General features: G+C 51.7%; 23 protein-coding genes, 1 long non-coding RNA gene and 1 other non-coding gene across 51 annotated transcripts in view; 7 read left to right on the plus strand and 18 right to left on the minus strand.

Annotated features, from left to right (window-relative positions):
• Positions 1-2,982, plus strand: part of SLC4A2 (solute carrier family 4 member 2) — a 61,068-nt gene extending 58,086 nt beyond the window's left edge. For all 7 annotated transcript variants that reach the window (XM_077916602.1, XM_028750303.2, XM_028750305.2 and 4 more), the window contains 3 exons: positions 981-1,150; positions 2,000-2,173; positions 2,347-2,982. In XM_077916602.1, the coding sequence (XP_077772728.1) occupies positions 981-1,150; positions 2,000-2,173; positions 2,347-2,501 (499 nt within the window). In that variant the 3' untranslated portion in view covers positions 2,502-2,982. The remainder of the gene's footprint in view (positions 1-980; positions 1,151-1,999; positions 2,174-2,346) is intronic.
• Positions 2,983-2,989: 7 nt separating this feature from the next.
• On the minus strand, positions 2,990-14,641 carry FASTK (Fas activated serine/threonine kinase). 3 transcript variants are annotated; one of them, XM_077916622.1, is made up of 10 exons: positions 14,510-14,641; positions 12,255-12,761; positions 10,781-11,242; positions 8,536-8,684; positions 6,378-6,562; positions 6,022-6,181; positions 5,666-5,757; positions 4,299-4,686; positions 3,502-3,616; positions 2,990-3,279 (listed from the first exon to the last, which is right to left on the minus strand). In XM_077916622.1, exons 2-10 carry the CDS (start codon positions 12,721-12,723, stop codon positions 3,086-3,088), a joined length of 2,214 nt encoding a protein of 737 aa, XP_077772748.1. In that variant the 5' UTR covers positions 12,724-12,761; positions 14,510-14,641; the 3' UTR covers positions 2,990-3,085. The 3 variants fall into 3 exon arrangements, with proteins under 3 accessions (XP_077772748.1, XP_077772749.1, XP_077772750.1); XM_077916623.1 differs by having other exon boundaries at positions 6,378-6,591; XM_077916624.1 differs by lacking the exon at positions 6,022-6,181.
• A 2,093-nt stretch (positions 14,642-16,734) lies between these two features.
• TMUB1 (transmembrane and ubiquitin like domain containing 1) lies at positions 16,735-20,986 on the minus strand. The gene is made up of 3 exons (XM_028750414.2): positions 20,837-20,986; positions 18,465-18,938; positions 16,735-17,323 (listed from the first exon to the last, which is right to left on the minus strand). The coding sequence occupies exons 2-3, from the start codon at positions 18,899-18,901 to the stop codon at positions 16,966-16,968; spliced, it is 795 nt and encodes a 264-aa protein (XP_028606247.1). The 5' UTR covers positions 18,902-18,938; positions 20,837-20,986; the 3' UTR covers positions 16,735-16,965.
• A 13,773-nt stretch (positions 20,987-34,759) lies between these two features.
• On the plus strand, positions 34,760-134,547 carry AGAP3 (ArfGAP with GTPase domain, ankyrin repeat and PH domain 3). Of its 4 annotated transcripts, none has more exons than XM_028750311.2 (18): positions 34,767-35,146; positions 77,971-78,029; positions 83,273-83,360; positions 86,073-86,158; positions 86,874-87,015; positions 89,016-89,150; positions 90,589-90,716; positions 93,871-94,026; positions 98,092-98,184; positions 103,085-103,189; positions 105,701-105,869; positions 117,686-117,874; positions 121,739-121,900; positions 128,007-128,161; positions 128,770-128,860; positions 130,053-130,275; positions 133,420-133,675; positions 133,802-134,547. In XM_028750311.2, exons 1-18 carry the CDS (start codon positions 34,879-34,881, stop codon positions 134,024-134,026), a joined length of 2,730 nt encoding a protein of 909 aa, XP_028606144.2. In that variant the 5' UTR covers positions 34,767-34,878; the 3' UTR covers positions 134,027-134,547. The 4 variants fall into 4 exon arrangements, with proteins under 4 accessions (XP_028606146.1, XP_028606144.2, XP_028606143.2 ...); XM_028750310.2 differs by lacking the exon at positions 34,767-35,146 and adding an exon at positions 64,747-66,043; XM_028750312.2 differs by lacking the exons at positions 34,767-35,146; positions 77,971-78,029; positions 83,273-83,360; ... (1 more) ...; positions 86,874-87,015; positions 89,016-89,150 and adding an exon at positions 89,932-90,044.
• A 1,732-nt stretch (positions 134,548-136,279) lies between these two features.
• GBX1 (gastrulation brain homeobox 1) lies at positions 136,280-146,908 on the minus strand. The gene is made up of 2 exons (XM_028750417.2): positions 146,116-146,908; positions 136,280-137,103 (listed from the first exon to the last, which is right to left on the minus strand). The coding sequence occupies exons 1-2, from the start codon at positions 146,582-146,584 to the stop codon at positions 136,544-136,546; spliced, it is 1,029 nt and encodes a 342-aa protein (XP_028606250.2). The 5' UTR covers positions 146,585-146,908; the 3' UTR covers positions 136,280-136,543.
• Positions 146,909-150,780: 3,872 nt separating this feature from the next.
• Positions 150,781-158,725, minus strand: ASB10 (ankyrin repeat and SOCS box containing 10). 4 transcript variants are annotated; one of them, XR_003709114.2, is made up of 6 exons: positions 158,303-158,725; positions 156,011-156,278; positions 154,018-154,522; positions 152,040-152,153; positions 151,515-151,764; positions 150,781-151,056 (listed from the first exon to the last, which is right to left on the minus strand). XR_003709114.2 is itself a non-coding variant. In XM_028750407.2 (5 exons), the coding sequence occupies exons 1-5, from the start codon at positions 158,613-158,615 to the stop codon at positions 151,579-151,581; spliced, it is 1,386 nt and encodes a 461-aa protein (XP_028606240.2). In that variant the 5' UTR covers positions 158,616-158,725; the 3' UTR covers positions 150,781-151,578. The 4 variants fall into 4 exon arrangements, 2 of the variants coding, with proteins under 2 accessions (XP_028606240.2, XP_028606243.2); XR_013390286.1 differs by having other exon boundaries at positions 151,491-151,764; XM_028750407.2 differs by having other exon boundaries at positions 150,781-151,764.
• A 1,227-nt stretch (positions 158,726-159,952) lies between these two features.
• On the minus strand, positions 159,953-181,407 carry DRC11L (dynein regulatory complex subunit 11 like). Its single transcript, XM_028750334.2, has 15 exons — positions 180,942-181,407; positions 180,238-180,309; positions 179,297-179,502; positions 177,957-178,041; positions 177,676-177,807; positions 177,188-177,263; positions 176,374-176,480; positions 176,158-176,256; positions 175,886-176,015; positions 167,441-167,548; positions 167,120-167,319; positions 164,626-164,712; positions 164,288-164,465; positions 163,324-163,562; positions 159,953-161,990 (listed from the first exon to the last, which is right to left on the minus strand). Exons 1-15 carry the CDS (start codon positions 181,113-181,115, stop codon positions 161,886-161,888), a joined length of 1,998 nt encoding a protein of 665 aa, XP_028606167.2. The 5' UTR covers positions 181,116-181,407; the 3' UTR covers positions 159,953-161,885.
• Positions 181,408-181,414: 7 nt separating this feature from the next.
• Positions 181,415-183,432, minus strand: LOC114607670 (IQ and AAA domain-containing protein 1-like). Its single transcript, XM_077916254.1, has 3 exons — positions 183,396-183,432; positions 182,422-182,889; positions 181,415-181,740 (listed from the first exon to the last, which is right to left on the minus strand). Exons 1-3 carry the CDS (start codon positions 183,430-183,432, stop codon positions 181,415-181,417), a joined length of 831 nt encoding a protein of 276 aa, XP_077772380.1.
• A 3,443-nt stretch (positions 183,433-186,875) lies between these two features.
• On the minus strand, positions 186,876-199,009 carry ABCF2 (ATP binding cassette subfamily F member 2). Its single transcript, XM_028750337.2, has 14 exons — positions 198,732-199,009; positions 197,772-197,984; positions 195,715-195,897; positions 195,384-195,555; positions 195,195-195,290; positions 193,817-193,919; positions 193,529-193,624; positions 192,870-192,989; positions 191,858-191,947; positions 190,044-190,154; positions 189,880-189,942; positions 189,445-189,573; positions 188,679-188,882; positions 186,876-187,492 (listed from the first exon to the last, which is right to left on the minus strand). Exons 1-14 carry the CDS (start codon positions 198,892-198,894, stop codon positions 187,349-187,351), a joined length of 1,887 nt encoding a protein of 628 aa, XP_028606170.2. The 5' UTR covers positions 198,895-199,009; the 3' UTR covers positions 186,876-187,348.
• Positions 192,421-192,528, minus strand: LOC114607945 (U6 spliceosomal RNA). The gene has a single exon (XR_003709264.2). It is a non-coding gene; the product is annotated as a U6 spliceosomal RNA (small nuclear RNA).
• A 164-nt stretch (positions 199,010-199,173) lies between the features above and the next one.
• CHPF2 (chondroitin polymerizing factor 2) lies at positions 199,174-211,544 on the plus strand. The gene is made up of 5 exons (XM_028750318.2): positions 199,174-199,328; positions 200,020-200,445; positions 203,238-203,802; positions 206,856-207,038; positions 210,139-211,544. Exons 2-5 carry the CDS (start codon positions 200,138-200,140, stop codon positions 211,414-211,416), a joined length of 2,334 nt encoding a protein of 777 aa, XP_028606151.2. The 5' UTR covers positions 199,174-199,328; positions 200,020-200,137; the 3' UTR covers positions 211,417-211,544.
• Positions 211,545-214,871: 3,327 nt separating this feature from the next.
• SMARCD3 (SWI/SNF related BAF chromatin remodeling complex subunit D3) lies at positions 214,872-256,734 on the plus strand. 11 transcript variants are annotated; one of them, XM_028750354.2, is made up of 14 exons: positions 214,872-214,980; positions 241,100-241,329; positions 242,778-242,820; positions 243,865-243,987; positions 245,285-245,431; positions 246,101-246,196; positions 247,051-247,113; positions 247,689-247,790; positions 247,943-248,104; positions 250,535-250,632; positions 251,741-251,876; positions 252,239-252,361; positions 253,063-253,164; positions 254,062-256,734. In XM_028750354.2, the coding sequence occupies exons 1-14, from the start codon at positions 214,978-214,980 to the stop codon at positions 254,113-254,115; spliced, it is 1,482 nt and encodes a 493-aa protein (XP_028606187.1). In that variant the 5' UTR covers positions 214,872-214,977; the 3' UTR covers positions 254,116-256,734. The 11 variants fall into 11 exon arrangements, with proteins under 11 accessions (XP_028606187.1, XP_028606178.2, XP_028606179.2 ...); XM_028750345.2 differs by lacking the exon at positions 214,872-214,980 and adding an exon at positions 222,512-222,862; XM_028750346.2 differs by lacking the exon at positions 214,872-214,980 and adding an exon at positions 222,512-222,862 and having other exon boundaries at positions 247,051-247,101.
• Positions 256,735-258,396: 1,662 nt separating this feature from the next.
• SUSD2 (sushi domain containing 2) lies at positions 258,397-292,870 on the minus strand. 2 transcript variants are annotated; one of them, XM_028750316.2, is made up of 14 exons: positions 292,648-292,870; positions 290,390-290,591; positions 287,501-287,652; positions 283,691-283,858; positions 281,827-281,998; positions 279,587-279,788; positions 275,840-275,925; positions 275,472-275,740; positions 274,515-274,658; positions 273,385-273,543; positions 270,784-271,035; positions 262,026-262,298; positions 260,679-260,861; positions 258,397-259,043 (listed from the first exon to the last, which is right to left on the minus strand). In XM_028750316.2, exons 1-14 carry the CDS (start codon positions 292,715-292,717, stop codon positions 258,964-258,966), a joined length of 2,412 nt encoding a protein of 803 aa, XP_028606149.2. In that variant the 5' UTR covers positions 292,718-292,870; the 3' UTR covers positions 258,397-258,963. The 2 variants fall into 2 exon arrangements, with proteins under 2 accessions (XP_028606149.2, XP_028606148.2); XM_028750315.2 differs by having other exon boundaries at positions 290,390-290,594; positions 292,648-292,868.
• Positions 292,871-295,594: 2,724 nt separating this feature from the next.
• CIB3 (calcium and integrin binding family member 3) lies at positions 295,595-301,660 on the minus strand. Its single transcript, XM_028750435.2, has 6 exons — positions 301,056-301,660; positions 300,636-300,670; positions 298,429-298,540; positions 298,105-298,252; positions 296,908-297,103; positions 295,595-296,401 (listed from the first exon to the last, which is right to left on the minus strand). Exons 1-6 carry the CDS (start codon positions 301,104-301,106, stop codon positions 296,380-296,382), a joined length of 564 nt encoding a protein of 187 aa, XP_028606268.1. The 5' UTR covers positions 301,107-301,660; the 3' UTR covers positions 295,595-296,379.
• A 5,816-nt stretch (positions 301,661-307,476) lies between these two features.
• Positions 307,477-315,765, plus strand: LOC114607307 (uncharacterized). Its single transcript, XM_028750405.2, has 3 exons — positions 307,477-307,615; positions 311,068-311,170; positions 313,329-315,765. Exons 2-3 carry the CDS (start codon positions 311,074-311,076, stop codon positions 314,480-314,482), a joined length of 1,251 nt encoding a protein of 416 aa, XP_028606238.2. The 5' UTR covers positions 307,477-307,615; positions 311,068-311,073; the 3' UTR covers positions 314,483-315,765.
• Positions 315,766-321,118: 5,353 nt separating this feature from the next.
• Positions 321,119-331,008, minus strand: LOC144324977 (uncharacterized). Its single transcript, XM_077916637.1, has 6 exons — positions 330,942-331,008; positions 325,464-325,968; positions 325,182-325,263; positions 324,844-324,929; positions 324,052-324,178; positions 321,119-322,982 (listed from the first exon to the last, which is right to left on the minus strand). The coding sequence occupies exons 2-6, from the start codon at positions 325,875-325,877 to the stop codon at positions 321,733-321,735; spliced, it is 1,959 nt and encodes a 652-aa protein (XP_077772763.1). The 5' UTR covers positions 325,878-325,968; positions 330,942-331,008; the 3' UTR covers positions 321,119-321,732.
• A 1,135-nt stretch (positions 331,009-332,143) lies between these two features.
• LOC144324989 (uncharacterized) lies at positions 332,144-402,904 on the minus strand. The gene is given in 7 exon segments (XM_077916683.1): positions 332,144-338,848; positions 351,804-353,924; positions 354,016-354,142; positions 368,995-369,077; positions 369,340-369,421; positions 369,619-370,123; positions 402,759-402,904. Coding segments are annotated over 7 exon segments (5,169 nt in total). The 3' UTR covers positions 332,144-336,743.
• LOC144324995 (uncharacterized) lies at positions 364,530-382,968 on the plus strand. Its single transcript, XR_013390298.1, has 2 exons — positions 364,530-364,905; positions 382,862-382,968. It is a non-coding gene; the product is annotated as an uncharacterized LOC144324995 (long non-coding RNA).
• On the minus strand, positions 389,612-402,894 carry LOC114607337 (uncharacterized). Its single transcript, XM_077916633.1, has 6 exons — positions 402,759-402,894; positions 396,386-396,891; positions 396,104-396,185; positions 395,771-395,850; positions 393,498-393,624; positions 389,612-393,406 (listed from the first exon to the last, which is right to left on the minus strand). The coding sequence occupies exons 2-6, from the start codon at positions 396,797-396,799 to the stop codon at positions 392,094-392,096; spliced, it is 2,016 nt and encodes a 671-aa protein (XP_077772759.1). The 5' UTR covers positions 396,800-396,891; positions 402,759-402,894; the 3' UTR covers positions 389,612-392,093.
• Positions 402,905-404,286: 1,382 nt separating the features above from the next.
• On the minus strand, positions 404,287-473,539 carry LOC114589886 (uncharacterized). Of its 2 annotated transcripts, none has more exons than XM_077916625.1 (5): positions 472,552-473,539; positions 472,300-472,381; positions 408,846-408,928; positions 408,591-408,717; positions 404,287-407,497 (listed from the first exon to the last, which is right to left on the minus strand). In XM_077916625.1, the coding sequence occupies exons 1-5, from the start codon at positions 472,966-472,968 to the stop codon at positions 406,089-406,091; spliced, it is 2,118 nt and encodes a 705-aa protein (XP_077772751.1). In that variant the 5' UTR covers positions 472,969-473,539; the 3' UTR covers positions 404,287-406,088. The 2 variants fall into 2 exon arrangements, with proteins under 2 accessions (XP_077772751.1, XP_028572137.2); XM_028716304.2 differs by lacking the exons at positions 404,287-407,497; positions 408,591-408,717; positions 408,846-408,928 and adding exons at positions 469,032-470,571; positions 471,010-471,136; positions 471,713-471,795 and having other exon boundaries at positions 472,552-473,521.
• Positions 425,521-461,064, minus strand: LOC114607274 (uncharacterized). Its single transcript, XM_077937051.1, has 13 exons — positions 460,122-461,064; positions 459,858-459,933; positions 459,543-459,625; positions 458,119-458,245; positions 455,425-456,982; positions 448,758-448,851; positions 446,372-446,854; positions 446,090-446,171; positions 445,736-445,815; positions 444,980-445,106; positions 443,386-444,888; positions 438,139-438,163; positions 425,521-429,886 (listed from the first exon to the last, which is right to left on the minus strand). Exons 1-13 carry the CDS (start codon positions 460,533-460,535, stop codon positions 427,759-427,761), a joined length of 6,780 nt encoding a protein of 2,259 aa, XP_077793177.1. The 5' UTR covers positions 460,536-461,064; the 3' UTR covers positions 425,521-427,758.
• A 6,602-nt stretch (positions 473,540-480,141) lies between the features above and the next one.
• On the minus strand, positions 480,142-497,884 carry LOC114607671 (uncharacterized). The gene is made up of 7 exons (XM_077916684.1): positions 497,232-497,884; positions 496,600-497,107; positions 496,348-496,429; positions 495,761-495,843; positions 494,984-495,110; positions 492,364-493,598; positions 480,142-481,118 (listed from the first exon to the last, which is right to left on the minus strand). Exons 2-7 carry the CDS (start codon positions 497,014-497,016, stop codon positions 480,339-480,341), a joined length of 2,724 nt encoding a protein of 907 aa, XP_077772810.1. The 5' UTR covers positions 497,017-497,107; positions 497,232-497,884; the 3' UTR covers positions 480,142-480,338.
• LOC114589885 (zinc finger and SCAN domain-containing protein 9-like) lies at positions 481,122-484,877 on the minus strand. The gene is made up of 5 exons (XM_077916676.1): positions 484,217-484,877; positions 483,549-484,056; positions 483,297-483,378; positions 481,934-482,060; positions 481,122-481,261 (listed from the first exon to the last, which is right to left on the minus strand). The coding sequence occupies exons 2-4, from the start codon at positions 483,963-483,965 to the stop codon at positions 482,044-482,046; spliced, it is 516 nt and encodes a 171-aa protein (XP_077772802.1). The 5' UTR covers positions 483,966-484,056; positions 484,217-484,877; the 3' UTR covers positions 481,122-481,261; positions 481,934-482,043.
• An 817-nt stretch (positions 497,885-498,701) lies between the features above and the next one.
• Positions 498,702-504,484, plus strand: LOC114607330 (uncharacterized). The gene is given in 7 exon segments (XM_077916631.1): positions 498,702-499,068; positions 499,786-500,290; positions 500,483-500,564; positions 500,822-500,904; positions 501,630-501,756; positions 502,374-503,614; positions 503,616-504,484. Coding segments are annotated over 6 exon segments (2,040 nt in total). The 5' UTR covers positions 498,702-499,068; positions 499,786-499,876; the 3' UTR covers positions 503,709-504,484.
• Positions 504,485-505,936: 1,452 nt separating this feature from the next.
• On the minus strand, positions 505,937-508,276 carry LAMTOR4 (late endosomal/lysosomal adaptor, MAPK and MTOR activator 4). Its single transcript, XM_028750441.2, has 4 exons — positions 508,174-508,276; positions 507,992-508,078; positions 507,478-507,595; positions 505,937-506,294 (listed from the first exon to the last, which is right to left on the minus strand). Exons 1-4 carry the CDS (start codon positions 508,174-508,176, stop codon positions 506,197-506,199), a joined length of 306 nt encoding a protein of 101 aa, XP_028606274.1. The 5' UTR covers positions 508,177-508,276; the 3' UTR covers positions 505,937-506,196.
• Between the last annotated feature and the right edge of the window lie 8,829 nt (positions 508,277-517,105).

The raw sequence follows: 517,105 nt of genomic DNA on the forward strand, positions 1-517,105 counted from the left end.
TGGCTGGGGAAACCCAGCTAGATGGACGGGGCAGTAATAGTAATAATAATAATAATAAATAAAAAAAACTCCTGCATTGCAGCTGAGCAGGGGGGCAGACTTAGGCAGCTGCATTGGCCCCCCGCCTGCAGCCAATGCAGCTCATTTCAACATTGCTGTATCTCACCAAACGGCGAGGTTCAGCTGGTGATATACCACAATGTTGGAAACCTGACATTGCCCAGCCCTCAGCCCCATGCCAGATCTGTGTGCCCCCCACCCGCCTAATCTCTAGGATTTTCTCCCTCCCTCAGCCCCACTCCTGATCTCCAATTTCAGACATATATTGGAATATCACAATGTTTAGCTGCTGATACGTCACTATGCTGAAAACCAGATATCGCTCAGTCCGAGTCTGTTTTTTAGTATACCTAAAATCCTTTGCTTATTAGGGGCTACCCCACATTTTGTTCCGAAAATTGCTTTGTGGAGGTAACTCCCGTAGAGTTATCTAAATTTTCAAAAGTAGGGGTTCCGTGGCTTGGCTTTTGAAAAATAGGGAGTCCTCAGTAATGAGCTAATTGGGAACCACTGATCTAGACACAGGGAAAAAACGCTGCAAGTCAGAATAACAAAAGGGTAAAATCTCTATGGAAAACCATGTTTTAAAATTTCCTGCTCTCATGCGCCATCTGGTGATTCATTTTTATAGTGCAATCAAATGGCTATTTCGCTGAGTCCTAAGAGTTAACCCTTACTATTCCATATACTTGTCTAGGTATTGGTTTCATTATCCAAATATGTCCGTGTTTATTTTTAAATGACTATATTTTGTATAAACGCGTCATCGTACTTCTCCATGCATTCTCCATCTTGTCACTTTGCTTGATGGAGATGCCCCAAAGTGGGGGCATTGGGGGAGGCAGACCCACACCTTGCGGGGGGGGGGGGATGTTGGGGTCTGGCAGGACTCCTGCTGAACCGCCCTGTTCCCCCTCCAGGCCTGTCCATCGTGATTGGCGACCTTCTGCGCAAGATCCCCCTGGCCGTCCTCTTTGGGATCTTCCTCTACATGGGCGTCACCTCTCTGAACGGGATCCAGTTCTACGAGCGACTCCACCTGCTTCTTATGCCCCCCAAGCACCACCCAGATGTCACCTATGTCAAGAAGGTCAGAGGGGAGGGCCCTGGCCTGGGATTTGGGGTGGGGGGTCAGGGGAGAGGCCCAGGAGAGGCTCTTTGCACCCCACGGAGCCCCATTTCCCCAGAGCCCAGAGGGTCCTTCTGCCCCTGGCTCCACAGGAGGAGCCCCAGAAGCGACTTCTGTCCACATTGCTGTTTTTAAAAAATGGGTCCAGTAGACTCAGTTTGAGATGCATGACTGAAACGGATTAATTTCTGGCGGCATCTATTTCAACAATCCCAAAGTCTGAGAATCTGCGGCACAGATGTAAAGGCGGTAAGTTGGCCGTTCTGCTGAAGAGCGCTCAGATTCTCCCAGCATCGTCTCCAGAAAGTGTCACGGCCAGGAAGCTCTCGGGACGCGAATGTGTGGCTCAGAAAAGAATCACAGGATTGTAGGAAGGGAACCCCAAGGGTCATCCAGTCCAACCCCGTGCAAGGCAGGGATCTTTTGCCCAAGGTGGGGCCCGGAAAACTATATGGCACTGGGTGTTTTTATTAACCCAGTGACTTTGACAGGTGAGCTAACCCAGGGCAGACATTTTAATCAAAATCTATTGTAGCAGCTAATTTTTAATTTTTTAACGTGGGGATCTGTCATGGAAAAACCCCACTGGATAGGGAATGGGACCCCCATAACAGTCTGAGCCCCAAAAGGCGTAGGTCTGGCCCCCCTTCTCCTGGGACCAGTGGGGTGGGAAGGCGGAGGGCGATTCTGGCCTCGGTTGTGGGTCTTCCTTGGACGGCCGCCTGCCAGGGCTCCTGGAGCTGTAACCGGGGGTTGGGCTGGATGACCTCCCGGGGTCCCCTTTCCGACCCTGCGCTTGTGGCCCTGCAGGTGCGGACGCTGCGGATGCACCTCTTCACGCTGCTGCAGCTGGCCTGCCTGGCGGTGCTGTGGGCCGTCATGTCCACGGTGGCCTCGCTGGCCTTCCCCTTCATCCTCATCCTGACAGTCCCCCTGCGCATGTGCCTGCTCAGCCGCATCTTCACCGAGAGGGAGATGAAGTGTGTAAGTGGCCAACACAGAGGAGGCCCCGCCGGGCGCAGAGCCCTCACAAGGCAGGGGGGAAGCGGGCTGCGCTGGCACCTCTGCTCCCGGGGATGGGGGTGGCGGGGGAGCAGAAGCCGCCCCTTCCTCCTCCCCCCACTGCCCCTGAGCCCCCCCTCTCTTTTGCCCCACAGCTGGACGCAGCCGAGGCCGAGCCCATCCTGGACGAGAGGGAAGGGGTGGACGAGTACAACGAGATGCCCATGCCCGTGTGAGGCGGGCAGCATGGACGGAGACCCGCAGGGCAGCGGCCGGAAAGGGCCCTGGAGATGGCACCCCAGTGCCTTGACCAGCCACCCCCCACCCCCAGTGCCTTCTTGCCCCGGAGCAGAGGGGTCGCCCCACATCCCCCAGCCGCCTCTGGGGGCGCTCAGCACACTCACACCCCTGAGACACCCCCCACCCCTTTGCTTCCTTGCGCCAGCCTTAGAGGGGGCGGGGGGCGTGCCCCACCCTCGCCCCCAAAGACAATCACCCTCTAGCCCCATCCAATCTCAACGCGGCTTTCTTAGGGCGGGGCAGTGGGGCAGGGGCTTTGCCCTCAGCTGGGGGGCACTGCCTCCCCAACCATGCCCAGCCGAAGGCCAAGGAAGAGGTGCCCCCAGGAAAGTGGGGCGGGGCATCCCCCCCGGGAGGAAGTGAGTGGGGCAGGTCCATAGGGCCGCGCTGGAGGCAGGACGATGCGTTGTGGGGAGGCTGGGGGCGGCGGAAGGGAGCCCTCTGCCCCATTCCTTGCTGAATGAGGGAGGCAAATAAAGCAAGAGAAGGAAGCCGGTCTGGACGTTTCGCCTCTTTATTATTATTATTCTTTTAATTTATTTTAATTTATTATTGCCAAGAAAAACCCTCTCTTGCACCTTGAACGAATCCCTCTCAGGGGTGCCCTGGGGGAATGTGTGCTCTGCAAGGAAAGACCCACACCATCCCCAAACGTGCCCGCTGTCCGGTGACCCACACAGACCCACAGCGAGGCGTCTGCTTCAGAATTGCAGCTCCTCCAGCTTCCGTCTCAGGTAGACCTTGGTCTCCTCGATGCCCCTCATTTTCTCCAGCTCCTGGTAGGGCAGCTGCAGAGCAAAGAAGCAGAGGAAAAGCCTGCCGGCCAAAAGACCCCAGGACTCTGGGCGTCCAGGTAGACTGCTCCTGCTCCCGGAGGCTCCATGCAGGCGTCCAAAGAGCCTGGCTGCCGGATCCGGCCCAAGGGGACCCCTCTGGGCAGCACAGCCGGGAAACGCTGCCTGGGAGCGGCCCAGCCCATCCGGAAGTGTGGGGAGGAGAGTCCTGCTCACCTGCACCAGGCGGTAGCCCAACAGGCGGAGATGTCGGCTGCGCATGGCCCGAGAGCCCACCAGGACCGAGGAGCCGTGGCAGTAATGCCATTGGTCGTTGACAGACAGCACCACCCTGGGGGAGGAAATGGGGTGCTGGCATCAGAGGGAGTGTGCGCCCCCCCGTCACTCAAGGTCCCCCCAGTTAAGAGCCCCAGAAAAAAACATTCTGCAAGTTCTGAAGGATGTCGTCACCTCCCCTGGTCAGAAACGGAGGGCAGGCCCCCTCCCCAGACGCAAGAAGATGGGGGAGAGGCCCCCCCCCCTTGGCACTAGAGGGTGCCCTGGAACAGCCAGCTCCAGAGGCAGCCGGGGTTTAGGGGGGTCGGGCTTGGCTCCTCTGCACCCCCCATACGGCTACCCCTTCTGCAAACAGGCTCCAACCCCTCCCTCCCCATAACTCAGCCCCCCCCCAGGCTAGGCATTCCTGGCCCAGCCGAGCCCTGACATGTTCTGAGCACAGGCTGTGAGCCACCGCCAGAAGAGGCTAGGCAAGGGCAGGCAGCCTGCAAACTGAGCCGGCTCTGGGCCCTCGCTGGGCCAGGAAGGAGAGAAGCACAGAACTGAAGAGGGACCCCCAGCGGTCATCTAGTCCAACCCGCTGCAATGCCGGAACTGCAGCAGGATGGGCTGAGAGAGGAAAGCACTTGGCTCCTTTCAGTGGCCAAGCGACGGAAAAAGCACCAGGCCCCCCCACCCCCACGACTGTGGCCCCAGGTCAGAGGTGCCTCCCCCCCCCCCATTCGCACTGCAGGTACCTGTGGAGCCCCTCCTTCTCCTGTGGACCACCCTGCGCTGCGCCTTTGGTGCTGGGCCCCTGGGGGGAGAAGAGGCCCCCTTCGTCCACTGGGGGGAGGCGGAGCCCCTGCCCAGTCTCTGGCCCCCAGGCGGGGAAGAAGTGGGTCCCGTTGCTGCTCGCCAGGGAGTGGTCCGTCCGTGTGGGGCTGCTCAGGGAGGGGGTCCCTGGCGAGGGCTCCCGGCTGGGGCCACACAAGCTGTCCGGGGGCAGCAGAGACCCTGCTGTCGACTCCAGCCCCAAAGATGCCGGGTTCTGTGATCCAGAGGCGAGGGCAGCACCCTTGGGAGAGCTGTGGGGGCCCCCCAGGGGGAGGACGCTGCCAGAAGGGGTGACCCAGAGCAGGAAGTCTGCGAAGAAAGAAAGAAAGGGGGATCGGCTGGGGGTTCAAGACAAAGGGAGAAGTGGGGTTGCTTGGTGGCTAAAAAAAACACTTTGCACGGGCTCAGGAGCACTCTTTCCCCCAGGGAGCCTGCAGTTACAGGTGGGGGGGGTGGAGGGCACGATCCACTGTATGTGACATGTCAAAGGACCAAGGAGGTCCAACTGATCGGAGTTTGGAAAGTCTTGGAGGTGAGCGGGAGATGAAAGCAATTTCCCCCAAATTATTAAGAAAGGAAAAATCCCCAAAGCTGCTTTTATCCCCAACAGCCCAAAGCAGCTGAACTGGAGCGTTTCATTGGGGTGGGAGGAAAGATTCATAGACTCTCAGGATTGCAGAGTTGGGAGGGACCCCAGGGGTCATCCAGCCCAGCCCCAGAGTCCAAGGATGCTATAAAACGCCAAGCGTTTAGAGCAGCAATTCGTTTCTGTTGAAATATTTGCAAATATTTAAAAGATGAGGCAACCTAATGGGATCCATCAATTTATGCCTAAAGCGGGAAGAAGCAAAGAGGCTGTCGAAACAGACTTTGGTGTGGAAAATTCAATATGACCCCAAAACTGAGACTGGATCTGCTGGTGATCTTTTACGACCCGTTTTTAAAATGGAAAATTGTTCACCCGCCTCTGCCCCTTAAATGCCAGGTGAGTTGGAGGGAGACATTTGCACGCCTCATCCGAGAGCTTCCAGCTCCCCTGCCCAGCACACACCCAGGGCACCTTTCTGAGAATCGAAGGATCAGAGCCTTGGAAGGGACCCCCTGAGTCATCTAGTCCAACCCCCGGCCAGGCAGGAATCGACCAAAAGAGCATCCCTGGCGGAAGGTGAACCTCAGCTCTGATACAGCAAAGGAAGCCAGGGACCTGGGGGCCGAAGCCGAGCCCCCTTCTCCGGCTGGGGGGCCCTTCCCCACCCCACAGGCCCCAAAGGACGGGCCCCCCACTCACCTAGGCAATATCCCGGGGGCACCACCTCGTCCTGCCGGAAGCACCCCCTGCCCACCAGCTGGCAGAGAGCCTCTCCCACCAGGCCTTTGTAGCTGAGGAGCAAAGAGGAGGGGGGGTCAGTGTGCCAAAGGCCCCCCCGTCCCCCAAAAGACACATGGCTGCTCAGCGCCTCTTCCCCTCCTAGCTTTCTCTCCCAATTATTACACCCACCCCGAGGTTAAATATTCCCCTCTCCAAAAAAGGATTGAGTCATTCACACCAAGTCCATGGGAATTTCCTAGGAGAGATGAATGGGACCCCAGAGGGTCATCCATCCCAACCCCTGGCAAGCCCAGGCGCGCCCCCCGGGCTCTGACCTGTACTTGCGGTTGGCCTCGTCTGCGGTGAGCGCCCCTTCGAACATGCGCACGTGGTACTGGGGGGGCAGGCGGGGGCCGCGGTACTCGGGGACCTCCAGTGCCACAGCCGCGTCCAAGAGGGAGAGGTAGCGCAGCACAATCTGCCCGCAGGGGCTGCCTGGGGGGGGGGGGAGAAGGGGAGCTGCCCCTCATCTGCTGCTCAAGGCGGGGCCCCCCGAAGAACAGCAACCCCCCCAAAAAAAAACACTGGACCTCCCAGGGTCCCGAGGCCCATGGAGTGGCAGAACGGCAGCATGGGAAGGGAGGGACCCCGGGGGTCATCCATCCCAACCCCCCGCCAGGCGGGAACCTACTGGTGACGTTGGCCAGGAAGGCGGAAGAGAAGACTTGGCGCAGGAGGGCAGGAGGGAAGTGGCCAAGTTGCACCAAGGACATGAGGACGTTGAGGGCGGCCAGCGGGGAGACGCCCGGCTTCTGCAGAGCCGCCTCCAGGCGGGGGAAGAGGGCGGCGTGGTTGGACGGGCGGAAGTTCAACCGGCTGAAGGGGAAGACCAGCTTCTGGATCATCTGCAGGAGGAGAGGCCTGGGGGGTCAGTCTCTCTGCCCCCCCCCCAACATTATGTCCTGCCCCTCCCCAAAGCCCCAGGGAGGCTGGACTCCGATGCACGCTTTGCAGAACCGTCCGGTCGGAAGGGACCTGAGGGTCATCTAGGCCAACCCCGTGCAGGGCACTGGCCAGGAAGCGGGTCCCGATGTGCTCAGCAGATCACACTGGGAGGGGACCTGCGCTGGTGGGGCTTCCAGACCCCCAAGAGCCTCAGACCAGGGCAGCCTCAGAGAGGTGGGCTGCTCCAGGGATCAGGGAGAACCCCAGCAGCTGAACTGTGGAACTCCCTGCCACAGGATGAGCAGCCGAGATCACAAATGAGCCACCCTGAGATCTTCGGATGAAGAGAAGCCTATAAATTTAATTAATAATAATAATAATAATAATAATAATAATAATAATAATATCCTCTAATCCTATGTGGAGGGAAAGGGAAGAAGAGAAACTTAATCTCCACTTTTTTCAGCCTGCAATGGGGGAGGATATTTCTTCGCTCTCCTCTGGAGAGCACACAAATTGAACTGGACCATGGACTTCTGTAACTGTTAGGGGTTACTGCCTGCAAAATTTTCGTCCCTGTACGTGCTGAACCCTTGCAGGACTTTTGAGGTGAGTAAAACTGATGTTTTCCTTGTTTACCCAAGAGCCTGAGAGTGATTTTTTTAAGATAAAAAATGAGAAGGTAATCCAAGTCTGCCTAAAGCATCCTAATGGTTCTAAAAGGTTCTAATTAGGTCAATAACGTCCTTAGGAGGACAACCAAATTTAAGCACAAATTCGACCCACAGCTGTGAGGCATTCGCGAGCTTTTTTGCGGAGAAAGTCCTGTTGCTCCGCCGTGACCTCCCTGCCAATTTAGATACAGTGACTGAACTGGAGGCCCCTCGACTGACTTCAGGTCCAGTGTTGGACCATTTTGATCGGATACTCCCTACTGATGTGGATAGATTCCTCCAAGTTGGTAGGCCCATCACCTGCCTCCTTGATCCGTGCCCGTCTTGGCTGATTAGGGAGTGTTCAGTGTCCTCATGAGACCAGGGCCCTGCAGGATCTGATTTCTTTCCGCAGGGCCTGTAAGACAGAGTTGTTCCGCCTGGCCTTTGGCTTGGAGCCAATTTGATTCCCTCCCTCCCTCTCTTGCTTTTTTCTTTTCCTTCTCCTCCTGCAATGAGGCTACATTTTAATATTTTAATGTTCCACTATTTTAATGTTGTATTTTATTTTTGTTTTTAAGTTGTAATCATTCTTCTTGTTTTTATTATTGCTTGTAAGCCGCTCTGAGCCCGGCCTTGGCTGGGGAGGGCGGGGTATAAATAAAAAATTATTATTATTATTATTATTATTAAAAGTTTATGCAACCTCGTCTTAAAAGCTTCTAGAGATGAGCTGTGCACAGATGATTTTTCCCCAGTGAAGCAGGTATCTGGGCTCTTGACACACAGGAAAAGAGGAAGGATAATCACTTAACATCCTCTCCTACACATCTAAATCCAATTGACACACAGAAGGCAGGGATGGGAAGCATCTTGGGCAGCTTCAGAAGAGAAACAGGCAAATTTGTGGAGGAGGAGACAGTGAGCAATGACTTATTATTATTCTTATTAATTAAATTTGTACAGCACCCTGTACTTGCAGGCCTCTCTCTTTCTCAGCTCTGCTGTGATGCTTGCTGGAAACCCCAGAGCTGCTCCTGTGCTTGAATCCTGCTCAGGGGTTTCCCTCTAGGGCCCCTGGTTGGCCACTGTGCAAAGAGGATACTGAGTGGCCCATGGGCCTCACCCCGTATTTTGGCTCTTCCCAGGTCCTTAGAAACAGAGCAGGGGGCGCCGGGTGGTCTGTCGGTCTTCCTTGACCTCTGGCTAGGGGCACCCCAAACAGGAAGGCTCCCCAAACCCCAAGCTCACCTTGCTGTCCAGCTGCTGTGCCCTCTCCAGCAGGAAGGTGGCGATGGCGTCCAGCAGGCGAGGCTCTCTCAGGCGGTGGCGGGCCAGGTATTTGGCAACCAGGGCCATGGTGGGAGGGGTCAAGCCCCCCGCCTTGCCAGGGAACCAGTCTGCGGAGAGAAAGAGCAGCTCAGCAGGGCCCCCAAATAAGCAGCGTGCCCCCCCTGAAAGCGGTGGGACAGGCTTCCTCGGAGGGTGGTGGGCTCTCCTTCGCAAGAGGGGTGTAAGCAGAGGGTGGGTGTCCCGTGGGGCTGAGCTGCGAGGAGACCCCAGAAGCCCCCCCTTGCTTGCTGGCAGTGAGAAGCCCACCTCTTTTCCTACAAGGAGCTGAAGGAGGCATACGGGGCTCTCCCCACCCTCAGTCAACCCCCACAACAACCCTGTGAGGGAGGTGAGGCTGGGAAAATCATGGGATTGTAGAGCTGGAAGGGACCACCAGGGTCATCTAGTCCAACCCCCAGTCCTGCAGGAATCTGTTGCCTGACGTGGGGTTCAAACCCAAGACCCGAAGAGTCTTGTGCTCCGCCGACTGAGCTACCCCAGGGACTGGCTCCAGGTCACACCCAGGGAGCTTCATGACTGAGGCAGGATTCGAACCCTGATATCCCAGGTCCTAGTCCACGACTCTGACCCCTACACCATACTGTCTCTCCCACTGGTTTCCTCAGAGCTCAGCCCTGGGCCTCCCCTCTGTTCACTCCAATTGAGGTGTTTCTACTCCCCTGGGGGGCACTGGGCTCTGCCCCACCAGCCCCGTAGGAAAAACCCCTTCTGCCGCCCACAGGGATAGCTCAGTTGGTGCAGCATAAGACGTTTGATCTCAGGGTTGTGGGACTCCCTCTGAACTGGAGGGACTAGCTCCGCGCGAAACGGGTCTTTCCCGCTGTGGCGAAGCAGGGACCCTTCTGGAAATCACAGGTGGATGAAGCCTGTGACCGTGGGACTCGGCGGGCACCCTTAGCGCCCCCCCCAACCCGCAAAGGAACCCACTAACGGGCTCCGAAGTGAAGAGGGGGAAGTGGCGCGGTGCTGTGAGTCAACTGCTTTTTCCGTGGAGCGAAGCCGCATAGCCGTTGCCGGAGAGCGCTGCCTTCTTTTTGGGACAATTTGGACTTTAAAAATAATCACCGTGAGTACCTAAACTTGGAACAATTGGACTTAAAATAAGGACTTGCGAGCAGAAAGGAATCGGGCTTAAATATTTACTTCAATTTGGTACTGAGACGGGAAGGTCTAAACAGGAAGTCAGCCTTCCGTTTCTTTGTAGACTGAATAAAGCAAAGAAAAAAAAAACTTTGTTGTTAGATTTGTCCTCAAAAGAAAGAACAAATAGAAGTTTTCCCCCTAGAGGGAGACTGTGAAACTGTAACTAATTCCAGGGAGTTTACAGCTGTCACAGATTACAATCGTGGGAATAGATTTGTGACCTTGTAGGACAATGTATTCAGAAGCTCTGTTGTGCGCTTTTTATAAAACAAATGCCCTACTGGAACAGTTACATGAGAAGACGAATTTGATGACTGACTCGATCAGAAATTTTAAACAGGCAGTGGGAAATTTTAAACAGGCAGTGGGAAATTTTGATCAGGCAGTGGGGAAATATATGGAGCCCACCCAGGAATTAAATCAGGAGTGTGCCCTGACAGAACAGATGAGAGAAGAGGATGCTGCTGAATCTTGGGCGCCAGAGATGGAGGGAGCTGCGGACCTGCAGGAACATGAGCTTTTGGATTTGACAAATGAACTTGGAAAAAACCAGACTTGGAAAGATAAAGTTTGGACTGGTTTGGAAATGGGGGGTTGGATTGATCCCCCTGTGCAGGGATGTTTGGACTTTCCGAGTTTGGCAATGGGCCGTGAGAGGTTTGGAGCTGTGGGGGCTCTCAATTTTGGAAGGATTTTGAAACATGTTTTTAAATACCACATGGAGTTTAGTTTGGACTATAGAAAAGGGGCTGATTTGTTGAAAAGGGCCAAAAACATTAATAAGCTGGAGTTCCCACAAGTGAAAGGAGAATATGAAGAAGAGCCGCGGAAGGGACATGGAAGAGACTTAAGGGCCTCGGATATAAGGTTACCAGGTTAATGCGCTAGATCAATGGGATAAAAAGGACTGACAAAACCCGGGACCAGGAGGAAGGGACGCTGGATGAAGATTGGCACCGCCTCCCGCTTCCCCGCACACCCCCCCCCCCCCGGCACCCACCTGCCATGCCGCGGACGAAGTTCTCCCGGCGGTTCTGGTAGAAGAGCTGGGATCCGAAGATGGCGCCCAGGGTGTCGCTGCCAGTGGCCTCGCGGGCGCAGAGACAGAGCATCTCCTCCAGCAGCGCCAGCTCCTGTTCCTGCGCAACCTGCAGCTGGCGCAGCGAGAGGCGCACCAGGCGCAGGAACTCGCGCCGCACCGGTGGGGCTTCTTCCTGCTGCTTCTGGGCCCGCAGGCAGTAGTAGGAGAGGAGCAAGAAGAGGGTTTGCAGGCGGCGTTGTTCCTCTAGGCTGCCCTTGCAGGCCTCCGCCAGAGGGGTGGTGGTAGCGGCAGCATGGCTCAGTGGGCGGAGGCGAACGTTGTTGCCGCTGACCGTCGAGACGTTCCTCTGGCGAAGGCGCTCCAGCCGCCTCTGGGCCTCATCCTGCAGCGCCAGGACCAGGCGGCCGTCTCCTGGCAGGCCTGGGGCAGAGCAGGGATTAGGGGGAGGCCGTCCCACCGCTGCCCGACCCTGAAGGGCGGCCCTTGGGAAGCCAGAAGAGAAAGGCCTGGTCAACGCCAAGGACTGCCTTCAGCCCCTCCTGCCCACACACCCCACCACCCCCCAAAGCCCCCAGGGACCCCACACAGTGGCAGCATGAGAACAGGGCCTTATCTGCAGTGGCTCCCCGTTTGTGCAATCCCCCCCAATGAGAGGCTCAGCTGGTGCCCTCATTACGTATCTTTCGGCGCCAGGACTAAAGCTGTTTAAACTATCTACGGTCTTTCAAAATGGGAGTGTATTGTTTTGTTTGTTACTGTGACCTGTATTTTTGTGTTTTTATATTATAAGCTGCCATGTAAACTTTGGATGAAAGATGATACATAAAGTTAATCAATAGTAATAATAATAATAATAATAATAATAATAATAATAATAATAATAATAATACAGTTTGGAACTACTGATAGGCAGGAGCCTTCACTGTGCTCTTTTTTTTGGGTACCTGCTAAAAACATAATCAGACAGATCCTGCCCCAGTGCAAGTCTTAATCTGTTTTCAATCATGGAAGGGACCCCTGGGGTCATCTAGTCCAACCCCACCCAGCAGGAATCTTTTGCCCAGTGTGGAGCTCTAACCCACAGCCCTGAGATTCAGAGTCTCTGGCTCTACCAATGGAGCTACCCTTTGCGGAGGGCTAAGCTGTTATTTTAACTTTTCAAATTATTTTCCCTTCTTCCCGGCGGCAATTTCACTGCTTGATCCTTTCTCCTAAACCGCCTTGAGGTCTTTTCCCAATCCAGCTGTGGGATAAGTAAGTTTGTGGGATAAATAAATCAGCCTCAGCAGAGAGGCTTTGAGCTACTTGGCTGGCCCTGGCATAGGGACCTGGGCGAGCATTGAGAGCCCGGGGGTTGGACTAGAAGACCTTTGGGGTTCCCTTCCCACTCGACCATTCCCAGATCCGCCCCCCCCCCATTCCCGGGTCTCACCCAGCGCAGCCGAGGCCTGGAGGCAGCGGACGAGGGTGGCGTCGTCAAAGTGGGCGCAGCGCCTGGCGACGGCTCGGCTGAGGTGCTGGAAGTCGGGCTGGTGCAGGAGGGGCTCCAGGCGGAGACCCCCCTTGCCCGGGGGGAGCAGGCGGCCCAGGTGGCCGAGGGCCAGGGCATAATGCGCACCCGACACCCGGCCCGGGTTCTGCCACAGCCAGCGCAGGAGCTCGGGGACGCTGCGCGATCGCTCCAGCAGACGCTTCAGGGCCACAAAGCTGCTCCGCCTCTCCGGTGACCCCTCGGGGGCCACAGCGGGATGCAGGGGGCCGGGTTCCGGCGGCGAGGCAGGGGGCTTGGCCCTCCCCAGGCAGAAGCTGCAGGTCGGGAGCAGGCCAGCCCCGCCTGGGTCAGCCCAGGGGGCCGAGGGGCCGGTGCCCCCCCTGATCAGGGCCCGAAGGAGCAGCAGCATGGCAGGGGGCAAAGTGGGGGGCAGCAGCAGCCCCAGACCTGCAGGGGAGAAGGGAGGCGGTGAGGTACAGATCCGGCACCCCCAGCCCAGCCAACACAGGCGGGGGCCACTACGCAGCACTGTGCCCGTAGGCAAGGGAGTTGTTGTTAACCTGTGGAACTCCCTGCCACAAGAGGCATGGGGGGCCTCCCATTTGGGAGGCGTTAAAAGAGGAGAGGGCCTTCTGAGGGGGGCCCCCGCCCTGTGGAACAGCTGCCTGTCACATGTCCAGGAAGCAAATTATGGTCGGACTTTGCCTTGACATTTGAGACATTTGGCCTGGGTCAGGAAGGTGTCCAGAGCGATGGGGGCAACTGATCCAGACGGGGGTGGAGAAGGGCCCCCCCCCAGCTTCTGTTGGAACCCCCACCCTGAGTCCATTCCCAGAACCCAAAGCAATCTCCATCCGCCCCTTGGGGTGAGAGTGTCTGCCTTTCTCAAGGCCAAGATCCCTTCAGCCAGGGCCGGATAGAGGTCTGATGTGGCCCTCAGCTCCGGAAGGGAAGGGGGCCCTTTCTATGTCCAGCTGTCCTTTGCCCACAACAAAAATGGCCGCAGTTTTTGTGTGTTGAATATATATGCTATACAGTGCGGGTTGCGAATGTGCTCTGTGTGGGATGCACGTTCGCAACCTGCAGCAGTGTTGCAATCCAGTGCTTCTGCACATGCAAAGCGCAATTTAGCATCTTCTGCGCATGCACGACTGCCAAAACCTGGAAGTAACCCGTTCCAGTACTTCTGGGTTTCAGTGGTCCATAACCCAAAAAATGCAGCCTGAAGTGCCTGTAACCCGAGGTAGGACTGCATGGTAATTTATGGACCTAAAACATGGATAGGAAACCTAAGGCCCGGGGGCCGGATCCGGCCCAATCGCCTTCTCAGTCCGGCCCGCGGACGGTCCAGGAATCAACGTGTTTTTACACGAGTAGAATGTGACCTTTTATTGAAAATCCATCTCTGGGTTATTTGTGGGGCATAGGAATTCGTTCATTCTTATTATTTTCAAAATATAGTCCGGCCCCCCACAAGGTCTGAGGGACAGTGGACGGACCCGCAGCAGGAAAAGGTTGCTGACTCCTGGCCTAACAGGTCCAGAGACACAACACCCAATACTGTTACTGCCTGTAGCTTAAAACAAAAAAAAAAAATTGTTTTAAATTTTAAATTTTGTTTTACAGAGTTTGTTTTAAATTTTGTTTTACAGAGTTGCCTGTAGCTTGTCTTTTATGTGTTTTTTTATCTTATATTTTGGAAATGCGGAAGAAGATTGGAAGAAATTCAAAGACTATCTACAGAAATATTCTAAAATTAATAAATGTTAGAATGATGTTGGATAGAAATTAAGTGGTTTCCAGCTGTAATGCTTTAAGAGAATATGAAAAGAGGGTTATAAATAGGTAAAAATCTAATGGTAAGGATTTGCTGAACCAACAATTTGAAGTGGAATACAAAAAAGGGAGGTATGAGGAGGTCCAGGAAACAAGCTAAAGGAAAATAAGCAATGGGAAATCTGTGTGCTTTTAACTATTTTTATTTTGTAATTTTTGTTATTTTTTTCATTTTTATTGTAATACTTTAAAAAATCTTTAAAAATATCTTATATATTCTGGAAATGCACCTCCAGCTTTTTCCCCCTTTCAATTTTTTGGGGGGGGCCAGGCCGCCTTCCGGGCGGGGTTGGGCTAGATGACCGCGGAGCCCCTTCTCTCTCTCTCTCTCTCCTCCCCCCCGCCCCCCCCTTCCTCACCTGGCTTCCTCCCCCCGGAGCTGCCCCGGTGCGATGCCGGCCTGCGCGCCCGCCGCGACCTCCAGGAGCCCGAGCCGCCCAGGGCCACGCCCCCTCATTTGCATGCGGGCCGGACGACGCCGCGCCGCCTCTTCCGGTTTCCGGTGGGGAGCCAGCGGCAGGAGGAGGAGGAGGGAGCTTCCGGGTATTTGCCGGGCTGCGATTGGGCGGAGAGAGAGGGGGCGTGGCCCTGGAGAGAGAGCTGCTCCGCATTCGCGCCGGGCGGAAGCCGAGGGCGAAGGGGCACCCAGAGGCCATCCAGCGCATCCCCCGGCCAGCGGGAAGCATCGCCGGCTCTGGCTGGAGGGAAGGGAGAGCGCCGTCGGTCCCGCAGGAGACGCCTGACCTCGGGAACGTGGGTTCGAGCGCCACGTGGGGCAAAAGAGGTTTGCACTGCAGGGGTTGGACTAGATGACCCCTGGGGTCCCTCCCAACTCCACCATAGAGAAGCACAGAATCGGAGTCGGAAGGGACCCCCTGGGGTCATCTAGTCCAACCCCCTGCAATGCCAGAGTTGCAGCTCTCACAGGCGGCCCTCCAGCCTCTGCTGAGAAACCTTCCAACTAAGATCTAGATCAAGGGAAGTAATAGTGCCACTGTATTCTGCTCTGGTCAGACCTCACCTGGAGTACTGTGTCCAGTTCTGGGCACCACAGTTCAAGAAGGACACTGACAAACTGGAACGTGTCCAGAGGAGGGCAACCAAAATGGTCAAAGGTCTGGAAACGATGCCTTATGAGGAACGGCTAAGGGAGCTGGGCATGTTTAGCCTGGAGAAGAGGAGGTTAAGGGGTGATATGATAGCCATGTTCAAATATATAAAAGGATGTCACATAGAGGAGGGAGAAAGGCTGTTTTCTGCTGCTCCAGAGAAGCGGACATGGAGCAATGGATCCAAACTACAAGAAAGAAGATTCCACCTAAACATTAGGAAGAACTTCCTGACAGTAAGAGCTGTTCGACAGTGGAATTGGCTGCCAAGGAGTGTGGTGGAGTCTCCTTCTTTGGAGGTCTTTAAGCAGAGGCTTGACAACCATATGTCAGGAGTGCTCTGATGGTGTTTCCTGCTTGGCAGGGGGTTGGACTCCATGGCCCTTGTGGTCTCTTCCAACTCTATGATTCTATGATTCTAAGAACTCAGTGGCAATTATGTTTCCCATTATGATCATTGCATCTGCCCCCCACCTTCTGCACAACACACACTGCTTGGCACGCCTGGATTCTCCCATTTTGCTCTCGGGGCGCACGACTCACTCTGCCACGCTGGCTCTCTAAGGAGCAGGGTGCTGTGGCACAGGGTGGGGAGGGGGAAATGCCCATGTCCCGCTGACGGGCTGGCCGGGGCATTGCCAGTGCTGAGGAGGCAGAGGAGGCAGCTGGCTCTGGGGAGGAACCTCAGGCCGCCTCGGACGCTCTCTGCAGCAGCAGCAGCCTGGCTGCTCCCTCCAGCTTCCTGAAGCAGGTCAAGAGAAAAGCTTATTCATTGCATTTGTGCCCCACCTTTTCCCCAAGGAGTCCACAGTTCACACACACACACACACACCCGCTAATCCCTACAATGACCCTGTGAGGTAGGCCAAGGGGCTGCAACTGACTCCAAGGTCACCTGGTTAGACTTGGGACGGAGTGGGGATTCGAACCCTGATCTCCCAGGTCCTTGTCTGACCCTCTCACCACTGCCCCACACTGCCTTCCTGGAGTCCTTCTGCCCTGAGGCAGCTCTATAAATGAAGTCGCCAAATAAATACGGGGAAAGCAAAATGTCACTGAAATATTCTCCTTGAAGCTTGCATTCGTTTCATTCTGGATTGCTTTATTGGATGTTCCAATGTGTTGTAAACAGCTTGGAGATTTTCTCTTTAAAATATAATTATATATTATATAATTATAATTGATTTTCATCGGGGGGTGGGGATTGGTGCCTAGATAGTCTGTTGTGGCAACCATGACCTAGTTCTCAGGTGGCCTTTGGTGATGAGCTTATGCATCTGAGTTTCTAGCCCGCCCGCCCCCCCCCCCACAGCCACACACCACAAGGGAGACCACTTCCCATCCTTCACAGTTTTAATTTTAAAAGAAGCCATGGCCAGGCACGCCCCCCCACCCTCCCGCTGCTCTTGGCCCAGGCACATAAGGCCCCACCCCCACAGCCCCTCCCCCAGGGCCCCTGCCCCACTTAGGCACCACAGGCTCCTGCCCCCCTCCCCAGCCCCCTCCAGTCCAGTCCCACTTGGAGGTACATGCAAGGCACCCGCTGCTGCGTGTGGCGTCCTGGGAGGGTGCAAAGACGAAAGGCAGGGAAGACACTTCCAGGCAGCTCCGAGGCAGCAGTCGGGGAGCCTGCGAGGTCTCTGTCCGCCCGGGGGCCCTGCCCTCCCTGGCAGGCTGGTGCGCAGAGTCCGGGCCTCGTCCGGGCGCTATCTGCGGTAGACGGCAAAGGCCACGAAGCTGAAGACGAGGGTGAGGCCCGCCAGGCAGGTGGTGGCCGTGGCCGTGAAGACGTGGCGGTACTGGAGCTGGAAGTACCAGAGGGCGCCCAGCATCAGCACAAAGAGAGGCACCATCAGGCTGCCCACATTGAGGGCCGCCTGGGCGGCGTCCGCCGGAGCGCCATTGCCGTGGGCGGGCGTGGGCGGCGGCCGGTTCTGCGAGATGTGGCAGTGCACCACGCTGTTGTGGGCGAGGTGGAGGGCGGAGAGCGTCTGAGAGTCGTCCCGGAGGAGCTGGCCCTGGTAGATGAGGCGCACCAGCTGCTCCTGTCCTGGGAAGTGGGTCCTGGCGGGGCGGAAAGAGAAGGAGAGAGGCTCATGTCCCTTGGCACGGGCTGAATAAGGGGATCCTAGCACAGGAGGGCTGGAAGGGACCCCCAAAGCCCCCCCCCCCAGCAACGCCAAAGGGCACAGCTCACCGGCAGAGCATCTGCCTCGCAAGCAGAAGGTCCCGGCTTCCCTCCCCACCGACAGCGTCTCCAGGCAGGGATGGGGGGAAACCTTCCCGGAAATCCCAGAGGGCCACTGCTGCCAGCCAGTGTGGGCAATACTAAGTGAGTTGAAGCAATGGGTCAGACTCAGTACAAGCAAGCTGCCAACACTGCTCAGTTTGGACAGGGGCAGCTGACCCCCCCAGTGATGCATCTGGAGGGCCGTCTACAAATACCACTAATAAGTGACAGCGGCTTAACCCCACCCCCCACCCCCGGTTAGAAGTTTTCGGCTGACTCCAGAGGGAGATAGTCTCCTGATAAGTGGAACTCTGGATCTGCTGTCGCTATTTCTGCTAATTCAGGGTCCTTTTAATGAACTTTTAATTAACTGCATTTTAATGAATAGTTCATTACTGGAGGCGTGGGGGTGGGGGATTGTGTGCGTATGATCTCAGAAGCGTTCAGCTCATTTTTCAGTTGCTGTTTTGTCAATATTGTTTCACAGATTACAAATGCCCTATTGGTTTGTTAAGCCTATCATCACTACAAGAGCGACATTGAGCTTATTTCTCAGTTGCTGGGCTGCTAATCGTGCTTTCTAGACCATAATTATTTTTTTAATTATACACTTGATGTTGTGAACTGCCTGAGATCTGCAGACGAAGGGCTAAACAAGAATTAAATTAAAAATAATAATAACAGTGTTTTATGCCGTACTTGTGATGTCCTATTAATGTTTCTGAGCCGCTTTGGGATTTGTCGGAATGGAAAGTGACACAGATACGCATCCCAGTGCTCAAATCCATCCCCGGTTAAGGGAGAAGGGGGCTGGCTGCGTATTTGCATTCGGACCCCATTGCAGCCCCCCCCCCAAGGGTGGGTGATGAGGCTCCTTTCATTGGGGCTGGGAACTCACCCCCAGCCTCACTGAGCAACAGGGAGTTCTCAGCACTACTGGGGCAGCCCCCCAAAACCCCACAGGAAGCCCCTCACCTCTTCAAGGTGCCGACAGTGTCGTCAGGGTGGACCCGAGCCAGGCGCTCTGTGTCATTCAGGAACTTCAGCCGCAGGACGATGGTGTTGTCTGCTGGGGGGGCTTCTGCGCCAGGGGCCAGCCGGGGTCCCTGGGCAGGGGTGGGGGCCGTCCGATTCCTGAGCCCCCCGGCGTCCGAGGCGGCAGCGGCCGAAGATGACGCCCCTTCGTCCTTGACCTGCCGGACCCCCGAGACCTGCGCCCCAGACCTGTCTTCCACCAAGAGGCCTCCTTCCCGCGGCTGCCCCCCTGCGGCCAGAGGGGGGGAGGCAGCAAAGAGGGGGTCCCCTCGCTCCACCGTGCGCGTGGAGAACCAGGCGAGGGCCAGCACCAGCAGCACCAGCAGCACCCCAAAGAGGACCGTCACTTCGTCCCCCACGCCCTCGATCAGAGCCATGGCCGACGGCGACAGGGGGGAGGCACACCTCACACACCTGGGGGGCGGAAGGGAAAGAGAAGGGCAGTGTGAACAAGAGAAGAGAGGAAGACTCCCCACCCCCACAAAATCACAAGGCTTGGAAAGCGGATTCTCAACCCGTTCTGCATTTTAAACCTTTTGCTGCTATTTTCCCTTGGTTTATCTCTCTCTTTTTGTAGAAAGCTTGGAGGCAAATTGGGGTTTGTTTTACAGTCGGGTTAGGTTTTAGGAAATGGATAAAATTAAAACAATGACGTTGCAGATCTGGAGCCAACCCCCAGCCCCCAACTCTATGGGGCTGCTGGAAAGCTCCAGCGGAGGAAGCAGACGACACGGTTGCTGCTGCTTCCAAGGGCGTTGGGAGGGTGGGGGTGTCTCACCCTGAATCAGCCTGGCAGCTCATGGGAAGCTAAGTGTCCTTGTCACCCCCACCAATACCCCCAGGAGCCAACCAGATGCCCACAAGCAGGATCTGGCCATAATGTCTCCTCCTGCAGTTTCCAGCATCTGGTTCTGGAGGGCATTTGCTGAGCAGGCAGCATTAGAAATTAGCCAGGTGTGTTTTGCGACTGGCGCATGTCCAAGTGGAGATTTCTGGGTGCCAGGCTGGCGACTGGGGGAAGCCAAAGGCCCCTTCAAGAAGGAGCTGAAATATTCTCCTGGAAGCTTGACTTTGTTTTGCTCGGTGCTGTTTTGAGTTGGTATTTCAATGTGCCGCTTTTGAGATTTTTTCTTTAAAAGATAAAGCTGTATACAGTGGTACCTCGGGTTAAGTACCGTATTTTTTGCCCTATAGGACGCACTTTTTCCCCTCCAAAAATGAAGGGGAAATGTGTGTGTGTCCTATGGGGCGATTACAGGCTTTCGCTGAAGCCTGGAGAGCGAGGGGGGTCGGTGCGCACCGACCCCTCTTGCTCTCCAGGCTTCAGGAAGCTCTGCGCAAGCCGTGGGAGAGCTGTGCGAAGTCGCGCAGCTCTCCCACGGCTTGCGGATAGCAGCCTGTTCTGGGGGCTGGGGTCAGGGGAAGCTTGGGCTTCCCCCGCCCCAGCCCCGCGCCTGGGGGGGAAATAATTTTTTTTTCTTTATTTCCCCCCAAAAAAACTAGGTGCGCCCTATGGGGCGAAAAATACGGTACTTAATTCATTCCAGAGGTCCGTTCTTAACCTGAAAGTGTTCTTAACCTGAAGCACCACTTTAGCTAATGGGACATCCCGCTACTGCCGCGCTGCCGGAGCACGATTTCTGTTCTCATCCTGAAGCAAAGTTCTTAACCCGAGGTAATATTTCTGGGTTAGCGGAGTCTGTAACCTGAAGCGTCTGTAACTTGAGGTACCACTGTAGAACCAATAACAACAACGAAACCTCAAAACCGATGCCTACGTTCCATTGTGGCCACAGTACCCCAGGTCTGAGGTGCCATTTGGCACTGAGATTGTCTAGCTGAGTTTCTGTGTGCAGGAGAGAGCATGGAAAGGAGGAGCAAGGTCGCCTTTAGGAGACACCGGAAGGCAGCCCAGGAGAGGGGAGTCTGGGCAGTGGTTAATGTTCTATTATGTTTTCATATACAGCATGCTGCCAGCTGCCCAGGGGGGCGGGGTGCAAATAAAATAAGAGCAATAATAATAATAATAATAATAATAATAATAATAATAATAATAAAGGTGCCTGGGAGCCCATCCCCCCCCCCCGGAAGCAGCGCTCCCTTCGGGGCTCCAGGCTGAGAGGCCCCATTCGGGGTGCCCCCAAAGAGGGGGGGACTCTTCCCTTCCCGCGCAGGCGCCGCCTTCACAACAGCCCTGCCAGGTGGGCGCCTGGGAGGAGGGAGGGGCGCCCCCCCCCCGGGACTCGGCCCCCGCCCCCCTGGCGGAGGCGTCTCCTAGCAACCGCCCCCCCCCCTCCGCGACCCCGACTCACCCGCGACCCCGCCAGCCGCCGCCGCTTCCTCCTCCATCCTCCTCGGGCTGCCACTCAGGCGCTCCCGCCCTCCCTTCCGGCCGCCCGCGCGCGGCATTGTGGGCCTCGTAGTCCCCGCCCGCCCGACTTCCGGCTTCCGGGGCGAGACCGGCCTGCCAGGCGGGGGCCGTAGTTGGGGCGCGCGGTGCCTTGTGGGTCCTCCTCGTCGCAGGGGATTGTGGGCGCTGTAGTTTTCCCTTCCCGGGCGGAGTCGGGAGGAAGAAAGGGAAGGCTGCTTCCTGCGGTGCAGAGTGGGACTGCGGAACTGCCTGCCACAGGAGGCCACCAACTGGACGGCTTCAAAAGAGGCTCCAGGAAATTGAGGGAGGAGGAGGAGGATGATAGGAAAGGCTCTGGCTCCACAGTCAGAGGCAGAAATGCTTCCCAAGACCAGTTGCTGGAAAACGCAGGAGGGGAGAGCGGCTCTGTGTTCGAGTCCTGCTTGAGGTTTTCCCACTGGGGCCTCTGGCTGGCCTCTGTGAGAACAAGATGCTGGACTAGAGGCGCATTGGCCTGATCCAGCAGGCTCTCAAATGGCTTCTGCGCTGAATCATTCCTCCTTCGTGGGCAGCATCCCACAAAGCAGAAGGTTGAGAAGAGGCCAAAGGAAGTCCTCCTCTGTGCAGCACAGAGTTCGACAGTGGAACTCACTGCCACAAGAGGCCGTGCTTCTCAGCCTGACAGGCTTGTTGTGAGGATTGGATAGGGAAAGGAGACTCCCCAGCAGAAAGGCCCCTCCAAATCCTGAGGGTGACGGTCGCTTGGGCTGCGCAGGAGCCAACTCTCCCCATGGCCACATGCACGTCTGGGGACAGCCAGAAGGGGGCAGTAGCCAATGTCAGTTCAGTCCACAGGCAGCTTCGAGAGGAACTGGGGGGAAGCGACCCTCAATTCTTCTCCTCTCGGCCCTGATGTCCACAGATCCATAAAAAGAGAAGGATCAGGCCACTGGCCTTCCAAAGCCCTCTCCTCCTCTTTTAAAGCCATGTAGCAGTCCTGAGGCAGAGAGTTCCACAGGTTAACTCTGTGCTGTGTGAAGGGCCTTCTTTGATCTGCCCTGAATCTTCCATCAGAGGATGAATTTAATGCCTCGAGGAATGGCCTTGCGCAGGAGTAAAATGCCTCCCCGTCCGCACCCCAACCCCAAGAGCCAGCCAAACGGCACAGGTGGCAGGACCAGGCAGGGCAGCGCCTGCTCCCTGCCTGGACCACCTGAGCCTACATCCTCTGCTGGATGACCCTTGTGGTCCCTCTATGATTCTGTGTATTATTCGGGTTGCAGCTCAGCGACAGAACATCTGCTCTGCAGGCAGAAGGTCCCGGGTTCAGTTCCCAGCAGCACCTCCAGGTAGGGCTGGCAGAGACCCCTCCTTGAAACCCTGGAGAGCCGCAGCTGCCAGTCAGTGTGGACAATATAGGGCTAGATGGTCTCAAGCAGCATGGGATGCTTGAATGGTATCCGTCTGGCTAGGGAGACAATGGGAAAATGCACCTTTGAGGGCAAAGTCAAGCTGTTGGAAGGGAGGGAGTTGTCGCCGCGCCACACCTTGGTATGTGGAGGCCCACAGGGCGCAATCCTTTCCCCAATGCTTTTTAGTATCTTAAGCGCCCCCTTGCCCAGATTGTCCGGAGCTTTGGGCTGGGTTGGCATCAGTATGCTGATGACACCCAGCTTTATCTGTTGGTGGATGGCCGCCCTGACTCGGCCCCGGACACACTGACCTGATGCTTGGAAGCTGTGGCTGGATGGCTGCGTGGGAGCCGGTTGAAGATAAATCCTTTGAAGACAGAGGTCCTTTGGCTGGGTTGGGACGACATGGGGTTGGGGGCCCAACTCCCATCTCTTGCGGGGGTGCAATTAGTGCCAGTGCCTTCTGTCAAGAGTTTGGGTGTAACATTCAACGCCTCCTTTTCCATGGAGGCGCAGGTTGCAGCCACAGCAAAGGTGGCATTTTTCATCTCCGCCGTATTAAGCAGTTGGCTCCTTATCTCTCTCGCCCTGACCTAGCCACTGTGATCCACGCGACGGTCACCTCCAGACTGGATTATTGTAACTCGCTCTACGTGGGGCTGCCCTTGAGACTGACCCAGAAACTCCAGCAGGTGCAGAATGCTGCAGCGAGACTCCTTACAAGGTCTTCGCTGCGAGATCACATTCACCTGGTGCTGTACCAGCTGCACTGGCTCCCGGTGGGGTATAGGATCAAGTTTAAGGTGCTGGTTTTAACCTTTAAAGCCCTATATGGCCTAGGACCCTCGTACCTACGGGACCGCCTCTCCTGGTATGCCCCACAGAGGAACTTACAGTCCACAAATGACAACACTTTGGAGGTCCCAGGTCACAAGGTGGTTAGATTGGTCTCAAAAGGGCCAGGGCCTTTTCAGTACTGGCCCCGACTTGGTGGAACACTCTCCCACAAGAGACCAGGGCCCTGCGGGACTTGACATCTTTCCGCAGGGCCTGCAAGACAGAGCTGTTCCGCCTGGCCTTTGGTTTGGACTCAGTCTGACCCTTATGTTTCCCTCCCCTTATGGTCTTGATTTATTGGCTATTTTAAAATGAGACTGCTTTTTAAATTGCATTTTAACCTGTATTTTAAATTGCCCCCCTTTCTTTTTCCCCCTATTATGTGATTTTATTGGTGTTAGCCGCCCTGAGCCCGGCTCTGGCCGGGGAGGACAGGGTATACAGCACCTGCTGTGGCTGCAGAGACTGATACAGGAGAGATATGTTTTGTTGCAGCCGGGGCAGACGAAGGTGTCCAGTTGTGCTGCTGTAGATGCACCAGGGCCTTTCTCCTCCCAGCCGTCATTGCTATGGATGCAGGGCCGGCCTGCCTGCCTGTCTGTCCCCTAGCACTGGGGTCGTCTGCATGGGATTCCCACACGGCAGGCCTGATGTTGCCAGCCTTCGTGTCACACTGGCAGACATCTTGGTAAAGCAGAGTTGCTCTGCCAGTTGGCCTGGTGCCTGAAGCCAGCACCCCCTTGGGGATCCTGCCATCTTCCATTCTGTGGACACGACCAAGCCGGGCGTCGCTGAGACAGGAGTGTGAACATGCTGGGAGTGTGGCCTTGGGGGAGCCCTTCTTGGTTTGGAATTCTGTCCTGTCGTGTGACGCCCCCAGTCCTTCGGTTGCAGGGCATCATCATCATTTTTAATTTGTATACCGCAGTTCTATCTTACAATACTCAAGGCGGTTTACAAGCTGAAGAAACAAAAAATGTACATCTTATAACAATCTAGGTAAAGGTAAAGGTACCCCTGCCCGTACGGGCCAGTCTTGACAGACTCTGGGGTTGTGCGCTCATCTCACTCTAGAGGCCGGGGGCCAGCGCTGTCCGCAGACACTTCCGGGTCACGTGGCCAGCGTGACAAAGCTGCATCTGGCGAGCCAGCGCAGCACACGGAATGCCGTTTACCTTCCCGCTAGTAAGCGGTCCCTATTTATCTACTTGCACCCGGGGGTGCTTTCGAACTGCTAGGTTGGCAGGCGCTGGGACTGAACAACGGGAGCGCACCCCGCCGCGGGGATTCGAACCACCGACCTTTCGATCGGCAAGTCCTAGGCGCTGAGGCTTTTACCCACAGCGCCACCCGCGTCCCTTATAACAATCTAATGCAATACAAAAATGTGATAATAAAACATAACTTTAAAATAGGCAGTCTCCATCAAAAAAGTAACATTCAACAATCATTAGAATAGTATAAAATAATAATATCAACATATAAAAGTTAAGCAGAAATCCACTCAACAGTTACAATAATATCTAAACTATAATCAATAAAACAACAGCACATAAAACAATACAATACACACTGAGAAGCAGAGAATGGTCACTGAGGCATCGCTCCTGCCAGTTGCAAGTTGCGCCCACGACTCAAAGCAGCATGACCAACATGCAAGCGTCTTGATACTGGACACCCCATTCTCCCAGACCCCTTTGGAGAAGCCAGCCATTGCCAGAGCTGCCTTGCCAACATGCTTGTCCAGCTCAGCATCAATGGAGACTTTTCTGGTTATAGGAGAACCCAGTGCGATGGCCGGGGACTTGGAACCAGAGGAGTCTCAGTCTGCACCGGATCCTTTGCCTCAGGTGGCAGCTGAACCTAGTCTGGGGCCTGATTCTGAAGGGTCCCAGTCTGCACAGGTTCCCCTGCAACAAACACCAGCTGAACAGAGTCAGGGGCCTGAGCCTGCCCTGGCTCCAGATGCAGGGATGACCTCGTTGCCTCCAGCTGGGCCATCACTTACAGCTGCTCCACTACCGGTTGGGTCAGGGGAGGCTGAGGCAGCCTCTGGGTCTAGTAACCCACTGACGTCTCCCAAGCTGCAGAGACTTGAGGTCTGAGAGAAGGAGAGACCTGAGTACTCGCAGGAGGAGTGCTGGCCTTCGGGCGAGACAGGGAGGTGAGTCGCCGGGGGATCAGGACCGGCCACTACCCTGACAAAGATAAAAGGCTGTCAGACCCCTCCCCAGATTGTGGGAGCAACATTGCTGTATGCTAGACCTTGCCTGAGATCCTGTGCCTGACCTTGCCTGGTTTCCTGCCTTGGCCCTGTCGGACTGACTTCCAGCAGAACCTTCGGATTCTGGACCGGTCCTGGACCACGTTTCACGGGTTACCCCTGTGCCCAGCACACCCAGTGTAACAGAATCTTCCACCACCTCAAGCGTGTGGCCCCCAGTGCTGATGCCTGGAGTGCTGGCGGTGTCCTGGCCCAGGATCTTGGTCCTTGTCAGGCCGGTGGTCAGGCCGAACTCCCCGCAGGCTTGGGCAAAGCGGTTGAGGGGTCTCCGCAGAGCTTTTTCAGAATGCGCTGTCACGGCCACGTTATCTGCAAACATCTTTCACTTAAGGATCAGCCCCACTTTTGTCTCAATGTGGAGATGTGCCAGGTTGAGCAGAACCCCATCGCCAGACACCGACTTCGGTCTCCCAGGAAGGCAGAGGAGAGCAGCAGGAAAAAGAATATGCCAAAGGGGGTTGAGGCAAGAAGACCACAGCCCTGCTTAAATAATAATAATAATAATAATAATAATAATAATAATAATAATAATAATAATTGTACCCCGTCCATCTGGATGGGTTGCACCCTCCACTCTGGGTGGTCTCAAACAGAATATTAAAAGCACAATAAAATAGCAGACATTAAAAACCTCCCTAAACAGGGCTGCGTTCAGATGTCTTCTGAAAGTCAGATAGTTGTTTATTTCCTGGACATTGGGTGGGAGGGCATTCCACAGGGCAGGCGCCACCACTGAGAAGGCCCTCTGCCTGGTTCCCTGTAACCTCACTTCTCTCAGGGAGGGAACCGCCAGAAGGCCCTCGGAGCTGGACCTCAGTGTCCAGGCTGAACGATGGGGGAGGAGACGCTCCTTCAGGTATACTGGACCGAGGCTGTTTAGGGGTTTCAAGTTCAGCAACAACGCTTTGAATTGTGCTCAGAAATGTACTGGGAGCCAGTGTAGGTCTTTCAAGACCGGTGTTATATGGCCTCGGCGGCCGCTCCCAGTCACCAGTCTGGCTGCTGCGTTCTGTGTTGTTGTTGTTTTAACTTTTATTAAACATACATTACATGCAAAACATAAAACAAAGAAAGAAGAAAAAAAACCTAATCTTACATTGGATATTTCTAGACTTATGATAGTTTTTACAGTAGACAGAATCAGATTATCAAACATCTAGAATAAATGTGTATTGTATAAAAGAAATAAAGAGGAAAAAATAAAAATACACAATAAAACAAAAAAAATTACAAGACTAAAAATACCTATCAAACCAAAAACATTATTTAGTTAATTCAAACCAGTACCAGGGTATGTAGCTGCTGCATTGTGGATTAGTTGTAGTTTCCGGGTCACCTTCCAAGGTAGCCCCACATAGAGCGCATGGCAGTAGTCCAAGCGGGAGATAACCAGAGCATGCACCACTCTGGAGAGACAGTCTGCGGGCAGGAAGGGTCTCATCCTGCGTACCAGATGGAGCTGGGAGACAGCTGCCCTGGACACAGAATTGACCTGCACCTCCATGGACACATGTGAATCCAAAATGACTCCCAGGCTGCGCAGCTGGTCCTTCAGAGGCACAGTTACCCCATTCAGGACCAGGGAGTCCTCCACACCAGCCCGCCCCCTGTCCCCCAAAACAGTACCTCAACCTCAATCTGTTAGCCGCCATCCATCCTCCAACCGCTTCATGCCACTCTTTGTGGGGAAGGCGTCTGAGGATGAGCCATCACATGGGACTGTGCCACGCATGTTCTTGTGGAAAGACACCATCGTTTTGTGAAGCTGAGGTGGACATCTTATCTGGTGGAGCCGCGTGAAGAGACCTTTTTGGCAGAGGAGGTCAAAGGCCTTGATGTACAAGGGGCGTCTCTGCTCTCAGCATTCCTGCAGCTGGCGCACTGAGAACATCATGTCAACCATGGCTCAATGTTGTGCTCACAACACTGTGACTCGGGATAAACCCTGTGGGTGAGTGACCACAATCCACTGAGCGCTACACGGACCAAGGCTTTCCCCCCAGTAGCAGAGGGATCCCATGGTAGCTCTTGCTGTCATTGTGGTCACCTTTGTCACAATGCTGGAGTCGCGCATGTCTTGTGTCATGGATCCTTGTTCCCAACACTGCGAGAAGAGGCTGTGGAAGAGTGTCAGGAGGGAGGAATGGAATCTGGCTCTCAGCACTTCTGGGGGGATTCCATCCTGCCCTGGGCCTTTTCCACATGCCTGAGAATTGAGGGCATTCTTTAGTTGGTCAAGGGAGGCAGGGCCTGTTAGAATTCCAAGACAGGCAGAGTCTGGATTCTGTCAATTTCCTGTGGGTACACTTCTTGAGAGTGCTCTGCCCATCACTTCATTGGCTTGCTGCAGTCTGCAACCATCTCTCCAGACAAAGTTTTCCGTGGTGCATTTTTCCTGACTGTTGCCCAAAGGCTTTCTTCATGCCTTCGTACATTTTGCAAGCGTTGCCGCTGTCAGCAGTGAGCTGGATGTTCTGACATAGCTTTAGCCAGTAGCCATTGGCACTGTGCTGGGCCCAGGGGTAACCCGTGAAACGTGGTCCAGGACCAGTCCAGAATCCAAAGGTTCCGCTGGGAGTAAGTCCAACAGGGCCAAGGCAGGAAACCAGGCAGGGACAGGTGCAGGATCTGGCATACAGCAATGTTGCTCCCGCAACCTGGGACGGGGTCTGACAGCCTTTTATCTTTGTCAGGGTAGCGGCTAGTCCTGATCCCCCGGCGACTCACCTCCCTGTCTCGCCTGAAGGTGAGCACTCCTCCTGCGAGTACTCAGGTCTCTCCTTCTCTCAGACCTCAGTCTCTGCAGATCATAGAATCATAGAATCATAGAGTTGGAAGAGACCACAAGGGCCATCGAGACCAACCCCCTGCCAAGCAGGAAACACCATCAGAGCACTCCTGACATTTGGTTGTCAAGCCTCTGCTTAAAGACCTCCAAAGAAGGAGACTCCACCACACTCCTTGGCAGCAAATTCCACTGTCGAACAGCTCTTACTGTCAGGAAGTTCTTCCTAATGTTTAGGTGGAATCTTCTTTCTTGTAGTTTGGATCCATTGCTCCGTGTCCGCTTCTCTGGAGCAAGCTCGGGAGACGTCAGTGGGTGACTAGATCCAGAGGTCGCCTCAGTCTCCCCTGACCCAACAGGTAGTGGAGCAGCTGTAAGTGATGGCCCAGCTGGAGCCAGGGCAGGCTCAGGCCCCGGACTTGGCCCAGCTGGTGTTTGTTGCAGGGGAACCTGTGCAGACTGGGACACTTCAGGATCAGGCCCCAGACTTGGTTCAGATGATGCCTCAGGCAAAGGATCCGGTGCAGACTGAGACTTCTCTGGTTCTGAGTCCGAGTCCCAGGCCATCACAGGTACATTGTTTGGCAATCTACTGGACATCACTCCTTGCCTTGTCTTCTCTCTCGACAAATTGCACCTCGGGGTTCACTCCTGAAGACTTTCTCACAAATGGAGGTTTAGGACAAGAGTTTTCCTTCTCCTGGAGGGGCTACTTTCCCAGGTTGACGAGCCCCTCGTTTCTCTCCATGGCATGGGCAGAAAATGCCTTCATGACTGTTGGACCCACTATGGGTTAGCTGTGATTTCTGAATTGTCGGGGTTGGAATAGATGCCTCTGGGGGTCCCACTACAATGCCATGCTTCTAGGACTGCTGGGCTGGAGCGGAGTGTGTCATTGTTCAAGTTCTTATTTTCATTTGCTGGTTCATTAGGAGGCGGGACACGTCGTGTTGTTTTTCCTTCCTGGGCTGCCATTGTGATCACTGTTTGGGGTTTCTCTGTTTTTGGTTTTTTTATACGCTGCATGGAATTTTAATATTTTATAGAATCATGGAAGGGACCCCCAAGGATCATCTAGTTCAGTCCCGCGCAATACAGAAAGAATGATCCATGTTGTGATCTTTGGAGGAAGGGTGCTATACATAATAATGGTGATAATAATAATTCTCTTTTATAGTGTTCTTCTGTGTATGTTGCTTGGAGACGGTTTTAGGTGACAAGAAACTAATAGGTTTAATAGATAAAAACACAAGGAGACCCCGCTGGCTCATCTAATCCATCAGCCTCTTCTCACAACTAGTTGCCCCCAATGGGAAACCCGCAAGCAAGACCCGAGTGCGGATTCCAGAAACTGGAATTCATGGAGGCAAAGCAGAACTCCCTTGGCTAAGAGCCAACAACAGCCCTTTCCTCCACGCATTTGAAACAAGCAAACAGTACCTTCCGGGTGAGAGGATATGCACCTGGAATACTTATTGCAAAATATTGGAAGACACAAGATTTACCCACCCTGGAAGAATGGCAGATGAAGGTGATGGATTACATGGAATTGGCGGAAATGACTGGCAGGATCCGAGACCAGGGAGAAGAGTCAGTGGAAGAAGACTGGAAGAAATTTAAAGACTATCTACAGAGATATTGTAAAAATAATGAATGTTAGAATGATGTTGGATTGAAATTAAGTGGTTTCTAGCTGTAATGGTATAAAAGAATATGAAAAAATGGTTTTTTATAAGTAAAAATTCAAGGTTATAATAATTTAAGATTAAAGATCAGGGTAAAATAAAGAGGGAAAGAAACTGCTGAACTAATAAATAAAACTGGAATACAAAAAAGGGAGGTATGAGGAGGTCCAGGAAACAAGTAAATGAAAAATAAGTGATGAAAAGATTGACTGTTTTTAACTGTTTTTATTCGTATTTTTTCGTTTTTCTTTTTCTATTTTGTAATATTGTAAAAACCCTAATAAAAAATTTATAAAAAAAAGAGAGGATATGGACCTGGAGCCTTCCCCACATATGAGTCTTTCTCACATTTTTGGAATTACCGGGGGGGGGGGGGGATTGGCGTTCCTGCCCGAGAAAGGCTTTTCATGGAGGCACAGATTGCCACTGTGATCCAAGCGACGGTCACCTCCAGACTGGATTATTGTAACTCACTCTACGTGGGGCTGCCCTTGAGACTGACCCAGAAACTCCAGTGAGTGCAGAATGCCACAGCGAGACTCCTTACAGGGTCCTCACCACGGGATCACACTCACCCAGTGCTATACCAGCTGCACTGGTACGAGGGTCCCAGGCCATGAAGGGCATTAAAGGTCAAAACCAGCACCTTAAATCTGACCCTGGACTCCACCGGGAGCCAGTGCAGCTGGAAAAGCACTGGGTGAATGTGCTCCCATGGCAGAGGGATTAAAAGAGGATTGGAGAAATTCATAGAGGAAGAGAGGCAATCGATGGCTCCTGGCCAGGATGCTGTGCTCTGCATCCACAGTCAGAGGCAGCGATGCTTCTGAACACCACCAACCCCTCCAACATTTCTCCAATGAAAATAGGGGCGTCCTAAGGAAAAGCAGGGACGCGGGTGGCGCTTTGGGTTAAACCACAGAGCCTAGGACTTGCCGATCAGAAGGTTGGCGGTTCAAATCCCCGTGATGGGCTGAGCTCCCGTTGCTCAGTCCCTGCTCCTGCCAACCTAGCAGTTCGAAAGCACATCAAAGTGCAAGTAGATAAATAGGTACTGCTCTTGCGGAAAGGTAAACGGCGTTTCCGTGCGCTGCTCTGGTTTGCCAGAAGCGGCTTAGTCCTGCTGGCCACATGACCCGGAAGCTGTACGCCGGCTCCCTCGGTCAGTAAAGCGAGATGAGCGCCGCAATCCCAGAGTCGGCCACGACTGGACCTAATGGTCAGGGGTCCCTTTACCTTTAAGGAAAAGCAGGACATTCCAGGATGAAAAGAGAAACTGTGATGGCTTCTGTACATCTGGGACTGTCCCTGGAATATGGGGGCACTTGGGGGGGTCTGCATTTGCTGGAAACCGCAGGAAGGGAGAGTTGCTCTTGTGCCCAGATCCCGCTTGCTGGTTTCCCAATGAGGGCATCTGTTCAGCCACTATGAGGACAGGATCCTGGATTGGGCAGGCACCCTTTGGCCTGACCCAGCAAAGGGAGCTCTTTCCTCCTGGGCAGCCCCGAGGATTGCAAAAAAGCTGCAGTCTAGCCTTGGTGTGAGGGCTGTGTGCGTCCGTCCGTCCGTCTGTCTGTCGCCAGCTGTGGGAGGTTTCCCTGCCTGTCTCCTGCTGCCCTCTGGATGAGTCACTCGGGCTCAGCTACCCAAACCTCCTATTAGGGCCTGGGGGTAATTAGCACCCAGCTGATCTGGCAGCTGGTGCCAATTAACTGCAGGATGTGTGTGCAGGCACTTGGAGGGGGTGCCGCTCTGGGCCTGAAGAAGATGCCAGCGATGGGGTGGGGGCTGGGTCTGCAGCCCTCCGCTGACCCCCAGTTAGCTGATCTCCCGGAAGGCTCAGGGCTGCAGGTCAAAACTGGGCTTCTCTGGGGAGGCATGTTGAGTGAGCGCATCTCCTTCCTGGGCAGAGTAATCCCATGCAGCAATTAGGCAGAGGGAGGGAGAGATGAATGCCAAGACTCCTCCTGCAGAGCAGGCTCAGCATGGGTCCAGGAGTGGGGCGGGGGGGGGGGGGAGGAAGCACACGAAGAGGCCCAGAATGGTGTGAAAAGGACAACCATGCCCTGAGCATCTCTGGACAGCCCAGCTGGGATTGAGCTGGGAGCAACACCCCCAACCCAAAGGAACAGGGAACTCAGGACCCATACAGACGAGGGGCTGGGCTGGGCTGGATCCTGCAATGTGCACTCTGGAGGTTGGAAGATTCAGGACAGGGGTGGGCAAACTGAGGTCCGGGGGCCAGATCCGGCCCAATCACCTTCTAAATCTGGACCGCTGTGTTTTTACATGAGTAGAATGTGTCCTTTTATTTAAAATGCACCTCTAGGTTATTTGTGGGGCATAGGGATTCGCTCATTTCCCCAAAAAAATATAGTCCGGCCCCCCATAAGTTCTGAGGGACAGTGGACCGGCCCCCTGCTGAAAAAGTTTGCCGATTCCTGATTCAGGGCATAGAATCATAGAGCTGGAAGGGACCCTCCGTTCTACACTTGGACAGGAAGAGCCGGCTGCAGAAATATAGGATGGGGGACACCTGGCTTGACAGAAGGACATGGAAAAAAGGATGAGGGGTCTTAGTAGACCACAAGCTGAACAGGAGTCAACCGTGTGATGCAGCAGCAAAAAAAGCTGATGCTATTCCAGGCTGCATCGACAGAGGTCTAGTGTCCAGATCAAGGGAGGTCATGGTCCTGCTCTCTTCTGCCTTGGTCAGACCACACCTGGAGTCCTGCGTCTAGTTCTGGGCACCACAATTTAAGAAGGATGTGGACAAGCTGGAACGTGGGCAGAGGAGGGCAGCCAGGATGGTCAAGGGTCTGGAAACCAAGCCTGATGAGGTTGAAGGAGCTGAGGGTATTTAGCCTGGAAAAGAGGAGACTGAGAGGAGATATGAGAGCCATCTCCCAACATGGAGGAGGGAGTGTGCTTGTTTTCTCTTGTTCTGGAGGGCAGGATCTGAACCCCTGGATTCAAGTTACAAGGACGGAGATTCCGACTAAACATCAGGAAGAACTTCCTGAAGCTGTTTGATGGTGCAATGTTCTATCTGGGACGGTTTTGGACCCTCCTTCTCTGGGTTTTTTAAACAGAGGTTGAGTGGTCATCTGCCAATGTTTCTTTAGCTGTGATTCCTGCATTGCAGGAGGCGGGACTAGAAGACCCTGGGTGTCCCTTCCAAGGCTACAGTTCTGCGATGTAACCAGGGCTATTTTTCTAGAAAAAGAGGTGCTGGAACTCACCATGAAGGCCTCCCTTGTTTCGTATAATGGCAATGGCGCCCACCTGAGGGGTCAGAACTGAGATCTGGTGAGTTCTAGCTGGAAAAAAAGCCCTGGATGTAACTAAAGATAAGGAAGCAATGAGTGATAAAAAAAAAACCTATTTAGAGAGTTTAGAGAGAAGATGGACTGGATTTTCAATTAATGGTCCTCTTTGTTTTAAACTGTGTTTTGTTGATTGTTGTTTTTTAAAAAACCTATGAATCTGCCATTCCTGTCTTGCTGTGCTGGCCTGGTTTATGCTGTTCTGTTAGTTTTTAATATTTTAGATACTGGTGTTTGCTACTTAAAATTTGTTTTATATTTGTTGTTAATATTTTAGATATTGATGTTTCCTATTCAAACAATTCTTTACGCATGTTGTGAGAAGCTTTGAGAAAACTGTGTTTAGAAAGGCAGAAATCTCTGAAATAAATGAAATGAACTCCCCGCTCTCTGGGTTGGGCTGAGGGCAGAGACTGACCCATTCCAGGCCCCCTTCTTTGTCCAGGAGCTCTCTCAGTCTCTGGCTCTCTCCATCTTACTCTGAGATTTTTGGGAAGCATCCTCCCCCCTGGGCCTGCACCCTCGGTGGGAGCCAGCCCCTAGGTACGCCCCTGGCCTTGGAGGAGGTGTGGGTCACCCCCCAACTGCAGCCGCTGCCACCTCCCCTGTTGGAGGCATCAAACTGGGCAGGCGGAAGGAAGGAAGGGCTTCTCAGCACAGAGTTCAAGTGATGGGCTTCCAAAGGACGCTTTGGCCAAGCTGTGGGGGTGGAGAAGGCCATCTTTGAGGTACAGGAGCCGTCTCCTAGGGGGCGAGATCCCTTCACCCCCCCCCCATAAAATATCTGAGGGGGCTGAGCCCCCAAAGTTGATGGGCATTGCCATTAAAATGGTGTGCACGTGCCACATCTTGTGGTTGGTTATGCAGGGCGCCCCCCATATTTGATTCAGGTTGGCGCCCCTGCCAGGGGGAGGGGGCCGGCGAAGGCTAGGAGCCACGTTGTCTCGGCTCCCCCTTCGGAAGCCCCGCCGCGAGGGGAGAGCTGCTTCCCGAGAGGCCCCCGTGGGAAAAGGCTGCCGGACTGGGGCTGATCCATCCGAGGTTGCCCCCCAGGGCTCCTCGCCCCGACGGCCTGCCCGTTGCCAGCCGCGCTCCTGCCCCGGGACCCCCGCCCGGCCCCCTCCGAGGGTCCCCGCAAGGCGGGCGAGGGCCACGCGCGGCTCCCCCCGACGGCGCGGCCGCGCGCCTTACATAAGCGCTGGGCGGGCTTGCGCAGGCGGCTCCTTCCCTCGCCGGCCCCGCATCCCTGCATCCCTCCTCCCCCTCGGCCGCCCTCCTCCTTCCTGCCTTCCTCCTTCCCTCCTTCCTTCCTTCCCTCCGTCCGGGGGCGGTGCCAGCCCGGCGCTGACGCGGGAGGAGGAGCGGGGGCGGCTGCGTGACGCGGGGCCGCCGCCGCCGCTGCTTCTGCTGCTTGTGCTGCTGGCGGGGCCGCCGGCCGGAGAGGAGGAGGAGGAGGAGGAGGAGGAGGAGGAGGAGGACCAGCCGCCGCCGAGCAGCGCCGGGAGCCGCCATGCAGCGCCGGGAGCCCGCAGCCCCGGACGCCGCCGCCGCCCCGCGCCGCTGAGCCGCCCCGCCGCCGCGCCTCGCCCGCCGCCCCGTCGAGCCTCGTCCGCCGCCCCCTCGCCGTTGTCCTCCTCCCCGTCTTCGTCGTCCTCCTGCTCCTCCCGCGCCGGCCATGAACTTCCAGGGCGGGCCGGGCGGGCAGGGCGGCGGGCCGGGCTCGCAGCAGAGCCTGGCGGCGCCGGGGGGCCCGTCGGGCCAGTCGGGCGCGGGCGGCTCGCCCTCGCCGCAGTTCGGCCTGTCCAACTCGGCGGCCATCCGCGCCGAGATCGGGCGCTTCGAGTCGGTGCACCCCAACATCTACGCCATCTACGACCTGGTCGAGCGCGTCGACGACCTGGCGCTGCAGAGCCAGATCCGCGAGCACGTCATCTCCATCGAGGGTGAGACCCCCGGCGGGGCGGGGGGGCAGGGGGCTCCTGCGGCGGCGAGGAGGGGCGGCGGCCTGCGCGGGGGGAGGTCGAGGGGTGGGGCGGGATGCTCTGGGAAGGATGCGGCCGAAGGGGCTGTGCAGCGCCCGCCTTGCCGGAGGAGCCGCCTCCGCCTCCTCCGCCCGGGGGGGGGGGGCTGTTATGTGTGCATCTCTCTCTCCTGCAGCAGAAAATGGAGCTCCCGATGGGGGGGGGGGAGGTTTTATTGGCTCTGCAGAGAGGCTGTGATTAATCCCTTGCCAAATGTCACTCTTTTCTTTCCTCCTTTCCTTCCTTCCTTCCTTCCGTTCTCTCTTCTTGCATCCCCCCTCTCCTCACCACGTGCTTTGGCACTTGGCAGAGTTTGTTGGCACTTTGCAAGGGACCCTGGTTTTGGGTGCGGGGAGGGGGAGAAAGGAGACCCTCCTTGGCCTCCTCGCACAAAGCCAGCCTCTCTTGCGCCAGGTTTCCTGGGTGGCGCTGTGCCCCCCCCCTCCACACCCCATGCCTGTGGCTGCCCTTGGCTTTGCCCTTCCTGGCCAGAGAGGGGAACCCCCTCCCCCGCGCACTGGCAAATGTTGATGCTGCCAGATGCGCCCCAAAGGGATGGAGGGTTGTTGGCCAGCTGGGGGGTCTGGAGAACCTCCAGGGTTGGGCAGTGGAGCCTGGTGTGCAAAGCAGCTCATTCTGAACCCCAGGAAGGCCCCCCCAAAAACAGGTGGGCAGCCCCCAAATCATCCACCTTCCAGCAAAGGGGTCCTGGGCTTGGGAGGTTGACTGGGCACTGTAGTTACAGGCAAGGACTGGGGGGCAGCTTGTGAGGAGGGCCCCAAACACCCCCAAGGAAGCAAAGGCTGCCCGCCCCCTGCTTCTCCTGCCTGGTAAATTCTGCGATGAACCTGGCTTCTGTTATAGAGATGCCCTCTGCACGAGCATAGAGGCACTGTTTTCATGCCGGCGCTCTGAGGCTGAACCTCCAGTGCCAGAGACCCAGCGGGTGTTCTCTGGAAGGGTTCTGGGCCTGGAGTGCCCAGGCCGGAGAGCCATTCTGCCTTTGGTTGGGGTCAGGGTGTGAAAGCATCCCTCTGGGGCAGACCCTGGGGGTGGGGGCTCAGTGCCATGGCGACGGTGGTGGTGATGGCAGCACCCTCCATTTCCCTTGGTTTTTGCTGGTGGCTCCGTCTCTCTGCGCAGGAGGCGCTTCTGCGTGGCACTGCCTGCGCCCATTGCTGTTGTTCTGTGTGGTCGGGGGGCTCTGGGGGCAGAGCTCTGGGGGGAGCCATGCCAGCTGTTCTGCTTGCACCCCATTTCTCTCTCCCTTGCTAAGAAGGGCAGCCTGGGGGAGTGGAAGCTGTCAGGCAGGGAAGGTGGGTGGCACCTCCCGCGCCCGACCTGGGCGTGGAAGGGCTCAGAAAGCCTTGCCCTGAGGCAGCGCAGCACCTGCGCTCTGCTGGCAGGTTGGCAAACCTGTAGCACCACCTCCCCACCTGTGCTGCTTGGCAGGAGCTCTCGGGGAGCCTCAAAGGACGGAAACGATTCCGGGTGAGAGATTGGCGTGGGACAAAGGGCGGGGGGTGGGGTGAGAGAGAGGGTGGTTTCTGGGAAGGGCCACCTGCATCCGGGGAGCCTGGGGTATATTTGGGGGGACCCCTGTGAAGAGAACGGCAGAGTCTGGACTGTTCCTGAGCATCCCTGGGCAGAAGAAGAAGGAAAGAGACATGCAGAAGCTGGCAGGATGAGAGGGAGGGAGGTTGCTGCTGCAGGGAATGGAAGCTACACAGGGAGCTTCTGCTGATGATCCATCAGGGCAGCGGGATTTCTGCCTCCCGCTACTATCTGGGAGCTGGTAAAAAGGTAAAGGGACCCCTGACCATTAGGTCCAGTCACGGATGACTCTGGGGTTGTGGCGCTCATCTCGCTTTACTGGCCGAGGGAGCCGACGTTTGTCCGCAGACAGCTTCCAGGTCCTGTGGCCAGCAGGACTGAGCTGCTTCTGGCGAACCAGAGCAGCGCTGGGAGCTGGTCGGAGCCTCAAAAGTATGTCCACTCTGCTGCCAGGGGCAGGATGGGGCCTTGGCGGCAGCAGGACAAACCAGGGAGATTTCCTCTTTTCTTCTACTCTCTTCATGCCTTCTGTCTGTCTGTGGCCTGGCACTCCTTGCTTGGTAGGAAGGGAGGAGCCTTGCAGGAGCCCCCCCCCCCTGAAAGGGCTACGTGGGAGACACCTGGGACTGCGGTGGCATCACTGGTTTTGGAGGCGGGGATCTTGTCAAGGCCTGGAAATACCAGGTCAACCCACAGGTGCCACAGCCTTATGCCAAGGACTCGTCCAGCTCTGGCCTTCGATGCCGGAAGTCCAGGGGTGAGGGTGGTGGTGAACCCTGCACCCATCCTGTATCCTTCTGTGGGCGTCCTTTTCCCTTCCAGACTCTCTACGTGGCCTCCAGGTGCAGCCAAGGGCACTCCTCAAAGGCAGCCTCCTTGGGTGTTCTGGGTCTGTGTTCGAAATCTGCCAGGCGCATTTTGCACCTGGCTCCTGGCCACTGGCAACCAAGTGAAGGTGCCTGAGTTCCAGGAGGGTGCCTGATGTCTCCACCATCTGGAGGTGCATGACTGCACCTTGGATCCTCACTGTTTTCACACACTAGCAACACATCCTGTGGAATTCTATCCATTCTATTTTATCTGCACAATCAGAATGAATTTCAGGAACGAAAATGCTTTTTCCGTGAAGCCTGAGCAGAAGAAGAGAGCAATGTTATCGTGAATTGTTGCGGCTTGTCTTTGCTTTCCCCAGCCTAGCTCACACTTGGCGAAGAATATCTCTATGTTATGAATGATCTGTGTAACCCTTAAGAAAAAGAGGTCGGGAGAGGCCAATATATATGTCGATTGTCCCTGGATCAAGGGACTTTCCTTCTTTAAGTTCTCAAAGCTCTTCACCCAACTCAACCTTGTCATATGAACTAGCTGGATGTTCAAGCACACTCAATCCCTCATTTGGAAAATGAAGCCATCTTGCCCCAAAATGGCAAGTAGACATTCTCTTTTGGTGACGGTAACCTTGGTTCTCAGGTGCCATCAGGCACCTAGCTGATATATTTGAGTTTCTAAGACTGGTCTGACCATGTTTAGATTGCTGTAGCCCAGATTTGGGGGGCACCTCAGCAGCTGGCTGGTCAAGTCCCCGGTGGCCCCGTTGGGGAGGCTGGGTCCTGAAGCCGGTGACTTGCCTGACCCACGTGGTCCTCAGCCTTTAGGAATTGCCTTCCTTTGGCCTTGCCACTCGCTGGACACTGGCTGGGTACCCCCAGGACCTGAAAAGCCCTGGCATTGCTACCTGTGCCATACCTGTTCACTAGGTGTGTGCCAGTGGTGATCAGGCCAGGAGGACCTCCAAGGAGCCCTGCAGGTGGGCCGGATCAAATTCCTTAAGTTGACTACAAGTTGCTTGAAGGAAGATTTTCTCTTGCCAGTTCTGGATCTCCGTTTCGTTGGCGGCTCACGAAGCTGCATTGTGAGACAGGAAGAAAAACCTTGCACTGTGCCTAATTTTATAAACATCCATCTTGTCGCTTCTTGTTCACCTTTTTTGGTAAACGGAAAATCCCCCAATGCTGCAACTTTTCCCCAGAGGGGAGTTTCTGAATCCCCCTCTCCATCATTTTCAGAACCTTCTCCAGCTGTGCGATATCCTCTTGGAGGAGAGGCGAACAGAACGGGGCGCAGGCCTCCCAAATCGCATTATAGATGGCATGATGGCAGTTTTATTTCCAGTTCCTTTCTTAATGATCTCTAGCGTGGGGGATTTGGTGCTTCCAGTTTCACCTCACTGTTCACCCGACTCCAGACAAGTTAAAAAGCTCATGCCCTAATTCTGCTCTTTCTGAGGGTGCTTTCCACATCCCTCTGTGGGGAGCAGCCCCATTTGTCTCTGCTCCCCACTTCCAGTTCTCTAGCCAGCTTCTGATTCAAAAAGAGGAGGACCTCTCCTCTCGCCCCACGACCATCCAGCTTCCTCTGGAGTCTTTAGCAAAGATCTCCATTAACTAGGGGCCATTCTGATAGGTCAGCATCAACGTGTAGCTCCCAATAACTGGCTTGCCTTTCTTTCGTTTATCCTGGGTTCTTCCTGCATTGCAGGGGTTGGACTAGATGGCCCTTGGGGTCCTTTCCAATTCTGAGGTTCTCTGATTCTTGTTAGGACTTGTTGAGGTGACCGTGCCCTGTCAGCATCAGGGGGAGAAGGTCTCAGTGCCGTTGTGGTCTCACATTTCCCCTAAGAGCTTCTTCTCTGGGAAAGAGACACCATAATGGAAAGTGAGTTTCTTCGCCTGATCCATGTTTCCAACATAAAGGATGATACTTTCTGGTCTTCTTGTGGCGCCTCTTAGGAGTCCTATTTTGCTTAGTCATTAACTGGATACAGTTTCCCCTTCAGTTGATACAAAATGAGACATTCTTGCTTTTAGTCCACCTGTGTTCCTATGGATCAAGGAAAGGGGCTCTTACAGAACTTTTAAGCCGCTCTTTCAAATACAGTATATAATTTGGCAAAACTGCACAAATGGCCAGTGTTTCGTTTGCTTCTCTGTTTTGTTCCCGCTGGCGAAAGATGAATCCACACAGCTAAAACTTCTGGCTTTGTAGTTTAATCTTCCTAAGATCTCATTTGAATTAAATATACAGTGGGCGCTTGGGTCGTGAATGTGATCCATGCAGGAGGCATGTTCGCAACCCGCAGCACCGCGTCTGCGCATGCGCGGGTTGTGATTCGGCGCTTCTGCACATGTGCAAAGCGCAATTTAGTGCTTCTGCGCATGCGTGACCGCCGAAACCCAGAAGTAACCCGTTCCAGTACTTCCGGGTTCGGCACGGTTCGCAACCTGAAAACACGCAACCTGAAGTGTCTGTAACCCGAGGTATGACTGTATTTGATATATTGCTATGTGTGTGATAGGCAATTTTGTATCACAGTGAAGCTCTGGCAGAAGTTGCTTCCTTCCCTTCTGCAATTTTGGGCTGGGGGGGGGGAGAGCAAGGCTTGCAAGGGGGTCCTGCTCTGCCTGGGGCCCAGAAACAGGTTCTGTGCCCTTTCCCATTTAAGGGACTCTTAACTCTGAGCTAACCCTGGGAAAGGGAATCATATAATTGTAGAACTGCAGAGTTGGAAGGGACCCCAGGGGTCCTCTAGTCCACCCCCCCCCCAATGATGCAGGAATCTCAGCTCAAGCATCCCTGACGGATGGCCAGCCAAGCTCTGCTTAAAAACCTGCCAGGAAGGAGAGTCCATTCTGCCACTGAATGGCTCTTTCCGCCAGAAAGTCCTTCCAGGTGTTTAGCCCGAATCTCCTTTCTTGTACTTTGAATCCAGGCAGCAGAAAACCAGCTTGTTCCACCTTCACTGGAGGGACACTCAAGTCTGGATTTGCAAAGGAAAGCTTGGCTTGGAACAAATTGCCTTTTGCTTGGTGCCAGACAGGGGGCAACTGGCTTAGTGGTCAACTCTGCTCTTCTCCACCCCCCCCAAAAGTGTATTGTGGGCAAAGGGCTGGTTTTATACACACACACACACACACACACACACACACACACACACACACACACATATATATATATATATATATATATATATATATATATATATATATATATATATAATACACAGTCCCCATGGCCTCCCCATTCCATTCCAGATTTGTGGGTTGTGCCCCTTTGCCTGGGCTGCACAGTTTGTTTGGGCTGTTTGGGGGGTCTCTGAAGAACCCCGGACTTTGGAGTCCTGGAGGGGGGGGGGAGAACTGAAGTCTGGGGTGGTCCGGCAGTGCGGCAGGGAGGCGGCTCTGATTCCTGCAATGGCAGGGGTTAGACTAGATGTCTCTTGGAGTTCCCTTCCACCGCTACAATTCTATGATTCTGTGGGTCGCTCCCAGCCCCACCCTCTCCTTGGGGCTCTTACAGCTAGGGTACGAAACGCCCCACATTTTTCTTCTGGGTTTTCTGTGGCTTTTGCTGTGCTTGGATCCTGCGGCAGCTGCCTTGTGTTTGTGGCTCAAGAGCTCCACTGACCCACAGGCAGCTCTGGGGGGCTGGAGTGTGGCAGATTCCTGGGCGTTGGCCTCTCTCTTGCAATTTGTCTTGTGCCGGAGGCGGCAAGTGTTCTGGGGGTGGGGACAGGCACCCGCCCGTCTTCTGTGGCTCTGTCAAAGACAAGCTTCTAGTCTTCCCTTCCTTCCTTCCACCCTCCCACATGTTTCTTGGCCACTCAGCCTTACCCATTTTTTGTGGGGTGGGCGGGCACTGGCAACTCCCTCGTATCTCTTTTCCTAATCTCATAGGTCACCATTTATTGTCGAACGAGCACCATAGTATTATTATTCATTATTATTTATTAAATCTGTGTACCACCCTTCATCCGAAGACCACAGGGCGATTCACAAATGCAAAGTGAGAACCCAAAATGCATCATGAGAACAAGAGCAAAAGCAAACCCCTTGCCCCCCCTCCCAGAAACAGATTTAAAAGACCATAGAATGTTAACCGGCCAAGGCCTGGTTACAGAGAAATGTTTTCACCTGGTGCCTAAAGAGATGTAATGGGGGTGCTAGGCGAGCCTCCCTGGGGAGAGCATCCCACAGACGGGGAGCCACTGCAGAGAAGGCCCCGTTCTCGTGTTGCCACCCTCTGGACTTCACATGGAGGAGGCACATGAAGGAGGGCCTTGGAAGGTGATCTCAGGGTCCGGGTAGGTTCATATGGAGAGAGGTGGTCATTGCGGTCCTGAGCCATTTAAGGCTTTATAGGTCAAAACCAGCACTTTGAATTGGGCCCAGAAACTAATCGGTAACCAGTGCAGTCGGACCAGAATTGGTGTAATATGCTCAGACCGTCTTGCTCCACTGAGCAACCTGGCAGCTGAAGTTTCCGAGGCAGAGGCAGCCCTACATAGAACGCATTGCAGCAATCTAGTAACCTTGAGGATACCAGAACATAGAGAACAGTAGTTAGGCTCTCCCTGTCCAGATAGGGGCATAGCTGGGCCACCAGTGAAGCTGATGGGCCACTCTGGGCCACTGAGGCCACCTGAGCCTCAAGCGACAGCAAAGGATCCAGGAGGATCCCCGGGCTACAAACCTGCTCCTCCAGAGGAAACGTATCCCCATCAAGAGCAGGCCACCTCCCAGCCATCTGGTCTGAGGAACCACCCACTAACAGCCTCAGTCGTCTCTGGATTGAGCTTCAGTTTGTGGCTCTCATCCAGTCCATTACTGAGGCAAGACTGCCAGCACTTCCACAGCCTCACCTGCAGGTGTCAAGGAGAAGCAGAGTTGTGTGTCATCAGTATATTTCTGACAATGTACCCCAAACCTCAGAATAACACAACTCAGTGGTCTCATGTACCGGTAGATGTTAAACAGTATATAGGGGATAGAATTGAGTCCTCAAAAACCCCACATTGAAGGCTCCATGGGGCCGAAGAACACCCCCCAAGCATCACCCTCTGGGAACAAACCGTCTGAGTAGGACCGGAACCACCACAAAGCGGTTCCACCCACCCCTAGTCCAAAAGGACCCCATGGCTGATGGAATTGAAAGCCGCTGAGCGGTCGAGGAGAATTAACAGGGGCACATTTCCCCCCCTCTCTCCCAACAGAGGTCATCATGCAGGGAGACCAAAGCAGTTTCTGTGCTCAAACCAGGCCTAAACGTCGATTGAAACGGATCCAGAAAACCCGCTTCCTCCCAGAGCGCCTGGATCTGGTCTGCGACCACCCGCTCCAGAACCTAAGAATAGTAATTTAGGGGGTTCGCTTGGTTTTGCCGTTTGGTTTCCAAGCAACAGAAGACATTTCTGTCACGTTTTCAAAGATTCTTTCCTCTCAAACCAGGGGGGGGGCGGTGCGAGGAGGGAGCTGCCGTCTGCTATCTGGGCTGCCAGGGGGTGGGGAGTGGGGGCTGCTTGGGGCTTCAGCACCCCTCTTCCTGGCAGCTGCCTCTGCTGGTCTTGAGTGCGAGTCCTTTGGGCTTACGGTCTTGCTCACGGGGCTAAATCCTGCACATCTGCCTGACCGTAAGAACCATTACTGCCTTGCAATGGAGGCCCAGGTTCAGAAGGACATTCGCCCTCTGCCCACATGTGGGGGCCACCTTTCCCCTTCCCCACCCACCCATGGCACTCCCTGTGGCACTCTGGTGCCGTGGTGCCTGCCACCACGTAGCTTGTGTGAAGCAGACACACCCCGACACTGGCGCGGCTGCTGCCTTAGAAAAATAGAATTCTGGAGGTGGAGGGACCCCAGGGGTCATCTAGCCTAGCCCCCTGCAATGAATGCAGAAATCTTTTTGCCCACAACCCTGAGATTAAGAGTCTATGGGTCCGCCTCTCCTGGTCTGCCCCACGGAGGACCTTAAGGTCCACAAATGACAACACTTTGGAGGTCCCATGTCACAAGGTGGTTAGATTGGTCTCAACTAGGGCCAGGGCCTTTTCAGTACTGGCCCCGACTTGGTGGAACGTTCTATCAGAAGAGACCAGGGCCCTGCGGGACTTGACATCTTTCGGCAGGGCCTGCATGTCAGAGCTGTTCTCCCTGGCCTTTGGTTTGGACTCAGTCTGACCCTTATGTTTCCCTCCCCTTATGGTTTTGATCTATGGGCTACTTTTAAAATGAGGCTGAATTTTAAATGGCATTTTAACCTGTATTTTAAATCCACGCCCCTTATTATGTTTTTACTGTGATTTTATTGGTGTTAGCCGCCCTGAGCCCGGGGAGGGCGGGGTATAAATAAAATTTATTATTGTGCTCCAGCAACTGAGCTCCCTCTGCTTGGCTTCAGGCGACTCTGCCGTGTGAGGCAGGGCTGATGCCACCCTCTCCAACTCCCCTCCTGCCAGGGAAGCCAAGGAGAGCCCGGCAGATGGGCAGATGGTGCCAGTCCTGTTGCACACAGAAAGAGCACCTGGCACCCCTGAGTTTGCCTCGGCCCAGGTGCTTCTGGGTGGGCATCTTGCCATGCTGTGCCACCCTGGCCCATCCCTTGGGCTGGTCGCTGGGGCAGCTGAGCAGGGAGAGGCACGTGCACAAGATGTGATGCCCAGGGGGCTGCCCGATGCCAGGCAGGTGGGTGGAACTTTGCCTCCCTCCAGCAGATTCCCCATTGCAGGTGACGGGGCCAAACTCTGCCCAAGAGATTGGGGTGGGTGTGTTTGTGGTGGGGTCTGTGTGTCTGAGGGCATGGTTGCTCAGCCGGGAGGATTTGATTTAAGTCAAATCGATTTAAATCACTAGTCAGTAAGACTTGATTTAAACCATCATTTTTTTACAGAAAGACTCATTCTTGCTGGTATAATCTTAATGTTTGCAACCAGATGAAGGTTTCATTTTTGGAATAATAAATTTTCAGAGTAGTTTTTACAGTTATATAAAAAAATACAGATTTGGTTATACTATTAGAAATACATAGACAGACAATTGTGAAATTATTGTGAGGTTTAATAAGTTAACTGCTTATATTTGGACAACTTTTCTGCTGTACTTTAATGGAAGGAGAAGAATAATCATTTCCTTAGTAACAATTTAAACTATATATTTAACTAAAACAAAAACATTAGAACCTATGTATCCATGTTTGTTAACTGATGTGGTTAAACAATTTTTAAAAACAAACAAACAAAAACCTTAGACTGAGTTTTAGCACACATGAAAAACTTAAAACAAAACCTTATTTCCTGATGAATAGCCTTTGGACTATAATGTAATTTAAATAGAAAACTATCTTTAGAAAGGTTTTCCTCCAAAAGCATTTTATTTTAAAAATCCAATTTAAATTTTAAAAAATCATTGATTAAATTTGTTCAAAAACCATTGATTTTTATCCACCCTGTTGCTCAGTTATTTGGGGTCTTGCAGGCTCCCCCAAACCCTGTTGTTTGAAAATGTTACTGCACTGAACCTGTTGTGGCTCCGTGATTCCTACCCCCCCCCCAAATGCTAAGAAGTTGGGAACTTGCCCGCTCCCAGCCTGAAAGCACCCCCAAATCAAAGTTGCCATATAGAATCGTAGAAATTGGGGGGATCCCAAAGGTCATCTGCTCCAACCCTCTGCAATGCATGAAGCACAGCCAAAAGTGGGCTGGGGGTGTGTGTGTGTGTCCCCCATCTGCAAATAATGTGATTTTCAATATGGATCTCAATTTTATGCCTGTCTGTAACTTGTCAAAGGAATGAAGACTTGGCAGGAGAGGTTTGCCTTACGAGAGAGAGCTCAGCTCTAAGAATCAGGGAACTGGGGTGTTTTGAGAGGGGATTGATGCTTTTGAATTCTGGTGCTGGAGGAGACTCTGGAGAGTCCCACGGACTGCAAGAAGATCCAACCTCTCCATTCGGAAGGAAATCAGCCCTGAGTGCTCCCTGGAAGGACAGATCCTGAAGCTGAGGCTCCAAGACTTTGGCCACCTCCTGAGAAGAGAAGAGTCCCTGGAACAGACCCTGATGTTGGGAAAGATGGAGGGCACAAGGAGAAGGGGACGACAGAGGACGAGATGGTGGGACAGTGTTCTCAAAGCTACAAACATGAGTTTGACCAAACTGTGGGAGGCAGTGGAAGACAGGAGGGCCTGGCGTGCTCTGGTCCAGGGGGTCACGAAGAGGCAGACACGACTAAACGACTAAACAACAACAAGAGAGGGGATTTTTGGTGGTGGATTTTTACAAAAAGGGAGCCTTGTTTCAGAGAGAGAACTGGAAGAGGGAGTGGCGGCTGTCAGGGCTCCAGGATGCAACACCAAATACAATGTTGAGCTGGTTACAAATGGAATCGCGGAGGCAACAATTTGAGTTTCCTGAAAAATGCAGAAGTCCTTTGGCTGGCGAGGGGCAATGGGAGGTTGCTGCATGCTTCTCCCATCTTCCCCGCCTCGTCCCCACAGCAGTCCTGCGAGGCAGGCCAGGCTGGAAAAGGGGGCTGGCTGAAGCCCACTTGGGGTGGGCGGGCTTCCTGCCTTCCCTGGGGGTCCCACTTCTTCCAGGCTCCCTTTCCGCCTCTGCTCCATGGGGCGGTCGAAGGGCTCCTGCTTTGATGAAAGGGCCTGAGCTGCCCGTTGTCACTGCCCTCCAGGCCTTGGCAAGCCAGGGGGCAGCTGCTTCCCTCCCCTCCGGCAGCTGGGGTGGGGGTGGGGGCGGAAGGCTGGAGCTGGACGAGGAATCTCTGCCCTCTGACTCACAGGCTGGCACTGCCCTCGGCCGCCGTTTCGTCCAGGCTGCCTGGCATGCTCTGTGGCTGCCACTGAATGCCAGTGCTGTCAGAAAGTTCTTCCTTTTCTCCCAACCAGATGCCTCAAATGGAAATCACCATCAGGATTTGAACTCAAGTCCAATGCTGTCCCCTCCTGGGGTTTCCAGCAACTGGGATTCAGAATCCTTGCTGCCTCTGACTGTGGAGGCAGAACAGAGCCAGCTATTGATATCTGTATCCATGAATTCCTCTAATATTCTCTTAAAGCTACCCCTATCTCTTGTGGGAGGGAGTTCCACAGGTTAACTTTATTGCACCCACCCTGAATCTCCTCATTCAACATCACTGAAGGTCCACAAGTTCTCCACGCTTTACAATACAGTCATACCTTGGTTTTCTAACGTTTTGGCTCCCGAACGCCGCAAACCCGGAAGTGAGTGTTCCGGTTTGCCAACTAGTTTTGGAAGCCGACTGTCTGATGGGGCTTCCGCGGCTTCCGATTGGCTGCAGGAGTTTCCTGCAGCCAATCAGAAGCCGTGCTTTGGTTTCCAAATGTTTTGGAAGTCGAACGGACTTCTGGAACGGATTCTGTTCAGCTTCCAAGGTACGACTGTAATTTATTGGAGTTGTGGGTTTGAGCCCCTCATTGAGCAAAAGATTCCTGCATGGCGGGGGGCTGGACTAGATTACCCTGTGTGGTCCCTTCCAACTCTCCAGTTCTATGATTCTAACATGTCACTTCTCACGAGCCTCTTCTCTGAACTGAAAAGTCCGAAACTCTGCAACATTTCTTTCTAAGGGAGTCGCTCCCTCCCCTCAATTATTTGGGTGGCCCTTTTCTGAACATTTTCAAACTCTACAATATTATAGTATTATTCCAAATGTGGTTGCGCCCTGGATTTGTATAAGGGGAACATGATACTGGCCATCTGGTCCTACCCCCTGCAATGCAAAAATCACAGCTGAAAGCTCCTCCCTTTCAGGATCTGGCAATAAAGAGATGAATCTCAATTTTAAGCCTGTACAAAAATAGGGAAAAGGAAGGGGGAGTATTGGAATAATAATAATAATAATAATAATAATAATAATAATAATAATAATAATATTTTTCTATACCCTGCCCATCTGGCTGGGTTTCCCCAGCCATTCTGGGCGGCTTCCAACACAATATTAAAATACAATATTAAAAAGATGTTCACCTTCAGAAAGACAGTGACGTGGCTCTCAGAAGTAGGAGACAGAGGTGTTTGGAGAGAGGAGTCAGCATCTGGGTGATCAGCTGTGAGTTTTGTATTGCACGGGGTTGGACTAGATGATCCTTGGGTCCCTTCTGGCCCTGAAGTTCAATGATTCTTTGAGTTCTTTGGAGTCCCCCCAATGGATTCTGCCAAGCTGCCGAATTTCTTGAGGTTTCCTCCTAGGAGTGCCCTTCTGGGCATGTCTTGCCCACCTCCCTGGCACTGCCTGCCTGACCCTGCCTGTCTCAGAGCAGCCTCGGCAGGCAGGAAGTTCTGCGGGCAGTGCCAGGAAGTTGTTGGGCTGCGCAGGTGGTTGGGCGGCTTCTTGCGGCTTCCGCTTGGGTTTCCCCAGTGGTGGCTCCCTGGGGGGGGGGCGGAGGACGGGCGCGGCTGCCACCTTCCGGGGACTCCTCCCTCCCTCTTCCTTCCTTGGCTATGTGTGGACAAAGGCAATACAAGGAGAGCCTTCAGCTGGATCCGGCCAGTGAACCCTCCAGCCTCTTCTCACAGCAGCCAACCAAATGCCTCCAAATGGGAGCCTTTCCCCACTCTTGTTCTCTGCCATTTCAAGGTAGACTGGCTCTGTCCATGGAGGCTCGATTTGGGAATCCAAGGAGAGCCTGCTGCATCAGAGCAGTGGCCAGCCAGACACCCCAAGGTAGAGAGGAACGTAAGAGCTGTCTCCCATCCCACAATTTCCAGCAACTGGGGTTCTCCCCCCCCCAATACATATATTTATTTGGTTTTTCAGATTAAAACTTTACAGTCACATCAAACATATAAATAAAGAGTCCCAGGAATCTCCCAGAATTCCCTCCTCCTCCCCTTTGTGGGTCCTGTTGTTGTTGTTGAGTCATTCAGTCGTGTCCGACTCTTCGTGACCCCCTGGACCAGAGCATGCCAGGCCCTCCTGTCTTCCACTACTTCCCGCAGTTTGGTCAGACTCATGCTGGTAGCTTCGAGAACACTGTCCAACTATCTCATCCTTCTCCTTGTGCCCTCCATCTTTCCCAACATCAGGGTCTTTTCCAGGGAGTCTTCTCTTCTCATGAGGTAGCCAAAGTATTGGAGCCTCAGCTTCACGATCTGTCCTTCTAGTGAGCACTCAGGGCTGATTTCCTTCAGAATGGAGAGGTTTGATCTTCTTGCAGTCCATGGGACTCTCAAGAGTCTTCTCCAGCACCAGAATTCAAAAGCATCAATTCTTCGGCAATCAGCCTTCTTTGTGGTCCAGCTCTCACTTCCATACATCACTACTGGGAAAACCAGAGCTTTAACTATGCGGACCATTGTTGGCAAGGTGATGTCTCTGCTTTTTAAGATGCTGTCTAGGTTTGTCATTGCGTGGGTCCTACTGTTAATCATTTCCTCCTGCATCCAAATCTTTTACCTCTCCATTGTGTCCAAAATTCACCTTTAAACTACGGGTGGTATTCCAATCCTACTAAAGGTTTTAACTGTTTGCAGTGGTTTTTATGATAGGTTATAAATTTTCCCCATTCCTTATTGAAATTTTGGTCTTCCTGATTTCTGATTCTTCCGGTCATTTTGGCCATTTTGGCATAATTCATCCACTTGATCTGCCTGCCTTCTCTGGACTTTATCTTCTTTCCATCTCTGGGCCAGTAACATCCGCGCAGCCGTGGTCATGAACATAAATAGTCTTTCCTGCTCCCTTGCGATTTTGGCACCTAGAATTCCTCCAAGGAAGGCTTTGGGGGTTTTCTTTAAGAAAAGGTTATTTTAAACATTTTTTTCAGCAGCTGGGATTCAGAAGCGTTGCTGGCCCCTGGCAGAGCCGTGCCAGGGTGGTTAAGAGCCGCTGCCAGCTCTCTCCTCCTCCATGAATCTGTCTAATCCTCTTTTAAAGTCCTCCAAGTTGGTGGCCATCTCTGCCCCAAGGAGTTCCACAGTTTATGTGCTGCATGAAGAAGGGCTTCCTTTTCTCTGTCCTGACCAGGCTGGTCAGGCTTCGAAGCTCCTCACCCAAGAGCAGGTTGTCCTGGAGTCCTGTGCCCAGTTCTGGGCTCCACCATTTAAGAAGGATATGGACAAGGGATGTTTCAGCTGAGATTCCTGCCTTGCAGGGGGTTGAACTAGATGACCCCTGGGGTTCCCTTCCAGCTCTCGTATTCTCTTACTCTGTGGCAAGCTGGAATGTGTGCAGAGGATCTGGAAAGCAAGCCTGGTGAGGAACGATGAAGGGCCTGGAAAAGAGGGGACTGAGATGAGATACAAGAGCCACCTTCAAATATCTTAATGAAAGAGGGAGCATGCTTGTTTTCTCCTGCTCCGGAGGGCAGGACTCGAACCCACGGCTTCCAACAACAAGAAAGGAGATTGCAAGTAAACATTAAGACAGGGAGAGCTGTTTGGCAGTGGAACAGACTCCCCTGAAGTCTCCTTCATTTTGCGTTTTTCAACAGAGGCTGGAGGGCTGTCTGTCCTGGATGTTTTAGGTGTGATTCTTGCGTTGCCGAGGGTTGGGATAGATGACCCCTGGGGTCCCAACTCTGTAATTCTCTGATTCATCTACTCCCCACCACCCACCGGGTTCTTGGTTGCTCTTGAAGGCCTGCTGGCTCAACACAGCCCCAACATAAATCTGCCTCCCCAGCCGAGTCCTCTTCCCACGGAGCGTCTCCCTTTCCTTGCCAAAGGCGAGAGGACGCTTCCCAGTCCTGCAGCTGGAAGTGGGAATTGGCAAAGCCTTTTGGCCGGAGAGCCCAGAGCCTCTTTGGCTTCTGTCATTGCCTAGGAAACCCAGCGAGGGAGGTCTCCATCTTGTGGAGTGAGAATAGCAGATTCATAGAATTGAAGAGCAGAAAGGGATCCCTGAGGGTCATCTAGCCCGACCCCGGCAAGGGGAAGGGTAGCCTGTGGAGTGTGGGCGTCTCTCTCATGTGTGGGGAGCCCCACCTTGAACCCGCTCCTGGGCCAGGTGTCCAATGAAGCTGGAAGATTCAGGACAAATAAAAGGAAGTTTTTCATGCAGTGCAAAGTTGAACTGTGGAACTCACTGCCACAAGGAGGATTAAAAGGAGGCTTTAAAAGAGGATTGGACAAATTCAGGGAGGAGGAAAGGGCTATTGGCTCTGCCCTCCACAGTCGGAGGCAGCAGTGCATCCGAATACCACTTGCTGGAAGCTGCAGGAGGGGAGAAGGAGGCTCTTGTGTTCGAATCCTGCTTGTGGGTTCCCCATAAGGGGCATCTGGGTGGCCACTGTGAGAAGAGGATGCTGGGCGAGTTGAACCACTGGCCTCATCTGGCAGACTCTGCTTGTGTTCTTCATGACATCCTCAACTGGCCTTCTTAGCTTCCTGGCTGATTTCTTAAGAGAAATTGGGGTCTTGGGTGCGAATCCACTACAGTTTGTGCTAGGAGAGCTGCCTGCCCTCATGGCGCTTCCTGCAACCCCCTTCTCCCCAAACCAGCAGGCTTTTACCCCACAGATTGGCTGCCCCCAAGGTTCCTGGATTCCAGCTTGCATTTTTCTACCTGGCAGGAGAGCCAGGCCGGGCCTTGCAGCCCTCGCAGGATCGGTGCCTTTCTGACCCGCAGAGTCCGCCAGAGTCTCTCGCCTGCCTGAGCTGCTGCACATCTGGCCAGCAAGCTCACAGCTGGAGAGGAAGCTTGCCTGACCTTCTCTGCCCGCCTGCCAGGCTCCCCAGGGGTCAGAAGCAAAAGGCAAACCCGCTGAGCGGGGGAGGGGGGCGAGGGGACGTGTGTGCCCATCTGGCAGTGCCAACCGGGGCTTAAGATCTCTGTCCTGCAGTGACCTTCCTCTCTGTCGCTAGTGCAGCGAAGAGCAGGGCGGGACCAGGCGGGCAGGGCTGGAGAAATCCCAGGCCCAACACACACATCAAGATTTGCAGTATATTGCCAGGTCACAATACGGACTTCAAACTGGTTTTGGATTATATATCAATATATTGCTTAACTTTCCCACTTGAGTGCAGTTCCTTGGGATGCAAAGTATTTTCCAGCTCTGTCTCCTTGAGTAACAATAGTAGTAGTAGTAGTAGTAATAATAATAATAATTTTATTTATACCCCGCCCATCTGGCTGAGTTTCCCCAGCCACTCTGGGCGGCTCCCAATCAAGTGTTAAAAACAATACAGCATTAAATATTAAAAACTTCCCTAAACAGGGAGGCAGGTTGGTGATAAAGTATCCAACTGGGACAGGGGAGAATAATAGAATCCGAGAATGGCCGACTTTGAAGGGGCCCCTGAGGATCATCTAGTCCACCCCAATCTCAACTCAAGTATCCTTGACAGGTGGCCATCCAACCGGTGCTTAAAAACCTCCAGCCAAGGAGAGACCATCTCTTTCAGAGGGATCCTGTTCCACAGTCAAATATGCAGCCTTGGGGTGTAAAACATTTTCCAGCTCTGCACAGAACCTGGTTCTTAAGTCCTGTGCTGAATGAGCTGGTGCAGATTTAAAATCTGACTATAAAGCTTCTGTCTGGGAGACCTGGCCTCAAATCTCCCACTTTCTGTATACTGCAGTTTTATGTTGTGAACCACCCGGAGGTCTACAGATGAAGGGGGGGTGTGCAGGGAACTGGGGGCTCTTTCTTGTATTTTCCTGTGCTGCAACACTCCCTAGAACCTTGCGGCGAAGGACAGATAAGAAACACAAGTTAGTAATGGCTGTAGTAACAACCACAACAGCGAAACTTCCGGGAGCCCAGGAGTTCCTTAGGCTTGCTTTCCCCGTCTTGGTATCCTCCAGGCTGGACTACAAATCCCATCATCCCCAGTCCAGTGTGACGGTGCTCCCACCCGCTGCCCCACCCCCATGGAGCTGGGCCAGCAGGGGCTGCTGGGAGTTGTGGTCCAAACCAGCTGCAGAGACCCACTGTTTGGCCAGGTTGCAAAAGGCAGGTGGCAAATGGCTTAAGGGAACGACTGCCGTGACGTTTCATCCGCCAGGAGGAAGACATTAAACAGCTGCTCCTGTTCCGACAGCAAAACGGGACTCTTTCTCTTGACACTTGTTCTGCAAATGGGAAGGAAGCGCCTTTGGCGTGTTGCCGGCGGCTCAGTTTCCTGATTTCCAAGTGAGACGGAGGCTCAGTCTGTGGCCTCTGCAGAAACAAGGAGGCTGCAGCAGAAGTTCTCCAGGAGAGGACACCATGTCCCCTTTGAGGCTCAGAAAGGGCTCTGGTGGGCGCCAGCTCTGGCAGCTTCCCTGCTTGCCTGCCTCAGGATAAATGCCACCCGGATCCCAAAGGGCTGGTCCTTGTCATCTGCATCCATTAAGGAAGGAGACAAATGAGCCTCCGGCCAAGTTCAGTGGGTGCAGCCTGTATCTTCCGAAATATTGTGCATCCCTGCAGAAGAGCAGGTGGGATTTAGAGACTCGGCTGAGCAGCCCCAAATTCTGCTAAGTGTTATTAATAAACCCGCCTGGGGTTCCAGGCAGGCTCTGCCTGTTCAGCTACTGCCTGCAGAAGCTTTTGGGTCTCAGTGCCCAGCTGGCCTTGCCCTGCAGAGAGGATGCCAGGACCGGGGGGGGGGGGGGGCCAAGGGCAAGCGCCTGCCGGACTCCTCCCTTCAGCAGCAGGGGAATGCCAGCAAGCAGGGAGATGGATTTGGGTCGCCTTTGGGGTTGCGATATCATGCAGACCTGCAGGGAGCAAAATGTTTTCTGGTCGCTGTTCAGGCGGACAGCTTTCCCCCCTCCTTGCCGTTTTGTATTTGAACGGGAGCTGCTCTTCAGCCTCGTTTCCCAGAGCAACGGACGCAGCCTGAGAATCGGAAGAAATGCCACGCAAGGTCGGGGACAAACGGCAGCAGGTAGAAGCCCAATGCCACAGGGAAACGGCTCGATGGAAATAATAATAATAATAATAATAATAATAATAATAATAATAATAATAATAATAAATAATACATTTAATTTACTGTATTTTTCACGCCGTAAGACGCACCTGACCATAAGACGCATGTAGTTTTTAGAGAGGGAAAACAAGAAGAAAAAAAATTCTGAATGAAACAGTGGATGTATGATTTTTGTGGTTCATGCTGTGGCCACAGACATGTGATTTGACGGTGAGTTTTGGGTAGCCCAGTGCAAAAATCCTGAGGATCCATGTGGATCCATGCTTTGTAACCACGTTTTTGCATCATTGCGGCCCCACGAAACAATGGATGCATGATTTTTGGGTGTAGGCTATAGCCATGGACATGCAATGTGATCTGATGGTGAATTTGGGGTGACCCAATGTAAAAATCCTGAGGATCCATGGGCTTTTACCTCCCCCCTCCCAGGCAGCCTCCTTTATCGCTAGAGTCCCTTATCTCCCTCCCGATCACTTGCTGATCAGCAGCTGCTCAGCAGCTTTGTTTCAACACCCCCTTCCCCCTTTCTTAAAAAAAAAAAAAAAAGCACGATCTGCTTTTCTCCCCTGGGCAATTCGGCTCCAGAGACCACGCACTTGCTCCATAAGATGCACAGACATTTCCCCTTACTTTTTAGGAGGAAAAAAGTGTGTCTTATAGAGCGAAAAATACAGTATACCCTGCCCTCCCAAGCCAGAGCTGGGCTCAAGGCGGCTAACATCAGTAAAATTAAAATAAAAACATAATAGGGAAAAAAACACCAATTTAAAATACAGGTTAAAATGCAATTTAAAATGCAGCCTCATTTTAAAAGTAGCCCATAGATCACAACCGTAAGGGGAGGGAAACATAAGGGTCAGACTGAGTCCAAACCAAAGGCCTGGTGGAACAGCTCTGTCTTGCAGGCCCTGCGGAAAGATGTCAAGTCCCGCAGGGCCCCAGTCTCTTGTGACAGAGCGTTCCACCACATCGGGGCCAGTACTGAAAAGGCCCTGGCCCTTTTGAGACCAATCTAACCACCTTGCGACTTGGGACCTCCAAAGTGTTGTCATTTGTGGACCTTAAGGTCCTCCATGGGACAGACCAGGAGAGGCGGTCCCGTGGAAGTGGAATGGCGCCGGAAACGGACTCTGCCAATTTCTTGGGCAAACTGGGGACAGAAAGGGAATGAATTCGGTGCCAGGGAAGCCTCTCTGGGAAGGGGTCAGGAACACAGCGTGTCCATGTCTAAACTGGCATAGCATCCCCCACCCCCCATGGGCATCTATTTTTCCTGTGTCCTTTTGCGCTAACTGCAGCTCCCCAGACTTCTGCAGCAGAGGCCCCAGAGCCAGCGCCTTGCAGTAGTCTAGAGGAGGTGCAGCCCAGCCAGCACTGTGGACCAGGGGTCACTTGTCACCTGTCTGAATTTGGTTACCTTTGTTTCGAGGCCATCCCAGACTCTGAAGGGGGGGGGGGACGTAAGGAAGAACTAAGAACAGAGACTCAGCGCATTGTTCTGCCTTTCCTTGCAATTATCTGCTCGCTGCTTCCACTCTCCTGCTCCTTCCTGCCCCTGAGACTTGGCTCTGGGGCCCCAGGAGCCAGTCTAAATCCCTCTCTTGTTGAAAGGCCTGGGGTGCCCCTGCCAAGCAGTGTGCTTCTTCCCATGGGGGGCAGCTCCTCTTCTGCCAGGCAGGAGCCCCTCATTTGCCCAGGGGAGGCCGGGGTCCAAGGCGTCTGCATAGCCGGCTGTCTGCTTCTGCTCTTCAACTCCCCGGAAGGCGGTGGACTCTCCTTCCTTGGAGGTTATTAAGCAGAGGCCGGGGGGCCACCCGCCAGGGTCTCTGGAGTTGTGATTCCTGCTATAGCAGGGGGTTGGACTAGATGACCCACAGGGGCCCTCCAAACTTTACAATTCTTTGCCTTGGTCCTGAAGGAGCATCTCCACCCCCATCGTTCTGCCCGGACACTGAGGTCCAGCTCCAAGGGCCTTCTGGCAGTTCCCTCCCTGTGAGAAGTGAGGTTACGGGGAACCAGGCAGAGGGCCTTCTCAGTGGTGGCGCCCACCCTGTGGAACGCCCTCCCATCAGATGTCAAGGGAATAAACAACTAAATGACATTTAGAAGACATCTGAAGGCAGCCCTGTTTAGGGAAGTTTTTACTATTTAATGCTGTATTGTTTTTAACACTCGATTGGGAGGCGCCCAGAGTGGCTGGGGAAACTCAGCCAGATGGGCGGTGTATTAATAATAATAATAATAATTGTTGTTGTTGCTGTTATTCTAAGGCCAGGCAGGTCCCCAGAGGACATGTTGCCTCTGTGCACTTTAGGTCCCTCTCAGCCTCGGGGACCCTCTGACCACCACTGCATGTGCCCCTCCGTCTATAGGCTGTCGTGTGGCGAATGGTGTGCTGGGCCCTGGCTTCCACTCCAGGGGAAGCGCCTAGCCTCTCATGCACAGACTGCCTCCTGGAATTCCTGCTTTTCCGGAGGGGGGGTCACTCTCCTCCCCCACCTGCCTCTTCTGGCTCTGCATCTCCCCTTCCCCTCCAGCCCCTTTGCCGCCTCTGCAAACATCATTCCATCTGCCTACAGGGAGGAAAGTGAACCTGGGTGCCAAGTGCTCCGCAAGCCTTTCCCCCCCATCTGCCCCCCCCCCCCGTGCTTGGATCTCCAGGTGAACCCCCCCCCTCCCTGGACTCCTCCCCAGCCTTCCTCACAGAGTCCTCCTCTCTTTGCCCACCCATCAAACGGGGTCCTGACTTGATGGCTCAGCTGTGGGCTTGGGCCCCACTGAGAAGCCACAGCTGGCTGAGCCGGGTGACCCAGATGAGGTGACTCAGCAGCCCAAGCAAAAGGGGGGGGGGAGATATTTACAAATAACGCCCCCAGCACACTTTTGCAGGCTGAGTCAGGTGTCTGAGCAGTCTCTGCAAGCGGGGAGGAGGGGGGAAGCCTCAAATAGGTCACAGACTCGCCCACGTATCCCAGCCCCTTTTGTCTCTTATGCCAGCCCTGTTCAACGACCCCCCCCCTCTGCTTGCTTGCTTGCTCCTGGGAAACAGAGAGCCCTCCCATTCTGGAAAGGCCTTGCACCGCATCTCGACAGCCCCGGGAACAAGGGTCTGGGCTGTCTGGAGCAGCCTCTCTGGTTCAAGGCTGAGAGTTGTCACATTGCCACCATCCCCATCGAGGAGGCTGAGAGAGGAGCTTGTGGCCACGCAATTATGTAGACCTTCATAAGTGCTTGCTGGATCGGGCCCACCCAGCCCAGCCCCCTGTTCCCACAACGGCCAGCCAGTTGCCCCAAGGGAAACCCCCAAATGGGTACAAGTCTTCTCCCGTCCTGTGGTTTTCATAAGAACATAGCAGGTGTTGTTGTTTAGTCGTGCCTGCCTCTTTGTGACCCCCTGGACCAGAGCACACAGGGCACTCCTGTCTTCCACTGCCTCCCGCAGTTTGGTCAGACTCATGCTGGTAGCTTCGAGAACACTGCCCAGCCATCTCGTCCTCTGTCGTCCCCTCTCCTTGTGCCCTCCATCTCCCCCAACATCAGGGTCTTTTCCAGGGAGTCTTCTCTTCTCCTGAGGTGGCCAAAGTCTTGGAGCCTCAGCTTCAGGATCAGTCCTTCCAGTGAGCACTCAGGGCTGATTTCCTTCAGAATGGAGAGGTTTGATCTTCTTGCAGTCCATGGGACTCTCAAGAGTCTCCTCCAGCACCAGAATTCAAAAGCATCTATTCTTCGGCGATGAGCCTTCTTTATGGTCCAGCTCTCACTTCCATACATCACTACTGGGAAAACCATGGCTTTAACTATATGGACCTTTGTCGGCAAGGTGATGTCTCTGCTTTTTAAGATACTTTTTAAGACATAGCAGATAGCTCCATCCATAGAGACTCTCAATCTCAGGGTCATGGGTTTGAATCCCAAGTTGAGCAAAAAGATTGCTGTATTGCAGGGGGTTGGGCTAGATGACCCTCAGGGACCCTTCCAACTCTGATTCTGTAAGAAGAGCCTACTGGATGAGGCCAAGGACTCGTCTAGTCCAACACCCTCTAGTTCTTACAGTCGCCGACCAGACGCCCATTACGGGGAAGTTGCAAGCAGGATTTTTTCAGAAGTTGCCTTTAGGAGACAGATATGAACTCCTCTCCTGGCCTGGAGCAGGATGTGAGTGCAAGAACCTCTTTCTCCGCTCCTGTGGCGTCTAAGTTCTGGGATTCAGAAGCATGGCGGACTCTGTGGAGGCAGAGCAGAGCCCTTGTGGTCAGTTGCCACCCCTAGCCCTCTCCTCCCCTAGGAATTTGTATAATCCTCTTCTAAAGCCAACCAGGTTGGTTGAAGCCATTGCTTCTTCCAGTGGCAGGGAGTTCCACTGTCTGACTCTGCCCTGCGTGAAGAAGGTCTTTTCCTGATCTGTTCTAATGCATTGCCAGTGACGCATTGGATACTCTACCAGGCAAATGGGGGGGCCTCTTTGTGGGCCACCTGTTTCCTCTTTTCCAGGCACCTCTGTGAGATTTAAGACTTCTGTCTGAAACGGTGGAATAAACGCTCGAAAGCCCTTTATTTCCACATCTGCACCCCGTGCATAAGAGCTCGGAGAAAGGAGCTTCTTGATAATCAATAATCACATGTCGGTTGCCAGATCAGGCCAGGGAGGAGGCTGGACTCCCGGCAACGGCCTTGCATGCCAGAGCGCGCATGTTTGGGCGCATGTCTGCAGAAATTCACACGTGTGTGACCGGCCGCTCGGAAGTGAAGGCATCACGCGATGGCATGCGCTGGACCCGCAAACTCAGATGGGCAGATTTACACCTATCCCTGTCATTAACTGGCAACAAATGCCAGGCTGTCGTTGCAAAGTGTTCTCCGCAAGCTTTTCCTCCTCACCACGTGGGTCTGCGCATGGAATGTGGCTCTTTCTTCCTTCCTGAGCCCACAACCCCCTTTATCCCTCTTGGTTCTGCAGGGAAACTCAGCTACTCCCGCCTCTCTGGCATTTCCAGCCAGTGAGAGGAGTCATAGCAATGACTGGCATCTGGGAAGAGGGATCCAGCCAATAGACACGGAGAAAGCCAGAGCAAGACACACATTGGACCTCAAGCCTTCTCTGCTGCTCTTTCTGCTTCCTGCCTTGCAGAGATTCCACTCTGGGATCCAGCATTTTGGCGCAGACCCGCCTCCTACTTCATACCCCAAAACAAAAACGTCTTCAAAGTCTGTAAACGTTTAAAATGCACCGTTGATGCCAATGCAGATGCGCTGGCCCATCTTGCAGGTGGCTGAGAGAGGGCCGCTTACGCCAGCCCTGCAAAGTAGGCCACTTTTTCTTTTTCTTTTGTTAGAGCGTTTATTAATTTTCCAATAAAAACATCCAACTAGCATATCAAATCATAATCCAGTAAAAATAAAAAAACTAAAATAAAAACAAATCCAATTGTATTCTGAATTTAATTCTAATTTTGCGACTTCCCACAGCCGGAACGTCAAAGCAACTCCCAAGCCTCAGTCCTGCCTCTCACGATATTTCCATATTTCATCACTTTTTCTTTTTCCTGAAGGGAGGGGAGGGGGACAGGGCTGGTGCCCTGCTATTCTTATTATACAGATAGTTTTAATTCTAGCAATGTTTATTTGTTTTTATTCATCCCCCCATGTCTTTAGCTGTTCATATTTTATCTGTAAGCTGCCTTGAGTACCTGTCAGAGAAAAAGGCAGAGGAATAATAATAATAATAATAATAATAATAATAATAATAATAATAATAATCTGGTGACGTGGGTGGGGTGGCATTGTGAAGTCACTTGCAGGAGGAGTGCAATTAATGAAGGGCTGGAGCAGAGGCGGGGGGGGGGGATAAGTGAGGGCTTCAGCAGTGACCAGAAGGGTGATGGGTGATGTCTGGATGGGTGCCCGACCCACCCTTGGGTGCACAGCAGAAGGACCCCATTGCAGCTGGCAGAAGGGCAGACCAGGAGGAGGAGGTTCTGAGCTGCGATTCCTGGCTAGATGCCCTCTGGGGACCCCTCCTCACTCGGCGGCGGCGCCGGGATCCGTTCACTATAAGCAGAGCTTGCAGGGCTGTTCTTCCGCAGGCGGGTTTTCTGCATTGCGAGGAGGGAGAGATGGGTTTGGGGGGAGAGATGCAGCGGGGGGGGGGGAGGCGGACGGAGCGGCTTGGAAGGGGGAGGGGCGTGCGGGGGCGGAGCTCCTTCCTGTCCCCCCCCCCCCCGTCCCCGAATGACGCGCGAGCCCAACTGCGCAGCCCCTCCGGATCCACGACTGACGTCCGGACAGGCGGGCGTCACTCTCCCCCCTCCCCAAATCCCCCGGACGTTTCTCCAGGCGCCAGCAGCCAGGCACGGGGGGGGGGCACCCTCGCCCTCGCCTTGCCTGTGATGGAGGGAGGGTCTTGGGCCCCCTGTCCTCAGATCTCTCCCCCCCCCACACACACACATGCTTCCCGGCGCCGAGTCGGTTTTGCTCAGAGGCGACCCGCTGAAATGAAGGGACCCATCTCAGTCCCGTTGCTACTATCAGCCGGGGGCCAGCAGTTGAGAGCACCCAATGGGTCTACTCTTGAGTAGAACGTGCATCCCACGCGAAAGACCTTCACCAGAGGCTTTGAAGCAGGGGTGGAGGGGCCGCCTGTCATGGGTACTCTAGTTGGGAGTCCTGCCTTGCAGGGGTTGGGCTGGATGACCCTCGGGGTCCCTCCCCATGCACCATTCTGTGATTCTGTTGTTGCTGTTAAGTCGTTTAGTCGTGTCCGCCTCTTCGTGACCCCCTGGACCAGAGCACGCCTGGCACTCCTGTCTTCCACTGCCTCCCTTATGCTGGTAACTTCGCGAACACTATCCCACCATCTCGTCCTCTGTCGTCCCCTTCTCCTTGCACCCTTCATCTTTCCCAACATCAGGGTCTTTCCCAGGGAGTCTTCTCTTCTCATGAGGTGGCCAAAGTCTTGGAGCCTCAGCTTCACGATCTGTCCTTCCAGTGAGCACTCAGGGCTGATTTCCTTCAGAATGGAGAGATGTCATCTTCTTGCAGTCCATGGGACTCTCAAGAGTCTCCTCCAGCACCAGAATTCAAAAGCATCTATTATTTGGCAATTCTGTGATTCTATTCTGTGATTCTACAACTCCCAATTTGCCTTTCTCTTAGTCTCCTTCCCTGGACCCCTAAGAGAAACCCCTCTTGCTCCTCTTCCCCCTCTCAAAGCGTCTCCTCAGTCAGGACATGGGGAGGACACCCCCCCCCCCAGGATGCCCCCAAAGCAAGTGGGAGAGTGAGGGAGACAGAGGTAGCTCGGCTGGTAGAGCAGAAGACTCTTAATCTCAGGGTTAATCCCTGGTGAACTGATGCCTTCTTGCTAACTTTTTTTGTCTGGCTTTACTGCTGCAAACTGCTTTGATCATTTCTCCATGACACAGAGGCCTACAAGTCTTTTTACAAATAAATGCGCCATCCAGGTGCCGACATTGAAAGGCCTTGATGGGGCTTTGCACAGTGGCAGCAGGGGAGGCTGCAGAAGACAGCAGCCGGGGTCTGCAGCTTGTGGGACTCTCTGCCACAAGATGCGGCCCCCCGTGACTCAGAAGCCTTTCCAAGGAGGAGGGGGGTCTCTGGTCAGCTGAGTGAGTCAAGGGGGCTCCTTGAGGCAGCTCTTGCCCCATGGTCCCAGGGGCTTCAGGGGACCCTTCTCACTCCCTTCCCCCCAGGAGGGCAGAGCTGAAGGGCCAGCAGTTGCCTCTGAGCAGGGATGGTTTTCTGAGAGGGACTCCTGTGTGGCACCTCCCAGCTAAGAAACTGGCTGTGTGGCGGCCCTGACTTCTGTGTCACACGCAGGTGATTGATGCCCTTGATGAGGCAGGCTTTGTTGCAAGGGGGGAGGCGGATTGGGGCCCCAGAGATCTCTGCTGAACTCTGGCACAGAAACCAGAAGGCAAAGGAAAGCTCAGATCCGTCCGCCAAGTGGCCTCGGCTGCCCTCCAGTGGCCATCATAGAATTGTACAGGTTGGGAGAGACCACGGGGGTCGGCTGGTCCAGCCCCTGCAATGCAGGAATCTTTTGCCCAGCGTGGGCCTCGAACCTGTGACCCTGATACAATAATAAATAATAATAATACATTTTTATTTATATCCCGCCCTCCCCAGCCGAAGCCGGGCTCAGAGCGGCTAACAACAGTAAAAATAACACAGTTTACATAAAATCACAATCAATTAATTGAAATACATTCTAAAATCAATTCAGAATCAAATTAATGGCAACCATTTTGCTAGAATTCTGTGAGGATTGCCGAAGGAGGGGGTCAGGCTGTGCCTTGACCAAAGGCCTGGTGGAACAGCTCTGTCTTGCAGGCCCTGCGGAAAGATGTCAAATCCCGCAGAGCCCTAGTCTCTTGGGACAGAGCGTTCCACCAGATTGGAGCCACAGCTGAAAAAGCCCTGGCTCTGGTTGAGGCCAGCCTAACTTCTCTGTGGCCTGGGACCTTCAAGATGTTTTTGTTTGAAGACTGTAAGATCCTCTGTGGGGCATACCAGGAGAGGCGGTCCCGTAGGTACGAGGGGCCTAGGCCGTATAGGGCTTTAAAGGTTAAAACCAGCACCTTAAACCTGATCCTGTACTCCACCGGGAGCCAATGCAGCTGGTATAGTACAGGATGAATGTGATCTCGCAGCGAAGACCCCATAAGGAGTCTCGCCATGGCATTCTGCACCCGCTGGAGTTTCTGGGTCAGTCTCAAGGGCAGCCCCACGTAGAGCGAGTTACAATAATCCAGTCTGGAGTTGACCATCGTGTGGATCACAGTGGCCAGATCAGGGCGAGAGAGATAAGGAGATGAAGAGTCTCAGGCTCTGCTGACTGAGCTACCCCACTGCAGGCTGGTGCAGACAGCAGGGCCTCTGTGTTGGGGGGCTTTCTATGGGGAGACAGCCAGGAGCAAGATTTGGAGCAGAGCAATGAGGGCAGATTCCTCCGCTTCTTAAGAGATCTTGCAAGGCCCCTGTGGCTGCAAAGCTGCTCTGTGGACTTTGCTGCCCCCAAACAGGTTTTATTATCCTTCAATCCATTTTGAAGAACACCTGGACAAGTCTGGGGATTGTGAGAGAAGGCCGGGCCGATTTTTCTCTCCCCTTGGACCAACCCAAATGGACGCAGGGCCAAGATGCTGGCGAGACTGAATGGCTTGCACTCCATAGCGCTGCAGGTGAGATTCCAGAAAACAGCACTGGCAGGAAGAATGTGCGTCTCTTGGACAGAGACAAATGGAATCAGTCTTGCATGTTCTTTTGCACTGACCCTGGTATCTGACAGTTCGATCTATGTTTATTCGTCAGTTGGTTGCTATTAGGGAGTGGAATTCGGACAAATGCAAGGTGGCCTTCCTTATGTTTACTCAGGATGGAGATAGTAGCCAAGTTTCTGCAACCTGCAGTGAGGTTTGTGAATGCTAGATGGCACTAACTTGAGTGTCTGATGCAAGGTATTTTTATGGGATGTTTTGTATTGAACCTTCCTGGAATCTTGTACAATGGTACCTCAGGTTACAGACGCTTCAGGTTACAGATGCTTCAGGTTAGAGACGCTTCAGGTTACAGACTTTGCTAACCCAGAAATAGGACCTCGGGTTAAGAACTTTGCTTCAGGATGAGTACAGAAATTGCGCAGCAGTGGTGCCGGCGGCAGCAGGAGGCCCCATTAGCTAAAGTGGTGCTTCAGGTTAAGAACAGTTTCAGGTTAAGAACAGACCTCCAGAATGAATTAAGTTCATAACCCGAGGTACCACTATACGTATGCCAATAAAGGCTTGAGAATCGGAGTCACGCCGGTGGGCTGAGTCTCTGTGAAGGGGCTCCAGGAGTGACCCACTTTTCCTGAACCTGGATGGGTCGCTGTGCCTCCGTGCCCCTTCAGAGGCCGCCTCTACTGGCCAAAGGCAGACTGGACTTTCACACATGAAGAGCCCCCTTGAGCAAGCGGCAAAGTCCGAGGGGAGGAACTTGCGCCGCTCTATGTGGACGTTGGCCGCGGATCCAACAAGCCAGCTCTACGTGGCTGCTTCCAGTGGGTAGGAAATGGCGTGTGCCACCTCCTGAAAACCTTGGATTGGCCACCAATGCCCAGCGTGTGCCAAGGCAGCCTGGCAGGCAGATCTGCGGCTGTCAATATAATGGGAGGCTGTGAGCTTCTGCCTGGGGAATATTTTATTTCCTAAATTTTATACACCAGTTGCTGGGAAAAACAAATCAACCCCAATCTCCATAAATAAAATAGGAAAAATTTAAAACTTTCAAAGAGTTAAAATAACAACAGACAAACCCCCCAGTAAAGCTCACATTAGCTTCCTAAGCAACTGGAAGGTTTATCCAAATACAAATGTTTTTAGCAGGTGCCAGAAAGATGGCAATAAAGGCACCTGCTTGGTATCAATAGGCAGGGAGTTCCAGAGTGTAGGTGCCAAGATCACGCAAAAAGATGATGTGGTCCCTGTAACGGCTATGGCATTACTCGTGTGCAGAGGGTTCTTCTGGTGGAAGCTGCCCCAGACAAATGCACCTGAGCCAAAGATGTTGCTCCTCAGCGGAGGCAGAGACAGCTGTCCATCCTCCTTCACCTCTTCCACCCAGAAGCTTCCATGCACTGGCTGTTGGCAGAAGCGACGCTTAGTGGCAGAGCTCCCTGCTTTCATAGAATCACAGAATTGTAGACTTGGAAGGGACCCCACGGGTCATCTAGTCCAACCCCCTGCAAGGCAGGAATCTCTGCTCAAGCATCCATGACAGGTGGCCACCTGAGCTCTGCTTAAAAACCTCCAAGGAAGGAGAGGCCACAACCTCCCAAGGGAGACTGTTCCACTGCCCAACATTGTCTCTTATTGTCAGAAAGGTCTTCCTGATGTTTAGTCTGAATCTCAATTCTTGTAACCTGAAGCCATGGGTTCGAGTCCTACCCTCCAGAGCAGGAGGCTCTTTTGTGTGCAGTCCCAGGTGACTGAGAGCCCCTCGCCAGAGGAAAGGCCTCTGGGCTGCGTGGATTAACCTTTCCTTGACCTGGAGGGGCCTTATCTTTGCGCAGAGCTGGCCGGGCTCCGGGCAGGGCCTCGACGGTCCAGCAGAGGGTGCTGTTGCATTAGGAAAGAAACGGTTCGGGGGTTCGGAAGGTCTGGGGCTGGGTTTGGGGGTGGGGGCTAATGGGTGCCCGTCCCTCCTGGCAGAGGCCGAGCTCGGGGGGCGGGTTTGGAGTCTCCAGAACTGGCCCCACAGCGAGCCTTTCTGGAGTGGATCTGGCCCGCAGCCTCCCAGAGGGCCGAGCCCGGGTTTGCCTTTCCGCCGGCCCCACCGCGCAGCTCCTCGCCCCGGGGCTGGGTGGCCCGACGGCTCGCCCTCTTCCTCGGCTACCCCGCCGTGGGAGCCGCGCCGCTGCCGGCCCGCTCCGTCTTGGGCGAGGCCGCCTTCCCAGCTGCGCGCCGTCGGGCCTCCGCTCCGGGCAGGGCGGGATCCGCGCCAGAGTTTGCGAGGCGCTGTCGGGGCCAGGCCCGGGCACGTCGCTGCCTGGCGCGGGCTGCGATGCGCGAGCCAGAGGAGGCTCTGCCAGCGACGGGGCCAGGCCAGCGCGGCGGCGGCGGCATGGGGCGCGGGGCCGCCCGGGCCCGGCTGTGAGCCCCGCGGGGATGCCCAGCAGCGGCAGCAGCCGGCCAGGGCGCGCCGTCGAGGATGGCTGCCGAGGGCTGGCGCTGGAGTGAAGCGGGCCGCCCGCCGGGGACTCCCCGCGCCTGCCCGCGCCGCGCCGTCAGCGTGTGCGAGTCGCTGGACCTGCAAGGCGTGCCCGCCGTCCAGGCGGCCCTCAAGGCGGCCGAGCGCCAGCGCCTGCGCCCCAAGAGCCTCTGCTCGGTGGGCAACGGGCTGGGCGTGGGTCCCCTCGGAGCCGCCCGGCCCCCGACGCGAGCGCGCAGCGGCTTCCTGGACTTCCTGCGCCTCCGCTCGCCCCGACGGCACGACGACGAAGGCGCGCCCCCGCGCCCGGCCAGCGCCGCCTTCCCGCCGGCCGAGGCGCCCCCGACGGAGCCCGGGGGGTTCCTGCGCGGCGGCTCGCTGTGGGGCAGCCGGCGCTGGAACCTGTTCGGCGCCCGCGCCGACGGGGCGCGCAAGGGTCTCAGCTCGCTGCGCAAGAGCTTCAGCTTCCGCCTGCGCCGCGGCCACGAGCTGCACCGCTCGGGCTCCGGCCTGCTGCGCCCCGCGCGCATCCGCACCCGCAGCGAGGGCGACGCCAGCTCCCTGCACACCTTCCCCAGCAAGCGGGACCTGCTCTACCCCGACGCCGCGCAGCCCCGCGGGGACCGGGCGCGCCCCGACGGCGGCGGAGGAGGAGGAGGAGCAGGCAGCCTCTGGAAGCTGCTGGCGGGCCGCCTCCGGCGCCGAGAGCGCTGCGCGGGCCGCTCCTTCAGCCCCCTCGACCCCCGCGCCAGCCCCGCCAGCGCCCTCTGGAGTCTCCCGGGGGCCGAGCCCGTCCTCGTCTCGGTGGGGAGTCGCCGCAGCAGCGGGAGGGCGCCCGGTAAGGACGGAGAAAAGCCGGGGGGGGGGTGCGGGGACACCCCTGACGCAGCACCAAGGCTGTGATCTTCTTGGGGGGGGGGGTCTGGGGAGGTGGAAGGTATTAGGTTTAACTGATTTCTTTGTTGCATATGTATTCCACTCGTTTCTCCATGCAGCTGGGGGTGGCCTGCGTATCCCCCCCCCCCATCAACAGGCCTGCCAGGTAGGCTGGGCGCTGAGGGAGTGACTGGCCACTTCATGGCTGAGCTGGTGGATTTGAACCGTGGTCTCTCCCAGGTGGTCTCTCCCATCTGACTATTGAAGCAGAGGTTGGCTGGCCAGTTTAATAAAGTTAAACTGTGGAACTCCCTGCCACAAGATAGGGATGGCTGTAAAAGAATTCATAGAGGAGACGGCTTTTAATAGCTACCAGCCAGGATGGCTCTGTTCTGCCTCCACAGTCAGCGGCAGCGATGCACCTGAATCCCAGTTGCTGGAAACCCCTGGAGGGGACAGCATTGCTCTTGAGTTCGAATCCTGATCCCTGATTTCCATTTGAGGCCTCTGGTTGGCCACTGTGAGAACAGGAGGAACTTTCTGACAGTTAAGAGCCTTTAGACAAGGGTCCTCTTCTCCTTCCTTGGAGGTTTTTAAGCAGAGCTTGGCTGGACACCTGTCATGGATGCTTGAGCTGAGATCCCTGCATTGCAGGGGGGTGGACTGGATGACCCTCGGGGTCCCTTCTGATTCTATGTGATTCTATGACCCTAACTGCTGCTCCACCACTGGCTCTGGGGCAGCGTAGCTCAGCGACAGAACACCCACTCCGCATGCAGAACGTTCCTGCCTCAGTCCCCGCCGGCAGCTGCACACAGGACTGGGAACGCCACCGGTGCTGCCAGTCTGGGTTGGCAATGCTGAGTATAGAGTGTTTGAAGGCAGCTCCTTCCTGTGTGTTTTCTTCCTGCCCCCTTGTGTGGTCTATGCCTAAACTCTCGCTTGTAACTTTTTAGCCCCACGTACAGTATGCTGAAATCATTGTTATGATTGCAGTTTTGACTGGTTGTCTTCCCAGCAACCTTGCGGAGAAGGCCACTAGTATTGCTAGGTTGTTAACTGAGACTGGGCTTGCTGGAGGGCAGCTGGCAGGAGTCCACCCCTTTTTCTGGGGGGGGGGGTTAGACCCAGTGGCAACCTGCAGACCCCACGAGAGACGTTGGTCGAAGTCCCACTGTGGCCAAGGAGCATCCCTTGGCTGGTCTGGGGAGAGATTTTGAGGCTGTGCCAGGAGGACTTTTGCCCTTGGTGCCAATGCAGTTCTGGAGGGAGGCTGGACAGCCAAACTCTCTTGCGGGGGGGGGGGGGGGAGCTTAGCTGGAGTCTGTCTGGAAGCTGGCAAGGGAGGGGCATGGAAGTGGCATGGTTTGCAGTGGGAGGGGGCTCCCTTTAAAAATGTTCTCTTCTCACCCAACCCCAGCCTGGATGCTTTTTAGCAGAGTTTGGAGGGTCGCTTGTCAGGGATGCTTCATCTGTGATTCCTGCCAGGGTGGATTTGATGGAAATCAAATCGATTTAAATCATGATTTAAATGACTAGTCAGTAGGACTTGATTTAAATCTCTCTCTCTTTTTTTAACAGAAAGACTCATTCTTTCTGGTATAATCTTAATATTTGCAACCAGATGAAGGTTTCATTTTTGGAATAATAAATTTTCAGAGTCGTTATTACAGTTATATAAAAAAATACTGATTTGGTTATACTATCAGAAATACATAGATAATTATGGAATTATCATGAGGTTTAATAAGTTAACTGTTTATATTTGGGCAACGTTTCTGTTTTTTATTGGAAAGAGAAAAATAATCATTTCCTGAATAACAATTTAAATAGTTTATTTAACTAAAACAATAACATTATAACTTATGTATCCATGTTTGTTAACTGATGTGGTTAAACAATATTTATATATATATATAAAAGACTGAGTGAAAAACTTAAAACAAATCCTTATTTCCTGATGAATAGCCTTTAGACCAGGCATAGGCCAACTCGGCCCTCCAGATGTTTTGGGACTACAACTCCCATCATCCCTAGCTAACAGGACCAGTGGTCAGGGATGGTGGGAGTTGTAGTCCCAAAACATCTGGAGGGCCAAGTTGGCCTATGCCTGCTTTAGACTATCATGTAACTTAAACAGAAAACTCTCTTTAGAAAGATTTTTCCTCCAGAAGCATTTTATTTTAAACATCCGATTTAAATTTTAAAAATCCATTTTTTAAAAAAAAAAATATCCACCCTGATTCCTGCATTGCAGGGGGTTGGGCTAGATGGCCTTGGGGGTCCCTTCCAACTCTGCAATCCTTTCCCTCTGGCTGCTCACAGACCAGCCCCGGACCAGAAGCCAAGGGCGGGCAGGAATGCAGAGGATGTTTAGGGATGGCCAGGAATGTGGATGTGGGAGTCTCCCCCCACCACCCACCACCTCAGGGGCCCCCAGAATCATTGCACCAAGAACCTCTGGAAAGAGCCATTCTCCCTCCTCTCTTCAAGGCCAGATGTGCAGAGCGCCTGGTGCACAGCTGCCCCCCCCCAGCTGACGCCCTAGAGGAGAGAGGTGGGTGCCAGCGGACAAAGGATTCTGGGCCTCTGAGCCGCCGCAGCCCTGCACCCCGCAGCTTGGGCACATAGGCAGCTGCTGCAGGTTTCTGCACAGCTGGGCAGTTAGAGACCCCAGCAGTGGGCCAGGTGGGGGGACAGGACAGGCCCCTCGACCCCCCCCCCAGGCAGCTTCAGGTAGAGGACGCTTCGTTTGGACTGCAGACTCTTGTTTTCCATGTCAAACACCTGGCTACTAATCCATGGCTCGATGGGCAGTTCATCTGCCTGGGCAAGCAGAAGACCTCTGTCCATAGCTGTCAACTTTTCCCTTTTCTTGCAAGGAATCCTATTCGGAATAAGGGAATTTCCCTTTAAAAAGGGGGGAAAGTTGACAGCTATGCCTCTGTCTCCACTGCCCCTCCATTCAGGAGTGAGCGAGAGATTCTCTGCCTGAAATCCTTGAGCACTGCTGCCAGTCCGTGCCGGCAGTATGGAGCTGGAGGGGCCCCTGCTCTGACTCTGTACAAGGCAGCTGCCCATTCCCCTCTGGTTTGCTGCGAGTGGATCCTTCAAGACATGAGGTCCTTGGCTGGGGCAGAAGCTAAAGCAGAGGAGCTGCTGGGGGGAAGGAGGAGCAGAAGGGTCTTCTCGGGGGGGGGCGATGGGGGGCGCAGAAGGAAGAGAGTCATGAGCAGTGCTGGAAACTCAGGTGCAGAGTCTAATTCCCACCTGGTACCTTAAACCTGGGTACGGTCACCACCATGGAATGTCTAGGTGCCTTTTCCCAACACAATATTATTATTATTCAGTTGTTCGTTGGTTTTCAAACAGCTTAGTTCACGAACAACTTGGAACTTGAACGTCACAAACCCGGAAGTAGGTGTTCTGGTTTGCGAACTTGGCCTCAGAAGCTGAACGTCCGGCGCCACTTCTGCGGCTTCCAATTGGCTGCAGGACGCTCCTGGAGCCCGTCGGAAGCCGCGCCTTGGTTGTCAAACATTTTTGGAAGTCGGATGGACTTCCGGAATGCATTCTGTTCGAAAACCAAGGTACGACTGTAATTCCGTTTCTATGCCACTTTATATTTTAAAGAACTAATCTCAAAGCTGTTCACAACACAAAACATTGTATAAAACAACCCAGAGTAAAACTAATTCCAGCTTCCAGGAAAATATTTCAGTTCTCTTGGCTTTCCCCCATTCACCAACCCGGCACCCAGAGATCTCAATGTGGCCACAGTCAGACCCGCGACAGGTGCAAAATGCGCCTGGGATATTTCCGTCGCTGGCCATGGGGGAACTTCCTGGCTCTCAGTGTTGGGGGGGGGGAGTTTGATCCTCTGAGGTTTCCCAGGGACCTGGCCAGATCTGCGTACAATAAAGGGCAGACTAGTCGTGGTGGACCCTACGGGGAGGGGTCAAGAGGCTCTGATCCAGCGTTGCCTCTGACGAAGCACAGGCCCAGTGAATTGGGGTGGGAGGTGAAGTGGGTCAGGGACGGCACTTGGGGTCAGGGCCCCAGAGAGGAGGCCCCAGGCTCTATCTGCCCCCATCCCAGCACCCCAAGGTAGCACCCAAGAGCAGTGTTCGAAATTCGCCATGTGCCACTCGATTTTGGGCCTGACATCTCCACCACCTGGGGATCCTTGGATCGGGACTGTTTTCACACGCTAAGACCCCGTCCTGTAGAATTCTATCTGTTATATTTTATCTGCAGAAGCAGAATAAATTTCAGGAACCCAAATGTCATACTGAATAATACAACTTTTTGAGCTGTCAGGCCCCCAAATGGCAACTAGGTAATCCATTTTGGCGACTGTCAGCCTGGTTTCAGGAGCCATTTGCCGCCTCGCAGATATACCTGAGTTTCTAACCCTGGTTTCAGGCCCTAGGGTCTCTCCTGGCCCTACTGGGAGATTCTGCTGGGGACTGAGGATGGGGTCCTCTGCGTGCTCCGTAGCCCTGAGGTCCAGTGGCCTCCCTGAGATGTCTGGAGGGAGCCTCTGGTGGGAAGATGCTGGGTGGAGGCAGGAGGGGCCAAGTGGGAAGGAGATTTGGCACAGGAAGGGCAGGTAGACGTCAGAGGGACGTGCCTGGGCACCAGCCGGTGGGTGAGGTGAGGTCATCATCGCCAGGGATGGCAAGCCAAGCCAAGGAGCTGGGCAGGAGGCCAAAGAGGGAGCTTGTATGTTTTGGGTGGGGGCAGGGATGTCAGGCAACACCTGCGCTCTGTGGGTAGGAGGGAGGGGGCCATAGGGCTGGCACAAACCCCTGCCTGAAACCCTGGAGAGCCAAATGCCCCCCCCCCACTTGAAGATTTCCGAGGGTCCTGGCAGACAACCCAATGCCTATTACGCTTGTTGCAGCCACTGCAATGCCAAGTGATTTCTAACTGCGTTCTTATCCCTCCTTTTCTTTAAAACATACTACATTTTATTGCATTGCCGCTGCAATTCCACAGAATTCAGGTTTTGCTAGTGTTCCTGGCAGAAATGCCCGGGTCCCCCTGAACGAAGCCTGGGGGGGGGGCTGGGGTTGTCCGTCCTGCGCTGCATAGATGGACTCACAGCCTGACTCTGCGCCAGGCGGCTCCCTCCGTTCCACTGTCCCTGTCTGGGCTTTCCTGCATTTCCTTGCCTTCGGAGCTCCCTTTTGGCAGCCCCCCCCCAGGCCCCTTAATGGGAACCTGCAAGTCAGGATTGTGCCGCCTGATGCAGGTTGATGGCCGTCCACGAAAGCTGGTTGTGCCATGATGAATTCGTTAGCCTTCAAGGCCGTACTGCTCCAAAATTTTATTTTTCAAATGACGGACTGACTGATTGATTCTCAGTGAAACATCTGGCTAGTTCAGAGGGTTAAGATTTTTAAAAACGGGGTTAAGATTTTTCAAAACTTATAGAAGTCCTTTGATCCAGGAACCATCTGCAGATATAGCCTATTCAAGCGTATTTTTCTTAATGCTGACCATTCATAATGTAGGAATATTCTTCACATATATTAGCAGGGCTGGTGGGGCGAATGAAGACAAGCAATACAGTAATTCACTACAATGTGTCGTTCGCTGCTGCTGCTCAGGCTGCCCAGAAAAGGCATTTTGGTTACAGAAGTTCATTCCAATTGTGCAGATAAAATATCACAGAGAATTCTGCAGGACGGGGTCTTAGTGTGTGAAAACAGTCCCGATCCAAGGATCCCCTGGTGGCGGAGATGTCAGGCCCCATCCTGGCTCACGGGCATCTTCACTTGGTTGCAAGTGGCCAGTAGCCGGGTGCAAAATGCGCCAGGCGGATTTCAAACCCTGGCCACTAGTCAGGACGTCTAGGCTCAGCCTCCACAGTCTTGTGTAGCAGCGTAAGCCAAAAGGCTGAATTCAGATGCAAAATAAATCTTGAGGCCGCAGTGCAGGTGCCCAGTGTGTCTCCCTCCCCCCCCCCCCAGCCTGGGGAAAGTGGTGCATGTTCTCCCACCTGTGAGGGCAGGTGCATGGCAAGGTGAGGGCCCCACCCCAGGTGTCTCTTTAGGCCAGAAGGCCGTGATTTCAAACAGAATGGGACAAATGGTTGGGGCCATGTCAGAAAAAAGCACGCATAACTTGACACCTCTCTAGCACCCAAGGGCATCGTTTCAAAACAAGCAAGCAAACCGTGTTGGATTAATCTTTGACCCAAATGGGGTGCCGTTATAAATGAGCCTCTCAAAGCAATTTTGGATTGTGGGGAGACTCTCTGAAGTGGCCAGAGAGGCTTTGGGGTTGCTGCAGAGACGCTGCAGTCTCACAGTTGTGGCTTTTGCAGCCGGCGTCTGTGTAGTCCTGACAGTTTTCATTGTTCCGTTTGATGCAATGGTCTCAAATGATGGGTAGCTGTTTTCAATCACAGATATTTTAAATGCTGTTGCGTAGTGCTTCTCTGATATAGCAGTAGCTGACTTTTGCAGTTCTGATGATCTCTGGGTCATTCCTGGAGGAGCAAGCGCCGTTTTGAAACACACAGAGCTGTAATAAACCTTAATAGTCACCACTTGTGAGAACATGTTTCTCTGCTTTGCGTTCTTTGATTATTATTTTTTACCAGTGGAGGCAAAAATGTCCATTTTGCCATGAAAGCCGATTCCCATATTTCTCCTCCGCCCTCTTTCACCCCCCGCCCCTTGTGGGTTTTCTGTGTAACCTCCAAGCCTTTGTCTGTAATATTCTTGCTGTTACCCGTAGGAAGTTAATTCCTTGAGTTCATTGCAGTTATCTAGAGTGAGGCATGAGCAGCACAGGAGCCAAGTTGCGGGTCAGGGAAACAACAAGGAATTGGGTTTGTTGGACTGAAGTCAGTGCACCCCTTTCCATCTCAGTCTCAGGGCAGAATTGCAATGCAACAGGCAGTTATGAGATTCTGCCTGGGGGGCGGGAAAGGATGTGTACTTGGTTACTGTTCAAAGGGCCCTAACGTTTTCATTCATTCATTTAGAAGGTTATAATCTACTTTTCCTCCCAAGGAACTGAAGGCAGCACACACAGTTCCTCCTTCTCCCGTCCCATTTCATCCTCACCACAACCCTGTGAGGTAGGAATTATTATAAAGGTAAAGGGACCCCTGACTGTTAGATCCAGTCGTGGCCGACTCTGGGGTTGCGGCGCTCATCTCGCTTTACTGGCCGAGGGAGCCGGCGTACAGCTTCCGGGTCATGTGGCCAGCAGGACTAAGCCGCTTCTGGCGAACCAGAGCAGCGCACGGAAACACCGCTTACCTTCCCGCCAGAGCGGTACCTATTTATCTACTTGCACTTTGACGTGCTTTTGAACTGATAGGTTGGCAGGAGCAGGGACCCAGCAACGGGAGCTCACCCCGTCGCGGGAATTCGAACCGCCGACCTTCTGATCGGCAAGCCCTAGGTTCTGTGGTTTAACCCCCAGCGCCACCAGCGTCCCAACTATACTTATGGATAAAAAATGCAGCACAGAGATAAAACAGAAAAACTAAAAGCATGGGGGGGGAAACAATCACCGGAAAGTATTAAGCCTGAATTAAATTTAAACAATATAAAAAACAAATCTATTAAAAATGCAAATAGCAACAGCCCAAGAAATGTCAGAGCACCAGGCCTGTCTTTAAAAGCAGCCAGTTCCTGAAGGCCTGTCGGAATAAAGGAGGGAGCCTAGCTTGAATCATAGAGTTGGAAGGGACCCCAGTGGTCATTTAGTCCAACCCCCTGCAATGCAGGGATGCAGGGCACTGGGGACGGGGACATTGTAGGGTGCGGGGGGGGGGGTGCCTTTGGCTTCTAATCCTGCCATCCCCAGTTCTGGGATAACTGGCTCTGGTTCATGTTTTGTGGCGAGGCTGTTCTCCCCGATCTGCATATGAATCTTCCAGGTATTTGCATTTGAATATTGCATTGTTGCTCTTTTCTGCGTGGGAAAAGGAAGTCAGAATGTGTTGAGGTAACTGAGGTGTGTCCTTGGGGTTGCCTGTGCAGTGTCTCCAGGAGGAGGTCAGTCTGCTCTGACTCAGTTTCCCTAAATCCTCCCCCAAGTTTCTGGCCCTCATGAAGGAGTCATGAATCTGAGCAGCTTTGTTTGTTTACTTGTTGCCCACCCTTCACCCAAGGTCCCATGGCGGGTTGCAACGTTAAAATGCAATATTCAATTGCAAAAAACAAGGCGGATCCTAAAAGCATACGCTTCCCTTGGGGTGTCCTCTGCTTTTACCAGAAGCTGAATAGTGAAGGTGCCAGACCCGCCTCTGCAGAGAGAGCCACAGTTTAGGGGCCACCACAGAGAAGGCCCTCTTCCCTTTAACTGCCACCCCGAACCTCTTTGGATGAAGGACTAAGAGGAGCCCCTCTGCCGATCTCGGCCCCCAAGAGGCTCTGCAGGGAAGGAGTCAGCCTTTCAGATATGGGGGGGGGGGGGCTGAGTCATTCAGGGCTTTGAAGGTGTGTCGGGGGGTTGGAGACCCTTTTGCCTGCCTGCTTGGCATCTGGTTCAGATAGGACCCCAGCCTCCCCCAGTTTGGGTCTTATGGAATAGCTGTGAGGGTAAGATCAGTTTGGCTTTGGAACGGTCTTCCTTGGAGGTTTTTAAGCAGAGATTGCATGGATGCTTGGCTTGAGATTCCTGCATTCCAGGGGGTTGGGCTGGATGACCCTCGGGGGTCCCTTCCAACTTGACAGTTCTATGATTCCGTGGCCAGGTTTGGGTTTCTGCATAGAGGCTGCGGAGGAAGAGGTGATGACAGAAGTTGCGGGGGGCGCTGTGTGCAGGAGACTGGCTCAGCCTGTCTGGGCAGGGCTGGGGCGCGGCTGGAGCTGAGCTGAATCCCGTGGGGGGTGGGAGGGCCTCCCCGTTTGCTGAACTCTGTGCCTTGACCCGGGCAGGCGTGTTGGGCGGGACCCCACCCAGTCTGCAGCCCCCGCCCCTGCCCCCATCCTGAGAGGCCTCCTCCATGGGGCAGGTTCCTTAGAGAGGAGAGAGATGGAGATGAGCTGCTTGTCTGTGTGGCTCCCAAGGCTTCCTGAAAGGGGGGGCCCCATTCCTCCCCCTGCCTTCTGCCTGTGGTGCCCCCCTCCTTCCCTGCCTCTGGGGGGGGGCATGACACTGAGAGGCATCTGCCTCTGCAGAGACCTGGAGCAGCCAGACTCGCCCAACCAGTTTGGGTGCTGTTCTGGCAAGCCCAGAGCCAGGGGCTGCTCCTCCTCCTCCTGCCTGCTGCTGCTGCCTTTGGCTGCTCTGGGATCTCCAGCTGAGGCAGGCAGCGCTTGCCTCCCTCAGCCTTAAGCGCATGGCGAGAACCCTGCTGGATCAGGCCCAAGAGGACCCTTCTGGTCCATCACCCTGCTCTCACAGTGGCCAAAACCCCTCCCCCCAGAACATGGGAATCTAGATAGACTGGCTCTGGACCTGGAGGTTCCATTAAAAACATTAAACATTAAAAACTGGCCTGTCTGCTGGATCAGGCCAGTGGCCCATCTGGTCAGCATCCTGGTCTCTCAGCAGCCAACCAGGTGCCTCTTATGGGCATCTCTTAGTTGGTGGCCATCCTGTGGGAGGGAGTTCCATAGTTTCCCAAAATTCGTCTTTTTTATTGTCATCTTCATAAAGGCCCATGAAATATTATCAAAGGCCTTTTCAGCATTTATAAACATTAAAGCAGCTTGTTTCTCATTCCTGACCTCTAGATAGTCTATGTCATCAATTATATTTCTTGTATTATCCTACATCTGGCATCCTGGTAGGAAACCAGCCTGATCATGATGAATTATTTCTACCAAAACTCCTTTCATTTGGTTGGCAAGTATATTGGCAAATAGCTTATTATATAATAAGGAAATTAAAAGCCTATAACTTTTAAGTGAAAGTAAGTTCGCATCTGGGATCAAAGTAATATAGGCCTCTTTCCAATTCCTATATTTGAAATCCTGTTCATGACTTCTTTTAACGGTTGTACCAACAAATCCTGCAACTTTTTTTTTTTCATGCATGATTTTTATTCATTTAAAGCATAACAAAAAACACTTAAACAGCAATGGATCCAAACTACAAGAAAGAAGATTCCACCTAAACATTCGGAAGAACTTCCTGACAGTAAGAGCTGTTCGACAGTGGAATTTGCTGCCAAGGAGTGTGGTGGAGTCTCGTTCTTTGGAGGTCTTTAAGCAGAGGCTTGACAACCATATGTCAGGAGTGCTCTGATGGTGTTTCCTGCTTGGCAGGGGGTTGGACTCGATGGCCCTTGTGGTCTCTTCCAATTCTATGATTCTATGATCTTGCACCTCCAGCACTATTATCGGCGCATTTAATAAAACTATTTTTGGGGAGTTCCATAGTTGAACTCAGCGCTGCATAAAGAAGGGCTTTGGAGGTCCCCACTGTTGGGAGAGAGGAAAAGAAACTTCTCTCCATCTTTCTCTGTTCCATGTTTATCATTATTCACCTACGCCTCATAAGGAGCTCTTTGTCTCCTTGATAATTTTGGCTCCCCTTTTCTGAATCTTTTCCAACTCCACTGTGTCCTTTAGGAGGTGAGCCTGGCTGTGACCCCCAAGACTGAACGAGGGCTAGCTGCTCCCCCCACCCTCCAGGGGCATGCAGGAAGATGCTTGGGCCAATTTGCCCTTTGCCAACCACTTTGACAGGGGGGGGGGTGAACGGGGTGCTTTTAGTGGTTGGGCAGGGATGCTTTTGGTTCTTCCAAAGAATTGCTGTCTCTCTGTTTTCCATCAGTACCTCCATTGGCGCCTCTGCAGATCTCTGGGATGGGGCAGGGCATGAGCTGAGCCAAGGCCTCTTTTGCCCTCTGGGCTCTGTCGGGAGTGGCACTGCCATGGCCTCTGGCCAAAGAGCTTTCTGGTAGCCATGGGAGGAAAGGAGGAGCTGAGGGCAGGGAGAAGGTCCATCGTATTAGAGCACTACCTTGCATGCAGAAGCTCCCAGGTCCAGTCCCAGTTTCTGAAACCCTGGAGAGCTGCAGCTGCGAGTCAGTGCAGGCAATACTAGGCAGGTAGTGGGTGGTTCTCTAGACTGGATGGTGGGAGGTCGCCTGCTCTTGATGGGGTTACGCTTCCCCTGAAGGAGCAGGTGCACAGCTTGGGGGTCCTCCTGGATCCTTTGCTGTCGCTTGAGGCTCAGGTGGCCTCAGTGGCCCAGAGCGCCTTCCATCATCTTCAGCTGGTGGCCCAGCTATGCCCCTATCTGGACAAGGATAGCCTAACTACTGTTGTCTATGCTCTGGTAACCTCAAGGTTAGATTACTGCAATGCGTTCTACACAGGGCTGCCTCTGAAGACGGTTCGGAAACTTCAGCTGGGTCAGAATTCAGCGGCCAGGTTGCTCAGCGGAGCAAGACGGTCTGAGCATATTACACCGATCCTGGTCCAACTGCACTGGCTGCCAATTAGTTTCCAGGCCCAGTTCAAAGTGCCGGTTTTGACCTATAAAGCCTTAAATGGCTCAGGATCGCAATACCTCAAGGACCACCTCTTTCCATTCCATCTGAACCTACCTGGACCCTGAGATCACCTTCCAAGGCCCTTCTATGTGTGCCTCCTCCTTGAGAGGTCCGCAGGGTGGCAACATGAGAACAGGGCCTTTTCTGCAGTGGTTCCTCATCTGTGGGGGGTTTCAGATGAGCTGCTGGCCCAAGAAGAAGAATCAGGTGGTGTTTTATTGCCTCTCTGGGCTCCTTTATGAAAGGGGAAAGGGGCATAACTTGCAGAAATCTACAGGGTGTGCAATCCAGCACTGACCAGCCTGAGAGATGTGATGTTCTGACAAGCCCCCCTTCCCCTCTGTTTTTCTGGGGTGTCTTTGGCTTTGAGGGGCTCCCTTCACCCTCTGCTTCTCTCTCTCTCTCTGCAGATTCCTTTGTCAACAGCCAGGAGTGGACCTTGAGCCGGTCAGTGCCGGAGCTGAAAGTGGTGAGTTTTCCGTGGCTGTACCTGAGAACCTCAGGAGAGTCCAAGGGGCCCTGCCTAGCCCAGAACCCTAATAATAATAATAATAATAATAATAATAATAATAATAATAATAATTGTGGCTTCCAACAGAATTATTAAAATACAATAGTCTATTAAACATTAAAAGCTTCCCTAAACAGGGCTGCCTTCTAAAAGTCAGGCGTCTTCTAAAATATTGCAGAATCCACTTTTGCTGTCCATCAGTCCCCACGTTACAGGAATAGGAATGTCCTCAAGTGCCAAATTCCAACTGTCCTCACCTGTGATTGGGAGAAAAAGCATAAGATCCTAATCCAATCCATAACTTCCTGAGGAAATCCTCCCCCCCCCCAAAGTGACAGAAATAAACTGTCAATGTAGTTTGACAAAAGCCTTTTTAGCCTCAAGAGAAATAACTGCAGCCACACCAGCTCCTTCACTGTTTGAAGCACCCCTTTTCCTTCTAACCTTAAATTATCTGCTCCCCATCTTTGGCAAATGATATTAATGTACCACTATAGCCATCACAGTCTGGTTAGCAATGACTCCTGTTATTATCTTGCTGACTACAATAATTAAGGTGATTGGCCTATAATTTGGACTAGTTTGGTCTTTAGCATCTTCTCCCGGTGGCTGATTGCCCCATGAGAGCTCTCTGGGAATCCCGATATTATTATTTTTTAAAAAATGATATTTATTCAAAATTTCATCAATACATAGACACAAAAAAAGAAACAAGAAACACAGAAAAAAGAGGGGGGGAAATACAGCAAAAAATAAGACAAAGGAAAAAAACCCAAAAAAGAAAGAAAAAAAATTGCAAATCTCAGATTACAACTTTTCATTTGCTTAATTCTTGAACCTCCTCACACCTCCCTTTTTGTATTCTAGTTTAATTCATTATTTCAGCAAATTCTTCCCATGTTTCTCAATTTTAATTTAAATAATTAATCTTCACAATCTATCTTATTTGTTAATCAACATAACCTTTCCATCTTTTAGTATAATCTGTTATTCAATTTACCTTAATCTCTTTAACCTTATCTTATCTTAAAAATCTTAAAATTTCAAAGTTTACATCACATTCATACATATCTCCTTAAAATCATTTCTACTAGAGCCAATTTAGTTCCTTTCCAGCATATTCCCTCAAATTTCATTAATATTACACTAATTCCAAAATTAACAAAAGAATTTCCCTTGATATCTCTAATTTTTATCCAACGTCCCTTCTTCCTGGTTTCGGGTCATGTCAGTCCTTTCTGTCCTTTACATCTAGTCCATCAATCTGGTGTTCTAATGTCCGATTCTCTCTGGGAATCCTGATAGACTGCCTCTGGACCTGGAGGTTCCACAAGAAGAGTCCTGCCGGGTCAGGCCCACTGAGCCCAGCCTCCTCTTCCAACAGCGGCCACAGGATGAGCACCCGTCCTCCCCCTTTGGGAGGTCATTTGGGGTCTGGGTCCACGGCTGGCTCTAGATGTATGCCCTGACCCCTCACTCCCCAGGGGCACAGGAATACGCAATTACCCTTTTTTTTTTAACCTTGCCATGGATGACATCCCATATATATCTCTGGTGGTCCAAGGAAGGAAGGAGATGTGGGTCTCTGCTTCCACTGGAGGCTGGAAGAACTGTAGAATTGCAAAGTTGGAAGGTCTCCAGCGGTCATCTAGTCTAACCCCCTGCCACGCCTGGTTCCGAGAAGCACCTGGATGGCAGAAACTGGGGGCTGGCCGTGTAGGACACGTGTGGTGCTGACTCCCTTCAGAGCCAAATGGCAGAGAACGGCAGGGTTGGGGGGGGGGTTGTCTGGCAGTCTGAGCTGACCACTGAGCTCCGCTGCCTTGCCAGCTGGGTCTTTTGTTAGAGCAGCCACCAGTAAGTGAGATCTCCAGTGCCCCCCCCACTTGGGGGCTGGGCCCCAGAGGAAACACGTCTGAGCCTGCAGGTGGGGGAGGTTGAGCAAGATCTGTCTTCCCTGGTGCTCCAAAGACCCCCAGAAGCTGGTCTGTCCCCCCAAAAAAAGATCCAAAGAGCTGGCAGAATGAGGGGTGAGCCACAGCCGCCCCAAATAAGGAGAGCCTGCTGGGCCGGACCAGTGGCCCATCTGGGGGAACATCCTGCTCTCACGGAGGCCGGGCAGTGGGAAGCCAGAGAGCAGGATTCGAACGCAAGAGCCCTCTCCCCTCCCCACTGGTAGAAGCTCAGCTATACAATCTAATTGCCAAATGGCGCCTTAAACCTGGGCTAGGGTTGCCACAACGGAATGTCTAGGTGCCATTTTTTCCCAACGAAGTCAATAATAATAATAATAACAACAACAATAATAATAAATAAATTCATTTTCTCTCTCTCTATATATATATTTATTAAATTTTCTGCTTTACAATTTAAAATACTCATTTTTACATCCTTAAAGACTTCCCTTCTTCTCTTTCCGTGGTTCATTTTGCATCTCTTAAATCCCTGTATATTTCACAAAAACTAAACCATTCAGCATTCCATTACTGCATCCATCAAAACTTATTTACAGTTGAATTTATCTTAACGCTGCCAGGGTTTTCAGCTGTCCGCAATTATTTCCCATATATCCAATAAACGTTTTCCAATCTCCTCTAAACGTACTTTCTTCTCGTTCTCTTATTCTATATGTAAAGCCTGCAAACTGAGCATATTCTGTCAGCTTAAGCTGCCATTCTTCTTTAGTTGGGACCTCGCTCGTTTTCCGTTTTCCATTCCATGGAAAATGGACAATAATTTCATTTCTATACCAATAGCAGCCATGGATTTATCTAATACTTTTTTTTTAAGCCATCCAGGTTGGTGGCCTTCGCTGCCTCCTTTGGGAAAGAGTTTACCTGTGCCTTTAAAACCACCTGGGAGCCAAGAGAGAGTCAGGGCAGGGCTTCCCAAATTAACGGGTTTAACCCTTTGTTAGCCTTTGGCACTTATTACCTGCAAAGGCAAAGAGCGCCACCTTCTGGGCAAAGGCTGCAGTGCTGATGGGAGTCAACCTGCATTTTATTCCTATCAGCAAAAGAGGACAGTTTGGGGTGGAAAAGGGCGCTCTGGGTTGCGGGCAGTTCTTTCCGGCAGGTGCCAGGTGGGGTGTCAAGGAGTGCCTGGCACTGCCCCCTTAGTGTGCCCCATCTTTCTCCCCTACACCCTTCAGAACCGTAGAGTTGGAAGTGACAAATGCAGGAATCTCAACGAAAGCATCCTTTCTTTCTTTCTTTCTTTCTTTCTTTCTTTCTTTCTTTCTTTCATGAGATTTTTAAATTTTAATTAATTAAAATTAAAATTAATTTAATTAATTAAAATTAAAATTAATTACTTAAAATTAAAATTAATTACTTTTTTTCCATTGCACCATAAAATTAGAAATAGAAAAGAAAAGGACAATAGAAATAAAGATTGAGAAAAGAAAAAGAGAGAGCAGTAAGATAAAGGGTAAAAAAAATAGCAAGAGAAGAACTTCTTATTTTCCATCTGCCTGTTCCATAAAAAAGTGGAAAGCCCACCACTTTCCTTTTAAGATTTATTTGGTTTTTCAGATTAAAATTTTACAATCCTATATTGAAATAAATCATAAAAACAAGATTCCAAGGAACCTCCTGGACTTCCACCCTCCCCTTTGTGGGTCCTATTATTAATCATTCCCTCCTGCATCTTTTATAATAATCCAAATGTTTTACGTCTCCATTATCGCCAAAGTTCACCATTAAACTACAAGTGATATTCCAATCCTGCGAGCCCACCGTTTTCCAAGGCTGTCCGTTCCTTGCTAGACAAGCTCCACAGAAACGCAGGCAGGGGCCACAGTTCCTGGCGCACTGCTCCGTCTTGCGCATGCTGGGACTGCAGAGAGGGAGAGCAAGGCCTGGCGCCGTCTTGCCCATCTTGCCAATCAAGGGCAGGTGCCCATGGTGGGCGTCCAGCGTGAGCCAGAGGCCCCTGCCCAGCAGGGCTTGAGCTTTGAGCAGCCAGCGCTGACATTGCCAGCCTCAGCTCTTTCGGAAACTCTTAGCACAATTTTCTGCGTTCCGTTTGTTCCTGCTCTTCTCATTGGAGCCCAAATACCTTGCAGCATGCAATATAAACAGCAATATGAAATAAACCCAAACATTACATGCCTTCCAGACCGTCTGTAATTTTGTCTGTCCTTGACTGTGTATTTCAAAATAATCGGTCAAGGCCTTTTTTGTTTTTTCCATAAATTTTTGATCGTCTAATAAATCATCATTTAGTCTCTATCTAAAGGAGATTTGGCTTTCCTTTTGTAGTTCCATAATCAAGGAATTATGGTCTGAAAAGGTTCTGGGATTGATTTCAATTTTTTTGACTCTTGTCTCCAATTCTTTGGAAATCTATAGGGAATCAATTCTCGAGCTGCTGTCATGTACGTGACTGTAGTAAGTGAACTCTTTATCAAACAAATGTTTTGTTCTCCATATATCTATCAAATTTAAATTTTGAGCCGTATCAAAGAAAGTCTCTGGTAACTTACCTTCTGGCTGATCTGTCTTTATCCAGAGAAGGAACTCCATTTAAGTCTCCCATTAAGATCATCATCTTTTGATCTGCAAATTCGAGTAGTTCTGTTTTTTCTAATTTTTTGAAAGAGATTGCTTTTTTGTCATTGGGTGCATAAATGCCAACCAGAATCACTTTCTCTCCATGAATTTTGATTTGTATTATTAAGATTCTACCTTTCTCATCCTTCTGAATCAATTTGGGTTCAACTGCAGGATTGATATAGAAAACCACTCCTCTCTTTTTTGTAACTGTTCAATTCTCTGCGTTTATATCCCCCCAAGTCGCTCCTGGTTGTCCCCCTCCCCTTTCTATCCTCACAACGACCTGAGAGGGAGGTTAGGCTGAGAATAAGTGACTGGCCCCCAAGTTCACACAGGGAGCTCCCCGCCCGAGTCAGGATTCGAACCCTGGTCTCTCCCAGGCCGCCTTCTGGTACTCTAACCACTACACCACACTGCCTCTCAGACGAATGATTCCTCAGAGGCAATTGCCCGACTTCCTTGAGCTTGCCTGGAATCCAAAGGGATCTCTCTCTCTCTCCCCCATCGTTTCTGTGCTGGAAAAGATCACTTGGTGCATTTAAGGGAAGAGCGTGGCTCCCTCCGTCAGCCCCGCCAGGGCCCGATCCAGCCTCCACCTCCCAAGCAGACGGGGCGCGGTGCTCAGCCTTGCCTTCTGTATTTCAGGGGATCGTGGGGAATCTGTCCAGTGGGAAGTCAGCCTTGGTTCATCGCTATCTGACGGGGACCTACGTGCAGGAGGAATCGCCAGAAGGTAAGGGGGCAGGCCCTCTTGTGGGCCACAGCCATGCCTGGCACTCCCTGCTGTACGAAATTTATGCACTGCATAATTGCAAAATGCGCTCACTGCACGACTGTAGAAAAAACAACAAGCCTCAAAGCACTTTACAAAAAGAGAATTTTTCTTTAAAACCAACAGCAATCATTTAAGACTTTCGAAAAGTTCAAATAACAATAGACTAGAAACAGATTAAAACTCACATCTCTTTTCTACATACCCAGCTGGGCTTGTCTGAACAGGAATGTTTTTAGCAGGCATCAGAAAGGGGAAGCTGTCAATAGGCAGGGAGTTTCAAAGTTCATTCGCTGCCACACAGGCAGACTTGAGTTCTTACCAATAAGGAACCTCTCTTACATGACCCTTGTAGCAGCGTCAGGGCCGTCAATCAAAGTGGTTTAGGGGGCGCAGGGGGGTTAGGGACAGATGTGGGGTTGTGCCTTTCGCACTCTGCCCTGTTCCTGTGCTCAGGGCAGAGAGCAGGGTCCAGCCCTTCCTGTGGTCTCCTCCTGTGGGAGAGGCCCCCCTCCATCTCTCAGACCCTCCTGGTCCTGGGGGTCAAGCGGACATCTCTGTGACTCCCCGGAGGAGCCCCTCTCCTTAATTCAATGGGATCCGAAAGTCCTCTTCGCTGTGCTTCTCCAACCTGCCGGGAGAGACTTTCCTCTGGTTTAATCCTGGCAGCCGCTGGGCTTCCCACCAGACACCCATCTGAAAAAACCTTGGGTGCTGTGGATGTAAACAGTACGTTGGGACTGGGAACTGCAAGGGGCTGCTGAGGACAGAGACCCCCAGGCTCCCCACTCCCTGTTTTGCCGCCTTTAGAGTAGGGGTGGCTGTGAGCGAGCTTGGAGCATCCTTGGCCCATAGCTGTAAACTTTTCCCTTTTCTTGCGAGGAATCCTATTCGGAATAAGGGAATTTCCCTTAAATAAAGGGAAACGCTGACAGCTATGCCTTGGCCAAGCGCAGCCTCCGTGCTGCTGGCTTGAAGGAACCAGTTTCCTTCGTGTCGCTCAGAGGCGGCCCCGATTCTGCTGCAAAGCCCAAGTTCCACTCTTGGCCTCTTCTGCTGCCTCCTCCTGTTTTCTGCTCGCTTACTTACAATGTGCTCTGCTCAGAATGACACTTGGGGGGGGCAGGTTCTAATGGTCCTTTCCTAAGCACCTGGCCCTGACCGGGAGACCCCTAAAATCCCAGGCAGGGTGGTCTAAGGGATGATGGCCAGGGGCAGATTTCCAGTGGCCAGAGAGAGGGGCAGTTTCCTCTGGCCGAAGCCAAAGAGCTTGAGGCAGCGGGAGCAAAATGCTTTGGGTCTAAGGGTCTCTTGTTTGGGGCCGCCAGTTTCCCTGTGCCCCAGGGAGGTGGGTCTGTGGGGAGTGTTAACGGAGAAATCTGAGGGCTCCCTTGGACAAAAAACAAGGACACGAGCCAGGAAGACCAGAGCAAAACAGCAGCCAGTAGGCTTGGTCTTTATTGAAGACTGTCACGACAGGACTCCCACCTGCCACCAGGTGGAACAAGATGGAAGCCCCAAACAAAAGAGCCCCCAAACTTTTATTAACTGCTAATCCCCATGTTTTGGGATGCGGGTGGCACTGTAGGTTAAATCACAGAGCCTAGGACTTGCTGATCAGAAGGTCGGCGGTTCTAATCCCCGCAACGGGGTGAGCTCCCGTTGTTCGGTCCCTGCTCCTGCCAACCTAGCAGTTCGAAAGCACATCAAAGTGCAAGTAGATAACTAGGTACCACTCTGGCGGGAAGGTAAACGGCATTTCCGTGCACTGCTCTGGTTCGCCAGAAGCGGCTTAGTCATGCTGGCCACATGACCCGGAAGCTGTACGTCAGCTCCCTTGGCCAGTAAAGCGAGATGAGCACCGCAACCCCAGAGTCAGCCACGACTGGACTGAACGGTCAGGGGTCCCTTTACCTTTAATCCCCATGTTACCCCCCAAAAACTACATCATTCATACATCATGGTTACATCATGAAAGGGGAGGTCTGGTGGCAGTAATCCGAGCATCCTGGACCCTGCCCCATGGTTTCCCTTGCCCTCCACCAAACACCCACCAAGTGGAACAAAAGAGGTATTTACATTTCCCTGTTTCCCAGCCAAGTTCATCCCACCCTTTTGTCTTCATCTGGGTTTGTTATTTCTGGAAGGGCTACCTGTCTGGCACTCAGGTCTCAGGATGCCAGGGATTATCACTCAGGCAGAGGGGCTGCTGAGGAGCTGAGCTCACAGGTCTATAGGAATTTCTGAAGTTTCCCCTGTGAGCCAGTACAGAGATACATTTATCAGTGAATTCTTACATTTGGTATTGTGCAGCAAAGGCCCTTTGAATACACTGGAAGAAACTGTGATGGGGTGTTTTGTGGGGACAAATCACTAAAGTTTCAAAAGCGATTGTGCATGATGTCTGCTGGAGGGGCAACACCCCCCAACCTATACATAAATTCCTGCAACAGGAGCACCATTAGGTCAGCCCCACTCCTGTTGATGCGAGACAGGAGAAAGAGAGAGGGGACTTATCTAGGGCAGGGCTGGGGAGACTTGGGGAGCTCTTTCTTGCAGTTGGGGGGGGGTCAGATCCCTTGCCCAGGAGGTGGACCTTTTCCTGATTGGCTCTGCCACTGATCTCTCCCCCCCCCCCGACTCCACCCCCTGTCCTGCCTTTCTGCCTCCCAGGTGGCCGGTTCAAGAAGGAGATTGTGGTGGATGGGCAGAGCTACCTGTTGCTGATCCGCGATGAAGGAGGCCCTCCGGAGCTGCAGGTAAGTCTCTGGGCCCCCCTTCTTGGTGGGGGTCAGGGAGGGGTCTTGCTGTGGGGCCCCCTCAGCCTCTGGGAGTCGCCTCTGAAAGGCCAGGCTTTGGGATACTCTAGCAAAGCTGACCGGAAAAGTTAGAGGAGCCCCAAATCAAAAAATATACAGAGAATGGAGATTATTCAAGGAGTATATAAGATTATATTCTAAAAAATGATATTATCCTAGCAGAATTGAATGATACTTGTATATAATAAACAAATGGAACAAATATACTAGAAAAATATACAGGAAAAAGCTATAAAACAAACTGTGATAAAATTAAGACAATAGAAAAAGTACAACGAGAAAGATCGGAAGTTTCTTTCAGAAGGCTTTATAAGACAGGATGTTATAACTAATATTCATTTCTTATTGTTAATTCTCTTTTGTTCTTTTTTATTTTTATTTTCTTTATACTTTTTCGTGTTTAATTTTGTTGTAACCATTTGTAATACATATGTAGGATGATATTTTAAATTAATAAAGACGAATTTGAAAAAAAGAAAGGTGAGGCTTTGGAAACACTTCCAGGGCAGCGAGAGACCCCCTCGGACAGGAGAGACAAAAATGGAGCTCCTCTGTTGTCCTGTTGGAAGGGCTTCTCAGGGGGTCCTGCTGGGGGCGGCGGCGGAGGCCATGCTGCTCTGACTCTCCCCCCCCCCCCCCCGCGTTCTTTCTCCAGTTTGCGGCCTGGGTGGACGCCGTGGTCTTTGTCTTCAGCCTGGAGGACGAGATCAGCTTCCAGACGGTCTACAACTACTACCTGCGGCTCTGCAGCTACCGGAACACCTCGGAGGTGCCCATGGTGCTGGTCGGCACGCAAGGTGAGCGGGGGTGGGGCTGGTCAGTGCAGGGCAGGACCCCTCTGGCCGGCCTCGGAGCAGACTGGAGGGTCAGGCAGGGGAAGCCGCTCTCTCTGGTCTGGGGATCACGGCAGGGTCCGGGCTGCCCTGCTCTGAGAAGGAAAACAAGGAATCCCACCCGTAGCAAACTGTCTTGTCCCAGAGAAGGGCGGGCAAGAGGCTGCTATGAGGACTCACCTCTGGGTTGCAAGGGGGCTGCTGTTGCTGTTCTCCCCCTCCCCACATTATTATTATTATTATTATTATTATTATTATTATTATTATATAATTCGTTTATACCTCACCCATCTGGCTGGCTTCACAGTTTTTCCTACATTGTGATTTTTGCATAGCGCGCACACACATGCATCATGATTGGCGATATATATTGTCAGGTCGGAAATTATGAAACCGATATTACGATATGGACTTGGACGATATATTGATATATTGCCCAGCCCTAGAGACCTCTGGGTATAGGGTGGTATATAAATAATAATAATAATAATAATAATAATAATAATAATAATAATAATAATAATAAATTGTCCAGTAGCACCTTAGAGACTAAGTTTGTGCATGCACACTTCTTCAGATACCAAAAAAAGCTTATACCCAGAACAAACTTCATTGGTCTCTACTGGACAATTTTTCAATTTATTTCAACTGTGTCAGACCAACATGGCTACCTGCCTGAAAATAATAACGGGGTTGGCACAGATACAAAACTGAGCCACCTTAAATGGCCAAATCCCGCCCCCTACAGCCCATTCTGTAGGATTGCTGTAGGATGGGGACTGCCTTGGATGGGGGGGGGGGGCAGAACAGAATGCATTTTCCTGGCTGGCTGGCTGGCCCACGGCAGCGTTTTGTCCCAGGTCTCGCTTGCCCCATGGTCTCGACATCCTCAGGGCTTTGCTGCAGAGGAGAGAGACGGTGAGTCTTCGCCCCGAGGAGCTTACAGTCTAGTGTTTGCCAGTGCGTGGGCAACATAACAGGGGGAGGGAGGGGTGTAGTGAAAAGCAAATGTGTGGGAGACCCCCCTTGGCACGTGGGCTCTGCGGTGGATGCGGACGGGGGGCAGGGGGTCATGTCTGCCTTTGCACAGGCATGTTCTGGATCCAGAAGGGAAGGTCTGGGGTGCTGTGGGGGCAGCAGTTTTTGTTCACAGTAAGTGATTTATCAGGAGGAGGAGGCCTTGAGGGGTCTGCTTGGACTGGGGCCAGAAGTGGAAGGTCAGGGGGCGCCCCTCTCCAGCCCCTGGACAGATGAAAGGGAAGGGGGCCTCTTTCCCTCCCCCTGAACTTAGAGCAGGAATGGGGGACCTGCTGTGACACCCCACTCAAAAAAAATGTGGTTGGCCTCCCACCCTTGTCCCTAACCACTGGGCAAGCTGGCTGTTGGGGCTGCTGTGAGTGGGGGGAGTCTGGCCTGGCAACATCCAGGGAGGGGCACAGCAGGGCCCCCCCAAGCATGGCGGACTTTGTTCGTTGGTTTGATCAAAATTTATATAGTGCCTGATTTTTGGGGGGGGGGGGGGAATGCCTCACAGAGTTCTGCAAAAAGACAAGAAAACCAAGGACAAAATTACTGCAAAATTACATGCAAAAAGTTAAAATGCTAAAGCGCCTTTAAGATTTGTGTCAACTTCCTAAGCGTCTTGACAGGCTTGTTGAAAGGAGTGCTTTTATTAGAGAGCCAGGAAGGCGCCTGCTTGGGGTCCAGAGGCAGGGAGTTCCCAAGGACACACTCAATGCCTGAGTTTTTACAAGGGCGTCAAATGGGTGTGATGTGGCAGGGCCCATTCCGCCCACTGAGTGGCTGCACAAGGTGCTGGCAACGGGCTGCATGTCGTTGTGCCCAGGCCCTGGGGCACTGTGTGGGGCAGCAGTGACCCCTGCCTGCCCCAGGGAGGCTGGCATCAGGGGGGCAGATGTTCTCAGGCCTCTCCCTGACCCCCTCCCTCCCTCCCTCCCTCTCAGATGCCATCAGCGCCACCAACCCCCGGGTGATTGACGACTCCCGCGCCAGGAAGCTGTCAAACGACCTGAAGCGCTGCACCTACTACGAGACCTGTGCCACCTACGGGCTCAATGTGGAGAGAGTCTTCCAGGATGGTAAGTGGGCGCCGGGCCAGCAAGAGGGGAGCGGGGCTGCCTTGCTGGGGCGCAAGAAGGGAGCCCGTCTTTCTTGACAGCAAGTGGGCAACGGCGTTTGCCCCGAATTGCCTTTTCTACGATGGTATGTTGACTGCTTTTTTTAAAGAAATACACCATTTAGAGTAGAGATTGCTGGTCCATCTTGTGGCAGTGAGTTCCACAGGACCCTTTATGTTTTGCGTGGTCTCTGTTGGTGGCAGAGCAGTATTTGCCAGGGGCTTTGGGCTGCAGCTCCCATTAGCCCCCAGTCAGCCCCAGGGAGAAGGCGGTAGAGCAAGGGTTCCCCAAGTGGATGGAGGAATTACTTGGGGGTGGGGGCCGCTCAGAGACGAGGGGGTGGCAGGGAGCACTGTACTTGCAGGTGACTACCAGGTTTTGAAAAGCTGGCATCACCAGACCAAGTTCATGCATTTTGTTGGGTTAAAAGAGTTGTAATTTGAACAAGAGTGCAATTAATTGTCACTGTTTTTAATTGTATTGTGCTTACACCTTCTGAATTGGGTCGTGCAAAGAGCTCTCCTGCGTAATGCATTTTATAGGAACCAAGGGGGTGGCTGAGGCCTGGCGCTCTTGCAGGGCCTTTTCAGCAGTGGCTTCCTGGCTGAGAGGGGAGGAGCCCTTGCAGTGCTTGGAGGTGGGGCCTGGATCGGGTGAAAGCCTTCTGATTGGTCTGGGGAACAGCGGCCTGTGATTGGTCCTGGAGGACTCCGCTCAGGGAAAACAGGCAGTTAACCGCCCCTATGAGAAAGTCATGGTGGCTGAGGGGAAAGTGGGGGGCAGAGACTTGGGGTGAAGAGCATGGGGAAGGAGCCCTGCCAGGCTGCCCTCTGGGCACGTGCCCACACAACATGGGTGAGCGAAGAGTCCCAAAGGGGTCAGCTGCCCAGCAGGCAGAAGTGCAACTGGGAGAGCTTTTGGTGGACTTGGGCTGAGGGCGGACATTTGGCCCTGAGTGTAGCTGTCAACTTTCCCCTTTTCTTGCGAGGAAGCCTATTTGGAATAAGGGAATTTCCCTTAAAAAAAGGAAAACATTGACAACTATGGCCCTGAGGCAAACCTGGCCTGCCTCGCCCGCCCCCAATCTCAGAGGGGGCAGCGGAGAAGGGTCACAGTGGGAAGTTACGGTGGCAGGGAGTTCCAGAGACCCTGCAATAGAGGTGGGGCAACCCATTGCCACCACCCCCCCTGCAAATACCTGTTGTGGTTCAGCCTCGCCCCCCCCCCCATTCTTGCCTTTCCCCAGCCCATCTGTGGGGGGGGGAGGCACCCCAAGTGTGGCTGCTGTGCCAGAGATGGGGGCTGAGTGCGCTTTCGGATGCTGCTCCCCCCTTTCTGGAAACTGCCCCCCCAATGGTCACCTGGGGCTTATCTCTCTCCCCCCCCCTCGCTTTTCCAGTGGCCCAGAAGGTGGTGGCCCTGCGCAAGAAGCAGCAGCTCTCCATTGGGCCCTGCAAGTCGCTGCCCAACTCTCCCAGCCATTCGTCCGTCTCGGCCGCCTCCATCCCCTCCGTGCACATCAACCAGGTAGGGGGGCATCTTTGGGGAGGGCCCTGGGTCTTTCCGGGGAGCTTGGAGGGTCTTTCTGGCCAGCCCCGTGAGCGGGAAGAGGCTGTCCTGGGCTGAGACCTGCCGGAAACCAGAGTTGTTGTTGTTGTTGTTTAATTTATTTAATCATTTTTTTCAATACAAACAACAACTGCAAAAGACACATACGGCGAAAACCATAATAACACAATTTGACAATTCAGATCTGAATACACTGATATACCTATGACTACACCTTTTTAACAATGTTTTCCCACCTCTCTCTCCTCCCACCACTATCCGCCTTATCGCTTAAATATTCCTCCCAGATTTCTTCATATTTATCCATTCTTAATTTGCGTCGACATGCAGTTCGTTCGCATGCAGCTAATCTGTCCATATTATCAATCCATGTGCTCAATGGAATCTCTTTGCGGCTCTTCCAATTCATCAAAACAAGTTTTTTTGCTTCTAATATAGCACGGTACATCCATTTTTTTTGACCCCTTGTAATCTCCCACGTTTCCAGAATATAATTTAGAATTCAATTCCCCTAAATAACAATTTCTTTTTATTACTCTTGCTGTAAACATCCTCACCAGGAAAGCAGAGTTCTTGTTGCTCAGAGGTGTAGCCTCACTCAGCCAGACAGGCCTAGAAAGCCCAAAAAGGGCTTTGCTGGATCTGGCCCCTCTACTCCAGCGTCCCGTCCTCACAGTGGCCTCCCCAATGCTCCATATGGGAAGCGTGGAAGCAACAGCGATTCTCCAATTGTTATTCCCCATCTTCCAGTGTTCAGAGGTAGACTGCCCCTGGCCATGGAGGTTCTGCTATCGCAATAGATCTCTATAAGACGAGCCCTTGCGGCTGGATCAGGCCAATGGCCCAACTTGTTTAGCATGCTGTCTTTGCAGAGGGCACCCAGATGCCCCCCCCCCCCCGGTAGCCTTCAATGGAAAAGATGGAGAGAGGAAGGATTGCCCTGACTGGAGGGGAAGAGCTGGCTCGACCTCAGCTGGAGTGGCAGAAGGGGGGGGCTGATCCTGGGGGTGTCTCTGATGCCCTCTCTTTGCAAACTCAGGGGGTCAGGTGACAACCAGCACCACCCTCACGCCAAGCAGCGCTTTCTGCATACTTGTGAGACTCCCTTGCCAGGCAGGTGGGAAGGAGAGCTGAAAATGATGCCAATGTATTTCACACCTGGCATCCAATGCTCCGCTTTGGTTTCAGATAGTATCTGGGCAGACGAGTCTTAAAAGCCCAGGACAGGAATGTTCACAGTCCACCAGCAGCTCTGGTGGCTCATTTGCCAGAAGTCATCTATTTAGCATTAACTCTGGCAGTCCCTCCCTGCGAGAAGTGAGGTTACAGGGAACCAGACAAAGGGCCTTCTTGGTGGTGGCACCCACCATGTGGAATGCCCTCCCACCAGATGTCAAGGAAATAAGCAACTATCTGACTTTTAGAAGACATCTGAAGGCAGCCCTGGTTTGATGTTTTATTGTGTTTTTAATATTCTGTTAGGGACACGGGTGGTGCTGTGGTCTAAACCACAGAGCCTAGGACTTGCCGATCAGAAGGTCAGTGGTTCGAATCCCCTTGACGGGGTGAGCTCCCGCTGCTCAGTCCCTGCTCCTGCCAACCTAGCAGTTCGAAAGCACGTCAAAGTGCAAGTAGATAAATAGGTACCGCTCCAGCGGGAAGGTAAACGGCGTTTCTGTGCGCTGCTCTGGTCCGCCAGAAGCGGCTTAGTCATGCTGGCCACATGGCCCGGAAAAACTGTCTGCGGACAAACGCCGGCTCCCTTGGCCTATAGAGCGAGATGAGCGCGAAACCCCAGAGTCGTCCACGACTGTACCTAACGGTCAGGGGTCCCTTTAACTTTACTAATATTCTGTTGGGAGCTGCTCAGAGTGGCTGAGGCAACCCAGCCAGATGGGCATGGTATAAATATATTATTATTATTATTATTATTATTATTATTATTATTATTATTATCCACTCCATTCTGACCAAACAAAGCTTCCTGGTGTATATTTTGCTCTAGGAGGCGCAGTTTGGTCAGAATTGAGTCGATGCTTCCAGAGTTAATGCTAAATACTTTACTTCTGGTCAATGAGCCACCAGAGCCGCTAGAGGGCCGTGAAATATTGTGTCCTGGACTTTTTAGACTTGCCCCTCCATCTGAAGGTAAACGGCGTTTCCATGCGCTGCTCTGGTTCGCCAGAAGCGGCTCAGTCCTGCTGGCCACATGACCCGGAAAAACCGTCTGCGGACAAACGCTGGCTCCCTCGGCCAGTAAAGCTAGATGAGCGTCGCAACTCCAGAGTCGTCCGTGACTGGACTTAACAGTCAGGGGTCCCTTTACCTTTTATCCATCTGAAACCCAAGGGGCAAATTGGTTGCCAGGTGTGATTTTTTTCCAGCTCTTACTAATAGAGTTTGAAGGGACTCTGAGGGTCATTCATCCTACATTGGCTCCCAGGATGTTTCTGAGCACAATTCAAAGTGTTGGTGCTGACCTCGAAAGCCCTAAATGGCCTCAAAGGCCCAGTATACCTGAAGGAGCGTCTCCACCCCTATCGTTCAGCCCGGACACGGAGGTCCAGCTCCGAGGGCCTTCTGGCGGTTCCCTCATTGCGAGAAGCAAAGCTACAGGGAACAGGGCAGAGGGCCTTCTCAGTGGTGGCGCCCACCCTGTGGAACGCCCTCCCATCAGATGTCAAAGAGATAAACAACTACCTGACATTTAGAAGACATCTGAAGGCAGCCCTGTTCAGGGAAGTTTTTAATGTATGACATATTAGTGTATTTTTGGTCTTTGTGGATGCTGCCCAGAGTGGCTGGGGAAACCCAGCCAGATGGGCGGGGTACAAATAAATAATAATAATAATAATAATAATCCAGTCCAACCCCCTTCAATGCAGGAATCGCAAATAAAGCATCGCTGGTGGGTGGCTCCAAACCCTTGTTTAAAAACCTCCAAGGAAGGCGAGGCCTCCATTTGAAATCTGCTGTTCTTGTTGATTCTGCTGCTGCGGCGGGGGGGGGGGGGGAGGCAGCCCCTTTTGGGGGATGGGATAGATGGTTTGGTGGTGTGGGAGGGCCCCCAGTGTCGCCCCCCCTGGCCTCACGCGTCCCCCTTCCTCCCCAGGCTGCCAACGGGAGCGGGGCCTTCAGCGACTACTCGTCCTCTGTGCCCTCGACCCCCAGCATCAGCCAGCGAGAGCTGCGGATCGAGACCATTGCCGCCTCCAACACCCCCACCCCCATCCGCAAGCAGTCGAAGCGCCGCTCCAACATCTTCACAGTGAGTGCCTGAGTGTCCGGGGGGGGCACGGGAAGAGGGTGGGGGGGCTCCTTTGGGTGGGCTGCCTGCGCAGAGCAGCCCATTCATTGCCTGCGGGGGGCAAAGTGGGGCGACACCAAGGCATAGCTGTCAACCTTCCCTTTTTTTGCGGGAAATTCCCTTATTCCAGCGCCGTTTGCTATCCCGGATTGTTAGCTATCCCGTAGTCTGTCCCCAGGACAGGTGAGGCTGCTGATCCCTTATTTTCAAATCCGAAAGTTGACAGCTATGCACCAAGGTTGCCCCACAAGGAACCACGTGGTGGGTCTTGCCCTGTTCCAAACATTTGCAAATGGTTTGGACACAGGAGGGACGCACATCCACTTTGCAGATGATTAAAAATCGGGACAGATTGCAAACACTGCTGGGAATAGGATTGAGCTACAGGGTGACGTTGTGGAGACATGAGGGGGGAGCAGAGATTTCATGAAGAGTCATTCTGGATTGTCCTCTCCCCTGAGTGACCATTTTTTTTAGCTTTCTTGGTTGTCCAGAAAATACTGAATTTGAAAAATTGGATCCCTCCCTTTGCCCCACGGCCTTTGGCTTCTGCCTCTCTGATTCCTATTATTATTATTATTTAGAATGGATATACCGCCCTATACCCCGGGGTCTCAGGGCGGTTCACAGAATAAAATCAAGATATAAAATCACAAAATACCTAACAAAAATAAAAACAACAGCCCAATAGGCCTCCCGCCAAAAAAAAAAACCCCACATTTTTAAGAGGGCATAGGATGTAAATCGGACCAACCAAAGGCCTGGTTAAAAAGGAACGTATTTGCCTGGTGCCTAAAGGTGTTTAATGAATGTGCCAGGCGAACTTCACTGGGGAGAGATTCCGAGGACCCTCCTTGCTTCCTCCTCAGTTTTAAGGGCCCAATTCCCTCCCCGCTTCTGTTCTTCTACAGAAGTCCAGATACCACCGGGGGGGGGGGTGCAGATTTCCTGCAAATAGCTATAAAGACAAAAGAGCAAATTCATTTTGGAAAATCCTGGGAGGGAGGGTGTGGCTGCCACCTGCCCTTCAGGGAAGCGAAAGGGGCTGCCCCCCCCCCCGGGGTCTTCCATCTTAAAGAATGGCCAGGGGACATGGTTGGCCAGTCCATACTTTTGAAAAATTGCATCCCTTCCAAAGAGAATCCCCAGGCGGGACCTCTCCCCATTTTTCAATCATCTGTTTGCAACACGGGCCCAGGCTGTCCCGTCTTGAAGTCTTGACCATTGTAGAGAATCTGTATCTTTGAACACGGGCAAAGGCTTCCTGATTTCCAATCGGAGAAAAACCACGAACACGCTTAACCCCAGAGCAGGCATCGCCTGGCCTGAAAGCAGCTGCGCAGCCCCCCCCTGCCCCACGAGGGCCACAGAGCAGTGCATGCCCCTCGGGAGGGAGGTGGGGGCACCTCCAGAGGCTGTGGGTCTTGCTGGGGCTCCTTGGCTTGGCTGGGAGGTCTTCTGCTGCAGCCGGGGGGTGGGCAGGATGTGGAAGCTGGGGCTTGCCTGTCTGGCGCTCGGGCGGGGGCTGTGGGGCACAGCCTTTGCAAAGACAAATGGCCGCTGTTCTCTCTTGCAAGCCCCCCCCCCTCAGCCCACTTGACCAGACCCAGTCTCTGGGTCTTCTTCCCTGGGCCACTTCCGCGCACAAACACAAACACACCCTGCCTTCCTGGGTCTCGGCTCTTCCTCCGCAAGGGGGCTGCTGCTGGCTGTGGGGGTCCGGCGGGGGCCCTGGCTGTCCTTGCTCCTGCTTGCTTTGCTGCCCCCACTGCACGCGGCCCCCTCCCGACGCTCCTGCTTGCTCCTGCTGGCTGCTGCCTTCCTCCCTGCTCCTCACCGGCGGATCTTTGAGCGAGCGCTGCGCTGGCCTGCTCCCTCTCTCGCTCGCTTGCCCCCACCGCCACTCGGACGGAATGGCTTGCCGTGAGACCACCCCTCTTGCTTGGCGTCCCCCCCCCCCCCGGGCTCCCTGCGGATCTGCTCTCTTCACCATGCTTGTTCACGTCCATCTACAAACTGCTGCCCAGCAGCTGCTCTCACGTGGGGGTCCTTCCGAGGGGCGGCACTGGCGGGGGGCTCCGGACGGGGGCTCCTGAAGGGTCTGGCAGCCGGGGCTTGTTTGGCTGTTGGGGAGGGAGGGAGGGAGGGGACCCTGTTTCCTTGGTCTTCACCTCTGCACCCCTCATTCCCAGAAGCTCATTCCCATGGCTGCTGCTTCCCCCTGCCTCCCTCTCCCAACTCCGGCTGCTTCTGCCCCTTCCTGGCTCCCTCTCCTGCTCTCTGCACCAGCCAAGGAGGACGGAGGGTGTCAGTGTGTCTCTGGCCAGCAGGTGGAGGCAGAGTCCTGCTTCCCTTCCTTCCTCCTTTCTTCCTCCCTCCCTCCCTCCCTTGGCTCTTCCTTCTCTCTCATCTGCTCGGCCTGACTGCTGCTGCTGCCGCTGCTGCCGCCCCACCTCTGGGCTGGCCAGCCTGATTCTCTGTGTCCTTCCTGCCGTGCCCCAGACAGACAGACAGACAGACGCGCACACACACGTCCTTTTCTGAGTATAACATGCCAAACTCTTTATTCTTTCGATATTTGCAGATATGTGCCACTGTTTCCAACTTTTCATCAACCAAAAGGCCTTTTCAACTCCTTCCAAATTAGAAGACCCCGTTGGTTTCCCAGCAGGCAGCTCAGTACCAATTCTCTCACTTTTCATTGCCTCTCCAGGGCCGGATCAGGGACAGGCACTGGGAGTGATCTCAGATTAGCGGCCTGCCCTACCTGCCGCCTGGGGCCCCCTCCTCCCGGAGACACGCAGGAGCCTTTAGCCCCTCCTCCTCCTCCCCCCCTCTCTAAAGTCTCTCGGAGGGAGTCTGCTGCGCCTGCCCTCTAAGCCGGGACTTTGCTGGGCGAGCTGGACTGTCCGCGTGCCGAGAAGGGGCCCTCCGGGACAGGAAGACCGCCAGAGCCGCCAGGAAGTGCCAGGAGATGGAGGGGCCACGGGACGCTATGCCGCCGGCCGCGCCCTGCTACTTGCTCTTCGGCTCCCTCCTTCCTCCTGCATGGACTCCTCCTCTCCTCCTCCTCCTCTTCTTCCTCTTCTTCTTCCTCCTCCTCCTCTTCTTCCTCCTTCTCTGCCACGGCCGCCGCCGCCTCCCCAGACGCTCTTGGAGGCCCCCTCTTTTGAGCTCGTCGGAGTGCGGGGCAAGAGGGCTGCTGCCGCCGCCGCCAGCTCCTCCTTTCCGACTCCCCTTCCGAGTGCGCAGGGGTTGGTGCGGCCGGCTGCGTTGATGGACAGACAACGCAAGGGCTTGTAAGATGGACGGACGCCGGCCGAGGGCCGAAGGCTGCCTCCTCCCGCCATTCTTGTGGTTCTGAATGTATCGCTTGCGCCCCCCGCCGTGACTCCCGCAAGGCTCTCCACTGTCTCTCCAGCGCCTTCCATGGACCGCTTCTCAGCAGACTGTGGTTTCCAGCTTCATCTAGTGATCCGTTTATTTATTAAGCTGATGGTGGTGATGATGATGATGATGATGAACTGGAGTTATTGCTCTTCCTCTCCCCGCCCTCCTCCTTTCTCTCTCTCTCTCTCTCTCTCTTTCTCTCCCCAAGAATCATGTTCTAAATGTAAAGTAGCTGTTTATTGTCAAAGCTCTTTTGTAAGGGGCTGACGGTGGCCCAGTGACATCCGCGACTTTGTATGGTGCCCGTGTGTTCACCAAATAAACGGTTGGATTAGTCGGGCTGGTGCCTTCTTTTCCGGCGCTGCTTTTGCTGCTGCTGCTGCTCCCGCTGCTGCTGCTTCTGCTTCCTCCATCCACGCTCACCCCATCCCATGCTCCTCTCGTCTGTCACCCCATCCCGGGGACCAGGGGGCGGGCGGGCAGGCAGGCGGGGGCCGAGGCCACGGCAGCGCCTCCACTCCTCTGGCCTGGGGCCGGAGCAGAGAGCGGGCGGGGGCTCCCCTGAGTCTCCAGGGGGCAGCCTCCCTTGCCCTGCCCGCCCTGCCCATCTAACGCCCCCTGTCTCTTCTCTTCCAGTCTCGGAAAGGCACGGACATCGAGCGGGAGAAGAAGGCCCCGGAGTGTAAGGCGGACTCCATCGGCAGCGGGCGGGCCATTCCCATTAAGCAGGTTCGCGCTCTTCCCCATCGCTGCAGCCCTGGAGGGGGGGGCGGGCAGAAGGGGCACCTGGGGCTCACCCCACTCTTTTTCCTTCCCCGCGACTGAGGAGCATCTCTTTGTCAGGCCCATTGTGTTTCTCCATGCCAGTGTTGCAGTCACCAGCTCTGTGTTCGGCTACTCTGTGTGCCTACGTGTGTGCATTTGGGTGGTGGGTTGGAGGGGACGCGCCATCGGGGGGGGGGGGGCTACCAAGCACCATCTGCAAGCTGGCAACATCTGTGGGACTCCATGTTGCTTGCTTGGGCCCTCGTGCAATGGTTGGGGGGGGCACCATTCAGCATGGATCTCCGAAGGCTGCTGGGGACCAGGCCTGGCCCATCCTGCCAGGTTGCCAAGGCTGGTTGCAGCTTCTTGTTGGTGCAAGAGGAGGCAGCCTCGCCTGGCATTGAGCCCTGGCCCTGAACGTAGATTCCAGGGGCCGGGGTGCCTGGCCTTGCTGAAGAAGGCCTGCATCAAAGGACGTCCTTCCCAGGAGCCGGTCAAGTGCTGGGCTGGCTCTCTGTGTCAGACCGCCTTCGAGAGGAGACCAAGCCCCGCAATCCCGTAAGGTGGTTTTGCTGCCATCTCTGCTACAGCAAAAGTCTCTGCAGGGAGATTTCCTCCAGACAGCGCCAGGTCTTCTGGAGGAAGCCCCCTGCCTTGCTGTCTGCCCCATTTGGGGAAAGGACCTGGTAAGTTGAGATCTCTCCCCACTGTGGGCAGCCCCTCACGTCAAAGAAGGTGGACAGGCATCGCGGTTGCTGGTTGTGTAAGAGGGGCCTCCTGGGGCTTTGGTGCAAAATGTCTCCTGGAAGTCTCAGGGACAGGACTAGGGCAGTGTCGTCCGTCCCCCCGCCAACCCCTTTCTCTGTCACTGACACAGCTGGAGGAGGGGGAATCTGAAGGAGAAAAACGGCAGGAAGGGAAAAGCTGCAGCCGAGGGTGTTGCAGCTCAGGCAGCCTTTGTGGGAAAGAGAAGCTGTTTCCCCAGGACTTTGTTGCCGGCCCTTGGCTTCTTGGGGGCCCCACCCGCCAGCAGCCCACTCCCCACAAGGGTTTGGACCCCCTTCTCTCGCCTTTCCATGGCAAAACAGGAGGCCTTGGGGGACAGGGCATTATCTGTCCTGGCTCTGCTTGCCAGCCACGGGGCTCCCCACTCTCTTTCGGGGTCATGTGTCGGGGGGCTGACTGAGCCCCCTCCTGGTTTTGGTGACTGGCAGCAGCTGGGCAGAGCTGCAGACCACACAGCCCTCCTGTGGCTCTCTCTCCGTGGCGGCTGGGCCGCCTTCTGTGTGGCATTCAGGTAGTTTTGACTAAGTTGTGTAGCACTTGGGCTGCCATTTTGGGGTGCTCCCCCCAAATGCACACCTACAAGGCTGGGAGGGCTCTCCTGACTCCTGGCCCCTCAACCTGCCCCCACCCGGGGCTTCTGTGTGAACTCAGTCCAGGGCCCTTGCCTGACGGGGCTCCTTAGCGAAGTCTCCCTCCCAGCTGGGAGCTTGGGGGCAGAAACAGGCTCCCCACTGCGACTTGGGAGAAGGAGAGCCCAGAGGCCCGTCCTGCCCAACATCCTGCTCTTGCTGCGGAATCCCACAAGTGCGCTGCTTACTCCCGTGGCCAAGGGTTCAGGCCACCCCAAGGCTGCCCCTCTGCAGGCAGCGTCAAAGCCCCAGAGCTTCCCTGCAGACCCTCCAGGCCAGCTCCGGCCCCCCACCGCCTGAGAGTCAGGCCACAGGGCTCATCTGATCTAGGGTTCCCTGCCCCCAGGGGCAGCTGGGCAGGAGGGAAGAAGCCCTACCAACCTAGCCCCCCAGCCAAGCCCTCTGTGCCTGGCTTGCACTCGTGGAGAGCTGGGCTCCTCAGTGGGGCTGAGCAAGAGGGGAGCGGCCTCCCCCCCACCTCCCTCCTTGTCCTGCCTGGGGTGTTCCCATCCTCCCCAGCCCCCCCGGCCCCTGGGGCAGTTGCTCCGGCCCCATCCCACCCTGCAGAGGCTCCCCCTTCCTGGGCTGCCTGGGCCGGGTGGCTCCTCCTTGGAGGGAGCCAGGATCATGCTGGGAGCTTAGATTACATTTAAATTGCCATTTGCATTTTCCAATCAATACGCGACTTTACAATTAAGTTTGGTGTTAAAATTCTTAGCGAAAAGTGAGTGGAAGGGAGATTTGTGGAGTAAACGAGTCCTGTGGGGGCCATTGCTGCTCCCTGCTTCATTACCCTGCATATTGCTGCTGTTGCTGCTGCTGCCGCCGCCGCTGCCGCCTCCTCTTCCAGCCTCAATCTAGCAGCCTGGTTTGGGGGGGGGGGAGATGTGCGCATGTGGGGAGGAAGGCAGCCTGCCCCATCATGGGAGACCCCTTTCCCCCGGTGGGAACACACTGGTTGGGGGAGAGGTGGCAGTCGGGCGGAGGGGGGTGGCTTGGCTGGAGGGGGCGGGCAGTGCCCTTTATTGGTAGAAGGCGTCTCCTGTGTTGGGGGGGGGGGTCCGGCCTGCCTGCCTCCTGGCCTGGTTCATTTTGTCCCCAAACCCGTTCTGCCTTGTGACCTTGGACACACTTGACTAGACTGGAGTCTGTTGGACCGCAGAAACCAGACCTTCCCCGCCACCCCCAGGAATGCTTGGGGGCCCCTCACTCTCTCAGCTGGAGAAGGGGGCTTCCCAACATGACTTCCCTTCATGCCCCCGCAGTGGTGGTGTCCTTTTTCTGCACTTGCCAGCAGTAGTGGGGGCTTTATTTTGCCCCTTTGTGGACCTGAGGATGGGAGGTTCCCAGCTGACCAGAAGAAACTTGGCCTCCTTGTGGACCATCAGCAGCCGCAAGATGGTCCAACGGTGGCCTGAGAAGAAAGAGGAGCAGGGGGGAAAGGCCGTGTCCTCCTGAATGTGCTGGAAACCTCAAGAGAGAGGAGGGGGCTCTAGCCCTTGGTCCCTGCTTGCTTACGGGCTTCGTGTTGGGCACCCGGTTGGCCCCTGTGGGACTAGGTGGGCCTGATGGAGCAGGGCTGTTCTTGCGTCCTTCAAGGTGGGAGCCTTTGTGGGGAAGGAGGAGGGTCTGAGAGGGTCTGCCTGTTTGGGGGCATGGGAGGCAGATGGAGGAGCCTGTTTCTGGATGCCACCTGCCTTCAACAGCAGCAGCAGCAGCCAAGTTCTGCCTCTGGCCTGCCTAGGTAAAGGTAAAGGGATCCCTGACCATTAGGTCCAGTCGCGGACGACTCTGGGGTTGCGGCGCTCATCTCGCTTTATTGGCCGAGGGAGCCGGCGTACAGCTTCCGGGTCATGTGGCCAGCATGACTAAGCCGCTTCTGGCGAACCAGAGCAGCGCACAGAAATGCCATTTACCTTCCTGCCCGAGTGGTACCTATTTATCTACTTGCACTTTGACGTGCTTTTGAACTACTAGGTTGGCAGGAGCAGGGACCGAGCAACGGGAGCTCACCCCATCGTGGGGATTCGAACCGCCGATCTTCTGATCGGCAAGCCCTAGGCTCTGTGCTTTAACCCACAGCGCCACCCGCGCCCCTTCTGGCCTGCCTAGCCTTGGTCTATTGGCCATCCATGTTTGCATTCCCTCCCAGTTGCCTGGGGAAGGACTGGGCTGTGGGAAGCCGAGAGGCTTCCTCGGTTATGGTCAGCCCAACCAGGGATGAGCGTCCACGGGGCCTCCTTGGGCTGTGGGGACCCTGAGCTCAGCCCCTTTGGCCAAGTGCCCGTGGTCTCCTTGCAGGCTTTGGCCAGCTCAGCCTTGACTTCTGGCCCCAGGAAAGGGCACAGCTAGGGGGAAAGGCACCACCTGCAGAGACTGGGCAGGGCACCCCCTAAACTGGCTGGTGTGCTGTGCCTCCACCTCTGGCCCTTGGGTAACGGTCCTGCCTGTCGGGCTGCTGGGCCAGGGGGGCTGATTTGCCCCACCTGCAGGGGAGTTTGGCCTCTGACTCTTTCAGGTTTGGGGACCTGAGAAGATTGTGGAAGAGGGCTCAGTCCTTGCCTCCCGCAGGGCAGCCAGCCAGCCTCCATGGAGACGCAGCCCCTTGGGCTTCCAGGAATGTCCGTTTTGCTTTGGAACACACTGCATTCTCCTTTTCCTGTGCCTGAAATGGATTGCTTCAAATGGATTCCTGAAACATGAACCTTTTTTTTTTACTTCCAATGTTTGGGCCCCATGTCGATTGCATAGTGGAGAGACTGAGGCAGGGCAAGCTTGGCTTCTGGGCATCCCTGGACTTTTCCACTCTCAGGACTGCGCTCTCGGGAGGGGGGGTTGTGCCCCGGCTCAGTTGTGGGGACCATCTTTGCTGCTCTCTTGCTGCCCCTCCGTCTTCCTCGGCTCTTGGCTGCACTCTGGAGATCACAGGCAGGAAGCGACTCCAAGACGGTGGTGCCGGGTCCTGGCGTGAGATGCAATTTAGCTCTTGGGGTGCGGTTGGGGAGGGCAGGAGATTTCTGCCCACCTGTCTTGGCTTCTTGAGGCTGGGCTGTCTTGACAGAAGCAGCGGGGGAGCCTGGTCTGGCCAAATCCTGCAGAGGCAGCACTGGGCGCCCCCTCACCATGCAGGAAAACACAGCCTGGGTGGGGCATTTGGGCAAGAGGCCTCCCACCTTTGTACTGACCGGGCGCTGAGGCAAGAGGCCTTGTTCCCCCTCTAGGATCTGCCTGTGACTGAGGGCCCCTTCGTTGTCCCAAGAGGCCGAGCATCCCAGGTCCCTAGTGGGGAGGGGCAGAGGGGCCCAGGCAGCCTGGGCTCAGGGGCAGGGAGGGGGAGAGAGCTTCTGAGGGAAGGGGGAGCCCCTGCAGTTGGGGCCTCCGACTGGGCGCCCCTGTGGCCAGAGGGGGCTGCTGAGCAGAATCCCTCTAACACCTGTGCCCCCCCCCAGGGCGTCCTCCTGAAGCGCAGCAGCAAATCCCTCAACAAGGAGTGGAAGAAGAAGTACGTGACCTTGTGCGACAACGGAGTCCTGACCTACCACCCCAGTCTGCACGTGAGTCCCCTCCGCCAGGGAGAGCCGCGGGGTCCCAGGCTGGCCTGGCCTGTGATTAAGGGGCTGGGGGGGCTGCTGCGTGGCTGCTCAGCTCTTTGTCACCAGTGCCAAGAGGAGAAGGGGGGGGGGGACATGTGTGTGGCGGCCGCCCCATCCGTCTCTGTCACTTCCCTGCTGGGGCGCTAATGGCTTCTTCCCCGTCTTCTTCCTGCGCTCTCTCTCTTGAGCACAGTTTGCTGCTGAGATGAAGAACCACCACGGACACAGAGGGGGAACCTGTGGCGCCTCGCCCCAAGGCGTGGCTCCCTTGGACGGGGAGCGGGGGGGTGGCACTTTCTGGGCTGCCCCAGGCCGGGCGGCCTGTGCCCGTTGGCCACCCTGGTTCCTGACCCTGGTTCCTGAGGGCCCTGGGCAACCACAGCTTGGGCCCTGAAGAGCGTGACGTCCTCCTGTCCGTCCCTCTTCCCATTTTCCCACCCAGCAGTCATTCAGGGGACTCTGGATTTCCTCAGCTGGGTGGGCCAGTGGCAAGCCCTCCGTTTTGTGGCCACAGAACGTCCAGGATGCATGAGAGCATGGACCGCACATGGCCTGCCTGGAATCTGGCTTTCTGACCTCCCTTCCAAAGAAGGGAGCCCGGTTCTAGATCTCAAAGCTGCAGAGCAAAGTTTGCTCTTGGAAGATGGAGACGCTCCGGAAGACGGGGGCTCCCCTCTTGGTTGCCTCTTCCTCCCTAACTCCCACCAGTCTTCCTTCTCTCGTCAGCTGACCAGAATACTCCGGATTCCGCGGCAGACAAAGAGATATAGCCCCCCACTCCATAAATCAAATGCTCAAGGGCATAAAATCTGGAGAGCAGGGAAACCGTTCTGCCAAACATGGCTCTCAAGCACAGAGGGAAAGGGGCAGGGGCAGAGAAAGTGTCAAAGACCTTCTGGGGACAGGTTGTTTCACAACTTCACTGGGTGGGCATGGGGGGGGGCTGTGGCCGCTGCAGCCAAGGGGGCACCGGCACCCTTCCCACTTCTTCTGGGAGTGCCCTGGTCCCTCCTGGGCTCGTCAGGCAGCCTCTGTCCGCCCAGGGGGGTCACCCTTGGCTCTCTCTGCCTCGGCTGAGCACCGGAGCATCTCTCCACGCACAGCTTCTGCCTCTCTGCCCTTCCTTCCTTCCTTCCCTCCCTCCCTCTCTCTCCCCCCTCTCCCCCCCCCCCCCCCGCACGAAGGAGGCGCCTCCCATTCTGCAGCCATTGAAGCCATTCACACAATCACCTTCTGTTAATTCTATCTGCAACATCAATTAAATTGTTTGTAGAAGCTAATTGAATGTGGCTTAATCACACATCTTAATAGCTTTCCACGCTTTGAACTCGTTGTTAATTCCAGTAATAAAATGAAATGAGAGAACTGGCTGGGTAATTAGCGAGGAGGCTTGGGAAGGAATTGCTGTTTTATGGCAGGCAATAAATGCGGTGCGTTGGTGACCGCGGTGCTGCTCTCCGGCAAGCAGGCAGGCAGGCAGCCCAGCCAGCGCCAGGACGCAGTTCTGCTGAGGCAGGGGAAATCCTCGGGCTCCTGGGGGTCCCTGCGCTGGGCGGGCGCCGCTGGGGGCAGAGGCCGTGGGGCGGAGCAGGGAGGCCTTGGGGCACAGCTGCAGGTGGAGACCTGTGACTTGAGGCCGCAGCGGCCTTGAGGCCTCCTCCTCTCTCTCCTGGGCTGCGTCTCAGGATCATTCCTCCTCTTCCTCCTCGCCGGAGTCTCAAGGTGCTGTTGCCGCAGGTGCTGCTGACTCTGCCTAAGCGGCTTGGTGACCTCCTTGGGAACTGGAGCGGACCCTTGCCGCCTCTCTCTTGGAGGCGAAGTTCCTGCCCCCCTGCGCTCCTTGCCTTGCGCTGGGGACGGGCTGCAGGGACTGAGTGCACATGGGGACACAGCGCTGGGGGAAGACACCCCTCCCTCTTTCAGCAGTGCTTCCTTGGTCCGACCTTAGAAGATGCTTGGAAATTGGGGGGGGGGGAGAGCAAGAGCAAGCTAGAGACTCATGGGAGGGAGGAGGGAGCTCCATCAGCAAGTGCTGGGGGGGGGCAGAATTTCTGTGGTTGGGTCCCGGCCCATTCCTGGTTCCTGTGGCCAGATGGTGTGGGAAGGGGAGTCTCTCTCCCGTTTCTGTGCTCACGGAAAGCCACTTCTGCCACATTGCTCCCAAGGGTATTTACAGACACCCCCCTCGCTTAAACCGCTCCCTCTCACCCCAGGAGGAAGGGGGCTGTCGCAGGAGCAGTCCAGGGACCAGCTGCCATTGGGTAAAGAATTCTTCCCAGGGCCTTGCTGGTCTTGGTCCTGGGCTTTGCCCGGTTATTGGGCCACGAACATTGCTTCCCTTGTGGTTGTGGTGGGGAGAGAAAGGCCCCTTCAAGGTCGGGGGGGGGAGGCAACCTGAGTATGGGGGGGGCAGCTGCCAGACCGATGGTGCGAGAGACGACTGAGCCCCACTTCCTCTGCCCCCCCCCCCAGGACTACATGCAGAACATCCACGGGAAGGAGATTGACCTGCTGAGGACGACGGTGAAGGTGCCAGGCAAGAGGCTTCCGCGGGCCACGACCTCCGCTGCCCCCAGCGCCAGCCCCAAAACCAACGGGCTGGCCAAGGAGAGGAGCAGCATCCAGTTCCCCGGAGGCTCCAGTAAGAGCGGGGCGCGTTGGCTATGGGGCAAGGCTATGGATGGGCGGGGGGAGCGTGGCCTGGGCAGTCAGGAAATGCTGTGGGGCTGGCATATGGGAGCCAAAAGCACAAAGACCCGGGTGGGTGGGGGGAAGGTGCTGGTGCAGTGGGAGGCCCACAGGAGAGGCGGCCTGCCCTTGCCGTGCCCTTTGCCCAAAACTGGCAAGGAGCCTGGCAAGGACTGCTTCCTGCCAGTGCCCAGACCTCCCTTCCCTTGATCTGCAGCCTCTCTTGGGTGCCCCTTGCCTGCCCCTGCTGCGTGCCTGCAGGAGGATGGGCCACAGGGCTACAGGCCAGCCCCTCTCTCCCCACCCCCGCTGCCTGCTCCCCACCCCCTGGCAAGAGGACGGCCGCCGCTGCCCAACTTTGGAGCGCTTGACTTCGCAGCTCAAATGTTCCTCTAATGGAATGTAGATGGAGTGATGGAGGGAAGGGAGAAGATGAGCAAAGTGCCGGCTCTATTAACGGTTTTCAGTGTCTAATTAAATGCAAATAACTAGCATTAAAGCCCCATTACGGCTGAGCATCCAAGCCCTCCAAAGTTGGGAAGTTTGCAAAGTGGGGGCTTTGTTTCTCGGGCGAACGCAGCCGTTGCCTGCAGGTGGGTGGTGGGTGGACAGAGTGTGCCAGCAAGGAGCGGTTTCCCCCGGCTCGGGGCGCCTGCCCAGCTCTGCCCGCCTCCCCTGCCAGCCCTGCTGAACCTCTCCCTTCCGTCTGGCGAGTTGGAGGCTGGGGAGAAATCCTTTGGAAGGGAAAATCTGGTGTTCTGCCCGAGGAGCAAACCCAGGGTCTTAATGGGTGGCGATGGAAATGGAGTCCCCTCTGGCCCTTCCGAAGGGCCACTGGCCGCTGGTGGCGGAATCTTTTCAAGAACTGGAGAGATCCCACAAAAGCTGCAGCCACAACAAATCTCCTTGTTGTTTCTGCTCCAGTGCGCATGTTTGGCATTCATGGCTCCAGCTCCCTCCAGCTGGCTTTCTGGGGGGGGGGGGCTCTCAGCGCTGCAGCTCGGAGCCCGGTCCTGGCCAGCCTCACGTGCCAAAGATGGGTTGGGGCTGGGCCCCCAGGCAGCCTCTGCCATGCCCTGCCCTTGCCAGGTGGTGCTGCTGAACATTGGAGTGCCCGGTGCTGTGCAGAGTCAGTGCCACAATGTTCCCACCCCAGCAGGGCAAAGGGAGGTGGCACACAGATGGGCGCTTGGTGCACAGGAAGAGGAGACCTTAGTGTATCTGGAAGGGAGTCGGTGGTATGATGGAAGGGCATATTTCCTCCTGAAGGTCCTAGGGGAACGGGTCGGGATGCCTGCCCAGGCTCCACGAGGGGTCTGCTCCTCACCTTGCCTGGTGCGCATCTGGAATTCTGCTCTGGGTTCCAGAGGAAGGAGAGGTTTGGGCCTTGGAGGGGGGCTGCAGAGTGCATACGGACTGTGGGGCTGGCTCTGCCCTTCCGCCCGTGGCGTCATTGGTGCGCATGGGGCCGGCTCGTTGGCTTGATTGTTCCCCTCTTAAGCGCGCATGGCTGGCATGTGCTCTGCCCTTCGCCCCGGCCAGGCACGTGCCCTGCCCCCCCCCGTCCCCCCGCCCGCACTGCAGGGGCAGAGAGCGCGATTGGCTCCCCCAAGCCCGGTTGCTTTGCCTGCTGTGATCATGTCACGTCGGGCTCTGTCGATGTTAACATCTCATTATCTTTGTTACTGTAATTACATTATCCGCTGCTTTATGCAGAATTATTCTCCAAGGACTAATTGATGGATCCATGTTTAATTCATTAATCATTAGCATCAAATTCGACAATTACAGTGCACACTGATTGTGGAATTTCAAATGTAATGAGGGAAGAATTAACAAAGAAAAGGGAAACCTGTTTGGCTGCTGCTCTGCTGCTCACTACGGGGGTGATGACATTGAGGCAGGGGGAGAGGCGGGGGGCGCTGGGCAAGGGAGGGAGGCAGGCAGAGCCAAGACCCCTCCCTCGCCTCTGGAAGCAGGGGTCTCTGGACTCCCCTGCCCTGGGAATGGGGGCAGCCTTCTTCAAGGGGTCTCTTCCGTGCCAGGGCTGATCGGCCTCAGGTGAGAGGCCTGACTGCAAAACCAGCTCCTCTCCTGGCAGAAATGTCTACTTGGCTCCCCGCTGGGTCTTGGCCGGCCCCTGCTCTCTGTCCAGGCAGCCCTGCACATCCCCTTTGCTGCTTACTTAAATGCCCCATTAGCTGTGGCCTTCCTACCTGCCTCCATAAAGTTTCTTGTGTTGAAATCTATCAGAAATGCAAATAAATAATAGTAACAGCATCAATAATGAATTATGACCAAAAATGGAAGAAGCGTACAATCATCGTTTTCGCCAAACCTAACCTTACTTTATTTTTAAAGGTTTTTAAATTTATTAAATTTCTGTACCACTCTTCATCCGAAGATCACAGGGTGGTTTACAGTATAAAAACACAAAAATATATACCATAATAACAAAAACAATAACACCCCCCCACACACACACAGTCTAAAAGGTCATAGATGGTTTAATTAGCCAAAGGCCTTTACTGTTTTAAAAGCATGCAATGATATAGTGTATGACTCCTTAGCAAACCCAACTGTCATACATAAATGGAAGGTGTTATTTGGAGGGGGGGTTAGAAGCAGCCTGCAGACCTGATAATCTTGTAGAAAGTTGCGTTTTAAGTTTGAAGGCTCGGAGAATGAAACCGCTCCGTCATGTAATCGGTAATGAGCAGCAGTGCCTTCAGCTCTTCCGCTGAACTTCATGCCATCTTCCCCATCCTGGCGCCTTCCAGACTACAACTCCCATCAGCCCAAGGGCTACATGACGCTGAGGCTGATGGGAGTTGTGGTTCAAAGCACCTGGAGAGCCCCAGGATGGAAAAGGCTTCTCTGTGGCATTGAGGAAGCCTTCCTGGAAAGGGGGGGCTGTGCTCCCCACCCCCAGGACACTTTGCAGCAGGTGCCGCCCCCTCTGTGGTCAAAGGAAGCTGCCCTTAACTCAGGTGTGTCTCTTTTACACCTGCCCCACACAGCACCTTTGGCATGGACTCATTTCTCTTTGCTGAATCCATGCCTGGAAGATCCATGGATCTCTTGATGTTTTGTAAAATTGATTGATGGATCATTTTTATTTGATTTTGCAACTATTATTTTATAACAGTCCAAATACAGTGGTAGTGGGTTCCGGAGCCCCGTTCGCATCCAGAAGCAAACACAACCCACATCCGTGCATCTGCACATGCGCAGGTCGCAATTTGCCGCTTCCGCGCATGCGCGTGACGTCATTTTGAGTGTCTGCGCATGCGCGAGCAGCGAAACCCAGAAGTAAAGTGCTCCGTTACTTCTGGGTTGCCGCGGAGCGCAACCCGAAAATATTCATCCCGAAGCTACTTCAACCCAAGGTATGACTGTAGACATCCATATATAGAGATTGCTCTGAATCTCCAGACTTTCCCCCATCCCCTTCATGGGTCCTATTATTTACATTTAAAACTGTATATTATTCTATAATCAACCCATCCATATTATCCATAATGTTTGTTACGTTACAAGTGAGATTAAAATCCTGCTGATGTTTTCATCCGCTTGCAGTGGTCTCCTAAATAGATTATAATTTCCCCCCATTCTTTTTAAAAGTTTTTGTCCTCTTGGTTCCTGAGCTTTCCAGTCAACTTTGCCATTTCAGCATAGTCCATCCGCTTGGTTTGCCATTCCTCTCTGGTCGGGATTCATTCTTCTGTCCGTCTCTGCGTGTGTTTTGTAAAATTGAAAAACAGCCCAGCAAGGTGGGCTGGCAAAGGCCAGGAGGCAGCAGTTCTGACTTGGAAGGTTGCAGCTGCGGCTGGGGAGGGGCTGCTCAGCCTTTCCCACTTGCCATTCCCCTTCCCTTGTCTAAATTCCCCATGCCCTCGCACCCGGCGCTGGGAACAGGCACCCGTTTTCTGCCTGGGCCCTGATTGCCATGGCGGGTTGGGGGGGGAGGTGTCGGTCATGAAAATAAGTTTAGGAGAGAAAAGGTGTCTCTTCCCCCAGCACACACCCCCCCTTGCTTTTTAAAGTTTTGTTTTTGCTTTAAGAATTCAGGTGGTGATCTGAGCGTGGAGCTGGCACACGTTGGCCGGGCCCTCGGCTTTGTTCCCAGGGGTCCTGCCAAGCCTTCCCCCATCCTCCGGTGGGTGGAGAGGGCCTGAGTTCGGGAGGCGCCAGCAGCGGCCTCAGCACTGTATGGGGGGGGGTGTCTGCTTGGCAGATCTGCCTGGCTCGCACCAGCCGCTCATTCGGGGGGGGGGGCTGCACCTTTATATATTGATTTGTGTCATAAAAATTTGTACGCTGCTTGCTTGTTAAAAACAAAAACCTCAAAGCGGTTTACAAAGGATAAAGGAAGGAAATCAAGATGAAAATACAGCTGTACTTTAAAGCGTGCAAAAGTTAAAATACTAAAACAGATTAAAATCCTTTGCGTGTGTTCCTTCCAGCGCCTCCCTCAGAGTGCTGCTGCTTCGGTCATCCAGAGCAATCTGGCGGCAGCAGAGCTCTCCTCACAAAACGCCCTGCCAGTATTACTGTTCTGCTCTTTATTCTGAAAGGGTCTCCATTTTTATTTGTTCCATTTTTTTTATTTCGTAAAATGGCACACCGCCTGGTTGTGGTTTGCAATAGCATAAAATGAGAATGCCAGGATAACATTTCAATAGTTTTAAGACACACACAAAATTAAAATACTAAAACCAGTTAAGATTCACAGCAACTTTCTAAGAGTTTGGGGAGGCTGGTTTAAGCAAGAATATTTTCTAACAGGCTCTGTGAAAGGTCCAGTGAAGGCGCCTGCTTGATGTCAAGAGGCAGGGAGTTCCACAGGGTAGCTCTGGAATCATTGAGTTCTTGCCAATGTGGAAAGGGTATTATGGGGTGCCCGGGATGGTGCCAGTTCCACTGATGGGGGGGCACAGGTCAAGTAAACAAAGAGAGGGTGGGGGCCTTTTCCTCTCGACTCTCAACAGGCTTTGCCAGCTGCAGAAATGGGTCTTTGCCACCACTGTTCACCTGTTAGGGCTTTGGACAAATGCGCTTGAGGCTTTTTGTGTTTTTAACTGTTTATTTTGTATGTGAATCGCCTTGAGACTGTGGTTTAGGAGGCAATGAATGAATCGCCGTCAATGCTAACGCTGCTCCTGCCTTAGGGGGGGAGGAGTCTGGTCAGTGGCGGAGGCAAGGGAGCTCAGGCTTTGCCATGCTCAGTTCCCAGAGCATTTCCTGCTTAAAAGGTCTCTGGCAGCAATGCCAGGGGAATTTCAGGGGGTGTTGGCCGGACTGGGTTCGGTGGCCCCTCGGAGTGTCAGTAGAAGGCAGCTCCCTGCGCTGTTGTGCATCATGTTTTAGTTGAGGAGCAACTTGCACATTTGATGCAAAATGAGCATCATAGGATAAGAAAGAGCACAATGTCCTGTTAAGCATCACCTGTCCCTCCCGATCAGACACAGCTTGGAAACCCGGAAATGATCTCTTTCAGCTTCTGCCTTCTGGAAGAAGGTCCAGGGTTATAAAGACCAGGACTAGCTGCCTGAGAAACAGTTTCTACCCAAATACAATTCTTGTTTTAAATTCAGTGTAAGGAGTCTCTCTATAGTATATTGTATTTTAAAATGGGGTTTCAGAGTTTTTAGGGGGGTTTGAATGTCTTGTGTAGATGTTTCAATTTCATTGTTCCGTATGGGGCAGTGACAATAAAGATATCGTATCGAAAGCTAAGCCCCTGAGCCCCACAAGGCTGGGCTTTTTTGGAGGAGGGGTTTTGTGGGTGTTTGCTTTCTTCACTGCATTTGCCCCTCACCTTTCGCCAAGGAGCTCAAGGTGAGCTGGTCCCCCCAGCTGCCTCCTGCTCAGACAGAGCCAGCGCAGGTGTGCCAGTTTCTGCCAGAGACAGCCCCTCTAAGGGGAGCAAGAGCCATCAGCTGCCTTGATGTGTTTCAGCAGTTATTGGGATCTGTCCTTGTGAGCAATCCTAGAATCAAGATTGCAGAGTTGGAAGGGACTGCCAAGGGTCATCGAGTCTGACCCCCTGCGATGCAGCAATCCCAGCCAAAGCATCCCTGACAGGTGGCCAACCAACTTCCGCTTAAAAACCGCCAAGCAAGGAGAGCCCACCACCTTCCAAGGTTGTCTGTCCCGTCAGCAAGCGGCTCTCACCCTCAGAAAGCTTTCTCTGAGGTTTAGTCGGAATCTCTTGTCCTTTGAATCCGCTGGTTCGCGTCCTCCCCTCCGAAGCAGCAGAAGACAATTGGCACAGCCTCTTCCTGCCTTCAGGGACGCGGGTGGCGCTGTGGTCTAAACCACAGAGCCTAGGACTTGCCGATCAGAAGGTCGGCAGTTTGAATCCCCATAATGGGGTGAGCTCCCGTTGCTCGGTCCCTACTCCTGCCCACCTAGCAGTTCGAAAGCACCTCAAAGTGCAAGTAGATAAATAGGTACCGCTCCAGCGGGAAGGTAAACATCGTTTCCGTGCACTGCTCTGGTTCGCCAGAAGCGGCTTAGTCCTGCTGGCCACATGACCCAGAAGCTGTACGCCAGCTCATTTGGCCAATAAAGGGAGATGAGCACCGCAACCCCAGAGTCATCCGTGACTGGACCTAATGGTCAGGGGTCCCTTTACCTTGACCTTGACCTTCCTGCCTTCACCTGGAGGAGAAAGAGGGGGTGGGGGTCATTTGTCCCAGGGCCTCTCCCTCAGCAAGGCCCCCCCTGTCCTCTGCCAGCTGAGCCTGGCTCCTAGCTGCTCCCTTCCCAGCGCCCAGATCTGTGCTGATGGGCCTGACACTCAGGGGCTGCTCCAGTGACTCCTCGCCTGCCTGCCTGCCATGCCATTTCCAGCTGCACAGCTCTGTGAAATAGCTTTCCGAGGTGTCTCTCTGCTCAAGCTCCCTCCTTCCCTCCCTCTCCCTGCAAGAGAAGCCCCCCCCCCCCCCCCCGCCTCTGCTCTTGGCCCTCAGCCGCCTCCCGGGACACCTGCAGGGAACAACGGCAAAGGACCCTCTGGTGCCTTGGCTAGTGGGCTGCAGCCTGCCAGTTTAGCGGGCAAACTCTGGGTGGCCCCAAGTTTCCAGCAGCGCTGTGGGGCCTTTTCTGTCTGTCAACCGTCAGGCCTCCCTGCACGACAGGCAGGGAGGGAGCCTGGCAGGGGTGCCACGTAATGCTTTGCTGTGGGCCCCTGTTTTGCCAGGGGCACATGGGGCTGGAAGTTCCTGCCCTTGTTGGCTGCTGCTCCCAAACGCACTGTCGGCAAAGCCTAGCCCAGAGGGGGTGCAGGGAGTGAGCTATCCTTCCAGGGGGCTTTTGCTGTGGAGTAGCCTCCACCTGCCCCCCTCCCCAGCCCAACACACACACAAAAATACACACACTCCAGGCCCACTCTTGCAGGGGGAGGCAAAGCCTGATTCCCCATCAATGGAAAGGGACTTGCATGCCTTGAACTGGCACAGCAAGTGGCTGGCTGGCTGGATGAAGGACAGCAGCAAATTAATGGGGGGGGGGTGTTGTTCACTTTATCCAGAATTCCTCACTTGAAACCCAAACAGGGGACTCAAGGGGAGGCTCTGCCCCTGTGAGTCCTCTGAGCGCCCACCCCCTTGGACCTCCATCTGAGGACTGTGCTGGGCCCGTTTTCTGCAGCACTGCAGAATGAGCTTGTGGCTGTGTGGGCAGCTGTGCCCCCTTCCCTTTCCTCCTGATGGGCAATTTCAGCCTCCATCTTCCTTCTGCCCAAGCCCCCCTGCTCCACCCGCCTTGCCTGGCGCATGCCAGCTCCCAAGGACCGGGAACCTTCAGAGGGAGAGCTGCTGCCACAAACACAAGTTGCTGCCCCGCCCCCCAGCGCCAGGCAATGACCACGGGTCAGGATGATGAGCTGCTGGCAGTTTGGCTCCTGCCTCCCACCTACGAGCCCCTACTGAACCTGAATGTCTGGATCCACTCGGTCTGCCCGGGTCGTGGGGCCTGTAGCTTGGAAGTGTCTGGAATCTGCTGGGGGGCTTTTGGGATGTGAGGGTATCGTCCATCATGACAGGCAGGTCAGGGGCATGCCTTGAGCTGATCCCAGGACCCTGGCTGGTGTGGGGGGGGGCGCTGTTAACTATGGCTTGTTGGGGGGCATCCTTGCCTGCAGCAGCACAGAACTTCAGCTAACCTAACTGATGTTCTGAGCCCCCCGCCAGGTGTGTCACAGGTATTGGCTGTCTGGCATCTCAGGAGAGTGACAAATTGGAGTCGTTTTAGTCCAGAGCAGTTTGGGAGCTCTTCTTCTCAGCAGGTGTAGTTCACCTGAGTTCTTCTCAAATCCCACACCAGGGTCCTTTTTTAAAAAATAAAGGAGAGACAGGAAGGATGCTTATCTCAGGTGGACTTCCAAATTAGGGAGCTGAATGTGGGAAGATTCAGGGGAGATAAAAGGAAGTCCTCCTTCGGGCAGCACCAAGTTGAACGATGGAACTTTCTCCCCCAGAAAGCTGCGGTGGCTGGAAAAGAGGGTTGGACAGGAGGGCTCTCAATGGCTCCTAGGCACGATGGCCGGACTCTGACATCCCCAGCTGGAGGCAGCAACGTTTCTGGTTGCTGGAAGCTCCCTGCAGAAGGAGGGCTGATCTTGGGCTCACGTCCTGCTGGCAGAGTTCCCCACCATGGGTTGGCCCCTTTGAGAACAGGATGCTAGGCTAGAGGAGCCCCTGGCCTCATCCAGCAGGCTTCTTCTTAAGTTTTTATGCCCCACCCCGAGTCACATCCCTCCTGAAAGACCTACATTGGCTCCCGGTAAGTTTCCGAGCACAATTCAAAGTGTTGGTGCTGACCTTGAAAGCCCTAAACGGCCTCAAAGACCCAGTAGACCTGAAGGAGTATCTCCACCCCCATCGTTCTGTCTGGACACTGAGGTCCAGCACCGAGGGCCTTCTGGCGGTTCCCTCACTGCGAGAAGTGAGGTTACAGGGAACCAGGCAGAGGGCCTTCTCAGTGGTGGCACCCGCCCTGTGGAACCATCAGATGTCAAGGAAATACAGTGGTACCTGTTGGTTACGTACTTAATTCCTTCCGGAGGTCCATTCTTAACCTGAAGCACCACTTTAGCTAACTGGGACTCCCACTGCCACCGCCGCGCGATTTCTGTTCTCATCCTGAAGCAAAGTTCTTAACCCGAGGTACTATTTCTGGGATAGCGGAGTCTGTAACCTGAAGCATATGTAACCTGAGGTACCACTGTAAACAACTATATGACTTTTAGAAGACATCTGAAGGCAGCTCTGTATTGGGAAGTTTTTAATGTTTGACGTTTTATTGTGCTTTTAATTTTCTGATGGGAGCCACCCAGAGTGGCTGGGGCATAACAATTATTATTATTATTATTATTATTATTATTATTATTATTAATTATACAGTCCTTTTGTGAATGGCAGCTCCCCCTCCCTGCATAAAACTTGTGTGCCTGTTGCACCTTGTGTTAGGATGGAAGTCAGGAGTGGGGGGCCAGGAGACGCCGGGTGGGCATTCCAGAGGGCCTGTGCCCACAATGCCACTGCTCTGCCCAGAGGTGGGAGGGTGGCTGGTGGGGGGAGTCGAGGTCTTGAGAAGGCTGCCCTCCTCCTCTTGCTCCTCCCGCTGCTAGAGGCAGGTCCAAGACATTTTGCCCCCTGAGATGGACCCCAGAATGATGCCCATCTCCCCACCAGGGAAGAAGGGGCGAGAGAAGTTCTGCCTTAGGAACAAGGAGGGAAGGAAGATTTAACATTGGGATCTGCTGCCCCAGTGAATCGTCCTCCCTGGCAGCCCTGGCTGGGACCTCTCGGCTCCCCGTCGTCTCCAGCTTCTGGCTGGGGGGGTCTTGACCATGGCTGCTCCCGCCTGCTGCTGCTGCGGCCCCTCCCCTCCTGCCAGGGAAGGCAGCAAGAGAGATGGATGTGGCAGCCGGGAGCCGAGCACCAGCTAATTACCCTTCCGAGTATGTCTTGTAAATTAAGGGCTAATTAGAGGCAAAGTCAGTGTCATGGTTTTACACGTGTTTTTCAGGCGCTGAACCGCCAGAGGGAGGGGGAGCTCAGCGGAGCAGAGAGCGGGCGGCCCTGTCACTCATCCCAGGGTGGGGCAGGGGAGGGGGCCAGCGGAGCAACAAGGCTCCCCTCGGACCCCAGCCCCCTTTACACCTGTCCTGGCAATGGTCAAGTCCAGGGCTTGCTCCCTGTAGCACAGAGATAAATATCAGCGCAAGGCTCTGGCCGGGTTTGGCTTGAGAGCAGCTGCGGTTGTTTGGAGCCCCAGCTGTGTGGGGTGGGCAGCAGGGGCTCGGGGGCTGCCTTGGCACAGGCTGACGCAGCCCCAGGGCAGCCACACTGCGCTCCTCTTTGAATCGTAGTGTCGCAAAGGGATCTCCAAAGGCCATCTAGTCCAACCTCCTGCAATGCAGAAATCACAGCCAACACATCCCTGACAGACGGCTGTCCAGCCTCTCTTTAAAAACCTTCAGGGGAGGAGAGTCCGCCCCCTTCCAAGGAGGGAGTCTAGCCAGGATGGTGCCCCCTTGTCTCCCCATCAGCCTCTGTGCCCCCTCCCCTTTGCCCCGTCCATCTGGGGGGCTTCAAGGCCTGTGGCTCCCTGCCTCCCTTGCGGTGGGCCCTGGTCTCCCAGGCCTTGCCTTCCCGGATCAGTCTTGGGCCCAGAAGGAGTAGTTGTCCTCTCCCCCTTTCTCTCTGGAAGTGCCCAGGGCTGTGAAGATGGGGGGTGGCTTCCTTGAAATGGGGCAGGCGATGGGCTGGCCGGCTGGGGCTGCTTGGCCCCCTTGCGGAGAACAATGGGACGGGGAGCAGCGTCCGCGCTGACGGCTTTTGCCCAAAAGTATTGTTCCCGTATTGTAAGAAGATATCAATGCCAGGACACGCCGGCAGAGTGAGAGTGCCAAGGGGTTGGCAGTGCCAAGGGGGGAATCCTGAGAGCAGGAGGGAGGCATTAAGCATCAAGAAGGGCAGGGGGACAAGCCCTCTGCCCCCAGACTCTGCAATGTCCCCTCTGTGGTTCTCTGGCCAGGGGTTCAGGCTGGTCCCTCACAGGACCCCACTGTCTGTCTGTCTGTCTGTCTTGTCTCCCACTGATGCCCCTCCTGCTGCCCTTTCCATCAGATGAGTCAGGAGGTGCCAGGCCAGAGGTGGGTGGGCTTGGCCGCTGCGGGCACAGACGGGCAGGCAGGTCAGAACTTGAGGCTGGCAGGAGCGTGGCCCCCTTCTCACCCTGGCCCTTGCCTCCGTCTGGCTCCCTTGTCCATTTCCCCACCACAGGAAACGGCCATTGGTCTCTCGGGCAAGTGGCCCCAAGGACCACCTACTGGGGGCAGAGGGAGGGGGCACAGCTTGCTGCTGCCCCCCTTTGGTGGTGGCTGGGGTGGGAAGCTGGGGTGACTCAACAAAGCTGTTTCCCCAAGCTGCCCTCGACAAGGTGTTTTTAAGGCATCGTAAAGCAGCGCCACTTAGCAACTTACCTGTAGCCTTTAGGGGCAAAGGTGCCTTTTTGCGGGCAGAGGGGCTGGAGCGCCAGACAATGGGGGGGGCATCAGGGCAGCCAGCCCCCCATGCCCAAATACAGTGGCTCCACCTGCCTGCTGGCCTCCTCTTGTCCTCAGAGGTCCCAGCGTCCTCCACGGGGTCTTGGCCTCCCTCCTCCGAATCCTTGGGCCTGGCTCCATCCCTCCGCTGCAGATCCCACATGCCCAGGTGGGTCTCCCCCTCACCCGGGGCTGTCTCTCTCCTGCAGGTGCCCCCCACTCGGCCAGCAGCACCTCCCTGCACTCGGAGCGCTCGGGCAGCGGCACCAACCTGGTGGGCTTCAGCATTAAGCCGGATGGCGGCGGGGGAGGGGGCATGCATCAGCGGTCCTACTCTGTCTCCAGCGCAGACCAGTGGAACGAGGCCGTCGTCCTGCCTAGCAACATCCCAAACCCAGGTGAGTGAGTGGCAGCAGCCGTGTGTGTGTGTGTGTGCGTGTGTGTGTGTGTGTGTGTGCGTGTGGGGGGGGGACAGGGAAGGGGTTTGTGCTGTGGGAGGTGGGCAGACCTGCTGCGGTTTGCCCCTGCAGCTGCCCCTCCATCTCTCAGCCCATGGAGTGGGGCAGCTGCCATAATGCAGGCCAGAAGTTGCCCCCCCTCCCAGGAAGGTGGGGGTTCCCCTCTGCCTCACTCCTCTTTGCCCTCTCCATGTTCTGCTCTTTATTCCAAGCCTGGGGCCTCAAAGTGTTTCCACAGGGATTGGGAAGGGGAGAAGGCAGGAGAAAAGGGGCCACCCCAGGCAAGGCCCTGCTTTGCCCAGGACCAGGGGAGGTCGGAGGTCAGGCCTAGAGGGGCAGAGGGGCGGCAAGGGTCTTCTGCCTCCCAGGGGAAGGCTCTGGCCACCCTCTCACGCCTGCCTGCCTGCCTGCGGATGTGCTGCACCCGTTGTCTGGCTGCAACGAGCTGGAGCCCCAGCAAAAAATCTCTCCTGCCTCCCCCCTCCCTCCTTCCCTCCCTCCCTCCTGCACGGGTGTTTCAGGACAGTTGAGTGAATTAAAATAATTCATACATTTCCCAACGTAGCCACTTTGCCGAATTGGAAAATAAATGCTTCTGTGCGGCATCCATCACTCGGTGCTTCCTGGCTCTGCCGCCGCACTAAAAAAGCAGTTAAATGCACATCAAGAGTGGAGGAGCCATTTCCATGCCTGCTCGCCCCCTTGTCGTTCTCATTAGCGCGGCAGCCGCCCCCCCACTCCCTCCCAGGGGCTTTCGCAGTTTAAAGAGAGCCTCTTTATGATCATTACCGGAGTCCGACTGCGCCGCCGCCATTTGGAGCTGGGGAGGCTCCTCATTTGTAACTGTGAAAAACTATCAATTTCGGCGCGCCTGATGCAGCGCCTCCATCATTGGCCCCATCAGCTCCCTGCTGGAAGCGAATTAATCAGACTGTTACTGCTGATGGGGCAGAGAGAGAGAGAGAGAGAGAGAGAGAGAGAGAGAGAGAGAGAGAGAGAGAGAACGAGTGAGCGGGCGGGAGTCAGCCAGCCAGTGGATGTGGGGCATGGCAGAGGGCTCCTCGCCCATCGCCCAGGTGGGGAGGGCCCTGCCTGCGCCACCGGGACCTGCCCTGGCCGGAGGCCACAGCAGAGGAAGTGGGGCTCTGGCCCCTGGGCAAGGCTGTCCTTTTAGCAGGCCGGGGGGGGGGCAGGCAGTGGCCGGAGAGCCCCATGGCTCTGGGAGCCCTTGGCAGATGGGAAAGTTCACCGCTCTGCCTGCGTGAGCGTCGCTTGGGATGAGGAGTCTCTTCCCGTATAGGCGGGTTGGTCTGGATGACCTTTGAGGTGCCCTCCGCTACCACCCGGCCCTGTTCCCAGGGCTTTTCCTGCAGCCCTGGCAGGTGTCGAATTCCACCCTGGTCCCCCTGGGTGCAGGAGAGTTTCCAAAACACCCCCCTCCTTGCCCGTGGTGCTCAACCTCTGGGAAGAAGAACAGCTGGCAGGAGTGGGGAAGCGGGGGGCCAAATGTGGCCCTCCCATTCTCTCCGCCTGGCCCTTGGGACTCTCCCCAGCCCTGCCTTGCAACCTCATAGGGAGCTTCTGCCCGGCTGCAAGGCGTCCTTGAGCTCCGCTTGGCAGGTGGGCGTGGGCAGAGTCTTGCCCAGCTGATGAAACCCACTTTGGTTGCCCGTTCTTGCCCCACACATGCCCCCAGAAGAGAATGTGGCCCTCTGGCAGGGAAAGCCCCCCCCCCCCAAAAAATCTGGGAATAAGAAGAGCCTCCTGCCACATTTGCCCCAACCTCCTGCTTCCCCCAGTGCCCAGCCAGATGCCCCTGGGAGGCTGGCAAACAGGGCAGGAGCTCTCTGCCACCTATGATGCCCAACGCCTGCTCTCCTGGTCCCAGAGGTGGCGTGTGGCCCCCGGGACTGGTAGGCATTGGCAGGAGAAAGGGCCCTGACAGAGGAGAGAGGTGGGGAGGAGGCCGTGAGTCAGGCGCCTGTCCTGGGTGGGGGCTGAGGGGCAAGGAGCCCTTCTGAGGTTGGCCCTGCAGGACTCGCCGTGGCTGCGGATCCTGCAGGGCCAGCATAGGAAGGGCAGGGCTTCTCCTCTACTCGGACGCCAGCCCAGAAGCCGTTGACTTGGTGTGGTCCCCGTGGCTGGGCCCCATCCAGACCCCCTGGCAAGGGGGCCAGTTCATGCAGCCAAGCTAGGAACAGAGGCAGTCTCCTCATTCTGAGATGGAGCATTTGGTCCATCTGGCTCAGTGGTGTCTGCACGGACAGGCAGGGGCCTTTTCCAGCGCCGCACAGTGATGCCTGGGGTGTGTGTGTCTGAGACCGGCTTGCAGGGCGTCTCCTCTGCTGCCAAGCTCTGCCCCTTCCCCACATCGGCCCTGGCTGGGTTTGCGACACGTGGGGCTGTCACATGGGCAGGCCTTTCCTGCGGCAAGAGTCCCACAGCTGAGCACGGATGGGTCTGTAGACCAAGGACAGGATCGCCCAGGGTGATTGGGCCCCTGCTCCCCCCCTTAGCCTGGCTGGGGGGGACAGGCCCCTTTCCCTTTGCAGAGGAGGCTGAGACAGACCCCTTTCCATGCTCTGTGTGGGGCTCTGTCCCACTGCACCTTCCATTGCCCCTCTCCGCCTGTGGCTGAGGCCCTGCTGGCTTGTCTCTGCAGGGCCCTGATTCCCTCACTAACTTCTGCAGCCGGGGGGGCGGGATCCTGAGCAGGGCAGAATCCAATGGTAGTCCATCCCCCCCACCACCTGCCTCTCTTCCCTGCCCCATGGCATGGCAGGGGTTCAGAAGCAAGAGGGGCTTCCCCCAAACTCTAAGGGCCCACCCCCCAAAGTCCTGCTCACAAAACAGTTGGCATTAAGGGCATCGGCTCCTACTCTGTGCGTTTCATCCTGTGCGCAACTTGATGTCGTTTCATTCATTTTATTTTGTAAAATTTGCACGCCCCTTGATTGTAGGAAACCAACAAAATGAACGTTGGGTGGTGGGACGTTGGGGGTTTTTTAGTAACTGCTGTTTGTGCCAGGGGTCTGTTTGCAGAAGGGCGGGGGCAGCCCACTCCCCCCACTCCCAGTGAAGGGAGCCCAATGTCTCTCTGGAGTTGGAGGAGCGCCCCCCCCAAAAAAGCCCCTGCCCTTGGGGGGTGCAGGGGCAGCACTGCCCGGGTTCCCTAGCCGAGGAGGGTGGGGTTGGGCCGGGGGGGGTCAGGAGCGCCTGGCGGGGGGGCTTCCGCATTTGCGCTGATTGGGAGCCGGCGCTCTCTGCTCCGCGGCTGGAATTGAATGTCAGGCTTCTGATTTTGTTGCTGGTCTCTAATGAAATTTGACATTTAATGGTGAGAGCTGCGGCGGCGTGTGTGCGTGTGTGTGTGATCGGAGCTTGATTAGCGCACTCTAATTGACAGTAATTAGCCAGCTCCCTGATTGTTTCTAATTCTGCTATTAATTGTAAGGAACAGTATGATTGAGGATAAATTTGGCGCGTGGCAGGCAGGGATATGGAGGCACTCGCAGAGACCCTCCCGTTCCTGCCCCATTGGCAGGGGGGGGATCTGCTCTGCCCTCGGGGGGTGGCCTGGCCCTTTCAGTGGGGGGGGCAGGGGAGGCATTGATATCCCCCAAAGGGGGTGCCTTCCTAGGGGCAGGAAGGTAGTGGAGGGGTGCGTTGCCTGCTTTTATTGTAGAGTTGGGGGTTCCCAGGTGTCATCCAGACCAACCCCGCTTGCGTGGGGCCTGGGGGTCGGTGGGGTGGGTGTGCCGCGGACGGCGCGTCTGACGCTCTCTCTCCTCTTTCCGCCCCCAGCCAACGGCACCGCCGACTCCCTCAGCTCCAGCCCCAACGTGTCCAGCACCGCCAGCCCCAAGCTGGAGCCCCCGCCCTCCCCCCACGCCAACAGGAAGAAGCATCGCCGGAAAAAGAGCACAGGCACCAGCCGGCCAGACGGGGCTGGGACGGTGGCCGAAGGTACCTTGGGGAACCGGCCTGGGTAGGGCGAGGGTGGGCCGGCTTCCCCCGTCAAGGCGCAGGAGCCCCCAGGAGAGGGCAACGGAGTGGGGGCTTCCATCCCAGGCACGCAGCCGCTGGTTCCTGGGAGGCTGCGTGAAATCACAGAACTGTAGATTTGGGAGGCAGCCCAAGAGGCACCTAGTCCAGCCCCCTTGTTCAGCCTCCAGAGCATGCGCAGAGTCCAGCTGGGAGGGCCGTGGGTGGGGAGAAGGGCTGGGAGGGCCTTGAGAGCGGTCAGGGCTGGGGCCTGTCCTGAGCCTCGAGGCCTGGGCCTTTCCGGGGCCGGCCTGCAGGGGCGTTGTTCTTCCCAGGAAAGCCCGGCAGCCTTCGGGGTCTGTGGGGAAGGGGCTTCTCGCTTGCTCAGGGGGGTGTGCGTTGGGCTCAAGGAGGAGACACTGCCCAGGTTGAGTTAAATGGGGCAGCTTGGGTTGTGCAGGGGGGAGACATAAATATCTGCTGCCTTGACAGTGAGGCCGCTAGTCCTCAAGGACGGAGGGGGAGACCTCAGCCGAGCCTGTCTCCTCCTAGTCTGTGCCGTGCCTGGTCTGGGTGTGGGTGTGTGGGTGGGTGGGTGTGTTCGTGTTCCCCTTGCCTAGGCTTGTGAGCTGTGTGTCCTGGGGGAGCTGAGTTAAACCGTAGCAATATCCCGGGGGGGCTAGGACATCCTTGAGGCTTTCAGGGGTGCAGGTCAGTGAGCCCTTTCTCTGCGCAGAAGGAGCAAGAAGGATGAGGCCATCTCCCCCCCCCTTGATCTGCTGGCAATGCAGAGGAAAGGCATTTGCATTGGTTAGTGAATCTCTTCACATGCTCAGGAACCCCCGTGGCTCCTTCTGGCAACACCCCAGGGCCTCTCGGGGGAAGAGGGGCTTTGCATTCTCAACTCCAGCACCTATTTATCCCTTGCTGCACCTTCTGTGCAGAATGACGATTTGGGGCAGACTTGGGGGGAGGGCAGACCTGGCCCTCTTTCCCTGCAGCTTGATGTGCCCCCCCCCAGCCCCCTTGGCATTCTGCTTGCTCCTCATTTTGCAGCGCCCAGGAATCTGCTGACTCGCTGCATCCCCCTCCCCCTATCCCACGCCAGGGCCCCCTTTCCCCCAGCGGAAGAGGCATTTGGGGCTGGGGAGGGGGGCTCCCCGCAGGCAGGCAGGCCCCAGTGCCTCAGGTTGGCACCCTGGGAGAGTGGGTGAGGCCTCGGGATGAATTGCCATCAGTTTATCTCATTTAGGAGGTAATCAGAGGCGAGGACGTGCGGCGCAATTGAATCTTCGTTGTTCTGAAGTATCATAAATCACGCACGGAGCTGTTGCTTTTTTACATGGCCGCATGTTAAAGAGCGAGGCGCCGCCGCCACTGTGTCAAACTGCTCAGGGAGCGTCTGCAAAGTGCACCGGGGCGCGACAGGCTGCCGTGGCAGAGGGCGGCGGAGCAGCCCCCCCCCCGCCCAACTTTTGCAAACTCCCCAACCAGCTGGGTGCCTGGCAGCTGAACTCCTGGGAGCAAAACGTGGCCGGTGGGGCTGGGGTGCCAGGGATCGGGGCAGGGTTCCTCCTCAGGTACTTCCTCCCAGCCAGGATCCCTTGGCTGTCTGTCTGTCCCTGGCCAACGAAGTCTTCCTGGGCTTAAGGAGGGAGGTGCTCAGCACCTTCCTGAGCAGCAGCCCAGTGATGTGCTTTTGTCGCTTAGATCAAGCAGGGAAACCGGCGGCTGGCAAAGAGTTTCTTTGGGGCGGTGGCTGTGATTAATGCTGCCTGTCAGGGCCTGTCGGAGAACCCCACTCCTGAGCGGCCCCCACCAGATTGCCAGGGATTACGCCCGTCTCCGTGTGCCTCCTGCTCCTTGACAGCCCTGCTGGATCCTTGCCCCCCACCCTGCCCCATGTCCCTTTGGCAACCTTGCCTCCCCCCCACTTCCTGCAATGGAGGGGCAAGCTAGGAAGCTGCCATGCCCCCCCCCTCCAGCCCCCCAATCCCCTGCTTCTGGCTGCCCCTTCCTAGCCCCCAACCACAGGGGCTGTGCCAGGGGGAGGCCCCACTCCTTGCTTGTGAGGGCTCCCCCCTGCTCCGTTTCTGTGGGGCGGCCTTCAGCCGTGTGCTTGTGGGCTCCCTCCGTCTGCCTGGCAGTGTGGGGGGGGGAGGAGGGGGGGCTGTCCCTGATGCACTAATACAGGTTAGGAATATTGGGTTTAATGAGCTGCAAAATGAGGCGGTAGCGCGATGACATTTACGAATGGCGCCCGCCTCGTGCATCCCCCCCACAACGCCTGCTCGATTGCGGAGGTGCCAAGTCCCTCTCGGAGCGATGAGGGGCTGCCATGATGCCAGGGGGCAGCCTCACTCGTGGGGGTCCCTGGGCATGAGGGGCCAGAGAGGGGCCCGGCTGCGGATCCCGCTCGCACCAGCAGCCCTGGTGTGAAGAAGGCAAGGGGGCAGGTGCTTTGCCGTGGAGCAGCGGAGGGTGGCATGGGGCCAGCCCCATAGCGAGTGGGGTGGCGGATCTCTCCCTCCTCCCACGGCGCCTGCCAAGGGACATCCCCCCAGGACTCCTACGGCACGTGCTCCTTCCTCGAAAGATGCCCTGGGGAGCAGGTGCAGGCGGGGGGGGGGGTCTGGCTTGGCGGGGGGGCCTCCTGGCCTCGCTCCCCTGCTCCCCTCGTGGCCTTGCTAATTTCCCTCTCATTTGGAGGGCTTGTTGCCCAGGCAGCGTTGGAGACGAGGTCGCGGGGTTAACACCCATTAGCAGCCGCTGCCGCGGCGAGGAGGCTGCCTGGCTTGCTCAGGAGTACTTCAGAGCGTTCAGCCTGCGAAACATCATCAAAAAATAATCAAGAGACGCACTCGCTCATTCCACTGCCCACTAATTCCTGGGGAGCCGCACGCAGACGTGGCTTAGCCGCACCCCCCCCCTTCTCACACCCTTCCTGGCCAGCCCCACGGCAAGCGAGAGATCCGGAGCAGGAGACTCTCCGTGCCAGGCCCCCCACGGCCCCCTCGCCAGCCTTTCCGCAGAAGCCCATCCCAGTCTCTCGTCAAATTACCCAAATGCTCCTCTAATTTCTCAGTTGGTCAGTCACTGAGCTAATGAGTTTGGGGAGGGGGGAGTGAGCTGCTGGGCCCAGAGGAATGCACTGAAATGGGGGGGGCTGCATGGCGAGGCGCTGAGCTCTCTTCCCCCTCCCCGTTGTTTCTCCGCATTGGAGTCCCGCAGAAATGCAGAGGACCCCTTGGGGGGGGGGGAGGTGCCCAGGCTGCTGCCACCTCCCCTCATGGCACAGAAACCTCCTCTGTTCCAGGCACAGACTTTGGGGGGCGAGGTGGGCAAGGGACTGGCATGCGTAAGGCCACATGTCCTCCTCCAGGGGTCTCCTCCGGGGCCCCCCAAGTCCTGCTGCAGCTCTCAAGGTCCCACCTGCCAGGGCAGGGATGGCCGGAGACGGACGACTGGCTGGCATGGAAATGTGGGCAGAGCGCCATGGCTTTGTTGCCCCAAGCAGTGCCTCCCGCTGCTGCACCTGTGACTGGCACCAAGGAGCCTGCAGCGATGCCCGCTCTCCTGTCTAAGAAGGGGCAGAGGACAGCCACAAGGGGGTCAGGAAGGGTTTGGCAATCCTTGGGGAGATGCTCAGGGCAGAGACTGAGGTGTGGGAAGCCAGGAGAAGGGCTGGCCAAGGCTTTCTCCCCTGAACCCCACCTGTCTCTCTCTCTGCCCCTTCCCCTCAAGAGGTGGGTGGGCAACAGGTTTACAGCCTTGGCAGCTTTCCCATGATGCACTGGGGGAGGGAGTGGTGCTGGAAGGAGGGAGCTGGGAGCCCCAACCCCTAGCTGAGCGGGCGCCATCTGGAGAGGGAGGCTGGGCTCTGGGCTCCCAGCGCCCTGGGGGAGAGGACTCTTGGGCGCCTGTTCTGCTCGCTGGTTCCCCTCCGGTTGACTGTGAGAAGAGGAGGCTGGACTAGGTGGGCCATGGGCCTAACCCAGCAGCCTGTCCTTGGCTTCATTGCAGGGGGTTGGGCTGGATGACCCTTCCGGCTCTGTGGCTCCAGGCTTCCGTGATCCAGCCCCTGCCAGGCAAATGGTCCATTGATCGGAGGGCTGCCTTGCTCCTGCAGGGAGGACGCCTTGGGCAGCTGCAGGGACGAAGGTGCTTGTGCCAGGCCTGTGGCTTGGCAGGCGCAGAGGTGCTCCCTGGAGCGGGGGGGGGGGGGCTCCCAAGGGCCCTCCCTGAAGGCCCCTGCCTGACCTGCCTGGGTGTGGGGGGAGCAAGGCAGCTGCCCCTGGGGGCGAGGGAGCGTGGGGCCTGGGGAAGGGGCCTGGCTTTTCCTCTGCCCTGCCTGCCTGTCTCTCACAGAGAGTGAGGAAGCCACATTATGGAGCTGAGGATGTTATTTGCATAACACTAATTAGGGAATTACACATCATTTTGCTATGAGCTGGAGCGTGGGCTGTGACATCGCATGGGATGATTACTCCTGGCCCCCAGCAACTCCCCTCCAGGGCAGCAGCAGCAGCAGCAGCTGGGCAGGCATCTGCCCTGGGGGGGGGGAACTCCCCTCAACAGCCCCTACAAGCTGCCCATCTTCTGGCCCCTGTCCTGTCTCCGGATGGGGCCACTCTGGGAGGCCCCTGCAGGAAAGGTCAAGAGACTGCTTTGCTCTGGCCGCTGCGCACCTCCTCCCCAAACTGGACTAGGTCCTAAAATAAAAGCATGCCCAAAAAACCCCCTCCATCATTTTTGCCTGAGGCCATTTAATCGCCCTGCAGGCCACCAGTTGCTCCTCCTGGGCTGTGTGGGGCCCTGGGGGCCTCCCTTCTCAGGTGACCCTGCAGTGCTGCTGCTGCTGCTGCTCAGGGGCCCAGGCTTCCTCCTGAGGAGCGGCTGCCTCTCTCCTCCCGGGTGCAGCCAGGCCCTGGGCACAGCCGTGGGCAGGACAGAGGTCGTGGCTGCCAGGGGAGCCTCACTGCTCTCCACTGCATGGCTGGTAAGAGTCCTGGCCGAAGTGGGTTGTGGACTGATCCTGGGAAGTGCTTCTTCCTGAGTGCGGATGCCCCGATTCTGAACCAGTTTGCACACATCAGCTCTGGACCACCACTCCCATCCGCCTCGGCCTGCCTTCCTTCTGGTGCCGGGTCCGGTGGGCGTTGCAGTGCAGTACCAGGTGGTGAGAACAGTCTGCTGCCTACTGCTGCTTCTCTCATCCCCCTGGAGCTGCTTTCCCTTTCTCTGTCCATCTTTCTCCGTGCCTCTCCCCAAGGTGCTGCTGCTGGTGGTACAGTCCAGCCTGGATCAGGCCACCAGGCACTTCTGGGTTGTGACCCGTCGGCTGGATGCTGCTGCCCATTCATGATGCTTGTCTCGGCCGGTCGTGGGGAGAGACCCTTCTGCCCAGAGAGGGCTGGATCTGGGCTCCCTCAGCGTCACTCGGACTGTATAGACCACCCTTCATAAGGGGCGGCTTGCAACATTGCATACACAGCACTGCATGCTAAGGAGTTGTGTTGCGTTTGATGGGACTTTGATGCTGCCCATCTGAAGATTAGGGTGGGGTAGAAATGGATTAAGTGGTTCCCTAAAGGAGGGGAGTTATAGAGGGACAAAGGTTGCCTGGGAGTCAGTGACAGGGGCTGCACGTCAAGGTTTGGGGCCTAAATGGCGTGGGGGCTTTGCCATCCCTCGCACCACCCGACTCTCCTCCAGGAAACGAGGTTTGTGACGTGTCTCCCCTTTGCTGGAGACAAGGGACTGGGTTGGAGAAAGAGCTTGCCTGCTTTGGCCATCTGGCAGCTGCCATCTACTCAGCCCTCTGCAAATAATAATAATAATAATAATAATAATAATAATAATAATAATAATAATAATAATAATAATAATATAATTATTTATTATTATTTATACCCGGCCCATCTGGCTGGGATTCCCCAGCCACTCTTTGCGGCTTCCAACAAAATATTAAAAATGCAGTAATACATCAAACATTAAAAACTTCCCTAAACAGGGCTGCCTTCAGATGTCTTCTAAGAGTCAGGTAGTTGTTCACTTCAAGTGAGCCTCTCCCCTCTTTCTCCTCCAGAGCAAGACGAGTCCTTTGAGTTTGTCATTGTGTCTCTGACGGGCCAGTCGTGGCTCTTTGAGGCCTCCACGGCAGAGGAGAGGGAGCTCTGGGTGCAAGCCATTGAGAGCCAGATCCTGGCGAGTCTCCAGGGCTGCGAGAGCAGCAAGAACAAGGTAGGTATGCCGGGGGGGGGGGGGCAAAGCGGCTGTGATCCGCGGCCTGCTGGGAGGGGATCATGGGCCGGGTTGCCATCCCGTGTCACCAGCAGGGGTGTGGGGTTGCCCTGCTCCTAGGGGGACAGGAGAGGCGGAGCAATGGGGTGAGGGCAGGAGCAGCAGAAGAGCCCTGGCTTGGGGCAGAACCTCTGTCTGGGTTGAGGAGGGTCTCTCTGGCTTGGCACCTGCAAGACGCCCGCAGCACACCTGGCCGTCGAGGCAGGACCCAGCTGCCGGAGTGTCCTTGCACATGGGCAAACTTGCTTTCTCTCACTGCTGGGGGTCCACAAGCAGATCTGAAAGCGGGGGGGGGGGCGGGGGGCTGGGAGCACCCAGGTCCAAAGATCCTGGCAGTTCTGATTCATGGTACCCGAGGAAATTGGGCAGGAGATGTTCACCGTGATGGCGCATCAGCCCCAGTATCAGCCCCTGCAGTCTGTGCATTGGCTGGGGGGAGACTTTCTCCTGCTGCCTCCCCCTCCCTCCCCAGTGGCCCTGAGCAGGGAGGAGGCAGATGGGGGGAGACAGGAACCCCTCACAGGACGCAATGTCTGCCTTTCTTTCAGGCTCGCCTGGGCAGCCACAGCGATGCGCTTGCTCTGCAGTCCATCCGCACCGTGCGCGGAAACAGCTTCTGTGTGGACTGCGATGCGCCCAGTGAGTGACGGCCTGGTGGTGGCGGTTGGGGGGGGAGCAGGGGTGTCTTTTCCTGCTGGCAGAAGCTCCTCCACAGGTCTGGACAGAGCAACCAGAGGCGGCAAACTGTTGCCTTGGGGGGTGAGGGAAAGCTCCCTGCCAGTGTGTGCCCAGGGCACTCTGGGCATTTTGTATCCCGCAGAAGAGAGCGGCTCCTGAAAGCACTGCGCCAAAAGTGCTTCTTGGGTTTTGTCAGCCGCCTGCTGCAGCCAGGAGGCCCCCACCCACCCAGACCCTTTTCTCCCCCACCTGCCCAGCCTGGGTGAGGATGGCTCTGGCAGGAGAGGGGCGCTTTTGCCCTGCGATGATTCCTTGCTGCCAACGGCCAGCCCTCACCAAACGCATCTCTGTCTGAAGCCAAACATGGGCAGGGGGAGTCTGGGGCCCAGAAAAAAAAACCCAAGGCAGGGAGGGAGCTGTTGTCTTGGCTGCTGGCTCTGCAGCCCATTCCCAAAGGTGTTGGGTCATAGAATCATAGAGTTGGAATAGACCCCAAGGGCCATCGAGTCCAACCCCCTGCCAAGCAGGAAAGACCATCAGAGCACTCCTGACATATGGTTGTCAAGCCTCTGCTTAAAGACCTCCAAAGACTGAGACTCCACCACACTCCTTGGCAGCAAATTCCACTGTCGAACAGCTCTTACTGTCAGGAAGTTCTTCCTAATGTTTAGGTGGAATCTTCTTTCTTGTAGTTTGGATCCATTGCTCCGTGTCCGCTTCTCTGGAGCAGCGGAAAACAACCTTTCTCCCTCCTCTATATGACATCCTTTTCAATATTTGAACATGGCTATCATATCACCCCTTAACCTCCTCTTCTCCAGGCTAAACATGCCCAGCTCCCTTAGCCGTTCCTCATAAGGCATCGTTTCCAGGCCTTTGACCATTTTGGTTGCCCTCGGAGGGAGGGACACAGTGGGAAGGTCAGCTTCAGGTGCAGATCACTACTGGGGTGCTGAGTGGGTCCTTTGGGGGGTCTCCAGGCATTCCATAACACCCTGTCCTCATCTGGACCATTAAATCTCACCTGAATTTGGTTTCTATGGGGAGAGAGGGAGGGGGAGCCAGCAGAAGCCACTCTCTGACAGGCAGGCAGGCAGGAGGCCCATGAGGGCGGGGGTCCCTTTCAGGTGTTAATTTGCCTGCCCCTCCGCAGACCCTGACTGGGCCAGCCTCAACCTGGGCGCCCTCATTTGCATCGAGTGCTCCGGCATCCACCGCAACCTGGGCACACACCTCTCTCGCGTGCGCTCCCTCGACCTGGACGACTGGCCCCTGGAGCTGGTGATGGTGATGACGGCCATCGGAAACACGCTGGCCAACTCCGTGTGGGAAGGCGCCATCGAGAACTACCCCAAGCCGCCCCCAGAGAGCTGCAGGTAGGCTGTGCCTGGCTGAGGCCGCTGTGCCCCCCGCGGCCAGGGCTCCCGGGACTCGCCACTCGGGCGGCTGCCCCATGGGTGCCTCCGTGTGCTTGGTGGGGGGAACGTGGTCTTCTGCTTGGTTCTAGAAAGGGGGCCAGAGGTGCCCCCCACCCTGTTCTCTCGCTTCTCTAGTGCTTGTGTTGGATTGGGGCAACAGCCTCAGCCTGGGAGAAGAATCCCTTCCGGGGGGGGGGGCAGGACTAAGTTCAGAAAAAGGGGTGAAACCTTAAGGAATTCCAGGTCCAGTGGGAGTTGCTTTTTGTTTGAGATGGCAAGCGAAAATGTGGTGTGTGCATTTTTCAATGAATAAAAAGGAGAGGCTCAAAACATCTGGCTGCCTGAGGCCAAGGCCAAGCGGCCAACTAGCCTGGCCACTGAATCTTACTCCTGCGCTGGTGAGGGGGCAGCCACCCTCTGGCAAAACCGAGGAGGCAGCAGGCTAGCAAACTTAAGGGACTGGCGGGGGGCACCCTCCCCCAGCACCTCTGCCTAAGGTAGCTGAGAGGGGCAAACATCTAGCCAGTTTGCAATAACCAGAAGGCTGTAAGTTTAGGGTGGAGGTTATAGGAGGAATAGTTGACCGTTTGAAGGCATGGATTTGCATCTCGGACCTACCAGAAACTCAGATTGAAAGGCCCAAAAAGGCGCACACTCACAAAGAGGCATCAGAATTGCAAGAGTACTTCTCTGTGACCTCAAACACATGTAGTCTGAGAACTGGACGTTCATAGACTTAGCAGAGCCATTCTAAGCTAGGAATCTGAAATTTGGTTCATGGGCATCTCTGGTTTTTAGGCAAGTCTGAAAACCGAACATTTGCAGTCTCATCCAGGGAGCAGTAGCCCAGCCCCGTGCATGGACTCGGGGGGGGAAATCAGTCAATATCTCTTTATTGCACAGCGAAAAATTGCCTTGCAAAATGCCCAGTTCTGCAGTGCAGTGCAGTCACATCAAACATAATAAAACGGTCACTAATAATAATCTCTACAATCTATAATAGGTTGCTGCTTACAATTTTGTGACTGAGAGCAAGAGTCTCTGAATGGTTCCAGATACACCCATTCTCCAAGACACTCAGATCTATAGAGGACCTAGAAAACAGGCCGTTTGTATATTGCTTTCTCAAAATGGGTATCTGAAGAAGTGCGCGTGCTCATGAAAGCTCATACTAATAACAAACTTAGTTGGTCTCTAAGGTGCTACTGGAAGGATTTTTTTAATTTTGTTTCAAAATGGGGACTCCCTGTGCACCTCAAAATGACCGAAGTCCTTCCTCCCCATTCATCTGGGAGGGACCAGCTATCCCCCTCGTCCTCTGTGACAGACGTTGCAGGGCCCCCATCGGCTGTGGCTCTTCCACATTAACTAGCAAGGTGGCATTTGGGACGTGAGGCCCAGGACGGCCAGACCCCCAGGAGACTCTGAAAGGGGAGTTTCCTCAACATTCAAGAGTCAAAGCTGTTTTCCGTATGATGGGAGCCAGCAAGAGAGCAGGCAGGTTCCAGCCTGGGGTGGCAATGCTTCTTCGCTGACTGGCATGGGGCTCAGGATGATGTTCAAGGTGCAGCCTCAGCCACTAAGGGGGCGGCAGCAGAGTCAAGGGGGAAACCCACCCCCAGGGAGAGGGAGATCTCTGCATTCGTTAGAGCCCAGTGTGCCTCCACCGCGGCAGGGCCAGCTCTCCAGCTGACCTGGGAAGGCAGCGCTGCTGCTCTTTTCCCGCTCCAAGCAGACAGGTAAAGCCTTAATTTCCGCAATTAGCACAGCCAGGCAGGAAGAGGAAATGCAAATGCTGGAGATTGCTTAACGCTCTGGAATCATCCCGTCTCTGAAGTTCTGATGCGCTTCCTCTGAGGCGTCGTAAGGCCAGACCTGGAGGTGGTGACGTGGGTGGAAGGTGGTTTCATTATTATTATAATTATTATTGGTTTGTTTTTATTTCTGTCAGGAGCTGCAAGGATCATTCTCGCAGGCTCTCCTCTGCCAGGGCTTGGGGGTGGGGGTGCCTGAGGCCCTCCATGTGTTGCTAGAGTGCTGCCCCTCTTAGCCCTAACCATTGGCCATGCTGGCTGCAGGGGGCAGCTGGCAGCTGGAGCCTCACAGCATCTGGAAAAGGCCACAGGCCCCCCATCTCTCAGCAAGCCCTTGGAGGAGGAAGACGCTTGGTTCTCCTGTCAGTGGAGGGCTTGGCTGCCCCATGAGTTGGGTGGCTTTTCTTGGCCAGAGCTCCCAATGATTCAGAGAGGGGCTGGTGCCGCCTGGGTGGGGGGTGGCAGTCAGGACCCACTTTTGCATGCCAAATGCCTCTGCTCCTTCCCACAAATGCCTGGCTGGGACACTGTTTGTGTGTTACGGATCTGAAGCGCTCGCTGGGGCAGAGCTGGTCCCCTGCCTTTGCCATGGCCACGGGGGGGGGGGGGGGAGAGAGCAAGTCCCCTCTCAGTAGCCTCTCTGCCTGCGGGAGAGTCAGGAGGCGCGGAGTGTGTAGGAGAGCCGATTCTGCGCCTGGAGAAGAAGGGGTTACAGGCGGTTGCATGGCTGCCCTGGCCCCTGGGGAGGCTGCCTTGTGTGTCCCTATCGGAGCCCCTGCGCTGTCACTCACTCATCCCGACACCCAGACAAGAGCCCTTTCTGCTGCCTTATCAGCGGATAAGAGCAGGTCAGGGGGCAGGAGGCACTGAGCATGCTCTGCCGCCAGTATTGATCGCGCCGGGCAAGATGCAGATGGATAGAATGGCCAGCAGATAGCAATGGGGTGCCGGCAGCATCGATCGGGGGCCCCTCGGCACCAGCGCCTTTGTGCGGGCGGCAAGACGCCGCTGGCGATAATGCCGCAGCCGCGACTCCGTCGGCGTCTAGCCCGTTCTTCCTGCCCTCCGGCGTGGGGGCTGGCCTTTCCGCTGGGGCTGTGTGATAGATGGCGATCCCGGGGGGCAGGCCGCCTTTATGGGGGGCGTGTGGGATGGAGACGTCTCTGTGCAGTGCCCCCTTCCCTGGAATCGCAGCATGGTGGGGGCGGAAGGGAAGCCAGGGGTCATCTAGTCGAAACTTGCGGCTGAAGCATCCCTGACAGGCGGCCGCCCGCTTTTGCTTCTGCAGGGAGGAGAAGGAGCGTTGGATCCGGGCCAAGTACGAGCAGAAGCTCTTCCTGGCCCCTCTGCCCCACTCGGACGTGCCCCTGGGGCAGCAGCTGCTGCGGGCTGTGGTGGAGGACGACCTGCGGGCCGTGGTCACTCTGCTGGCGCACGGCACCAAGGAGGAGGTGAACGAGACCTACGGGGACGGAGACGGCCGGACCGCCCTGCACCTCTCCAGCGCCATGGCCAACGTGGTCTTCACGCAGCTCCTCATCTGGGTAACAGAGGGCCTTCCAGGGGGGTGGGGGGACAGAGGAGGCCGGGCAGGGGGCTGGCAGGAGAGGACCCCCCAGCTGCCCCCTCCCTGACCGGCGTCCTTGCCGCTGTTTTTCCTCTGCCTGCAGTACGGGGTGGACGTCAAGAGCCGCGACGCCCGAGGCCTCACCCCCATGGCCTACGCCCGCCGGGCCGGCAGCCAAGAATGTGTGGACATCCTGCTCCAGCACGGGTGCCCCAGCGACGCCGCCATGAGCTCCCTCACGCCCAGCCTGCCCCGCAGGAACGTCAACAACAACGCCTCCCCTTCCGGGGCTCTCTCCCCCGAGCCCCCGTCCCCCACGGCCCACTGAGCCCCTCTGGCAGCGCTGCGGGGACTGGTCCTGGCGGTAGACGGGCGTGGGGCAAAGGCACCGGCCCTGGGCACCCGAGGGGCCTCTCCTTTGCCATCCTGGCGGCCAGGCATCCTCCGCATGGGCAACCCTCCGTCCCACCCCCAGGAAAAAGGGAACACGGGCCCCCAGAGGCCCCAGAGCAAAGGGAACCCCCTTCCCCTCCCCCTGGCTGCACTTGTGGTGTGTCAGTACTATAGAGCCCCCCCCCCCGCCTTCCCCTGCGTCCACCGCTGCAGCCTTTCCGGGACAGACCTGGGGTGGCCCCCCCACTTTGGATGCTGCTCCCCCATCTCCAGCCTCCCACCCGTCTCAGCCACTTGTGTATAAAATGTACATTGGAAATATTTATATGACGGTCTGTAAATAAGGTTTCTTTGCCGTTTGTGTGTGTGTGTGTGTGAGCTAGAGAGAGAGAGAGAGAGAGGAAGACCTGCCGCAGCAACCGAGCAGCTACCCAATAAAAGAACTGCCCCACCTCACCCACCAACTGCCCCACACAGTGTGGCTCTCTCTCCTTCTTCTCCTCTGTGGAGCAGGGCCAGGGCTGCCCCCAGCCCAGGGGAGGCTGGACGGGGTGGGGGGCAGAGAGGCCGGGCTGAATTGGGGTAGGGGAGCGGCAGGGGAGCCTGGCCGCTGGCAAGCAATCCGACAAGGCCCCCACCTGCCCAGTAACCCCCAGGCTGTGGGGGGACCAGGGACAGGGGCTGGGCAAACTAGCAGGCCGTGTGAAATGGAGTTAGGGGTCTTGGTGGACCACAAGCTTAACATGAGTCCACAGATGCAGCAGCAAAAAAAGCTAATTCTATTCTAGGCTGCATCAACAGAAGTCTAGTGTCCAGATCAAGGGAAGTCATAGTCCCACTCTCTTCTGCCGTGGTCAAACACCAGGAGTCCTGTGTCCAGTTCTGGGCGCCACAATTTAAGAAGGATGTTGACAAGCTGGAAGGTGGGCGGGGGAGGGCGACTCAGTGGATCAAGGGTGTGGGGACCCTGGCAGGGGAGGTCAAGGGCAGGGGGTCGGCAGGCACAGTCCGTCAGGGGAGGCGCATCAATTGCCTGTGCTCTGCCTGGGACAGCAGAGGCATCTGAGGGAGGAGGCAGAAGCTCAGCCACAGCACATCCTGCGCTCTGGGGATCTGGGTGTGTGGGGGGCAGACCTGTTGGGGAGCAGGGGGCTTCATCAAGAAGGTCCAGACACAAGCAGGAGCAGGGTAACCCCCCTCCTTGCAGGGGTCCCAACAACTTCCCTCCACCTCTCCTGCCAGAAGAGTTACGCTCCCTCCTCCTCCAGGGCATAGTGGCTGTCCTGCCCTGCCTGTGGGGAAGGACCTTGAGTTGGGATTCCTGCATTGCATGGGGTCAGACTGGATGACCCTTGGGGCCCTTTCAAATTCTGTGACCTGTGAAGGGGGGTGAAGAAGAGCCCCTGCTGCCTGCAAATGGGAGGAACTGCTTGGCTTTGGGTGAGAGTCTGTAGCGCAATGAGGGTCTTGGCGCTGCTGTTTACCTGTTGATGTGGACGTGTCATTGTGGGTGCCATTTCAAGGGGGTGGGTGACACTTGCACCCCGCACACGGAGGCAGCAGGCACACAACTCTAGCAGGACCATGCATCGTGTGATCCGGTTGCTGCTATTAAAACCATGTTACATGATGTGATGTGTTCTTTGCCGTTTGAGCGGCTGTGGCCTCTCTGCGCGGGAGGCTTGGTGGGAGCAGCAGGCCAGGCTTGGTCCGGCTGCCCTGTGCAGCTTCTCCAACGTGGCCGGAATGGGCCCAGGTCTGCCAGCCACTGACTGGGCTTGTCGGGGGGCCAGTGGGGCCTGCCGTGGACGGCAAGGGCAGCAGCGGGCTTGTCCTCTTTGCGCAGCGAGCAGCACACGCCGCCTGGCCTTCGTGGGCGCTTCGGCGCGTCGGGCCTCGTCGGAGGTCCCCGTCCGCACATCTGACTTGCAAAACTCTGCTGGGACCGCGCGCGCCCCGCCCCCCAAGAAGCAGGAGGCCTCCTCGGAACTTGCGTGCTGCCTAACGAGGCGGGGCCGGGGGGGGGCAGAGACCCCAGGGGGCCGCCTCGTTGGGGCGGGTCAGGAAATGGGGCAGTACGGCGGGGCTCTGCGAGAGAAACGACGGCAGCAGCAGCCGGGAAAGACTCCTGCTTCGGGGTGGGGGGCAACCTCCCGCCCCGTCGCCCCCACACTGAGCCGCTGGCCACGCCAATAGAAAAGTAAGTTTATTGACTTTCATCACGACTCTGCACGGAACTGACACATTGACGCGGGCGGGGGGGGGCGGGTTGTGCGGGGCCCCCGACGCCGCCCGCCTCGAGGAAGGAGCGCCCCTCTGTATAGACTTTACACCGAATAAATAAGGGCTATGGTACAAGGGCGCGTGCGGCGGGGGGCAGGGAGAGGGTCGGGGGCGGCCGGGGGCGCCCGCCTCCCCGTCCGCGCAGTCCGTCCATGGGGCGGGGGGGGGCTCAGGGGTGCTGTCCCTGCTCCAGCTGCTGGTGCTGGCTGCGCACGGCGAAGCGGTTGACGTGGACGGGGATGGGCACGACGATCTTGGGGTTCCTGACGGGCTCCCCGGAGCGGCCGCTGACGTTGCCGGCCTTGATGCGCTTCCACTTGGCGCGCCGGTTCTGGAACCAGATCTTGACCTGCACCTCGCTGAGCTTGAGCGCGTGCGCGATCTGCGAGCGCTCCGTCAGCGACAGGTACTTCTTGCAGTGGAACTCCTTCTCCAACTCCAGCAGCTGCTCGCTCGTGAAGGCCGTGCGCCGACGGCGGCTCTTGCCCGGCCCCGACGACGACGACGAGGGCGCAGAGCCCGAGGACGAGGCCGGCTCGCCGGGGACCCGCTTGGCCTTGGCCTTGGGCCCCGTGCCCAGAGCGCCGCCGCCGCCGCCGCCCGCCCCGTCCAGGAAGGGCTCCTCTTCGCTCTCGGCCGAGCTCTCCTCCTCTTCGCGCTCGCTGCCGCCCGCCGCCTCGCCAGGCCGCCCGTCCAGCTTCTCCTCGTCGGAACTGTAGGCCTTCACTTCTGCTCAGAGGAAACAAACAGGCAGAGAGAAGACGTGAGGGGGGCGAAGGGAACCCGGAGGGCGCGCCCACCAGCCCGTGATCTAGTTGCGATTCCTGCATTGCGCGGGGATGGAATGGATGACCCCCCGGGACCCGCCCAACTCTGCACTTCTACAGCTGCAAAACGCAGCAGCCGTGCCAGCCCTGCCCCGGGTCTCCTTCACAGCCACTGCGCGAAGGGACAGGGGATGGGGGTCGGGGCACGACACACTGCCCGCCACGGGAGGAAGCCAGCGGAAGCGGGGCTCAGCTGGGGGCACCGCGCGCCTCGAAAGCGCATTTTTCCTCCGCCACCCCGAAGAATTCTGGGTGCTCTAGCTAGTTGAGGGGTTTCTGGAAACTCATTTTGTGCGAGGTAAACTGCAGTGCCCAGAAGTCCTGCATTGCGGGGGTTGGGCTAGATGACCCTTGGGATCCCCTCCTATGATTCCAAGTGTGGAACAGGTGGGTGTTCTGAATGTGCTTCGATAGGACAGGGCTATGGGAGGCTTCGAGTTCCAGTGGCTGCGGGTTGGAGGCAGCAGTGCTCCCAAATACCAGCTGCTGGGAACCGCTCTTGTGTGATCGGGGAATCGTAGAGTTGGAAGGGACCCCCAAAGGCCATCCAGTCCAGCCCTCTGCAATGCAGGAATCTCAGCCTCTGCTTATAAACCTCCAGGGAAGGAAGGCCCAAAAGCACTCTGCATATAGGAAGCCAAACCACAAAGCGGGGGCTGGACTAGATGACCGCTGGGATCCCCTCCACACACACAAACACAAACAGGCTGCAAGTCAAATGCTCCACGTCATTAAACTCACCCCACCTTGCCCCAGTCCTGGCCAGCAAAGAATGTGGGGGTTCCCCTCACAGACCCCCACCCAGGCTTGGCCTGGGAAAGGGCTCTAACCCAACTGCAGCAGGAGAAGCCCACCAGTGGGCAAGAGCATTGCCTGCCCAGGATGAAACCTCCTCATTCAGACGCAGTCTACCTCCGACGGCTGCAGTCAGGTGACAAGCAGCCTGAAGGGTGTTTGGGTGAGCCGTTGCTGCCAGCCAGTGTCTGCAGACGGCCTAACTCTGGGCAGAGCACCTTCGTCCACACCAGTGGTGGGCTGAGGAGGGTCTGCAAGGGCTTAGGCAGTGCCTCCTGCCCCCCCCCCCCCACGCAGCCCCCACCTGGCAAATAGCTTGGCCGTGGGAGACCTCACATCTGAGCCGCCCCTCCCCTTTGCCTGAGAGCCGTGGGCTCACCCTGAGCCTGGAGGAAGCTAGAGGAGCCTTAATCTGCGGAACTCACTACCACAAGATGTACGGGCAGCTTTAAAGGGGGATGAGAAAATTATATGGAGGAGGAGGAGCAAGAGTTATTTTTCTCTGGGCCTTTGTTGTTTAATCATCTGTGGCTTCTTTCAGTGGGTGGGATGTTTTAATCCTGCTTTTTATATATAAATAAATGCTATTTTCAGCTTGGCCACTCACTGTTTTACTTTTAGATGGCTTCAGTGTCTGTGGGTTTGTTTGTTTATATGTAAATCTCATTGAGTTACTTTTCATTTAAAAAGTGACTGATAAGGTCAAATAAATAATATCCATGGTTCTATAGACCACCCACTCCAAAAAAAACTTGTTCAGGGGTAGCAGACCCCCTGGGTGCCAGTTCCTGGGGAGGGGGCCACAGTGAAGGCAGGCTGCCAGAGGCCCCTGTGGGTGGGATGGATCCAGCGGGACTCTTTGCCTGAGAGTGATGCCTGTCTGCCCTTGGCAGGATCAGGCCCCATCCCAGGTGGTCACAGCTAAACTTTGCTCTGACTTGCTTCCATGCATAACACAGGAAAGCAAGTCAGTGAGAGAAGGGCAATCTGCATATGCTCAGAGGCACTCTCGTTCTTAAAATTATGTCCCAGGCCCATCACCACCTCCCACAATAAAAAGCAAAGGAGGGGTGTTTCAGTTCAGAAGAGGCAGTATCAGGAATGAATTACTCTTGGTGTCCCTTCCCCACCCCATCGTTCAGCCGGACACTGAGGTCCAGCTCCAAGGGCCTTCTGGCGGTTCCCTCATTGCAAGAAGCAAAGCTACAGGGAACCAGGCAGAGGGCCTTCTCGGTGGTGGCACAGGTCCTGTGGAACGCCTTCCCACCAGATGTCAAAGAGAACAACAACTACCTGACATTCAGAAGACATCTGGGGAAGTTTTTAATGTGTGACATTTTAATGTATTTTTTGTCTTTGTTGGAAGCTGCCCAGAGTGGCTGAGGAAACCCAGCCAGATGGGCGGGGTTCAAATAATAAATTATTAAGTATTATTCTATGATTCCTTGATTCTGTGACAGGCCAGGGGCAGCAGTTCCTGAGTCAGGCGACAGCCACCCCACTGCTCCCACCACTCCCAGCTGGGGAGGCAACTGGTCTTTGCACTGCAACTCATTGCAACCCTACTTCTGTCTCTGCATCTGAAATGAATAAACTCATGCAGCTGCCACCCAGAGCTGGGCATTGCACAGCAGCCCACATTCCATGATAGACCCCCGCATTAGGGCAGCCTCTGGTGGTCACGGGAAATTGGCAAGCTGGCTTGGCTGAGCTTGTGGGGCAGTTGGGGCGGGGAGAGAGAGAGAGGAGTAAGAGTGGGCAAAGGAGCAGAAGAAATTGCCTTATGCTGAACCAGACCATTGCTCCGTGTAGCTCAATATTGTCTACACTGGCTGGCAGCAACCACCCTCCAGGATTTCTCTCACAACTCCCTATTGTGGTTATGTTATTATTCTATTTACTGCCTTTCTCCCTGACAAGGCAGTTTACAGATAAAAAGAACAACAGCTAAAACATAGGGGGGGAATAATCATTGAAAAAAAATTAAACACACAGATAGATGATAGATAGATAGATAGATAGATAGATGATAGATAGATAGATAGATAGATAGATAGAGATAGATAGATATCAAAAGCAATCAGCTCCCAAAAGTTTGTTGGAACCTTCACCTGCCGGCAGAAGGACAGCAAGGAGGGACCAGTCTAGCTTCCCTCGGCAGGGAGTTCCAAAGTTGCCCCTGAGAAGGCTTCCTCCCACGTCCCCCCCATGAGAGTCCCAAGACTGAGAGAAGGGCTTCCTCGCACAAATCCCCCCCCCCCCAATCTGAGCACCTGGGCAGGTTCCGATGAGGGAATACCACCTTTCCGATAGATTGGGCCTGAGCCACCAGCCTTTCTCAACCTGAAATCCAAAATGTTGTTGGACTACAACTCCCATCATCCCTAGCTGGCAGAGGTGATGGGAGTTGTAGTCCAACTCGCCCCTCTGGGGCATCTATGGTTCAGGACTCTCCTTCCTTGGAGGTTTCTAAACAGAGGTTGGGTGGTAATCTGGGATGGATGCTTCAGCTGAGATTCCTGCATTGCAGGAGGGTGGACTGGATGACCCCAGGGGTTCCCTTCCAATTCTACAATACTGTGGCCTAAGGCTGAGAAAGGCTGCATGCCAGGCGTTGAGCCTGGGACCCTCCACCAGGTCGTTCTTTGGCCTTGCGCAGCCACCTGCTTCAAACGGCCACGTCTAGCCACACGCGTGGATTGGGCAAGATGTGGCTCTGAAGGGACCACGGGCGGCTGGCGACGTCTGGGCTTCTTCAGGCGTCCTGCCTGGTCCTGGCTCCGCTTCCAGGGTTTTTGAGCGAAGCGAGGGGACCAGAATGCCTTGCCCAGACCCTGCCCCGCGGCTCCTCTCTTGACTGTGCGCAGAGCCCAGCACCCCACGGCCCTGAGAGGAGCCGTCGAGAGGCAGTATGGGGTAGTGGTTAGAGTAGGGCATGGGAAACCAAGGTTCAAAAAAACCCTGTCGGCCATGAAGCTCCCTGTGTGTGGTTGCGGGGGGGGGGCAGTCGCTGTCTCTCAGCCTAACCTACCTCACAGGTGTTTTTTTTTTGTGGGGATTAATTTAGGATTATGCAGGGGAGAACCATGTACCCCGCCTTGAGCTTTTCGGAGAAGAAAGTGAGAACCCCCAGCCCGCCCTTCAAACCGCGCGGGGAAAGGCTCGTGTCTGTCGTCCTCGAGAGCCGGTGGCAGTTAATGTGGTCGACGGGTGGGGCTTTACTCTCAGCCAACGCCCCCCCCCCCCACCTCCCGGATGGCACGTAAGTGGTGGGCGTGGCCAATTAAAAGGTGGGCAAGACCACCCCACGCCCAGAGACAGCGCCCCCCCTCAATTAGAGGAGATTAAAATAGGAAAGAGACCCCCACTCTACAGTTCGGTTTGGAACAGCCTTCTCAAGAAGGGACGAGGCAAGCAAGCGATGCTGCGGGTCGACTGGGGGGGGCAGTGCGGCCAATTTTGGGGATCCAGGGAGGGCAGGGCTGGCCCAAGACACGTTGGCTCCTGAGGCGAACCCCGAAATGACGCCCCAGGTGTGAATAAAGATCGAGCTTGGGATCTGCTGCCCCTGGGAATCTTGCCGCCCGAGGCCGTCCCCTCACACCGCCCCGCGGCACCCCCTCCAGGATTAACACAGAATCCTAGAGTTTTAGAGACGGAAGGGACACCGAGGGTCATGCAGTCCGACGCTCTGAAAAGCAGGACTCGCAGCCACTAGCAGAGGCAAGCCGGTTCACATCTTCACACGGGCAGAGAAGTCCAGGGGAGGCCCGAGACCTGCAGGGCCACGGGTCTGATTCAGTCGAGAGCAGCTTCACACGTTCCTATCAAGAAACGGGATTGCAGGCAGGGCTGGAAAAGGTTCCGTACAAAAAAAGAACTGAAACGAGTAACTCAAGTGGCTGCAGCAGTGGCTCACTTATGAATAAGTTGCAGTATTGGGGGCTTTTCCATTTAGAAAAAGGGGGTGCGCGTTGATAGAAGCGTTTAAGGCGGTGCGGAGGGACTGGAAGTTTCCCTCTCGGGGAAAGAGCGGGGTCACGTCCAAGGAACGTCGGAAGAGACGCATCCAAGGACTTCTTCACAAAGCAGCGGCTGTGGAACTCCCTCCCACAGGAGACAGGGATGGCCACCAACATGGAGACAAATTCATGGAGGAGATGCTGATGACTCCAAACCGCGATGGCTACTTTCCGAGCGCGCTCAGCTTTCCCGCCTGGCGTCTTCCCGGCTCTCCCGGTGCCCTTTCCGCTGCTCCTCCCTTCGGATCCTGTTCTGCTGCAGGTGCCACCTCCTCTCAGGGTGCAAGGGGCCCGCCCCACCTTAGAGAAGCTCACACCCCATACACGCCCTTGCCTCACCGGGGTCCCGCGGAGAGGAACAGCGCTGGCTGTGCGCCCCATAGGAGGGAAAGAGGAGCCCCGCGAGGTGGGCCTGGCGCGCAGAATTAAGAGTCCCCTGCCAGGCCATGTCGGGGATTCATGAGCTGTGACCGCTGCATTGCGGGGGGTGGGCTAGATGGCCGCTGGGGTCCCTTCCAGCTCTATGAGTCATTTGAGGTTTTTCAACGAAGGTTGGGGGGCAACCTGCCAGAGATTATTTTCTTGGAAGTCCTGCCTTGCATGGGGTGGACCGGACTGCCGTTGCGGGTACCTTCCAATTCTGCAATTCCATGTCACTAGGAAAAGTGGGACCGATGGGTCTGAAGCGCCCAGAAGTGGCTGTTGGCGAAGGAAACGCGCCCTCGGGGGACGCAGACGCTCTTCCGGCCACTAGGAGTGAGCAGGGGTCACTGGGCAGGAGGGCGATTTGCGTTTCTTGGGCTCCTTGGGGCAGCCTCCTGTCCCCACGCGATCTCACTGCCCGCCCACCATCTCCGGTCCCTGGGGATCCAGCAGGATGCCGCGCCTTGGAGGAAGCCAGGCAGAGTCCTTCCCGTGACTCCCTGGTAAAGCCACCTCGGTCACTCCGTTTTACTCTGGGGAGCGACAGACCGGCGATTTTGAGGGGAAAGGGAAGCAGGGTGGACGGATGACCCACCCCCCCAGCACAACGAATCCCCCCTGCGCCCCATGGCTCACTGTCTCCTAGGCCTCGCCCTGCTTGATCAGCGCCCCTCTCTAGTTGTGGGGGCTGCGAAACCGCTTTGCGGGAGGAGAACTTTTCGCCTTCGGGAAACTGGCCTTGCCCAAGATGAGCTGCAGTCCCGGAAGAGAGGGCCAGGTGAATTTTTTATTGACACGTGTTATTTTTTAAAATAAATAAATAAATAAACGTAAAGAGACACATACCTGTACATTTATTTGCCGCTGTGTGTTTTTTTAAAAGCGGTATACAAATTAATTTCGGAATAAATAAGTTGCCGCCGCCTTTGGACCCCTCCATGCCAAAAGGATGGAGGGAGCCCCGGCCGCTGCCGCTCAGCCATGTCCAGCTGCCTTTCAAGGCCCTGAGAAGTTTGCATGAGACGAGCAGAAGTTGGCTATCGGTCTGCCTGTCAGGGATGCTTCAGCTGAAATTCCTGCATCGGAGAGGGCTGGACTAGATGGCTTTTGCGGCCACTTCCAACTCTACAATTATAAGCAGGGGAAATGGCACCCGCTGGTGCGCCTGGCACAGAAATGGCATGGGCAGGAAAGCTCTGGGAAGAAGGAAGGAAGGAAGGAAGGAAGGAAGGAAGGAAGGAAGGAAGGAAGGAAGGAAGGAAGGAAGGAAGGAAGGAAGGAAGGAAGGAAGGAAGGAAGGAAGGAAGGGGCCCCAGTGTCAACGGGGAGGCGTTCCTCATTTCTGGGTTTTCGCAATACAGAGAAGGGCTTAACCCAACTAAATATTTTCAGTTGATTAACCGAAAAATATTTTAAAAATCAAATAAATTCACCCAAACCTCGATATGAGCGTCCTTTTGGAAGCTGAGAGAATCCCTGCGCGACGCCCTGCGCTGGCGGTGAAAGCCCACGCCACCCGGGGCTCCCTCTCTTTCTCCAGCGCAGCGAAGGGGCCAAAACCAAGGAGGCGTTTCAGGGAAGGTAAAATCCTGGGCCCTTCAGTTGCGTGGTGTTGGGGAAACCCCAGTCATTAAAACGGACCCAGCTCTCGATTAATAAGCTGCAGGCCCCAGAAGCAATCCTGCACCCGTCGACTCAGAAGCAAATCCCATTTGTTTCCACGAGGGCTTACTTCCAGGTAAAGGCATACCATAAATTTAAAGCACCCTAACAAGAATCTTGGGAACTGTATTTTGTTCAGGGTGCTGGGAATTCTAGCTCTGTGAGGGGCAAACTACAGTTCCAAATATTCTTGGGGGCAGAGATGTGATTGAAATGTATTGATGTTGTGAACCGCCCCGTGATCTTCGGGTGAAGGGCGGTATACAGATTTAATAAATAAAATAAAATAACTATGCCAGCTGCCTGAGGCTTTCTGAAGGCGAAGGATCTGGGCCGGGATTGAGACTGTCCTGGGTCCTCCTGGGGGGTCTTCAAGCTTCTCTCCGAAAGCGAATAAGGCAGAAAGGCGGGCCTCCCCGAGAGGAAACGTCTTGCCACAGGGTACCCAAGTTTGCTGCAATTGGAAGGAGATTGCAGTTCTACACGCACTTAAGTGGAAGTAAGTCCAATTAAGCGTATTGAGACTGACTTCTGAATAAACGTGTCTAGGACTGAGTTGCGACGCTTCTCTCTTTAAAGTGATTTGATTCACGCTTTTTCTGAAAGCCAGGCTGCCCACTGCGAGGACCACAAGGATCAGCTGGTCAGCGGGAGAGAATTCGGATTCCGGGGCCCCGAAAAAGCTGGATGGCAAAGGGGTGTCGCTCCGGAGGAAAGATGCCACCGGAGGAACTGAGGGGGAGGCTGAGGCGGGAGTGAGTGAGTGAGGAAATCTGTGGACGCCCCTTCGAACCGGGAGGCAGAAGCCGCGACTGGACCGGCGCTCCCTGCGCGCTCTGTCCTGCTCGGGGGCGCCAAACTCCCGCGCGGGCGTCGGGGTGCCTTTGCGGAAGAAGACAGACGCCTGCTCCCCGCGGCCGAAGAGGAGGCAGATCCGGGAGTGGACCAGGCGCCGCTTTCTCCCCCCAACGCGCACCACCGCCGGCCGCCAAGCCGGGGTTCTCAGTCGCCCGATCCCAGTTCCTGGGTGCCCTTCGAGGCGGCCTTTCTGCTGCTAGTCGCGCCCCCCCCCCAGGTGCCGCGGGGCACAAGAGGCGCCTCCACGGTCACCTGCAGGTGGGTCAGTGCCAGGGCTCCGCCGCCCCCTGCCAAGCCGGCTCACAGAAGTCCCAGCACCGAGGACAGTTCTTTGCGGGGGTGTCCAGCGGACCGCGCTCCTTCCCAGGACTCCGCGCCCTCGCTGCCCGGGTATACTTCGCAGAAGGGTGGGAGGAGGGGGACCCCCAAGCCGATGCGTCTACCCCACAGCGTGGAATCCCTCCCCCCCCCGCCACACACACACACACACACAGAGAGAGAGAGAGAGAGAGAGAGAGAGAGAGAGAGAGAGAGAGAGAGAGAGAAGGGGGGAGCTCCACTCCTGACACAGATGGCCCCTGACTGCACCAGTTTGGCTGGCTTGGATTGTCTCTGTGTGTGTTTGTGATGGAAAATACTTTCCCTAGCGCGCGCGCCCTTCAATTTCTTCCGTGAGCATGTTTGGCGCCTTTGCTGGACCACAAGTGAAGCTCCCACGGGGGGGAGGGACGAAAGGACTCCCCAAGTGAGACCCTGAATCAAAGTTCCACCCCGGAAGTTCGGGGGGGGTCTCAGCAGGACCACCACATGCCTGGCCTAAAAGTCCCAGAGCCAAAGGGGGTGTTGTTGCGATGTGTCCCTGCGTTTAGGGGGCCGATGGAATTATTGCAGGAATGGTGGGGGGGTCGGGGGGGTCCTGCTCTGGCCCGGACGTGGGCGAACTTTTGCTCATCCTTCCTTCTTTGCCCCAAACGCTTGGAAGGAAACTTCCCCCTTCCGAAAAAAGTTCTCTCAACTCCCTCCGGCAGCTTCCTCCTCACTTCGCCGCCCTCTCGCCCCACAGGACGCTTCTGCGCCTCGGACAGCCCCGCTCGGAGGGCGACCGGGGCCTCTTCCCTCCGCCCGCCCGCCCGCCTCCCCGCCCGCCCGCCTACCTGCCAGGCCCGGGAAGGGCTCCGGGAAGTGGAGGGGCGGCTCCGGCGGCCCTTTGTCCCGTCCCGGGGGCAGCTCGTCGCTCTCCACGCCGTCAGGCGCGCTCCGTCGACGGCAGGGCGGCTCTGCGTTGCCTCGTCCGGCGGCCGGCAGCTCCTGCGCCGGGTAGAAGCCGTCGGGGGGCTCGCCGAAGCTGGGCAGCGCGGTGGTGAGCGCCACCATGGACGGGACAGCTTGGCCGAGGCTGGCGCAGAAGGAGTTGGTGAGGCGGCCGGCGAAGGAGGCCAGAGGCGCCAGCGGAGGGAGGCCGGCGGCCGTCTGCAGGGGCCCGTGGGGGAGCACCAGCGGCCGGTAGGGCATGAACATTGGGTAGCCGGTGTAGAGCAGCGGGCCGGAGCGCGGCGCGGGCGGTGAGTGCCCGATCAGCGAGTCGATGGAGAAGGCGGCGCCCTGGCCGGTGGGTCTCTGCATGGCCGCGGCCCCCGACAGCTGCTAGCCGGGCTGCCCGGCCTGGGCCCCGCGGGGCGCCAGACTCTGCGCGGGTCGGAGGGGCGCCGGACGCGCCGTCGGTCCAGCCCGGCCACAGGCACTTTGTCCGTCGGCGCGCGCGGCGCAGGTCGTGGCAGGAGACGACGTTGCCTGCTTTGGCTTCCTGCCTTCGAAGGCGCCTCCTCCGCTGCCGCCCACGAGCCGCGCTGCGCTGCGCTGCGCTCCCCTCCGCTCCTGGCCCCGCCGCCGCCGCGCTGCCTCTGCTCGCCTCTGCCGCGCCTGGCGCTGGGCTGGCGCTTTCTGCCGAGAGAGGGAGAAGGCGGGCGAGAGAGAGGGAGGAGGGGAGGAGATGGCAGGGGAGGGGGAAAGGGGTGTCGCCCTGCCTCGGGGCTCATCCATCTTCCTCAAATTCCGCTTGAGTTCCCCCCAGCGCCGCCCGCCCAACGGCCGGGCCAGGGAGCGCCGGCGGGTTCCCACTGGAGAGGCCGAGGGGGGCCCCTGGGAAGGCGCCGCCCCCTCCCGCCTCATCAGCCATTATGGCTGGTGATTGATGATTGCCAATTACCGGCCGGGCGCACAAGGGCCTTTTGTCGGGTGAGGCGGGACCAGCTGCTCCGCGGGGAGGAGGGGGGAGGGGGCGGGGAGCTCAGACCCGGACGGGACCAGGGACGCCCCGTCGTCTCTTGGCCCGCTGAGCCGCCCAGAGCCTGGACAGGAGCCCCGCGGGAGGTCGGGGCGCGGGCCATGGGATGGGACCCCCGCGTCCGTGGGGCGCCAAGGAGCCAGGAGGGGCCCGACGGGGTTGATTCCTCCGACAGGACCTTTTGCTGCTCCTCCCTCCGCCGGCGCCCATTGCGGGGGGCGAGAACCCGAGGTCAAAGGCGCCGGTTGGGCCGGGCATCGCCCTCTCTTGCTCAGGAATGTAGGACCCCCAAAAGCTCCGACGGCTCTTTTTTGGGCTGAGACCCTTCGCAGCCCGCTCTCCGCTCAAAACAAAACTCCTCTCGAAGAAGCGGGGCGGCCTGGTGGAGATGCCGAAGCCTCCCCGGCGGGATTGTGGGGGGTGGTTGGAGAGGAGGGGGGGCTCCTGTGGGGTCACTTCCCGACCCCTCCTGAAACCCAACCCCTTTTCCAGTGGAACGAACTCCCACCGGAGGTGGTGGAATCTCCTTCCCTGGAGATTCTTAAGCAGAGGTTGGATGGACACCTGTCATGGAGCTGAGATTCCTGCACTGCAGGGGGTGGACTGGATGACCCTTGGGATCCCTTCCAACTCTAAGATTCTATGACATTTTGTGTGTGTGTGTCCCCCACCCACCGTTTTGCTCAAGAGAGGGTCGCCCAACGACGGCTTTGCAAAGAGGCACTCTGGACAGGGGTTCTGAATTCCGGGGTGGGGGGCACCCAGAGATTCCTGCTCGACCTAGTGGCGGCTTCGCTCTGGGCTCCCACAGGATCTCGTTCTCGCCCCCCGGCTGTTTCACACACGCATGAACCGGCAGGGAAAGATCCTGAGAACCTCTAGCGCCCCTTCGCTCTGGGCTCCGGCTGCAGGCCAGTTCTAAGGCCTGCCTCATTCAAGGGAGTGAGGGGGGGCAAGTTTTCTGATGATATTAAATCGCTCAGGTTCATTGAAACAATGGGAGAACTCCAAAAAGACCTTTTCAAACTGAGTGAATGGGCAATAAAATGGCAGATGCAATTCCACGTACACAAGTGTAAAGTGATGCATCTTGGTGAAAATATTATTATTCATACACCTACAAGCTCATGAGGTCTGAACTGGCGGTGACGGACCAGGAACAAGACTTCGGGGTCCTAGCGGGCTGCTCTATTAAGATGTGGACCCAGTGTGTGGCGGCAGTGAAAAAGGAAATCATTCCGTGGGATCTAGGGATCATTAGGGAAGGAATGGAATATGGACGATGTCATAAGGCCCTTGTACCATTTTATGGTGCGACCGTATTTGGAGTCCTGCGCACAGTTCTGGTCACCTCCCCTCAGAAGGGATAGTGTAGAAGAAAGAGGAACTGAGAGGATCAAGGGCGTGCGGCGGGGGAGGGGCAGCTCCCCTATAAGGCTGCAGCGTTTGGGACTTTTTAGTTTAGGGAAAAGGCAAGTGAGAGCGGCGACTCAATAGAATTTTATAAAATTGCGCGTGGTGAAAATGCGCAGATAAAAGTTGCCCTCCCTCCCTCATAACTGGAGGGCATTCAGTGAAGCTGAATAATGGAAGATTCGGGACAGACAAAAGAAAGGGATTACTCAGGCAGAGCAGAGTTAACCTGCGGAACTCCCTCCCGCAGGACGGCCACCAACCTAGATGGCTTCAAAAGAGGATGAGAGAGATTCATGGCCGCTATTCTGTCAGAGACAGTCAAACTTCTGAATACCAGTTGCTGGAAATCACAGGACGGGAGAAGGCTCTTGAGCTCGGATACTGATTGCGGGTCCACATCCCTCCGTGGGTGGTTTTCTCCTGGAGGGTGCCCTCAGGCTTACTTGGGAGTAAGTTGACTGCTCCTATTGAGATTAGGGCTCGTGGCAGGGCCGGGGAGAGAGCTGTCGCCATGTTCAGGAAGCTGAACAAGGGTGCGGTGGGGGGGTCTTCATAGAATCCTAGAAATGAAGAGTTGCAAGGGACCCAGGGGTCATCCAGTCGATCCCCCTGCAATGCAGAAATAATCTCAACTAAAGCATCCGTGACAGGTGGCCATCCAGCCTCTGCCACATGGAGGGCTTCCCAAAGGCAGCTTGTGCACTTAACAAAATTGTCGTTTGGAGTTCGGAGAGAGGTGAGCGACCGTGCAGACCTTTGCCGCCTACAGCAGCCACATTTGCAGATCCACGTCTGCTCAGGTGAGCCTTTGTGAGTTCTGGACCCGCGAGGTGGACGCAGCCACGCCCTGGAGGAGATTTCATTTAACCAGCTGAAGCTCCCTTCAGACGAAGGGAGGCCAGGTCGTCCGCGGCTGGTTCATCGCCCTCTCCAATGAGAGGTGTTCAAACCAATGTGTGCGTTGGGGGTGTTTGAAGTTTGGGTGCGCATGTTGCCCCACCATTATCCCTCCAGGTCCCAGGGGTCTCAGGGGCTGGGAGGCCCTCCGAACAGCCTTAGACTGACGCGCCAACCGCGACCATAACAGGACGGAGGTCGCTTGGCCACCGTCGCTTCATGTTCTGGCAAGGATCCTTCTCCGCCATTTAGATTATTGCAGCACGTTGGAAGCGCCGGGCCTGCCTTTGGAAGCGGCCTGAAAACTACGCCTGGTGCCCTGGTCCAAGACAGGACCGCGAGGCTGCTAACTGGGACGGCGCCAGTCAGACAGTCGTCGCTGCGTCACCTGCGTGGCTCCCGGTTCCTCTCGAGGCTCAGTGAAGAGGCTGGTCTGGTCTCCACCTTTAAAGCTCCGGGTGGTCCTAGACCTGCCCAAACCTTGTGATCTTCTGCCCGTGTGGCCCCTTGCTCTGGCCGGGTGGTCCTTTGCCCCGTGGAAGGAGGCAAGGGGCGAAAAGTGAGGCAGTGCACGCGCACGCGCGCACCCTAGTTGTGGGCATGGGATGCTCTCTCCACACGGCGCTTTCTTTAAGGTAATTTCGGCGCCCGGAAGACTTTTATATATATATATAAAGAAAGATTCAGGCATTTCAAATATTCTGTTACCCAATATTTTGAAACACCGTTTGTGTATTTTTAGTTATCCTGTAAAACTGGCTTTATTGCCCTTTTCTGGAATGGTTGTATGCTGCGAATTGTTATTTTATTGCGGCTCTAACTGTACTTTATGCTGTTAGTTGACCAGAGAAAATCAGCTGGCATGAGAAGCTCCCTCATCCCGGGTCAGACGATTTAGCAACCCGCCTCTTCAGACCACAGGGGTCCCTCTACTCATTTCATTTCCCTGAGGCGGGCAGATGCAAACGGAGGAGACCATCAGGACTCAGGAGTTGTGCGCGGAAGAGGGAAGCTGCAGCCGGTGCAGCTTGCGTGACACCCTCCACCTGGTGATTCAACCTGTGGCGTATTTGTAAAGACTCATAGTCCACAACCCCCAAGCCAGGCCCGCAGTACAGTCCAATAATGCTCAGCCACAGATACACTCCTCCCGACCCGAAGAACAGGATCAATCACTGCTTATATTCAACTTATAAAACACATTGAAGGATTTTCAGTCAGCTGAAATGCAACAATTAACGTTTAATTAGAAATGCAAACAGTGCCCTCATTCACGACCACCGCCTTCAAAGCGGGGTGTTTTGGGGGGCGGCGGGGGGGGGGGTGTCCCTTCAGTTATTCTGGCGCTCCGGTGAATGACGTCATCGCTCCGGCTGGGAGCAGAGTCCTGGAGCTGCGCCCCCTGGCGTCGCCCCTCCGGGGAGCCTCACCTTTCGGGAGGCGGCTCAGAAGCCCCCGTGGATCCGGTGGCGCTTCTGCCGCGTCAATGGAGGCAACCCTGCAATTGGGGAGGAGAGGGGACGATGGGGGAAATAAGTATTGCAAGCGGAGCAATGGAGAGACGTGGGAAACAGCATCTCAAGAACGCGAATCTGCGGCTGGTGCTCAAATCAACGTATTAGCCACAGTATTGGTCTAAGCCAATTTAATACACGCGAGGGGGCCACGCAGCGCTCCTTAGCGAAGCCCCCGCCCGCGGCCCAGGAAGCCTCCTGGTTCCTGAGCCCAAAACGGCGTTGGCAAGTTGCACTTCTGGAAAAGTTTCCCGGCAGTTTAGCTCGGGCATTGCGCTGCCTCCAGCGCCCTCTGCCGGTGGCCTGGAGCAGCTGCAGGCGGTTGCCTCGGTCGCCTGGGCTGCCCGCTTCGACGGGACGGACCCGCAAGGAGCCTTTGCGCTGGGGGAGCGGACTCCAGCCCCACCCGCTGACCCACCCCGAGGCTTCAGCTGCTGCGCACCTCGGAGTGCGCCTGCCCCCGCCTCCTGACTTCCGGGAGTGAGCCAGCCTGCCCCTCTCCCCGCCTAGTACAGGACGTCTTCGAAACGGAGCAGCACGAAGTCGCGCAAGGCCGGCGGCAGGGGCAGCTCCGGCAGGGCGCGGATCAGGCGGTCCTCGAGGTGGTTCCGGATCGCGCAGCGCGCCAAGTGCTGCAGGGCGCGCGGACCCCGGCCCAGGGCGAAGAGCGACTGGAAGAGGCGCGGGTGTTGCTGCCAAGAGAGAAGCGGAGAGGCGGTCAGAAAGGGGGGGGGGGCGATGGGCTGAGCCGCGCAGGGGAGGGGGGCTCTCCCCAGGGTCCTCCTTTGCGCACTTGACACCGTCCAGCAAGGGCTGGGCAAGGAAAGCCTGCGGGAGCACCGGGGCCCTTCGTAGCGGGGACAGCAAGAGCGCAGCGGCCTGGAGGAATCTCGCGGTGTTTGAGGAGCACGGGCCCCGTCGAGCCACTCTTGCTGTTGCGCCCCACCACAGGATCCCGCGCACTTACCTGCACCAGCTCGGCGGGCACAGCCTCGGCCCAATCCTCCGTGACGGGCACGCGCGGGTAACAGTTGATGAGGGCCTCGACAGTGCGCGGGGAGGCGCAGCAGTGGCGCAAGACCTGCGACGGGAGGGACGAAGGGAGGCAGCAGTCAGAGGCCCACGCCAGAGCCTGACAGCGCAAGGAGGCCCCGCCGAGGCGCGCGAGCCAGTCGCTCCTTTGAGCTGCGCACTTTTGCTCTTCTAGACTCGGTAAACCTAGGAGAGCAGCGGGACCCATCCCATCTAGAGCCCCTTGACTGGGAGCCGCCGCCCCCCCCCCCCGGCAGCCAGGTAGCCTTCTGAAGTCAGAAGATGCTCCCGATAGAGTCGCTGCCAGCCAGTGTAGGTGATGCTGTGCTAGATGGAGCAACGGACGGCTTCCTCGATTTCTCCAGCCCAGTCGCTGCCGGGCCCTGCTCTGTCTTCTGGTCGCAGCAGGGCCTCGACGGGAATGGCCCCATTAGGTGAGCTGAAACCCCGGGCGTAACGACCTTTAGGCGCCCATGTCCGTTACTTCAGTAGCAATGCAGGCAATGTGCATTTAGCTTTCCTCGCCCCCGCCCTGCAAATTATGTTTTCCAAGGGCTTGTGTTTTACTGAAGCGTCACAGCTCCTTCTGTTTGCTGTCCCGGGGCCCCTCTGCTGCTTTCTGGGCGGTCATTTTGGGGGGCCCTGGGCTGGCGGGCGTTGTGCTTCCGCCCCAGGTCCACCCCTCGCTGCTGCGCTAGTCCCCAGGCCAAATCCCACGTCGGGGGTCTCATGGCCCGGCACCTCCCTGGGGTTCAGGCGCCCCTTAGCCGGGGCTTCCCTCTCTCTGGGACTGGACTGAAGCAGCGCCTGAGCCGGCTGCACGGAGCAGCTCCATCCTCATTATCTGGTGTTAATAGGAGATTAATTAGTGTTAATTGTTGATTTTCCTGCATTTTCCCAAAGGGGAGAGCAATCTGCCAAGCCTGGGAATTAAGACAGATGGTTAACCCGTTGCGCGGGGAGGTGGCCGGGATCAGGTGCAGGGGCTGCCGGGGGCTCTGCCCAGAGAGGGGAGAAGAGAGGCCCATTCCCTCCCCACAATACCCCTTTCGCCCCCCCCCCCACCCCAGCAGAGGGCATTGGGCCTTTCCTGCCGCCTGCAGGGTCCGCTTGCAGCGCCTCCTTGCAGCTCCGAGGAGAAGGCGGAGGGCGGGGTCCTTCGGGGCTCACAAGCCCAACCCTGGAGGGGGACCCAGTGGCAGGCCGTCCCGCAGGCGCTCTTAGGCGCTCTGGAGCTCCGGCTTCACTCAGCTGCTGGTCTCAAAGCGACGGAAGCGCCGTAATTATAACGGCCGGCGGCTGCAATTTCTGCCGGCCTCTGAAAGGTCTTGCAAGGACTGTTTTGCTTGCAACCTGAGGCAGCATTGGGCGCTCGTTTTCTGCAAGCGGCCCCGTGGGGCCTTTGCTCGGGCAACTCTTTCAGCCTCAATGAGAACAGCATGTTGGACGGGGGGGGGGGGCACTGGCCTGATACAGCAAGCTCTCACGTTCTTAAACCCGTTTGCGGGGTTCTGGGGTGCCAACTTGGGGTGTGTGTGATTGGGGAGGTAAGCCCCGCCCTGCATAATTGATCATATGAAGCGATGTACGCACACCATTTGAATGGCAATGCCCACCCACTTGGAGGGGGCATTTATGGGGGGGCTGAAGCCCCCTCGGCCCCTAGGAGTTGGTTCCTATGGCGGGACTCCAGCAAGACTTCAGCCCTTTCCGAGGAGGCCACGGCGCAGGTGCCAAACCAGGCAGGTGAGGCGCATGCAGTGCCCTGGACAGTCCCGGCGCCTTCCTCGCCTCTGCCGCTCCCATAGCAGACAGAGGAGCCGTGGACTTGTGGGGCTGCCAGCGAGACCGCCCCCTCGTCCCAGGACCCCCAGGACCTGAGGCGCCCCTGACCCTTCTCACCCCGCGCGCACCTTGAGGAGGGCTCCGGGCCAGACGCGGACGGCGCCGTGGTTGAGCAGGTCTCGCACCACCAGCTCGGGCCGGTGCTCCAGCTTGTAGGCGGCCACCTGGAGGATGTTGTGCAGCGCCGTGTTGCCGCTGTAGCTCATGATGTTGACGTTGGCGCCGCGGGCGAGGAGCAGCGCCACCACGCGGGGGTTGGCGGCCTTGCAGGCCTGGTGCAGCGGCCGCTGCCGGTCCGCGTCGGGGGCGTCCACGCTGGCGCCCGCCTCCACCAGCTGCCGGCACACCTCGTAGCAGTCGCCCAGCGCCTCCGGAGGGTGCGCCTGGGCGCAGGCGGCGTTCAGCGGGGTCTGCCCCTCGGCGTTGCGCGCCTCCAGGCTGGCGCCGTAGCTCAGGAAGAGGCGCACGTGGCCCGCCAGGCCCAGCCGCGCCGCCAGGTGCAGCGGCGTGTCCTCCTCCTCCTCCGAGACGCAGTTCACCCGCGCGCCGTGGCACAGCAGCAGCCGAGCGCACCTGCGCGGGGAGAAGCAGAGGGGTCGCCCGGCGCCTTCCTGGGTCCCCCCCCCCGCCCTCCCCAGGCTCTGCTCCCCCAGGGTCTACTCGGGCAGCCTCTGAGCTCTCCTGGCCGCGGCCAAGCCTGGCTCTTGGGGTGGTGGGTTTTCAAACTTGCCCTAGACTAGGGGCTTGTTTTGCTCTTAGGAAAGTTCAGGGCGGCTCACATGAAGCAAGAGGCCTAAAAGTTTGGCATGCTGCTCAGCTTGGCCTGAAGGCGTGAGAAAGAGGAGCCGGCAAAAGGCCCTTCTTCCCTTCCTCGCGTTTCCTTCCTGGCCTGACTCTGAATGCAAGTTGCTGGAAGGAAGCAACCCGGCGGGATGGAGAGTTGTGTTCGGATCCTGCTCGGGTGCTTCCCAACAGAGGCATCTGCTTGGGCGCAGCCACATGGGCCACTGGCCTGATCCGGAGCCGGGCGGCTCTCGCGTTCTTGCGTGGGACCTTCCTTCCGGCTAGGGCTGATACTTTCTGCCGGGAGGAGACATCTCAATTGGGATGTCTCTCCATCGCAGAGACAAGCGCCACTCTGAATCCTCTTTAGTCCTAGTATCAAGTGTGTATTTCCTGCTATAAATGGAGTTTTCTCCGCCTCCCCATTAGTCTGTTTGATTTTATCCTGGGTAAAGTGTGCGCCTCCAACAGGTAATCTGTGGTCAGTTTCTCTCTCTCTCTCTCTCTCTCTCTCTCTCTCTCTCTCTCTCTCTCTCTCTCTCTCTCTCCTAGCTTCCAGCTTCTCCTCCAAGAATTTGTCTACTCTTCTTTTGAAGCCATCCAAGTTGGTGGCCATCCCTGCCTCCTGGGGGAGGGAGTTCCGTAGGCTAACTACGCGCTGCCGCCCGACGAATGACTTTCTATAGGCTCTTCTGAACCGTCCAACATGTGGCTTCGCTGGATGCCCCTGAGTTCGTGTTATGAGATGGGGACAAAAACTTTACGCGCTTTCCCCATGCTACGCATAATTTTATAAACCGCTATCTTGTCCCCTCTTACTTGCACTTTCTCTAAAGTAAAACGCCCCAAATGCGGCCACTTTCCCCCAGAGGGGAGTCGCTCGTTCCCTCGATCATTCTGGTGCCCGTTTTCTTGAAAGGGCAGCGAATTGTTAATTAATCATTATTACTGTGGCTTTTTTTTTTTTCAGACAGGGAGAGGCGCTTGTGGGATTCTCCGTTTCCTGTATTCGGGCACCCTGCAGCTCAGGGAGAAAAATTGGGGTCGGGCGGCAGCTACGGGCATTTCCCCCGTTTGGGTCCAGGGGGGGCGCCCTCTGCCGATTGTTTTGCTTCCAAGACCCCAGGACTGACCTTCCTCTGGGAAGCCAGGAGAGGACGGCTGTGTTCCCCACCCCACGCGGCCCTTCTCCCCTGCCCGAAGCCCAGGGCCAAGCGAGGGGCGCCTCTTCCAGTCCACGCGCCCCAGGAGACGCCCCGTCGGGGCTGTGCCACTCACTCGAGGGAGGCGGGGCTCCGGCACAGGTGAAGCGGCTGGAGCCCTCCTTCCGAGACGGCCAGGGGGTCAGCGCCGAAGGAGAGCAGGAGCCGCACGCAGTCCGTCGTGGCCGCCGCGCACGCCTCGTGCAGCGCAGTCCGGCCGCCCGGCGCCAGATCCACGTCCGCCCCGCGGAGTAGCAAGTGGCGCAGGCACTCCAGGTAGCCGCGGCTGGCCGTGATGTGCAGCGGGGTGGTCAGCTCCTGCTCGTAGGTCAGCGACCAGAGCCCTGTGGAAGGGAGGAGAGACGCGGGGTCAGGAAGGGCCGTGCGGCGGACACAAGGGCGCACGATGGCGCGCGGAAAGCAGGCTCCAATGGAAGCCTGCAAGCGCGAGAAGGGCGCAGGAGCGATCCCCAAGCTCTGCGGCAGGTTTTCCTTGGGGGCAGCAAGGCGCTTTTCCTACACCCGCCTCTCCCCCACCCCTGTTGATCTCTGGGCGCACTCAACCAGCGGGAGTTGAATCGGTAGTTCTTCCACTCGTCCTGGTCGCTGGTGTCGAAGACGGAGTTGGGGCCCACTCCGCTTTCGGGGTCGCCCAGGAGGCAGAGGATGGCGCACCCATCGCCCGCCAAGAGCGCCTGCCAGAAGGCCTGCGCCGGGCCCTCGGCCTTGCGCGTGGAGATGGGCTCCATGGCCCCGGCGGACGGGACCCTCGGGGCTTCTCCGGCGGGACAGAGGCTGCAGCTGGGCTGCCCGGGACAGAGGGCTGCGTGCCCGGGTGTCAAGTCGCAGCCCGAGCTATTCTGGGGCTCCCTTGTGACTCAGCAGCAGCGCCGGTGCAAAGGGGAAGCGCCGCGCCAGAAACTGGGAGCGGGGCGAGGGGAGAAGGCAGGTGATCTCCACGTGCTTAGCGAGACGGGCTGCGCAACGCCCCCGCTCGGTCCCACCAGACCAGCCCTGTGGCCCCTGGCACGATCAACCTGGGCCGGTGGTGGTGGCCTACCTGGCAGGGTTGTTTTGACAAGGAAGGCACGAGAAACCCGTCTGCAAAGGGGGAAGGGCCGCAGGAGCAGGTGGCAAGCCCCAGCTGGCGGGGAGGGTCAGCAGCATGTGAGGCGCGCGCCCGGCCGCGGGAGCAACAGGCCGGAGGTGGGAGCGCTCTCCGCGCCTTAACTTGGAAGCAGACCTTCCGCCCTTCTGCCAGGCAGCAGCTCCCCACGACAGAGGCCGTAAGCGGGACACGCCCCCGGGGGGGCAGCAACTGGTCTCCTTCAGAGGCCTCTGGTCCTCTGCCAACATGCCTAGCCCCCTTTTAAAGAATGCTTTAGTTGAGATTCCTGCATTGCAGGGGGTCGGACTAGATGACCCTCAGGGTCCCTTCCAACTCTCCACCTCTAGGATCTATGAAGCCGCCTAAAATGAGGGATCACCACAATCTCTAGCTGCAAAGCTGTGGCTTGAACGGCCTTTTGCTCCCAGTCTCCCTCCCACCCATTCGGCCCCTTCCCCCTTCTAAAAACGTTGTAACCTTTCTGCAAGCACAACTTTCATAATCCCCGTTTGGTTTTGCCAATTTGAAAGTGGGAAGGGAGAGACAGGGGTTGGTTTTTTTGCTTGTTTGTTTTTAAAGTGACAGTATAAAAGAGAGTGGTCAGTTCTTGTTATGTTTCCAAAATAAAGGTTTGTTTGTGAAGAATCATTTTTAACTGACAAACAACGTATTTTAAAGGAAAAAAACCTATTCCCTACATTGCATCATCATACTGAATGAACTGCCAGATGGGTGGGGGTATAAATAATAAATTATTATTAATAATATAATAATAATATATAAACTCTATGTGTGTGGGAGTTTCAAAAGTGTCAAGGATAAACAAAGCATTTTATAGAGGGTCTCATTACCTTCCCCTCCTGGGGGGAGGGGAGAGGTCTGGAGGCTGCAGTGTCCACCCCTCCCTTTGCCCCTGGATTGCAAACCAGCCATCTATCATGTTTCCTGGGCCACTTCCTGTGGGGGACTTGCCCCTTCTCCCTACAGCCCCATCACTCTTGCTCCGTGGGGTGCTCAGGCTGGAGAACATGAGACTCTTAACCTTGGTCCTGGGTTCGAGTCCCCTGTTGGGCAAAAGATGGGGGTTGGACTAAATGAGTCCTGTGGTCCCTTTCCAATTCTACAGGGATCATTAGCTCCTTCGGCCTACACTTCTCAATTGAGCGGCCTAATAGAACCATAGAAAAGGGACCCCCCAGGGCACATGGACCCCCATGCTCCAAGCCACCTCTGCTCCCCGCCTTCCACAGCTTCCCTTACCCCATTTCTGGCTGGTCCAGCGCAGATCTTGGCTCTTGGAGTGGATGACCAGGTTGACCTCGGCGCGCTCTGAGAAGTGCCTCTGCACCCCGTCCAGGTCCCCCGTGTAGAGGGCGTTCTGGACCACCATGTCCCTGCACTCTGAGGGCGGCTCTTTGTAGGTCCTCCTGCCCCAGGCGGCCACCGGGCCTTGGCAGGAGACGTGGCTCTTGGCACCTTCCCACCTCCATCTCAGCTCCGCATCCAGCCCCAAGGAACGCCACCTGGAGGCCCTGGAGGAGGGAGACGAGGAGGAGGGGAGGGACCTTGACATGAGCTTCCTCTGAGAGAGACGGCTCTCCTTCAGCGCCTTCGACTGCTGGCAGCGGAGACAGCGGCTGGGGGTCTTCTGCCCTTGGAGAGCTGTGTGCTTGCAGGACCCAGGCCTGACTCAGGGCTTATAAATAGTCCTCTTGGCAGACACCGCCTGCCTGCCTGCTGCTGCTGGCTTCTTTTATCATCAGCTCCCAAAATACATTTCGGCACTTGAGCCAAGGGAGGTGTTCTGTGGCAGACCTGGGGAGATTCCGAATGTTTGCAAGCATGTGCAGAGTGCCTTCCCGAAAGTTCCCCGCACATTTGTCTTCAGCTCACAAAAAGCAAACCCAATTCTGGACAATAAGGCCCCTTTCCAAAGTGAGGAAAATGCTCACCCTGGAGACAGACAGTGAGGGAATGGTCATCCTCTGAGATTTCCACCCAAAGTGCCCTTTGGGGAGCTGCAAATCTCCTTCCACGCACAACTTATTTTAGGATAATCTTTGAGAACAATTATGACGTCCAAGGATGCTTAGGCAGACTTGAATGACCTTTTCCCTTTTTATGTTTCCCTCTTAACCAAGAAATCACTCTCATTCCGTTTAAGTAAACAATAAAAATATAAGGTTTACTCGCCTCAAAAGTCTTGCCAGGATTCAACAAATACAGGGATGAAATCAGGCAGCCAATGCGCCTGCAATGCGCTCTACGTGGGGCTACCTTTGAAGGTGACCCAGAAACTACAACTAATCCAGAATGCGGCAGCTAGACTGGGGACTGGGAGTGGGCACCGAGACCACATAACACCGGCTCTGAAAAAACTACATTGGCTCCCAGTACGTTTCCGAGCACAATTCAAAGTGGTGTTGGTTCTGAGCTTTAAAGCCCTAAACGGCCTCGGCCCAATATACCTGAAGGAGTGTCTCCGTCCCCATCGTTCAGCTCAGACGCTGAGGTCCAGCTCTGAGGGCCTTCTGGCGGTTCTCTCTCTGCGAGAAGCCAAGTTACAGGGAACCAGGCAGAGGGCCTTCTCAGTAGTGGCATCCGCCCTGTGGAACGCCCTCCCATCAGTTGTCAAGGAAATAAACAACTATCTGAATTTTAGAAGACATCTGAAGGCAGCCCTATTTAGGGAAGTTTTTAATGTTTGATGTTTTGTTGTGCTTTTAATTTTCTGTTGGGAGCCGCCCAGAGTGGTGGGGGCAACCCAGCCAGATGGGTGGGGTATAAATAATAAATTTATTATTATTAATTATCACCATCATCATCATCATTCTCTTAGGGACCTGCCATCTCCTTCTGCCGAGGGGGGCGGGCGGTCCTCAGATACAAAAGGAAACCACTGAGTCTATGTTCTATTTAAGGACATCCATGTCTTTTATTTCCAATCAAGCACACAATAGATTGAAGCAAGAGGACACCCAGAGCTCCAGGCAGGACAATTCTGCAAAGTTTTTTGGCAGGCGCTTCGGCTGGTGCCCTTTAACACACTCCCAAGTCCACCCCCCTTTCGTTCCACTAGCACTGCTGCACTTTCCTCAAAAGTTCCCCCAACATTTCAGTCTCCTTTTTTGAAAAGTGGCACAACTGCTTCTCCAGCCTGGGGGAAAGAGGTTGGCATTTTGGGTGCGACTCAGTTTGCAGAAGAGGCGTGTTAAGAGAGAGAGAGTTAGGGGCCTCCAGACAATCCCTGTATCTTCAACCTCTTAGCCTGACCCTCTTTCTTTCTTTCTCTCTCTCTCTCTATTTCTCAGGGCCACCAGATCAGCTGGTTAGGCTAGTCCCAGAAACTTCCTTCTCCAAATTGGCTTATTACATTTCTATCCCACCTTTCCCTCCAGGGACCTGAAGGTGGCACACATGGCTCTCCCCCTCCTCATTTAATCCCCACAACAACCCTGTGAGGTAGGTTAGGCTGAGTGACTCGCCCAGGGTCAGCCAGTGAGCTTCATGTTTTACTGGGGGATTTGATCCCTGCTCTCTCCTGTGCCCTAGTCCAGTGCTCTAACCACTACACCACACTGCAACAAGCAACTTGGTTGTTTTCTCACTCTATGATTATAGCTTCTCTCTGCATGCGGCTGCGACAAGTCAAGTCAAGAGCCACTCGCCTTCTGGCTTGCTCCAAGGAGCGCACGAGACTCTGAATCTCAGGGTGGTGGGTCCAAACCCCACTGGGCAAGAGAGTCCTGCATTGCAGGGGGCTGGACTAGATGACCCTCAAGGTCCCTTCCAGCTCTACCATTCCAAGATTCTATGTTCTACTTGAGGAGGACCTGCTCTCTGTAGGCAGCCCCCCCCCCCGCTGCTTAAGAGCCCTGCTTGACCCCAAACGGCATCACAATACACAGTACTTCAACCCCCAGACAGTTTTGCCACTTCCCCCCTGCAGAGCCAATTTCTCAGAGTACAAGACTGGTGCCTCCCCAGCCCCCAGGAGATGGCTAAATGCTTAGGCTGCGCACCGGATCCAGCCAGATTACAGAGTACAAACTGAGTGGGGCAGATTCGGGCTGATTTGCCTGGGTGGGGCTGAGGCAGCCCCAGATTGCCCTGTGCCTGACTCCCCACCAAATGGATGGAATTGGAAGGTCCCCAAACTAGGTCAGGGGCTGGATGTGGCTCAAGGGTCAGCCCCAGATCACTCTCCTGGGGGGCAGGGGGCTGCCCAGTGCTATTTCACGTAGCTTCCAAATCAGTCTGGCCTGAGCAAGGATGAAGAGCAGCTCCAGCTCTGGGGTCCTGCAGGCCTAACTCTGGAGAGGTCCAAGGCCAGGGAGAGGCATCAGACCTGACCTCCCAGTGTGGGGCAGCCCCTGTCCCTCAAGCTCCCTGAACTGACGCCCCTTGGCCTCCAGGACTCCTTGTGGTCAGTAGGCCCGGTTCACCACTTTGGACCATGAAGCCCACCTGCCCAGAAGCAAGCCAGTCCTCCTGTGGGCTGAGTTCCCTACCAATGATAGGTTGTCCAGGCCTCATCCTGCACCCATACGTGTCTCCCATGACCCCTGCGCACACTGTCCTGCCTTGGGAGGTTTTTAAGCAGAGGCTGGATGGCCAACTGTCATGGATGCTTCAGTTGAGATTCCTGCATGACAGGGGTTGGACTAGATGCGCTTTGGGGGACCCTTCCAATGCCACGATTCCATGATTCCCGGGAGCACACCTAGGGGTCGCAGACACCCACTTCCCCACACACGTGCGCCATGCCAGCCTTTGCACGTAACTCATTTATGCTGCAGCTGCAAAGTGTCTGCTTCCACCTCCCCTCCCCTCCCCTCCCCTCCTATTTCTTCTTCTTCTTCTTCTTGTCTTTCGCATCGGCTGCCCTGAGCTTCTCCTGTTCGGCCAGCATCTTCTTCTTGCCCAGGGGGGTCTTGCTGTACCAATCCTGCAGGAGGAGGCCCAGAAGGCGGGAAACTTTCAGGAAAGGGATCCTGCCCAAGGGGGTGGAGGAAGGCGGGGCTCAGAGAAAGAGCAGGTGGAACAATAGCTCAGTGGGTTAGAGGCTGGTGCTGCTAAGGCCAAGGCTGCAGGTTCGATCCCAGCTGCCTATTCCTGCCTTGCAGGGGACTGGGCCCAACTCTACACACTATTTGTTACGATGCTCTTTATATACATCCCCTAGACCAGGCATGTCCAAAGTCCATTTGGGGGGGGGGTCTAATCCGGCCTGCTGGTCAATTTAATCCCGCCACTGTGGCAGTTTATTTCCTGGGGTAAAATCCTAAAAAAAAATGTTTGGACACCACTCCGCCTAGACAAAAATTACTTGATTACATCCTTTGCTCTCTCCCCAGCCAACCTCCCCTTGAGCAAATCTCTATCTTGTTGGCTGGCAATAATGTATTTCGTACTGCACAGGCTCTAAAATTTGCCTTGGCTGCAAGTAAGTTGAGCGCTAGGCACCAAGGCAAGTATCACAAGGGCGAGTGTGAGACGTGGGGAGCTTAACTTATGCAGGTGTGATTTTCGCATTTCTCTGTGTTTGCTTTGCTGCTGTTGCTGTTCCGTTTTAAATTAATTATTTGTATTTTAGGCACTGCGACCAATTGCAACAGCTTATAGCTTTTAGCAATAAATATTTCATTCAATTCCATGTTTCTGTGTTACAGGCCCAATGCTTGTGGGATATTTAAAACCAGGGGTGCCAACTTGAATAAAATATTGCAGGGGGGGGGAGATAAGCACTGCCCTACATAATCAATCACATGACATGGTGCATGCACACCATTTGAATGGCAATGCCCATCAACTTTGGGGGGTCCCGGCCCCCTCAAATATTTCATTGGGGTGTGTGAAGACCCCTCAGCCCTCAGGAGTTGGCTCCTGTGTTTAAAACGCAGTCACAGCAACAAGTCTTGTTTTGCTAGATAGGAGCTGAAGCTCATAGAGTTTCCCTGTAAACTTGCTAGAGAGAGCCCCCACTTTGCCCTGACAGGGGGAGCACAGAGCTATATACTCTCCTACCTGCCTGGGCTCCCTCTCTTTCTAGTGCTCCCTTCTCTTTTCCCGCTCATCTGCATGTCTGAGCTCCGAGTTCAGACCCCATTCCACTGGGGGGACGGGGCTCGTCTGGCCACCCCCAGCCCAAAGGGTGGCCACAGCACAAGGGGAGGGGAAGAGGCTGGTGGGTTTCTCTCCCGGAGCCTCAGGGCGAGGCCAGCCACCCAGCAGGGGGCACCAGAGGCCACCTAGGGGCGGGGGCAGGACAGGCTACGCACCCTGAGCATGGCCTCTTCCGCGGGGTAGATGGGGTCTGCCCTGGCCAGCATCTGAAGGAGCTCCCCGGCGTTCAGCGGCCTTTTGGGGAGCTGCAGGAGGCGCCTCTCGCTCAGCACGGACTTCACTGCCTCAGCCATGCTGCCCTGGCTGTAGCCGTCTGACACCTTCGCCAGCGCACTGAGGTCCAGGGTGCTGGTGACGACCCCGCCGTGCCTCTCGACCAGCCGCTTCCACGTCACTGGGGAAAGGGGGGAAGGGGGTCTGTCAGGCCCCCTTCTGTCTCGCGGCCTCAGCCCCCGGTGCCTGGACTGATGCAGCGAGCGGAACTCCTTGATAGTTCCCTGCAATTTTTTTCTAGTATCCTATCTACCGCTTTGATGCTTCTTTAAACAAGCATGCGGTGTATATATTTTACAAAATGTATAAACCGAAAACGGCTATGGGTGGCTTGGCTGAACTGTTCTGGAAGCTCTGACCAGAAGGATGCTGGAATCAGCAAGGGTGACCCACATAATAATAATAAATAATAGCAATAATAATAATAATTTATTATTTGTACCCCACCCATCTGTCTGGGCCTCCCCAGCCACTCTAGGCGGCTTCCAACAAAGATTAAAAATACATTAAAAAGTCACACATTGAAAACTTCCCTGAACTTCCCTGACCTGAAGGGGCTGCTGTGCAATGACAGGTCCATGATTCAGAAGACCACGGCCACCCATGACTTGCATCCTCTACCCTCTGTCCTCCTTAGTGGGGTCCTTAAGCCCCATGAAAGATCCTGCTTGGGGGTCATTTTCCACCCCAAAGGTCAGTCAAGGCAGGAAGAAGCAACATCCCAGCAGTTCAGGATTTGTTCCTGGAATTTAACACAGCTCCTGCCTCCCGGAGACCGGCTGAGTGTTTGGATCCTTCCCAAAACACACCCTGTGCCCCCACTCCAGCCCCAGCCCCTCTCCTCACCGTAGCGTGAGGCATAGTCTGGACGGTGGATGAGGAGGATCCTCTCATAGGTCTTGCAGAGGCCCTTGATGTCGGCCAGGTAGGGCTGGTTGGACGTTCCCATCAGGAGGACGCGGTCCTCAGCCTTCAGCAGGTTCAACGCCTTGGGCAGGTCCTTCTTCAGCCGCTTGGGGTCGTGCTGTGGGGCAGCAGCCACCCCATCAGCCCCAGGCCAGGGAGAAAGATGGCAGTGAGCCTCTCCACCAGGGAAGTAGATAGGGGTGACCCCCCAGCCAGCTTCAGCCTGCTTTTTTCCAGGTTATGGGACATCAAGGCTATTGTTGTCCCACCTCACTCACCTCCTTCTCCTCTTTGGGGACCTTCTTGTAAAAGGTCTTCTCTGTGTCCCCCACCCAGATGACGGATGGCTGCAGCAGACGGGCCACCTGCAGAACATGGGGCACAAAAAAGAGCTGTGGGCAGCTGCTGGAAAGCGACCCCGCCTTTAGGACCAGAAGGTCTGCAAGGTGAGGCTGGGGGCGTGGGGTGGGGTTGGTGCAGCTGCTCCCAAACTACTGCTGCATCGCTCCATCTCCAGAGAGGAAGGCCACGGCAGAGCCCTGGGGCACCACCAAGGCTCCGTTTAGAAGTTGGCCAGATGGAGGAGGGTTGTGTGGGTCTTTGCTGCAGCCAAAAGCAACCATTTGTGTTTTGCTAGAGGGGCACATGAAGGGGCTGAGGCTCATCTTTTTGCAAACCCCTTTGAGGTGTGGGATGTATCATTCACTGAAGCAGTCAAACACAACATTTCCTGTTTCCTAGAGTGTAAAAGGTAAAGCTAAAGGGACCCCTGACCATCAGGTCCAGTCGTGGCCGACTCTGGGGTTGCAGCGCTCATCTCGCTTTACTGGCCGAGGGAGCCGGTGTGCACCTTCTGGGTCATGTGGCCAGCATGACTAAGCCACTTCTGGCGAACCAGAGCAGCGCACGGAAACGCCGTTTACCTTCCCGCTGGAGCGGTACCTATTTATCTACTTGCACTTTGACATGCTTTGGAACTGCTAGGTTGGCAGGAGCAGGGACCGAGCAACAGGAGCTCACCCAGTCGCAGGGATTCGAACCGCCGACCTTCTGATCAGCAAGCTCTAGGCTCTGTGGTTTAACCCACAGCACCACCCGTGTCTTCCTAGAGTGTACACACAGGGAAATGTTGCTCCAGCCAGGAGGACTTCCTGTCACACCTGCTCTGGAGCATCCTCCCCATGTGACCAGGTAGATGGGCGTGACCCTGGGAGACCCTACAAAAGGACCAATCATCTTCCTCTTTTGCTGCTCTTTTGCCATCTTCTGCTGGCTCTTAGCCACCAGCACTTGGCTCATCCTCACAGAGGATGGAAGCCACAAGGCTTAATTAATGCTCAGGCCCACCTCAGACTTCTTTTCTCTACACATGTACCTGTAACTACAAGCTAAAGTCTGCCTTCAGGACAATACTGTGATCTGAATGCAAGTAAACTTTACGGTTACTTTTAAAAGAAGACTGTCGTGTCATTACTGTGGTACCTCTGGTTACAAACTTAATTTATTCCGGAGGTCCCTTCTTAACCTGAAATCGTTCTTAACCTTGTGGGATGTGAAACACAAGAGCAGTCAAGTACAACATTCCTAGAGTGAACATATTTACACGTGGGGAGGAATGTTTGTCCAGCCAGCAGGTAAACTTCCTGTTTCCTTCTGGGCTGGGACAGACTTCCTCTGCATGTGACTAGAGGTGGGCGTGGCCTCACCTGTGCAGGTAATGACAAAAGCACAGGGCAGGGCAGCCATCTCTCTCTCTTTTTGACTACATGCATTGAAGAAGCAACATCCGCTTAGTCAAAGATGCTCTCTTGGCCTCCAGCTGTCTCTTTATGGGATAGTTTCCAGGTGTATGTTACTTTTCTAAGCTAAGTCTGCCTTCTGGGATCCGATTGTGAACAGAATGTGAATAAACTCTTTTTATACTTTTATAGAAGACTGTGTCGTGTCTTATCTTTTATGAGGGAATAAGGAGAAAATATCAGAACAGTTATTATAGAGGCTTTAGCGAGCCTGAGCAAACGCATCCACTGCGAGTTTAAAAAGGGGAATGTTACTCTGCTAAACTGTGAACTTGTTAACACAAGTTGGAAAGGCTATAATCAGACAACATATCCTCTCCTGCATCCCTGAACATTCCCACAAACCTGAAGTACCACTTTAGCTAATGGGGTCTCCCGCTGCCACTGCACTGCCTCCGCTCAATTTCTGTTCTCATCCTGAGGTAAACTTCTTAACCCAAGGTACTACTTTCAGGTTAGCGGAGTCTGTAACCCAAGGTACCACTGTATTGTTTTTAAGAGGGAACTAAAGGGGAAATTTACCAGGAACAATCCCATCTGGACAAGCCAGACTGGATTGCTCAACTTATATGATTCCAACGAATCCATCAACTCGCTTCCTGCTATGTACAAGGGAATGTGCCCTGCTACTAGCTCATTAGCGTTGCGTGAGGAAGGATAATATTTAATCAATATATCCTCTCCTACTATCCACAACATTTCCACATGAGGTGTGTTTTTTGAAAAAACAAACACCTATCAAGCAGTGTATAGGTTTTATGAGATAAATAAATAAATCTTCCTTGCTCCCCTTCTTCCTTCTAGCCAGCCCTATAGCGACCCTCGCCAGGTACAATGCCAGGATCCAGCGGAGGACTTTGGATTCTCAGATTTCCCCAGCGCCCTGTGCGATCCCATAATTTGATGGCCCATCCCCGTTCCCCTAAAACCGCCTCTGCTGGAGCTTGCCCCCTCCCTCCCTGCCAGGCCATACCTTGAACACCAGGTGGATCATCATCTGAAGGCCGGCCTTGCCTGGGTACTTCCCAACCAGGTTCCTTGGGGAGAGGTCAAAAAGGTTGGCGCCTGTCTCTGTGCACACGGCGTGGACCAGCATCTTCTTCCCAGTCCCCCCTGGACCGGCCAGGAGGAGGGACTTCACCAGGGGGGCCATCTCATGCACAGCCTGAGAGCCTGCGGGGGGAGGCGAGAAAGGGGGTCTCCACACCCAGAGGAAGAGGGCAAGACCCAGGGCAATGGTCTGGAAGCAACACCCGGGGCACATTATGGGATGGGGGTCTGGCTGCAGCCCTACCCAGACGCAGGACAGCATACAGGGCAATGTTCTGGCGCACGTCCAAAGTGGAGGGGATTGGCTCGATCTCCTGCTGGCGGAGGTAGGTGCCCAGGTAGCAGAAGTCACCTGGTGTGGAAAAGGGGAGGCGAGAGGAACAGGCCCTCAGCAAGTAACAACAACAACAACAACAACAACAACAACAACAACAACAACAACAATATATGCTGTGTACCCCACACATCTGACTAGGTTGTCCCAGCCACTCTGAGGGGCTTACAGCATATATAAAAGCATAGTAAAACAGTCATTAAAAACCTCCCTAAACAGGGCTCCCTTCAGATGTCTTCTAAAAGTCAGATAGTTGCTTATTTCCTTGACATCTGAAGGGAGGGCGTTCCACAGGGCAGGCGCCACCACTGAGAAGACCCTCCGTCTGGTTCCCTGTAGCTTGGCTTCTCGCAAGGAGGGAACCGCCAGAAGGCACTCAGCGTCCGGGTAGAACGATGGGGGTGGAGACCCTCCTTCAGGTGTACTGGGCCGAGGGCTTTATTTTTTTTTATAAATATTTTTTATTGAGTTTCTTTTCTTAGGTTCATAAACACAAGATAACAATAAGAAAGTGCAAGAAACAAATACAAAAAGAAGTAATAAAAAACAAAAAAAAGGTTATTTCTGTTCAACTTTCAATAGTTTTTTCAGTATTCCAGGTGGACTTCCCCACATCCTCCAGACCCTGCGTTCTTTGCAATAAAAGTTTCAGCAATTTGTTACCTTGTTTCTTAACTTACTGTATCTTTCAGTTATTATGTTTCCGAATTCACAATCTCATATCCCAAACTTTGTACATTTAAAATTAACATAATAAAGTTGATTCATATTACCACCTCTTTTTTCTTGTCTTAATTTTCAGTTTACCTAATCAAGTTACTAAAGCAAAAATTTCCTAATCGTGCATATTTCTTAACATTCATACAACTTATAATGTTTTTGCAAATAGTCCTTAAATTTTTTCCAGTCCTCTTCCATTGTTTCCTCTCCCAGATCTCGGATTCTGCCAGTCATTTCAGCTAGTTGCATATAGTCCATCAACTGCGTCTGCCACTCCTCCAACGTAGGTAGATCTTGAGTCTTCCAGTGCTTTGCAAAAAGAATTCTTGCTGCTGTGGTAGCATACATAAACAAAGTTCTGTCCTTCTTTGACACCCTCTGGTCCACCATGCCCAATAGGAAGGCCTCTGGTTTCTTAGGGAAGGTATACCTAAATACCTTTTTTAACTCATTATGAATCATTTCCCAGTAGGCTTTAACTTTTGGGCAGGTCCACCAAAGGTGAAAGAATGTCCCTTCTGCCTCCTTACATTTCCAACATTTATTATCAGACAGATGGTATATCTTAGCTAACTTGACTGGGGTCATGTACCACCGGTATATCATTTTCTTTCAAGGTATTACATGCCATAAACTTCATACCGGTGTTCCATAACCTTTCCCAGTCTTCAAACATAATGTTGTGTCCAATATCCTGTGCCCATTTTATCATGGCAGATTTAACTGTCTCATCCTGTGTATTCCACTTAAGCAGCAAATTATACATTTTCGATAATATCTTAGTTTTTGGTTCTAACAATTCTGTCTCTAATTTCGATTTTTCCACTTGGAAACCAACTTTTTTATCTATTTTAAACACCTCTTGAATTTGAGCATAGTGTAACCAGTCCCGCACCTTATCTTTTAACTTGTCTTGGCTCTGCAGCCTCCAATTGTCTCCAGTTTTTTCAATTATTTCCCAATATTTTGGCCAGTAGGCCTCCATATTGGGTCTTTTTCTAGCCTTGGCCTCTACCGGTGATAGCCACCTCGGGGTCTTGCTCTCCAGTAAGTCTTTATATTTTAACCAGACCGCGAAAATTGCTCTTCTGACAATATGGTTTTTAAAAAGTTTATGAGCTTTAACCTTGTCGTACCACAAATATGCATGCCAACCAAAAGCATTATCAAACCCTTCCAGATCCAGGACATCAGTGTTCTCCAGCAAAAACCAATCCTTCAACCAGCAGAAGGCTGCAGATTCATAGTACAACCTCATGTCCGGCAGGGCAAACCCCCCTCTTTCTTTCGAATCAGTTAGTATTTTAAACTTTATTCGGGGCTTTTTGCCCTGCCAGACAAACTTAGATATATCCTTCTGCCACTTTCCAAAACATTCCACTCTGTCCACGATCTGTAGGGCCTGAAACAAAAATAGCATTTTCGGCAATACATTCATCTTTATAGCTGCAATTCTACCCAACAAGGAAAGTTTCAATCTTGACCAAATTTCCAAATCCTTCTTAATTTCCGACCAACATTTTTCGTAATTGTCCTTGAATAAATTCAAATTTTTGGCAGTCAAATGAACCCCTAAGTATTTCACTTTTTTAACAACACTTAGTTCTGTTTCTTTCTGGAACCCATCTGTTTCTGTGTGTGTCAAATTTTTAGCCAAAACCTTGGTCTTTTGCTTGTTTAGCTTAAATCCCGCCACCCGACCAAATTCATGAATCAGTTCTAGAACTCTTTTTGTACTAGATACTGGCTCCTGTAATGTTAAAACCAAGTCATCTGCAAATGCTTTCAATTTATATTGTTTCACTCCGACCTGTATACCTTGCACCAGCCGGTCCTCCCTAATCATGTTCAGAAGGACCTCCAGTACTGAAATAAATAAAAGAGGGGATAGTGGGCACCCCTGTCGTGTCCCTTTTTCAATTTTGAACTCCTCTGTCACCACATTGTTCACTATCAATTTGGCTTTTTGCTCTGAATAAATTGCTTCTATACCATTTTCAAACCCCCGTCCCACTCCCATCCCTTCCAAGTTCTTCTTCATAAACATCCAAGAAATGTTGTCAAAGGCCTTCTCCGCATCAATGAAAATTAACACTGCTCTCGTGTTGATATTTGTTTGTAAAAGTTCCAAAATATCAATAATGTTCCTAGTGTTATCAAACAAGTGCCTACCAGGGAGAAAGCCGGCCTGATCTTTGTGAATTACTTCATTCAAAACTTTTTTAAGTCTACTTGCCAGAATGTCTGCAAAAATTTTGTAATCCACATTTAGGAGTGAGATGGGACGGTAGTTCTTAAGTTGAGTCTTTTCAGTTTCCACTTTTGGAATCAATGTGATAAAGGCTTCTTTCCACGACTCCGGTGCCTTCTTCCCCTCCATAATCTGGTTGCATACCTCCATCAGAGGTTGTGTCAAGTAGTCTTTCAAAGTCTTATAGTATTTGGAGGTAAGTCCATCCGGGCCTGGAGATTTGCCTAGTTGCATATTCTGAATGGCACCTTCAATTTCCTGTTGCGTTATTTTACAGTTCAGGATTGTTCTCTTCTCCTGAGTTACTTTTGGTAGTCCATTGGTTTTTAAAAATCGGTCTATCTCAAACTCTTTCTGTGGCCCCTGTGCATAAAGTTCTTTGAAGTATCTCTGGAAACACTTTCTAATTTCTTCCGGTTTCTGAACAATTCTCCCTTCAATCTCTAGATTTGTAACTGTATTCAGTTTTTGTCTCTTTTTCAACTGCCATGCCAGCAGCTTTCCACATTTATTTGCTGATTCAAACGATTTTTGCTTCATTTGTTTAATTTTCCATTCAACCTCTTGGTTTATCAATTTCGAATATTGTGCTTGATGGAATTTAATTTCTCTCAGCACCTCCTTCGATTTTGGATTAATTCTCAATTTTTTCTCTCCTTCTCTTATCTTCTCCAAAATCTTCTCCTTTTTTCCATTCCAGAGTTTTTTCTTGATCGTATTTTGTTGTATCAGAAACCCTCTCATAACTGCTTTACTTGCGTCCCAGATAGTTCTTTTTTCTACCGTAGTATTCAAATTTATTTCAAAATAATCTATTAAGGTTTTTTTGGCCTTCTTCACCACCTCCTGATCTCTTAGTAAGGTGTCATTCATCTTCCATCTGAAGGAACCGGTTGGAGTAAGTCTCAATTCCACTTTCAAGGCGTTATGGTCGGAGCAGGTTTTGGGGCAGATTTCCACTTTTCTAGTCTTAGGTGCCAGCCCTCTAGTTGTCCAGATTTGGTTGATCCTTGTCCATGACAGGTGGGCCTCAGAAAAGAAAGTTCCTTCTTTACCTAAGGGGTTCTTTGTCCTCCATATGTCAATCAAGTCCATATTGTCAGTAAGTTCAAAAAAGGTTTTAGGCAGTCTGCCATCTTTTGACAAATTTTGGTTTTGTGACTTATCCATATTTGTAGATACCACCCCATTCATGTCTCCCATCATAATGATGTTGGAATAATCCAAATAGTCCAGCATAGTCTCATGCAGCTTATTAAAAAATTCCGATTTCCCGTCGTTGGGTGCATATATTCCTAATATCAGGAATTTTTCTCCCTGTGTCTGAATTTCGATCGCCAAGATTCTTCCTTGTTCATCTTTAAATAAAAATTTCGGTGAAAGGCTCTCCTTTGCGTAGATTACCACTCCTCTTTTCTTGACTCTGTCAGATGAAATAAATTCCTGGCCCAATCTTTTGTTAATTAGTACTTTCCTGTGGAGCCTAGTCACATGGGTTTCTTGCAAACAAATAATGTCCAAATGTTCTTTTTTCAAGATGTGAAATATTTTCCTTCTTTTTTCTGGGGAATTTCCACCATTTATATTCCAACTTAATAGCTGCAGAGACATCCTGTACTAATTTGTTGGTCCTATTGTGGGGTCTCCTTCCTTTCTTCTGCTCCCGAGGGTATGGGCGATGGTCCAGCTCCAGATGTTAGGCCCGGTATCGGCCAAGCTGCTAGGGCTCCTTTTTGGAGGTCTTCTCCGTGTTCGTGTAGGAACTTTTGCTGGTCTTCTGTCGATTTGATTTTGACCTTCTTTTCTTTATAGGTGAAAGATAGTCCTTGTGGAAATTCCCACCTATAAGGAATTCCGTTTTGTCTCAACAGTTTTGCCAGTTCTGTGTAGGCCGCTCTAAGGTCCAATAGTTGCTTCGGTATATCTCTGTAGATCTCGGCCCTTTTACCCTGTATTTCAAGTGAATTTTTAAAGTGAAGGCCTAATATCTTGTCTCTCTCCTCTCTTGTTCTCAAAATTATCAAACAGTCCCTGGATCTGTCCTTCCTTACCAGTCTTCCCAGTCTGAATGCCGATACAATTTTGAAGTCTGTGTCCTCTTTTAAACCCCAGAATTTGGAAAATTCTGTTGTCAGATAACCACTCAAATCTCCTTGTTCCAGTTCTGGAATCGCTCTAAGTCTGAGGTTGTTCTCACAGTTTTTCAATTCCACCATTGACAGATAGGCTTGTTGTTCACCAATCTGTTTGCGCAGAGGCTTGACTTCTCCCTTGATCTCCTCGACCTCCTTTATCGCTTGCTCAGCTTTTTGAGTGGCTTCCCCAGCTAGTTGACGATTTTCAGCTGTTGCTCCTTGTAGGTTTCCAATTGCTTGTGTATGCTGGGAAACCTGCTCCGTCAATTTCTGAATCGAGGATGTAGCTTGGTCTATTTTTAAAGATTGATTGTCCACCTTTTGGTTCAAAGTTGACAGTTGTTCCAAAATTTGTTTCAAAACTGCTTCGGATCCTCCTGCTGCCATATCTTCCTCTGCAAACTTTTCAGCTTCCGCCTTTTGTGGTACCAGTACGGCTGGGACCGATGATCTACGTCCTTGGATCAAAGTTGTTTGTACCAGTTGCCCAGGCTTTTTTTCTTTTTCTTTTTCCTTTGCTTCCTTGGCTTTAGCTGCTCTTGTTCTTCCTGTGCCGCTCATTCCACATCTGTCAATGTTCAAGGTCAACTTAACTATTGTCCCATGGGAAAGGCAGATCCAGTTTGTAAACAATCAGTAGAGAGAAAGTCAAAATAAAAAGCAGTTCCCAGGCTTTTATAATTCCAAAATCCTCTAGGGGGAGTGCCACCAGAGTTCAGAAAAAAGAAGGAAGTTTTTCCACCATTTAAAGTCCCTATAGTCCCAGTCCAAAAGCTCTATAGTCCCGGAGCAAAAGAGAGGTTCCCCAGAGCTCTTTTTAAGATTAACAAAGTTTCAAGAAAGGTGTCTGCAACAGTGTCAAATCCAGTCTATTATGCTCAAAAGTAACACAGTAACAGTTTCCGCAGTTTGACAGTTCACTCCTGTCTGGCAGCCCAGCGATCTGGCTCTTTGTCTTTTGTAATCCACAGCAAGAAGATAGCTCCAATTTAAAATCCTTTTAGCTTAAAAAAGGTTCTATTCTTTTCCTTTTAGAAGCCAAGTCCATGAACGCACGAAAGCCCCAACTTTGACAGCTCCCTTTTAAAGCGCTTCCCGCTTCTCAAAGTCTTTGCTTTGATCTTGCTAGCAAGGTCGGGAGACGGACTTCCTTTTTCTCGTCTCCCGTTTTTAGCCAAATTCAACAATTTAGTTTCCGAATTAATGCCCCTTACTCACGGGTATGTTGATTGCAGCCTGATGTTTTCAGGAAGAAAGGTCGGCGCTCATCAGTAACAGCCACGCGGCTTCGCTTCCGCGGAAAGAGCGATGAACTCACAGCACCGCAACTCCTTCAACACTCCGGAGCCCCTTACGGGGTTCCTTCTGCGTTTTCGGGGTCGCTTCTGGTGCCCGCCGAGTCCCATGGCCACGGGCTCACTCTACCCGTGGTTTTTCTTAGTGGGTCGCCGCTATGCCGCAGCGTGCGACCCTTTTCCGCGGAGCCCCTCTTCAGAGAACGAAGAGGACCGCCATTACAGTTTCGCGCCGCCTCCGGAAGTCCTGGGCCGAGGGCTTTAAAGGTCAGCACCAACACTTTGAATTGTGCTTGGAAACGTCCTAGGAGCCAATGTAGGACCTTTCAGGACCGGTGTTATATGGTCTCAGCGGCTGCTCCCAGTCCCCAGTCCAGCTGCCGCATTCTGGATTGTCAGTCCCCCCCCCTCTCTGGCAGGCTGGTTTGGTGGGACATTTGTGGTCAGGCAAACAGGCCCCGCTATTCGCGTTGGTGGTGGTTGGACCCAGCAGCCCCCCAGGAGGTTCCTTCCAGCCCTACCACTCTATGGCAGATTGTGAGCAACGGTTGCAGATTGTGAGCAACGGTTCTCTGTACATGCCCAGTGGCACCATTCCATGGCTGAGGTGGAATAAAGGGGATTTTGCTCATATCCCCCCAGAGGGAGACCAGCTGAGGAAATGGCAGCAGAGCAAAGGAGAGGAGGAGGAGGAGCTGCTCTGTTGTATCTTATGTCCAAGAGATGGTGTAATGGTTAGAGCAGGCATAGGCCAACTTGGCCCTCTAGATGTTTTGAGACTACAATTTTCATCATCCCTGACCACTGGTCCTGTTACCTAGGGATGATGGGAGTTGTAGTCCCAAAACATCTGGAGGGCCAAGTTTGCCTATGCCTGGGTTAGAGTGTGGGACTAGGACCTGGGAGAGACCAGGGTTCAATTCCCCCTCGGCCATGAAGTTCCCTGGGAGACCTTGGGCGGCTTGCTGCTTCTTGAACTAACCAACCTCACAGGGTTGTTGTTGTGGGAATGTTCAGGGATGCAGGAGAGGATATATTGTTTGATTATAGCCTTTCCAACTTGTGTTAACAAGTTTCACAATTTAGCAGAGTAACATTCCCCTTTTAAAACTTGCAGTGGATGCGTTTGCTCAGGCTCACTAAAGCCTCTAGAATAACTGTTCTGGTGTTTCCCCCTTATTCCCTCATAAAAGATAAGACACAACACAGTCTTCTATAAAAGTATAAAAAAAGTTTACTCACATTCTGTTCACAATTGGATCCCAGAAAACAGACTTAGCTTAGAAAAGTAACATATACAGTGGTACCTCGGGTTAAGTACCTAATTGGTTCCAGAGGTCCGTTCTTAACCTGAAACTGTTCTTAACCTGAAGCACCACTTTAGCTAATGGGGCCTCCCGCTGTTGCCGTGCTGCTGGAGCACGATTTCTGTTCTCATCCTGAAGCAAAGTTCTTAATCTGAGATACTATTTCTGGGTTAGCGGAGTCTGTAACCTGAAGCATATGTAACCTGAAGCGTATGTAACCCAAGGTACCACTGTACCTGGAAACTATCTCGTAAGGAGACAGTCCCTTTGTCCTCTCTTGGCTAGAGGCCAAGAGAGCATCTTTGGCTAAGCAGATGTTGCTTCTTCAATGCATGTAGTCAAGGAGAGAGAGATGGCTACCCTGCCCTGTGCTTTTGTCATTACCTGCACAGGTGAGGCCACACCCACCTCTAGTCACATGCAGAGGAAGTCTGTCCCAGCCCAGAAGGAAACAGGAAGTTGACCTTCTGGCTGGACAAACATTCCTCCCCATGTGTAAACATGTTCACTCTAGGAAGGTTGCACTTGACTGCTCTTGTGTTTCACATGCCACAGTTGTGAGGATTAAAGGCAGAGAGGGAGAACCATGGATGCCACCTTGAGTTCCATGGAGAAATAAAGACAGGGTGGAAGGCAAGATGACTCACCTGTGTAATCGGCCAGATGCACCTTCTGTGGCTTCTTAATGATGCCCTCGCGCACAAGCTCCTCATAGAGGGATTCGAGGGTCCTGTCTGGTGTCAGGTCCTTCTCCTTTTTCCCTTTCTTCCCCTTTTTCTGCTCCAAAAAAAAAAGGTCAGAGAAAGTTGTTCTGCAGCTCTGGGCAGGTGAATGGGGGGCAGAAGGACAGGCTCCTCCTTCATCCCCCCCCAGGGGATGCTCCTTGGATAAAAGGCTTCCCCGCCCCCCATGCACTGACCTTGGCACTCTTCTTGGCCTTGGCCTTGACCGGCCTCGCTACTTCCTGGTCAATGGCCAGCTTGAGCTGCTGAAGCTCCTCTCGCATCAGCTCATCCACCTGAGCAGGGGAAGGGAGAGGAGGGGAGGGGGCCTCAGAAAAGGGCTGCAGGGGCCCAGCTTCTGTGGCCCCTGGAATTTTGAGGACAAGGGCCGGCCCCTCCACCTGGGCACCCACCTGCAACCGAATCTCCTCCTCCACCTCCTTCCGCTTGTCCACCTTGATCAGGTCCTCCTGGTAGCGCTGCTCAAAGTTGATGGCCTCATCCTGGTCACTCCAGCAGCCTGGGGGGGGGGGGGGCAGGCAGTGCTGATGTCCCCGTGCTGCCCACCCCCAGCCCTCGCTGCGCCCAGCAGCCCTGCCCAGCTTCCCATGATGGCTGCGGTCAGTGCCCGCTTGAGGACAGGAGGTCTGGGCCAGAAGGCACCGTGGAGGGACGTCTGGGGCTCAGTGATGGGACTGCATATTTGGAAGGGGCCCCTAAGAGTCATCTAGTCCAACCCCCAACAATGCAGGGGTCTTGTGATTGGCCCAACACCTAGCCATGTCTGGAGTGGGGTGCTCTGCCATCCTTGGCAGGGTGTGGAGCTCCTAGAGTGTCCACGATGCCCGCTTGTCCCCATGGGGTGGCCTCAGAGCCAGATTACAAATGGGCAGAGTAGGCACCAGCCTGTGGGGCCCCGCCTTTTAGGGGCCCCGAGACAAAGGATCAAAACAGATACTGTCTGTTTTGTGTAATCCAATTGTTGGTTGGTAAAATCAAGCGCGTATTTGGAGATAATTTGCAAGGGGGGCCCTGAGATGTTGACTGCCTAGGGGCCTCCACAAGGTTTAATCTGGCACTGTGTGGGCTCCTTCTCTCTCCCCCCCCCCCATGCAATGGACCCTACATTGACCCACTGCTGGCAGCTCTGCCTGTCAAAGTGGCCCAAGAGCCCCCTGCCTGCAACCCCTTCCCTCCCACACTGGGCTCCCCTGTGCCCTGCCTCACCTGTGTAGCGCAGGTAGCCCTGGTTGATGGTTGGCAGGAACTTGGAGGGGTGGAGCAGCAGGCCTTCATCTTCCTCCTGAGGAGAACCTCAAACCCAGCATGTTAGCAGACCCCTAAGGTGTCCCCACCCCATCCCTGCACAGGTGGGCTGGGCTGTGGCCTCCCAGGGAGCAGATGGACTCCAAGAGAAGAAGAAGAAGAAGAGTTTGGATTTGATATCCCGCCTTTCACTCCCTTTAAGGAGTCTCAAAGCGGCTAACATTCTCCTTTCCCTTCCTCCCCCACAACAAACACTCTGTGAGGTGAGTGGGGCTGAGAGACTTCAAGGAAGTGTGACTGGCCCAAGGTCACCCAGCAGCTGCAAGTGGAGGAGCGGAGACACGAACCCGGTTCCCCAGATTAGCAGACTACCGCTCTTAACCACTACACCACACTGGTGTGGTGTAGCCAGGGCAGGGAACCCCCCCACACACACACACACTCCTCACCGCTTTCTTTTTCTCCTTCCCTTTTTCCTTCTCCTTCCCTTTCGCCTTCTCCCCTTTGTCTTTCTCCTCCTTCTTCTTCTCCTTCTTCTTGCTTTCTGCCTTCAGCTCTGCCAGCTCCAGCTCATTCTGCACCTGCGGGGGGAATACGTGTGACTCCAAGAGGAATGGACTTGGGGGGGAGTGAGGGTATCTTAGGGGGGGTGGCAGCCTCCAGGAGGCTCCTCCTTAAGGCAGAGGGGCACTGCAAGCCCCCTCCCCTCTTCAGCCCTTCCATCCAATACCTCTTCAGGGGTCTTCTGAGCAAAGAGGACAGTGCAGCCCCCCATCTGCTCATCAGGGTAGTCGGGGAAGGAGCCGACCAGGTCGCTGTGGGAGGCAGAATGGGGGGGTGAGCATCAATGGTCCGCTGAGAGGAGCCAACCAGCTCGTCCCTTGCACCTATGGCCAGCAAATGGCCTTCTCCGTAGTGGCCCCCACCCTGTGGAATGCCCTCCCATCCACTGGCAAGGAGATGACTTTTAGAAGACATCTGAAGGCAGCACTGCACAGGGAAGCTTTTTAAGGTTTATGGTTTTATTGTTTTTTTGTATGTTCTGTTGCAGGAATTTATGTATAGGTGGGGGGGGATGCCCCTCCAACAGATATCATACACATGGAGCCCACTACCAAAACCAGCAGCATCACTTTTGTGATTTGTCCCCACAAAACACTTCATCACTGTTTCTTCCTGTCTATTCAAAGGGCCTTTGCTGCAGGATACCAAATGTAAGAATTCACTGATAAAAGTATCTATGTACTGGCACACTGGGAAAACTTCAGAAATTCCTATAGACCTGTGAGCTCAGCTCCTCAGCAGCCCCTCTGCCTGAGTGATAATTCCTGGCATCCTGATACCTGAGTGCCAGACAGGTAGCCATTCCAGAAATAACAAACCCAGATGAAGACAAAAGGGTGTGATTAACTTAGCCGGGAAACAGGGAAATGTAAAGATCTCTTTTGTTCCACTTGATGGGTGTTTGGTGGAGGGCAAGGAGAACCATGGGGCAGGGTCCAGGATGCTCAGATTCCTGCCACCAGACCTCCCCTTTCATGATGTAACCGTGATGTATGAGTGATGTAGCATGGGGATTAGCAGCTAATAAATGTTTGGGTTCTCTTTTGTTCAGGGCTTCCATCTTGTTCCACCTTGTGGCAGGTAGGAGTTCTGTCCGGACAGTCTTCAATCAAGACCAAGCCTCCTGACTGCTGTTTTGCTCTGGTATTCCTGGCTGGTGTCCTTGGTTTTTGTCCAAGGGAGCCCTCAGATTTCTCCGTTAACAGTTGGAAGCTGCCCAGAGTGGCTGGAACAATCCAGTCAGAAGGGATTATTATTATTATTATTATTATTATTATTATTATTATTATTATTATTATTATTATGGATGGCTTTAAAAAAGGATTAGATTAGAGAGCTAGAAATGGCTAGAGACTGCCTCTCCTGCTCATGTTTTGCTTGCGGGTTTCCACTGTTCCTACTGGCACTAACCGGCTCCTTGCAGCCTTGGACCCGAGGAGCCTCCCGCTGTTTCCCGGGGCCCCTCGAGGCTCTCCTGGGCCGCCCTGCCCTCCCTCTGCTGCTCACCGGCACTCGATGAACCACTGGCGCAGCTGGTCCTTGAGCGCCTCGCACATGCTGGGCCCCTCCACTTCGTAGATGGTGTCGCGGATGTTGTCGAGCGCCACTTGGTACTCGGCCTCGTAGTCCGCCTGGCGCATGCGGCGCAGCTCCTCGCCCAGCTGCGCCCGGATCATGGCCGGCGTGGGGCCCGCCAGCTCCGGCTCCAGCTCCTGCGCGGGGTGGGCAGTGAGCAGCTGGGGGGGGCGACCTTCCCTCTCCCTCCCCCCTCCCCAGCCCCACGCCGAGCCGGAGGGAGGGAGAGATACGACGGCACAGGCGAGGCCATTAGGCGAGATGGGAGGCGGGCGCCGAGCGCGGCCGTGTAAATTACCCCGTAATGAGTTTGTAATATGCGCGCGCGGCGCCTCCTTGCCCGGCAGCGGCCGCGGCGCCCAGGCACTTTCCCGCCTCATTGCCCCCCAAATGGATTTTAAATATCATTCCGAGGACACAATTATTTAAAACGCTGAACTAAACACTCGCTAATGGGGGGGAGGAGGCGGGAAGAGCCCCGGCGGAAACGGGACGGGGGGGACACGGAGAGACCCCCGCTTGGCGCAGGAGACGGACGCGCCTTGGGCTGCCCGGGCCGCGCCAGGGCGAGAAGCTCGGGGTTAGCAAGGCCGCGCGCCCTCCCTCCGTCCCTCCCCTCCTGCGCCAGGCCCGCGCCATCCCCGAGGCGGCCCTCGAAACCCTCCTGCGGTGCTTCGGCCAAGCCGCTCCCGGCGCAGGAGCCGAGCTGGCCCCGGCGGGAAGGGAAGGCGGTCCCAGTGGCGACCCCTCGTCCCGCCCCGTCGGGGCCGCGCCCTCCAAGCCGGCCGGCCGGCGGTGCTTGGAAAAAGGGGGCGGGAGGGCCGTAGCGCCAAGGGCAAGAGTCCGGCACCGGAGGCGGGGCGCGCGCTCACCATGCCAAGGAAGACCATCTCCATCTGCCGGGATAGTTTAATGAGTCGTCGCTGCACGCACCCTTTCCAGATCTGGAGGAAGAGGAAGAGGGGACGTGAATCGGGACCCACCCGGGACTGCGCTCCGCACTGACCAAGGAGCTCATCCGCCCAGGCTCGTGGGGCGTGAGGTGGGGGGCAACCACGAGCCTATGAAAGCCCACTTCGAAGAACAACTCAGTTCAATGAGGCGCCTCACAGTTTGACACTCGACTCCCCCAAGAGGACACCCGCCTCGCCATGGCTCCGCGCGCCATCGCGCCCAAAAAAGGCCCTCAAGGCGCCTTTCTACAATATGTTGGTGGGCGGAAAGCGGACGGCAAAGCTTTGGGACGAGGCGGGTTTGGGGGATCAACGCGCGTCCCTCGGCTACATTCATGACTTCGGCCTTCTGATTAAGCTGGTGTCAACATAACCACCACACCCCCGACGGCGCCAGCGCCTTGAGTCGCAGCTGGAGAGCGGCGGAGTAAGGCAGGAGAGGCTAGTCCTGTCTCTTTGCGCTGGGGAAGAGGGATGTCTGCGCCCCCTCGCCTCGAAAGACCACCCCGCCTCTCTCCAGGATCCGTCCTAGCCTCCAACCAGAACGGGCGTTCCTCGCCTTGTGGTCCTTGGGGAACAGCCCCCCCCCCGCTCCTCCCTGGAGGCAATGCCCCCCCCCTCACCTTCTGGATGGTGATGGCGGCCACGTCTCGGTTGGGCTCATAGAAGCCGCTCTCGCGCACCTTCCTCTCGCGCTCCTCGTCCCTCCGGATCTCCCACATGAAGCGCGCGCGCAGGCGGCCTTGGCGCATCCGCTCGGCCATCTGGATCAGCCGCACCGCCTCCTCCCGCGGCATGCTGGGCCGCGGAGGCTGGGGGAAGGGGGCAGCCCTTTTCAGACGGGGCCCCAGCGCCCGCCACGGGAAGCCCCAGCGCAGGGCGCCGTCGGACGCCGCTGGCCGCCACGCCGGGCTCCTCCAGGAACCGGAGGGCAAGGATCCCGGCCGGGCAGGGCGTGAGCGAGTGCAGAAAGCTCCCGCGGTCTGGGCCCTGCGCCAGGCGCCCCCCAGGAAAAACCTGCAGACCCGCCCTCCCCTCCTCCTCGGGTCCAAGCCCAGCCTGGCACCGGCAGCGCCAGGAGGAGCCCTTCGCCCGATCAGAGGCCCGTTCCCAGGGAGGGGGCACTCACGGCGGACCCCACTTGACTCTTGGTGGGCCCCATTTGATTCAGGAGCCCGGTCAACAGGTCCTGGCGGTCCTGGAGGATCTTGGCGCGCTCGTGGAGAAAGTACTTGGGAATGGGGACCTCCATGTCCGCCTGCAAAGAGGGGGAGATGGGGGCGGGAGGGGGTTGGTGGCGCCCCTCTTCCGCGGAGTCCCAGGCTGGCTGGACCCTGGAGGTGGCTCGTCCAAACGCGCCCCACGTTGTGCAATCGTGGCCTGGGGTTTCGGTTACTTGATTTCTACCCTGCTTTTCGGCCGCTGACAAAGGGTTAAAATGGCAACAGAGCCCCGAAAGAAGGCCACGAAACGCCGGGATACATATAAATGAGCAGCGTAAAAGCCGAATTAAAGCCAGCTTTAATCACTTTAAAAGCAGCTTACGGAAGATTTAAACGGCCTCGAGAAACAAGGCTTTTCCTGGCACAGAAATGGCATCAAGGTCAGCGCCACGCAGACTCCGCGGAGGGAGCGTCCCGCCGTCGGGGTGGGCTGCACGGAGCGGTCCCTTCCCCCTGTTGCCACCGGTGGCACCGCGCACGGCAGGAAGGGTCCCGAGCGGAGGCGACCAGCTCCCCTTAGCCAGCCTGCGCAAAGCGTCTCCCTGGATGCCACTGCGCTCGAGGCACCCCTTTCTCCCGCCACCCCTTCTTGAGAACCCCCCCCCCTTTGGCCAGTAGCCCCGCCCAGACCACCTTCTCCCGCTCTTCCAGCCCTTCCCGGCCTAAACCACGAGGACCAGAACCTCGCCTGTTTGTCGCGAAAGGCAGCCTGAGATTCGCCCAGCCCTCGGGGGGCTCCTTCGAGGCTCTTCCTTTCAGGCCCAGTCTAGGAGAGCAGAGCAGGGGTGTTTCTTATGGGGCCCCTGGAAGGAGGGCAAGGACGAACACCCTCCCCCACAACCCTACAGGATCTCTCCCCCGCGCATTCCGTCCCCCCCACCCGCTGCCCGCCCGGGACTGACCGGCGTCAGCTTGAGCTCCTCCAGCACTTGGTCCATGTAGTGGTACTCGGACAGGTCCAGCTCCACCAGCTCCTGCTTGAGCTCCAGGATGCGGCCCAGCACGCCCTCCAGCAGAGGCCGCAGCACCAGGCGCTTCTGCGGCTGCACCATCTGGTCGTAGCAAACCTCCAGGCGCCGCGCCGTCTGAATGTAGCGCAGGTAGAGAGTGGCCACCGTGTGGAAGAAGACCGCCCGGTTCCGCTCCGGCTTCGTCGGCTGCGCCGGCAGCTCCTGCGCCAGAAGCTCCTTCAGGGCCACCCGGGACTCCTGCCACAGTTTCCCGAACGTGCTGCGGGAGGGAGGGAGGGAGGGAGGAAGAGCCACGTCCCCAGTCCGCACCGCAGCCCGGGCGGCTCTGGGAAGGCCAGGAACGCGCAGCAAGGAGGTTGCCTTCCCTTGCTGAGGGGCTAGTGGCGGATTTACGTTTAAGCTAAACAAGCCATAGTTTAGGGCCTCACAAAAAATTAAAGGGGGGGAAAACTGGATGTACATTTCCAAAATATAAGATAAAAAACAAATAAAATAAAACCTACATCCAGCAACAGTGTTTTGTGTTGTGTAGGCTTCTATGATGTACGGAACGGGCCCCGCCTGCTAGCCTGCTCCCTCAAATATCAATTGTCTGCTCATTTCTGTATATAGCGTGCCTGCATTTTGCATGGACAGGTTGCATGGCATATATTCAACACAAAAAAACAGCGACAATTTGTTGTTGACAAAGGACAGTTGGACATATAAAGGGCCCCATTACCTTCAGTAGCTTAGGGCCCCATCGAACATAAATCCGGCCCTGTGAGGGGCAAATTAGCCATGGAAGGGGCGGCCGCCGTCGAGAAAGGCGTTGGGCTGGCCGGCGCCAAGAGAATTGGAACCACCCAGCCCAGCCCTCGATGGAAGGGGCGCCCCGACGCACCTGGGCCAATGCAAAGGGCAGGAGGGAAGCCGTCCATGGCGAGATCAGATGCTCATGGAATCATAGAACAGAAGGGTGGAACTGGAAGGGACCCCAAGGGCCATCTAGTCTAAACCCCCCCCCCCATTGATGCATGAGTGATGGAGGGCCCCACTTCCCTCCCGAACAGGCAAAACCCGGGGATCAGATCTGACCAGGCAGAACTGTATGGCGCGCGGGGCGGGTGGGTGTTCGGGGTCCTGAACACCAGACCCCTCTCCTTCCACGCGCCCCTGGCGCCCCCTCCCTCCTCCAGCCACCCCAGCCGCTGCTCCGTAGCCTGCCCCGGTGCTCCCGGCCCCCTTTGCAGATTTGCCAGCGCCGCTCAAGCCAGCTCTGGGCGCGCCCCGTCGCCTACAGGCAAGCGCGCGCCCCGGGAGCGGCTCCGAATACCCGCCTGCCCAGAGGGGCTTCCTCGGGGCAGCCCGGAGACGGCCGAGCGGAGGGCTCAGCGAGCGCGGCTCTTGCAAGTTACCCCCAAGAAGCCGCACCTGCTCGCCATGCTGCCCCCTCTGCCTCCCGGGCGCCGAGTTCCTCGCAGGTGAAAGGCGGGGAGGCCCCACCCCCGATTGTCCGGGCCAGTTCCCATAGAAACGAGGGAACAGGGAAGGGGCCGGCTGGCCCGCCTGCAGAAGAGCGCAGGGCCCGCCTGGAAGGGGGGGGGGGTCACTCCCGGGACCAAAGGAGGCTCCAAGCAGCAGGGCTCCGTTTGGTACCTGCTCCTCCCAGATCCTTGGCACGTCCAAGGAGCTATTTGCTGCCCAGAGCCCCATCCCTTACTGGAGAGCCGTGAGAGCCAGCCCCTCCCTTGCCGCTGACGAAGGAGCCCCCGATGCTCCTGACCTTGGAGGAGATGCCAGGCGGGATAAATACTTTTGGAGTCCCTAAGCACTTAAAAGATTTTGGTGCCCCCATAAATATCTGGTTCAAAATATAAACGATAATCTGTGCAACACAATGTTATTTTTCGAAATAAAACCTACAGTAAGATGGAAAATAATATTTTAATCTGGTATACTTTCACTTCTTTTGATAAATGTCCTTCTCCAATTGCAAAATCTTCGATCAGATCCTCAAGAACCTGCACACCTGACACAAAACTGCACAAAAGACTGTTCATGTAGGCGGCGGCTGCTGCAAGGATGGTTACCCAGAGTCAGAAGGATGATAAGATACCTACAAAAGCGGCCTGGCAGATGAAACTATGCAGATGGCAAGACTGACCGGGAAAACTTCAATAGAGAATGGGGCAAATACAGACTGTATCTAAAAGACCACTGTAAACACTTGAACTCTTTGGCAGGCTTTAAATAACTCTTGCAATGTCACAAAGACTTTTGATATAACGGAGGACTGTAATTTGGATGAATTTATAATATGCAGTTTACAAAGGTATTTAAAGAACTCGTGAAGGGGAGGAGGGAAGCCCTAAGATTTGGAAGAATCTTGTTATAATTTTAATATTTGCAAGAATTTGTGTGTGTGTGTGTGTGAATCAACTTGTAAAACCAAATAAAACTTTATTGAAAAAAACCACACAACTGCACATACACTATGCAAAAGAATGAAATATCATTCTCCCCCCTTCTTTCTACACCCAACCTTGCAATGCCTATGGCAGCAGTTGCACTCCAAATGTAAAGGTAAAGGTAAAGGGACCCCTGACTGTTAGATCTAGTCATGGCCGACTCTGGGGTTGCGGCGCTCATCTCGCTTTACTGGCCGAGGAAGCTGGCATACAGCTTCCGGGTCATGTGGCCAGCATGACTGAGCCGCTTCTGGCGAACCAGAGCAGCGCACAGAAACACCGTTTACCTTCCCACCGGAGCGGTACCTATTTATCTACTTGCACTTTGATGTGCTTTCGAGCTGTAACTGACCTGTAAAAAGGGCTCTATAATTTGAAAACATTCTATGTACCTTTGTTATCCATGAAAATCTTTCAATAAAAACGAACTTAAGACCAAAATGAACCTTGCATCACACATTTCTATACTTGGTAACAATAAGGCACCTGCCTTGTTGCAGTTGTTCTGTAGGGATTTTTAGAAGACTTCACCTGTCAATGCTCAGCTGAGCATTTTGTGACAATGCTAAAAATCGGGCAATGGGAAATTTATGTGGTGCCCCCTTGATACCCTAAGCAAGTGCTTATTTTGCTTAATGGTTAATCCAGCCTGAGGAGATGTCTGAGGGCAGCTGAGGAAAGGAGAGCAGCCATCTGCTCCCCAGCCAGGTTGGAGAGTTCAAGGGGCTTGCCTTCATTTCCAAAGCCCTGAGCAACTTAGTGCCATGGTGCCTCAGGGACCACCCGGACCCTTATACTATCTCCGATGCTGCAGGAGCATCGTTGGCAAGACCCACTTGATGACAATGAGAAACCGGGCCTTCAGTGACACGGCCCAGTCCTATGGAACTCTCTGCCACTGGAAATTCTGGGCCAACTATTAAACGCCTGATGAAAACCTTTTCTATTCCCCCAGCTAAGAATACACTTATGTATGTTTTTGACGTTTTAAATGCCTTTTATTGTAGAGTTTTATTGCTGCAAACCACTACTTTTGATACTTTTTTTAAATGACAAAGCAGTATATATTTTTAATAAATAAATAAAGTGATTGAGGGCGGGCAACTGTGCCTTGGGCTGCAGGGGGTGGACAGACTTTTGCCTTGCCCAGTGAGGACCTCCCAAGGCGGGGAGAGCTTGCTGGCCCCCCCAGGAGGGGAGACCCTCTGGAAACAGGCCTTCCCTGCCCGCTTTGCTCCAGGCACCTATGGGCCAACCAGGGAGAGATCTTGGTAAGGCGGGGGGGGGGGGGACATGAGGGCTGTGGGGCAACCCAGCTGTGAGTCTGCTGCCTGGGGGCCAGAGCCAACCAAAGATGGGATTGTGCCCCTTTCGGCTTTCCGCTTCAGGGAACATGTGACACAGCCTTTCCAGAAAAGGAAGTATAGAATGCGTGTTGGGTGGGAGAGATTCTGGCGGTGGCTTTGATCTTTTGGGAGGGGTCCCCCCAAAAAAAAAAGTGGGACGACATACTTCTCAGTAGCCTTGGTGGGCCCAGCATCCATTCTATGTGTCTCATCACCTGAAGAAGCCAGGGAAGGGAGACAGGCTTGTAGGGCAGTGTGGGAGAGTGGGTACAGCTCCACATGAGCTGAGGCTGGCAAGGGATGCTCAGAGCCACAAAGAGGAGCACTCAGTGCAGTTGGGCATTTCAGTATCACCTGGCCTCCCTCTTAGTCACTTTTGAGAAGGCACTCGCCACTCCCCTCAGACCCAAACATGAATAAGGAGAGCATTGCCACGGTTTAAGCCAACCCGACAGCCAGCCGAGATGTCAACTCTTGCTTTTACATTATTTCCCAGATGAGCTGAGGCACACAGAGCTTTCCTGCCCCTCCCATCGCCTCTGCGAGAAGAAAGGAGAACTATTGAAACACTTTTTCCTCTTTATTACTGGCTGATAAGTTCTCCAACAGGTCTGGTAATTACATCGATAAATAATAATTGCTAAAAACAAACGGAGGCCCAAGGAGTGAAGTCTGGAAATGAAAGCAGAGAGTCAGCCCTGAGGTGTCAGCCCAGAACCCCACCTCCCACTTGGTGCAGAGGGGTGGAGAAGTTCCCTCTGCAGGCAGGAGGAGGAGGAGGAAGAAGAAGAGGAGGAGGAGGAGAAGGGGTTGTCCAGCTGGGGGGAGCAGAGGGAAGGAGAGTGGAGAGGTGGTGGATGTGCAAGAGGAAGAAGCAGCAGCAGCAGCGGCGGCGGCAGGAGCTCAGGAACAGAAGAGAAGATTCGTTGTTGCCTGTTCCTTCCCCCTGGCAAGGCGGAGGAGCAGCAGGTGGGCTGGAGGCTGGCACCAGTCTCTGGGGGGAAGCGGCTCAGCTGACCCACCGGGCCGGCAGAGGGCCCTCAGGCACTGTGAGTCTTCTTTGCCATCTGCGGAGGCAGCTCCTCGCCCACCAGCTTGGACTTGAGGTGCTCCTTGTAGGAGAGGATGTCGCCCGGCCACTTGGCGATCGTCCGCTTCTCGCAGACCCAGATCTCTTGGGCCACCTGGAAGGAAGAGCAGGCGGCCTCTTGCGTCAGGGAAAGTGCGGGACCTCATCCGAGTCCAAAGCAACAATGTGTGTTTTGCCAGAGGGGCACGTGGAGGGGCTGAGGGTCACAGAGCTTTCCTGAAAAATTCGCTATAGTGACCTCTGCGAGATCACTTCCTTCGCCTGCCGTGGCAGGAAGCGGTAACACAGCATCCTGCCTTCCTGCCTGGGCACCTTCCTCATGCCTCCAAGTCGAGCACACACTCTGCAACTCAGACACCATTTGGAACTTGCATTTTGTACTTTATGACTTAGATAGCAGTTATAAAACTGCCTTCATTTTGCTACTGTCATTGCTACTTCAAGACCTAAGTTACGTAAGTAAATACTCCTTTTACTTCTTCACCAAATGATGGGCGTGTGGTTGTTATTTGGGGAATAGTAATAATAGTTGTTGTTGTTATAACAACAACAATAATAATACCCCGCCCATCTGGCTGGGGTGCCTCAGCCACTCTGGGCGGCTCCCAACAGGATATTAAAAACACAATAAAACATCAGACATTAAAAACTTCACTAAACCGGGCTGCCTTCAGATGTCTTCTAAAAGTCAGATACAGTGGTACCCGGGATGCGAATGGGATCTGTTCCAGAGCCCTGTTCGCATCCTGAAGCGAACGCAACCCGCGTCTTAACATGCGCGGGTTACGTTTCGCCGCTTCCGCGCATGATGTCATTTTGACAGTCTGCGCATGCACGCACGGCAAAACCCAGAAGTAATGCGCTCCGTTACTTCCGGTTTGCCGTGGAGCGCAACCCAAAAATACTTAACTTGAAGCACATTTATCCCCAGGTATGACTGTAGTTGTTTATTTCCTTGACATCTGATGGGAGGGCATTCCACAGGGCAGGCGCCGCTACCGAGAAGGCCCTCTGGCACAACTCCAGATGTTGCTGAACTTCCTGCCCCCACCAGTCAGATTGATGGGAGAGTCCAGCAACACCTGGAGGGGGTAACGGGCCCCATAAACTCCTTCACTATGGAACCTTCCCCACCCAGCACCGGAACTGGTGGATTGCTTCATCCTCCTTGCAGGAAGGGGAGGGCTCTTCCCACCCCCACCCCCAGCGTGGCAAGAGGCAGCCTTTGGCGCAGGTGAAGCAGAGGTCCCCAGAGGTCTGGGGCTGCCCCCTCCACTGACCTGCTGGATGAGCCGGAAGTCGTGGCTGACCAGCATCATGCCTCCCTCGAAGTCGTTGATGGCGTCTGCCAGAGCGTCGATGGTCTCGATGTCCAGGTGGTTGGTGGGCTCATCCAGGAAGAGCATGTGGGGGTTCTGCCAGGCCAGCCAAGCAAAGCAGACGCGGCACTTCTGCCCATCCGACAGGTTCCGGATGGGGCTCACCTGCCGGGCACGACCGTGTCAGAAGAGAAAGAGCCAAAGGGGCCCGGCCAGCCCAGGAGCCTGTTCTCATAGGGGCCACTCAGGGGCTCGAAGGGGAAACCCACAAGGGAGGTCTGAGCTCAAGAGCAACGCTCCCCCTTCCTGCGCTGGTCTAAGCAGAGAGAGGGTCCCCAGCTCATGGGGGTGGGGGAGACCGACTTTGCACACAGAAACCCCCTAAATGCCAGCCCCGAAAGGCGCCTTCGCTTGAAAGGCTCAGAACTGGACCCAGGACTCTGGCGCAGTTTCAGGTTCTCAACATCTTGACAGCAATAGCTGTTTCCTCGGAGGCTTTTAAGCAGAGGCTGGGTGGCCATCTGTCAGGGGCGCTTGAGCTGAGATTCCTGCGTTTGGACCTTGCTGTTCTATGATGTCACCCTGCCTGCCTCGGATTCCCCAGGGCTGCCCCTGGTCTCCTGTGTCCTGCCAGGGGCTGCCCCTCAGACTCTGCTCCCCACCCCCCGCCCCACAGCAGCCACCACAGGCCTGGGGCTCCTTCCTTCTTCCCCCAGGCCAGACCCACCTGCTGCTTCCCCGTCAGCCCATAGCGGCCGATGATCTTCCTCATCTCCTCCTTCTCCTTGATCTCAGGGTAGCACTTCATCATGTACTCCAGCGGGGAGAGGTCCAGGTCCAGCTGCTCTTGCAAGTGCTGAGGAGGCCGAGGGGTGGGGAGAGGAGAGGGAGGATGTGAGGGGAGGAGGCCACACTGCCGCTCCCCATTTTGCCCCCCACAACTGAGGTAGGCTAGGCCGAGAGGCAGGGACTGGCCCCCAAAGTCACACCCAGCAAAAGCCTTCACACCGGGTGGAGATTTGAACTCAGGCCCTAGGGCAACGCTGTAGCCACTAGGCCTCACTGGCTCTCTGCACCCACAGGGAACTAGCAGGGCCCCCCCCCTTCCAGGTCCTTAGCAGTGCCCTGGGAAGGAGCCAGAAACCCCCCAAATAAACAGCACCTGGTGGTATCTGCCGATCTTGACGTGAGAGTGTTTGCGGATCATGCCGTCGCTGGGCAGCAGCTGGAGGGAAAGGACAAGCCGGTCAGAGACTCCAGCCGAGGAAAAAAGGCCATTTCTATACCCCAACCCCCCCAAGCAAGCCACGGGCACCAGGTCCTCACCTCCCCTGTGAGGAGCTTGAGCAGCGTGCTTTTCCCAGCCCCGTTGGGCCCCACAAGGGCCACGCGAGTGTCCAGGTCGATGCCAAACTCCAGATTGTTGTAGATCCAGGGCTGAAGGGGAGAGATAGAGAGGGAGGCAGATAAGTAAGTTTCCTAACTTTATTTCTAACGTTTTAAGTTATATGACTTGTCTGCTCAGTTCAATCATCTTGCATGATATTTTAAATATACTGTTATTAATTTTTTTCTGAACAGTTATAGCGTAGTAATGATTCATTGAGTGTGGATTTCAGTTTAATTATTGTTTACTGATATTCTGAGAGTTAATCTTATTGTGCGCTATTATATTGTAATGTATTACTGAATAATACTTGGTATCAGCGGCTTATTTCAAAGTCAGATTTTTGTGTGTGTTTTTTTGCCCTGGATTGGACTGTTAGAAGGTACTTGATAACATAAGTGTTACGATATTCCGTTCCACCTTAACAGACGTGTGGAATTGCTGTGTGTCACATGTCTGTTTACACTCCAGCACAGCTTGCTGGGAACTTCCGTTTGTGTGTATAGCTTTTGCTTATGCTGCTTGCGGAAGGGAGAAGACATGTTTTTCCTTTTGTCCTGATGTATGCTGATTACGTGGGACGCGGGTGGCGCTGTGGGTAAAACCTCAGCGCCTAGGACTTGCCGATCGTCAGGTCGGCGGTTCGAATCCCCGCGGCGGGGTGCGCTCCCGTTGCTCGGTCCCAGCGCCTGCCAACCTAGCAGTTCGAAAGCACCCCCGGGTGCAAGTAGATAAATAGGGACCGCTTACTAGCGGGAAGGTAAACGGCGTTTCCGTGTGCTGCGCTGGCTCGCCAGATGCAGCTTGTCACGCTGGCCACGTGACCTGGAAGTGTCTGCGGACAGCGCTGGCTCCCGGCCTCTAGAGTGAGATGGGCGCACAACCCCAGAGTCTGTCAATACTGGCCCGTACGGGCAGGGGTACCTTTACCTTACGCTGATTACACTGCCTGTAAATATGCTCTTCCCAGCCGTCTCCTGCCACTTCTGTGGCGTAGTGTTTACTTTGGGCTGATTAGAGCGTGCTCTAGCCTCTGAAGGCTTCTGAAGCTGTGGGTCACTGTTTCATGCTGCACCAAGGACTGGAGTTCGACCGGCACATCGGCCGCTGAGCTGGAGCCAGCTGGGGGCTTGCCAACTGCCCCTGATTCCTTAGCAGCATCACAACAGTAAGAGCCTGGTGGACCAGGCCTACGCCCCATCTAGTCCTCTTCCCACACTGGTCAACCAGATAACTCTTTGGGAAACCCAGAAGGAGGATCCGAGTGCAAGAGCAGCTCTCCCCTCCTCTGGTTTCCAGCAACTGGGATTCAGAAGCACTTACTGCCTCCGACTGCAGAGGCCAAGCAGAGCCATCCTGGCTAGGAGTCACCAATTCTTCTACATGACTTTGCCTAATCCCCTTTTGGAGCCACCTAGTTTGGCTCCTGCGGGAAGGAGTTCCACAGTTTAACCCTCTGCCGCAGGAAAGACTTCCTTACATTTCCCTTCCATCTTCCCACGTTCAGCTTCATTGGACGTCTCCGTGTTAGGAGAGAGGGAGGAAAGCTTTTCCCTACCCCCTTTCCTCTATGCCAGGAATAATTTTATAAGCCTTGATCCTGCGGCCTCTTCCTGGCCTTCTCTCTCATTCGTACATTTTGCTGCTTCTTCAACTTGTGAGCCGCCTTGTGTGTCACAGTACAGATAGGCGGTGTACGAATTAAGAGTGAAATGAAATTCCGATATTGACAGCCCCCGGCCCCTCCACTCACCCCGTCCTGGCTGTATCTGAAGCTGACGTTCTGCACCATGATGACAGGAGGTGGGATCTTCCCGCACGAGGGGAAGTAGAAGGAGAGTGTCTGGGGAAGAAGAGGGAAACAAAGGGGGGGGGGTCCAGGTCAGCAACCTTGGTTTCTCAATTTTTATATTACATTTTTATTAGGAATTTAAACAAAACATATTATCTTAAAACATATGATCCTTAATTCCCCATTTCCCCCCCTTCCCTGGCTTCCCTCAGTTCCAATCCCTGGTTTCCTTAATTTGTCTAACTGGTTGTTATCAATAAAAAGTTTGTGAGTGTTTATTCAAAACCTGCCAAGGAGTCCAATTCACTTTGTTGCATCTTTAAGTACTTTGTAAAAGGTTCCCATTCATCAAGTTATCCTTGTCCCGTAGTTTATGTGTCAATTTTGCCAGTTCTGCATAGTCCATCAATTTCTCTTGCCATACTTCTTTAGTTTTCCATCCTTGTGCTATTAAGACTCTCGCCACCATTGTTGTGTACATAAAAATGTTTTTCTTTGGCAGGTCTTTCCCTACTATCCCTAACAAAAATGCTTCAGGTTTTTTAACAAATATTTTAAAAAATATTTCAGGGACCATGCTAATCTTCTCTGTATTGTTCCAATTTTAATATATGCGCTGCTGAAGCAAGCACAGCAACCTTGGTTTCTCCTCCCTGCAGCACCCCAGGCCAGGAGCCGCTGCCACCTTCTCCCCTCCCAGGCCGGCTAGCGCCTGGGAAGGAAATAGACCCGCCCAGGGGGGTCCTGGGTAGCTGGTCAGAGAACCACAGAAGTGGAGAGTTGGAAGGGACCCAAGGGTCATCCAGACCAACCCGCTGCATTGATTACAGGACCCAAAGTCCTGGTCTTCTAGCTACCCCCCCCATCCCTGTACAAGAGCCCCAGGACAGGCAGCTGAGTTGCCCCTGCCCCCCGGCTCAGCCCCTTCAGCCCCCACTTGTGGGGGCACAGGCTGACCATCTCCCCACCTCACCTTGTCATTGATCACCCGTTCGGTCAGCCCTGAGGCCATCATCTTCTGGAGGGTCTTCTCTTTGCTCTGCGCCTGGCGGGCCAGCTTGGCGCTGCCATGACCAAAGCGGGCGATGTAGTTCTGCAACAATTCAGAGGTCAGCGGTGGGCACAGAGGCGAGGGCACAGGGAGCAGGGAAAGGAAGGGAATAAATCTGGACAGAAGACTCAGACGAGGTCTCCTTTGAAGCCGGGCCACCAAGAATTCTAGAGTCAGAGGGACCCACTTGCCAAAATGCCCATCATGGTGGGGTTGGCCAGATCCTGTCCCCCATACCTGGACAACAACACCCCTGGCTCCATATAGCTCAGCACCAACCAGCAACAGCACCCCAGATTTTTTTTTCGGGGGGGGGGGGAGGGGAGCACAAGAGCAATTAACATTCTATGGCTTTTAAAATATGCTTGTTTCATACTGTATATTATACTCTCATTTTGTATTTTTCTGTTGTGAATCGCCCTGGGATGTTCAGCTGAAGAGCAGCATTCGAATTCAGTAAATAAGTAAACGTAAATAAACTCTCCCCTCTCCCGTGATGCCCAGCAACTGTCTCCCACTGCGGAGGGCAGGGCAGAGCCCCCGTGGATGGTGGCCTTCAAGAGTCCCTTTGGGATGGCTACCTTCATGTGGGCGATCTGATCCTGCTCCCAGTGGAAGCGCTTCATTTGGTTCTCCTCCAGCTCCAGGCGGGTCTTCACATACTGGTCGTAGTTACCCTGGAGGAGGAGAGAGGGATATCCCCGTTGGCCTGGGGCTCATCCTGCAGCCCTCCAGGCCCAGCCACCACAGCCAGGGGGCAGGCACACAAAAGAGGACCCACCACCCTTGATTCTGGAAGCAGGGCCAGTCTCTCTCAGGAGGCGGCAGCAAGCCTCACCGCCCAGCGCCTGGCCCCGATTCCTGCTCACCGTGTAATACTTGAGCTTGCGGTTGTGCATGTGGATGATGTTGGTGCAGACGCCGTTCAGGAAGTCCTGAGAATGGGAGATGAGCACCAGGATGCGCTTGAACCTGAAGAAGCAGAGCCAGAAGTGTGAGAAAAGATGTGCGCAGCCTGGGAGTCATGTTGGACTCACAGCTGTCCATGGGGGCGCAGGTCCATTCTGTGTCCAGGGCAGCTGCCTACCAGCTCCATCTGGTACGCAGGATGAGACCCCACCTGTCTTTAGCTAGAGTGGTGCATGCTCTGGTTATCTCCTGCTTGGTCTACTGCCATGCGCTCTACTGCCATGCGCTACCTTTGAAGGTGACCTGGATGTGGCAGCTAGACTGGTGCTGGGAGTGGCCACCGAGACCATAACACTGGTCCTTGAAAGTACATTTCAGAGCACAATTCAAAGTGTTGGTGCTGACCTTGAAAGCCCTTAACAGCCTCGGTCCAGTATACCTGAAAGAGCGTCTCCACTCCCATCGTTAAACCCGGACACTGAGGTCCAGCTCCGAGGGCCTTCTGGCGGTTCCCTCATTGCGAGAAGTGAGGTTACAGGGAACCAGACAGAGGGCCTTCTTGGTGGTGGCGCCCGCCCTGTGGAACGCGCTCCCATCAGATGTCAAGTTGTCTAAAAACAACTTATTTTTAGAAAACATCTGAAGATAGCCCTGTATCAGGAGACTTTTAATTCTTGTTGTTTTTATTATGTTTTTTGATATGCTGTAAGCTGCCCAGAGTGGCTGGGGAAACCCAGCCAGATGGGTGGGGTATAGCTAATAAAACTTTTCTTCTTCTTCTTCTTCTTCTTCTTCTTATTATTATTATTACTACTACTATTACTATTAATATTCCCTCTCTCATAGCTCTTCAACCAACGGACATTCCATGGAGCTGAAACTTGGAATATCCAGGACAGATAAAACCAACTGGGCTTTGTTAAACTGTGGAACTCCCTCCTGCAGGCGGCCACCAACCTGGATGGCTTTAAAAGAAGATTAGACAAATTCATGGAGCAGGAGAAGGCTATGGAAGTCTGCTAGCCAGGATGGCTCTGCCCTGCCTGCACACCTGGAAGCAGCGATGCTTCTAATAGCAGGAGGAGAGAGTGGCTCTGGGGCTCAAGTCCTGCTTGCAGGCTTCTGGTGAGTCGCTGGCCTAATCCAGCAGCCAGGCTCTTCTTATGGAACCTCCAGGTCCAGAGGCAGTCTATCTCGATCCCTCATTTCCTACAAGCATTTGGAAGAGGATGCTGGAGTGGGTGGGCCCCCTTTGGCCTGACCCCTCGGAAAGGGGAGTTGGAAGGGAAAGCCGAGCTCAAAGGGGCAGGGGGTGGGGTGTGAGGGGCCTGCACTCACGTCTTCAGCTCCTCCTCCAGCCACACGCAGGCGTCCAGGTCCAGGTGGTTGGTGGGCTCGTCCAGCAGCAGCATGAAGGGCCGGATGAAGAGCGCCCTGCGAGGGGGGGGGGAGAGAAGGGGAGGCTGGTGTGAGGGAGCCTGCCCAGCCGCAGAGGAGCCCGTCCCACCCCGTCCGCCCAGCACCCACCTGGCGAGGGCCACCCGCATCCGCCAGCCGCCGCTGAAGTCCTTCAGCTTCTTCCTCTGCATGAGGGGGGTGAAGCCCAGGCCGTGCAGGATCCGCGACGCCCGCATCTCCGCCTTGTCAGCGTCCAGCTCCTCCAGCCGCTCGTACAGCTCCATCAGCTTCTCACACTCAGCTGGGGGGGGGGGGAGAGAGAGAAAGCAGGTGAGCCCACCTGGCTCTGGGCCCCTGCGCTGCTGCTGCAGTGGGAGATGTGTGTCCGCTCCCCCCCCCTGATTTGCTCCACTGGGAGGCCTGCGGTTTTAGGGCACTGGACCAATTTAAGAGCCGTTACCGTCCTCGTGCGCCAGCCGCTCTGCTTCCCGCTCCAGCATGGCTCTTTCCGTGTCCACCTCCATCACGCACTGCAGGGGCGTCTTCTCGCTGGGGGGCATCTCGCGGGTCAAGTGGTAGATGTCGATGTGCTCGGGGATGGGCACCTCCCTCTTCCCGATGGCCGACAGCAGCATGGACTTCCCTGGGCAAGGAAGGCAAGCAAAAGGCCCCAGTGAACCCCAGGGGGACCTTCCAAGGGCGAGAGCCACTCGATGGTGGGACAGACTCCCTCAGAAGTGGAAGGGGGGGGATCTGTTTCCCTGGAGTTTTTCAATCAGGAGTCGGAGTGTCAGGGGTGAACATGAACATGAAATTTATTACGGTCAGAGACCAGCTTGACAAACGCAAATAGAACTACAATCCCAATAGTAAAACAAACATTTAGAACAATATAGAACAATGGATTTTAAGTTTAAAAGTGTGATAGGCATATAAACACATAAAAAGTTTAAAATAGGCTACCTTAGAGAAATGACCCAGGGGTGCTTTTGCTGCGATACCTGCCTTATAGGGGGTTGGGCGACCCTCGGGGTCCCTTCCAGGATTCCAAGACCCCTCTGGTCATCTCTAGCAATGCAAGGGAGCCACAAGGAAGGCCACTCCTAGATGCCTGGTGAACTGACACTCCAGCCCCAGAGATTCCTGTAAAACCCGCCTCTGTGGTGCTGCAGTGTTCAGAACTGGGAGGTGTCCTTCAGGTGCCCCTCTATACCTGGAGTTTGCGGCCCCCGCAGGAGAGGGCCCTGATGGGGAAAGGGCTGCCACATAGTGCCACCCCCAGCCGGGGAACCCCCAAAAAGAAAGGCAGCCCCAAGACACATGACGCCACGGCATGAATATTCAGGAAGGAAGCTTCCCAAGTTTATTTAAATGCCATGCGGACGACTGTGTACAAGACTCAACACCTATATATATATATAATCGTCTTGGAACACAACAATGCAGGTATAGTATTTTTTAAAAGTAACTTTTTAAAAGTTGGGGGAAGGAAGTTTTTGGTATTGGCCCACATAAATGCCTGACTGACCTCACATACGCAAACTATCACACACAAAAGCAGTACCAAAGAACCACAGAACTGTTGGAAAGGACCCCCAAGGCTCATCTGGACTGACCCCCCGCAATACAGGTACCAGATGAGAAACAGAAATAGAAATGGTGAGTGGGTGATCAGGGCTGATGTTGTCTCTCTGGCCCTGATGGCCAGCTGTGCTGCTTGGAAAGCAAAAAAGAAAGGGTGGCAGGGGGGGGGGCTGGGCAGCAAGACCCCCAAATGACTGAGTCAACGAAACCCAGGACTTCCTGTGCTGCCATGACAGAAAAGATAGGGCAAAAACACAGAACTTCTACGTGGGCACCAAACTTCCATCTTTGCAAACTGCCTGACCAGATCAGTTTGAGGCGGCACCTGAGGGAGATGACAGGATCAGGCACAAATCCTCTTGCCTGGCTGGGGGTGGGGCTGACGGGAGCTGCTGCCCAACGGACTCCGCATCGCAGGCAATGAAAACAGTCCCCAGGAGACGGATCCAGGGCCACTGAGCTGCTCCTCGGACGCTTGCCAAGGAGGCCGATCTTCTGCCAAGAAGAGGCCAGGCAGTGCCCAACAACTGAGCTCCCACTGCACCCCAACAGCCTCTGAGGGAGAGGTGCCAGTTTCCCCTTTGGCAGGCTGTCAGCGCCTTGGCAGAAGGGCAAGCGGACCAGTGGGGGCCCCCAGAAGCCTCCCCTGGCATCAGTGCCACCTTGGCAAGGGCTGGAAGGCTGAGTCTGGCCCCTGCTCCAGAAAGGAGAGGCACCCACCCACCTGGGCCTCAGGACCTGGGGGGGATTTGTGCTCTGGCCACCTCACAGAATTGTGGAGCTGGAAGGGAACCCCAAGGGCCATCTAGTCCAACCCCCAGCGCTGAAGCTATCTCCACTGACCCTCTCGCTTCCATTTGGGCCTGAACATTTGCCTACCCCACCCCCGTTGTTAGCCATGCCCTCTTCCTGCCGCCCCGCCCTTGGCCTCACCGGTGCCATTCAGGCCAATGAGGCCGTAGCGCCGCCCCGAGTTGAGCTCCAGCCTGGTGTCGCTCAGCAGCTCCTGTCCGTGGAAGGTGAGGGAGAGGTTGATGATGTGGACGTCGGTGCTGTTGGGGTGCGAGGCGAGGACCCCCGTCACGGCGCGGGCGGCCGCCTTCTTCAGCTCAAAGTCCTCAATGGCCTTGGAGATGGTGTCCACATCTGGAGGGGGAATCACAGCCCCATGAGAACCTAGGGCTCCTCTCAGGGGGGGGGGAGGGAAGAGAGAACTGGGCGCCCCCCCCCCCCGTGCCAAACCCCTACCTTTCACAGGAGAGAGAGAAGGAAAGCTGCCTTCTGGAATGACACACAGCGGTTCTCCACCTGTGGGTCCCCAGATGTTGTTGGACTACAACTCCCATCATCCCTGAGCTCTGGCCTTGCTAGCTGGGGTGATGGGAGTTGTAGTTCAAAAACATCTGGGGACCCACAGGTTGCTTTACAGGGTGTGTGACATCTGCACAAAGGGGGGGGGGGAGAGATAAAAACCCGGAGAGGGCAACAACCCCCGTGGCTCCTCACTGAGGACTGGAGCTTTGCTTGAGAGAAGGTGATGAATCCTCCCGGTGGGGGAGCCCCCTTAAGGGCAGCTTCGTGCCCCACACGCCGGCCCACGTGCCAGAGAAGGGGGGAGGGGGAGGAGCGGCCCTTCCGGGATGCTCACCCGGCTCGGCCCGGCGGAAGAGGGCGGCTCCTCACTGAGGACTGGAGCCTTGCTTGAGAGGAGGCGCTGAATCACCCCGATGGGGGAGCCCTGCCCCACATGCGAGAGGAAGGAGCGGCTCTTCCGGGCAGAAAAAGGACTGGCGAGGGGGAAAGGGCGGAAGAGGGCAGCGACCTCCCCGCGGCTCCTCGCTGAGGACTGGCGCCTTGCCGGAGAGGCGCCGCTGAGCCCCCCTCCCCGCCCACCTGGCTCGGCGTCGGCCCCGTTGTCCTGGCGGCCCCCCCGGGCGGCCTCGGGCTCCCCGCCGGCGTCCTCGCCGTTCTCCTCGGGGCCTCTGCGGGGCCTCTGGCGGGCCTTGGCCGCCTCCTTCTTCTTGGCCGCCTTCTTCTTGGCCAGGTCCGACGGCATCGCGGGAGGAGGAGACCCGGCCTCGCTGCTCCCTCCTGCCTGGACTCCGCCGGCCTCTCGCTCTCTCGCTCGCTCGCTCGCTCTCGGCCGCGCTTTCCCTCCTGTCGCAACAGAGCAGCTGCCGCCGCCGCGTGCACCCTAGGCCCCGCCCCGCCCCGCCAATGGCCGCCCGAGACGTCAGCGCCCGCCGGGCCCCGGGGCACGCCGGGAAGGCGAGTCTGGGCGGACTGCGGCCCGGCCCGGCATGCCCCGCGCCTTGGGAAGGGGCACCCTGGGAAATGGAGTCCGCCCTCTTCCCCGGAGGGAGGCGCCGCTGGGGCGGAAGAAGAGGAGCGGGAGGAAGCGCGGGAGGCCGGGGACGGGAGGAGCGTGTGAACGCCAGACACGTGTCGGGGCCGAGCTGCGGAAGGGCAAGGGGCGGACGGGGGCGGAAGGTGAGCCCCGGGAGCCGGGGCAGGAGCGAGGGGGAAGCCGCCTCCATCCGAGGGGAAGGGGCAGACCGCCCCGTCGGGGCAGCCGGCCAGCCCCGCTCCGGCCTCTGCCCCACCGGGCGCGCGCGGGCGTCTCCTCGGCGCCTGCCCCCTCCTGCTAAGGGACCCCCGATGGCCCCTTCGTGCCCCCTCCCAGAGGGCGCGTCCCGGCGGGGGTGATGCTGCCCCGGCGCCCACCCGTCCCGATCTCTTTCCTCCCTCCCTCCCAGTTCTGCGCTTAGCCCCGGCCTTAGACGGCGCGGTGGGGGTGTCCCCCTTGCCCTCCTCCCGGGGGCTCTTCGTGGGGGCGGGTGCTGCTGTCTTCCTTGCTGTCCAGGCGCCCATCCTCCCTGACCTCCCTCCCAGCTCTGCCCCAAGCCCTCGCTTCAGACGGCGCGGGCGGGCGCACCGTCTCCTCGCTCCCTTTTGGGGGGCGCATTGTGGGGTGGGTGCCGCTGTCTTCCGTGCTGCCCAGGGGCGCCGTGGTGACCCCCTCCCTCCCTCCCTCCCCGCTCCCCGGTTTGCGCTTAGCCCCGGCCTTAGACGGCGCGGTGGGGGTGGTCCCCTTGCCCTCCTCCTGGGGGCACTTCGTGGGGTGGGTGCCGCTGTCTTCCATGGTGACCCCTTTCCTTCCTTCCTCCCTCCCCGCTCCCAGGTCTGCGCTTGGCCCCGGCCCTGGACGGCGCGTCCGGCAAGGCGCCCCGCTGCCCCTCGGCTCGCCGCTCCATGGTCGCGGAGCCCCGGCTGCCCCGTCCGGGCGCCCGCCGCCGGCCATGCGCGTGGCCACGGTGCTGGCGGTGCTGCGCCCGGCGCTGCCGCTGCTGCTGGGGCTCTCGCTGGGCTGCAGCCTGAGCCTGCTGCGCGTCTCCTGGATCCAGGGCGACGCCGGAGACTCTTGCGCCGACGCGGCCGGCGGAGCCGCGCTGGGCCATGGGCGCCAGCCCGACGGAGAGGGGCTGCCGGGGGCCGGAGGAGGAGCGGGGCCGGGCAGGAAGGAGGGCGAGGAGTCGCAGGAGGAGTTCAAGCCGCGCATCGTGCCTTACTACAGGGACCCCAGCAAGCCCTACAAGAAGGTGCTCAGGTAAGGCGCTTAGGCTGGAGGGGGCAAGCCTTCTCCCCACAGCTGGGTTCCAGGGGCTTTGGGGAGGAGGAGGACTGTCGTGCCAGAGGTAAGCAAGGCTTTTGCCAACAGTCCCAAATAATAATAATAATAATAATAATAATAATAATAATAATAATAATACTTTATTTATATCCCACCCTCCCCAGCCGAAGCTGGGCTCAGAGCGGCTAACAACAATAAAAGTAACACAGCATTCTAAAATCAATTCAAATCAGATTAATGGTAACCATTGGGCTAGAGTTCTGCGAGGATTGCCAAAGGAGGGGGTCAGACTGTGCCTTGGCCAAAGGCCTGGTGGAACAGCTCTGTCTTGCAGGCCCTGTGGAAAGATGTCAAGTCCCGCAGGGCCCTAGTCTCTCGTGACAGAGCCTTCCACTAGATTGGAGCCACAGCTGAAAAAGCCCTGGCTCTGGTTGAGGCCAACCTAACCAGTGTTGTGGCCTGGGACCTCCAAGGTGTTTTTGTTTGAAAACCGTAAGGTCCTCCGTGGGACATACCAGGAGAGGCGGTCCCGTAGGTACGAGGGTCCTAGGCCGTGAAGGGCTTTAAAGGTCAAAACCAGCACCTTAAACCTGGTTCTGTACCCCACCGGGAGCCAGTGCAGTTGGTAAAGCACTGGGGGAATGTGATCCCGTGGCAAGGACCCCGTAAGGAGTCTCGCCGCGGCATTCTGCACCCGCTGGAGTTTCTGGGTCAGTCTCAAGGGCAGCCCCACGTAGAGCGAGTTACAATAATCAAGCCTGGAGGTGACCGCTGTGTGGATGACAGTGGCCAGGTCAAAGCCCTCTGGCTTTGGGGGAAGCAAAGACTCTCAGAAGAGAACTAGGAATCTAGATAGACTGCCTCTGTACCTGGAGGTTCCAGAAGAAGAGTCTGCCTGCCTGGTCCCTTTAGTCCAGCATCCACAGGGTTCAATCAGATGCCTATTATGGGAAGCCTGCAAGCAGGATTTGAACACAAGACCACCTGCTCCCTCCCACGGGAGGCGCAGCATAATCATCCTGGCTAAGAGCCCTTCATGGCCCTCTCCTCCTCCTCCATGAATTCGTCCAGTCTTCTTTTAAAGCCACCCAGATTGGTTGCCATCCCTGCCTCTTGTGGCCAGGAGTTCCGCAGTTTAACTCGGTGCTGTGTGAATAAATACTTCTTTTTCTCTGCCCTGAGTCTGACCAACATTCTGCTTCTTGGGATTCCCATGAGTTCCAGTGTCATGAGACTAAGGAGGGAAACTTTTCCTTTCTTACTTTCCCCATGCCGCGCATGATTTCAAAACCTTCGGTCAGGGCTTTCCTTTGGTGCGCTTCCTGTGCGCTGGGGACAACCCCACTTGGCTGCTGCTGCAGCTGCTCCCCACATTGCAGGAGGGAGTGGAGGCAGGGAGAGCAGCTGCTCAGCTGCAGTAATAATAATAATAATTTATTATTTATACTCCGCCCATCTGGCTGGGCTTCCCCAGTCACTCTGGGTGGCTTCCAACAAAATATTAAAATACCGTAATACATCAAACATCAAAAGCTTCCCTAAACAGTGAGCTGGTGGTGCCCTTTTCCCGGGAGAAGGGCCCGAGTGCCCCATGCACCCTTATCCAGGGGCTGCTGCTGCGATGCAGGTCTGTGGGGAGGGAGGAGCGTTCATGCTCACAAGGAGTTTTCCCTCCTTTTGTCTGTACCCCAGTGAACCTGTGATGTGCAAGTGCCCAGGAGCAGCGTTGTAAGTCTTCCCCCAAGTTGCGGTAGCTCATGCTCCCAGCTGCACCAGAGAGGTCTCTGGCCCCGTTGGTGGCCTGCGGTCAAGGAGCAGAGGCCAGAAACACAGGCCCATTCAGCGCTCTCCAGGCCAATATCGATGGGGCTTTCCTTCTTTAAGTTCTCAAAGCTCCTAACCGAGATCAGGGTGGTCCTCTGAACTAGCCAGATGTTTAACGGTCTCCTTGCCCCAAAATGGCAACTAGGCATTCTGTTTGGGCGACTGGAACCCTGGTTTAAGTGCCTAGCTTATATATCTTGAGTTTCTAACACTGAAAGGATCCAGGAGTCTCCTTGTCCCGCAATGACAAGCTCTGCTCCTCCCTGGTGTCCAAGAACGCGCAGGATACTGAGGAGAGTCAGACAGAGGTTAGAGGTACCCAGGCACAGCTGGAGGGAAACATCCAGGAGGGGAGGAGCCATGGGGGGGGGAGCAGGGCCCCTAAGTCCTGGCAACTGCTCCATTGGGGCAACACCTACTGGGGATGGTTGCTGAGACCACTAGGCTGAGTCTACGGTGGTACCTTGGTTCTCAAACGTCATCAGAATAGCCGACAGCTGCATCAGACGTTCAGCTTCCAAAAAATGTTCGAAAACTGGAAGACTTACTTCTAGGTTTGCAGCATTCGTGAGCCGATTTGTTCATCAGCTAAGCTGTTTGAGAACCGAGGTACCACTGCATTTAGTTTCCTTGAATAAAGTGTTAGCTCTTTACAGGGAAGTTTTTTATGTGTGATGCTTTACTGTGCTTTTATAATTTGCTGGAAGCTGCCCCGTCAGATGGGCAGTGAGTAAATGAGTTGTTGTTGTGGTTGTGGTTGTGGTTGTTGTTACTACCTTCCCTGGCACTGGAGATTTGCTTCCTTTCTTGGTGACCTGCCCCTGACTCCAGCCCGGACCGTACCTGTATGTTGCATTGCATCGTATCACAGTTTCAAGCGCCTTTTTACTTCTGTCGCTTTCCCCTTGAGACAAAAAGCTCTCCTTCTCCTCCTCCTTTCACAGGACGCGCTACATCCAGACGGAGCTGGGCTTCCGCGAGCGGCTCTTTGTGGCCGTGCTGACCTCCAAGGCCACCCTGGGCACCCTGGCCGTGGCCGTCAACAAGACGGCTGCCCACCACTTCCCCCACCTCCTCTACTTCACGGGGCTGCGAGGGGCCAAGGTGCCCCATGGCCTGGCGCTGGTGTCGCACGGGGACGAGCGTCCCGTGTGGCTCATGTACGAGACGGTGCGCTACGTCCACCAGCACTTTGGGGGCGACTTCGACTGGTTCTTCGTCATGCAGGACGACACCTACGTCCAGCCGGAGCGGCTCAAGGCGCTGGTGGCCCACCTGAGCATCCACCAGGACGTCTACCTGGGCCGGGCGGAGGAGTTCATTGGCGGGGACGAGCAGGCGCGCTATTGCCACGGCGGCTTCGGCTACCTGCTCTCCCGCAGCCTCCTCCTCAAGCTGCACCCCCACCTGGACAGCTGCCGCAACGAGATCCTCAGCCTGCGGCCGGATGAGTGGCTGGGCCGCTGCCTCGCAGACTTCCTGGGCACCAGCTGCACCTCCCAGCACCAGGTGGGCAGGCAGGAGTTCCACGGGGCTAGAGACAAGAGTCCCACAGGGCCAAGGGGCTGGGAGGTGGAGGGAGGGAGGCAGGCAGGAGTCCCACAGGGCCAAGGGGCTGGGAGATGGAGGGAGGGAGGGAGGCAGGCAGGAGTCCCACAGGGCCAAGGGGCTGGGAGATGGAGGGAGGGAGGGAGGCAGGCAGGAGTCCCACAGGGCCAAGGGGCTGGGAGATGGAGGGAGGGAGGCAGGCAGGAGTCCCACAGGGCCAAGGGGCTGGGAGGTGGAGGGAGGGAGGCAGGCAGGAGTCCCAGAGGGCCAAGGGGCTGGGAGATGGGGGCATGGAGGGAGGCAGGCAGGCAGGAGTCCCACAGGGCTAGAGACAAGAGTCCCACAGGGCCAAGGGGCTGGGAGATGGAGGGAGGGAGGGAGGCAGGCAGGAGTCCCACAGGGCCAAGGGGCTGGGAGATGGAGGGAGGGAGGGAGGCAGGCAGGAGTCCCACAGGGCCAAGGGGCTGGGAGATGGAGGGAGGGAGGCAGGCAGGAGTCCCACAGGGCCAAGGGGCTGGGAGGTGGAGGGAGGGAGGCAGGCAGGAGTCCCAGAGGGCCAAGGGGCTGGGAGATGGGGGCATGGAGGGAGGCAGGCAGGCAGGAGTCCCACAGGGCTAGAGACAAGAGTCCCACAGGGCCAAGGGGCTGGGAGATGGAGGGAGGGAGGCAGGCAGGAGTCCCACAGGGCCAAGGGGCTGGGAGATGGAGGGAGGGAGGGAGGCAGGCAGGAGTCCCACAGGGCCAAGGGGCTGGGAGATGGAGGGAGGGAGGGAGGCAGGCAGGAGTCCCACAGGGCCAAGGGGCTGGGAGATGGAGGGAGGGAGGGAGGCAGGCAGGAGTCCCAGAGGGCCAAGGGGCTGGGAGATGGGGGCATGGAGGGAGGCAGGCAGGCAGGAGTCCCACAGGGCTAGAGACAAGAGTCCCACAGGGCCAAGGGGCTGGGAGATGGAGGGAGGGAGGGAGGCAGGCAGGAGTCCCACAGGGCCAAGGGGCTGGGAGATGGAGGGAGGGAGGCAGGCAGGAGTCCCACAGGGCCAAGGGGCTGGGAGGTGGAGGGAGGGAGGCAGGCAGGAGTCCCACAGGGCCAAGGGGCTGGGAGATGGAGGGAGGGAGGGAGGCAGGCAGGAGTCCCACAGGGCCAAGGGGCTGGGAGATGGAGGGAGGGAGGGAGGCAGGCAGGAGTCCCACAGGGCCAAGGGGCTGGGAGGTGGAGGGAGGGAGGCAGGCAGGAGTCCCACAGGGCCAAGGGGCTGGGAGATGGAGGGAGGGAGGGAGGCAGGCAGGAGTCCCACAGGGCCAAGGGGCTGGGAGATGGAGGGAGGGAGGCAGGCAGGAGTCCCACAGGGCCAAGGGGCTGGGAGGTGGAGGGAGGGAGGCAGGCAGGAGTCCCACAGGGCCAAGGGGCTGGGAGGTGGAGGGAGGGAGGCAGGCAGGAGTCCCACAGGGCCAAGGGGCTGGGAGGTGGAGGGAGGGAGGCAGGCAGGAGTCCCAGAGGGCCAAGGGGCTGGGAGATGGGGGCATGGAGGGAGGCAGGCAGGCAGGAGTCCCACAGGGCTAGAGACAAGAGTCCCACAGGGCCAAGGGGCTGGGAGATGGAGGGAGGGAGGCAGGCAGGAGTCCCACAGGGCCAAGGGGCTGGGAGATGGAGGGAGGGAGGCAGGCAGGCAGGAGTCCCACAGGGCCAAGGGGCTGGGAGATGGAGGGAGGGAGGGAGGCAGCCAGGAGTCCCACAGGGCTAGAGACCAGAGTCCCACAGGGCCAAGGGGCTGGGAGATGGAGGGAGGGAGGCAGGCAGGAGTCCCACAGGGCCAAGGGGCTGGGAGATGGAGGGAGGGAGGCAGGCAGTCAGGCAGCCAGGAGTCCCACAGGGCTAGAGACCAGAGTCCCACAGGGCCAAGGGGCTGGGAGATGGAGGGAGGGAGGCAGGCAAGAGTCCCACAGGGCCAAGGGGCTGGGAGATGGAGGGAGGCAGGCAGGCAGGCAGGCAGCCAGGAGTCCCACAGGGCTAGAGACAAGAGTCCCACAAGGCCAAAGGGCTGGGAGATGGGGGCATGGAGGGAGGGAGGCAGTCTGGAGTCCCACAGGGCCAAGAGGCTAGGAGATGAGGCCAGGCAGGCAGGAGTCCTACAGGTCCAGAGGCAAGAGTCCCATGGGGCCAAGAGGCTAGGAGATGGAGCAAGGCAGGCAGGTAGGCAGGCAGGCAGGAGTCCCACAGGTCCAGAGGCAAGAGTCCCATGGGGCCAAGAGGCTAGGAGTTGAGGCTAGGCAGGCAGGACTCCCACAGGGCCGAGGCTGGGAGATGAAGCCAGGCATGAGCCCCACAGGGTGAAGAGGCTAGGAGATGAGGCCAGGCAGGCAGGAGTCCCACAGAGCCAGAGCTGCTCCAGGGAAGCCAGTGCCCTCTTTACGCTTTGGAGTCCCTCCCAGCGGGTCACCTGAGCGAATGATGTGGGGCTCACTCAGCCTCTGACTTGCTACTTCTGTCTCTCTGGGGTTTTTCAATATCTAGGGAGGCAGTGAGGGGGGACTTGGGAGACAGGGGTTGGTTAAGGCAGGCCTGGCCTGCTTCCTGGTCTGCTTCAAAGAGGACTGCCTTTGCCCAACAGCCCCATAGTAGTGGCTTGCTTGGGCTTAGGGGGCAACGCTAGTCCCAAGGCAAACCTCCACATTCTGAGAAGTTTAAGTCGGGAGAGAGAAAAGCAGGGAAGGATTTGTGCAGAAGAGCAAAGGCCTTCGTCCGGCTCTCCCTGCCCTGTGGCTGCAGGGAGCATGTCGGGAGATTGGAGCCAGGAAGTGAGTTCGAATTCCCATTCATTGAGAGCACAGGCTAGTAGACTTTGGGTCACGTGTTCTCAGCTTAACCCGCTTCGCAGGGTGGTTGTGATGAGGATGAAACATCTGCGGCACATCTGCTTTTGGGGATGGGAAAAGAGGGAGCAGATAGTAAGTCTTTGGTGCAAATACTTCCGCAGAGAAGGACCAGGAGACCATCATTTCCTCCCTCCCTCTCTTAGGGTCAGAATTACCTGTCCTATGAATTGGCCAAGAATGCGGACCCAGAGAAGGAGGAGGGAGAAGACTTTTGGGGAGCGATTGCCGTGCACCCCGTCACAGAGCCCACCCTCATGTACCGCCTGCATAAGAGGTTCAGCCGGATCAAGCTGGAGCAGACCTACCAAGAGATAGAGGAGCTGCAGGTAAAGAGGGGAGAGACCCCCCAACACCCCCCACAGTCTCTCTCACTGCTGGGGGTGGAGAGGATGGAGGCCACTGGGTGCTGGTCTCAGGCAGGGAGGGTGGGGAGCAGCTGTGGGTCACCTTCCGGCAAGGCAGGGAGGGGCCCCCGGCATCCTGGGATTTCTAAGGCAGGGTCACTTCCAAAGAAGCAAACAGGGTGACACCAGGGGCTCCAAGCGTCCCTGATTCTCAGGGTGTCCCTGGAGGGGGACGCAAAGTCATCCTTTTGCACACTGTTCTCTCTACACAGCATCTGGTGTAACGGAAAGTCTGTTGTTGTTTTTTGTTTGGTTCAGACTACAAAGAAGCTGCTGGGCAGGATCAGACCCTGCAAGCTTCTTCAGCTGAGGATCTCCCAGTATGGGCAGCTGGAGGCTTCTAGGGGCTGACAGTTGGGGGTGGGGTGCATGAAGGTGCAGCAGCTGCTGGGCCCAGGCTGGGAGTGTGGGGTTGGCGGCTGAGAGCCTGGAGTTCCTGCAACTTGGCTTCTTTCTTAGATTGCCTGCAGACAAGGCTAGTTTGGGCCATTTCCCTGCTGCCCCTTCTGCAAAAGGGCTCAGGGGTGAGGAACTGTCTGGCCTGGCCTGCTGCCGCCCAGGAAAGACCTGCTGGCTCTTCTCTCTCATCCAGTGCACTTGCAGGGAGAGGCATTAGTTGCCCTCCTGACTGAGGAGAGCCTTTCGGGGGTTTCTGGGCTCTGCAGTCCAGCCCAGGTGCCTCAGGCGCACCCCCTGGGAGCAGAACATGAACTGGCCGAGACCATTTGGCACCTTCCCTCCCCCATCCCCCACCCTGAAATGTATTGCGGTAATAGAATCACAGTAGCTTGGACTACTGCAATGTGCTCTACGTGGAGCTACCTTTGAAGGTAACCTGGAAACTACAACTAATCCAGAATGTGGCAGCCAGACTGGTGACTGGGAGCGGCCGCCGAGACCACATTACATTTGTTCTGAAAGACTTACATTGGCTCCCAGTACGTTTCCGAGTACAATTCAAAGTGTTGGTGTTGACCTTTAAGGCCCTAAACGGCCTCAAAGGCCCAGTAGACCTGAAGGAGCATCTCAACCCCCATCGTTCTGCCCGGACACTGAGATCCAGCGCCGAGGGCCTTCTGCCGGTTCCCTCATTGCGAGAAGCTAAGCTACAGGGAACCAGGCAGAGGGCCTTCTTGGTGGTGGCACCCACCCTGTGGAACACCCTCCCATTAGATATCAAGGAGATAACCAACTATCTGACTTTTAGAAGACATCTTAAGGCAGCCTGGTTTAGGAAAGTTTTTAATGTGTGACATTTTAATGTATTTTTAATCTTTGTGGGAAGCCGCTCAGAGTGGCTGGGGAAACCTGGCCAGATGGGCAGGGTACAAATAATAAATTACTATTACTACTATTACAGAACTGCAGCGCTGGACAGGACCACAAGGTCATCCAGTCCAGCCCCCTTCTGGGCCAGGAGCCACAGCTCCAGAACCCCTGGCAGGTGGCCCCCCAACCTCTGCATCGGAATCTCCAGTGAAGGAGAGTCATCACATGTTGGGCCCGGTGGGCTGGAGACCCCCGGGTGGGTCTAGCTGCAAAGAGCCAGCCAGCAGTAGTGGCACTACTCAGAGAAGGAGTTAACGCTTTATTAGCAAGAACACCATGAGTTTCAGGCCTAATGAGCCCAGCGCTTCATCCCCCGTAGGTCCTGCCCCCATGAATTTCATTTCAATTCACTTTTAATCTGTATGCTGCCTCTGGATATTACTATGCACAAGGCAGTTTACAAGCTGAAGAAACAAACAAAACAGACAGCAAAGATCATACACGTAATGACAATCTGATCCAAAGCATAGAAGTCACAATAATTTATATCAGTTACCAAGACTGAAAGTCCCTGCCTTCCCACAGCCACCTATAACTCTCCTTCTCTCCAGGGCTTTATCCAAGCAACTAGAGACTGTGCCTGTGTGCAGCCTACTGCTGCTCTGCCCTTTTCAGCCCTCTTCTGGTTCTGGGAGACAAGGTGGGAAGGGAGTGTGTTGCAGCAGGAGGAGGAGGAGACACCCTGTGCTTCTTCCCCAGCCAGACTCCTCTCTGCCTCTTGGCCTCCCTCCTCTCCCACCTCAGCTTCTGCCTCTGATTCTGGACTGCCCTCTGCCACAGACTCCCCCTGCTCACTAAGCCCTGTCCCCTCTTCAGCTTCCCACACCTTCTTCTCCCTCTGACCCCAACTGGTTCAGTCCATGACACACCAGGCCGTGCAGATTCCTTCAGCATCCTTTGTTTCGAGCTGAGCTATACTTTTTGGAAACCCCCTTTTCCAGCCCCTGCCACGGGGTGGTCGAGCTGTGCTGTAGCCTTATTGGAGTTCACCGATTGGGTCTGCGTTGCTCCCGGACAGGAGGAAGGAAGTCAAATGACACCGAGGGTTGGTTCAGAGAAAGAGTTTTTTATTTCTGCTCTCCGGAACAGCAGAAAGGCACTTGCGAGGTCAGTCCACAACAAGTCCAAAGAAATGAGAGATTTCATGCAGTATAGATCTCCTCCAGGCACCCTCTCCCCCCTTCCCCAGGAATCCAGCCACGTCAATTTGTACACGCAGGTTGACATCACAGATGTTCCTGCTCCGGTACTCTTAACCATAAAAGGGTTTTCCTTCCTGTACTTCTGACCATACAAGGGTATTCCTGTTCCTACTCTTATCTTGGAGCAAGAGGTCACCAACTCCAAGAACACACTCTGGCGCTGTTCCCGGACTAGGTCTGTGCGTCAGGACATAAGATAAGACCTAGACATGTCATCCCTACTCCACTAGAACAGCCAAGGTCATCCTTGCCGTCACAAACTGATAAAGGAGAGGGCTCTGAGCCCTTGATTATACAGCCGGGTTTTTGTTTGTACATTGACTCAGAGCTCAAGTTAATGGATTTTAGCTAAAGAAAAATAGGGATTTGGGTGCCCATTTCAAACTGCCTGCACAGTCAGTTTTGGGTTTGGGAAACCCATTCCTTCAGTGCGGCAAAGGAGAAGGTCGGGGGACGTCTTAACGGGGGTTCTCCTCCTCTCTCCCCGGCAGGCTCAGATCCGCAACCTGACAGCGCTGATGCCGTCGGGGGAGGCAGAGCTGTCGTGGCCCGTGGGGGTCAGCGCCCCCTTTTCCCCCAAGTCCCGCTTTGAGGTGATTGGCTGGGACTACTTCACGGAGCAGCACCTCTTCTCCTGCCCCGACGGGGCCCCCAAGTGCGAGCTGCAGGGGGCCAGCAAGGCGGACGTGGGCGACATCCTGCAGGCGGCGCTGGAGCAGCTGAACCGGCGCTACCAGCCGCAGCTGCGCTTCCGCAAGCGCCGGCTGCTCAACGGCTACCGCCGCTTCGACCCCACGCGGGGGATGGAGTACCAGCTGGAGCTGCTGCTGGAAGCCGTGACGCAGAAGGGCCACAGCCACCTCCTCTCCAAGCGCGTCCAGCTCCTGCGCCCGCTCAGCCAGGTGGAGATCATCCCCATGCCCTACGTCACGGAGGCCACCCGCCTGCAGCTGGTGCTGCCCCTCACCGTGCCGGAGCTGGACTTCCTGGGGGGCTTCCTGGACGCCTTTGCCACCAACGCCCTGGACGCCAGGGACAACTCCCGCCTGACCCTGCTCTTCGTCTACGACCCCTACGACGCCCAGCGCGTGGGGCAGGTGGACGTCTTTGCCGGGGCCAAGGCCATGGTGGCCGAGCTGGAGAGGCGCTACTCGGACGTCAAGATTCCCTGGATCAGCGTCAAGACAGAGGTCCCCTCCCAGGTCAAGCTGATGGACATCGTCTCCAAGAAGCACCCCGTGGACACCCTCTTCTTCATGGCCAGCGTCTGGACGGAGGTCACGGCCGAGGTCCTCAACCGCTGCCGCATGAACGCCATCAGCAGCTGGCAGGTCTTCTTCCCCGTCCACTTCCAGGAGTTCAACCCGGCGCTGGCCTTCCGTGGGGGCGAGCAGGCGGCCGGCGGGGGCGCTTCGGCCGCCTCCGACTTCCCTCGCGATGGGCGCTTTGACCGGCAGGCCTTCTCAGAGGCCTGCTTCTACAACGCGGACTACATGGCGGCCCGCGCAAGGCTGGCGTCCGACGTGCTGGACCGCGAGGAGGCTCTGGAGGGCCTGGAGGCCTTTGACGTCTTCCTGCGCTACTCGGAGCTGCACGTCTTCCGGGCGGCGGAGCCGGGGCTGGCGCAGAAGTATGTCTTGCGGGGCTGCAACCCCCGTCTGAGCGAGGAGCTCTACCACCGCTGTGTCCTCAGCAACCTGCAAGGACTCGGCTCCCGATCCCACCTGGCCATGGCGCTCTTTGAGCAAGAGCAGGCCAACAGCACCTGACCGGGGGGGGGGCACAAGGAGGGAGGCTGCTGTGCTTGGTGGCTGGCGGGGGGCCGGAAAAGAAGACCCACTGACCCAATTTTTACAAAAAACGAGAAAACCAATTAAACGTTTCCTTGCTGCTGCAATTGCCCTGCCTGTGTCACCTGGGTCTCTCCTCCTCTTTGGGGGTTGGGGGGTGGAGAGGGACGGAGCAACAGCAACAGCTCAGTCCTTCATGGGTGGGGGGGGACTTAGAATAATGATTGGCATTGCGCGTGGGGGACGGGTGAAGTCAAACGGCTGAGTTATCGGCACTGAAGTGGGCTCCCCCTGGGGTGCAAGCCTGGGCTGTGTGCATGGGGGGGGGGGCGGGTTGCCCAGACTGCAAGACCCGCCTCTTGGCCTGGCTGATGGGGTCCAAAGGAAAGCAGAGCAAGACGTTTGGCACCAGCTGGGCTGCAGGAGCTGCTGGAAGGAGGCGGACAAGACGCTATCCAACCACCTTAAGGACTCCACCCTGGATTTGTTAGCCTTTGGATTTGTTAGCCGTCTCTTCTCCTGAAGATATCCCGCAAGGCAGCAGAGGTTTAAGATCAGAGTTTTCCTTTTCCTAGATGGGCTGCTACCTTAAAATCAGCCCCTTAAAATCATAGGTTCAGAACTGTAGAGTTGGAAGGGACTATGAGTGATCTAGTCCAACCCCTGGCAGTGCAGGTCTCTCTTTGCCCCATGTGAACCTATGATCTGGAGCAGGGGGAGGCAACCTAAGGCCCGGGGGCCGGATGCGGCCCAATCGCCTTCTCAATCCGGCCCGCAGACGGTCCGGGAATCAGTGTGTTTTTCCATGAGTAGAATGTGTCCTTTTATTTAAATTGCATCTCTGGGTGATTTGTGGGGCAAAGGAATTCGTTCATTTTTTTCCCCTTCAAAATATAGTCCGGCCCCCCACAAGGTCTGAGGGAGGTGGACCGCACCAGCTGGAAAAGGTTGCTGAGCCCTGATCTGGAGGGTGTTGATCTCTCCCGACTGCGCTGCCCCAGCACTTGGCAGCCATTATTCTGAAAGAAGATCTGCCCCCACACTGTCCACGGTTTCTCTGCTCCCTAGTTGGCTACTCCCAGCGTTGGTGGCCATGCGCCATCCTCCATCGCCCCTTCTCCCGCTGTCCTCCTCGCGAGCAAAAGCTCCCCAAGGACTGTTGAGCACATGGCCCGCAGGGCTAAGCTGCCTTGGGTGGGGTGCAAATCCGCTCTTCTCAGCAACTGAGCGGGGAATGTCTCTGGCTATTTTTTTTTTTTTTAGGAGGGGGCGTCCCATCTCCGCGGGCGCCTCGGGTTGGGAGTCTGACGCTGCCTCCATCCCCACGTGCCACAGAAGCGCCCCACTTCCGAGCGGTGGGGCTGCCCTGCCGTGAGAGCGGCGCATATAAGGGCTGGGGGGGGGCGCCTCTCCCCCTCTCTCCGCAGCACCGCGCAGGCGCCTGGCGAAAGAGCAACGCGTGTGCCCGAGCCGGCGCCGGCCGCGCCGGAGACCCCGCCAGGTACGCGGGTCCGGCGAGGTGGGAGAGGGGCGCAGCGCTGGCGGCGGCCCTTCGCGCTTAGCTTTCCCGGGGGGCTGTTTGGGAGGGCAGCCTTCCTCTCCGCGCGGGCCAGTCGTCTGTCTCTCACCCTGCGCGCCCCTTGCCCAGGAGGGGCCGAGACAAAGCCCCCCACTCCCATTCCCGAGGCGGAGAAGGGCTGTGCTGGGGCCGACGGAGTCCCGGGACCCTTCTGGGGCGCAGCCTTCCCGCCAAGATCCCCGCGCTCCTGCGCGCCTCCGACGCTGCGCGCATCTTGCGCGCCTCCGCCGAGCTGGGCTCCCCTTTCGAGCCGGCGGCGGGTATCGGCCTCTTCCCGCCCGGGCAGATCAGGGGGCGCCTGGCCGAAGAGAGGCTGCTCCACTGCCCCTGCGCCCTGTTTACTTTTTCCCTTCCAGAAATGGATCCCGCGGCTCCGCTGCGCGCCGGCCCAGCGCGGCCCCACCGCCGCGGCGTCAGAAAATGGGGGCGCCGGGCGGCTCAAGTCTAAGCGACCCCGCCGCCGCCGGACCTTTGAGATCTACCTGGCCCGGAGCAGGTAGGCTCGGCGCCTTGCAGGGACCCCGGGGGCGCCCGCGGGCCGGGGGGGGGGTGGTCCGTGGTTCGAAAGCGCAGCCGGGCTCTCCAGAGGGGAGGTCGGAGGGGTCTCTTCCTGCTCCCTGGCTGCGCGTGTTTTCTTGCCTGCGCGACTTGCCGGCTTCGGCAGATCCGGAGAGCGCAGCGGGAAAGAGCAGCTGCTTGGGATGCAGAATGTCAGTTCCCGCCTGAAACCCAGAGGAGGCGATGCTGAGCTGGACCGAGGGGGTCTGACTCTGTATCTGGCAATTTCCTACGTTCTGATGTGTGGGGGGAGCACAAAATGCCAGCGGCTGAGCCGTCCCCTCCTCCTCCGCGCTTGGGGAGGCCCTGGAATGACTCCAGTACCAACCCCCACAAAGTCTCAAATATCCTGGGACCTGTATGAAGCATAAAGTTGGAAGGCACCCCAAAGGTCATCCAGTCCAACCCCCTACAATGCAGGAATTGCAAGCATTAACTAGGGACTGGGAGAGGCCTCTGAGACCATATAACACCAGTCCTGAAAGACCTACATTGGCTCCCAGGACGTTTCTGGGCACAATTCAAAGTGTTGGTGCTGACCCTGAAAGTCCTAAGCGGCCTCCGTCCAGTATATCTGAAGGAGTGTCTCCATCTCCATCATTCAGCCCGGACACTGAGGTCCAGAGCTGAAGGCCTCCTGGCAGTTCCCTCACTGCGAGAAGTGAGGTTACAGGGAACCAGGCAGAGGGCCTTCTCAGTGGTGGCTTCCGCCCTGTGGAACACCTTCCCATCAGATGTCAAGGAAATAAACAACTATCCGACTTTTAGAAGACATCTGAAGGCAGCCCTATTTAGGGAAGTTTTTAATGTTTGATCTTTTTTTCTGTTTTTGATATTCTGTTGGGAGCTGCCCAGAGTGGCTGGGGAAACCCAGCCAGATGGGTGGGGTGTAAATAAATTACTGCTGCTACTACTACTACTACTACTACTACTACTACTACTACTATTAACACCTAGCCAATCCGTCCCTCCTGTGCTGGCAAACTCCCCTTTCCCCCAGGAGGGTTCAGTTGGACACCCCTACGACTTGCCCCCCACGATGCCCCCTGGTGGGTGCCTCCTTCCTGCAGGTGGGTGCTGATTCTGCCAGGTGGGTGGGGGGTGCTGGGCGACTCCCTCGGCCTCACAGTCAGCCAAGCAGTTGGATGACGACTCCTGCATTGCAGGGGGTTGGACTTGATGACCCTTGGGTGCCCCCAACTCTACCATTCTAGACTCCGTTTTCCCGGGGATCTGTGACCCACCACCGCCACTGTGTCCCTGGGTGTGGGAATGATTTGGCCTTTGCCTCCAGCAGCTCCTCCTCCTCCTCCTCCTTGGGGCTTCTCTTCCCTGCTGCGTTGCCATCACAGCTGCATGAAGTTTCCGAAGGAGGCCACTCATCTCTTGGAAGCCTCTGCCTGATGGTGAGTCGTGCCCCCCCCCCCCCGCTCCTGGGAAATCACAGCAGACTGGTCCAGGTGGCAATGATGGGGCTGCCCACCCCACCCCCCAAGTCTGGGTCTGACCCCTGGAGTCAGCTGGGTGCCTGGTTGCCTTGGGTGAAGCCAGGGGCTTTTCTGAAGGCCGATGCCCTGCACTCCTCCCGGGTTGGTGGAAGCAGAATGGGAGCGAGTCTGTGCCTGGCAAATCTGCAACGAACCTCTCTGGCCTGGTTGCAGGCAGGATCCTGACCACCTCCGCTTTGGGCTCCTAGCTCCAGTTGAAACCCCCGGCCACTGAGCAGAAAGAAAATTAAATCCACTTGTAGGAGCTGGCTGGTTCTTTGTGGAGGGGAGGGGCAAGGAAGAGAGGCTTCCCTGCTCTGTGTGGCCCCTTCCCTTGTCTGAAATGGGGGGGGGGGTGAAGGCAGGGAGGGGTGGGGGGCTGATGCAGGAGGGAAGGTGCAGTCCAGCCTTCTTAAGCCAGCAGTGTTGGGGTCCTTTCGCCCCTGGACCTGGTCTGTCTTTCTTTTCCTGCTACTCCAGGGAAAAGTCCTCAGCGGTCTGACCTCTATGTGTGTTTGCCGGGGCGGGGGGGGGGGGTGAGTTCCTGCCTGCCTTGACTAAGCTTCAGCTACTGAAGTGGGGAGGGGGAAGAGACCACAGAGCAGGCCTATCCTAGGTGCCGATTCCCTGGGTGGCCAAGAGGTTCCCTTCCATGCGATAAGCCAAGTTACAGTGAACCAGGCAGAGGGCCTTCTCGGTAGTGGCACCCGCCCTGTGGAACACTCTCCCACCAGATGTCAAAGAGAACAACTACCAGACTTTTAGAAGACATCTGAAGGCAGCCCTGTTTAGGGAAGCTTTTAATGTTTAATAGTTCCAGTTACAGATAGGTAGCCGTGTTGGTCTGCCATAGTCAAAAAAAATTCCTTCCAGTAGCACCTTAAAGACCAACTAAGTTAGTTCTTGGTATGAGCTTTCGTGTGGAAGGAATGTTTAATAGGTTATTGTATTTTAATATTCCATTGGAAGCAGCCCAGAGTGGCTGGAGAAACCCAGCCAGATGGGTTTAAATAAATTATTATTATTATTATTATTAAATTCCCTGTGAAGGGGCCAGACACCCACAAATTTTGGTGCCAGGGCCATGCATGCTGCATGGCACCCACATCCCCGGGCACCCATGGCACTGCTGGGGCCGATCCTGCATCTCTGCCATAGCAGAAGTTGTGTGTGTGTATCACGACTTTGCAAGTCCAGTCGGGAGTGAGGACAGGCCGCCTTCCTGCCCAGCCCCCTGCCGGCTGCAGAGTCGGTGAGTGTTCTCTCCTGGGTCCTCCTTGCTGCTGCATTTATAAAGGCTGTGAGCAAGCAGTCCAGACTCTGACTCAGCAGGGATAGCCTTGGATTGGGCTTGACGGAGGAGAGCTGATAAGGTGGGAGGCTGGCAAAGCTCTCTCTGATTGGCCGGAAGAAGCTAGGTGGGTGGGTGGCAGGAGGCAGGGCTGGCCCCCAACCTGGACGACTTAGATAAATTCATGGAGGGGGGGAAGAGCCAGGATGGGTGTGCTCTGTACTGGGCACAGGCGTAACCCGTGAAACGCGGTCCAGGACCGGTCCAGAATCCAAAGGTTCCTCTAGGAGTGAGTCTGACAGGGCCAAGGCAGGACACGAGGCAGGAAACCAGGCAAGGACAGGTACAGGATCTCAGGCAGGATCTGGCACACAGCAATGTTGCTCCCACAACCTGGGGCGGGGTCCAACAGCCTTTTATTTCTGTTGGGGTAATTGCCGGTCCTGATCCCCCGGCGACTCACCTCCCTGTCTTCCCCGAAGGCGAGCACTCCTCCTGCGAGTACTCAGGTCTCTCCTTCTCTCAGACCTAAGTCTCTGCAGCTCAGGAGACGTTGGTGGGTTACTAGACCCAGAGGCCGCCTCAGCCTCCCCTGACCCAACCAGCAGTGGAGCAGCTGTAAGTGATGGCCCAGCTGGAAGCAACGAGGTCATCCCTGCATCTGGAGCCAGGACAGGCTCAGGCCCCTAACTCGGCCCAGCTGGGGTTTGTTGCAGGGGAACCTGTGCAGACTGGGACTCTTCTGGACCAGGCCTCAGACTTGGTTCAGATGATGCCTGAGGCAAAGGAGCCAGTGCAGACTGAGACTCCTCTGGTTCTGAGTCCCAGGCCATCACATGCTCTGCCCTCCACAGCTGGAGGCAGGAAATGCTTCCGAATCCCACTTGCAAGAAACATCAGGAGGGGAGAGTCGCTCTTGCACTCATGTTCCCCTCCCTGGTTTCTCACAGGCATCTGGTCAGCCACTGTGAGAACAGGACTGAGGCGTAAGGATTGAACTCTGATTAATAAGAATACACACAGAGGCTTGAACCACCAAGACTCTGGGAAGGGTGCCTATAATCGTCTCTCTCCCTCTAGCCCCTGGCCCAGGTCGTTTTATTCACAAAAGAGCTTTTTACAGAGTGTTCGTAAGAACCAATCAGATTTCTTCTGAGCATTTCCACAAACCCCACGTGGGGACAGAGTTAAACTACCAAAACTAATTAAGCTCACATATTTCTGGGGTAAACAAAACAGAACTACAAAGGAGTGCATTTGGCAACCCCTGAGGTTATAAACAAACAAAATATATGATAAGAAGGATGGCCAGGAAGACAGCGATCATTGTCACCTTCAGGTGAGATCTGTTTCCTGGCCCTAAGATTAACATATCAGAAAAGCTACATCAAAGAAACTTGCCCACTGTCTTTAATGATTCAGGACGCCTGCCTGTCTTAAGTGTGTATGTGACTTGTGAAGAAAGAGAAATGGACCAGGGATGCAGAGGTGTGGATTGATCAAGAATCCTATCAAAATAGTTTAAACCCAGTGAATGCAATGCTTTCATTGGTGACACAGATGGATTACTCTATATTTGTTATAATTCCTCATAGCAATCCCACCTGATCACTACACAGGACTCTGGACTGGACGGGCCATTGGCCTGATCCAGCAGCCCTTTGTGGTACTGGCTGGGCTCTTGGGTTCTGCCGTGCTCTGTGGAGGGAGGCAGGTGTGTTGCGGGGGGGGGGGGGTCTGCTTCCTCCAGGCTTCCTCCACCTGATGCTGAGGAGCAGCAACTTCTCTCATGAACCTGCTGGGAGCAAACCCATGTCTCGCTGCCTCCTGTGGAGCTGGGTGGGGTTTTGGGATACACCGCACATCCTTCCCAATCCTAGACTGGCTTCCCAACTTCAGCAGCATCCTTATTTATTAAATTTGTATGACACCCTTCATCCAAATATCATAGGACAGTTTGAAACATAAAAATTAAAAAAATGGGCGCATAAAATGCTTAACAAAGAAATCCCCAAACCTCTCTCCCGTGATCTCATTGAGAAGGCCACGAGGAGAAGGAGCTGCCATCCAGCCCCAAAGGCCAGGCCTGGGCACAGCTGGGCTTGCCTCCCCGTGGCTTCCCCTTCCATGAGGGAGCCTGTCGTGGGGTCACCTGGTTGCACCCCCCCAGAAGTGTGTGCCCAGGGCCAAGGTGCCCCTGCCCCCCCCCATGCTACGCTTCTGCCATGGAGGGACTGCTTCTTCGTAGCCCCTTTTCTCCTTGCCCCACACACCTTCCTGGGCATCTAGGTCTGTTGGCACTGGCTGGCCTCCTTGCTGGCTGCAGGTGGGGAGCGCAGGAGAAGCCCCCTCTCCAGATTAACGTACTGTGAAGGAGCCCTCCGTCAAGAGGCAGGTTGAGGGGAGCACAACCAGTTCGCGAGCACCGGGTGCTGAGCTCAGAGAGCACCGCAGGGGCCGCTGCAACAATGATGAACAACAGAATGCAAGAGGTGAGGGGGGGGGTGTGCCAAATTCTGGTGTCGCACAGAGTGCCGCAGAAATTTTAAAGCCCAGCGTCCGCCACTGCCTCCGTCCCAGGAGTTCTTCTTTGCTGTGTCTCCCAGTCTGCAGGGGAAAAGGATCGGGGCCCAAAGACCCAGGGGAAGTATGAGTGAGTGCAGATACTGGATGGTCATTTGTCATGGATACTTTAGTTGTTATTCCCGCCTTGCAGGGGGTTGGACTAGATGATCCTCAGGAGTCCCTTCCAACTCTACCATCTCTGCAGGGAAGCGGAGCGTTCAGCAAGCCCAACACAAAAATATTGTCAGTTGCCTTTATCGCTTCTGAGGTGCCGACGTTAAGGCAGGAGCTGCAACTGAGCATTTATTTGCTCTTGGGACACCAGGATATGTTGCTTCAGGGTGGAGAGCATCTCATTATCTGGTGCATTTTTTTGTGTGTGTGTGTGTGTGTGTGTGTGTGTGTGTTCCAGCTTCCTCAGTGCACTCCTAAAGACCTGGCTTGGCTGCAGTGGCGTAGCGTGGGGGTGCAAGGGGGGCCGGCCGCACCGGGCGCAACATCTGGGGGTTAGGGTTAGGGGGCGCAAATCCACAGGTTAGGGGGCGCAAATCCACGGGTTAGGGGGTGCAAATTACTTGCCTTGCCCCAGGTGCTGACAACCCACGCTACGCCACTGCTTGGCTGACAGACAAAGTGGCAGACCCTTTGGTGGCTATGAAGTCCTTGAAATCCAGGACCAATCTGGTCAGGTCCTTGACAAAACATGTCAAGCCAGGTGTGCAAGGAAATGTAGCTGTGTCTTCCCACCCTTAGGACAGGTGGGGTGGGGAACCTCCTAGCCATGCCAACAGGTGTGGGGCAGCTAAGGGCAGGGCTTCAAAGGAACAACCGGGGGGCTTAGACTGGGCTCCCAGTAGTTCCGCTGCTGGAGCAAGGTCTGCTCTCTCTCATTTATTTCATAAAACCCACACACTGTTCGATGGTCAAAACCGCCCCTCAAAGCAGTTTGGAAAAAGATAAGGAAACCAAAAGGAAAAATGCATTAGTTTAAAACGGATGAAATGCTTAAATCCACATAAACTTTCAAAGCATCCGGGCAGGCTTGTTGAAACCAGCGTATTTATAGCAGGTGCTGGGAAGAGTACGGGGAAGGTACCTGCTTGATGTCAAGAGGCAGGGAGTTCCAAAGGGCAGGCGCTGCCACAATAAATGATGTTCTGACAAATGCGGGAAATGGGCATTATGTGACACCTGGAGCCATGCCTGTTCTGCCAATCAAAGCAGTTGAGTGGGTGCATTGGGGGGGGTAAGGCAACGTCTTAGGTAAGGTGGTCCCAGGTTATGAAGGGCTTTCTATACTAATAGGAATACGGTACCTTGATCTCAGCCTGGTAGTTGATGCAGATCTTTGAGCACAGGGCTCAGTCCTGTCAACACCAACTGCAGCTCCAGACTGTGGACTAAAGTTTTCTAATCCTCCAGGATTAGGGGCCTTGATGCTTAAGCATCGTTAGTTTCATTCTAGATCTATCCTTGCACCAGGCGGCCAGCAGCACCAGAACTGAGCACATGAGAAGTATAGGACAAAGTCCTTCTCTGTCTTGGTGAGACTGCAGGCTTGTCTTTCTATTCTGCCACTGCTGAACCCGCCCCCCCCCCATGGGGGCTCTTGGGAGAAAGGGATTGGGTGAGGCGATTCCCACACAGCCTCCCTGTTTTTTGCACTCTCGGGTTTTCTCTAGCTTTCCGCCCCAATAAATTTTATTTTATTTTTTCAAGTTTTTTTTTATTTTTATTTTTTCAAGTTTTATTTTTAAATTTTGAAAAAAAATATATTAAAAAGAACAATATCGAATATCTTTTTTATCAAAGATATCAAAGATAAGAAAAACTAAATAAAAACGCAAACCCAAAAGGGGGAAAGAGAAAAAAAGGAGAAGAATCAGAAGTTTGGTCCTTTTCCCTCAAGTTTTCTCTTTTGAGAGGACTCCTCCCTCTGCAAACTTCAGGTCTCCCCAAGGGCGTCGGGGGCTCCCCTTTGTTTCTTCCTCGTCCTCTCTTGTGACTACAACCCGAGCCTTAGGAACCAGGTTAATTATTAGGAGGGAGCGATAAGGGCGGATGTTCTGAGCGACTGAAAGGCGTCTTGCAAAAGGGTCCTGGAAGCGAAAGAGGCGAATGATCTGCGCTCAGCAGCGCCCCGTCATGTGCCGCAGGCAGGCAGGCGGTGCAAGCCTCGCGGGTTCGCCGGGGAGGATGGAGGAAGCGGCTGCCCGAGTCTCTCTCCGAGGCTGGGCCCTCGCGCGCTTCCTTCAGGCGCCCAGCAAGAGCCACGTGAAAACACGCCAGGACCTGGCTGTAGTTTTCCATTCCTTTTCTCCTGAAGCCAGCGAGATCCGTTTGCTCTCCCTCCCTCTCCAGAACAAGGCGCCCTTTGCTCAAGCGCCCCCACCCACCCCAGCCGCAAGCAGGCCTCCCGCGGTGACAGGTGATGCTGGAAGATTCAGGGCGGCTGAAAGACCGTCCTCCTCTGTGCAAACTGCGGAACTCTCTCCCACAGGAGGCAATGATGGTCACCAACCTGGGGGGTTTGAAAAGAGGGTTGGACGAATTCATGAAGCAGGAGAGGGCTGTCCTTAGGAAGGCTGTGGACGCCCCTTCACTGGAGGTTCTCCAGCAGAGGTTGGACGGCCATCTGTCGGCGTTGCTTGAGCTGAGATCCCTGCATTGCAGGGGGTTGGGCTAGATGACCCTCGGGTCCCTTCCAGCTCTATGATTCTGTCCAGCAGTGTTTCTGAAGACCATTAGCTGGAAAGTTGCTCTGGCGCTGGAATCCTGCTTGCTGGATTCCCATAATGGGCATCTGGTTGGCCACTGGGAGAACAGGAACCCTTGGGCAAGATCCAGAGAGCCAGTGTGGTGTAGTGATTAAGAGCGGTAGTCTCGTAATCTGGGGAACCGGGTTCGCGTCTCCGCTCCTCCACATGCAGCTGCTGGGTGACCTTGGGCAGTCACACTTCTCTGAAGTCTCTCAGCCCCACTCACCTCACAGAGTGTTTGTTGTGGGGGAGGAAGGGAAAGGAGAATGTGAGCCGCTTTGAGACTCCTTAAAGGGAGTGAAAGGCGGGATATCAAATCCAAACTCTTCTTCTTCTTCTTCAGCAAACTCTTTATTATATCGTGGAGGAGGGGGCTAGAGATACCCCAAAGGTCATCCAGCCCAACCCGCTGCAATGCAGGGATCTCAGCTCGAGCATCCCTGACGGGGAGTCCACCGCGTCCCAGGGAGACTTCTCCCTCCTGGCTCTGTCCAGCTCCCACAGTCAGAGGCATCTGCGCTTATGAATGCCGCTTGCTGGAACACCGCCGGAGCGGAGAGTTTCTCTTGGGCCGGATCCTGCTTGCCGGTTCGCCCCCCTCCGAGGCCCCTGGGTGGCCCTTGTGAGAAGTGGGTGCTGGACCAGAGGTGGCCCCTTGGCCTGGTCCGGCAGCCAGGCTCCTGGGACGCTCTGCTGCGGATGGAGATGGCCTCGGCCGCCCCGTCCGGTGCCAAATCCTCCCCCGGCTTTCGCACCAGCCCCCCGAAGCCCGCGAGGTTCTTGGCAGGCCTGGCGAGGTTGCTGAGCCTCTGCATCTCCCCAGCAACGCGAAAGGCATTATACTGTTCCCATGGAAACTCGGGCAGAAGCATTTGGGAAGGAAGAGGGGAAGGAAGGAAGCTGCCGTGTGGGTCTTGGCAGCCCCGTCGCGGCGGCGGCGGCGGAGCTTCTTTGTCTCCTCCCGGCCCACACGGACGGCAGGGCAGAGGCGCAGCAGCCCCGGCTCCTGGGGAGGCGCCCCTCGGCGCGCCCGGCCGGCAACTCCCGCCGCCTCTCCGCAGCCCCCCAGTCCCGGGCGCCGCTGGCTGCAGGCGGCGGAGCGCACGAGCATTACCGCGCCTGGCCTGCGAGGCAGGGAGGCACCCACGAGCCCCAGAGCGGACCGGACGAGGACCGGGGCAGCCGGGTAAGTGCGAGTGTGTGTGGACGGGGGGGGGACCACCTTCTCCGCAGACTCTCCGCGCCCACGTGCACAAGGCGGCCGGGGGCGCGGCCGCAGAAAGAGCCGGCCGATGCCCTGGGAGGGGCTGCCTCGGGGGAGGGGGAGGAATGGGTCAGCCATGCGGGGAGTGGGGGGGGGGGCACGGAAGGGCAGCCATTTGCTGGCCCAAAGGGGGGCTTCCGCGGCTGGGCTGCTACTAAGATGTTGCCGCTTCTCTCTCGGAGGAGGAGGCGGCGTCTTGGACTCCCCCCGCGGCTCATTTGCTTGTGCCCAAGGTAAACTTGCCTGGAGTGAGTGACCCCCCCCCCACAGTGCCTTCACCTGCTGCCTCCCCCCCCCCGACACCTCCATCTGCTCGGACGCTGGTGTGTGAGGCTGGCAATCAGGAAGAGGGGGCGGGTATTATGGATGCCGGAGCTCTTGGCGTCCGGACAGGGCGAGGTTGGCGCTGTGCCCCCCCCCCGCCCCCCTCCCAGCACATTCACAGAGCCTCCTGGGCAGGCTGAGCATCCCCGCCCTCAGTTTGGAGAAGACCTGCCTGCTGCAATGGTCAGCCCCACGCAGGACCCCTGCCTGCTCCAACTTATGGGGGGGGCAATCTCGTTGCGACAGCGGGGGTGGGGGAAAGGGGCGCCCCTCTCTCCTCCCCATGCACCGTGGTTCCAATCCTGGTCCGCTAATGGCTGTTAAAGAAACACAATCCCACTGAGCGCATCCGTGCCTCTAACGAGTCCTCCACATTGTCTCCAAGCCCCGGGCACTTTCATGGGAGACCTACCTGTTGAAACCGGAGGTGGGCAGGAGCAGCTCAGTTCCCCTTCCCCGTTGTTCCGTGGGCTTTGGAAGTCCAGTGGGGATGGGCAAAGGCAGGGAGATGAAGCCCTCTAGCACTTACTTCCGTGGCCGGATCACCCAGCGCAGTCTCCAAGCAATATCTGCTTCAGAGTCCAGAACCTCACCTGGCACCTGGTGTTTCCTTGCCAGTGGCATCCTTCTCCCATGCTGGCAGCCTGCCATCTGATGCCACCAGAGCTAGTGGAGATGGTCACTGCCCCCCTTGAGAGGCAGGGGCAGGAAAGGGGCCTGGGGGAGGGAGTCTGGAGGCAGTGGCAAGGACAGAGAGGTCTGCTCCAGGCCCTCTGGTAGATGACAGTAAGTTCTGCCAGCAGCCCCCTTCAGCGCCTCCTGTGTGGGCCCCCGGACCCCCTGCTGGCTGAGGCTGCCCTTTCAGGTACACCTGGGAGTCAGGGGCTGCTTTGCCTCCCTGGGGCTCCTCCTCCCCCAACTCTGATTTACTGTGTGTGCATCTCACAACAATATCTGAGCTTGGAGAAGAGCGTGGCTCCGATATGTGCCAAAATGTTGTGCTCCTGAGAACCACTCATTAGGGCTTCTCTGCAGCTTATGAGGTTCCTGCCTTTGGAGACGGGCCAGAGTCTGACCCTGGAGGTCAGGCAGAGGTGCAGTGAGGCCTTTCCGGCTGTCGCCTTTGTTTGGGTCAAGCTGCTGCTGTTCCCCCGCCCCACCCTGGGGAGACTGGACGTTGAACTCACATTAAACCCCTTTTCCCCTCCTTGAGAGGTGAGCTCTTGTCTTGGGGCTCCCAGGCAGCCCAAGGTGATGCAACTGTGCTTGGCCTCTTAGGAATTCAGTAGGACATTTCTTCAGTGCAGAATGAATCCTTCGCAGGAGGCCCAGGGCACAGCCAGGAACCTGAAGCTCTGACCCAGAGAACACATACAGGTCCATGCTTGGCTGGGGGGGCCTCCTCATCCTGTGTTCCCCCACCCCACCCTACACCTCCCGGTGGCCAGAGGCATTAATTATGCTGCCTGTTTTATTTATTGGTTTTCTAAAACTGTTTTTATGCCGCCTTTCTCTCCAGAGAGCACTAAGAATATTTGTAACCAGTGAAATAACCAGTACATAATAATTAAAACAAACCACACCAGTAAAATATATTATTACAGTGACTAGGATGCTGAAAACTAGCATCATTGGCCTGGGAATGCCTAAGCAAATGTGTTTTTAATGCATGCTGGAAGCAGCTAACAGTTAAAAAGGTAAAGGGTAAAGGGACCCCTGACCATTAGGTCCAGTCGTGGCTGACTCTGGGGTTGTGGTGCTCATCTGGCTTTATTGGCCGAGGGAGCCGGCGTACTCTGGGTCATGTGGCCAGCATGACTAAGCCGCTTCTGGCGAAACCAGAGCAGCGCACGGAAACGCCGTTTACTTTCCCACCGGAGCGGTACCTATTTATCTACTTGCCCTTTGACGTGCTTTTGAACTGCTAGGTGGGCAGGAGCAGGGACCGAGCAACGGGAGCTCACCCCATCAAGGGGATTCGAACCACTGACCTTCTGATTGGCAAGTCCTAGGCTCTGTGGTTTTACCCACAGCGCCACCCGCATCCCTAACAGTTAACATCTAACCGTTGGCGCCTGCCTATTCTCCCGGGGGGGGGGGGATCCTTCCCACAGCATCCTAAGGTGGCGCAGTTAACAGGGCCGCTACTGAAGGTCTCGGCTGGCCACTCCCAACGGCTCCATACAGACGTTGAACTGCACTGAAAGTATGAAAGTATGTCTTTCATCTGTTCAGGCCCCATCCCTGGGTTTGTGCCCATGAGCCACGTTGGGCAAACGGGCAAGAGAGCATCTGGTCAGTCAGACCACAGCATGGGGCTTGGCCACACCCTTGGCACAGAACTGAAATTGACCCCATGGAAACCGGACAAGATGGGGGCAGCGGACGCCTCACTGGGGCTTGGATTAACAATAGTGCTCAGGCAGCAGCCTGGCCTTCAAAATGCCTTGCCAACTGGTCACAACCGACTTGTGGTTTCTCACTCCCCTGACCCACGGAGGCTCCCTGGGGCTCTCTTCTATACAGATTCAAAATATTCCAGAAATGCTGGAGACTGGTAAACAGTAGCTATCTAAGCCCCTTAACCCTGAGAGTAACCCTCAGGAGCATTGCTTCAGATCTGGAATAGCTCGGTTGGACTCTCAACCTCAGAGTTGTGGGTTCGAGTCCTGTGTTGGGCAAAAGATTCCTGCATTGCAGGGGGCTGGACTAGATGAGTCTTGTGGCCCCTTCCAACTCTACAGTTCTTTGATTATATTCTTAGGGAATCGGAAGGAAGCCCAGCCCAGAAGGAAGCGGGGGGAGGGGGCTGTGGCTTGACCTCCAATCGCCCATTGGAGCGATAAGCTTCTTAGAATAATAGACTTGCAGAGTTGGGGGGGTCCCAGCAACCAACTAGAACAACCTCCCGCAATGCAGACGTCCGATTCCTAATCAATGCTTGATGACAGTAATGGAGGGCTTAGAAGAGTGAGGGGTCCCTAGAAGGCACCATCGTAGCAGACTGTCCATTTCACTAAAAAAAGGGGGGAGGGGGGAGAGGAGACGACAGATGCATAAATGATGGAGTTTAGCCCAGGAAGGATGAGAAATAAATGCAGGGAAACTGGTGGATTTGTCCCTTGGCATCTCCCCAAGGCTGGACAAATGGATGTTTCCCAAGAGAGGCAGTTGCCTTCTGAAGTCAGTTTCCACCATGAGTGGCCAGGGGCCCCTCCCCCTCATCCTTCAGCCATCTCCACTCAAAAGGAGGGTGGGGGCCAGGCAGGAAACAAAAACAAAAGTTGAGCCCTCTCTTCTTTATCATGATGGCATCTTTCCTCAAGGTGGCCAGAGACTCTCTGGATGTGAGTTCACAGAATTGTATGGTTGGGAGAGACCCCAAGTCATTACTCCAACCCCATGCAATGCAGAATTTGCAGCTAAAGCATCCATGACAGAAGGCTATTTAACCTGTTTAAAAAACTCCAGTGAAGAGAGTCCACAACCTCCCGAGTCTGTTCTACTGTCAAATGGCTCTTACCATCAGAAAGTTCTTCCTGATGTTGAGTTGGAAACTCCTCCCTTGTTGTCTGAATCCATTGGTTCAGGTCCTGCTCTCTAGAGCAGAAGAAAACAAGCTAGCTCCATCTTCCATGGGGCAGCCCTTAAGATACTTGAAGATGGCTATCATAGCTACAATCAATCTCCTCTAATCCAGGCTAGACATCCCCAGTTCCCTCAACCATTCCTCATAAGGCTTGGTTTCTAGACCCTTGATCTCTTCTGCACATGTTCCAGCTTCTCAATAGTCTTCTTAAATTGTGGCACCCAGAGCTTTACACAGTATTTCAGGTGTGGTTCAAGGCAGAATAGAACAGTAATATGACTTTCCTTGATCTGGATGCTATACAGTGGTACCTCAAGTTAAGAACTTAATTTGTTCCAGAGGTCCGTTCTTAACCTGAAACTGTTCTTAACCTGAAGCACCACTTTAGATAATGGGGCCTGCTGCTGCTGCTGCGCTGCCGGAGCACGATTTCTCTTCTCATCCTGAAGCAAAGTTCTTAACCCGAGGTACTATTTCTGGGTTAGCAGAGTCTGTAACCTGAAGCGTATGTAACCCGAGGTACCACTGTATTTCTGTTGGTGTAGTCTAGAATAGCATTAGCTCGCTCGCTCGCTCGCTCTTTCTTTCTCGGTTGCTGCTGCTGCATCACACTGTTGACTGACATTAAGCTTCTGGTCCACTAAGACCCCTAGTTCCTTTTCACATGTACTATTGCCAAGGCAGGTGTCCCCCATCTTATATTTGTGCAGCTGGTTCTTTCTGCCTAAGTGTCCTTTAACTTAGAACCTTGCATTTGTCCCTATTGAAATTCATTTTGTTAGTTCTCCAGTCTGCTAAAATCTTGTTGGACCCTGATTCTGTGTTCTGTGGCATTAGCTACCCCTCCCAGCTTGATATCATCTGCAGATTGGAAGAGCACCCCCTCAATTCATTTGTAAAGGTGTTGAACATCAACAGTTCAACCCACATTTTACCTCGTTCAACCCACATTTTACCAGTTCCCTCACAAGAATATCATGGAGGACTTTGTCAAAAGCCTTACTGAAATCAAGATACACTATGTCCACAGCATTCCCCTGATCCACCAATCCTGAGTGCATGTCTGACTACACTCAGCTTCCTCTTGCTGGTTTTATCATGAAACCCAGGAAAGCATGATCACTTCCTCCCAAGTTTCCCAGTATGTCCACTTTGCTGATCAGTTCCTCCCTGTTGATGAGGACCAGGTCCAAGATTTGAACCTTACATTCTTGGCAGAGTTTGTGTCCCAACAGGAGTTGAAGTCTCCCATGACTACTATATCTCTCCTTTTTAAATGTTTGGTAATCTGCTCTAGGAAGGCATCATCCAAGTCGGGCTTGGTGGTCTATAGCAGTGTTCCCCAACCTTGGGCCTCCAGCTGTTTTTGGACTACAACTCCCATCATCCCTCGCTAGCAAGACCAGTGGTCAAGGATGATGGGAATTGTAGTCCAAAAACAGCTGGAGGCCCAAGGTTGGGGAACACTGGTCTATAGCAGACACCCACAGTAAATTCATGGTTGTTTCTCTCTCCGACAATTTCCCCTCCTTCCTTCCTGCTTGGTCTATTCCTTTTGAATAGGTTATACCCCTCAATCATAGTTGCTGGCTCCCTGGGGCTCTGGGTACCCAAGCACCCACAAAACTCTCCATGAAGGAGCCGGGCACCCACAAATTTTGGTACCAAGTCCATGCACGCTGCATGGCACTGATGGCCCCGGGCACCCATGGCCGTGGGGCCAAGCTGGCACTCCTGCCCTCAATTCTTGCATTCTTGTCATGAGTCTCATCCCACCATGTTTCAGTAATGCCTATTAGGTCATATTTGCCATCCTGTATTAAGAACTCCAGCTCCTCTTGCTTGTTCCCAAACTGTGTGCATTACTATAGAGTCAACTGAAACCGTGAGTCATTCCCTCCAGCTGCTTCATTCTTGTAGTTTCCTGCCCTTTAGCAGGTTTCTGGAGCACCACTTCAGTTTCCTGTGCATTATCCCCAGTGCCAGGTGTTCTTCTGTCATCTGTAATGCCGTCTCCCTGCCAACCGCTGTGAGGTGCAGCCCATCTCTTGCCAGAAGGCCTTCCTTGTGGAAACGGAGACCATGGTCCAAGAAGCCAAACTCTTCCTGATGACACCATTTGGGGATCCACCATGAATTGCAAGGGGTGGGAAGAAGAGAGGCCAGCAGGAGCCCTTTCTTTTCCCCAAAACAAATTAATCAAGCTTCTTCTAAGCCTGGTCCTCCTGGGGGATGAGGAGAACATCAAAAGAACCTGGCTCTAGCTAGATCTAGAGTGGCTGGGGAAACCCAGCATGATGGGCGGGGTATAAATAATAAATCATCATCATCATCATCATCATCATCATCATCATCAGGCCAGCTTCTTGTTCTCATCGTGGCCAACCAGAAGCCCCAGAGGGAAGAAGCCCTCAAAGAGAACCAGAGTAGAACATCCCATTCTCCCCAAGGCAAGGCATGGGGGGGGGGGGTTGGAGTAGGGAATCTGGGGTTTGCAGCCTACAGTTAGCAAGCAGGCTAAATGAACGAGAAGGGGATTTCCCTGCCCCTGCGCTGTGGGTTGTTGGATCAGGCCAGAGGCTGCAGGGAGAGGTGGGCTAGAAAACGAGGGCATGTTATTTAGTCTATTCTTTTTCGCAATCACATATTTATTATGTCTACCAAGAGCTTTGACAAAACAGCACTTGGAATACTTGCAGCCCCAGTCACAGAAGGCTCTTGCAAGAAAACGTTTAGGTTCATGCCTACCTGCATGGCTATTTCCTAACTCTGTGTGTGCACTTGCGAGAAGCCATGGGGGCTCTTCCTTCCCTCCCTCCCTCTCTTCCCCAGGGCCATGTCTGTCTCCCCAGTTGCCAAGAGTGACTGGCTGGCTGCTGCAGCACTTCCTCCTTCTGAAGGAGCATCCAGGAGGGAGAGAGTTCAAGGTGGGCTGCTCATCGTCCAGCCTTGTCCCCCTCAGTGGCCTCAGAAATGCACTGGGAGCAGCTGGGCTTCTGCAAGCCTTGCAAGGGGTTTGTGCGAACACACCCATTCCCAAGCGGCCTTTGGGATCCATTGGGAATGTGGGCTGGGATCCATCAGAATCAGACCCCAGAGGTCTTAAAATAAAGCTGTTCAAAAGCCATATCACTCCGAAGAGCCAGATAAATGCAACCCAGCAGCATCCCATTGAGCTGGAGGGAAGCTCTGAGGTCTCCTGGCTCAGCCTCTTCCTGCTGAGCAGGGTCCCGGCTGCCACAGCCCCCGCTTCAAAGCCTCCAGGTGCCCTTTCTCCAAGAAGCCCTTTCTGGTGAAGGCCACAGGGCTCTCCAGTTCTTTGGGGACCCTGAACACAGCTGGAACGTCAAGAGAGTGTCATAAACAGCGCCCCCCCGGGTTGCTCCTGGCCCATTTGGGAGGAAGCAGCCTTTTGGTTGGGGGGGGTGCAGCTTCCCCCCTCGGTGGGCTCCAAACTGGCCGCACGTGCACCCCTGTCCCCCCAAAGGGGAGGCACAAAGGTGCCCCCCAGCAGAAGGAGACCCCGCTTGTGGCTCTGGTGGACCTTGCCTTGCTGTGGGTCAGTCGCATGTGCGCATGTGAGAGGGAGAGACCCTCGCCTCTGCAGGTTAGGGAGGGGGGTGCAAGTGCCAGGCTGCCTTTGCAGAGACTTGCCCACCCACCCAGGCCCCGACAGGACTCCCCAGGCACAGCACCCGGGGGCCTCTCTCGGACCTCCTCCTGATGCAAAGGATGGGCTTCGCCGAGCTGGGGTTTCAGGGGCGCAGGAGAATTTGCCTCAGGCTGGCGGACTCGGCTCTGCTCCAGGGGCCCCCGCCCCGCGAAAAAGACAAACTGGATCAGTAGCCCACATAGACGAAGCAGCAGAGCGAGAGTCGCCTGGCCTCTTGGGGGCGAGGCTGCTTTTGGGGTCGCCGCAGGGATCCTGGACCCACTAGGAGACCCCTTGGGTAGAGGCGACCGTCGACTCTCTAGGGAAAGAGGGTCCACCGCCTGTCCACCGCCTCCGGAGTCTCAGCGAGCTCCGTCGCATGGGACGTCCGCGCCGGCCCAGGCGGCGGCGGCTGCTCTTCTGAAATTCCCGGCGAGGAGGGGGCGAGCGAGGCGGGTACCAGGGGCGCCTGGGCCGGGCTGAGGGGCCCTTCAGGCCTGCATCCCGGGGGCAGCCGCTTCAGACATCGCCAGGCTCAAGCGGGCGCCCGCAGCAGCTCCTCCCGCCGTCGGGGGTCACGTCCGGCAAGGGCGCTCGCTCGCTGGCTCCTGCCCCGGGGGCCCCGTTCCGCGCCCGGAAAGCTGGAGAGCCCCCCGACTGGGGCTCGGGCACCCGCGGCGGGAGAAGGCTCGGCAAGCGCGTGCGGAGGGCGCGGGGCTCTTCGCGTTACTTCCTGGGGCGGCCCCGGCCGGCCAGACGGGAGCCCCGCGCGCCTTCGGCTCCCTCCGTCGGGCCGGCCCCGCTGAGTCCGGAGCCGGTGACAACGACAGCCGCTCCCTCCCTCCCTCCTCCGCCGACCGCTCTCCGAAGGGGCGGGGAAGCGGCGCGACGTCGGCGGCGCGTCTGCTGCGCGGCGGAGGCGGCTGTCGGAGAGGCGGGGAGGGAGAGCTGCGCTCGGCGGCGCGGCTCCACTGAAGCGGCGCGGAAGGAGTTAACACCCGCCCCTTTTCCCTCAGTCCGCTCGGCTGACCTTCACGGCGAGAGGGGAAAAAGGCAGCGCTGCGCATGCGCCCCACGCGCCCCCTCCCCGCCGGGAGGAGCCCGGTAACTGGGGGGGGGGGAGAAGGGGGGTCGGTCAGTGTGAAGCCCCGGGATTCTGGGGGGGAGGGGCCACGGTCCTTTCCTCTCGGCCTTCCTCCCCTCCCTCCGTCCATAGGGGGCAGGACCAGGAGGGTGGCGGGGATCCCCCGGGGGGGTTCCCCACCACCGCAGCCCGTTGGGCAGGGGGATCCAGCGGTCGCGTCCCCGGTGGGGTACTGGAGAGCCTGCGGGGGAGGGGCTCCCTCGCCTCCCCGCCGCCTCTCCTGGTCCTGGCCGGGAGGGGGGAGACCCGGGGGCAACCGGGCGCCCTCGTCTGCACGTGTGAACACGCCGCTCCGCCATCACGCATTGGGAGGAAGTCTCCCCCCGCTGGTCCTCCCTCCCTCCCTCTTCACGACTCCGCATCGGGCTGCGCCGGGTGCAGAAGGAGCCTCTCCTGGGTACCACGCCCTGCCCGTTACCTGGCAACACTGGCTCTGTTGCCAGGGAGACGCGCACCGGGAGATGCCGGCGGCTCTTCATTCCCTGCCAGCGCCACGCAGGGCAGGACGGGAGAGTGACCGACAGGCGGGGGGGGGGGAGGAAGACGAGGCGACGGTGACGCCTCCGCCGGACGTCTCTGCGAGGAGGGAGCCCAGACCGGCCTCGCAGGGGCCGCTCGACGTGGAGCGGGTGGGGGGCGGCGGGGAAGGACCCGCGACATCCCGTGTGGGGGCCCCCGCCGTCTCCCCGGTGTCATGGTTTGCGGGCACTCGGGGAAGAGGGTCTCCCGCGCCGCCCGGCCTTCCCCGCGCCCCTCCTCGCTTCCTCCGCCCCCGTCCAGCCTCCGACGGGTGGGGGGAGGCGGGCTCCTTCCCTCCGCTTCCCTCGGTAGCCGGGCCGCCTGGAGGGTCCCGGGGGATGCGGCCTGGAAGCGGCGCGAGGAGGGGCGCGGCGGCGAGGCGTTGCGCGGCCGCCGGGGACGGGCAGGCGGAGCGCCGGGCGAGGCTGCGCGGGGACGCGGCAAGGAGCGGCGGCGGGCGGCGCTGGGGCTCAGCCGGCCTCGGCCGCGGCGCTTCGGCGGAGGAATCCGGCCGTGGGCCGTCGCGGGAGCCCTGCCGGGCCCCCTCCCCCGTCGGCCGGCGGAGCTATTAGAAGTGTGAGCGGAGCGAGCGGAGCGCGCAGCGGGGCTCCGAGGGAAGAAAGACGGAGCGCGCGGGCAGAGTTGGAGGAGGAGGAGGAGGAGGAGAAAGGGAGGACGGAGGCAGAAGGGAAGGCGGCGGCGAGCCCAGGAAGGCAGGAAGGCAGGCAGACAGACGGACCGACGGAGGAGGAGGAGGAGGAGGAGGAGAAGGGGAGGCGGAGCAGTGCAGACCCGACCCCGATGGCCGCGGAGGAAGTCACGGGCGGAGCGCGAAAGGCGACGAAAAGCAAACTTTTTGAGTTTCTGGTCCATGGGGTGGTGAGTGGGGAAAGTTTGCGGGCTGCCCGGCGAGGAGCGGGAAAGCCGGCCTGGGAGGGGGGGGGAGGAGGGGGCAGCTCTCGCCCAGGCCCGCGTGGGGGGGGGTGTAGGGGGGGGTACACGCCCCCTCCCCCCAGCACGTGCGCAGGTTCCGGGCCTGGCTCGGAAACAGGTGCGCACAGCGGACCCCGAGGGAGCGGCGAGGGGCCACTTGGGCAAGGCGCCGGGGGGGGGAGGGGCCGGGCTCCGGAGGTATCCCAGGCCCTCGTCTCCAGGCGGGCTTGGCTGGACCCCCGTGGGTGGCACGACCCCCGTGCCAGCCCCGGGCACTCCTCTCTCACGTCGCTACGCGCGAGGAATCCCCCCTGGCGCGAGGGCTCTCCGGCACCATTGTCTGAAGGCGCTCCTTTTTCGGGGAAGAGGCCGGTGGAGCGGGACGCCTCGGGGGGGCAGGGGGCTTGGGGAGCCCTCTAGGGCGCGGGAGGGGGAGTGTGGCGAACGCCCCACTGGCCCCCTGCCCATCAAGGGCGCCATGTGGGTGGCAGGGGGTTGGTGATGACCCCTCCAAGTGTTCTGGACCTTCAGAGTTTCTGGACTGTAGGTTGGCATCCCAAGCGTGCCTCACCCCCCCCCCCCACTCTCGGCTCCCTCTCCCAAAGGGCCCCAGGCAGGATGTGGCCCCCAGCATTGGCTGCCGACTGGGAGGGTCCCTGAGCAAAACCTTGGCTGCTCTGGCTACCAGGCCCCCATCCCCAGAGAGTTCCCTTGCCCCGTGGCACAACCTGGCAGCTCCCTTTCACAGACAGGCAGGGGGACCACCTCCAAGAGTCTTCTTTGGAGATCAGCCCAAGGGACCACCCAGCTCAACGTCCTCTTCTCTCAGTGACCAAGCAGGGGCCCCAGAGGGAAGCCCCCCCAGGTGCGCAGGACCTGAGTGCAAGAGCTGCCACCTCCCTCCTTGTGTTCCCCAGCAACTCGCATTCAGAGCCTTGCTCTCCCTCTGATATTTGCTTCACACACACCCCCCCCCCTTTAAATCTGCCCAGGTTAGTGGTCTCCACTGCCTCCTGCAGCAGTGATTTCCAGAGTTCAGGGGTGGGCAGGTGGTAGATAGAAGCCTCCTTGCAGAATTATGGGTGAGTTATGGGCTGTGTTTCTGACTCCCAGTAGCAGCAGTTGGGTGTCAAGGGCCGTAGCTCACTGTGATAGCTCAGTTAGTAGAACATGAGACTCTTAATCTCAGGGCTGTGGGTTCAAGTCCCAGGTTGGACAAAATATTCCTGCATTGCAGGGGGTTGAACTAGATGACCCCTGGGCTCCCTTCCAACATGAGGGCTGGGATACTTCTAGGATTCTAAGAGCACTTGCTTTGTCTGCAGAATATTTCAGGTTCAACCCTAGCAACAGCTCTAGGTAGGGTTGGGGGAGACCCACTTGCCTGAAATCCTGTCAGTGTTGACACTGCTGAGCAATAGATGGACCAGTCTTCTGACTCCGTATAAGCCAACATCCTGTATGTCAAACAACAAAATCCCCCCTCCCTTTTATGTTGCTGAAGAAAGCCAGGCAGAAGTGGGCTTCTGTGTGGAAGGACTGTGAACTCAGTTCAGTTCTGGCACTGGAAACAAATTCCTAGAACATGCTTAGAGGCACCCTGTCTTTTAATTCTGTCTTTGGTGCCTGGCTTTGGAGTTCTAGCAAAACAAACAAACTAGAAACCCCAAGCCTGAAATCTCCCTGCCCCGAACACTTGTGCCTCACTTGAACCCAGCACTGCTGAGTGTGAAGGCACCCTTCTTTCTGTCTGTGCTGAGTCTCCCAGCATGCGGCTTCATTGGGTGATGCTGCTGGGTTTGAGTGTTGAGGGTGAGAGAGGGCGGCAAGCGTTGCTGCCTCCACCCCAGACATCTTCCCATGTCCCCTCAGGGAGCCTCTCTGTAGCCTTTCCCCTGCTGTGGGTTCAGGGGGGCTGCACCCCTGTCCTGAGGTCTCTTCCGCAGGTTCCCTGGAGCATCAGGCAGGTGGGTCAGTGTTGGTCTCACGAGGCCTGGTGCTTCTAGGGGATTCCCGGTGGGGAAGACGACACCCCCTCTGAAGGTGGTGGGCTTTCCTTCTTTGGAGGTTTCTAAGCTGAGGGTCTCTAAGGGGTGTGGGTGGCGCTGTGGGTTAAACCACAGAGCCTAGGGCTTGCCGATCAGAAGGTCGGGCAGTTTGAATCCCCGTGATGGGGTGAGCTCCCGTTGCTCAGTCACTGCTCCTGCCAACCTAGCAGTTCCAAAGCACGTCAAAGTGCCAGTAGATAAATAGGTACCACTCCGGCGGGAAGGTAAACGGCGTTTCCGTGCGCTGCTCTGGTTCGCCAGAAGCGGCTTAGCCATGCTGGCCACATGACCTGTACGCCGGCTCCCTCGGCCAATAAAGCGAGATGAGCGCTGCAACCCCAGAGTCAGCCACGACTGGACCTAATGGTCAGGGGTCCCTTTACCTTTAAGCTGAGGCCGGATGTCCATCTGACCTGGATGCCTTAGTTGTGATTCCGGCATTTTAGGGGGTTGAACTAGATGACCTTGGGGGGTCCCGCCCAACTCTACAGTTTTATGATTCTATGAGGAGGTGGTGTGGAGAGTCCTGCCCAACTGGCACAACATGGTGCCAAGTTTTTGATAGTACTTGGGCAAGAGATCCCCCCCCCAAAGGCAAGAACAGTTGACCTCCTGCCTGACTGAGGCGTCTCAGCCTCCCTTGTGGGTAGCTGCAAACAACAACAAAAAGTGCCCAGGCACCCAGCTGCTTCCTGAGGTTCTTCATAAAAATGAGCACCCAGATGGAAATGACATGTGCTGGTAATGTGACAGGTTATCTCTCTTCCCTGGGGCAAAGGTAAAAGTGGCTGGCCGCCCCCTCCCCAGTCCTTCATTCCCTCCTCTCGAACCCTTGGCTGAATTTCTTAGATCAGGGCATCTGGCTCACTTGGAATACCTGAAATGCAGGTGGGGTTGGATACCTGAAATGCAAAAGGGTTGGAGGGAACGGGGAAGAAAGAGGGGTGACTGCAATATTTGTGAGTGGGGAAGGGCAGGCGAAAGAGGCGAGGGCTCTTTATCCTGGCAAAATGGGGCAGGGAGAGGATTATTTGTGGTGGAGAAGGGAAGAAGGAGCCTTGAACGAGCCTTCCTGCCTTGATTGTGGTTGTATCTTCCTGGTCCTGGCTGGGAATCTCACGCGAGGCTCAGTGGGCCCAAGCCTTTCAGCAGTACTGCTCCTGACCCTGGAGCTCAGCAGGTGTTTCAGAAGCACAACAGACAGAAACTGTCCAAGGAAGTCAAAAGGGTGGTGCTCAGAATTCATTGCTAATGAGCTCAGTTCAAAACAGATCATGAAGGAGTGAGCGCGCACACACACACACACACACACACACACACACAAACAACACAAGACACAAGTGAGGGCAACTGCTGGGAGCTCAGGGCTCTGTCCTGGCTGAGTCACTTCTGGAGGGCTGTGTCCAGTTCTGAGGAAGGCATTGACCAGCTAGTGTGTGTCAAGGAGAGCAACTGGAATGGTGGAAGCTCTGCAGACCAAGTCCTGTGATGGACGGTAGAAGGAGCTGCAGCAGCAGCAGCAGCAGTTCAGGTCTTTCTTGTGGACTTCCATGGAGACGTCCCTGGAAACCCAGTTCCTGCCAGCACCAGAGAAGGAAGTTCTCCTCTGCCTTGGAGAGGGACTCAGGCAGACACTGTTCCAAGCCCACCGGGGTCCCCCCTGGTCTAGCCCTTCATGGCTGCCTCTTGGCCCTTATGGATAGATTTAAAGAAAGAACTTTGCCCTCTTTCCAGGAAGGGGAGACTCAGCGCATGGCCCCCCTTTCCTCTCCCCCTCCCCACAATTGCTGTAGTTTCAGGGGCTGGGTTAGATGGGCCTGATCCAGCCGCAGGGCTCTCCTCCCGTTCAGGGTGGTGATCAGAAGCTTAAAGGGAGAGACAGAGGTGCGTTTCCAATACCGGAAGGGCTGGCAGTCACACAGAAGATGACGCAGGGGTGCTCACGCCTGTTGCTCCTGAGGGCAGGACTAGAACAAAAGGCAGGGCAGTCGGGTGTTTTGAATTTTCCAACTTTCAAATTCCAAAACTGAGGGATGCTAAAAAGTCGTAACATGATTTGGGAAATCAAAATATAGTGTGATTAAATTAATACAATTTCTTTTTGCCTGGTAAGTGAAATGTGTGTAACCTTGCATAGAAATCATAAAAATGGTTGCCAAGTACTTGCAGTTGCAGTATATATTAATATTTAGCATTACTTGACATTTTCAGAAGGTAGAATTAAAATTCTTTGGCTTTCCGAAAGCAGTTTGATATGCTTCTTCATCAAACATAGACTACCAAGCTAAATGTTGCTAAATCATAAATATAATAGCAGATTTTAGTTCCTCACACCCAGAAACGCATTTTAAAGTCCCCTCATGGAAGAAATTTTCAAAAAAAAAAAAGTGTCACTCCCAAAATGACAGGCCGTAGCAGGACAAGGCAGGCATCTGCTGGGTCTGTTTGGGGCTGGAGATATTTAAGCAGAGGCTGAAGGAGGGGTCAGGTGTCAGGGATGGGGCAGCTGCCTCCTGCATTGCTGCCTCTTCTGTGGGGCAGGGATTAGATGATCTCCACAACCTCTTCCGGCTTTGTAATTTCACGAGTATCTGATCCGCCTCTTGTGCAGGTTTTGGAAAACTAAGAGTGGGGGGAAGCTCCATTCAGCACACGCTGGCCTTTAGACCTGGCCTCCTCCGCCCCACAGAAATCCCTTCTGCTTCCTCTGTCATTTTTTTCTGCAGCAAAACTGGCTCAAAACAATTCATTCCCTTGCAGTCAGGGGAGCCCCTGTGCGTCTGCTCCTGGCATCTTTGTGCAGAGGTTCCGGGGCCAAATAGAGAAAACCTTAAACAAACTGAAAGGGTTTTCCCCCCCGCAAGGGATGCAAGAAGGTCTTCCTTAAAGGCGAGGAGCTGGGGGGAAAGTGTGCCATGATTTGATTTCCATACTTCACTGGCCGGCCGGCCTCTTGGTCTGACTGACGGGCAGCAGCTGAGTGTCCAGGGGGAGGCGGAGGCCTGGGGGCCAGAGAGACAGCAGCAGGTGGCCCTGAATGCGAGGCATGCTTGCAGGGTCAGTTGCTGCCGGGGGTGGGGATGTTTGGCTGGCTGGGAGGGGCCTCATTCATCCCCCCCCCCCCCGTGGTGCTGGGCTTGTGGCTGCAACAGGTGCCCTCGGATGAAAGGACCCCCTGTCTGCCTCGCAGCTCCCACCCATGGCTCTCTCCGTACGTTGGAGGGGGGCGAGGATGAGGTTTATATCCTTATGGTGCCGCCCATGAACACGGTGCCAGACGCAGCAACTAAGGAGAAGAGACAGGTCCCTGCCCCAAGGGGCTTGCAGTCTGAAGGCTGACAGGGCAGGGAAGTGAAGGCCAGGACTGTCAAGCCATGGAGGCCGGTTGTGGTGGGCAAGTGGCGCTGCGTGGCCAAGAGGGGTCGTGCTTCTCTTTAGTCTCCTTTGCAGTTTTGGGGGGGTGGGGGTGGGGGAAGGTGGCTTTGGAGAAATTGGGTGCAAACGGCTTCAGGGGCCTGGAGGTGGAAAGGAGAAAGGAGGCCAGCATTAAAAATTATTGATACAGTTAAGAGCAGGTATTAAAAGTGTTCAAAGAGAGAAAAAGCACATGTAATTTCCCCATGTCTGCGTAGGGGTGCCTAAACTGAAAAGTTTTAAACCGGTGCCAAGAAGAGTGCAGTGAAGGTGCACCTGCCTGACGTCAAGTGGCAGGGAGTTCCGTAGTGCAAGTGTGGCCACACTAACAGATTGGAATGAGCATTATGTGGCACCAGCTGCAGCATCAGTTCCACAGACCAAAACAGTTCATTAGAAATATAAAGGCAAGGCAGATGCAGAAGTAAACTGGTCCCAAGCTCTTTATTTGTTATCTGCCTTTCACCTTGAGGTCCCAGGGTGGGTTACAAACAGTGCTATATTTCTATTAAAAAAAAGAGGTGCTGGATCTCACCAAAAACGCCTCCCCCATTCTCTTATAATGGCAATGGCGCCCACCTGAGAGATGCTGAATCTGGGTTCCGGCTGAAAAAAATCCCTGGTTACAATATCCTAATAGCAGCGCCCTGAACTTGGCCTGGAAGCAAATGGGTGACCTGTGCAGGTCTCTGAGCAGAGGAGTTATGCACTGACAGGGTCTTCCTCCTGTGAAGACTTCCTTGGTCTGAATCAGCTGGGGCAGCTCTTAAACTGCAGGCTCACCCACACTCTGTGGGTCAGCCATGGGGCCACCGACCTCTTCAACAGTCAGAACAACAAGGGTTGCTACTACGTCCCCATGTCCTAAAAAATAATAATAATCCTTATTATTATTATTAAATTTCATTATTTATACCCCGCCCTTCTTGCTGGGTTTCCCCAGCCACTCTGGGCAGCTCACAGAGTATATCAGAACATACTAAAACATCAAACATTAAAAGCTTCCCTAAACAGGGCTGCCTTGAGATGTCTTCTAAAAGTCAGATAGTTGTTTATTGCCTTGACATCTGGTGGGAGGGCGTTCCACAGGGCAGGCGCCACTACCGAGAAGGCCCTCTGCCTGGTTCCCTGTAACCTCACTTCTCGCAGGGAGGGAACCGCCAGAAGGCCCTCGGAGCTGGACCTCAGTGTCCATGCTGAATTGATGGGTGTGGAGACTCTCCTTCAGGTATACTGGGTCAAGAACATTTAGGGCATTAAAGGTCAGCACCAACACTTTGAATTGTGCTCGGAAATGTACTAGGAGCCAATGTTGGTCTTTCAGGACCAGTATTATATGGTCTTGGCAGCCACTCAGTTACCAGTCTAGCTGAGATTCTGGATTAGTTGTACTTTCCGGGTCACCTTCAAAGGTAGCCCCACATAGAGCACATTGCAGTAGTCCAAACGGGAAACAACCAGAGCATGCACCACTCTGGCGAGACAGTCTGTGGGCAGGGTCACATCCTGCGTACCAGTTGGAGCTGGTAGGCAGCCGCCCTGGACACTGTGAATGACCAGTAATGGGGCCTTGAGGTCACTGAAGAGAGCTTGATGAAGCGGTCAGCCCAGCATGTGGCAGCTGCGGGAAAAGGCAAATTCCATGCTAGGGATCAGTAGGAAAGGAACTGAAAATAAAATGCCAATACCATGAGGTCATTATAGAAATCTATGGCGAAGCCACACTTGGAATAATGTGAATAGTTCTGGTTGCCTCACCTTAAAAAGGATATTGTGGGGCTGGAAAAGTGTTCAGAAAAGGGCAGCCAGAATGACCAAAGGGGCTTGCTTTTCTTTTCTTTTTAGTTTAGGGAAAAGGCAAACAAGAAATTATAAAACTGTGCCTGGCATGGAGACAGTGGAGAGAGGGAAGTTCCCTCTCCTAACACTCGGACTTGTGAAGCTGAATGTTGGAAGATTCCGGATGGATAAAAGAAAGTCCTTTGCATAGCTCAGGGTGAAACTGTGGAACTCACTGCCTCAGGAGCCAGCCATTGCTTTAAAAGAGGATTAAATGCATGGAGGAGCAGAGGGCTGTCGTTGGCTAAGCCAAGGCTTACCCCCAGGATCAGAGACAAGGACGCTCCTGGGTAGCAGCTGATGGGAAGGGCAAGGAGGGAAGAGGCTGTGGGGCTCAGGGCCTGCTTTGGGACAACTGGTTGGTGAGATCTAGCCAGGGACCAAGCAGGTGGCCCATGTAGTCCAGCATCCTGTTCTCTCAGGGCCCAGCTGGGTAGGCTTTAGGGACGCCAGCACAACCTCTCTCGCCTCCTGCAACTGGCTTGCAGACGCATCCCGCCTCCAGCTGTGGCAGGAGATGACCTCATGTCCTGTTGACCCAGGAAAGTTGGGCCTCCCCCCCCCCCTGCTGCCCTGAGCCTGGATACCTGCCCTCCCCCCTCCCCCCCGCCAGGGGAGAGGACCTGCGCGGGCTCGGACCTCCTGGAGCAAGCGTTCATCTGTGCCTTTCCCTTCTTTCCTCTTTCCCTCCCTCCAGCGTCCTGGGATGCCATCAGGCGCTCGCATGCCCCACCAGGGGGCTCCAATGGGTCCCCCAGGCCCCCCCTACGTCGGGAGCCCTTCCGTGCGCCCCGGGATGCCCCAGGCCGTGATGGAGCCCACGCGCAAGCGGGCAGCGCCCCAGCAGGCGCAGCAGCAGCAGGCGGCGCAGCAACAAGCGCAGCAGCAGCAGCAGGCGGGGGCCGCCACGCAGAACCGGCCCAGGAGGTGAGTGGAGCAGGATCCGGGAGCCCTCCGCCCCAGGCAGGCTTCCGCTCAGCAACCTGGAGGACGCAGCCTCCCTCTCCGTGGCAGCGCCTCTATCCCTCCCGGCGCCCTTTCAGGATCCGACTCGCATTGCGCAGCTGTCCTCTCGCAGCTCCGCGCAGGGGAGGAGGCCCCCTTGTGGTCGGTGGGGGGGATTTGTCCGACCGGATTCGCGTCTCCGCAGAGCCCTCGGCGCTCAGAGAAGCTGGCGGAGCATCGTCGCCCCCACTGTGATTTGATCTGTATGCCGCCTTTCCAGAGCTAAAACTACGCTCAAGGCGGCTCACAACATAAAAGTTTGCCTGATTGCTAAAGTAGGCATAAACAATAAAGTACACAACCAAACTGAACTGTTTCCGACATAAAGCACAATAAGATTTAAATTAATATACAAATATTAATATTGATTTACCTGTCAGGATAGGAGTTTGGGGTCTGAGGCTTGGGGTCTGAGGGGGCACCTGCAGCATTTCCTTCTGTCTCTTGGGGGCCACTTGGCCAGCCTTGGGCTACGGAAGGGGGTCTCCTCCTCTTGGCCTCTGTACCTGCGGCTGAGCAGCCCTGCTCTGAAGGCAGAAGGCCCCTCCCTGAGCAAAGGCTGGCCACTTGCTTGACCTCCTCCCTGGCAATGGGGGGGGGGGAGAGTGAGTGAGCTGGACCCCACTTGGGAGAGGAGTTGGCTTGAGGGGAAGAGAGAGGGTGAGGCAGCCTGCAGCCCAACACTGGAAGACTCTCCAAGGGTCTCCGAACTTCTTGCAAACTGCAAGGTGTTAAGCAAACACATCCGCATTTATGGAGGGATGGAGTGAGTTTACTTACCTGCCTCTTTCCACAAGGAGCTGTGCCCAAAGGGGCTCACAGCACGCATCCAGAACCTCTGAAGGCAGAGCGTTGGAAATACAAAAATGCAGAGCATGGCGGTGAATTCAAAAAACGGCAAAAAGCAGCAATTTGGCAAGCGCGCAATAAATTCAACATTACAAAAAACAAAACCCCAACCCCAGCAAGCTAAGTGCATAAACACAAAGCAAAACAAGTGTTAAGCCATATCTGGTGACACCCTTGTGCAAAATATACAAATATATACAGTTGTGGCAGAGCATTCCTGAGGCTGCCTCTTGACCTCCACGATGCCTCACATTAAAGCCCGGGTTCAAGTCTCAGTGCTCAGTGCTCCAAAGCGCTCCAGTCAGGGCAACCTGGGGTGGGGAAAGGCCCTGGCTTCCACCACAAGGACCCTCCTGGCCGAGGGAGGGGGTGGGCAGGTACCGGTACCTCCCAGGAAGCAGAGCCAGCCTCCTGAGACTCAGGGTGGGTGGGGAGACCTCCAGCAGAGGATCATTTAGCCGGTGACCTGGGCTAGTTGCCTTGGTAACGTGTGTCTTCCCTCCCCTTCAACAAACCTGCAGTGCCAAGAGGAGGAAGATGGCTGACAAGATTCTCCCACAGAGGGTGAGTTTCTTTCTTTCCCGTTTTGCTTCCTCATCAGACCCTGATAGGCTCTCCTCCCCATCTGAAGGAAGGTCTGCTGGCTCCTTGTGGGTGACCTGGAGCCAGCACAGCAAGAACTCCTCCCTTGCGGGGGGTCAGGATGGATGACCCCTGGGGTCCCTTCCAATTGAATGATGCTAGGAGCCCACTGGTTAGGCAGGCCTTTGGCTTCTCCACTGTGAGGAGGTAGGTGTCTGTCTACCTGACTGTCTCCCAGGTGGGAGGCCTTTCGCTCACCTGAGCACTGCCCTCCCTGTGTTCTGTGTGTGTCAAGTTAAAGGGAAGCACAAGCAAGTCCTTCTTCTCTTGCTTCACCTTTCCCCTCCCTCACGCAAGTATTCATGCTCGTTAAGTGGTGAAAGTGCTTCCTTTCCCCCCTTTGAAAAATATTTATATTTAAGTCAAAGTATTCCAGTGAGTTAAAATAAATAAGAAAAGGGGAAAAGAAAAGGGTTACATTTAAAAAAAAACATTTTTAAAGGCAGAGGAAAACAACAACAAATCAAGGTTACAGAACTATATAATATTTATGTAAATGGATACTCTTATTGTTTCCCTCCAGTATTTGTTGCTGTGGTTTCAATAAACATGTTCCAAAATCATTAAGTTTGTCTATGCTTCCTCCAGAATCCCTTGACAAAGCCTTGCAGTGTTAATATTTTGCAGGTCACTTAGAGGCCTTTTTTCTTTTGCATTAAGCTACCAAGAAAGCAAATAAACCGATGCATAAATGCTCCCCACCTGCATTGGGGGGGGGCATCTTCCACCTCCTTGCTTCTGGCTCTGCTTCGCCCTCTGGAAGGGAAACTCTTCCTCTGCACGAAGGAAGCTGCTTCCTCCTGAGCCTGGCCAGCGCTCCACCTGGCCCAGCTCTGACTTGCAGCAGCCCTCCAGGGTCCTTGCCCAGGCCTCTTCCCTGACATTCCCCCTGAGAGGAGAGCGGTTGAACCAGAGACCTCCTGCAAGCCAAGGGGGTCCCTCTATGACGCTCTGCTCTCTTCCCAGATCCGGGAGCTGGTGCCAGAGTCTCAGGCCTACATGGACCTGCTGGCGTTCGAGCGGAAGCTGGACCAGACCATCATGAGGAAGCGAGTGGACATCCAGGAGGCCCTGAAGAGGCCCATGAAGGTAGGAGCAGATGGGCCTCTCCGATGCTGGAGAAGAGCCCGGCACAGTCCCCTCTGATGTCGTGGACTGGCTGGACACAGAGGAATGGGGGCGGGGACAGGGAAGAAGGCTCAGAGCCCAGGGAGTGGTGGTGGGGCAACAATGAATGGTCAGATGGAGAAGATTGGGAAGAGGAGGAGAAGCTGGAAGCTGAAGAGGCAACAGGGCTTAGTGAGGAGGGAGAATCTGTAGCAGAGAGAAGTTCAGACTCAGAGGCAGAAGCTGAGGCAGGAGAGGAGGGCGGCCAAGAGGCAGAGATGGGTCTGGCTAGTGAAGAGTGTGGGAACGCTGAGGATAGTAGGAGAGGATATATTGATTAATATTATCCTTCCTCACTCACGCACGCAGAGCACATTCCCTTGCACATTGCAGGAAGCTGGTTGATGGATTCGTTAGAACCGTTTGAGTTAAGCAATCCAGTCTGGCTGGTCCAGATTGGATTGTTCCTGGTAAATTTCCCCTTTAGTTCCCTCTTAAAAACAAAAATGACACAACAGTCTTCTTTTGAAAGTAATGATAAGGTTTACTTACATTCAGTTCACAGTATAGTCCTGAAGGCAGGCTTTGGCTCATAGTTACAGAGAAAAGTGTGGCTTCATCCTCTGTGAGGGATGAACCTCACAGAGAGCCAGCAGACAGCAAAAGGCAAAATGGAGAGAAGGGATCAAGAAGGCTGAGTGACTGACCCTTTTGTAGTGTCTGCCAGGGTCACATCCATCTACCTGGTCACATGCAGGGGGAGGATGCTCCAGACCAGGTGTGACAGGAAGTCCTCCTGGCTGGAGCAACACTCCCCTGTGTGTCTGACTGCTTCAGTGACGTTACATCCCACAAAGAGGCGTGGGTGTCTCCCCCTCCTGCTGCGACAAGCTCTGCTTCTAGTCTGTCTCCCAGAACCAAGAGAGGTGTGAAGAGGGCGAAGGAGAGGCTGGCTTCATGCCACAGTCTCCAGTTGCTTGGAGAAACCCCCGGAGAGGAGGGGACTTAGACGGCTGTGGGGAGCTGGGGACTTGACAGCTGCTTCATGGGAGCAAGACTTGCCAAAGATGAGTTGCTGTGCTCATGAGGCCTGACCCACCTGGGCAGATCCTGGTTTTGCTAATAAAGAGTTAACTCCAACTTGCTTGGTGTGATTTACTGCTGGCTCGCTGCTGTCATCTGAGCAGGCAGGAAGGGGTGGGGAGGAGGCGCCTGGCCCCACTCCTCCTGAGGTGCCCCATTGAGCAGGAGCCTTCCTCCTTCCTTGCCTCCCCCCCAGCTCAGACTCTCCTCCCTCCAACAGCAAAAGCGGAAGCTGCGCCTTTACATCTCCAACACCTTCAACCCGGCCAAGTCGGACGCAGACGACTCAGATGGCAGCATCGCCTCCTGGGAGCTGCGGGTGGAAGGCAAACTGCTGGACGATGTAAGCTCTGGGCAGGCAGACTTACCTGCTTTCACATCTCTCTGTGGGCTGGGGGAGAAGTTGGGCCGAGCCACCTGGCCAGGTGGGGCAGCTTTTGGGGAAAGCAGCTGAGGGGCAGAGGATGAGGGAAACCAGGGCTGCAAGAGGCCCCTGCTGTGGGCCTCAGTTCCCCTTGGAGAGCCAAGGCAGTTGGCCCAGTGGGCTCCTGGTTCACTCCTGGAGTGAAAAAGCCAAAATGTGAGGCGCGGGGCGGAGAAGGTGAGGCCACAGTCCCATGCAGCAGTGCGTCTGTGGAGCTTGCTTGTAGCATGAGGGAGGCAGAGCCAGAAGAAGTGGGAGGAGGGGGTCCGAGAAAATGAAAATATCTGGGGAAATGTCCCAAGCCAAAGGGGGCAGACGTGATGGGGGAGAAGGAGTCCCCCAAGAGCATCTGCTGGTGGCCTTGGGACTCAGTGGGGCTTGGATGTTGTTCCCAACCCTCTCTGTGGGACTGGGAGCCACCTCTCTCCTCACCGGGGCCTCATCCCTTGCTCTTGCAGGGGGGTGGACTGGATGACCCTCAGGGTCCCTCCCAACTCTGCAGTTATTTGATTCTTGTCGGCTTAGAGTTGAGACCCTTTCGTCTCCTCGTTCCCCCTGCTCTGACATCTCTCCCTCCCAATTCCACAGCTCAGCAAGCAGAAAAGGAAGTTTTCCTCTTTCTTCAAGAGTTTGGTCATCGAACTGGACAAGGACCTGTATGGACCAGACAATCACCTGGTGGAGGTGAGTGGTGCCCTCGCTCCCAAGTAGGAAGCAGGCCCTGCCTGGGCAAGGCAGAGGGAGCTCCTCCCCGTCCCTGCATCCCATTGCTGCATCCCATCTCCCAGGTGGCCCCTCCAGTCCCACCTGTGATGCTGCCTGCAGCCATTCAGGCAGGGATGGTACCTTCTCAAGCCCTCTTAGTATGCACAGAAGAGCAGGAGGAGAGCCAGCTGGACCTGGCCAAAGTGTCCTGGCCTCCCAGTGGCCGGCCAGACGCTCCAAGGGGAAGCTCAGGATTCCCAGCCTCTGCCGTTCAGAGTCATGGAGGCATCTCTCATAACTAGGAGCTTTTGGCAGCCTCCTCCTCCTCCTCCATGGGTTTGCCCCCCTTAATGCCCTCCATTGGTGGCTGCCATTGTCGCCACCTCTTGTGGGAGTGAGTTCCACAGTTTAACTCTTCGCTGCTTGAAGAAGCCCTTTCCTGAATCTCCCAACATCCATCTTCGTCGTCCAACACCCACAAGTTCCAGTCTCATTAAAAGAGAGATAAAACATTTCCTCTCTCCTCGGTTTCTCCAGGCTGTGCATAATTCCAGACATCTCTTCCACGCCACGGCTTCCTTGCATCTTCTCTAAGTTAGGAAGCCCCAAATGTTGCAACTCTTCTTCCTGGGGAGAGTTGCCCCCATCCCCTCGCGCACCTCGGTCGCCCTTTTCCAAATCTTTTCCAGCCATAGGACACCCTTTTTGAGGCGAGGGGACCAGCACTGCATGTGGCCCCACCAGAGATTTGCATAATGGCGTTATGATATTGGCGGTTTATTTCCAGTCCCTTTCCTAATGACGCCCAGCATGGGATTCACCTTTTTCCACAGCTGCTGCACACTGGGTCGAAATCTCCGTCAAGCTATCCACTCAGAACCAAGGTCTGTTTCCTGGTCAGTCCCTGCCAGTTCAGACCCCAGGACCGTATATGCGGGAAATTGAGATTTTTGTTTTTTGCCCAGACACAGATCACTTTGCCCTTGTTGGCATTTGCCCCTTTACGGCCCATTCGCCCAGTTTAGACACATCATAAGAACTGAGGTTGCAGGATCAGGCCAATGGGGACCCGTCCAGCCTCGCATCCTCATAGCAGCCAACCAGATGCCCATTATGGGAAACTGGAGCACAAGAGCCCTCTCCCCTCCAGGGATTCCCAGCAGCTGGGATTCTGGTGGCAGGGAGTTCCACAGTTTAACTCTGTGCCTCGTGAATACATCCTTCCTTTGATCTCTCCTGAATGGTCCAACATTCACCTTCACTGGACGACCACGAGTTCCGGTTACGAGGGAGGGAGGAGAACTTCTCTCTCTGTCCACTTTTCTTTGTGCCACGCACACTTTTCTAAACGTCTACCATGTTGCATCCGTCTGGAGGTGTCCACAATGCCTTTTTGCATGGGTGAGCCTTGCTGAGAGCACCATCCTGCCCCTGGCCTTGGCCCTGACCTGTGCTTGCTTCTCCTTCTCAGTGGCACAGGACCCCCACCACCCAGGAGACGGACGGCTTCCAGGTGAAGAGGCCGGGGGACGTCAGCGTGCGCTGCACCCTCCTGCTCATGCTGGACTACCAGGTCAGTGGCAATGGAGGGGGGCGTTTCTGGGCACATGAGACCAGAGACCAGCACCCCAGGGTCGGCGGTGGGCTTGAGGGAGCGGACCCGGCCAGCTTCGAGGCAAACCCCCAAGCCAACTTCTCACTTCCTGGCCCCTCTTTCTCCTGCAGCCCCCCCAGTTCAAGCTGGACCCCCGCCTCGCCCGCCTCTTGGGGATCCACACGCAGACGCGCTCGGCCATCATCCAAGCCCTCTGGCAGTACATCAAGACCAACAAGCTGCAGGACTCTCACGACAAGGAGTACATCAACTGTGACAAGTATTTCCAGCAGGTGAGTCCGTTATCCTCACCTCACCCCCTCCAGGAGGGGCTGGCAGGGCGGAAGCTGTGAGCCACCCAGCAGCTGCCCTAGAGAGCCTGGGGGGCGCTGGAAGGAGGGACCTAGACTGAGAAGGAATGAATGGGAGACTGGGTGGGAAAAGAGGTGTCTGCCAACGTTCCTGCATCTCCTGTCCTTCTGGAGTTCAAGGGAGAGTGGGGAGGCCCTTCTAGAGCATCTTGGGTTATCCCCAGGGGCCATGAATGGGGCTGGGCAAGGTCTGGTTTTCAACTTCGTGATATATCACCAGCTAAACACTGCAGTATGTGGGATGCGGGTGCTCTTGTGCTTGCCGATCAGAAGGTCAACGGTTCAAATCCCCGCGACGGCGTGAGCTCCCGTTGCTCGGTCCCTGCTCCTGCCAACCTAGCAGTTCAAAAGCACGTCAAAGTGGAAGTAGATAAATAGGTACCGCTCCGGCGGGAAGGTCAACGGCGTTTCCGTGCGCTGCTCTGGTTCGCCAGAAGCGGCTTAGTCATGCTGGCCACATGACCCGGAAGCTGTATGCCGGCTCCCTCGGCCAATAAAGCGAGATGAGCGCCACAACCCCAGAGTCGGGCATGACTGGACCAAATGGTCAGGGGTCCCTTTACCTTTACCTAAACACTGCAGTATACATTTTCTCAACTGTCTATTTGCCAAACACAAATAAAGCTGTATTTGAAGGACGAAAGGATATATGATTTTTGACATGACTGAGAATTGTAGAGTCAGGGATGGAGAACTTTAAAGCGTTAAGATGTGGATGTGGAAAATATGAAAACAATGAGAGGAGGCAGGGCTGAAGATTTGGAGATATGCTTCAGAGGTCCAGACTATGGGGAGCCCGGAAAAATAAATAATTAAAATTTGGATTACATTTTGGTCTTTCTTTTTTATTTTAGTTTTTTGTTTTTAATTAGATTATGATGTGGAAATGCTGATTGGCTGTCTTTATTGGAAAACCAATAAAAATGATTTTAAGAAAACACACACTGCAGTATACAGTGGTACCTTGGTCCCCCAACGGCTTAGCCGACAAACAAATCAGCTCCTGAATGCTGCAAACCCAGAAGTAAGTGTACCGGTTTGCAAACGTTTTTCGGAAGCCGAATGTCCGTTTTGGCTGTCAACATTGTTTCTGGGGCCAATCAGCCAATCAGAAGCCGTGCCTTGGTTTGCAAACATTTTGGAAGTCAAACGGATTGAGTTCAAGAACCAAGGTGCCACTGTACTGATATATCACGATGTCTGAAATAAGGATGGAGCTATGCATAGGCCTTAGCTGGCCTCACGGTTTTTCCCAAATTGCGCTTTTCGCACAACGCATCATGATTTGCAATATAAAGGCAGGCTGAAAACTGTGAAACTGATGTCACAATATGGACTTCAAGCCGGTTTGGGACGCAATCTCACCCGGCCCCAGCCAGGGAGTGCCAGGCCCTTCCTTGGAGCACATGAATTGTAGAATGGTAGACTTGGCAGGGATCCCCAAGGGTCCTCTAGTCCACCCCCAGCAATGCAGGGATCTCAGCCCAAGCATCCAGGACAGATGGCCAGCCAACCTCTGCTTAGAAACCTCCAAGGAAGGAGAGCCCACCTCCTTCTGAGGAAGTCTGCCCCATGGTCAAACAGCTCTTGTGGGGGGTGAGAGGGGAGCGTTGGACATGAATTGGAGCCCCTTCCCAGGCCTCCAACCTTAGCTGGGCTCCATGGGGCCACCATCTCCCATTGCTGGAAGCAGGCCTTCCGACTAGGGTGGCCCCTGTTCTGCTCTTTTCTCTTCTGAGCCCTGAATAATAATAATAATAATAATAATAATAATAATAATAATAATAATAATAATAATAATTAATTTATACCCCGCCCATCTGACTGGGCTTCCCCAGCCATTCTAGGTGGCTTCCAACAAAATATTAAAATACAGTAATGCATCAAACATTAAAAGCTTCCCTAAACAGGGCTGCCTTCAGATGTCTTCTAAAAGTCTGGTAGTTGTTCTCTTTGACATCTGATGGGAGGGCGTTCCACAGGGCAGGCGCCACCACCGAGAAGGCCCTCTGTCTGGTTCCCTGTAGCCTCACTTCTCGCAATGAGGGAACCTCCAGAAGGCCCTCGGCGCTGGATCTCAGTGTCCGGGCTGAACGATGGGGGTGGAGATGCTCCTTCAGGTATATAGGACTGAGGCCGTTTAGGGCTTTAAAGGTCAGTACCAACACTTTGAATTGTGCTCGGAAACGTACTGGGAGCCAATAAAGGGCTCCCTTGCAGGAGAAGCTCCTTTACCTTGGATCGTGGGTGGGTGGGGGGCACTGCAGCATCTGAGGGGGACAACTGAGGTTTGCTTTGAGGGCCACCCACCTCCTGACACCCAGCCGCTCTCCCCCCCCTTTATGGTTTCAGATCTTTGATTGCCCACGGCTAAAGTTTTCTGAAATCCCACAGAGGCTGACGAACTTGTTGCTGCCGCCGGATCCTATTGTCATCAACCACATCATCAGGTCAGGCGGCCCCACCTTGTCCTCCAGCAGGGAGAAGCGTAAACTTGGAAGGGGTCCCAAGGGTCATCTAGTCCAACCCTCTGCAATCCTGGTGGGACAGCAGTTGGTGACTTGTGGTCCCCTGGCCTGCTGGGCTGCTGGGGTGGGTGGGGGGAAGCCCTGCCTCCCCTCCTCCTGGGGTGGAGTAACTCCTTCAGGGGCCGTGGGCAGGACTCAGATTCCGTTGTGCCCCTTGTGGGCCTTCTCAGCGAGGACAACGTTGAGGAAGGGTCCTGTCTCTGCAAGGAGGAGATGTGAGGCTCATGGATTGCTTACCCCTCAAGAGGTCTATATCCGTTCATCAGGCAGGGGGATGAGCATGTAGGTGGTAATAATAATAATAATAATAATAATAATAATAATAATAATAATAATAATTAATTTATTACTTATACCCCACCCATCTGGCCAGGCCTCCCCAGTCACTCTGGGCAGCTCCCAACAGAATATTAAAAACACAATAAAGCAGCAAACATTAAAAACCTCCCTAAACAGGGCTGCCTTCAGATGTCAGAGAGCTGTTTATTTCCTTGACATCTGATGGGAGGGCGTTCCACAGGGTGGGTGCCACCACCGAGAAGGCCCTCCACCTGGTTCCCTGTGATTTCGCTTCTTGCATTGAGGGAACTGCCAGAAGGCCCTCAGAGCTGGACCTCAGCATCCGGGTAGAATGATGGGGGTGGAGATGCTCCTTTAGGTATTCTGGAACAAGGCCGTTTAGGGCTTTCAAAGTCAGCACCAACACTTTGAATTGTGCTCGGAAATGTACTGGGAGCCAATGTAGGTCTTTCAAGACTGGTGTTATGTGGTTTTGGCAGCCACTCCCAGTCCCCAGTCTAGCTGCCACATTCTGGATTAGTTGTAATATCCAGGTCCCCTTCAAAGGTAGCCCCACGGAGAGTGCATGGCAGTCGTCCAAGTGGGAGCTAACCAGAGCATGCACCACTCTGGCGAGACAGTCTGTGGGCAGGGAGGGTCTCATCCTGCGTACCAGGCTACAAGGTGCCTCCTTCTGGAAGCATCGCCTCACCTTGGCCAGAGGCCTGACCCCTCCTGGCTCCTCTCCTAGTGTGGACCCCAATGACCAGAAGAAGACCGCCTGCTACGACATTGACGTGGAAGTGGAGGACCCCTTGAAGGGGCAGATGAGCAGCTTCCTCCTCTCGACAGCAAACCAGCAGGAGATCACAGCCCTCGATAACAAGGTGCTTAGGGGTCAGGGCGGGGGTGTGGGGAGAAGAGGCACCTGGACTGGGGGCCTGGGGTGCTGGGGCACGTGGTGGTGGGCACTCAGTTAGGAGGCTCAGGGGCTTTCCGTTTGGAGGAACTATGGCCAGCTGCAGCTGATGGCATCAGTACCACTGGGGGCATTGTAGAATTGTAGGTGTGGAAGGGGCCCAAGGGTCATCTAGTCTGACCCCCTTCCATCGCAGATAAATCACAGCATGGCTTTACAGCCGTGTGTCTGCAGTCTGGTGTGAAGACTGAAGGGCTCCCTTTGGGGACTGGGTGCAAATCCTTGCTCCCACGAGGAGAAATGAGCCTCTTGTTTTCCTTCCCTGCTCAGATTCACGAGACAATCGAGTCCATCAACCAGCTGAAGATACAGAGGGATTTTATGCTCAGCTTCTCCAAAGACCCCAAAGGGTACATCCAAGATCTCCTCCGATCCCAGAGCAGGGATCTCAAGGTGGGTCTGTTGTGGTGGGGGGGGGCATTCCTAAGTGCACAAAGGGGCAGATGGGGCTCCTGAGATGGGGTCTTATTGGGAGGGTGAGAAGACCGTGCCTGTGGCTGTTTTTACACTGCAAAAGGATCCCACGGGGGCCTTGCTCCCAGTGGCTGTTCAGAAGGATGGATTGGAACCTATGGCTCACTAGCCAGCAAAATGGCAGCATAGAGCGGAGTCTAAAAGGTCTGGCGGCAGAGCGTAGCCATGGTGGCCAGGAGTCATCAATAGCTGCCTCCTCCTCCAGCCCCCTTGAAAAGCTGTCCAAGTTCGTGGACACCACTGCATCCAGTGGGAGGGGGTTCCACAGTCTGCACTGTATGAAGAAGGACTTCTTTTCCCCTGCCCTGAACCTCCAAGCAATTGGCTTTGTTGGATGTCCACAAGTTCCAGAGTTAGGAGAGAGGGAGGAAAACTCCCTCGCTTGTTGTTTTCTCCATGCCACGCACAATCTCATCAGCGCCTATCATGTTGGTGCTAGTCAGGCAATGGCAACGCCTTTGTTGGAACCAACCCAAATGCCCCATGATGGACTTCTCCAACTCACCCTGGGGGGGCTTCCAGTACATGTTGTCTGCAAACTGCCCTTTGTGCAGAAAGTGGCAGAAGGCCTAGAGCTGGTGGGGCTACTCTGACGCCACGTTGTCCCCTCTGCATGGCAGGTGATGACCGACGTGGTGGGGAATCCCGAGGAGGAGCGGAGGGCAGAGTTTTACCACGAGCCGTGGTCCCAGGAGGCCGTGAGCAGGTACTTCTACTGCAAGGTAAGAGAATAGAATTTATTATTTATACCCCACCCATCTGGCTGGGTTTCCCCAGCCACTATGGGCAGCTTCCAACAGAGTATTAAAATACAGTGGTCTGATAAACATTAAAAGCTTCCCTAAAGAGGGCTGCCTTCAGATGTCTTCTAAAAGTCTGGTAGTTGTTCTTCTCTTTGACATCTGGTGGGAGGGCGTTCCACAGGGAGGGTGCCACCACCAAGAAGGCCCTCTGCCTGGTTCCCTGTAACTTGGCTTCTCGCAGTGAGGGAACTGCCAGAAGGCCCTCAGAGCTGGAGCTCAGAGTCCAGGCAGAATGATGGGGGAGGAGACGCTCCTTCAGGTCTACTGGGCTGAGGCCGTTTAGGGCTTTCAAGGTCAGCACCAACACTTTGAATTGCGCTTGGAAACGTACTGGGAGCCAATGTAGGTCTTTCAAGCCTGGTGTTATGTGGTCTCAGCGGCCGCTCCCAGTCACTGGCTGCTGTATTCTGGATTAGTTGTAGTTTCTGGGTCACCTTCAAAGGTAGCCCCACGAAGAGCGCATTGCAGTAGTCCAAGCAGGAGATAACCAGAGCATGCACCACTCTGGCCAGTCTGCAGGCAGGGAGGGTCTCATCCTGCGTACCAGATGGAGCTGATAAACAGCCGCCCTGGACACAGACTTGACCTGCGCCTCCATGGACAGCTGTTAGTCTAGAATGACTCCCAGGTTGCGCACCTGGTCCTTCAGGGGCACAGTTACCCCATTCAGGGCCAGGGAGTCCCCCACACCAGCCCGCCTCCTGTCCCCCAAAAACAGTACAAAAACAGAGGACAAAGCTTGAGGCAGGCTGGGCTGGGCTGGCATGCTGAAGCTCCCTTCCATCGCCCCCCAACTCTCTCCTTTTGCCCTTTCAGATCCAGCAGCGTCGTCAGGAGTTGGAGCAGTCTCTGGGGGTGCGTAACACCTAAGCGGGGGTCCCCGGCCTGGCTGGCTGGCCCCTGAGCCAGCGGACTGACCCGTGTCCCCGCGTCACCCCCCATCCCACAGAGGGTGGGCCTCCTTCACAACTGGCCAAGGGGGCAGGTCTGACTCGCACCGCCACCAGCGCCACCAGTCTCTGGCCAGCTTTCAAGTGTGTTTTGCCCCACCGACCTCCTCCTCTTCGTCCTCCTGCGGCTGCTGAGACCCTCCCAGGCCGGAAGGTGGCGAGGTCTACCCTCACGTCGCTCACACCAATCATCGGACGCTGGAGAATGAAGGACACCCCCTCCCCAAGCACACAGGGCCCCTCCTGGACAGACTTGGAAGGGGAGGAGGAGCCCAATGGATTGGTCAGATGCTCCTAAATCTCCCTCTGTGTGTCTCCCCCCCTCCCTCCCTCCCTCCAGGGGTGCCAACTTGAACAAAATATTGGGGGACCCAACTAAGCCCCACCTCACATCATTGATCACAAGTCATGGCACACTATTTGAAGGGCAATGGCCATTAACCTTGGGGGGCTCTGGCCCCCTCAAATATTTTATTGGAGCCCCAAAGGAACCTTGGCCTCTAGGAGTCTGCTCCAATGCCTGCTGGTCCCCTCCCTCCCTCCCTCCCTTCCTTCCTTCCTTCCTTAATTCCTTCCTTCCTTCTGTTCTCTCTCTCTCTCTCTCTCATGGTGCCCTCCAGGCCTTCTGCCTTCATGCTCCTTTGCAAGGCCATTTGTGGCCACACGAGCAGCAAATCCGCCCCTTCACTGAATCTCTGGAGGGTCTGGGTGCTGCAGTGCTCACCTGGTGGGCTATGGAGTGGAGCCCCTTGCAAATCTGCCTGTCTCCAGGCTGCCAGCTGTGTCGCCCATGTTCCCTCCCCGCCCTCTTCCTCTGCCAAGGCCAAAGGCCCCCCTCTGTCGACAAGCCCTGTCCCACCTCCCTGACTTTCCTATCTATCTCTGCAGGAGTGTGGGGTGTGGTGGGCACTGCCAGTTCCCAACAGAGCCCCCCCCCCACTGCTAAGATGGAGATGGAGACCCACCCCCTGGCCAGCCCCACAGGCTGTCTGCGTTCCTGTCTGCCCCCTGGCAGGCTCAGACCCAAGGCAGCCGCTGGAGAGGGTCTTGCTCTCTGCCTCTTCCTGCTGTCCGTGGGACCCCTTAGAGAGTGTGAGGAGGAGCCCTGCGGTGGCAAAAGGCTCCCCTTCTCATGAGAACAGGATGCTGGGCTGTAGGCCATTGGCCTGATCCTGCAGGCTCTCCTTATGTTCTCATGCTCTTCGCTAGCCAGGCCTCTGGCAGATTTAATCAAAGCCAAAAGGGACAGAGAGAGAGAGATTTCGCCAAAGGTGGTGGACTCTCCTCCCTCAGAGGTCTTTAAACAGAGGTCGGACAGCCATCTGTCAGGAATCCATTAGCTGCGATTCCTGCCTTGCAGGGCTTGGTCTAGATGCCCGCTTGAGGTCCCTTCCAACCCTGTGATTCAGTGATAAGAGGCCAAATCCTGGGTCCCGCTTTGCTCTGCCCCTCTGCACTGCACTTGCAAACTCCTGGTGCCAAACTTCTGGGGGACTTTGGCAGGGGGCTGCCAGGGCCACCCCCCCAGACCATGCAAGGATTATTCTTCTCCTGCCAGCGCAGCAGCAGCCACTTTCAGACGGAGACCACGCCTGGCTCTTGTCTGCAGCAGCTGCCCCTCTATCTTGGCGTCCCCCAAATGCAACAGCCCAGCCTGTAGATTTCATCACTCTGTGGGCGTCTCATGTTTCCAGTCTGTCTAGGCTGGGGCATTTTATTTTGGGCTTGAGCCCCTGCCCAGCCGCTCTGGGGTCTGCCAAGGTGGGTGTGTTGTGGCTGGCGAGGGGCCCTGGGAGTCTCGGCTGGTGCCAGTCCTGGCTTGGTCCTGATCCTGCCCTTTCGCCAGGATGTGCCTGCTCCAAGCAAACCTGCCGGGACCAACCCTCGCCTGCCATGTGCTGAGCCCAGCGTCCAAATGCCCCCGACCCCCCAGTCTGGCCACCATGGGCTCTCCTTCTTTGGGGGTCTTTAAACAGACATTGGGTGGCAGTCTGTCGAAGATGCTTTGGTTGTGGTGCCTGCATCTCATGGGGTTGGGCTAGATGACTTTCGGGGTCTCTACAAGGAGAACACAGCAATTCTCAGGCTGAGGGGGGGAGCAGGGGCTCGTTCTCTGCAGAAGAGACAAAAGGGGTGCTGTCCTGTGGAGTGGGGGGCGCAACCCCCCCCTCTTGCTTTTTCGTGCCAGCCCCACTTCAGAGGGGGGCAGCCAGATGACAATGCAGATACTGTTTCTGGGGTGCAGGTTTGCGTTTTTTCCTATTTTCACCACGGCTCTATTGTTCTCCCCTTCCAGCGTCTTGTTTTCACACGTCCTCCTTTGGGGCACCCACAAACCCTCCCTTGCACCCAGGTCCACCTGGTCACCCATATCTTTGGGGGTGGGGGCTGGAGAGCGAGACCCAGACTCCCCCCTCCCTCCTTCCCCCTCCTCCTCCTCCTCCTCCTCCTCTTCCTCCATGGCTGCCGTGTCTTTGTCGTTCGGTGCTGAGTGATTCGTAGCGAAGCTTTTAAATAATAAAGATTTTGTTCCTTTGTATCCACTGCGCATGATTTGTGGGTTTCAGCACCGGCGTCTCAGAGAGAGAACTGCAGCCTTTGCAAGTGTAGCAGGGAACACCCCCCCCCCCCCACCAAACTATACATTTTGGTTCATCAACCCGGATGGAAATGGAATGGAGGCAAGTGCAAAATTCTCTGCTTAGGTGACAAGAGGGAACAAAATGGGCAGAGGTCTCCTGCATTGCAGGGGTTGGACTGGATGACCTTTGGGGTCCCTTGGGGTGCTAGGATTCTGTGAGGTACGATGGAGTGGTGCCAATGCTTTATTTATCTTTTAAGACGCTTCCCCTTCTGCCAAGCTTGCTAGGCGTCTATCCTCCTCCCTTCCCACCTCTGTGCCATGATCTATTGTGGGCCATCAACTGACCCTCCATGCTCAGCCATGCGTCGCGCTCAGTCCTGTGGCTCAATAATGCTTCTGTCACATGAGGCATGGCCAGTCTCCTCTGCGGTGCTTCTGGCTGAATCAGCTTCCAGGGTCTGAGGCCAGAGGATATTAAAAACCCCACTCTGTTTTCTATCCACGCAGCCTGACCCTGCTCAAATGCTCAGAGGTGCTCAGGCCTTTAGGACAGCAAATGGCTTTGCACTGAGGGTGGGGAAGAAGAACCCCCCCTCCTCTTCAGAGCAAAGACCTGTCAGGCTGTGAGCACCAATGCTGCCCACAAGAATTGGTCTGAGGCCGAAAGAGGGAGCCCCCCCCCCATGTCCCCTGGCCTCAAGGGTGGGGTGCCTGGGGTTCAGAGGCCTCACCTGCCCGGCTTGCCATGTTAGCCATTAATCACCTTTGGCTTCTCTCACCTGTCAGGTGGCTTTAGGAGTGGCTCCCTTTAAATTACTTCAAGGTAGAAAGAAAACATTAAATGCCACATTTTAAAGAATTGCTGTCATCGCAAAACAGCTTTTTAAAAAAGACCTTTTGGTTGTGAAGGATCTGAAACCAGTGTGTTGTTTGGATCTTAGCTGGGATTCCTGCATTGCAGGGGGCTGGACTAGATGACCCCTGGGGGATCCCTTCAGGCCCTCCAATTCTGTGTTTTTGAAGAGGATCTGGACTCTCTTTGCAGGATTGCTCCAAGGCCACTTTGGCGGCTTCCCATTTCCTTGCAAGACAGGCCAGGGCTCCACTATGAACCCAGAAGTCTGTTGCTCCATTATAGGACGATTATTTCAGCCTTGAGCAAGAGTACCTCCTTTTTCACTCTGAACTCCTACGGCAAGATCCAGGTGAGGCTGTCTTGGCTGCCATAAGCAAGTACAGTCAAACCTGGGTTGTCAAACGTAATCCGTTCTGCAAGCCCGTTCGGCTTCCGAAATGTTCGACAACCGAATCGCGGCTTGGATTGGTTGCAGAAGCTTCCTGCACTAAGTGGAAGCCATGTCAGACATTTGGCTTCCGAAAAAAGTTCAAAAACTGGAGCACTTCTGGGTTTTTAGCGTTTGCAAGCCAAAACGTTCCAAAACGGAGGTTTGACTCTCAATGCAAAAGCTTCTTGGGCTGTTGCTTTCTCTCTCGCAATGTTCCTGCCCAGAGAGTGAATCCCACTGTGTCCCTTTCCAGCAAGTCTTTAGTCTGCAAGCACAGAACCTCTAAAACCCCAGCAGAGAGCCTGTTGGTATAACAGAACCACCAAAAGCCCAGAAGGCAAACAGCATTTATTGTGTGGCATGAGCATCCCTGGGCAAGAGTCTGGTCACCAGGTGGTCACCTGGAGACCCCGAGAGGCAGGGCAGGGAGAGGGAAGAGCAGACCAGGACATCGCCCAAGAACCAGGTGCCTGAAGAAAATCCAGGCAGAATTTGAGGTCTGCAAATACACAGATGGTCAGAGGCCCCAGCACCCTCTCTCCTTCCTCGCTGGGTCCCCATCTCCACAAAACCCCCACTGGGTGATGGTTCAAGCCTGAAAGAAGGGCACCCTGTCCGCCAGGGAATCCCAGTGCCATCCTTCCCCTTGGGCTCTTGTTCACCCATTTTGCTCCCTTGGTGTAGAAGTGGCCATGAGGTCAGAGAGGAAGTGTCCTGGGAGACAGAGGTGGCCACCCATCGGCCCCTCCGTGAGGTTCCCATCCCTGGAGACCGATTGTGCATGGAGATATTTTTTGGCAAACAACAGCAAAAATCTGCAGGTTTATTCCATCACAAGCCAGAGGCCAGAAACGCAGCTTTGTGGCCACCTCCGTGGGTCTTCCATGCTCCAAGGAGGCTAGATGGTCCAGCGGGTGGCCGCCAAGCTCAGGAAGCCCAGGATGCCAATCGTGGACCCCCAGGGAAGTGTCCTGGTCCCTGCAGAAGTGGGGGGAGACAAAGCCAGGCTCAGTCCAGGGTTGCAATGTCAGGTGAGATTGCCCTCCCTGCAGGTGAAAATGAGGCAACCAAGCCCAAAAGGCCACCTTGCTGTGGTTGCTTATTGCATTTGGGGGCTGGGGGTGGCAGGGGTCCTTTCCACCTTTTAAACCACAGTTTCCCCCCCCTTTTGTATTAGTGGAGCAGGGGGTCAAAGGGAGAGGCAGGGGCCGCCCTTGAGGAGAGCACAGGGGCCGGTGGGTGCCGAGTGCGAAATGAACACCATTCTCTTCTTTACAAGCAGAAGATACCCAGGAAGGAGGTTTCCACCCAGTAAACCTTGTTTGTAGGGTCCCTGCTCAAGCTAATGGACTGCCACAAGCAAGCATTGGGGGATGGGGGGCTCTCTCAGGCACTAATTAGAAAATGGCGCTTGGCCACACTACCCAAAATGCACTGGGGTTGTCCTCAGGAGAGACATGCCTGTTGCATGGACATTTCTGCCCAGAACAAACACATTGGGAGTGTATGTGGCCAGCTTCCTGGCCTCTGACCATTGGGCAGGCTGGCTGGGTCTGGTGGGGGTTCTAGGCCAACAACAAACACACACACACACACACACACACACACACACACACACACACACACAGTCGAGTTTAGCTGCATCTCAAATCGGGTAGCATTTAACTGGAAAGAGCCATTGACACAACCTTGGGCTTCCTTTTCTTTGGAAATTATAGCATCTGCATAATTGTGCAGGGGGTGGTGTTGGAAACAGGGAGGAAGCCTTGAGCCTTCTCTGGTTGGGGAGGGAGGGAGGGAGGGAGGTCCACAAAGCTGCAAAGAGGCTTCTGCAGGGAGCCATTCGTCCCCATGGCCTCCAGAGGGCAGCCGCCACCTTCCCGCATGAGCCTTTGAGCTTTGAGCTAAGGAGGAAGCAACTTGGCAAGCAGAGTCTTGTCTCTCTCGCCCTCCCGCTCCTGCCTGTGACTGTTTGGGGAAGAAGAGGCAAGGGAGCCGTGTGACAGGGGGACAGACTCCCTCGGAAAGCGGCAGGCTCTCATTGAAGCAGAGGCCGGGTGGCCCCCGCCAGGGATTCTTCAGCTGCAATTCTTGCACTGCATTGTATGGGGCTGGATTGGATGGCCTTTGGGAGGCCCCCTTCCAGCTCTGAAGTCCTACAATTTAGTTCTGTAGGCCTGGTTGGAGGGTTGTCAGGTCTCAGAAAGCGCCACAGCCGCCTGCCCTTCTCCCTTCCCAAGCCAGGGAGATGCAGTAGAACAGGGGTGCCCAAACCTTTTTCAAAGAGGGCCAGATTTGATGAAGTGAACATGCGTTGCTGGCCTTTTTTTAGAATTGAAGTGTTGTTGAGCTTTTTTTTAAGGATTTTACCCAGGAGATAAAGTGCCATAGGGGCCGGATTAGGCCCCTGAAACGGACTTTGGACATGCCTGCATTAGAAGAAAACCGCCCTGGTATATTTTTCATGGGTTTCCAAAGCACTTGTAGCAAGCAGACTTCCTTCACGCCCCCAAATGCAAAGTAAAAGTGTTTCTTTGGTTGGGGAGAGACTTAGACTTCTGGTGGCGCAGGGCCACAGCGTGTGGATGCAAAGCACACCATAGGATCGCCTACCTGCATTTGGCTGGCATTTGGCGGTGCCGCCTGACCAGAGCCCGTCCTCCTGGCACGTCCTGGCTGCTGATCCCTCAAGGTTGAACCCAGGACTGCAGTCGAAGCGGACAGTGGATCCCGCTAAGTAACTGGTTCCATTCTTTGTGCCGTTGGAGGGGGGAGCCAGCCAGCCACAAGAAACCACTGGGGGAGAAAAAGGTGGTGTCTTTGGGGCCATGCAAGTGTGCATTTGCATGGCATGGGAAACCAGGCTGGGGGGCGGGCGAATGGCCTGCGGGGGGGGGGGCACAGCAGACGAGCAGAGAGCAGGGCCAGACCCAGTCTCAAGTTCACAGGCTCCCCAGGGCTCCCCAAGGAGAGCGGCTGCCTGCCAGGGTGGGCTTGGCAGAGCATCCTCCTGCCTGGGGGTCTCTCCCTCCAGGCTCCCTGCCTGCTCTGCTTCTCCAAAGTGGAATGGGGGGAGAAGGGGATGCGTGAGCCCTGCTAGCCCCCTCCCCAAAGAAACTGTCCGTTTGAATTTCTTATCATTTCTGATGTGTAGAGATCTTTCCTATCCTAATTAGTTCAAGGGGATATGGGAAGTTTCTCTGTGTGAAAGAAACAAGCAGAAGGTTCCTGATGTTTGGGTTATTCCTTCGGAGAAGCTGAGTGCAGCTGGATTAAACTGGTCCTGTTATCTCTTTCAGTCAAGGCCATGCTGACTATAAGACTAGAAGGAGCCTGGGTTTCACTCTTTTCTATCTCTCTTCCCAGCTGTGTGGTGTTCTGTACACAGTATGCTTAGCATTACGTTTTAGTCTTAGTATAAGTTACTGTAAGTTTAAGTTAAGTCTGCTGCAAGTGGATTTCTTATTGACTGTGCCAATCCTGAATGTTTTGGATTTGTGTCCATGATGCTCATTTGCCTTCAGTAGCAGTAAAGCTCTGCTGGATGAAATATTCATTGCCTCTGGTCTATTTTTTGGGAATCCTGCAACGTGTTTAAGTTTTTTCCTCTGCTAACTATACACTGGAGTGGATCAATATTGAGTAGGATTTTAATTTCCTCTCTGCCTGCGCACCTGCTGCTCCCAGCCATTCAAAGCCCCCTCCTCAAGCTCTCCCCAAGGAAGCAGCTGGATTTGCAAGATCTGAGGAATGGGGCATGAAAAGAGGGGTGGGCAGTGGCCAAGGGGGGGGGTGAGGTGAAATAGGCCCCCTGAGGAGTCAGGGGTAGCAAAAAGAGAGAGGAAGAAGAGGGGGGAAGTGGTGCTCCCATCCCCCGTCCCGTTCAGGCACCTGGCATTTCCTTTCCCTGTGACCCTCCATCGGATCCCCCTTCCCCGGCTGAGCTTGCCCTTGACTCACCCGGCTGCAGGCTCTCCTCTAGGTGCTTGTAGATCCGGTGGGACCACCTGGTGCTGTTCCCCACCGTGAGGTCTCTTGTCGTCAGAGCATCAAACTTGCAGAAAGGGTCTGACTGGCAGAGTTGGGCCGCTTCCTGAGTGAGGGGATCGGTGGGATCTTCAGGGGCCCGGAAGACGGGCAGGAAAGAGGGGTCATGCTTTGGCCCGTAGAAGAAGGTCTGCAGCAGGAACTGGCTGTCGTAGGTGAAGAGGGAGGTTTCATTCTTGACGGCCCCTGCAAAGAGGAATGGGGAGCGCGGTCGTTCCCTTGAACCAGACCAACCTCTTGTAGCTTCTAACCAGCATGTTTAAGTCTAATTAGTTCATGAAGGGGTTAATGCCATAGAGCTGTCCTTCTAGGTTTTGCCCATGTCACTTCCCCTTACCTTAGGAGGAAATAGGTAACCAATAATAATAATAATAATAATTTATTATTTATACCCCGCCCATCTGGCTGAGTTTCCCCAGCCACTCTGGGCGGCTCCCAATCAGTGTTAAAAACAGTACAGCGTTACATATTAAAAACTTCCCTGAACAGGGCTGCCTTAAGATGTCTTCTGAATATCAGGTAATTATTTATTTCTTTGACATCTAATGGGAGGGCGTTCCACAGGGCGGGCGCCACTACCGAGAAGGCCCTCTGTCTGGTTCCCTGTAGCCTCACTTCTCGCAATGAGGGAACCGCCAGAAGGCCCTCGGCGCTGGACCTCAGTGTCCGGGCTGAATGATGGGGGTGGAGACGCTCCTTCAGGTATACAGGACCGAGGCCATTTAGGGCTTTAAAGGTCAGCACCAACACTTTGAATCGTGCTCGGAAACGTACTGGGAGCCAATGTACGTCTTTCAAGACCGGTGTTATTGTTAGGATATTTCCGTTCCACCTTAAGAGAGAGCAGGCTTGTGAGTCACAGAGTCTGCGTATTTCCTGTTGAGGATGTTTATGTTTGCTGTTTCCTTTCGATTTCAGTCGGTCAGAGACACTGACACAGAACGGTCATGTTTTCTCTTTGTTCTGTTCAACGCTAAATAAAATCTGTAAATTATGCTCTTCTTCGGTGCAAGCTTTCTGGCTGTGGTTTCTGCTGATAAAGAACAGTGTGCACAAGCCTGGAATGTGGCAATCTATTTCTGAGGCTTCGTGTCGCTAACTGCTGGATCTGCCTGGCTACGGGAGATCGATGGAAGTCCGGCAGCCGGCTTGGGGCCATGATGGACTATATCTCCCTGGCAGTTTCCCAACAACAAGGTTTCGGGCCCAGATTCACAGCACCTACAGGAGAGTAAAGCTGCAACAGACTGCGTTTGAGAGGTGTGTGAAAAGCGAAAGCAGCGAGAGCGGAGGCTTTTCTGTTTACCTCAACAAGGAGCCTTTGAACTCCGGCAAGGCTTAATTGGCCTGGGAGCCAAGCCAGGGAGTTCGTGATTAATGGGCTGCCGAGATAATAAGTCTTTGAAGGCATAAAGACTTGGGCTCACGTAAAGACCTGAGATGGATCTTTTACAATCCTCAGAAGTAGCTCCGTGTCCACCGAAGCTAAATGGCCACAATTATGAAACCTGGGCAAAATGGTGTGAGAGTTTGCTGCGTCAGTTTAGGGTGTGGCATACCGTGAGTGAGGCCCCCCCAGTTCCTCTGACAGAGAGATGGAAAGCCGATGATTCGAAGGCGATAGACGTAATAGTCTTATCCGTATCTCTTGAGGAAATTAAGACGCTGGCTGGCAACACCACTGCACGTGGAATGTGGTATGCTTTGCAGATAGCCCACATGCCAATCATCCCAGCTCAGAGTCTGAATGCCCAGAGTGTGAATGCATCGGAGGTCCTGGCTGTTTCCCAGAATGCGAATGAATGCAGGGATGCTGAGGGCACTGGTTGCAAGCTGCAGGGGGAGCAGACTGTGATGTCATCCCAGGCAGCATTCCAGCCTCCAGGGGGAGCCAAGGAGTCGGCAACTGAGAGCTCTGTTTCTCGTGAGAACCAAGGTCATCGCCTTTGCAGAGGCCGGAAAGGCAAAGGTAAACAGGCGTCTGCAGATGGCCAGGAGCGAAGGGAGGGTGAAGAGCCCGCGCCAGGGAAAAACAAAGCTATGTTTGCTGGCACAGCTTCACCAAAGGCTAAAGGCACGACTGCTGACCAGAAGCAGGGGGGCAAGCTGCAAAAGCCCACGCCAGTGGAAGACAAGGCTATGTCTGCTGGCACAGCTTCACCAAAGGCTAAAGGCACGTCTGCTGGCCAGGAGCAGCAGGGGGGCAAGCTGCAAAAGCCCAAGTCAGTGGAAAACAAGGGTTTGCTTGCTGTGAAGGCTGCTCCAATAGCCAAAGGCAGTTTTGTTGTTGATTCGGGCTGTACCCGCCACATCTCGAAGGATCACCACCTCTTTATCTCCTTCAAGCCTCAGGAAGGTGAGATCCACCTGGCTGATGGAAGGACGTTGCAAATTGCAGGAGAAGGGACTGTGAAACTTGCAAGTTTGCATACAACCATCAGTAATGTACTGTATGTTCCTGGAGCTGCAAGCAATTTATTGAGCGTCCCGCAGCTTACTGGACGTGGTTTTCAGATTTCCTTCAAGAGGAGCGTCTGTGTCATCAGTAAAGGCAAAGAGGACTATTTGCATGCAAAGTTTATGGATGGTTTGTTCCATATAACTTATGATGACACTGCTGTTGTATCTAATGCTAATTCTTGTTGTGTTGCACAAACTAACAAAGTTCTTCATGCAGGTTGCATTCATGAAGCGCATCGAAGGTTTGGTCACCTCTCTTGGAAGGCACTGGCCAAGATGCCAGAGGTGGTTGAGGGTTTGAACATCAAACCCTGTAAATTTCACATGAAATGTGTATCTTGTGCAGAGAACAAGGTGAAGGTTGCTCCAAAAGGCAAGGAGTCTAGCAGGCAGGCTTCCAAGCCTTACCAGCTAGTGCACGCAGACCTGGTTGGGCCACTTACGCCCTCTTTAGGAGGAGCAAGGTTCTTCATGGTTCTAATTGATTCTTTTTCTAGGTACATTCATGTGTTTTTGCTCGAACAGAAATCGCAAGCGTTTCCTAAGTTTAAGGCATTCTGTGCTTGGTTGGAGAATGCTCACGGTAAACGTATTTCCTGTCTTTTTACCGATCGGGGCGGGGAATTCACTTCTCAGCAGTTTGAAGCTTTCCTGACTGAGAAGGGAATCCAGCATGACATGTCAACCCCCAGATCGCCATGGATGAATGGGCTTGCGGAGAGAGCAAATCAAACATTGCTGCAAGGAATGAAAACCTTGTTGCATGATGCCAATCTCCCTGATAAGTTTTGGGAGGAGGCTTTAGGGAATCTGGTTTACTCCGTTAATCGCAGATTGTCATCACCCATTGGTTGTACCCCCTATGAGAAGATGTTTGGCAAGAAACCCAACACCAAACACATGAGAATTTTTGGTTCTGACATGTGGGTACGCACCCCACAAACCAACAAGCTTGGGAAGCGTGGGGCACATGGTTTGTTCATGGGGTACGAAAAAGGTGCATACAGGGTATGGATGACTAACTCTAAGTCCATTAAGTTCACAAGGAGTGTTGAGTACAATCCAAAGTGGGGGGAAAATGTGGGAATTTTCCAGAGTTACCCAGAGGAGGATGAAGGTGATGTGAAGAAAGCAGATCATGCTGAGAAAGCTGAGGAAACTGATGATGAGGATGATGATGATGATGATCAGAGTTCGGATTCCAGTTCAGTGGGCGGCGCTGCTGCTGATGTCAGTGAGAGTGATGACACAGCAGACTACAAGAGTGCAAAGGCCTCAGTCAGACCATCTGATGCGTCTGACAATGAACTGGAAGAACCACTGTTCACCATTGGTCATTTTTCTCCTAAGAAAGAGGAGATGAGTCCAGAAGACTTGCGTCTAGTACGCAGGTCTGAAAGGGCGACCAAAGGCAGACCTCCAAAGAGGTATGCTGATGAGTTTGCTAAAACAGCAACTGCTGTTCTTAGTAGCTCAGAGAAGGTGTGGGAACCTTCAAGCTTCAAAGAGGTTCAGGAGTTAACCTCTAAAGATGCTGAGCCTTGGCTTAATGCCATGAAGGCTGAAGTTGATTCCTTGAACAGGAACCAAACTTGGGAACTGGTACCGGTAGTCCCAGGAATGAGACTGGTTGGCAGCAAATGGGTCTTCAAGGCCAAGACAGACCAGAATGGCAAGGTTGTCAGACACAAAGCCAGATTGGTTGCCAGAGGTTTTTCACAGGTACCAGGACAGGATTACCACGAGACCTACTCTCCCACTGTCAAATATGAGAGCATTCGGCTGATGCTCAAGATTGCTGCGGAGGAGAAACTGCATGTTTCTCATCATGACATTAATACAGCTTTTTTGTACGGGATTTTGAACGAAGAGCTGTTCATGCTTCCACCAGATGGGATGGAGATACAGAAGGGAATGGTCTGTAAATTGCGGAAATCCTTGTATGGTCTTAAGCAGAGTGCCAGGTGTTGGAACACAAAACTCACTGAAACGTTGCTTTCTCTAGGTTTTCACCAGGGCAAAGCTGATCCATGTGTGTTTGTCAAGGAGGAGGGGCAAAACAAACTGTATTGTTTATGTTTTGTTGATGATCTTCTGATGTTTTGGAAGAATCAGGCTTTTTACCAAAGCACCCTAGCTCAGCTGAAGGAGCACTTTGACATGAAGGATCTTGGTGAGGTATCCAACTATCTTTCTCTGCAGGTGGAGAAGGACCAAGCAGGTAATTTTCTGGTACACCAAACACAGAAAATTGCTGATGTATTAACCAGGTTGAATTTGGTTGATGCAAACCCAGCAGACACACCGATGGTGACAGGTTACCAGGTAGACAGTACTGCTGAAGCGTTTTCTGACACAACGCTGTACAGATGCGTTCTAGGCAAGCTGAATTTCATTGCCAGATGTTCAAGACCTGACATAGCTGTAAGCTGTAATCTGCTTAGCAGACATGCCAACAATCCTACGGTTCAGGATTGGAAAGCTCTGAAGCGCATAGCCCGCTATTTGAAAGGGACTATGCACTACAGGCTGAGGTTCACCAGTCAGAAGACTGGAGGTCTTGAAATCTTTGCAGATGCAAGTTTTGGAAGTGACACCACAGATGGTACAAGCACTTCTGGAGTATGCTACATGTACAACCACTGCCTGTTTGACTGGTTGTGCAAGAAGCAAACAACAGTGAGCCTAAGTTCCTGTGAAGCAGAACTCAATGCTCTGTCATTTTCACTCATGGATTGTGAATGGTTGATGCAACTGTTTAAGGACATCGGGGTTTCTGTGAAATGTCCTATACAAGTGTATCAAGACAATAGATCGTGTTTGGCTTTGCTGAACTCCGAGAGTTGCAAGCAAAGAACCAAGTACTTGCAGATTAAGCTACATCGTGCAAGAGAGTGTATTCAAAAGGGACTGATTCGGGTGTCCTACATGCCAGGAAATGAAATTCCTGCTGATCTGTTGTCTAAGGTTGTTAACAGAGAACAACATAAGGTTTATGTACAAAGGTTGCAATTGAGTGAACCACAGGTACAACAGGTTACACGGAAAGGGGGAGGATGTTAGGATATTTCCGTTCCACCTTAAGAGAGAGCAGGCTTGTGAGTCACAGAGTCTGCGTATTTCCTGTTGAGGATGTTTATGTTTGCTGTTTCCTTTCGATTTCAGTCGGTCAGAGACACTGACACAGAACGGTCATGTTTTCTCTTTGTTCTGTTCAACGCTAAATAAAATCTGTAAATTATGCTCTTCTTCGGTGCAAGCTTTCTGGCTGTGGTTTCTGCTGATAAAGAACAGTGTGCACAAGCCTGGAATGTGGCAATCTATTTCTGAGGCTTCGTGTCGCTAACTGCTGGATCTGCCTGGCTACGGGAGATCGATGGAAGTCCGGCAGCCGGCTTGGGGCCATGATGGACTATATCTCCCTGGCAGTTTCCCAACAGTTATATGGTCCCAGCGGCCACTCCCAGTCACCAGTCTAGCTGCCGCATTCTGGATTAATTGCAGTTTCCGGGTCACCTTCAAAGGTAGCCCCACTCAATTCCTGGTGCAACTGGACTTCTCCGCAACCCTTCCCCTCTGCAGGGAGGTGGGACCGATTCGGATGGTCCGCCCCCGCCACTTAATGGATCCAATTGGCTTCCAGAGAGTGGTAGGGGATGCTTTATCCCAAGTTGATGGCCTTTCAGCTGATTCCCTGGTGGCACGCTGGAATGCGGAGTTAACCAGGGCTATTGACTGTCTGGCTCCGAAGCGCCCTCTCCGATTGCATGGAGCCCGGACAGCCCCGTGGTTTTCCCCGGAGCTGAGGGTGATGAAACAATTGTTGAGACGGCTAGAGCGCCGGTGGCGGAAAACTCATTCTGAACAGACCGGACACGGGTTAGAGCTCAACGTCGAGCCTACCAAGTGGCAATGGCGACGGCGAAGAGGGCCTTCTTCGCCGCCTCCATTGCATCTGCAGAAAACAGCAGCAGGAGACTTTTTCAGGTGGTTCGCAATCTATCGGAACCACCTGTACCACCGGGGCCTGGTAGGGACCCCAAGATCTCCTGCAATGCTTTTGCAACGTTTTTTGCAGATAAAATCGCTCAGATTCAGAAGGAGGTAGACTCCACCGTGGGAGCAGGGCCAGGGCGGGAGAGTGCTAGAGTTCTGTCTGGTCCTGTTACATGGGATCAATTCCAGTCTGTTACCTCCGAGGATGTGGACAGGCTGCTTGGAAAAGTGAAACCGACCACCTGTCTCCTTGATCCTTGCCCATCCTGGCTGATAAAAGCGAGCCGGGAAGGGCTGGGCGATGGGCTCTGCGGGGTGGTGAATGCTTCCCTCTGTGAGGGAGCCTTCCCAGACCCGCTGAAAGAGGCGGTCATTAAACCGCTTCTTAAAAAAACATCTTTAGACCCGGCCAATTTGGCCAACTATCGCCCAGTCTCAAATCTGCCATTCTTGGGCAAGGTGATTGAGCGGGTGGTTGCTGAACAACTCCAAGCACGCCTGGAGGAAACGGACCATTTGGATCCCTTCCAATCGGGATTCAGGTCTCACCATGGGACTGAAACTGCCTTGGTCGCACTGGTTGATGATCTCCGACGGGCTAGGGACAAAGGTGAGAGCTGTTTCCTAGTTCTGCTGGATCTCTCAGCGGCCTTTGACACCATCGACCATAACATCCTTCTGGACCGTCTTCAGGGGCTGGGAGCTGGGGGCACTGTCATACAGTGGTTCCGCTCCTTCCTCCTGGGCCGTGTCCAGAAAGTGGTGGGGGGGGATGAGTGTTCAGACAACTGGGCTCTCACTTGTGGGGTGCCTCAGGGTTCTGTCCTCTCCCCCATGCTTTTTAATATCTATATGAAGCCGCTGGGAGAGATCATCAGGGGGTTTGGACTGGGTGTTCATCAGTACGCAGATGACACCCAGCTCTACCTCTCCTTTAAATCAGAACCAGTGAAGGCGGTGAAGGTCCTGTGTGAGTGCCTGGAGGCGGTTGGAGGATGGATGGCGGCTAACAGACTGAGGTTGAATCCTGACAAGACAGAAGTACTGTTTTTGGGGGACAGGGAGCGGGTTGGTGTGGGGGATTCCCTGGTCTTGAATGGGGTAACTGTGCCCCTGAAGGACCAGGTGCGCAGCCTGGGAGTCATTTTGGACTCACAGCTGTCCATGGAGGCGCAGGTCAATTCTGTGTCCAGGGCAGCTGTCTACCAGCTCCACCTGGTACGCAGGCTAAGACCCTACCTACCCGCGAACCAAGCCTTTGTTCCATCTGTCTACTTCAGTGAACTTCAGTGTGTGAGGAGGTGTGAGTTGCTCCAGCTCAGCAGCATGGCTTTAACCAGCCTAGTTTGTTCCAGACAAGAATGGAGTCTGAAACTAACTTTTTCCAATACCAGTAATTTAGGAACTTTTGCCTCTTTGTAACTAAACTACATTTCACTGCCTGCAAGTCTTTTTTTTTCTGACTGCTATATGGAAAAGCACATTTTATTTTATATTTTAATTAAATTTCCTTACCACACTTCATCTGAAAAGCATGTGAAACTGACCTTTGGAAAATTTGTAAGTAAACTATTTTTAACTTACCAGATATGTTTTTCTTTTCCTATGCTAGGGGAAGAGGGAAACTTTGGAGATAAACTTTCTAAGGGGACATTTTGAAACTCACCGAAAAGGGCACATTTTAATTCCCTCCATCGTACCAGCCAGGTGAGGGGGTGGGAGACCTGCCCATTCACCTGGAGGGCACTGCCAGAGGTCCTACACTCTGGAGCAGGAGAAACCAAGCTTGCTCCATCTTCCATGTGACAATCCTCAAGATATTTGAAGTTGACTATCGCATCACCTCTGGGTTTCCTCTTTTCCAGGCTAGATGTACCCAGTTCCTTCAACCGTTCCTCATAAGGCTTGGTTTCCAGACCCTTGATCATCTTGGCTGCCCTCCTCTGCACACATTCCAGCTTGTCAACATCCTTCTTAAATTGTGGTGCCCAGAATTGGACACAGTATTCCAGGAGTGCTCTGACCAAGGCAGAAGAGAGCCGGACTATGACTTCCCTTGATCTGGACACTAGACTTCTGTGGATGCAGCCTAGAATAGCATCAGCTTTTGACTCATGTGAAGCTTGTGGTCTACTAAGATCTTTTCCCAGCCAAGGGCCAGACCAGCTCCTCTCTCTCTGCCCCTTTCTTTGGGAGAAGCTGAGCGCTCACTTACAGTCTGCGCCAAATGCAAATAGCTCTTCTGGGCTGCATCTGTTGGCATCTAGGATGGTCCCATTGCGGAGGGTCAAGTCGTCCCGGGGGTTGCCATTCATGACCCCAAAGAGCCCCTGCGTGTGGTTCAGGAACTTTGCGGGCAGCAGAACAGTCAGGCTCAGCATCCTCCCCGCCCTCCTCACTTCGACTCCGACTCCCGAGGAGAACATGGCAGTGACATTCAGCCCAGGTGCAGTGGAGAGAAAGAGACCTGCCAGGGAAAGAGGGAAACCAGGCAAGTATTAATATTATGGGCCATCTGCACAGCACAGCAGGGGCTGCAAACAAATCCAGCGGGAATGTTTGAAAAATGTTTGCATCCGTAACTCGATATTCCATGCAGCACCACGTACTGGTTTGTGTGGGAATGTTCAGGGATGTAGGAGAGGATATATGGTTTGATTATAACCTTTCCAACTTGTGTTAACAAGTTCACAATTTTAGCAAAGTAACATTCCCCTTTTTAAACTTGCAGCGGATGTGTTTGCTCAGGCTTGCTAAAGCCTCTATAATAACTGTTCTGCTATTTTCCCCTTATTCCCTCATAAAAGATAAGACACGACACAGTCTTCTATAAAAGTATAAAAAGGTTTACTCTCACATCATTCTGTTCACAAACGGATCCCAGAAGGCAGACTTAGCTTAGAAAAGTAACATATACCTAGAAATTATCCCATAAAATTGTCCCTTTGTCCTCTCTTGGCTGGAAGTCAAGAGAGCATCTTTGGCTAAGCAGATGTTGCTTCTTTGATGCATGTGGTGAAAAAGAGAGAAATGGCTGCCCTGCCCTATCCTTTTGTCGTTACCTGCACAGGTGAGGCCACGCCCACCTCTAGTCACATGCAGAGGAAGTCTGTCCCAGCCCAGAAGGAAACAGGAAGTTTACCTGCTGGCTGGACAAACATCCCTCCCCATGTGTAAACATGTTCACTCTAGGAAGGTTGTACTTGACTGCTCTTGTGTTTCACATCCCACAGTTTGTTGAGAGGCAGTTGGGAAGAAGATTTGGTTTTCTGTTCCATGACTCAGTTCCGTTCTTCAGGATTCACAGAATCCAAGAGGGACACCAGTCGTAAGAACCTAAAAACAGCCTCCTGGATCAGCCCAGTGGCCCACCTAGTCCAGCATGCTGTTCTCACAGGGGCCAACCAGGGGGCCATTATGGGAAACCAGCAAGCAGGATTCGAACACAAGAGCAGTTTGCAGCAGTTGGGATTCAGAAGCATCGCTGCCTCTGACCGTGGGGGGCACAGAGAAGAGCTCCATAGCTCTCTCCACCTCCATGAATTGGTCTATCCTGCAGTTTGCTTGTTTTGGAGCAAACTTGGCTTTACATAATATTGACAGGCTTATTTGGCTGCATTACCAAGGTGTCCGCAAACGTGACCTGAAGGCTGGAACCATCAACCCTGCCGTGTGGGAATCCCTTGCAGACGCCCCCAGTGCCTGGAGACAGACAGACAGGTCATGTATCCACAGCAGTGACCAGAGGAGGGATGACCGAGAGAAGAAGCACCACGGTCCATCTGCAGCAGCACAACCAGGCACCTTCCTCTGCCCCAGCTGCAACAATACATGTCTCTCCCATATCAGTCTCCACAACCACAGCAGGAGCTGTAACCTTCCAACGGTTTCACTTCACCCCCAAAGGCTCACTCCTCCATTGTCTCCCGAGACAGATGCCAACCACCTATTGGGTTGCAAGGCTTCTTGGCCTTAGGATTAAATTCTGCATAAGTTTAAGTTGCGGTCGCCTCAAAGCCTCAGGGAAGAATCCAATGTACGAAACTAGGAGGAACCAAGAAGGGGGCAGTGAGCTTCTCCTGGAGGCATCTGGGTGGGCTTTGTGGGAAAGAAGATGCTGGACCAGCTCATCCGCTTTGCTTGGTTCTTTGGTTTTTGTGACTGATACAGAATTTTAGAACTGTAGAGTTGGAGGGATACCTAGAGTCATCTAGTCCAACCTCCTGAAATGCAGGAATCTCAGCTAAAGAACCCCTGACAGGTGGCCATCCAACCTCTGCCTAAAATCCTCCCATGAAGGAGACTCCACAACCTCCCAAAGGAGAGGTTCCACTATCAAACAGCTCTTACTGTCAGAAAATGCTTCCTGATGTTTGGTCAGAATCTCATTTCTGGTCATTTGAAGCGATGGGTTCAAGTCCTGCCCTCCAGAGCAGGAGAAACCAAGCTTGTTCCCTCTTCCATGTACCAGCCCTTGAGATATTTGAAGATGGCCATCTCCTCTCGGTCTCCTCTTTCCCAGGCTCAACATACCCAGCTCCTTCAACCGTTCCTCATAAGGCTTCGTTTCCGTTCTTTCCTCCTTGGTTTCTTATCTTAACTCATTAGTATTATCATGAAGGCTACCAGAGCTGGGCTCCAACAGACATCCATGGGCTAACCTGAGGCCCTCCAGACTTTGCTGAACTCCAGCTCCCACCTGCGGCCCTGGTGAGCAGTCAGAGGCGACATGTCTTGCCCCCGTGCTTAAGCAGAAAGGAATCACTTGCGGGGCTTCTGAAATCCTCCCTGGCCAGCCCTGCTCTCCATGTCTCACCATTCAGGTCCATCCAGGTTTGTTCAGAGAAGTTGAGTGCCTTCTGGTTGAGCAGGACCTCCAGCCCGTCCGAGTGCTCCGGGATGCGTATCTCAACCACATCTGAGCGATTCTCCTGCATGGCAACGGCAGAGAAGCCCGTCACCTTGGCCTCAGTTCCTGCCAGGCAATTGCAAACATCAGTGTGGTGCACCAAGTCTCAAGAGACAGAAAGTGACTTGTTTATTTCATTTTTAAATCTATGCTCTACTTTTCTGACCAAAAAGCCCCCAAATCATCTTCTATCCATATTAGGAAACAGGAAAAGCCAAACACCATAATGATGATAATATTAATATTAATATTATTAACAACAACAACAACAACAACAACAACAACAACAACAATAATAATAAATAATAATAATAATAATTTATTTGTACCCCGCCCATCTGGTTGGGTTTCCTTAGCCACTCTGGGTGGCTTCCAACAAAGATTAAAAATACATCAAAATGTCACACATTAAAAACTTCCCTGAACAGGGCTGCCTTCAGGTGTCTTCTGTTAGAAACAACAGTGGAATTTAAACATCAATGGATTTTGGAACCACAGGAGGTTTGGGAGAAAATAGCAGCGTTAACCAAATAGGCAGGAGGGTCAAACCTGCACACACACACACACACACACACACACACCGATGTTGCTGGGCTCCAGCTCCAAACAGCCCCAGCTGGCATGGCCAATGGTGAGAGATGATGGAAGATGGGAGTTCGGCAATATCGGTAACCCCCTTGCCAAATGTAAAATGCCCAACAGAGTGGCTAGATCCCACTTGAGAAGGGGCGTCATAATACTGGTGCCACCACTGAAAAGGCATTCTTCTTAGAGCTCCTCGCAGAAGCAGCAAAGGGGACCTTGAGCAACACTTACCCCAATTTATCTGAATTTACAGGGTGGGACCTATAGATGATGCTCCTTAGAATGTCCCCTGGTCATTTAGGGCTTTAGGAACCCCAAAATCAAGCCTTGAATTGAACTCAGAGTTTCAAAAATTTGGCAATTGGAATCACAGAACTGCAGAGTTGGAACAGACTCAAAGGGTCTTCTATTCCAACCCCTTGAAACGCAGGAAAGGAGACAGAAGACCTCACCATTTGAGAGCTTGGCACGGTGGGTTCTCCCTTGAATGCTCAGGGATGTGAGGCCGGATTCCAGCACAGTATATTCTCCAAGGCCTTTGAAGGTGAAGTTGGTCCCGTCAAAAGTGACAAAGTGAGGATCTCCAAAAGCTGAGGCTGTTCAGCAAATGCAATGACAGAGAACACACATTACAAGCGCCATAACGGAGACTGACTAATGTAGCATGTTGCGTGTCAGGGCTGGCATAGGGTTCTCTGGGCATCTGTACCCAAATGGGCCACCCACCCCCTTTTCTAAGTGGCTGGGGTAGTGGAGGGAAGAAATGAGCTGCCATTGGTTGGCCTTGGCTCCAACCCAGAACCCAAACTGCAGAAGAAGAGGAGTTTGGATTTGATATCCCGCCTTTCACTCCCTTTAAGGAGTCTCAAAGCGGCTAACATTCTCCTTTCCCTTCCTCCCCCACAACAAACACTCTGTGAGGTGAGTGGGGCTGAGAGACTTCAGAGAAGTGTGACTGGCCCAAGGTCACCCAGAAGCTGCATGTGGAGGAGCAGAGACCCGAACCCGGTTCCCCAGATTACGAGACTACCACTTTTAACCACTACACCACACTGCACCGGTGAAGGAGGGCCCAGACTTGCCCTGAGAAAAGTCCTCCTCCAGGGAACCATCTCTGGCCAAGCCTAGTCCTCTCCTAAGCCTTGCCCTACACAGTGGCATAGCAGGGGTTGCAAGTGTCCGGGGCTGTGCGGAAGCAGGTGGGTGGATGGGAGGGAAATGAATGGCATACATAGGCACATTCAACTGCATAATGGCATCTGCATCACCCAGGAGTCAGCCCATTTCACTGTCCAGTTCCCTCCCATCTAATTAATTGGGTGCCCCCAGCTTGGCCTCGATTGGCCTCCCTCTCTCTCTCCTTGTGCTATGGATATGAAGAAGGGCTGAGTGAGGTCAGGAGAACATACCAACTCTGGGGGGACGGTACTTCCTGCAGCCACTGGAGGGACGGCGGTTGAGGTAAGTGGGGCAGTTATTGGACCACAAGCAGCAGTAGTAGAAGCTGATGACATCATAAATCCAGTGGGAAAAGCCAGGGACCCTGGGGGGCTTTTGGTAAGGGGGAGCCCCCCAGTCGTGGCCTCGGTCCGGTGTGCTTCCCCCGACGGAGTCTCCGGTGAGGACCTGGGTCCCTGCAGCATTGTAGCAGCACTGCTGCCCTGAGGAGTATCGTGGGCTGGAAGAGAAGGCGAAGGGACTCAGCAGCCCATTCCACAGAAGGTGGCCGGTCTTGGCCACTGTGAGCCCAGCCTGCAATGCACCTGGAGAGACTTACCTGGCCTGAACCCCCCGGACACAGTGCACTGCCCCCTGGTGGTAGGTGCAGACGCTGCCCTTCTCTATGTCACACCCGTAGTCAGTCTGGAAGGGAGAGAGCAGAGAGAGGCTGGTCAACTCACGGGTGCCCCCTGCCCCGCTCTTGAGCCCCACTTGCAGATTATTGTCGCTGAAAGCACCTTTTAGCAAAAGGGCCTCAAGGTGGCTTAAAACCAAGTCATGAAAGCCGTAAAAGAAGACATGAGTTATCTGCCAGAATGGTCATCTTCAGAGGTGGTTCTCAAAGCAGACCTTGGTTAGACTCCACCAGAGTTCTGTGTCCAGTTTTGGGCACCACAATTTAAGAAGGATATGGACAAGCTGGGGCATGTGCAGAGGAGGGCAATCAAGGTGATCAAGGGTCTGGAAACCAAGCCGTATGAGGAATGGCTGAAGGAGCTTATAAAATGAGACAGGAGAGATAGGATAGCCATCTTCAAAAACCTGAAGGGCTGCCACATGGAGGATGGAACAAGACTGTTTTCTCCTGTTCTAGAGGATACGACTCAAACCAATGGATTCAAGTTACAAGAAATTCTGACTATCAGGAAGAACTTTCAGAAAGTAAGAGCCTCAGAAAGTTGTGGACTTTCCTTCCTTGGAGGTATTTAAGCAAAAGTGAGATGGACATCTGTCATGGATGCTTTAGCTGAGATTTCTGCATTGCAGGGCTTTGGACTAGATGACCCTCGGGGTCCCTTCCAACTCTATGAAATCCTGAGATGCCTGTGCAGGAAGGAGCCTTGTGTGGTGCTCAATGGGTGCTATGTATCCCACGGGTGCCCTGGTGAGGACTGGGGGTGACTGTGGGAGGAGGCAGCCCCTGACCTGGTTCCAGAGCTTGCCTTGTACCTGGAAATGATTAAGCAGCTGGGGAAACGTTCTGGCAGGATACATCCATGCCTTGTGGCTGAAGTTTCTGAGCAGTCTGCAAAGGCAGCCCCATTCAAGTGGGTGTCATAGAATCATAGAATCATAGCGTTGGAATAGACCACAAGGGCCATCGAGTCCAACCCCCTGCCAAGCAGGAAACACCATCAGAGCACTCCTGACATATGGTTGTCAAGCCTCTGCTTAAAGACCTCCAAAGACGGAGACTCCACCACACTCCTTGGCAGCAAATTCCACTGTCGAACAGCTCTTACTGTCAGGAAGTTCTTCCTAATGTTTAGGTGGAATCTTCTTTCTTGTAGTTTGGATCCATTGCTCCGTGTCCGCTTCTCTGGAGCAGCAGAAAACAACCTTTCTCCCTCCTCTATGTGACATCCTTTTATATATTTGAACATGGCTATCATATCACCCCTTAACCTCCTCTTCTCCAGGCTAAACATGCCCAGCTCCCTTAGCCGTTCCTCATAAGGCATCGTTTCCAGGCCTTCGACCATTTTGGTTGCCCTCCTCTGGACACGTTCCAGTTTGTCAGTGTCCTTCTTGAACTGGACACAGTACTCCAGGTGAGGTCTGACCAGAGCAGAATACAGTGGCACTATTACTTCCCTTGATCTAGATGCTATACTCCTATTGATGCAGAGGGCAAGTGAGGACGTCCAAATCCTGATTGCCAAAGCTGGGTGCTGGGTGCCATGAGGTGTCCAAGATTTCTTGGCACCTTTCCGGGGAGGGTGCTCCCCCATACCTGGTTCCTGGAAGGAAGAAGTCTGTGGCAGCTCCCTAGCTGGGGATGAGCCCAAAGCTCCAGGGAAGCAGGGAACCAGCTGAGCCTGTTCTCTGAAGGGCAGGCAGAGCAGCTGAGCTTTCACAACATGGGCTGGTGCCAGTTTCACAGCTGGCTCGAAATCATGAGGTTTGGGCATCACAGAGATCCACCCTCAGTGCAGGGATCCCAACTCACAGGCTGGAGGAAGAGGAGGGGGGTGTTGAGGGAGAGGCTGCCCAAGGAAGGACTTCTAAGCAGGGAGGGGAGTCCTCTCTTGCACAAATGTCCTCTTGCATCATGTGTGGAGAGAGAGAAGATGAACCCTGCGCTTGGGTGCGGCCGAGAAGGTTCTGGAGGCTTTTGCTGGGAAATTCCTTGACAGCTCAGGAAGCTGCCTGCCAAGGCACAGATCACCAGCCCACCTGAGCCTCACTCCCAGAGCACCCAGTTCCTCTGCACAAAGGTTGGGGGGTGTGGGTGTGGGTGTGTTTGTGGGTGTCGGTCTTTATGGTCTGTTTCTGTTCTGGATTCCCCTGGCCCAGATCTGTGGTCACTTTTTTTGCCGTCTGGATTAACCACAACAAGTGATAACAAAAAAAATTCCTTCCAGTAGCACTTTAAAGACCAACTAAGTTAGTTCTTTTTTTGTTGTTGTTATGACTATGGCAGACCAACACGGCTACCTATCTGTAACCACAACAAGTGAGAGAGTCATAAGAACCTCAGAAGAACATCTGCTGGATGAGGCCGGTGGCCCATCTGGTCCAGCATCCTGTCCTCACAGTGTCGACCCAGACGCCCATTATGGGAAACCCACAAGTGGGATGTGAGCACAAGAGCAGCTCTCCACACCCCTGTCTGTGGGTTTCCAGCCCCGTGGATTCAGAAGCATCGCTGCCTCCAGCCGTTGAGGCAGGACACATCCAAGCTCTACTTTTAAAATTCCAAGAAGGGAGAGTCCAGCACCAGGGGCTGACCTTGGGGGTCTGACATGGACAGTCTGGATGCAGAGGAGTTTGGGAGGCACCAGCTGGGAACCCCAGGGGAAGAAAGCTCAGAGCCAGGGGACTGGGGTGGCCAGAGGGAGAAGAGTGGGAAGAGGACTGCCAGAAGCTGAAGAGGCAACAGGTTTTACTGAGCAGGGAGAGGCTGTGGCAGAGAGCAGAGTCAAGAGGCAGACTCCAGAAGAAGCCAGGGAAGCCCCCCCCCCCACTGTGACCAGCTCCCCTCCCCTCTGGTCTCCCAGAACATGCAGAGAAATGATGAGGGAGGAGCAAAGAGAGACAAGAGCAGGCATAGGCAAACTCGGCCCTCCAGATGTTTTGAGACTACAATTCCCATCATCCCTAACTACTGGTCTGTTAGGATATTGATGTTCCGTTCCACCTTTAGAACAGGCATGTGGAGTTGCTGTATGTCACATGTCTGTTTACTTCCAGCACAGCCTGCTGGGAACTTCCATTGTGTATAGCTTTTGCTTATGCCTTCCTGCTCTTGGACATGAAAGAGAGCAGACATGTTTTCTTTGTCCTGAACTATGCTGAATAAACTGCTTGTAAATACGCTTGACATATGCCTCTGTCCGCCACTTCTGCTGTGTGTTATTCACTCTGCTGATTGAGGCGTGCTCAAATTTCTGAAGGCTTCTGAAGCTGTGTGCCACTGTTGTGATGCTGTTCCAAGGACCGGAGTTCGTCCGGCTGCCGGCCGGTGGGCTGGAGCCAGCTGGGGGCCTGCAAATTGCCCCCATTCCCTTGGACACATCCCAACATGGTCCTGTTAGCTAGGGATGGTGGGAGTTGTAGTCCCAAAACACCTGGAGGGCCGAGTTTGCCTCTGCCTGGGCAAGAGGAAGGAGTCTTAGGCTGCTGGGGAAGGAACCAGGGAGGAATCTTAGAGAGCGGTGGGAAGGCGGGGACCTTCAGTCCTTGCAACTGCTTCATTGGGGCAAGACCTGCTGGGAAGAGTTGCTGTGACCACTAGGCCTGCGCTGTTTTCTTTGCTCCACCCTGCCACCCCAGCACCACAGGCAAGACACAAAGGACCTACGTGGAATCGCCCCACGTCCGCCCGGGCCTGTGCCAAAGTGCAGGGGCAGTCTGGGATCTCGTCTAGGAAATTGGGCAGGCCTGTCTCCAGGGCATCCCACTGGCGGCACTTGGCTGTGGCCCATGCGGCCGGGTCCTTGCGGAAGTCGTCTCCCAGGTGCCAGGCCAAGGCGTGCTCCGTGCTCCAGATGGCCGCCACGTTGCTGGAGGAGGGGAGCAGAAGAGAAAGAGTGTGGGGTGTAATCCGCTGGAGCAGTCAAGTACAACATTACCTGTTTGTCTAGAGTGGGCATGTAGGGGAATGCTGGTCCAGCCAGTCTCAACTTCCTGTTACACCTGGCTGGGGCATCCTTCCTTTGCATGTGACCAGTGGGGGGAGGTGACCTTTCCAGACCTGGTAAAAGGCCAAGTCACACAGCCACCTTCTTCTCTTCAATCTTCTTTTTCATCCAGCGAACTTCCTGATTCACCTGGACTGTACCAGGTTATAATAATATTATTATAATAATTTATTATTTATACCCTGCCCATCTGGCTGGGTTTCCCCAGCCACTCTGGGCAGTTTCCAACAGGATATTAAAAACACAGTAAAAGATCAGACATGAAAAACTGCCCATATGGGGTAAACCTGTTTGTACATGTTTGCAACTTTAAGCCTTAAGTCTGCCTTCATGGATCACACTGTGCTCTGCTTGATCATGAGTAACTACTTTTTGTTACTTATGAATAAGACTGTGGTGTCTTTATTCTTTTAGGAGGGATCAGCCAGGGTCTTACCAGGAGTAAGAGAACTTAAGAGATTCTATGGAGTCTGCAGCCAGCTTCCTGCTGTGTGATAGGGGAATGCACTCTGCTATAGGAAGAAACTTGCTAGCACGAGTTAGGAAGGATAATATTAATCAGTATATCCTCTCCTGATACCCACAACATTCCCACAAAAAGAAGGTTTGCAGGCCTGCAGGCGAGCTCTTCCGTCTCACGTCTGTGTCCACTGTTACGGAAAATTACAGGGGGGGGGCACATCCTTAAAATTGTTAAATGTTACAAATATTATGCATAAATGTATCCTTTCAACTTGACAGCTCAGGGAAGTTATGTAAAGGTAAAGGGACCCCTGACCGTTAGGTCCAGTCTTGGCCAACTCTGGGGTTGCGGCGCTCATCTCGCTTTATTGGCCGAGGGAGCCAGCGTACAGCTTCCGGGTCATGTAAGCCACTTCTGGCGAACCAGAGCAGCGCACGGAAACACCGTTTACCTTCCTGCCGGAGTGGTACCTATTTATCTACTTGCATTTTTATGTGCTTTTGAACTGCTAAGGTGGCAGGAGCAGGGACCGAGCAACGGGAGCTCACCCCGTCGCAGGGATTCGAACCACCAACCTTCTGATCAGCAAGTCCAAGGCTCTGTGGTTTAACCCACAGCGCCACCCGCGTCCCTCAGGGAAGTTACCTAGCTTTAACAATCATATAAAATCAACTCCTTTGCCAGTTTCCTTCATTCCACCCGCCAATCTGCTTCATTGGCCAAGGACTTGGAAGGCACTCGGTCCCCGCCATAATCCCTCAAGCGGGAGGTCACGTACTCACAGGAAGGTACTCATAGGTGTCAATCGCTGGGCAAAGGCACTCCTCCGGACTTGCCCAGGTGACAGACTATGCAAACCAAAGTTCTAATGTCCTCTTGTAGTAGGTGCTTATAATGTTTTCCCCAATACATAACCTGTATTCGCCTGTTGCCCCAACACATTCCTCCTATATTAATCATGTATAACCCCCCCCCCCCTTTTCTGATGTAGCAGTGATGTAGTGATGATGCTTAATGAACTGTATTCTGGGATATGGTGGGAAAGTTTTAAAAGTCCTTGTCACCCCATCCTAGGGGTTCAAAATTCCTCTTTGAACCTGTTGCGCAATAAACTTTGGTCTACAGCTATTTGCTCCAGTTTTTGGCTGGATTCCTTCCTTTATTCCGCAGGGACCCGCAGGTTCTGCCCTATGAGCTGGGGGACTGAGCAGCCTCGCACATAGATTTTTCCGTAACACCACAAAACCACACGCCACAAAAGCACAGTTGCTTCCTAGCCCAACCCGAGGCATGTGCTGGCAGCCCCCCCGAGCTCTCTCCCAACTCGGAGACTGGGGTGCCTAGGAGAACGAGACCCTGTCCATCATGTGAGCCCCAAGAGGTTGGTGTCCGGCTGGGGGGAGGACACACGCCCCCTCCCAAGGGTCAGTGACTCACCTCTGACCATCGGAAGAAGCAGCGGAGGAGATCCTCAGAGCCCCCACTTCCCAGGTAGAGTACTGAGCCGAGGGGACCGGCAGGAAAGTAAAGGCTCCCGTGTTGGTCAGGTTTCTCTTCAGGGTGTAAAGATATTTCCATTCCGCCACCCAGGAGCTGGAATAAGGCTCGCCTGGCCAGGGGAGGGAGGAAGAGTTGACATTAGGATGAGCTTTCTGAAGGTAAGAGCTGTTCAACTGCAGGGCGGACTCCCTCAGAAGGTGGTGGGCTCTCCTTCTTTAGAAGAATCATAGGGTTGGAAGGTATGCCAAAGGTCATCTAGTCCAACCCCCTGCAATCCCGGAGTCTCAACTCAAGCACCCATGACAGATGGCCCTTGGAGGTTTGTAGACAGAGGTTGGCTGGCCATCTGTAATAGTTGCAGTTCCTGCATTTCAAGGGGTTAGACTAGATGGCCCTTGGAGTCCCTTCCAATGCTACGATTCTCGGATTCAATTCTTCTTCTTATTTATTTTATGTACCGCCCTTTATTGAAATATCCCAGGGTGGTATACAATGTTAAGAAAATATTTTACAGAGCATAATAATAAAAGCATAATAATAGACAGCATACTAATAAAATAATAACAGTCCACCCCCACACATTTAAGAAGCTATAGATTATTTAATGTCTGAAGGCACCATAATACTAAAATAATAATAATAATAATAATAATAATAATAATAATAATAATAATAATAATAATAATAAATTTATTTATACCCTGCCCTCCCTGGCCAGAGCCGGGCTCAGGGTGGCTCACACCAATAATTTCACAATACAAAACATAAGGGGGAGGGGAGGAACCAATTTAAAATGCAGGTTAAAATACAATTTAAAATGCAGCCTCATTTTAAAAGTAGCCAATAAATCAAGACCATAAGGGGAGGGGAACATAAGGGTCAGACTGAATCCAAACCAAAGGCCAGGCAGAACAGCTCCGTCCTGCAGGCCTTGCGGAAAGATGTCAAGTCCCGCAGGGCCCTGGTCTCTTGGGACAGAGCCAAGTTGGGGCCAGTACTGAAAAGGCCCTGGCCCTAGTTGAGACCAATCTAACTACCTTGTGACCTGGGACCTCCAATGTGTTGTCATTTGTGGACCTTAAGGTCCTCCCCAGGGCAGACCAGGAGAGGTGGTCCCGTAGGTACGTGAGTCCTAGGCTGCATGAGTAAAGTCCTAGTCCTAGGCCTGAGTAAAGAGGAATGTTTTTGCCTGGCTTTTCAAGACATGTCATGATGGCATCAGGCGAGCCTCTCTGGGGAGAGCATTCCACATTCAGGGAGCCACCACAGAGAAGGTCTGTTCTTGTGTTGCCATCCTCTGGACCTCTCAGGGAGGGGGGACATAGAGAAGGATCTCAGGTGACGAGCGCAAGGTCTAGGTTGCTTCATATGGTCAGATGCAGTCCTTAAGGTATTGAGGTCCTGAGCCGTGTAGGACTTAAGACATCCCACCACGCGCCACTGAAGGTTTTACTGATATTATCATTATGCTATGTTAAACATTGTCTTGTCAGTTCTGAATGAATGAATGAAATCAGCCCCATCTCCCCCCTGTTATTTCAGATGAGACGAAGGACCAGCTTCGCCTGCTCCCAGCACTTCTCAAAAAGTGGCCAAAAACAGCTGCCCCACAGAAGCCCAGAAGCTGAAAATACAGCTGTCTCCTGCAAGAAAGAGGCCTCACAAATGAGCCTGGATAATGTTTTATTCCAAAAAGGGTCAGTTGCTTTTTATGTATCCAGTTGCTTCATGCTGCACAAGCTTAATATCTGCAATTCCCCAACTCATCACAAGACCCACATGGACACAGGGAGAGGCTTACCTGTTTCATTATAGCCCCAGACTTCAACATTGACGTGGCTGGCTTGAAGCGTCCGATGGTTCCAGGTGACCGTCAGGTTCCCCCCGGTGCCAGGAGTGCCATAGTACTGCCACTTGGTTTCATTCACCAGTGTGCTTTTTTCCAAAGGAGACACTTTGCCGTGATGAACTGCGTGACGGAGCAAAAAGTGGTAATGGTGAGTCACTAGTTTTGCACAGCCCTTGAGCAAGGGAGCTTTTGTTTCTTACTGGCTGAATGATGCTGATGTTGTGGGTTGGGGGTATCAGTTGGGATGATGCCCTGAGTCCTTCCCCATTCTTGGGGTCCTGCACCCAGCAAGGGTTAGAAATAGAGGGTTCTAAACCAGTCAGACTAGGTTCTCTGCAAGACGAGGGCCTTTGCAAGCCATGGAAATGTCCTTCTCAGCATCTCTGAAGAATGAGTCATGTTGCAGGAGCTACAGCTAAGGGATGGGTCTTCTGGGCTAAAGTGAGGAAGGCCCTGATCTGCCCACCATTCCTCCAGGCCAGTGTGCCAGGGATCTCCTGCCAAGCCTCTTCCTATGCCAAGACCTACATTGGCTCCCAGTATGTTTCTGAGCACAATTCATACTGTTGGTGCTGACCTTGAAAGCCCTAAATGGCCTCAACCCTGTATACCTGAAGGAGCATCTCCACTCCCATCATTCTGCCCAGACACTGAGGTCCAGCGCTGAGGGGCTTCTGGCAGTTCCCTCACTACCAGAAGCCAAGTTACAGGGAACCAGGAAGAGGGCTTTTTCGGTGGTGGCGCCCGCCCTGTGGAACGCCCTCCCACCAGATGTCAAGGAGAACAACAACTACCAAGACATCTGAAGGCAGCCCTCTTTAGGGAAGCTTTTGATGTTTAACAGACCACTGTATTTTAATACTTTGTTGGAAGCCGCCCAGAGTGGCTGGGGAAACCCAGCCAGATGGGCAGGGTATAAATAATAAATTAGTAGTAGTAGTAGTAGTAGTAGTAGTAGTAGTAGTAGTAGTTGGTACTTAAGGGGTCGGGGACGTGGGTGGCGTTGTGGGTTAAACCACAGAGCCTAGGCCTTGCCGATCAGAAGGTTGACAGTTCGAATCCCCACAATGGGGTGAGCGCCCATTGTTCAGTCCCTGCTCCTGCCAACCTAGCAGTTCGAAAGCACATCAAAGTGCAAGTAGCTAAATAGGTACCACTCCAGCGGGAAGGTAAACAGCGTTTCCGTGCGCTGCTCTGGTTTGCCAGAAGCGGCTTCGTCATGCTGGCCACATGACCCAGAAGCTGTGCACCAGCTCCCTCAGCCAATAAAGTGAGATGAGAGCCGCAACCACAGAGTTGGCCACGACTGGACCTAATGGTCAGGGGTCCCTTTTCCTTTACTTAAGGGGTCTACCTGAGGAACAGAAGAAAAAGCCAGGACTCCCTCTCACCATGAGAGGAGAGTGAGGCTTTAGAAAGTTGAGCTGTTTCTTGCAGCTTGTTCCCCTCCCAAAATCAGGGGATCCAGGGCTTTTTTCCTAGCTGGAATTCATGGGAACTCAGCTCCAACACCTCTCAGGTGGGTGCCATTACCATGGTAAGAGAACAAAGGAGGCGTTCATGGTGAGTTCTGGCACCTCTTTTCCTAACAAAACAGCACCAGGGATCCAAGACTGGCTCTTCTATGGAAGTTGACCAATCTTACTGATTCTTTGTGAGTGAATTTGAACAAGTTTTGCCAACAGACTGGGATTAGTTCAGTTGTAGATTCGCAGAGATTGCATTTCTTCTGCATTCTGCTCTTACCTTCTACCTGCTCCCCCCCCCTTTTTATTCTTAATAAGGTTCCTTAGGATGACTTCCAAAGTGTTTGCCAAACTCAGAGTTTTAGGTCCTCCCCCCAATAAACACTTGACATTCAGGCTACTGGGAGAAGGGGCGGACCTTGGTAATATGGCACTCTGTGCTTGTCCAGGCTTGGCACGCACTAAGTAGGATTTGAGAAGGAAGGATGAGGACTCTGGGACCTTGTGGGAGCCCTCATGCCTCCTTCCCAAATCCCAGCACCTACTAGGCTTTGGGAAGAAGGCAGGAAGGTGCCCCCTTGGCCCCTGCGCCCTGTGTGGGCAAACCAGCCATGCTGCCCTAAATCCAGCTCTGCTACGAGTTAAAGATTGAAGTTGTAATCTATCTAGCACACCCTGGGAGAGACTCAGAGTGTGGGCTGCTGCTACTATACTCCAAGCAAACCTCAGAGGTGCAGGCTTGAGTTGAGAAGAGCTGAGGCACTGGCTTAGAACCTTTTAAAAGTACTGTGTTTTTTGCTCCACAAGACGCACCTGACCATAAGACGCACCTAGTTTTTAGAGGAGGAAAACAAGAAAAAAAATATTCTGAATGAAACAGTGGATGTATGATTTTTGCGGTTCATGCTGTGGACACAGACATGTGATCTGATGGTGAATTTGGGGTGACCCAATGCAAAAATCCTGAGGATCCATGTGCTTTTACCTCCCCCCTCCCAGGCAGCCTCTAGCATCCCTTATCTCTCTCCCGATCCCACTGATCAGCTGTTTCCTTTCAACACTCCCTTCCCTCCTTTGCCTTAGTGTCTTTTCCTTAGCTGGAGCAGTTTTTTGCTCCTCCTTTTCTTCTAATTTCTCTCCTTATTGCTTTAGTCTTCCTGTTTCCCCCCTTTGCAAGTTTGCTGTCTTTACCTCCCCCCTTCAAGGCAACCTCCTTTATCTCTAGCGTCCCTTATCTCTCTCCCTGATCGGTAAACGATCAGCGGCTTTGTTTCAACAATCACTTCCCTCTTTCTAAAAAACAAAAAGCATGATCTGCTTTTTACCCCTGGGCAAGTCGGCTCCAGGGACCATGCATTTGCTCCATAAGACACACAGACATTTCCCCTTACTTTTTAGGAAGAAAAAAGTGCGTCTTATGGAGCGAAAAATACGGTAATTGCTTTAGTGCATTCCAGATTCCCTTCCATCTGGGCTGCAGGTGTAAGGGTGGCAGCAGCACTGCGGGGCTGTTGTGTCGCAGTTGGCAATGGAGGGGGTGGGAGAGACTGTCTTGGACATCTCTCTTTTGCCACAGGCCTTTCCTCCACCCCCCCCTCTCCTACATGCAAGGGAGAAGAACAAAAGTCAGTGTGTTGTGTGTGAGCTGAGCTGGAAGCAGCCTGGAAGCTGGAAACCCAGAGCCGTGCTTGCTCTGTGCTGGGTCCAAAGCTGCCCTTAATGGAGAAGCAAGGTCTGCTGATGCTGCAAGATGCTTCATCTGATGCTCAGCTTGTATACGTATGTGTAAATAAATAATATAGCCTAAGGACACCACAATCTCTACTGAACCTCTTTCTAAGGAAACCAAACTCTCAGTAAAGCTCAGAATCCTAGGAATGTCTTAACACTCAAACACAGTGGTGGCCAGTAACACTATTTATGGCATGCAAAGAAGCATCCCTGAAATTCTTCTTTAAGAGCAGGCCATGAAAGCAAAGAAGGACATAGCAAGCCCCAGATCTCCTCAGGCAGCCAAGTCCCTCCCAGAGCTGTGTATGACTTATTCTGAACAGCAGCTCTGCGAAGCAGGAAGCAGCAGAGGCAGCAAGGCCCAACATTATCTTCGCCACCCACATTACATCGTGACACAGTTTCAGCCACAGCAGAATCCCTTCCCAAGTGCGGGAAATGAGGGCAGTTGCTTTGGGAACACCCAGCCCTCTCCCTCAAGGAAACCGGCAGAGGACAAGGTACGTGGAGACACAGCTTGGGCTCTCTGGAGATCAGGGAACCTGCAAACTGGAAAACAAGTCACCTGACACCCAGGTTGCCATCCAGGGAAATGTCCGTCCGCCATTGCTGGAAATCTCCAGCTTCAGGATCCCGATCTGGTAGAGCAAGGGGGAGATGCAGTGGACTCGGCCATCTCCAGCCACGTAGCCTCTGGTCTCGACTGACCCTGCAAACCTGTCAACGCCAAAGAGAAACCACAGGGTGACCCAAAGGAGGAAGGGGCAAAGTCAGAGCAGGGGTCGGCTTGAAGGCCCTGGGTTCAAATCCCACCACCTCAGCCGCTTAATTCCTTGGTGGCCCTCCAGGCCAGGTGGACGGTCAGTGGGCCACTCTCCCAGCTCTCCCTCCGTCTTTTCCTTCCGGCATTTTACAGCATGATTGGCTCCTGCCAAGGCCAGCTGGAAGGAATCGTTTTATAAAAGCAAAAGGGATTAAAACTGCAAGCAATTGGACATGTTCACAGTGCAGTATGACAGGCAGGAACAAGAATCGGCACTTGGTGAGATTCGCCAAAGACTTCTACCTGGTTGAAAGCTGACATTCAGTGCTGCGGTGCAAGGTTACAGCTGCAGTCTGGCAGTCCTTCGTTTCCAGAAGAGATGGCTAGTAGGAAAGACTCTTTGGGGAAAGAGATCCCAGTGGAGGAGGAGAAGTAGCAGCTGCCTCTTTAGGACAGACAGATGACCTCGGGTGTCCCCAGCTGCATTGAAGGAAGTAGTTACAAGACCATTCCTAAAGGAAACCCCTGCCCATGAACCCAAGGGAGTGCAATGGCTGTTGACTGGAGGAAGGGGTTTGTGTGGAGAGTTACTAGACCACTTCAGGGTCTCCTGAATGAGACTCATTATCAAGATCCATTTCAACCCGATTTGCGATCTAGTTTTAACACTGGTCGTTCCATCTCTATCTGAAGGACCAATACCAGAAGTCAGGTGGTGCTGGGGAAATCACTGGTTGACCCCACAATCATTTATGCTCTGGGGTTTTACAGGGTTTCATCCTCTCTTGCATTTGTCCCTATTGCCATTCATGTTGTTAGTTTTGGCCCAGTTCTCCAATCTGTCAAACGTGGGAGGATCTGCAGCCAGATCACAAATGCCTGAGTCAGAAACGTATCTTTTAAACTTGGGGCAGGAGGAGGAACAATAGAAAGCACACTTTTCTTTTTATCTCTTGTCCAGAGAGTGCACTGCATTTTGAACCAGACTATGGACTTTTGTAAATTTTGAGGATTCTTGTCTGCCTAATTTTCATCTGCTGAATCCTGCCAAGTCTTCTGATGTGAGGAAACTTTTATATCTTTCTTGTTTACATAAACAGCCTGAGAGCGATTTCTTTGTTAAGAGGGAAACGCAGAAGGGGGGAAATAAATCGAGCTCTGCCCAAGCACCCTTGGATATCATAATTATGCCACATTGTGCAACATTGTCTCTAGAAGCTTCTAGAGATAAGCTGCACACGGATGGCAAATTAGCTCTGCTGAAATAAGTATTCGCATTCTTACACAAGAAGAGGAAGAATAATAAATAAAATATCCTCTCCTACTCATCTAAACCCATTCAACATTATTGTCATATTGAATTCTGGTTCTGTCTTCTGCAGCCTTAGCTACCCCTCCCAGTTTGGTGTCATCTGCAAATTGGATGAGCATCCCCTCAATTCCTTCGTCCCAGTCATTTATAAAGATGATGAACAACAACGGGCCCAGGACAGAAACCTGCAGCACCCCACTTTTCCCCAGGGTGACGAGGAACCATTAATGAGTGCTCTCTGGGTTTGGTCAGTCAACCAGATACAGATCCACCTAAGTGTTACCTTGTTCAGCCCACATTGTATTCTCTGCAGGAATATCATTGGGGAATTTGTCAAAAGCCTTACCGAAATCAGAACAAAGAGTCTGTTCTTTCAGGTAGGGGGAAATGAAAGATGCTCCAGCGATGGGACCTGGGATCTCCCAGCCCTGGGAAGCTATTTGGGCCCTGCCCTATTTCAAACAGGAGCACACACAGATCTCCATGGCAACACTGGGCGATGTGCACTCTTCCCTCCCTCTTATTGGTTTTTATCATGCCGTTCCCCTTTCTCACTGCTGCAAACCTGTGAGGAGCAGGTCTGCCTGGAAGGCAAAATCCCTGGCTGGGAGCACCTGACCATTTGCTCTGCATCCAACGTGCTCCCATTGCTGGTTTTTGAAACCAGGTACACACTGGATTAACCACAACCCACCTCTATCCTGTAGTTCAGGCACAGGCAAACTCAGCTCTCCAGATGTTTTGAGACTACAATTCCCACCATCCCTGACCACTGGTCCTGTTAGCTAGGGGTGATGGGAGTTGTAGTTACTTGAGAAAGACTGCTCTGTGCTGTGTTTCCCCCTCAAACCAGCTTCCATCTGAATGGAAATCTTAAGCCACATTAACTTCGTAATTAAGCTGAAGTGCAGGACAGGCCCACCCATGAGGCGAGGTGAGGCAGTTGCCTCAGGGAGCAGATCTGGGTTTGGGGAGTGCGCTGCTCACATCCTCCGTGCCCCTCTGCCATGCCTCCCACCCCACACTGCCTGCTCCTTTGCAGTCTCCTTTTCTCTCTGCTTTCCTGCAGGCAGTGGGGTGTGTGGGGGGGGTTGTCTTTTTGCTTTGCCTCAAGCAGCTGAGGTGTGTACACTTGTGGCAGCCACTGCACATGGGCAGATGATGGCTTCGCAAATAAAGAGTTTGGGGAAGGGGGGGTTGCAGGGTCAGGGAAACCCAACAGCTCATGCAAATCCGGAAAAGACCCTCCCCCAACAACCTGAAAATGTGACCCGAAATGCGGGGGGGGGCCCCACTAACATGTGCATTAATGCACACATGCATCCCAGGCCAAGTGCCTGTATCGTGAGCTACCAATCCTTCTGGAAATCTCAGCTCACCTGCAAATCACGGTGGAAGAGCCACTGAAGGTCACGTTGAGAAGGCTAAAGTCTTTCCCCCCAAGGAGGGTTCCTGAGTAGGGAGAGGCGTTCAGGCAGAATTCCCAGTAGTCGGGGCAGCAGATTCCCAGGGACTCACAGGTTGCGTGGCAGGAGCAGCTGCTTCGAGGTGTCCCACAGTGACCAGAGCAGGAGTCTTGGGCTACTGGTTGGAAAACCGGAAGGAAGTTCAGAAAGGTCTTGGCAAGAGTTGCCTCCTTTGTGCACCAGAGCAAAGGGATTTCCCTGTGGGGGGGGGCTGGGGGAGCCGTCCTCCTTCCTCTAGCTCTCACTTGGAGACCTGCGCTTCTTTCAATGGGTGGTCAGCTGAATGCTCTGAACTAGGGCTGGCCAGTGTATCAATATATCATCCAGAACCGCTTTGATACTGGTTTCGTGTTTTTGACCTGGGCATATATCAGGAATCGTGATGTGTGCGAGAGTGTTTGTGTCCTATGCAAAAAAAATCACAGGATGGGGAAAACTATGAAGCCAGCCAATGACTCTGCATAGCTCCACCCTTATTTCAGACATTGTGATATATCAATATATTGCAAGGTTTAGCTGGTGATATATTGCGATGTTGAAAACCAGATATTGCCCAGCCCTACTTTGGAGGAGGGAGTGTTTCCTCTTGGCCTGGGAGAAGCTGGGGGTGTGTGAGGGGTGTTTGCTTGGCTCCCTCCTCCCAGCCTGAAAATCTCCCGGAGAAACCACTGGTGGCCTTTGCTCTTCCAGGACACCTGTGCTCTCTCAGCACCTGCTACCTTTCGACTGAGGTTAGGCACCAGCCGCCTTCCGCCTTTCTTGAACACGCACACATGCACCAGGCCCCTGAGCTGTGGACCGAGTTGTGCAATGCGCATTGACCCGCCTGAGAGCCCAGGCTGGGCTGATGAGGGCAAAGTCCCGCCCCCCCCTCCCGGCTTGGTGAGGGATCCAAAGATTACATGCAAACCTTTGGTCTCTTATCCAAGCCGTTTGCATGGGTCGTTCTCCTGGATCCCCCTCTTGGGCCTTGTTCCACTGCTCTCAGAGAATAATACAGTTGTAGAGTCCGAAGGGACCCAAAGCGCCATCTAGTCCAAACCCCAGGAATGCAGGAAGGAATCACAGCTGGTGTGGGTTTGGGGGTGCTGCCCCTATCATGACTCCTCTCACAAATGGCTTCTCCTCTCCCCCCCCCCCGGCTGTCTCGGGCAAGAACCCCATTTAGGCTCATTTAACCAGTGTGAGTCCAGGTTGTGCTTCCCTTTCGCCACTTGGCCGGCTGGGAAGATGTTTCTGACCGGAGATAGTTTCAACCTTTCCTCTCTGCCAGAGACGTGGGTGGCGCTGTGGGTTAAACCACAGAGCCTAGGACTTGCCAATCAGAAGGTTGGCGGTTCGAATCCCCACGACGGGGTGAGCTCCCATTGCTCGATCCCAGTTTCTGCCCACCTAGCAGTCCGAAAGCACGCCAGTGCAAGTAGATAAATAGGTACCGCTCCGGCGGGAAGATAAATGGCGTTTCCGTGCGCTGCTCTGGTTCGCCAGAAGTGGCTTAGTCATGCTGGCCACATGACCCGGAAGCTGCACGGCGGCTCCCTTTGGCCAATAAAGCGAGATGAGCGCCGCAACCCCAGAGTTGGTCACGACTGGTCAGGGGTCCCTTTACCTTTACCTCTGCCAGAGCTGGGGTACTTTGCATAGCTGGGCACTTACTGGCTGACTGTTTCAGCCTCCCACCCTGCCCACTGCAGCAGCCCCTTCCTCCCAGGGCTGCCTCTTGCTTTTGCAACACATCTCCCCACCACGACCACCCGAGTCCATGGGGACCCGCCCCCTTCCCAGGCTGCTGCTGCTGCTACCCAACCGCCCCTCTGAATCTGGCCATGCCAACGCTCCGTGGCTGCCACCCTCCCGTTCTGGTTGCCTGGGGCTGCCCCTGAGCTGATGGTGAAGAGCCCAAGAGCCCCATTCCATCCCTGCTCTGGATTAGTCCCAGGAACAGAGGAAAACACAAGGAAGCAAAACAGAAGGAACCCTCCGGCTGCCGAAGGGGAACAGCGAGAACAAGCTCGACTCCTCTGCCCGTGTTTTGGATGTCAGTAGCATCAGGATCTGGCTGCGCGCTCAGTCCGCCCACCCAGCCTGCGGTTTTATAACCTGGTCCACCTGCTGGAACTATCCTGTTTCGGATTAGACGCGAGACAGAGCCGACCTGCCCTTGAACTTACCTGATCCCAGTAAAACAAGGCTGCAGAAGACGACGAGGGAGAAGGAGGCTCTCCTGCAAATCGGAATCATACTTTGCTTGCGGCGTTTTATCTCCCCCTCACGCTGTCCTCCCGGGTGGGGAGGCTCTTTGCAGATCTTTCCCTCGGGAGGGAGAAGAGATCCGAGCAGCTCAAAGTTTCTTGAGGAAATGTTTACAGGAGGGAAGACGCGGCAGCGGGTCACATTCCTTCGCGCTGCCAGGCACGCCTCCCTCTTGCCCAGATGGCAGCAGCAGCAGCAGCAGCAGCAAAAGCAGACCTGCCCGGTGCTGAGGCAACTGCGAAGGAGCATGGCCTGCTCCGCGCTTGCTCCCCTTCCCGCAGGCCGGCCGAGAGGGCTCTCCTCCTTTCGCTGCTCTGCCCTGGCATTTTGGAGGCAGGGTGTCCCCGAAAGACCCTGGAGCAGTTCGCTTGGCTTTGTTTCACTTCACTTTAATTAAAAATATATCCAAGAAACACAACACACGTGGGAATTCCCGACAGCAAAGTCTCTTGCTCCATACATAAGAAACAGGCATTGGAAAGGAAACGGAAAGGGGGGAAATCGACACACAGAAACCCCAAAAGCAGAGCCCTGCTGTGCTGGGAAAAGAGAGCTTTCCTCCTCTCTGACCCCCCAGCAGTTTATTTCTAGTGCAAAAGTCCATAAATGTAAATGGACTCTCCTCCCCCCGCAACTTGTTAAAATCAGGATCTTTATTCATTGACATCACAGAGGCTGAGGAGGTCCCATCTGTGGCCACGAGCAAGGGGGCTTTTTCTGCGCCAGCACGCCCCCCTCAGGGACCCCCTGGCTGCCCCAAGAGTTCGCTGAGACCCCCACTCTCTTTCCTCCCACTCTGCTGACAGCCAGAAGAGACTCTCCTGTTGATTCCGCAGCACCTGCCAGTTATTTGCTGGGGGTTCCCTGTGCTGTTTCTCCTTTGTTCTTACGCCTTTTTATTCTTCCCGTTTTCTTTGGGTTTTTGGTGCATTAAAATCCTGCCGTTGTTGTACTATGAGCCACTTCGTGACTTGAAAAGTGGGGCGCAATTATCTAGGCAAATAGATACACAACTGCAACATATGCATTGCGGGGGGGGGTTTGGACTAGATGACCCTTGGTGTCCCCTTCCAACTCTCCAATTCTATGATATGCCTCCCCTTCCTGACCCCATCACTATCCCCCAGTTCTATGTTGCAATCATTTCTTCCAACATTCATCCCCAAGATTTTTAATTTTTGTTCACTAACCCCCCTTATACAGATAAGTGGAAGGTTGGCATCTGGCGCGTAGCTGTCAACTTTTCCCTTTTCTTGTGAGGAATCCTATTTGGAATAAGGGAATTTTCCTTCAAAAAAGGGAAACGTTGACAGCTATGATCTGGCGGCTGGCAGGGAATCCACAGCTGTTTGCCCTCCCTCCACACACCTCATTCCACTCCTTTTGGGTTTTCTGTAGCTCTGGCCACCGATCTCTGCTGTAAAAGTGGGTGCAGATTCACCCATTAAGCTTCATTTCTGACATGACCCTGGCGATGGTTCAGGATGCAGGTTTCTAGGCTTGTAGCCGGCCAGCAGGAGCTCAGGTGGCCAGATGTGGACCAGCAAATGGCAGCTGGATCTTGACAGACTTGTGATGGGCTCCAAGTTCTGGAGTCCAGGAGGTGGGAAGGCAGCCTGTTCTGGGTGGGGCTGCTCTTCCCTGGACGGAGCAGGATCATGGCTTGGGGAAAGTCCTGGATCCGCGTTTGACACAAGAGGTCCAAGTGGCTGAGAGCGCTTGTCCCCAGCTCTGGTCCCTTCTGGACAGAGGGAACTTGGTCATGGTCCTCTCTGCCCTGGCCTCTGACACCTGAGATGTGCATTTGCAGGACCTCTGGCTTGTAATTTCATAGAATCCTAGAGCTGTAGAGTGGGAAGGGACCCTGAGGATCATCTAGTCCAACCCTCTGCAGTGCAGGAATAGGCAGCTGTCCCATATGGGATCCAACCTGCAACCTTGGCATTATCAGCACCACACTCTAACCAGCTGTTTTTAATACTGAGTTTTGAATCATTGGGACCTGCACTGGGACCTGCTGGTGAAGAAGGGCAGGTAATGAATTTGATTTTTAAATTATTAACACTATTGCTGCTAATCATAATATCATCTGCTATCTTCGTAGTTGCAGACAAAATCTCTTTCCACTGAGCACATTTTAATAACGGTGTATACGTGTTTCTTGCATTTATAGACCAGTTTGTCTCCTCACTCAAAATTGCCCTGTGAGGTAGGCCAGGCTGGGGCTGTTAGTGGGCCAAATGCCCTCACTGGGCTCTCCCTTGACAGGCCTGACCATCTCCCCTTGACAGGTGAGGTAGCCAACCAGGCCAGAAGGTCCTTGCTTGAAAAACACACAGTTGCTGGACTCACCCAATTCTACTGAACAGGAATATGAAAAGGAAGTGGATTATAGGAAGGGCATGGTAGGCCAGCTTCAACGTTTCCTTCGTTTGTTGCAGGTATTTTATTTTTGGTGGAAACGGGACTCTTTTTTTTGCACCTACACACACACACACACACACACACACACACACACACACAGCACAAAGGCTTCTGTTTCCAAAAAGGACGGGAGTGGGGCACAGTCTGATCTCTCCACCCCTGTTCTCTGTGACGTGGAGGGGAAGATAAAGGAAAAGCAGGACATTCCGGGATCAAATTAGAAACTGGAGTGGCTTCTGTAATTCTGGGACTGTCCCTGGAAAACAGGGACACTTGGCGGGTGGGTGCATCAGACATATTTTGCCCCTGAAGACCAGTTGCTCAGGGTCACCGGTGGGAGTGGGCTGTGGAGCTCAGGTCTCCTTGTGGGCTCTGGCCAGCCACAAGGGAAGCCACACACTAGAGTGGGGGTGGTCTGACCCAGCAACAGGGCTCTTCCAATGTCCTTAGTGTTGAATTTTAATTCAATTTACCAAGAAAAACGCACAGAAAAGCTCAAGATACACGTTGATCTACCCACATGTAGTTGTTATCTCTGAGAAATGTAGAAAATAACAGGATATATTTATACAAATTCTTCAAACTCACACAACCCTTTAAAAATTAGCTGATGAAGGTGAATACATCGAAACAGGGCCCTGTCCTGGTTTCTGATCCATAATTGTCTTCTGACTTCTGCTCAATGATTGAAACTAAGACCTTCACGTCGAACCTGACTATGGACTAACATGAACTTATCTCTACTCATAAACTCTTATCTCTAATTCTGTAACGAATTGCTGTGTTATACATATCCTTATGCGTTTGTAATCTCTGTTTGAGTTTGTAATCCTTGTCAGAATACATACTTTTGAATGGATTAGTTTTTGTTATAATTGACCATTGATTTGTGAGTAGGGACCACTCCCACTACTGAAACTTATATTGGCCTGAGTTCTTGGTGTGCTTTTTTCCTGGAATTTTATTTCAAGGCTGGCTGCCTTTCTGTATGTCAGATGGGGGGGGGGGACAGAAACCCGGCTGCATTGTTATATCAAGTTGGGAAGAGACCACACCATGGGTTAAGCAAGAGGCAAAAGGAAGGTCTGCTCCACCCCAGCCCCCCGACAGGAGCCCTGGGGAGGGAGCTCCAGGCCTCATCCGCTGATCCAGCTCCAGAAGAGGCAGCAGCAGAAGCAGCAGCAGCAAGAGAGTTTCTGGCTCTCTGTGGGTCTCTGGAGTTTGGGTCAGATTCTGATATGAAAAGTGCTGTTGAAAAACAACAAGAACCCTTCAGCATTGGTGACCCACGGTCAGAAAAGGACATCAGCAAAGATGGGGAGTTTAGCATGCAAACAACAGCAGGTGGAAGCTGAACTCCAGGCCTCCTCGTGGCTGAGAGAGAGACTCCAACTAGCTTAGGGGGAAATGCACCTCTCCTGGCTGAGACGCTTGGCAGCACAGCCAGGGCCGGCTGGGCGATGACGGGCTGCGTGAATCTGTCCTGGGGAGAGACGGATGCCCAGGCTGAGCTCAGCAGACTGTGTCTGAGAGCAAAGGCCCAGGACGTCTCACGAGGCACCTGCTTCATCGCTCTGCATGAGATGGGCAGGGGATGGATGGGACGAATGCCGAAGGGCAACCTCGGGCTACTCTCACCTTGTTTGGCTTTCTTAGCACCCTCTGCTCTGAGAACGGTCCCCCCGGAGCTCCTTGTTCCAGAGCCCGACAGCCCAGAGAGGGAAGGAAGGCCACGGCCGGGCAGTTTCCATTACCTGAGGAAGTCAGGCGCTCGAACGATCATGTGCTGGAAGTCTTCCAGGGACAGCTTGCCATCATTGTCCAAGTCGGCTTCCTCCATCACCTTGTTGCACACCAGGCACACCTCCTCCGGGGTCAACTCTTTGCGGGTCAGCTTGTTCACCGTCTTCTCCAGGTCGGATTTGCAGATGTAGTCATCATCGTTGAAATCTGCAGATAGAGGAGTAATTGGGGACCTCAGGGCCGGAGCAGGGGAAAGCTCCACTGCTTCTGAGCTTACACATGATCCCCTCAGAAGGTCATCTCCCTGCTTGGGCGGGGAGAGTAGTGCCAGAGCCATGGCAGGGAGGCAGGGTGGGGGGAGGCCTGCTTATGGGGGCTGGGGTGGGGGTGCCAGCATTGCTTCAAACACCTGCCCTTTGGAAATGGGCTTCCTTGGCTCAGGTGCACAGGGGAGTCCGCTGCAGTGTTTGTGGAGCACCACAAACCACGTCCACAAATGAACACACAATGCGGAGCCTCTGCTTCTCAGAGAGATTCCCACTGCCCACTTGCCAGTAACTTCTTGGGCTTCCTTCAATGCTTTTGATAAATCATGGCAGGCAGAAATTCAGGAGGTGCAGTTTCCCCGTCACTTGATCTCTTTGCGGGTCCAGCTGCCCCTCTGGCCTCTTCTCCTGCCCCCAAGAGCCGCCTCTCTCCCTTTCCCATTGCTGGAGTGACTGGCAGCTGGTGAAGTTGTGTGGCAATGCTCCTCTTCAAAGAGCCCACGCCCAACTCCCAGGACCCCTTCCCTGCGGCTGCCACTCATCAAGTGGTGCACCTACATTTTGGGGGTCTGAAGCTTGATAATAATAATAATAATAATAATTTATTATTTATACCCCGCCCATCTGGCTGAGTTTCCCCAGCCACTCTGGGCGGCTCCCAATCAGTGTTAAAAACAGTACATGAATTGTCATGGGGGGCCCTTTGCAACCAGCAATGAGGACTGGATAACCCATTCAATGGGGCTGTTCCATGACAGATCACTGACTCTCGAACTTTGGGATTGTTGAAATAAATACCACAAAATATATATTAGTCAATATGACTCAAATCAATGCAACTCAAATTGGGTCTAGTTTTAAGCAACGTAGACACTTCTGGGATCCTCTGGGATTAGGAGATTAGCATGATTACTTTCCTGGTAGATATTCCCCTGACCTTACCGTAGATTTTGAAGGCGTAATAAGCCTTGAGATCCCGAGGAGCCATTTCACTCATCACCGAGAACATATCCAGGAAGTCATCTAAGGTCATGTTGCCCTCCCCATCCTCGGAGAAGACCTCTGCGATGCGCTGCCGGAAGGGGTTGTCCTGAGGAAGGAGATGGGGTGAGAAGGAAACCAGCCCGGCTTCAGGGCCTCCTCCCCATTCCCCCTGGGGCAGCCTCACTTCATGGGCAGGTGAGACAGCTGGTGCCAGGCAGCCTCTCCCCACAGAGTCTTCCCTGGGAACTGAGCCCCAGGGCCCCTGCCCACCGCCTCCTGTACCTTCAGCTCCGGCATGCTGCCAATGAGTTCGTAGGGGAGCTTCACGTTGGGCTTCTTCGTGTAATCAAGCGGGACCAGCTGAGGGGCCAGGTCACGGTACCTGTCAAACAACCTGCAAGCAAGGAAAGGAGTCTTTCTCACCTGTGGGATGCAGGACCAGGTCGTGGAGGAAGGGTGTGGCTTCTCTCGAGTATGCTGGACTGGCAGGAGTCAATCATCACTGAGCAACATGCAAGGAGTCATCCAAGATGACTTGCACTGGTCCAAATATCAGGGCAGCTCACATCTCTGGCCTTCCCACCAAGCAAGGCAGAAGAAAGAGAGCGTTTGGCCAAGCAGCTCTGAAGCTGCTCTGTTATTTACAGTCAAATGTCTGGAGGCAAGGAGAGGTCAGCAAACCCAAGGAGTCTTCTTCTCAGCTGCTGCCTAGAGGAAGCAGCAGGCAGAGGGTGTCCTTCTCCCACAAAAAGTTAAAAACCAGGGAGAGGAAGAACCGATCAAGGCTATGCTAAGAATCTGAAAATGTTAGGGGGACTCAGACTGCCACACAGGCCTGTGTGCGAGGGAAGAGAAGGGGGCACAGTAGGGTTTCTTTTGGGGTGGTTGTCTTTGTGTGTGTGTTGCTGATAATTCTGTACATTCAGGTACTTCTTCCCTGCACCGCCCCACCAACAGGGAATGCTCCTGCAATCCTCGGCTCATTTACTTAGGTCCAGATCCCCAGGCGCCATTGGATGCAGTAGGACCTACTTCCAAGTAAGCACGCATTGGCACAGGAGGCCTAAGTGATTTTGTGCTCAGTCCGTTCTAAAGGGCATTTACCTGTTTCCATTTCCTAAAAGGTTTTGTCTAAATGTGCATCTTGCGTTTGCTTTTGGTATGTTGGGTTTCTTACTGTTTTCTTGTTCCGACTTTCTTGTTGGCTGCCTCAAAACAGGCATTAAAAAAAGGCAGGATATAAATCCTAACTAAGCTGATCCTTTGCCCCTGCCTGCTCAGAAGCGCAGGCCATTAAACTCTGTGGGATTTCCTCTTGGATTTGCATGCAGAGCACTGCAGCAGAATGCGCTCACTAGAAGGGAAGTCTAAAAAGTGGGAGCGGGAGTGGGGGGTCTCCTCCTCCTCTGCCTCCTTTTTGCTTCCTTTGTTTACTCAGCAATGGGCTGTCATCAGAGAAAGTGGCAGAGAACAAAGAGGCAGAAGTTTCAAAAGGGCTCCCTATCAATAATGAATGCCTTATTCATGATACAATTATGGTCTTGGCTTCCATTCCAGACATGAAAACATGCCCATACTTAGGTTTCATCAATGCCCCTTTCACTCAGCCTGTGTCCCTTGCTACATGTCACACAGCAAATGGCAGAGGGGAGGGGGCGCATTTCTCCTGGGCTGGACGCTCCCCCTGCCTTGCTCTGAGACCCCTCAGCCTGCGAGCCTTGGGCCTCCCTTCCTGGGCACTTATCTGTTTATTCACTGCATTAATATATTGCCTTTTCTTTTGGGGAGCTCAAAGCTGTGCCCATGGCTCTCCTATTCTAGCTTCATTACACCCCTGTGAGGTGGGCTAGATGGACAGGTAGAGAAGGGCTGGTAGCTGGATGTGAACTCGCTTCTCCCAAGGGGCTCAAACTCTAACCACTCCACCACATTATCTCTGCAGAGTCTCAGCTGGGGGAGCTCAAGAGGCCACAGGAACCAAATGGTTTGGAGTTTATTTGGAAATATTTTGAGTGTTTTGTGCTCAGCTCCTTTCCGCTTTCTCATTTGGAAGTCTCAAAGTTCAAAACTGAATAAACTTACTAAGAAGGAAACTATGACTCCCAAGGGAGTTCTAGCACCTTCTTCCGTCTCACATACTGGATTACCCAATGGCTCAGTTTTGTTGAGCGAGAGTCTTAAAAGGCCACTTGGAACCCCCTGATTTAGGCTTCTCTGCTGCAGGGACCCCAAACTGATCCTGCCACTTCCAGCCCCCCCCCCCCCGTCAGCTCAGCAGAGGGGATTTCCAGAATGCGGAGCTGAAGGGCGAGCGGGGCCAGGCGCATTTCATCGCTTATGGGCATCTGTGAAAGGCAGTTCCCGCCTCAGCTTGGGGAAAGGCGGGGAAAGGCCGCTCTGCTTCAGCTGCCCCCCCCCCCTCCGGGCTTTTAACAAAGGATAATTCTGACGCAGGTATTTGGATTCTGTAGCCAAACGCATAGTCTCACCTGAGAATTTCTTTCCGTGTGAAGAACGTTGCATCCTGAAACAGAAAAGAAATATGAAATCAGGCAGAGAGGGGAGTCTGCGAAGGCTGGAGACCCCCCCCCCGGAGTGATTTCTGATCTTCTGGTAAAAATCCTCTCCTACCCCGCCCCCACCCCCGTGCTGTACAGACATTAGCCGTAAAAATAAGCTCTTTGAATCCAGGAAAAGGCAGGTTGCTGCTGCTTTGACTCCATCTACTGCTGCTGCTTATGGACACACTCCTCGCAGGGCTGCGTTCACACATGGCATTCGCACTCGTGTGGCTTGTCTGCATGTTGGCTTGAAAAAGCAGCCGCTCCCGCTTCCTGCCCGGCATTAGCAAAGCTCTGGCGAGCGCGCAGGGATGGAAGCTCCCGCGCTGCGTCCGCAGGTGCTCTTACCTGATAGGCGTCCAGCTGCTCCGGAGTGAAGATGGTTTGCTTGTTACCCATCTCTGAGCCCTGGGCCCCCTCGTCCCATGGCTCCTGCCCCCGAAGCTGCCTTTCGAGAGAGGCGTCTGGCTGGGGAGGTTAGGAAAAGCTCCAGCAATCGGGCTCTCCGGGAGTGGAGGGGATCAGGTATCGCCCGCTCGCTCTCCTCCATGGACCTCCGGATCATAATAGAGGCATTTCATCAAATCTTCAGTCCGGAGGCGGCACCAGGTGCATGTCCAGCATCACTCACCTGCTGCCCGCGGCGCGCGCCGGCCCCGGAGGGCTCAGGTTACGCGGCGGGTGCCAAGGCCCGCTCCTGGCTCGCTCTGGGCGCAAGGGAAGGGGCTGCTGCGCGCGGACGGAGCGGCTTCAGCTCGGCTCCGTGGCGCGGCCTGGCGGCCTCCCTCCTGCTGCCGGGAGGTCTCCCTGCTTCGCCCTCAGCATCTCCCCAAGTGGACTGGAAGAAAAGTGGCGCTGAGCAGCCAGCCCTGCATTGTCCCAACCACCCAATGGAAAGATGTTCGGCCCCAGAGAGAGAGATGGGGAGATGGCGGGAGGGAACCTCTCTCTCTCTCTCTCTCTCTCTCTCTCTCTCTCTCTCTCTCTCTCTCTCTCACACACACACACACACACACACACACACACACACTGCCCACATGGCTGTGCATTTACAGCTAGCAGCCAACCATCTGGTTCACTGAAACGGAATTCAAAATCTCTGAAAACGTCAACACACTTGTTTATTTATTTATCTATTTATTTATTTCATTAAAATGTATACACCACTTGACTGTAAAAAAGAAAGAAAGCTCAAAGCGGTTAGAAAAGAATAAAACAATAAATTTATCAGTAAATTTATCAGCCTCAACCAGAGCCAGGGCTTTTTCGGCTGTGGCTCCAACCTGGTGGAACGCTCTGTCACAAGAGACCAGGGCCCTGCAGGACTTGACATCTTTCCGCAGGGCCTGCAAGACGGAGCTGTTCTGCCAGGCCTTTGGTCGGGCTTCAGTCTGACTCCCTCTCCCCTTTCATAAGAACTTGCATGAAAGTGGCCTCCCAATCACAGGCCCATATAAGTTCAGCACAAACAGTTGGGCCTGGTGAGCATTCAAGGTCCCCAACCCTAATCTGCAGGTTGCCGTCCGATTGGATTTTATTCTGATCCTGATCTGATTTGAGGATGTATTTTAATTGATTGTCTGATTTTATGTTAATGTGTTATACATTTGATGTTAGCCGCTGTGAGCCCGGCTTCGGCTGGGGAGGGCGGGATACAAATTATTTATTTATTTATTTATTTATTTATTTATTTATTTATTTATTTATTTTTATTATTATTGAAAGTTAACAACAACTATTTAACGCATTAAAAAAAATCAAAATCAGAGATAAACTAAAAGCAGATTAGAACACACCCCATCAATCTCAATATCTGGCTAGGCTTTTCTAAAGTTGTTGGCAGAGGCTGAAAAGAGCGCCTGCCTGATAATGATAATAATAATAATAATAATAATAATAATAATAATAATAATAATAATAATAATTTTTTATTTATACCCCGCCCTCCCCAGCCAAGGCCGGGCTCAGAGCGGCTTACAAGCAATAATAAAAACAAGAAGAATGATTACAACTTAAAAACAAAAATAAAATACAACATTAAAATAATGGGACATTAAAATTGTTCAGTTTCTGTTAATTGGTTCTCATGGGAAACTTGCAGATTCTAGCTTCGCACAATTAACTCAGGGCAGTGTCAATTTACTCTTGGCAGAAAGCCCAGGTCTGCTTGACCTAGAAACTACTTACTCTGATTGGTTAACGACCAGCACTCTGCTCTGTTATCTAGGGATTGCTAGCACAGTTTGATGTGAGGTGTGTTAGGAGTAGAAGTGCTGTGTATGGTTTTGAGAGAGAGAAAGAGAGGATTTATTTTGCTTTTTTTTGTATGCAGAAACTCTGCTGGTTTTATTTTTCCTTTTTAATAAATCCTGTAAATAGTTATTCTGAGTCTAGCTGACTAGTCATTACTGCCGCAACTAGCTTCCTCGCTGTGCAGGAAAACTCTGCTACGTTTGGGCTAAAGCCAATAGGGCTATGCCTGACACTTCAAAGTTCCATGAAAAATATAGCCTCATCGCAGGAGGAGAAGGAAAAGAAAAAAGAAAGAGAGGGAGGGAGGGAATCAAATTGGCTCCAAGCCAAAGGCCAGGCAGAACAACTCTGTCTTCCAGGCCCTGCGGAAAGAGATCAGATCCTGCAGGGCCCTGGTCTCATGAGGCAGAGCGTTCCACCAGGCCGGAGCCAGAGTTGAAAAGGCCCTGGCTCTGGTTGAAGCCAATCTGACTTCCTTAGGGCCTGGGACCACTAGGGTGTTGTTATTTATGGACCTTGAGGCTCTCTGTGGGGCATACCGGGAGAGGCGGTCCCGTAGGTACGAGGGTCCTAGGCCGTGATAGGGAGTTTCAAAGTGTAGCAGCTGCCGTGGTAAAATATTGGTTTGTTATGAATGCAGAAGTATGATGTGGGAGTTGTACCTGTGCAAGTTTTGCAGGTCGAAGTGGTCATATATGGGGCATGGTGATCTCACAGCAAGGGGATTGTGGCCAAAACTTGGGCCCTGCCCAGCATTTCTCCCATTGCTGCCACCCCTGAGACTTCTGGCTGCTCAGCCTCAGGCTGAAACGGGCAACTTATTTAAACAGAGACAGATGAGGGCACATGCAGCATCACAAGGGCGCCTGGCCAGGTCACTAGTCAGCATTGTTTGCATTTGGAACTACAATGGTATCTGATCAGCTTCAAGCCTTTGACTTTCTTTCTTGATTAATGAAAATATTATTGGCAACCCGCAAGCTTAACACGAGTCCACAGCGTGATGCAGCAGCAAAAAAGGCCAATGCTATTCTTGGCTGCATCAACAGAAGTCTTGTGTTTGGATCAAGGGAAGTCATTGTTGTTGTTTAGTCATTTAGTCGTGTCCGCCTCTTCGTGACCCCCTGGACCAGAGCACGCCAGGCCCTCCTGTCTTCCACTGCCTCCCGCAGTTTGGTCAGACTCATGCTGGTAGCTTTGAGAACACTGTCCCACCATCTCATCCTCTGTCGTCCCCTTCTCCTTGTGCCCTCCATCTTTCCCAACATCAGGGTCTTTTCCAGGGAGTCTTCTCTTCTCCGGAGGTGGCCAAAGTCTTGGAGCCTCAGTTTCAGGATCTGTCCTTCCAGTGAGCACTCAGGGCTGATTTCCTTCAGAATGGAGAGGTTTGATCTTCTTGCAGTCCATGGGACTCTCAAGAGTCTCCTCCAGCACCAGAATTCGAAAGCATCCATTCTTTGGTGATCAGCCTTCTTGATGGTCCAGCTCTCACTTCCATACATTACGACTGGGAAAACCATGGCTTTAACTATACGGACCTTTGTCGGCAAGGTGATGTCTTTGCTTTTTAAGATGCTGTCTAGGTTTGCCATCGCTTTTCTCCCAAGTCATAGTCCGGCTCTATTCTGCCTTGACAGACCACACCTGGAAAACTGTTCTGGGCACCATAATTTAAGAAGGATGTTGGCAAGCTGGAACGTGTGCAGAGGAGGGCGACCAAGATGATCAAGGGTCTGGAAACTAAGCCTTATGTGGAATGGTTGAGAGAGTGGGGCATAATTTGGCTGGAAAACAGGGGACTGAGCAGAGAGATGATCGCCATCTTCAAATATCTCTACGGCCCCCACATGGGAGGCAGAGCAAGCTTGTTTTCTGCTTCTCCAGAGGGCAGGATCCAAACTGACGGATTCAAACTACAAGAAAGAAGATTCCACTTAAACATTAAGACAGTAAGAGCTGTTTGACAGTGGAACAGACTCCCTCGGGAGGAGGTGGACTCTCCTTCCTTGGAGCTTTTAAAGCAGTGGTTGGATGGCCATCTGGCAGGGAAATTTTTTAAAAGAATCCCTGGCTGATGGCTACCCAGCCTCTGATGAAATATGTCCACAGAAGGAGAGTCCACCACCTTCCAAGGGAGCCCCTCACACTCTGAAACAGCCCTGACTGCCACAAAGTTATTTCTGATTCAGGTAAGTAGCTGTGTTGGTCTGACACAGTCAAAATTTTTTTTTTTAAATGTCCAGTAGCACCTTAGAGACCAACTAAGTTTGTTTTGGGTACAGTGGTACCTCGGGTTAAGTACTTAATTCGTTCCAGAGGTCCATTCTTAACCTGAAACTGTTCTTAACCTGAAGCACCACTTTAGCTAATGGGGCCTCCCGCTGCTGCCGCGCCGCCAGAGCACGATTTTTGTTCTCATCCTGAAGCAAAGTTCTTAACCCGAGGTAACATTTCTGGGTTAGCAGAGTCTGTAACCTGAAGCGTATGTAACCTGAAGCGTATGTAACCCGAGGTACCACTGTATAAGCTTTCGTGTGCATGCACACTTCTTCAGATATAACTTCTTCTGAAGAAGTGTGCATGCACACAAAAGCTTATACCCAGAACAAACTTAGTTGGTCTCTAAGGTGCTACTAGGGACGCGGGTGGCACTGTGGGTTAAACCACAGAGCCTAGGACTTGCCGAGCAGAAGGTTGGCGGTTCGAATCCCCGTGATGGGGTGAGCTCCCGTTGCTTGGTCCCTGCTCCTGCCAACCTAGCAGTTCAAAAGCACGTCAAAGTGCAAGTAGATAAATAGGTACCGCTCCGGCGGGAAAGTAAACAGCGTTTCCGTGTGCTGCTCTGGTTCGCTAGAGGCAGCTTAGTCCTGCTGGCCACATGACCCGGAAGCTGTATGCCGGCTCCCTCGGCCAATAGAGCAAGATGAGCGCCCCAACCCCAGAGTCAGCCACGACTGGACCTAATGGTCAGGGGTCCCCTTTACCCCCTTTACCTTAAGGTGCTATTGGACAATTTTTTACGGTTATTCCTGTTCGTTTTAAACCATATTATTGGGAGGTGGGGTAGTGGTGTCAGTTTATATCACAACCAAGTGCCTTCTGATTCCTGGGTCCAGCGAGGGTGAAATTCTAATGGAAGACTCCATTGTTGAAGGAGACAGGCAAGTTCCCTGCTGAGTTAATGGCCCTAAGTACTGCCATTACTATAACAAAGGACGTTTCTCTGTGGGGGGGGGGGCAAATGGGTGCCCCCCCCACCTGGCTGGTGGTGAGAAAGACAAAGGCCAGAGCTGTGTGGGTGAGATGGGCTGGGGGCAGGCAGCATCTAGAGACAGATCCATGCTGAATTCTTGCTAGAATCCAGGATTGTGGCAACGGGAAAAGCAAGACCTTCTGGGGTGCTGTGAGCCCCTCCATCTTAGCTCAGGTCGTCTCTATATGCAAATAAACCCTATATCCCGAGGACAGAGCCTGGAACCCCAGGAATCTCGCACTGTTGGGAGACTGGGGTGGGCAGCAATAGCATAGATGGAAGGGGAGGTTTCTGGATGACATACTGTTATTATTTATTACATTTCTATATGGTTCTTCATGGGTTACAATATAAAGCCACAAAAAGACATGCCATAAAAACAAACATTCCTTCCCCAGCTGGTTTTTGTGGCGCTGCAGCCGGGTGTCCTAAAGAAGGCAAGGCCCCAACAGAGGCTACTTTGGGGGGGGGGGGCAGGGGAGGCCATGCCTCTGAAAGGGCAGGTTGGAGTGCTGAGCGCAGGCCTCTCTTTTAAGCAATCTTCCTATTAGGAAAATGTACATATCTCAACACGTGTTTGTAATGTTGTAAGAATTTCTCAGAAACTGGGGTTCCACATACATGGCTACCAAGGTGCCAAGGCAACCCCCCCCCCTTTTGAAGTAAGTATTGCTATTGAAAGTTTATTTTACATAGAATACAATAAAATTCAAACCATAGCCAAGACAATAAAAGTATCATTAGCAGCTCTCCTCTGCCAAAGATCACATCTTGACGTTTCAACCTGCGCAACAGCTCCCCCTGCAGGAGCGCCCGCCGGTACTGCAGGCACGCAAGCAAAAAGACGCCGCTCCCATTTTCTTGTAAGCCGCCCGGAGCGTGAGAGAAATGCTCCACCTCTGGGGCGCCCCTCGGCTTTTATGAATGAAAAGGCACAATTCATGAATGAAAGCCGGGCCCAGATATTATGCGGAGTGGAGAAGAGGTAGTTCGGCCACGTTTAGGCCCTGGCTGACCTCAGAGACACTTCTCGAGAAGCCGGGAACTCCTGGGTGGGCGGCTGATGGGTCACCAATCTGCAAACTGGGTGGGAGAGTATTTGTCAAAAAAGGGAAGGTCTTTTGTTCCTGAATGGGGGAAGGTTGGTGTCAAAGGACTCCGGGGCAAGAGTATTTGCCTCCCGGCTCTCCTCTCGTGGGGAGGGGGCGGGCGGGGGCGCGCGCAGGGGGCGGGGCGCGAGAAGCAAAAGGCGCGCGCGTGGTCTCGGCGGGTCCGGAGCTGGATCCTCCTCGGACCGGGAGAGCTGCCTGCCCTGGATCCCTGGTGCTTCGGAGGAGACTTTCCCTGGGCAGGAGGGAAGGAGTCGGCTGTTTTGGAGCCCTGGCTGGGATGGAGCTGCGAGGTATTCCTTTTCTTTCCCTCCTATCCCACTTTAACTCACTGTAATATATATGCATAGGGGAAAGAGGTTTTTGACTGGTTTTAGGTAGTTTTGCAGGGTGCATCCGCGCGCCCCTTTCAAAGGGTTTTGACGAGCTTTTATTGAGAGAGTTCTGGAGGAGCGAGGCGAGGAGCCATTTATTGCCCCCGGGCGGCATCGGGGCCCCGCAGGAAGGGGGGGCAAAGGGGGGGGGTTACTCGGGGGCAGCCAGCGGGGGAAGAGGGGTGCTTCCGTGGCCAGCAGCACCAGGAGGGCCCAGCGGGGGAACGACGACGGGACCCCCGTGTCTTAGGACGTGGGGAGCGGCAGAAGAAGGGGGAGGTTTCAAGCGGAGCTTGGATGGCCATCTGCGTCGTGTGACCTCGTAGAGATTCCTGCATTGCAAGGGGCTGGACTAATGAAAAAATTGCTCCTTTTCCTTTATGGGGTATCCAAGAGCCCGTATAGAGTCCTTACATAGGTTCCCTATCGGAAGGAGAAAATAACAGAGGCCAACCAGAGAATATTGAGAAGCAAAGTGGCTAGTGAGCCTGATCTTTATTGATCTGTTGCAACAGGGTCCCCCACTTCCCCCACGCAGGAGGGAGGAGGAACCCAGAACAATGGTGTCCAGGCTCTTATATAGACTTTTGAAATTGCCCACCCTGTAGCCAGAGACCACCCCCAAAACATCATACATACATCACAGAAAGAGGCAGTCTACAGCAGAAATCCTCATATGCAATCATAAGGTCACTGATTGCATTACCTGGACAGCCCAGCCATTCTTTTGTGATGGTAAATAGTCCTGAATCCAGGTCACAGGCTCACCCTATTCATGCACAAATATGCCCTTAAGGCGGATAAGCAAAAGACAATGGAGAGTATTCCCCCGTTTTCTTCCTCCTTGCAGGAATATATATTTATGAATGAGACCTTAGAATTCCTGTAACACTACAATTCTGTTATCAGCTTTCTGCTTCTTGCAGAGGCTTTCTCCTGCCACCAAACCTCTCCTCCAGTTTCTGGCCAAGGGAGGGAGCAGTTCAGAAGGCAGCCAGTCAAGAGCCCCTGCCTGACGCCCATAAAACCTCTCCAGGTGTGTGCAATATACTGAGGTCCTCCTGGGCTCCTGCGCAGGATTCCTAGAAAGGTGGAGGCAGCAGATCCTCCAGAGCAAAATCCTCTCCCTTCCAAGTCCCTTCCTGCAAGGGAAGTGGCTTTTGCCTCTCTCTTGTGCAAGTGAAACCTCAGTAGTGCCTTCTGGGATTGGGCGAGTCTCCTCTCTTCCCCCTAATAAGGAAAAAATCTGGGCTGAGAGACTACTCAACAGCCCAGCTTGTCAGCTTGTCACCTGCAGGTCCATGTGGTCAGTAAAGGAAGGAAGTTTGAGCCAAGTAATTTGGAGCAAAACAGCGGTCAGTAGACCATGATCTTTATTGTTGCGCAACAGGTTCCCCCAGGAGCAAGAACCCCGAGCATGGGGTGACATTGACTTTTAAAACTTCCCATGATATCCCAGAATACAGTTCGTACAGCATCATTGATACATCATCCTTACATCACTGACATGTCACAAAAGGGGAGGAGTACAGAGGGATTGAAAATTAGCTTAGGCAAAACATGCCCAGGCAGGTCACTGGGTCCAAAATTAGCATAGGCAGACATGTCCCAGCAACTCTTAAGTAGCTATCACCAAAGAACAATAGAACTCTTTACATATCCTTGTCCTGGGGCAGGTCTGAGGATCATACTTCAGCATGGCAATTGCCACCCTTGGGCACTCCCTGGGTGGGGTGTTGTGTATGTGCCCTCAGCTTGAGGGATAATGGTGGGAGAGAAAGGTAAAAGGGCATAAATGGCCTCTAAGGGCAAAAATGGCCTTGGAGTGGAGGAAATTGGTGCAGGGGTTGATTTTATATGATTTTATAAACCTAGGTATCTTCCCTAAGCTGTCAAGTCGAAAAGATACATTCAGGCACAATATTTGTAATAATTGTAACAAGTTTAGAGATGTGCCCCCCCCGTCATTTCCATAGTACCCCACAGGGGGCCTGGGGTACAGTGGGGGTCCCAGAGGTGCAGGGCACATACAAAACTTGGCAGAAGATCAAGGGATTCATTCTCTTGGAGGATTCATGAGTGTCTAGATGGATGAGCAAGACTCAGCTGACCCCGAAGCAGGAAGAGGCGATGCCCTACAAATTGGGAACAGTGGGAAATTTTTGGGAAAACTCTGTGCAGAAAATCCTGGGTAAGGAGGACACCCTTAGCTCAGATGCACAGATCCAGCAGTTCTGATAACAGGAAGCCACCTCACTTTAACTTGCCTTCTGAATTGGTCTTTGAATGGTAAAATAGGCTTCTAAAACAGTGGCTTGGATTCATGTAACCAGCCTCATCAGTTGCACAATGGGGCTTCCCCCTGCCCCGCCCTCAGGTACCCACTGATGTTGGCTTTAGAACATCAGGTGGTTCCACTCCAGAAACGGAACACAGGGAGAGGAGAGAGGGGATGCTTTCATCGGGCAAACTGGAATGCCACACATAATGTGGAGTTCCACCACTATAATTAATGCCCATCATTAAAATACGCAATTGTTAACAGGAAAATCCGAGGGCTCCCTTGGACAAAAACAAAGACACCAACCAGGATTACTTGGAGCAAAACAGCAGCCAGTAGGCTTGGCCTTTATTGATCTGTTGCAACAGGGTGCTCCCCTCACTTGCAGGAGAGAGGAAGGACCCAGAAAAAATGGTGCGCAAGGCCTTATAAAGACTTTTGAAATTGCCACCCTGTAGATCAAGGCCACCCCCAGAAACATCATACATACATCACAGAAGGGGTGTAACCCAAGACCACCCCTCAGATACATCATACCTGCATCACAAAAAAGGCGGTCTAAACAGAAATTAGAGTGTGTTTTTTTCCTCCTGTCCTTGTTTATCTCCTGTCTGGCAGGTTACTTGATTGGATTGCCTGGGGAGCCTGGCCAGTCTTTTGTAATGATAAATACTTAGTTCCTGGGCCATGTCACAGGCTCACACCCTATTCAAACACAGACATACCCTTAAGACAGGATTTGTTAAGGAAAAGACTACGGGGAGGCTTTTCCATTTTCCTTTGAACTTGCAGAGAAAACATTTGCTCAGTTTGGGACAGTTTGGGAATCAAAATGGTTCCAGGTCGGTCTTCCTGTGCTGATCTATGTATGTGCTTGGTTGGTACACTTATGAACATTTAACATATATCTAAGACCTCAAAATTCATATCACACAATAAAATAATTCCATTATAACGTTAAAAGAAGCACCCATAATTAAGATGCGCAGCGAAACAATCCCATGAAAACAATGCAGCAATTAACAGAGCAATATGTAATAAATAAATATTTGTGCTGTCTAAGAGGAGAACTTTTCCCTTTTTCTGTTAGGGTCCAATGTGCTTTGAAGATACAGCTGTTCATTTCACAGACGAGGAGTGGACTCTGCATAAGGAAGTCATGGAGGAGAATAATGGGATCATGGACTCTACCAGTAAGTCTCCCTGTTTGACCATAATATCTGCTTTGAAATTCAATACATATCTACATGTGATGAAGGTCCACTATTTTGATGGGGTGCAATATTGCTGCCTACAACACCTGGAATTCTAACATCCCACTGCTTACCTTGAATGGAGGGCTGTTTACTGGTTTGTCTGCGAATATTCTTATTCTTATTTATTCCATGTATACACAGCCCTGTATGCGGAAGTCTCAGGGCAGTTCACAAACAAGACCACAACATAAAAACAAACCAAAAACAATAACCCCCCCAAAAAAAAACCCCAAAAGAGGCTTATTCTAAAAGGGTGTTGGATGTCAATAAGATCAACCAAAGGTCTGGTTAAAAATGAACATTTTTGCCTGGTGCCTAATATAATGAAGGCACCAGGTGAACTTACCTGGGGAGAGCATTCCACAAAGAGAGAGCCACTGCAGAAAAGACCCTGTTCTCATGTTGCCACCCTGCGGACCTCTCAAGGAGGAGGCACACAAAGAAGGGCCTCGGAAGATGATCTCAGTGTCCATATGGACACAGGTGGTCCTTGAGGTATTGTGGTCCTGAGCTGTTTAAGGCTTTATAGGTCAAAACCAGCACTTTGAATTGGGCCCGGAAACTAATCGGTAGCCAGTGCAGTTGGACCAGGATCGGTGTAATATGCTCAGACCATCTTGCTCCGGTGAGCAACCTGGCTGAATTCTGCACTAGCTGAAGTTTCCAGATCGTCTTTAGAGGCAGCCCTACGTAGAACGCATTGCAGTAATCTAACCTTGAGGTTGCCAGAGCATAGACAACAGTGGTTAGGCTATCCTTGTCCAGATAGGGGCATAGCTGGGCCACCAACTGAAGATGATGGAAGGCACTCGGGGCCACTGAGGCCACCTGAGCTTCGAGCGACAGCAAAGGATCCAGGAGGACCCCCAAGCTATGAGCCTGCTCCTTCAGAGGAAGTGTAACCCCATCAAGAGCAGGTGACCTTCCAGCCATCTGGTCTAGGGTACCACCCACTAACAGAGCCCCAGTCGTATCTGGCTTGTGCTTACTGGATTGAGCATACTGCTGACAACATGCGCCAAACCTCCAGATAACCCCCCCCCAGCAGTTTAATGTAGATGTTAAACAACATGGGGGATAGGATTGAGCCCTGCGGAACCCCACATTGATGGTTCCATGGGGCTAAAAATTATTCCCCAAGTAACACCCTCTGGGAATGACCATCCAAGTAGGACTGGAACCACCTCAAAGTGGTGCTGCCCACCCCTAGTTTGGAGAGTCGCTTCAGAAGGATACCATGGTCGATGGTATCGAAAGCCGCTGAGAGGTTGAGAAGACTTAACAGGGATATGTTTCCCTTGTCTCTCTCTTGACAGAGGTCATCATTCATGGTGACCAAAGCAGTTTCTGTGCCAAAACTGGGCCTAAACCCCGATTGAAATGGATCCAGAAAATCAGTTTCTTCCAAAAGCACCTGGATCTGGTCTATGACCACTCGCTCTAGAACCTTGCCCAGGAAAGGGAGATTAGCAACTGGCCGGTAGTTAGTTAGGTTTTCTGAATCCAGGGAAGGCTTCTTAAGGAGTGGTTTTACCACTGGCTCCTTCAAACAGGCAGGGAGCACCCCCTCTCATAATCTCCCTGGCCTAGCCAGCTGTTGCCTCCCTGCTGGTTTTTATCAGCCAAGATGAGCAAGGGTCTAGAGCCCAATTGGTCACCCTGATGGATCCGAGCCTTAGCAACTGAAACTGAGCCAAAACAACAGGCCTAGACTGTGCTCTGGACACCCCTCCAGTTATGCTTTTTAGGCCTGATCAGGCTGGTCTGAACTGCCCAGGCCTTTTTAAATGTAAGCTTCAAAGTAGTTAGGGATGTTGAAGTAGCTTCTGTCAGGTTCTTTGTTATTGGAGATGGAGGGGATGCCATGATTGGGTCAAAGAAAATCCATCACACAAAAGAGCTTGGCTTTAAGAATCTCAAGTTCCCATAAGTATGTATGTTAAGGCCAGTTAACAAAGGCAGTGAACCCTGCAAGAAGACATCACATCTAATGCCCCTCAGTTTTTCCTCTATCAAAATCATTCATTAGCATTGTTCAATAACTGAGGGCTCCATTTCTTCCTGGGACTATAATCTGTTACTCCCTTCATTGTAGGTGGTGATGAATTGGACATTAAGAACAAGGGAAACCACGGCAAAGTCCACAAAGTGGAGAAACCATATAAGTATTCAGAGTATGGCGAGAACTTCATTCAGAGCTCCCGTTGCAATCAAACAAATTCCATTGGGAAGAAATCCTATCAGTGCTTGGAATGTGGTAAGAGCTTCAGTGAGAAGCACACACTTATAGACCATCAAAGAATTCATACAGCGGAGAAACCATATCAGTGCCTGGAATGTGGAAAGAGCTTCACCCAAAAGGGAAATTTCACTTCCCATCAAAGAATTCATACAGGGGAGAAACCGTATCAGTGCTTGGAATGTGGAAAGAGGTTCAATCAGAGTGCCCATCTCACAACCCATCAAAGAATTCATACAGCGGAGAAACCATATCAGTGCTTGGAATGCGGTAAGAGCTTCACCCAAAAGGGAAATTTCACTTCCCATCAAACAATTCATACAGGGGAGAAACCATATCACTGCTTAGAATGTGGAAAAAGGTTCCGTAAGAACTGCCATCTCACTGCCCATCAAAGAATTCATATAGGGGAGAAACCGTATCAGTGCTTGGAATGTGGAAAATGCTTCACCCAAAGGGGAAGTCTCACTTCCCATCAAAGAATTCATACAGAGGAGAAACCATATCAGTGCTTGGAATGTGGAAAGAGCTTCACCAAAAAGGGAAGTCTCACTTCCCATCATAAAATTCATACAGAGGAGAAACCATATCAGTGCCTTGAATGTGGTAAGAGCTTCAGTGAGAAGCACACACTTATATACCATCAAAGAATTCATACAGGGGAGAAACCGTATCAGTGCTTGGAATGTGGAAAGAGCTTCACCAAAAAGGGAAGTCTCACTTCCCATCATAAAATTCATACAGAGGAGAAACCATATCAGTGCCTTGAATGTGGTAAGAGCTTCAGTGAGAAGCACACACTTATAGACCATCAAAGAATTCATACAGGGGAGAAACCGTATCAGTGCTTGGAATGTGGAAAGAGCTTCAATCATAGGTCCAGTCTTTCTTCCCATCATAAAATTCATACCGGGGAAAAACCGTATCAGTGCTTGGAATGTGGAAAGAGGTTCAGTCAGAGTGGCAATCTCACAACCCATCAAAGAATTCATACAGGGGTGAAACCATAGCAGTGCTTGGAATGTGGAAAAAGTTTCAGTCACAGCACCAGTCTCACTTCTCATCACAGAATTCATACAGGGGGGCAGTGACCATTTAAATGCTTGAAATATGGGAGTTACTTTATGGAAGCACAAAGTTTCATTGAAATGAAAGCAGCGGAAAGAGGTTCAGTCACAACACCCATCTGACTTCCCATCAAATAAGCCATAATGGGCATAACCATAGAAATGGGTATCTACAAATTTAATTTTAGGAGATTGTGATTTGTCTGCAGGCAAGGATTGCAATAGTGTTTATGTCCTTCAGAAACACAGCAAAGAAGTCAATGTTGTCTCTACAACCATGGAGTGAAAAAGCCTTGCTGAAATTGAGATACATTACATCTACAGCATTCCCCTGAACCACCAATGTTGTACCTTTATAACCTTTTCCAAATGCTCACTGGCTGACTGTTTATCTTTTCTAGGACCTTTTCCTGGTACCAATGTCAAGCTCACTAGTTTTTCAGTTAATCTAGGTCTTATTTTTCTCCCTCTTTGAAGATGGGAACAATATATTGCCTCCTCCAGTTTGTTCTCCAGGAATTCTCAAAGATCATAGACAATGGCTCTGAAATCACATCTGCAAGCTCCTTTAATACCCTTGGATGCAGCTCATCAGGCCCTGGAGATCTGAATTCATTTAAAGTAGCCTGGTGTTCCCTTACTACCTCTTTTCATATCTTGGGCTTCAGCTCCCTCTTCACACCATTTATTCTGTTACCACCAGGTTGGGCATCACTTTCCTTTTGGGTAAAGACAGAGGCGAAGAAGGTGTTGAGTAGTTCCACCTTTTCTCTGTCACCCAATAGCATTTCTCCGTGTTCCCCATGCAGAGGACCTATCACTTGCTTGTTCTTTCTTTTGCTTCAAACATAGCCGAAGAAACCCTTAAAAAAATTATTTTTAACTTTTCCTGCAAGCCTGAGCTCATTCTGAGCTTTAGCCCACCTGCAACTGTATACTCTTTTGTGGTTTTACCTTTCTTAGAAATACCCTTCTTGAATCTCAGCTGATCTGTAAGCTCCTTATGCAGCCATCCTGGTATCTTCAGATGCCTCCCACTTTTCTTTCTTATTGGAATTGTCTGCATTAGGGCCTTCAATATTTCACTTTTTAGAAACTCTCATCCATTTTGGACTCCCTTCGCTTTTGAGTATTTTTGACCATTGGATCTCACCCAGTGGCTTCTTAAGCTTTAAAGGAACCTCCAATTCTTTATTCATTTCTTAACACCTGCATATCAAATTGATTTCTTGATAACAAATATTCATGAAAAATAATTGTGGGGTTTTTGTTGTTGTTGTTTCAGAAGCTGAAAATGCTGCTGGTCCAAACAATGTTGTTTAACCAATGTTGTAGCTGTAAACATTGCCATTGGCTTACATCCGATAGCTGATTTTTATCTCGTAACACAGTGTTGGTTAAAAATTCATCTTCAGCATCCATCAGTTGATCCAAAGTCAAAATACTTGCTTCCATCCAATCTTTCCATATCACCATCTTTCCCCAATTTTTAAAGTTAGATTTCCCAATAAAGTCAATATAGCATGGGAAAATTGGCCACCTCTTTTTTTATTAGACATCGTATTCCATAACTTTATAACTGACATAATTCTTTCCCATGTTCTAACGTATTTCGATCCTAATGCCGTCCATCCAACCAAAGGTGCTATGTATGTATATTCCAAAGTTGCCTAAACCAGTTGTTGGCTTCCAGTATTTAACGCCTTACATTGTTATAAAACTATCAGGAGAATTACATGGGGAAAACCCTGTTGTCGCTCAAGATTCCCCAGGGAAGGTGCCTTGTTGGTCAAGGGAAGAACCAAGGGAATGCAGAGCAAAGCCACCAGTAAGCCAGATCCTTATTCAAAGAATACTGTTGCAACAGCAAAGGAAGGAAGGAAAGAGACCCGAAACAAAAGGGTTTTACATTTTATACCTTTGGATTTGGGGCAGTTCCTGTTGGTGCAAGAGTCATTCGTTCTCAGAAACAACAGTGTAGTTTAGTCTGTGTGATGTTCCCAGAAGCTGCGAAAAGCCTGGACTGTTTACATCAGGTGCAAGGACATGTTGAAGAATGTTACCTGGATGTGCACAGCTCCTGAACTGAACTGTGGGAACTGTCTTAGTCTGATCTCTGCCTTCAAACTGTGAAGATGTAAGCAGAGGGTCCGGTAGCCTATGAGACTGTTAAGTAGACCTCTACCAGGGCTCCGATAGAAAAATTAATTTCTGTATATAATCTGTAACCATTACGCTTAATGCTGACATTAAAAGACTTATCTCTACTTTGGATGTTTCCTGTGTTTTATTTTCTTCACTCCATGCTTCACTCTGCTAAATGGGGCCAGGGTCTTTGAAAGCATGCTGGTCCCAAGGAAAAGAGTTTGAATTGCCTAAGAAAACTCCTAACAGGCTGTGGTGGACTGTTGATACCGCAACAGGTTATGGGAGTTTGGTTATGGCAAATATCCAACAGTTCCTTGGTCAAAGTGACCTCCCTAAAAAGGCCATGGTTATGTCACCAAGAGGTGGTACAAACAGATAAGGTCATTTACAAGGCACAGCTCAAATCAATACATTCCAGGTGTTAAGAAATTTTCCAGTGTAAAGGAAATACAAGCTGATTACATTCAGAACATCCCTTTTCAAAATTTATTCACTGATTTCACATTTACAAACATGCATACAATTATGTTTCATTTTAGAGCTGGAAGGGGGGGGGGATACATGAGATCTGAAGTCTCCAGTCCATTGTAAGAGTTCCTGGGACTATGTGCTAGGAGGAATATTCCACATGTCTTTCATGCCTGTATTGGGAAGTTTTGGTCTTCCCCATGTGAGTAAGTGGGAAACAAACCTTTATTTAACTGTATTTCACTGAGTGTGTGAGCTTTCCCCCTTTAAAACATCAAGAATAGAGAAAGTAAAACTCCCAGGTGGCTATCACCAATGGAGGCTAAAGAGACAAAAAAACTTAATATGGAGTCCAAATGGCCAAAATATTGTGAAATTTTAGAACAAGATGGCGAAAGAGTTAAATTACAGAGTTATGACAAATTAAAGTCTAAAGTACGAGATTGGTTGCATTACCTTCAGATAAACGAGGTATTTAAACAGGACAGGAAAGTAGGTTTTCAGATGGAGAGGTCGGAATTAGAAACAGAATTGTTAGAACCCAATACTAAGAACTTGTCAAGAATGTATAATTTGCTGCTGAAATGGAATACACAAGATGAAACAGTAAAATCAGCTATGATCAAATGGGCACAAGACATAGGTCATGACATTATGTTTGATGATTGGGAACAGTTATGGAACACAGGTGTTAAGTTTACGGCTTGTAATGCTTTGAGAGAAAACATAATGAAAATGATCTATAGGTGGTACATGACCCCAGTCAAACTTGCAAAAATTTATCATTTGCCCAATAATAAATGTTGGAAATGTAATGAGACTGAAGGTACCTTCTATCACCTTTGGTGGACCTGCCCGAGGAATAAAGCCTACTGGGAAATGATCTATAATGAAATTAAAAAGGTCCTCAAATGGACATTTCCTAAAAAACCAGAGGCTTTTCTCCTGGGCATGGTGGGTCAATTGGTGCCAAGGAAGGACAGAACTTTTTTCATGTATGCTACTACAGCGGCAAGAATTCTTCTGGCAAAGTATTGGAAGACGCAGCAGCTACCCACTCTGGAAGAATGGCAAGCGAAGGTGATTGACTATATGGGAATGGCAGAGATGACCGGCAGAATCCGTGACCAGGGGAGTGAGACAGTGGAAGAAGATTGGAAAAATTTAAAATATATCTCAAAAACTGTTGTAAAATTGAGGAGTGCTGAGATGTTATGGTGTTAAGAAACAGAGAATTGCAGCTGTAAATCATAAGTCTAAGGAAATTATAACGAAAATGAGTCAATTAATTAAATAGAGGGTTGCTGAGAAAGGGTAAATATAAGGATGCAGAAAAAGGGAGGTATGGGGAAGTCCGGGAAGTAAGGTGAAGGAAAATAAGTTTAAGAAATTATATATGTTTATTTGTTTGTATGTTTTGTTTTGTTTTATTGTTTGTTTTTATTACATGTTTGGAAAATTAATAAAAATTATTTTTTAAAAAAATAAAACATCAAGAATAGAAAGGTTCCTCTAAATAGGTGCCCCCCTGTTTTATGAGGCGCCTTCTAAGTGTTCTGAATGTTCTATTGCGGTTGTTTATCCGACACAGGAGGTGGCACTGTTGCATTTTTAGGAATATTTGTGTTTGACAGCTCAGGAACCGGTTTTCCTTTACTAAAATACTGCATTGGTCAAATGTCTGCTTGGGGAGCTGTGGGTTTGGGTGTGTTTATCTCCACAACTCCCATATGGGGGTGCAATTTTTATAACAACAGTAAGCAAGCATGAAGATATAGCTCCAGATTCAGAATCCTGAATCCTTCCTCATTAATTTGTAGTTGCATTTTCTGTAAATATATTATTGGAATCGAAAACCCCATAGAAAATTTCTAAACAAAGAATTTATTTTCTGAAAATATTTTATAGATATATGAACTGGAATTCCTCTCAGAATATAAATTAATATAATGTTCTTTTTGAGAACATTCACCTTCTCTCCAGGATGAGGCTTTTTAAATGGATAAATAAATAATTTTTTATTAAGATGTTCCCATAATACAGTAAAATTATAACCGCAGAAGATACAAGATTATAACTACAGATGAAAAACAAGAGAAACAGAAAAAAAGAAAGAAAAGGATATTAAAGATAAAGAAAGGAAAAAGAGAAAGAATAATACAATGAAAAACAGAATCATTAGCAAAAGATGGGGGGGGGGGGGATTCCACCTGCCAGTTACATTTAAAATTATGATTATTTTAAGGGTTTGGTCCATAGGAACATCCATCTCTTTCCTTTGTAATGAAGACCAGAATAAAGAGCACAAAACATGAATACTATGCAGTACAGTCCAATCTTCTTCGTGATCTTTTGGGGGAAATTTCTTAAAGCTCTAACAGTCCCTGCTGTGTCTTCAGTTCTCCAAAGGAGCACAGACCCTGGGTGAGGGTGAAGACGCCTGGAATCCCATGCGTGACTCAGTGGGCGTTGGGGTGGTTGATAACAGTATTAAGCATATAAGCAGTCAATACAAAATGCCAATGCAGTAACAAGAAGAGCTTAACACAAGGATGTAGGAAAATCTGATGTCTTCTCACAGGGGCCAACCAGATCCCCTAAAGGGAAGAAGCCAACAATAATAATAACAACAAGAACAACAATAATAATAAAATAAATAAAATTTATTATTTATACCCTGCCCATCTGGCTGGGTTTCCTGGGCAAGACAGTTCCATGGTTTAACTCTCTGCTGTGTGAAGGAGGACTTTCCTGGTGCCAAACAGTCAGTGGCAATGATGCTTCTGAATACCATTTGCTGGAAACCACAGGAGGGAAGGGTGGGCTTGTGTTCCGCTTGCAGGTGTCCCATTATGGACATCTGGTTGGACTCTGCGAGAACGTGGTGCTGGTCTACATGGGCCACTGGCCTGATCCAGCAGGCTCCCTCTAGGTTCTTATGTTATGTTCTCATTTCTGGCAAGTCACTGGCAAGTTCAGACCCTTGTGAGGAACAGTCGAAGGAGCTGAGGAGGTTTGGCCTGGAGAAGAGAAAGCTGAGAGGTGATATGAGACTCACCTTAAAGGGTTGTTGCATGGAAGATGGAGCAAGCTCGCTTTCTGCTTCTCCCGGTGGTAGGTCCCCCTGCGCCTCCAGTGAAGAGCATCATGGGACAGTGCTGGGGTAGACCTCTCTTTGCCCAAGACTCTGGAGAGCTGCTTCCTGCCACAGCAGACTCCATTGGGCTGCATGGACCAGCATTCTGATTCAGTCTTCATTGGCAGTAGGGGGCCAGCCTGCCTAGCCTTTTCTCTGCCATTCCTTTCTCAGCCCAAGAGCCACATTCCCTTCTGAGGAACCTTCCAGGGGCCACATGGGAGTGATGGGCAGGACCAGAGATAAAAGTAGGTGGAGCAATGAATGTAAATGTTAGCTTTGCACAGTAGGCAAGGTCTGAAAGAGCCATGATCAGACACCTTCCTTGCTTCTTTCTTTCTTCCCTAAAAATTTCATTAGATCATTAGATTTTCATACCTTTTTACGAATTAATTTCAGACTTCAAACTTATTATATAACTTGCATAAAGTGATGAATGTGTGACATAGCTAAAGTGGAAGGTGATAGGGGAAAAGCAATGAGTCACTGGCCCTTACCTGCCCAGGTGTGGCATTCAGGGGGTGGGACCTCAAGTCAGCAAATAGCGAGCCAGATCCCTTGGTAACTCCAGCCACTGCTGAGACAACTTGTATGTTCTGCTTCCACGGCAGGGTCTCTAGCTGTGGTCTCGACCACTCCATGGTCCTTCTCCATGTTGCTGATCCCCTTCCTGAGAACTGGGGATCTGGGTGCTAGAGAAGTCCTCCAGCTGGTGCAGTGGTGTTTCCCATGGATAGAATACCCATGTGCCACTCCAAGGCTTTTTATTCTTCCACTCTCACTTCTCTTATTCAGCAGTGAGATGCAGCACCAGCAAAAAAAGAAAAGAAAAGAAAAGAAAAGAAAATGCTATTCTGGGCTGCATCAACAGAAGTATAGTGTCTGGATAGAAGGAAGTCATATTTGAATCTAACTTGGTCAGACTCCACCTAGAATTCTGTGTCCAGTTTTGGGCACCACAAGTTAAGAAGGATAATGACAAGCTGTAGCATGTGCAGAGGAGGGTGACCAAGAAGATCAAGGCTCAGAAAAACAAAGTCTTATGAGGAATGGCTGAATTCAGTATGTTAAGCCTGGAAAAGAGGAGATTGAGAGAAAGTCTGATAGCTATCTTGAAATATTGAAACGGCTGCCACACTGAAGGTGGGGCAAGCTCATATTCTCCTGCTCTGGAGGGTAGGGCCCTAATCAATGGCTTCAAGTTACAAAAAAAATGAGGTTCTGAGTAAACGTCAGGTAGAACCTTCTGAGAGTAGGAGGTGTTTGACAGTGGAACCGACTCCTTGGAAAACGGTGGATTCTCCTTCTTTGCAGGTACTTAAGCGGAGGTTGGTTGGCTATCTGTCTTGCATGCTTCGGTTGAAATTACAGCATTGCAGGAGGTTGGAATAGATGGCCCTTGGAGCCCCTTCAAACTATAGAATTCTACGTTTCTATGATTCTATGATTCTATGATTGTCCTGGTATGCATTCTTTGATGTGAAGTGAGATTGACTCGCTGACTGAAGCTCTTCCCACATTGCAAGCAGTGATATGGTTTCTCCCCTGTATGAATTCTTTCATGCGCCATGAGATTGGACCTCTGATTGAAGCTCTTTCCACATTCCAAGCACTGATATGGTTTCTCCCCTGTATGAATTCTTTGATGAGCTGTGAGATGGGTGTTCTGACTGAAGTTCTTTCCACATTCCAAGCAGTGATAAGGCTTCTCCCCTGTATGAATTCTTTGATGGGACATGAGGTTGGAACTCTGACTGAAGCTCTTTCCACATTCAGTGCACTGATATGGATTCTCAATTGTATGAATTCTTTGATGGGCTGCAAGACTTTCCTTTTGGGTGAAGCTCTTTCTACATTCCAAGCACTTATATGGTTTCTCCCCTGTATGAATTCTTTCATGGGAAGTGAGACTTTCCTTCCAGGTGAAGCACTTTCCACATTCCATGCACTGATGTGGTTTCTCCTCACTATGAGTTCTTTTATGGGAATTGAGATGGGAGTTCCGACTGAAGGTCTTTCCACATTCCAAGCACTGAAATGGTTTCTCCCCTGTATGAATTCTTTGATGGAAACGGAGATTTAACTTCTGGGTGAAGCTCTTTCCACATTCCAAACACTGAAATGGCTTCTCTCCCGTATGAATTCTTTGATGCACCCTAAGAATGGCACACTGACTAAAGCTCTTCCCACATTCCAGGCAGTGATACGGTTTCTCTCCACTGTGTGTTCTTTGATGGGAAATGAGTTGGGAGTTACGACTGAAGCTCTTTCCACATTCCAAGCACTGATATGGTTTCTCCCCTGTATGAATTCTTTGATGTGAAGTTAGAGTTTCCTTCCAGGTGAAGCTCTTTCCACATTCCATGCATTGATAGGGTTTTTCCCTTGTATGAATTCTTTGATGAGAAGTGAGACTTTCCTTCCAAGCGAAGTTCTTACCACATTCCAAACACTGATATGGTTTCTCCCCTGTGTGGATTCTTTGATGCGCTGTGAGATTAGCCCTGTGACTAAAGCTCTTTTCACATTCCAAGCACTGATAAGATTTCTTCCCAAAGGGATTTCTTTTCGAGGAAATGAAATGGGACCTCTGACTGAAGTTTCCTTCACACTCAGAATATTTATTTCCCTTCTCTATTGTGTAGACATTGTCCTGGTCTCCCTCATTATTAATTTCCAATTCATCACGACCTGCAACAAAGAGAGAAACGGATCACAGCCTCAGGGAGAAACGCAGCCCTCGATTATTTAATAATGCTAATTAATGCTTGGGAAGAAGGCAGAACTGAAGGCAATTAAAAGTAAGGTCTTAGAACAGGCTTCACTGCTTTTGTTGACAGCCATTAATTAACATATTTATGGGAACCTGAGTGTCAGGAACACGTTAGCAATAAATCACATGGAGTAAGTGAAGTTAACTCTTTAAGAGAAGAAGCAGCCTGCTCAGTAGTGTCAGGCCTTACAAACACAGCAACACTTTCCAGTAGGTCTTGCCCCTATGCCTCTAAGAGTCTAAGATTCTATGATTCCAACGTCAGTCATCTCTTTGGTCAACCAGAAACTGACAGAAACTGACCTTGCCCCTATAACACAGTTATGGGAACTGAAGGTCCCTGCCTTCCCACAACGGACTAAGCCCCCTCTTCTCCTGGATCCTTCCCAAGCGATCTGAGACTCCGCCGGTGGAATTGTCTCTGCTTCTCCCCCTTCATACCTCTTCTGGTTTAGGAAGATGAGGGGGGAGAGGAGCTTGTCACAGCAGGAGGGGGAGATACCCTGGCTTCTTCACCAGCATAACTCTCTTCCTCAGCTTCTGCTTCTGGACTTCTCTCTTCCACAGACTCCCCCTGCTGCTTCCTTCCACCATTGCTCTGCATCCAGCCAGTCCATGAGACAGATTTGGAAAGCCTGGCTCCTTTCTGGCCCAATAATGGAGTTTGCACCATATCCAATGTTAGACATCACTTTGGTCAACCAAACACTAACAGAAGCAGAAACAGAAAAACCTGACAGAAGCTACTTCAACTTCCATAAGATATCTGAAGCCTGAATTTCTAAAGGACTAGCCAGTTCAGACCAACCAGGTTTAAAAAGGCAAAACTGGAGGATAACTCTATTCACGGTTCACTGTGAGGCTATCGGAATCCCAGATGCTCTTGGTGGTGTTATTGTTTAGCTCCATCAAAACATTGCAGGTTAGTGACACAGAGATACCCACTGAATTTCAAAACAGGTATCATGACCCAACAGGGAGCCTTACCGAGAGAGTCCATAATCCCACAATTCTCCTCCATGACTTCCTTATGCAGAGCTCTCTGGTCAGGATCCAGCAACGCCCACTCCTCGTCTGCAAAATGAACAGCTACGTCTTCAAAGCCCACCAGACCCTAAAATAAAAAGGGAAAGGTCCCCTTCTTAGACAACATACAGATTATCTACTACACATTGCTCTGTTGTTTTCTGCCTGTTCATTACTGTTTTGTTTTAATGGAATTGTTTTACTGTACATTTTAATTATGGATGCATATTTAAACTTTTTAACAAAACTGTTTTATTGTGTATTTTAATTACTGGTATTCATATTTGGGGGAATGGGTAGAACTCCAAATGGTGTTCTTCAGATCATTCTGTCTGCTCAGACATTCCAGTTTCCCTCTTTGCTCTCCCTGTCTACTGTTCTGGAGGGGGAAACCTTCACAATGTCACAGGGAGGGGAAGGAGAAGGAAAAGCCATTTAGTGGAACTGGTGGAGCTGGTGAGCTGAGTCTTGGCCACTGTTATTTTATGATTTGCCAACTGCTTAGAAGCCTATTTTAGCATTAAATGATAAACTTAAAAGTGAAACTGAAGCTGTTGATAATTAATACCAGCAACATTCAGGAGGCTTGTTAAGGTGAATTGGTTGTTCATCATTCTCAGCACAGAAGCCTCCTGGAATGGCCTTTACAGCCATGGCAGTTTTAAAGGCAGTTTTCAAAGAAGCCAAGAGCAACAGAAGCCTGGCTGCCTCATCTCACAGCCTCTTTGCCCCACAATCCTTCATTCTTCCTACCTGATCTGGTTCCATGGCTGCTGCTTCCTCTCCTCTGCCTTCATGCAAAGATGGATAAGCATCTCTTGCCAGCATCATTCTGTCACCTGTGAGAGACAAAGGTAAGTGGCAGGCCATTTTCACATGCTTCTCTTAGAGGTGAAGCAGTGCATCTCTAACTACAGGTGGGCCGTTAAAAAAGTCTCACCTACTGAGTGCATTTTGACATTTGTATCTTCGCTAGGTAAAAATACATGTCCCCACTTTGGGCTCTTGGCCCCTAGTGTCCTCCCCACAGATGAGTGGCAAAATCTACAGAATGTGTGACCAAATGGGGAAAAACCCTCCTTCCTCCTTACCCAGTGGTCTCTCTTTGGTCTCCAATGGAGTCATCTCTGCCTCAGAGGAATCCAGGCCCGTTTCTGCAAAGATAATCTTTCCCTGAAAGGGCAAAGGGGATTGGAAGCAGAGAATGGAGAGAAACATTAGAAAAGGACTGGGAGAAGCAAAAGCTTTAGGGGTATCCGATCTCATTCCTTGGAGGCTTTCCAAAAAATATTGGGGGATTAAGAGAGAATTTTGGGATACTCTCCCTCCTTTTCGGAGCCCCTTGACAGCATCCAAAGGCAAGTCTCTCTCACCTGCTGCTCTGCCTGCTTCCTCTCCTCTGCCTGACTCAGGAGGAATCCTTCGGCCAGGGCCACCGCCTGGGAACTGGTCTCTGCTCCACATTCCCTCACCCAGCTCTCCATCTCTGGCGGAAGGACAGCCAGGAACTGCTCCAAGATCACCAGGTCCAGCATCTCAGCTTTCGTATGCCTTTCTGGCTTCAGCCACAGACGGTCAAGGTTGTAGATTCGGCTGCAAACCTCTCGAGGTCCTTTTGCCTCCTGGTAGCAGAACGGCCTCAACTGCTGGCTCGGCACATCTGAGTGGAGGGTGTCCTCCTCACCCAGGATCTTCAGCAGAGAGTTTTCCCAGATTCCACCGCTACTCCCAGTTTGGATGACATTGCCTCTTCCTGCTTCAGGGCCAGCTGAGTCTTGCTCATCCATCTGGGCTCTCAGGAAGCTTCCAAGAGGTCGGAAGGAATCCCTTGTTCTTCTGCCCAGTTCCGTCTGTCCTAAGTAGAGGGCTTTGCAAATCCTACAAAAGCAAATATTATTCTGTTATGAAACAGATACACGGTCAAGAGAATAAAAAGGTTTCCTGAGAAAGTGTGGGTGAATCTTGCTGGGAACCAGGGCTGGACTGAAACATAGTCCAGACTCTGAACTTTCTTTTTCCAAAACGGAAAAGGAGAAGCCAACATCTAGGCCAGACATCCTCTCCAGATGTTTTGGGACTACAAAACCCATCATCCCTAGCTAGCAGGACCAGTGGTCAGGGATGGTGGGAATTGTAGTCCCAAAACATCTGGAGGGCCGAATTTGCGGGTGTCTGATCTAGGCCTTCTAGAAGGGAAGGAAATTTTACTATGCAAAATTTGCAGGAAACATAGGGAATTTGCAGAGGCGTTTGCAACTTCTACAAAGCAAATACATTGTTTTGTTATGAAATTGATACACAGCCAGGAAAAGAAAAAAGTTCCCAGAATTTTATTAGGAACCAGGGCTGGACTGCAACACAGCCCAGACTCTGAACTTTCTTTTTCAAAAAAGGAAAAGGAGAAGCCAGCATCTAAACCATTTTAAAATGGTTGCAATCTGCTATGGAACAGTGGTAATAGTAGTAAAAATACCAACAAATAACAACAACAACAACAACAACAACAACAACAACAACAACAACAACAACAACAACAACATAAAGCCTCAAGCACGGAAAAAAAGCCTCAAGTTCCACACAGACCTTCCAGAAACGGGGTGGGGGGGTGGGGTGTTGGAATCTGCAGTTTTGAGCATTTGCCTCCATCTCAGGCGCTGACCTCTAATAATGAACCATATGTTGCAGATATTCCTGTAAACTAATTGTGATATACAAATGACAAGAGAAGACTCGGTCAGTTTATCTGTATCCTTTCTTCTTCCTAGTTGTCTCCCACGAGGTATTTTCCCTCAGAGCCAGAACAGAGTGTGGGGGGTGCAGTGCCTCCGAGGTTCCAGCAGAGGGCAGGAGCCCCCCCTCTCTCTCTGATTGGCTGCCAGCCCTTTTGGAGGGAAAACCCAAGAAGCCCTTTCTGAGGGAAAGAGTTGGGCAGGGCCTGATCAGAGAGGGGTATTATTATTATTATTATTATTATTATTATTATTCGGAGAGGCTCTTTTCTGAGGGAGAACTGGCTCTGATCTGAGGGGAGAATCTCTCTAGCCAGAAGAAGGAGTCTCACAGCAGCTTAGAGAGGAAGGCGACCCAGTGGAGGGTCTGGGGAGAATATGGAGGCAGGATTTAATCTGGAGGTCTGAGTCTGAGGAGGCAGGAGAGGGAGGAGCTGTGGGGAAATGGACTAAAGCAGGGTCTCCTTCCAGTCAGAAGGAGAGAGATCTGCTAGGAAAAGAAGACCCCCCAAACAAATAACAAGGGCTAAGAAGATCCCCTGGGTCTGTGGGAAATCCCTCAGGAGTGGGATGGCTAAGAGAGGTGGACCGGCGAAAAGTGCCCCTCGCTCAGGAACCAAAGTATTAGGCAAAGAAGGAAGCTGTGCTGTATTAAAAGTATTTAAGTGTAACCCTGGTCATAACGAAGTAAATGAACAGAAACCGAGTTAATTCTTTTACCTCCTATGGTAGAAACCTGAACTTCCCACTGAAGTGCAACAAGAGAGCTTTTAGCGACTGAAGTTTAAGAAAAGCTGTGCATGTACTACAGTGAGATATTTCTATTTAGTTTAAGTAATAAGCCAACTTTTCTTTGGAAGAATGCACCTCCTGACCCCAAATTTGTTTCATGGACCTCTTAATTTGTAAATAAGACTGTTCTTGTCCGTTCAGCTCCTGCCTAAGTCTCTAAATAACTAAGTTTCCCCTCTCACAAGATCCTCACAAGGGAGCCTGTGGGAAATTGCAAAAATGTGTGTAATTTGCATATCATGAGGTGGGTTTGCTATACAGTGGTGCCCCGCAAGATGAATGCCTCGCAAGACGGAAAACCCGCTAGACGAAAGGGTTTTCCGTTTTGCAGGTGCTTCGCAAAATGAATTTCCTATGGGCTTGCTCCTGCAGGGTTTCTTTCCTTTCCCCTCCCTTTTTCCCAAGCCGCTAAGCCGCTTATCAGCTGATCCGCTAAGCCATTTAACAGCTGATCGCTAAGCCGCTTATCAGCTGATCCACTAAGCCGCTTAACAGCTGATCGCTAAGCTGCTTATCAGCTGATATCAGCTGATCCGCTAAGCGGCTTAACAGCTGATCCGCTAAGCCGCTTATCAGCTGATCCGCTAAGCCCGCTAAGCCGCTAATAGCGCTAATCCGCTAATGGGCTTGCTTCGCAAGACGAAAAAACCGCAAGACGAAGAGAATCACGGAATGGATTCTTTTCGTCTTGCAAGGCACCACTGTATTTAATGGGGGGCAGTTAGTGGAGTGAATCCACTCCTTTATTAGTTGATGGTCACTGGTGGGATCCAAGAGCCCAAAGCAGGGTGCATCCATTTTCACATAACTAAAATAAGAAATGGCTAAGGTAAAGGTCCCCCTGCCCGTACGGGCCAGTCTTGCCAGACTCTAGGGTTGTGCGCTCATCTCACTCTATAGGCCGGGGGCCAGCGCTGTCCGGAGACACTTCCGGGTCACGTGGCTAGCGTGACAAGCTGCATCTGGCGAGCCAGCGCAGCACACGGAAACGCCGTTTACCTTCCCTATTTATCTACTTCCACCGGAAGGTGCTTTCGAACTGCTAGGTTGGCAGGCACTGGGACCGAACGACGGGAGCGCACCCCGCCGCGGGGATTCGAACCGCCAACCTTTCGATCGGCAAGTCCTAGGCGCTGAGGCTTTAACCAACAGCGCCACCCGCGTCCCTTAAGAAATGGCTGCCAATGTCCAAATGCCCTCGGCACGTAAGGCTTTTTCTGTGGCCCATCTCTCGTTCACCATGCACAGCTCCACCTCTGACTTCTCATTCACCTTTCTGTCTCACAGATGGCAGAGGGATTCTGGCAAGACCACCTCATCCATCTTTTCTTGGTGGCGGAGGAGAAGTCGCAGCTGTGGAACCAGATGAGGTGGGGAGAAGGAGCATTGGGTGGGGGGAGAAGAGGCCGGGGGTGTAATGAGATGGGTCTGCTATATTTAATGGGGAGCAGTTGGCGGGGTGAATCCGTCACACATGGGGGGGGGGAGGTAAAGCCTAAACAGGGGTCAACAACCATTTTTAAGCAGGGGGCCGGTCCACCGTCCCTCAGACCTTGTGGGGGGCAGGACTATATTTGGGGGGGGGGGTGAACGAATTCCGCAGCCCCACCAATAACCCAGAGATGCATTTTCAAAAAAAGGACACATTCCGGATTTACCCCGCCTCCTCCAAGCAGGAAGGGAGCACCCACTCCGGCAGGGAGGCACTGACCCCCCCCCCGGCCCAGCCAGCCCCCTCTCCCTGCTCTTTCTCATCCTCCAAGAGGGGCTCAGACTGATCCCAGCACTTAGTCCGCATCCTCCAGCCTGACTGACTGAAACTCAACAGGACTAGACTGGGCTCTGGACACGGCGCAAAGGGCGGGCCCTCACAGGTTCACTTAAGGTCGGGGCAGCCCGGGGCTCGCCCCTTTTGTTCCCCCAGCAGCAGCGGTTTGGAGGTCTTCCTTCTCCGTCGCTGTTACTCTCGCTCGGGCTTCTGTTCATCTTTCCCGGAACTTATCCCTCGCTTCTGACCTCATCCTTCCTCAACCTAGCGGCTACCCTCACCGTCTCCCGGGCGCAAGGGGAAGAATTGCCAGCCGGCTCGAGCGACAGAACACGCGCCATACAGCGCCCTCCACGTTGGTTCCTATCGTCGGCTCCGATCGCGCGAGCCGATCGGAGGTTTGCTCGCAGGAGGTATGCTCGCGTTATCGGCTTTGCCCCAGGAGGTTTGCTCGCAGTATCGGCTTGTGGGGGCAGGCATTGTGTTGTTTTTTCATATTTAGCTTGGCATCTAAAATTTAGAAAACTTCCCGGGGCAGGACCCCGGTATGGGCCCCCCCAATATTTTTTATAAGTCGGCACCCCTGTTCCCCAGCCACTCTGGGCGGCTTCCAACAAAATGTTAAAATACTGTAATACATCAAACATTAAAAGCTTCCCTAAAGAGGGCTGCCTTCAGATGTCTTCTAAAAGTCTGGTAGTTGTTGTTCTCTTTGACATCTGGTGGGAGGGCGTTCCACAGGGCGGGCGCCACCACCGAGAAGGCCCTCTGCCTGGTTCCCTGTAACTTGGCTTCTCGCAGGGAGGGAAACGCCAGAAGGCCCTCGGTGCTGGACCTCAGTGTCCGGGCAGAACGATGGGGGTGGAGATGCTCCTTCAGATATACTGGACTGAGGCTGTTGAGGGTTTTAAAGATCAGCACCAACAGTTTGAATTGTGCTCAGAAATGTACTAGGAGCCAATGCAGATCTCTCAGAACCGGTGTTATATGGTCTCAGTGGCCGCTCCCAGTCACCAGTCTAGCTGCCGCATTCTGGATTAGTTGCAGTTTCTGGGTCCCCTTCAAAGGTAGCCCCACGTAGAGCGCATTGCAGTAGTCCAAGCGAGAGATAACCAGAGCATGCACCACTCTGGCGAGACAGTCTGTGGGCAGGTAGGGCCTCATCCTGTGTACCAGATGGAGCTGATAAACAGCTGCCCTGGACACAGAATTGACCTGCGCCTCCATGGACAGCTGGGAGTCCAGAATGACTCCCAGGCTGCACACCTGGTCCTTCAGGGGCACAGTTACCCCATTCAAGACCAGGGAATCCCCCACACCAGCCCACCCCCTGTCCCCCAGAAACAGTACTTCTGTCTTGTCAGGATTCAACCTCAATCTGTTAGCCGCCAGTTTGCTGTAAAGGAAGAACAGGGTTGCAGCCCTCCTGCAAAACCGCCCGCCCCCCCGCTTTGCAGAGCAAGGAGGGGGTGCAGGACCCTGGGTGGCACGCATGATCTGAACACGGCCCCCCCTGCATCCTCGCCTGCAGCCCAAAGGGAGGAAAGAGAGAGGAGACTCACCAGATTGCAGCAGGAGCCAGCCAGGCAGCAAAGCTTGCAAAGGAGACACACGAAACATCCACCGCCCCCCCCCCTTGCAGGAAGTGACTTGGGAGGGAGGGGCTTTGGATCGGGAGGACCTGTCCCACCCCCATCTGTCCTCCCCTCTCTAGGAATTCGGCTCAGTTCCTTTTAACCCTTGGCAAGCCGAGCGCCCCCAGCTCATCCCCACCCCCAGCTCTCTCTGCGTTTTCTTCCTCCAGAGCCGGAGCGCAGGAGGAGCCCCGCGCCTTCCACACCCCCAGAGATGCTGTGTTTTGGGGGATCTGAGCTGGTCTCCCCCTTGGCCTGAAAGAGCAGGATAAGCTTGCAGGGGAAGCGTGCCCCCCCCGGGCTGCATCTCCTTTCATCCCCATCCTTGCCTCCTGCTTGGCTGTAGCCAAAACCAGACAAGAAGGAACCAGATCCCACGTGCAGCTGAGCCACGTTCACGGGTCGCCCTTCCCCGCAAGGCTGCGGGCGTGGAGAGTTGAAGGGTGGGGGGGTGGATGTAGGGGGGGTCCCACCCCTTTAAGGCAGCGTCCCTGTCCCACCCCCTTCCTTCCTTCCAGTCTCCTGGGGGCCTGATCCTGAACGCCCAGGAAGACACCTCTGCCACTGTAATCCACTGGTCTACAGATGCCTCAGAGGGTTGAGACCCTGGGGAGATGTCCTGAGGGTCTGAAGTCCCAGGTCCTAGGTAAAGGGACCCCTGACCGTTAGGTCCTGTCGTGGCCAGCTACGGGGTTGTGGCGCTCATCTCACTTTATTTCACTTTATTGGCCGAGGGAGCCGGCATACAGCTTCTGGGTCATGTGGCCAGCAGGAGTAAGCCACTTCTGGCGAACCAGAACAATACACGGAAATGCCGTTTATCTGGAGCAGTACCTATTTATTTACTTGCACTTTGATGTGCTTTCGAACTGCTAAGTTGGCAGGAGCTGGGACTGAACAACAGGAGCTCACCACGTTGTGGGGATTCGAACCACTGCTCTTCTGATCAGCAAGTCCAAGGCTCTGTGGTTTAACCCACAGTGCCACCCATATCCCTCAGGTCCTAGATAGCGGTTCCCAAACACTTTAGGGCCGCTGCCCCCCCAACAACCCAGTGCCTCCTTCCAGATAAAAGCATTATTCAGAATAGCCGTTTGCACAACCCACGAAGAAAGATAAAAACAATAAAATTCTAGACAGCAACGGTTGTATTTATTCAAAATCCAATTAAATATACGTAGTTTAATTAACTCATGACAAAACCAATGAACTTGATCAAGTGGTATCAGCTTTTCAAAGTCTGGGAGTTGTGTACACTGCCACCCCTTTGCCTCTTAGTGCCCCCCAGGAACAAAACCCTTCAGAGGAGGCACAGGTTTTAAGTGTCGAGGTGGAGCATTCAAGGGGCGGAGCCTAAGGTTAGCGAATAGTGAGCCACATCCATTGGTAATTCCAGGTCACCCCGAGACAACTTGTATGTTGTAGTTTTCTAAAAAGGGGGGGGGGTTATATGTATATCCTAACCCATAAATACGATATTATTATCATAATACTAATGTAAACATCTTTAGCCTACTATATTTTGTATTAAAAAGGTAAAGGGACCCCTGACCATTAGGTCCAGTCGTGGCCAACTCTGGGGTTGCGGCACTCATCTTGCTGTATTGGCCAAGGGAGCCGGCGTACAGCTTCCAGGTCATATGACCAGCATCACTAAGCCGCTTCTGGCAAACCAGAGCAGCACATGGAAACGCCGTTTACCTTCCCGCCAGAGCAATACCAATTTATCTACTTTCACTTTGACATGCTTTCGAACTGCTAGGTGGGCAGGAGCAGGGACCGAGCAATGGGAGCTCACCCTGTTGCGGGGATTCAAACAGCCGACCTTCTGATCGGCAAGTACTAGGCTCTGTGGTTTAACCCACAGCGCCACTCACGTCCCTGTATTGTTAGTAAAAGGTAGGTAAAGGTACCCCTGCCCGTACGGGCCAGTCTTGACAGACTCTAGGGTTGTGCGCCCATCTCACTCAAGAGGCCAGGGGCCAGCGCTGTCCGGAGACACTTCCGGGTCACGTGGCCAGCGTGACATCGCTGCTCTGGCGAGCCAGAGCCACACACGGAACGCCGCTTACCTTCCCGCTAGTAAGCGGTCCCTATTTATCTACTTGCACCCGGGGGTTCTTTCGAACTGCTAGGTTGGCAGGCGCTGGGACCGAACAATGGGAGCGCACCCCGCCGCGGGGATTTGAACCGCCGACCTTTCGATCGGCAAGCCCTAGGCGCTGAGGCTTTTACCCACAGCGCCACCCGTGTCCCATTATTGTTAGTAGGTAGGTGTAAAAAGTATTCCCTGGCTTTCTAGTTTCTATCACTTGGTCCAGAGTCAATACACCTGTTTCCATTAAATTCTTCCACAGTATCATCTTTTAAGCAATTTTTTATATAGGGTTTCCCCACAGCGCAAGTTTGGCATGCGAGTATAGATCAACTTTATTTTTATTAGACAATATGTTCCATATCTTTTAAACTGACTTAGTTGTTTCTAGAGTCACCTGGGATTTCAAATATTTTGATCCTAGTACAGTGGTACCTCTGGATACGAACAGGATCTATTCCAGAGCCCCGTTCACATCCAGAAGCGAACGCAACCTGCACATGCGCAGGTCATGACTCGCCACTTCCGCGCATGCACGTGATGTCATTTTGACCGTCTGCACATGCGCGAACGGCAAAACCTGTAAGTTCCGTTACTTCCAGGTTGCTGCGGAGCGCAACCCAAAAGCGCTCAACCTGAAGCACATTTAAGCCGAGGTATGACTGTATTCTCCAGCCCACCAAAGGGGCTGTATGTGCATATTCTAAGGTCACCCACATCGGAAAATTAAGACCAACAATGAGTTTCCAGTATTTAATACATAACAGTAGATATGTATAATGTAGATAAATATAAAGGCATTTCCTAAACAGGGAGTTTATCATTTGAAAACATGAGATATAGAAACTGCAAGTCCTCTCAAAATATAAATTAATCTGGGAACTATATTCATTTTGAGAACATTCCGCCTTCTCCAAAGGGTAAGGCTCAATGACTTCTGTATATCAATACAGTGGTACCTCGCAAGACAAAAAACTCGCTAGACAAAAGGCTTTTTTGTTTTTTGAGCTGCTTCGCAAGACGATTTTCCCTATGGGCTTGCTTCGCAAGACAGAAACGTCTTGCAAGTTTGTTTCCTTTTTCTAAACACCGTTAATACAGTTGCGACTTGACTTCGAGGAGCAACTCATAGAACGCGGTGTGGTAGCCTTTTTTGAGGTTTTTAAAGACTTTGGTGATTTTTGAAGCTTTTCCAAAACTTTCCCGACACCGTACTTCGCAATACGAAAAAAATCACAAGACGACAAAACTCGCGGAACGAAGTAATTTCGTCTTGTGAGGCACCACTGTATATGAAGAAATCTCTTTTATTATTTTATGTATATTAAGTTTGACTTATTTTTTTTAATCTCTTGGTATTAAGCTGCCTAGATATTGTAGAGATTTGGAACAAATCTGGAATTGATATTCCTTGAAGGAATGTGCAATCAGATTTTGGCCTACTGGCATCAATTCCGATTGGACCAATTAACAGAATAATAGAATAGAATAACCTGATATTGTACCAAAAGCATCTATCATTTGAAATAAGCAATAAAACTAGTTTATATTCAAATGTATGGTGAACTACTCTGTGAATCTCAGTGTTGTCTCATGGTGAAAGCCAAGCGTTCTAAGCAGATATTAAAAAGCAATGGCGAGATAGGACATCCTTGTTTGGTTCCTCAGGCCTGAGGAAAGGTGGCAGAGAGATTACCATTCTCTTTGACTCTTGACGTAGGTGCTTCATAGATTACTTTAATCCCTTTTAAGATATCCAAAGGAAATTCAAATTTAAGTAAAGCTACTTCCATGTACTGTTTACGGATTTTGTCAAAAGCCTTTTCAGCATCTAGCGATATAATTACAAACTGGTCTTTATCTTTATTTTGATCTACCAAATCCACCACTAATCTAATATTATCTGCAGTTTGTCTCACTTTTATAAAGCCGGTCTGGTCACCCTTGAGTGGCTATTACCTGATGAATTTGCTAGAGTCCTTCCCAAAGTGTCCAAAGCTCTTGGAAAAAATCCTCCATAAACTTAGTTGCTTGAGCCAGAGTAGGAGAATTGGTAACCCCATTACTATCCATGAGAGTTAAGATTCCAAAATAGTGAGGCTTTTACTTGAGTTGTTGTCACACAAGACAAGATGCATGTTCTCCCTCTGCTGCTGGCTTTCTAGCTGTGGCCTTGAAGCACACTCCTCCAATCCTCTCCATGGTGCTGATCCTGCCTTCCCTTCCTGACAGCTGGGGACCTGAGCACTAAGGAAGTTCTCCGGCTGGTGCGGTGGTCAGTTTCCCATGAATAGAACACCCATGTACCACTCAAAGACTTTTCATTCTTCCACTCTCCCTTCTCCTCTTCAGCAGTGCAATGTAGCAGCAGCAGCAGCAGCAAAAAAAGCTGATCCTATTCTGGGCTGCAACAAGTTCCCTCCCCTTTCTCCTCCTTCTGAAAAGTTTCTGCCCCATGTGTCTCCTTAGCATGAACAGAAAGTTCCTGTCTCGGGACTATTTTGGACTCTTGGCACCCTTCCCAGGAAAGGGGAATGAGAGCGGTTCAGCATATCCAAAGATGCTGCAGCTGAATGAGATAAAAGTCAGTTCTCAGGCTTGAGTATTCTTGGCAATGACAGAGCCTATTCATTAACTTTTTGAAGCCTTCTCGTACCGATAAAAGAATAACATTTTTCCTATGCATCTTGTGAGAAAAGCTGTTTTGGATTTTTTTTAGAAGACAAAAGGAATTTTGGACAGTTTTGAGGCCTGGGGTGATTATTGAGGGGGGGTTGACTTCGGGCCTTGGTGGGGTCACCTATCCTCACCTCCTTCAGTTCCTTTGATGATATTTCCCCAGTCTTCCAGTTCTGGAAGACTGGTCCGCTGTATGAATTATTTGCTGGGAAGTGAGATAGGCGCTTCGAATGAAGCTCTTTCCACATTCTGAGTGTCCCAGTGTCCAAGTATCCCAGTGTCCAAGTGTCCCAGGGTCATGGAGAAAAAGCAGTAAAACAACTCCCACGATCCCCCTGCGATGTTTCCTGAACAAATTGGAAAGACGCCACAAAAGTAGATGATTGAGGATTTAAAACCTGGTGAAAAATAGACTCCTAACACTTATGTGAAGTTGCCTGACCCTCCCCCATGGCTTAGGAAAAGTAGAACTGTGACTACCCAAGCCAAACTGTGCTCACTATGGCAGCAAGTACAAGTTAAAAAACCCCACCAGTCTTGTCAGTCCCAGGAGAAAAGGAGGAAGGAGTAATTTGGCCCCCTCCAACCTACTCACCAATTGCACCCGTTGCTGCACAAGGGTTGCCAAATCTGGGAGCAGGCGAGGGGTGAGGGCACTGGTCCTTTCCCCCTGCCCAGATGGACACAGGTCCTTCCCCCCCTTGCACAGGCTAAGGATCCCCAACTCCCAAGAAAAGAGGATGAGGAGAAAGGGGAGGGAACTGGAAGGGAAATATATGCTCTGTGCAAATGGCTGTGAACTCGTGCTTGTTTTGTGAACTATCACACTTGCTCCTTCTACCAGTTCATGGATGGTAGAAATAAAGCTTTTTCTCCGAAACTATTCCTTGAGTGTCTGTTGACTCCCATTTTCCCTTTCCCGGGCGCAATATTTTTTCCCACCCGAGGGCAAAGCCTCATAAGGCTACAGGGTCACCTGTCCTCACCTCCTTCAGTTCCTTTGATGATATTTCCCCAGTCTTCCAGTTCTGGAAGACTGGTCCGCTGTATGAATTATTTGCTGGGAAGTGAGATGGGCGCTTCGAATGAAGCTCTTTCCACATTCTGAGCACTGGTATCATTTGTCCCCTGTGTGAATTCTTTGATGGACGGAGAGCTGGGTGCACTGACTGAACCTTTTTTTTACATTCAAAGCACTCATACGGTTTCTCCCCTGTATGAATTCTTTGATGGGGAGTGAGACTTTCCTTCCAAGCAAAGCTCTTTCCACATTCCATGCACTGATATGGTTTGTCCTTGCTGTGAGTTCTTTGATGCGAACTGAGATGGGAGTACCGACTGAAGCTCTTTCTACATTACAAGCACTGAAATGGCTTCTCACCTGTATGAATTCTTTGATGGGACACGAGATCAATTCTCTGACTGAATCTCTTCCCACATTCCAAGCACTCAAAGGGCTTCTCCCCTGTATGGATTCTTTGATGCCGCATGAGACCAATTCTCTGACCGAATCTCTTCCCACATTCCAAGCACTCAAAGGGCTTCTCCCCTGTATGGATTCTTTGATGCCGCATGAGACCAATTCTCTCACTGAATCTCTTCCCACATTCCAAGCACTCAAAGGGCTTCTCCCCTGTATGGATTCTTTGATGCCGCATAAGAGATGCTTGACGAGTGAAGCTCTTCCCACATTCCAAGCACTCAAACACCTTCTCCCCTGTATGGATTCTTTGATGGGACACGAGACCTGCTCTTTGAATGAAGCTCTTCCCACATTCCAAGCACTCAAAGGGCTTCTCCCCTGTATGAGTTCTTTGATGTGAAGCCAAACAATCCTTCCGGCTAAAGCTCTTCCCACATTCCATGCACTGATATGCTTTCTTCTCGCTGTGACTTCTTTCATGTGAAGTGAGACTGCTCTTCTGACTGAAGCTTTTTCCACATTCCAAGCACTGATACGGTTTTCCCCCTGTATGAATTCTTTGATGGGAAATGAGAATTTGCTTCCGAATGAAGCTCTTTCCACATTCCAAGCACTGATACGGTTTTTCCCCTGTATGAGTTTTTTGATGGGATGTGAGACTTCTTTTCTGGATGAAGCTCTTTCCACATTCCAAACACTGATATGGTTTCTCTCCAGTATGAATTCTTTGATGGCCTGTGAGACTACTTTTCTGGATGAAGCTCTTTCCACATTCCAAACACTGATATGGTTTCTCCCCTGTATGAATTCTTTGATGGGTTTTGAGATGGGCACTCTGACTGAACCTCTTTCCACATTCCAAGCACTGATATGGTTTCTCCCCTGTATGAGTTCTTTGATGGGAAGTCAGATTGTCCTCCCGGGTGAAGCTCCTTCCACATTCCAAACACTGATATGGTTTCTCTCCACTATGAATTCTTTGATGAAGAGTGAAATTATGCTTCAGACTGAAGCTCTTTCCACATTTCATGCACTTATAGGGATTCTCCTTGCTGTGAGTTCTTTGATGGCCTGTGAGACTTATCTTCTGGATGAAGCTCTTTCCACATTCCAAGCACTGATATGGTTTCTCCCCTGTATGAATTCTTTGATGAAGAGTGAGATTATCCTTCCGAATGAAGCTCTTTCCACATTCCAAGCACTGATAGGGTTTCTCCACGCTGTGAGTTCTTTTATGGAAACGGAGATAGGATTTCCGAATGAAGGTCTTTCCACATTCCAAGCACTGATATGGTTTCTCCCCTGTATGAATTCTTTGATGAAGATTGAGATTATCCTTCCGACTGAAGCTCTTTCCACATTCCAAGCACTTATATGGGTTCTCCCCAGTATGAATTCTTTGATGGCCTGTGAAACTTATCTTCTGGATGAAGCTCTTTCCACATTCCAAGCACTGATATGGTTTCTCCCCTGTATGAATTCTTTCATGGGTTGTTCGATTGACCTTCCAGGCGAAGCTCTTTCCACATTCCAAGCACTTATAGGGTTTCTCCACGCTGTGAGTTCTTTTATGGGAACGGAGATACGATTTCCGAATGAACCTCTTTCCACATTCCAAGCACTGATAGGGTTTCTCCCCTGTATGAATTCTTCTGAAGCTTTCTATACGCTCCAAATATTGATACCGCTTCTCCATTGTGTAGATTTGGTCTCCCTCATTCTTCCTTTCTGATTCATCACCATCTGCAACAAAAAAGAAACGGATCACAGCCTCAGGGACTGAATTTCAAAAAGAATTCCAAAAGAGATATTGCAATCCAAAAAGCAGCCTTACCAAGAGAATCCATGATCCCACGATTCTCCTCCATTACTTCCTTATACAGAGCTCTTTGGTCAGGATCCAGCAACTCCCATTCCTCATCTGTGAAATGAACAGCTACATCTTCAAAGCACACCAGACCCTAAAATAAAAAGGGAAAGGTCCCCTTCTTAGACAACATACAGATTATCTACTATACATTGCTCTGTTGTATTCTGCCTGATCATTGCTGTTTTGTTTTAATGTAATTGTTTTGCTGTACATTTTTATTATGGATGCATATTTTAATGTTTTAACAAAACTGTTTTTTTTGTGTGTGTATTCTAATGACTGGTATTAAGCTTTTGGGGGAATGGATGGAATGCCACATGGTGATCTTCAAATACCGTATTTTTCTCTCTATAACACGCACATTTTTTCTACAAAGTAAGGGGAAATGTCTGTGCGTGTTATTGAGCGAATGTGTGGTCCCTGGAGCCGACTGGCCCGAGTGCAGGGGCGAAAATCAGGCAAAAACCAGATTGCGCGGAGGAGGGAAGGCTGCAGAAGTGAGGCTACTGCTTTCCTGCATTCTGCCTCAGGGTCTTACTGCCCACCCGCTTCTGTTTTCGGTTGCTGTGTTTGCTCAAACGCAACAAAGAGCAGGGAAATCCCCTGCCCTCCTGGCAAGCAGAGGGGAAAGGAAAGGATCGCATCCTTCCTTCTAATTCCTTCCTAGTCACACTCCGCGCAGGCTCCAGCCCACCCGGCTCAGGTTCCGTCGGCTAGGAGCGCAGCCGACAGCCACCACCTCCTCCTCTCCGTGCTCCAGTGCTGCGTCCAGCATTCTAGGGACTCGCAGGCAGCCGGAAAACATGCAGGTTGGAGAGAGGGGGGGAAGGCTGGCTTGGGAGGGGGGAATTTTGCCTTCCTTTCTCCCCTCCCGTTAAGCCCCTCTCCTGCATTGTTAGCCAGCTGCTTCACCGCACACCCCTCTCGTGCTCCTTGTCCCTTCTGTTTTTCCTTCCCTCCCCACTTAAAATGTGGTTACAAAGCACGGATCCACATGGATCCTCGGGATCATTGCATTAAAAGGTAAAGGTACCCCTGCCCGTACGGGCCAGTCTTGCCAGACTCTGGGGTTGTACGCCCATCTCACTCAAGAGGCCGGGGGCCAGCGCTGTCCGGAGACACTTCCGGGTCACGTGGCCAGCGTGACATCGCTGCTCTGGCAAGCCAGAGCTGCACACGGAAACGCCGTTTACCTTCCCGCTAGTAAGCGGTCCCTATTTATCTACTTGCACTTAGGGGTGCTTTCGAACTGCTAGGTTGGCAGGCGCTGGGACCAAGCAGCGGGAGCGCACCCTGCTGCGGGGATTCGAACCGCCGACCTTTCGATCGGCAAGCCCTAGGTGCTGAGGCTTTTACCCACAGCGCCACCCGTGTCCCATCATTGCATTGGGTCACCCCAAATTCACCATCAGATCACATAGCATGTCCATGGCTACAGCCTGCACCAAAAAAACCACGCACCCACTGTTGCCTGGGGATGCAATGGTGCAAAAACGTGGTTACAATACGCAGATCCACATGGATCCTCGGGATCATTGCATTGGGTCACCCCAAATTCACCATCAGATCACACAGCATGTCCATGGCTATAGCCTGCACCAAAAAAATCACGCACCCACTGTTGCCTGGGGCTGCAATGGTGCAAAAACGTGGTTACAAAGCATGGATCCACATGGATCCTCAGGATCTTTGCATTGGGTCACCCCAAATTCACCATCAAATCACATAGCATGTCCATGGCTACAGCCTGCACCCAAAAAATCACGCACCCACTATTGCCTGGGGCTGCAATGGTGCAAAAACGTGGTTACAAAGCATGGATCCACATGGATCCTCAGGATCTTTGCATTGGGTCACCCCAAATTCACCATCAGATCACATAGCATGTCCATGGCTACAGCCTGCACCCAAAAAACCACACACCCACTGTTGCCTGGGGCTGCAATGGTGCAAAAACGTGGTTACAAAGCACAGATCCACATGGATTCTCAGGATTTTTGCATTGGGCTACCCCAAACTCACCGTCAAATCACATGTCTGTGGCCACAGCATGAAGCACAAAAATGATACATCCACTATTTCTTTCAGAATTTTTTTTCTTGTTTTCCTCCTCTAAAAACTACGTGCGTGTTATGGTCAGGTGTGTGTTATAGAGCGAAAAATACGGTAATTCTCTCTGCTCATCGATTCCAGCTTCCCAGAAGGAAGGATCCTCTCTTTGCTTTCCCCATCTACTGTTCTGGAGGTGGGGGGAACCTTCACAATGAATTAAAGTCAACTTCAGGGGGTACTGCGGGTCACGGGGAGGGGAATGAGGGGAAAGGTGAATTCTGGCCACTGTTTTTATGATTTGTCAACTGCTTAGAAGCCTATTTCAGCATTAAATGTTAAATCTGTAAATAAAACTGCAACTACTGATAAATAATAGTGGTACCTCGTATTACATACGCTTCAAGTTAAAGACTCCGCTAACCCAGAAATAGTGCTTCAGGTTAAGAACTTTGCTTCAGGATAAGAACAGAAATCGTGCTCCAGCAGTGCAGCGGCAGCAGGAGGCCCCATTAGCTAAAGTGGTGCTTCAGGTTAAGAACAGTTTCAGGTTAAGAACGGACCTCCAGAACGAATTAAGTACGTAACGAGAGGTACAATCGTACTAGCAACATTCAGGAGGCTAGTCAACGTGAGGTGATTGTTCACCATTCTCAGAACATAAGGCTCCTGCAATGGCCTTTACAGCCAAGAGAAGGAGGAGAGAGATTCATTAGGGACTCTTTCGCCACAATCCTTCATTCTCCCTACCTGATCTGGTTCCATGGCTGCTGCTTCCTCTCCTCTGCCTTCATGCAAAGATGGATAAGCATCTCTTGCCAGCATCATTCTGACACCTGTGAGAGACAAAGGTAAGTGGCAGGCCATTTTCACATGCTTCTCTTAAGAGGTAAAGCAGTGCATCTCTAACTACAGGTGGGCCTGTAAAAAACTCACACGTACTGAGTGCATTTTGACATTTGTATCTTAGCTAGGTAAAAATACATGTCCCCACTTTGGGCTCTTGGCCCCTCGTGTCCTCCCCACAGATTAGTGGCAAAATCTACAGAATGTGTGACCAAATGGGGAAAAACCCTCCTTCCTCCTTACCCAGTAGTCTCTCTTTGGTCTCCAATGGAGTCATCTCTGCCTCAGAGGAATCCAGGCCCGTTTCTGCAAAGATAATCTTTCCCTGAAAGGGCAAAAGGGATTGGAAGCAGAGAATGGAGAGAAACATTAGAAAAAGACTGGGAGAGGCAAAAGCTTTAGGGGTACCTGATCTCATTCCTTGGAGGCTTTCCAAAAAAGGTTGGGGGATTAGAGAGAATTTTGGGATACTCTCCCTCCTTTTCGGAGCCCCTTGGGAATATCCAGAGGCAAGTCTCTCTCACCTGCTTCTCCACCTGCTTCCTCTCCTCTGCCTGACTCAGGAGGAATCCTTCGGCCAGGGCCACCGCCTGGGAACTGGTCTCCGCTCCACATTCCCTCACCCAGCTCTCCATCTCTGGCGGAAGGACAGCCAGGAACTGCTCCAAGATCACCAGGTCCAGCATCTCAGCTTTCGTGTGCCTTTCTGGCTTCAGCCACTGATGATCAAGGTTGTAGATTCGGCTGCAAAGCTCTCGGGGTCCTTTGGCCTCTTGGTAGCAGAACTGCCTGAAATTTTGTCTTTGCACTACTGAGCTGAAGGTGTTCTCCTCAACCTGGATCTTCAGCAGACAGTTTTCCCAGATTCCACCGCTGCTCCCAGTTTGGATGGCATGGCCTCTTCTTGCTTCAGGGCCAGCGGATTCTGGCTCATCCATCTGGGCTCTGTGGAATCCCCCAAGAGATCGGAAGAAAGCTCTTGGTCCTACTGCCAAGTTCTGTCTTTCCTAAGTAGAGGCCTTTGCAAACCCTACAAAGCAAATACATTGTTCTGTTATGAAATTGATACACAACCAGGAAAAGAAAAAGATTCCCGGAATCTTATTAGGAACCAGGGCTGGACTGCAACACAGCCCAGACTCTGAACTCAGTGACCACTTCCTTCCTGCTTCTGTCCCATTTTCTAACCACTTGGCATGTGCAAAGTTCTCAAGACAAACTGCTGGGGTGGAATCCCCTTTTCTTAGGTCTGAGGGCCAAAGGATAGCACTATAAACAAGTGAGAAGGGCTCACATTCCTCCTATGATTGTAAATAAATTCTGTTTGTAAGTGCCCCTTTCCAGCTCTGGCCAGCTTGCCCACCACTGTCCCCTTGGAGCAGAGATGACATGGCCAGGGTACTCTCTGCTGTGGATCAGATAGGATCATCGCAATGCCCTCTAAGTGGAACTGCTCTTGAGGATGGTTCAGAATCTGCTCCAGATTGTTGGCTGGGCTCCCTTTCTTTATGAAGGGCATTTATTTCCCCCCTTTTTCTCCAAGGAGCATCCATGGGTCTACCCCATCTCATTGAATCCCTCCCATTACAACCCCTGAGAACACATTTAATTCCTGTTTTAAAACAGCGGCATTGGTTGTCCCTTCATTTCCAGGTCCAATTCAAAGCTCTCACAGGAGTATAATAGAATAATAGGGATTTATTATTTACCCCCCACCCATCTGGCTGGGTTTCCCCAGCCCCTCTGGGACGCTCCCAACAAAATATTAAAAACACAATACAGCATTAAACATTAAACAAATAACCCAGAGATGCATTTTCAAAAAAAGGACACATTCCGGATTCACCCCGCCTCCTCCAAGCAGGAAGGGAGCACCCACTCCGGCAGGGAGGCACTGACCCCCCCCCCCCGGCCCAGCCAGCCCCCTCTCCCTGCTCTTTCTCATCCTCCAAGAGGGGCTCAGACTGATCCCAGCACTTAGTCCGCATCCTCCAGCCTGACTGACTGGAACTCAACAGGACTAGACTGGGCTCTGGACACCCAGGAGACTCCTCGGCTATTGCAGCAAACTCAAGTCTGGGGGGATGGAAGCCATTGTTTCCCCACAAAGCGGTGAGCAGCCTTTGCTATAATCATCATCATCATCATCATCATCATCATCATCTATTTGTACCCCGCCTATCTGGCTGGGTTTCCACAGCCACTCTTGGCGGCTTCCAACAAAATATTAAAATACTGCAATACATCAAACATTAAAAGCTTCCCTAAAGAAGGCTGCCTTCAGATGTCTTCTAAAAGTCTGGTAGTTGTTCTCTTTGACATCTGGTGGGAGGGAGTTCCACAGGGCGGGCGCCACCACCGAGAAGGCCCTCTGCCTGGTTCCCTGTAACTTGCCTTCTTGCAGTGAGGGAACCACCAGAAGGCCCTCGGTGCTGGACCTCAGTGTCCGGGTAGAATGATGGGGGTGGAGACGCTCCTTCAGGTATACAGGACCGAGGCCGTTTAGGGATTTAAAGGTCAGCACCAACACTTGGAATTGTGCTCAGAAACGTATTGGGGGCTAATGCAGATCTCTCAGAACCGGTGTCATGTGGTCTCGGCAGCTGCTCTCAGTCACAAGTCTAGCTGCCGCATTCTGGATTAGTTGTAGTTTCCAGGTCACCTTCAAAGGTATCCCCACGTAGAGCGCATTGCAGTAGTCCAAGCGGGAGATAAGCAGAGCATGCACCACTCTGGCGAGACAGTCTGCAGGCAGGGAGGGTCTCATCCTGCGTACCAGATGGAGCTGGGAGACAGCTGCCCTGGAAACAGAATTGACCTGCGCCTCCATGGTCAGCTGTGAGTTCAAAATGACTCCCAGGCTGCGCACCTGGTCCTTCAGGGGCACAGTTACCCCATTCAGGACCAGGGAATCCCCCACACCAGCCTGCTCCCTGTCCCCCAAAAACAGTACTTCTGTCTTGTCAGGATTCAACCTCAATCTGTTAGCCGCCAGTTTGCTGTAAAGGAAGAACAGGGTTGCAGCCCTCCTGCAAAACCGCCCCCCCCCGGCTTTGCAGAGCAAGGAGGGGGTGCAGGACCCTGGGGGGCACGCATGATCTGAACACGGCCCCCCTGCAACCCTGGGACCCCCTTCTCCCCCAAAGGGAGGAAAGAGAGAGGAGACTCACCAGATTGCAGCAGGAGCCAGCCAGGCAGCAAAGCTTGCAAAGGAGACACACAAAACATTCACGCTTGCAGGAAGTGACCCGCCCCCTGGCAAGGGGGGTGCAGGACCCTGGGGGGCACGCATGATCTGAACACGGCCCCCCTGCACCCTCGCCCCCCCCGGCTTGGCAGAGAGCAAAGGGGGTGCAGGACCCTGGGGGGCACGCATGATCTGAACACGGCCCCCCCTGCAGCCCTGGGACACCCTTCTCCCCCAAAGGGAGGAAAGAGAGAGGAGACTCACCAGATTGCAGCAGGAGCCAGCCAGGCAGCAAAGCTTGCAAAGGAGACACACAAAACATCCACGCTTGCAGGAAGTGACCCGCCCCCCGGCTTGGCAGAGAGCAAGGAGGGGGTGCAGGACCCTGGGGGGCAGGCATGATCTGAACACGGCCCCCCCTGCATCCTCGCCTGCAGCCCAAAGGGAGGAAAGAGAGAGGAGACTCACCAGATTGCAGCAGGAGCCACCCAGGAAGCAAAGCTTGCAAAGGAGACACACCAAACATCCACCGCCCCCCCCCTTGCAGGAAGTGACTTGGGAGGGAGGGGCTTTGGTTCTGGAAGACCTGTCGCGCCCCCCCCCCCCTGCATTCTGTCCTCTCCTCTCTAGGAATTCGGCTCAGTTCCTTTTAACCCTTGGCAAGCCGAGCGCCCCCAGCTCATCCCCAGCCCCCTCTCTCTGCGTTTTCTTCCTCCAGAGCCGGAGCGCAGGAGGAGCCCCGCGCCTTCCACACCCCCAGAGATGCTGTGTTTTGGGGGATCTGAGCTGGTCTCCCCCTTGGCCAGAAAAAGCTTGCAGGGGAAGCGTGCCCCCCCCCCGGGCTGCATCTCCTTTCATCCCCATCCTTGCCTCCTGCTTGGCTGTAGCCAAAACCAGACAAGAAGGAACCAGATCCCACGTGCAGCTGAGCCACGTTCACGGGTCGCCCTTCCCCGCAAGGCTGCGGGCGTGGAGAGTTGAAGGGTGGGGGGGTGGATGTAGGGGGGGTCCCACCCCTTTAAGGCAGCGTCCCTGTCCCACCCCCTTCCTTCCTTCCAGTCTCCTGGGGGCCTGATCCTGGACGCCCAGGAAGACACCTCTGCCACTGTAATCCACTTGTCTACAGATGCCTCAGAGGGTTGAGACCCTGGGGAGATGTTCTGAGGGTCTGAAGTCCCAGGTCCTAGGTAAAGGGACCCCTGACCGTTAGGTCCAGTCGTGGCCGACTAAGGGGTTGTGGCGCTCATCTCGCTTTATTGGCCGAGGTAGCCAGCATACAGCTTCTGGGTCATGTGGCCAGCAGGACTAAGCCGCTTCTGGCGAACCAGAACAGTGCACGGAAATGCCGTTTATCTTCCCGCTGGAGTGGTACCTATTTATCTACTTGCACTTTGATGTGCTTTCGAACTGCTAAGTTGGCAGGAGCTGGGACTGAACAACAGGAGCTCACCACGTTGTGGGGATTCGAACCACTGCTCTTCTGATCAGCAAGTTTAACCCACAGTGCCACCCATATCCCTCAGGTCCTAGATAGCGGTTCCCAAACACTTTAGGGCCGCTGCCCCCCCAACACCCCAGTGCCTCCTACCAGATAAAAGCATTATTCAGAATAGCCGTTTGCACAACCCACGAAGAAAGATAAAAACAATAAAATTCTAAACAGCAACGGTTGCATTTATTCAAAATCCAATTAAATATACGTAGTTTAATTAACTCATGACAAAACCAATGAACCTGATCAAGTGGTATCAGCTTTTCAAAGTCTGGGAGTTGTGTACACTGCCACCCCTTTGCCTTTTAGTGCCCCCCAGGAACAAAACCCTTCAGAGGAGGCACAGGTTTTAAGTGTCGAGGTGGAGCATTCAAGGGGCGGAGCCTAAGGTTAGCGAATAGTGAGCCACATCCATTGGTAATTCCAGGTCACCCCTGAGACAACTTGTATGTTGTAGTTTTCTAAAAAGGGGGGGGGTATATGTATATCCTAACCCATAAATGCGATATTATTATCATAATACTAATGTAAACATCTTTAGCCTACTATATTTTGTATTAAAAAGGTAAAGGGACCCGACCATTAGGTCCAGTCGTGGCCAACTCTGGGGTTGCGGCACTCATCTTGCTGTATTGGCCAAGGGAGCCGGCGTACAGCTTCCGGGTCATGTGGCCAGCATCACTAAGCCGCTTCTGGCAAACCAGAGCAGCGCATGGAAACGCCGTTTACCTTCCCGCCAGAGCAGTACCAATTTATCTACTTTCACTTTGACATGCTTTCGAACTGCTAGGTGGGCAGGAGCTGGGACCGAGCAATGGGAGCTCACCCTGTTGCGGGGATTCAAACAGCCGACCTTCTGATCGGCAAGTACTAGGCTCTGTGGTTTAACCCACAGCGCCACTCACGTCCCTGTATTGTTAGTAAAAGGTAGGTAAAGGTACCCCTGCCCGTACGGGCCAGTCTTGACAGACTCTAGGGTTGTGCGCCCATCTCACTCAAGAGGCCAGGGGCCAGCGCTGTCCGGAGACACTTCCGGGTCACGTGGCCAGCGTGACATCGCTGCTCTGGCGAGCCAGAGCCACACACGGAACGCCGCTTACCTTCCCGCTAGTAAGCGGTCCCTATTTATCTACTTGCACCCGGGGGTTCTTTCAAACTGCTAGGTTGGCAGGCACTGGGACCGAACAATGGGAGCGCACCCCGCCGCGGGGATTTGAACCGCCGACCTTTCGATCGGCAAGCCCTAGGCGCTGAGGCTTTTACCCACAGCGCCACCCGTGTCCCATTATTGTTAGTAGGTAGGTGTAAAAAGTATTCCCTGGCTTTCTAGTTTCTATCACTTGGTCCAGAGTCAATACACCTGTTTCCATTAAATTCTTCCACAGTATCATCTTTTAAGCAATTTTTTATATAGGGTTTCCCCACAGGGCAAGTTTGGCATGCGAGTATAGATCAACTTTATTTTTATTAGACAATATGTTCCATATCTTTTAAAACGACTTAGTTGTTTCTAGAGTCACCTGGGATTTCAAATATTTTGATCCTAGTACAGTGGTACCTCTGGATACAAACAGGATCCATTCCAGAGCCCCGTTCACATCCAGAAGCGAACGCAACCTGCACATGCGCAGGTCATGACTCGCCACTTCCGCGCATGCACGTGATGTCATTTTGACCGTCTGCACATGCGCGAACGGCAAAACCTGTAAGTTCCGTTACTTCCAGGTTGCTGCGGAGCGCAACCCAAAAGCGCTCAACCTGAAGCACATTTAACCCAAGGTATGACTGTATTCTCCAGCCCACCAAAGGCACTGTATGTGCATATTCTAAGGTCACACACATCGGAAAATTAAGACCAACAATGAGTTTCCAGTATTTAATACATAACAGTAGATATGTATAAAGTAGATAAATATAAAGGCATTTCCTAAACAGGGAGTTTATCATTTGAAAACATGAGATATAGAAACTGCAAGTCCTCTCAAAATATAAATTAATCTGGGAACTATATTCATTTTGAGAACATTCCGCCTTCTCCAAAGGGTAAGGCTCAATGACTTCTGTATATCAATACAGTGGTACCTCGCAAGACGAATGCCTCGCAAGACAAAAAACTCGCTAGACAAAAGGATTTTTGGTTTTTTGAGCTGCTTCGCAAGACGATTTTCCCTATGGGCTTGCTTCGCAAGACAGAAACGTCTTGCAAGTTTGTTTCCTTTTTCTTAACACCGTTAATACAGTTGCGACTTGACTTCGAGGAGCAACTCATAGAACACAGTGTGGTAGCCTTTTTTGAGGTTTTTAAAGACTTTGGTGATTTTTGAAGCTTTTCCAAAACTTTCCCGACACCGTACTTCGCAATACGAAAAAAATCACAAGACGACAAAACTCGCGGAACAAATTAATTTCGTCTTGCGAGGCACCACTGTATATGAAGAAATCTCTTTTATTATTTTATTTATATTAAGTTTGACTTATTTTTTTTATCTCTTGGTATTCAGCTGCCTAGATATTGTAGAGATTTGGAACAAATCTGGAATTGATATTCCTTGAAGGAATGTGAAATCAGATTTTGGCCTACTGACATAACCTGATATTGTACCAAAAGCATCTATCATTTGAAATAAGCAATAAAACTAGTTTATATTCAAATGTTTCTACTCTGTGAAACTCAATGTTGTCTCATGGTGAAAGCCAAGCGTTCTAAGCAGATATTAAAAAGCAATGGCGAGATAGGACATCCTTGTTTGGTTCCTCAGGCCTGAGGAAAGGTGGCAGAGAGATTACCATTCTCTTTGACTCTTGACGTAGGTGCTTCATAGATTACTTTAATCCCTTTTAAAATATCCAAAGGAAATTCAAATTTAAGTAAAGCTACTTCCATGTACTGTTTACAGATTTTGTCAAAAGCCTTTTCAGCATCTAGCGATATAATTACAAACTGGTCTTTATCTTTATTTTGATCTACCAAATCCACCACTAATCTAATATTATCTGCAGTTTGCCTCACTTTTATAAAGCCGGTCTGGTCACCCTTGACTGGCTATTACCTGATGAATTTGCTGGAGTCCTTCCCAAAGTGTCCAAAGCTCTTGGAAAAAATCCTCCATAAACTTAGTTGCTTGAGCCCGAGTAGGAGAATTGGTAACCCCATTACTATCCATGAGAGTTGAGATTCCAAAATAGTGAGGCTTCTACTTGAGTTGTTTTCACACAAGACAAGATGCATGTTCTCCCTCTGCTGCTGGCTTTCTAGCTGTGGCCTTGAAGCACACTCCTCCGATCCTCTCCCTGGTGCTGATCCTGCCTTCCCTTCCTGACAGCTGGGGACCTGAGCACTAAGGAAGTTCTCCGGCTGGTGCAGTGGTCAGTTTCCCATGAATAGAACACCCATGTACCACTCAAAGACTTTTCATTCTTCCACTCTCCCTTCTCCTCTTCAGCAGTGCAATGTAGCAGCAGCAGCAGCAGCAAAAAAAGCTGATCCTATTCTGGGCTGCAACAAGTTCCCTCCCCTTTCTCCTCCTTCTGAAAAGTTTCTGCCCCATGTGTCTCCTTAGCATGAACAGAAAGTTCCTGTCTCGGGACTATTTTGGACTCTTGGCACCCTTCCCAGGAAAGGGGAATGAGAGCGGTTCAGCATATCCAAAGATGCTGCAGCTGAATGAGATAAAAGTCAGTTCTCAGGCTTGAGTATTCTTGGCAATGACAGAGCCTATTCATTAACTTTTTGAAGCCTTCTCGTACCGATAAAAGAATAACATTTTTCCTATGCATCTTGTGAGAAAAGCTGTTTTGGACTTTTTTTAGAAGACAAAAGGAATTTTGGACAGTTTTGAGGCCTGGGGTGATTATTGAGGGGGGGTTGACTTCGGGCCTTGGTGGGGTCACCTATCCTCACCTCCTTCAGTTCCTTTGATGATATTTCCCCAGTCTTCCAGTTCTGGAAGACTGGTCCGCTGTATGAATTATTTGCTGGGAAGTGAGATGGGCGCTTCGAATGAAGCTCTTTCCACATTCTGAGTGTCCCAGTGTCCAAGTATCCCAGTGTCCAAGTGTTCCAGGGTCATGGAGAAAAAGCAGTAAAACAACTCCCACGATCCCCCTGCGATGTTTCCTGAACAAATTGGAAAGACGCCACAAAAGTAGATGATTGAGGATTTAAAACCTGGTGAAAAATAGACTCCAAACACTTATGTGAAGTTGCCTGACCCTCCCCCATGGCTTAGGAAAAGTAGAACTGTGACTACCCAAGCCAAACTGTGCTCACTATGGCAGCAAGTACAAGTTAAAAAACCCCACCAGTCTTGTCAATCCCAGGAGAAAAGGAGGAAGGAGTAATTTGGCCCCCTCCAACCTACTCACCAATTGCACCCGTTGCTGCACAAGGGTTGCCAAATCTGGGAGCAGGCGAGGGGTGAGGGCACTGGTCCTTTCCCCCTGCCCAGATGGACACAGGTCCTTCCCCCCCTTGCACAGGCTAAGGATCCCCAACTCCCAAGAAAAGAGGATGAGGAGATAGGGGAGGGAACTGGAAGGGAAATATATACTCTGTGCAAATGGCTGTGAACTCGTGCTTGTTTTGTGAACTATCACACTTGCTCCTTCTACCAGTTCATGGATGGTAGAAATAAAGCTTTTTCTCCGAAACTATTCCTTGAGTGTCTGTTGACTCCCATTTTCCCTTTCCCGGGCGCAATATTTTTTCCCACCCGAGGGCAAAGCCTCATAAGGCTACAGGGTCACCTGTCCTCACCTCCTTCAGTTCCTTTGATGATATTTCCCCAGTCTTGCAGTTCTGGAAGACTGGTCCGCTGTATGAATTATTTGCTGGGAAGTGAGATGGGCGCTTCGAATGAAGCTCTTTCCACATTCTGAGCACTGGTATCATTTGTCCCCTGTGTGAATTCTTTGATGGACGGAGAGCTGGGTGCTCTGACTGAACCTTTTTTTACATTCAAAGCACTCATACGGTTTCTCCCCTGTATGAATTCTTTGATGGGGAGTGAGACTTTCCTTCCAAGCAAAGCTCTTTCCACATTCCATGCACTGATATGGTTTGTCCTGCTGTGAGTTCTTTGATAGGAACTGAGATGGGAGTACCGACTGAAGCTCTTTCTACATTACAAGCACTGAAATGGCTTATCACCTGTATGAATTGTTTGATGGGACACGAGACCAATTCTCTGACTGAATCTCTTCCCACATTCCAAGCACTCAAAGGGCTTCTCCCCTGTATGGATTCTTTGATGCCGCATGAGACCAATTCTCTGACCGAATCTCTTCCCACATTCCAAGCACTCAAACGGCTTCTCCCCTGTATGGATTCTTTGATGCCGCATGAGAACAATTCTGTCACTGAATCTCTTCCCACATTCCAAGCACTCAAAGGGCTTCTCCCCTGTATGGATTCTTTGATGCCGCATAAGAGATGCTTGACGAGTGAAGCTCTTCCCACATTCCAAGCACTCAAACAGCTTCTCCCCTGTATGGATTCTTTGATGGTGCCTGAGACCTGCTCTATGAGTGAAGCTCTTCCCACATTCCAAGCACTCAAAGGGCTTCTCCCCTGTATGGATTCTTTGATGGGACACGAGACCTGCTCTTTGAATGAAGCTCTTCCCACATTCCAAGCACTCAAAGGGCTTCTCCCCTGTATGAGTTCTTTGATGTGAAGCCAAGCAATCCTTCCGGCTAAAGCTCTTTCCACATTCCAAGCACTGATATGCTTTCTTCTCGCTGTGACTTCTTTCATGTGAAGTGAGACTGCTCTTCTGACTGAAGCTTTTTCCACATTCCAAGCACTGATACGGTTTTTCCCCTGTATGAATTCTTTGATGGGAAGTGAGAATTTGCTTCCGAATGAAGCTCTTTCCACATTCCAAGCACTGATATGGTTTCTCCCCTGTATGAGTTTTTTGATGGGATGTGAGACTTCCTTTGTGGATGAAGCTCTTTCCACATTCCAAACACTGATATGGTTTCTCTCCAATATGAATTATTTTATGGCCTGTGAGACTACTTTTCTGGGTGAAGCTCTTTCCACATTCCAAACACTGATATGGTTTCTCCCCTGTATGAATTCTTTGATGGGTTTTGAGATGGGCACTCTGACTGAACCTCTTTCCACATTCCAAGCACTGATATAATTTCTCCCCTGTATGAATTCTTTGATGGGAAGTCAGATTTTCCTTCCGTGTGAAGCTCCTTCCACATTCCAAACACTGATATGGTTTCTCTCCACTATGAATTCTTTGATGAAGAGTGAAATTATGCTTCTGACTGAAGCTCTTTCCACATTTCATGCACTTATAGGGTTTCTGCTTGCTGTGAGTTCTTTGATGGCCTGTGAGACTTGTCTTCTGGATGAAGCTCTTTCCACATTCCAAGCACTGATATGGTTTCTCCCCTGTATGAATTCTTTGATGGGTGGTGAGATTGCCACTCTGACTGAACCTCTTTCCACATTCCAAGCACTGATAGGGTTTCTCCACGCTGTGAGTTCTTTTATGGAAACGGAGATAGGATTTCCGACTGAAGCTCTTTCCACATTCCAAGCACTGATATGGTTTCTCCCCAGTATGAATTCTTTGATGGCCTGTGAAACTTATCTTCTGGATGAAGCTCTTTCCACATTCCAAGCACTGATATGGTTTCTCCCCTGTATGAATTCTTTGATGAAGAGTGAGATTATCCTTCCGAATGAAGCTCTTTCCACATTCCAAGCACTGATAGGGTTTCTCCACGCTGTGAGTTCTTTTATGGAAACGGAGATAGGATTTCCGAATGAAGGTCTTTCCACATTCCAAGCACTGATATGGTTTCTCCCCTGTATGAATTCTTTGATGAAGATTGAGATTATCCTTCCGACTGAAGCTCTTTCCACATTCCAAGCACTTATATGGGTTCTCCCCAGTATGAATTCTTTGATGGCCTGTGAAACTTATCTTCTGGATGAAGCTCTTTCCACATTCCAAGCACTGATATGGTTTCTCCCCTGTATGAATTCTTTCATGGGTTGTTCGATTGACCTTCCAGGCGAAGCTCTTTCCACATTCCAAGCACTTATAGGGTTTCTCCACGCTGTGAGTTCTTTTATGGGAACGGAGATACGATTTCCGAATGAACCTCTTTCCACATTCCAAGCACTGATAGGGTTTCTCCCCTGTATGAATTCTTCTGAAGCTTTCTATACGCTCCAAATATTGATACCGCTTCTCCATTGTGTAGATTTGGTCTCCCTCCTTCTTCCTTTCTGATTCATCACCATCTGCAACAAAAAACAAACGGATCACAGCCTCAGGGACTGAATTTCAAAAAGAATTCCAAAAGAGATATTGTAATCCAAAAAGCAGCCTTACCAAGAGAATCCATGATCCCACGATTCTCCTCCATTACTTCCTTATACAGAGCTCTTTGGTCAGGATCCAGCAACTCCCATTCCTCATCTGTGAAATGAACAGCTACATCTTCAAAGCACACCAGACCCTAAAATAAAAAGGGAAAGGTCCCCTTCTTAGACAACGTACAGATTATCTACTACACATTGCTCTGTTGTTTTCTGCCTGTTCATTGCTGTTTTGTTTTAATGTAATTGTTTTGCTGTACATTTTTATTATGGATGCATATTTTAATGTTTTAACAAAACTGTTTTTTGTGTGTATTTTAATGACTGGTATTAAGCTTTTGGGGGAATGGATAGAATGCCACATGGTGATCTTCAAATACCGTATTTTTCTCTCTATAACACGCACATTTTTTCTCCTACAAAGTAAGGGGAAATGTCTGTGTGTGTTATTGAGCGAATGTGTGCTCCCTGGAGCCGACTGGCCCGAGTGCAGGGGCAAAAATCAGGCAAAAATCAGATCGCGCGGAGAAGGGAAGGCTGCAGAAGTGAGGCTACTGCTTTCCTGCATTCTGCCTCAGGGTCTTACTGCCCACCCGCTTCTGTTTTCGGTTGCTGTGTTTGCTCAAACGCAACAAAGAGCAGGGAAATCCCCTGCCCTCCTGGCAAGCAGAGGGAAAAGGAAAGGATCGCGTCCTTCCTTCTAATTCCTTCCTAGTCACACTGCGCGCAGGCTCCAGCCCACCCGGCTCAGGTTCCGTCGGCTAGGAGCGCAGCCGACAGCCACCACCTCCTCCTCTCCGTGCTCCAGTGCTGCATCCAGCATTCTAGGGACTCACAGGCAGCCGGAAAACATGCAGGTTGGAGGGGGGGGAGGCTGGCTTGGGAGGGGGGAACTTTTGCCTTCCTTTCCTCCCTCCCGTTAAGCCCCTCTCCTGCATTGTTAGCCAGCTGCTTCTCCGCACACCCCTCTCGTGCTCCTTGTCCCTTCTGTTTTTCCTTCCCTCCCCACTTAAAATGTGGTTACAAAGCACGGATCCACATGGATCCTCGGGATCATTGCATTAAAAGGTAAAGGTACACCATCAGATCACACAGCATGTCCATGGCTACAGCCTGCACCAAAAAAATCACGCACCCACTGTTGCCTGGGGCTGCAATGGTGCAAAAACGTGGTTACAAAGCATGGATCCACATGGATCCTCAGGATCTTTGCATTGGGTCACCCCAAATTCACCATCAGATCACATAGCATGTCCATGGCTACAGCCTGCACCATAAAAATCACGCACCCACTGTTGCCTGGGGCTGCAATGGTACAAAAACGTGGTTACAAAGCATGGATCCACATGGATCCTCAGGATCTTTGCATTGGGTCAGCCCAAATTCACCATCAGATCACATAGCATGTCCATGGCTACAGCCTGCACCAAAAAAATCACACACCCACTGTTGCCTGGGGCTGCAATGGTGCAAAAACGTGGTTACAAAGCACAGATCCACATGGATTCTCAGGATTTTTGCATCGGGCTACCCCAAACTCACCATCAAATCACATGTCTGTGGCCACAGCATGAAGCACAAAAATGATACATCCACTATTTCTTTCAGAATTTTTTTTTTTTTTGTTTTCCTCCTCTAAAAACTACGTGCGTGTTATGGTCAGGTGTGTGTTATAGAGCGAAAAATACGGTAATTCTCTCTGCTCATCGATTCCAGTTTCCCAGAAGGAAGGATCCTCTCTTTGCTTTCCCCATCTACTGTTCTGGAGGTGGGGGGAACCTTCACAATGAATTAAAGTCAACTTCAGAGGGTACTGCGGGTCACGGGGAGGGGAATGAGGGGAAAGGTGAATTCTGGCCACTGTTTTCATGATTTGTCAACTGCTTAGAAGCCTATTTCATCATTAAATGTTAAATCTGTAAATAAAACTGCAACTACTGATAAATAATAGTGGTACCTTGTATTACATACGCTTCAGGTTAAAGACTCCGCTAACCCAGAAATAGCGCTTCAGGTTAAGAACTTTGCTTCAGGATAAGAACAGAAATCGTGCTCCAGCAGTGCAGCAGCAGCAGGAGGCCCCATTAGCTAAAGTGGTGCTTCAGGTTAAGAACAGTTTCAGGTTAAGAACGGACCTCCAGAACGAATGAAGTACGTAACCAGAGGTACAATTGTATTAGTAACATTCAGGAGGCTAGTCAACGTGAGGTGATTGTTCACCATTCTCAGAACATAAGGCTCCTGCAATGGCCTTTACAGCCAAGAGAAGGAGGAGAGAGATTCATTAGGGACTCTTTCGCCAGAATCCTTCATTCTCCCTACCTGATCTGGTTCCATAGCTGCTGCATCTCTGCCTTCATGCAAAGGTGGATAAGCATCTCTTGCCAGCATCATTCTGACACCTGTGAGAGACAAAGGTAAGTGGCAGGCCATTTTCACATACTTCTCTTAGAGGTGAAGCAGTGCATCTCTAACTACAGGTGGACCTGTAAAAAGTCTCACCTACTGAGTGCATTTTGACATTTGTATCTTCGCTAGGTAAAAATACATGTCCCCACTTTGGGCTCTTGGCCCCTCGTGTCCTCCCCACAGATTAGTGGCAAAATCTACAGAATGTGTGACCAAATGGGAAAAAACCCTCTTCCTCCTTACCCAGTGGTCTCTCTTTGGTCTCCAATGGAGTCTTCTCTGCCACAGAGGAATCCAGGCCCGTTTCTGCAAAGATAATATTTCCCTGAAAGGGCAAAGGGGATTGGAAGCAGAGAATGGAGAGAAACATTAGAAAAGGACTGGGAGAGGCAAAAGCTTTAGGGGTACCTGATCTCATTCCTTGGAGGCTTTCCAAATAAGATTGGGAGAATTTTGGGATACTCTCCCTCCTGTTTGGAGCCCCTTGGGAGTATCCAGAGGAAAGTCTCTCTCACCTGCTGCTCTGCCTGTTTCCTCTCCTCTGCCTGACTCAGGAGGAATCCTTCCGCCAGGGCCACCGCCTGGGAACTGGTCTCCGCTCCACATTCCCTCACCCAGCTCTCCATCTCTGGCGGAAGGACAGCCAGGAACTGCTCCAAGATCACCAGGTCCAGCATCTCGGCTTTCGTGTGCCTTTCTGGCTTCAGCCACTGACAGTCAAGGTGGTGGAGTCGGCTGCAAACCTCTCGGGGTCCTTCAGTCTCCTGGTAGCAGAACTGCCTGAAATTTTGTCTTTCCACTACTGAGCTGAAGGTGTTCTCCTCAACCTGGATCTTCAGCAGACAGTTTTCCCAGATTCCACCGCTGCTCCCAGTTTGGATGGCATGGCCTCTTCCTGCTTCAGGGCCAGCGGATTCTGGCTCATCCATCTGGGCTCTGTGGAATCCCCCAAGAGATCGGAAGAAAGCTCTTGGTCCTACTGCCAAGTTCTGTCTTTCCTAAGTAGAGGCCTTTGCAAACCCTACAAAGCAAATACATTGTTCTGTTATGAAATTGATACACAGCCAGGAAAAGAAAAAGATTCCCGGAATCTTATTAGGAACCAGGGCTGGACTGCAACACAGCCCAGACTCTGAACTCAGTGACCACTTCCTTCCTGCTTCTGTCCCATTTTCTAGCCACTTGGCATGTGCAAAGTTCTCAAGACAAACTGCTGGGGTGGAATCCCTTTTTCTTAGGTCTGAGGGCCAAAGGATAGCACTATAAACAAGTGAGAAGGGCTCACATTCCTCCTATGATTGTAAATAAATTCTGTTTGTAAGTGCCCCTTTCCAGCTCTGGCCAGCTTGCCCACCACTGTCCCCTTGGAGCAGAGATGACATGGCCAGGGTACTCTCTGCTGTGGATCAGATAGGATCATCGCAATGCCCTCTAAGTGGAACTGCTCTTGAGGATGGTTCAGAATCTGCTCCAGATTGTTGGCTGGGCTCCCTTTCTTTATGAAGGGCATTTATTTCCCCCCTTTTTCTCCAAGGAGCATCCATGGGTCTACCCCATCTCATTGAATCCCTCCCATTACAACCCCTGAGAACACATTTAATTCCTGTTTTAAAACAGCGGCATTGGTGGTCCCTTCATTTCCAGGTCCAATTCAAAGTTCTCACAGGAGTATAATATAATAATAGGGATTTATTATTTACCCCCCACCCATCTGGCTGGGTTTTCCCTGCCCCTCTGGGAGGCTCCCAACCAAATATTAAAAACACAATACAGCATGAAACATTAAAAAACTGCCCCCCAATATGTGAAGAACCACCTTCTTCCCTACAGACCCTCTTGGCTGTGAAATTTGGCAAGGGGGCCCTCTTGGTAGCTTCACCCCCTTGAGAGTCTTGGGTGGGGGTGGCCCAAGAGAGGGCATCCTGGGGGCAGACCCCCCTTGGGGGATTCCCTCCCCACACAGGCACCTCCCCCTCTTTCCCAAGGCCTCTGGCAACGGAGGACCCAGCCTATTCCTGTGACTGTTATTTGTTTTAAAGTATTTTAAAATGGTGGCACTCTGCTCTGGAACAGCGGTAATAGTACTAGTAATAATACCCAGAAACAACAATAATAATAATAACATAAAGCCTCAAGCGTGGGGAAAAAGCCTCAAGTTCCACACAGACCTTCCAGAAACGGGGTGGGGGGGTGGGGTGTTGGAATCTGCAGTTTCGAGCATTTGCCTCCATCTCAGGCGCTGACCTCTAATAATGAACCATATGTTGCAGATATTCCTGTAAACTGATTGTGATATACAAATGACAAGAGAAGACTCGGTCAGTTTATCTGTATCCTTTCTTCTTCCTAGTTGTCTCCCACGAGGTATTTTCCCTCAGAGCCAGAACAGAGTGTGGGGGGTGCAGTGCCTCCGAGGTTCCAGCAGAGGGCAGGAGCCCCCCCTCTCTCTCTGATTGGCTGCCAGCCCTTTTGGAGGGAAAACCCAAGAAGCCCTTTCTGAGGGAAAGAGTTGGGCAGGGCCTGATCAGAGAGGGGTATTATTATTATTATTATTATTATTATTCGGAGAGGCTCTTTTCTGAGGGAGAACTGGCTCTGATCTGAGGGGAGAATCTCTCTAGCCAGAAGAAGGAGTCTCACAGCAGCTTAGAGAGGAAGGCGACCCAGTGGAGGGTCTGGGGAGAATATGGAGGCAGGATTTAATCTGGAGGTCTGAGTCTGAGGAGGCAGGAGAGGGAGGAGCTGTGGGGAAATGGACTAAAGCAGGGTCTCCATCCAGTCAGGAGGGGAGAGATCTGCTAGGAAAAGGAGTCCCCCTGTAGTGATGTTAGGAAATGGCCTGTGAGGGACAGTGGAGCCAGAGCGGAGTGTGGGGGGTGCAGTGCCTCCGAGGTTCCACCAGGGGGCGGGAGCCTCTCTCTGTCTCTGATTGGCTGCCAGCCCTTTTGGAGGGAAAATCCGAGGAGCCCTTTGTGAGGGAGAGAGTTGGGCAGGGCCTGATCTGAGAGGGGAAGTGAGGATTATAAAATAATAATAGTAATTGCTATTATTCAGAGAGGCTCTGTCTGAGGGAAGAATCTCTATAGCCAGAAGAAGGAGTCTCACAGCTTAGGTAGGAAGGACCCTAGTGGAGGGTCTGGGGAGAGTATGGAGGCAGGATTTACCGTATTTTTTGCTCTATAAGACTCACCTTTTCCCTCCTAAAAAGTAAGGGGAAATGTGTGTGCGTCTTATGGAGCGAATGCAGGCTGTGCAGCTATCCCAGAAGCCAGAACAGCAAGAGGGGTTGCTGCTTTCACTGCGCAGTGATCCCTCTTGCTGTTCTGGCTTCTGAGATTCAGAATAATTTCTTTCTTGTTTTCCTCCTCCAAAAACTAGGTGTGTCTTGTGGTCTGGTGTGTCTTACAGAGCGAAAAATACAGTACAGTGGTGCCTCGCAAGACGAAAGGAATCCGTTCCGCGATTCTCTTCGTCTAGCGGTTTTTTCGTCTTGCGAAGCAACCGTATTAGCGGCTAAGCGGATTAGCGCTATTAGCGGTTTAGCGGCTATTAAAGGCTTAGCGGCTGAGCTGCTAAAAGGCTATTAACGGCTTAGCGGCTTGGAAAAAGGGGAGGAAAGCGGGGGGGAAATAGCAAGACTTGCAAGACGTTTCCGTCTTGCGAAGCAAGCCCATAGGGAAAATCGTCTTGTGAAGCAACTCAAAAACGGAAAACCCTTTTGTCTAGCGGGTTTTCCCCGTCTTGCGAGGCATTCATTTTGCGGGGCACCACTGTAATCTGGAGGTCTGAGTTTGAGGAGGCAGGAGAGGGAGGAGCTGTGGGGAAATGGACTAAAGCAGGGTCTCCTTCCAGTCAGGAGGGGAGAGGTGTGCTAGGAAAAGGAGACCCCAAAATGAATAACAAGGCCTGAGGGGATCCCCTGGGTCTGTGGGAAATCCCTCAGGAGTGGGATGGCTAAGAGAGGTGGACCGGCGAAAAGTGCCCCTCGCTCAGGAACCAAAGTATTAGGCAAAGAAGGAAGCTGTGCTGTATTAAAAGTATTTAAGTGTAACCCTGGTCATAACGAAGTAAATGAACAGAAACCGAGTTAATTCTTTTACCTCCTATGGTAGAAACCTGAACTTCCCACTGAAGTGCAACAAGAGAGCTTTTAGCAACTGAAGTTTAAGAAAAGCTGTGCATGTACTACAGTGAGATATTTCTATTTAGTTTAAGTAATAAGCCAACTTTTCTTTGGAAGAATGCACCTCCTGACCCCAAATTTGTTTCATGGACCTCTTAATTTGTAAATAAGACTGTTCTTGTCCGTTCAGCTCCTGCCTAAGTCTCTAAATAACTAAGTTTCCCCTCTCACAAGATCCTCACAAGGGAGCCTGTGGGAAATTGCAGAAATTCGTGTAATTTACACATCATGAGGTGGGTCTGGTATATTTAATGGGGGGCAGTTAGTGGAGTGAATCCACTCCTTTCTTAGATGATGGTCACTGGTGGGATCCAAGAGCCCAAAGCAGGGTGCATCCATTTTCACATAACTAAAATATGAAATGGCTGCCAATGTCCAAATGCCCTCGGCAGGTGAGGCTTTTTCTGTGGCCCACCTCTCGTTCACCATGCACAGCTCCACCTCTGACTTCTCATTCACCTTTCTGTCTCACAGATGGCGGAGGGATTCTGGCAAGACCGCCTCATCCATCTTTTCTTGGTGGCGGAGGAGAAGTCGCGGCTGTGGAACCAGACGAGGTGGGGAGAAGGAGCATTGGGGGGGGGGGAGAAGAGGCCGGGGGGGTGTAATGAGGTGGGTCTGCTATATTTAATGGGGAGCAGTTGGCGGGGTGTATGGATGCGGGTGGCGCTGTGGGTAAAAGCCTCAGCGCCTAGGACTTGCTGATCGAAAGGTCGGCGGTTCGAATCCCCGCGGCGGGGTGCACTTCCGTTGTTCGGTCCCAGCGCCTGCCAACCTAGCAGTTCGAAAGCACCTCCAGGTGCAAGTAGATAAATAGGGACCGCTTACTAGCGGGAAGGTAAATGGCGTTTCCGTGTGCAGCTCTGGCTCGCCAGAGAAGCGATGTCACGCTGGCCACGTGACCCGGAAGTGTCTCCGGACAGCGCTGGCCCCCGGCCTCTTGAGTGAGATGGGCGCACAACCCTAGAGTCTGGCAAGACTGGCCCGTATGGGCAGGGGTACCTTTACCTTTACTTTTAGTTGGCGGGGTGAATCCGTTACACATGGGGGGGGAGATAAAGCCTAAACAGGGGTCAACAACCTTTTTCAGCAGGGGGCTGGTCCACCGTCCCTCAGACCTTGTGGGGGGCAGTACTATATTTGGGGGGGGATGAACGAATTCCTCAGCCCCACATATAACCCAGAGATGCATTTTCAAAAAAAGGACACATTCCGGATTTACCCCGCCTCCTCCAAGCAGGAAGGGAGCACCCACTCCGGCAGGGAGGCACTGACCCCCCCCCCGGCCCAGCCAGCCCCCTCTCCCTGCTCTTTCTCATCCTCCAAGAGGGGCTCAGACTGATCCCAGCACTTAGTCCGCATCCTCCAGCCTGACTGACTGGAACTCCACAGGACTAGACTGGGCTCTGGAGACCCAGGAGACTCCTCGGCTATTGCAGCAAACTCAAGTCTGGGGGGATGAAAGCCATTGCTTCTCCACAAAGCGGTGAGCAGCCTTTGCTATAATAATAATAATAATAATAATAATAATAATAATAATAATAATAATCTATTTGTACCCCGCCAACTCTGGGCGGCTTCCAAAAAAAATATATTAAAATACTCTAATACATCAAACATTAAAAGCTTCCCTAAAGAGGGCTGCCTTCAGATGTCTTCTAAAAGTCTGGTAGTTGTTGTTCTCTTTGACATCTGGTGGGAGGGCGTTCCACAGGGAGGGCGCCACCACCGAGAAGGCCCTCTGCCTGGTTCCCTGTAACTTGGCCTCTCGCAGTGAGGGAACCACCAGAAGGCCCTTGGCGCTGGATCTCAGTGTCCGGGTACAATGATGGGGGGGGCGCTCCTTCAGATATACTGGACCGTTTAGGGCTTTAAAGGTCAGCACCAACACTTTGAATTGTGCTCGGAAACGTACTGGGAGCCAATGTAGGTCTTTCAAGACCGGTGTTATGTGGTCTTGGCGGCTGCTCCCAGTCCCCAGTCTGGCTGCCACATTCTGGATTAGTTGTAGTTTCTGGGTCACCTTCAAAGGCAGCCCCACACCCGCCTGCCTCCTGTCCCCAAAAACAGTACTTCTGCTTGTCAGGATTCAACCTCAATCTGTTAGCCGCCAGTTTGCTGTAAAGGAAGAACAGGGTTGCAGCCCTCCTGCAAAACCGCCCCCCCCCGGCTTGCCAGAGAGCAAGGAGGGGGTCAGGACCCTCTACTCGCTGATATTGGGGGGGCACGCATGATCTGAACATGGGCCCCCTGCACCCTCGCCTGCAGCCCTGGGACCCCCTTCTCCCCCAAAGGGAGGAAAGAGAGAGGCGACTCACCAGATTGCAGCAGGAGCCAGCCAGGCAGCAAAGCTTGCAAAGGAGACACACAAAACATCCACGCTTGCAGGAAGTGACCCGCCCCCTGGCAAGGGGGGTGCAGGACCCTGGGGGGCATGCATGATCTGAACACGGCCCCCCTGCATCCCCGCCTGCAGCCCTGGGACCCCCTTCTCCCCCAAAGGGAGGAAAGAGAGAGGAGACTCACCAGATTGCAGCAGGAGCCAGCCAGGCAGCAAAGCTTGCAAAGGAGACACACAAAACATCCACCGCCCGCCCCCCCCTTGCAGGAAGTGACTTGGGAGGGAGAGGCTTTGGTTCTGGAAGACCTGCCCCCCTTCTGTCCTCTCCTCTCTAGGAATTCGGCTCAGTTCCTTTTAACCCTTGGCAAGCCGAGCGCCCCCAGCTCATCCCCAGCCCCCTCTCTCTGCGTTTTCTTCCTCCAGAGCCGGAGCGCAGGAGGAGCCCCGCGCCTTCCACACCCCCAGAGATGCTGTGTTTTGGGGGATCTGAGCTGGTCTCCCCCTTGGCCAGAAAAAGCTTGCAGGGGAAGCGTGCCCCCCCCCCGGGCTGCATCTCCTTTCATCCCCATCCTTGCCTCCTGCTTGGCTGTAGCCAAAACCAGACAAGAAGGAACCAGATCCCACGTGCAGCTGAGCCACGTTCACGGGTCGCCCTTCCCCGCAAGGCTGCGGGCGTGGCGAGTTGAGGGGGGTGGTGGAAGTGGGTGGGTGTTGGGGGGGTCCCACCCCTTCAAGGCAGCGTGCCTCTCCCACCCCCTTTCTTCCTTCCAGTCTTCTGGGGGCCTGATCCTGGCTGCGATGCTTTGGAGGGGGCCATTGTCAGGTGGGGATGTGCGCGTGAGTCTTGGGGGGGGGGGGCTGAGCAGAAAGGAAGGATGCAAGCGGAGAAGCCTTTTCCTGCTGCCTGACTCCCCCCCCCCCCCGCCCTCCATCGGCTGGGAAGACATCGTGGCCCTTGCCTCTGGACCTGGGAGATGTAAAGGATGATAGGAGGGGCAGAGGGGGGAATTTGGCAAAGGAAGCAGAGTAAGGGCTGCAAAAAAGAGGGGAATCTAGTCTTTTCTGGGAGTGAGCTAGTTTACTGGGTAGTTAAAAAGAGAGGGCACTGTACAAAAATGGGGATCTAGCGGGGGGGGTGCTGTTGGGGCTCCGTGCAGCCTGAAAGTTAGGGAGATCAGATTGGGGAGCTGGGAGGGGAAGCGGTTTCCTCCGAGTTGTGGCCCATCCCAGGTGAAGCCCGAGTCTCTGCACCTCCTTCTTTGAAGCCCAGGAAGACACCTCTGCCACTGTAATCCACTGGTCTACAGATGCCTCAGAGGGTTGAGACCCTGGGGAGATGTCCTCAGGGTCTGAAGTCCCAGGTCCTAGATTGCAGTTCCCAAACATTTTTGGGCCGCAGCCCCCCCCCCCAACACCCCTAGTGCCTCTTACCACATAAAAGCATTATTCAAATAGCTGTTTGCACAATCCACTAAGAAAGATAAAAGCACAATAAAATTCTAAACAGCAACAGTTGCACATTTATTCAAAATCCAATTAAATATACAGTGGTACCTCGGGTTAAGTACTTAATTCATTCCGGAGGTCCGTTCTTAACTTGAAGCACCACTTTAGCTAATGGGGCCTCCTGCTGCTTCCGCGCCACCAGAGCGCGGGTTAGGTTTCTGTTTTCAACCTGAAGCAAAGTTCTTAACCTGAAACACTATTTCTGGGTTAGCGGAGTCTGTAACCTGAAGCGTATGTAACCTAAAGCATATGTAACCCAATGTACAACTCTACATAGTTTAATTAATTCATGACAAAACCAATGAACTTGATCAAGTGGTATCAGCTTTTCAAATTCCGGGACGTTGTGTACACTGCCACCCCTTTGCCTCTTAGTGCCCCCCAGGAACAAAACCCTTCGGGGGGGGGTGTCGCTCACTTTGGGGACAACTGTCCTAGAGGAGGCACAGGCTTTAACTGTCGAGGTGGAGTCAAGGAGCGGAGCCTAAGGTAAGCAAATAGCGAGCCACATCCATTGGTAATTCCAGGCCACCCCTGAGACAACTTGTATGTTGTTGTTTTTTAAAAAGGGGGGGGGCTTATATGTATATCCTAACCCATAAATATGATATTATCATAATACTAATGTAAACATCTTTAGCCTACTACATTTTGTATTAATTTGTTCCAAATATTGTCATATTTACAAGCAGAGTCTACGTCTGTAAGCAGTCTGTCCATAAATTACAAGTGCTATCATATTATTAATCCGCTGATTAAAGGAGTTCATGTCTTTCTTCTTCCAGTTCACCAATAGCAGTCACTTAGCTACCATTTTTGTTCTCCCATTAACTTGCATATAGTAGGTATCTAGTTCAAAAAATATTCTCTGCTGCAAATTTTAGTTTCTTCTGATCGGCCATAATTATACAAACCAGCATTTTCTCCCAAAACCTAGTACTGTAAGTATATAAAAAGGTAAAGGTAAAGGACAGTTAGGTCCAGTCAAAGACAACTATGGGGTGTGGCACTCATCTCGCTTCAGGCCGAGGGAGCTGGCTTTTGTCTGCAGTCAGCTTTTCTGGGTCTTGTGGCCAGAATGACTGAACCGCTTCTGGAGCAACGGAACACCATGACGGAAGCCAGAGCACACAGAAACGCCCTTTACCTTACCGCTGCAGAGGTACCTCTTTATCTGCTTGCGCTAGTATGCTTTCAAACAGCTAGGTTGGCAGAAGCTGGGACAGAGCAATGGGAGCTCACCAGTGTCAAGTGGATTTGAACCACCAGCCTTCTGAATGGCAAGCCCAAGAGACTATAAACCAATGTTTCAGGGAGACATTGTCCTTACCACATCTCCAGCATAATGCAACATTAGCAAATCCTTTTTATACAGACCTCTCTGTGGAGTCCAATAGATTCTAAAATACGTTCCCACTGTGCAGGTAATATTGACATTTCTCTGACTGAAGCTCCTTTCACATTCAAAGCACTGATATGGTTTCTCCCTTTAAGAATCATTTGGTGGATTGTGAGGGTGGCACTATGACTGAACCTTTTTCCACATTCAAAGTGATACGGTTTCTCCCCTTTATGAATTCTTCGATGGGAAGTGAGACTTTCCTTCTTGGTGAAACTTCTCACATTTTGAGAACTGATATGCTTTGTCCCATGTGTGAATTCTTTGATGGGAAGTGAGAGTTACTTTATGGGTGAAACTTTTCCTACATTCTTTTTTAAATCACTGTATGTATTCTTTGATGCACCTAAAGAACGGCACTCTGACTGAAGCTTTTTCCACATTCCGAGAACTGATATCATTTGTCCCCTATGTGAATTCTTTGATGGACTAAGAGCTTGGCGCTATGACTGAACCTTTTTTTACATTCAAAGCACTGATACGGTTTCTCCCCTGTATGAGTTCTTTCATGGGAAGTGAGACTTCCCTTCTGGGTGAAGCTCTTTCCACATTCCATGCACGAATAAGGTTTCTCCTTGCTATGAGTTCTTTTATGGGAATTGAGATGTGAGTTCCGACTGAAGCGCTTTCCACATTCCAAGCACTGAAATGGCTTTTCCCCTGTATGAATTTTTTTATGGGAAGTGAGAGATAATTTAATGGTGAAGCTCTTTCCACATTCTATGCACTGAAATGGCTTCTCTCCTGTATGAACTCTTTGATGGTTCTTAAGGCTAGCACTGTGACTGAAGCTCTTTCCACATTCCAAGCACTGAAATGGCTTCTCACCTGTATGGATTCTTTGATGGGACAAGAGACCTGCTCTCTGACTGAATCTCTTCCCACACTCCAAGCACGAAAATGGCTTCTCCCCTGTATGAATTCTTTGATGGAAAGTGAGATTTAATTTCTTGGTGAAGCTCTTCCCACATTCCAAACACTGAAATGGCGTCTCCCCTGTATGAATTATTTTATGCGCTTTAAGGTTGACACCCTGAGTGAAGCTCTTTCCACATTCTAAGCACTTATATGGTTTCTCCTCACTGTGAGTTATTTGATGGGAACTGAGATAAGATTTCCGACTGAAGCTTTTTCCACATTCCAAGCACTGATACGGTTTCTCCCCTTTATGAGTTCTTTGATGAGAAGTAAGAATTTCCTTCTGAGTGAAGCTCTTTCCACATTCTAAGCACTGATACGGTTTCTCCCCTGTATGAGTCCTTTGATGTAAAGTCAGACTAGTCTTCCAACTGAAGCTCCTTCCACATTCCAAGCACTTATACGGTTTTTCCCCTGTATGAATTCTTTGATGGAAAGTCAGATTTTCCTTCCGGGTGAAACTCTTTCCACATTCCAAACACTGAAATGCCTTTTCTGCCGTATGATTTGTTTGATGGGATATGAGATGGACCCTCTGACTGAACCTCTTTCCACATTCCAAACACTGATATGGTTTCTCTCCAGTATGAATTCTTTGATGGGACCTGAGACCTGTGCTCTGACTGAAGCTCCTTCCACATTCCAAGCATTGATATGGTTTCTCCTGTGTATGAATTCTTAGATGAAGCGTGAGACTATCCTTCCGACTGAAGCTCTTCCCACATTCCAAGCACTGATAGGATTTCTTCCCAAAGAGATTTCTTTGGAGGGGAGTGGAATGGGAGCTCTGACTTAAGCTCTCTATACACTCCAAATATGTATATCGCTTCTCCATTGTGTAGATTTTGTCATGGTCTCCCTTGTTCTTCATTTCGGAAACATCACCATCTGTAACAAAGAGAGAAACAGATCACAGCTTTAGAAAGAAAGGCAGCCCTTGATTATTGAACAATACTAATTAATGCTAGTTAAAGCCATGGTTTTCCCAGTAGTAATGCATGGAAGTGAGAGGTGGACCATAAAGAAGGTTGATCGCCGAAGAATTGATGCTTTTGAATTATGGTGCTGGAGGAGACTCTTGAGAGTCCCATGGACTGCAAGAAGATCCAACCTCTCCATTCTGAAGGAAATCAGCCCTGAGTGCTCACTGGAAGGACAGATCCTGAAGCTGAGGCTCCAAGACTTTGGCCACCTCATGAGAAGAGAAGACTCCCTGGAAAAGACCCTGATGCTGGGAAAGATGGGAGGGCACAAGGAGAAGGGGACGACAGAGGACGAGATGGTTGGACAGTGTTCTCGAAGCTACCAGCATGAGTCTGACCAAACTGCGGGAGGCAGTGGAAGACAGGAGTGCCTGGCGTGAACTGGTCCATGGGGTCACGAAGAGTCAGACACGACTAAACAACTAAAACAACAACAATTAATGCTTGGGACAGAGGAAAACTGAAGGGAATGAAATGTAAGGTCTTACTACAAGCTTCACGGCTTTTGTTGACAGGCATTAATGAACATATTTATGGGAACCTGAGTGTCAGGAGTAGGGCAGCAATAAATCACACCGAGTAAGTGAAGTTAACTCTTTATGAGAAGAAACAGGCTGCTCAGAAGTGTCAGACTTCACGATCACAGCAACACTGCTCAGCAGGTCTTGCCCCAATGACTAGGATTCTATGATTCCAACATCAGTCATCTCTTTGGTGAATCAAAAACTAACAGAAGCTACTTCAACTTCCCGAACGTCTCTAAAGCCTGAATTTCAAAACCTAAGCAGTTCAGACCAGCCAGATCATGATTTTTAAAAGCAAAACTGGAGGAAGAATATTCACAGACAAAACAGTAGCTAACTCTCCAGTCACGGTTCACTGTGAGGCTATCAGAACCCCAGATGCTGTGGCTGTTGTTGTTTAGCACTTGAGGTTCATCTCATAGAGATCCATACTGAATTTCAAAAGAGATATTGTAATCCAAAAGGCAGCCTTACTGAGAGAGTCCATGATCTCACGATTCTCCTCCATGACTTCCTTATGCAGAGCTCTCTGGTCAGGATCCAGCAACGCCCATTCCTCGTCTGTGAAATGAACAGCTACATCTTCAAAGTACACCGGACCCTAAAATAAAAACGGAAAGGTCCTCTTCTTAGACAACATAGAGATTATCTACTACACATTGCTCTGTTGTTTTCTGCCTGGCTGCCCCACCTCATAGCCTCTTTGCCTGCACTGCTCCTTCTCCCTACCTGATCTGGTTCCAGAGCTGATGTTTCTCCTCTGCCTCCATGCAAAGATGGATGGAAAGGTCTTGGCAGCATCATTCTGTCACCTGTGAGAGACAAAGGTAAGTGGCAGGCCATTAGCACATGCTTTTCTTTGAGGTGAAGTAGTGCACCTCTAAAAACAGATGGGCCTTAGAAAAAGTCTCACCTACTGAGTGCATTTTGACATTTGTATTTACAAATACATGTCCCTCATTTGAGATCTGGCACCCAGGTGTCCTCCCCAAAAGATGAAAATAACCCACGGCGGATTAGTTTCCAAATCCACAGAATGTGACCGAATGGAGGAAAAAAATTCTTCCTCCTTACCCAGTGGCCTCTCTCTCATGACCAACGGAGTCCTCTCTGCCTCACAGGAATCCAGGCCCATTTCTGCAAAAATAATCGTTTCCTGAAAGAACAGGGATTGAAAACAGAGAATGGAGAGAAAGATAAGAAAAGGAACGGGAGAGGCAAAAGCTTTAGGGATATCAGATATCATTCCTTGGAGGCTTTCCAAAAAATATTGGGGGATTAAGAGAGAATTTTGGGATACTCTCCCTCCTGTTAAGTGACCCCTGGAAATATCCAGTGGACAGTTTCTCTCACCTGCTGCTCTGCCTGCTTCCTCTCCTCTGCCTGACTGAGGAGGAATCCTTCGGCCAGGGCCACCGCCTGGGAACTGGTCTCCGCTCCACATTCTCTCACCCAGCTCTCCATCTCCGCTGGAAGGACAGCCAGGAACTGCTCCAAGATCACCAGGTCCAGCATCTCAGCTTTCGTGTGCTTTTCTGGGTTCAGCCACTGACAGGCAATGTGGTGGAGTCGGCTGCAAACTTCTCGAGGTCCTTTTGCCTCCTGGGAGCTAATTTGCCTTAACTTTTTTCTCTGCATAACTGAGCTGAGGGTGTCCTCCTCACCCAGGATCTTCTGCATGGAGCTTTCCCAGAACCCCCCACTGCTCCCAGTTTGGATGGCATGGCCTCTTCCTGCTTCTGGGCCAGCTGAGTCTTGCTCATCCATCTGTGCTCTCAGGAAGCTTCCAAGAGGTCGGAAGGAATCCCTTGTTCTTCTGCCCAGTTCCGTCTGTCCTAAGTAGAGGCGTTTGCAAATCCTACAAAGCAAATATTGTTCTGTTATGAAACAGATACACGGTCAAGAGAATAAAAAGGTTTCCTGAGAAAGTGTGGGTGAATCTTGCTGGGAACCAGGGCTGGACTGAAACATAGTCCAGACTCTGAACTTTCTTTTTCCAAAACGGAAAAGGAGAAGCCAACATCTAGGCCAGACATCCCCTCCAGATGTTTTGGGACTACAAAACCCATCATCCCTAGCTAGCAGGACCAGTGGTCAGGGATGGTGGGAATTGTAGTCCCAAAACATCTGGAGGGCCAAATTTGGGGTTGTCAGATCTAGGCCTTCTAGAAGGGAACGTACCATGCAAAATGTGAGGAAACAGGGAATTTCTGTTGAATGAATCTGCCTGGTTGCTCCTGCCTTTCAGTATTTTCAGTCAAAGAATGAAGTCAGAACTGTGACTGACAAGTGAGTCATTTCTACGAGTGTTATTTTGACATTAGGCTATAGCCTCTGGAGCCACCGCTGGCGCAGTTTGATCTCGCCCCCAAAGGCACGCTCTCCCATTGTCTCCTGAGACAAGACGGATACCAACCATCCCTGGGGTCCTCAAACGTTGCTCTCTGTCCCATCGCCACTTCAGGGCCCATTTCCTTCCTGCTTCTGTCTCATTTCCTAGCACCTGGAACCTGCAAAGTTCTCACGGCAGACTACTGGGGTGGGATCCCTTTTTCTTACCTATCTAGCCACCCCCTGAGGGCCAAAGGAAAGCACTAAAAAGTGAGTCAAGAAGGGCTCACATTCCTACTGGGATTGTAAGGGACCATTTCCAGCTCCGGCTATTTTGTCAGCCACAGTCCCCTTGGGGCAGAGATGACGTGGCCAGGGTATTCCATGCTCAGGATGACATGGGGTGATTGCAATGTCCTCAATGTGGAACTGCCCTTGAAGAAAACTGGCCCAAAATGCGGTGGCCAGATTAGTGGCTGGGTCCCCTTTCTTTATAAATGGCATTTCTATCCCATATTTTCTCCAAGGAGCTCAAGGTGGCCTCCATGGGTCTACCCTGTCAGGCTTGTTCTCTCTCTCTCTCTCTCTCTCTCTCTCTCTCTCTCTCTCTCTCTCACACCTGGCCAGCCTGCGAGTTTGGGGCGATTCCACCCTCCTTACTTCCTCCAAGTCTGAATCACTATCAGAACTGGCAAATTGCCTTCTGTCCCTCTGGCTCTCTCTTTCGTTTTTTCTCTGTGTCCAGAGATCAAGGGACTGCTGCTCCCTGCTTCTTCTCCCTCCCCTCTGAATTCCAGCCTTATCTGTTATCTCTCTGTGCCTGCTTTCATTTCCTGTCAGTGAAACAACTTAGCTGACATACACCTGCTCATGGAATCCCTCTCATTACAACCCTTGAGAGCACATTTAATTTCTGTTTTAAAAAGCTGAACTGGCTGCCATTCATTTCCGAGCCCAGTGCAAGGTGCTCATATGAGTGCTTCACTTTGGACCCCAAATATCTGAAGAGGCACCTCCTTTCCTGCAGACCCTCCTGGGTGTGAAGGTTGGCCAAAAGAACCTCTTGGTAGGTTCTTATATTTTTTTTAAAAAAAAATTTGTATACATTTTCAATTGCAATTTTTACACATTCCAATCCATATAAACATACAATAATAATCACTGACTTCCCCTCTTCCATAGTTCTGTTTAAATATCCATCACAACTGCATGTTCTGATTGCTCCTTATATTTTATCCCCCCCCTTCACTATACAGTGGTACCTCGGTTTGCGAACTTAATTCGTTCCGGAAGTCCGTTCTTAAACCAAAACCGTTCTTAAACCAAGGTGCGCTTTCCCTAATGAGGCCTCCCACCACCTGTGCCCTTCCACCATTCGGCTTCCGTTCTTAGACCAAGGTAAAGTTCGCAAACCGGAAAACTACTTGTGCTTTTGCGGAGTTCGTATACCGAATAGTTCATAAACAGGGCTGTTCTTAAACGGAGGTACCACTGTATCTTCATATATTTTAAACTGCTGAATTTACTCTCTCTCTGCTGACATTTTGACCTGTTTGCAGTGATTCCTCAGATATTCCACAAAAAAATCCCACTCTTCTTTAAAAACTCCATCTTCCTGTTCCCTTATTCTATTTGTTAATTCTACATATTCCATCTGTTTCATCTGCTATTCCTCCTTTGGTTAGTATTGGTCCATCTTTCTATTTTGGCGCATATGGCAATCAGGCTGCGGTACTGACTGTATGTAGAGAAACAGATTCTTTTGATCTGTGGGAACACCTGTTCCTAGTATTCTTAATAAAATGGTTCTGGTCTTTTAATAAAGGTCCTTTTCAACATTTATTTCATCTAATTATATATCATCTCCCATAAATCTTTGGCTGATTTACATGTCCACCACATATGATAAAATGTATCTTCCATTTCTCAATGCTTCCAACAGGGACCTGATTCTGATCTATACATTTTTGCTAGATTACTCGGTGCTAGGTACCACCTATATATCATCTTAGTCCTTTTTCCACATTCCCGCCCCCACTCAGTTCTATGTCATGTCCTACATCTCTTGCCCAGGGTATCATAGCGGATTTAACCAACTTATCCTTTGTTTCCCACTCCAACAATAATTTATACATTCTACAAATTATTATTTTTTTCTGTAATATCTCTAAGTTCCCTTTCAAATTGTGAACTTTGCAGTCATGAAACCATATTCCTTATCCACGTTAAAGATTCCATTTAGTTGATAACAGTGAAAACAGTCTGTCACCGCACAGCTAACATCTTCGGGTTTCTTCTCTCTGGCTTTGTAAAGTTCAATTAAGTCTCTATATGTTGCCCATGTTCCGTCTTTTCCAGGATGTTGCTTCAGCAGGTGAGAGCCAAAGTGGTGCCTTCCTTTCAAGCAGGTTTTTAATATTTGTCCCCTACAAATTCTTCCTAACTACATGATTCAAATAACTCTTATTTATTTTAGCTTTACCATGCAATAGACATGCATGCCAAGCGAATTTAACATCCTGGTCCTTGTCTTGGTAGCTTCACCCCCTTGAGAGTCTTGGGTGGGGGTGGCCCAAGAGAGGGCATCCTGGGGGCAGATCCCCCCTTGGGGGATTCCCTCCCCATACAGGCACCTCCCCCCCTTTCCCATGGCCTCTGACAACGGAGGAGACGTGTGTTTTCAGGACCCAGGCTCCCCCCCCCCCCATTATTATTTGTTTTGACTTTACAAATATTTTAAAATGGTTGCAAGCTGCTCTGGGTAACTAGTGGAACAGTGGTAACAACAGAAATAATAACAACAGACAAAAATAATAATAATCTGCAGCCTCAAGCATGGAAAATAAACAAACAAATAAAACCTCAAATTCCAGTAAGAAAGGGGGCAGGGGGAGGGGCTGTACAATTCTGCAGAGTTTTGAGCATTGGCTGGATCGGGTTGATTTTAATTGAAACATAAATCATTATCTTTGCTTGGAAAGCCCCTCTCACGTTCCATCAATGGACCACCACCTTATATTTTTTTCACTGGTAACCAACAAGGATAAATTACTGTTTCACCCCACTTAATCTACACACTTAATCTGCTTCATTGACTATGCAAAGGCCTTTGACTGTGTCGACCACAGCAAACAATGGCAAGTTCTTAAAGAAATGGGAGTGCCTGATCACCTCATCTGTCTCCTGAGAAATCTCTCTGTGGGACAAGAAGCTACAGTTAGAACTGGATATGGAGCAACTGATTGGTTCAAAATTGGGAAAGGAGTACGACAAGGCTGTATATTGTCTCCCTGCTTATTTAACTTATATGCACAATTTATCATGTGAAAGACTGGGCTGGATGAATCCCAAACCGGAATTAAGATTGCCAGAAGAAATATCAACAATCTCAGATATGCAGATGACACAACCTTGATGGCAGAAAGTGAGGAGGAATTAAAGAACCTCTTAAGGAGGGTGAAAGAGGAGAGCGCAAAATATGGTCTGAAGCTCGCTCAACATCAAAAAAAGAAGATCATGGCCACTGGGCCCATCACCTCCTGGCAAATAGAAGGGGAAGAAATGGAGGCAGTGAGAGATTTTCTTGGGCTCCATGATCACTGCAGATGGTGACAGCAGCCACGAAATTAAAAGACGCCTGCTTCTTCGGAGAAAAGCAATGACAAACTTAGACAAGCAATGAGAAACCTAGAAAAGCAATGACAAACCCAAACCTCTCCATTCTGAAGGAAATCAGCCCTGAGTGCTCCCTGGAAGGACAGATCCTGAAGCTGAGGCTCCAATACTTTGGCCACCTCATGAGAAGAGAAGACTCCTTGGAAAAGAACCTGATGTTGGGAAAGATGGAGGGCACAAGGAGAAGGGGACGACGGAGGACGAGGTGGTGGGACAGTGTTCTCAAAGCTACGAACATGAGTTTTGACCAAACTGCAGGAGGCAGTGGAAGACAGGAGGGCTTGGCGTGCTCTGGTCCAGGGGGTCACGAAGAGTCGGACACGACTAAACAACAACAACAATCTGCACACAACCCCAGGGGGTCCTGACTAGGCGTTTGGCTGTGCGATGCTCAATGTGATCTGTTAACTCTGCTCCATCCTGTTTGCCCTTTTTCTGCTTTTGCTTAAACCTAATCACGAAGCAAGAAGTCAGACTCTGTCTGACCTCTAATGATGAAGATTGCGTTGTAGATATTTCCATAAACCTAATGTGCTATTTTTGTGATGTACCAATTGTCAGAGACTGCCTCCAGGTCTCAGCTCACAGAAGACCAACGCTAGCCAGTAGAACTGTACCGAAGTCTTTATTGTCATTTAGTTTCCATTTTCAAACCCTAGCGTGCGTCTCTACGTCTAGACCCTAGACCAGCGAAGCCTCGTCTGAGTCTCCGCCCCCTGTACACCAGCTTAAGACTCTAGCCTTACTCCACCTTCTACGTTTCTCCTTCCTCCTCTGGGTCCTACTACCCCCCTGGGTGCCTTCCTTCCTGGATGCCTCGGAAGCGGACCCTTCGGACTCCTCCCCTTCTCTCCGGCGGGCTTTGGGACCCGGCTCTCTCTCCGGACTGCCCATTGCGCCCCCCTCTTGTACATTTGAACTTGGCGCGCGCGCGCTGCCCCTGACCTTCCTTTTGACCGTTACCTCGCTCTCTGATGCAGGCGTGGCTAACCCTGACTCCTGTCCTTCCGCTGACGGAATGCTGCCTGCTGCCGATGTTTGGGACTCCTCCCCCTTACTGCTCTCCGGTGGAGAAGCTGGTCCCGATTTCCAGCTGCTGCTCTCTGAGTCCCCTCTGGCCCCTCCTTCCTGGGGTGTTCCCTCTGGCAACCCCCCTGCTCTGACCACTGGAGCCCCTTTCTGTGAATCCTCTGATTCACTGGAGAGACTTAGAGACCTCGGATGGCTATCATCGCTGACTTCTCCCTCAGAACCCTCTCCCTCGGTCTCTAATTCCTCCCTTTCCTGTCCCTCTGCTCCTGAACCCCTGACATCCATCCCCCCCTCGAAGCCCCCCCTTCCCCCCTCCCCTCCTTCCGGTGCGGGTACTGGGTGCTCCGTCGTAGCAGGGGTGCTTGCAGGATACAGTTCGTCCCCCATGTACTCGTCAACGTCGCTCTCCTCTGCTTCCATCTCTCTGTCTTCGTGCTCGAACCCCACGTTGTCCCCCAACACGTCCATATGCGTCTCGCCCCTCTCCCCCTCTTCGGGTGGTCCCATCCAAGGACCCCTCAGCCACTTCCTGCGCCACTGCTCCTCTGGTTGATCGTCCCACCAATACGAGTGGTCTGAGGCAGACCCCGGTGGCGAACCCACCTGGGAGCTGGGGACTGGTGCCTGTTCCTCGTCCGAGTCGAACCCCAGGAATGTGCTGGCTGAAAGAGTGGGTGTGAAGAGCCAGTCGTCGAAATACTCTGCTGGCATGGGCCTGTGCGGGAAGAGGGCATGAAACTCCTCTTTGAGCAGAGGCTCCTCCAAGGCATAGTCCGGTACCCAGCTGTTGGCACTGGCCGGGGTACCCTCTCTGGCTAGGAAATATTCTACTCCCTCTTCCCCCCATCTCGAGTCTAAAATCTCTGTGACCTCGTTGATGTGCCCCCTCCTAGGCGACTCCCCCTTTCTGGGCCCTTCTCTGAGCGGGTCTGGTGCTGTGTCTGGCTCCTGAAACCTATGAGGTGCTTTGTAGGGCGTGAGCACCGATCTATGGAACACCGGATGCATTCTGGAACCCTCCGGAAGAGCCAACCGGAAGGCCACTGGATTGACCTGTGCCTGGACTTGGTAAGGTCCTAGCTGCTTGTGCCCTAGCTTCTTCTTCGCTAACGATCTGGTCGGCACTGCTTGCGCTGCTAACCAGACCCAGTCTCCCACCTGTATGTCTTCCCCAACTCTTCTGTGCCTGTCAGCCTGCACCTTGTATGCGTGCTTTGCTAGTTCTAACTGCCTCCTGAGTTGTTCGTGGACTTCCTGCAACTCCGACGCTAAGGCTTCCGCTGCCTGTGGCTCCCCCTCCCCCACTCTCTCTAAACCCGGGAAGGTTCTGGGATGCCTCCCGTTGTTGGCGAAGAACGGCGTCACCCCCGTCGACACGTGCTTCGTATTGTTGTAAGCGAACTCGGCGAGCGGCAGGTAGTCCACCCATGTCGTGGGCTGCTGATTGGCGTAGCATCTCAGGTACTGCTGCATGATGGCGTTGACCCTCTCCGCTTGCCCGTTGGTCTGTGGGTGTCTCGCCGACGCCAAATTGACTTTGACGTTCAGAATGCCCATCAGCTTCTGCCAGAAGTTCGAGATGAACTGTCGCCCCCGGTCGGAGAGAATAGACCGTGGCAGACCGTGGACTTTGAACACGTGGTCTATGAACAGTTTGGCGGTCTGCTCTGCCGTGGCTACCTTCGCACACGGAATGAAGTGTGCCATCTTAGTAAACATGTCCACCACCACTAGCACTGCTGTCTTTCCCCTCGAGCTGGGCAGATCCGTGACGAAGTCCAGGGCCACCCTCTCCCACGATTCAGACGGCGTCTGCAGCGGTTCCAGCAGTCCCGCCGGCGGTCTGTGAACTGACTTGGCCCTTTGGCAGGTGTCACATCTCGAGACGTAATCCGCTACTTCCCCCCGCATCTTGGGCCACCAAAAGTCTCTGGCTACGAGTTCGACAGTCTTTTCTTTGCCAAAGTGCCCGGCGGTGGGAGCGTCGTGTAGCTGCTGCAGGACCCTTGCGCGGAGGTCGTCTCCCGGCACGTAGAGCGCTCCCTTGTGGAGGAGCAACCCATCGCGTATCTGGAACTCGTCGGCCCTCGCTGTGCCCCTGTGCACCTCCTCCATCTTGGCCCTTGCGAAGGGGTCTTCCCGCAGCGCGCGACGTACGGCGTCCAGGTCCACAGTTGCCGACGCGCATGCCCACGCTTCCGGTGCGAAAATGTGCTTGGCCGCCGACGGTGCCGCCTCCTCCAGGTATTGCGGCTTTCTGGACAATGCATCCGCCATCACGTTGTTGTCGCCTGGGATGTACTCTATCTTGAAGTCGAAGTCCGCGAAGAACTCTGCCCATCTAATGTGTCTCTGGTTGAGGAACCTAGCCGTGCGCCAGTACTCCAGATTCTTGTGGTCCGTGTGGACCTGCACTGTATGTCTGGCTCCGATGAGGAAGTGCCTCCATGCCTTGAATGCTGCATGTATGGCTAGCAACTCCCTGTCCCAGATAGTGTAATTCTGCTCCGACTTGCTGAGCTTCCTCGAGTAGAAGGCGCACGGCCTCCAGTCCCCCTGCTGGTCTTGTTGCAACAGGACAGCTCCCACGGCTCTGTCTGAGGCGTCTGTCTCCACCCTCATGGGTCTGCTGGGATTCACATGCAGCAGCTGCTCTTCGGACGCGAAGAGACGCTTGAGTTTCTGAAAGGACTGCTCCGCTTGCTCCGTCCAGATGAATTTCTTCTTCTTGGAGCTGAGCGTGTCGGTGATAGCCGCTGTCTGCATGGCAAATCCCTTGATGAACTTGCGGTAAAAGTTGGCAAAGCCGACAAACCGCTGGACTTCCTTCCGATTGCGTGGGCTTTTCCAGTCCAAAACTGCGCGAACCTTGGCGCTGTCCATGGCGAGCCCCTTGTCCGACAACTTGTAGCCCAGGAAATCCACCTCCGTCACGTCGAACTGGCACTTCTCCAGCTTGGCGTACAGCCTGTGCTCCTTCAGTCTCTGCAGAACTTCCCTGACATCCCTCTCGTGCGCCTCTCGCGATTCTGAAAAAATCAGGATGTCGTCCAGGAAGCATACGCACTTCTTGTAAAGGAGCCCCGCCAGCACGTGATGCATAAAGGCTTGGAAAGTGTGAGAGCCATTTTGTAATCCGAAGGGCATAACTCTGTATTCGTAGGTGCCCAGTGGCGTGAACATGGCCGTCTTCCACTCGTCGCCGTCGCGCATGCGAATCAGGTTGTACGCCCCACGTAGATCCAGCTTGGTGAAAACGCGTCCTTTCCGCACCGTCGCGAGCAGGTCGTCTATCTTGGGCATGGGGAAAGCTGAGGGCTTGGTTTTCGAATTTAAGATTCTGAAGTCCACCACCAGCCTCCGTTGGGGCGTGTCCCGCTTCTTCACAAAGAATACGGGACTGCCTCCCACCGCTTTCGACTCCCGGATGAACCCACGCTTCAAATTGTGATCTATGAACTCCCTGAGTTCTTGCAGTTCATCCTCAGACATGGAGTACAGTTTCCCAGTTGGCAGCGTCGCCCCCGGCAGGAGGTCAATCTTGCAATCATAGGGTCTGTGAGGGGGTAGCTTGTCCGCCTCCTTCTCGCAGAATACCTCCAAAAACTCCGCATACTTGTGGGGTACTGCTTGCAGCGTGCCCAACTGTAACTGCGGGTCCTCCTCTTCCCCTTCCGGGCTGGGTATAATGCAGTGTTCTGCACAGTAGGAGGAGCCAAAAGTCAGTTGGCGCTGGTACCAAGCCAATGCTGGGCTGTGTCTGTGCAGCCAACTCATGCCTAATACTATAGGCGTGTCGGACAGTTGGGTGACATTGAAACTGATGACTTCCCGGTGATTCCCAATTTGCATCACCATAGGCGGCGTCTGCTGCACCACCTGCCCCCCTAGCAGTTCCCTGCCATCCACCGTGACAACCTTCAGGGGCAGTGTGGCTGGCAGTAATGCTACGTTGTGTTGTTGAATGAACTCCAATCCTATAAAGTCTGCGTTACTGCCAGAGTCAATTGTAATAGGCACTTCTAAGGTGAGTCCATTGGGCAGCTGAAGCGATGCGGTTAGCTGCACCACTGGCTTGGGCGGGAGGGGGTCTTTGGGCTGCAAAATCTCTGGGGACTTCCTCACTGACTCGTCTGGCTGGGCCCCAGTGCCTCCTCTTCCAGCCAGACCTGGTCGTTTCCCTGCTGTGGTGCTCTCTGCTGAGTTGTTTCCAATACTGTCACTGAAGCTGCAGTGTGCTTGAGGATCCTCTGGGGACACTCTTTCGCCATGTGCTCTGCACTCTCACATATATAACACTTCCTGTTCCGTCTAGGCAGCTTCGATTTTACTGCTCCCGGTGTTAAGGCTCTGGTAGCTGAGTGAGCCCTAGCACCGCCAATCTCCATCTGCTCCTCGCCCCCTCCCTGTGGAGGCGTGGACTGCGCACGCGCTGCCTCTCTGGGCAAGAGGGAGGGCACTCTCGCTGGTGAGCGTCCCCAACGCCCTTCTTCTTTGCTCCACGGGCGTTCTTCCTGCCTCACCCCAATAGACAACGCTCTTTCAACCACTTGTTGAGTGGTTGTGGGTCTCTCTCCCCTTGCCATCTCATCCTTGATCTGTGCATTCAGACCCTCCCAAAAAAGGTCTCTAACCGGCGGAGAATCCTTATCCCAATTCAGCGCGTTGACCAATGCAAAAAACCGGGAATGATACTGCCTTACGCTGGCTTTCCCTTGTCTTAGCCCAAATACGTCCCTCCGGGCAATGTCAAGGTCTATTTTGGATAAGAAACAGGAGTCCATCGCCTTAATGAACGCATCTGCGCTTTGGAGCGCTGGATCCTTATCCCTCCACAGGTTGCGCAGCCATGCTTTCGCGTCCCCATGCAAATGAGACAAAATAAACCCCACTTTCTCCCGCTCATCTCTAAAGTCTCTTTCCAGCAGCTGCAGCGCAAACAGCACATCTGCTCGGAAATTGGGGTACTGCTGCAAATTCCCATCAAAATGAGATACAATGCTGCCTCCTCTCTTCCCCAAACCGATCCCCTCGGATCTGGGTACTGGGATCCCCTGCTTTACAAGCCCTTCCAACCTGACTTGAAGATCTCTGCAGGCAGCTGCCGCTTCTTCCTCTCTCTTCCTGGATGCGATTATTTCAGCGTTGAGTAGTGTCACCGCTTCTTGCAGGGAAGCTATTTTCTGTTCTGTAGTCATCTTGCCTGACTCTTGTGAGCTCGCAAGGCACCAGTCTTCTACCCTCCCTGCCTCGCTTCCTTAGCGATGCTTGAGGCGAAGAAAACCGATGATACGGGAGACGAGGCTTACTGTCAGAGACTGCCTCCAGGTCTCAGCTCACAGAAGACCAACGCTAGCCAGTAGAACTGTACCGAAGTCTTTATTGTCATTTAGTTTCCATTTTCAAACCCTAGCGTGCGTCTCTACGTCTAGACCCTAGACCAGCGAAGCCTCGTCTGAGTCTCCGCCCCCTGTACACCAGCTTAAGACTCTAGCCTTACTCCACCTTCTACGTTTCTCCTTCCTCCTCTGGGTCCTACTACCCCCCTGGGTGCCTTCCTTCCTGGATGCCTCGGAAGCGGACCCTTCGGACTCCTCCCCTTCTCTCCGGCGGGCTTTGGGACCCGGCTCTCTCTCCGGACTGCCCATTGCGCCCCCCTCTTGTACATTTGAACTTGGCGCGCGCGCGCTGCCCCTGACCTTCCTTTTGACCGTTACCTCGCTCTCTGATGCAGGCGTGGCTAACCCTGACTCCTGTCCTTCCGCTGACGGAATGCTGCCTGCTGCCGATGTTTGGGACTCCTCCCCCTTACTGCTCTCCGGTGGAGAAGCTGGTCCCGATTTCCAGCTGCTGCTCTCTGAGTCCCCTCTGGCCCCTCCTTCCTGGGGTGTTCCCTCTGGCAACCCCCCTGCTCTGACCACTGAAGCCCCTTTCTGTGAATCCTCTGATTCACTGGAGAGACTTAGAGACCTCGGATGGCTATCATCGCTGACTTCTCCCTCAGAACCCTCTCCCTCGGTCTCTAATTCCTCCCTTTCCTGTCCCTCTGCTCCTGAACCCCTGACACCAATGAAAGAGCCCCAAGGCCCTTACGCGGAAGAGAGGGGAGACTCGCCAGATTTCAGAAGGGGCTGCCGAGGCAGCTCTTGCGCAGGAAAATGAAAAAATGTCTTTTATTTTTGGCGCATATCTTATTTCTGAATGTTTCGGTCTGGCCACAACCTCTATTAACAAAATTGATTGCTGCATAAACCTAACTGCGGTTTATTGGCTTGCCATTCTTTTCTCCACAAAGTGCTGAGCATCCATTGTTACAAAGGAAGGTAATAGCAGACCTCCTGCAAAACCGCCCGCCCCCTGGCTTGGCAGAGAGCAAGGAGGGGGTGCAGGACCCTGGGGGGGCACGCATGATCTGAACACGGCCCCCCTGCACCCTCGCCTGCAGCCCTGGGACCCCCTTCTCCCCCAAAGGGAGGAAAGAGAGAGGAGACTCACCAGATTGCAGCAGATTGCAAAGGAGACACACGAAACATCCACCGCCCGCCCCCCTTGCAGGAAGTGACTTTGGAGGGAGGGGTTTGATTCTGGAAGACCTGTCCCCCCCCCTTCTGTCCTCCCCTCTGTAGGAATTCGGCTCAGTTCCTTTTAACCCTTGGCAAGACGAGCGCCCCCAGCTCATCCCCAGCCCCCTCTCTCTGCGTTTTCTTCCTCCAGAGCCGGAGCGCAGGAGGAGCCCCGCGCCTTCCACACCCCCAGAGATGCTGTGTTTTGGGGGATCGTGGCGAGTTTAAGGGTGGGGGGGTTGAAGGGGGGTGGATGTAGGGGGGTCCCACCCCTTCAAGGCAGCGTGCCTCTCCCACCCCCTTCCTTCCTTTCAGTCTTCTGGGGGCCTGATCCTGGGCGCCCAGGAAGACACCTCTGCCACTGTAATCCACTGGTCTACAGGTGCCTCAGAGGGTTGAGACCCTGGGGAGATGTCCTGAGGGTCTGAAGTCCCAGGTCCTAGGTAAAGGGACCCCTGACCGTTAGGTCCAGTCGTGGCCGACTAAGGGGTTGTGGCGCTCATCTCGCTTTATTGGCCGAGGTAGCCGGCGTACAGCTTCTGGGTCATGTGGCCAGCAGGACTAAGCCACTTCTGGCGAACCAGAACAATACACGGAAATGCCGTTTATCTTCCTGCTGGAGCGGTACCTATTTATCTACTTGCACTTTGACGTGCTTTCGAACTGCTAAGTTGGCAGGAGCTGGGACTGAACAACAGGAGCTCACCACGTTGTGGGGATTCAAACCACTGCTCTTCTGATCAGCAAATCCAAGGCTCTGTGGTTTAACCCACAGTGCCACCCATATCCCTCAGGTCCTAGATAGCGGTTCCCAAACACTTTAGGGCCGCTGCCCCCCCAACACCCCAGTGCCACCTACCAGATAAAAGCATTATTCAGAATAGCCGTTTGCACAACCCAGGAAGAAAGATAAGAAAGTTTACACTGCCACCCCTTTGCCTCTTAGTGCCCCCCAGGAACAAAACCCTTCAGAGGCACAGGTTTTAAGTGTCGAGGTGGAGCATTCAAGGGGCGGAGCCTAAGGTTAGCGAATAGTGAGCCACATCCATTGGTAATTCCAGGCCACCCCTGAGACAACTTGTATGTTGTAGTTTTCTAAAAAGGGGGGGGGGTATATGTATATCCTAACCCATAAATACGATATTATCATAATACTAATGTAAACATCTTTAGCCTACTATATTTTGTATTAAAAAGGTAAAGGGACCCCTGACCATTAGGTCCAGTCGTGGCCAACTCTGGGGTTGCGGCACTCATCTTGCTGTATTGGCCAAGGGAGCCAGCGTACAGCTTCCGGGTCATGTGGCCAGCATGACTAAGCCGCTTCTGGCAAACCAGAGCAGCGCATGGAAACGCCGTTTACCTTCCCGCCAGAGCAGTACCAATTTATCTACTTTCACTTTGACATGCTTTCGAACTGCTAGGTGGGCAGGAGCAGGGACCGAGCAATGGGAGCTCACCCTGTTGCGGGGATTCAAACAGCCGACCTTCTGATCGGCAAGTACTAGGCTCTGTGGTTTAACCCACAGCGCCACTCACGTCCCTTTATTGTTAGTAAAAGGTAGGTAAAGGTACCCCTGCCCGTACGGGCCAGTCTTGACAGACACTAGGGTTGTGCGCCCATCTCACTCAAGAGGCCAGGGGCCAGCGCTGTCCGGAGACACTTCCGGGTCACGTGGCCAGCGTGACATCGCTGCTCTGGCGAGCCAGAGCCACACACGGAACGCCGTTTACCTTCCCGCTAGTAAGCGGTCCCTATTTATCTACTTGCACCCGGGGGTTCTTTCAAACTGCTAGGTTGGCAGGCGCTGGGACCGAACAACGGGAGCGCACCCCGCCGCGGGGATTCGAACCGCCGACCTTTCGATCGGCAAGCCCTAGGCGCTGAGGCTTTTACCCACAGCGCCACCCGCGTCCCATTATTGTTAGTAGGTAGGTTTAAAAAGTATTCCCTGGCTTTCTAGTTTCTATCACTTGGTCCAGAGTCAATACACCTGTTTCCATTAAATTCTTCCACAGTATCATCTTTTAAGCAATTTTTTATATAGGGTTTCCCCACAGCGCAAGTTTGGCATGAGAGTATAGATCAACTTTATTTTTATTAGACAATATGTTCCATATCTTTTAAACTGACTTAGTTGTCTCTAGAGTCACCTGGGATTTCAAATATTTTGATCCTAGTACGGTGGTACCTCTGGATACGAACAGGATCCATTCCAGAGCCCCGTTCACATCCAGAAGCGAACGCAACCTACGCATGCGCAGGTCGTAACTCGCCACTTCCACGCATGCACGTGACGTCATTTTGACCGCCTGCACATGCGCGAACGGCAAAACCTGGAAGTTCCGTTACTTCCAGGTTGCTGCGGAGCGCAACCCAAAAGCGCTCAACCTGAAGCACATTTAACCCAAGGTATGACTGTATTCTCCAGCCCACCAAAGGCACTGTATGTGCATATTCTAAGGTCACACACATCGGAAAATTAAGACCAACAATAAGTTTCCAGTATTTAATACATAACAGTAGATATGTATAAAGTAGATAAATATAAAGGCATTTCCTAAACAGGGAGTTTATCATTTGAAAACATGAGATATAGAAACTGCAAGTCCTCTCAAAATATAAATTAATCTGGGAACTATATTCATTTTGAGAACATTCCGCCTTCTCCAAAGGGTAAGGCTCAATGACTTCTGTATATCAATATATGAAGAAATCTCTTTTATTATTTTATTTATATTAAGTTTGACTTTTTTTATCTCTTGGTATTAAGCTGCCTAGATATTGTAGAGATTTGGAACAAATCTGGAATTGATATTCCTTGAAGGAATGTGCAATCAGATTTTGGCCTACTGGCATCAATTCCGATTGGACCAATTAACAGAATAATAGAATAGAATAACCTGATATTGTACCAAAAGCATCTATCATTTGAAATAAGCAATAAAACTAGTTTATATTCAAATGTATGGTGAACTACTCTGTGAAACTCAGTGTTGTCTCATGGTGAAAGCCAAGCGTTCTAAGCAGATATTAAAAAGCAATGGCGAGATAGGACATCCTTGTTTGGTTCCTCAGGCCTAAGGAAAGGTGGCAGAGAGATTACCATTCTCTTTGACTCTTGACGTAGGTGCTTCATAGATTACTTTAATCCCTTTTAAAATATCCAAAGGAAATTCAAATTTAAGTAAAGCTACTTCCATGTACTGTTTACGGATTTTGTCAAAAGCCTTTTCAGCATCTAGCGATATAATTACAAACTGGTCAATAGATTTTATTGCATTAGCCGTGTGGCCATAGCATAATATACATAGAAATAACAACATAAAATGGGGGTGGGGAGGTAAAGATAGATATCGTCCTGGGCGACTACTTTAAAAAAAAAAAAAAAGGATAACAGAAGCGACAGGGGATTTAAAACATCGAGATTTGTCCTAGCTCCACTGTCCTTGTACAATAAGATTATTTGGAACTTTGTTCGATTGTGCGGCGTATCGACTGCGGCTGTGGTGTTAAAGAAGTTAGTGCCGCTTTCTTCTTCATCACACTGAGCAGGAAGTTAGCTGTAATCTCGGTAATCCAACAATCAGAATCCTGCAAAAAAAGGGACACTATCCAGGGCTGGATTGGGAGATGAAGCTTGTTCACGAGAGGAGTTAAAAACTGAAATCTTTCATCTGTCCAGTTGGGACAGAAGAGCATTACATGTTCTATAGTCTCCAAAGCCGTGTCATTACAGGTGCATGTTCTATTTGCAATGGGAACTCTGGAATAACGACCCGACAGAGCTGCTGTAGGAAAACAGTTGAGACGGGCACAGGTAAAGGCCCTTCGCTTAGCCTCCGAAGAAATTGTAAAGCAGTATAGAGGGATCCCCTCAGGGAGTGGAATAGCTAGGGCTAGGCCTGAACACGGCCCTCTTGCATGAGCAGCTGTGTTAGAGAAGTCAAGTTGCTGTAGCTTCTTTTTAATTGGAGATAGGGCCGCTGGACTGATACACTCTAAGTTAAGAACAGTTTTGCAATTCAGATTGAGAAGAGAGCGGAGTTTGAGGTTAATTGTAGTTTTCCAAGGGGAATTATGGATATCTCTTAGGATCAGATTGGAAAAACCACCTCTAATTCGAGCATCCGATGCTAATAGGTGGGAGCTATAAGAAATAGCTCGACTCCATGCTTGTTTTACAATTGAGGGCTGGGCGAACTCAAGTCGTAAAGCTGCACCTGAGACACATCTCGGGACGCCGGAAAGAGATCTCAGAAACATATGAAGTGGGCGATCCAAGCTACCTGATATAGCTGTAGTCCATACTTCACAGCCATATAATAATTTAGGGACAACTTTGGCATTAAATATTTGAATTGCTGCTGGAAGGTGTTTGCCGCCCTTCTGGTGGTAAAATCGGACAATGGCATTAGAGGTCATAGTTGCAGCGAGAAAGGCAGATTGTAGATGGGTGGTCCAGGAGAGATTATAAGTGAATATTAAGCCTAGATATTTAAGGGCTTTTACCTTTTCTAAGTAGCCACCTGTGATCTTAAGCGGCTCCAGCTTGAGTTTGCGGGAACGAGTGAAGTGGAGGACTTTCGATTTTTTATAGTTACCGTATTTTTCTCTCTATTACACGCAGATTTTTTCTCCTAAAAAGGAAGGGGAAATGTCTGTGCGTGTTATGGAGCGAATGTGGGGGGTCCCTGGAGCCGATTAGGGGAGCGCAGGAACAAAAATCAGCAAAAATCAATCGTGCGCGTTGTGTCGGAGAGGGAAACCTGAAAAGAGGAAGTGGTTGCTTTCCTGCATTCTGCCTCAGGGTCTTACTGCCCGCCCTCCTCTGTTTCGTTGCTGTGTTTGCTCAAACGGAACAAAGAGCAGGCAAATCCCCTCCCCTCCAGGCAAGCAGAGGGGAAAGCAGAGGTCTTTCCTTCTAATTCCTCTGTGCTCCTCGCAGGCAGCCAGAAAACATGCAGGAGGAGAGAGAAAGCTGGCTTCGGTTTGTGGAAACTTTTGCCTTTCTTTCCTCCCCTCCCTTCCGTAAAATCCCTCTCCTGCTTTCTTAGCCAGCTGCTTCTCTGCACACCACTCTCTTGTCCCTTCTGTGTTTTTCCTTCACTCCCCACTTAAAATGTAGTTACAAAGCATGGGTCCACATGGATCCTCAGGATCTTTGCATTGGGCCACCCCAAATTCACCATCAGATCACATAGCAGCCTGCCCCCCTAAAATCACACACCCACTGTTGCCTGGGGCTGCAATGGTGCAAAAACGTGGTTAAAAAGCATGGATCCACATGGATCCTCAGGATCTTTGCATTGGGCCACCCCAAATTCACCATCAGATCACATAGCAGCCTGCCCCCCCAAAAAAAATCACACACCCACTGTTGCCTGGGGCTGCAATGGTGCAAAAATGTGGTTAAAAAGCATGGATCCACATGGATCCTCAGGATCTTTGCATTGAGCTACCCCAAATTCACCATCAGATCACATGTCTGTGGCCACAGCATGAAGCACAAAAATGATACATCCACTGTTTCATTCAGAATTTTTTCCCTTGTTTTCCTCCTCTAAAAACGATGTGCGTGTTATGGTCAGGTGTGTGTTATAGAGCGAAAAATACGGTAATATTAAGAGCTTCCGCCTTACAATAGGCGATAAATGCATTAACTGCATTTGCTAGGTCCGCAGCTGTTCTGGATAAGATGACGGCATCATCTGCATAGAAAAGGGAAGCAACGGGGTGGCCTGCTAAGTGAGGAGGATACTTAGATGCTAGCTTCAAAGGGGAAATTGCATCATGAAGATAGAGATTAAACAGTAAAGGGGCCAAGAGACAACCTTGTCGGACGCCCTTGGCCGTTGGGAATGGAGTGGTAAGGGAGCCGTTGGGGCCACTTCGGACGCAAGCTGTGGTGTTTGAGTAAAGGGAAATAACTAGGGAGAGGAGGTGCGGATCAATTCCCAGATGGGCAAGTTTGGACCATAATCTCTGCCTAGGGATGGAATCAAAGGCGGCCTCCAGGTCCATGAAAGCGGCAAATAGGTTGCCTTGCCTTGGTGCAGTGTATTTACTGGCAAGGTGATAGAGAGTTAGACAGTGGTCCATGGTTGATGCTGACTTTCGGAAGCCAATCTGTTCTAGCGGTAGAATGTTCCTCTCCTGGACCCATGAAAGAAGTTCTTCCAGTAAAACAGCGGCAAATATTTTCCCCGGAATAGATAATAAGCTGATGGGGCGATAGTTCCTAGGGATGTTTGGCTGGCCGCCTTTGAAGATCGGAACTATTATAGCTTCTCTCCAGGAGTCGGGGATGTCTAGGGCGGAGGAGATAGCGGTGAATACAGGAGTCAGCTGTTCGCTCCACCAAAGAGGATCAGTCAGGAAAAGGTCCAACGGGACCATGTCTGGGCCGGGGGCCTTATTCCTTCGCATGGACATTATGATGTTGAAGATGCAAGTTGAGGTAAAGTTTATTGAGGAAGTGGGACTAAGAGAACAAGGACAGAGGTCCGACGGGGATTGAAGGAGATCTGTAAGATGATTTGGAGAAGCGAAACTGGTTGTATAATAGGCAGTCCATTCATCAGCGGAAATCTGGGTAGCTGAATTGAGTGGTGCCGAAGGTCTAACTAAGCGCCAGAAGGAGCGGGAGTCATGCCTCTCTACAGCCGAACGAAGAGTGGACCAAGCCTCAAGGATGTGCTGCTGTTTCTTGCAATGAATCATGTTTCTGTATGTCCTTTTAATATCTATGAGCTTTGCACGGGTTTGGGGGTCGTTGGAAAATTTGATGATTCTGACCATTTTCCTAATTCGCCTTCTTAGGGCTTTACATTCCTTGTCAAACCTTTACAAACTGGTCTTTATCTTTATTTTGATCTACCAAATCCACCATTAATCTAATATTATCTGCAGTTTGTCTCACTTTTATAAAGCCGGTCTGGTCACCCTTGACTGGCTATTACCTGATGAATTTGCTAGAGTCCTACCAAAAGTGTCCAAGCTCTTGGAAAGAAATCCTCCATAAACTTAGTTGCTTGAGCCCGCGTAGGAGAATTGGTAACCCCATTACTATCCATGAGAGTTGAGATTCCAAAATAGTGAGGCTTTTACTTGAGTTGTTTTCACACAAGACAAGATGCACGTTCTCCCTCTGCTGCTGGCTTTCTAGCTGTGGCCTTGAAGCACACTCCTCCAATCCTCTCCCTGGAGCTGATCCTGCCTTCCCTTCCTGACAGCTGGGGACCTGAGCACTAAGGAAGTTCTCCGGCTGGTGCGGTGGTCAGTTTCCCTTGGACAGAACACCCATGTACCACTCAAAGACTTTTCATTCTTCCACTCTCACTTCTCCTCTTCAGCAGTGCAATGTAGCAGCAGCAGCAGCAAAAAAAGCTGATCCTATTCTGGGCTGCAACAAGTTCCCTCCCCTTTCTCCTCCTTCTGAAAAGTTTCTGCCCCATGTGTCTCCTTAGCATGAACAGAAAGTTCCTGTCTCGGGACTATTTTGGACTCTTGGCACCCTTCCCAGGAAAGGGGAATGAGAGCGGTTCAGCATATCCAAAGATGCTGCAGCTGAATGAGATAAAAGTCAGTTCTCAGGCTTGAGTATTCTTGGCAATGACAGAGCCTATTCATTAGCTGTTTGAAGCCTTCTCGTACTGATAAAAGAATAACATTTTTCCTATGCATCTTGTGAGAAAAGCAGAGAAAAGCTGTTTTGGATTTTTTTTAGAAGACAAAAGGAATTTTGGACAGTTTTGAGGCCTGGGGTGATTATTGAGGGGGGGGTTGACTTTGGGCCTTGGTGGGGTCACCTATCCTCACCTCCTTCAGTTCCTTTGATGATATTTCCCCAGTCTTCCAGTTCTGGAAGACTGGTCCGCTGTATGAATTATTTGCTGGGAAGTGAGATGGGCGCTTCGAATGAAGCTCTTTCCACATTCTGAGTGTCCTAGTGTCCAAGTATCCCAGTGTCCAAGTGTTCCAGGGTCATGGAGAAAAAGCAGTAAAACAACTCCCACGACCCCCCTGCGATGTTTCCTGAAAAAATTGGAAAGACGCCACAAAAGTAGATGATTGAGGATTTAAAACCTGGTGAAAAATAGACTCCAAACACTTATGTGAAGTTGCCTGACCCTCCCCCATGGCTTAGGAAAAGTAGAACTGTGACTACCCAAGCCAAACTGTGCTCAGTATGGCAGCAAGTACAAGTTTAAAAACCCCACCAGTCTTGTCAGTCCCAGGAGAAATGGAGGAAGGAGTAATTTGGCCCCCTCCAACCTACACACCAATTGCACCCGTTGCTGCACAAGGGTTGCCAAATCTGGGAGCAGGCGAGGGGTGAGGGCACTGGTCCTTTCCCCCTGCCCAGATGGACACAGGTCCTTCCCCCCCTTGCACAGGCTAAGGATCCCCAACTCCCAAGAAAAGAGGATGAGGAGAAAGGGGAGGGAACTGGAAGGGAAATATATGCTCTGTGCAAATGGCTGTGAACTCGTGCTTGTTTTGTGAACTATCACACTTGCTCCTTCTACCAGTTCATGGATGGTAGAAATAAAGCTTTTTCTCCGAAACTATTCCTTGAGTGTCTGTTGACTCCCATTTTCCCTTTCCCGGGTGCAATATTTTTTCCCACCCGAGGGCAAAGTCTCATAAGGCTACAGGGTCACCTGTCCTCACCTCCTTCAGTTCCTTTGATGATATTTCCCCAGTCTTGCAGTTCTGGAAGACTGGTCCGCTGTATGAATTATTTGCTGGGAAGTGAGATGGGCGCTTCGAATGAAGCTCTTTCCACATTCTGAGCACTGGTATCATTTGTCTCCTGTGTGAATTCTTTGATGGACGGAGAGCTGGGCACTCTGACTGAACCTTTTTTTACATTCAAAGCACTCATACGGTTTCTCCCCTGTATGAATTCTTTGATGGGGAGTGAGACTTTCCTTCCAAGCGAAGCTCTTTCCACATTCCATGCACTGATATGGTTTGTCCTTGCAGTGAGTTCTTTGATGCGAACTGAGATGGGAGTACCGACTGAAGCTCTTTCCACATTCCAAGCACTGAAATAGCTTCTCACCTGTATGAATTGTTTGATGGGACACGAGACCAATTCTCTGACTGAATCTCTTACCACATTCCAAGCACTCAAAGGGCTTCTCCCCTGTATGGATTCTTTGATGGGACACGAGACCAATTCTCTGACTGAATCTCTTCCCACATTCCAAAGGGTGCTCATCAATGGTTCCTCTTCATCCTGGAGAAGAGTGACTAGTGGGGTGCCACAGGGTTCTGTCTTGGGCCCCGTCTTATTCAACATCTTTATCAACGACTTGGATGATGGACTCAAGGGCATCCTGATCAAATTTGCAGATGACACCAAACTGGGAGGGGTGGCTAACACCCCAGAGGACAGGATCACACTTCAAAATGACCTTGACAGATTAGAGAACTGGGCCAAAACAAGCAAGATGAACTTTAACAGGGAGAAATGTAAAGTATTGCACTTGGGCAAAAAAAATGAGAGGCACAAATACAAGATGGGGGACACCTGGCTTGAGAGCAGTACATGTGAAAAGGATCTAGGAGTCTTGGTTGACCACAAACTTGACATGAGCCAACAGTGTGACGCGGCAGCTAAAAAAGCCAATGCAATTCTGGGCTGCATCAATAGGAGTATAGCATCTAGATCAAGGGAAGTAATAGTGCCACTGTATTCTGCTCTGGTCAGACCTCACCTGGAGTACTGTGTCCAGTTCTGGGCACCACAGTTCAAGAAGGACACTGACAAACTGGAACGTGTCCAGAGGAGGGCAACCAAAATGGTCAAAGGCCTGGAAACAATGCCTTATGAGGAACGGCTAAGGGAGCTGGGCATGTTTAGCCTGGAGAAGAGGAGGTTAAGGGGTGATATGATAGCCATGTTCAAATATATAAAAGGATGTCACATAGAGGAGGGAGAAAGGTTGTTTTCTGCTGCTCCAGAGAAGCGGACACGGAGCAATGGATCCAAACTACAAGAAAGAAGATTCCACCTAAACATTAGGAAGAACTTCCTGACAGTAAGAGCTGTTCGACAGTGGAATTTGCTGCCAAGGAGTGTGGTGGAGTCTCCTTCTTTGGAGGTCTTTAAGCAGAGGCTTGACAACCATATGTCAGGAGTGCTCTGATGGTCTTTCCTGCTTGGCAGGGGGTTGGACTCGATGGCCCCTGTGGTCTACTCCAACTCTATGATTCTATGATTCCAAGCACTCAAAGGGCTTCTCCCCTGTATGGATTCTTTGATGCCGCATGAGACCAATTCTCTCACTGAATCTCTTCCCACATTCCAAGCACTCAAAGGGCTTCTCCCCTGTATGGATTCTTTGATGCCGCATAAGAGATGCTTGACGAGTGAAGCTCTTCCCACATTCCAAGCACTCAAACACCTTCTCCCCTGTATGGATTCTTTGATGGGACACAAGACCTGCTCTTTGAATGAAGCTCTTCCCACATTCCAAGCACTCAAAGGGCTTCTCCCCTTTATGAGTTCTTTGATGTGAAGCCAGACAATCCTTCCGGCTAAAGCTCTTCCCACATTCCATGCACTGATATGCTTTCTTCTCGCTGTGACTTCTTTCATGTGAAGTGAGACTGCTCTTCTGACTGAAGCTTTCTCCACATTCCAAGCACTGATACGGTTTTTCCCCTGTATGAATTCTTTGATGGGAAGTGAGAATTTGCTTCCGAATGAAGCTCTTTCCACATTCCAAGCACTGATATGGTTTCTCCCCTGTATGAGTTTTTTGATGGGATGTGAGACTTCTTTTCTGGATGAAGCTCTTTCCACATTCCAAACACTGATATGGTTTCTCTCCAGTATGAATTATTTTATGGCCTGTGAGACTTCTTTTCTGGATGAAGCTCTTTCCACATTCCAAACACTGATATGGTTTCTCTCCAGTATGAATTATTTTATGGCCTGTGAGACTACTTTTGTGGATGAAGCTCTTTCCACATTCCAAACACTGATATGGTTTCTTCCCTGTATGAATTCTTTGATGGGTTTTGAGATGGGCACTCTGACTGAACCTCTTTCCACATTCCAAGCACTGATATAATTTCTCCCCTGTATGAATTCTTTGATGGGAAGTCAGATTTTCCTTCCGTGTGAAGCTCCTTCCACATTCCAAACATTGATATGGTTTCTCTCCACTATGAATTCTTTGATGAAGAGTGAAATTATGCTTCTGACTGAAGCTCTTTCCACATTCCAAGCACTGATATGGTTTCTCCCCTGTATGAATTCTTTCATGGGTTGTTCGATTGACCTTCCAGGCGAAGCTCTTTCCACATTCCAAGCACTTATAGGGTTTCTCCACGCTGTGAGTTCTTTTATGGGAACGGAGATACGATTTCCGAATGAACCTCTTTCCACATTCCAAGCACTGATATGGTTTCTCCCCTGTATGAATTCTTCTGAAGCTTTCTATACGCTCCAAATATTGATACCGCTTCTCCATTGTGTAGATTTGGTCTCCCTCATTCTTCCTTTCTGATTCATCACCATCTGCAACAAAAAAGAAACGGATCACAGCCTCAGGGACTGAATTTCAAAAAGAATTCCAAAAGAGATATTGTAATCCAAAAAGCAGCCTTACCAAGAGAATCCATGATCCCACGATTCTCCTCCATGACTTCCTTATACAGAGCTCTTTGGTCAGGATCCAGCAACTCCCATTCCTCATCTGTGAAATGAACAGCTACATCTTCAAAGCACACCAGACCCTAAAATAAAAAGGGAAAGGTCCCCTTCTTAGACAGCATACAGATTATCTACTATACATTGCTCTGTTGTTTTCTGCCTGTTCATTGCTGTTTTGTTTTAATGTAATTGTTTTGCGGTACATTTTTATTATGGATGCATATTTTAATGTTTTAACAAAACTTGTTTTTTTGTGTGTGTGTATTTTAATGACTGGTATTAAGCTTTTGGGGGAATGGATGGAATGCCACATGGTGATCTTCAAATACCGTGTTTTTCTCTCTATAACGCGCACATTTTTTCTCCTACAAAGTAAGGGGAAATGTCTGTGCGTGTTATTGAGCGAATGTGTGGTCCCTGGAGCCGACTGACCCGAGTGCAGGGGCAAAAATCAGATCGCGCGGAGAAGGGAAGGCTGCAGAAGCGAGGCTGCTGCTTTCCTGCATTCTGCCTCAGGGTCTTACTGCCCACCCGCTTCTGTTTTCGGTTGCTGTGTTTGCTCAAACGCAACAAAGAGCAGGGAAATCCCCAGCCCTCCTGGCAAGCAGAGGGAAAAGGAAAGGACTGCGTCCCTCCTTCTAATTCCTTCCTAGTCACACTGCGCGCAGGCTCCAGCCCAACCGGCTCAGGTTCCGTCGGCTAGGAGCGCAGCCGACAGCCACCACCTCCTCCTCTCCGTGCTCCAGTGCTGCGTCCAGCATTCTAGGGACTCGCAGGCAGCCGGAAAACATGCAGGTTGGAGGGGGGGAAGGCTGGCTTGGGAGGGGGGAACTTTTGCCTTCTTTTCCTCCCTCCCGTTAAGCCCCTCTCCTGCATAGTTAGCCAGCTGCTTCTCCACACACCCCTCTCGTGCTCCTTGTCCCTTCTGTTTTTCCTTCCCTCCCCACTTAAAAAGTGGTTACAAAGCACGGATCCACATGGATCCTCGGGATCATTGCATTGGGTCACCCCAAATTCACCATCAGATCACATAGCATGTCCATGGCTACAGCCTGCACCAAAAAAACCACGCACCCACTGTTGCTTGGGGCTGCAATGGTGCAAAAACGTGGTTACAAAGCATGGATCCACATGGATCCTCAGGATCTTTGCATTGGGTCACCCCAAATTCACCATCAGATCACATAGCATGTCCATGGCTACAGCCTGCACCATAAAAATCACGCACCCACTGTTGCCTGGGGCTGCAATGGTACAAAAACCTGGTTACAAAGCATGTATCCACATGGATACTCAGGATCTTTGCATTGGGTCAGCCTAAATTCACCATCAGATCACATAGCATGTCCATGGCTACAGCCTGCACCAAAAAAATCACGCACCCACTGTTGCCTGGGGCTGCAATGGTGCAAAAACGTGGTTACAAAGCACAGATCCACATGGATTCTCAGGATTTTTGCATTGGGCTACCCCAAACTCACCATCAAATCACATGTCTGTGGCCACAGCATGAATCACAAAAATGATTCATCCACTATTTCTTTCAGAATTTTTTTTCTTGTTTTCCTCCTCTAAAAACTACGTGCGTGTTATGGTCAGGTGTGTGTTATAGAGCGAAAAATACGGTAATTCTCTCTGCTCATCGATTCCAGTTTCCCAGATGGAAGGATCCTCTCTTTGCTTTCCCCATCTACTGTTCTGGAGGTGGGGGGAACCTTCACAATGCATTAAAGTCAACTTCAGGGGGTACTGCGGGTCACGGGGAGGGGAATGAGGGGAAAGGTGAATTCTGGCCACTGTTTTTATGATTTGTCAACTGCTTAGAAGCCTATTTCAGCATTAAATGTTAAATCTGTAAATAAAACTGCAACTACTGATAAATAATAGTGGTACCTCGTATTACATACGCTTCAGGTTAAAGACTCCGCTAACCCAGAAATAGTGCTTCAGGTTAAGAACTTTGCTTCAGGATAAGAACAGAAATCGTGCTCCAGCAGTGCAGCGGCAGCAGGAGGCCCCATTAGCTAAAGTGGTGCTTCAGGTTAAGAACAGTTTCAGGTTAAGAACGGACCTCCAGAACGAATTAAGTACGTAACCAGAGGTACAATTGTATTTGCAACATTCAGGAGGCTAGTCAACGTGAGGTGATTGTTCACCATTCTCAGAACAAGAGAAGGAGGAGAGAGATTCATCAGGGACTCTTTCGCCACAATCCTTCATTCTCCCTACCTGATCTGGTTCCATGGCTGCTGCTTCTCTGCCTTCATGCAAAGATGGATAAGCATCTCTTGCCAGCATCATTCTGTCACCTGTGAGAGACAAAGGTAAGTGGCAGGCCATTTTCACATGCTTCTCTTAGAGGTAAAGCAGTGCATCTCTAACTACAGGTGGGCCTGTAAAAAAGTCTCACCTACTGAGTGCATTTTGACATTTGTATCTTAGCTAGGTAAAAATACATGTCCCCACTTTGGGCTCTTGGCCCCTAGTGTCCTCCCCACAGATGAGTGGCAAAATCTACAGAATGTGTGACCAAATGGGGAAAAAACCCTCCTTCCTCCTTACCCAGTAGTCTCTCTTTGGTCTCCAATGGAGTCTTCTCTGCCTCAGAGGAATCCAGGCCCGTTTCTGCAAAGATAATCTTTCCCTGAAAGGGCAAAAGGGATTGGAAGCAGAGAATGGAGAGAAACATTAGAAAAAGACTGGGAGAGGCAAAAGCTTTAGGGGTATCCGATCTCATTCCTTGGAGGCTTTCCAAAAAAGGTTGGGGGATTAAGAGAGAATTTTGGGATACTCTCCCTCCTTTTCGGAGCCCCTTGGGAATATCCAGAGGCAAGTCTCTCTCACCTGCTGCTCTGCCTGCTTCCTCTCCTCTGCCTGACTCAGGAGGAATCCTTCGGCCAGGGCCACCGCCTGGGAACTGGTCTCCGCTCCACATTCTCTCACCCAGCTCTCCATCTCCGGTGGAAGGACAGCCAGGAACTGCTCCAAGACCACCAGGTCCAGCATCTCGGCTTTTGTGTGCCTTTCTGGCTTCAGCCACTGACAGTCAAGGTGGTAGAGTCGGCTGCAAACCTCTCGAGGTCCTTTGGCCTCCTGGTAGCAGAACTGCCTGAAATTTTGTCTTTCCACTACTGAGCTGAAGGTGTTCTCCTCAACCTGGATCTTCAGCAGACAGTTTTCCCAGATTCCACCGCTGCTCCCAGTTTGGATGGCATGGCCTCTTCCAGCTTCAGGGCCAGCGGATTCTGGCTCATCCATCTGGGCTCTGTGGAATCCCCCAAGAGATCGGAAGAAAGCTCTTGGTCCTACTGCCAAGTTCTGTCTTTCCTAAGTAGAGGCCTTTGCAAATCCTACCAAGCAAATACATTGTTCTGTTATGAAATTGATACACAACCAGGAAAAGAAAAAGATTTCCGGAATCTTATTAGGAACCGGGGCTGGACTGCAGCAAGCCCAGACTCTGAACTTTCTTTTTCAAAAAAGGAAAAGGAGAAGCCGGCGTCCAGCCCTACTAGACGTTACTATGCAAAATGTGCAGGAAACATTGCAAAGGTCTCTCAAATGAATCAGCTTAGTTGCTCCTGCCTTTCAGTGTTTTCAGTCAATGAAAGAAGACAGAACTGTGATTGACAAGTGAGTCATTTGTACAAGTGTAATTTTGACACTAGGCTAGGGCCTCTGCAGCCGCTGCAACCTTCCAACAGTTTGACCTCACCCCCAAAGGCACACTCTCCCATTGTCTCCTGAGGCAGATGGATGCCAACCAACCAATCCACCCTGGGATCCTCAAGAGCTGCTCTCCCTCCCTCCCACAGTTCAGTGACCATTTCCTTCCTGCTTCTGTCTCATTTTCTAGCCACTTGGCATGTGCAAAGTTCTCAAGACAAACTGCTGGGGTGGAATCCCCTTTTCTTAGGTCTGAGGGCCAAAGGATAGCACTATAAACAAGTGAGAAGGGCTCACATTCCTCCTATGATTGCAAATAAATTCTCTGTTTGTAAGTGCCCCTTTCCAGCTCCAGCCAGCTTCCCACCACTGTCCCCTTGGAGCAGAGATGACATGGCCAGGGTACTCTCTGCTGTGGATCAGATAGGATCATCGCAATGCCCTCTAAGTGGAACTGCTCTTGAGGATGGTTCAGAATCTGCTCCAGATTGTTGGCTGGGCTCCCTTTCTTTATGAAGGGCATTTCTTTCCCCCCTTTTTCTCCAAGGAGCATCCATGGGTCTACCCCATGTCATTGAATCCCTCCTATTACAACCCCTGAGAACACATTTAATTCCTGTTTTAAAACAGCTGCATTGGTGGTCCCTTCATTTCCAGGTCCAATTCAAAGTGCTCACAGGAGTATAATAGAATAATAGGGATTTATTATTTACCCCCCACCCATCTGGCTGGGTTTCCCCAGCCCCTCTGGGACGCTCCCAACCAAATATTAAAAACACAATACAGCATGAAACATTAAAAACTGCCCTGAACAGGGAGGGGTTCACTTAGCCCCCCCCCCAATATGTGAAGAACCACCTTCTTCCCTACAGACCCTCTGGGCTGTGAAATTTGGCAGGGGGGCCCTCTTGGTAGCTTCACTCCCTTGAGAGTCTTGGGGTGGCCCAAGAGAGGGCATCCTGGGGGCAGACCCCCCCTTGGGGGATTCCCTCCCCACACAGGCACCTCCCCCTCATTCCCAAGGCCTCGGACAACGGAGGACCCAGCCTGTTCCTCTGATTATTTGTTTTAAAGTATTTTAAAATGGTGGCACTCTGCTCTGGAACAGCGGTAATAGTAGTGAAAATACCAACAAACAATAATAAAAATAATAATAACATAAAGCCTCAAGCGTGGAAAAAAAAGCCTCAAGTTCCACACAGACCTTCCAGAAACGGGGGTGTGTGTGTGTGGGTGTGTGGGTGTGTGTGTGTGGAATCTGCAGTTTTGAGCATTTGCCTCAATCTCAGGCGCTGACCTCTAATAATGAACCATATGTTGCAGATATTCCTGTAAACTGATTGTGATATACAAATGACAAGAGAAGACTCGGTCAGTTTATCTGTATCCTTTCTTCTTCCTAGTTGTCTCCCATGAGGTATTTTCCCTCAGAGCCAGAACAGAGTGTGGGGGGTGCAGTGCCTCCGAGGTTCCAGCAGAGGGCAGGAGCCCCCCCTCTCTCTCTGATTGGCTGCCAGCCCTTTTGGAGGGAAAATCCGAGGAGCCCTTTCTGAGGGAAAGAGTTGGGCAGGGCCTGATCAGAGAGGGGTATTATTATTATTATTATTATTATTATTATTCGGAGAGGCTCTTTTCTGAGGGAGAACTGGCTCTGATCTGAGGGGAGAATCTCTCTAGCCAGAAGAAGGAGTCTCACAGCTTAGAGAGGAAGATGCCCCAGTGGAGGGTCTGGGGAGAATATGGAGGCAGGAATTAATCTGGAGGTCTGAGGAGGCAGGAGAGGGAGGAGCTGTGGGAAGATGGACTAAACCAGTGTCTCCTTCCAGTCAGGAGGGGAGAGATCTCTAGGAAAAGGAGACCCCCTGTAGTGATGTTAGGAAATGGCCTGTGAGGGACAGTGGAGCCAGAGTGGAGTGGGGGGTGCAGTGCCTCCGAGGTTCCAGCAGGGGGCGGGAGCCTCTCTCTGTCTCTGATTGGCTGCCAGCCCTTTTGGAGGGAAAATCCGAGGAGCCCTTTCTGAGGGAAAGAGTTGGGCAGGGCCTGATCTGAGAGGGGAGGTGGGGATTTTATTATTATTTTATAACAATAGTAATTATTATTATTCAGAGAGGCTCTGTCTGAGGGAAGAATCTCTCTAGCCAGAAGAAGGAGTCTCACAGCAGCTTAGAGAGGAAGATGACCCAGTGGAGGGTCTGGGGAGAGTATGGAGGCAGGATTTACCGCATTTTTTGCTCTATAATTCCCCTCCTAAAAAGTAACGGGAAATGTGTGTGTCTTATGGAGCGAATGCAGGCTGCGCAGCTATCCCAGAAGCCAGAACAGCAAGAGGGATCATTGCTTTCGCTGCGCAGCGATCTCTCTTGCTGTTCTGGCTTCTGAGATTCAGAATAATTTCTTTCTTGTTTTCCTTCTCCAAAAACTAGGTGTGTCTTGTGGTCTGGTGTGTCTTACAGAGTGAAAAATACAGTACAGTGGTGCCTCGCAAGACGAAAGGAATCCGTTCCGCGATTCTCTTCGTCTAGCGGTTTTTTCGTCTTGCGAAGCAACCGTATTAGCGGCTAAGCGGATTAGCGCTATTAGCGGTTTAGCGGCTATTAAAGGCTTAGCGGCTGAGCTGCTAAAAGGCTATTAACGGCTTAGCGGCTTGGAAAAAGGGGAGGAAAGCGGGGGGGAAATCGCAAGACTTGCAAGACGTTTCCGTCTTGCGAAGCAAGCCCATAGGGAAAATCGTCTTGTGAAGCAACTCAAAAACGGAAAACCCTTTTGTCTAGCGGGTTTTCCCCGTCTTGCGAGGCATTCATTTTGCGGGGCACCACTGTAATCTGGAGGTCTGAGTTTGAGGAGGCAGGAGAGGGAGGAGCTGTGGGGAAATGGACTAAAGCAGGGTCTCCTTCCAGTCAGAAGGAGAGAGATCTGCTAGGAAAAGAAGACCCCCCAAACAAATAACAAGGGCTAAGAAGATCCCCTGGGTCTGTGGGAAATCCCTCAGGAGTGGGATGGCTAAGAGAGGTGGACCGGCGAAAAGTGCCCCTCGCTCAGGAACCAAAGTATTAGGCAAAGAAGGAAGCTGTGCTGTATTAAAAGTATTTAAGTGTAACCCTGGTCATAACGAAGTAAATGAACAGAAACCGAGTTAATTCTTTTACCTCCTATGGTAGAAACCTGAACTTCCCACTGAAGTGCAACAAGAGAGCTTTTAGCGACTGAAGTTTAAGAAAAGCTGTGCATGTACTACAGTGAGATATTTCTATTTAGTTTAAGTAATAAGCCAACTTTTCTTTGGAAGAATGCACCTCCTGACCCCAAATTTGTTTCATGGACCTCTTAATTTGTAAATAAGACTGTTCTTGTCCGTTCAGCTCCTGCCTAAGTCTCTAAATAACTAAGTTTCCCCTCTCACAAGATCCTCACAAGGGAGCCTGTGGGAAATTGCAGAAATTCGTGTAATTTACACATCATGAGGTAGGTCTGGTATATTTAATGGGGGGCAGTTAGTGGAGTGAATCCACTCCTTTCTTAGATGATGGTCACTGGTGGGATCCAAGAGCCCAAAGCAGGGTGCATCCATTTTCACATAACTAAAATAAGAAATGGCTGCCAATGTCCAAATGCCCTCGGCACGTGAGGCTTTTTCTGTGGCCCACCTCTCGTTCACCATGCACAGCTCCACCTCTGACTTCTCATTCCCCTTTCTGTCTCACAGATGGCGGAGGGATTCTGGCAAGACGGCCTCATCCATCTTTTCTTGGTGGCGTAGGAGAAGTCGCGGCTGTGGAACCAGACGAGGTGGGGAGAAGGAGCATTGGGGGGGGGGAGAAGAGGCCGGGGGGTGTAGTGAGGTGGACCTGCTATATTTAATGGGGAGCAGTTGGCGGGGTGTATGGACGCGGGTGGCGCTGTGGGTAAAAGCCTCAGCGCCTAGGACTTGCTGATCGAAAGGTCGGTGGTTCGAATCCCCGCGGCGGGGTGCGCTTCCGTTGTTCGGTCCCAGCGCCTGCCAACCTAGCAGTTCGAAAGCACCTCCGGGTGCAAGTAGATAAATAGGGACCGCTTACTAGCGGGAAGGTAAATGGCGTTTCCGTGTGCAGCTCTGGCTCGCCAGAGAAGCGATGTCACGCTGGCCACGTGACCCGGAAGTGTCTCCGGACAGCGCTGGCCCCCGGCCTCTTGAGTGAGATGGGCGCACAACCCTAGAGTCTGGCAAGACTGGCCCGTATGGGCAGGGGTACCTTTACCTTTACTTTTAGTTGGCGGGGTGAATCCGTTACACATGGGGGGGGAGATAAAGCCTAAACAGGGGTCAACAACCTTTTTCAGCAGGGGGCTGGTCCACCGTCCCTCAGACCTTGTGGGGGGCAGTACTATATTTGGGGGGGGATGAACGAATTCCTCAGCCCCACATATAACCCAGAGATGCATTTTCAAAAAAAGGACACATTCCGGATTTACCCCGCCTCCTCCAAGCAGGAAGGGAGCACCCACTCCGGCAGGGAGGCACTGACCCCCCCCCCGGCCCAGCCAGCCCCCTCTCCCTGCTCTTTCTCATCCTCCAAGAGGGGCTCAGACTGATCCCAGCACTTAGTCCGCATCCTCCAGCCTGACTGACTGGAACTCCACAGGACTAGACTGGGCTCTGGAGACCCAGGAGACTCCTCGGCTATTGCAGCAAACTCAAGTCTGGGGGGATGAAAGCCATTGCTTCTCCACAAAGCGGTGAGCAGCCTTTGCTATAATAATAATAATAATAATAATAATAATAATAATAATAATAATAATAATAATCTATTTGTACCCCGCCAACTCTGGGCGGCTTCAAAAAAAAATATATTAAAATACTCTAATACATCAAACATTAAAAGCTTCCCTAAAGAGGGCTGCCTTCAGATGTCTTCTAAAAGTCTGGTAGTTGTTGTTCTCTTTGACATCTGGTGGGAGGGCGTTCCACAGGGAGGGCGCCACCACCGAGAAGGCCCTCTGCCTGGTTCCCTGTAACTTGGCCTCTCGCAGTGAGGGAACCACCAGAAGGCCCTTGGCGCTGGATCTCAGTGTCCGGGTACAATGATGGGGGGGGCGCTCCTTCAGATATACTGGACCGTTTAGGGCTTTAAAGGTCAGCACCAACACTTTGAATTGTGCTCGGAAACGTACTGGGAGCCAATGTAGGTCTTTCAAGACCGGTGTTATGTGGTCTTGGCGGCTGCTCCCAGTCCCCAGTCTGGCTGCCACATTCTGGATTAGTTGTAGTTTCTGGGTCACCTTCAAAGGCAGCCCCACACCCGCCTGCCTCCTGTCCCCAAAAACAGTACTTCTGCTTGTCAGGATTCAACCTCAATCTGTTAGCCGCCAGTTTGCTGTAAAGGAAGAACAGGGTTGCAGCCCTCCTGCAAAACCGCCCCCCCCCGGCTTGCCAGAGAGCAAGGAGGGGGTCAGGACCCTCTACTCGCTGATATTGGGGGGGCACGCATGATCTGAACATGGGCCCCCTGCACCCTCGCCTGCAGCCCTGGGACCCCCTTCTCCCCCAAAGGGAGGAAAGAGAGAGGCGACTCACCAGATTGCAGCAGGAGCCAGCCAGGCAGCAAAGCTTGCAAAGGAGACACACAAAACATCCACGCTTGCAGGAAGTGACCCGCCCCCTGGCAAGGGGGGTGCAGGACCCTGGGGGGCATGCATGATCTGAACACGGCCCCCCTGCATCCCCGCCTGCAGCCCTGGGACCCCCTTCTCCCCCAAAGGGAGGAAAGAGAGAGGAGACTCACCAGATTGCAGCAGGAGCCAGCCAGGCAGCAAAGCTTGCAAAGGAGACACACGAAACATCCACCGCCCGCCCCCCCCCCCTTGCAGGAAGTGACTTGGGAGGGAGGGAGGGGCTTTGGTTCTGGAAGACCTGCCCCCCTTCTGTCCTCCCCTCTCTAGGAATTCGGCTCAGTTCCTTTTAACCCTTGGCAAGACGAGCGCCCCCAGCTCATCCCCTCCCCCCTCTCTCTCTGCGTTTTCTTCCTCCAGAGCCGGAGCGCAGGAGGAGCCCCGCCCATTCCACACCCCCAGAGATGCTGTGTTTTGGGGGATCTGAGCAGGTCTCCCCCTTGGCCAGAAAAAGCTTGCAGGGGAAGCGTGCCCCCCCCCGGGCTGCATCTCCTTTCATCCCCATCCTTGCCTCCTGCTTGGCTGTAGCCAAAACCAGACAAGAAGGAACCAGATCCCACGTGCAGCTGAGCCACGTTCACGGGTCGCCCTTCCCCGCAAGGCTGCGGGCGTGGCGAGTTGAGGGGGGTGGTGGAAGGGGGTGGGTGTTGGGGGGTCCCACCCCTTCAAGGCAGCGTGCCTCTCCCACCCCCTTTCTTCCTTCCAGTCTTCTGGGGGCCTGATCCTGGCTGCGATGCTTTGGAGGGGGCCATTGTCAGGTGGGGATGTGCGCGTGAGTCTTGGGGGGGGGGCTGAGCAGAAAGGAAGGATGCAAGCGGAGAAGCCTTTTCCTGCTGCCTGACTCCCCCCCCCCCCCGCCCTCCATCGGCTGGGAAGACATCGTGGCCCTTGCCTCTGGACCTGGGAGATGTAAAGGATGATAGGAGGGGCAGAGGGGGGAATTTGGCAAAGGAAGCAGAGTAAGGGCTGCAAAAAAGAGGGGAATCTAGTCTTTTCTGGGAGTGAGCTAGTTTACTGGGTAGTTAAAAAGAGAGGGCACTGTACAAAAATGGGGATCTAGCGGGGGGGTGCTGTTGGGGCTCCGTGCAGCCTGAAAGTTAGGGAGATCAGATTGGGGAGCTGGGAGGGGAAGCGGTTTCCTCCGAGTTGTGGCCCATCCCAGGTGAAGCCCGAGTCTCTGCACCTCCTTCTTTGAAGCCCAGGAAGACACCTCTGCCACTGTAATCCACTGGTCTACAGATGCCTCAGAGGGTTGAGACCCTGGGGAGATGTCCTCAGGGTCTGAAGTCCCAGGTCCTAGATTGCAGTTCCCAAACATTTTTGGGCCGCAGCTCCCCCCCCCCCCCAACACCCCTAGTGCCTCTTACCACATAAAAGCATTATTCAAATAGCTGTTTGCACAATCCACTAAGAAAGATAAAAGCACAATAAAATTCTAAACAGCAACGGTTGCACATTTATTCAAAATCCAATTAAATATACAGTGGTACCTCGGGTTAAGTACTTAATTCATTCCGGAGGTCCGTTCTTAACTTGAAGCACCACTTTAGCTAATGGGGCCTCCTGCTGCTTCCGCGCCACCAGAGCGCGGTTAGGTTTCTGTTCTCAACCTGAAGCAAAGTTCTTAACCTGAAACACTATTTCTGGGTTAGCGGAGTCTGTAACCTGAAGCGTATGTAACCTAAAGCATATGTAACCCAATGTACAACTCTACATAGTTTAATTAATTCATGACAAAACCAATGAACTTGATCAAGTGGTATCAGCTTTTCAAATTCCGGGACGTTGTGTACACTGCCACCCCTTTGCCTCTTAGTGCCCCCCAGGAACAAAACCCTTCGGGGGGGGGTGTCGCTCACTTTGGGGACAACTGTCCTAGAGGAGGCACAGGCTTTAACTGTCGAGGTGGAGTCAAGGAGCGGAGCCTAAGGTAAGCAAATAGCGAGCCACATCCATTGGTAATTCCAGGCCACCCCTGAGACAACTTGTATGTTGTTGTTTTTTAAAAAGGGGGGGGCTTATATGTATATCCTAACCCATAAATATGATATTATCATAATACTAATGTAAACATCTTTAGCCTACTACATTTTGTATTAATTTGTTCCAAATATTGTCATATTTACAAGCAGAGTCTACGTCTGTAAGCAGTCTGTCCATAAATTACAAGTGCTATCATATTATTAATCCGCTGATTAAAGGAGTTCATGTCTTTCTTCTTCCAGTTCACCAATAGCAGTCACTTAGCTACCATTTTTGTTCTCCCATTAACTTGCATATAGTAGGTATCTAGTTCAAAAAATATTCTCTGCTGCAAATTTTAGTTTCTTCTGATCGGCCATAATTATACAAACCAGCATTTTCTCCCAAAACCTAGTACTGTAAGTATATAAAAAGGTAAAGGTAAAGGACAGTTAGGTCTAGTCAAAGACAACTATGGGGTGGGCACTCATCTCGCTTCAGGCCGAGGGAGCTGGCTTTTGTCTGCAGTCAGCTTTTCTGGGTCTTGTGGCCAGAATGACTGAACCGCTTCTGGAGCAACGGAACACCATGACGGAAGCCAGAGCACACAGAAACGCCCTTTACCTTACCGCTACAGAGGTACCTCTTTATCTGCTTGCGCTAGTATGCTTTCAAACAGCTAGGTTGGCAGAAGCTGGGACAGAGCAATGGGAGCTCACCAATGTCAAGTGGATTTGAACCACCAGCCTTCTGAATGGCAAGCCCAAGAGACTATAAACCAATGTTTCAGGGAGACATTGTCCTTACCACATCTCCAGCATAATGCAACATTAGCAAATCCTTTTTATACAGACCTCTCTGTGGAGTCCAATAGATTCTAAAATACGTTCCCACTGTGCAGGTAATATTGACATTTCTCTGACTGAAGCTCCTTTCACATTCAAAGCACTGATATGGTTTCTCCCTTTAAGAATCATTTGGTGGATTGTGAGGGTGGCACTATGACTGAACCTTTTTCCACATTCAAAGTGATACGGTTTCTCCCCTTTATGAATTCTTCGATGGGAAGTGAGACTTTCCTTCTTGGTGAAACTTCTCACATTTTGAGAACTGATATGCTTTGTCCCATGTGTGAATTCTTTGATGGGAAGTGAGAGTTACTTTATGGGTGAAACTTTTCCTACATTCTTTTTTAAATCACTGTATGTATTCTTTGATGCACCTAAAGAACGGCACTCTGACTGAAGCTTTTTCCACATTCCGAGAACTGATATCATTTGTCCCCTATGTGAATTCTTTGATGGACTAAGAGCTTGGCGCTATGACTGAACCTTTTTTTACATTCAAAGCACTGATACGGTTTCTCCCCTGTATGAGTTCTTTCATGGGAAGTGAGACTTCCCTTCTGGGTGAAGCTCTTTCCACATTCCATGCACGAATAAGGTTTCTCCTTGCTATGAGTTCTTTTATGGGAATTGAGATGTGAGTTCCGACTGAAGCGCTTTCCACATTCCAAGCACTGAAATGGCTTTTCCCCTGTATGAATTTTTTTATGGGAAGTGAGAGATAATTTAATGGTGAAGCTCTTTCCACATTCTATGCACTGAAATGGCTTCTCTCCTGTATGAACTCTTTGATGGTTCTTAAGGCTAGCACTGTGACTGAAGCTCTTTCCACATTCCAAGCACTGAAATGGCTTCTCACCTGTATGGATTCTTTGATGGGACAAGAGACCTGCTCTCTGACTGAATCTCTTCCCACACTCCAAGCACGAAAATGGCTTCTCCCCTGTATGAATTCTTTGATGGAAAGTGAGATTTAATTTCTTGGTGAAGCTCTTCCCACATTCCAAACACTGAAATGGCGTCTCCCCTGTATGAATTATTTTATGCGCTTTAAGGTTGACACCCTGAGTGAAGCTCTTTCCACATTCTAAGCACTTATATGGTTTCTCCTCACTGTGAGTTATTTGATGGGAACTGAGATAAGATTTCCGACTGAAGCTTTTTCCACATTCCAAGCACTGATACGGTTTCTCCCCTTTATGAGTTCTTTGATGAGAAGTAAGAATTTCCTTCTGAGTGAAGCTCTTTCCACATTCTAAGCACTGATACGGTTTCTCCCCTGTATGAGTCCTTTGATGTAAAGTCAGACTAGTCTTCCAACTGAAGCTCCTTCCACATTCCAAGCACTTATACGGTTTTTCCCCTGTATGAATTCTTTGATGGAAAGTCAGATTTTCCTTCCGGGTGAAACTCTTTCCACATTCCAAACACTGAAATGCCTTTTCTGCCGTATGAGTTGTTTGATGGGATATGAGATGGACCCTCTGACTGAACCTCTTTCCACATTCCAAACACTGATATGGTTTCTCTCCAGTATGAATTCTTTGATGGGACCTGAGACCTGTGCTCTGACTGAAGCTCCTTCCACATTCCAAGCATTGATATGGTTTCTCCTGTGTATGAATTCTTAGATGAAGCGTGAGACTATCCTTCCGACTGAAGCTCTTCCCACATTCCAAGCACTGATAGGATTTCTTCCCAAAGAGATTTCTTTGGAGGGGAGTGGAATGGGAGCTCTGACTTAAGCTCTCTATACACTCCAAATATGTATATCGCTTCTCCATTGTGTAGATTTTGTCATGGTCTCCCTTGTTCTTCATTTCGGAAACATCACCATCTGTAACAAAGAGAGAAACAGATCACAGCTTTAGAAAGAAAGGCAGCCCTTGATTATTGAACAATACTAATTAATGCTAGTTAAAGCCATGGTTTTCCCAGTAGTAATGCATGGAAGTGAGAGGTGGACCATAAAGAAGGTTGATCGCCGAAGAATTGATGCTTTTGAATTATGGTGCTGGAGGAGACTCTTGAGAGTCCCATGGACTGCAAGAAGATCCAACCTCTCCATTCTGAAGGAAATCAGCCCTGATTGCTCACTGGAAGGACAGATCCTGAAGCTGAGGCTCCAAGACTTTGGCCACCTCATGAGAAGAGAAGACTCCCTGGAAAAGACCCTGATGCTGGGAAAGATGGGAGGGCACAAGGAGAAGGGGACGACAGAGGACGAGATGGTTGGACAGTGTTCTCGAAGCTACCAGCATGAGTCTGACCAAACTGCGGGAGGCAGTGGAAGACAGGAGTGCCTGGCGTGAACTGGTCCATGGGGTCACGAAGAGTCAGACACGACTAAACAACTAAAACAACAACAATTAATGCTTGGGACAGAGGAAAACTGAAGGGAATGAAATGTAAGGTCTTACTACAAGCTTCACGGCTTTTGTTGACAGGCATTAATGAACATATTTATGGGAACCTGAGTGTCAGGAGTAGGGCAGCAATAAATCACACCGAGTAAGTGAAGTTAACTCTTTATGAGAAGAAACAGGCTGCTCAGAAGTGTCAGACTTCACGATCACAGCAACACTGCTCAGCAGGTCTTGCCCCAATGACTAGGATTCTATGATTCCAACATCAGTCATCTCTTTGGTGAATCAAAAACTAACAGAAGCTACTTCAACTTCCCGAACGTCTCTAAAGCCTGAATTTCAAAACCTAAGCAGTTCAGACCAGCCAGATCATGATTTTTAAAAGCAAAACTGGAGGAAGAATATTCACAGACAAAACAGTAGCTAACTCTCCAGTCACGGTTCACTGTGAGGCTATCAGAACCCCAGATGCTGTGGCTGTTGTTGTTTAGCACTTGAGGTTCATCTCATAGAGATCCATACTGAATTTCAAAAGAGATATTGTAATCCAAAAGGCAGCCTTACTGAGAGAGTCCATGATCTCATGATTCTCCTCCATGACTTCCTTATGCAGAGCTCTCTGGTCAGGATCCAGCAACGCCCATTCCTCATCTGTGAAATGAACAGCTACATCTTCAAAGTACACCGGACCCTAAAATAAAAACGGAAAGGTCCTCTTCTTAGACAACATAGAGATTATCTACTACACATTGCTCTGTTGTTTTCTGCCTGGCTGCCCCATCTCATAGCCTCGTTGCCTGCACTGCTCCTTCTCCCTACCTGATCTGGTTCCAGAGCTGATGTTTCTCCTCTGCCTCCATGCAAAGATGGATGGAAAGGTCTTGGCAGCATCATTCTGTCACCTGTGAGAGACAAAGGTAAGTGGCAGGCCATTAGCACATGCTTCTCTTAGAGGTGAAGTAGTGCACCTCTTACAGATGGGCCTTAGAAAAAGTCTCACCTACTGAGTGCATTTTGACATTTGTATTTAAAAATACATGTCCCTCATTTGAGATCTGGGACCCAGGTGTCCTCCCCAAAAGATGAAAATAACCCACGGCGGATTAGTTTCCAAATCCACAGAATGTGACCGAATGGAGAAAAAAAATCCTTCCTCCTTACCCAGTGGCCTCTCTCTCATGACCAACGGAGTCCTCTCTGCCTCACAGGAATCCAGGCCAATTTCTGCAAAAATAATCGTTTCCTGAAAGAACAACAGGGATTGAAAACAGAGAATGGAGAGAAAGATAAGAAAAGGAACGGGAGAGGCAAAAGCTTTAGGGATATCATATATCATTCCTTGGAGGCTTTCCAAATAAGATTGGGGGATTAAGAGAGAATTTTGGGATACTCTCCCTCCTGTTAAGTGACCCCTGGGAATATCCAGAGGAAAGTCTCTCTCACCTGCTGCTCTGCCTGCTTCCTCTCCTCTGCCTGACTCAGGAGAAATCCTTCGGCCAGGGCCACCGCCTGGGAACTGGTCTCCGCTCCACATTCCCTCACCCAGCTCTCCATCTGTGGTGGAAGGACAGCCAGGAACTGCTCCAAGATCACCAGGTCCAGCATCTCAGCTTTCGTGTGCCTTTCTGGCTTCAGCCACCGACAGGCAATGTGGTGGAGTCGGCTGCAAACCTCTCGAGGTCCTTTTGCCTCCTGGGAGCTAATTTGCCTTAACTTTTTTCTCTGCATATCTGAGCTGAGGGTGTCCTCCTCACCCAGGATCTTCTGCATGGAGCTTTCCCAGAATCCCCCACTGCTCCCAGTTTGGATGGCATGGCCTCTTCCTGCTTCAGGGCCAGCTGAGTCTTGCTCATCCATCTGGGCTCTCAGGAAGCTTCCAAGAGGTCAGAAGGAATCCCTTGTTCTTCTACTCAGTTCTGTCTGTCCTAAGCAGAGGGCTTTGCAAATCCTACAAAAGCAAATATTATTCTGTTATGAAACAGATACACGGTCAAGAGAATAAAAAGGTTTCCTGAGAAATTGTGGGTGAATCTTGCTAGGAACCAGGGCTGGACTGAAACATAGCCCAGACTCTGAACTTTCTTTTTCCAAAACGGAAAAGGAGAAGCCAGCATCTAGGCCAGACATCCCCTCCAGATGTTTTGGGACTACAACCCCCATCATCCCTAGCTAGCAGGACCAGTGGTCAGGGATGGTGGGAATTGTAGTCCCAAAACATCTGGAGGGCCAAATTTGGGGTTGTCAGATCTAGGCCTTCTAGAAGGGAACGTACCATGCAAAATGTGAGGAAACATAGGGAATTTCTGTTGAATGAATCTGCCTGGTTGCTCCTGCCTTTCAGTGTTTTTAGTCAAAGAATGAAGTCAGAACTGTGACTGACAAGTGAGTCATTTCTACGAGTGTAATTTTGACATTAGGCTATAGCCTCTGGAGCCACCGCTGGCGCAGTTTGATCTCGCCCCCAAAGGCACACTCTCCCATTGTCTCCTGAGACAAGACGGATACCAACCATCCCTGGGGTCCTCAAACGTCCCATCCCCACTTCAGGGCCCATTTCCTTCCTGCTTCTGTCTCATTTCCTAGCACCTGGAATCTGCAAAGTTCTCAAGGCAGACTACTGGGGTAGGATTCCTTTTTCTTACCTATCTAGCCACCCCCTGAGGGCCAAAGGAAAGCACTAAAAAGTGAGTCAAGAAGGGCTCACATTCCTACTGGGATTGTAAGGGACCATTTCCAGCTCCGGCTATTTTGTCAGCCACAGTCCCCTTGGGGCAGAGATGACGTGGCCAGGGTATTCCATGCTCAGGACGACATGGGGTGATTGCAATGTCCTCTATGTGGAACTGCCCTTGAAGAAAACTGGCCCAAAATGCGGTGGCCAGATTAGTGGCTGGGTCCCCTTTCTTTATAAATGGCATTTCTATCCCATATTTTCTCCAAGGAGCTCAAGGTGGCGTCCATGGGTCTACCCTGTCAGGCTTGCGCTCTCTCTCGCGCTCTCTCTCTCTCTCTCTCTCTCTCTCACACACACACACCATGACACTGGCCATTTACTTCATATTTATTACTCCATCACAAGCCCCAGTTGGAGCTCAGCAATTTCAGTCCTCGCTGGAGGATGGAGTTGCCCGGACTGGGCCCCTCCTCCTCTTCCTTCACCAACAAGGAAGCCCCCACCGTTTCTTTCCCTCTTTCCCGCGTTTTTGTACAATCCTGGCCAGCCTGCGAGTTTGGGGCAATTCCACCCTCCTTACTTCCTCCAAGTCTGAATCACTATCAGAACTGGCAAGTTGCCTTCTGTCCCTCTGCCTCTCTCTTTCGTTTTTTCTCTGTGTCCAGAGATCAAGGGACTGCTGCTCCCTGCTTCTTCTCCCTCCCCTCTGAATTCCAGCCTTATCTGTTCTCTCTCTGTGCCTGCTTTCATTTCCTGTCAGTGAAGGAAAGGAGCTGACATACACCTGCTCATTACAACCCTTGAAAGCACATTTAATTTCTCTTTTAAAAAGCTGAACTGGCTGCCATTCATTTCCGAGCCCAGTGCAAGGTGCTCATATGAGTGCTTCACTTTGGACCCCAAATATCTGAAGAGGCACCTCCTTTCCTACAGACCCTCCTGGGTGTGAAGGTTGGTCAAAAGAACCTCTTGGTAGGTTCTTATCTTTTTTAAAAAAAAAAAAGTTTTGTATACATTTTCAATTGCAATTTTTACACATTCCAATCCATATAACCATACAATAATAATCACTGACTTCCCCTCTTCCATAGTTCTGTTTAAATATCCATTACAACTGCATGTTCTGATTGCTCCTTATATTTTATCCCCCCCCCTTCACTATACAGTGGTACCTCGGTTAGCGAACTTAATTCGTTCCGGAAGTCCGTTCTTAAACCAAAACCGTTCTTAAACCAAGGTGTGCTTTCCCTAATGAGGCCTCCCACCACCTGTGCCCTTCCACCGTCCGGCTTCCGTTCTTAGACCGAGGTAAAGTTCACAAACCGGAAAACTACTTGTGCTTTTGCGGAGTTCGTATACCGAATAGTTCATAAACAGGGCTGTTCTTAAACGGAGGTACCACTGTATCTTCATATATTTTAAACTGCTGAATTTACTCTCACTATGCTGATATTTTGACCTGTTTGCAGTGATTCCTCAGGTATTCCACAAAAAAATCCCACTCTTCTTTAAAAACTCCATCTTCCTGTTCCCTTATTCTATTTGTTAATTCTACATATTCCATCTGTTTCATCTGCTATTCCTCCTTTGGTTAGTATTGGTCCATCTTTCTATTTTGGCGCATATGGCATTCAGGCTGCGGTACTGACTGTATGTAGAGAAACAGATTCTTTTGATCTGTGGGAACACCTGTTCCTAGTATTCTTAATAAAATGGTTCTGGTCTTTTAATAAAGGTCCTTTTCAACATTTATTTCATTTAATTATATATCATCTCCCATAAATCTTTGGCTGATTTACATGTCCACCACATATGATAAAATGTATCTTCCGGCTTCCGGAGGCGGCGCGAAACGGTGATGGCGGTCCTCTTCGATCTCTGAAGAGGGGCTCCGCAGGAAAGGGTCGTTTCGCCACGGCACAGCGACAACCCATTAAGAAAAACCACGGGTAGAGTGAGCCCGTGGCCGTGGGACTCGGCGGGCACCTGGAGCGACCCCGAAATCGTAGAAGGGACCCCGTAAGGGGCTCCGGAGCGAAGGAGGGGTAGCGGTGCTGTGAGTTCATCGCTCTTTCTGCGGAAGCGAAGCCGCGCGGCTGTCACAGATGAGCGCCGACCTTTCTTCCTTTAAAGATCTGGCTGAGACAACAAACCCGTGAGTAAAGACATTAAATTCGGGGAACAAATTGCTTTTAAATTGGCTGAAACCGGGAGACGATAAAAAGGAAGTCCGCCTTCCGGTACTGCTTACAAGATCAAAGCAAAAGATCTGCCAAGCGTAAAGCAGCGGAAAAGGGAAGCTTTAAAGAGAGCCTTTCATGCACTCTCAGAAGTGATTGCAGAAAAGGAAAGACAGACTACTTGTGAGTAAATTTTTAAGAGAAAATTTGGAGAGACCCCCCTCGGTAAAGGACTATTGAAAGTTAATCTCTAAATTGCTGGGCTGCCGGAGGGGAAACTGTTTTAACTGCGGAACTGTTACTAAACTTTTATCAGATGAAAGTGTTACTTTTGAGCTTAAACAAGTTGGAGTTGATACAAGTGGCACGCACCTTTCTGAAACTTTGTTAAAAGTCAAAAGTACTCTGCAGGACTTTTTTCTACTATTCTTTTTGGGACTATTGTGTGTTTTAATATAACAGGGACTTTAATGGCGGAAAAGTTGCCTTCTTCTCTCTGACTTTTGGTGGCACTCCCCCTAGAGGACTTTGGGATTATAAAGGCCTGGGAACAGCTTTGTATGTTTACTCTCTCTTACTGGATTGTTTTGGAACTGAACCTGTCTTTCCCATGGGACAATAAAAATTTGACCTTGAACATTGACTGATGAGTGGTACAGGAAAGACAAGAGCAGCTAAAGCCAAGGAAGCCAAAGAGAAGGAAAAAGAGAAAGAAAAAAAGCAGGCACAGCTTCTACAAACAACTCTGACTCAGGGACGAAGATCTTCGGTCCCAGCAGTGCTGGGCCTACAAAAGGCAGAAGTCGAAAAGCCTAAAAATTCTGCAGAGGAAGATATGGCAGCAGGAGGATCTGAGGGAGTTTTGAAACAAATTTTGGAGCAACTGGCAGCCCTAAATCAAAAGGTTGACAACCAATCACTAAAAATAGACCAAGCTACATCCTCAATCCAGAAATTGACTGATCAGGTTTCCCAGCACACACAAGCAATTGAAAAATTGCAAGGAGCTACAGCTGAAAATCGTAACTTAGCTGGGGAAGCTATTCAAATCGCAACGGCAGCAAAAAAAGAGGTTGAGGAGGTTAAAGGAGAAGTCAGGCCTTTGCATAAACAAATTGGTGAACAGCAAGCCTATCTTTCTTTGGTGGAATTGAAAAATCGGGAGAAGAACCTCAGATTGAGAGCTATTCCAGAAATTGAACAAGAAGATTTGATTGGATTTTTGACAACAGAAATTTCAAAATTCTGGAATATAAAGGAAGAAAGCGATTTTAAAATAACTTCAGCTTTTCGACTGGGAAGATTGGTAAGGAAGGACAGATCCAGAGATTGTTTGATAATTTTGAGATCAAGGGAAGAGAGAGACAAAATATTAGGCCTACACTTTGCAAACGCACTGGAGATACAGGATAAAAGGGTGCAAATTTACAGAGACATACCAAAACAGTTATTGGACTTGAGAACCACCTATTCAGAACTGGCAAGATTGCTGAGACTCAACACAATTCGCTACAGGTGGGAGTTTCCACAAGGACTATCTTTTACTTACAAGCAGAAGAAGGTAAAAATAAGAACACCAGAGGACTTACAAAAGTTCCTGCACGACCACGGAGAAGATCTCCAAAAAGAAGCAGCAGCACATTGGCCTCTACCACAATCTGGGATACCGCCTGGAGGCGGACCAGGCCCTACACCCTCGGAACCAGAGGACAAAGAAGAAACACCACTCTAGGTGCAACAAAATAGTACAGGATGTCCCTGCAGCTACTTAGTTGGAATATAAATGGAGGAAACTCCCCGGAAAAAAGAAGGAAAATATTTCACATATTGAAGAAAGAACAATTGGACATCATTTGCTTACAAGAAACCCATGTGACCAGGCTCCACAGGAAAGTTCTAGTCAATAAAAGACTAGGCCAAGAATTTATTTCATCTGACAAGGTTAAGAAAAGAGGCGTGGTGATATATGCCAAGGAGAGCCTGGCACCAAAATTTGTATTTAAAGACGAGCAAGGAAGAATTTTGGCGATTGAAATTCAGACACAAGGAGAAAAAATTTTGATATTGGGAATATATGCGCCAAATGACGGGAAATCAGAATTTTTTAAGAAGCTGCATGAGACTATGCTGGACTATTTGGACTATAACAACATCATAATGATGGGAGACATGAATGGAGTGGCGTCTACACATATGGATAAGTCTCAAAATCAAAACCTAACATCAGATGGAAGACTGCCTAAAACCTTTTTTGAATTGATTGACAACTTGGATTTGATTGACATATGGAGGACAAGGAACCCCCTAGGTAAAGAAGGAACTTTCTTCTCTGAGGCCCACCTGTCTTGGACACGGATCGACCAAATTTGGACGTCTAGAGGGCTGGCACCCAAGACCAGAAAGGTGGAAATCTGCCCAAAAACATGCTCCGACCACAACGCCTTGAAACTAGAATTCAGACTTACTCAAACCGGTTCCTTCAGATGGAGGATGAATGACACTCTTTTAAGAGATCAAGAGATCGTCAAAAAGGCCCAAAAAACGTTAAAGGACTACTTTGAGATAAATTTGAACACTACAGTAGAAAAAAGAACGATCTGGGACGCTAGCAAAGCGGTCATGAGAGGGTTTCTCATACAGCAAAACTCAATCAAGAAAAAGCTCTGGAATGGAAAGAAGGAGAAAATATTGGAGAAGATACATCAGGGAGAGAAAAAATTGAGAACCAACCCAAAGTCAAAGGAGGTGCTGAGAGAAATCAAATTCCATCAAGCACAATATTCTAAATTAATAAATCAAGAAATTGAATGGAAAATTAAACAGATGAAGCAAAGATCGTTTGAATCAGCAAATAAATGTGGAAAGCTACTAGCTTGGCAGCTGAAAAAAAGGCAAAAGTTAAATACAGTTACAAATCTAGAGATTGAAGGAAGAATGATTCAGAAACCAGAGGAAATTAGGAAGTGCTTCCACAGATATTTTAAAGAACTGTATGCACAGGGGCCTCAGAAAGAATTCGAGATAGAACAATTTCTAAAGTCAAATGGATTATCTAAAATAACTCAAGATAAAAGATCAATCTTGAACTCTAAAATAACTTCACAGGAAATCGAAGGTGCCATTCAGAGTATGCAACTAGGCAAATCTCCAGGCCCGGATGGGCTTACCTCCAAATACTATAAGACTTTGAAGGACTACCTGATACAACCTTTGATGGAGGTATGCAACCAGATTATGGACGGGAAGAGGGCACCAGAAACGTGGAAAGAAGCTTTCATCACATTGATACCTAAGTCAGAATCCGAAAAGACGCAGCTTAAGAACTACCGTCCCATCTCACTCCTGAATGTGGATTACAAAATATTTGCAGACATTTTGGCAAGCAGACTTAAAAGGGTTTTGAATGAAGTAATTCATAAGGACCAAGCAGGTTTTCTCCCTGGTAGACATTTATATGAAAACACCAGAAACATCATTGACATTTTGGAACTTTTGCAAACCAATAGGAACACAAGGGCGGTGTTAATCTTCATTGATGCGGAGAAAGCTTTTGACAACATATCTTGGATGTTTATGAAGAAAAACTTGGAAGGGATGGGAGTGGGACGGGGGTTTGAAAATGGAATAGATGCTATATATTCAGAACAGAAAGCTAAATTAATAGTGAACAATGTGGTGACGGAGGAATTTAAAATTGAAAAAGGGACACGACAAGGGTGCCCTCTATCCCCTCTTTTATTCATTTCAGTCCTGGAGGTGCTACTGAACATGATTAGGGAGGACCGGTTGGTACAAGGGATAGAGGTCGGAGTGAAACAATATAAATTGAAAGCTTTTGCAGATGACTTAGTTTTGACACTACAGGAGCCAGAACCCAGTACAAAAAGAGTTTTAGAACTTATAGCAGAGTTTGGTCGGGTGGCGGGATTTAAGTTAAACAAACAAAAAACAAAGGTTTTGACCAAAAATTTGACATCTACAGAAACAGAAGGGTTCCAGAGAGAAACAGAACTAAATGTGGTTAAAAAAGTGAAATACCTAGGGATTCACTTGTCTTCCAAAAACTTGAATTTATTTAAAGATAACTATGAAAAATGTTGGTTGGAAATTAAAAAGGATTTAGAAATTTGGTCAAGATTGAAACTTTCCTTGTTGGGTAGAATCGCAGCTATAAAAATGAATGTATTGCCGAAAATGTTATTTTTGTTCCAAACCCTACAGATCGTGGACAGAGTGGAATGTTTTGGAAAATGGCAGAAGGATATATCTAAGTTTGTCTGGCAGGGCAAAAAGCCTCGAATAAAGTTTAAAATATTAACTGATTCGAAAGAAAGAGGAGGGTTTGCCCTGCCGGACTTGAGGTTATACTATGAAGCTGCAGCCTTCTGCTGGCTGAAGGATTGGCTTTTGCTGGAAAACACTGATGTCCTAGATCTGGAAGGTTTTGATAATGCATTTGGTTGGCATGCATATTTGTGGTATGACAAGGTTAAAGTTCATAAACTGTTCAAAAACCATATTGTCAGAAAAGCAATTTTTGCAGTCTGGATGAAATATAAAGACTTATTAGAGAGTAAAACCCCGAGGTGGTTATCACCGATGGAGGCCAAGGCCAGAAAAAGGCCCAATATGGAGGCTTATTGGCCGAAGTATTGGGAAATAATTGAAAAAATTGGAGACAATTGGAAGCTGCAGAGCCAGGACAAATTAAAAAATAAGGTGCGAGACTGGTTACACTATGCTCAAATCCAAGAGGTTTTTAAAATGGATAAAAAAGTTGGGTTCCAAGTGGAAAAATCGAATTTGGAGACAGAACTGTTAGAACCAAAAACTAAGATATTATCAAGAATGTATAACTTGCTGCTTAAATGGAATACACAGGATGAGACAGTTAAATCTGCCATGATAAAATGGGCACAGGATGTTGGACATAACATTATGTTTGAAGACTGGGAAAGGTTATGGAACACCGGAATAAAATTCACGGCATGTAGTGCCCTGAAGGAAAACATTATGAAAATGATATACCGGTGGTACATGACCCCAGTCAAGCTAGCTAAGATATATCACCTGTCTGATAATAAATGTTGGAAATGTAAGGAGGCAGAAGGTACTTTTTTCATCTCTGGTGGACCTGCCCAAAAGTGAAGGCTTTCTGGGAAACGATTTATAATGAATTGAAAAAGGTATTTAGGTATACCTTCCCCAAGAAACCAGAGGCCTTCCTGCTGGGCATGGTGGACCAGAAAGTGTTAAAGAAAGACAGAATGTTGTTTATGTATGCTACTACAGCAGCAAGAATTCTCATTGCAAAGAACTGGAAGACACAAGATTTACCCACGCTGGAAGAATGGCAGACGCAGTTGATGGAATACATGGAATTAGCTGAAATGACCGGCAGAATCCGAGATTTGGATGAAGAATCGGTTGAGGCGGATTGGAAAAAATTTAAAGACTATTTGCAAAAATATTATAAGTTGTATGAATCCTAAGATAGTGCATGTTATTGGAAATGTTATGCTTTAGCAAATATGATTAAGTAAATGGCAAAATAAGTGTTAAAAGAGAAAAGAAGACAAAGTGAACCAACCATATTATGTTTATTTTAAAGGCATCGAATTTGAGATATAGTTTATTGAATAACGGTTACATAATAATTGAAAGTGGTAACAAGGTTTGATATAGGGTAACAGATTGCTGACATGGTTATTATAAAGGGTGCAGATCGGGAAGGTGTGGGGAAGCACAATGTTTTTTTTTTGTGAAAAAAATCAGAAAATTGTTTCTTGTATTTAATTTATTCTGTATGGATTGGAATGTACAGGATTATGAAAAGAAACGCAATAAAAAACATTATAAAAATAAAAAATAAAATGTATCTTCCATTTCTCAATGCTTCCAACAGGGACCTGATTCTGATCTATACATTTTTGCTAGATTACTCGGTGCTAGGTACCACCTATATATCATCTTAGTCCTTTTTCCACATTCCCGCCCCCACTCAGTTCTATGTTATGTCCTACATCTCTTGCCCAGGGTATCAGAGCGGATTTAACCAACTCATCCTTTGTTTCCCACTCCAACAATAATTTATACATTCTACAAATTATTATTTTTTCTGTAATATCTCTAAGTTCCCTTTCAAATTGTGAACTTTGGAGTCATGAAACCATATTCCTTATCCACGTTAAAGATTCCATTTAGTTGATAACAGTGAAAACAGTCTGTCACCGCACAGCTAACATCTTCGGGTTTCTTCTCTCTGGCTTTGTAAAGTTCAATTAAGTCTCTATATGTTGCCCATGTTCCGTCTTTTCCAGGATATTGCTTCAGCAGGTGAGAGCCAAAGTGGTGCCTTCCTTTCAAGCAGGTTTTTAATATTTGTCCCCTACAAATTCTTCCTAACTACATAATTCAAATAACTCTTATGTATTTTAGCTTTACCATGCAATAGACATGCATGCCAAGCGAATTTAACATCCTGGTCCTCGTCTTGGTAGTTTCACCCCCCTGAGAGATTTGGGTGGGGGTGGCCCAAGAGAGGGCATCCTGGGGGCAGATCCCCCCCTTGGGGGATTCCCTCCCCATACAGGCACCTCCCCCCCTTTCCCATGGCCTCTGACAACGGAGACATGTGTTTTCAGGACCCAGGCTCCCCCCCCCCCCCCGATTATTATTTGTTTTGACTTTACAAATATTTAAAAATGGTTGCAAGCTGCTCTGGGTAACTAGTGGAACAGTGGTAACAACAGAAATAATAACAGACAAAAATAATAATAATCTGCAGCCTCAAGCATGGAAAACAAACAAACAAATAAAACCTCAAATTCCACTAAGAGCCTCAAGAAAGGGGGCAGGGGGAGGGGCTGTACAATTCTGCAGAGTTTTGAGCATTTGGCTGGATCGGGTTGATTTTAATTGAAACATAAATCATTATCTTTGCTTGGAAAGCCCCTCTCACGTTCCATCAATGGACCACCACCTTATATTTTTTTCACTGGTAACAAACAAGGATAAAGGACTGTTTCACCCCACTTAATCTACACACTTAATCTGCTTCATTGACTATGCAAAGGCCTTTGACTGTGTCGACCACAGCAAACTATGGCAAGTTCTTAAAGAAATGGGAGTGCCTGATCACCTCATCTGTCTCCTGAGAAATCTCTCTGTGGGACAAGAAGCTACAGTTAGAACTGGATATGGAACAACTGATGGGTTCAAAATTGGGAAAGGAGTACGACAAGGCTGTATATTGTCTCCCTGCTTATTTAACTTATATGCACAATTTATCATGTGAAAGACTGGGCTGGATGAATCCCAAGCCGGAATTAAGATTGCCAGAAGAAATATCAACAATCTCAGATATGCAGATGACACAACCTTGATGGCAGAAAGTGAGGAGGAATTAAAGAACCTCTTAAGGAGGGTGAAAGAGGAGAGCGCAAAATATGATCTGAAGCTCAACATAAAAAAAACGAAGATCATGGCCACTGGTCCCATCACCTCCTGGCAAATAGAAGGGGAAGAAATGGAGGCAGTGAGAGATTTTACTTTCTTGGGCTCCATGATCACTGCAGATGGTGACAGCAGCCACGAAATTAAAAGACGCCTGCTTCTTCGGAGAAAAGCAATGACAAACTTAGACAAGCAATGACAAACCTAGAAAAGCAATGTCAAACCCAAACCTCTCCATTCTGAAGGAAATCAGCCCTGAGTGCTCACTGGAAGGACAGATCCTGAAGCTGAGGCTCCAAGACTTTGGCCCCCTCATGAGAAGAGAAGCCTCCCTGGAAAAGACCCTGATGTTGGGAAAGATGGAGGGCACAAGGAGAAGGGGGCGACATAGGATGAGATGGTGGGATAGTGTTCTCGAAGCTACCAGCATGAGTTTGACCAAACTGCAGGAGGCCGTGGAAGACAGGAGGGCCTGGCGTGCTCTGGTCCAGGGGGTCACGAAGAGGCGGACACGACTCAACGACTAAACAACAGCAGCAATCTATGCACAACCCCTGGGGGTCCTGACTAGGCGTTTGGCTGTGCGGTGTTTGCCCTTTTTCTGCTGTTGCTTAAACCTAATCACGAAGCAAGAAGTCAGACTCTGTCTGACCTCTAATAATGAAGATTGCATTGTAGATATTTCCATAAACCTATTGTGCTATTTTTGTGATGTACCAATGAAAGGACCCCAAGCCCCTTACGGGGAAGAGAGGGGAGACTCGCCAGATCTCAGAAGGGGCCGCCGAGGCAGCTCTTGCGCAGGAAAATGAAAAAATGTCTTTTATTTTTGGCGCATATCTTATTTCTGAATGTTTCGGTCTGGCCACAACCTCTATTAACAAAAGTGACTGCTGCATAAACCTAAATGCGGTTTATTTGCTTGCCATTCTTTTCTCCACAAAGCGCAGAGCATCCATTGTTACAAACGAAGGTAATAGCAGCCCTCCTGCAAAACCGCCCGCCCCCTGGCTTTGCAGAGAGCAAGGAGGGGGTGCAGGACCCTGGGGGGCACGCATGATCTGAACACGGCCCCCCTGCATCCCCGCCCCCCCCCGGCTTGGCAGAGAGCAAGGAGGGGGTGCAGGACCCTGGGGGGCACGCATGATCTGAACACGGCCCCCCCTGCACCCTCGCCCCCCCTGGCTTGGCAGAGAGCAAGGAGGGGGTGCAGGACCCTGGGGGGCACGCATGATCTGAACACGGCCCCCCCTGCACCCTCGCCCCCCCCTGGCTTGGCAGAGAGCAAGGAGGGGGTGCAGGACCCTGGGGGGCACGCATGATCTGAACACGGCCCCCCTGCATCCTCGCCCCCCCCCCGGCTTGGCAGAGAGCAAGGAGGGGGTGCAGGACCCTGGGGGGCACGCATGATCTGAACACGGCCCCCCTGCATCCTCGCCCCCCCCCCGGCTTGGCAGAGAGCAAGGAGGGGGTGCAGGACCCTGGGGGGCACGCATGATCTGAACACGGCCCCCCTGCATCCTCGCCCCCCCCGGCTTGGCAGAGAGCAAGGAGGGGGTGCAGGACCCTGGGGGGCACGCATGATCTGAACACGGCCCCCCTGCATCCTCGCCCCCCCCCGGCTTGGCAGAGAGCAAGGAGGGGGTGCAGGACCCTGGGGGGCACGCATGATCTGAACACGGCCCCCCCTGCATCCTCGCCTGCAGCCCAAAGGGAGGAAAGAGAGAGGAGACTCACCAGATTGCAGCAGGAGCCAGCCAGGCAGCAAAGCTTGCAAAGGAGACACACAAAACATCCACCGCCGCCCCCCCCTTGCAGGAAGTGACTTGGGAGGGAGGGAGGGAGGGGCTTTGGTTCTGGAAGACCTGCCCCCCCCCCGCCCTTCTGTCCTCTCCTCTCTAGGAATTCGGCTCAGTTCCTTTTAACCCTTGGCAAGCCGAGCGCCCCAAGCTCATCCCCACCCCCAGCTCTCTCTGCGTTTTCTTCCTCCAGAGCCGGAGCGCAGGAGGAGCCCCGCGCCTTCCACACCCCCAGAGATGCTGTGTTTTGGGGGATCTAAGCTGGTCTCTCCCTTGGCCAGAAAAAGCTTGCAGGGGAAGCGTGCCCCCCCCCGGGCTGCATCTCCTTTCGTCCCCATCCTTGCCTCCTGCTTGGCTGTAGCCAAAACCAGACAAGAAGGAACCAGATCCCACGTGCAGCTGAGCCACGTTCACGGGTCGCCCTTCCCCGCAAGGCTGCGGGCGTGGAGAGTTGAGGGGGGGTGGAAGGGGGTGGGTGTTGGGGGGTCCCACCCCTTCAAGGCAGCGTGCCTCTCCCACCCCCTTCCTTCCTTCCAGTCTCCTGGGGGCCTGATCCTGAACGCCCAGGAAGACACCTCTGCCACTGTAATCCACTTGTCTACAGATGCCTCAGAGGGTTGAGACCCTGGGGAGATGTCCTGAGGGTCTGAAGTCCCAGGTCCTAGGTAAAGGGACCCCTGACCGTTAGGTCCAGTCGTGGCCGACTAAGGGGTTGTGGCGCTCATCTCGCTTTATTGGCCAAGGGAGCCGGCATACAGCTTCTGGGTCATGTGGCCAGCAGGACTAAGCCGCTTCTGGCGAACCAGAACAGTGCACGGAAATGCCGTTTATCTTCCCGCTGGAGCGGTACCTATTTATTTACTTGCACTTTGACATGCTTTCGAACTGCTAAGTTGGCAGGAGCTGGGACTGAACAACAGGAGCTCACCACGTTGTGGGGATTCAAACCACTGCTCTTCTGATCAGCAAATCCAAGGCTCTGTGGTTTAACCCACAGTGCCACCCATACCCCTCAGGTCCTAGATAGTGGTTCCCAAACACTTTAGGGCCGCTGCCCCCCCAACACCCCAGTGCCTCCTATCAGATAAAAGCATTATTCAGAATAGCCGTTTGCACAACCCACGAAGAAAGATAAAAACAATAAAGTTCTAAACAGCAACGGTTGCATTTATTCAAAATCCAATTAAATATACGTAGTTTAATTAACTCTTGACTAAACCAATGAACCTGATCAAGTGGTATCAGCTTTTCAAAGTCTGGGAGTTGTGTACACTGCCACCCCTGTGCCTCTTCGTGACCCCCAGGAACAAAACCCTTCAGGGGGGTGTCGCCCATTTTGGGGACGACTGTCCTAGAGGAGGCACAGGTTTTAAGTGTCAAGGTGGAGTCAAGGGGCGGAGCCTAAGGTTAGCAAATAGCGAGCCACATCCATTGGTAATTCCAGGCCACCCCTGAGACAACTTGTATGTTGTAGTTTTCTAAAAAGGGGGGGTGGTATATGTATATCCTTTTTTTTATATATATATAAATATTTATTAGAGTTTTTAGAAAAAAGAATACAATAATAATACACCTTATTACTTTGTTTTAACAAAATTTCATAATATCCTTGAACTTCCTCACGTCTCCCACTCCCACTTACATCATTAATAAATTTTTGTCAAGCAAATTATCATCTTATTTCCAAATCTGTAACCACTTACTTAAATACAATAAAATAATTCTCCTGCAAATTTGTTTCTCTTAATCTCTTTTATCATCAATTCCTGATCTATTTTAGTGATGGCCAATTATTTATAACCAAGCATCCTTCTTAACATTCCACTAAATCACAATATTTCTGTAAGTAAGTATTGAATTTCTTCCAATCTTCTTCAATCCTTTCTTCTCCCAGGTCTCGGATTCTGCCAGTCATCTCCGCCAGTTGCATATAGTCCATCAGTTGCATCTGCCATTCTTCCAGTGTGGGTAGATCTTGAGTTTTACAATTCTTAGCAAGTAGTATCCTTGCTGCTGTTGTTGCATACATAAAAAATGTTCTATCTTTCTTTAACACCTTCTGGTCGACAATGCCCAAAAGAAAGGCCTCTGGTTTCTTGGTAAAGGTATACTTAAATACCTTTTTCAGCTCATTATATATCATTTCCCAGAAGGCCTTCACTTTGGGGCAAGTCCACCAGAGGTGGAAGAATGTTCCTTCATTTTCTTTACATTTCCAACATTTGTTATCAGACGAATGGTATATTTTGGCAAGTTTAACTGGGGTCATGTACCATCTGTATATCATTTTCATTACATTTTCTTTCAAAGCGTTACATGCAGTAAAGTTCAACCCAGTGGTCCACAACCTTTCCCAGTCCTCGGTATATGTATATCCTAACCCATAAATACGATATTATTATCATAATACTAATGTAAACATCTTTAGCTTACTATATTTTGTATTAAAAAGCTAAAGGTAAAGGGATCACTGACCATTAGGTCCAGTCGTGGCCGATACTGGGGTTGCGGCACTCATCTTGCTTTATTGGCCAAGGGAGCCGGCGTACAGCTTCCAGGTCATGTGGCCAGCATGACTAAGCCGCTTCTGGCAAACCAGAGCAGTGCATGGAAACGCCGTTTACCTTCCCGCTAGTAAGCAGTCCCTATTTATCTACTTGCACCCGGGGGTTCTTTCGAACTGCTAGGTTGGCAGGTGCTGGGACCGAACAACGGGAGCTCACCCTGTTGCGGGGATTCGAACCGCTGACCTTCTGATCGGCAAGTACTAGGCTCTGTGGTTTAACCCACAGCACCACTCACGTCCCTTTATTGTTAGTAGGTAGGTGTAAAAAGTATTCCCTGGCTTTCTAGTTTCTATCACTTGGTCCAGAGTCAATACACCTGTTTCCATTAATTTTTTCCATAGTACCATCTTTTTAGCAATTTTTTAATATAGGGTTTCCCCACAGGGCAAGTTTGGCATGCGAGTATACATCAACTTTATTTATATTAGACAACATGTTCCATATCTTTCTAACTGACTTAGTTGTTTCTAGAGTCACCTGGGATTTCAAATATTTTGATCCTAGTACAGTGGAACCTCTGGATATGAACAGGATCCATTCCAGAGCCCCGTTCACATCCAGAAGCGAACGCAACCTGCACATGCGCAGGTCGTGACTCGCCACTTCCGCGCATGCACGTGACGTCATTTTGACCATCTGCACATGCGCGAATGGCAAAACCTGTAAGTTCCGTTACTTCCAGGTTGCTGCGGAGCGCAACCCAAAAGCGCTCAACCTGAAGCACATTTAACCCGAGGTATGACTGTATTCTCCAGCCCACCAAAGGGGCAGTATGTGCATATTCTAAGGTCACCCATGTCGGAAAATTAAGACCAACAATGAGTTTCCAGTATTTAATACATAACAGTAGATATGTATAAAGTAGATAAATATAAAGGCATTTCCTAAACAGGGAGTTTATCATTTGAAAACATGAGATATAGAAACTGCAAGTCCTCTCAAAATATAAATTAATCTGGGAACTATATTCATTTTGAGAACATTCTCCAAAGGGTAAGGCTCAATGACTTCTGTATATCAATATATGAAGAAATCTCTTTTATTATTTTATTTATATTAAGTTTCACTTATTTTTTTTATCTCTTGGTATTAAGCTGCCTAGATATTGTAGAGATTTGGAACAAATCTGGAATTGATATTCCTTGATTCTCTTTGACTCTTGACGTAGGCGCTTCATAGATTACTTTAATCCCTTTTAAGATATCCAAAGGAAATTCAAATTTAAGTAAAGCTACTTCCATGTACTGTTTACGGATTTTGTCAAAAGCCTTTTCAGCATCTAGTGATATAATTACAAACTGGTCTTTATCTTTATTTTGATCTACCAAATCCACCACTAATCTAATATTATCTGCAGTTTGTCTCACTTTTATAAATCCGGTCTGGTCACCCTTGACTGGCTATTACCTGATGAATTTGCTAGAGTCCTTCCAAAAGTGTCCAAAGCTCTTGGAAAAAATCCTCCATAAACTTAGTTGCTTGAGCCCGCGTAGGAGAATTGGTAACCCCATTACTATCCATGAGAGTTGAGATTCCAAAATAGTGAGGCTTTTACTTGAGTTGTTTTCACACAAGACAAGATGCACATTCTCCCTCTGCTGCTGGCTTTCTAGCTGCGGCCTTGAAGCACACTCCTCCGATCCTCTCCCTGGAGCTGATCCTGCCTTCCCTTCCTGACAGCTGGGGACCTGAGCACTAAGGAAGTTCTCCGGCTGGTGCGGTGGTCAGTTTCCCTTGGACAGAACACCCATGTACCACTCAAAGACTTTTCATTCTTCCACTCTCCCTTTTCATTCTTCCACTCTTCCAGGGGATTGAACTGGAAGGGAAATATATGCTCTGTGCAAATGGCTGTGAACTTGTGCTTGTTTTGTGAACTATCACACTTGCTCCTTCTACCAGTTCATGGATGGTAGAAATAAAGCTTTTTCTCTGAAACTATTCCTTGAGTGTCTGTTGACTCCCATTTTCCCTTTCCTGGGCGCAATATTTTTTCCCACCCGAGGGCAAAGCCTCATAAGGCTACAGGGTCACCTGTCCTCACCTCCTTCAGTTCCTTTGATGATATTTCCCCAGTCTTCCAGTTCTGGAAGACTGGTCCGCTGTATGAATTATTTTCTGGGAAGTGAGATGGGCGCTTCGAATGAAGCTCTTTCCACATTCTGAGCACTGGTATCATTTGTCCCCTGTGTGAATTTGCAGAAGACACCAAACTGGGAGGGGTGGCTAACACCCCAGAGGACAGGATCACACTTCAAAACGACCTTGACAGATTAGAGAACTGGGCCAAAACAAACAAGATGAACTTTAACAGGGAGAAATGTAAAGTATTGCACTTGGGCAAAAAAAATGAGAGGCACAAATACAAGATGGGTGACACCTGGCTTAAGAGCAGTACATGTGAAAAGGATCTAGGTGTCTTGGTTGACCACAAACTTGACATGAGCCAACAGTGTGACGCGGCAGCTAAAAAAGCCAATGCAATTCTGGGCTGCATCAATAGGAGTATAGCATCTAGATCAAGGGAAGTAATAGTGCCACTGTATTCTGCTCTGGTCAGACCTCACCTGGAGTACTGTGTCCAGTTCTGGGCACCACAGTTCAAGAAGGACACTGACAAACTGGAACGTGTCCAGAGGAGGGCAACCAAAATGGTCAAAGGCCTGGAAACGATGCCTTATGAGGAACGGCTAAGGGAGCTGGGCATGTTTAGCCTGGAGAAGAGGAGGTTAAGGGGTGATATGATAGCCATGTTCAAATATATAAAAGGATGTCACATAGAGGAGGGAGAAAGGTTGTTTTCTGCTGCTCCAGAGAAGCGGACACGGAGCAATGGATCCAAACTACAAGAAAGAAGATTCCACCTAAACATTAGGAAGAACTTCCTGACAGTAAGAGCTGGTCGACAGTGGAATTTGCTGCCAAGGAGTGTGGTGGAGTCTCCTTCTTTGGAGGTCTTTAAGCAGAGGCTTGACAACCATATGTCAGGAGTGCTCTGATGGTGTTTCCTGCTTGGCAGGGGGTTGGACTCGATGGCCCTTGTGGTCTATTCCAACTCTATGATTCTATGATTCTATGAATTCTTTGATGGACGGAGAGCTGGGCGCTCTGACTGAACATTTTTTTACATTCCAAGCACTGATATGGTTTCTCCCCTGTATGAAGTCTTTCATGAGCTGTTAGATTGACCTTCCAAGCGAAGCTCTTTCCACATTCCATGCACTGATATGGTTTGTCCTTGCTGTGAGTTCTTTGATGCGAACTGAGATGGGAGTACCGACTGAAGCTCTTTCCACATTCCAAGCACTGAAATGGCTTCTCACCTGTATGAATTCTTTGATGGAAACTGAGATTTAACTTCTGGGTGAAGCTCTTTCCACATTCCAAACACTGAAATGGCTTCTCCCCTGTATGGATTCTTTGGTGTCGCATGAGACCAATTCTCTGACTGAATCTCTTCCCACATTCGAAGCACTCAAAGGGCTTCTCCCCTGTATGGATTCTTTGATGCCGCATGAGAGATGCTTTATGAGTGAAGCTCTTCCCACATTCCAAGCACTCAAAGGGCTTCTCCCCTGTATGGATTCTTTGATGGGACACAAGACCAATTCTCTGACTGAATCTCTTCCCACATTCCAAGCACTCAAATGGCTTCTCCCCTGTATGGATTCTTTGATGCCGCATGAGATCTGCTTTATGAGTGAAGCTCTTCCCACATTCCAAGCACTCAAACAGCTTCTCCCCTGTATGGATTCTTTGATGGTACACGAGACCTGCTCTTTGAATAAAGCTCTTCCCACATTCCAAGCACTCAAAGGGCTTCTCCCCTGTATGAGTTCTTTGATGTGAAGCCAGACAATCCTTCCGGCTAAAGGTCTTCCCACATTCCATGCACTGATATGCTTTCTCCTCGCTGTGACTTCTTTCATGTGAAGTGAGACTAGTCTTCTGACTGAAGCTGTTTCCACATTCCAAGCACTTATACGGTTTTTCCCCTGTATGAATTCTTTGATGGGAAGTCAGACTTTCCTTCCGAATGAAGCTCTTTTCACATTCCAAGCACTGAAATGCCTTTTCCGCTGTATGAGTTGTTTGATGGGATGTGAGACTTCTTTTCTGGATGAAGGTCTTTCCACATTCCAAACACTGATATGGTTTCTCTCCAGTATGAATTCTTTGATGGCCTGTGAGACTACTTTTCTGGATGAAGCTCTTTCCACATTCCAAACACTGATATGGTTTCTCCCCTGTATGAATTCTTTGATGGGTTTTGAGATGGGCACTCTGACTGAACCTCTTTCCACATTCCAAGCACTGATATAATTTCTCCCCTGTATGAGTTCTTTGATGGGAAGTCAGACTGTCCTCCCGGGTGAAGCTCCTTCCACATTCCAAACACTGATATGGTTTCTCTCCAGTATGAATTCTTTCATGAAGAGTGAAATGATGCTTCTGACTGAAGCTCTTTCCACATTTCATGCACTTATAGGGATTCTCCTTGCTGTGAGTTCTTTGATGGCCTGTGAGACCTATCTTCCGGATGAAGCTCTTTCCACATTCCAAGCACTGATATGGTTTCTCCCCTGTATGAATTCTTTCATGGGCTGTTAGACTGACCTTACAGGCGAAGCTCTTTCCACATTCCAAGCACTTATAGGGTTTCTCCACACTGTGAGTTCTTTTATGGGAACGGAGATAGGATTTCTGAATGAAGCTCTTTCCACATTCCAGGCACTGATATGGTTTCTCCCCTGTATGAATTCTTTGATGAAGATTGAGATTATCCTTCCGACTGAAGCTCTTTCCACATTCCATGCACTGATACGATTTGTCCTTGCCGTGAGTTCTTTGATGAGAACTGAGATTGTAGTACCAACTGAAGCTCTTTCCACATTCCAAGCATTGATATGGTTTCTCCCCTGTATGAATTCTTTGATGGGTTGTTAGATTGACCTTCCAAGCGAAGCTCTTTCCACATTCCAAGCACTTATAGGATTTCTCCACGCTGTGAATTCTTTGATGGGAACGGAGATAGGATTTCTGAATGAAGCTCTTTCCACATTCCAAGCACTGATATGGTTTCTCCCCTGTATGAATTCTTTGATGAAGAGTGAGATGATCCTTCCGACTGAAGCTCTTTCCACATTCTAAGCACTGATAGGGTTTCTCCCCTGTATGAATTCTTCTGAAGCTTTCTATACGCTCCAAATATTGATACCGCTTCTCCATTGTGTAGATTTGGTCTCCCTCATTCTTCCTTTCTGATTCATCACCATCTGCAACAAAAAAGAAACAGATCACAGCCTCAGGGACTGAATTTCAAAAAGAATTCCAAAAGAGATACAGTGGTGCCCCGCAAGACGAATGCCTCGCAAGACGGAAAACCCGCTAGACGAAAGGGTTTTCCGTTTTGGAGGTGCTTTGCAAAACAAATTTCCTATGGGCTTGCTTCACAAGACGAAAATGTCTTGCGAGTTCCTGCAGGGTTCCCCCCCCCCTTTTTCCCAAGCCGCTAAGCCGCTTATCAGCTGATCTGCTAAGCCGCTAAGCCGCTTAACAGCTGATCGCTAAGCCGCTTATCTGCTGATCCGCTAAGCCGCTTAACAGCTGATCCGCTAAGCCGCTAATCAGCTGATTCGCTAAGCCGCTAAGCTGCTTATCAGCTGATCCGCTAAGCCCGCTAAGCCGCTAATGGGCTTGCTTCGCAAGACGAAAAAACCGCAAGATGAAGAGACTCGCGGAACGGATTCTTTTCGTCTTGCGAGGCACCACTGTATTGTAATCCAAAAAGCAGCCTTACCAAGAGAATCCATGATCCCACGATTCTCCTCCATTACTTCCTTATACAGAGCTCTTTGGTCAGGATCCAGCAATTCCCATTCCTCATCCGTGAAATGAACAGCTACATCTTCAAAGCACACCAGACCCTAAAATAAAAAGGGAAAGGTCCCCTTCTTAGACAACATACAGATTATCTACTATACTTTGCTCTGTTGTTTTCTGCCTGTTCATTGCTGTTTTGTTTTAATGTAATTGTTTTGCTGTACATTTTTATTATGGATGCATATTTTAATGTTTTAACAAAACCGTTTTTTGGGGTGTATTTTAATGACTGGTATTAAGCTTTTGAGGGAATGGATGGAATGCCACATGGTGATCTTCAAATACCGTATTTTTCTCTCTATAACACGCACATTTTTTTCTCCTACAAGGTAAGGGGAAATGTCTGTGCGTGTTATTGAGCGAATGTGTGGTCCCTGGAGCCGACTGGCCCGAGTGCAGGGGCAAAAATCAGATCGCGCGGAGGAGGGAAGGCTGCAGAAGCGAGGCTGCTGCTTTCCTGCATTCTGCCTCAGGGTCTTACTGCCCACCCGCTTCTGTTTTCAGTTGCTGTGTTTGCTCAAACGCAACAAAGAACAGGGAAATCCCCTGCCCTCCTGGCAAGCAGAAGGGAAAGGAAAGGATTGCGTCCTTCCTTCTAATTCCTTCCTAGTCACACTGCGCGCAGGCTCCAGCCCACCCAGCTCAGGTTCCGTCGGCTAGGAGCACAGCCGACAGCCACCACCTCCTCCTCTCCGTGCTCTGGTGCTGCGTCCAGCATTCTAGGGACTCGCAGGCAGCCGGAAAACATTCAGGTTGGAGAGAGGGGGGAGAAGGCTGGCTTGGGGGGGGAACTTTTGCCTTCCTTTCCTCCCTCCCGTTAAACCCCTCTCCTGCATTGTTAGCCAGCTGCTTCTCCGCACACCCCTCTCGTGCTCCTTGTCCCTTCTGTTTTTCCTTCCCGACCCACTTAAAATGTGGTTACAAAGCACGGATCCACATGGATCCTCGGGATCATTGCATTGGGTCACCCCAAATTCACCATCAGATCACATAGCATGTCCATGGCTACAGCCTGCACCAAAAAAACCACGCACCCACTGTTGCCTGGGCTGCAATGGTGCAAAAACGTGGTTACAAAGCATGGATCCTCGGGATCATTGCATTGGGTCACCTCAAATTCACCATCAGATCACATAGTATGTCCATGGCTACAGCCTGCACCAAAAAAATCACGCACCCACTGTTGCCTGGGGCTGCAATGGTGCAAAAACGTGGTTACAATGCGCAGATCCACATGGATTCTCAGGATTTTTGCATTGGGCTGCCCCAAACTCACCGTCAAATCACATGTCTGTGGCCACAGCATGAAGCACAAAAATGATACATCCACTATTTCTTTCAGAATTTTTTTTCTTGTTTTCCTCCTCTAAAAACTATGTGCGTGTTATGGTCAGGTGTGTGTTATAGAGCAAAAAATACGGTAATTCTCTCTGCTCATCGATTCCAGCTTCCCAGAAGGAAGGATCCTCTCTTTGCTTTCCCCATCTACTGTTCTGGAGGTGGGGGGAACTTTCACAATGAATTAAAGTCAACTTCAGGGGGTACTGCGGGTCACGGGGAGGGGAATGAGGGGAAAGGTGAATTCTGGCCACTGTTTTTATGATTTGTCAACTGCTTAGAAGCCTATTTCAGCATTAAATGTTAAATCTGTAAATAAAACTGCAACTACTGATAAATAATAGTGATACCTCATATTACATACGCTTCAGGTTAAAGACTCCGCTAACCCAGAAATAGTGCTTCAGGTTAAGAACTTTGCTTCAGGATAAGAACAGAAATCGTGCTCCGGCGGCGCAGCGGCAGCAGGAGGCCCCATTAGCTAAAGTGGTGCTTCAGGTGAAGAACAGTTTCAGGTTAAGAACAGATCTCCAGAACGAATTAAGTACGTAACCAGAGGTACCACAGTATTAGCAACATTCAGGAGGCTAGTCAACGTGAAGTGATTGTTCACCATTCTCAGAACATAAGGCTCCTGCAATGGCCTTTACAGCCAAGAGAAGGAGGAGAGAGATTCATTAGGGACTCTTTCGCCACAATCCTTCATTCTCCCTACCTGATCTGGTTCCATGGCTGCTGCATCTCTGCCTTCATGCAAAGATGGATAAGCATCTCTTGGCAGCATCATTCTGTCACCTGCGAGAGACAAAGGTAAGTGGCAGGACATTTTCACATGCTTCTCTTAGAGGTGAAGCAGTGCATCTCTAACTACAGGTGGGCCGTTAAAAAAGTCTCACCTACTGAGTGCATTTTGACATTTGTATCTTAGCTAGGTAAAAATACATGTCCCCACTTTGGGCTCTTGGCCCCTAGTGTCCTCCCCACAGATTAGTGGCAAAATCTACAGAATGTGTGACCAAATGGGGAAAAACCCTCCTTCCTCCTTACCCAGTGGTCTCTCTTTGGTCTCCAATTGAGTCTTCTCTGCCTCAGAGGAATCCAGGCCCGTTTCTGCAAAGATAATCTTTCCCTGAAAGGGCAAAAAGGATTGGAAGCAGAGAATGGAGAGAAACATTAGAAAAGGACTGGGAGAGGCAAAAGCTTTAGGGGTATCCGATCTCATTCCTTGGAGGCTTTCCAAATAAAATTGGGGGATTAAGAGAGAATTTTGGGATACTCTCTCTCATGTTCAGAGCCCCTTGGGAATATCCAGAGGAAAGTCTCTCTCACCTGCTGCTCTGCCTGCTTCCTCTCCTCTGCCTGACTCAGGAGGAATCCTTCGGCCAGGGCCACCGCCTGGGAACTGGTCTCCGCTCCACATTCTCTCACCCAGCTCTCCATCTCTGGCGGAAGGACAGCCAGGAACTGCTCCAAGATCACCAGGTCCAGCATCTCAGCTTTCGTGTGCCTTTCTGGCTTCAGCCACTGATGATCAAGGTTGTAGAGTCGGCTGCAAACCTCTCGAGGTCCTTTGGCCTCCTGGTAGCAGAACGGCCTGAAATTTTGTCTCTGCACTTCTGAGCTGAAGGTGTCCTCCTCACCCAGGATCTTCTGCATGGAGCTATCCCAGAATCCCCCACTGCTCCCAGTTTGGATGGCATGGCCTCTTCCTGCTTCAGGGCCAGCGGACTCTGATTCATCCATCTGGGCTCTGTGGAATCCCCCAAGAGATCAGAAGAAAGCTCTTGGTTCTACTGCCAAGTTCTGTCTTTCCTAAGTAGAGGCCTTTGCAAACCCTACAAAGCAAATACATTGTTCTGTTATGAAATTGATACACAACCAGGAAAAGAAAAAGATTCCCGGAATCTTATTAGGAACCAGGGCTGGACTGCAACACAGCCCAGACTCTGAACTCAGTGACCACTTCCTTCCTGCTTCTGTCCCATTTTCTAACCACTTGGCATGTGCAAAGTTCTCAAGACAAACTGGTGGGGTGGAATCCCTTTTTCTTAGGTCTGAGATCCAAAGGATAGCACTATAAACAAGTGAGAAGGGCTCACATTCCTCCTATGATTGTAAATAAATTCTGTTTGTAAGTGTCCCTTTCCAGCTCTGGCCAGCTTGCCCACCACTGTCCCCTTGGAGCAGAGATGACATGGCCAGGGTACTCTCTGCTGTGGATCAGATAGGATCATCGCAATGCTTTCTAAGTGGAACTGCTCTTGAGGATGGTTCAGAATCTGCTCCAGATTGTTGGCTGGGCTCCCTTTCTTTATGAAGGGCATTTCTTTCCTCCCTTTTTCTCCAAGGAGCATCCATGGGTCTACCCCATCTCATTGAATCCCTCCCATTACAACCCCTGAGAACACATTTAATTCCTGTTTTAAAACAGCGGCATTGGTGGTCCCTTCATTTCCAGGTCCAATTCAAAGTGCTCACAGGAGTATAATAGAATAATAGGGATTTATTATTTACCCCCCACCCATCTGGCTGGGTTTCCCCTGCCCCTCTGGGAGGCTCCCAACCAAATATTAAAAACACAATACAGCATGAAACATTAAAAACTGCCCTGAACAGGGAGGGGTTCACTTAGCCCCACCTCAAAATATGTGAAGAACCACCTTCTTCCCTACAGACCCTCTTGGCTGTGAAATTTGGCAGGGGGGCCCTCTTGGTAGCTTCACCCCCTTGAGAGTCTTGGGTGGGGGTGGCCCAAGAGAGGGCATCCTGGGGGCAGACCCCCCTTGGGGGATTCCCTCCCCACACAGGCATCTCCCCCTCTTTCCCAAGGCCTCGGACAACGGAGGACCCAGCCTATTCCTGTGGTTATTATTTGTTTTAAAGTATTTTAAAATGGTGGCACTCTGCTCTGGAACAGTGGTAATAGTACTAGTAATAATACCAAGAAACAACAATAATAATAACATAAAGCCTCAAGCACGGAAAAAAAGCCTCAAGTTCCACACAGACCTTCCAGAAACGGGGGGGGGGGGGGGTGTTGGAATCTGCAGTTTTGAGCATTTGCCTCAATCTCAGGCGCTGACCTCTAATAATGAACCATATGTTGCAGATATTCCTGTAAACTAATTGTGATATACAAATGACAAGAGAAGACTCGGTCAGTTTATCTGTATCCTTTCTTCTTCCTAGTTGTCTCCTTTTGCTTCAACCCATGAGGTATTTTCCCTCAGAGCCAGAACAGAGTGTGGGGGGTGCAGTGCCTCCGAGGTTCCAGCAGGGGGCGGGAGCCTCTCTCTCTCTCTGATTGGCTGCCAGCCCTTTTGGAGGGAAAATCCGAGGAGCCCTTTCTGAGGGAAAGAGTTGGGCAGGGCCTGATCAGAGAGGGGTATTATTATTATTATTATTATTATTATTATTATTATTATTCGGAGAGGCTCTTTTCTGAGAGAGAACTGGCTCTGATCTGAGGGGAGAATCACTCTAGCCAGAAGGAGGAGTCTCACAGCTTAGAGAGGAAGATGACCCAGTGGAGGGTCTGGGGAGAATATGGAGGCAGGATTTAATCTGGAGGGCTGAGTCTGAGGAGCCAGGAGAGGGAGGAGCTGTGGGAAGACGGACTAAACGGATTGAGGTTGAATCCTGACAAGACAGAAGTACTGTTTTTGGGGGACAGGGAGCGGGCTGGTGTGGGGGATTCCCTGGTCTTGAATGGGGTAACTCTGTCCCTGAAGGACCAGGTGCGCAGCCTGGGAGTCATTTTGGACTCACAGCTGTCCATGGAGGCGCAGGTCAATTCTGTGTCCAGGGCAGCTGTCTACCAGCTCCATCTGGTACGCAGAATGAGACCCTACCTGCCCGCGAACTGTCTCGCCAGAGTGGTGCATGCTCTAGTGATCTCCCGCTTGGACTACTGCAATGCGCTTTACCTGGGGCTACCTTTGAAGGTGACCCGGAAACTGCAATTAATCCAGAATGCGGCAGCTAGACTGGTGACTGGGAGTGGCCGCCGGGACCATATAACACCGGTTCTGAGAGACCTGCATTGGCTCCCAGTACGTTTCCGAGCACGATTCAAAGTGTTGGTGCTGACCTTTAAAGCCCTAAACGGCCTCGGTCCAGTATATCTGAAGGAGCGTCTCCACCCCCATCATTCAGCCCGGACACTGAGGTCCAGCGCCGAGGGCCTTCTGGCGGTTCCCTCATTGCGAGAAGTGAGGCTACAGGGAACCATACAGAGGGCCTTCTCCGTGGTGGTGCCTGCCCTGTGGAACGCCCTCCCATCAGATGTCAAAGAGATAAATAATTACCTGATATTCAGAAGACATCTTAAGGCAGCCCTGTTCAGGGAAGTTTTTAATATGTAACGCTGTACTGTTTTTAACACTGATTGGGAGCCGCCCAGAGTGGCTGGGGAAACTCAGCCAGATGGGCGGGGTATAAATAATAAATTATTATTATTATTATTATTATTATTATTATTATTATTATTATTATTATTATTATTATTATTATAAACCAGGGTCTCCTTCCAGTCAGGAGGAGAGAGATCTGCTAGGAAAAGAAGACCCCCAAACCAAGAACAAGGCCTGAGGGGATCCCCTGGGTCTGTGGGAAATCCCTCAGGAGTGGGATGGCTAAGAGAGGTGGACCGGCGAAAAGTGCCCCTCGCTCAGGAACCAAAGTATTAGGCAAAGAAGGAAGCTGTGCTGTATTAAAAGTATTTAAGTGTAACCCTGGTCATAACGAAGTAAATGAACAGAAACCGAGTTAATTCTTTTACCTCCTATGGTAGAAACCTGAACTTCCAACTGAAGTGCAACAAGAGAGATTTTTGCAACTGAAGTTTAAGAAAAGCTGTGCATGTACTACAGTGAGATCTTTCTATTTAGTTTAAGTAGGAAGTTAAGGAGAACACACCTCCTGACCCCAAATTTGTTTCACAAACTTTTTTTGTAAATAAAACTGATCTTGTTTGTTCAGCTCCTTCCTAAGACTCTAAATCACTAATTTTCCGCTCACACAAGATCCTCACAAGGGAGCCTGTGGGAAATTGCAGAAATCCGTGTAATTTGCATATCATGAGGTGGGTTTGCTATATTTAATGGGGGGCAGTTAGTGGAGTGAATCCACTCCTCTATTAGTTGATGGTCACTGGTGGGATCCAAGAGCCCAAAGCAGGGTGCATCCATTTTCACATAACTAAAATAAGAAATGGCTAAGGTAAAGGTACCCCTGCCCGTACGGGCCAGTCTTGACAGACTCTAGGGTTGTGCGCTCATCTCACTCTATAGGCCGGGGGCCAGCGCTGTCCGGAGACACTTCCGGGTCACGTGGCCAGCGTGACAAGCTGCATCTGGCGAGCCAGCACAGCACACGGAAACGCCGTTTACCTTCCCTATTTATCTACTTCCACCGGAAGGTGCTTTCGAACTGCTAGGTTGGCAGGCACTGGGACCGAATGACGGGAGCACACCCCGCCGCGGGGATTCGAACCGCCAACCTTTCGATCGGCAAGTCCTAGGCGCTGAGGCTTTAACCCACAGCGCCACCCGCGTCCCTTAAGAAATGGCTGCCAATGTCCAAATGCCCTCGGCAGGTGAGGCTTTTTCTGTGGCCCATCTCTCGTTCACCATGCACAGCTCCACCTCTGACTTCTCATTCACCTTTCTGTCTCACAGATGGCGGAGGGATTCTGGCAAGACTGCCTCATCCATCTTTTCTTGGTGGCGGAGGAGAAGTCGCAGCTGTGGAACCAGATGAGGTGGGGAGAAGGAGCATGGGGGGGGGGAGAAGAGGCCGGGGGGGGGTGTAATGAGGTGGGCCTGCTATATTTAATGGGGAGCAGTTGGCGGGGTGAATCCGTCACACATGGGGGGGGGGGGAGATAAAGCCTAAACAGGGGTCAACAACCTTTTTCAGCAGGGGGCCGGTCCACTGTCCCTCAGACCTTGTGGGGGGCAGGACTATATTTGGGGGGGGGGGGATGAACGAATTCCGCAGCCCCACAAATAACCCAGAGATGCATTTTCAAAAAAAGGACACATTCCGGATTTACCCCGCCTCCTCCAAGCAGGAAGGGAGCACCCACTGACCCCCCCCCGGCCCAGCCAGCCCCCTCTCCCTGCTCTTTCTCATCCTCCAAGAGGGGCTCAGACTGATCCCAGCACTTAGTCCGCATCCTCCAGCCTGACGGACTGAAACTCCACAGGACTAGACTGGGCTCTGGACACCCAGGAGACTCCTCGGCTATTGCAGCAAACTCAAGTCTGGGGGGAGGAAAGCCATGGTTTGCCCACAAAGTGGTGAGCAGCCTTTGCCATGAAGGAAGAACAGGGTTGCAGCCCTCCTGCAAAACCGCCCTCCCCCTGGCTTGGCAGAGAGCAAGGAGGGGGTGCAGGACCCTGGGGGGCACGCATGATCTGAACACGGCCCCCCTGCACCCTCGCCCCCCCCCGGCTTGGCAGAGAGCAAGGAGGGGGTGCAGGACCCTGGGGGGCACGCATGATCTGAACACGGCCCCCCTGCACCCTCGCCCCCCCCCGGCTTGGCAGAGAGCAAGGAGGGGGTGCAGGACCCTGGGGGGCACGCATGATCTGAACACGGCCCCCCTGCAGCCCTGGGACCCCCTTCTCCCCCAAAGGGAGGAAAGAGAGAGGAGACTCACCAGATTGCAGCAGGAGCCACCCAGGCAGCAAAGCTTGCAAAGGAGACACGCAAAACAGCCACCGCCCGCCCCCCCCTTGCAGGAAGTGACTTGGGAGGGAGGGAGGGGATTTGGTTCTGGAAGACCTGTCGCCCCCCCCCCTTCTGTCCTCCCCTCTCTAGGAATTCGGCTCAGTTCCTTTTAACCCTTGGCGAGCCAAACGCCACAAGCTCACACACACACCCGCGTTGATTCCTCCAGAGCCGGAGCGCAGGAGGAGCCCCGCGCATTGCCCCCCCCCTGCTGTGTTTTGGGAGATCTGAGCTGGTCTCTCCCTTGGCCTGAAACAGCAGGATAAGCTTGCAGGGGAAGCGTGCCCCCCCCCCGGGCTGCATCTCCTTTCATCCCCATCCTTGCCTCCTGCTTGGCTGTAGCCAAAACCAGACAAGGAGGAACCAGATCCCACGTGCAGCTGAGCCACGTTCACGGGTCGCCCTTCCCCGCAAGGCTGCGGGCGTGGAGAGTTGAAGGATGGGGGGGGGGTTGAAGGGGGTGGATGTATGGGGGGTCCCACCCCTTCAAGGCAGCGTCCCTGTCCCACCCCCTTCCTTCCTTCCAGTCTCCTGGGGGCCTGATCCTGGACGCCCAGGAAGACACCTCTGCCACTGTAATCCACTGTAATCCACTGGTCTACAGGTGCCTCAGTGGGTTAGCTACCATTTTCGTTGTCCCGTTAACTTGCATATAGTAGGTGTTACGGCTAAATCTGGGTGCGGGGCTACTCTGCCACCCAGCTCGTCGGACTAAGTAAGTCCGCGGGTCCCTGCGGAAGAAAATGAGCTCAGCCAGACAGGAGCAAACTGCAGAAGATCCAAGTTTATTGCGCAACAGGTTCAAGACGAGATTGAACAGCGAGAAAGGGGTGACATGAACTTTTGAAACTCCCTCCATGTCCCAGAATACAGTGCAAAATACATCCCAGTTACATCATGAATACATTAAGGAAAGGTTGGGTTACACAGATTACATCATGAATACATTAAGGAGAGGTTGGGTTACACTGGATTAACATATGGAGGAGGGAGGGGGGAATATGCAGAGAGCTGGAGATATGGAGGAGGGAGGGGGGAATATGCAGAGCTGGAGATATGCGCAGATAAGCACATCCTGAGAAGACAATGGTCCATGTATGCTTAGTCTGTCACCTGGCATTGCCAGGAGGAAAGGTTTGGCAGAGTGATTTTGACAGGATTAGGGTCTTGACACCTTACTTGAGAGATTATGGAGGACAGGGGAGGGGTGATGGAGTCCTAGAGAAATTGAGCAAATATTTGTAGTGAAGAAGACATGCCCCCCCCCTTCCGTAACAGTAGGTATCTAGTTCACAAAAATATTCTCTGCTGAAAATTTTAGTTTCTTCTGATCGGCCATAATTATACAAAACAGCACTTTCTCCCAAAACCTAGTACTGTTAGGTATATAAAAAGGTAAAGGACCCCTGGACAGTTAGGTCCAGCCAAAGACAACTATGGGGTGCGGCGCTCATCTCGCTTCAGGCTGAGGGAGCTGGCTTTTGTCTGCATACAGCTTTTCCGGGTCACATGGCCAGAATGACTGAACCGCTTCTGGAGCAACGGAACACCATGACAGAAGCCAGAGCACACAGAAATGCCCTTTAGCTTCCCGCCGCAGTGGTACCTCTTTATCTGCTTGCACTACTATGCTTTTAAACATCTAGGTTGGCAGAAGCTGGGACAGAGCAATAGCAGCTCACCACTGTCAAGTGGATTTGAACCACCAGCCTTCTGAATGGCAAGCCCAAGAGACTATAAACCAATGTTTCAGAGAGACATTGTCCTTACCACATCTCCAGCATAATGCAACCTTAGCAAATCCTTTTTATACAGACTTCTATGTGGTGTCCAATAGATTCTAAAATATGTTCCCACTGTCCAGATAATATTGACATTTCTCATTCTTTATTCCAATCATTCCTTAAGGACTGCATATCAAACTTATTTATTGTTAGTAAAAGGTAAAGGGACCCTAGACCATTAGGTCCAGTCGTGGCCGACTCTGGGTTGCGGCGCTCATCTCGCTTTCTTGGCCGAGGGAGCCGGCATACAGCTTCCGGGTCATATGGCCAGCAGGACTAAGCCACTTCTGGCGAACCAGAGCAGCACACAGAAACGCCGTTTACCTTCCCGCCAGAGCGGTACCTATTTATCTACTTGCACTTTGACGTGCTTTTGAACTGCTAGGTGGGCAAGAGCAGGGACTGAGCAACGGGAGCTCACCCCGTTGCGGGGATTCGAACCGCCTTCTGATCGGCAAGTCCTAGGCTCTGTGGTTTAACCCACAGCGCCACCCGCGTCCCTTTATTATTAGTAGGTAGGTATAAAAAGTAATTCTTGGCTATCTAGTTTCAAGTGAATTGCTCAATTGTTCCAGTATCTCACGTGTCTCAGAAACTGAGAAAGCTCCTGGCCCAAAGAGACCAGTTAGGAGATGTTGTAACTGAAGATATTGCCTCCGGGCCCCAACTGGTAGATATTTTTGTCTTTGAGCAGCATAACTATAACATTCCTCATCTATCACTTGGTCCAGAGTCAATACACCTGTTTCCACTAAATTTTTCCATAGTACCATCTTTTTAGCAATTTTTACTATGGGGTTTCCCCACAGGGCGAGTTTGGCATGCGAGTATAGATCAACTTTATTTTTATTAGGCAATGTGTTCCATATCTTTCTAACTGACTTTGTTGTTTCTAGAGTCACCTGGGATTTCAAATATTTTGATCCTAGTATTCTCCAGCCCACCAAAGGGGCTGTATGTGCATATTCTAAGGTCACCCACGTCGGAAAATTAAGACCAACAATGAGTTTCCAGTATTTAATACATGACAGTGTTGTTGTTGTTGTTTAGTTGTTTAGTCGTGTCCGACTCTTCGTGACCCCATGGACCAGAGCACGCCAGGCCCTCCTGTCTTCCACTGCCTCCCGCAGTTTGGCCAAAATACATGACAGTAGATAAGTATAAAGGCATTTGCTAGAGTCATTCCCAAAGTGTCCAAAGCTCTTGGAAAAAATCCTCCATAAACTTAGTTGCTTGAGCCCGAGTAGGAGAATTGGTAACCCCATTACTATCCATGAGAGTTAAGATTCCAAAATAGTGAGGCTTTTACTTGAGTTGTTTTCACACAAGACAAGATGCCTGTTCTCCCTCTGCTGCTGGCTTTCTAGCTGCGGCCTTGAAGCACACTCCTCCGATCCTCTCCCTGGAGCTGACCCTGCCTTCCCTTCCTGACAGCTGGGGACCTGAGCACTAAGGAAGTTCTGCGGCTGGTGCAGTGGTCAGTTTCCCTTGGATAGAACACCCATGTACCACTCAAAGACTTTTCATTCTTCCACTCTCCCGTCTCCTCTTCAGCAGTGCAATGTAGCAGCAGCAGCAAAAAAAAAGCTGATCCTATTCTAGGCTGCAACAACAGAAGCATAGTGTCTGGATTGAGGGAAGAAATAGTCGCGCTGTATTCTAACTTGGTTAGATTCCACCAGAGTTCTGTGTCCAGTTTTGGGCACCACAATTTAAGAAGGATATTGACAAGCTAGAACATGCGCAGAGGAGAGTGACCAAGATGATCAAGGGTCACATGGAAGATGGAGCAAGCTTGTTTTCTGCTGCTCCAGAGGGGAGGATCCAAATGGCTACACATTAGGAAGAAAATTCTGATGGTGACCTCTCCTTCCTTGCAGGTTCATCACTGGAGGTTGAACGACTATCTGTCAGGCATGCTTCAGTAGACACTCCAGCATTGCCATGGCCCTGGTAGTCCCTTCCAACTCTACAATTCTCTGTTTCTATGCCTCTCCTGATAGGCATCCTTTGATGGGAAGCGGGATTGTCACACTCATTGAAGCTCTTTCCGCATTGAAATAACTGAATGGTTTCCCCCTTTATGAATTATTTGATTGGAAGTGAGTTGGGCTCTCTGACCGAAGCTCCGTCCACATTCTGAGCACCGTTAGGCTTTGTCCCCTGTGTGAATTCTTCCATGGGCTGTGAGACTTGTCTTCCGGGCAAAGCTCTTCCCACATTCCAAGCACTTATATGGTGTCTCCTCCCTGTGAGTTCTTTCATGTGAAGTGAGACTTCTCTTCCAACTGAAGCTCTTATATGGCTTCTCCGCTGTATGAATTCTTTTTTTAAAAAATCATTTTTATTAGATTTTTATTTTTTAACAATGTCTATAATCATTACATTACATTCAGATTTCAATTTTCCCCTTTCCTGCGGACTTCCCTCAACTTCCACCACTGGTTTATTACATCTTATATTACATTCTGCTGTTTATATTTACTTCTATATTGTCATATTAAGTTTCCTATTTTTTGTAAAGAAAATTGCAAATGTTTATTTAAATCCTGCCAATGACTCTTTTTTTTTTGTTGTTTCTGCAGATATGATGTAAAAGGTTCCCATTCTTTTTCAAAGTCACTATTGTCATTTCCCCGACAGTTTATCTGTTAGCTTTGCCAACTCTGCATAGTACATCAGCTTCTCTTGCCATTCTTCCTTTGATGATATTTCCCCAGACTTGCAGTTCTGGAAGACTGGTCCGCTGTATGAATTATTTGCTGGGAAGTGAGATGGGCGCTTCGAATGAAGCTCTTTCCACATTCTGAGCACTGGTATCATTTGTCCCCTGTGTGAATTCTTTGATGGACGGAGAGCTGGACGCTCTGACTGAACCTTTTTTTACATTCAAAGCACTCATACGGTTTCTCCCCTGTATGAATTCTTTGATGGGGAGTGAGACTTTCCTTCCAAGCAAAGCTCTTTCCACATTCCATGCACTGATATGGTTTGTCCTTGCTGTGAGTTCTTTGATGCGAACTGAGATGGGAGTACCGACTGAAGCTCTTCCCACATTCCAAGCACTGAAATGGCTTCTCACCTGTATGGATTCTTTGATGGTTCTTAAAGCTAGCACTGTGACTGAAGCTCTTTCCACATTCCAAACACTGAAATGGCTTCTCTCCTGTATGGATTCTTTGATGGGAAATGAGACCAGTTCTCTGACTGAATCTCTTTCCACATTCCAAGCACTCAAAGGGCTTCTCCCCTGTATGGATTCTTTGATGGTGCATGAGACCTGCTCTATGAGTGAAGCTCTTCCCACATTCCAAGCACTCAAAGGGCTTCTCCCCTGTATGAGTTCTTTGATGTGAAGTCAGACAATCCTTCCGGCTAAAGCTCTTCCCACATTCCATGCACTGATATGCTTTCTCCTCGCTGTGACTTCTTTCATGTGAAGTGAGACTTCTCTTCCGACTGAAGCTTTTTCCACATTCCAAGCACTGATACGGTTTCTCCCCTGTATGAATTCTTTGATGGGAAGTGAGAATTTCCTTCCGAATGAAGCTCTTTCCACATTCCAAGCACTGATATGGTTTCTCCCCTGTATGAGTTCTTTGATGTAAAGTCAGATTAATCTTCCAACTGAAGCTCCTTCCACATTCCAAGCACTTATACGGTTTTTCCCCGGTATGAATTCTTTGATGGGAAGTCAGACTTTCCTTCCGGGTGAAGCTCCTTCCACATTCAAAACACTGAAATGCCCTTTCCGCTGTATGAGTTGTTTGATGGGATGTGAGATGGAACCTATGACTGAACCTCTTTCCACATTCCAAACACTGATATGGTTTCTCTCCAGCATGAATTCTTTGATGAAGAGTGAGATTATCCTTCCGACTGAAGCTCTTTCCACATTCCATGCACTGATATCGTTTGTCCTTGCTGTGAGTTCTTTGATGAGAACTGAGATTGTAGTACCAACTGAAGCTCTTTCCACATTCCAAACACTGATATGGTTTCTCCCCTGTATGAATTCTTTGATGGCGTGCGAGACTTTTCTTCTGGATGAAGCTCTTTCCACATTCCAAGCACTGATATGGTTTCTCCCCAGTATGAATTCTTTGATGACCTGTGAAACTTATCTTCTGGATGAAGCTCTTTCCACATTCCAAGCACTGATATGGTTTCTCCCCTGTATGAATTCTTTCATGGGCTGTTCGATTGACCTTCCAGGCGAAGCTCTTTCCACATTCCAAGCACTTATAGGGTTTCTCCACACTGTGAGTTTTTTTATGGGAACGGAGATACGATTTCCGAATGAAGCTCTTGCCACATTCCAAGCACTGATATGGTTTCTCCCCTGTATGAATTCTTTTGAAGCTTTCTATACACTCCAAATATTGATACCGCTTCTCCATTGTGTAGATTTGGTCTCCCTCATTATTCCTTTCTGATTCATCACCATCTGCAACAAAAAAGAAACGGATCACAGCCTCAGGGACTGAATTTCAAAAAGAATTCCAAAAGAGATATTGTAATCCAAAAGGCAGCCTTACCAAGAGAATCCATGATCCCACGATTCTCCTCCATTACTTCCTTATACAGAGCTCTTTGGTCAGGATCCAGCAACTCCCATTCCTCATCTGTGAAATGAACAGCTACATCTTCAAAGCACACCAGACCCTAAAATAAAAAGGGAAAGGTCCCCTTCTTAGACAACATACAGATTATCTACTATACTTTGCTCTGTTGTTTTCTGCCTGTTCATTGCTGTTTTGTTTTAATGTAATTGTTTTGCTGTACATTTTTATTATGGATGCATATTTTAATGTTTTAACAAAACTGTTTTTTGGTGTGTATTTTAATGACTGGTATTAAGCTTTTGGGGGAATGGATGGAATGCCACATGGTGATCTTCAAATAATTCTCTCTGCTCATGGATTCCAGTTTCCCAGATGGAAGGATCCTCTCTTTGCTTTCCCCATCTACTGTTCTGGAGGTGGGGGGAACCTTCACAATGCTTTAAAGTCAACTTCAGGGGGTACTGCGGGTCACGGGGAGGGGAATGAGGGGAAAGGTGAATTCTGGCCACTGTTTTTATGATTTGTCAACTGCTTAGAAGCCTATTTTAGCATTAAATGTTAAATCTGTAAATAAAACTGCAACTACTGATAAATAATATTAGCAACATTCAGGAGGCTAGTCAACGTGAGGTGATTGTTCACCATTTTCAGAACATAAGGCTCCTGCAATGGCCTTTACACCCAAGAGAAGGAGGAGAGAGATTCATTAGGGACTTTCATTCTCCCTACCTGATCTGGTTCCATAGCTGCTGCATCTCTGCCTTCATGCAAAGATGGATAAGCATCTCTTGCCAGCATCATTCTGTCACCTGTGAGAGACAAAGGTAAGTGGCAGGCCATTTTCACATGCTTCTCTTAGAGGTGAAGCAGTGCATCTCCAACTACAGGTGGGCCGTTAAAAAAGTCTCACCTACTGAGTGCATTTTGACATTTGTATCTTAGCTAGGTAAAAATACATGTCCCCACTTTGGGCTCTTGGCCCCTAGTGTCCTCCCCAAAATGTGGGGGGGGGGACCCACAGATTAGTGGCAAAATCTACAGAATGTGTGACCAAATGGGGAAAAAACCCTCCTTCCTCCTTACCCAGTGGTCTCTCTTCGGTCTCCAATGGAGTCATCTCTGCCTCAGAGGAATCCAGGCTCATTTCTGCAAAGATAATCTTTCCCTGAAAGGGCAAAAAGGATTGGAAGCAGAGAATGGAGAGAAACATTAGAAAAGGACTGGGAGAGGCAAAAGCTTTAGGGGTATCCAATCTCATTCCTTGGAGGCTTTCCAAATAAGATTGGGGAATTAAGAGAGAATTTTGGGATACTCTCTCTCATGTTCAGAGCCCCTTGGGAGTATCCAGAGGAAAGTCTCTCTCACCTGCTGCTCTGCCTGCTTCCTCTCCTCTGCCTGACTCAGGAGGAATCCTTCCACCAGAGCCACCGCCTGGGAACTGGTCTCCGCTCCACATTCTCTCACCCAGCTCTCCATCTCTGGCGGAAGGACAGCCAGGAACTGCTCCAAGATCACAAGATCCAGCATCTCAGCTTTCGTGTGCCTTTCTGGCTTCAGCCATTGATGATCAAGGTTGTAGAGTCGGCTGCAAACCTCTCGAGGTCCTTTGGCCTCCTGGTAGCAGAACGGCCTGAAATTTTGTCTCTGCACTTCTGAGCTGAAGGTGTCCTCCTCACCCAGGATCTTCTGCATGGAGCTATCCCAGAATCCCCCACTGCTCCCAGTTTGGATGGCATGGCCTCTTCCTGCTTCAGGGCCAGCGGACTCTGATTCATCCATCTGGGCTCTGTGGAATCCCCCAAGAGATCGGAAGAAAGCTCTTGGTCCTACTGCCAAGTTCTGTCTTTCCTAAGTAGAGGCCTTTGCAAATCCTACAAAGCAAATACATTGTTCTGTTATGAAATTGATACACAACCAGGAAAAGAAAAAGATTCCCGGAATCTTATTAGGAACCAGGGCTGGACTGCAACACAGCCCAGACTCTGAACTCAGTGACCATTTCCTTCCTGCTTCTGTCTCATTTTCTAGCCACTTGGCATGTGCAAAGTTCTCAAGACAAACTGGTGGGGTGGAATCCCTTTTTCTTAGGTCTGAGATCCAAAGGATAGCACTATAAACAAGTGAGAAGGGCTCACATTCCTCCTATGATTGTAAATAAATTCTGTTTGTAAGTACCCCTTTCCAGCTCTGGCCAGCTTGCCCACCACTGTCCCCTTGGAGCAGAGATGACATGGCCAGGGTACTCTCTGCTGTGGATCAGATAGGATCATCGCAATGCTTTCTAAGTGGAACTGCTCTTGAGGATGGTTCAGAATCTGCTCCAGATTGTTGGCTGGGCTCCCTTTCTTTATGAAGGGCATTTCTTTCCCCCCTTTTTCTCCAAGGAGCATCCATGGGTCTACCCCATCTCATTGAATCCCTCCCATTACAACCCCTGACAACACATTTAATTCCTGTTTTAAAACAGCGGCATTGGTTGTCCCTTCATTTCCAGGTCCAATTCAAAGCTCTCACAGGAGTATAATAGAATAATAGGAATTTATTATTTATCCCCCACCCATCTGGCTGGGTTTCCCCAGCCACTCTGGGACGCTCCCAACCAAATATTAAAAACACAATACAGCATTAAACATTAAACAAATAACCCAGAGATGCATTTTCAAAAAAAGGACACATTCCGGATTTACCCCGCCTCCTCCAAGCAGGAAGGGAGCACCCACTCCTGCATGAGGCACTGACCCCTCCCCTCCCCGGCCCAGCCAGCCCCCTCTCCCTGCTCTTTCTCATCCTCCAAGAGGGGCTCAGACTGATCCCAGCACTTAGTCCGCATCCTCCAGCCTGACGGACTGGAACTCAACAGGACTAGACTGGGCTCTGGACACCCAGGAGACTCCTCGGCTATTGCAGCAAACTCAAGTCTGGGGGGAGGAAAGCCATGGTTTCCCCACAAAGCGGCGAGCAGCCTTTGCCATGAAGGAAGAACAGGGTTGCAGCCCTCCTGCAAAACCGCCCCCCCCCCCGGCTTGCCAGAGAGCAAGGAGGGGGTGCAGGACCCTGGGGGGCACGCATGATCTGAACACGGCCCCCCTGCACCCTCGCCCCCCCCCCCGGCTTGGCAGAGAGCAAGGAGGGGGTGCAGGACCCTGGGGGGCACGCATGATCTGAACACGGCCCCCCCTGCATCCTCGCCCCCCCCCCGGCTTGGCAGAGAGCAAGGAGGGGGTGCAGGACCCTGGGGGGCATGCATGATCTGAACACGGCCCCCCTGCAGCCCTGGGACCCCCTTCTCCCCCAAAGGGAGGAAAGAGAGAGGAGACTCACCAGATTGCAGCAGGAGCCACCCAGGCAGCAAAGCTTGCAAAGGAGACACACCAAACATCCACCGCCCGCCCCCCCTTGCAGGAAGTGACTTGGGAGGGAGGGGCTTTGGATCGGGAGGACCTGTTCCCCCCCCCCTTTCTGTCCTCCTCTCTGTAGGAATTCGGCCCAGTTCCTTTTAACCCTTGGCAAGCCGAGCGCCCCCAGCTCATCCCCTCCCCCCTCTCTCTCTGCGTTTTCTTCCTCCAGAGCCGGAGCGCAAGAGGAGCCCCGCCCATTCCACACCCCCAGAGATGCTGTGTTTTGGGGGATCTGAGCTGGTCTCTCCCTTGGCCAGAAAAAGCTTGCAAGGGAAGCGTGCCCCCCCCCCCCCGGGCTGCATCTCCTTTCGTCCCCATCCTTGCCTCCTGCTTGGCTGTAGCCAAAACCAGACAAGAAGGAACCAGATCCCACGTGCAGCTGAGCCACGTTCACGGGTCGCCCTTCCCCGCAAGGCTGCGGGCGTGGAGAGTTGAAGGGTGGGGGGGCTGAAGGGGGGTCCCAGCGGGGGGGGGTGCTGTTGGGGTTCTGCGCATCCTTAAGCTTTGTTGTTGTTTAGTCGTTTAGTTGTGTCCGCCTCTTCGTGACCCCCTGGACCAGAGCACGCCAGGCCCTCCTGTCTTCCGCTGCCTCCCGCAGTTTGGTCAAACTCATGCTGGTAGCTTCGAGAACACTGTCCCACCATCTCGTCCTCCGTCGTCCCCTTCTCCTTGTGCCCTCCATCTTTCCCAACATCAGGGTCTTTTTCAGGGAATCTTCTCTTCTCATGAGTTTAAGCTTATGGAGAGGAGATTGGGGAGGTTTTTTGGGAATGTATTTTTACAGATCAGTTTAATTTGTTGAGAGATTAGGAAGAATAGGGGGAAAGAGGCTGAGGGGGGAAAGGTGAGTGGGGGTGGGTGGGGTGGTGATGTTTCTATTTTACTTAATGTTAAGTTGTGGGTTGACATAGCAGACGACACAGCGATTTCTCCAAAGCAGCTCTTTATTTTGTAAGCTGGAACAGAACTCAGCTGAGGGGCTCAGTCAGCCTGCTTATATAGAGCTCCAGAACAATTGTAACTGTTGCCATTTTCTAAAACTATCCACTCACTGAACGTCACTTTTCGATCCTTCATTTGCATACATAACTATCCAATCACTGAACGTCACTTTTCGATCCTTCATTTGCATAACTATCTACAGTATCCCCCTGCTGGCCCAGGGTGAGAACTTCAGTACATAACACTTAATATATGTGGGGTTTTTGTGTCAGCGTTGCTTGTGCAGGTTCTCTGCTGTTCACTTGTGTTCCTTTGGTAGTGAGAGAGGTTGGGGTTGGTCTAAGGTGTGGTTGTTTGTTTGTGGTTGGCTGTGGTGATCTTTATTTTCTTGTGTGAGTGGGGTGGGTGGGTGTTTTGGGTCAGGTTAGCCATACTGATTTGTATGCTGTTGGTGGATTTTTGTCATTGTCTTGTTGGGCTGTGTATGTGATAAAGGGGAGCGATACCAGGGTGAAGGCGTCGTCTTCTATTTGTCCCCCTGTCAGTTTCAGTTTATGTTTTCTAATAAGGCTGTTTCCCATACTATTTGGTACCATTGGTCCATGCCTACTCCTGACAGGTCTCTCCAGGATGATGTTTCTGGCTGCTGAAAGTAGGTGGGCTATGAGTTGTTTGTGGTGTAAATGGGCATTATTGTCTTGGAAAATGTTTAGTAGGGCCAATTCTGGGGTGGTTTCTAATACTTGCTTAGTTATTTTACATATTTCTCATATAGCTGTTGTCCAGAATAGTTGGATTTGGGGGCACTCCCACCAAATGTGGAGGTATGTACCTGTGGAGGTGCACCCTCTCTAGCATTTTGGTGAGGTTCCTGGGTGTATTAGCACTAGTTTTCTTGGTCTTAGGTACCACCTGCAGGTGAGTTTCAGAGTGAGTTATTTTCTTTTCATTGATATGGAATTAAAGTGGGGTTTAGACCACATTCTGGTCCATTGAGTGGGGTTAATCTCACAGCGTCTAGGGGGTTCGTAGGATTTTGGACTAGCATTTTGTATATTGAGGATACCATCCCTTTACCATGTCCCTTTGTTGTTAGGAGGTTTTCAAAGGTTGTCAGGGGCCTAGTTGCTGCTGATTTTACTGCTGGATTGTTTAAGAAGGCATGTAATTGGTGTTGTGCTAACCAGGGCATTTGGGTGTCTTAGTTTGTCCTGTATTTCTTGTGTTGACAAAGGTTTGTTATTTTTATTGAAGTCTGTTAGGTGATACAGGCCTTTGGTTTGCCAGGTTTTGTGCTGCATGGTGGAATAATGGGTGGTACACCAGGGGAATTAGTGGGGGATGGGGATAGTTTGCCTATTTCTGTTTTCCATGCTTTGAACATGGTCTGTGTGTACCTGTTAAGTGTTGTGGGAATTTTCCTTAGTTTGTTTGAGAGGAGAGGGTATGCTGTGGCGCAGGTACAGTGGTGCCTCGCAAGACGAAATTAATCCGTTCAGTGAGTCTCTTCGTTTTGCGGGTTTTTTTGTCTTGCGAAGCACGGCTATTAGCAGCTTAGCGGCTATTAACGGCTTAGCGGCTATTAACGGCTTCGCGGCTTTAAGAAAAAGGAAACAAACTCGCAAGACGTTTCGTCTTGCGAAGCAAGCCCATAGGGAAATTCGTCTTGCGGAACAACTAAAAAAACGGAAAACCCGTTCGTCTAGCGAGTTTTTCGTCTTGCGGGGCACCACTGTATTTTCAATTGTGTCCCTCTCTAGGTGTATCCATTGTTTTGTCTCATCTTCTAGTATATATGGGATTATATGGCGTATTTGGTTGGCAATGTAATATGCTTCTATGTTGGGGATGCCCCATCCTTCTGAGGTGGGGAGGTGCAGGTATTTGGGGCTTATTCTTGGTTTAGGAGACTGGGGAGTTAGGAGGGGGATAGATTTCCTCCTAGTTGTGGTTTACCTGTCCTTCCTTCTGGGCTTATATTGGTTTCTGCCTCTCCCCCTCCAAATAAATACCAATTGACCTCGCTTCCCTATCTTCGCTTCCCTATCTTCTGTATCCCCACCTGCCTAGTCAGCTGTATTTTCCTGAGGGCGAGGAGTTGACCACCTAGTGGGGAAAGAGCTCTCATTGTGATTCAAAGTGAACTTCGGTTGTATTAATACTTAAATATGTTATAACATATATTCAGATTATTGGATTAATTTTTTAACATTAATTTTTATTTTCCCTATCTTACCAAAAATCAGTATTTAGAAGGCAATGAATGACTCATGATTCTTAAAAGCCTTTTCATGCTCTAATGCTTCACTGTAATCTCCTTCCTTAAAGCCCAGGAAGACACCTCTGCCACTCTAACCCACTAGTCTACAGGCTCCTCAGAGGACTGAGACTCTGGGGGGAAATCCTGAGCCTGAAACTCCAGATCCTAGGTCACCAAACATTTTTCGGCCACTGGCCCCCAGTCCTCCTCAGTGCCCCCTACCATATAAAAGCATTATTCAGAAGAGCTGTTTTGTACAACACACTAAGGAAGATAATAACACCATAAATTCTAAACGGTAACAGTTGCATATTTACTCAAAATCAAATGCACATAGTTTAATTAGTACAACACAAAACCAATGAACTTGATTATGCAATGGAAGTTCTTCAAAGTCTGAGAGTTTTGTACACTGCCACACCTTTGCCTCTTAGTGCCCCCCAGGAAAAAACCCTTCATGGGGCGGTATCACCCACTTTAGGGACCAAGAGGAAGCCAGTGGTTGCAGAGGAGGAACCGGTCCTTTAACTGCCCAGGTGGGGCATTCAGGGGGTGGGGCCTCAAGCCAGCCAATAGCAAGCCAGATTCTTGGGTAACTCCAGGCCACTGATGAGATAACTGCTCTGCCTCTGCTGCAGGATTGCTAGCTGTGGTCTTGAAGCAGGCTCCTTTGTCCCTCTCCATGGTGCTGATTCTGCCTCCCCACCCCATCCTGACAGCTGAGGATCTGGGCGCTATGGAAGTCCTCTTGCTGGTGTGGTGGTCAATTTCCTATGGACAGAACATCCATGTACTACTCACAAGGCTTTTCATTCTTCCATTCTCAATTCTTCTCTTCAGCAGTGTGATGCAGCAGCAAAAATAGCTAATCCTATTCTTGGCTGCAAGGGATGCAGCTTGTGCTGTGGTGTAAACCACTGAGCCTAGGGCTTCCCAGTCGGAAGGTTGGTGGTTCAAATCTCCGTGACAGGGTGAGCTCCTGTTGCTCGGTCCCAGCTCCTGCCAACCTAGCAGTTTGAAAGCACGTCAAAGTGCATGTAGATAAATAGGTACCGCTCCGGCAGGAAGGTAAACAGCGTTTCCGTGCACTACTCTGGTTTTCCCAGAAGCGGCTTAAGTCATGCTGGCCACATAACCCGGAAAAACTGTCTGCAGACAAACGTTGGCTCCCTCGGCCAGTAAAGTGAGATGAGCACCACAACCCCAGAGTCGTTCATGACTGGACTTGAACTGTCAGGGGTCCTTTACCTTTACCTTTTATTCTAGGCTGCATCAATAGAAGCATTGTCCACAAGATAGAAGCAAGTCCACAGATTCCTTTCATCTCTCCATTCAGCCAAAAATAAGCAAATATATTTCCAATTAAATTAAATTCCAAGTCTTTTTAGCATTCAGTCCACAAATAATAGAGAATAGGGAAGTCAGCTCTAAATTTCCATCATAAACCTTCTGCTGAATAGAGCTTTCCTTTTTCCTTCTTTCTTTATAACACACACAGTTCCACTTGGTATTATACTCCATAACTGCAATCCAGCTTCACCTATACATGCATAATTGAACTAGCATTTCAGGGAGGGTTGCCAAATCATATCTGTAAAAAATGAAACTTTATTTAAAGACCATAAACTCCCCTCCCCCCACACCGTCGTTTACACTGATTGAAGTCTTCTTTCAAGTTCAGACCTTAACAACCTTGCAGCTGATTCAATTGCACAGTTTATGATTACATCTCTTCTCGCACGCACCTGTACTTTAGTCCAAATTAAACTCTAATTAACAGGAGAACCTCTGCTTCCTAATGGCGGCATAGGAGGGTTATTGGCAGGCGAAGTTCTTTTGCACTCCCGGCCTCCCGCATTCCATGCCGGAGCAAGAGCCATGTACATAGATGAACTGTGAGTGGAGCCTGTTCCCCCTGTCCCTGGGGGGAATTTGCAAGGATAATTACCCTCAATCATCCTTATTTTTCCTTCAATAACAATCTCCCGCTATCGTGGGAGCTGCCTCCATTAAGGCAGAGCAGCACCAGAAGCCATCTGCCATGCATGCTTTAGTTGAAACTCCAGCACTGCAGTGGGTTAGACTAGATGGCCCCTGTAGCCCCTTCCCACTGTGTTTCTATGATTCTCCTAGAATGCAATCTTTAAGTGGGATGATCAAATTATCCTCTAGGGCATATTTATTCTTAATTGGGTCCTCTGGTTCCCAACAGCTGATCAAATCTTCTTGAGACGATTTGCTTAAGCTCCTTTATGTTCTCCTCTTTAGAGTCCTTTTATATTTCTGGGATCTGGCTGCTTTAAAGTGAAGAATTAGTGGTGATAAAATCAGGTTGTTAAAAGACTCATACTGGGAAAATTCCTTTGGAAATCAACATAGGCTTTGTGCGATGTAGCAGTGAGGGAATTTTTGAGGTCCTAAAGGATAGTAAGACTCTCTGAGCTTGATTGTAGTAGTTTGGAGGATCCACGTTGATTAAGTCTATATGACCACTTGATCCCCTGATAAAGTCCTCATATGTCTCTTGGCCAGTTGAACTGTAATCCATGATAGGACCCAGCATATACCGTATTTTTCCATGTGTAAGGCACCACCATATATAAGACAACCCCTGGTTTTTTTACCCAAAATTAAAATGCACTATGCACTATCCATGTATAAGATGACTCCTTATTTTAAACTTGAAAAATTTAGGAAAAAATCATAGTCTTATACATGGAAAAATACAGCAGCAAGGCAAACCTTATTCAACAGATGCACTAAGTGATGTTATTCTTTCATTCCACTGTCAAGCTTCTGCCTTGTAAACTCTCGTGATTTAGAGCTCATTTCCTGAACCTTATCTTTGGCTCTCAATGAGTTGGGTAGAAAAGGTTTTATTGATGTCTTATGACTTATCAAGTCAATCTCCTTTCTGAGTGTCTCTGTAAACCTGATTAGAGTGACCATTTCGGAATGAACTTCTTTCTGACAGATAAATGACAAACAAGAACTTTCTATGTGTACAGTGGTACCACGGGTTACATACGCCTCAGGTTACATACACTGCTAACCCAGAAATAGTACCTCAGGTTAAGAACTTTGCTTCAGGATGAGAACAGAAATCGTGGTCCGGCGGGGCGGCGGCAGCAGGAGGCCCCATTAGCTAAAGTGGTGCTGCAGGTTAAGAACAGTTTAGGTTAAGAACGGACCTCTGGAACGATTTAAGTACTTAACCCGAGGTACCACTGTAAGTGATTTTATACGATTTTATTTTGTTCTTGGGAGAAGGGCAATGACAGGCCTAGACAGCATCTTGAGAAGTAGAGACATCACCTTGCCAACAAAGGTCCGTATAGTTAAAGCCATGGTTTTCCCAGTAGTGATGTATGGAAGTGAGAGCTGGACCATAAAGAAGGCTGATCGCCGAAGAATTGATGCTTTTGAATTATGGTGCTGGAGAAGACTCTTGAGAGTCCCATGGACTGCAAGAAGATCAAACGCATCCATTCTTAAGGAAATCAGCCCTGAGTGCTCACTGGAAGGACAGATCGTGAAGCTGAGGCTCCAGTACTTTGGCCACCTCATGAGAAGAGAAGACTCCCTGGAGAAGACCCTGATGCTGGGAAAGATGGAGGGCACAAGGAGAAGGGGGCGACAGAGGACAAGATGGTTGGATAGTGTTTTTGAGGTTACCAGCATGAGTTTGACCAAACTGCGGGAGGTAGTGGAGGACAGAGGTGCCTGGCGTGCTCTGGTCCATGGGGTCACGAAGAGTCGGACACGACTAAACGACTAAACAACAACAACATTTTGTTCTACTCAACTTTGTTCTAAACTATTCAATCTTGTAATTGGTGTTTTTATCTTGATACTGGTCACTGACCATTATAAAATGACTACTGCTACCACTACTGGTATGCATTCTTAGATGCGAAGTTAGAGTTTCCTTCCAGGTGAAGCTCTTTCCACATTCCAAGCACTGATATGGTTTTTCCCCTGTATGAATTCTTTGATGGGGAGTGAGACTTTCCTTCCGGGTGAAGCTTTTTCCACATTCCAAGCACTGAAATGGTTTCTCACCTGTATGAATTCTTTGATGGGCTGTGAGATGGGGCTTCTGACTAAAGCTCTTTCCACATTCTAAGCACTGATATGGCTTCTCACCTGTGTGAATTCTTTGATGGAAAGTGAGAGTTAATCTCTGGGTGAAGCTCTTTCCACATTCCAAGCACTGATATGGTTTTTCCCCTGTATGAATTCTTTGATGGTTCGTGAGACTTTCCTTCTGGGTGAAGCGCTTTCCACATTCCAGGCAATGATATGGTTTCTCTCCTGTATGAATTCTTTGATGGGCTGTAAGATTGGTCCTCTGACTAAAGCTCTTTCCACATTCTAAGCACTGATATGGTTTCTCCCCTGTATGAATTCTTTGATGGAAACTAAGAGTTAATTTCTGACTGAAGTTCTTTCCGCATTCCAAACACTGAAATGGCTTCTCCCCTGTATGAACTCTTTGATGTGTCTTAAGGATAGCATTCTGACTAAAGTTCTTTCCACATTCCAAACACTGAAATGGTTTCTCCCCTGTATGAATTCTTTGATGCGACTTAAAATTGGATCTCTGATTGTAGCTCTTTCCACATTCCAAACACTGATATGGTTTCTCCCCTGTATGAATTCTCTGATGGGAAGTGAGACTTTCTTTCCGACTGAAGCTCTTTCCACATTCCAAGCACTGATATGGTTTCTCCCCTTTATGAATTTTTATATGAGATCTGAGACTCTTTTTCTGGGTAAAGTTTTTCCCACATTCCAAACACTGATATGGTTTCTCCCCTTTATGACTTCTTTGATGGGTGGTGAGATGGGCACTCTGACTGAAACTCTTCCCACATTCCAAACATTGATATGGTTTCTCCCCCGTATGAATTCTTTGATGGGTGGTGAGACTTTCCTTCCAGGCGAAGCTCTTTCCACATTCCATGCACTGATATGGTTTCTCCCCTGTATGAATTCTTTGATGGGAAGTGAGACTTTCCTTCCAGGCGAAGTTCTTACCACATTCCATGCACTGATATGGTTTCTCCCCTGTATGAATTCTTTGATGAGTGGTGAGACTTTCCTTCCAGGCAAAGCTCTTTCCACATTCAAGGCACTTATATGGTTTTCCCCCTGTATGAATTCTTTGATGGGTCATGAGACTTTCTTTCTGCATGAAGCTCTTTCCACATTCTAAGCACCGATAGGATTTCTTCCCAAAGGAATTTACTTGAAGGGAAGTGGAATGGGAGCTTTGACTAAAGTTCCCTCTACACTCTGTATATTTACATCGCTTCTGCATTGGGTAGACATTGTCATGGTCTCCCTCGTTTTTAATTTCCAATTCATTACCACCTGCAACAAAGAGAGAAACAGATCATAGACTCAGGAAGAAATGCAACCCTTGATTATTGAACAATGCTAATTAATGCTTGGGAGAAAGGAAGAACAGAAGGGAATTAAATGTAAGGTCTTACAACCGGCTTCACTGCTTTTGTTGACAGGCGTTAATAGGAACCTGAGTGTCAGGAATAAATCGCATGGAATAAATGAAGTTAACTCTTTATGAGAACAAACAGGCTGCTCAGTAGTGTCAGGCCCAGTTAGCACAAGAACAATTCCCGTAGACTTTGCCACTATGAGGAAGTCGTGGCAACTTCAAGTCCCTGCCTTCCCCCAACTGACTAAGCCTCCTCTTCTCATGGGTCCTTCCCATCTGTCAGCACATCTGTCTCTGCTCCTTCTTCATACCTCTTCTAGTTCAGGGAGACAAGGGGGGGGAAGGGAGCTTATCACAGGAGGAGGGAAAGACACCCTGGCTTCATCACCAGCCTGACTCACCTGTGCCCTTGGCCTCCCTCTTCTTCAACTTCTCCTTCCGGACTCCTCTCTGCCACAGACTCCCCCTGCTCACTAAAACCTGTTACTTCCTCAGCTTCCAACACCTCCTCCTCCCAATCTCTTCCTCCTTTCCCTCTGACAACTCATGCTTGTCCCACAACCACTCCCCAGGCTCTGAGCCTTATTCCCTTGGGGGTTTCCCACCTGGTTCCTCCCACCATTCCTCTACATCCAGCCAGCCCATGACAGTGGGATTTGAAAAGCCCGGTTCTATTCCGGAACAGATTTTGTTCTGCTGAATCATGGAATTCACACCATACCAATGTCAGTCATCTCTTTTGTCAATGAAAAACGGACAGAAGCAGAAACAGAAACAGAAATCCTGACAGAAGCTTCTTCAAATTCCATAACATCCCTGAAAGCCCAGATAGTTCAGACCAGCCCAACCATGGCTTTAAAAGGGAAAACTGGAGGAAGAATATTCAGAGACAGAAGAGCAGATAGCCCTCCATTCAGGGTTCACTGTGAGGGTGTCAGAATCGCAGATGCTGTAGGTGGTGCTGTTGAGCTCCATCAAAATATTGGAGGTCCATCATATATAGATACGTATTGAATTTCAAAACACATCATGATTCAACAGGGAGCCTTACTGAGAGAGTTCATGATCCCACAATTCTCCTCCATGACTTCCTTATGCAGAGCTTTCTGGTTGGGATCTAGCAAAGCCCACTCCTCATCTGTGAAACGAACAGCTACATCTTCAAAGCACACTGGACCCTAAAAGAAGAGAGAAGTCTTCCTCTTAGACAGCCAACAGATTATCTACAACAGAGTGCTCTGCTGCTTTCTGCCTGTTCATTGCTGTTCTGTTTTAATGGGATTGTTTTGCTGTGCGTTTTAATTATGGATGAACATTTTAAGGTCTTAACGGAATTGTTTATTGTGTATTTTAATGATGGGCATTCATCTTTGTGTAAATGGATGGAACTTCATCTGGTATTCTTCAGATCATTCTCTCTGCTCAACACTCCCCCCTTTCCTCTCCCCATCTACTGTTCTGGAGGGGGAAAACCTTCCCCATGCCCTAAAGAACCAAGTACTTGCAGATCAAGCTATGTCATGCAAGGGATTGTATCCAGAGAGGACTCATAAATGTGTCCTACATGGCAGGGAAAGAAATTCCTGCTGATTTGTTGTCTAAAGTTGTTAACAGAGAACAACTGGATGTATATGTACATAGATTGCTGATGTACTAGATATTGCAATGGTTATCATGAAACGGGGGAGGATTTTAGTGTTTCACTCCTCCCATTGCAAAGATCATCTGATTCTATTGTTTACTTTCTGTTCTGTGAGAAAGGAAGCCTGTCTGTGTGACTTCCGTCTCTGGTACTATTGTACTTTTTCTTTCTGCTCTGTCTTGTGACAAGACTGGATGTCTGTATGAGGGCTGCTCCTCTCATATGTGTTTGTTATGTTCTTTAATCTGTAATTAGTAGAAATAAAGTAGGTATGCCCAGATACCTCCTCTCCTCCGTCTACGCTGCTTTTACTCTGCTAGACCGGGTGTTCACAAGAGAGCAGCTGTGAGTCCCGCAACACCAGGACCCCTTCCCAGGAATGCTGCGTAGCTCTTCCAGTTGCCGGAGGAGGTCATAGGCCTGCAGGAGTGTTCCATTAAAGCCAACTTCAGGGGTGCAGGGGGCCACAAGGAGGGGAAGGAGGGGGAAAGCCCTATAATGCAACTGATGGGACTTGTGAGGTGAATTCTGGCCACGGTTTAATGATTTGTCAATTGTTTAGAAGCTTATCTTAGCATTAAAAGTTAAATTGATAAATAAAACTGCAACAACTGATAAATAATACTAGCATCCTTCAGAAGGCTGGTGAACGTGAGGTGGTTGTTCATAATTCTCTGCACATAAACCTTCTGGAATGGCCTTTACAGCCTTTGTTAAGGACAATTTTGACAGAAGTCAAGAGCAGGAGCCTCTTTGCCCGCAATCAGGAGGAGAGAGAACCATTGGTGCCCCATCTCTAAACCTCTTTCCCCACAATCCTTCATTCTCCTTACCTGATTTGGTTCCAGAGCTGCTGTTTCTCCTCTGCCTCCATGCAAAGATGGATGAGGAGGTCTTCCTGGCATCATTCTGTTACCTGTGAGAGGCAGAAGTAAGTGGCCGGCCATTAGCGTATGCTTTTCTTAGCGGTGAAGCAGTGCATCTCTAACTACAGATGGGCCTCAGAAAAAGTCTCACCTACTGAATGAATTTTGACATTTGAGCTCCTGGCCCCAAGTGTCCTTCCCCAAAAGATGAAAAGAACCCACAGGTTAGTTTCAAAACCCACAGAATGTGACAAAATGGAGAAAAAGCTCCTTCCTCCTTACCCAGTGGTCTTTCTTTGGTGTCCAATGGAGTCTTCTCTTCCTCAGTGGAATACGGGTCCATTTCTGCAAACAGATCCTTTTCATGAAAAAGCAACAAGGATTGAAAACAGAGAATGGAGAGAAACAATAGAAAAAGAATGGGAGATGCATTTTAGGGTATCAGATATCATTCCTTGGGTGCTTTCCAAAAAAAGGTTGGGGAGTTTCAGGATACCCTCTCTCATGTTCAGAGCCCAAGAGTATCCAGAGGACAGTCTCTCTCACCTGCTGCTCTGCCTGCTTCCTCTCCTCTGCCTGACTCAGGAGGAATCCTTCGGCCAGGGCCACCGCCTGGGAACTGGTCTCTGCTCCACATTCCCTCACCCAGCTCTCCATCTCTGGTGGAAGGACAGCCAGGAACTGCTCCAAGATCACCAGGTCCAGCATCTCAGCTTTCGTGTGCCTTTCTGGCTTCAGCCAACGACGGTCAAGGTGGTGGAATCGGCTGCAAACCTCTCGAGGCCCTTTGGCCTCCTGGGAGCAGAACTGCCTGAACTTTTTTCTCTGCGCATCTGAGCTGAAGGTGTCCTCCTCACCCAGGATCTTCTGCACAGAGTTTTCCCACAATCCTTCACTGCTCCCAGTGTTGATGGCATGGCCCCTTCCTGCTTCAGGATCAGCTGAGTCTTGCTCATCCATCTGGGCTCTCAGGAAGCCTCCAAGAGATCAGAAGAAAGCTCTTAGTCTTCTGCCCAGTTCCGTCTGTCCTAAGTGTCTACAAATCCTACAAAGCAAATACATTGTTCTGTTATGAAACAGATACATGGCCACAGGAATGACAAAGTTCCCTGAGCAAGCATGGATGAGTCTTGCTAAGAACCAGGGCTGGACTGGACTACAGCCCAGACTCTGAACTGCCTTCAAAAAAGGAGAAGGAGAAGTCAGCATCTAGACCTCCTAGAAGAAAAGTTACTATACAAAATGTGCAGGAAACCTTGGAAATTTCTGTTGGATGAAGCCCTCTTCAGCCACAGCAGGTTCTGCACCCTTCCCGCCCTTTGACTTCCTCCCCAAAGAACTCTCTTCCTTGTCTCCTGAGAAGAGACAGAAGCCAGCCAACCTGCCAACTTTGGGGTCCTCTAGGGTTGCTCTCCCTCCCTCCCCCAATTCAGGGCCCATTGCTTTCCTGCTTCTGCCTCAGTTTCTAGCATTTGGAGTGGGGGGGTGCAGCGCCTCCGAGGTTCCACCAGAGGGCGGGAGCCTCTCTCTCTCTCTGATTGGCTGCCAGCCCTTTTGGAGGGAAAATCCAAGGAGGGAGAGAGTTTGACAGAGCCTGATCTGAGAGGGGAGGTGGGGATTTTATTACATTATTATTATTATTCGGAGTGTTTCTGTCTGAGGGAGAACTGGCTCTGATCTGAGAGGGGAGATGGGGATTGGGAGAGGGTTTTCTGAGGAGGAGCCTCGCAGCAGCTTAGAGAGGAAGATGACCCAGTGGAGGGTCTGGGGAGAAGATGGAGGCAGGATTTAATCTGGAGGGCTGAGTCTGAGGAGGCAGGAGAGGGAGAAGCTGTGGGAAGACGGACTAAAGCAGGGTCTCCTTCCAGTCAGGAGGGGAGAGATCTGCTAGGAAAAGAAGACCCCCAAACCAAGAACAAGGCCTGAGGGGATCCCCTGGGTCTGTGGGAAATCCCTCAGGGTGGCTAAGAAAGAGGCGGACGGACGAAAAATGCCCCTCGCTCAGGAACCAAAGTATTAGGCTGAGAAGGAAGCTGTGCTGCATTAAAAGGAACTGGGGAAAAGTAACTGGGGGAAGGAACAGAAACCAAGTTAAGCCTTTTACCTCCTGTTGTAGAACCATTTCTATCATAAACCGAGAACTCAGACACTGCCTGACCTCTAATAATGAACTATATGTTGTAGATATTCCCATAAACTTATTATGCTATTGTTGTGATGCACAAATGAGAAGACTTGGAGAATTTCTTTGTATCCTTCATTATTCCCATGATCCTTGTTATAAAACTCAATTAAAAGTTACTCCAAAAAGACAACACACGCTTCCAGCCCTCTCTGCACTTCATCTGCAAAGCAGGATGAGACCGTAGAATCCCAGGAACCGTAGTTTGTAAAGGGTGCTGAGCGCTGCCAGGAGAGGTTCCCTTGGAGTGGCTGGGCAACCGTCCTCCTTGCCAGGGAACTCAGGAATTACAGCTGGTGGGAAGAGGGTCTCCCAGTAACTCTCAGCACTGGGGGGGGGGGGCTGCCCCTTTCACCCCAGCACAGCTTTGCTTCCCTCCCAGCAGGGCCTCTCCTGCTGCCTTGGATTCCTTGGGTGGGGAGACCTCTGGTGGTTCTCTGTTCAGGGCTTCCTGGTCAGTCTCAGAAGATCATTTGGACACCTGAGAGGCTGGACTGATGAACGGGTGGTGGGGAAAGCTTTTCTTCTAACTGGAGGAGAAGGGAGGGTTTGCTTGCATCCGGATCATTGAAATGGATGCAGAAAATCAGTTTCTTCCAAAAGCGCCTGGATCTGGTCAGCGACCACTTACTCAAGACCCTTGCTGAGGAAAGGGAGCTTAGCCACTGGCCAGGAGTTCGTTAGGATCTCTGAATCCAGGGAATTCACCCCGCCTCCTCCAAGCAGGAAGGGAGCACCCACTCCTGCATGAGGCACTGAACCCCCCCCCCCGGCCCAGCCAGCCCCCTCTCCCTGCTCTTTCTCATCCTCCAAGAGGGGCTCAGACTGATCCCAGCACTTGGTCCGCATCCTCCAGCCTGACGGACTGAAACTCAACAGGACTAGACTGGGCTCTGGACACCCAGGAGACTCCTCGGCTATTGCAGCAAACTCAAGTCTGGGGGGAGGAAAGCCATGGTTTGCCCACAAAGCGGTGAGCAGCCTTTGCCATGAAGGAAGAACAGGGTTGCAGCCCTCCTGCAAAACCGCCCTCCCCCCGGCTGGCCAGAGAGCAAGGAGGGGGTGCAGGACCCTGGGGGGCACGCATGATCTGAACACGGCCCCCCTGCAGCCCTGGGACCCCCTTCTCCCCCAAAGGGAGGAAAGAGAGAGGAGACTCACCAGATTGCAGCAGGAGCCAGCCAGGCAGCAAAGCTTGCAAAGGAGACACGCAAAACAGCCACCGCCCGCCCCCCGCTTGCAGGAAGTGACTCGGAGGGAGGGAGGACCTGGTCCCCTCCCTTTCTTTCTGTCCTCTCTAGGAATCCGGTTCCGTTCCGTGTCACCCTGGCAAAGCCGAGCGCCCCAAGCTCGCCCTTCCCCTCTGCAAAGCAGGCGCCCAGGAAGAGCCCCGTGCGTTGCGCACATCCAGAGATGCTGTATTTCGGGGTACCCTCCTGGCTGGGCTCTGAGCTGCTCCCTCCCTTGGCAAAACAAAAACCGAGGAAAAGCTGACAGGGGAGAAGACACAACCCGCGCCCTCCCCCCATGGCTATACATTGCGATCTATTCCCTCCTCCTTTCAAATCCATGCTCAGTGTTTCTAAGTACACTTCGTTTGTACTTCCTTTTTGTTCGTGTGTGTGTGTATAATTATCTGATTAATTTTTTAAATTTGTTTTCATTCCCCCATCATACAAAAATACAGCATTTAGCAGGGCAGTGAATGACTCATGATTCTTAAAAGACTTTTCAGTGCTCTACTGATTCAAATGTAAGTCTTAAAACATGATAGGCAAGAACGCTAAATGACGAAAGAACACACGTTTTCACCAGCTTTCTCACAGGTAAGCCGCAGAAAACAAGGAGGTTGGTCAAGTTTAATGACAAGGTTCAACGATTTGCTGTTCCTAATGCAATGAGTATTTGTCTATGGATGTCTCTGTTTACTGAATCTAACATAAACAAGAAGCTACAGTTAGAACTGGATATGGAACAACTGATTGGTTCAAAATTGGGAAAGGAGTACGACAAGGCTGTATTTTGTCTCCCTGCTTATTTAATTTATATGCAGAATACATCATGCGAAAGGCTGGGCTGGATGAATCCCAAGCTGGAATTAAGATTGCCGGAAGAAATATCAACAACCTCAGATATGCAGATGACACAACCTCGATGGCAGAAAGTGAGGAGGAATTAAAGAACCTTTTAATGAGGGTGAAAGGGGAGAGCGCAAAATATGGTCTGAAGCTCAACATCAAAAAAACGAAGATCATGGCCACTGGTCCCATCACCTCCTGGCAAATAGAAGGGGAGGAAATGGAGGCAGTGAGAGATTTTACTTTCTTGGGCTCCATGATCACTGCAGATGGTGACAGCAGCCACGAAATTAAAAGACACCTGCTTCTTGGGAGAAGGGCAATGACAGGCCTAGACAGCATCTTGAGAAGTAGAGACGTCAGCTTGCCAACAAAGGTCCGTATAGTTAAAGCCATGGTTTTCCCAGTAGTGATGTATGGAAGTGAGAGCTGGACCATACAGAAGGCTGATCGCCGAAGAATTGATGCTTTTGAATTATGGTGCTGGAGAAGACTCTTGAGAGTCCCATGGACTGCAAGAAGATCAAACCTCTCCATTCTTAAGGAAATCAGCCCTGAGTGCTCACTGGAAGGACAGATCGTGAAGCTGAGGCTCCAGTACTTTGGCCACCTCATGAGAAGAGAAGACTCCCTGGAGAAGACACTGATGCTGGGAAAGATGGAGGGCACAAGGAGAAGGGGGCGACAGAGGACGAGATGGTGGGACAGTGTTTTCGAGGTTACCAGCATGAGTTTGACCAAACTGCGGGAGGTAGTGGAGGACAGAGGTGCCTGGCGTGCTCTGGTCCATGGGGTCACGAAGAGTCGGACACGACTAAACAACAACAACAAAAACATAAAGAACAGTACAAGAGGAGGGGGTAGAATTATCAGGGTCTGGGGCACCTGCACAGGAGCACCTGGGAAAGATTAGTAGGTGCCATGGCACCCGCATGTGCCCAGTTGGTGACCCCCTACAGCACTCGTTTGAACACAAGCCAATTTCTCACGCAATGAATGTAAATAGTTCCTCTCCAGCAGGAGTCCTTTGGTCAAAAGCAGGGGTCAGCAATTTTTTTCAGCAGGGAGCTGGTCCACTGTACCTCTGTGGGAGTCATAAAGCCATGGCAGAGGCTTGTAAATACTGCAGGGTACCTCTGGACCTCGTGACCAGCACTCTGAGCTTTACAAGGTATTGGAATGTGCCTTATATGGCATGAGTGCAATAAAAGCTTGACCGGATGAGGTAACATGAGATTGGCAAACGGCCATGCGGCTGGACAGAACAAAGGATAAAAAAAAGTGACCGAGGAGGGGAAGAGGTCTGAATGAGCTGCTCTCTCTCTTATTATGGATTACATGCTCTCTATGTCTTTATTTTATATTAAACAAGTGCCACTTGTAAGGCTGGCTCCAACAAGTGGTGCCCCGTGTGAGGCTGAATAAAAGAATACGACTGAGGTTTTTAAAAGAGAGAAAAAAGAAGCAACTTAAGCAAACAGTCTGAGGCAGACTAAGAGGATTCTAACAGAAACTGTGAGAGGATTTTCGATCCAAGCAGTGGATATCATCGGCCCCCTACGTCCGGCAAGGATTGCAAAGCGCTGAAGCATCTTAAAAAAGATCCCAGGGTGAGTCCGATCCCTTTTCTTCTTTTTTTTATCAAGATTTTAGAGACATGGGTAGCTCCCTATCTTCTCCACAACAGAAATTTTTAAGAGACTTAAAATTTCTCCTCTCCTCCAACAAATTGGAAGTTCCTGATGGTGATGTGATACAGCTCATTCTGGCTATTGATGAACATTGTCCCTGTTTCCCTTTGAATGGAACATGTGAATTAAAACATTGGGACAAGATTGGTGAACATTTTCATGGGCTCCCCAGCAGTAGTGCTCGGATTTTGAATGCTTGGTGCAAGGTTCGATATGCTATGGGCTCTTTATCACCAAAAAATACCTCCCTGGCTGCATTGCCAACAGAACCTCCAGCTTCTTTAATCCAGCCTGCTGTGTTAGAGTCTGCTGTGTTAGAGTCTGTTCCAATACTTGCTTTGCTGCCAGCAGCAGCTCCAGACCCCAAACCTCCAGACTACAGTTCCTCACCAGAGGACCCAATCCTGCAAAAATACAGTGGTCTGGCTGGAAATGACCCTGCTCTTTCTGCAGCAGGACCAGCTACCCCTTTTCAACGTGCAGTCCTTGCCTGTTCCTTATCTCAGGATACTATGGCATTCCCTGTTATTGTGCCCCCTGCTGGTGCTCCAGCAGGAACTCAAGCCCAGCACCAACCTTTTGACTTTAAAATCTTGAAAGAGCTGCAATTGTCAGTAAGGACAAATGGACTGCAAGCTCCATTTAAACAAGCAAGAGGGAATAATCCTAATCTTACCCTCGCAGATGTGATGGATGCTATGATGGGGCATGGCCCCCTTGCTCAGGCTTCAGTACAAGCCACACTGCTGCAGATCTTATTGAGGGATACTGCTCTTGCTGCTCAACAAGCAATGAGAAAAATCCCGGAACCCACCAGTATCCAGTCTAGGTGGGGTTCAATCAGACAAGAACGGTGGCCTCCACCAAAAGAAAAATCCACAGCACCAGCTTGTTTCTGAACAGCTTATTTCTGAACAATTGACTTTTGGCCACATTGAACCGTCTTCAGCCCACTGGCGCCAGCAGACAGGAATGGTTTGCTTTTATATTGCCAGTATATAACAATTCTCAACCCAACCAGCGATGTCAGTGGATTGTCCTGCCTCACAGCATGTGGAACTCCCCTACACTTTGTCAGCATTTTATGGATGAAGCATCGAAACCTTTCTGCATGCGCCACCTAGAGGTGCTGCACACGAACTGCATCTGGCAGTGTTGCCTTCCTAACCATTTGCCTTGCCATCTTTTGCTGCACGGAAGAGAAGCAGACGATCCAGTCCAGTTGAAACCACCATATTTCACCTTATCAGCTGGCAAGCCGCTGTCATCAGAATCCTACTCTGGCTGGCAGCATCCACGGCTCAGCCACTCTCGAACTAGAAGAACAGTGTTGTTGAATAAGACTTTTAGGGGTGAAAATTATCATAAGATATGGAGGGATAATATTTTTGTACAAGATATGATTAAGTTTACCAGTTTATTGCATGCTTCTAAATGTTGGGTGTGTATGCCTGCCCCCATTTGTTTTCAAATTAAAGAGGGGAAAGAATCATGGGGCATATATCCAAACTGTCAATATACTTTGAAATTCATGTTTAATAGCTCTTGTTCTCTTACAGGAACATACAGTGACCAATACCAGTGCATACCAGTGCATGGTTAAAAACTAGAAAGGAAGCCTACCATGCAGCTTGGAATCAGAATTCTTATATTCTTGGCTTCCGGATGGAAGTTGGCTTCGACATTTATTGATTATAGTGATTATTATAGTAGTTATTTGCATTATTTTGTGTTGCTATATACAATGTATTCCTTCTTTAATTTCTGTATGTACTGCATGGTTCTCCAGTCCGCGGCCCACTTCCAGTCTCACAAGAGTCGCTTATCGCGCTCGACATAACCATATATATGGCTCTGATCAAAATATAAAGAAAGAGGGCATGTGGGAGTCATAAAGCCATGGCAGAGGCTTGTAAATACTGCAGGGTACCTCTGGACCTCGTGACCAGCACTCTGAGCTTTACAAGGTATTGGAATGTGCCTTATATGGCATGAGTGCAATAAAAGCTTGACCGGATGAGGTAACATGAGATTGGCAAACGGCCATGCGGCTGGACAGAACAAAGGATAAAAAAAAGTGACCGAGGAGGGGAAGAGGTCTGAATGAGCTGCTCTCTCTCTTATTATGGATTACATGCTCTCTATGTCTTTATTTTATATTAAACAAGTGCCACTTGTAAGGCTGGCTCCAACATACCTCAGACCTTGTGGGGAGCCGGTCTATATTTTGGGGGAAGAAATGAAGAATCCCTATGCCCCACAAATAACCCAGAGATGCATTTTAAATAAAAGCACACATTCTACTTGTGTAAAAACACTGATTCCCTCGGACCAGATTTAGAAGGCAATTGGGCCAAATCCGGCCCCCAGGCCTTAGTTTGACTACCCATTGTCAAGAGTCTTTGCTCAGGCTACAGATCTTTCCACATTAGATGTAGGTTTTAGGCTCACACTGAAGAGTTATCTGAAGTAAAATAAGGCCTCTGAGTGAGAGTTATCCTACCCCAGTTCATGAAGTACCAATGGTACTTTACTGATGGTAAAGGTGGTGGAGTTGGCTGCAGACTTCTCAGGGTCCTTTGGCCTCCTAGTAGCAGAACTGCCTGAACCACTGGCTCTGCACATCTGAGCAGAGAATGTCCTTCTCACCCAGGATCTTCTGCACAGAGCTTTCCCAGAATTCCCCACGGCTCCAGGTTTTGATGGCAACATCAAAAGACAACACACACTCCCAAATCCCCATATGCAAGGCATCTGCAAAGCAAGATCAACCCACTTTAGATTCCTAAGAAGAGGATTTGGGCATTCTCTTTCTCACTGATGGCGAGGTTGCCAGGGCAATGCTGCACACCTGAGACCTGAAATGGTCTAATGGCCTGGGCACATGGGGCCACTCCAAGGTGATGGGGGCTCTTTTATGGGGTAGGAGGGAGAGCAGCTCTTGAGGACCCCAGGGTTAGAAACGCCCCCCCCCCAGCCTGGTGTGAAAATTGTACTCAGTCAACCACAGTTCTAAATACCTTCCTTGACCAAAAGCACCAAAAGGCAGGAGCAAACAGGCAGATTCATCTCACAGAAATCCCTCAGTTGCCATCACATTTGGTGGGGTCACTTCCCTTCTAGGAGGGCTAGACACGGCCCGGAATCAACCCCCCACTGCTCCCAGTTTGGATGGCATGGCCTCTTCCTGCTTCTGGGCCAGCTGAGTCTGGCTCCTCCCCCTGGGCTCTCAGGAAGCCTCCAAGATATCAGAAGGAAGGAATCCCTTTTGTCTTCTGCCCAGTTCTGGCTGTCCTAAGTAGACGGACCTCTACTTATTACAGTGTTTACGGCCTATTTTGACGGGCATTAATGATCCTGGCCCAACTGAACTGGCTGCCAATTAGCTTCCACACCCAATTCAAAGTGCTAGTTTTGACCTATAAAGCCATTACCATTATTGTTATTATTTTTAACGATTCATGAAACCACAGTAAAACTAACAAACATTAAAAACTTCCTGATCTAAAAGTCAGATAGTTATTTATTTTCTTAACATCTAACAAGAGGGAGTTCCACAAGGCGGGTGACACTATCAAAAAGGCCCCCTGCCTTGTTCCATGTAACCTCACTTCCCACAATCAGGGAACTGGCAGAAGGCCTTCAGAAGTGGAACTCAGGGTCCGGGTTGAACATATTAATCAAAGTCTCTGAAAATTAAATTCATAGACAGCCATTGTCTGGTTTCTCCCCACTGTGCCATCGTTGATGGCCTATGAGACTGGTCTTCTGACCAAAGCTCTGTCCACATTCCAAGCATTGATATGGTTTCTCTCCTGTATGAATTCTTTCATGGACTATGAGATAGAACTTCCTGTTGAACCTCTTTCCACATTCCAAGCACTGGTATGGTTTCTCCCCTGTATGAATTCTTTCATGGACTGTGAGATTGAACTTCCGACTGAAGCTCTTCCCACATTCCAAGCACTGATATGGTTTCTCCCCTATATGACTTATTTGATGGGTTGTGAGATGGGCACTCTGACAGAACCTCTTCCCACAATCCAAATACTGATATGGTTTCTTCCCTGGATGAATTCTTTGATGGGCCATGAGATTCTTTTTCCGACTGAAACTCTTCCCACATTCCAAACACTTATATGTTTTTTCCACTGTATGAATTCTTTTGTGGGAAGTGAGACTATCTTTCCGACTGAAACTCTTTCCACATTCCAAGCACTGATATGGTTTCTCCCCTGTATGAATTCTTTCGTGGGAAGTGAGATGGGCACTCTGAGTGAAGCTCTTTTCACATTCCATGCACTGATATGGTTTCTTCCCTGTATGAATTCTTTGATGTATTGTGAGAATATTTTTCTGACTGAAACTCTTCCCACATTCCAAACACTTATATGATTTTTCCACTGTATGAATTCTTCCGTGGGAAGTGAGACTATCTTTCCGACTGAAACTCTTTCCACATTCCAAGCACTGATATGGTTTCTCCCCTGTATGAATTCTTTCATGGGAAGTGAGATGGGCACTCTGAGTGAAGCTCTTTTCACATTCCATGCACTTATATGGTTTCTCCCCTGTATGAATTCTTTGATGGGAAGTGAGAATCTTTTTCCGACTGAAACTCTTCTCACATTCCATACACTGATATAGTTTCTTCCCTGTATGAATTATTTGATGGGAAGTGAGACTTTTCTTCCAGGTAAAACTCTTCCCACATTCCATGCACTGATATGGCTTCTCCCCTGTATGAATACGTTGATGGGCTGTGAAACTTTTCTTCCAGGCGAAGTTCTTTCCACATTCCAAGCACTGATAGGGTTTCTCCCCTGTATGAATTCTTTGATGGGAAGTGAGATCTTTTTTCCAGGTGAAGCTCTTTCCACATTCTAAGCATTGATAGGATTTCTTCCCAAATGGATTTCTTTGGAGGGAAGCAGAGTGGGAGCTTTGACTGAAGTTCTCTCTAAACTCAGAATATCTACATTGCTTCTCCATGGTGTAGACATGGTCATGGTCTCCCTGGTTCTTAATCTTTGATTCATTACCATCTGCAACAAAGAAAGAAACAAACGGATCACAGCTTCAGGGAGAAACGCAGCCCTCGGTTTATTGAACTTTGCTAATTAATGCTTGGGACACAGGAAGAACTGAAGGGAAATAAAAGTAAAGCTTTACAACAGGCTTCACTGCTTTTGTTGACAGGCATCAATGAGCATATGTATGGGAACCTGAATGTCAGGAGTGGGGCAGCAATAAATCACAAGGAGTAAGTTAACTCCTTATGAGAAGGAACAGAAGTGTCTGCTCAGAAGTGTCAGGCCTAGTGAGCACAGCAATACTTCCCTCTGGGTCTGGCCCCTACGAGCCAGTTGTGGGGACTGAAGGCCCTGCCTTCCTACAACTGACTAAGTCTCCTCCTCTCCCAGATTCTTCCCAAGGGATCTTAAATTCCGAAAGAGCTATCATGATCCAACAGGGAGCCTTACTGAGAGAGTTCATGACCCCACAATTCTCCTCCATGACTTCCTTATGCAGAGCTCTCTGGTCAGGATCCAGCAACGCCCACTCCTCGTCTGTGAAATGGACAGCTATATCTTCAAAGCATACTAGGCCCTAAAAGAAGAAGAGAAAAGTCTTGCTCTCAGGCAGCAGAAAGATCATCTTCTACACATTGTACTGCTGTTTTGTGTCTGTTTGTTGCCGTATGGTTTTAATGGGATTGTTTGGCTGTACATTTTAATTATGGATGTACGTTTTAACGTCTTAATGGAATTGTTTTATTGTGTATTTTAATGAAGGGTATTCATCTTTGTGTAAATGGGTGGAACTCCACCTGGTGTTCTTCAGATCCTTCTCTCTGCTCAACATTCCCCCCCTTACTTTCCACCTCTACTGCTCTGGAGGGGAAAAGCCCTATAGTGCAATAGATGGGACTTGTGATGTGAATTCTGGCCACAGTTTTTTATGGTTTCTCAACTGTTTAGAAGCATATTTTAGCATTAAATGGTAAACTTATAAAAAAATAAAAAAATAAGATAAATAATATGAAAATGTTAGTTTAGGTAAGGTGGTTGTTCTTCATTCTCAGGACATAAACTTTCTGCTTGGCATTTTAAGCCTCTGTATAGGGCAGTTTTGACAGAAGTCAAGAGCAGGAGCCTCTTTGCCTGCTATGCTCCGTCTCCCTACCTGATCTGGTTCCAGAGCTGCTGCTTCTCCTCTGCCTCCATGCAAAGATGGATGAGGAGGTATCCCTGGCATCATTCTGTCACCTGTGAGAGGCAAAGGGAAGTGGCCATTAGCACATGCTTTTCTTCGAGGTGAAGCAATGCACCTCTAACTACAGATGGTGCGCTCTATGTGCGGCTACCTTTGAATTGGACTCAGAAACTAATCCAGAATGAGGCTACCAGACTGGTGACTGGGAGCAGCTGCTGGGACCATATAACACTGGTCCTGAAAGACCTACACTGGCTCCTAGTATGTTTCCAAGCACAATTCAACATGTTGGTATTGACCTTTGAAGCCCTAAACAGCCCCGGCCCTGTAGACCTGAAGGAGTGTCTCCACACCAATCGTTCAGCCCGGACACTGAGGTCCAGCTCCAAGGGCCTTCTGGCAGTCCCCTCACTGCGAGGAGTAAAGCTACAGAGAACCAGGCAGAGGGCCTTCTCTTGGCCCCAAGTGTCTTCCCGTAAAAGATGAAAGGAACCCACAGATTAGTTCCTAAATCCATAAAATGCAACCAAAGGGAGAAAAAGCTCTGTCCTCCTTACCCAGCGGCCTCTCTCTCCTGACCAACGGAGTCTTCTCTGCCTCAGAGGAATCCAGGCCCATTTCTGCAAAGATAATCTTTCCCTGAAAGAGCAATGAGGATTCAGAACAGAGGATGGAGAGAAATATTAGAAAAGGAATGGCAAAGGGAAAACCATTTGGGGACGCTTTCCAAAAGCTTAGTAGAGGATTTCAGGATACTCTCCCTCCTGTTCAGACGTGCTTGGGAGTATCCAGGGGGAAGCCTCTCTCACCTGCTTTCTCTCTGCCTGTTTCCTCTCCTCTGCCTGACTCAGGAGGAATCCTTCGGCCAGGGCCACCGCCTGGGAACTGGTCTCCGCTCCACATTCCCTCACCCAGCTCTCCATCTCCGGTGGAAGGACAGCCAGGAACTGCTCCAAGATCACCAGGTCCAGCATCTTAGCTTTCGTGTGCCTTTCTGGCTTCAGCCACTGATGGCAAAGGTGGTAGAGTCGGCTGCAAATCTCTCGGGGTCCTTTGGCCTCCTGGTAGCAGAACTGCCTGAGCTGCTGGTTCTGCAAATCTGAATGGAGACTGTCCTCCTCACCCAGGATCTTCTTCACGGAGCTTTCCCAGAATCCCTCACTGCTCCCAGTGTTGATGGCATGGCCCCTTCCTGCTTCAGGGCCAGCTGAGTCTTGCTCATCCATCTGTGTTCTCAGGAAGCCTCCAAGATATTGGAAGGAACCACTTGGCCTTCTGCTAAGTTCTGTCTGTCCTTATTAAAGCCGCTAGCAAAACCTACAAAGGAATACGTCTTTCTTGTATAAAATTTATATTATTATCATTATTATTTTATTAAAAACCTATAATTCAAAGTTCAAGGTATTTTTAAAAAAATAATATTGACAGCATCAAGTACCTTTTCTAATGAGTCTGGCATCTTTTTTAGGGCCGGACGATAGGGCATACCCTCCCCACAGAGCCCCCCCCCCCGGCACCTGCCCCTCTTTCCCAAGGCCTCTGACCCCAGAGACAGGTGTTTCCAGGACCCAGAAGTCTGGGAAGGGGAGCTGCTCAGAATGTTTCCCCCTGGCTGCAATCTCTGCCCATCTTTCCCTAACCTGAAAGGGGCTTCTTTGCCTGCCTTTTCTCAGCATCCCAAGGGAGACCACCCTGGCAAGCTCGCCCCCTCCCTGGCTGTGCAGAGGAAGGAGGGGGGCAGGACCCTACTCTCCCGGACCCCCCCCCATGCACCCTCCCGCTGCAGCCCTGGGACCCCTTTCTCCCGGGGGGGGGGGGGGGAGAGAGGAGGCTCACCGCATCCCGGGAGGCGAAACCTCCCCCCGCTTCCCCCGCTTGCAGGAAATGACGGGAGGGAGGGGAGGGGCCTTTGCTGGGGGGGGGGACCTGGTCCCACCCCCTCCTTCCTTTCCTCTACTCTCTAGGAGTCCAGCTCAGTTCCCTGCGACCCTTGCAAAGCGGAGCGCCCCGATCTCAGCCCCCCCATCTCGAAATGATGAATGGGGAGCAGCCCCGCCCTTTGCACCCGCCCAGAGAGGTTTTATGGAGTGTGCGCAATGCGCTGCTTTCCTCCTGGAGTCTTGCTCTGCAGAGAGACGAGAAAAGAGGAGTGAGCTCGGTGCGCTCGGCTTGCCAAGGGTTAAAAGCAACGGGGCTGGATTCCTAGAGAGGAGGGGAGATGAAAGAGGGGAGAAGTCCTCCAGTGCAAAAGCCCCTCCCTCCCCACCCGCCCAGAGAGGTTTCTATTGCGGGGGGGGGGGCAGAAGTTGTCAGAGGACAAGGGGTCCCTTCCCATCCCTTGGAGGCTTCCTGAGAGCCCAGATGGATGAGCAAGACTCGGCTGGCCCTGGAGGGAAGAGGCCACGCCACCAACACGGGGAGCAGGGGCGGATTTTGGGGAAGCACCATCCTGACTAGGCGTTTGGCCAGGAAATGTGGACTGTTGCCTGTGAACTCTGCTCTCTCCTGTCTCCCCCTTTTCTGGTTTTGATTAAACTAATTCATGAACCAAGAACTCGTACACTAATAATGATCCCGGGGTTGTAGACATTCCCATGAACTTACTGTGCGGTTTTTGTGATGCACAGATGACAAGAGAACACTCGGTCTATTTATTTGTATCCTTTCTTCCTCCTGTGAGCCTTGTTTATAAAACCCAATAAACCAGAATTCCAAAAAGGAAGGAAAAAGACAACACACACGCCCAGATCCCCACCTGCTCTGCATCTGCAAAGCAGGATCAACCCACTTTAGATTCCTAAGAATCCTGGGATCTGTACTTTCTTATGGATGCTGAGAGCTACTAGGAGCCACTCCCCAAGTGAGCTTTAACAATCTGTCCTTTTTGCCAGGGACCTTGGGGAATTACAGCTGGTGGGAAGAGGGTCTCTCAGCACTGGGGGGGGGGGGCTGCCTCTTTCACCCCCATCCCTCCCAAGGTTCCCTCCCTTCCCAGCAGGGCTTGGATTCCTTGGGTGGGGAGACCTCTGGTGGTTCTCTGTTCAGGGCTTCCTGGTCGGTCTCAGAAGATCATTTGGACACCTCAGAGGCTGCATGTCTGAATGGGTGTACATGTGTCAAAGTCTGGAGAAGACGCTGTCGGATGAAGGAGAGGTGGAAGGAGTGAGGAAAACTTTCCTTCTAAGCTGTCCTAAGTGTCTACAAATCCTACAAAGCAAATACATTGTTCTGTTATGAAACAGATACATGGCCACAGGAATGAGAAAGTTCCCTGAGCAAGCGTGGATGAGTCTTGCTAAGAACCAGGGCTGGACTGGACTACAGCCAAGACTCTGAACTGCCTTCAAAAAAGGAGAAGGAGAAGTCAGCATCTAGACCTCCTAGAAGAAAAGTTACTATACAAAATGTGCAGGAAACCTTGGAAATTTCTGTTGGATGAAGCCCTCTTCAGCCACAGCAGGTTCTGCACCCTTCCTGCCCTTTGACTTCCTCCCCAAAGAACTCTCTTCCTTGTCTCCTGAGAAGAGACAGAAGCCAGCCAACCTGCCAACTTTTCGTTGCTCTCCCTCCCTGCCCCAGTTCAGGGCCCAATTCTGTCCTGCTTCTGCCTCAGTTTCCAGCATTTGGAGTGGGGGGGTGCAGCACCTCCGAGGTTCCACCAGAGGGCGGGAGCCTCTCTCTCTCTCTCTGATTGGCTGCCAGCCCTTTTGGAGGGAAAATCCAAGGAGGGAGAGAGTTTGACAGAGCCTGATGGATCCCGCTCGCTGTTTTGCCTTCCCCTTTAGCCCCGCGCAGCCTCTCCTTGCAGAGGGGTTGCACGCAGCTATGGAAGACTTTGGGGTCCTCTAGGGTTGCTCTCCCTCCCTGCCCCAGTTCAGGGCCCAATTCTGTCCTGCTTCTGCCTCAGTTTCCAGCATCTGGATTCTCCAATGTTCTCAAGACACACTACTGGGGAGGAGTCCCTTTTTCCTAGGTCTGAGGGCCAAAGTACAGTGCTAAAAAGCAAGCAAAGAATGGCTCACATTCCTACTGTGTCTGTAAGCTCCCCTCTTCAGCTGCTTCCCTTTATCGGGTTTTGTTAAAACATCTTCCTCAGACACTCAACACTAATAATGAACCATATGTTGTAGATAGTCCCATAAACATATTGTGCGATTTCTGTGATATACAAATGACAAGAGAAGACTCAATTTCTTTGTATCCTTTCTTATTCCTAGTTTTCTCCCTTTGTTTAAACCCACATGCTCCCATGAGGTAGTTTCCCTCCTAGGCCCCTAAGAGCCAGAGCAGAGTGGGGGTGCAGTGCCTCTGAGACTCCACCAGAGGGCGGGAGCCTCTCTCTCTCTCTGATTGGCTGCCAGGCCTTTTGGAGGGAAAATCCAAGGAGCGGGAGAGTTTGACAGAACCTGATCAGAAAGGGGAGGTGGGGATTTTATTACATTATTATTATTATTATTATTATTACTCGGAGAGTTTCTGTCTGATGGAGAACTGGCTCTGATCTGAGAGGGGAGATGGGGATTGGGAGAGGGTTTTTCTGAGGAGAAGGAGCCTCAGAGCAACTTAGATAGGAAGATGACCCAGTGGAGGGTCTGGGGAGAAGATGGAGGCAGGAATTAATCTGGAGGGCTGAGTCTGAGGAGGCAGGAGAGGGAGAAGCTGTGGGAAGACGGACTAAAGCAGGGTCTCCTTCCAGTCAGGAGGGGAGAGATCTGCTAGGAAAAGGAGACCCCCAAACCAAGAACAAGGCCTGAGGGGATCCCCTGGGTCTGTGGGAAATCCCTCAGGAGTGGGAAGGTTAAGAGAGAGGCGGACGGACGAAAAATGCCCCTCGCTCAGGAACCAAAGTATTAGGCTCAGAAGGAAGCTGTGCTGCATTAAAAGGAACTGGGGAAAAGTAACTGAGGGAAGGAACAGAAACCAAGTTAAGCCTTTTACCTCCTGTTGTAGAACCATTTCTATCACAAACCGAGAACTCAGACACTGCCTGACCTCTAATAATGAACTATATGTTGTAGATATTCCCATAAACTTATTATGCTATTGTTGTGATGCACAAATGAGAAGACTTGGAGAATTTCTTTGTATCCTTCATTATTCCCATGATCATTATTATAAAACTCAATTAAAACTTATTCCAAAAGGACAACACACACTCACAAGCCCCCCCCCCCCCCCCCAGTGCTGCATCTGCAAAGCAGGCTGAGACCATAGAATCCAGGGAAATATTTGTAAAGGGCGCTGAGTGTTGCCAGGAGAGGTTCCTTTGGAGTGGCTAGGCAACCCGTCCTCCTTGCCAGGGAACTCAGGAATTATAGCTGGTGGGAAGAGGGTCTCCCAGTAACTCTCAGCACTGGGGGGGGGGGGGCTGCCTCTTTCACCCCCATCCCTCCCAAGGTTCCCTCCCTTCCCAGCAGGGCTTGGATTCCTTGGCTGGGGAGACCTCTGGTGGTTCTCTGTTCAGGGCTTCCTGGTCAGTCTCAGAAGATCATTTGGACACCTGAGAGGCTGCTTGTCTGAACGGGTGTACATGTGTCAAAGTCTGGTGAAAACCATGTCGGATGAAGGAGTGGCGGAAGGAGTGAGGAAAACTTTCCTTCTAACTGAAGAACAACGGAGGGTTGGAACTCAGCATCACAACAGAAGACGATGGCTGTAGCCTGAGTTATTGGCGCCACCCTGACAGAGCCAAGTGGGGCAGCCTGCCCACCGGCACAGCCATCGCCCCACAAGTGAGCCACGACAGAACGAGCTCCATTGGCCCCACGTTCTCAAGGCCCCATTCCTCCTCCCTGGGGGTCCCTGAGGACTGGCTGCATGTAGAGAGACATAAAAATACGCAAAAAGTGAAAACGGAAACCTGACTCACGCAATAAATAAACAAGGAAAATGGAGGACCGAGAAAAGAAAAGGCTTCTTCTGCAGTGCAGAGTTAGACCTGGTTAGGGCGAGGAAACAAGCTGGGAGATGGCTGGAGGGAAGGAAAATTATGGTCGAACGCAAGCAAGACTGGTGAGGGTTCCTCATGGAGCCTTCCTGGTGGCCGGGAGGGAAGCAAGGAAGCAGACTTTGCCGTCTCAATAATGCTCCACTTTAACTGCCATTAACCTTTTAGAATGTATTAGGCACGGTTTCTGAGTGTTCTGCATTTGTGAATCTCCCCTCTCTTACGCTGCATTGCATCTCTCCTTACCTGACCCTGAAAGTGGAACAAATGGCAGGATGTTTTAGCAGCAGAGTGTAAATCAGCTCTCCGTGAAGCTATCTGAGACCCAGGAAGAGGATTTGGGCATGCTCTTCCTCACTGATGGTGAGGTTGCCAGGGCAATGCTGGACACCTGAGACCTGAAATGGTCTAATGGCCTGGGCACATGGGGCCACTCCAAGGTGATGGGGGCTCTTTCCTGGGGTAGGAGGGAGAGCAGCTCTTGAGGACCCCAGGGTTAGAAACCCCCCCTCCCCAGCCTGGTGTGAAAATTGTACTCAGTCAACCACAGTTCTAAATACCTTCCTTGACCAAAAGCACCAAAAGGCAGGAGCAAACAGGCAGATTCATCTCACAGAAATCCCTCAGTTGCCATCACATTTGGCGGGGTCACTTCCCTTCTAGGAGGGCTAGACATGGTGGGGGGAATCAACCCCCCACTGCTCCCAGTTTGGATGGCATGGCCTCTTCCTGCTTCTGGGCCAGCTGAGTCTGGCTCCTCCCCCTGGGCTCTCAGGAAGCCTCCAAGATATCAGAAGGAAGGAATCCCTTTTGTCTTCTGCCCAGTTCTGGCTGTCCTAAGTAGACGGACCTCTACTTATTACAGTGCTTATGACCTATTTTGACGGGTATTAATGATCCTGGCCCAACTGAACTGGCTGCCAATTAGCTTCCACACCCAATTCAAAGTGCTGGTTTTGTTGTCAGGAAAGCAGTGTTTAATGTCTGGACAAGATATAAAGACCTATTAGAAAACAAGACCCCAAGGTGGTTGTCACCTATGGAGGCTAAGGCTCGGAAAAAACCCAATATGGAGGCCAAGTGGCCAAAATATTGGGAGATACTGGAACAAAATGGAGATACACCGAGACTGCAGAGTTTTGAGAAATTGAAAGATAAAGTGCGAGATTGGTTACATTACTATCAAATTAGAGAAGTATTTAATATGGACAAAAAAATAGGCTTCCAGGTGGAAAAATCGAAATTAGAAACAGAATTGTTAGAACCTAAAACTAAGGTACTTTCAAGAATGTATAACTTGCTGTTAAAATGGAATACTCAGGATGAAACGGTCAAATCAGCTATGATTAAGTGGGCGCAAGACATTGGTTATAATATCATGTTTGCTGACTGGGAACGGTTGTGGACCACCGGTGTGAAATTTACGGCATGTAATGCCTTAAAAGAGAATATTATGAAAATGATATATAGGTGGTACATGACCCCAGTCAAGCTTGCAAAAGTATATCATTTGCCTGACAATAAATGTTGGAAATGCAAGGAAACTGAGGGAACATTCTTTCACCTTTGGTGGATGTGCCCAAAGGTTAAGGCCTTCTGGGAAATGATCTATAATGAACTGAAAAAGGTATTTAAATATACCTTTCCCAAGAAACCAGAGGCCTTCCTCCTGGGCATGGTCGGCCAAATGGTGTCAAAGAAGGATAGAACGTTTTTTATGTACGCAACAACAGCAGCAAGAATTCTTATCGCAAAACATTGGAAGACACAAGATTTGCCCACTCTGGAAGAATGGCAAATGCAAGTGTTAGACTACATGGAATTGGCAGAAATGACTGGCAGAATCCGAGACCTGGGAGAAGAGACAGTGGAAGAGGATTGGAAGAAATTCAAAGACTATTTACAAAAATATTGCAAAATAATTGAATGTTAAAATGATGCAGGATATAAAGACAATATGGCATTAGTGACAAAGTTGAAAGGAATATGCAAAAATATTTTATAAGAAACAAGGGTGAAAAAGTTAGAATAGCGTTATGTCAGAATTAAATGAAATGATATCAAGGGAAAAATTTGGTGACATAATAGCTGAAATTTATAATATACAATGAGATTTAAAAGAGGGTAAGATATTGCTGAATATGATCTTGTAAAAGAGAACACAGAAAAGGGGGATGTGAGGAGGTCAGGAAAGAGGGTTATGAAAGTAACAAGCTAGAAACAGGATTTTTATGTTGTTGTTTTTTCTTCTTTCTTTCGTAGTTGTATGTATTTTCTTCTGTATTCTTTATGTTTGTTAAATCTGCTTATTTGTTTAAAACTTTAATAAATATCTTTTTTTAAAAAAAACAAAGTGCTGGTTTTGAGCTATAAAGCCTATAAATTATTATTATTATTTCTAACAATTCCTGAAACCACAGTAAAACTAACAAACATTAAAAACTTCCTGATCTAAAAGTCAGATAGTTATTTATTTTCTTAACATCTAACAAGAGGGAGTTCCACAAGGCGGGTGACACTATCAAAAAGGCCCCTTGCCTTGTTCCATGTAACCTCACTTCCCACAATCAGGGAACTAGCAGAAGGCCTTCAGAAGTGGAACTCAGGGTGCGTGTTGAACATATTAATCAAAGTCTCTGAAATTTAAATTCATAGACAGCCATTGTCTGGTTTCTCCCCACTGTGCCATCTTTGATGGCCTATGAGACTGGTCTTCTGACCGAAGCTCTGTCCACATTCCAAGCATTGATATGGTTTTTCTCCTGTATGAATTCTTTCATGGACTATGAGATAGAACTTCCGGGTGAACCTCTTTCCACATTCCAAGCACTGATATGGTTTCTCCCCTGTATGAATTCTTTGATGGGAAGTGAGACCTTCCTTCCAGGTGAAACTCTGTTCACATTCCATGCACTGATATGGTTTCTCTCCTGTATGAATTCTTTCATGGACTGTGAGATTGAACTTCCGACTGAAGCTCTTCCCACATTCCAAGCACTGATATGGTTTCTCCCCTGTATGACTTATTTGATGGGTTGTGAGATGGGCACTCCGACAGAACCTCTTCCCACATTCCAAACACTGATATGGTTTCTTCCCTGTATGAATTGTTTGATGGGAAGTGAGACTTTTCTTCCAGGTGAAACTCTTTCCACATTCAAAGCACTGAAATGGTTTCTCCCCTGTATGAATTCTCTGATGGGAAGTGAGATCCTTTTTCTGGGTAAAGCTCTTCGCACATTCCAAGCACTGATATGGTTTCTCCCCTGTATGAAGTCTTTCATGGGCTGTTAGATTGAACTTCCGACTGAAACTCTTCTCACATTCCATGCACTGATACGGTTTCCCCCCTGTATGAATTCTTTGATGGGAAGTGAGACTCTCTTTCCGACTGAAGCTCTTCGCACATTCCAGGCATTGATAGGATTTATTCCCAAATGGATTTATTCGGAGGGAAGCGGAATGGGAGCTTTGACTGAAGTTCTCTCTACACTCAGAATATTTACATTGCTTCTCCATGGTGTAGACATGGTCATGGTCTCCCTGGTTCTTAATCTCTGATTCATCACCATCTGCAACAAAGAAAGAAATGGATCACAGCCTCACGGAGAAATGCAGCCCTCAGTTATTGAACTTTGCTAATTAATGCTTGGGACACAGGAAGAACTGAAGGGAATTAAAAGTAAGGCCTTACAACAGGCTTCACTGCTTTTGTTGACAGGCATCAATGAACATATGTATGGGAACCTGAATGTCAGGAGTGGGGCAGCAATAAATCACAAGGAGTAAGTGAAGTTAACTCCTTATGAGAAGCAACAGAAGTGTCTGCTCAGAAGTGGAAGAAGAAGAAGAGTTTGGATTTGATATCCTGCCTTCCACTCCCTTTAAGGAGTCTCAAAGTGGCTAACATTCTCCTTTCCCTTCCTCCCCCACAACAAACACTCTGTGAGGTGAGTGGGGCTGAGAGACTTCAGAGAAGTGTGACTGGCCCAAGGTCACCCAGCAGCTGCATGTGGAGGAGCGGAGACGCGAACCCGGTTCCCCAGATTACGAGACTACCGCTCTTAACCACTCAGGCCTAGTGAGCACAGCAATACTTCCCTCTGGGTCTGGCCCCTACGTGCCAGTTGTGGGGACTGAATGCCCTGCCTTCCTACAACTGACTAAGTCTCCTCCTCTCCCAGATTCTTCCCAAGGGATCTTAAATTCTGAAAGAGATATCATGATCCAACAGGGAGCCTTACTGAGAGAGTTCATGATCCCACCATTCTCCTCCATGACTTCCTTATGCAGAGCTCTCTGGTCAGCATCCAGCAACGCCCACTCCTCGTCTGTGAAACGAACAGCTATATCTTCAAAGCATACTAGGCCCTAAAAGAAGAAGAGAAAGTCTTGCTCTCAGGCAGCAGAAATATAATCTTCTACACACTGTGCTGCTGTTTTGTGTCTGTTTGTTGCCGTATGGTTTTAATGGGATTGTTTGGCTGTACATTATAATTATGGATGTCTGTTTTATCCTCTTAATGGAATTGTTTTATTGTGTATTTTAATGATGGGTATTCATCTTTGTGAAAATGGATGGAACTCCACCTGGTGTTCTTCAGATCCTTCTCTGCTGAACATTCCCCCTTCCTCTCCCCCCCTACTGTTCTGGAGGGGGAAACCTTCGCCATGCCCTAAAGCCAACTTCAGCGGTGCAGGGGGTCACAGGGATGGGAAGGAGGGGGAAAGCCCTATAGTGCAACTGATGGGACTCGTTAGGTGAATTCTGGCCACTCTTTTTTATGGCTTGTCAGCTGTTTAGAAGCCTATCTTAGTATTAAATGTTAAATTGGTAAATAAAACTGAAGCTACTGATAGATAATACTAGCATCATTCAGAAGTTTAGTGAACGTGAGGTGATTGTTAATCATTCTCTGATCTTAACCTTCTGGAGTGGCCTTTACAGCCTTTGTTAAGGACAATGTTGACAGAAGTCAAGAGCAGGAGCCTCTTTGCCTGCTATGCTCCGTCTCCCTACCTGATCTGGTTCCAAAGCTTCTCCTTCTCCTCTGCCGCCATGCAAAGATGAATGAGGAGGTATCCCTGGTATCATTCTGTCACCTGTGAGAGGCAAAGGGAAGTGGCCATTAGCACATGCTTTACTTCGAGGTGAAGCAGTGCACCTCTAACTACAGATGGGGCGCTCTATGCGCGGCTACCTTTGAAGGGGACTCAGAAACTAATCCAGAATGAGGCTACCAGACTGGTGACTGGGAGCAGCTGCTGGGACCATATAACACTGGTCCTGAAAGTCCTACACTGGCTCCCAGTATGTTTCCGAGATCAATTCAACATGTTGGTATTGACCTTTGAAGCCCTAAACAGCCCCGGCCCTGTAGACCTGAAGGAGCGTCTCCACACCAATCGTTCAGCCCGGACACCGAGGTCCAGCTCCAAGGGCCTTCTGGCAGTTCCCTCACTGCAAGGAGTAAAGCTACAGAGAACCAGGCAGAGGGACTTCTCTTGGCCCCAAGTGTCTTCCCGCAAAAGGTGAAAAGAACCCACAGATTAGTTCCTAAATCCATAAAATGCAACCAAAGGGAGAAAAAGCTCCTTCCTCCTTACCTATTGGCCTCTCTCTCCTGACCAACGGAGTCTTCTCTGCCTCAGAGGAATCCAGGCCCATTTCTGCAAAGATAATCTTCCCCTGAAAGAGCAACAAGGATTCAGAACAGAGGATGGGGAGAAATATTAGAAAAGGAATGGCAAAGGGAAAACCATTTGGGGATGCTTTCTGGAAGCTTAGTAGAGGATTTCAGGATACTCTCCCTCCTGTTCAGACGTGCTTGGGAGTATCCAGAGGAAAGTCTCTCTCACCTGCTTTCTCTCTGCCTGTTTCCTCTCCTCTGCCTGACTCAGGAGGAATCCTTCGGCCAGGGCCACCGCCTGGGAACTGGTCTCCGCTCCACATTCCCTCACCCAGCTCTCCATCTCCAGTGGAAGGACAGCCAGGAACTGCTCCAAGATCACCAGGTCCAGCATCTCAGCTTTCGTGTGCCTTTCTGGCTTCAGCCACTGATGGCAAAGGTGGTGGAGTTGGCTGCAAACTTCTCGGGGTCCTTTGGCCTCCTGGTAGCAGAACTGCCTGAACTGCTGGCTCTTCATATCAGAGTGGAGGGTGTCCTCCTCACCCAGGATCTTCTTCACGGAGCTTTCCCAGAATCCCTCACTGCTCCCAGTGTTGATGGCATGGCCCCTTCCTGCTTCTGGGCCAGCTGAGTCTTGCTCATCCATCTGTGTTCTCAGGAATCCTCCAAGATATCGGAAGGAACCACTTGGCCTTCTGCTAAGTTCTGTCTGTCCTTATTAAAGCGGCTAGCAAATCCTACAAAGGAATACGTCTTTCTGTTATAAAATTCATATTATTATTATTATTATTATTATTATTATTATTATTATTATTATTATTATTATTTTATTAAAATCCTATAATTCAAAGTTCAAGGTGTTTTTTAAAAAATAATATTGATGGCATCATTAAGTACCATTTCTAATGAGTCTGGCATCTTTTTTAGGGCCGGACGATGCCTGGTTTTCAACATCGTAAAACAGTATATCACCAGCATCCCAATACAGTGGTACCTCGGGTTAAGTACTTAATTCCTTCCGGACCTCCTGAAACTGTTCTTAACCTGAAGCACCACTTTAGCCAGTGGGGTCTCCTGCTGCTGCTGCACCGCCGGAGCATGATTTCTGTTCTGATCCTGAAGAAAAGTTCTTAACCCGAGGTAATATTTCTGGGTTAGTGGAGTCTGTAACCTGAAGCATATGTAACCCGAGGTACCACTGTGTTCTGGTTTTAAAACAGCTGCAATGGTTGTCCATTCAATGGAAGGGGCTAACATGAGGGTTCACTTAGATCCCCACAAATCTGAAGAAGTGCCTCCTTCCCTTCAGACCCTCTGGGGAGGGGAGGCTGGCAGAGGGGGGGGGTCCTCTTGTGTTTGGGGGAGCAGGGTGGCCCCAGAAAGGGCATCCTGGTGGGAGTTCCTGGGCTGGGGCATACCCTCCCCACAGAGCCCCCCCCCCGGCACCTGCCCCTCTTTCCCAAGGCCTCTGACCCCAGAGACAGGTGTTTCCAGGACCCAGAAGTCTGGGAAGGGGAGCTGCTCAGAATGTTTCCCCCTGGCTGCAATCTCTGCCCATCTTTCCCTAACCTGAAAGGGGCTTCTTTGCCTGCCTTTCCTCAGCATCCCAAGGGAGACCACCCTGGCAAGCTCGCCCCCTCCCGGGCTGTGCAGAGGAAGGAGGGGGGCAGGACCCTACTCTCCCGGACCCCCCCCCATGCACCCTCCCGCTGCAGCCCTGGGACCCCTTTCTCCCGGGGGGGGGAGAGAGGAGGCTCACCGCATCCCGGGAGGCGAAACCTCCCCCCGCTTCCCCCGCTTGCAGGAAATGACGGGAGGGAGGGGAGGGGCCTTTGCTGGGGGGGGGGACCTGGTCCCACCCCCTCCTTCCTTTCCTCTACTCTCTAGGAGTCCAGCTCAGTTCCCTGCAACCCTTGCAAAGCGGAGCGCCCCGATCTCAGCCCCCCCATCTCGAAATGATGAATGGGGAGCAGCCCCGCCCTTTGCACCCGCCCAGAGAGGTTTTATGGAGTGTGCGCAGTGCGCTGCTTTCCTCCTGGAGTCTTGCTCTGCAGAGAGACGAGAAAAGAGGAGTGAGCTCGGTGCGCTCGGCTTGCCAAGGGTTAAAAGCAACGGGGCTGGATTCCTAGAGAGGAGAGGAGGTGAAAGAGGGGAGAAGTCCTCCAGTGCAAAAGCCCCTCCCTCCCCACCCGCCCAGAGAGGTTTCTATTGCGGGGGGGGGGGGCAGAAGTTGGCAGAGGACAAGGGGTCCCTTCCCATCCCTTGGAGGCTTCCTGAGAGCCCAGATGGATGAGCAAGACTCGGCTGGCCCTGGAGGGAAGAGGCCACGCCACCAACACGGGGAGCAGGGGCGGATTTTGGGGAAGCACCATCCTGACTAGGCGTTTGGCCAGGAAATGTGGACTGTTGCCTGTGAACTCTGCTCTCTCCTGTCTCCCCCTTTTCTGGTTTTGATTAAACTAATTCATGAACCAAGAACTCGTACACTAATAATGATCCCGGGGTTGTAGACATTCCCATGAACTTACTGTGCGGTTTTTGTGATGCACAGATGACAAGAGAACACTCGGTCTATTTATTTGTATCCTTTCTTCCTCCTGTGAGCCTTGTTTATAAAACCCAATAAACCAGAATTCCAAAAAGGAAGGAAAAAGACAACACACACGCCCAGATCCCCACCTGCTCTGCATCTGCAAAGCAGGATCAACCCACTTTAGATTCCTAAGAATCCTGGGATCTGTACTTTCTTATGGATGCTGAGAGCTACTAGGAGCCACTCCCCAAGTGAGCTTTAACAATCTGTCCTTTTTGCCAGGGACCTTGGGGAATTACAGCTGGTGGGAAGAGGGTCTCTCAGCACTGGGGGGGGGGGGCTGCCTCTTTCACCCCCATCCCTCCCAAGGTTCCCTCCCTTCCCAGCAGGGCTTGGATTCCTTGGGTGGGGAGACCTCTGGTGGTTCAGGGCTTCCTGGTCGGTCTCAGAAGATCATTTGGACACCTCAGAGGCTGCATGTCTGAATGGGTGTACATGTCTCAAAGTCTGGAGAAGACCCTGTCGGATGAAGGAGTGGTGGAAGGAGTGAGGAAAACTTTCCTTCTAACTGAAGAACAACGGAGGGTTGGAACTCAGCATCACAACAGAAGACGATGGCTGTAGCCTGAGTTATTGGCGCCACCCTGACAGAGCCAAGTGGGGCAGCCTGCCCACCGGCACAGCCATCGCCCCACAAGTGAGCCACGACAGAACGAGCTCCATTGGCCCCACGTCCTCAAGGCCCCGTTCCTCCTCCCTGGGGGTCCCTGAGGACTGGCTGCATGTAGAGAGACATAAAAATACGCAAAAAGTGAAAACGGAAACCTGACTCACGCAATAAATAAACAAGGAAAATGGAGGACCGAGAAAAGAAAAGGCTTCTTCTGCAGTGCAGAGTTAGACCTGGTTAGGGCGAGGAAACAAGCTGGGAGATGGCTGGAGGGGAGGAAAATTATGGTCGAACGCAAGCAAGGCTGGTGAGGGTTCCTCATGGAGCCTTCCTGGTGGCCGGGAGGGAAGCAAGGAAGCAGACTTTGCCGTCTCAATAATGCTCCACTTTAACTGCCATTAACCTTTTAGAATGTATTAGGCACGGTTTCTGAGTGTTCTGCATTTGTGAATCTCCCCTCTCTTACGCTGCATTGCATCTCTCCTTACCTGACCCTGAAAGTGGAACAAATGGCAGGATGTTTTAGCAGCAGAGTGTAAATCAGCTCTCCGTGAAGCTATCTGAGACCCAGGAAGAGGATTTGGGCATGCTCTTTCTCACCGAAGGCGAGGTTGCCAGGGCAATGCTGGACACCTGAGACCTGAAATGGTCTAATGGCCTGGGCACATGGGGCCACTCCAAGGTGATGGGGGCTCTTTCCTGGGGTAGGAGGGAGAGCAGCTCTTGAGGACCCCAGGGTTAGAAACCCCCCCTCCCCAGCCTGGTGTGAAAATTGTACTCAGTCAACCACAGTTCTAAATACCTTCCTTGACCAAAAGCACCAAAAGGCAGGAGCAAACAGGCAGATTCATCTCACAGAAATCCCTCAGTTGCCATCACATTTGGCGGGGTCACTTCCCTTCCCTGCTGCTGCACCGTGAGTGTGGGGGAAGGCCTCTCCCTTCTCAGGCTAATTCCACCTGGCCTAGGGGGCGGGGCCCAGGCTCACCTCTGTGACAGCTTTAAGGACACTGGTGCTGCTGCAGCAAATGTTAAAGATGTTTTTATATATTTTAAGGTGTTTTAAAGGTGTTTTTACTGTTTACTCTGTTGTACCACCGTGAATGGTGGTTTTTATCAATGTATTTTTGTTTTGTTCCGTTTTGTTTTGGTTTGGGGTTGGATATTGAGTGGGGTGGGGATTGGTTTTGTTTGGGTATAATTGTTTTTGGTTGTTTTGTTTTTCTATTTTGTAAATGGAGGCAAGTATGAGGCTTGGGATTGCTACCGTGGAGGGGCGAGGGAGGTATGGCGGTGGGGGCAGATGTTATAGGCGAAGGGGATCGAGATATGGATATGCTCGTACCCCTTCCAATCTGCGCTCCATCCCGAGGGACGAGGGTAGGGTGAGCAAGGATTACTCACCTCCGTCACTGGTGTTGTGCAATGCCAGGTCTATAGGCAACAAAACCGCCACCCTGCGAGATTTCTTTACCTCGCAGGGGGTCGATCTGGCTTGTGTGACGGAGACCTGGGTGCGCGAAGGGGAAACTGTTACCTTACGAGAGATGGCGCCCCCGGGTTTCTCCGTCCTCCACCAGTCGCGGACTGTGGGCCGGGGGGGAGGGGTGGCATTGTTAATCCGGGAAGATTGTTCTTTCAGGGCTCTACCATCGCCATTGATCCCCGGCATTGAATGTGTTGGCCTAGTGTGGGGCTCTGAGGTGAGCTTGGCTGTCTGGCTGGTGTACCGGCCACCTAGCGCACCAGCAGCCACCCTGTCAGGCCTGCTGGAGGTGGTGGCTGGCTGGGCCTTGGAGTTCCCTAACCTATTGGTATTGGGGGACTTCAACATCCATGCTGATGCCACTCCCTCCTCACAGGCTCTGGACCTGGTGTCTTCCATGGCGACACTAGGGCTCTCCCAGTTTGTTTCGGGCCCCACACATCAAGCAGGCCACACGCTGGATTTGATCTTTGGCGCCGGTATAGATGTGATCATGTCTCCTTTGATGAAGGTGCCATGGTCTGATCACTACGCTCTGAAAGCCAGGATTGACTTTCCACCCCCACCCTGCTTAGGTGGCGAGCCGATTTGGGCTCACCCGCAGAGGCTGATGGACCCTGATAGATTCCGTCAAGCCTTGCGGGACCTTGCTCCCCCTGGCGACTCATTGACTGAGCTTGTTGAGGGCTGGAATACGCAGCTCCCGGCAGCCATAGATGAGATCGCACCTAAGCGCCCTCTGCGACCCCGCAGAAACCGGGCTCCCTGGTTTACCGAGGAGCTTCGGAAAATGAAGCGGGATCTCAGACGGCTAGAGCGAGTATGGCGGGGTGCCCGTGACGGAACCTCAAGAACATCTTATAGGGTTTTTATGAAAACCTATGAGATGGCAGTGAAGGCCGCTAAGAAGTCTTACTTCTCGGCCTCCATTGCATCCGCTAGCTCTCGCCCGGCGCAATTATTTAGTATAATTAGGTCTTTAACGTCCCTTGAAGGACAGCCGAATTTAAATAACAATCTGACACACAGCTGTGAGGCATTTGCGAGCTTTTTTGCGGAGAAGGTCCTGTTGCTCCGCCATGACCTTCCTGCCAATTTGGATACAATAAATGAACTGGAGGCCCCTCGACTGTCCTCGGGTCCAGTATTGGACCACTTTGACCGGATATCTCCAGCCGATGTGGACAGACTCCTCCAAGCTGGAAAGCCCACCACCTGTACTCTTGACCCGTGCCTGTCATGGCTGATTAGAGCATGTCCAGACGAGGTGCGGGCCCCCCTGGGAGATATCATCAATTTGTCCCTTGGCACCGGGATATTCCCAGGGGAACTGAAGGAGGCAGTGGTGCGTCCGCTCTTAAAGAAAACATCATTAGATCCCTTAGATCTATCCAATTACCGCCCGGTTTTGAATCTTCCATTCCTGGGTAAGGTGATTGAGAGAGCGGTTGCTGAACAGCTTGGCAGGTTTCTGGATGAAACATCGGCTCTTGATCCATTCCAGTCCGGCTTCCGCGCTGGTCATGGGACCAAGACGGCTCTGGTCGCCCTAACAGATGATCTCCGCAGGCAGCTGGATCGAGGCGGGTCGGGGCTGCTGATTCTTCTAGACCTGTCAGCAGCCTTCGACATGGTCGATCACGAACTCCTAGACTACCGCCTTGCCGACGTGGCGATCCAGGGCACAGTCCTCCAATGGCTGCGCTTGTTTCTCTCTGGTCAGGGACAGAGGGTGGCGCTTGGGGGGGAATTGTCATCGCGCCACTCCTTGGTGTGTGGAGTGCCTCAGGGTGCGATTCTCTCCCCGATGCTTTTTAACATCTTTATGTGCCCCCTCGCCCAGCTTGTCCGGAGTTTTGGGCTGGGTTGCCATCAGTATGCTGATGACACCCAACTCTATCTGTTGATGGATGGCCATCCTGACTCGGCCCCAGACACACTGACCAGATGTCTGGAAGCTGTGGCTGGATGGTTACGTGGGAGCCGGCTGAAGTTAAATCCTTCGAAGACAGAGGTCCTCTGGCTGGGGCGGGACGATATGGGATCGAGGGGGCAACTCCCATCTCTTGCGGGGGTGCAATTAGTGCCAGCACCGTCCGTTAAGAGTTTGGGTGTAATCTTCGATACCTCCCTCTCTATGGAGGCGCAGATTACAGCTATAACAAAGGCGGCATTTTTTCATCTCCGCCAAGCTAAGCAGTTGGCCCCTTACCTCTCTCGCCCTGACCTAGCCACTGTGATCCATGCGACGGTCACCTCCAGGCTTGATTATTGTAACTCGCTCTATGTGGGGCTGCCCTTGAGACTGACCCAGAAACTCCAGCGGGTGCAGAATGCCGCGGCGAGACTCCTTACGGGGTCGTCGCTGCGAGACCACATTCATCCGGTACTATACCAGCTGCACTGGCTCCCGGTGGAGTACAGGATCAGGTTTAAGGTGCTGGTTTTAACCTTTAAAGCCCTATACGGCCTAGGACCCTCGTACCTACGGGACCGCCTCTCCTGGTATGCCCCACAGAGAAACCTACGGTCTGCAAATAAAAACATCCTGAAGGTCCCAGGCCTCAGAGAGGTTAGGCTGGCCTCAACTAGAGCCAGGGCCTTCTCGGCTGTGGCAGCAATCTGGTGGAATGCTCTGTCACAAGAGACTAGGGCCCTGCGGGACCTGACATCTTTCCGCAGGGCCTCCAAGACAGAGTTGTTCCACCAGGCCTTTGGTCAGGGCACAGCCTGACTCCCTCCTCTGGCAACCTGCACAGAATTTTGCGTAATGGTTGCCATCAACTTGATTTTAATTAATTTCTATAATGAAATATTTTTAGAATGTTGGATTATTTGATTGTTGTTAGCCGCTGTCAGGGGCTCAGGAGCAGAGGCACAGGGGAGAGAGGAAATGGAGAGCGAAGGGGAAGAATCTGAGGGCAGCGTAGGGGAGTATGACAGTGACCCGAGAGATTCCATGAGCTTCTCCAGCGAATCAGAAGATTCCCAGAAGGAGGCGCCGATGGTCAGGGCAAGGGGGGTCCCAGGGGGGACGCACCAGAAACAAGGGGCCAGCGGGGACTCCCAAAGCAGCAGCGGGAGATCAGGACCAGCTTCCCCACCAGAGCGTAGTGGGGGGGAAGAGTCCCATGTGTCAGGGCCAGCGTCTCCTCCAGCAGGGAGAGAAGATGAGTCAGGGCTGACCACGCCTCTATCGGAGAGTGGGGGAACGGAGGGGAGGTCAGGTCCAGCTAGCCTCCCCGAAGGGGGAAGCAGTGGCAGGAGCAGTGTAACGGTCAGGAGGAAGGTTGCCGGCTGGGCGCGCGCGCCAAGTTCGAATGTACAGGCGCGCGGGACAGCAGAAAACCCGGATTGGGAACCAGGTCCTAAAGCCCACCGGAGGCAGGGGGAAGACTCAGGGGACTCAGCGTCAGAAGAGTCTAGGAAGGGCAAGACCCCAGCGGACAGGCGGAACCAGAGCAGGAAAGAGCAAAGGAAGAGGTGGAGCAAGGCTAGAGTCTTAAACTGGTGTCTGGGGGGAGGAGATTCAGACGGAGCTTCAGCGGTCTAGAGTTTGAGACGTAGAGCTGCGCGCCGCGGCTGTGAAAGCGAAACTGAGCTTCAATAAGACTGTTTTATATAACAACGAACTGGCGTTGGTCCTTTGTGAGCTGGGACCTCGGGCAGCTCTGACAGCCGCCCTGAGCCTGGCTTCGGCTGGGGAGGGCGGGATATAAATAAATTTTATTATTATTATTATTATTATTATTATTATTATTATTATTATTATTATTATTATTCTAGGAGGGCTAGACACGGTGGGGGGAATCACACCCCCCCCACTCCTCCCAGTTTGGATGGCATGGCCTCTTCCTGCTTCTGGGCCAGCTGAGTCTGGCTCCTCCCCCTGGGCTCTCAGGAAGCCTCCAAGATATCAGAAGGAAGGAATCCCTTTTGTCTTCTGCCCAGTTCTGGCTGTCCTGAGTAGAGGGACCTCTACTTATTACAGTGCTTATGACCTATTTTGACGGGCATTAATGATCCTGGCCCAACTGAACTGGCTGCCAATTAGCTTCCACACCCAATTCAAAGTGCCAGTTTTGACCTATAAAGCCATTACCATTATTGTTATTATTTTTAACGATTCATGAAACCACAGTAAAACTAACAAACATTAAAAACTTCCCTATCTTAAAGTCAGATAGTTGTTTATTTTCTTAACACTATCAAAAAGGCTCCATGTTCCATGTAACCTCACTTCCCACAATCAGGGAACTGGCAGAAGGCCTTCAGAAGTGGAACTCAGGATCCAGGTTGAACATATTAATCAAAGTCTCTGAAAAGTAAATTCATATACAGCCATTGTCTGGTTTCTCCCCACTGTGCCATCTTTGATGGCCTATGAGACTGGTCTTCTGACCGAAGCGCTGTCCACATTCCAAGCATTGATATGGTTTCTCTCCTGTATGAATTCTTTCATGGACTATGAGATAGAACTTCCGGGTGAACCTCTTTCCACATTCCAAGCACTGATAGGGTTTCTCCCCTGTATGAATTCTTTGATGGGAAGTGAGACTTTCCTTCCGGTTGAAGCTCTTTCCACATTCCAAGCACTGATATGGTTTCTCCCCTGTATGAATCCTTTGATGGGAAGTGAGACCTTCCTTCCAGGTGAAACTCTGTTCACATTCCATGCACTGATATGGTTTCTCTCCTGTATGAATTCTTTCATGGACTATGAGATAGAACTTCCGGGTGAACCTCTTTCCACATTCCAAGCACTGATACGGTTTCTCTCCTGTATGAATTCTTTGATGTGAAGTGAGACTTTCCTTCCGGTTGAAGCTCTTTCCACATTCCAAGCACTGATACGGTTTCTCCCCTGTATGAATTCTTTGATGGGAAGTGAGACTTTCCTTCCGGTTGAAGCTCTTTCCACATTCCAAGCACTGATATGGTTTCTCCCCTGTATGAATCCTTTGATGGGAAGTGAGACCTTCCTTCCAGGTGAAACTCTGTTCACATTCCATGCACTGATATGGTTTCTCTCCTGTATGAATTCTTTCATGGACTATGAGATAGAACTTCCGGGTGAACCTCTTTCCACATTCCAAGCACTGATACGGTTTCTCTCCTGTATGAATTCTTTGATGTGAAGTGAGACTTTCCTTCCGGTTGAAGCTCTTTCCACATTCCAAGCACTGATACGGTTTCTCCCCTGTATGAATCCTTTGATGGGAAGTGAGACCTTCCTTCCAGGTGAAACTCTGTCCACATTCCAAGCATTGATATGGTTTCTCTCCTGTATGAATTCTTTCATGGACTGTGAGATTGAACTTCCGACTGAAGCTCTTCCCACATTCCAAGCACTGATAAGGTTTCTCCCCTGTATGAATTCTCTGATGGGAAGTGAGACTCTCTTTCCGACTGAAGCTCTTCGCACATTCCAAGCATTGATAGGATTTCTTCCCCAATGGATTTATTCGGAGGGAAGCGGAATGGGAGCTTTGACTGAAGTTCTCTCTACACTCAGAATATCTACATTGCTTCTCCATGGTGTAGACATGGTCATGGTCTCCCTGGTTCTTAATCTCTGATTCATCACCAACTGCAACAAAGAAAGAAACGGATCAGAACTGTTAGAACCTAAGACTAAAGTACTTTCAAAAATGTATAATTTGCTGCTGAAATGGAACACACAAGACGAAATGGTTAAATCGGCAATGATAAAGTGGGCACAGGATATTGGGCATAATATTATGTTTGAAGATTGGGAAAGGTTGTGGACCACTGGGCTGAACTTCACTGCATGTAATGCTCTGAAGGAAAATGTAATGAAAATGATATATAGATGGTACAGGACCCCAGTTAAATTGGCTAAGATATACCATTCGTCTGATAATAAATGTTGGAAATGTAAGGAAAATGAAGGAACATTCTTTCACCTCTGGTGGACTTGCCCTAGAGTGAAGGCCTTCTGGGAGATGATATATAACGAGTTAAAAAAGGTGTTTAAGTATACCTTTACCAAAAAACCAGAGGCCTTCCTCTTGGGCATTGTTGGCCAGAATGTGTTAAAGAAGGATAGAACATTTTTTATGTATGCAACAACGGCAGCAAGGATACTGATCGCCAAGAATTGGAAAACTCAAGATCTACCCACTCTGGAAGAATGGCAGATGCAGCTGATGGACTATATGCAACTAGCTGAGATGACCGGCAGAATTCGAGACCTGGGAGAAGAGAGAGTTGAAGAAGACTGGAAGAAATTTAAGACTTATTTACAAAAATACTGTAATTTGGCTGAATGTTGACAGGGATGCCAGAGCAGAAATAATTGTCTATCACTAAACTAGATTTAAGTTCAACTATATTTTAATGACTGAATCTAAAGACTATGAACAAAATGATAATTTGCCTGGAAATAATTTCATAACGAAGTGTGTGCGGGAGGTGTGAGGGAGTTCAAAGTAATGATGAAAAGATGCTAAATAACCAACGTTGTTTTATTAAATATGCCTTTGTATTGAAAAACCTTAATAAAAATATATTAAAAAAAAAACAAAGAAAGAAAGAAACGGATCACAGCCTCAGGGAGAAACGCAGCCCTCGGTTATTGAACTTTGCTAATTAATGCTTGGGACACAGGAAGAACTGAAGGGAATTAAAAGTAAGGCCTTACAACAGGCTTCACTGCTTTTGTTGACAGGCATTAATGAACGTATGTATGGGAACCTGAGTGTCAAGAGTGGGGCAGCAATAAATCACAAGGAGTAAGTGAAGTTAACTCCTTATGAGAAGCAACAGGCTGCTCAGAAGTGTCAGGCCTAGTGAGGACAGCAATACTTCCCTCTGGGTCTGGCCCCTATGATCCAGTTGTGGGGACTGAAGGCCCTGCCTTCCCACAACTGACTAAGTCTCCTCCTCTCCCAGATTCTTCCAAAGGGATCTTAAATTCCGAAACAGACATCATGATCCAACAGGGAGCCTTACTGAGAGAGATCATGATCCCACCATTCTCCTCCATGACTTCTTTATGCAGAGCTCTCTGGTCAGGATCCAGCAACGCCCACTCCTCGTCTGTGAAACGAACAGCTATATCTTCAAAGCATACTAGGCCCTAAAAGAAGAAGAGAAAAGTCTTGCTCTCAGACAGCAGAAAGATCATCTTCTACACATTGTGCTGCTGTTTTGTGTCTGTTTGTTGCCCTATGGTTTTAATGGGATTGTTTGGCTGTACATTTTAATTATGGATGTCCGTTTTAACCTCTTAATGGAATTGTTTTATTGTGTATTTTAATGATGGGTATTCATCTTTGTGAAAATGGATGGAACTCCACCTGGTGTTCTTCAGATCCTTCTCTGCTGAACATTCCCCCTTCCTCTCCCCCCCTACTGTTCTGGAGGGGGAAACCTTCGCCATGCCCTACAGCCAACTTCAGGGGTGCAGGGGGTCACAGGGAGGGGAAGGAGAGGGAAACCCTATAGTGTAACTGATGGGACTCGTGAGGTGAATTCTGGCCACTCTTTTTTATGGCTTGTCAGCTGTTTACAAGCCTATCTTAGTATTAAATGTTGAAATGGTAAATAAAACTGAAGCTACTGAAAGATAATACTAGCATCATCCAGAAGGCTAGTGAATGTGAGGTGATTGTTAATCATTCTCTGCACATAAACCTTCTGGAATGGCCTTTATAGTCTTTGTTAAGGACGATGTTGACAGAAGTCAAGAGCAGGAGCCTCTTTGCCTGCAATGCTCCTTCTCCCTACCTGATCTGGTTCCAGACCTGATGTTTCTCCTCTGCCTCCATGCAAAGATGGATTAAGGGGTCTTGGCAGCATCATTCTGTCACCTGTGAGAGGCAAAGGGAAGTGGCCATTAGCACATGCTTTTCTTCGAGGTGAAGCAATGCACCTCTAACTACAGATGGGGCGCTCTATGCGCGGCTACCTTTGAAGGGGACTCAGAAACTAATCCAGAAGGAGGCTACCAGGCTGGTGACTGGGAGCAGCTGCTGGGACCATATATCACTGGCCCTGAAAGACCTACACTGGCTCCTACTACGTTTCCAAGCACAATTCAACATGTTGGTACTGACCTTTGAATCCCTAAACAGCCTTGGCCATGTAGACCTGAAGGAGCGTCTCCACACCAATCGTTCAGCCCGGACACTGAGGTCCAGCTCCAAGGGCCTTCTGGCAGTTCCCTCACTGCAAGGAGTAAAGCTACAGAGAACCAGGCAGAGGGACTTCTCTTGGCCCCAAGAGTCTTCCCCCAAAAGGTGAAAGGAACCCACAGATTAGTTCCTAAATCCATAAAATGCAACCAAAGGGAGAAAAAGCTCTGTCCTCCTTACCCAGCGGCCTCTCTCTCCTGACCAACGGAGTCTTCTCTGCCTCAGAGGAATCCAGGCCCATTTCTGTAAAGATAATCTTTCCCTGAAAGAGCAACAAGGATTCAGAACAGAGGATGGGGAGAAATATTAGAAAAGGAATGGCAAAGGGAAAACCATTTGGGGATGCTTTCTGGAAGCTTAGTAGAGGATTTCAGGATACTCTCCCTCCTGTTCAGAGCCCCTTTGGAATATCCAGAGGAAAGTCTCTCTCACCTGCTTTCTCCCTGCCTGCTTCCTCTCCTCTGCCTGACTCAGGAGGAAACCTTCGGCCAGGGCCACCGCCTGGGAACTGGTCTCCGCTCCACATTCCCTCACCCAGCTCTCCATCTCCGGTGGAAGGACAGCCAGGAACTGCTCCAAGATCACCAGGTCCAGCATCTCAGCTTTCGTATGCTTTTCTGGGTTCAGCCACTGATGGCAAAGGTGGTGGAGTTGGCTGCAAACTTCTCGGGGTCCTTTGGTCTCCTGGTAGCAGAACTGCCTGAACTGCTGGCTCTTCATATCAGAGTGGAGGGTGTCCTCCTCACCCAGGATCTTCTTCACGGAGCTTTCCCAGAATCCCTCACTGCTCCCAGTGTTGATGGCATGGCCCCTTCCTGCTTCTGGGCCAGCTGAGTCTTGCTCATCCATCTGTGTTCTCAGGAAGCCTCCAAGATATCGGAAGGAACCACTTGGCCTTCTGCTAAGTTCTGTCTGTCCTTATTAAAGCGGCTAGCAAATCCTACAAAGGAATACGTCTTTCTGTTATAAAATTCATATTATTATTATTATTATTTTATTAAAATCCTATAATTCAAAGTTCAAGGTGTTTTTTAAAAAATAATATTGACAGCATCATCAAGTACCTTTTCTAATGAGTATGGCATCTTTTTTAGGGCCGGACGATGCCTGGTTTTCAACATCGTAAAACAGTATATCACCAGCATCCCAATACAGTGGTACCTCGGGTTAAGTACTTAATTCCTTCCGGACCTCCTGAAACTGTTCTTAACCTGAAGCACCACTTTAGCTAATGGGGCCTCCCAGTACTGCCGCACCGCCGGAGCATGATTTCTGTTCTGATCCTGAAGAAAAGTTCTTAACCCGAGGTAATATTTCTGGGTTAGTGGAGTCTGTAACCTGAAGAGTATGTAACCCGAGGTTGCACTGTGTTCCGGTTTTAAAAGAGCTGCATTCGTTGTCCATTCTATTGAAGGGGCTAACATGAGGGTTCACTTAGACCCCCACAAATCTGAAGAAGCGCCTCCTTCCCTACAGTCCCTCTGGCGTGGGGAGGCTGGCAGAGGGGGGGGTCCTCTTGTGATTGGGGGGCAGAGCAGTCCCAGAAAGGGCATCCTGGTGGGAGTTCCTGGGCTGGGGCACACCCTCCCCACAGAGCCCCCCCCCCGGCACCTGCCCCTCTTTCCCAAGGCCTCTGACCCCACAGACAGGTGTTTCCAGGACCCCGAAGTCTGGGAAGGGGAGCTGCTCAGAATGTTTCCCCCTGGCTGCCATCTCTGCCCATCTTTCCCTAACCTGAAAGGGGCTTCTTTGCCTGCCTTTCCTCAGCATCCCAAGGGAGACCACCCTGGCAAGCTCGCCCCCTCCCGGGCTGTGCAGAGGAAGGAGGGGGGCAGGACCCTACTCTCCCGGACCCCCCCCCCATGCACCCTCCCGCTGCAGCCCTGGGACCCCTTTCTCCCGGGGGGGGGGAGAGAGGAGGCTCACCGCATCCCGGGAGGCGAAACCTCCCCCCGCTTCCCACGCTTGCAGGAAATGACGGGAGGGAGGGGAGGGGCCTTTGCTGGGGGGGGGGACCTGGTCCCACCCCCTCCTTCCTTTCCTCTACTCTCTAGGAGTCCAGCTCAGTTCCCTGCGACCCTTGCAAAGCGGAGCGCCCCGATCTCAGCCCCCCCATCTCGAAATGATGAATGGGGAGCAGCCCCGCCCTTTGCACCCGCCCAGAGAGGTTTTATGGAGTGTGCGCAGTGCGCTGCTTTCCTCCTGGAGTCTTGCTCTGCAGAGAGACGAGAAAAGAGGAGTGAGCTCGGTGCGCTCGGCTTGCCAAGGGTTAAAAGCAACGGGGCTGGATTCCTAGAGAGGAGAGGAGGTGAAAGAGGGGAGAAGTCCTCCAGTGCAAAAGCCCCTCCCTCCCCAGTGCCTCCCTGCGAGGGAAGAGGGGGGGCATATTTTGACAGCCCCTTCTGCCTGGGTGGCGCCTCCTGGGACCTGGTGAGTCTCCTCTCTCTCCGCACTTAGGGTGCACTGGGGAGAAGGGGGTCCCAGGGCTGCAGGGGAGGGTGCATGGGACGGGGGCTGTTCAGCTTATGCATGGGGGACCCCCCCCCCCAGTGAGGCTGCAATGGGGAGACGGCGAAGGGCAAACACTCTGTCTTTTTGTGTGAATGAAATGCCCACCTACAGGGCACTGCAATAATCCCATCTGAGCCCGGCATCTCTGTCCTACTGTGGCTGCTCAGCTGGCCGGAACTGGAACTGGTCACTCCTAGTCACTGAGGCCACCTGAGCCTCAAGTGCCCATGTTGGACCCCAGAGGAACCCCAAGCATATCTGGCTGTGGGGGGGTTAAGTCATGTAACATCGTCATCATTAATTACCTGCCCTTCACCCTAGATTCCCAGGGCAGAAAACCACATTAAAACACAGTACCAAAAACAGGTTAAAACAACTTGCAGAAAGGAGGTGAGTCCTACTTTACTCACTTTTCAGGGCTAATCTTTGGCATCACCCACTTGGCCCTTGGGGGGTTGGATCTGGCCCTAAGAACAAAGAAAAGGGCGTCCCGACCCTGTAGTTTTTCTTGAATACATTGTCGATTCCCAGTGCTAGAAAATGGAGCAGGAAAGAAATGTGGACTGAAGTGGGGGAGGGAGAGAGAGCAGCCCTAGAGGACCCCAGGGTTAGGACCCCCACTCTGGCCTGGTGTGCAAATTATACTCAGTCATGGGCCTGACTTGATTTGTTGACTGAAAACACACACAAAAACACGTAAATGTAATAGGCTGTGTAATAACAATTGTAAAGTTGTTTACTAGAAACTCTCAAAATTAGATACAACTTCTCATAACATCAAAGTCAACATCGTGATATTAAAATGTAGCTTACTCGGTTAACCACCAAGCCCAGTATGTACAAAATGCAATTCCTGGATATTCCCCTGTTTCACCTATTACGTTTACATGTTTTTTCAAGTGATTTGTGTAATATAGGCATTCTAGTTGTTTTGATTTTGGATTTTGCCATGGCTGATTATACGAAAAAATTTGGGTTCTACTCCTTCTTCCTTTCCAAAAAAAAAGGGGGGGGAGCATAGTGTCTGGGCTGTGGTGGAATTTTTACCCTGGTTCCAAGCAAGACTCATCTGCACTTGCTCAGGGAACCTCTTTCTTTGCTTTGTAGAATTTGGTATCACTTCTGATTTGGACAGACAGAACTTGGCAGAAGACCAAAGGATTCCTTCTGATCTCTTGGGGGATTCCTGAGAGCCCAGATGGATGAGCAAGACTCATCTGGCCCTGAAGCAGGAAGAGGCCATGCCATGGAAACTGAGAGCAGTGGGGGATTCTGGGAAAACTCTGTGAAGAAGATCCTGGGTGAGGAGGACACCCTCCACTCTGATATGAAGAGCCAGCAGTTCAGGCAGATGTGCTACCAGGAGACCAAAGGACCCCGAGAGATTTGCAACCAACTCTACCACCTTTGCCATCAGTGGCTGAATCCAGAAAAGCATACGAAAGCTCAGATGCTGGACCTGGTGATCTTGGAGCAGTTTCTGGCCGTCCTTCCGCCAGAGATGGAGATCTGGGTGAAGGAATGTGGAGCGGAGACCAGTTCCCAGGCGGTGGCCCTGGCCGAAGGTTTCCTCCTGAGTCAGGCAGAGGAGAGGAAGCAGGCAGAGCAGCAGGTGAGAGAGACTTGCCTCTGGATACTCCCAAGGGGCTCTGAAAAGGAGGGAGAGTATCCAAAATATCTCTATATTAATTTTTTTTTTAAGCTTCCAAGGAATTATCTCTGATGCCCTAAAAGGTTTTGCCTCTGCCATTCCACTTCTAGGCATTCTTCCCATTTCCTGTTTTAATCTTTGTTGCTATTTCAGGGAAACTATCCATTTGCAGAAATGAGCGCCAATCACTTTGAGGCGGAGAGGATTCCATTGATGACTGAAGAGAGGCCACTGAGTAAGAAGAAATTAGTTTTTCCATCTCTTTGATAACATTGTGTGTATTTTGTAACTAATGTGTGTTTTTTCTCCATCTTTTTGGAGAGACACTTGGGGCCAAGAGCCCAAAGGAGGGGGGGTGTATTTTTACATAGCTAAAATATGAAATCTGTACAGATGTGCAAATGCATGCACCATCTGCAGTTAGAGCTGCATCGCTTCACCTCTGACAGAAGCATGCGCTCATGGCTTCTTGTTTACCTTTGTCTCTTGCAGGTGTCAGAACGGTGCTGGAAAGATCTCCTCATCCATCTTTTAATGGTGGTGGAAGGGAAGCAGCAGCTATGGAATCAGATCAGGTAGCAGGAAGGAGCATTGTGGGGAAAGAGGCTGAGGTGGGGCAGCCAGGAATCCTCTGGGGCTGAACGAATCTCCCTGAGAGTAATGAACAGCCACCTCCACTTAACTAGGCTTCTGAATGTTCCTAGCATTATTTATCAGTAAAGGTAAAGGGACCCCTGACCACTAGGTCCAGTCGTGACCGACTCTGGGGTTGCGGTGCTCATCTCGCTTTATTGGCTGAGGGAGCCGGCGTACAGCTTCCGGGTCATGTGGCCAGCATGACTAAGCCGCTTCTGGCGAACCAGAGCAGCGCACGGAAACGCCGTTTACCTTCCTGCCGGAGCGGTACCTATTGATCTACTTGCACTTGGACATGTTTTTGAACTGCTAGGTTGGCAGGAGCTGGGATCGAGCAATGGGAGCTCACCCCATCGCAGGGATTCGAACCACTGACCTTCTGATCGGCAAGTCCTAGGCTCTGTGGTTTAACCCACAGCGCCACCTGCGTCCCTATTTATCAGTAGTTGCAGTTTAATTTCTATATTGATTGTTAAATGCTAAAATAGGCTTCTAAGCAGTTGACAAAGTATCCAAAACATTGACCAGGGTTCACCTAAACAGCCCCAGCAGGTGCATGATGTGGTTTCCTTCCGATTAAGTGGTTAGAAGAAGAAGCCAAACACCCCCATAAAACAACACAGCCGTGCTGTCTAAGAAGAGGACGTTTCTCTTTATATTTTAGGGTCCAGTCTGCTTTGAAGATGTCACTGTCCATTTCACAGACGAGGAGTGGGCCATGCTGGATCCTGACCAGAGAGCTCTGCATAAAGACGTAATGGAGGAGAATCGTGGGATTGTGGCCTCTCTTGGTAAGGCTCCCTGTCAGATCATATTATCTGTTTTGAAATTCAATCCATACCTCTATGTGATGAGCCTCCAATATTCTGATGGAGCTCAAGAGCGCAACCCCCAGCAGTGGCGATTTGGAAACCCCCCCCCCTCCAGTTTTGCTTTTTTAAACATTATAGAAGATAGTAAGATTAAAATGATTGGGCTGGGCTGGTTAGGAAGGAGGTGGTAGTTTCTGTCAGATTATTATTATTATTATTATTATATTTTCCTTCTGTCCAATTTCAGTTGACTAAAGAGATGACTGACATTGGAAATTGGTGTTGAATCCATGACTGGGCCAAGCAAAGTCCACTCCGGAAAAGAGCCAAGCTTTTCAAACCTCAGGTTCCCATAAATATGTTAGCTAATGCCTTTCAACAAATGTGGTGATCCCTGTAGTGAGACTTCCTAATTCCCTTCAGTTCTTCCTGTATCACAAGTGTTAATTAGCATTGTTCAATAATTTGAGCTCTATTTTTTCCTGTAATCTGGCTGTAATCCATTTCTCTATCCGTTCCAGGTGGTGATGAATTGGAAATTAAGAACTGGAAAGACCAAGACCTCAGGCTCTAATCTGTGTCTATTTTTGTTGCAGGTAGTGGTGAAATGGAAATTAAGAACAAGAGGGACCATGATAAAATCTGCACAGTGCAGAAGCCATATAAACATTTGGAGCATGGAGAGAGCTTCAGTCACCACTTTATTTCCATTTCCCATCAAATAAATCCCTTTGGGGGGAAACCCTATCAGTGCTTGGAATGTAGAAAGAACTTTAGTCGGAAGGATAGTCTGACTTCCCATCAAAGAATTCATAGAGGGGAGAAACCATATCTGTGCATGGAATGTGGAAAGAGCTTCACTCAGAGTGCCCATCTCACTTCCCACGAAAGAATTCATACAGGGGAGAAACCACATCAGTGCTCAGAATGTGGAAAGAGCTTTAGTGTGAAGTCAAATCTCACAGCCCATCAAAAAATTCATATCAGGGAGAAACCGTATCAGTGCAGGGAATGTGGAAAGAGCTTCACTCAGAGTGCCCATCTCACATCCCATCAAAGAATTCATACAGGGGAGAAACCATATCAGTGCTCAGAATGTCGGAAGACCTTCAGTAAAAGGGCTCATCTCACTTCCCATCAAATAATTCATATGGAGGGGAAACCCTATAAGTGTTTGGAATGTGGAAAGAGCTTCAGTCAGAGTGCCCATCTCACTTCCCATCAGAGAATTCATACAGAAGGGAAACCACATCAGTGCTTAGGATGGGGACAAAACTTCACATTGATGTCCAATTGCACAGCCCCTCAAAAAATTCATACAAAGGAGGAACTATTTTATTGCTTGGAATGTGGAAAGAGCTTCCGTCAAAGTGCCCATCTCACTTCCCATCAAAGAATTCATACAGGGGAGAAACCTTATCCCTGTTCCAAATGTGGAAAGAGCTTTAGTGACAGGGCCAATCTCACTTCGCATCAAAGAATTCATACGGGGGAGAAGCCATATCAGTGCTTGCAGTGCGGAAAGAGCTTCAGTCAGAGCAACAATCTAGCTTCGCATCAAAGGATCCATACAGGAGAGAAACCATATGAGTGCTTGGAATGTGGAAAAACCTTCAGTCACAGCCACCATCTCCTTTCCCATCAAAGAATCCATACAGGGGAGAAACCATATCCTTGCTTGGAATGCGGAAGGCGCTTTAGTGACAGGGCCAATCTCACTTCGCATCAAAGAATTCATACAGGGGAGAAACTATATCAGTGCTTGGAATGCGGAGACAGCTTCAGTCGTAAGAGAAGTCTCACTTCACATGAAAGGACTCATAGTAGGGAGGAACCATTTTAAATCCTTAGAACATGGAAACAGCTTCAATTCCAAGATGATTCTCACTTTCCATCAAAAAATTAGTACAGGGCAGAAACCGTATCACTAGTTGGAATGCAGAGAAAGCTTCAGTCTGAGTCCCCATCTCACTTCCAATCTAACAATTCATTCATGGGAGAAGCCACAACAGTGCTGAGAATGTGGAAATAAGTTCAATGAGAGGGCCAATCTCACAGTCCATCACAATCAAACCTAAAGAAATTCTTGTGCACATGTGAGAAAAATGAATATTCTTTGTTGGCAGAGTTAAATAATTTTTCATATTGTATAGATTTTGCTTTAGTTGTTTCATGCTTTTATGGGACTACGTATCAGTGTATCAATGAGTGATTTGATTCTTATGCTCCTACAGTTTGCAGATCTCTCACGCCACACGTCTACACTGCATTCCATGCTGATCTGACCCTGGATTGTGGGAGGTGTATTTGCATTACTAGAAAGGCACAAATGCCCAGCCAAGGAGGGAGGTTTTGCATTAGTTCTGGAGTGCTAAGCAAGCGGCTCCTTGAAGTGTGCCAGGGACATGGAAGGGCGATTTGCCCCTTACTGAAGGCAACTGGAGGCCAAGTGCCAAAGCTGAAACCTAAGGGTTGGGGTTCCCCAAGATAAATGAGGGGAGCTGAAAACAGAGTCGAAGCAGAACTTTTACTCTCCTTTACCTGTGACCTCTTTTGATGTATGCAGTGATGTTTTGTGATGTATAGCAGCTATTTGTATAAAACCCTATAAAACCTTTGTTCACATGTTCCTTTGCGGACAGTCTTTTCTAGCTTGCAAAACTGCCCTATTGTCCCAATAGTTTTAATAAACCAAGTCCCAACAGGACATTTTTGTTTGCTCTCTTGGTTTCGTCGTTATTTAAAGGTTTGTTTCCTCACCTGGGCAAGGGCCAGTGGCATAGAGGTAAATTATTACCACAGTAGGATAAATCAAGTGCCATGGATCTATTAAACTCAATTCATGTTTCCCTATTGTCCAACCTCACTAATTCTTTTTCTTTGTATTTCTATCTAGGTTAGGATAGGATAATATTTAATTAAAAGTCCCCTGCTATTATTAACTCATCATAATTACAATCATTCAGGTGTCCAAAATAATCGGAAAACATTTATGGAGAGTCCATATTGGGACCATAAACATTACTGCAATGAGCTCTGAATCAGGCTACCTTTTAAGGTGACTCAGAAACTACAACTAATCCAGAATGTGGCTGCCAGACTGGTGGCTGGGAGCGGCTGCTGGGACCATATAACACCGGTCCTGAAATACCTACACTGGCTCCCAGTAAGTTTCCAAGCACAATTCCAAGTGTTGGTGCTGATCTTTAAAGCCCTAAATGGCTTTGGCTCTGTATATGTCAAGGTGTATAGCCTTTTCAAAAAGAACAAAGTGTCATTCTAAGTTTGGAGCTTATTTATTTGGTGGAGCACTGAATCGCCATTATATAGTTCCTTTACAGGCCAACCAGAAGATTCACAAAAAGAGATTGAAATCTGGGTATCTCATCGTCAGGAGTTCCATTGGGATTGCACCAGCACAAGTCTACAGAGTCATTCTCATGGACTTCTTTCAGGAATATTTGAACTGTTTGGCTTTGAGATAGTGTTATGTGGTTATTATTTTGGCATGATAGATATTATTTAAGATTCTATGTATTAGAAGGTGTTGAAATGTTGTGTATTATTATTTTTTTAATGCCATATACAGAGTTGTGTTGTTTGTGATTTCTCTCTCTGCATTCCTTGGGTGTGGTATTGAGCTTATTTCCGTGCCAGCAAAACCTTTATTTAATCTTACTTATGTGGGGCCATGGCTAAAAAGAGGCTAGTCAGGCCAAGGGGATAGCAAGGCTATTATATGGGTGCTGTGCTGATCACCTAACGAGCCAGGCTACCCAGATACATCCAGACCTTTTGGGGGGGTGCCATTTCCCGACCCCCAGGTTGCCTTCGCTCTCAGGCCCTTCTGCTGCCATACGAGAAACAGAGAACCTCCGAGAAACCTCTTACCTTGTAGGTTTTTAAGCAGAGGCTGGATGGCCATTTGCCACTGATTCTTTGCTTGACTCCTGCACTGCATGTGGCTGGACTAGATGTCACTCAGGGTCCCTTCCAACACTGTGGTCCTATGGCCGCAGAAGGTGGTGAACTCTCCTTCATGGAGATTTTGAAAGAGGTTGGGTGGCTACCTGTCAGGGGTTCTGGGCTAGATGACCCTGGGGTCCATTCCAACCCTAAAATTCCACGATTCTACTAAACAGCTAGTCCACCAGGTTAGTTGTCTCTTTTCAAAGAACTTTATTTCACATACCGCCATCACACCCACAGCTATATGGAGCAAACCCCCAGCGGCACGAAGCCTTTAAGCAGAATGTACAGCGCATCCAAGGAGCCACCAGCCCTCTTGTGACCCAGTATCAACACAGGGATGAGCCCCACACACATACAAAAAAGAAGGTGCTTTGTTCCTGCACTCCAAGTCTCCTTGAGTCCCCCACTCCCAAAGTCACAGTTACAGCAGAAGCGGGCAGGTCAAGTTCAGACGATCACAGGCTCCCGGACGCTGTTCTGCCTCTTCACCACAAACAGCTTCTGACCAGATATGGTCACAAGGAAGGAGTGCTCCCCAAACACCACTGGGGGGACGAAAGAGAGAGAGACCCCAGTAAGGGTGTTAGGAGAGACGAGACCCCCCAGCAGGGTGCTTGGGTGCATTTATGTACTTTTTCATATATTTATACACAGTCTGGTTATAATAAAACCTCAAAGCAGTATATAATATTATCACTGAGGAAGATTAACAGCAGCAATTTTAAACTTTCAAAAAGTTAATATAGACTAAAAACTGATTTAAACTGGCATCAATTCTGTGAACACCAGGGCGGGTTGTTTTGCATGTTTTTTAGCAGGCATCGAGAAGAGTGCAACTGAAGGCATCTGCCTAGCATCCATAGGCAGGGAGTTCCAGAGTTTAGGTGCTGCCACATTAAGTGATCAAGTTCATACAACTGCAGTATTATGTGGCACCTGTAGCCAGCCTAAGTGGTCAGGTTGGCACATGCGGGCTCAGGCGATCTCCCAGGTAAACCGGTCCCAAGTTGTTAAGGGCTTTACATTCTAATTGTGCCACCTTAAACTTGGCCTGGTAGGAAATGGGCAGCCAGTGCAGATCTCTGAGTACAAGTGTTATATGCTGACGAGGCCTCACTCCTGCATCCTGCACCGACAGCAGTTTCAAGGAAGCCCCACACAGAGCACACTGCAGAACAACCTCACTTGCTCCCCACTCCTTCACTGATGGGGCAGTCACCCCATTTCCTCCTCACATCCCTCTGAGGTAGGTCAGGCTCAGTGACAGGAAGGTGCTTCTCCCAAGGAAGACCATTCAGTCCATTGAGCCCAGTGCTGTCTTCACTGACTGGCCGTGAATCCACTATAGGGTCCTCCGCAGACATACCTGGAGTTGCCATTACGGAGCCCCCATGGGACCTTCTGCATGCAAGGCAGGTGCCATGGCTCAGGGGAGGGGTGCTGAGCCTTCCCTCCCCACCATCCTAGCTCTCCCCACCACCTGCCTGGCTCTCCTTTAGGGTTTGGTGAAAGGGGGCAAGAACAGGACGCATCAGGGAAGCTCCTAGTTCAGCTCTACACGGGGGAGGGAGAAGAGCAGACGCCAAGAGGGGCCAAGGCTCCCCTGAGGCTCCCCGACCTTCCCCACCAAAAGTGTGGGATGCAGCCCCTTTCCCCTTTGTATCCAGGGAGGCCCCACGGAGGAAGCCCGCCTGGCAAGTGCTGGGGGTGGTCCTGCCCCCTTCTCACCAGAGATACGCCTGAAGGGCACCTCGGGGCAGCGGGGCAGGCGGAAAGCGCAGGCCGTGTTCACCAGCTCTGAGATCACCCCAGCCGTCCGCTCGTCGTTCTCCAGGTCGCCCGAAGACTGGCAGGGAGAAAAAGAAGAGGAGTCCTTTGTCAGCAGGCATCTCGGGGCATCCCTGCCACCCGCCTCTTCTCCCTGCAAGGGGATCCTGAGGCGGCCCATGTGCTTTGCCGCCCGCATTTAACTCTCCCCTGACAACAGCCCTGCGAGGTCGGCTAGGCTGAGAATAAATAATAATAATAATAATAATTTATTATTCATACCCCGCCCATCTGGCTGGGCGGCTCCTACTCGAATATTAAAAGCACAATAGAGGATTAAACATTACAAACTTCCCTAAATAGCCTGCCTCCCCCCCCCCCCAATATAAGGAGCTCTGCTTCCCAGGAGAGGGGGGAGCCCCGGCCTCTCCCCGCTCCTAGAGGGGCGTCTCCGTGTCCCAAGGCCCCTCCTCACCGCCAGCACCGCCCCGTCGCAGATGACCAGGTAGCCGGTCTGGTCGGGGACCCGCTCCAGCCCCTGAGTCAGCGCCGCCGTCGCCGCCTGAGGGAGGGAGAGAGAGAGAGAGAGTCAGGGGGCGGGGGGTCAGCGGGGGGGTCCCCTCCCCTTCCCCTCCCGCGGGGGGGGGAGCCGCCCACCATCGCCGCCGCCGCCGAAGCTCCGTCCCGTGACCGAGCCCTCCGGTGCCGCCTCGAACAACTTCCCCAACCTTGACTTCCGGCGGAAGCGGGCGGATAAAGGACGTCTCCGCTCTAGTCCTCGGGGCTCTCTTAGCGGATGGGAGGGAGCGCCGCTCTAGGACTTTGGAGCCTCTCCGTGGTGGAAGCCAGCTTAAGGCCGGTGCGGGGGGGGCTCCTCACTGCGCCTGCGCGAAGCCTCGCTGCCAAAATCTCCCGCTCGAAGCCCGCCTTTTCCCTTCCTTTTGAGGGGGGGGGGGGGGAAACCCGCCTTTTTCCTCTGACAGAAAAATAGCTGGAGCTGGAAAACGCGGGGAGGTGGGGGAGGAAGAGCCCTGAAAGGCGCAGGAAACAGTAATGGGAGTAAAATGTGTAAAAGGTCTAGGAAAGCCTCCAGCTCCTCGCAATGGTCCCTATTGTGAATTAACTTTATTTGTTTGCCCCTGAAGGTCCCTGAAAGAGCAGCAGGATAAAGCAAGACGAATAGGAGCTCCTGATAACAGAGGCACAATATAACCTCACAGGCAGGTTCACTGTCATCCTTTGTATCTGAAGATGAAGAGGGGTTCACAGCGCAAAAGGCGAAATAAACACAAAAGCACAAAATACGCAATTGGAACCAGAAGAAACCTGCAACTCCCTGGCCCCACACACGAGACACATTGAAACCTGGTGGGATGAGAGACCCATGGCTGGACTGTAGGGCTCTTCTTTCTCCCTTTCTACCCCATTGTTCCTGAGCATTTGGCCAGGAAGGGGGGACAACGCTTTCTTTGGCCCTTTGCTCCAAGTCGACAGGTATAACCACTTCAAAGGGAAGACACCGAGCAGGAAGGCAGCAGCAGGAGGAGGAGCGTTCTCTGCAAAGGATGTGTAGGTACACCTGTGAAGAAATCCATGATCTGGAGCATGGAAAGGTCATGGAGAGTATAGGACAAATGTCAGGTTCTGCACTTAAGGCAGGAAGAAGCAGCTGCACAAATATAGGATGTGGGACACCTGGCTTACGAGCAGCACATCTGAAAAGCATCTAGGGGTCTTGATGGAGCACAAGCTGGACACGAGTCCACTGTGCGATGCAGCAGCAAAAAAAGCAAATGCTATTCTAGGCTGCATCAACAAATGTCTAGTGTCCAGATCAAGGGAGGTCATGGTCCATCTCTATTCTGCCTTGGTCAGACCACACCTAGAATCCTGTGTTCAGTTCTGGGTACCACAATTTAAGAAGGATGTTGACAAGCTGGAAGGTGGGCAGAGGAGGGCAACCAAGATTGCCCAGCTGTGAGTCTTGAAGGCCGCTCCCTGCAAGGCCTTTTCCCACCTGGCCTAGGGGGCGAGAATCAGACTCACCCCGCTCTGCTTTAGACTCCTGGGAAGCTGGAGGGACATTGCCCAGCTATGCGTCTTGAAGAGCCCAGACTCACTGGAACAAACTCTAGGGTTGGGGCAAATGCTGAAAACGCTTTTAAATGTTTTAAAGGGGTTTTTGTGGCGTTTCGAAATTTGGTTTAAGCAGCTTCTGCAGGTCGAGTTTCAACGCAGTGAGTTCCTGGAGCTTCTCCAGCTTTGGGCTGATCTTTTCGTTCTGCTGCTCCGGCACAATGATTCTTTCCAGCACCTGGGCCATTTGGCTGCTGCTTCCCTGAGGCTGCAGCTTAGTTTCTCATTTTCCTTCATGATGTTACCGGAAAAATCCGAGGGCTCCCTTGGACAAAACAAAGACACCAACCAGGATAACTTGGAGCAAAACAGCAGCCTGTAGGCTTGGCCTTTATTGAACTGTTGCAACAGGGTGTTCCCCTCACTTGCAGGAGAGAGGAAAGACCCAGAAAGATGGTGTGCAAGACCTTATAAAAACTTTTGAAATTCCCCTCCTCTAGGTCAAGCCCACCCCCAGAAACATCATGCATACATTACAGAAAGGAGGGGTTGAGGGAGGAGTTGGTGGTGGTAACCTGAGTGTCCTGTCACCTGGCTGGTTCCTCCTTTCCCCCCTCCCCATGAGTCACTTCCAGGAGACAAAGGGGAGTTGGCAGTTTCCTGCCCCCAGAGGGAAGATCTGATCATTGTCCTTTGTTTCAGTCCATGCTGAATCCACTCCCATATGCAAGTTCTTTGTGATCTTGATTGCCTTCTGTCTGGGATCATCAGGGTTGGCATAGCAACGGGGCAGGGCTCCTGTGGATGTGCTGGGATGGTGAAGTGATTATGGCTGACCAGAACCAAGCCACCCCCCTTTGATAGTCCTTGTCATATGGAGTAAAATAAAATGGAACAGTGCAAATCCGATATGTGGTTGATTTTTTATGAATTTATAACAGAAGGGTAGCGTATGTAGTGTGTGAGTGTGAGTGTGTGTGAAGTTTGTACAAACTGAATGATGGGTGGGGTGGGTTTCCTGCTACAATGAGGGAGTGATTTTTCTCCTTCAGAAATTGCACCTTTTCTGAGGACCCACAAACCATAGACACTGGAAGGGTCCCTCCATGAGGTCTGCAGCAGTAAGACCTGCAGCTTTAGCCGGCTAATCTCTGCTGCCTGATGATCAGTGTCCACTATCGGCTTGTTCTTAATTTTCTGGCTGTTACGGAAGGGGGGGGCATGTCTTCTTCACTACAAATATTTGCTCAATTTCTCTAGGACTCCATCACCCCTGCTCAATTTCTCTAGGACTCCATCACCCCTCCCCTGTCCTCCATAATCTCTCAAGTAAGGTGTCAAGACCCTAATCCTGTCAAAATCACTCTGCCAAACCTTTCCTCCTGGCAATGCCAGGTGACAGACTACGCATACATGGACCATTGTCTTCTCAGGATGTGCTTATCTGCGCATATCTCCAGCTCTGCATATTCCCCCCTCCCTCCTCCATATCTCCAGCTCTCTGCATATTCCCCCCTCCCTCCTCCATATGTTAATCCAGTGTAACCCAACCTCTCCTTAATGTATTCATGATGTAATCTGTGTAACCCAACCTTTCCTTAATGTATTCATGATGTAACTGGGATGCATTTTGCACTGTATTCTGGGACATGGAGGGAGTTTCAAAAGTTCATGTCACCCCTTTTTCGCTGTTCAATCTCGTCTTGAACCTGTTGCGCAATAAACTTGGATCTTCTGCAGTTTGCTCCTGTCCGGCTGAGCTCATTTTCTTCCGCAGGGACCCGCGGACTTACTTAGTCCGACGAGCTGGGTGGCAGGGTAGCCCCGCACCCAGATTTAGCCGTAACAGTTGGCAGCCCAACGTGGGGCTGGCGGTTCTCCCGCGTTGCTGACCGGGCCCCCCGAAATCTTCAGCCGGCACCAGGCCATTTTGCCTGGGAAGATCCTTTGGACCCCCGGCCATCTTCCGGGCGGTAATCGAAAGCCCCAGGAGTTCAGCCAGGGAGCAAAGAGGGATCCAGCCGGCTTATTCATCGATCCCGGGATCATCATAGAAGACACGTGAGTATAAGGAAAAGGAAAATCCAGTGCACTGGTGGGAAGGGGGTGGAAATCTCTTGGCAACTGAATTCTCTGCCCTCCTCTCTATCGATCCTTCTTACCTTTCTCTTGGTCCGGTTAGTGAGAGAGAATGTGGACCGCTGCTCGACCCAAAAGGGGGGTTCTGAGCTCTATCTCTTTCTCCTCTCAAACCCTCCAGTCAGCCGCACCAATTGAGAGTCCGAAAGTAAGACGGAGAGACCCGGCTTGGAAAGACAGCCGACTCTCCGCAACGGGCATCTCAGTTGAAAGCAAGGGGCTGGAGTTCTTCTTCCGAACTTCCCGAGCGCCCTTACGGAGGGGGCAGGAAGTGGTCTTGCTTTCTATCCCAATCCCAGCCGCACTGGTCGGTGCCACGTAACACGTGTATCGTGCGTGAGCCCGCTTCCAAAAGCAAGGGGGATTTTCAGTTCAAAATTCTATCCAAGGATCACCCGATCTGGCACCGCATGGCACGGGCGTCCAGTAGGGCCCCTTTTCCTGAGATTGTGATGATAGGTAGGAGGTTGCCAGGAGGGATAGCCCATGAGGAATTGGGCAGGATCGGCAGAGTGGAAAAGGACCCCAGGTTATTGAATAGGAAATAGGAAAGGAATAGAAAAAGGAACCGAGTGGGTGAGGCTCGTTAAATTGTTAAGAAGTTGCCAAGCAACAAGGAAAAGAAAAAACCCTAAATAGCCCCCTGTACAAGTTACCCAAATCCAAATCAACCCCTCTCTTTCTCCCTTCTCTATCCCAGAAAAAAAAGAAAAAACAACAACAAAAAAGCAACAACAATGCATGCATATATAAAGGGGTACCCAGTCAACTAAGCAGTGTGAGCCCTGCCAGTTTGGTTAACTGGTTGTGTCTGAAGAGGCAAGGAGGCTCTTAAAACCATGTGGGACCTTCCTACTAATTTCACTTAATGAAGCAAAAGGGAGCGGCCCAACTCCTTGCAATAACCAACTAATGAGAATATATATGTTTACATGTTGTCTGTTATGTGTGTTGTCTGTTAATACATATATGAAAATATGTATGTTTACATGTTGTCTGTTACGTGTGTTGTCTGTTCCTTCTGTCTCTGACAGACTGCCTTTCTTAAGTGTGCATAGTTTAAACTGCAAGCTTGCTTCAAAAGTTAAATCTAAGGAAGCCATGCTGGATCTTAGCAGTCCTGAATAAGACAAAATGAGAATGGAGGGTGCAAATGTTTGTTATTTGAGAGAGGCTCCGAAGAGTCTTTCTCCGAGTAGTTTAAGTGAGGAGGGTGATTTTAAGTCTAGTGGTAAATGATGTTTTGTTGTAACTTTTGAGTTTGTGAGTGTACATCCGTGTTCCAGTCTTTTGTTCCAGTATTTTGAAATGTGCTGTGAAAAAAACTAATGTTTCTGCTGCAAAAGCCTAGTTGAGCCAACTGCTCTCTCAAGCTAAAATGCAGTGTATGTATTTCATTAAGCATATGCCTATGAAGGTATGGTGTTCTTTCTGAGAAAAATTGATATTAAATGTAGAGGCTTCAATGGCCAGCAAAATTGTCTATCTGAGTCCAGTCCTGATATCAGTCTCTATAAGACTTCCTGGCCTCTTTCCTTAGAAAATGCCCCCCTTGTTTCATTCTGTCTCTTTCAGTTTTTTCTCCCTCCTTACTTCTGTGCCAGGTAAATTTACTCCTGAGTAAGCTTCCTTTAAAGGAAACTGAAAATAGGGGGGAGCAATCTTTCCTAAGGTACCCTGCATCTCACTTTCCTAAAAAATAATAATCTAAATTAGGCTTACTATTCCTCTGCAAGTTCAAGAAAAATTGTTCACTTTTGTATTCCTTTTAAATCAAATATATGGCTGTTTTAACTATACTTGCACTCTTTAGTCTAAGGAAGAAACTCATTATAAAGTTGGGTACTTTTATTTTCCTCTTCCTTAGTACATGATAGGCGCATGGCTTGTGATCGGTGCATGGCTTGTGGTCTCTTCCCCAGTAGTGCCTGTGTACATAAGTATGTGTGTGTCTCTTTGGTAGTACAAATCTTGCTGTGAAACCTTGCTGTGAACCCTATAATTCGGAGGGTTGGACTAGATGACCCCAGGGTCCCTTTCAGCTCTCCCAATTTGTGGCTGTGTGGAAGGACATGTGTCCACAGGCACTGGAGGGTAATTCTTAAATTCTGGTGTGGTGATGGAGTTGAAATTCGGCCTAGCTTTGCTCTTTAGTTTAAAGGGTGAGAGGTAAAGCTGTGATGTTTTGAAGCACAACTGGTAATATCAAGCATTTGAATGATTACAGTGTTTATCATTTTGTCTACTATTTAAAAATCAGACTTAAACTCTGGCTATTTCCCCCATATATAAGGGCGTGGCATTGTTCCATGAATAGCCAGAGGGATATTAGCCCTTCCCTGTACATAAAGGAAGCAGTCCCTTTGCTTGGGCTGAAATTGCTAGTTTTGGTGAATACTTGAATTGCTGAGTTTCTCTTTTTTGTTTTAAAATCTAACCCTATTTTTTAAATCTACTCCTTACCCTTCATTACCTTTATTCAAATGGTAATTTAGCCAAAAGATGCAACATTTTCAATAGTATAAAAGGTTTGCTGAGACATGAACTCTGCACATGCACGGAGGCTAGATCAATCAAAAAAAAAAAAAGGAGAGAGAGAGAGAGAGGAAGGAGGGGGAACTGTAGGGGGGAGAGAGGAGGTTTGGAGGGTGTGTACTGCAGGGAGAAAACTTATCCAAATTTCCTTATGTAAAACTTGGAACCATTGAGGGAAATCACCATTACTGTGTCTTGCTCCAGAGGCTACGTAAGACAAAAAAAAAAAAAGTTAAGTACTGGACCATCAAAAGTCAAGAGGTTGCCAAGTTTCAAATCTTAACATGCCAAATTCCTTTCACAGGTAAATATCAAAGCATTCCCCCTTCAATGGGATTTAAATCACAGACTTTGTTTGTGTGCATTTTAGGAACAGCATTCCTGACAGGCTTCTCACATGAAATAATTTTCCCTTTTAACAGGATATGTGAACCCCGATAACAAAGTGTTTGTCCCTTTTTTTTCCTCCCACAGCGACTTTCTTTCTATTCCGTGAAACAAGTCTGAATCCCTGTTATATTAGTGACTTCTATCTCTTTGTGGCTTTGACACTTTTAAAATTACAAATAATCTGTTTTCATTTATTTAATCCGTTTTTCCATGATGTCTATGAAGTTAATCGAAGCACAATCAAACATTGTTTGTGGAATGGTATTTGTTTACCTTTTGCCTGAGCATTTCTTATTAATTCTGTCATTTTGGCTAGTTCAAGGTACTTGCACAACTTTAAATTGCCATTCATTTTTTCTTGGTATTAAGTCATTTCCCAGTATTTTGCTATTAACATTCTAGCCGATGTTGTCACATTAAGAAACACTCTTTTATTTTCATTGTTACTTCAGATTTCTTAAAACTGTGTGTCTTAGCATTTATTTATTTTTGGTTCCTCATAGGTCACTGTGTGTGTGTGTGTGTGTGTGTGTGTGTGTGTGTGTGTGTTTTATTGTTATTTTAACCATGTATTTTTTTTTTACAGTTCTCTTTCTCTACATATGGAGTAATTTTTTATTTAATAATATGGGAGGGAGAAGAAAAACCAAAGTGAAGGAAAGCAAACAAACTTAACAGATAATAACAGTAATTATATGGAAATGTGATAATAATATTGAAATGAATAAAATGCTTATTCCACTAAGATTTTGTTATTTGCAGCTTCCCCCAAACCCTGCCCCTTACAGGATATCACTTCTACAGATGTGCGATGATGAAAAAGCAGCAACAACCCCTCAACTCAGTTCTTCACCAACAGACACCAGTTTTCAAAGTGCCCACAGCTATCTTCTTTCAAAGGATACAGACTGACGGGGGAGTGGGGCTGACAAAGGGGGGAGGAGTTGAATTGCAAAGACATTTTTTTCACTTTTGAGATACATACGTAAAGGATCACAATTGTCTCAATATGCAACTGATATTTAATTAGTTTGTTTTGTGTATTATGTGTTATTATGTAGGAATGTTGAAGTGTGTCTGATTATGTGTTATCTCCACAAAGGGAAAAATTTCTGTATAATGTAACATACATAACTATGAACAGCAGAAGGATATGGCTTACACCCCAAGTCTTCATGGAGGACTCCCATATATTACAATGCTTTCCAATAGAGCAGACTATACTTAGATTAAGTCAACTGATGATCATATTTCCTTGTCCCACCTGGCACTCTGCAGAGTGCCAACCTTCCCTACCTATTTATTTATGTATTTAATGTTTTCCTATACATGAAGTTCCCAGATTTTTACTATTTCTTTCTTTCTGTTCCAGAAAACTATTTCAAATCTTTTCTATGACTTCTCTGCATCTCTTGCAGATTCAGTACTGTCTTCAAGTAGCAATTGTTCTGTATTTATTTACTTATTAATCTTGGTTTTCCCGTATAGCTGTGAAATTAATCTAACCACAACCAAGTATTATTATCGGAACCATATTTTATCAGGTAGATTTGAAGCAACGCTCCTTATTATTATTTGAGATGTTTTGATTAGGATGCCAGATGAAATTGGGTGTAGATCATGTCCCAAATTTTATTTATTTATTTGAGGACACGACTACCATATGTTATATTATTATTGATAACAAGAAACGTGTATATGCCTTGATGTAGCAAGAATGGTCCCTTATAGAGTTAAATTGACTCATTTGGACAAATGCCCCCTTAAAGAATGGCTTTGGTTTTAACATATTGGTTTTGAAAAGTTGAGAACCACGGGGCAAGATAAATTCAAATTGGACTCTACTGGAATTGGGCACGTGTATCCAGGCTGCAACTAGCTTTTGGTCCTTTAAGAGCAAGTGGACAACTTTCCATGAGTGCGAGACCAGAGCCTGCAATAATGAAAAACCCCATAGAAAGACCAAGGCGAAGACATATCTCTCATGATGTGTCCAAGCCTGTGCCAGCTATGGTGAGTGCCAGGCGACACGGTTAAATGAAAGCCCTGAGGGGATTCAACAGGATGTGTTACTGTACCACTATGCCGGTGTGAGACCACAGAAGAGCTAGCTTGGCACCTGAAAACACAAAAACGGTGGGGCTAAAAAGCAAACTGCATTTTTTTTCCCAGTCAGTAGTGGACCTTCCTGCTAAATGTAAAGCATACACCACTATTGAAAGTGTTTCTCCCAAGAGCTAGGGTGCCACAAGTAATTTAGTAACAAAATACAACAGATTTTTTTTAATATAATACCCTATACGCAGCTACCTGCACTGCTATACTTGCAAATGACCGTAAGAGGCATGGCTTGCAAGTCCCTTTCAGCTTTGCATAAACCCACACATCTGGTACGGTAGATACCAAGTTATTATTTAGCGCATATATATAACACGCATGTACATTGTAT

The sequence above is a fragment of the Podarcis muralis genome, chromosome 12 (genome assembly GCF_964188315.1).
Source record: "Podarcis muralis chromosome 12, rPodMur119.hap1.1, whole genome shotgun sequence".
Taxonomy (NCBI): Eukaryota; Metazoa; Chordata; class Lepidosauria; order Squamata; family Lacertidae; genus Podarcis; species Podarcis muralis.

What these genes read in the sequence shown, in the direction of transcription:
- ASB10 (XM_028750407.2), bottom strand. Translation starts at nt 158,615, where the DNA reads ATGTCAAGGTCCCTCCCCTCCTCCTCGTCTCCCTCCTCCAGGGCCTCC. An exon ending in CTGGACCAGCCAGAAATGGG is followed by an intron (nt 156,279 to 158,302) that starts GTAAGGGAAGCT and finishes TCCCTTCCACAG; the next exon opens with GGCTCTGGTCGCTGACCTAC. An exon ending in TGCCCGCCGAGCTGGTGCAG is followed by an intron (nt 151,765 to 152,039) that starts GTAAGTGCGCGG and finishes CTCTCTTGGCAG; the next exon opens with CAACACCCGCGCCTCTTCCA.
- LOC114607307 (XM_028750405.2), top strand. Translation starts at nt 311,074, where the DNA reads ATGTGCTTTGAAGATACAGCTGTTCATTTCACAGACGAGGAGTGGACT. An exon ending in TGGGATCATGGACTCTACCA is followed by an intron (nt 311,171 to 313,328) that starts GTAAGTCTCCCT and finishes CCTTCATTGTAG; the next exon opens with GTGGTGATGAATTGGACATT.
- AGAP3 (XM_028750310.2), top strand. Translation starts at nt 65,206, where the DNA reads ATGGCTGCCGAGGGCTGGCGCTGGAGTGAAGCGGGCCGCCCGCCGGGG. An exon ending in CAGTGCCGGAGCTGAAAGTG is followed by an intron (nt 78,030 to 83,272) that starts GTGAGTTTTCCG and finishes TCTGTATTTCAG; the next exon opens with GGGATCGTGGGGAATCTGTC. An exon ending in GGTGCTGGTCGGCACGCAAG is followed by an intron (nt 87,016 to 89,015) that starts GTGAGCGGGGGT and finishes CCTCCCTCTCAG; the next exon opens with ATGCCATCAGCGCCACCAAC.
- DRC11L (XM_028750334.2), bottom strand. Translation starts at nt 181,115, where the DNA reads ATGCCGCGGGAGGAGGCGGTGCGGCTGATCCAGATGGCCGAGCGGATG. An exon ending in GGAAGGAGAAAAAGAAAGCG is followed by an intron (nt 177,264 to 177,675) that starts GTGAGGAGTGTG and finishes GGTTCTCCTCAG; the next exon opens with GAGGAAGATGAAGGCCTGCT. An exon ending in AGACTATGCCTCACGCTACG is followed by an intron (nt 163,563 to 164,287) that starts GTGAGGAGAGGG and finishes CCCTTTCCCCAG; the next exon opens with TGACGTGGAAGCGGCTGGTC.
- GBX1 (XM_028750417.2), bottom strand. Translation starts at nt 146,584, where the DNA reads ATGCAGAGACCCACCGGCCAGGGCGCCGCCTTCTCCATCGACTCGCTG. An exon ending in GCCCTTCCCGGGCCTGGCAG is followed by an intron (nt 137,104 to 146,115) that starts GTAGGCGGGCGG and finishes TCCTCTGAGCAG; the next exon opens with AAGTGAAGGCCTACAGTTCC.
- TMUB1 (XM_028750414.2), bottom strand. Translation starts at nt 18,901, where the DNA reads ATGGCTCTGATCGAGGGCGTGGGGGACGAAGTGACGGTCCTCTTTGGG. An exon ending in ACTGTCGGCACCTTGAAGAG is followed by an intron (nt 17,324 to 18,464) that starts GTGAGGGGCTTC and finishes CCGCCCCGCCAG; the next exon opens with GACCCACTTCCCAGGACAGG.
- LOC114589885 (XM_077916676.1), bottom strand. Translation starts at nt 483,965, where the DNA reads ATGGATGAGCAAGACTCAGCTGGCCCAGAAGCAGGAAGGGGCCATGCC. An exon ending in AACAGGCAGAGAGAAAGCAG is followed by an intron (nt 483,379 to 483,548) that starts GTGAGAGAGACT and finishes TTGCTCTTTCAG; the next exon opens with GGGAAGATTATCTTTGCAGA.
- LOC114607671 (XM_077916684.1), bottom strand. Translation starts at nt 497,016, where the DNA reads ATGGATGAGCAAGACTCAGCTGGCCCAGAAGCAGGAAGGGGCCATGCC. An exon ending in CAGGTCTGGAACCAGATCAG is followed by an intron (nt 495,111 to 495,760) that starts GTAGGGAGAAGG and finishes TTCTTCTTTTAG; the next exon opens with GGCCTAGTATGCTTTGAAGA. An exon ending in TGGGATCATGATCTCTCTCA is followed by an intron (nt 493,599 to 494,983) that starts GTAAGGCTCCCT and finishes TCTTTGTTGCAG; the next exon opens with TTGGTGATGAATCAGAGATT.
- LOC114607274 (XM_077937051.1), bottom strand. Translation starts at nt 460,535, where the DNA reads ATGGATGAGCAAGACTCAGCTGATCCTGAAGCAGGAAGGGGCCATGCC. An exon ending in CACCAAAGAAAGACCACTGG is followed by an intron (nt 459,626 to 459,857) that starts GTAAGGAGGAAG and finishes TGCCTCTCACAG; the next exon opens with GTAACAGAATGATGCCAGGA. An exon ending in GACCGAAGAGAGACCACTGG is followed by an intron (nt 445,816 to 446,089) that starts GTAAGGAGGAAG and finishes TGTCTCTCACAG; the next exon opens with GTGACAGAATGATGCTGGCA.
- CHPF2 (XM_028750318.2), top strand. Translation starts at nt 200,138, where the DNA reads ATGCGCGTGGCCACGGTGCTGGCGGTGCTGCGCCCGGCGCTGCCGCTG. An exon ending in GCTGCACCTCCCAGCACCAG is followed by an intron (nt 203,803 to 206,855) that starts GTGGGCAGGCAG and finishes TCCCTCTCTTAG; the next exon opens with GGTCAGAATTACCTGTCCTA. An exon ending in AAGAGATAGAGGAGCTGCAG is followed by an intron (nt 207,039 to 210,138) that starts GTAAAGAGGGGA and finishes TCTCCCCGGCAG; the next exon opens with GCTCAGATCCGCAACCTGAC.
- FASTK (XM_077916622.1), bottom strand. Translation starts at nt 12,723, where the DNA reads ATGCTGCTGCTCCTTCGGGCCCTGATCAGGGGGGGCACCGGCCCCTCG. An exon ending in CTTCGTCCGCGGCATGGCAG is followed by an intron (nt 8,685 to 10,780) that starts GTGGGTGCCGGG and finishes TTCTCTCCGCAG; the next exon opens with ACTGGTTCCCTGGCAAGGCG. An exon ending in GAGGCCAACCGCAAGTACAG is followed by an intron (nt 5,758 to 6,021) that starts GTCAGAGCCCGG and finishes TTTGCTCCTCAG; the next exon opens with CTACAAAGGCCTGGTGGGAG.
- SMARCD3 (XM_028750345.2), top strand. Translation starts at nt 222,527, where the DNA reads ATGGAAACTCGGGCAGAAGCATTTGGGAAGGAAGAGGGGAAGGAAGGA. An exon ending in TGCTCATGCTGGACTACCAG is followed by an intron (nt 247,791 to 247,942) that starts GTCAGTGGCAAT and finishes TTTCTCCTGCAG; the next exon opens with CCCCCCCAGTTCAAGCTGGA. An exon ending in TCACAGCCCTCGATAACAAG is followed by an intron (nt 251,877 to 252,238) that starts GTGCTTAGGGGT and finishes TTCCCTGCTCAG; the next exon opens with ATTCACGAGACAATCGAGTC.
- SUSD2 (XM_028750315.2), bottom strand. Translation starts at nt 292,717, where the DNA reads ATGATTCCGATTTGCAGGAGAGCCTCCTTCTCCCTCGTCGTCTTCTGC. An exon ending in CGGACGTGGGGCGATTCCAC is followed by an intron (nt 275,926 to 279,586) that starts GTAGGTCCTTTG and finishes TCTCCCTTCCAG; the next exon opens with ACTGACTACGGGTGTGACAT. An exon ending in CCGTGCCAAGCTCTCAAATG is followed by an intron (nt 273,544 to 274,514) that starts GTGAGGTCTTCT and finishes ATTGCCTGGCAG; the next exon opens with GAACTGAGGCCAAGGTGACG.
- ABCF2 (XM_028750337.2), bottom strand. Translation starts at nt 198,894, where the DNA reads ATGCCGTCGGACCTGGCCAAGAAGAAGGCGGCCAAGAAGAAGGAGGCG. An exon ending in CATTGGCCTGAATGGCACCG is followed by an intron (nt 195,898 to 197,771) that starts GTGAGGCCAAGG and finishes TTCCTTGCCCAG; the next exon opens with GGAAGTCCATGCTGCTGTCG. An exon ending in ATGCGGGTGGCCCTCGCCAG is followed by an intron (nt 195,291 to 195,383) that starts GTGGGTGCTGGG and finishes CCCCCCTCGCAG; the next exon opens with GGCGCTCTTCATCCGGCCCT.
- LOC144324977 (XM_077916637.1), bottom strand. Translation starts at nt 325,877, where the DNA reads ATGGATGAGCAAGACTCAGCTGGCCCTGAAGCAGGAAGAGGCAATGTC. An exon ending in GGAAGCAGGCAGAGCAGCAG is followed by an intron (nt 325,264 to 325,463) that starts GTGAGAGAGACT and finishes TTGCCCTTTCAG; the next exon opens with GGAAAGATTATCTTTGCAGA. An exon ending in CAGCCATGGAACCAGATCAG is followed by an intron (nt 324,179 to 324,843) that starts GTAGGAAGAATG and finishes TTTTTATTTTAG; the next exon opens with GGTCTGGTGGGCTTTGAAGA.
- LOC114607337 (XM_077916633.1), bottom strand. Translation starts at nt 396,799, where the DNA reads ATGGATGAGCCAGAATCCGCTGGCCCTGAAGCTGGAAGAGGCCATGCC. An exon ending in GGAAGCAGGCAGAGCAGCAG is followed by an intron (nt 396,186 to 396,385) that starts GTGAGAGAGACT and finishes TTGCCCTTTCAG; the next exon opens with GGAAAGATTATCTTTGCAGA. An exon ending in CAGCCATGGAACCAGATCAG is followed by an intron (nt 393,625 to 395,770) that starts GTAGGGAGAATG and finishes TTTTTATTTTAG; the next exon opens with GGTCTGGTGTGCTTTGAAGA.
- LOC114607670 (XM_077916254.1), bottom strand. Translation starts at nt 183,432, where the DNA reads ATGGACGGCTTCCCTCCTGCCCTTTGCATTGGCCCAG. An exon ending in TGCCCTTTGCATTGGCCCAG is followed by an intron (nt 182,890 to 183,395) that starts GTGCGTCGGGGC and finishes ATCCGCCACTAG; the next exon opens with CCCCTCAGCAAGGGAAGGCA. An exon ending in CAGTCCCGGGCGGGCAGCGG is followed by an intron (nt 181,741 to 182,421) that starts GTGGGGGGGACG and finishes ACCCTTTGTCAG; the next exon opens with CGGCCGAAAAGCAGGGTAGA.
- LOC114589886 (XM_077916625.1), bottom strand. Translation starts at nt 472,968, where the DNA reads ATGGATGAGCAAGACTCAGCTGGCCCTGAAGCAGGAAGGGGCCATGCC. An exon ending in AACAGGCAGAGAGAAAGCAG is followed by an intron (nt 472,382 to 472,551) that starts GTGAGAGAGGCT and finishes TTGCTCTTTCAG; the next exon opens with GGAAAGATTATCTTTGCAGA. An exon ending in CAGCTCTGGAACCAGATCAG is followed by an intron (nt 408,718 to 408,845) that starts GTAGGGAGAAGG and finishes TTTTTATTTTAG; the next exon opens with GGTCCGGTGTACTTTGAAGA.
- CIB3 (XM_028750435.2), bottom strand. Translation starts at nt 301,106, where the DNA reads ATGGGTAACAAGCAAACCATCTTCACTCCGGAGCAGCTGGACGCCTAT. An exon ending in ACACGGAAAGAAATTCTCAG is followed by an intron (nt 298,541 to 300,635) that starts GTGAGACTATGC and finishes CCTTGCTTGCAG; the next exon opens with GTTGTTTGACAGGTACCGTG. An exon ending in GCAGCATGCCGGAGCTGAAG is followed by an intron (nt 298,253 to 298,428) that starts GTACAGGAGGCG and finishes CTCCTTCCTCAG; the next exon opens with GACAACCCCTTCCGGCAGCG.
- LAMTOR4 (XM_028750441.2), bottom strand. An exon ending in GCGACGGGGCGGTGCTGGCG is followed by an intron (nt 507,596 to 507,991) that starts GTGAGGAGGGGC and finishes TCTCCCTGCCAG; the next exon opens with TCTTCGGGCGACCTGGAGAA. An exon ending in GCCCTTCAGGCGTATCTCTG is followed by an intron (nt 506,295 to 507,477) that starts GTGAGAAGGGGG and finishes TCGTCCCCCCAG; the next exon opens with TGGTGTTTGGGGAGCACTCC.